The sequence below is a fragment of the Mastacembelus armatus genome, chromosome 21, assembly GCF_900324485.2.
Source record: "Mastacembelus armatus chromosome 21, fMasArm1.2, whole genome shotgun sequence".
NCBI classification, from domain to species: domain Eukaryota; kingdom Metazoa; phylum Chordata; class Actinopteri; order Synbranchiformes; family Mastacembelidae; genus Mastacembelus; species Mastacembelus armatus.
In genome coordinates this window covers 13,119,829-13,696,544 of record NC_046653.1, presented here as the reverse complement: position 1 = coordinate 13,696,544, position 576,716 = coordinate 13,119,829, and the positions used below count along the sequence as shown (strand labels likewise).

Below are 576,716 nucleotides of genomic sequence, written 5' to 3'. Positions count from 1 at the left end.
GGTAGGGTTCAATGAAGGGTCACCAATCAGCAATTAATGCAAACTCATGTTAAAAACATAATATAAAATCATGTACAGATTATACCATCTAGTTTTGGTCTATTTTGCAGACCTAAGATTTCCACACCATTTTGCCTTTTTAATTTTTCCAGTCTTTTAATTTATTTTTTTATTGCAAGTTTTTCTTCTGAGATGTAGCAAATGAGGTACATAATTCATGATTACAATAAGTCCCTGACAACATAGCTTGAAGCAGATATTTATTTCACCGTGATTATCTGTAATAACCAGAAATCTGGAGTTGGAGTACAGCATTAGTGCAGCATTGTGTATATAGTAACCTATGAGCATTTGTGAGTTGTGAGATCGAACACCTGGCCCTTTTCCTAATAGAGAGCATTTGAGAGAAAGCTGTATGTCCAAGTGACGCCTCCTGGTCCTGCTTTCTATCCAGGGAAGTAAAATCTATCAGCACTGATGGGTTCATGCTCCATCGAATATATCCGTGCCAAACTGTTTATTGTGAGCTCCAATAGTGCTATTGTGCTATTCTCTAGTCCATGTGGTGCAAAGAGCCAATTCACATTTGAGCAAAGTGTGACCCCAGGTTGTGTATATTGATGAGTGGGATTTGTTTCTTAATAGAATTGTGTCTAATTAATTAGCTTTTAATTGGTTGAACTCTGAACATGCAAATGCAGCACAATGTAGAACAATCATTACTTTAAACTGCATATGGAGGTTGATCTATTGAAATGGGAAATGTTTTGTGTCAGTTTGATCTTTTAATGATAATTTATGCTTCGTGGAGTAAAATTCACCTCTTCTGAACTCATCGGAGGAATGGATTTGTAACACCAGAAAGTTATTAGTTCAACAAAGACAATGTAGAAATATTTGAAATGCCTACTTCTCAATTTCTATTAATTATCTCATTTATTTTTCTCAATTGCTTTGTGCCACAGATTAACCTTTTTTCCTTTCTTCATTTCATAATCTATTAAGGAATTCTGTGGAATAATTTTCATTCCATGATCGTTTTTGCTTTTTTACCTCATTTCTGTCAAAGCACTGAACTCCTCGAGGGCTACCACTCTCTCATAGCTCACAGTGGTTTACACCTGCATTCAACAGACACTGACAGGTCCAATTCATTTCTACCATTTCTATTAATTACACTACTTTGGTGCTCACAGTGTTGCTGGGCTACAACATGCATATACTGTAGATGCATTGTGTAATGGTAAAAGCCATTTTCACAAGAAAAAGAAATAATTTTTGGACAGTAATTTGCATGAACCAACAGGAACTGTAACCATCTCCTGTTTTGGGTTAATATCACTATAATAACTTATAATAATAGATTTTTAAAAGCTATGGAGCTACAAAATACATTTTTCTTTGTATTTTTGAAGTTGCAGGCCACAGTTGGCATTCACTGTCATGATTACTCAACTAAACAGGAGCCTCATCTAACCCCCAGCCTCTTCCTAACTCAGACTTTGTCGCTATATATATTATGTCGCCTAATTGTCTTTGCTTCTGCCAAAATTACCAGAGCCACTAGAGGTCAACTAGCAATAGTGAAACCCTTCGTAATAAGCTCCTCCATACAAGAGTTCTCCGTTTTTCTTCTTATGGCTACACTATTCGTTTTCCTGTTTAGCGAATAATTTAATATAAGCTAAATCCTAAGATATCTGTATAAAAGCTGTGCAAAATGTCTAGCACACAAGCACTGGATAGGCTTTGATAGTGTAGCCACAAGAAAAAACATGGCATTTTGAATATGAATATTCATACAAGGGCATCACATACAATATAAAGACTCAAAGATATTTTCGCACAGTTTTTACACATAGATAGATTACCCATAGATAAATAAAAATGAGTAATATTAAAGTCTTCGTAAAACTAAACATAATTCAGCTCCATGGTACTGTACTGAGCATGCCACCTTAGCTCTTAGAAGCCATTGTTTGCCAGTGGGCGAACCAATCTTCTAGACAGCTCTTTCCTTGTAAAAGTTCCCCTTTATGGCTTCACTACTTCACTTCAGTAACTTTATTACAGTATAGCTGAGAGATTTCTATTTCATATTGACCTAAGATTGCTTCAGTTGTCTCATTTCACCTTTTGTCTGGCTTGTGTTGGAGAAGTGACCTTCTTTGAGACTTGCAGTCGATACCACAGAATGCTTCAGAATGTTTCAACGAAAAGCTGGCAGCAGTTACAGGAAAACATCCTTTCTCGGTTATTTTCAATTAGACTTTAATTTAAACTTTTAATCAGTTCACAGAAGAATAAACAGAACAACAGCTGACCCTGGCTTTCTTTGTATAAGCAAAACAAATTTCAGTTTGAACCCCATAAATACATTTGCATTCATTTTTCTGTAACAATGTCCAATGATTTTAGGCTAAACCACTTGAGCTGTTCCTTTAGTTTTCTTCAGTTGGAGATTATGAAAAGCTTGTCATCAAGTCGTGTTGTGGCATTTGTGATATTTACGAGTAGAGAGAAAAGAATCTTAAATGCTCATTTGGCTTATCACAATACTTTTTTCATTCTACTATATACATTGTTGTTTACCATCTGTACAAAAAACAGATTATCTGTATTTTTGTTTATAAACACTTTAAAATACTGTCTATTAAACAACATTGTATATATTATTAGCTATATATTAAAGTATATAGACAGATGAAAGCAACAGTCTTTCAGTAAAGGGTTGAAATAAGATAACTGGCTGAGCAGCTAGCTACAAAAAAAAAACAAAAAAAAAAAACATACACTTTGTCGTTCTGATTTGTGTGTGAAGATCACACTGTGAACAATGAGATGTCTTTACAATGTGATTTCCTCCCTGTCTTTACCAGGTTAACACAGTTGTAAAGTCTAATGGTTGGAAGTGTGAAGTAATCACAGTTGTGAATCGGACCACTGAACAAGATAATGTGTGAAATTCCAATTGGGCTTGGCCTGTTGGTTTGTAAATCAGATGATTGGTTCCTGGTGCTATTACAGTAAAAGTCAAGATGTGCTAAATGTGATGAAAATCTAGAAAATCCTACCACAACGCTCTCTTTACCCTTTGAGTTTTTTCCCACTGGCTTGTTCCTCTTTGATTGGAGTTTTCCTTGGGGTAAGAGGACTTTGGGGAATGAAGATGTTAGTGAGCAGCTTTTGGTCAATGAGCCTTCATGTAGCAAGGTCACAATCTGCCTCTCTTCTCTTTTGAAGTGTGTAAGTGATCCCTTGAGAGGAAGAGTAGCCAAGATCATAGAGGCCCAGAAAACCACTGCCTCTACTGTACATGTGCTCTATAGTTAAACAAGTTTCACCAAGTGCTTGAGTTCAACAACTGGGTTCTTTTAACTAACAAGCCATTTGAGTATTCATCAGTATTATGCACTACAGAACACTATGAAGCCTGTCTCCTATAATTGTCTTAGTTTTATTCAGCGTATAAGTTCTACTTGTGTGCAGAGGGCTGTTAGTTTAGCATGTGTGTGGACTTAGCTATACTTAGGGTAGTAATGGAAGATGTAGCCTCGGGGGCCTCTTGGCCTGAAGAGTCATGGTTTAATGAGCATCACCGAGACGGAGAAATGACAGCACAAAGAATCTCTCAACCTCACGATTTACTGTATTACAGGGCAAAATGAGAAATACACGTTCCCCTCTAGCCAGTAGAGTTTATCAACCCACCATACTTGAGAACATCATTATTGTGCAACAAAGAATAAGTTATCTTATAAAACTGAAGTTTTCACTGTTTTCTTACTGTTTCAGTAAGAAACACTGTAAAGTTCAGCAAATGACATACTTACTTATTTTGCCCTGCAAAGTATGAGCATCTTATTTGCACAATTTTGCTTATTTTGTTGCATTGAAGTGTTGAAGTGTCACTTAACAGCAACCAGTAATTTCCCTGTGGATTTGTAATAGACGTGTTATGCAGCATGTCAGTGGGTTAATGATCATATGTAATAATCATATAATCATACCGTAAGTAATCTTGTGTGTATTTTTTTTATTATTCTATATATATATTTTATCTGTGCTCCAGTTTTTTTTTGTTGTTTTTTTTGTTTTTTGTTTTTTAAATCAGTTTGACTACCATAAAAATTTACTTTACACAGTTGTTTAACAGCCCTTTAAAATCCAGAGTGGGTATTTTTAAATTTTAAATTATGAAATGATTTCTGAGTGGGAACGTTTATCTTCTCATTACATTTCAGATAAATTATTCAAATCAATAGCACTGTGCCAGAAAACAGTGTTGTTCTGTTACAAACTCTTGCAGCTGCTGCAAAAACAATGTGCTGCTCTGTAAATTAATTCAGTTTGGGGAGTTTTTAGACTGACTGGGAGAAGACAGGACTTTACTGAGTTCTTTTTTTTTTAACTAGTGTGTAATGCAAACACACTACATGTTTTGAGAGGATTCATAGTTACTCAGAAGGTGAAGCCAGTGCCAGGCAGTCTATAAATATAGCAAGACACTGTGTTAAATTTCTTCAGGATTCGCATTTATCATCATTTAAGAAAAGGTTTCTTGCTTCCTTTTTTTTTTTTTGACAGTCTTGTATGACTGTGTGACAATATCTCTGTTACAAACAGGACAATTATAGTAGTTGGTGACTTCATAGATTTCTAATTAAATGTATAAAAACAGGGTATAAGAATTTAATTTAGCTTGGATGCTGGTTCAGTAATGATGATCAGAAGGAGCAGGGCTTACATTATGGTCACATATTCTAAGGAACACAGTGGGCAGGGTTTGTGGGCAGGAAGCCAGCGAGGGATGGTGTAAAGCTGAACTAGCAACTCTCACTGGTTTACCAGGGTGCCTGCACAAATGGGCGGGACCTAGGAGGGTAGTAGGAACTAGTGAAGCTCCTTTTCTTGCAGGTGAAAAGAAATTGTTTTGTTAGGAGAAGAATGTGTTTTGATTTATTTAATATTATATTATACCTGTCAAGATGTGTCTCTCTTCAGGAGCTATACAGTGTACAGACTATTACTGTATACATACAACTAGCAACTGAAACTGTCTTTCTGCAGCTAAACTGCAACCACAACCACTACAGCTCAGCAATGACACTAAAAATCACTGGATGGTTCTCGTGCGTGGTGGTACGTGGGCTGTATACAGTAGCTACTGAGGCACATTATGAGGTGAGCAATGTGTAGCCTGGCAGTGTGAGCCTGTGAGCCTGCGCTCAGGGCAAAACAAACCCTGTGTTTAAGACAGAACCACACTCACATTTGCAAATCTAACAGACAGCAGGAGTGTAGCGAACGTCACATGCAAAAAGATAAATAACACTTTAGGAATACCTAAGGAGGAAATGAAAAATTATCTATTTTATGTGGGGTTTTTTTTTTCAGGTCTTGGAGATAGATATTTTTTTAATACTAAGGACTTACATTAGCAATATTTTTTGTATGCATATATTTGTGACTTTTTTTAGACGTGCAAATGTTATTTTCATCAAATTTGTATCATAATCTTGCTCTTTTTCATCTAATATTTTATCTAATCAAATATTTTAGTGTCTAATGTTTTAGTATCTAATCAAAAATGTCCTACAGGTAAAATTGTTTATGAGCGTGTTTTTTGTTACGACTGTCTAACTCACATTGACATTCTGTCACAGGAGGTTGTCTGTTTCACTGGTTAATTACAATAACCATACTATATGTGCTTGTACAGGAATTTCCCACGTTTTAGATCTGGATTACTATAGAATCCACTGGGATCGGTGGACTTTAATAGTGAGGAGACATGTAGTAATTTTCTGCCATAAGTGGTCAGACTGTGAAAAGTATGGGCTGTAGCCCTGGAAAAGACAGTGACTGAGGAAGGCATATCTTTTCTAAATGAGGGGTTAAATGGCACCCTGCCATCTAAAGATTGGAATTACTGCCACATGGAGCTCTAAATTGAGTTTAAATAGTCTTAACTTGATATGTGAGATGAATGAGACTCTGTAGCCATACTGATTACCATTTCACATTGTATTAGGATGTTTTGCTCCACCCCTACTTAGAATATCTCCAGTGAATTTAAATATGAATATGGGCTTGTTTTTATTTATAAACGTAATTACTGTCTGTCTGCAATATTTGCACGCTTGTCAAGTAGAGTACCCTGTACATGCAGAATAAAAGCAAAAGCTCCCATAATTATGTTTACGTCCAGTGATGAAAATCCCAGGGTTGTAATGATCAGTAATTATAAATACTTTTCAGCATGTCTACTGCCTCAGCTGGGACTATTGTGTGGTGTGAAGTGCAGAGTTTGTGCAGCTTAATTATGACATTGTACATGACTAAATGTACCAGCCTGCTTTGGCTCTGCAAAACACTTCCAGTGCATAATCACACTCAAGTCTGACTTTAAAGAGCTCATTACAGTTAGTTTTCTAAAGAGTAGCTTATTAAACACAGTTACTTAATAGGCATCTTTGGTGGTGCAAATTGGTAAAAATGGTAATGAGTCTGATTAGGCCACGTTTCAATTACGACAGCTTTCACTTCCCTCCCCCTCTCCCTCAACCCGCCCACCTTCCCCTCACCCAAACCAACAACGAGAAAGAAAGTCCAGCTCTGTCTGCTTGGGAATCCTCCTGGAAGGCATTTTGCTCGCTCTCTCTCTCTCTCTTCTCTCTCGCTTTCACACACATACACGCACATACATAGAAAAAGGAAAAGAAAACCACTCTGCCACCTCTGTGCTTCCTTTCAGCAGCACGGTAATGAATAGAAAACTGTGCAAGCGGCGGTCCAATTTACGCACTGGGAAATTGGATGGACAGAGTAGAGGCCCACTCTTGTTTGCTTAAAAACGGCCTAGGCTACCAGATTAATAGTTCCCAAAAAGGTCAGCATCTCTGTTTCATCAGTGATGATCACTGAACCAGAAATTAAACACCATATCGCAGCTAACACTATAGTATCACATGTCAAATATGTTTTGGCTCCACCTGCTCCTCTTTTCTTCAGTTAGTGTGAGATTGTGTATGAAATATGCAATAAATTTTCAGTGATGATTCTGTAGTGTTTTTGTGCTGGACAAATATGTACTTTTTCAAATCAAGTCTCACATTTATAGCAGGGTCTCACTCAGATCTGTATCAACCTGTACGACATACACAGATAACGCCAAAATCTGGACACATTTTGGACAAAAAATATTTTCTTCTATGCTGATCATCTTACATTTACCATAGAGAATTATGCAGATCTATGAATGGACAAACACAATGGTCTAACCAAGGCCTTATTTGTTGGTGGCTAATCAGTGAAATTTGAGCATGAGTCCTGAGGCTATCTGAAAACATTCCACTAATAGAGCGCTCTGTAATTATACCATTTTAAAGAAAGACAAAGGAACCTGTGGATGTTGTATCTGAATTACTATGCAGTTGGAATAAAGAACACCGTTTTAACCATAATACCAAAGTACAAGATGATTATGCTGTGCATAATGTACTGTGTGTGTGTTTGTGTACGTGCACATTAGTGCATTTATGCCTATTTATGCGTAGTGTTTGAGCATTTATGTGTGGATGCTTTTATTATCTATTCCACAACCTCTACTTAAACTAATTATTTAAGTCTGATTCTGGTTCAAAATAGCATATTAATTTTTTTTTATTTATACTATTATAAGATTATTGCGACAGTTATATGGAAAAAACTGGTAGACACACTGAATCTTATTTTTTACACTTAAACATAGGAATATAAAGTGTGATTCTTATTTAATTACTATTTAGTTAGAAATCTAGTTACTATTACAGTTACTTGTGTCATTATGGTATCAATACTAAAATGTTTTGTTTATTTAAAATAGTTTTGGGATTCTTGTATTTCTCAGTATAGGTTCTGTATTAAATAGAAGTTATTATCTAGAAAGTGCAAGTCTTTCTCAGTCTGTTAGCAATGTGCTGTATTTAGATAATCGTCTTGAATGGCTTCTGTTTTGTAAAATACCTGATGCTCAGAGATTTCAAGTACACTTTGTGCGTAGTACCTCTTTGATTGCCCAAAGTGGCACATTGTTCAGAGAGGATTAACAGTAATAGAAGTATCTCACTCAATAAGCTGTATGCAATTTTGTTATTGACAAAATGTGCCTCGAGTGTTAATGAACTCTACTGAATGATTTTATATATTATCCTAATACTTGCACTGTGATATCTGGAAATGCTGCGAATGCCTGAGATTTTTGGCAAACAGCACGGTGTTAGTTGCCCAAATACTGTTTGGGTTGTATTAAAAAAATAAAAATAATGTAATACTTGAAGGCTGAAGATGTAATACTGTGAAGGCTGTTGCAATGTAGCAGGAGATAGCAGATATTGGTCTGCCAATTGCATTATTTTTTTGTTCATAAACATTTTGAATAAATTAAGTTTTTATTTATAAACATCATTTTTGTTATTTTTATCTTTTTAATTATCTTTGTCATTATCTGCCATGACAATAGTAATTGTTTTCATATTTTCTGTAGGTTACTGAACCTTTCTGTTCCAGCACAGTATGGCTACCATATTTGTCTGCTTTGGCTTTCTGCCTCAGGCTCTTTTTTCTTAATCATTAGCTTGGATAGTTGACAACCATGTGAGCCATAGCATGGATCTCTTTGACTAAAACCTTGTAAATTAACACAATTAGTACAGCATCATCCTGCTAATTAGCTCCTGGTGCCTAGTGTGGTGGGTGGGCAAATGGCTGGGAGGCACTGGGAGGAATCTACAGACAAACGCTGCATTTCTAATCTGCCTGTGGTCAGTAGTTGTTTTTTGCATAAATTTTGTGAGATGGACTGAAGTATATCAGTGCAGAACCGGCTAAGTAAAGGACCACTATGATAGTGAGGAAAGTTTGGTTAAATACATCTTCTCTCATATCATTGTATGGCTTTTGGTCAGATTAGTGTTGATGTAAGATGCGGGAGACTCTGCACACTATCTCTGATTGTTTTGAGCTGTAATCTGTCTAATAGTCTAAATTCTTTGGGGGTATAGTACATCCTCTGATAATCCCAAATAGAGTAAGAGATGACAGCATGTGTAAAAACTTTTATTTGCAAACTGATTTTAGGATTTAACTTGATTATTTATGTCATTCAAACCTTACGGCCATATAGGGAGGTTGAGAGAGGCTCCAGAGTAAAAGACAAGTGAAGCGTGTTTTTTCCCTCCCTCATTCTATGGACTGGGAAGCAGTAGGCAGACTGGATGTGGATGTAATTCATGCTGGGCTGAAGGGTTTGTGTGATGAAAGCAACAGAGCGCTGCCAGGGAAGATTGCTTTGCTGCTCTCTTCCAAGCAGATTTGAAACTGTCTCAGAATGCCTCAGATGAGAGTTGGATTATAGACTGACCTGCACTGTCTGTGTCATTCAGCTCTGTGTTGGGTGGATTATACCACGCTAACCAGGTGTTAGGTCCCACATCCTCATATTGACCATGATGCGTGCTCAGTTAGTGTTCTGTGTTAGTCATATGGGAGACATTCAGGCATTTTCTGGAAGAAAATCTGATGAACTCCCTTTTCCTAATTCTCTCTATATACACACATGCACACACACAAAAATGCTTTTTTAATTTGCCTAACAAAACTATGGCAAAAATATTTGATTTATAAAGAAAAGTTTAAAATCTTAAATTATTTCTGAATGATGATTAGAATTTTTTTTTTTTTTTTTTTTTAACTTACTTTGAAATAATTTTCCCTTATCTGGAATATCTAGGTCTAAAGATGCAGTGGACCCCAGAGCACCCACAATGGGCAGAACAACACTTTGACATCTCATCCACTACCCGCTCTCCAGCACACAAAGTAGAGGCCTACCGGGGGCATTTACAGCGAACATACCAGTATGCATGGGCAAATGATGACATCTCTGCACTGACTGCCTCCAATCTGCTTAAGAAATATGCAGAGAAGTACTCTGGGATCCTGGAGGGCCCAAATGAAAGAGCCCTGCTGTGTTCTTACTCTGATAGCACCACTGGACTCATGAATGGACGAAAGTCAGAGAATGAGTCCTGGCAGGAGGGGATTTACCCAATGAACTGTGCTCCAGATGTTATATCTGTGAGCAAAGCTGGAATGACAGCTGCCCTGCCCCCTACAGATGTGTCGGCTAGCATAGGCAGCTCCCCGGGGGTGGCCAGCAGCTTGTCTGAGCCCAGCTATTCCAGCAGTAACTGTGGGAGCCACACAGCCACTACTCTCCACTCGGGCCTCCCCTCTCAGGAATATACTGCTAGCTACAGCGGCTCCTACCTACATTCTAGCTACAGCAGCCAGAATACTCCAGCCCTCCCCTCCCCACACCCATCTCCTTTGCACAGTGCTGGGCTCTTACAACCACCACCTCCTCCCCCTACCTTGGTGCCGAGCTACAACACTGGGTCTCCAAACCTTCCCAACTACAATTATCCTCCAACAGGGTATCCTTCTCAGACTGCTGTTGGCCCTGCTTATAGCCCTGGGGGAGCACCCCCTCCTTCTGCTTATCTACCATCCGGTATTGCAGCTCCTACACCGATTCCTCCCTCCACCCTGCCTGGCTACACCTACCAGTCCCATAATCATACGCCAATTGCACCAACACCTTTGAATGGCAGCACATCCAACTCATTAAAACGAAAAGCTTTTTACATGAGTGGACCTGGAGATATGGACTCTAACTATGGTAATTTTAGCTACAACCAACAGCGCTCTTCACAAAGCCCGATGTACAGAATAACAGACAGCAGTGTCTCAGACTCAAGCAGGGTCAGTGGCTTTGACAGAAACGCTGAAGCTTCATCTTTAGCGTTTAAGCCCACCAAACAGCCAATGTCTTCTGATCAGCAAAGAAAATTTAACATGCACTCTCCCCCATCCTATGGATCGACCAAAAGCTCTGTGGGTGATCTCAGAACTGGTGAGCCCTATAGCAAGTTTGGCTCTCCCATCATGAGTGAGCAAACTGAAGAGCACAGACAACACCTTTCTCACACTCTAACAGGGCCTGACATTGGTTCGGCTACCTCGTCCATCCATGCTGCAGAGGAACAACTGAAGAACAGTGATCCCACACTGGTGGAGATGGTGACCACGGAAATCCTTCAGCAGGGCCCTCCAGTCGACTGGGGTGACATAGCGGGTCTGGATATGGCCAAGGCAGCCATCAAAGAGGAGATACTATGGCCCATTTTAAGGCCGGATATGTTTAGTGGACTTGCCACATTACCTCGGAGCCTCCTTTTATTTGGACCTCAGGGAACTGGTAGAACACTACTGGCCCGCTGCATGGCCAGCCAACTGGGGGCTGCCTTCTTGCGACTCAGCAGCTCAGCTCTGGTGACCAAGTGGCTAGGGGAAGGGGACAAGATCATCCAGGCTTCTTTCCGGCTGGCCCGGTGTCGCCAGCCAGCAGTAGTGTTCATCAGTGAGGTGGACCTGCTGCTGTCAGCCCAGCTCAGTGAGGAGAGCCCAGTGAATCGCCTCAAGGCTGAGCTCCTCATGCAACTTGACAGTATTCTGACCTCTGCTGAAGACCATGTCCTTGTGGTCTGTTCCACCAATAAGCCTGAAGAAATCCCAGAGTCCCTACGGAGGTACTTTACCAAGCGACTGCTCATCCCCTTGCCTGATGGGACAGCACGACACCAGATAATCAGCCAACTGCTCTCACAGAACAACTACTGTCTTAGTGACAAAGAGATGTCACTACTGGTTCAGAGGACAGAGGGCTTTTCAGGACTGGATGTGGCCCAGCTGTGTCAGGAGGCCATAGTAGGTCCTCTCCATGGCATTCCTGGTACTGATTTGTCAAGCATCCATCCCAGTCAGATGAGACCAGTTTCCTACCAAGACTTTGACAATGTGTTTTGCAAATTCCAGCCTAGCATATCACAAAAAGAACTTGACATGTACACTGAGTGGAATAAAATGTTTGGTTGTATTCAATGAAAGAAACCCCTCAAACACAATTTCTGTTAACCTAGTAACTTAATACTGGGATTAAAGAAATGTGTTTGGCCTTCAGCAAACAAGAAAATAACAAACATGAACACATTATATTCAGCAAAGAGATTGTCCTTGAAGGCTTTGACAGAAGATGACAGCCTGGCCATCACACATTGGTAAACATGAATTAAATGCTTTATATGGCTGAAACCACGTGCCCACTAAAACTCGAACAACTTGTAGAAGATGACCCCAGTTTTTGTATATACATATATAAATATATATATATATACTATTCTGCTGATCTTGAGATTTAGTTGCTATCAAGTGCCTGAGGTGGTGCTGTTTAACTTTTTTTGTTTCGCCTCACATTCTTCATTGGTGACGTGCTAATACAAAAAAAAAGCTTTAAAATGAGACAAAAAACTTGCTTTCTCTTTTCCATTAGAAAAGTGTTCTACAGCTGTGTCTGTTTTGTGCTCTCTGTGAACAGTTGTGGTTAATTTGGGATAAACTGAATTTATCAACATAATTTCATTTGGACTTCATTACACAGGTTTTATGTAGGTTACATAATTTAATTACAAAAACATTAACATACTTTTCGCTTTTTTTCGCTGGAACGATGTGATTTGTCGTTTGGCAAACTTAAGGTGTATTTGGTTGCTGTAGTAGCCTCTCCACTAAATTACAAAAACATATTTTACAATCAGATTTTAAATTTAAATGCTAAATTTAATTATTAAACATGTAAATGCTGGTAAAATAATGTCATAGCAGAAATGACAGTGTTTCACATCAATGTAAAATTTTATCATTTTTTTCTCTGGATGTTCTGTATTTGAAAACTCAGGAACGTGATAACGATCTGTGAAGTACCTCCTAAGCACTACAGACTAAAAAAGCATTTGGCTTGCATTTTAAATTCCATCATCAAACCATGAAAAGCTGTAGAATACCTCAAAAAGCTCGAGATGAAATAAGGAGGTTCCCATAATGAATGTATGAGAGTAATTCTGGTTTATTTTCAAAACAAACAAAACTAAAATCTTTGGGGTTCTTAACGTTCCGATTTGTTTGAGATGGAAACGTGTATCAAGATTCAAGATTGGCCTTTGAACCTAAACTGTAGCTCTGAGGCCATTTCTTCTGGGACATAGTTTTATTTCCTTTTGACTATCACACAGAAAACCTTCACTTCCATCATAAACAATGATCCCGTGCTTTAGGTCGCTGTTTTTCTGACAAACTGTTAAGCTTATGATGATGCAGAGCTGAGAGAAATTTGAAAGGTGCAGACAAACATCTTGGGGTTGAAGAAGACAACTGCCCTGAGCTATTTCATTCCATCCTGCTGCTGTTTTATCATTAATGAAACCTAAGGATTATGTATAGCCTAAGTTCCTTTCTACCTCAGTTATCTCTGAAAGACAAATTCATGAAGACAGCAAAATGTCAGCACCTATTCTGCTTCTTTGATGAGGAAACCTTTTGAGAGAACACCAAACATTATTTTCTTGTGTGCAAAATCTATTAGCTTTACATTTTGATAATTCCCAAGAACCTTGTTTATCACCACATAATGCACTTAAAGGGGAATACCACTGAATATCAGGTTTGCTGTACAGTATGACTTTGCCTTAGGACAATTTGATCAGAATTAGCTAACATCCACCACTAGATCTTGTCGCCATTTAGCCCCTGAACCCGTGATGTCAAATAAAAAAAAAAAAAATCTAAGTGTGAGAGCCTTCCCACTGATGTTATGTACATATTTGCTGGCTTTCAACCAATTTGATTAGTTTAATAAAAGGTATATAGAAGAATTGGTTTGACCTTTTGAGGCAATAACTGTAACATTCATGAATTGAGTGGCATTCCTTTTTAAGAACGGCTTGTTATTTTCCTGTTTTGTCATTTTCATATTTAAACTGTTACAATGTTATTAATTACTACTTGCTGCCATTAATCAGTACCTTTCAATGCACCATTTCTGACAACAAACGAGCAGGTCTGACAGCTGAATAGGCAAGTTAAAGCATTGAATGTATTATGTCCTCAGAGCAGTAAGGAAAGCAAAGCACTTGCACATTGAAAAACGCCACTGAAGTAGATAGCACTGTAGGTGTAGGTGTATTATACTGCAGAGGCACTGAAGGGCCTTTTTTGTTTTCAGAGGAAGTCCCTTAGTATGTGTTGCCTATTGCATGTTTTACCTGTTCTTATTTTATTAGACAGTGTGTTATATTGATTACTGCCACCTGATTTGGTATCATCAGCTCTTCCAGACTCCAGGATGTTTGCAGAGCATCCAAGACAACTACTTAGCATCAAATAAAGCTAGCAAAGCTTGCCAATAGTAATACCTTGCTGTAGTTTCATACTTATGTATTTATTTATAACTCCAGTCATAAGATGGGTGGCAGCATTTTCCCTGAACACACAAGTTACAGAAATGGGTAAAATGATAAGCCAAGCCCTCATAATTTGATTTAGCTAGTAGCAGGATCCTTTGTTAAATCGGAAAACATTCACCATAAGAGAAACATTGTTGACCTTACTATGTATGTAAGAGATAATCAGTATAGAATATGAATGCCCATTCATATTAGCTCATTAGTATTGTTTTTATATTGGTGTCAAGTACAACCGTGAGATTTACTGTTTACATTCACCAAATCCAGGGGGTCAATGGCTACATTGATAAGCATGAAACAGCTAGTTACAGAAATTTGAACAGTATAGAAAACACATTTTAAAATGTTTACTGGAGAAATTAAGGCAATGAGCAGAAAAGGTAAAAACTGCAGCACTCCTCTTAAATATTGTGTCGATAATTGTTGCACTTTGAGGAGTTTATTAATTAAATTTCTTCTTGAAGCCAAAGTTAAACATTTTTCTTTTGCATCTGAGGAGCATTGCTTTTGAACAAGTTGTGAAATCATTTAAACGTAAATTGTGGATATTTGATGTTTGGACATTTTTGAGCACTCTAGCTGGGCATTGTTAAGTTATTGTATTACAACATGTCAAATATTTTCAAGAGATAATAATGTAAGTTTGGTGAAATATTTGTAGTTTTTCACTTTTATGTCATCAGAGTTTAAGAACAGTCTTTCCCTTTTGCCTGAAGCGTACAGAGAAATGGAATGGTTTCTTTTTTAAAATTTGTTCAACTTTAAAAAAAAACAAACTACAACCCATACTTATATTAGCATAAAACTTCACACACCATACAGTGTATTGTCACCTTGGAATATAACGGTTTCTGTGTCAAAACAAAGTAATTTTGCTCATTGCCACGTTTTGACAAGGAGGTGATGAGAAGCCCTAAGTGCCATTAACAAGCACAGATTTCATGAGTTTAAGGGGTCGGCTGTTTATGAACTTATGGAGAGATTCACGTTAAAAAGTGGAAATGTTCCACTCAAACAAGTAGTACTTGTGACTACAACTGAAAATCTTGCCACATATTTACTTTTTTCTTTTCTAAAGCTGTTTCCCAAACAGTGCAATAGAGCACAACGTAATACAAGACACATTAGTATGTTTTTAATTTTAATCACAACTAGACAGGGAAAGGCTTACAGAAAGATCTGATAGGAGGAAAAACAATTATACGTTTATCCAGATAAGGTCTATATTTCCATGCTGTAGATGTTATCGTTAAAAAAAAAAATCATTCATTCTTGAGGATAATGTGATAAATGGGCCTACAGTCACAAACGACATCTGAGCAGAAACTTCGATAAGCACATCGAGTCTCACAGTGATGCCGACTCAGTCACTTGAATTGCTATTTTTCAAAATCTGTCAGTATTTCTGTATATTACATTTGTTGAGAACTGCTTAAGATTTTGATTCCATCCTATTGTGGTTTTATAGTCTGGCATTCTTTATAACCATTTCTACCTCATTACTACATATTGTACATGTAGTACTTATGTCCTGTCATTTTGAATGTCATGCGTTTGTGGATAAAACATTAAAACAACAATAACAAAAAAAAAAAAAAACAAAAAAAAAAAACATAAAAGCTTGCCCTTGAATCTGAGCAGTCTACCTCAAAAAGACTGTCTTTACACTGTCAAGTACAAGTCGTTAAAAAAAATAAGGCACCTTGAGGGCAAAGATGATGTTAACCTGCACATACTGACGTACAGTTTATTTACAATACCACATTTTCATTGAGTTATTGTGGACTGTGTAGGTCTTCTACATGGTCTCCAATGCAAAGTTGTTTCCTAAAATAACAGATTGCTTTAATCTTTTGTGAATTGTTGTAGTGCGCATGCTAATGTGTGTGTATGTGCACTTGCAATTCTACATGCAAGTATGAAGGGATAACATTAAGATATGAAAAATCTGAATTTTCACTTTTTCATATACATGTACAGACAATAAACTTGCACATAGCTGTATGTATTGTACATTTGCTAATGATATACAGCATACTTACGAAAATGCACCACATACATGTTTATATGTGTGTATGTATTGCCATACTTACAGTACAGTCGATTTAAATGTATTTTAATTTCAAGGTACATAAAGGTTATTGAAACACTGAATAAAGATGTTTTCTTTTTTTCCTGAAAACTGAATGCATTTTGTACTTTTTCTTGATTAAATTTGTATCAGTGTGATTGCATAGGCTTGTGCTATTTCCATTCCAAGCTCTTTTTGTGGATAACAGTTTTCAGTATATTACAAATCATTTTTTTATTTCACTACTTTTTACAAACATATAAGGACAATAAGTTGAGTTTAAGGCTTACGTTTTTATTGTGTGCCTCCCACCAATGTACCCCCCATTATCCATAATAATAACAAATCCATACTTTTATTACAAAATGAACAGCTATGCTTAACATTCTTCTTTTGTGAGATCATTAAGTAGTAAATGTGTGGAAAGTTTCCATGCAACTTGAAATGAGAAAAGACCAAGTGTTGATATATCGTATATTTTAACCTGCGAGTATGTCGTGTGGCTACAGTTTATCATCAGATCTAACTTTTTTCTATTATTTCATGTTTCTAAACATGGGATGGATAACAATGATATTACAAAAAAAAAAAAAAAAAAGTACCTACTTTATGTCATTAATGCAGTTCATTTAGAGTAACACCTCTAGTTCGCACTGAAAATTGTAAACAAAATGTTTTTATAGCTATTGAGTCTTTCTAAATAAAGACTTGGGTTATTGCATGATGTGGAGTTAAATTAAACTAAACACATTTACAAAAATTAAGGGGTGTGAAAAAGGTAATTTCATACTATCAGTGCCTGTTAGCGTCTGAATACTCATCTAAGCACTGATAAGCTTGTTAAGGCGACTGGTACTAGACGAACACATAACACTCTAGTCTCTCACGAAGAACTGTCTTTGGAGGATGGAATTGTTCACTAGACAGCCTTATTCAGCACGGGTATTATTTTGAAGCATATCACCTGACGTATTATTTCTAATGTACGTCAGTCAAGCTAATTTTTAACATTTCATCTCTGGATGAAAAGCTTAGCTACAGTTAGAACGTGACAATTTCAACAATTTTGGTAGAAAACGCAAGATTTTACTCCTCCACCAATAAAGTCTGTGCCTGTTTAAACATGCTGTTTCATGAAGTTTAACCCATACTCCTAAATGCATGTGTGAATAAATCTATTCTTTGCTGAACATAGAGTAATCCTGAAAACTACATGCTACATTCAGACACTACAAGGAGGCACAGTAAGTATTTATAAACTGCATATTTGTGTGATAAAAATTCAATCAGTCTTCCACAATAAATTGCAGCCTGACTGTCAGTGACACTTTAATAATTTTCCTTTACCAGGTTGTGTCTCTAGTAGTGGTAAGTGCGACTGGTGTTTGTTGTTTACATTGTTTTGTTTTCATGTAATATTTGTTATAGGAGAGTCCCAACTAGATGCAAGACACAGATATCCTGTTTAAATATATACATGCACACATCTTTCATCCTGCTGTCTGAAATTCCCGCAGCTAAACGCTTTTTTTTTTTATTCTTTCCACTGCATTTTTAAACAAGAGCCATTTGACCAAGAGAAAAAAACTATCAGGACTGATAAGAGGAAAATAAAGTTGAGTCAAACAAATTACACTCAAGTTATTAGTGGCTATTTTGTAAATATCAAAGATCCACTTGTCCCAGTGTTCTGTGCTTCATTTGCATTCTGATGAAACTGGAGTGGATGTGTGTGAACTCGGAGGTTATCTGTGGAGCTGCAGCGCTGAGCAGCCGAATCAGACAGCTTCGCAAACCACATGGCTCAAGAGGATGAGCCACGGACCTCTCTCAAATCACTTCCTTCATAACAATTAAAATATGCAAAGTGATAATTTTCCTTAAGTAGCCTTAAATGTGCAATCTATTTAAATGTGAGGGAAATTGCCTAAAGCTCGCGATGTGTGTATGTGTGGGGGCTGGGGCGGGGGATAAATTATGCAAATAACAGAAAGGACTCTTGAAAGCCTAATTTTTCTGTAATAAGCATACTGTTTCATTTAATTTTTTGCCTCTTATTAAAAGTGACAGTTCTTTTGCTCTGTCTGATGGCTATATCTGACACAAGCCCATGGAACTGACTGCTAGACTAAATGGTAAAGCATTTTTGTAGCTTTTAGATGATGGTTACATTCACAAAGTAATTATGCACTAGAGAGTCCAGAAATAAGGTTTAATTACACAGTAATCGCTTCTGATGGACACTAGGAAGTGTGAGCACTGCCAGACTGCAATCCATCAATGACAAACCTCTGGCCAGTTTTAATTCCTCCTCATTTGCATCATAACCTCGGCACCAAGTTGCACAAATGCTGTTAAATGTTAATAGGACCTGTCTCTCCACTCAAAATGGATGCTTAAGCCATTTCAATTCTCCTTTTCTCTCTATCTCTTTCTTTCACTCCCTCTCTCACCCTCTTTCTCTCATAACACACACGCGCACACACATTTTCTATCTCACACAGCCCATATCTCCTCTCTCTCGCCTCAATTCTCACATTCTCTTGAGTCTTCACATAAATAGCGCCTCTTCAGAAGGGAAGCTGAGCACAGGAAATGGTGCACGGTCACTGCTGTGCTAATTGGGAGCAACATGTAAAGTTTTATCTCTTGAGTGCTAACAAACCATACAGACAAGTATAATTCCTTGTCTTGTGTGTGTGTGTGTGTGTGTGTGTATGTGTATGTGTGAGTGAGTACAATTGTGAGAGACCTAAGTGTGTTTCACTCACACATTCATAAAGATACACAGCAAAAAGGTTTGTTAACACTACGCGAGGCAAGGCCCTTGAGTTATCACCATCCTAAGGTGACTGGAGAAATTTAAGTTTTTATTAACTGAAAATTGTTTTTGGTGCAGCAGACACATTTCTGCTGCTCTTTAGACTTTCATAAGGTTGATTAGAGTCAGGATGTGTCATTATCATCCAGTCGCCTTTATATATTGTAAGTATGCTATTTATTATACGTAGGACACCCGAGTATACTGTAGAGTATTTCTAATACACATGGCAGTTTACCAAAGGTGGACATAATATCCAATAGACCACCTGTGTAAATAGCATGGGCTATGTTTATTTATTGTAATAACAGCAGAAAACAGCATATTTTGTACATTACTGATCTCTCTGCAACATTAGACCTAGCATATACTATTAGATATTTAAGATTACCTTGTTAATCCCCAGGTATTTAAAGCAAATTTAACTTGATTTGAAAATAGTGATATATACAGAAACAAAAACTATACATGTACTTATTCACCAATCGAATCATGAATCGAATCGAATCCGTGAATAGCTTCAATATATCTGCTTTTAAATAATTCATAATTTTCCATCATATTGTATAGTGCATATTGTAATTACACAGAGGCATAGGATCAGTCCCGAACTGTGACCTACTATGATTCAATGTCTACAGTGCATAACTGTTGTAAGTATAAAGTAATAATAAGTGCAAATATTCAAATAAAGTACAAGTAGTAGTTCAAAATTGTACTAAAGTAAATTTGAGTAAATGTACTTAGTCACGTTTCATCACTGACTAATTACGAGTGACTTTCTCTTACAAAATAACCTTATTGCCTTAGTTTTACATGCCTTTATTGTCTGTTAGCCTCACATTCATTTTTCTTGTGGATATAAAATGCTTTGGTCAATAGTGATGGTGGTTTTAATACTTGGCTATCTAAGACCATTTATAACCGATTTCTAAAATGTTCTGTGCACTGGTAAAATTGAGAGGAAATCAAAAGACTGATCGCTTAGTTCTGCACTTAATTCGTCACTGCCAACCACAAATTAGTAGACAGCAGCTGCAACAGTGACAACTTTTTCTTTTTCAGTCATCACAGAAAGAGCAACTCATCTGACTCAGGGGTGTAGAGGTCAACATTTTTATATTCGTCTGCCAGAATGGGAGAAAAACTCTACCAGAATTACCTGTAGTTTATAGTAGTGTATATTAGTATTGTGGCAGTGGGAGGGATGTCAGCTTCTCTCAGCATGCACTGAGCTCAATAACAAGCTGGTTCCCTCCACTGGTGTGATCACATATAAATGTCCTCAGGTCAGTGCCATCCACTATTCACTTCCTATGTTTAGAACAATTTGTGGGTTGTGCTATAATATGGATTTGCAAATGCACCACACTCCTGTATGTGATCTCCACAAATCAGATAATTCCATTTCACATTTTCTCAAAGTGGCCAAAGTGGTATATAGTTACTGTGTTTTCATTTGAAAAATATAATGATGGGATCACTGAGTATTCCTGACTATGCCACCACTCCAGTGCTGCAGTATAAAGTCAGTGGGATAAGAAGGGATTTTTTTCCCCCATCAATCTATCATCTACCATTTATCCTCATTCTTTTATCCATTAAATAATAATAACATCATATTAACACGTGTTAATTATCTCTCTTTTTAGGTGTTGAATAGTCAATTAATGTATTAATTGATGTCTATAAAAGACAAAACATCAAAGTGACCTAAATGTCTGACAGAATCTTTTTTTCCCTAAATATCATAATTGCCGTTTTGAGATCCATAATTAATTGTAATATTTGGAACCTTAATGTACTGTAGGTCACCGACAAATTTAAAAACTTCAATGGAGTAACCAGTAGGGTGCAATTAATTAGCTTTGTTACAGTTTTACAATTTCTTTAGTTAAAAGTTACTGTTGAAATACCATCACTGACACAAGGAAGCTTTGACTGGTCAGACTGGGGGATCTCTTTAGTCTGTCTTAACCCCTAGCGGGGAACAAGTGGAGCTAATGGGGAGCAAAGACAGAGGAGTACATGTCCGATAGCCACATATCCTCCAGTCAAGGCAATCATGGGAAACACGGAACGTCACTCTTTCAATTTCATCCTTTCCACTGTGCAAGCTGCCCTCTATAACGTCATTATCTCCAGCAGATCTGCAGGGTCCTCTGACAGGGCCATGTTATCCAGGCACCAGGGAAATGCAAATTGATTTCATATCAGCCATGGCATTTTTAAGGCCTCCACATGTTACATAGACTGTCATTTCAGGCAAAGATATGAAAATCAGAGGGAAATGTCAAACTGTGGAGAGACTATATTATGTGCAGTGTGTTGTTTACTCTGATCACTGACTCACGGAACAAGATACTTCTTAATGCCACATTGTCAGTAGACTATTCAAGAGGTTCAATTACACTTTTGATCTGTCGGTGTACATTGTTTTCTCACATCAAAGTAACAGTAAACCATGTAGGCTAAGAAGAATATGCTTGACTAACTTAATGCAATGGCAACTGACAAGAGGATAGATGTTGATATGTGAGTAATTTGAATGACAGCTTTAAAATGGATCTCCCAGGGATGCTATAAAAGCAGCTATAGTCAACATTTTTATGTTAACAGAGAATCACATGGCTACTTGTACGGTAAAGAGGTCACTAATATCCACTAACCCATAGAGAATTATCCCTTGACTGAATTTATTTTTTGCTTCCATGTTGTTTTCTGTCTTACAATATTACTGCTTTGATTCATTTTCACTACTTGCATAATGTTGTTTTTTGGCTACAGCAGGCAGCTGTTTTCAGCTAAAGAATCTCTAAAAATACTTTACAAGATCACAGAAACTATAAGGCTGAATTATTGTATATACAAAAGCAAAATATACGGTATACTAAATATATTTCAAAAAGTGACAGAACAAGTGGTCAAAAATCAGCATGTGTAAGTGGAAAATTAGTGTAGCCTAAACTAATAATCAACTGCTGTTTTGTAAAATAAATGAATACTACACTTTAAGCATAGCCTATTTATGGTGCACAATTACATTAGGTGAAAATATACAGACTTACAGGGAAAGGAGGAGGAGAAAAAAGAGTAGAAAGCAGATGGCTAAAGATGAAGGTCAAAACCAATTGAGAAGTTTGTCAGAATTTGATGACTTAAGCAATCTGTAAGCTGTTATTGTGCCCAAGCTTGAGGTGCAGAGAAACATATTGAAATTACAAAAAAACACTGCAGCTGCCAGCGCACTGCCAGGAATGATTGCCCCGAGTGTTTTTTTTTTTCCTTGCTTTTCCTCTCCCTGTCTGTCCCTTCACCCCCCATCCCTCCCTTCACATGCATGGCTGCCTGCCAGATGTGAAGGGAGGCATATCTGGATTTAATGATATTACAAATGCCTTTCTTTATGCTCAATAATAACTCAATTTTGATTGATACACAAGTGTCAACACCATATCTTGATACAAATAGAGTTGTCTGTCATCCGGCATTGAGTCATCAATTTTCACTGGTGATGAGGCTCGTTTGCTGTACCTAATCATCTGTCTCGTTGGGAAGCCTCTGAGGCTGATCAGATAGCACTTGTAAATACTCACGGCAGCAACCATCACAACACAGGCTTTCAGAGAAAATTGAGTGGTTCCCATTACTGCTTGCACTCTTAGCAATGTTCGCAATTTTTTTTTTTTTTGTACATAAAGCAAAGACCGGAATAAATCACACAGTACACCCACATTTCTATTGATTAAAGCCATTCCCATGCCTGCATCTGGTGAATTGTCCACAGAATAAAGAGCAGCTTTATATTTTGTCCTGTCAAAATGTTAGGTCATTCCATCAAGGCCAGACTGTTCCATACAATAGCACAGTAAGTCTTCTGTTGAAAAACACTGAGAGGCAGAGAATGAATTCTTGTATTTCTGCAATTGGAACCTGATAGGAAATGAATGTCCTTTATTTTGACCACCAGATATTATTGCTTAGTACTTTAAGTAAATGCCACATTTTAACCCAGATGGTTTCTCTAAAAAAAAAAAAAAAAGCAGAGTTATAGATTAATTAGTATGGCCACAGTGCTTAGTGCATCACATTTCAGTTCCCTTACACAAGCAATGTATAAAAAGTTAATATTTAGTTTATAATACAGTATAATGCAACTATAAGCAGATATTTGTCAACAACTTAAACTCTTACTCTACCAGTGACAAAAACACAGTAGGAAAACACAGTTGCAAATCTATAATGTCCCCATACAACCATGTACAACAGTATAGTATTTTATAAACCATTTATAAAATATTTATATCCTAGTTATGAAAAAATGTTATAACAAAAGACTGGAATAATTATGTGGTTGTGGTTGTTTTCCTGTCTACATGGACTATAACTTATGAATTGCATAAAAGTGCTATTACTTTCTGTTTACCAAAAATGTGTGTGTATTATCAGACAAATAAATGTATGTTATTTAAACTAATGACAAGTGCTGCTTGCCTCCTCGTCTTGCGTTTTAACAGCGTTCTATACAATTATCTTGATGAAAACTTGAAAGACTTCTATTAATGTGGGAGTGTGAGAAGGCCTGTAGCCTATAGACCCTGCTTTCATTCATCTCACTAACATCAGGGAGCTCAAGCTTGGCGTCACTCAAAGCTTTTTTCCTTTGAAATTCCCCAGGCAGACCCACAAATTAAGCTCACTTCTGTTTGACCAAAGATGAGACCAGCCCTGAAGTAAGACAGCTTTCACTCCCTTTTCTCACAAGAGTTTGCAATATATCCCTTAGAACTCCACAGACCTATAAATCTCTTGAAAATCTCTCTATTCATTGTCAGCCTGCTATAAAGAAGCATACAGAAAATTCTTTCAGTCTAAATTTTAGTCATGATCTGACAGCAAGGACAAACACGGTTAGCTTATGAATGCCAATAGTGCAGTTGGTTGCAAAAATATGTCTTGTAAAGGATGTTTTTAACTACGAACAGAAGTGCAACTGCAAACATATTTCAACGCTGAATTCTGCTGAAAAGTAAAGAAATAATTATAACATTTTTTTCTGCAGTAAACATTTCTTGATTTTAGGATGTAAACACATAGGCTTACTTGCCTATGTATGGTATTGAAAATGTGGCATTTCAATCCATAAATGTAAATAGCCTGCTCCCTCATTTGTAATGATAATATATTGTTTGGATGGAGCTTGATTTCCAAGGTGAAAAAAGCACTTTTTATATAAGCTGGTGGGTAGAATTTATTGATTGAGAAATCTTGCCGTTTGCAAATAAATATTCATTATAAAGTATGATTTTTAAACAGAAAACTTGCACGGATCTTTATGTGTGTGATGTTGCATTCATTTTTTTGTGCTTTAAAAGAACCACCATAGTAAGTTTTCCTCCTCAGACACCAAGGTATCTGTGCCCAACCTCCCCAACTTGGATGACAACTCATGACAAGCAATCACTCTTAATGGGAGTCTTCTTCTCCAGAAAGATTCACAAGGAAAGATTATCTGAATCTATTCTGAGCACATTCAAAGGCAAGGGACCATAGACTCCCCTTGCGAGTTCATTATCATTCTCAGGTTATCCCAGGCCCAGTGAATCTGGAACGCAAATGAATTAGTGAGAATTAAGAAGTCTCTGTGGTCTGAAACCTCTCCAAATCTCCTCCAAGATGAAAGGTACATAGCCATGACTTATGCACCGTCGCTCTCTTTGCCTGAACCCCCACAGTAGTCCTATATCTACAGACCCACCCTGGGACACCCTTCCATGCATGCACATATGCACATGCACCACCACCCCCTTTTAGAAAATGGAAATAGTATCAGCAGTCAGCATTGCCTAACTTGTCCTGACCGCAGGTTTTGTCATGAGAGAGAAGTTGAACAAGGCTGCAGGACTGAGGCTGCCATCACTAGCGATTAATTACTGTACTGTGGTGCTGGCACTTCAGCATGGTTGATCCCTCTGCAGGCAGGGCTCTCTCTCATCTCAGCCTCTCTGTAGCCTTCAAAGGGCTCTCCACTGCCTGCAAGACTGAACCTAGGCCAGGTAAGAAAGATGTCATAGCTCCATTGTGACTGTACTTCACATATTCAATGGGTCTTTAGTTGTAGATTGTGTCAGTATCATTCTTCTATTGTCCAGTGAGTTAACATGGACACTTGGTCATAACAAAGATTTTAATAGGGATACTATATTTGTAAAATTATGCAAAGAGCTAATGTATAATAATGCTAATTTTGATACATATAGTAATATATAAGACATCTGTGTTTTAGTGAACAGATTGTGTGGCTTAAAATTCTCTTGCTTGCCCCATACAGTTCCTACATGTGCTTCACAACCATTTTCTCTCTGACAAAACAGATGAAATATAGTAATGGTCTGTCTGTGCTCAGTATTTTTCCCTCCTTCCCTGCCCGTCAGGCTGGGCCTTTGTAACAGACTGCAGAGACTGCCTCTCTCCCTCAGCTCATTCAGCATCACACCCTGCCCTTGTGCTGGACATCAAATGACCAGCTCACCCCCTGAGGAGCTCTCAAGTTTCTTCATTTCAGCAGCCGCCTGGCACTCCCCTGGTCAGCAGCCGGCCACGCAGGGAGAGGGGACATCTGCCTGTCTGAGGATAAGGGACAGGCTGGCTCACTATCCGTCTGTCAGCCCCTCAGACTGGACCCCTCGCGTCACTGCTCCACTCCCTCCTTGTTATTCTGCAGAGAATGCAGGGATCTGATATGTGGCGTTGTTTGCGCCATACTGGTCAGAAAGACAGAGGGGACTGAGGCTAATGTGCTGGAGGCATGATATGCAACAGAAAATATTACTGTTTTTGGCACAAGCCCCTTACAGCACAAAACCATGTAAACACACTATAACAGGGAAAGTATCATTAATTTAATCTGTATGACTGTATTCTGAAGTTAGTCTAGCTAAAAATGCTGTGATTAGCAGTAGTAGTATCCAACAGATCGTTTTTTTTTTTTTTCTATTTTGGTGTAAACATGTTCCATTAATGATTATTCTGTAATGATTATCTCTATCCAATTACAGGCGATTTTCACAATCCCATTCCATCAAAGAAAGGAAGGAGCAGCGATCGATAGAGACATATTTGCATAAAAATCTATTTCACCGTAACTGAAGGATCAAGACTGAGCTCCCTGGATAAAGATACCTTTGGCCTTCTCGCCTATCTATCGTAAAGTAATTTGTTTGCTTCCTAAACTTAATATTTGTTCTCATCCTTCAGTGACTTATAAATGGGGTTAGCGTGCGTTAGAAGAAGGCAAGAAAGCATGTACAAATGTTAATTACCACTCAAGCTGGTAACTTGCTGCTTGTGTTTCTGTTTAATTGGATTATATGGAAACTATTTTAACACATCCATGAAAAATTTCTGCTAGTTGTGAATTGCTGTATTTACCACAAATCATTAAATGTTCCCAGCATATCGTGTTTGCCGATTACCAAAGCAAAACAGAACAATGGTGCAGAATCAGACACCCTGGTGCACAGACAGAAGCAGTGTACTGTAAATGAACCTGTGAATTTAAGTGCTGGCCAACAGCCACATCTATATGAGCAGAGGAGGACCACTCTGAAGAGCCCACACCTCCTGGACTGAGGCGAAGGTGAAGGAGAGAGTATCACACTCTCCTTGTCAGCTGCAAGGGTAATTACTGCTGGCTGAAATTACTCAACACTTGTTTATTAGCTCCCCAGAGCACACTGTAAATAGATTGTCTGTTATAGTCCGATCACATTAAAACCCTGTGCCGTGCAGATCCCCCCCCCCACTGCCTCCTGTTTGCTGTGAGCCAGCCTGCTGCTCACTTATTGAACAGCTAGAACCAAGGAGCCATGTTAAATGTGATTGTTTTCCATTAGCTACATCCTGTCTAATACCTCACTTGTGCTTTGCAATTACTGAATTCTGCCATGCAACATAACCTTCATTAGCTGGCTGTAGAGTCCTGCAGCTCCAATAGCCCCCCTACCATTTTTCATTTTTGTTTTTTTATTCATGAGTAGGGAGTGTTTTAATTCAATATTGATTTCTACATAGACATTCTGTGCCTTTGCTTTGTGTACTGCATGGTTACCATGCTTTAAGTGTATGCAGTGATTGAAAAAAAAAAAAAAATCAGCAGGCCGTGTCTTACCTTGTATTCGTCGTGCTGGTTGGTTCCTGTCAAAGATGACATTCTGAAACATTTGACCCACTAAAAATGAATTCTTGGCCAGAGCCCAGTGACAGTGGAGAGCAATTCATTCCCCTGAAAATGTAAGGAGATAAAAAGCAGAGGCACGCAATAGTCCTGTCAAAAGAAAAAGGAAGAGAGAGAGAGGGAGAGCAAAAAGGGAGAAAAGAAGTATATTAATGTGAATGAAAAATATGAATGAAATTTATATTCACAGCTGCCTGCATAGAAAGCCTTTCACACAGTTTGAAACATTACACCAAATAACTCATCTCCAGACAATGCTGGAACACTTTGGTGATAATAGCCCAAATGTTGTTCCATAGACAGCGACATTTGTAAGAGAGATATTTAGTTGTAAAATGAACTAAAACAGCATGCTTTGTGTGCCTGTGACAGGTACAGCATGGCTCCCTGGGAACCAGAGTAATAAAGCGCTATCTTTCTGTGGCATCCTGCCTTTTCCTCTAATGTTACCCTAATAAAAGCAACCACTGAGGTGACTGCGAGCAAATAAGGGCCTAAAGCTGCTGGACATCTATCCCAGCCCCCTGGAGCCACATTACACACACCTAATGGCCACTCGAAGCTTCATTAGGATATTAATTCTCCACATTTCTGAAGTGATTCCATCTGTAATGTGACAGTATCTGGCTGCTTGCAAGACAACTTGTTGTTATTGTTGTTCCACTCCCTCCATTTCACCCATTTTATCCTCCACTCCCTTTTCTTCTCTAAGCATATTGTTATTCTTATAGTGCCACTGTCTCAGTTTTTCTAGGGGAGAGAAATCTGATAATACTGGGTGTCCTTTGAGATGGAGGCCAATGGAACAGCTCTGAACGCTGCCAAAATCATAGCTCCATCTGACCAGGGGAGCAGATGGTCAGGTCCACTCTAGGTCTGGGAAACAAGCAGCAACGCTAAACATTAGATGTCATTTTGCATTTTTAAATACATATCACCTCCTCCCACCTGCAGGATGTCAGAGTCCAATATTCTCAGCCAGCAGTCATGTGGAGTGCATGTGGCAATAATAAATTTGTTTCTGAAAGACACATGGATAAATTCTACCTAAGGTAAAATGAGGGCAGCATGGTCAAAGACTTAGTTGTAACACTATTTTAACACACACTATTTTTGCATCTCCTTTAAAGTACACTGCAGTGTGTTTTAAATGTGTTGATTATTTGCTCCTTATAAATACTTAATATGGTAGGTTAAAATAAAGAGGTACCAAGTTAACATATTTAAAGTAATGCTATATATAAAGTAAATGTGTTTGGTTTAAGTAATTTAACACAGTAATTATAAATGTATCATAATTGTGATACTCTCGCCATTTATATGTAATTGTATATTATTTTTCCTGTGATATTGGTTTGTTTTTTGAGTCAAACAAGGCAGAGCAATGCATTACATTGGTTTAGACCGTTTATGTTTTTAGTTTTTATAATTTGACATTAAATTTGACATATTTTGCAACATCTGGTGGTGAGATTGCAGAACGATGGCATCCCCTTTGAAACAAAATATGATTCCCTGTCTTAGACCCAGTGTTTGGTTTGTCCATTGTGGGCTACTGTAGAAACATCGCGGCAACAACATGGCTGCCTCTGTGAGAGGAGACCTGCTCCCTATGTAGATTTAAAAGGCTCATTCTAAGATTAAGAAAATGCAACACTAAGTATTTTTTAGTGATTGCACACTAATGACAACATATTTATGAATACTATACACCTATATTTCTGCCATTTGATTGCTCTAAATATTATACCAATTTAATGCTGTACACAATATGGGTTTAAATATATTGCCACTTATAATCACTTGTACATCATTTTGCATTGTGTAATATTGATTTTTGAATCAATCAAGACAGAGCAATTAAATTACAAAATCTCTGGAGCCATTTGATACTTAAGTTTTTGTATCAAGGAAAATTGATAAAATATTTGCTCATTACACTGCTTTGGGTTTTGGACTGTTCCTTAGAAAGAAAATGCAAAGCTGAAGCTGTTGCCTAGGATTGTCTAAGCTGCTAATTGATTAATTCTTAGTTGTAGCACTAGTGTTTATGTAGTGTATGTAGTTGGTATGGTCTATTATTCAATCAATCAGTGTGCACTCACATGCAGCTGGGCTGAGTGAAAGCCAAAATTTATTCTACATTACAAGAATTTCATTCCATCACTTCTTTGACACAGATTAAACCTAAAACCTCTCCACCAGTGTGATCCTATCACTTCTGTGCTCACATCCTATATCTTGAAATAACACAGCAGTTTCTAGGAGAATATCAAAGCAGGGGGAAATGAATTAAGAATATTTAAAATGCAAAAAGATTCTTCTCTTGTTTCAAAGACCTCAATATCAGAAGATTCGGGGTTGGTGGGAGAAAGCTACTCATCTTTGTCGGTGAAGAATTCCATTCATCCCAACAAGGCTTCTCAAGACACAACTGAAGTGTAGGATTTTGACATTTCTGAAGTGAAATGATAATTGCCTTTAAAGACCAAGGAGGGAAAAGAGAGAGCAGATGAAAGCTAAAAGGTTGGAACTAAAGAGAACATTGGGTGGTGAGAGGAAAAGCAAGCCACAGAGACTATCCACATAAATAGTCATGAAATGAGAACTTTCTGCTTTGTATTGAAGTTAAGAAAGAAACACTGAGTGAGAGGCCAACAGGCCAGACTAAATAATCCTTGACTGAGCCTCCCATTCTGAATCCCATATTAGCTGCCCAGATTTTAATGTAAATATGCCATTACGCTGTCATTACAGTGATCAGACTGCATGGCTTACAGGTCAGCCCAGCCACTGTTAATTTTGCAGGCAAAAGCTTTTTTTCTGTCTTTTGAAATGTTAATAACTTTCTATTAGTTAATGTAGCGTGACTAAAATTCAAATTAGACATAATTTATTTTAATATCTGTGACTAGCTTGTCTGACCATTTAGCAATGGTCTTCTGTGCTGAATACAACGCTCTAAATTGTGGTAATTTGCATTAGATGGCTGAGGCACGCCTTGTCTCACTGTTGTGCCATTGTGAAGTCAAGGATGATTCATTTTTGCTCCTTGAGGTGCAAGTATCGAGAATTAAATAATGCCATCCGTCATATTTAATGCATGCTCTCTTTGCGGGGCAGTAATTCCTGCAGTTGTTTAAAAAATGATGCTTTGTTAGGATTTATTTTAAATTTCAGAGCCATTGGCCATCAAATGAAATAAGAATAGTTGGCCTTCTTCTGTATAATATGGATGCTAGCGTGGCTGGATTAACCTGGGCAAACAGCTATTGTTGAGCCTATTGACCTTCCACCTCCTGACCTCTGTGAATTGCATTTATACCATGTAGCTTCCAAAGTCAAGTACAGCGCACACAGCACACTTTTACATACATGACAGCTTTATTACATATCCAGAGAATCAAAAACATCAACTGCTCCTATGCTGGAGTAATCCTTCCAGGTCCCAGTTTTTTTTCTTAGTGCTAAGTAATAAAATTTTGTGTTAAATACAACTTCATGAAATATCAGTTTTACTGATTTGCCTAATAAGCAATTAATCAAATTAGCAAAACCACTTTAGTTTGGTTCTGCAATTTTTGTGTCCACTGATGGTCTGGGATCCTAAAGATGCTCACTTTGTTGGTAATCCTTAGTTTAAGGCAAGGTGTTATTTTAGTTTTCCTGTTTGTCTGTCAGTGTGTACTGTTAAGGCTGATAACTGGTCCAGTTTGCACCCATCTCATTCTCTTTGTCTTGATATTATAATCTATACTGGCGCTGTTTCTGTCTCACTGAGAGAAAAGTCACTTGGAAGATGTGCCAACTTTTCTCAGACTGTGTCAAATAGTAATTTCAGTGCATCCATTTTTGCATTAGCCTCCACAATCTCTAATTTTCAGTTATGCTATCCAACATTATATATGAAATTAATTAAATAAATTCGTTATCTGTATTCTTATGAAAAATACAATCAATGAGAAGTGGGAAAGAAATAAAGTCACTGATTGTCACTGTTAACATCCACAAAAAATTGATATGGGTTAATGTTAAAAGGTTACGAGGTGCACACAGACACACACAGACACAACCACACACCATACAAAAAAATCTTACAATTAGAATGTACCTGAAATTGTCATTATATTTTATGAGACTAAATAGAGAATTTTTAAAAGTAGAGAAGTTTTAAAAATATTCAATTAAAATCTGCCATACAGTTCAGTCAAAACTTGCTCACAAAAAACTGCTCATTATCTGCACAATACCTTTATTAATTTATTGTTTTTCTTTCCTTTCAGAAGGATTGGAAATGTGTCAAAGAGTTAAGGTGATGAGTCTCAGGGGGAAAAATATGCAAATTATCAGCGGAAATGTCAGCACAGGTTTCACTTAATCAGATTTTCTCATTCACTTTCATAAAATGTTTCCAGTGGTGGCACTCCAAATTCAGATGGTGCCGAAAGTGGGTGAGGAGGATAGGAGAAGCCCAGCTGATTGAAAACATCTGGGTGATTGTAGGGAGCACTCCCACATCATCCAGCACTGGCTGAGATTTGACAGTGCCCTCTGAAGTGACAGCTTTGACCTCGGCCAGTGTGCATGTGTGCAGCTGCCAGAGTGCAGTCTGGCTGAAAAAGAGGACAGAGCCAGACGCTCTAGGCATGGGATGGTACTGCTGTTTTTGACGGGAGTTCTGTTGACAGCCAATGTTTTAGTAGGGGTAAAATACAACCAGCTTGTTGATGTATTTGGTACCAAAAAAGTGACCACTTAACAGCTTTTCTGAATATTTGGGGCACATTGTTGAGATGCTTGCCATAACTTGTTTTATTTATGATTAACTGCACTGTGTGTACCTTCATCTCCCGTGGACAACTAAAGCCATGTGCATTTTTGTTTAATCTCTCAAAATGGTGTATTTTTTCTGTCATAGACACGTGTTACGTTGTTTGCCAAACACACATATACAGGGTAAAATGCAGCTGCTTTAAATCCAGTGATTTTCAGCAGATGTACATTGTTATTCCAAACAGATGTGGCAGAGAAGCAAAAACATTGAGCAGACAATGCCTTACGGTACCTGCCTGCAACTCAGTGACAGACTGCAAATTCTAAGCATGTTAATTATGATTAGAGGAACATGTCTTGCTTTTGCAAAATAACATTAGTTTTCCCCAACTGTTGTCACAACTGTTGTTTCGAAAATTGCATATTTAAAGGAACAATTACGAGAGTATTTTGGGTTCCCTTTCCTTTTAGCAAACACTGGCAAATTGAAACGCATCACCAGATATTTTAGCTTTGCATCACCAAATAATTGCATTAATATTAATGTTTATGGTAATGAACTTTTTTTTTTTTTTAAAAGAGGAACACTCATTCATATTTGATTCATTAATGTAATGAATGCAAGGAATGATCAGATAATTATGTTTTTGTGCCCTTGATATGCAGTGAGGAGTATTAGACTGACTTAAATTCAAGATAGGTATGCCTAAGCTCTATTAATCTTTGCTAGAATATAGAAGCTATAAACTCTGTGAGAAAAGACTGCTGAAAACCTACAATGTTATAGATTAAACAAAACAGAGTGAAATGGAGTTCATTTGCATCACCCTCCTCTTTTCAGAGGAGCTAAACTGCTTACCATTATTCAAAGATATCTTTTAAATAAGGCCCAAATATGCGGGTGAAACCAATTTAACGAGTGGCCACCAAAGACGTTTGTCAAATGATCTATATTGAGATTTTGACTGTGTAAGCCTCTTATCATAACTGCTATAAAACACACATCATTCTGTTTCAGGACTGAATTTCAGAGATATGAAAATACAATAAATGTGACATTTTAAAGCTTGGCTTACTTGTTAATTACAAACCGATTTCAAAATTGAACTTGGGGAACTTAATAAGTGCATATTTGTGTTGAGAAATGAGATTCACACTGAAGAGGTAGCGAATCCTAGCTGATGTCTTCCATAAGAGATCAACCAAAGGTCTGGTATTGCAGGTCATTTGATTTAACTGCTAATCAAGTTGTATCGCAGGTGCTTTCCTTTTTTAAGTGGCTCACAATCTCTGTGCTAAGTTTCATCCAAAAGTAAAAATAAAACTATTTAACTACATGTTGTGTGTATCTTCTCTGCATTTGATGGAACGTGAACAAAAGGCATTTTGTTAAACATAACAAAGGATTGGAAGTAAACCACATTTGCATGAAGCCAGGGACAATAAGGACAACATCACTCATGTGGAAGAGCTTAATTACCTCAAAGAAAAACAAATTAATGCATCCTCTTTAATTGACTGCTGATAACCAACACAGAGAGAGGAAATCATTACACACCTTGCTCAACAGCAAGTTGATATACTGTATATGTCTCCTAAAACATTAGGCCAGAACATAGAGCGTTACCACACATTTATTGTTTAAAAAAAAAAAAAAAAAAAAAATCACACCTAGCAGACACACTTCTGACACTCACAAACACTACAGGCACCACCCTGTCAACTGATGGTGCAGATATCTTTTGTGCCTTAATTACACATTTAACATCTGCATTTATTCTTGTGTCAAGCGAAACAACAACAGTCTCTTATCTATCAACAGGCTCCTTTAATTAGTCCAGTATAACTGGCCAAACATCTGTTAATGAGCTGCTACAATGCTAAGAAAATATTTTATTAAAGTGACAGTAAATGTGAATGAGTATGTGCTTGTAATGAACGTTAAATCAGCTATGAATGAAAACTTTCAGCGACACTAAGAGACATAATTTCATTTAAAATTTGAAGCAGAACAAATTGTCGCCATAAAATTACATTTCATTTTCAACTTTGTGTCTTTACACTGACTGTGCAGCTTATTAGGGTCTCTCAGTAAACACTGCGCTCTCCACACACCACACGGTAAAGATGGATGAGCAACACTCCTCGGTTACACCAGCCACATTTATTTAGAAACAGTGGGGAGAGTTTTGGAGGTGAGGAATAATTCCAGCCAGCGGTTGGTGCCCAGTTTGAGAAAGAGGAGGAGGACCACCATGGGGCACCTGACAGTGATGAAGAGCATGGGCACACGCTGGCAGATTCATCTTGAGCCACAGTGAGAGAGAGAGAGAGAGAGAGAGAGAGACAGAGAGAAAGGCAGAGTGAGAGAGAGAAAAGAAGAGGGGGATGGAGGGCAGACAATGGGTGAACACTGGTTTAACAATAAAAACAGCATAGAGTGTTGTCTTTGAGGTTTGTTCTGCAGCAGCAAGGTGCTCTAACTCTTTTTTGCTACCTGCAGGAAAGATTGAGGCAGAGTGAAAGAGGAGGCAAAAAAAGACAGACAGCTCAAGATTTTATGTGACTTACAAATTGACATAGGGCTTTCAAAACATTACTTGCTACTTGGCTAGTGTTGGTCAATTACCTGTCACTCCACAATTCTTTTTATTCCCCACTTCCTCCACTGTGTCCCCTGTGTGGTATTGTGATAGGGTTGATGCTGATCACAGTCCTCAGCTCTCTGTGGCCCAGCCGGCTGTCAGACAGGAGCTGAGCGGTGTGTTGGGAACCCAGGGATGTAAATGAGTGCATGCCTTTGATGACTGAAAGATGCACCCTTCTCGTTTGTATTTATGTATTCAAGCTGCCCTCTGCTGTTCAGCTTCCCCATGACAGGAGTTGGAACAAAAGGAAATCACAAAACTACTATGCCCAAAGTCTGACATCTAAAATCAGTAGCACAAACCCTCAACTTTTAATTCATGTCCCTTTTCTAGAAACACATTTAATAGTGTTTGATTCATTGTGCTGTTATATTTTCATGGTAGATGTAGAAAAAAAAAAATACTTCTTTCACTATGTATCATAATTACATACGTAATTATTTTGACTGCTTTTTCTAAAATGTAAGTGACAAAAGTAATGTAGATGTAAGCAATAATGGTGGTGGGTGGGAGACTTGGTGTAAAGCTGGGTAAAATTTGAACCTGTGGGTAAACCTTTTAGTTCTTTGTGTAATTCAGCTTCATATCTGATACACGTGGACGTTAAAGTAAGGTGACGCAGATGATACAGGTTTTTTGGTATTCCAAGAAAGACATTGGATACATTTTTGTTATAACTTTTTTCTTTTCGTTGATTTATTCTTACATTTAAATATTTTATAAATATATATACTTTCATTTTTTAAATGTATGTAAATCACTGACATGCACATTAAAGAAAAACCTTACTAACCTCATTCACATATTTGATTTACAATGAAATCTATCATCCCTGTTTTTCTAACCACATTATCTTTGACCTTATTGTACAAAATTAACAGTTTTTTCCTACCTGACAATTAGATTATTACTGTGATTTTCAGAAACGTGCACACTGAATCATAATCAGTTTCTGAAATGCAAGTGGCCCATATGCTAACTAGGGCTAGATATTTCCCCTCCACATTAACATATCATCTGAATTCAGTTACCTGACACAATTGCAGAGATCAACACAGTTGATGTGTCAGCTACATGTATGTGTTGCCTTGTAAAATCGGCTGCACTCAAAGTCAAGTGGATGTTAATACCCCACAGACCCGTCAGTCTGATTTCCCTCATAAAGCAGCAGCGCATTTGTGCAATAGCTCTTCTTGCATCTTTTAAGAGAAAATTGTGGAGTTTAACCTCCCAATATTATCTCTCCTTTTTCTTTGTGCCGAGGACAGGCGTATATCCACAAGGAATTTGGCACAATCCAAAGAGTCAAGACGCTGATAAGTCTTTGACTGCTGATAAGACGGCCAATTTAACATAATTATAAACCAGTAGTATGAATAGTAACGATTCATTAATTCAGTACATAGAGGAAGATGATAATTCAAATCTAGCATTTACTCACAATTATCACTCATGATAATGATTTCATTAAATCCTGCTCAGTTTTTGGCATTATAAACATAATTGTTACACAGTAAAAAACTGTTTAACATAATAAAATCGTAGAGTGTAAATTAAAGGATGTCTGTACTGCATTAGAGAGGTGAGGTTGACAAATCCCCCTCTCAAAACAAATGCTGTTGACCAACACTATTATTACCTCCACACTTAATTACTTTTTGCTTTTTGGTTTAATTGCTTCAATAAAAATAATCTATAATGCTTTTTTAATTACACTTTCTAAGTGACCTATGTAAAGAGAATTTTATTATGTGTGCACAGTCATTATACTGTCACAGTCCAGTTAGAGGCTATTGTCTACCTATCCTTTGCATGGCTGTTACTGGCATGACCAGCATGCCTAACTACCTATTTACTGAGTGCAGAACTTTTTCAATAGATGCACAATATGAGTACATTTGGTGATGTTTTGTGCCAGAAATTCTGTAAATTATGCAAAAATCAAAAACAGCAGCTGTGGCCGAACACTATTTGTGAACAAAACCCAGAAAGGCTTAGATACTAATGAATTGTGTGAAATAAATAACGATCTCTCATCAAATTATTTGAAGTTACTGTACAGTAACTGGATCACACACACATGCATGTTTTTGATGTGGAATTTGTTGGCTAATGGGTGTTTTTATGCCAATAAATTGAAAGGGGGTGGTTTGAATGATTAGATCCTTTGACTGTGGATATTGTGCAATATGTATGTTGCTAATGAGCTGTTAATACGTACACATGCAATAATTGTGCTGTTTTGTCATCTCAGCAATGGCATGCATACCTAAATGTCATTGTGGCTCATAATTGCTTTTAGTTCAGTTTGATTAACCATGCAGCCAGAAAGCAGCACATAGGCTATAAATGGTTTTCACAACTGCCTTGTCAGGTGAGCTTCCTCTTCATGGTCCTCATTTAAGAAACTGAAATCCTTTCTATACAGTTAACAATGGATATGTTACAAGCAACACATCAGAATAAGTTAACAGAAGAATAATTTCTGCTGTAAAGCTGCGGTTATTAAGGAGGTCTATGTTAGGATAAATAAGATACTACTGTACATACAGAAGAGAAAAGAACAAGCAGCAAACATCAAAATAATTGTGTGATTATCATTGTGGCTATACACATTTATTTGCCTCCCCTCCCCCAACTGAAAGACTAGAGGCTAACCCTTCTTTTGTATGGGTGGCCTTGTCAGTCCTCATCCACTTCCCAGCAGCTATGGCCTCCACAATTATAACAGCAGTTTCTCTTAAAAATGTGTATATCTTGAAGACAAAACACAAGAAATTAATCACATCCCGAGGAATGTCTAGAATATCCCTGCACGATAGATAGATAGATTAGATAGATAGATAGATAGATAGATAGATAGATAGATAGATAGATAGATAGATAGATAGATAGATAGATAGATAGATAGATAGATAGATAGATAGATAGATAGATAGATAGATAGATAGATAGATAGATAGACAGACAGACAGACAGACAGACAGACAGACAGACAGACAGACAGACAGACAGACAGACAGACAGACAGACAGACAGACAGACAGACAGATAGACAGATAGACAGATAGACAGATAGATAGATAGATAGATTTACATTTTACTGAGGTCTAGACTGTAGATCTCAACTAGAAGATTAAAAGACATACAACATTTAAACTCAAGAGAATTACTGAGTGAAATTCACATTTAAGCCACAAATGATATGGATGATTTGAGCAGTTTAGCATATGACCCTGCTCTATAACACTAGCACTAACATGTTGAAAGAAGGCTTTTAGAGGCATTCACCATTTCCACCTGTACTATACGATGGCCTCAGAAATGTAAAGCCTCAAAGCAGATATATCGTCCTCAGAATCTGGGCGAGGACTGAGTGGGAAGCAGTGGGACAGCCTTGGGACTGGGGGCCTTCTTCATGCTGGCTTGCCAGAGAGCTGCCCAAAGCATGGACAATTAGACGGGTCCCTGGTGCCTCTTTGCTCTCTGTGCGCCTGGTGGGCTGCTCTGTAAGGCACCAGGGGGCTTGGAGAACTGACTGAGCTGGCTTGCTGGCTGGGCCAGAGGCATAGAGCTGGGGGAGGCCTGATCTCAATAATCCCTTTGCCCCAAGAGGCTGTCACACCACTCACACTGCTGGAAGCTAGAATGGAAATGGACCGAGGGCTTTCTAAAGCTTTTATCTGCTAGAAGAGCTCATCACTGAGAGACAGAGACGTACTGGGAACTCACTGTGGTTCAAATACAGAGACAAGTTGTTTGTATAAAATTGAAAGAATGCCTTTGATTTGACATGCAGCACTGTAAAACACCTTTTTTCTACATTTATACATACCTTCTATATACAAATCAGTAAATAGACTTTCTGCTTAAGTAGTTCCGAACACATCATCAGTATTATTTCACACCCCAGACATCTTTGCCTCTCAAGAGGTCTGAGACTCCTTTACTTAAAAGATGTAGAGGAAAAGAGCAATAACCCTGTCGCCATTCTTCTCCACAGCCATTCTCTGCTTTCATTAATGTACAATTTCTTCTTGAAATTCCCTAGACCATGGCATAATGCATTGGCCTGGTGGAGTATATATGATGTAAAATTACCTTGTTGTACAACTTAAAGTGAGCTGTCCCATATGAATATGGCCACAGTCAAAACCATTGGCCTAATTAGACCGTCATGCCTCCGAATGTGAGGCGAAACTTAGTGCAAATGGATAAAGGTCTTTCAGCACTGTGCCACCGGCTGTCTCAGTCCCTTAATGTATTACCACCTGCACCCGCAATCAGCACAGGAACATTTAAATGACTGCGATTCAGAGGAGACCAAGCTCCATACTGGTGGGAAACACATGAGAGGTGATTTAAGATATTGGCTGTAATGAAGCTGACCGTTGGCAGGTCTGCTCTGAATGTGATGGGGGAAATTAGGGGCGGGAACGGGTCATAGCCGTACGTATACCGGGGGCACAGCAGCAAATGAAATGCAGAGTAGAAGTCTACAGTCCAACATGCTGTTTACTTCGTGTCAGGTAAACATCAACGACGGTAAGCTTTGGGTGTCTGTAAAGATGATATAATCAATGTTTTGTGTTTGTTTTCCAGCAGCTAGAGTATATTGTGGTGTTCCCTTCTTATCACCTCTGACTGCTCTCTTCCCCAAGACTCCAGCACAAACAAAGAAACAGCCTCTCTTGATCTTGAAAAAATAAAGCATTTTCTTCACACTTTTTTTTTTTTTTAGACAAAGTAATATTTTTTCCTGCAATTCTGAATAATGAATTACATGAAACAAAAATGGAATAAAATAATCATGAGTGTCTGACAAAATTAATTTATGATAGATAAGTGAAAAGCTCAAACAACAAGTAATGGGAAAAGGACAGCCTATGGAGGTAGAGCATGAGGAGATGGAAGACAGGCAACATCTGGGTAAGGCTTCTCAGACTGATGGCTGCTAACTGATCCTTGTGATTGTGATTGACAGGCACTGACCACCACTCTACTGGCCCTGGCTTCTCCACACTGCTGAGCACAGCAGGTAGTGTGAAGGCTCGCTGAGATTCCCAATAAAATGGACATTACAGGGATAAACAACAGCCGGCTCACAGAGGTGAATGTTGGGCACGTAGCACTCCTCCATCACACAATGTACCAGGGTTCACTGCTTCTGCACTGTTTCGGGATTGCAGAATATAGAGCCACACTCAAGCAAACGTCTTATTGAAAAAGCTAGAATGACCAGTGGTTCTCTCAAGATATGCTCTTTGGTCAAACAACAGCTCACCCAAACGGAGTGAGTCTGAGAATCAGATAGTGCAGCAATAGTGGTATACAATGACGTTAAAGACAGTGTTCATATTTAAATGGAATTAGGTTAAAAAAAAAAAAAAAAGTGCAAGATCCTACTTGCTTCAATTTTTTGACAGGTGCAGCAGTTAAAAGCATACTTTAAATAAATGTTTAGTGTTTGTCCTTGAAAATGGTCACGCACTATTCATGTGATATCCAAAAATGAAAGTATATGTATAATGTAGGTTACATAAGTGTCGTCTTTATCCAGTAAATATTCCCACGAGCAATGAAAATAAAGGCTCAAAGCCATTTACATCACTAATTTTCACATCCATTAAAGAGATGAATGCTTTGATACCATTGCAGTGTTTATCTGCAGTCTCTAGGGATTCATTAAAGTGAACACTCCTTTCAAAATATAATCTATTGCTTAATTAAACTTCCCAAATATGAAATTTGAACCCACGTATCTGAAAAGAAGTTACTGCTTTGTTGTTCCCTAATTTGCACAATATTTTAATGAACAAGTTGCTAAGATATATTGCCATTCGCATGTAAATAAAGCTTTTTCTCAAGCACTTAACAGCTTTGATTTGGATTATTTGTGTGTTTTTTTTTTGTTTTTTTTTGCTGGTGGAAGCATTCAACCCCACTGACTGCTTAGTACATTTCACAGGTTCCTAGCACTGAAGCTAGGTCTGAAGCACATCATTACAATGTGTGAAATTTTAATCAGAGATGTGAAGAAACAGCGATCAGCCAACGAACATAATTAATGTCCTCTGTCATAGAGATTATGATGGCAAATTTGAATGTGCAAGTGTTTTAAAGAGCAAGGGGAAATGCATTAACTAAATTAGACTGCATGACATGAATGAGCCATCATGCTTTTCTGTCAGTTTATGTATGCAGAAATATCCTCTATTATATAGGATACCATTACTTCCCTTTTAATTGAACAGCATTTTGTTTGGCACAGGCCTACTGAACTTTGCATGTCATGCATTAATTTTATGCATGGCTTCTTCATACATGTCACAATCATAGGGTATTTGCAAATACTAAGATGCAACACAAAACTTTGAGTATATTGAAATTATATTATGCATTTAAATGAATTTTAAATAAAATATATTAAATACACCTCTATTTAAAATAGAATTCTAGTTCTCTACAAATGTCTGAATAAAATCTCTGGCTGCTATATCAAGCCAGTTTTATTGTAAGCATTTCTGTTGCCAGGACAATATGTTTTATAATGCTCACTTGCTCATTAAAATGCAAATTGTGCATATGCTTTCATTTTCCACTACAATAATCCAGACTCAGATTGTTTATCCAATCATCAACTTCACTATAAAGACGAGCCAGGGTTTACAGGGTACTGCTGCTAAAACCAAGCATATGCACAGACACATTCACCCACTCACCCTTGCAAACACACACACACAAATGTACAAACCTATACACAAATTTATTGTGCCACACAAACATACAAAGTTTAAAGTTCAGACCAAAAGTACTTAAAATACTTAAGCACTGAAGCAGAATTTAGGACTCACCAAGGACCAACTATAATGCAATTCTACTGTAGGAATATTTCTGTACATTAGAAAATCTATCAAAGTATTTTCTTCCATTCAAAAAACATGTTATATAGTTCTGGCTCAAGAGCTTTCTATCAGTGGATTTCAAGGAAACAAGCAAAACTACCCCAATATATAATCACACGCAGAGAGATAAAGCTGCTAAGTTATCCCAGTGGTCACATTGTGGGTGTTGTTAATGTGTTACTAATGTGTGTAAAAGAGAGAGAGAGACAGAGCGAGAGAAAGAAAGAAACAGAGTCACTATAAGGGAAGAGTGTACGACTGGCACTGTGCCCAACAGTTGCCAGTGCTGTACTCTCGTTTCTGTCACCAGCGTTTGTTTCACAAGCCTCCTAATCAATTGGAATGCAGCCCCTGAAACAGGACTTGGCACCAGACTCAACTCCTCTATTGTGCCTGCTGGTCAGTGCTCGGAGAATACCACCCGTCACTCACATCACTTCCCAATTTCCACTTGTAACAGATTGAGTGGGGAGGACATTAAACAAATTTTACATTATTGTCTTGCCAGCTTCTAGGAGGAAGATTCCCACTGTACAATAATTTACCCTGAAGTTGTTTGCAGCCAGTGTTCTGCCAGGTGTGTGTCCTTTTGTGTTTGGTTGACAAGCAATGTTAATGAAATCAGAGCTAATGGGAGAAAGAATAAAAAGGACCAGTTAGGTTGGTTAGCGAACATTCCCTGTGAGGAGAACAAGAACTGCATTCATTCTAATTTACTTAAGACAGCACTGAGTGGGATCAGAACCTAAGTACACTGTCATTAGTCCATTTGATACACTGTCAGGAGCAAGGACGTAAATAGCTCATTTCTCTCACAATAGGTAAACAGTGGATAAACTATCCCCAGCAGGAAAGTTGAAGACTGATAGGGTATTGCCTCCATGACATGCCACTGCATCAGCCTCTGCATGTTGCCACGTGTTCTCCAACTAATCAAGGGCAGCCTGCTTCTCATTGTCTCCATCTTGGCCAGCCAGCAGATTCATCACAGGCTGGGTTAAACAGGAATAATAACACATTAGTGTCATGTTAGAGTGATAGAGAGGAGTGCCTGGATTGGCGATCCACAGTGGTAAAAGTCTGACTGTGTATTGATTTGTGCTACATAAATCTTGTTTTCTGTCTGCACTAGTGAATCAGTCATGACCTCTAGGGTTAACAAACATTGTCAAGGCTTTCAGCTGGTGAGTGAGCCAACAACGCCCATGCATTGCAATAGCTATGCCCCATCTTGTCATTCCTCAGCCGGCCTGGCTTTACTAATTGCTGGCAATCAACAGACAATATGATGGGGCTGAAAGAGGTGGTGGGTTTCTTGTGGTTTTTGGCTCTAACAAGGAGATTTGAGGCTCCTGCAGCCAAAAACTATCAACAATGGATGTGAATTGGTCAGCAGGAGTCTGTGAGTTACAACCTGGATTAATTGGCATAAGGGGATCCAGCATGGCTAGCGCCAGATCACATTAAGCTGATGAGATTTGACTCAGTAAACTTTCACAAAGGCAAATCCCTCGTTACAGTGACTGGATGACACTATTGCATCTAAAATTACCTACTTATCTGTTACTTCTCCACTGAAAAGACACTTGCACATTATATCAATTACCGAACCGTGCACATTTACTGGGTAAACTAAGATAAAACGACTGTGTCTTTTTCAAAAGGCTACTGTAAGCTTTTTGCAGCTACATACAACAAGGTACACTATATGTAGGTTGAACAATGTAACAACAACAATATTTTGCAGGTCCCTAATGGCCACTTTGTGTTTTAATAAGTCATGGAGACATCAGGTGTTAAATTGTTTAATCTTTCAGTAGTATATGAAATCCATTTGTTTGTGGACTTGGAAGATTACCATTGAGAAAGTAATTACATTACTATGGGTGCTATCATCATCATTTATCTTTCTGACATTTTAAGACTTACTAAATGCGAAAGTGTTCCTCAGAGACGAGAGCTCAATCCTACGTGATGTTCAAACACTTTTAATTACAGGATTGTTAAGTTCAAATATCCATCTGCAAACCTCATACATAACAAAAGATTATGAAAAAACATACATATAACCCTGAGTATTTTCTTGACAAAGGAGTTCAAATGCTGAAAATCTGAGAGAGCTTGTCTCATTTTTATTTGACCAATCTGCCTAAAGATGTGATCATGTTAATTCTAACATACTGGACACAAAAGGATCCCTTTGAAGCTATAAATGTTAGAGAGTAAAACTGGCTAACATTAATCAGTATACCTGCTGAGAGGGAGGTCTGGTGTGTATGTTGGTGGGTAGGGAGAAGGAATGGAGTGAGTTAGAGAGGGAGAGGATAACAGAATTAAACAGCTAGATATAGAAAAGGGGGGTGGCATGTCTCTGGAGGTCTCCACACCAATGCTCACCCTGCTGCCAGGCACGCTATGCACACCAGAGACCTTATTTACCCAGCAGCCCCGAAGAGGCCTGGGCCCCAGATCTTATTTACTCAGAGCCTGGGTAACCATCAGGTGCTGAGGGGATCTGGCCAGCAGCAAAAGCAAATACCCCAGATCAAAACCAACCATGGAGGAAGAAAGGGGCGCTCAGCCAAAGTCCTGGTCAAGCGCTAATGTTTACTCTTTGGTTTGAAGGGCTATGGATGGACTCCATTTGAAGAACTCCAAATTGACCCCTCCCTCCATCCCTACTCGACACTCCCTATACAAAAGCAAAAAGATGTGATGGCTACTGCTGTCTTAAATCCATATATCTAGAGTACCTGCAGTAATGTGGACTTCTCTCATCTTTTAAACCAGCACTGCCACCGGTCTTCAGGATCAGACATGGTGTCAGGGGAAAGGGAGATGAAGACGGAAAAAAAGCCCAGCTAATGACTAGCTCTTATGCATCAGTGCACTTACTAATGAGCTTCCAGGGAGAGGCTGGCAGAGCCAGAGCGAAGGCTGAGCCGGGATGTGAGAGGCCTGGGCCATCACTTCCCCGCTGTGATCCCTGCCTTCCCACTCACAAGGAGCCCCGGCTCCCAGCCACTAATGAGTGTTAGAGGGAAAGTCCAAGCTCGCGTCCACCTGCCAGCCTTCAGAGCCCAGCCTGCTGCAAGACAGTAGGGGTCAGACACATTCCTGAGCTCTTAATAATTTACATCATATTGATTTCCTCACTGTTAGACACTCTCACCTGCATGGGCTCTCGCTCCCACTTTCTCTGTCTGTCTCTCTCTCTCTCTCTCCCTGAAATAAGCACATTCCACTGGAGAGAGGAGTTAGAACGATACAAAAGCATGTAACTTTGCCCTTGCTCCAAACCAGTTAAATACAACACTGAATTTAATAGATTGTGGACAATGTCTGTGTCAGTAGAGACAGTGGGCCCTCTGTGTATGTCAACTACCGGAGCATGGGCCTTGAAAATGGAAGATTTATACTATACTTACAGAGTATGTCCATTGCACATAAAATATTTTGCACAATTAAACTTGAAAGACATCTTTAATTTTAATTGACATGACACAAAAAAAGGACATTAATTATTTCCCATTTACATGTACCTTACAATATTTCAGACTAAAAAGACCTGGACTTCTGCACAAAGATGTTATCAAGCCTATCAAGAACAGCCAAATCAAAAGGTGCCAACATGGAAAAATAAAAATAAATTATGCATTTTGCATTCTGCTTAACCCCTAATCAAACTCAGAGAAGAGGATATTAGTATTCTCCCTTTGTCAATATGATGATCTGTATACTCAATTCTTTAAATATTCATCAGCTTAGAACATAGAGTTTTCCTTACTCTGATTCATAATTCAAATGATATAAATGTTACATAGGTATTCCACCATTCCACCCTCACAAGAACAACTTTCTATCTTCAGTGCCACACTTATTAATGACTTTTGACACCATCCACCTCTCTTCATTGGAGAGGCAACTTCAAAGTATACTTACTTGGCTCTCTAAAAGATTTCTCACTAAAAATTAAGTCCACTAGGAGGATGTGATATGACATTTGAACACAAATTTTCACCCTTTTGTAATCAAGGAACAAAATATTTTATCAAATTAAGTACATTTAAAAGGCATGCGAATTGATTATTTATCTATCTAACAATTTCTGTGTTCTCTGCACGCATTTTGTCAGGTTATGTCTCTAGCTGGCTCCATATTTCTCACCCTGCCTCTGGCAAGCCTAGGCAGGCTTATAACCTTCCTCTGTTAATTCCCAGTACGGTAGTGCAACACTCACTGTGCCAGAGGTTTGGTCCTTCCAGTCAGGTCATTGCGAGAGCATCACTGTGTAGCTATCTAACGTAATAGCTTTAAAATTGAAATGAGCATGAAGTTACAGCAGTGCAAATGTTAAGAAAGTGTTGTTCATGGAGTTTGCAGGTTAAAATAATCTTATGTTTAAAACAGTACTTATATTAACTTTGGAACACTTGCAATTGACAAAGACCAATAATAGAAAATGGAGAATATCATGCAATCACGCAATCCCAACTGCCAATAAAACAAATAAAAGAAATAAAACTGGTTGACTAGTTATAGACTTCTTAATTGTGTCTTGGCCAACACTGCCCTCTTCTGTTTTACATGTGTTTGCAATATTGTATGTTTGTCATCCATACAACCTGATCCAAATGCAAGTAAGGCTTTACCTTGAGCAATATCACCAATGTTTTCAGTGTTTCATCTGGAAAGAAATCAGGCATAATATATATATATACAATTTGTGCGAAAATACATCATCATACATAATCTGGTACGTAGCAACTTTGCTCTTTTTATTCCATTGATGAAAAACCAGATGGTTCAATTCTTTAAGTTGCAAGCAACACAGGTCAGAGTAAGACAATCTGAACAAAACTGTTGTTGATATTTAAGTACCGAATGGCCAAGACACTTACCATTTGCTTGGCACCATAGCAAAAATAAAAAAGCCTTAAGAGTTGTGGACATATCAACATAGAAATGTAGATAGACTGTATAAACTGCCACATGACAAACATAAAGAAAATGCACATGATGGCACTGCAGTCTTTCAGTTACTGCCGTTTTTCCACATTTGTCCATATGCCTGGGAAATACTGTAATGTAAAGCATTATGTAATTTTAATCACATACTGATGCTATTGAATTCAGCAACTAATCATAAATACAATGTGTAGAGTCTCATCTTGAATATATTAAACACAAATGACCTATTGACAGTTTAGATGTTAGAATATTTTGAATTCAAACTCTATAATGTCACATGCTCATGTCATGTGACAAAAGACGCCAGGATACCATTCAGATGAGGAGACATAACATCCAGGACCATACGTGTAATTTGCCTCAATAGCCACATGATGTCAGCACAGAGCTTTTAATCCCTACATAGATAACTGCATTCTTCAACAGGTATTTATTTGCAAGCACCAAAAATATTTACTATACAAGAAAGTGGGGTACAAAGTACTAAAATTGCTAATGACTGACTCTTACATCCTAAGATTATTCTAATATTCAGTGTTTCTTAAAAATGTAACTAGAGCAGTAGTTAGTAGTTTAACAGCAGGAAACTGAGAACACAGAACTGTCAAAGTTGCAAAGTTGGACAGAGGATCATCTTAACTGAGAAACTATTAGGACCAAGGAGCAAGAAGGCCACAAAAACAAAGGAAACTATCATTAACAATAATACTATCATTAACAATGATACTGTAAACAGCATTTGTCAACTCAAAGATTTTTTTTTCCTCTATGGTTAGAAACAAACTTAGTGCTGGGCTGTGCATGAGGAGCTATTTCTGGGAATCTGCTTATATAGACACTTTTTCCCTATCTACCTGAGGTAGACTTTCTTTGATTATGTGCCACTGAAATGATATAGTGCACGAGTATGCTTGAAACACAAACCCTTGCAACACAAAAAGGGAACACAAAAAAAGCAATAATGCCTAAACAATTAAATATGATGCAGTAAATCCCACCTTTATTAAGTAATCCTGAATTCATCACCACCTGCCTCAGAAAATATCATAGCTGTTATAAACAACAGGCATTATGTTAGACTGTACTACATTACATTAAAAATGTACTTCTTTTATTGCTTTCGGTGTAAATATATTGTATTATACTACGAATGCAAAAATAGCAAATGCTGGGAGAGCCACGGCCCATGCTTGCTTTCTTCTCAAACATTCACACTGAATGCACCTGTGCGCTTCTTCGTCTTGCCTGGGACAGCAAATATTATAAACCGCTGCTTTGTATTTTGTCATTACAGCTTACTGCATCTGCATCATGAAAATTAAAATGCATGCGTTTTATTTGTCATTTAAATTCACAGGTTAAGATGCTGTTGTAACAAAAACGTTATAAGGAACACCACAACAACAGAACAACTATATTTTCATGGTAACCAATGATCAGTGAGGGGATAGCTAAAATAAAAAAATGCTTCCTGACAAAAGTGGCAATTAACTGCTCCTCCTAAAACTTGTCAAGGAGATGGCAAAAGCTGTACTTTTTTCCCCCACATTTTTATGGCATCTGATGTATTGTATTGGCCTTTTAGTGACACAGAGAGGATATTTAATTTCTGATTATCGGTATATTCCAGTTTTATTTTCCTCATTATCATCTTATTTACACAAAACAGGAAACAAAGTCAGAAGGTGCAGGGCAAGTGGATGAGTGAATCTGACTTATTATTTACTGCCAACACACAAATGCGGTGGGTGGGCAGCATGGTGGTTGAGTGGTTAGCACTGTTCTCTCACGGCAAGAAGGTTGTGGGTTCGCAACCTGGCCTTTCTGTGTGGAGTTTGCTTGTTCTCCCAGTGCTTGCCTGGGTTTAGCCCGGGTACTCCGGTTTCTTCCCATAGTGTGTGTGGTTGTTTGTCTTTGTGTGTCTATATTTGGCCCTGTGATGGACTGGTATCCCTGTCTTCCACCCGAAAGAGCTGGGATAGGCTCCCTGTGACCCTGGTTAAGGAATAAGCGGGTGTAGAAAAGGGATGGATGGACAAATGTGGTGCCTTAGGGGGCAATTTTCACTGGCATAGAAAAAAAGATATATACTGCTAATGACTTCAGAAACATCCATAGCTGGAATTATTGTTTCCCCCAGCAGTATCTGTGTAGGCTCTATGTCTCAGGCCTAATTCTCCTTCTGCTGCCAGTCTGATGAACAACACTGGATGGCTGGCCTACAGAAAACACCAGGCTTTGTGATGAATCAGCAGTCACAGCCTAGTCAAAGGCAAACGGAGACACACAGGCAGTGGTTCACTGTCAGATGACTTTGTAGCCTATTTGTGGGTGGCAGCATATGGTGCTTGTGCCTAGAGACTGCAGCTGCATTCACACAGGAGCTAGCACTCGGCTCCCTCAGTGGTGACACAGGGGACAGATGCTGCAGGATTTCTGACCCTGTAAATTAATGGAAACGTGTGACATGGGGTGGTTCAAAACAATATCTGTACCCAAGGCACTGAGGAAAAAAAGAAGTGCTGATGAATTAATGTAGCATTCCATATGTTTTAAAATACAAAATTGTAAGAATCACATTCCTAAAGCTCATTTTTACCACATGTTATAGCTCTAACATTTTCAATCAGGCAGACAGGACAAAGAACTGACTACTGGCAGATTAAATAATATTGTGAAGTCACATACTAAGCCAAAAGTGCAGGGTGCATTTTTTTTGCTCCATTTTTTTCTCACTGAGGGCAGATGGTGGAGAATGTGTGCAGTGGCATATGGGATAAGGCACAGCAGCAAAAGCAGCAACAGCACTCTGGTGTTTTGCGCTGGATTATTCTCAGAGGCAGGGCTGTAATGGTTTATGCAGACAATGAGTAAACGCTACAACTGTATATTATGAATGTGTATGGGCCACGGTAGCAGAGCTAGTAGGGGTGAGAAAGAGAGACAGAGAGAGCTATACTGCTGTGAGACCTGGATTAGGCTCTGGGCAGCGGATGCTGCTGCAGTTGCTGCTGTTTTGCAAATTGCTCTAAACTCCAAGAGATTATGTGGAGTGAATGAATGAATGACCAAATGAATGAATGGCAGCACAATGTTCAAAACAACAATATAGTATTCAAAGTGTTCACTGCACTGTAAAAACAGATTATTGCCACTATTTACTTTAGAATTAATTTAACAATTTTAAAATTTAATGTAATCTAACAGGAAATTATGTTTTTACTTTCCCCCTCTAAATAGTTCATTTCAGCTGTGAAACAGCAACTGCTACCAGAGAAGGTAGGGATTCACCTTTGTTGCTAAAAAGATGAATGTTTTCTGGCATGGACTGAATCGGGGTGCTCCTTCTCCACTAAAGCATTGTCCTCCTTTTTGCAATCACTCACAGCAGAAGCTATTGTTACCAGACAGGCCAATTACTAGTCCTCTAGCCATGGAAGATGAACATCATTCTCATATTCAGTTGGAGACACTAATACCTGTCAGAGATGGAAGATTTAATGCATCCATGCATCTTGTTAGAGTTGTACCATTTGGGATAAAATATCAAGTACATGCCATTAGAGCAAATGCTCTCTTAACATCAGCAAAATAAGACCTGCCTGGTACAGGTTTGGGGTTTCGCTCAATTTCATTCCTCACAGTTGAGTGCAGTGCTGTCTACTCTTCAGATTTCTAATCCCAACCTCTCCTCTTTACATTAAATTGTAAAACTGACATATCAGATACAGCTCCTTTTAAACACTACATTTAGAACATGGCATTTGTAACACTGACAAACCACTTAAAACATTTAGCACATCAAAAAATACTTTCAGTAACAGCTAACAAAGAATCGAAGATCAAACTTGCTCTTTTTATCTCCACTATTGGATGTCAAAATAGCTCTTCAGAATAAAATCTTTATTTCAAGTGTAATTCACATGCATTGTGAGGTGAGTGAGCATGCATTATGTCTTTACCCAAGGGGACGCAGCTCGTCATACGAGTTTCCTTTGTGTACAGCTCTCAGTATCACCCCCACCCACCCACTGCTACCCTTTGCTTTTACCAGTCAGCATATATGTCAGCACTAATCAAATATGTTTCTGCAAATGATATGCACACAAAAATGCTATTTCTCACAAGTCATAATACTATAAGTAATAGCTTGGAAAATGATTTGTACAATGGTCAGTGTTTATGTTAAGAGTTTAAGATAACTACACAAGGGAAAAAAACAATATATAATAATCTAACTTAATTGTTAGAGAGTAGTGGCTGTCCTATGTGTCGTGACAAATGGATGAGAGCTGCAGATTGGTTTAATACAACAGTGATAAAACACTGCAGCCAAAACATTGTGGCCTGGAGAGGTTTCTGCTTATAGGTAGAGAATGAAAAACACAAGATTATCTTGCATGTTATTAGCAAAAAAAAAAAAAAAAAGCAAACTCCTTTTCCAGAGCAGTACAGAAAGGAAAAAGATGGTGCCAATTCTGTTGCTTCTATGTCGTAAATTGAGGCCAATAAAACTGAAGGAAAAAATTACATCCTGTAGCTCCAAACAAGCTCCCAAAAAGTACAAGATAACAAAACACTAAGGTTCATAAGTACTCTAAGTATTAAACAAGAGTGCTTTTCTATATGACATGATGGTTTGGCCTGGAGTCTGAATAAAACTAAAATAAATCACATTATTGGGTGGCATTCATAATGTGCTCTTTCTCCTTGTGTTCTCTTTTGAATATACATCAGTAAAACAAGAGAATATATGTGCATTTTGATTCCGTTTTAATTAAAACACCCGATTTGATTAAATTTATGGCCTAGAGTTACTGCATTGTAGAAAAAAAGTAAAATACTGAGGCAGATGTTTTAGGTCTAAGTAAGGATTTGCATTATGCAGTCATTTTCATTTTTCTCACCATATGGCTGTTGGTTAGAGTCTGAAAATTAGCTGTTATTTCTCTAGTTCGTCTCCACCCATTCATGAAAATCCCATAAATGAGAAACATTCAGTAGGCAAGTGTGTGCACTGCAAGTAGGCAAATGTATATCATTGAAGTATAAAAGTATGGCAGTCACTGTCACTGCAGGACCACTGCAGGACCATGGACAGCGCCTCAGTTAAACCTACAGTTGAAGGTTTTTGTGAAAACTTACAGGAACTTTTAGAATCCTCACAATACAGTAAAAAATGTCTTTTATATATATAATAAATATATATAAATATATATATAATACATATATATAAAATGTTCCTCAAAAATAAATAAACTACACTCAGTTTTTACACAATAGGGAATAATGTACAGTGTTTGGAACCCACTGTAGCCGAAATAACTGCATTAATAGCTGTTCTTAAAATATACATAAACATAATGAAAATCCACTCATGTATTGACAAGCTGAGAAACAACATCCTAACACCCTAGCTGCCTTTCTTCAAAACTGAATGCATTATACAAATCTAAAACCACACAAAAGGATGGCAGCCATCCCTTTTGTTGAAGATTGCTAAGCAGGACCACATACTTTACTTTGGGATGACATTAAAATTTGAGGCCGTTGGAAAATGAATTAAAATTACTAGCACAAAAAGTAATAATTGAGCTTGTATGCAGTTGGAAGTGTGCTGCTCCTGTGTCCATTTTTGCAGATATCTCTTTAATAATGGTGGTCTATGGGGAAAATACCACAGGGAACATTTGTAAGCCAAACTGGCACCAAGGCTGAGTGGCTCGCCATATCCAGCTCTCTTAATACATCCATGCTGTAAAAGCAAATAGATTATTCCAGGAATATGACTGAGGGGGTGGATAACAGAAGAACCTCAATAATTTTCATTGTCCTGGACAAAATTAAATGATTAAATGAAATAATTGACTATAATTTGAATGTGTTGCTACAGTAATACCAGTATCACCAAGAAACAGTTTGCTGAAAAGCCTGTGCAGCTTTCAGCTAATTATTTTGGATCACTGGCCATTATGGTCAAGTCTGCAATTCTAATCAAGTCTCTGATCTAAAACTGTGGGCAGCTGATTGCAGTGTACACAAGCTGAATGGATGCTTTTCCCCAGAACCTCATGGAGGAACCAAAATTAGAACAGGGCTCACTATAGGTCAATAACAAGAAGTTAGACTCTAGATATTATTCTCTGGAGTTTGTGGACTATCCCAATACTAAAGCATCTGTAAATGCTGGTATAAACCAGGGCTAAACACAACAGAATATTGGAATTTATATTTATTGTTCAATTCACAGTGGTGGAGGTGGGTTGAGCCCAGCAGCAGTGTAACAGTGACTAAAAGCCTGAAACCCCCTAAGCTGAGCACTAGTTCTAGTGTTAATTTGTGGCCCTCCTGAGAACACTTTATGCCTCAGCTCAGCTCAGCACACACCTTAACACACAGTGAACACAGCTACACACAGTACAGCAAAGCATCAACAGATTTTCAACACCTGTTTTCGTTTCTACACAACATTAGAAAAAGATGATTGGTGCTGAAAGATTTCCAACCACATGTGCCAAATATAAATCTAGTCTAGATTTCCATCATCACCTGACTTCATCATCCTCTTCAGCAGTTCTTGGCAGTCAAATGCCTGAACTGTTTTACAAAAACCCTACATGGTTTTCAGCTATTCTGGCTGAATAGATCTCTCCTCATTAAAACGCTTTAATGCTGAGAACAATATCAGGCCATTATGTTTCATGTGCTGTTAAGCTGTGAACATATTTAAAACTGGACATATCATGCTGCATGTGATGACTGAGTGAACCCAAACCAAAATAATAGTGCCATTGCTGGTAATGTCATTACATAATATGTATTACAATATTATCGATTAATAGATATGTACTTGATTTTTAAAAACATTTTTCTTGACAAAAATTAGGTGAAGGATCATGCCACTCTTTCTATTGAGCCAGTAAGCCTAACTTAATACGAAGTCTAATAATCTCTCCAGCAAAGTCCAGTCCACAGTGACCAAAGTGACTGTACATCACTGCTCCAAGCCAATATACTCCAGGAACAACCATTTTTTGTAATGAGCCATGCTAAAGAGATCATGTGTGCATGTTTTCCAAAATGTTGCACCATCTACCACTACTACTATTAAAAGAAAAAGTCCATTGTAGAGAAATACTATAGGGTTGATTGTTCGCATGGTATAATGTATCACTGCTCACCAAAAGTGTAATATCAGTATAGGAAGAAAAAGAAAAAACGTTTTTTGGTCTAAAAATCCCGAATATGCGCGTATAGTAAAAATGCTCAGTCTTGGTGCACAGGGATATATATGACTTCTCCTTACCGGAGGTGGAGGGAAACTAAGCCCCCTGAGAACAACGTCACTCCTCTTGGCATATCAACCGCTGTACGCTGTGTGCGCCCAACACACCACACAACAGAGGACGTCAGGATCGCATCCATCCTCAACGCGACATGCTTTGCGAACTGAATCTAACTCGAACAATCCTCCCCGAATCCGCGCGTTTCGGTGAGGAGGCATTTACATTTTCAGGCATACAAACGGGGTAAGAAAGCAAAAAAAAAAAAAAAAAAAAACTCGGTGAAGTAGGAAGGTCGTTGAAAGTGGGAAGAGTGCTCCCATCGAGTATGGTCTGTGGTAAAGGAAGCATCACAAAGCGCCAACATCTGTAACTTCGGGATTTACATGTAAAGGCGCTTTTACTGGAGATTGCAGGATATTTTGTGTATAAACATGCCTGTAAGAAGAGGTCACGTTGCGCCACAAAACACATTTCTTGGAATAATCATTCGGAAATTCGAGGGTCAGAGTAAGTATCTTCTTGGTGTACATTTTTTTGCAACCACATTAGGTCATACAAGAAAGTATTTTCTAAAACATTACACTGAGGGGAAAAATGAATGGATTCATGTATATTTTAAGACTGTTCTCCCCAATAAAAACATGTTAGGATGACTTTTGTTAAAAACACAAACAAATAGGACTCTAATTGTTGGATTTTTGTTGCTGAATAAAATCATCAGGCTGGCCTTTTTTATACAGCTTCAATTAAAATGTTTAGGAAGTGATAGTGAACTTAACTTGATTGGTTTTATTTGTAACCTCCCCCTGTGGTGTGGGTTCTGAGGTCAGAGGTACCAAGCAGGCACTACACAGTAAATACTTTCTTTCTTTTCATGCAGACCGGAAATTTTTGATAGCCAATGCCAGGGTGGAAAACTGTGCAATCATATACTGCAACGACGGCTTCTGTGAGATGACAGGCTTCTCCAGACCAGACATCATGCAGAAGCCATGCACCTGTGACTTCCTGCACGGCGACCTGACAGACAAAGAGGCCATCAGCCAGGTGTCCCAGGCCTTGCTCGGGTCTGAGGAGCGCAAGGTGGAAATCACCTACTACCGTAAGGATGGTGAGTCAGTGACCTAGCTGTCATAGCATCTAAAGCCCTGATATGAAGCTGCTGAAAGAGCGCAAACTTCTGCTCCTGTGGTCTGATGATAACTCGGCCAGCCCTAAAGTAACTGCTTTCTGTAACTATATGTCAGGCGTATCGGGCGTAACATATCTCTGTGCCTCACTCAATCATGCATCAGGAAAGATTATGAATCTAGACTTCAAGAGTATTTGTAAGACAAAACAATAAAACATCATCCTAACAACACATTTTTGCATATAGTAGCCACATCTAAACAATAATACATTGGAAACATTGTCTCTTTGGTTTGCTTCGCATTCCTACTACATATTTTGTGATACTGTGTAAAATAGGTAGAACATATGGGAATGTGTGCAGTACAGATGAGGTCTGATGGACTGTAAGATGCAAAAGTAAATGAGAACACTGTGAAACACAGAGCCAGAAATAATGGGCACTTCTTTTCGACACCTGCCTTAGTTCACATCATGTGCCTGGGTGACAGAAAAAAATGCTTTGGCTGCCAAAATGATGGTGTGCAGCTCTGCCTAGTCCTGGATTTGTAATAGAAATAGAATTAGGATGAAAGAGTAGGTGCTAGATCATACAATAGCATTGTATATAGCTTTTGTGCTTTTATAGAGTGAGAGACTGAGCTTATCTGCTGCCTTGTAAAGTTTATTACAGTTTCTGACTAGACCATAAATCTATCTGCTTTGCTTCTTTCAAATAAAATACAATCACTGTGTACCTTGAAGAGGGAAAGCACACTTAGCAATATTGAGGTTTGCAACAAAGATGTACAGATAGTAGTCACTGGATCAATCCACTAACTGTAAAATTACTGTACATGTGATAGGGTAAGGCTTTGTCAGTTTTCCATAAAAATACACTCTCTTTCATGCTAGACTGGTGTTTGTCATTCATATTTGACAAATCCTAGTCCTGGTATGAATGGCGCACTGTGGAGACAGCAATCCAGACTCAGAGAGAATTAATATGATGTTACCCCTCAGTGGCATAAATCCCTGGATTGACCACCTCCTGACATACTCTCACATCAGCCTTTTATGGTCAGCATGGCATATCTATACAGAGTTAATACAGAGGTACTCCTCTTGTACAGACAGACATGTTGGATATTGTTGCTTTAATGGAAATCATATTGATTTAATAAAAATATTGTGGTTTATTTAAACTGAATCCAATTTTACATTCACTTACCAAATCTGAATCCTTTCGAATCCTTTAGTTAGTGAAAAAAAAAAAAAAGAAATGTACTGCTTCCATTTCACTTAGTACAGCTACAAAATGACTGAACTGTTTTGTGGAGTCAGAAAAGATTTAACTTATTATTTAGGAATCTAAAAATGTACCATACCAATAACATGGGTTGATAACTGGTCATTTTAATTGTGATTACAGACCAATTACTACACTAGTATGACTCTTACACTAATAGAAACCAAAGTAATGAACAACCAAATCTAAACAATTGCATTCTTATATCTGCCAAAAGGTTGTAGAGCTTTCAGCAGATAAAATCATCTGTGATATTCATTAGCTCTTTCTACACTCTTTTTTCCTTTTGCTGTGTTTACTGCCCACTGGGGGCCTATGCTCCATTTTATGTTTTACACTTTAATATGTTGTGAGTTTGTACACTACGGAGGTGTACTTTTCCAACATCTGTAGTATTAATTAAACATGGAATAACAGAATCTTTAAAGGATTTGTTTAGCCATGAAGCTTAAAACTGGGTATTTTAGCAAATTGTAATTGCATCCCCAGTTGAATCCACTAGAACCCATATTGCACAGGAGCTCTTATTCTTTATTCAGATGACTTGTAAGGCATGAACAAACAACAGTATATGAAGAGTCTAAGTTGAAAAAGAGATGTAATATTTTATTTAATCATAAGGAGCCAGAGTTTTAATTTTTAATTGTGAGTTTGATTAGATTCTAGGCCATGGATACATGTTTAATCTACCATCAGCAGCCATCACACTAGACCTTTTTTTTTTCCCATTAATCATAATGAAACCGAGAGCCAGCTGCTACACTGCTAAAATAGACCATTTCAGAAACCTGCAAGACAATTACACAAAACACTCTAGGGTTTGTTTGTAAGCACACGCACAGCTTGGTTTTTGACGAGCAGGATTTTCAAGCAACTTAATTTACTTTCCTATCCTTCCATCTTCCATGCATGTGCTGTACTCCATCTAGATGTCATGTGTCTGCAATGTTTAAAACTGTGGCAGATGAGAGTTACAGAAACCTTTCAACATAATCATTGCTCGCCGTCTCTTCACAATCCTCCACAGTGTGCATCACAGCTTTAAGACACAACTCAGAGGAATTTACAGTGAGCGTGTGTGCTCATGAATAAAGATGTCAAGGCTGTCAGTGCAGTGACTAGGAATGAGTAGCTTACAGAGTAAATGCATTAAAGTGGTATGGAGGACACATTCCCACTGCTATAGAAGAATGAAAGATTCACAGAATCCTCAAGAGCAATGGCCCTATTGATTCAAGTTGCCCTACAAATTGAAGCTTATGTGTGGAAAATGGATGTATTTCATGTCTCCTCTCCTAACTGTATTTGAAGTTATAAGTCCTCATGCAAATCAGTTAATCCTTTGTATTAAAGCCTTCCATTCTCTATGCACCTACAGAAATCACACTGGCATGCTAAAAGAGAACATAAAATAAACCAGCAGCAGTGAAGATAAGTACCCAAATTCACTTTCTCTCCTTTTTTCACATAGGAGATAAAGTCCATTCAAATGTTGGTCGGTTGAACTATGATCTGAGGATATGCCATAAAAGACAATGTTGAAAAAAAACTGCAACGTGACAATGTTTGCTTTTCCTCTTCCATCAATAACTCAGGAGGGATATCTTTAAAAAAAAAAGTGAGGTTAGGATTTGAGGAAGCTGTGTGACATCAGGAGCAACAAAGCTTTGGCTCTTTTTACTGAAAAGGCAAAAAGTTAAGCTGCTTATGCATATGCTTAGAAATTAAAAGTAGTGGAACGATGGGGGCTAAAGGAGCACCAAAAAAGCACGAGGGCATGTCTTTTAATTTTTGTGATCCATTCTATATGAACAACCAAGAAGGGTTGTGTGAAAAGATGCCACAAGAGCATTCTTCCTCCAATGATAATACATAATCAATGAGATAAGTGCTTTCCCTTGATGGCTTTGTAAAGCTATCCTATTCCACAGGGTGTAATAATACTTTGTACCTGAATGAGTCTTAACAAAAGGAAGCTGACACCATACAGCGAAGAGAAGTTAAAAGGATAATGGCTACATAACAGCAGCAGCTTAGCTCAATGTGCTGAATGATCTGGGACATGTGGTATGCATGGGTGTACGTTTCATAGGTGACTCCCCACCGAGGGTACTGAAGGGCCATGTACCACTGCTGAGCGTTTATTGGCAGAGAAGCGAGGGGAAGGGGACATGGAGTGCCTACAGTGCACCGGGTGTGCTGCAGGACACTTGGATGACTACCCTCCGAAAGAGCACATCCATTTTTCATTACACTCAGCTCCCTTTGGTGTCTCGCAGTATGAGGTGAAACACATACAGAGCTTTCCTCATCAGGTTTTGTTAGGATGAAGTCCTCTTGTCCAAGTAAATCTATCACAGTAAAAACATCACACTGGTTCTGTCCATCTCTGTAGTATGTAAAATGAGGAAAACATGCTAAGGGAGCAAATTAATATCATCTTTATTACTGCTAAATGTTCATATTTATTTATCTAATGAATGGTTTGTTACCATTGTTGCCCAATAATTAGGATGTGAAACACTTTTAGTGGTAGTGAGAAGGAGCAGATGGAGCCTTAAACACTTTAACAAAGCAGGTCTCGCTTCACATTGGGTAGGCTATTTTCATCTTGTGGGTTGCTTGTGCTGGAGGTGGTAATCTAATATTCCTCTCCATACCATCTGTGTTTTTCTCTTAATGCAGTGTATGCCAACCTAATATTTTTTAATCATTTATTGCATTTAATTCTCAACATCTGTGCTTAATTAAAACAGAACAATAGATCATAGAGCAAATTATCACAAATTGATACCTGTAAAGAAACACTGTATGAAATCTGGACCTGCTAGTTATCTATGATAGTTCTGGAGACACTGATTGAAAATGAAATTAGGCCAGGCTGGCTAGCTTACAGCCGTCTTTACTGAACCAAGATATTGCCACAAGATCCAAGAATTATAAACAAAGGGTTAGCTTGCATGGCCTCTCCCTACATGTCCTAGTCCCAATTGGCTACGCCCCAGTAATGTTGTGTATTGGCTTAAGCAGAATAGCCTTAAACGAGAAACATGTCAGATTTCATTATGCAAGACTTACGACCAGGCAGCAGTTTGGGGCTGTACTGTTTAGAAACTGCAGCTGTGGATAGTACATTACAAAAAAAAAAAAAAAAAAAAAATACAAAAACAAAAATCAGCGCTCAACAATATTACTCATGTTTCTCCTAAAGCAGATCAGCTTATGCAGATTAATAGGCAGCCTCAATACATCCAAATCAAAGGGTGAGCTTCTCTTTTAGAAATGCGATTAAAAGATGTATAGCGGTACTCATGCTGCTGAAAAATATAAACACTTATATTTATGTATATTCAAGACATCTCACATTTAACCACAACTCTACCTGACCTGCGAGTCATCATTGATATAGTGTCCAAAGGATCACTTCATTAAACAGCAATGCTTTAATAATTGATGATGGAAAGTGAATCTACAGTAATGAAATTTCCATCATGAAAAGGGAGCTAGCCTTAATACACTGTCCATTAATTCAAGCAGGTGTAAATAACAATTCTTGGCTTGCAGGAAAACACTGTATAAAGGTCAGGGAATGAATCCACTCTGTTACTGGTCCAAACTGCTCTACTATCAACCATGTTAACTGCATCCAGCAACTATGGCCATGTTTTTATAGTATTATGTTTTGCTGAGTGTTGGAGACAAACTGCAAGGTAGGGTATCGTAAAACCCAAATGGTTATTTTTATCACATCAACTACAACTATCAAAGACAGATAAGAGAAGAATTCAAAAAGTTGCACATCTGCACATTTAAGAAAACAAAGTGCTGGAATAAAATAAAACATAAGCCAAATAAAGCACACATTCGCATAGTTCTTGTAGTTCTTGAACACACTGAACAGAAAACAAAATAGTTAATGCAAAACAAACTCCCAGAACAACAAACAATCCCAGATGTATGAATTGATATCGCATAGTTAGCTCACCTTGGTATATATTTAAGAAATAAAGGAACAGTGTGATGCATGGATTATGTTTTTACTGGGGATACTGGCAACACAGGTCTGAAAGCTTAAAACAGTATTTGACCACAGGGGGAAGAAAAAAAAATTTTTTTTAAACTGTTTCATGTGCATAAAGAGTGCATAAAAAAAACCCACAGTCATATAAACTGGCAAAAAACAACAAATTGTGCAAATAGGGATCATGGTACACAGTTGAGAACAGTCTCGCCTTGAAGATACCCAGATAGGGGTTTTTCAAATGCTTTTCAGTGAAGTCTTAAAATTGGCTACAGAGCATGCAGTGAGACACTTTAACCATGACACAAACTTACAGAGCAAAAAGCCAAAGTCAATCATGTATGGTCTGTTCTACATGCTCCTGTTGGTTTTCATGACATCAATGTGGTGACAAGAGTAGACGGGAATACAGGAGTGGGTACAATCCTTTATAAACTAAAAAGAATATGTTTATAAGGCACTGTCAGAGAGGACAGAAATGTTTTTTTAAATAAGTGTATTCCCCGTTGAAGGTTTAGATCTTCAATTCAATATAAAGCTTTCATCAGAATTTAACGTGTTTCAGTTTGTTTTTTTTTTTATCATTTGGGAACAATGTAAGCTTTTCCCACAGTATGTGTACAAAACATATCTTGCAGTAGTATCACAACTTGTAAATAGGTCAGACTGCTAATCCAATATAACCTCCCAATGAATCTGAAAAAGGCCATCGCTTTTCATAAAACTGTCAGTTTCGTTCATGACAATATGAGAAATCATGTCTGCCAAGGCAATTTTTCACTTATAGGGTAGCGCCACAGATCTAGAAAATAGGACCTTTCCAATTGAATTTGACAGTGATTTGAAATGTAAAGCTTGGATTCTGTTAGCACTGGCATTTGGCTTAGGCTCTCTTTATCAACCTGGTTGTACATATCAATAACAATATTTTAAATATTTAAAGATGATCACGCTTTAAAGTTTTATTTGATCTGTTTTTTCAACGTCAACAAGTTTTGTGTAATGATATGATACTTAGTCTAACAAATTACAGGACAACTCAAAAAGGGTCTAGATGAATAAGAATATTCAAAATCAGACAAGTGAACTTTAAGTGCAAATAATTTTGCCCACCAAAATACATTCAGAAAACTATCTGGACTGATCAGAAAGGAGATGAATAACATGGTTGTTCTGAACCACGGACTGAGGTAATCGTTGTCGTCATGAGTATCTCTGCTGATCACAAGGTTTACTATCCATAACTTTAAATGGCGATCGCTCTGTTATTCGAAAAAAGGTTCCCCTTGTTTTGCTGTATATAAGCATGACAGGCATATACGCAAGTTTCCAAAAATAATAAAGAAAATACTGATTAGATCAAATTTAGAACTGCTGTGTCTGTGTTGATTTAGCATAGCAGTTACAGAGAAGCTTTCTTTTGATCCATTTTGGTAGAGGTGACATTCAGCAGGAGACCAGATGAGAAGAGACCCCCATGGCTTAGCCTTTAAGCATGACTATTGTTTCCCCATCTGCTAAGGTAAAACTCCAGGCCAGAAATATTTCTACTGAATTAATTATCTTGGTTGCACACAACATATTTCTGTGTAACGTACATGATATGCATGTTGTTTTTAATATACACTGTACAACTCCTAGTTGTTCTTTTTGTGAAGGGGATTTTTAGAGCGTAACTACAATGTTTCCATATGTGCATTTTCTGAACATGTATTAACTTTAAATAACTTGTATTTCTTCAAACACGTAGGGAAACCTTTATGCTCTTAAAACATTTGTAATTTATGTGCTCACTGCTGCATTCAGTGAACTTAAGCAACACATTATTATTCAGTGCATGGGTTCATCCTTTATTCAAAAACTTTAGAAAACCCTTGACAGCAAGGAAACTTTAGATCAAAGCAAAGGGAATATTGGCAGATGTTTCCTCACATAAGGAGGAAAACTGTTAAAGTCTCAAATTTTCATTTTTCATGAAGGCCAAAGCCATACATTATATCTCACACAGGAACGTGTTTTGCTTGTCTTAACTAGATTGCATAAGGCTAAACACTTTCTAATACTGTAATCTACAGTATCTTAGAGGTTAAGCCACTGACCATGAACTGCAGACCTTTCTTAAAGTTACTATATACTGTAACGGGCATATAATTTATCTTATTATGATGCCTAATGTATTGTCCATATATTTCCTTTTACACTACATACCTACAATGATTAAAATAAGATTAGCAACACTACTTTGGTCCCAAATACTCAGTCTCACTGTGGGCCTTTGCCACATGTCAGTGCTGTCTTTTTGCTACAGGAACAAAGGCCAAATTGCCACATAATCAGTATTTTCAAGTATAATTTTGGAGTGTACAGGAAAAGTCTTCGTCACTAACTAATTCAATTTATATAGAACTTATCAAATAATTAAAAGTTGATATTGACTTTTTTCACTCTGGCAGGGACAAAAAAAAAAAAATCTGCATACTGTTTATCAAACAGATCAAAGTCAAAACCAACAGGGCTGCCTTTTACAGAGGGGACAATGGAGAATTAGATGAATGATTTGGAAATGCTGGAAAGTGCTTTTATAAAAAAGGGATTTGCTGGGGAAGGACTTTCAGTTTCCCTACTCATAACATAACCACGCACTCATAACACCAGAGAAGTTGGGTGTGTAGTCCACACCCACTGGTCTTATTATCGACATCTAGCACATACACAAGTGGTTTCTTGCATGATATGGGTGAAACATTGAATTCTACCTGTACGCTCACATTTTTTGTATGTTTTCTGTTGAATTTAAATAACATTATCATGTCCTCAATGGTGACAATACAGCATTACTTCTGGGAATTTTGATGCAGAAATCCTTCCAAAAGAACTCTGGCATGTTGAGGCAGACCAAGCTTGTTATATTTAGTCAGACAGCAAGTCTACTGCTAATGAATGCTGCTGGCAGGGTGTCTGTGAGCCCTGAGGAGATTACAGTGAACACTGGTAATGTTTGTCCTCTGTGAGTAGGAGTAACACAACAAGCCAGATAGAAAGACAGACCTACATAGAGTGATGAAGGGACACTTGCAATATTATTTCCACTAGAAAGATTCGGATACATTTTTTAAATATCTAATGCACTTTTTGGTCATGTCTTTAAAATAGTAGTAATTTCAAAGATGAAAAACGTACTCTGATAAGATTACATTCCTCCTGTATCCAAGAGACGATCACTCTGACAATGTATTTCACCTTAGCTGTACAGTAGCGTTTGTGTTGTTTAGACTCTGGGTTTTATTGGTGGGCTATTGTGCCTGCAGGCATCAACAGCTTTTGCTAACACAGCTATAACTGCAGTTGAGAAATGGTGATATTCTGGGCTCAAGACTAAGTTTAGAACACAGATTTTTATGGGCTTCACTGCCTCACGTGATGCTGAGTTTTAATGATTATTCCTATGAGCACATTGCTGTCCTCTAAATTGGCTGTAATCTGTCGTGCCTGGTTGATTTATCCTACACTATACTGTGGTCTTCCAAGCTTAGCAGGCTTAGTCATTTTCATGCTATGGATTGGATTTCTCATTAAATAGTACATGTTTGCAACACAATTTTTATTAACCCCTGACTGTGTTATTTTATCTCAGCTATTTTACCTGTTCAGGCATGCAGGCATTGACCTTCAAATCAGGTCAGCATCTCTTTGGCTACCCAAAAATTTGTGTAAAGCAAAATGAAGGTGTGATATTACTTGTTTATACATTTTTTTTTTCTATAGTTTTAGTTTGACTACAGTAAAGACATGTTGAGACATACCAGTCCTTTCAGAGATGACAGATATATGACTAAAGGTTGAGAAATGATTCAGCTTTTTGGCATTGACATTTTGTTTCTCTTTCAGGGTCTGACTTTCAGTGTAACACTCACATAATCCCAGTGAAGAATGAAGAGGGCGTGGTGATGATGTTCATCTTAAATTTTGATTACGTCCTAGAAGAGGGAAGTGACAACTCCACAGAGAAAATAAGTCCCACATCTCCTACAAAGTCAGATCAAAGTGAGTATTTAGTATACCCCTTTCACCTTGCTATATCATTTTCTACTTCACATAAAATTTCATTTTCTACATTTTTTTCTGATCAGTTCCTCCAATTTCTTTCATTGCCACAACTAAAAAAATCATGATGTGCCGGTGTACTATAAAATATGCATGGTACTGCATCTGTTCTAGCTTTGTCACATTTTCCCCCTTTTTCAAAGCTAAACCTTCCTCACTCCTTTAACAAATGGCAACATTGTAAGTGGATCTGTAATTGAGATAATTTATTCACTCATTCATTAAACCCCTCTACATGTGTTAATTAAGCACTGGAGACTTATTCATTTCCCTCTCATGCTTAGCGAACTTCCAAACATGTTGCCAGCTTTTCAAACACTATCAATTATTTAGACTGCCAGTACCATACAAGACAGTTTTCATGTACAGAGACTAAATACATTGTGTGCATGCAGGGAGTGAATGGTCTGTAAGCTTGGTACAAATGTTTCATTATATATCTGTTTTTTGGTGTTTGGGAGATGTGGCGTATGCCACGTCTCATTTTTTTATTTGAATGTGTGTCAGGAGGTGTAAATGTCAGTGAGTCTTACCTGCTTCTCTCTGAATAAAGGCACTCAGCTTCTCATCGCTGACCGGAGCTCAACTATCCATCTCATTCATTCCTCCAAGGCAGTGGAGGCATGTGTTTGCATGCACATGCATGTGTGTGTGTGTGTGTGTGTGTGTGTGTGTGAGAGAGAGAGAGAGAGTTCCTGTGTCTGTTGCTAACATCACTAATCACTGTTGATCGTTTGTGACTGTGCTTCAGGAAGGGAAACTGTGGGTAGATGAAAGAGACAAACATATGATGTGACTTTGGAAAAAATCTTGACTACATGCACACATCACACTTAAAGGGTGACCTTACCACTGCCTTTTCTTTGAGTAGCCCTTAAGTAACAGCAGGGTACTAAAGTGTACTAAAGTGGACTGTAAAGGGTACTAAGGTTAGGCTGTACTTGCTTTGACCTAAAGATTTTTTAGAACTAATGCTAATAATATTTTAAATATATCATGTGTTTTTTTGATATTGACAGTTTTCATACTGAATGTTCCGTATTTCTTCAGGTGTATATTAGCCACTGACACCATTAGAAATGTTATTCCTTTCAGGTTATCACGAAAATGGCTGAACCATCCTATTATCAGAGAAAGAATTTGGACATGTCATTACTTGTAAAAAAGAAAATACTTTTTTTAGCACTTCACCTGAAATGATCAGGAAGAACATTCCCATATAGCATACTCCTATATTTTAGTATAGCAGCCCCTGAAAAATGATTGTTGGACATTAGGGAGATAATTGTGATCCAGTGTTGAAAGAAGTTAGCAAGTGTCAACTAGAACAATACTAAACCTGGAACAAAGAGTCCCCCTCTTTCCCTGAGCTGCCATCCAGAACATACTAACTCAGCAATTTCAGGATGCCTACAAAACTCCAAACCAGTGACAAGAGTTTCAAATACTATGTTAGATAGACCCGAGATTTTTCTGTTCAATATACAACTAGTACATTTAACTTGCAGAGTACAGTAAATGTAAAAACTGTTAGAATCTATGCACCTTCAAAATAAAAGCCCAGCTGGCATGATTATTAAAAGGCCACAGTACTAAGCTAAGCACTTTCTAGATGTTCAAGTTCTTTACACTATCCCTGCCCACTATAAAGGAAACTCATGTTATGTGCTTGTATCTCTAGTATACTATTCACAGCTTGTGATCATCTGTGGGCTGAAACCTAACTAAGCTGGTAAAACAAGAGTTTTCAAGTTCACCCACCCAAGTTCACTAAAGCAATGCAGTACCCAGCCCAGATCTCTGCAGCATCAATCCAACTGTCAATCACATGTTCCATATATTATCCTCTTTTTAAGACTTTAATATATTTGAACTCCTTTACTTAAAGGAGCAACATTTTTTCCAGCAGTATACAAACAGAACCTCTAGGTCATCAGGTCAAAATCTGCTTGTGGTCCCTAAAATCTGATGTCAAATTCAGGGGGATTGTTAGAGAAATTAAGAAATAGTTTTACCCTCAAGTGACCTAATCCACTTTAAACACCGCTGCAAGGGCCTATTGTGTAGACGTAACTTTTGCTTTCAGTGAGAACAGTTTGAATTTTTGATAAAGACTCTTGGTATCGAAACCCAGATGTCTTACAGTGGGAAATTGCCTCCTCTTTTTGTTCATGTGACCTTATTTGCATCATACCATTAAAAATGATCTGCTGTGTGGCTTCCAGGGTATGGAAGACCCTGCCCTTGTCTCCACATGTGGCTGATTCTGTTGATTCTTTTAAAAAGCAGCTGAAGACACTTCTTTTCGGATAAGCTTTTAGCTGAATGGGCTTTTATGCTTCCATCTTTGCTGTGTTTTAATTAGATTGTAAGTTTGTATTGTTTTGTATTTATTTTACAGCACTTTGTGATTTTATCTGTGAAATGTGCTACATAAAGTTTACTTACAATATACCATATACCTGTAGCCACTTCACAGTTATTTAAGAAATTTGCCGGTGCAACAGTTGAGATTATTATCATTACAGATGACAAAGAAATGAGACAGCACTATTGTTCGTATCATCTGCCACCTCAGGGTGGCATTAGGTTCATCGCCAGGACACTTGTTGAGTGTTGACTGTATATTGTAAACTGCTATAGTTGTAACATCAGCACATTTGGCAAGGGAATGGAAACAGATGGCAGTGAGTATGTACGAAGGGTGCTGAGGGATGGGTGAGGCAGGTTCACTTTCACCCCCTTTTTACTGTTAATGAACCAAAAGGTGCATTCTGTCCCCAGAGATCACTAATATTTGCTGCCATGTCCGTTCTGGAAATGTGACCACGCACAATCATTAGGTTCTTATCAAAAAACTTAGAGGAACTGCACACAAAGTACAGTAGCGTAAACAAAAATAGCCACGTTGGGTGGTGAAGAGTACAGATCAATTTAATTGTATTACATTGAATTGGAATCTAATTTCAATTTGGTTCATTAAATCCCTTATGAAGTATGTTAGTTTTAAAAAGGTATAACGTTCCTGTTTTATTTTAATTAATGCTACAACAAAACAGTTTTAAATTTTTTGTGTTTTGTGAATTTAGAGAATGTGCAATACCCAAAACCATGACATGGTCGTTTTAATCGTGATTATAGACCAGTAATGAGGCTAACATGACTCTTTACTCTGTTAGAAACTACAGTAATGAAGTATCAAACCTAAACCTAAACACTAATATGGACATGTCCAACCATGGACATTCTGCTTTGCTGAAGGTTTATTTGCAGCTCTGTGATCTTCATTAACCCCTGTCCTCACTCGGTTGTAAGCTCAAGTAAAAACAATAGTGAAAATAATATTTAATTCTATTTAACCATTCAATAAGTATCGATTTAAATAAATCTCTGATGTTTTAATGTTACCTGGAGATGCAGCGGTTGGCGGGTCACGCCGGTAGGCCGGGGCCGATAACTCCTCCTTTCTTATGGTCCTCAAAAATACATAAAGCACACAAGCTCTTGCTTTAACATGTCAGGCACAAGACATGTTTAAACTTAGGCCTGTCCCCCATTTTTCGTGAGTACGTTCAAACAAACACTGTGTTTTTACTGGTACTTCGGGGCGACCCGCCAAATTTGTTGAACATTAAAACGCTGTTGTTTTTCTTTCACCAAACTTTATAGATACACGAACTTATTCTTCTTCGTTGGTGTTTAACGACAGGTGGCTTTTGAGTCATTACTGCCGTCTGGTGTCATTAGCGCTTTATGTCACTTAATTACATTTTCACACAAGACTCAAAAAATACACAACATTTGTTTACAGCAAAATGGCTAAATTGCCGCTGAGGCTTTACAGTGCTTTAAACTAAACAGTGAATAACAGATTGAAACAAGGGACTCGACTGGCCGTGACTCAGTTCAACTTGGAACTGGATCCAAAAATAGGACTGGCTTTAAAAACCCATCACCAGAGAAATCAAAATAGTGTATATAATATATTAAAAATATCTTGCAGTTGTTACTGAAATTCTATACCTCCTTGGGGACAAATACAACATGAAAATCATGTAGGCGACTACATTTATAATAAAAATCTGCTCTTCAGTAATGGACATATTTCAGCACTTCACTTTCTCAAAAACCAAACTCCTTGTAAGTTGCCAATCCAATAAAAAGTTATAATTAGTAAACTGAATGCTGCCTGTTGTCCACTGTTTGCACTCATTGACAGATCTCTAAACTTTTTTTTATTTCATTTTTAATTTTTACCTCTTATATTTTAAGCTGAAGAAGCCTCTGTGCAATGAATTATTGAATATTTCATGGATGTCATTATTTTTCAATGCTGTAGACAAAAAAAACTTAATTGGGCTTCACAAAAATTGTTCTTGACTTTTAGGGAGGAGTAGATTCTTCCGCTTTCGCCAGGCTGCTTTGAGCCTAATGAACACCAACAAGCAATCTCTTCCACAAGAGGACCCAGATGCTGTGATGGTGGACTCACCCAAAGAGAACGAGGACTCAGTGGCACTGCAGAGCATTCCCTCACCCACCAAGAGCATTTGCAGTCCCATTGAGGCAAATGACACACATGCTCTAATAGGTTCAAGCCACCATTCTTCCCAGGCTAGCGTTGGCCCTGAACCAATTGACCATTCATCCCCTAAACTCCCGTGGGAGAAGCTGTACCAGACGGAGCCACACCAGTCCTCTACCTCCCTGTCCAACACTTTCCCTAGAGGCAGCATCAGCAGCATGAGGCGAGCCTCGTCCATCCATGAAATTGAAGGCTATAGCTCCAATTCCAAAAGTGTATTCAGGGATCGGCATACAAGTGAAGGTATGTATGTATTCGCTATCTAAATAAAGTTGCTTATCATCTGGTTTTATAGAGTACATTTAAGGGTGTATTCAAATGATTATCATTTATTTTCTCTGTCCACAAAATGCTGGCTGTAGACAATGGCAGCAGTGGCAGAGGTAACATTTCTGCCCATGATTTCATTGCTTGTCCTGTTCTGAAACATGGAGCAGGACAATCAGAATACATGTTCTTCAGAAATGCAGTTTTGCTGGATAGGTTGAATGAGAGTACTGCACGTTACTGGGGTGAAACTACTGTATACTTAGACCAGTGTAGTGGTTTTATCATATCAGATCACATCAGCAATCTATAAAACCACACATTGTAACCACATAAGCCTCATTCCTGCTGTCATGCCATGCTCATCAAGGCATTGCTGTAAAGCTGACCTGCATTAAAGAATGCTTCCAGCTATTATGCTTAGAGTAGCTCTGCTAAATGGCCAATGTTCCAAGCAATGGTAGCACACAGTATGTGTAGGAAAAGCCAGAACAATTGCACAGCTGTCCAAAAACCAACATAACACTAGGTTACAGATACACTTGCTCTGTATTCAGCTGCTCTCTTTTGCCATCCATGGCATTTCCTATAAAATCATTTCAGATGCACTTGCTCCAGTCTGCCATACTGTTAACATACCAAGGAGACTAATGTGACGACTGTTTGTTCTAAACCACTAGGTCCTTTTAATCACGTGAAGTCCAGCCTGCTTGGCTCTACCTCTGATTCTAACATCAACAAGTATAGCACTATCAACAAGATTCCTCTGATTGCACTCAACTTCTCCGAGGGGACTGAGAAGAAGACTCATTCTCCACCAACATCTGAGAACACAATCATAGCACCAAAGGTCAAAGACAGAACTCATAATGTCACAGAGAAAGTCACACAGGTGAGTCATAAAGAGTCACACTGTCTGATGTGGCTGTATCTGTGACATCTGCATTCATTTTGAACCTCATATTTTCATGGGTGGCACCAGGCAAAACTCTCTGAGGTTCAATTCCCAATATTTCTTGATTCTGAACAGAGACTGACAAAGGGTTACTGTTCTTGTCTTTGCACTAATGACTCCTAATATAGTCGATGGCTGGGGTGCCTCCAAGGAGAGTTGTGGGATGCCATGATACACTGATACACAGTACATGTTACACTCTGCCAGTGACATTTCTTGCAGGCAGGTTAAAAAAGCAGTTGGTGATCTCATGTGTCACTTGGGTAACACATAGCTGTTTACTGCCTGCCCATGCCAAATGTGGAACAGTGGCATTAAGGACAAGAGAGAATGTTAAATGGGCATTTTTAATTGGAAAAAAGTGGGGATGAAATGAGAAAAAAAATGTAAAAATCAGACCTATCAGCATCAGATATGGGTAGTTCAGGATGGGTGAGAGGTTAAATTCGATTGATCTATAATTGAGGAAATTCTTTTTTTCCTCACAAATCATTTTTTCAAGGACAGCACAGCAGGTCCAATACTTCCTGCCATATGGCTGAAACAAAAGCTATCTAGTGGCAGAATTCCCTGTTGACTAGACTTGTCACATAGCTCATGGACAGCTAGGAGTGCAGATAGGCTATTCATCACAGTGTAGACTCTAAACTAATATATATTTCATCAATTTCTAAGGAAACAGAAAGCCAGAATTGTACAATATATGCCTATGATTTGAATTATCACTGCAATCCATCTGACAAATAACAATGCTTTTATTTAATGGCTAAAAATAACCAATGCTTGGTAAATTTGAAAATAATGTTTACACCACTGTATGAAAACATCACATCTAGTAGCACCATGCAATGGTGAAAAAACGCACAAGAGAGGCTCAGAAACCTTATATTGAAATTTCTGTCAGCACAGCTTAATCATTCATAAATGAAGACAAACCACCATCGAGAATAAATACTCTGTTTCCCAGCTAACTTTAGTTTGGAGTTTGGAGACATTGTTGAGATGTGAACGTTGCGTCTACTTCCTGACTGCTAGCAAGGGGAAATCTATAATTCATGTGCAGAAGATACAGGGATGTGCTGGACTGAATAGATAAACCCACATCCCTTACCCTCATTCCGGCACTATTTCCTCCCATAAGATAGCTGTCTTTGTCTGGCACTGTTTTTATACCACATCCAGAAAAACTAATAGCATCAATTAGGGTAGGTGACATAAATAAATAAATATTTCATATTATCACTGATTCAACATAAGTATGTGGCTGACCCATGTTAAAATTGATCAGTAAAATGGCACTATTAGGTGATTTCTCTTACTGTTCTGTACTCTTATTATTCCTCCAGGTCCTGTCACTCGGAGCTGATGTGCTGCCAGAGTACAAACTCCAGACAGCTCGCATTGACAAGTTCACCATCCTCCACTACAGCCCCTTCAAAGCGGTATGGGACTGGCTGATCCTGCTTCTGGTCATTTATACGGCAATCCTCACTCCCTACTCTGCTGCTTTTCTTCTCAATGACCAAGAGGACCAGAAGAGGCGTGAATGTGGATACTCCTGCAGTCCTCTTAATGTAGTGGATTTAATTGTGGACATCATGTTCATCATTGACATCCTCATAAATTTCAGGACCACTTACGTAAATCAGAATGAAGAGGTGGTCAGCCATCCAGCTAAAATAGCAATCCATTATTTTAAAGGCTGGTTCCTTATAGACATGGTAGCAGCAATCCCCTTTGACCTTCTTATCTTTGGCTCAGGATCAGATGAGGTATGTTATCTTTAATGCATATATTTTTTTTACCTGTTTGTTTTTCTCCCCGGGAGCTTTGCTCACCCAGCCATGCTCATGCTGCACTGTTATCCATTTACTAAGTCCAGACTTGTGCCCCTGGGCCACTACTTAAAGCCTGAATCTTTCTGTCTCTGCCCTGAAAGGATTACTTTAAATTGCATGTTTTTTTTTGTTTTTTCTTTTTCATTTTTCCCTTTTTTTTTTTCTTTTTCATTTTTCCCCCTTTTTTTTTTGAATGGCCCTCATTCTACAATCCATTTACACGGATTAATGGCTTACCAAATGGCAATCAATGATGCATTTATGTGAAGAGCAGGCCAACAGGGCTGTGTGCACAGCTTACATGCAGATGTGAGATGGCCATTGGTAGGCTGGCTGCCAAGCCTCCTGGCTTGTTTGTTGGTAGGATATGTCCCCTCAGGCTCTGGATCCACTTCAGTGCTTTATCGTGCTTTGTAGGCACTCCATTACACCAGAAAAGCTCCTGATTATAAACCATAATCATCTTTTCCACCACTGTTGCTGCTACTGCTGAGTCAGTTCAGTCGGTGAGAAAAAAAAAAACAAACAAAAAAACAAAAACTGGACATCTGTTTATCTTGCATGACAATAACAGCAAATTCACACTATAATTTGCAGTAAAGACATGAATGAAAACAGGTTCTCAATGTTTTTAACTTTATTAACTTGATTTTCATTTAAAAAATTAACTTGAAAAGGAAAGCACTTTCCCTTTCTGGTCTGTAATTACTGTAGGTTAACATATACAGTAAAACGTAGGAATATATTATTTCTATAGCTTTCCAACTTGATGTATAATTTTCAGGCAGGACATGCAAAATCCTGCTCAACTGTGTTCTCATTCAGAAATAAAAGTGACAGTGGCAGATGGTTTTCACAAAGCTGTTTTAATTTAGCAGCTTAATAAGACGGGTTTAACCTACAAGCACTTGAGTAAAACTTTTGATTAGAGCAGGGAATGCATCAAACTATATATTTCAAACTATTTTCTGTGAAAAGGAACTTGAGTGCTTTGTCCCCAACTGAACCCTTAAATAATGTTCCCATTAGAGAACAGCAGATAGGACTGCACAGCCATATTATGTAATTACTTGTGCAGGTGCATTTAAAACTTAATTTAACTTTTATGAGATTGTAGAGTGCAATGTAGATTTAACCAACATGGGAAGCTAAATTTAGCATATTGTTTTTAAATATTTAATGTGAAGGTTTTGTAATTAGGTTTTTTTTTTCTGGTCAAAGTGAATATTTTAAAGGTCCTTCTCTCAATCTAATGTCTGGAATAGATATTGAACAACTTTAAGACCAATAAATATTATTTCAACAATGTCTGGTCTGTAATTGTCAGGTAGACAAATGACCACGCAGAGGGAAATGATGGTTAGTGTTACTAAAACACAAAAGCAGCAGCTCCTAGGGACCGACTGAGTGAGTCGTACTCCCTGTTTAGTGTTAAATAAGGATTCACTTGTGGGCTACTGGTGTCTTCACTTCTGTGTTAATTTGCCTTTAACCAAAAACTGTGAGGAGCAATGGAGTTTTTTCTCCATTAAGGAAATTCATTGTCTTAGTTTGTGAAGAGACTCCTGATTTGTCACAGCTTTAATTTGCAGTGACATAAAGAAAATATCAGAGCACATGTTTAATCCTGTCATTTGGCATGACCAAAAAAAGGTTCAACACTGTAAAATTATGATGATTATGATTATGTGTCTGATTTTCCTACATTAAAGCTACTGCTGCTATTATTGATAAACTGCCTAATCTACATTTTCTTTAGACTACCACTCTGATTGGCCTGTTGAAGACCGCTAGGCTCCTGCGATTGGTGCGTGTAGCCAGGAAGCTGGACCGCTACTCTGAGTATGGAGCTGCAGTCCTGATGTTGCTCATGTGCATCTTCGCCCTCATTGCCCACTGGCTAGCCTGTATATGGTACGCCATTGGCAATGTGGAGAAGCCCTATTTGGAGCACAAGATTGGCTGGCTAGACAATCTGGGCGTGTCCATAGGAAAGAAATACAACTACAGTGATCCTAGCTCTGGTCCCTCTATCAAGGACAAGTATGTGACAGCACTTTACTTCACCTTCAGCAGTCTGACCAGTGTGGGCTTTGGAAATGTTTCCCCAAACACCAACTCAGAGAAGATCTTTTCCATCTGTGTCATGTTGATTGGCTGTAAGTATGTTATAGCTATTTTTAAAACATTTTTTTTTTCCACATTCACTCATGTTAATAGTGTGACTAATGGGGTAAATAATGGATAAAGGCAATAAAAATGCAAAGTAGTATAGTAGAATATAACTCACCTCTTTGACTGATTATTGTCTGTTTCAGCCCTCATGTATGCCAGTATTTTTGGGAACGTCTCTGCCATCATACAGAGGTTGTACTCGGGTACAGCCCGCTACCATGCTCAAATGTTGCGGGTCAAGGAATTTATCCGTTTTCACCAGATCCCCAACCCACTCAGGCAAAGGCTGGAGGAGTACTTCCAACACTCGTGGACCTACACTAACGGCATCGATATGAACACGGTAAATAACTAATATCAGCACACCTATATGTCACTATAACTGGATAGCATATCCAGTCAAAATGAACATTTACAGAATAATGATTGTAATTGTATAATATTCTAAAAAAGCTTTCAATTCTTTCCCTCCGCTTTTCATCTGGATCACCACTCTTCTTTGCTAAGAGCAGGAGGTAACTATTTCTTGTTGAAGCCATGGTTTCTGCATTTTTAAAATAAGTAACTCTTATCACTCAACATGCAGCATAAATGTTATGATTTTAGACATGATTTTTGTTGTTTTGAATGTTTACATCTAAAAATAAAGAAACCAAAGTATGTTTATGTGCACTGGAAAAAGGCAAAGTACGGTCACTACCCGTACTGTAATTTCAGTTTGGAATAATTTATCAGTAAATTGCAGTAAAGCTCATTTATTACTTAAGTATTTAAGTAGATACACTGCTGTTGTTATAAGTTTGAACAGTTCGCAACAGTGGAAGTTTACCAGCTGATGTTTATTCTTATCTCTTACACATCTAGGTAAAATGTTTCAATTTCCAATAACTTAAAGAAACAAATGCTTAATTCCTTTCTTCAAATTAGCTCTGCATCCAATGCTGTGATTCTCAGGTTATGTACTTTGCAAACATAAAATTAGTCACAGTCCATAGTTTAAGGTGCAGGTATGCTGAAAAGTAGGAATTTAATCCACAGCTCTTACTTATAAATGTACTTAGGGTAAGAAATTGCTTTCATTTATCACACATTCCATTTGCTGCTCATGCTGATATTACTGTATGTTAACATTTCAGAAAAAGAAAAGGACAAAGCCAAAACTGAACGGGCATTGTGTGTTTAGCTCAGGGGGTGGTAAATCCAAGTGGTAGTTATTTTTACATACTACACTTGTTTTGAAAATCCAATGAATCCAATCCAGTAAACATAATGGTGCTATTTACATTTGATCATTCTATTATGATACGCCTCAGACACGATTGCATTTAATGGGTCTCTAACTGCATAATGTCTTCTCTTAGTATGAATATTATTGCTCCCAGTGTGGAATATTTACCTAAATACATCTCTTTGAGGATATCAAAGTACAATTTCAAGCATTTCACCCATGGACTTTCTCCACATCGCAGGTATTAAAAGGTTTTCCTGAGTGCCTGCAGGCAGATATCTGTCTTCACCTCAACAGAAATCTTCTTCACAACTGTAAAGCATTCCAAGGAGCCACCAAAGGCTGCTTGAGGGCCTTGGCCATGCGCTTTAAAACCACTCATGCTCCTCCTGGAGACACTCTGGTCCACGGTGGGGATGTGCTCACTGCTCTCTACTTTCTCTCCCGCGGCTCCATTGAGATCCTTAAAGATGATGTTGTAGTCGCCATTCTAGGTAAATACAATCCCTTGTAAACCTATTGAGACAAAACAAAACACGTATTAGGCCTTAAAATCTAAAACAATGATTCAAATGCATATTATTCTGATCTTGAGGCTGGTACGGTATAGTGACTTTGTTCTGATTGTTTGAAATATTTGTATTATTGATTATTGTGCTTAGTATGCTTGATAGTTGCAAAGATGTGATGATGCTACTTTCATAACTTCTGTAAAAGAATTTATCCTTCCCACTGCAGATACACTGTTTTAACACAGTAATACTGAAAATGCAGGCTCAGCAGAAAAAGAGGTTCAGCATGATTTGTGTGCACATCAGAGACTGAAATGTTAGAATTCCTCCTAAGATGAATAATTTTCAAGTCATTACAGCAGCTAAACCACATCATGTTCACACAGTTTGACAAGAAGAGCAAGGTGTGCCTACCATCCCCTCATTCCTGTCTTCTGGGCGACAGGGCTGTTTATGTGACAGGTCTGACACACTGACATTTCTATGAAGTAGCTCAATGAAAGGTTGTTTTTTTCAAAGACCATAGTGAAATAGCTGCCAGAACAGGGAAATTAGTTAAAGATGCAACATAGGGTTAAACTGACTAAAGTAATTGCAAGCTCTAAATTTGAAATAACATGTTTTGCCTTAGTGATATAGTGATTCTGAATATTGAATACTCATTTCTGTTATTAGAATAATTAGTGTTTGTCTTTTTCTTCATGGTTGAACCATAACCATGAGCCTGGATTAAACCTGGCGTTATTCACAAGATGAATGCTTTCCAGAGCTGCACCTGACAGAATGGGGTTTAAGCTTCGCAAAATCTGCTGCATCACACAAAACCCATTATGAACAAACACCAGCATTAAAAAAAAAAAAAAAAAAAAAAAAAACACTGATCTCATAGATCAGTAAATTTATATCCAAAACCAACATAATGCTCCATCAGCACTAGTTTGCTACAGTTTGTCTGTGAAAACGTTGTTTGTCGTCTGTTATCACCTACCAAACTGCCCCAGGCTCTAACAAGGAAGTGGTCTAATGATAGTGCTAACAGATTTTTCTTTTGTAATGATACCGAGTCCAACAAGGCTGGTAGCATCGTTCCATAAGTGAGGAAGCCTCTTACAGCCTCTTACACTGCCATCCAGCCTAATGGTTATCTAAATCCTTGTGGAAAAAGCTCAGTGTTGGGGGGAGACATACACCACTGTGTGTGAGGCTCTCCTCTGTGGTAGAAAGGTGTCCGGCACATGCTGTGAAAGCCAACATATCATATCTCTTTCTCCTGAACCCCTGCTTGCAGTGTTGGCATTTAGTGAACCCTGGGACCCACAGAGGAGTTTTTCATGATGGCCTTTAAACTAGAACCTCTAGTTCTTCACAAAGCTACTTCAGGAGAGAAAACTTTTTTTTCCCCTGTAGTTTGAAAACTAAGCTTATTGTTGATTTCACGACTTCCTCAAATTTGCTGATAAAACTGGGTTCATTATGTGATAGCCATCATTAACACAAATATTTCCTTTGAAGTACACAACAAGTAGAGTATGTCAATCACAATCAAACCCTCCCTCCCACATCAAAGTTGCTTTGAGTTAGCAGTTATTCCTCAGCATAAATAATGGATCAAAGATAGACAACTCATCTGATGCACAGGCCTTGGGAGAAGGTCTACATAGAGAAGGGAGGCTGTTTGATTTTCATTATCCACAAAAAAAAATAAATAAACACAGCTAAGAGCCAGAGGAATAGATAAATCCCAACAGACAAGCGTGACACGCTCAAATTGTTCCCCATATTGCACATGCAGGACTACTTGTTGAAAATCCTGGAGGTAAACACATGACATGTTTCCCAGTGAACAGTTGAGAAAATGTGTGTGTGTGTGTCACTACCAGGAAAAAATGACATCTTTGGAGAAATGATCCATCTATTTGCCAAGCCTGGAAAGTCTAATGCCGATGTCAGAGCTCTCAGTTACTGTGACCTGAGCACCATTCAGAGAGAAGATCTGCTGGAGGTGTTAGACATGTACCCAGAGTTCGCCGACTACTTCTTCAGCAACCTGGAACTGACCTTCAACCTCAGAGATGAGGCTGCCAAGGTAGATAATACTACACTGGTGTCCTGCATGTTCAATTGATGCTGTTTGACAAATATCCACATCGTCATGGCCCTAGACAAGAATGTAGTTACTTGAAATTATTTTTATTTAATCATCTAGCAGTTCAATTTAAAAAAAAAAAAAAAAAAAAAAAGTGTATTAACTAATAGATTAATAACTTTGGCATTGCTGCAGCCCTGCAGTTCCCAAGGATGTGATTCAGATGGCGAGGGCAAAAAAAGCAGTAAAAGAAGGATCTCCTTCACACCAGAGCTATCTAAAGGTAAGTAGAAATTAATCTGCACATGTTCAGTGCAGCCTTATTCAGCTTTGTGTTCTTTGGTATTGTTCACACAGTGGTGCTCATTGAGAACATCTGTTCTCTGTTGACAAGTGATAAGTTATTTCACTGACATGTGTTCACTGGCACTGCACAGGGGAAAACAAAGAAGTGGTTAAAGACATGGGAAGAAAGAGAGAGTCTAACTTATGCCTAAAGATCAGTTCAGATGTTCTGGGTCCCTCTTTACTTAATCCCCCAGTCCTGGACTCTAAACCAGCCGTCAGAGACAGCTTGGAGAGAAGTCCATCTTTTGAAGGTAATGTGTCTTGTTTTACTGATTAACTATTATTATTACACCAAAACACAGAAAGGTGGTTTATGATAATATCATACAGGATTTCACAGTTCTGCACAGTTGCCACAGGAATAATTATTTTATCCTCCATTTCAATGATTTCAAGGCGAACTGGAGAGAAACATGGTTTGCACTATTAGGTAATCAACAAGGAATGTGAGCTTGCATATATTTGATTAGCCACTGCAGCGGTCTCATGTGAGACCAGAGAGAGGGCGATCATTTCATGTAGTGCTAATGTTGGTCTGAGTGCAGGGTACCCACTCCTAATTAGGGACAAAAAATGCAAATAGTTGAATAACAAAAATAGCATCATCATCCAATTGCCAACAATAATCAAAAACTGAACATCAGCTTCTCAGACAGTTTTGTTCCATGGCTACTGCAGTGTTATAGAGTTTGCGAAGGTTAATGTTTTTTGTGTTCACCCTTGTACATATCAGCAACAGCCCTATTTTTACAATACAGACATGACACTGACAAAGGCGATGTGATGCAGCTCTGAGGTGTGTACTGAAGGCGTTTCAGGGATCCAGTATTCACAAATGCCTAAATGGAGCAAGCTGTAAAAGTCAGATTTGCAATAGTAAACACAATACAGCATCTCTTACTGAAACACAGAGCTTGATATTGATCTGCAGACCCCAAAGAAACAAAACACAAAATAAATAAAGATTCCACATTTTTAGTCTCCTTTTGTTTTTTGAGGAATCTGTGTATTTGATCTTAAATACAGTGGCAGAGTCAAACTACTGCTGATCTCTACTGCTGGAGAAAATACAATTGCATGAGGACAAATGTGGGTGCCTCATATCTATATGGCTCAGTGTGGTAGTACAAAGCCTCAGCACAGACTGCTGCTCAAGATAATCTAATCAAATAACTAACCATCTCTGTGTTTAAAAACACAAAAGGGGCTCAACACATATCACAGCTGAATAATACCAGGTGCCCAGCAGAGATAACAACAGGGTTATTTTGCTACTGGAAAACATTGCATTAGCAATTCTCCTGGTACCAGGGTTTGACAAATTACAGCAAAAAAAAAAAAAAAAAAAACCTACATGCAGCTCTCCTGTAGAGATTAATTACATTCTATTTTAGTGGGGTTTTGTGTTTAGTGATGACGTTGTTCTGACCCACGTGTGTGGATATGGAGCATACATGTTGCTCTGGCTCTCCAGATCTGTGCCATGATAAATGGGCTTGTAAGAAACCTGCGGACTACCTGGATGAGTCAGCACAGTTCCAGGACCTGAGAGAGGACGATAATTCTGCCAGTGAAATCACATATGGAGAGGTGGAACAGCGCTTAGGTCAGCTTCAGGAGCACTTAAGCAGGTACACATTTTCAGTATATACTGGTGGACCCTTATTTATTTCCATAATAATGATTTATCACAGAAGGTGAACATTGCCACTTTATTTACCAGTGCATGAGATGCAAAAGAGAGGGGTTGTTACTGTAATTCTCAATGGTCTGTTTGTATCAAGAGCACAGAATGCATTTTTTTTGTTACTATAGATTTATCATGGAGTCAGCCAATAAAGAAAGCATCCTGAGATACACTGTAATCACAATTTAACAATGCACACTCCTTACACACTGATACATTAGTAATAATATATCAGTAACAGTATACAATGACACAATTTAATGGGTACTTTTGCCTTACTACAGCAATTATATTACTTTTTCCAGTACTCTACTTTTACCTAAGTAAATGATCTAGATGCTTCTACCATAGGTTTTGTATACTGTCTGATTGTCTTATTTAGTCTTTGCACTCAACTTAAAAACTAAATCTGGTGAATGGTGCATTAGCTGGTTTTACCTGAATGCACTATTATGTAACATATCAAAAATATTTAATCTAGTTTGAGTGATTTAGCCACTAAAAACACAGAGGATTGAGTATTTAATATTAATATTTAATTCTGTTTCAAAACATGTTTAAATACCTTTTAATGCAGGGGGTACCTAGATTTTGTTTCTGGTCTTAATCTGAGGAAGTAACAGTAAAATTTGTAATTATGCTTATTAATTATCAAACCATTGCATTTTCAGTTGGTAACCTAATGATTATGAAGAGCTTATTTTTTAAAGTTGTCACCTCCCACACTGCAAAAAGTAAGCTATGTTTCCTTTGTAATCACTGGCAGCATGTAGTTCAATAGCTAATGTACATGAGGAGGTGGAGGAAAGAAACTAGCTGGCAGAAGCTGTTGGACTCAGAGTGGGTGGCTGGATCTGCTGGAAGCAGGATGTACCACTGTAGAACCAGAACATTTCAAACTTCAGTAAGAGTTGGTACAAAAGGTTTGTTTGTACCATTTTGCAGAGTAGTGTAAAAATGGTAAGTACTATATGTACAACACTTTTACGGAATTAACTGTAGTCTCATTATTTTCTGTAGTTAACTGGCTGGTCGTAGTTTTAATGAAACACCTGCAGCCAGTAGGCCACCTGAAATAGACTCACAGATGAAGAGCAGGTGGTATTTTTAGCTGGAATTATCACAGAGAACCAAACACGGCGTCAGGGTGGCTGAAATGCTGGGCTAGCTAATTTTATTTAGCACAAATAAGACACTGCACTGCACTGCACTCTACCTAACCTTGTTTTCCACCTAATGGTAGCTGGCCACAGGATAAACAGCGTTTCTCTGTCTGCCTGTGTTTTTGTGGCTTTGAGTTTGAAATGATATGATAGGGAAAAAAAAAATAAATGTTGGCGTAGCAGTTATTTCAACAAGCCAAGAAAATCCTTTTTACTGCACCTGCAGCGAATGTCCACTGTGTGACTGCTTTTGCTTCATCCGTCATCAATCATAACTAAGGTAACAAATGCTATCTCACTACAAAGCAAGAAAATGGTAAAACAGGACATACAGTTCATTTAACATTGTATATTATATAGAACACAGATATTTTACAGGTCATTCAGCATTACCAATTTTTTCCTGGTGCCCTAAATATAGAGCTTGGATGAAATCTAGTCATAATTAGATTGACCAGACAAGTGTGATACAATCATTTCCACAGTAAATGCTGACTTCACACCTCCCACACACATAGCTCATTATCACTCCTAGCAGGAGTAGCGTCTTTCGTCTACAACCCTGGCAGAGAGTCCCCACGACTTTACCATCTCTTCATTTTAAGGCCTTGCATGATCAGACTTGACAGAAGTATGCATTTATCTCCTCTTCTCTGGGATTTTTGAAACGTCTGCCTGCTTCACTCTGCTCTTTTCTGTTCCTTTCTGTTCTTTTCAAGGCTGGAGTCTCAGCTGATGTCAGATATCCAGACCATCCTGCAGCTGCTACAGAGACAGCCCACTCTGGGACCTCCAGCCTACAGCACTGTGACTGGCAGTCCAGAATATCACAGACCCGCCATGAAGGTTCGGGCAGTTGCTCTGGCTTGTGTATTTTGTAATATTAGTTATTTTTTTTCTGGCAAATATAACTAATTTAAATCTGAGCTTTGTCCTTTTCTTTCAGTAAAACTGGGCTACCAAAAATTTTAAAGAATGCACATTGAATAAATAAAGTTGATTCACTTATAGAGTAATAAGTTTATTTACCCCAATGCAGGGAACTGAGTTGTATGTATTGTGCCACTCTTTTTATTAGGCCCCCAACCACAAACTGGAGAGCACCATTCAGGAATCCAAAGACTCTCTGTTGAGCTTGGCCAGTGTAAATGCACCCATCAAGGAAAGCCTTACTGCATTGCTTGTACAAAGATATATACAGCCACACCAACAGATCACAGGACATCAACATGTCCTTCTTCCAGCTGAAACTTCTTCTTCCACCTCATCACCTTCTGACTCCAGCCTCATAACCACTGGACTCCATAGACCGGTCTCAGACCCAGAGTTTCCACTGCCATAAACCTTTCAGCATCGCAGTTCTAATACCTGGGTTGTAATTACTAAGTAGCGACTTTTCATCAGCATGCTGGCACAGATATCTGTATTGCAATGCCTTGGTAATAGGAATAATATGTTTTTTATTTGTTTTTGTTTTTTTTAATTATGCATGTGGATAAAACACTGTTCTCTGTGGTTAACAGTGTATTAGCCAAGTGTATTCATCAGTTATCAGTACAATAACAGTGGTTACATATTGTAACAGCAGTTCTATTAACACAGATTGAACAGATAAGTAACATTGCTCATACATGTAGATGCCCACCTAATCAGGATGAGAACTTCTTCAGTCATTTCAGTCTAACTAAAATCCATTTGATTGGTCGGGGAGCTGATTAAATGTCTGCGATAGAACTAGCACTACAACATTTAACCAACTGTATGTTTTACCCAGGCCATGTGCTCTAATGGGCTCTAATGGACTCTAATACTCCATCCTGTGACTCTGCTGCAGCATTTTAAGTTCCAACACATAAATGGTCACATCAGAGTGGGTCGCCAGGCTAGAGTCAGCCAGAATGAATACCACGTGGCCTACTGTCAAGAAATTGAGTCTCACTGCGTATACAGTCAGACGTACTACACCCGTCTATGTGTCTCTATATCAACCCAGATAAATTGTCTGACAGCATCGACCACCAGAGAGATGTATCCATCTCTTCATTATTACTTATGAGGCAAGAAAAGCTGAAGGACCTACCTCACACTAGCTGGTTCCTAATGACCAGCACTCCAGTCAATCACATGGGTTTCTTCTTAGTGTCAGCTGCAGATGCAGTGGAAGACACTAAAATCTTTTCCTTGGACAGGAATTTGTCAACAACCCAGTCAAGCACTTTCACGCCTGTAGTAAAAATAGGGAATGGTCATTTCGCCAGTGTCAACAGAAAACGGCCACTGTAACACTAGCAACCACAAACCAATTCATCACTCAAAAATGGAGGCCCAGATTGTAAGATTGTAAATGCTGGCTGGGGGTGGCCCATCACTGTCACCAGGACTGGCTGACAACTGATGGGCATAGACTTAATTGTTCAGGGAGTTCGCCTGTGCAGCCTGAGACTTGAGGATGTGAGCCAAAGGTAGCCAACTTTTTAACACTTTCTGTCCTCACTGCAGTCATGTACACATGAACACCCAAAGCATAAGGGTTCAGATGCTGGAATGTTTGCATAGCACCTGAAATTTAGAAATTTTTCTGATACTGGCCACATGGTCCCCCTCAGCAATCACTGATAAACACAACCATTGCTGTTAGAGCTTGTTAGAGTCTCAAGCCTGCATGTGAGACATACCTATACCTATACAGACTCTACCACGTTGATGGCATGAGTCTGCATATAAACAGACTATACAAATTACTGTCTGCAGCTGTTAGTGTAATACATTATTACAAGGTCTGAGAATTTTTTTTTTTTTTTTTTTTTAATAAGTTGAATGCCTGTCTTCTCTGAAATGAGACTCAGGGGTTATGGACAATTGCACTGCAATATACAGTACAGTATCGAGTATACTGTAGTTTTCTTTAAATGATGTGCATTATTTCTGCGATCACTAACGTGCACCTACTGTATTACGTTAAGCCAACAACACACACCATATCTGCTTGTCCAGGCAAATATCATAACATGCAGATTTTAAAGGTTTCTGTTGTTGTCCCAGAGCTAATCGGACAAACATGTATGATGCAGGCATTTCTACAGGACAGTGTATTTTGTATCTCTATATTTACAGTTTTGCACTGCTTATAAACCCAAAGTAGCACATTACAAAATAAAATGATGTCATTATACTTACTTTAGGATGCACTTAGTGAATGTGCTGGGGAAAAGATTGGGAGGGAGGATTGGGGAACACACTGAAAGTTAGTAGCTACTTGTGCATAAACAGGCCCCAGGGAGGGTTTTGTGCCTATACAACAAATCTAAATGCTAAGTCAGCATTATTATGTATCAGCTAACCATACAACAACAAATCACATTGTTTTCCTGTGCTGTTTTTGTTGGCAATGTACATTAAAGATAAAATATTGTTAGCCAATTGTTAGAAAATACATACAACATATTGCCAGATGTAAAAAAAATAATAAATGTATTTTTTTTAACTGAGTAAATTATATGAGAAACACTTTTAGCAATACAGTAGTACATGTTTGTCGCTGTGGGAGCAATAAACGAAAACACGTATAGTTGTGTGACTGACTTTTACTCTTATATGACCATATAAATAATAATAATAATACACACAATACTTCTACAGTGTATGTATAATAAGAGAGACATAGTAATATGAGTTTTCTATGGATGAAACATGTTCTTAAAAGAAGGCCAGAGATTATGCACAGAATTGTTTATTTGTTGCTGTTTTCAGGTGGGCCAGAGTCTTAAGCTCAGTCTTAAACTGATACTATGATCTTCTAATGTAAATTGAAAAAAAATGATGTGAGGCACTTGTGTGAAGTAAAGAGGATATAAGGTATATAAGGTGTAGTTTAATACGAATACAATAGCACATCTTTTGTATTTAGCTTTAAAGGTGATTATGTACACACTTGTTCTAGTTGTCTGCTTATTCTTATTAGACTGTTATTTTTATTACAGTATTACTTATTAGATTGATGTCTTAGAAGAGACAATTTGGCAAAAAACGAGAATTGAGATGCTACTGGAAAACTAAAATCACAAAATAATCAGCACACTGTTTTCCTTGAAAAAAAAAAATACAGCAAAACCTATTTATAGTAAGTATGAAGTGATTGTTCCACCCAGACTTAATTATTGAGTTAACCCAGCAATGAAGAGCCATGTCTGACAGTTGCCTTACATCATTTTTCATGAGCTTCAATTATAGATATTATAATATCTATAATTAAAAAATATATATAATATCTATATAATAATATTATATAGTTTTATAGATATGTCATTTTAGGGTAGAGTGGCCATCAACTTTAAAACAAAATGTGATTCTCTGTCTTGAGCCAGTGTTTGTGTTGTCCATTCTAGGCTACTGTAGAAACATAGCGGCACAACATGGCTCCTCTGTGAAAAGGAGACCTGCTCCCTGTGTAATTTAAAATGCCCTTTCTAAACTTAAGAAAATACAATGGCTGGTATTTACCAGTAATTCCACACTAAGGAAAACATATCTGTGAATACTAGATTTAATTTCTGCTAATAGATCACTCTACATATTACACACTGGACCTTTAACTGTCACGATTAGAGCAAGGTGAGGATCCAAATGCAGACAAATCAAAGGCAAACAGTGGAGTACGACAACCTGCTTTTACTTAAGGAGGCAGAGAAAACACACAGGGAAAAATTACAACACAGTACCTGATTATGGGAAACGTCCAGAAATCAAAAATTCCATCAAGGGTCTGCGAGAAACTGGAACACGATACAATCATGACCAAACAACACAACTTGTAACAAAAAACAAACCAGCAAAGGAAGACAGGAAAACTGAGGCCTAAATACAAAAACACTAGGATGCTACCAAGACACTGGTGAAAACAATCAGGCTGATTACAGGGGCAAAGTAAAACACTATGAAATCAGGCCACACTAGGAACAGGAAATACTTTCAAAATAAAAGACACAAGACAGGAAGTAGTCACCTCTTAATAAGTTCCTTTAAGATACATATAACTACACCCACATTATTAGCTACGTAATCAGTAAGTAACAAAGTAAGTAACAAGTAACAAAGGTCCTTATTATATTTAAGAAAACACACACACAAATCAAACATCCATCCATTATCTATACCTACTTATTCTTATTTAGGGTCACAAGGATCTGCTGGAGCCTATCCCAGCTCTCTTTGGGTGAAAGGCAGGGGTCCACCCTGGACAGGTCACCAGTCCATCACAGGGCCACATAGAGACAAACAACCTCACACACTCACACTCACTCCTATGGGCAATTTAGAGTCACCAATCAACCTGACATACATGTTTTTGGACTGTGGGAGGAAACCAGAGTACCTGGAGAAAACCCACACAAGCACAGGGAGAACCTGCAGACTCCACACAGAAAGGTCCCTGCTGGGTTTCAAACCAGGAACCTTCTTGCTGTGAGGCAGCAGTGCTAACCACTAATTTACCGTCCTGCCCCAAAACACAATCAAACACATACAAAGTCTACAAGTATTCTTGGACATGGCAAAACCTTCCTACCTCGGTCCAATACCGACATCTAGTGGCCTGTTTAAATCCTGGTCCATTTTGAAGAATCGAAAGTGAAATAGTTTCATTTTCCTCGACATGAGCACAGTGAGTCATCACTGTGAGCCAGTAGTTTTACCTACAGCACAGCACAGCGCTGTACCATAATATTACGCGTTAGTGTTAGAGGTTCGGTGCGTCGTGATGGCAGCGGATAACGATGAGACGTGCGAGCTTCTCATAGAATACTTCACGCCGAGGCTGCGGGAGTATATCGCCGTGGAGCGGGTTCTGGATCATATACACTTTATTGAAGCCGAACAGAAAGAACAGATCGCACAAAAGTTGAGGGCCGAGGGCAACAACTTGGCTGCGGATCTCCTGATCAGTGCTGTCATTAAGAAACCACACACCCCTGGCTGGTTCAGGGCGTTTGTGGACGCGTTGAGACATTCAGGTTGTGAATATGCAGCGGACTACATACAGGTCAAGCTCCCAGAGCCCGAAGTGGAGGCAGAGAATGATTACTGCGTCCGGCTTGTAGAAATACTGTCTCCCAGTCTTGTGGACATTAACACTAATGATGTGTGTCTCCTCTGCTTTTCTGAAGGCCTTCTTACCCAGAACGACTCAGAGATTGTAAGTACGCTGGTGCTAAAGTTTTCGGTCTCAACGAAATGGCCGTGCATTTATAATACGAACTGTCAGGACATGTTATTGACATACAGCTTCAAGTGCTTCCTAGGAGAAAGGTTATAGGTTATAGGGCAGCTCAACAGTAGCCTCAATGTTAATTCTGTTATTTGACCACTAGATGGCAGGCGAATGCACTCGTCTGTTCCTGCAGAGCACTGCATTCATAACCTGTTCATCATATTTCAGATTACAGCTGAAACAAATAACAGAGGAAATATGAATGGAGCCCGTGAACTTCTGAAAAGGATCGTGAGAGGTCGACCAGGATGGTTTTCTCAGTTTGTGGAAATTCTGCGTAAAACTGAACACCAGTTCCTGTACCAGCTGACCGGAGGGTCACCTGACTCTGACAAACAAGGTGACTGATTCTCCTGGAGCACACACCCATCATTAGGAATGTTATTGGACAGTTTTTAGGAATAGAAACATAACTGTGATGACTACGGACGTATAGTGCTCATTGCTATATTGTTTCTAGTGTTATGCACAATTAGAAATGGTTTCTAAGACAATTAAAACCAGTTTCTGTCTACAGTTTAGTGTTACTATTCGATACCACAATGTGTTATGTGTTATTGTGTGCAGATGAGAAACAGCCGTCACAGACAGATGAGCCCATGGAAAGTGAAACTACTGAGGATCCTCAGGATGAATCCACAGGTTTTACAGAGCACCTCTGTTCACTGATCAGTCAAACAACTATGTAATGATGTCAGTCATAGCAGCTGGCAGGTTATCCTAGGTACCTGTGGCAAACAAGATGACTCACACCCATCATGGGGAATGTGGTTAAGACAGTTTTTGGGAATAGAAACATAACTTGGACACATAACTGTGCAGATGTAGAGTGCTTTATTCCAAATGTATTACAGCTTATTGTGATATTGGTTATAGTTATAGTTTTATGAGCAGTTATAAATAATAATATCTATCATACTCCAAGCCAGTTTCTTTCTAAAAGTATTTTTATTCAATTCCAATTCAATTGTGTTATTGTGTGCAGATGAGAAACGGCCTTCACTCACAGATGAATCCATGGAAATTGAAACTGCTGAGGATCCTCAGGATGAATCCACAGGTTTTACAGAGCACCTCTGTTCACTGATCAGTCAAACAACTATGTAATGATGTCAGTCATAGCAGCTGGCAGCAATTGTAAAAGTAGCTGTAGAAAACCAAATGTACAACATATTTAAATGCTGTAGCTACAATATTTGTTGTCCTTGTTTACATTTTAAACCTTGGGTTGCTTTCAGATCTGTATAAAGAAGCCAGCACTGAATCCAGACAATCCAGACAGAGTTTGGAGCCTTCACAGCCAGGTGGGTTTGAGTCATGTTTGCTCAACGTGATGTATTTTATGTTGAAGTATTCAAAGTATTTTAGCGATCTAAAAAGCTTCTCCTGCCCACACACACAAAAAAGTCAAACTTCAGCCATAGCAGGAAAAATATAAGTTGGTCCTGTAGATGCCCTGTAGTATCACAAAGGCAGAATGAGTGTCCTTGGAATGTGCTGTATGTGGAACATTTCTTCGTCCAGCCAGCTTGACACTGAAGAATATGTTCCATGTGTGCGCCACAATAAACCACACAGAGGATGGCGGATAGCCAGCGCTTCAAATGGAAACCACATGCAGACTCTGTACTGGTGGATTGTAAAGAATTGTATAGGGAAAGTTTAATTCAAGTCACTGTGGAGTAGAGCTCTCCTCTTCACCTCTAGGCTTATATCATTATTTATTTGATTATTTCCATACCTACTACATCATCATCCCTCTTTGTGTTGTTTTCATATTGAGCACCTTTCTGATAATAAATAATAGCTCTAGGGATAATCAACCCAGAACATGGGAATGGCACAAAATGTAGCCTAATGAGGCAGAGGATATACTGTAATTTTCTGTGAAACAGAAAAAGTGTCTTTCATTTGTGTAGTATGAGGTTAGAGTACAGATTGTCTTATAAATTTGAGTAGTGTTATAAACCTGACAATGGTTATCCAGTGTGCGTGGTTTATATCGAGCAGATTAGACATAAGGTTTCTCCAACAGTCTGTGAAAAAGACCTGCATGTGCAGAATTATTTGTGGGTCTAAGTGATTTGCACTGCACTAAATCAAATTGACAAATAGGCTGCTGTTTACCTTTTATTACTGTTAAAGCTGTATCTCTCAGTTGCTAAAGACACTTATTTACTTTATGTGGTTGCTTGGAAGAGCTCTTGAATTTCTGGAATACCAAGTCTGAAAGGGAAAATTAAAAGTTGTCTGCACTGCAAAAAAAAAAAAAAAATTCATAGGGGTTTGAACTAATAACTGGGGGGCATGTAGAACTGAGAGGGGGAGGGTTGAAGAGAGGGAGGTACATGAACATTGTGCATGTTGCCTTAGTCATGTTTTATCCCTGACCTAGACTGAAGAAATGAGTCACCGCCTGCCAGCAACTTAAAAGTATGACTGAACTGAATCTGCTGTCCTTGGAAAATGGAAAATAAGACAAACAACAACAGACATCAGGGACAGGGAAAGCATTACCAAAATGACATGGTGATGAAATGAAACACTCCATGCAATTTGAGTAAAACTAAATGATTGATAAATAAATGCAGATGTTAGCTTGGAAAGTAAATACAAAGGACCTTATGTTTTGAATTAACCAAAAGCAGTCTAATAGTGCCTCTTAGTGACATGATTTATAGTACACTGTGTCCATATCTTAACTACATAAGTTGTGGTGTTTTGGGTGTTTTTACTTGTTTTTGTGTTGTAGAGGGTGAAGAACTCTACAGAGTGGAGACTCTGTAGTGTTTAGTAACATAGGGGACTTTAAATGAATTTGTTTAGCAAATATTTAACACAAATATAAATGTGTATGTTTAGATGTTTTAGTGGCAACATTAACAACTATATTATAAGACCAAAACCACCAGCGATGATAACCAGTCTTTTCTTGCTTGTAATGCCTGGAATTGTGGGCTGACTCTAGGAGCTTCTGTTTTGCATTATAGATGGAGCTAACCCAGAAGCAGCATCCGGAGGCCCAGAAAAAGCTGATATTTCTCTTCGAGATTATCAGGTGGACGTCGCGAAACCTGCCTTAGAAGGGGAAAATATCATCATATGTCTCCCGACAGGAAGTGGTAAAACTAGAGTTGCAGTTTATATTACCAAAAAACATCTGGACGGCAGGAGGGCAGAGGGGCAATCGGGGAAAGTGGTCGTCCTGGTGAACAAGGTACTAAACTCTCCAACTCTGGTCCACTTGATTTATGGCATTGCGCAATAATGGTAACCCAACTCTGTCATTTTTCAGATCCAAAGAAAACATTCTATCTCTCAGTCAGTTCACACATGTAAGGTAGCTCAGCACACATTGTGAACCATACAGTTTAGATATTCCCTTACACTTTGTTACTCCTTGGCACGCATGGGATCTGATTTGCACTGAAAAAAGTCACTAGTTACCCCACGTGAGATTAATGGTTTTCCACTTATAAGAAGTTTAGCTTTAAAACATTTTAAGAACTACTGATTGTATGTGTGGGAAACTCATCACAGTGGTTCATTCTTCAGTACTGGGGCGAACAGAACAATAATTGGGTTAGCTTTTTCTGTGCAGAATAAGGAGTGAGCCTTAAACAGCACAAGAAAACATATAAATCACTGCACAAATAATTTGAAACCCTGCTGTAACCGTAGCGAACGAAAAGTACTGGAGGTATTTATCTCTGCTAGAGTGCTATCAACAAATTCATAACACTGTGACCATGAATAAGTTGACTCTCAAATCGACAGGAGTTTTCTATTAATAGAAACGATGGAGACACTTTTTAACAACAGTTGTTCTTGACTTTGCTGCCATATCTTCATCACAGCAGTAATTCATCTGCTCTCGTGTCCACAGGTTCCTCTTGTTGAGCAGCATTATTCCACAGAGTTCTTGCCATTTCTCAAACACGCATATAAGGTGGAGAGAGTCAGTGGAGACTGCCAGCTCAAAATCTCTTTCACAGAGATTGTGAAGCATAATGACGTCATCATTTGCACCGCTCAGATTCTGGAAAACTTCTTGGAGAGGGCCTGCAGTGGAGAGGACGAAGGAGTGAAGTTAAGCGGTATGATCTTACAGTGTGACAGCCAAAAAAGAAGGTTACAGGCCTTTCGCAGTTGTCTCTAGGACCTCTTTAAGCTGCGTGACAGTGCCCCCATTTAACAGTGAAATTGATTTTAAGGTACCAAAAAACAGATCCTAAAAAACAGTCTAGTCAGAACGGAGGGTGACATGGGAGTTGTCCCAGATGCTGAATCCATGAACTAGTTGGAGGTGTGTGCAGAAGCTATGGGCAGATGGGGCAATCAGAAAAAGAAGTAGTAGTAAAAGATAGCAGAGAACAGATGGCAAGGGAGGAAAATAAGGGACATGCACATAACACATATGTTAACAGTTTCTCTTGGCCTATAATTCTTCACTTTAATATTAGTAAGCAGTGTCTCAACAACATCCCCTTTCTTTATTTTATTCTTTTTAAAAAATGGCTTTCTAAAAGCTTCAGCCGTCCAAACTTAAAGCACAGATCCTGACAGGTTTTGGAATAGAAAGCCACCCGGAGGACTCATTGCTGCATCTCCCCTGATGGTACCTGACAGGATCTTGTCAAAGTCTTCCGGCTCTGCTGTTCACTCTTTTGGCACTCACCAGTCCAAGGTGGAATAGCCACCTCAGTGGAACATATGCTGTTTGTTGAAATGCCTGAAAGCGTGTAATGTTTTTTCTTCCCCTATTTCCTGTTTCCAGGCCACACGTCTGTTCAAGCCATCAGTGTGTGGCTGATCAAATTCACATGAGAGCCTCTATCACCCACAGTACATCAAGCTGCCACCCTCCATAGTCTTACTCCAGAGACAAATTTGTATCACTCAGGGTAAACTTGTACATATGAATGATTATGAATATGATTATACACTTTGGTATTAAAAAAAATGAATTGGCTGAAGTTATTTTTAAAGTAGACAGTTTTTACCAGCATATGTTATTGTGTGGCTTAAACTGCTGCGTCCAAAGATCCTGGAAAAGTGCTGGTTTATGTGGGAGGATCTCTCTTACACAGAGATGCTCTATTTGTTTAAGTAACATAAAAATATTATATTATAAAAATAGCTTGGCTTGGTTGAGAAAATTGTAGTGTTTCTTACAGTAAACCATGCAGGTTTGTCTCTGGAGCATACTGTTACAGTAGATCTTTAGAAATGTAAATGTTATTGTTTTTGACCAAGCGAGTAATAACATTTTACTAGACAATATTTCATCCAGCAATTACTGCATCTCTGTCCCTCAGTGTTGCTCTGCCCAGCAAGCCTATTACATTACATTTATTTGCATTCCGTCTGTTACGTCTTATGTCCATGTAGATTTGACACTGATCATAATAGATGAGTGTCACCACACTCAGAAGGAAGGAGTCTACAACCACATAATGATGCGCTACCTGAAGCAGAAGCATAAGAACAAGAGGCTGAAGAAGGAGCAGAAGGAGCCTGTGCCCCTCCCTCAGATACTGGGCCTGACCGCCTCACCGGGGGTTGGAGGAGCCACGAAAACAGAGAAAGCAGTGGACCATATTCTGCAAGTAAATGGCATTCTCACCCCTGTTGTTGCCACTTATGTAGACAAAAATGTTAGCACATATTAGGTAATGTGGAAAAAAATATTAGGTAATGTAACCTAAGGCAAGACCAACAACTCCAGGATTGACCGAAAAAGAAAAACTTATATTTAATGTTTGTATTAGATTAGAGAGTTGTAGAGAGTTGAACTGTAACTGTGTTCACATGTAATGTATTCCTACATACTGTAGGTTACCATAATTAGCGGTCACTGTTTCACTATTTTGTTCATCTAAACCTTCCCCCAGTATTTGATTTGTCTTAGTGATGAGGCCGTTCATCCTGCCAAGCCGTTTTCCAAAGTTCCAGATTTCCCAGGCACACAGGGCAGCCATAAAGTTTCCTAATGCAATTGGAAACACACATTTGGGTTTAACTCTGTGTTCGACATGCAGAAATGTAGGAATAGACTGACAGAAATGTACAATTTTGATTCATAACACAATAAATGTGTTTTTCTTTTATAGATTTGTGCAAACTTGGATGCTTCAAATATCATGACAAGGAGGCTTAGGGAACACAAAAAAGAACCAAGAAAAACAACTGTAACTGTCGAAGACAGAAAAATGGTACGTTTGTTTAACAGGAGATGGCACAGTGGTAGATTTTTTTTTTTTTTATACAGTTTGTCGAAGGAATTGCATTTTTGTTCAACCTAATATGTTTAACAGGATCCCTTTGGTGACGTAATTAAGAAAATCATGAATGCCATTCATAACCATGCCCAGCTGATCCCTACCTCTGACCTTGGCTCTCAGAATTATGAACAGTGGGTTGTTCAAACAGAGCGAAAAGGTGAGTACAACTCATATCACTGTGATCCTTGGGGATATTAAGGGAATATTAACTTCATTTTTTGTTATTTTGCTTTTTCTGGGTTATAGGGATCTAAAACCATTTTCCCCTCTGTTTTAGCTGCAAAAGAGGAAGATCAGAAAGTGCGGGTTTGTGCAGAGCATCTTCGACAATACAACGAAGGCCTGAATCTCAGCAACACCATCCGCATGTGTGATGCCTTCAATTTTCTAAACAAATTCTACATGGAAGAGTTGAAGAAAAAAACGACTACAGACCAGGAGCAGATCATAAAAATCACAGAATCTGAGAGATTCCTCTTCAATCTATTTAAAGGTATTTTAATATTCAGCAAACATCCCAGTAACATATTCTATTACCAGGAAAACTAAAACAAAGCAGTTCATGAATAACAGGGTTTTCCCTGCATGTAGAATCTGGACAGAAATGACCAGTTGTGGTTTCACAGGGACTTTATGTGCCAGACTTGTTTCTTGTCTTTTTGCTAAGCTATGAAGGTGATTGCTGCGGCCATATAGTCACCATGCAGACATTAGAGTCTTCTCATCTAAGTTTTGATAAGACACCAATAAATGCATTTCCCAAAATGTCACCCTTTAACCGTGAAAGTTATCAAAAGTATTTACCTCAGTTCTTTGAAATTCACTGCAGACAACAAGCAAGAACTGCAGAAGCTTACAGAGAACCCAGCCTATGAGAATGACAGTCTGTCAAAACTAAGAACGAAGATTCTGCAAGAGTTCAGCACCAGGACGGAGGCCAGAGGGATTGTTTTTATCAAAACACGTCGTAGCGCTATTGCTCTAAGCCAGTGGGTTCAGGAAAACACCAAGTTTGCTGACATTGGCGTGAAAGCCTCACATGTCATTGGAGGAGGAGACCAGAGTGTCGTTAAGCCAATGACTTCTGTGAGTAGATCGTACACAAACTACACCACATTTGCCTCCAAATCCAATTTAAACTCAACCTTCTCAATACAAATCTGTGTTAATCAGGCAGAGCAAAAGGACGTGTTGACAAAATTCCACAACGGAGACATCAACCTGCTGATTGCTACCACAGTGGCAGAGGAAGGTTTGGACATACCAGCCTGCAATTTTGTTATTCGATATGGCGTCGCAACCAATGAGATTGCAATGATCCAGGTCAGCGATGCTATTGATGAAATGATTGTGTTTATTGATGATTAATGCTGTGAGTTTCACTAATTAAGGCCCTTATTATACTGCTTGTATTGACTCAATCATCACCTTTTGTAGGCTGAAGGCAGAGGAAGAGCTGAGGACAGCAGTTACACAGTGGTCGAGGTGAAGAACTCTGGAGTAGCTGAAAAGGAGTTTGTCAACGAGTACCGCAAGGACATGATGTACAAAGCCATTGACAAGATTCGAACCTTAAAGCAAGAGGACTATGACAAAAAGGTACCTACACTTAAACGTCTTCATGTGCATTGAATGGAAATTCCATGTTGCTGTATGACTTATTTCCAAATATGTTTCTTCTTACGTTAGATCACAGAGTTTCAGTATCAGGCTATAATGGAGGAAAAGGTGAGAAACAAGAAGAAGAAGCAGGAAGTCATAAAGAACGAAAGCCCGTCCAAAGTGAAGTTCAGGTGCAGAGGCTGCGCCACGCATGTGTGCACTGGCGATGACATCCAGATCATCGAAGACATGCACAGAGTCAATGTTACAGCACAGTTTAGGTACAGTTACAATTTAGTTTCATTAGTCTGAAACTTTATTGTATGCTTAGTGTTTTGTCAAACACATTATTGTATTCTAATGGTGAGCTGATTACTTATAGCTTTTTTTTTTTTTTTTACAGCAAACGTTTCATTCGGAGGGAGAACACGTCTCGAAAAGAACAACTTCTAGATTATGAGGTCAATGGCTTCATAGCATGCAAGGACTGTGGTCAGGTGAATGTATTTCAGTTTTTGGTTGTTTGGCAAAGTTGGGATTTATTTTGGAGAAAAATAAGGCAGACCTTAAGTTTTTCAAGGAATAGCTCAACATGCAAAATACGATTTTTGTTTCTGTAACTTTGTAAAGCTGAATAAGAGAAAAGTCAGACGTGAGTCAGGGCCAGTCATCAACACAATACAGCATGTGGTTTAAAATGGAAGACTTGTCAGAATAATGTGATTCAACAGGGCCAGATGATTCAGTATGTTTTTATAGGAGACCATGACTGTCATGTGATAATCTTTTTTTAGAAGCCATTATCTTCCTCAATTAAACTACCAGTCAAAAGTTTGGAAATTGAATTTAATGTGTCCCAACTTTTCATTGGAGGTGTATATTTATATTTATATTTATTTTAAAATCACAGAAATATCAACATGAATTTATGTTGTTACTCAACAAGCCTTTGATTACTGTATCATCCCTGTATCACTTTAACTTTTGTCCTCCGTTGCAGAAATGGGGTTCGATCATGTCATACCGTGGGGTCGAGTGCCCCTGCCTCGACGTGAAAAACTTCGTGGTGACAGTCAGTGACAAGACAATCAGCAAATTCACCAAATGGAGCGAACTCCCTGTCAAGTTTCCCGCCTTCGACTATGCTGAACATGCGAGACAGATGGTCGAGAGCTCAGATGATGATGAAACAGAATGAGCTGCAACTACGCAGAGTCACCAATAATCAAGAAAACACAGATTCCTGTTGTATTTTGAGCTTGGCATCTTGTGCAGCATGAGATGCGCACCATGCTTCATTTGAATATGATTATTATCGTGATAACTGGAGTTACCACTGATGGTGGATTTAGCCATGTGTTGCATGTGTTGTCCAGAGTATAGTGGTTTTAAGTCTTTATTGGTAAAAGGGTTATTTCATAAATATACCTTTGGCAAAAAATGGATTTGCACTGGGATTGCTGATCTACCTGACACTGTATGTTGATTTTTTTTTTTTTTTTTTGACATGAAGAAAAAAAAAATAATTACTCCAAACCCCCCTGGGTCTCATGAGATGGGAGGCACTGAGACTGTGATAGCCCCTCAGAGCCCACCTGTCAACACGCCTGCAGGCAAACAGGTGCTGATGATTTTTTTAAATGAAACTAAAATATTAGTGGCTCTCAGCTAATGAACCAACCAGAGTAATTTCTTATTAACTCTTTCCACCTGCTGCTTAATACTTGTATGATCTGACTGTCTCGGGTTTTGGAAGTTGTATTAACCCTAAAGTATTAAAGTGTTAAAACTGGTTCATCATCTGACTTCTTTATTTCATCAACTAAATAAAGAATCCACATTATAATAAAACAAAAAAATGAAAACGCACAATTATCATGGTTATTTTCTCCACCTGAACATACCAATAAACCTATTGAATTGAACTGGGAGGTAATGCTCTTATAGACTTTTTCAGCCTCTCGCATTGGTGGAGTGAGTGGACTTGCGCCCACGGTGAAAAAGCCAGCAAGCGGTGCGCTCTTGGAAAGTTGTGTAAGCTGCTGACTTGAGGGAGTCATCTCTGTCTGGTGTCGGACTCCTCTCAGGAATGCAGCGGGACGTATGAGAACTAAGTAGGACGAGGCTGTGTATGTGTGTTTTGTTTTGTTTTTTTCTAATGTTGGCACATTTAGTTTTAAAGTCATTGTTTTGGAGTGAGAGTATGTTAACCAGGCTGCTTGTTCAAGAAGTCACTTTTTAAACTTGTCAGCGACCTTTAAGGATTATTAAAAGACTCCCAGAGCTTCACTGCGACCTTACCTGCATCATGGTCAGTAATCTATTTACTAGTAGTGTTTGTAGTAAAAAAAAAAAAAGAGTTAAAAACAATATTTGGAAATGCAGAATTAGTCAGTGTGGACTGTGCTGGGATAAGTGAACAGGCTACAAAAAAAGAGAGAACCGCCAGCTCCTCGGCTTGTGTTGTGATTTTTGCCTCTTTTTGAATCACCTTTCGCAGGGCTGCAACAAGGTGCTGTGGGGAGTGGTAGGGGCGGCTGTCGTCATCATGTTAATAACTATCCCAGCGGTTTATTTCAGCAGTAAGTTATAACCCAGGCCTTGTCTGTTCGTTTCTTTCTCTGTCTGTGTTGTGTATGGTCGAGGTCTGCGTGGAAATGACTAAAACCTCCAAATACATGACTAACTATTATTCCTGCTTGATGTATCAGATTTTCAACATTTTTGTTGTGTGTGTGTGTGTATGTGTGTGTTTGTTGTTGTTTAGTTTGAGTGGTAATAGTGGCAAGCTTGTGGATGTAAATTTCTTTAATGAAAGTAAAAATGCGTCTATGTGGATGCTGCATGCTGCTGGAAGTTGCAGTTCAAATAGCGCCACCGCGTGGTGCACACAGATGTTTTTGAGCTCAAATGTAACAGAAAAAAAAAAACTACGTTTCAGATTCTGTATTAAAACAATGCAGCATGTGCATCATTTCAGAGCCTGGTGATAACAAAAGACAGTTCACCCTCGACGATTACTTCAATAACACCATCAGGTGGAAAGCCTACAATCTGCACTGGATATCAGGTATCGCTGCTCTTGGTCAGAGAAACATTTGTTTGGAAAGAAATTTTATGTTGGGTGCAAATCTCTCACAGGCGTCCTTGTTGTCCTTTCTATCCAGATAAGGAGTATCTGCATAAAACAGAAGATGCTAATGTCTTTCTCCACAATGCTGAAACAAAAGAGGAGTCACTATATATAAGCAACTCTACCTTTGTAATATACACATATGTTCAAAAATGACCATTTTGTAACAAAGAAACATATTATTACCAATGCTGATCATTACTTTTTATATTTAATAACATGATCGATCTAATTATAGGCCCAAGTGGAAGCCACAGATTATTTGCTGTCAGGCGATTATAAATACATTGCTTTTGAAAGCAATTACACCAAGGTAAGAAGGCTGTTGTATCTTCCAGTGACTGTAGATTTGTATGTTTGTTCTTACAGTAGCTGCTAATTTCACCCTGAGGTTGATCATAACAAACATGATTACAAACCATCTGAAAGGTTTTTGTGTTTGACATCCAACAGAAGTGGAGATATTCGTTCACAGCTTCATACTCCATATATGACAGGGAGCGTTCGTAAGTAACCGTGTTTTATTGTGATAGTATCACTCCCAAATAGCAGAAGTCCAGAAACCCTAAAAAACAAGAAAGAAGTGCAATTCTTAGCCAAGATCATCATTTAGTTGACAGGACCAATAATGTTATTGGCAGTGAGTAATAACAATAGTAGTAACAGCCAGTAACTTTTTATTTCATTGCAGAACTTTTGTTACATCTGTGGATCTTCCAGCTGTTGTGCAATACTTTGCCTGGGCCCCAACAGGAAACAAATATGTGAGTCCATGCTACGATATCATGGTCTCTTGTCTTTTCTCAAGGGTTGATGTGAACAATATTGCAGCAACGTCAACATCACTAAATTTGAAATATGCTTGAATAGGCAACAGTGGCAAAATAAGTTTCATGTTCAGCAAAACATTTCTGTATTGTAAAAATCTGAGAGCACGGCTGTGGACTTAATTTGTAGTTAAAATCATTACTATTGCTCTGTGTTTTGCAGGCTTATGTCTCAAACTTCAACATTTTTTTCAAACCAGATGTCAATGCTGAATCTATACAAGTAACCCACAATGGGAAAAAGAATAAGATCCTCAATGGTGTCCCTGACTGGGTATATGAGGGTAAATGTTTTTTTGTTTGTTTTTTGTTTTGATTTGTTTTTTTTGTTTTTTGGCTGTGCATCTGTGTTTTAAATGAAAGATTGTGATTTTTTTTTTTCCTTCAACAATTTCAGAGGAAGTGTTTGGATCAAATGGGGCAATATGGTGGTCAACAACTGGGAAATATTTGGCATATGCAGAGTTTAATGATACAGACGTTCGCAAAGTGGAGTTCTCTTGGTATGGATCTGAGCAATATCCTCAAACAGTGGCTATCCCATACCCAAAGGTGTGATTTTCATCTGTAGTTATTAATAGGCAAAATAGTCTGCATTGAAAGTCAGTATTTATATAAGACAAATTATATGTGAGGTTCTCGGCTTTGTAACTTATCTTCCTGGTACTGTCATGATATGTAATTAATTGCTGATGATTTGTCAAATTATTGTATTATTGCAGGCTGGATCAAACATTACCAAGGTGAAACTGTTTGTGGTTGACACCGCAAATTCATCTCAACGCATTCAGGTGTTTGCTCCTGCATCTGTTGCTTCTGGGTCTGTAAATTCTTAGGTTTATAATACCACTTAAATCATAGTACATTTAAAACAGAAGCAAATACAACATATTCATGCTCTGCCTTACATGAAAACCTTGTCACTTTTTGTTGCCCTCACTCAGTGATCATATTATGTGCTCAGTGACCTGGGTTACGGACGAACGCTTCGCTGTGCAGTGGCTCACGAGAAAACAGAATTATGTGGTTGTACAGATCTATGACGCTGATGGAAACAACTGGATACCAACACAGGTACATGTCACCTTTCTGGTTATCTGTCCGTTCAAGGAAATCCTAAGTGGTTTCCAATTAAATAATCTCGAGGATTGTGATCAATGCATTAACCTGATGTTCATGTGACTAAATGCAAATTAACTACAATAAATGTCTGTAATCTGTACAGAAATTTGAGCAAACAAGCAAAACAGGATGGATTGGCCATGTAAGTTTCCAAAACACACCAACATCGATTGTTAATTGTCAATTTATTGTTCGATCTGGTTCATAACTACAACATATTTCCATTTTTTTATAGTATACGCCCTTACCTCTTTTCTTTGCTGAAGATAAACTCAGTTTCTACAAAGTGATGAGTGATACTCAGGGCTACAAACATATTCATTATGTGAAAGATGTAAGTATTTTAGTTATTAGTATGAAAAATGTACCGCCCAGTTGCTCCCAGCATGCCTTTGGTGTTGAGTGTTTTATTCACTGAGGGTGTTCATTAAGGGGAAAGCAACACCTATTACCTCTGGCAAGTGGGAAGTCATCTATATATCCAAATTAACCACAGATGCCATGTGAGTGATGATTCCATACATTACATACAAAACTAAAAGATTGATTAAAAAAACATATTAAAAGGTAAATACATGTAAATATGATGTGCCTGAAATGACTTTCCACAGATATTTTGTGAGTAACGAGTACCAAGGAATACCTGGGAAGAGAAACCTTTACAAGTAAGGAATTCTTTTAATTAATATGTATGATGGCTAAAGTAATTTGTTTTATTGCATCTTTTTATTTTTGCAGCACTTCACTACATTCTACATAGTTTTTCTTATATAGCGAAGACACAAAATTGCAGCATTAACAGGAACTGGCATGAGTTGAAAAATATAACTGAGATGAAATGATGCTTGTTGGTTTATCAGGGTTATGATTGGAAGCAGTCCTTCTCCCCATCAGTGCCTCACATGCGACCTGTATAAGGATAGGTGTCAGTACAACTCAGCCTACTTCAGCTTTAACGCCTCCTTCTACCGAAAGGACTGTTATGGTCAGTTACTCCACCGCATTTCCTCTTAAGCAAAAACTCATCCGTGGTCTGTGTTTATCTGCGGTGGGGGAGCATCTGTGAGCAATAATCTGAGCTAAGACAGTTGTATGGAAGACTTGATGTGTAATCAACCGTTTGTGCATTTCTGCTTGTGTTTTTACCAGGACCTGGATTGCCCCTGGTCACACTCATGGACAACAGGGGTCCAGGTGCACGTATGTATAATTATAGTATTTATGAAGTTTTGGTACAACCCCCTAAACTCGCAGCTGAATCATTTACATTGACATTGACAAATTTATTATTAATTATACACATGTATTGGTATTTTCACAAAATAACCAATGTTCTACACATACTACATGTTTATGGTGTCATGTAGCCAATGGATGGGGAACACTAACACTCTGCATATACATCCCTGTCCTTTTCATGCATATGCTCTCCTTTGTTCATATCCTTATTCAGATTGGTTTGAATGAAGATATATCCTCAGGAACAAAAGACATTATACAAAACAGAAGAAAAGCAAGAGTTCATGGCGAATAATTTGTTTTTCTATTTTCTGTAAAACCTTCATCGCTGGTGACAGTTACCCTGGGCTACATAAAATGTACTCTTTGTATCATGATGTAAAATTTTAATTGTTTTCATATTTTCATTATGACTATAATTGTTATTCTATTATGTTTTTCAGAGCTCTCCATTCTTGAAGACAACAGTGCACTGGAAAATATTCTCTCAGAATTCCAAATGCCAACAATGCAGTATGGCACACTAAGGGTTGCAGGATTTGGTGAGACAGTACTTGTGTAGTACTTAGTCCTTCTTCCTCAATGAAAAGGACACAATTGTTTCATGTTTTCATTTCAAATTGGAAACAAAATATTCTCACTCAGCTGAAAAGTTCTTTCTCAATGCATGTGCACTGGAGACCTGTTGAATAAAGACTGGCTTCAAAACCATTTGAGATATGTGAAAGATTTAGCGGCATCTAGTGGTGAGATGGCAGAATGCAACCATCTGAACACCTCTCACAGGGAGGATACAGTGGCCATCATCTTTATAACAAATCACAGTTCCTTGTCTTAGAGCCAGTTTTGGTTTGTCCATTTTGGGCTACTGTAGAAACATGGCAGTGCAACATGAAAGGAGACTTGCTCCCTATGTAGCTTTAAGAGTGTCATTCTAAGATTAAGAAAATACAGCGGTTGGTATTTTGTGGTGTTTACACACTAATGACAACATATTTATGAATACTATATTTAATTTCTGCTAATAGGTCCCTCTAAATATTACATATTGAACCTTTAAAATGTTCTTCTTTTAAAATTTTTTCACCAACAGATCTTTGGTATCAAATGATGTTACCCCCCAATTTCAAGAAGTCTAAAAAATATCCTCTTCTTATTGATGTGTAAGTGAACAATACCTCTACACACACCACCTCCATATATCATTCAGTAAACATTTGTTAACATTTGATGAAACTTGCTGTTGCTGTCCTGTGCAGGTACGCCGGCCCTTCTAGCCAGCGGGTCGACTATCGTTTTAAGTTAAACTGGGGCACGTACCTCTCCAGTTCACACGGGATCATCATTGCTAGCTTTGATGGAAGGGGAAGTGGTTACCAAGGTGATGAAATAATGCACGCAATCTACTGGCGCCTTGGGACGTTTGAAGTGGAAGATCAGATCACTGCTGTGAGGTAGTGTGTCTGAACATTAAGTAACCCCTGTAACATCACGTGCACTGTGGTTTGGTGACTTTACCCTAATCTAGGATTTAATATTGGTAAAAAAAAAATGTCATTATAATAACAGTAGGTGTCTGGGTTGGTGCATGTTTTTGTGAGATAAACTATTTTTGTGCTATAGGAAATTCATTGAGATGGGGTTTATCGACAAAGACAGAATAGCCATATGGGGCTGGGTAAGTTTTACTATGTGTTGTTGCTCCCTGTACTTCTCGTATACCTAATTTTCATTTCATGTTTTTGCATTTACTAAATTTAATTCATTCTGATCATCAGTCATATGGTGGTTATGTGACCTCAATGGCCTTGGGTGCTGGAACTGGGCTCTTCAAGTGTGGAATAGCAGTAGCCCCAGTAGCCAAGTGGGAATATTATGGTGAGTGCACATGTGCATATTATACTGTATATTTCTGAGAGCATTGTATACCTTGATGTAATTTCTGCAGGATATCAAAGAGCTTCACTATACTACACTCCTGCTATTGATTTAATTTTAACTATGCGTATGTGCATCATGGCTGCCTCATGTGCCCTGCATTCCTTGGCAGCATTGGTTGTGCAGGTACTCAGAAATGAATGGTCTGCTTTCACAAGCTGCAGTCCTGACGTTGAATATCACAGTATCAGTTATGTTGGAACATCTTTGAATGTCATCATAGTTTCTGTTTACTTTATGCAGCAGGCAATGTAAGCTCTTCTTTTTTAGGTCAAGGATATTTGGGCCCTAATTTCTTAGTGAGAAATCATTTTTTACTCCTCCAATGTGTTCCAAACAGGCTATAAATAAATACAGCATAACCAGTTATACGTTTTCATGCTCCACATTTTCCTTCCTTGCCAAAACCTTGTGCCTACATTACCCACAATGCAACTTGACCCTTTAGCGGTTCAGTCAGAACAGCTTACAGTAAATGACACAACAATCCTTTTTCATTGTACTTTAATTGCGCTCTGCTTAATGGTTGTGTAGGATGTGCTGGACACTTGTGGTATTAACTCAGTTTTCTTTTGCAGATGCAGTGTACACTGAACGCTATATGGGCAAGCCCACAGAAAATTCAGACTTCTACAAAGTACATATCATACAAGTCAAGCTATTAAAATTCTTTCAATCTGCTGCACATTTCAGGCTTGAGACGTGTTTTACCTCATTAACTGAAGCTTGTTTTTTATCTAACAGAACTCCACAGTGACAGCCAGAGCAAAGAACTTCAAATCAGTAGACTATCTACTGGTCCATGGCACAGCCGATGGTATGTTGAGTGATTTTATTTACAGTGGGTACGGAAAGTATTCAGACCCCTTTAAATTTTTCACTCTTTGTGTCATTGCAGCCATTTGCCAAAATCAAAAAAGTTCATTTTATTTCTCATTAATGTACACTCAGCACCCCATCTTGACAGAAAAAAACAGAAATGTAGAAATTTTTGCAAATTTATTAAAAAAGAAAAACTGAAATATCACATGGTCATAAGTATTCAGACCCTGTGCTCAGTATTGAGTAGAAACACCCTTTTGAGCTAGTACAGCCATGAGTCTTCTTGGGAATGATGCAACAAGTTTTTCACACCTGGATTTGGGGATCCTCTGCCATTCTTCCTTGCAGATCCTCTCCAGTTCTGTCAGGTTGGATGGTGAACGTTGGTGGACAGCCATTTTCAGGTCTCTCCACAGATGCTCAATTGGGTTTAGGTCAGGGCTCTGGCTGGGCCAGTCAAGAACGGTCACTGCTTTGTTATTTTAGCTGTGTGCTTAGGGTCATTGTCCTGTTGAAAGGTGAACCTTCGGCCCAGTCTGAGGTCCTGAGCACTCTGGAAGAGGTTTTCTTCCAGGATATCTCTGTACTTGGCCACATTCATCTTTCCTTCAATTGCAACCAGTCGTCCTGTCCCTGCAGCTGAAAAACACCCCCACAACATGATGCTCCCACCACCATGTTTCACTGTAGGGATTGTATTGGGCAGGTGATGAGCAGTGCCCGGTTTTCTCCACACATACCGCTTAGAATTAACGCCAAAAAGTTCAATCTTGGTCTCATCAGACCAGAGAATCTTATTTCTCATAGTCTGGGAGTCCTTCATGTGTTTTTTGGCAAACTCTATGCGGGCTTTCATGTGTCTTGCACTGAGGAGAGGCTTCCGTCGGGCCACTCTGCCATAAAGCCCCGACTGGTGGAGGGCTGCAGTGATAGTTGACTTTGTGGAACTTTCTCCCATCTCCCTACTGCATCTCTGAGCTCAGCCACAGTGATCTTTGGGTTCTTCTTTACCTCTCTCACTAAGGCTCTTCTCCCACGATTGCTCAGTTTGGCTGGACGGCCAGGTCTATGAAGAGTTCTGGTCGTCCCAAACTTTTTCCATTTGAGGATTATGGAGGCCACTGTGCTCTTAGGAACCTTGAGTGCTGCAGAAATTCTTGTGTAACCTTGGCCAGATCTGTGCCTTGCCACAATTCTGTCTCTGAGCTCCTTGGGCAGTTCCTTCGACCTCATGATTCTCATTTGCTCTGACATGCACTGTAAGCTGTAAGGTCTTATATAGACAGGTGTGTGCCTTTCCTAATCAAGTCCAATCAGTTTAATTAAACACAGCTGGACTCCAATGAAGGAGCAGAACCATCTCAAGGAGGATCAGAAGAAATGGACAGCATGTGAGTTAAATATGAGTGTCACTGCAAAGGGTCTGAATACTTATGACCATGTGATATTTCAGTTTTTCTTTTTTAATAAATTTGCAAAAATTTCTACATTTCTGTTTTTTCTGTCAAGATGGGGTGCTGAGTGTACATTAATGAGAAATAAAATGAACTTTTTTGATTTTGGCAAATGGCTGCAATGACACAAAGAGTGAAAAATTTAAAGGGGTCTGAATACTTTCCGTACCCACTGTAAATACTGTGCTTTTCAGTTTCTGACCTGAGCATGTGGTAGCCCTGTTTCTCATCAGTGTACCAGGTAACACCATAAAACCTTGTACAAATGGACTCGCTTTGGTGCTGAGTCACGTAGTGAAAGCACTCTCTTTCCTGTAGACAACGTCCATTTCCAGCAGGCAGTACAGATCTCTAAAGCTCTGGTGAACGAGAAGGTGGACTTCGAGGCAATGGTAAATATTTGTTCAAGGAAGTGAGACAAATATTGGCATTGGCAGTGTTGCTTTAATAAATGTTTCAAATGGAAAAACTACTACCATGTATTATATTCCCAGTCTAAGCTATGTATGATTTATGTTACTTTTAATTTGATCATGTTACAGTCAGAAGGTGTGATTTATGTATATATAATGTGTAGATGCGTGACATTTTGAATTTGGTTGCATATGCACTAATCAGGTTTTGGTGTTAATTTCAGTGGTACACTGACAAGGACCACACTCTCAGTGGATCAGCCCTCCGTCATACGTACAACCTCATGAGTGACTTCCTGCAGCGGTGCCTCCTTAATCCCAAATAGCTGTGAAGATTGTGAAATCATTTATAGGCAACATTACTACACTTGTTCTTCTCATTATCATACGGATTTTCTGAAATTTCAGGTTGTTGACATTTTTATGTGCAATGGATATTCAGTTACTCATAGAAATCAACATTTGTGTTTGGTTGAAATATATTAAAACCACTGCATGCATATATGGTTGGAAAAGAAAATGTGACTGTCATAACATATAGTAGCTAAGTTGCACTGCACTGATTTGTTGTGGAGTGGTATTTGTGTTCAAATGAATAAATGTTGTTTTGAAATACAGTTTCAATTTCATAATTTATTCCCAAGATTATGAAATTTGAGTTAACATGTTTTAGCCACACATCCTTAAACATATCACTATATTTTTGTTTCCAATAAGCAATAAATTTCTTAATCTAAATTTTATGTAAATATAAAAGAGTAGTTGTCTAAAGGGAATAATGAATGAAAATGAATCATTCTGGTTACAGTTAGAAAAAAAGAATATATTTAGTTTTATTATTGAAAAGAAGTAGTAATTTAAAGACTTGTGAGTGCCAGTATTTTATTTGTTAGGGTAGAGGTCATGTTTGTTTGTGACACCTCAAATAGCCGGCACTTTTAGTTAAGTCAAATACATTCAGTGAAGTGAGACGGAAGCTGACAAATGGGTTGACAATAACAGAGGGTATGCTGAGGTTTCTGTGACGCAGGCGTCACCTGAGAGCGTGCTCCTCAGTTCCACTATATAAGACTGAACAGATCCAGAGGCGACCATGAAACAGCTCCAGAAACCAAAAGAGAAGAAGGGCACCCATCAGTGCACGTTACAATCTCTCCCCAAGACGCTCAACAGAAAGGACCACAGGTAAGAATCTTTGAGTCTTAATCCTTTCTAAAAACCAGACTGTCTTGTCAAGATGATATTTATACTCTCCTGTGCTTTACTGAAACTTTTTTGGTGTCTCGTTCTGTCTCTCTTTGTTCACCTTTCAGAAGCCCAAACAATGAAAAGTGCCCTCTGTCTGGCTGGACTCCTGCTTCTCATCATCATCCAAAGCAGCTGGCAGGTGCCTGACCAGGACACAGAGCGAAACTCCATGTAAGATTAACTTTCAGCTTTTCCTCATTCACACTGGCCTCAGCCCTCCTCAAGTAACAAACCATTATGAGTGGAATAAGCAAAGGTCAACATAGGACTATATGATGACACCATCCTGAGCTGTGCACATTTATGTCAAAAGTGCAGGTGCATTTTAACATTTAGGTTTTAGTTTAATTTTTATGGTAGAGCTGGGGTTTTTTTTTGGTTTTTTTTTGGTTTCAGTTTGCCAAAAATATCTCAAGAATTCCAGGCAGAGAGTACTTGTGCTGGCAGACGGCATTGCCATTGACAGTTCCACATGTTGCACTCATAGCTTCAGCTGTTGCTTTTGGGAAACGGGATTTACAAAACAAACACACCAATTTCTCATCATAGCAATTAAAATTCTTAATAAGAAAACATGAAGGGAAGTTCTTTTTGATCTACATTTATGAAGATTTATGTGACGTGTTTCTTTTTAATTTTACTAACAGGTATGTTTGTGTTTTATCACCTTCTATGTCACATTATTTTCATGATTTCTCGTTTAAATGTTTTTATGTCATAGCTCTGATGGGGTTTCACATAGTGCTGGTCAGAAACTGTAAAAATTTATGGACGCAAAAGTAACAAACATGCATATCCACAGTATTGATTTGTGTCAAGAGCCACAGCATCAAATAGATCCAAGTTCACTGCAGTGATTACTAATAATGTGTAAGTAGTGGTCGATGGATGATTGACCAGGTTTAACACTTGCAGTGTGGTTAAGATTTTAGCAAGGCGAGTGTTTGAAACGGGACCTTCACCTGCTCAGCTCAGTTGTTTTGGTCGTGCATCTCTTTTAGGTTATTGACTGAAAACTCCATGATGACTGAACCTATTGAATTCCCAAGTGTCAAAAGACATTCAGAGGGGACATTTTCTAATGACTACAGTAAATACCTGGAGACAAGAAGAGCACAAGACTTTGTCCAGTGGCTGAAGAACTCAAAAAGAAATGGGTGAGGGTGTCCTTTCCCTGTTGAATCCTTGTGGTTTTTATTTCAAACATAGAGAAACCAGCTTTTTTAAGTCTGGCTTTAATTGCATTATTTCTGTAGACTGCTATATGCCATTAAATCTCTTACCTCAAATTAAAGTTACACCAAAACTGTGTAACATTATGAATATTAACCTCATGTCCCACATATGGTATTGTGACTGTATCATCTAAACAGATCTGTTCCTGCAGGAGTCTACTTAGACGCCATGCAGATGGCACCTTCACCAGTGACGTGAGCTCCTACTTGCAGGACCAGGCGGCCAAGGAGTTTGTGTCCTGGCTTAAGACCGGCCGTGGCAGAAGAGAGTAGAGAACCATAGCGGCTTCCTCAAAAAATACAACATCTACTGACTTTGTTATATGTTTGAAATTCTGTCCTACATCTTTCCTTGGTCATGTATTAAATTCCCCTCATAAGAAGCTCTGTTGGCCTTCATGGGTTGAAGGAAATGTCAAAATGCAAAAAGGTACAAGTGTTTGACAATAAGGTTGATAATTACAGTACATCTGTTGACAGCCTTGATATCTTTTCTTATTTAGTTTTCAACAAAGAAATGTGTACAATCATCATTTTTGCTTTGGTAATGATCACTCTGGGCAAAAAGCTACATCTCAATGAAAAGACATTTGAAATAAAAAGGTTGTTTATACCAATCAGTAAAATAGTGTTTAAAAAAAAACTCATTTTTAATCAATAGTAGTTTTAAAGAGACTATCAGATATTATTATGAATGTCAATGCTGCTGTTAGGCCAAGAAATAAGATAGGACAGAGAGCATCACTGGATTTTCTTTCATGCTCTCTTAATCCTTCTCTTTATGGAGAGAGAACAAAAATCAATAAACACCTCAGTCTCCTGGGAGAAATATGCTTTGGGATTTCAACCAGGTAACAAGATGATACGTGTCACCTGTCAGCTGTTCACTGAAGAAGAATTTCCCAGCGATGCCCTGACAGCTCACTAAAGAGGGTTATGCTAAATGAAAGAAAAGGAAATCATGTCAATCAAGTCGAACTCATTGGGAACAATGACTGGGTCGAAGCTCTTGAGTTCCTCCTGGCACTGAGACAAAACGATAATTCACATGAGCCAGCAGCTTGACATGCACAGGGATGTGCCACCTCTCTAAGCTGTCATCCATAGCATATCAGACCATCTGTTGATTACAAAGCCCTGCCTACTCCCGTCTAGGCCAAATCTCTGAGGCTTATAAATGGCCATGTGCTTGGTGACACTGACGCTGGATGTCTGCTTTATGCCATTCCTTCTATAGGCACTACAGCAATGCAGGCTGCGATTGTACATGCGCATCTACAGTAACACTTTGACAGCAGATCTGATATGTTATGTGAGCCAAAATGACACAGTATCTGAAATACTAGGGAAGCAACTGCTGACTGATCAACATCTTTCAGTAACACTGTAGAAAATATGTGCTTTAATGAATGGATGCATCATGAATTCCTTTTGTTCACCATAACAAGCATAACCGAGTTGATAATATATTATTTTTTAACATTCAGTGGATTAAGAAGTGATTGTTATTGTTATATTAATCAGTTAATTCACATATATTTCACAAATCATCTCTCCATTTGTTATCTATATTATCTATACCACTTATTCCCTAGAGGCAAACAGGCACATTAGAGTCACCAGTAAATCTAACCTGCATGTTACTGGACTATGGGAGGGAGATAGAGTACCCAGAGAACATGCAAATTCATAAGAGAACACCCTGATACTTTTTCCTGTGCAGTGACAGTGCTAACCACTTCTCCACCTGTCAAGCTTTATCTATTTGTATGCCATTAAATTAGCTGGGAGTCACTTTCTGTACGTAGAAGAAAGCCTTTGACATTTATGTATTAGATGATTTGGTTGTTTTAAAAGGTTGTGAGTAGCCAATAACATGTCTATTGCACATGTCCATCATTATTTTACCACACAATATCACCGTTACTTACTTACCATTTACCTGGCCAAGTAAGGTTATGTCATACGGTCATGGTAATACTAGTTCGTAAATTATTTACAGTATTACTTAAAGTGACACTGTTTTGCTCTCTCTGAGGGTAATTTCAAATTCATATAATAATCAACTATGAATTAATTTATTAATAATGAGTATTAACTAATCACATAAACTGCAGTGATCATTTCTTAATGATTTATTTATATATAATATCCAGCATTAAATTAATGATGTGTAGTGTTTTGTGCTCTTATATAAAATGTTACAGCCCCTTTCACTGTTGGTGCGTATACACTTTTATCCTGATAATCTGTGCACAGCAATGTACTATTCATGTATATGTGACAATAACAAGACTAACAACAGTGCTCAAAGAATTTTATTAAATTAAAATAACACTGACAATATATAGATATAATAAATTGTGTTGAGAGTTTTTAAAATGACCCGTTCCAATTCTTTATACTTAGCAATATTACAAATTTGTAAAATCCTCAGATGTGGAATGAATTGAAGTATATTTAGTATTAAATGCCTTAATGATGATGCATCTAATTTATGACAACAAAGCTTTATATATTTAAAACACATTATGAGATTAGTCACATTTACAATATCAGCAATACACTGACTCCAGAAAGCAAAGTACTTTACATATTGGTTGGACTATAATGTTTTCTTTAGCAAAAATTAATTTTATTCCTCAAAATAAATATACATAAATAATTTCTCATATAAATATGTATTTGTAATATTGCTTTTGTTTTTTAACAGATGTATATTGCCCTGAAAGAAAATACTTTAAAGCATTTATTCCCATTTTACTCATCACAATAGAAAGCTAAAAATTATAGAGTTATAGGTATTTGTATACATGTTTGTATGGCTTTTCAGAAAGTTTTTATATGGATACCTCATAGTTAAGAATTATCTTAAGTATTTGAAATATACAATATCATGGTGCTTGTCTTTTATTTCACAGTATATTCAATGTCTAAGTAGAACTTGAAGAATAGCTATATTATGAAATGTGTACGTAGATAAAGAATCCAAAGCTATGCTGAGATGATGGTATTTCATAATACAAAGAACATAAATTAAATAGAGCCCTGACAGCAGCCTCTTAACAAAATCAACCGTTAACGGTTTCGTAGTTTACATTCAGCGTAATAATACAGTAGCTAGATGTAGAAAGTACCACTTGACGTTATCAACAGGAAAAAACTATAATGTAGGTTTTACTGGTTCAAGAAGCAGAATATTTGGGACACATAAAATAACGTGGTTATTCACTTACACACAGTGATTTATAAAACTAAACATGAAGGATTGTTCAACTGAAGCACACACTGCAGTTTTGTCTACGAACACACAGAAAGGACAGTGACAAAGACTCACAACATTGTCCTTCATCTTCACCTTGCATTTCTGATCCCGCACTCTTATTTTGTAGGAATAACTATGACCGCACTGTCAGGACCAAGACACAAAAACATATGTATCAATGGTAGATATACAGAAATACATATACCTCATTATCTGTTAAGGAAAAAGGTTAAGATTAATACTTAATTAATTAATGCAGATTTTTTTAACTACTCAGTTAAATCTAAAATAAAAAAAATCTGAGTCAGTTTATGCCAGTGGGTTCTGTTCTGTTCTATTTAGATGGATGGATCTACGTCTGTGTGGGACCTTTTCAGTGTGCTAAAGTGGAGAATATTAAAAAAGACACATAATGACTTTTTAACTTGAATTTCAGTTAGATAAAAAAAAGTGTAGCTATATTTCTATACACTCTCATACTGCTTCCAAAAAATAGATTTCTATAAATTAAAACATTCACAGATAAATATAAAGCATATACCGCCAGAACAAGAAGCCAAGGATTTAATGAGCAAATGGCAGCCAACCTTGCTGTAGACTTGCAACATTACCACTAGCACTTATTTACCTAAGCCTGTTATTGTTCATATATAGTGGATAACCAGTCATTTTATTTATTTATTTATTTATTTATTTATTTTTCATCTCTGTCTACCTGGCAATAAATTGTGTGTTTCAATGCAAAAGGTCTTACCACAGTGTTTTCAAGTGTTGATTCTTTCTCATGCCTTAGCTGTTGGCAGTCCAAGTACTTCCAAATGAACCTTTTGACATTTCATCTGTGATGTTGATGATGGGTATTCCTCTGTGAAACCAAAATGCAGAAAATAATTTACAAACTCAAATTAGAATTTAAAACCACATATTCAATCTAACTTACTTGTATCCTTCTAATGGCACTTGCACTACTCCCTCATCTTCTGCCAGTATACTCTGCTCCTCCTCCTCCTGAAGAATTAATACAATTTGGTTGAAATACATGTGAAAATGAAGAAAATGAAATTAACATCGATGTGTACGTTGTGCTGAGGGTAGCAGCACCTCTTCAGCATCCTCAAGTTTCTTCTTCTTGCTTTCGGGCATGAGGTCATCGAGCCAACTCAGCTCTCTCTTGGTAAAGATACAGTCCATTAGCTTCCTGATAAACACCAGAGCCAACACCTGCAGGATTGTCACACAGAATCAAAACAGCTGAATTCACAAAATTTAAATGCGCTAATGAAGGAGAACACTTTGCTGATCCAGCAACAAATACACACCTCTGAAAGAAAACAAAAAAAAAGGTGAAAGAAAACCACATCAGTTTAAATGATCTGCTCTGAGCAAGGTCTTGAATGTATATTGTTAGAAGGTGTAAAGGACGTGTGACTTTAAACAATCTCTGCAAGAACCTCATTTTGTCTGTCTCCTGACAACGCTTGCATTAATCTCATCATAGGCAAGAAGTATCCAACTGATCACAGTAACATACCTGCACTCACATATCGCTTAAAGGTGCAGCATGCAAAATGTGTAAGATTTAGCAGCATCTAGTGGTGAGATCGCAGAATGCAAACTTCTGGTTACACACTAGGGACAACACACTGTATTCTATTTCTGCTTTAAATATTACACATTTAATCTTTAAGTGTCTAGTAAAACGTGTGCAACCTGTGTAATGGGCCTGCACATGGAATTACTGTTTACACACCATCATGGGAAAGACAATGGCAGCCTTTGAGGTCTTGATGACCCAGAGTAGAACCAAACAGCTGAGCTGGATGATGGTGAAGAGGTGCACCTTCCTCAGGGGTACATGTCGTAGATAGATGAAGTCTGGCTGGTGCTTGGCTGGCATACCAAACAGTGTCAGACGGTCAAAGAACTGACGAGGATAAATGAAAAACAATTCTTAGGTGATGTTATTTTTTGCAAAAAATGTCTTGTTTTTTTTTTAAATTACTTATACACATATGCTGTTAAAGGGATTCAAATCACCCGAACAAAAAGCTCTTACAAATCTATAATACAATACAGTCCAAGCTCTAGCAAGCTAAAAGTAAAACTACTCTATGTTTGCTGGATGTCTAACTACAACTGGCTGGATCTCTGGAAAAGCATATTTTTGTCATAATTATATATAATTTTCAAAACTAACAATAGGCAGACCTCCAAATGAAAGAACATAAGAAGCAAACAGGGCAATTAAATAACAGTCAGGTGTTCTGTAAATGCTGGGAACACACTAGAGGCCAATTAACACTTTTTATCTGGGCAGCCAGACAATATGGAGGCGAGCCCCTATTATGGTTTGGTGAGAATTAACAGTCTACACAGATTATCTGGTAGAAGGGTCTACAAATTAACAAAGTAACACTGACCAGCTCACTGTCTAATCTCAGCCATCTAGATACTCTCAAAAATGTTTGATATTTACAACCCAAATTCTGCACAGGTGTATGTTAATCAAATTGTGCATTTGATCACCGTCCGCATGTCTGGTGTGTTCGCTTGAGTAGTGAATGTAAGCAAAACAAAATAGCTGGATTCAATTCGGTGAGACTCAAATAATTTCACCTGAATGCCTCTGAGAGAAGATGCTCCCATGTAGAGAAATACACCATACAGCACAGGCATAGGAATGAACTGAAAAACAATAAAACTGTTGAATCAATAACACTATTATGTATATGACTGACCTGCGTTAAGCAGAGCAGTAACAGAGTAAATTAGGTCACATTCATTAATGCAGAATATGCAGAAAAACTGCACAAAAATGAACAGAATGGATACATAATAAAAAAGGCAATGTCTGACCTTCAGCACAGATGTCATGAAGACAGAGCAGCCCATGAGGGTAAAGATCATCAGGCCGGTAAAGCGTTGCTCTCTGATGCCGAGGAACTTGGGCTGCTCCCCGGGAGCGGAGCACTCTGACTCAAGCTTCAGGCTGTTGACGTGGGTGATGGAGAGGACGGTGGCTGCTACAAACCAAGGCAAGCCCATCAAAGAGCACACACCAAGCATCACCCCCACCATGAACAGATCCAGGTGGTACCCACAGCCTTTCTGAAGGAGGAAAAGGACCTTAAAGTTGTATGGGCTATAATATGCTACACAAGCACATCTTACAGACATCTTACCTCTACAGACTGCAACAAAAGTTCAAAGCTATGACAGCAAAGTACCTTTAGCTTGTGTTCCTTTCTGTTGATGATGACAGCTGTGATCTGCTGGTCCATGAAGATGAGGATGGTACAAAGCAGAGCTGGGACGACCGTTATGACTGCTGTCCACCAGGGGTTGGGCCCCAGCGGGTTAATGAACCAACCCCGATCATCTCTAGTTGGCTGATTAAGAAAAAAAAAAAATAATAATAATGATGATGATAATAAAAATAATAATGATAATAATAATTTATGTTGGGATAACACAATACATAAGTAATGTGTTGAAAAATGATTATGTTATTTAACATTCTGTTGTTAAAATCTGGTTAATTATTCGTTTTGTGACCTAGCTCACCTTAAACACACTGGGAACCTTTAGTTTTGGAGAGGGAATCCCTAAGGCATAGTCAATTAGGACCATGGTAAGGATGGTGAAGAAAACAGCAAAGTCACTGATGATGGACCTCACCTGACAGAGATTCAGTTAGATTCATTTAGATGCCCTTAGTCACACAGTTTCTTTATTTTACCACGTGTGTACGTAATACTCCAACAAAAGGTTTACAGGAAACAGGACTCCTCGTTTCTCATTTTCTCTCATGCAGTACCACCATCAAACCGCTAGAGTGTACCACAGCACCATGCTACAAAATACATTAAGGAGCCTCAAAGTATGATGCACAATACCTTTGTAGGAAAATAATTGCTGAACTTGAACTCCTTGAGGAAGGCAGACATGAAGACTGTAGAAAAGAACAGAATGACACACCAGAAGAGGACGTCAGGAACATATGGTCCGTTAGGGCCACAGGCACTGCCCACAAACTCCCCTCGCTTTTCAATACAGTCCTGCAACACCAAGAAGAAGGCATTATTCACCATTATCATGTGATTAGCAATACAGCAGCATTAGTGGACTCCACAAACAGGGGTTTATAAGCATCCATGTCCATGACAAAACTTAGAGTATAAAAAATCTGCTTTTACAGTGATTTGCAATGAGTAATCCAATATAATCCAACCCACATGCCCTTAATCTCCTCTTTTCAGCTTCCTCCATCTGGGAGAGCATGTCACTTTAAGGTGGAAAATGTGTTCTTTTTAGTCTCTCACTAATTCATGCTGTTGTACACATGTAAAATGTTGACGGGTTTTTATGCCATTTGCATAGTACCTTGACCTCCAGTGCTTCCCAGTAGATTTCAGAGGCAGTGACGTTGTTGAGCTCCCAGTATGTCAGGGTGCCATTGCTGGGGTCAGAGGGCTCAACACATGCACATCTATGAATGCACATGAACATCTGGATGACTAAACAATCCCTTATCTGTCATTAATACCTCCAAGAAATACATTTAGTATTATTTTTCTAACAACTTTAAATGGCACATTAAACATAAGTGTCTACATACGAGTACATGGTTAGTTTGTCCAGGTTGTTGTCCTTGTTAAAGGGATAGTGTTCCCCCAAGTGGATAAGTTTCTCCAAGGCTTCGTAGATAAAGATGATGCAGATGAGTGAGGCGAAGGCTTCCTCTGTAAAACGTGTGATGTAACAGACAAGACAACTGGCATCTGTGGCCACCAGCATGATACAGAGGAAAGCTGTCCACAGACCAATACAGGTTCTCAGTGACAGGTAGGACAAGTCATACTCCCTGTGTGGAGATAAAATGGGAAGATCACTGTGGAATACATTTATCAGTCTACATTGTATATTGATTATTTGCAGTTTAGTTGAGTCAAGGATGTAATAGTAATAATGATAGTAAAATATATGGTATTTATATATATGTTGTAGATGATTTATCAAAATGGAACATACTTGCAAAACTTGAACAATATCTTCTCAAATACAAGCACTGGCCCTGTACTGCCCAGAATGGTGAGGGGCTGCCCCGCAAATAAGGAATAGGCTATTCCAGTAAGTGAGGCTCCAAACAGTGACTCAATTGCACTCTGGGAAATGGAAAGAGGACAGAAAGATTTTTGACCAAAAGTTACTGTACCATAAAAATCTTATTGAACCATACTGGACCATTACTGTTGTCTGGTTTAATGTACTGCAAGAATAGTACAGCACACACTACTGTACAGACACACGTGGCGTTTAGAGAAAACAGCAGGTAATTTACTATGCGTCCTTCTGTTGCCTCGCCCAGTAGTCCTCCAAAGGTGATAACAGGGGACATGCAGGCACAATAGAGGAACAGGAAAGAGGCCACGCACTGCAAACTAAAAGCATCAGTGTAGTCGGACAGGTAGCAGGGTGCCTTTCGCTTGATGTCCAGAATGAGACCACCAAACCACCTGGGGATATAAAAAGAAACATGTCAGTAGTATTAACTCAAAAGCATAAATGATTCTCTATAAAAAAAAAAAATTCTCAGCATTATTTAAATGTTCAGGTTCTTTTTTTTTCATGTTCACTAACTTGCTTTCTCTTTTCTGCCCTCGTCCCTATGTTTAGCTGTCACGTCCCTGTGCTGGAGAAATCTACTGTAGCTACAAATACACATCTCAAGGCAGGATGTTTCTATGGAAACCATGTTATGACTACAACTACTGACCAAGTTTAGCCAGAAACAGACAATCAACATTACAGCATACAATGTGTGGAAAAGTGGTATTTTTCAGGTTTTTATTCTGCATTTTAGAAAACATGCGATACATAAAAATGGGTCTAAAATAAACCTTAAAGGGAATTTGTTTACCAACACTTGAGTCACATTTTAGGAAATATACCAGCATGGATATATTTTTATATAAGATACCTCATTTTATACACCTAAGAAATAACTAGAAGAAACAGAAACAATGTGTCAATATTAAAAACGTTAACATTATCATATCATAAATAACTGCACTGTAGGCTCCCTCTAGGTTGTTTTTTTTTTATAAAACAAAATAAATGTCCAATTCTAAATAAATTCTCTGCAGCAAAGGGTGAGGGTGGTGAGTGGGCTGTTAGATGTACTGCCACTGCACTGCAGTAAACAGTACACAGCTGATTGTGATGTATGAAAGTTTCTTCACCTCTGTATTTAACCTTTACACTATTCTACTGCTGATCTGATTCACTTCACATAAAAACACTACAGTTTACTGTGTCTTGGTCTTTGTGACTTTCCCACCTCCCAGTGCGTTGCAGTTCTGGGCCCCCATGGCCACCGTGCTCCTCCTCTTCATCAGCCTCTACTAACCCGTTAGGTAACATGTTACTTTTCTTTCTCTTCTCCTGTTTGACACACAATGCACTGTTAGCTAATGTTAAATACAAATTAAAATATTAATTATGAGTCCCGCTAAGTCCAACTAACCTGGGAGGGTACATTTTTTGGTGGCTCTATCCGAATAGATGGGTCCCACTCTCCTGGAGGCAGAACTGTCACTTGATCGAGGAACTCATCAATACCAGCAATCAAATCATTCCGGTCTTTAGCTTTATAGGCAACATCATGGAAAACCTGGGATCAGAAAAGTATGGTGGGCTCTTGAATAGAGTCCTGCCTCAAACTTTGACTGAGAACTGTACAGCACTGTATGTATAAGCCTGATCACTCCTATTCAAGTGATGATCTTAAAGAGTCATTTAGTATATTCTTCACAGATTCATGCACATTTAAATGGAGAGGATGTCTGCCAGCTATGACCACGACAGATGAACAGATTATATAATCATATGCATGGGCACTTGAGTGTCAACTTAAACTGTACACAACACATTATACAAAATCCACACAGACAGAGGCAAGGCTAGGATATTAAAATGTGGAACCAGTTTACTGTGAAACAACAGCATAAAGGGTAAACTCACTAATCTCGTTTGTAAGATATCAAGTTTCCTCAAATTTACATATTTGAAAGTGTGTATCACAAAGTTTGGACTTCATCAAAGCCTGTCTTTTCCTAAGCAATGATGGGTGGCAGCCTACCGGACAAGATAAATATGACATGATGGCTGACTAATCGCTAAAAGCATGTCATAAAATCTCAGGGCTGTGTCTCATGCTGAGAAATGTTCCATCACTTCAGGGATTTGTTGAGTTCTGCTGGACTGTGAATTTATGCAAAGCGCCTGCAGAAATTCTTGAGTTCGGCATCTGGTTGACGGTCAAACCAATATATCCTTTTATGAAATAAATGAAAAAATAAAGCGTAGAGAATGCAAATGGGTAACATGGTGTTATTTAATGAATTCTTACCTCATCTGTCATAAGCGTTGCAATGGACCTTCCAATCTCATGATACTGAGGCCCTCTCCCCAAGGGGCCCAAGAGAATAAACAGAAACCTAAAGGCAATAAAATGTGTTATTTTTTTCAGTCAAATTAGAATCACGACCTCCATATAGTAGCTGCATATTTACAGCATGGTTCAGCAGGGTAAACCAGCCTGTAACCTTGTGGTGATGGGGACTTCAGTCAGCCCATTGAGCAGGACTGCTGGTGAAAGGCGGATAAACGCCACCACTGGTTTGTTCAGAAATTCCAGCTCCCCCACTAACACGTTACATGCCTCAGCCCCCGCTGGGATCTTCTTCATAAAATGAAGGTCTATCTGAAAAAGGACAAAAAGTACCATGTTTTGACACCCTTACCAGTTTTGTCTAAGCAGCTTTAACTGAGAGCATGCTTTGGAAAGATAAAAAAAAAAACATTCATGTTTGAAAGTGCATTCTATAAAAATGTCACAATTTCACTGTTTATCCCCACATTAATCCCTAAATGCAATGGTTTCACTGGACTGCAGTCTAAATATAGACCAAACCTCCAGACTTTGTGTGTCATAGAGTGTAACATTCAAATCACAAGTCACAGATGTGCTTCAACTAAATATTACATAAGATTACCGAAAAATAGATACTAGTTGCAGAATTCAAAAGGGCTGAGCAACTGTGATGCCTGAAAGCTTATAAAAGCTGACTCTGACTATGAAACTGATCCTCTTGCACATGTACAGTATCTGCTTTCCACTCTTTCATACAATGCATGCACATTTTTGGAATATTAAGGGTGTTTACTTTTCAGCAATAATTATGTAGAGTTGACAAGTGGTGACTGGAGTGTTGATTGTTCATATGGTTCAAGCTGTACAGAACCATCCAAAAGAATGTTTTGATAATTTGACAGGTCATGATTTACATAAACAGCAGCACAGGGAAGAAGAATTTTTTTTCAGTTTCAGATTTGAAAGTGATTATATTGCTGTGCATTAAGGAAATAATCTGCAGCTGCCTTCTAGATCTAAGATTTGTAAGAAAAATGATATGCATTGGAAAACTGTACAATGGATGACTACACATTAGAGGTGATGGGTTTGGTATGAAGGACAGGAATGCAGAAGGACAGATGGTGGTAGACTTCGCAAAAAGGATGGAAATGGCTGTAGTGAACACATTTTTCCAGAAAAGGGAGGAGCATAGGGTGACATATAAGAGTGGAGGCAGGAGCACACAAGTTGATTACATCTTGTGCAGATGTTTCAACCTGAAAGAAATCAGTGACTTCAAAGTAGTGGCTGGGGAGAGTGTAGCCAGACAGCATAGGATGGTGGTGTAGGATGACTCTAGTGGTGAGGAAGATGAAGAGGACAAGGGCAGAGCACAGGACCAAGTGGTGGAAGTTGAAAAAGGAAGAGTGTTGTGTGGCTTTAAGGGAGAAGCTGAAACAGGCTCTGGGAGGTCAGGAGGTTCTTCCAGATGACTGGACAGCTACAGCTAAAGTGATCAGGAGACAGGTAGGAGGGTACTTGGTGTGTCATCTGGAAAGAGGAAAGCAGATAAGGAGACTTGGTGGTAGAATGAGGAAGTTCAGGAGTGTGTTAAGAGGAAAAGGTTAGCTAAGAAGAAGTGGGACACTGAGAGGACAGAAGAGAACAGACAGGAGTACAGGTAGATACAGCGTAAGGTGAAGGTAGAGGTGTCAAAGGTCAAACAAAGGGCGTATGAGGATTTGTATTATAGGTTGGACACTAAGGAGGGAGAGGTGGATTTGTACAGGTTGGCGAGGCAGAGTGTATAAGTGTTTAGGAGAGGTGGCAGTAGAGTTTTTGACTGGGCTACTTAAGATCTTGGAGAGTGAGAGGATGCCTGAGGAATGGAGGAGAAGTGTACTGGTGCCCATCTTTAAGAACAAGGGAGACGTGCAGAGTTGTGGAAACTACAGAGGAATAAAGCTGATGAGTCACACAATGAAGTTATGGGAAAAAGTAGTGGAGGCTAGGCTGAGGTCAGAAGTGAGCATTGGTGAGCAGCGGTATGGTTTCATGCCAAGAAAGAGTAGCACGATGCCATATTTGCTTTGAGAATGCTGATGGAGAAGTACAGAGAAGGCTAGAAGGAGCTGCATTGTGTCTTTGTAGATTTGGAAAAAGCGTATGACAGGGTGCCGAGAGAGGAGCTGTGGTTTTGAATGAGGAAGTCTGGAGTGGCAGAGAGGTATGTTCGAGTGGTGCAGGACATGTATGAGAGCTGTAAGACATTGGTGAGGTGTGCTGTAGGGGTGACAGAGGAGTTCAAGGGGGAGGTGGGACTGCACCGAGGATCTGCTTTGAGCCCCTTCTTGTTTGCTGTGGTGATGGTCAGGCTGACAGATGAGGTTAGACAGGAATCTGCATGGACCATGATGTTTGCAGATGACATTGTCATCTGTAGTGAGAGCAGGGAGAAGGTGGAGGAAAATCTAGAGAGGTGGAGGTTTGCTCTGGAAAGGAGAGGAATGAAGGTTAGCTGCAGTAAAACAGAGTACTTGTGTGTAAATGAGAGGGACTCAGGTAGAACGGTGAGGTTACAGGGAGTAGAGGTGAAGAAGGTGGAGGATTTTAAGTACCTAGGGTCAACAGTCCAGAGCAACGGAGAGTGTGGAAAAGAAGTGAAGAGACGTGTGCGAGCAGGTTGGAACGGGTGGAGGAAAGTTTCAGGTGTGATGTGTGACAAACGAGTGTCAGCAAGAATGAAAGGAAAGGTGGACAAGATAGTGGTGAGACCAGCAATGTTGTCTGGTTTAGAGACAGTGGCACTGAGAAAAAGACAGGAGGCAGAGCTGGAGGTAGCAGAGCTGAAGATGTTGAGGTTCTCTCTGGGAGTGACGAGGATGGATAGGATCAGGAATGAGGACATCAGAGGGACAGGTCATGTTAGATGTTTTGGAGAAAAAGCCAGGGAAGCCAGATTGAGGACATGTTCAGAGGAGGGACAGTGAATACATTGGTAAAAGGATGCTGAGGTTAGAGCTGCCAGGAAGGAGGCCTAGAGGAAGACCAAAGAGGAGGTTCTTGGATGGAGTGAAGGAGGATGTGAGGATAGTTGGTGTGGGTGAGGAGGATACAGAGGATAGGGTTAAATGGAGGCAGATGATTCGCTGTGGCCTGAAGGGAGCAGCCGAAAGGAAAAGAAGAAGAAGAAGGATGATTGTACATATTCATTTCAACAGCTGTGAACTGTACTTTATATAAGGAGGTTGCACAAAGCATATTAGAGAGTTTTTTAAACTAGATATTTTAAACTCACAACCATTTTATCTTTCTACATCCACTCTTGTGTGGCCATACTGCGATTATCATCAGTGCTGAATGACTTTTAGAATTACATGGTTATAATCCCTACCCTCAATATATTGTTTTATATATGATATAGAAATATTCATTATACAAAAAAAAAAGAAAAATGGCAATAGAAAATTACAACAATCTGCACAATTTGAAAAACACTATATGACAATACACAGTGTATACAGTACCTTGCTAAAGTCCACAGCACTGTTCTCTCTGCTGATGTTCTCCTTCCCGTCTGGACCTGCTAAGTGAGACTGGGAGGCTGTCATCTGACCTGGATAATCCAGACAGGGAACTTATTAATCAAGTCCAGAAATTTTACTGAATTTCAGTAACTAATGTTTTCACTAAATAATATCTTTAAACGGGAGAACGACAGTGAGGATCACACACAGATGATGGGAGAAAGATTTTACCGGCGTGGTTCTGGTTCTGTGTCTCATCGCTAAAAAATCCAGGCTAATGTTAACATGATCACTGCAGTTCTGGCCCAATAGCTTTAGAGCAAAACCTGTCACACAATGCAGCTTTAAAACAGCAGTGAAATTAAATTGCTTATGATGTGCCACCAAAACTTCTAGCATTCTAGAAAACGACTCAAAAAACTGTTTGGTTGTTTTGCGAACCTAATTTTGTTATGTGGTATTGGCAATGATCAACTCTAGCAATGCTTCCAATTATGAGCCTGTCCTGGACTAAATTTATCCCACAATTCAACTGACTAGTTCTTGTTCTCTGAGGATAATCAGCAAATTGAGCCTCACAAACAAATTTGTATATTTATAGAATGTATTTATGAACATTGTTTTTTTTTTGTCAATTTTTATTCGATCTAAAAAAAAAAACAACCTAATTTAAGATGCCTACATCAACACAAACCGTGAGAATACACCCTTCTACAATATGTTTTCTAAGTATAAGCTGGTAAAGGGGCAAGGCCAGGCAGTATAAACCAGCACCTGTGGACTTCAGTGGGGCTGTGGCAGGTGGGTGGGCAGATGGTGAGTGGTGGATAGAATCAGGAAGAATGAGTTAAGCCCATATGTGTATAAGACACATATGCATATTCCATATTTATAAAGTATCCACACTTATCACACTACTGACCAGATTCATTACAGAAACCAATAAAGCAGTGGTTCCCAATGTTTGATTTAAAACCTTTTTACTGTGTTCCTATCCTGTCATTGAAAGCTACAAATCAAGCCAGAAACCTTGGTGTAATCATTGACTCAGACCTGAATTTTAACAACCACATAAAATCCATCACTAAATCTTCCTATTACCACCTGAAAAACATTGCTAGAATAAAAGGTTTTCTGTCTAAACAAGATGCAGAAAAACTTGTTCACGCATTTATTTTCAGTAGGTTAGATTATTGTAATGGCTTGTTCACAGGTCTTAGCAAAAAGTTAATCAGGCAGCTGCAGCTAATCCAGAATGCTGCTGCCAGAGTCCTTACAAACACCAAGAAACTGGACCATATCACACCAGTTCTTAGATCACTACACTGGCTTCTCGTTAGTCAAAGGATAGATTTTAAAATCTTATTGCTAGTTTATAAAGCACTAAATGGTTGTGGACCAAAATATATCCAAGATATATTGGTTCCCTATGAGGTTTCCAGACCCCTCAGGTCATCTGGGACAGGTCTACTGTGTGTTCCCAGAACCAGAACCAAACAAAGTGAAGCAGCATTCAGTCACTATGCTCCTCATTTGTGGAACAAACTTCCTGAACACCTGAGGTCTGCTCAAACTGTCAGCTCATTCAAATCAGGACTGAAAACTCTGTTGTTTACTGCTGCCTTTGAATAATTGTTCATCCTTGTTTTCTTAATGTGCTTTTATGTTTTATTTTAATTTACTTTACTTGATTTAAATGTATTTTATGTTAAATGTCTTTACTTTTAAATGCTCTTTTCAATGCTTTTAATGTAATTATATGCCGTGTAAAGCACTTTGAATTGCGTAGTGTATGAAAGGTGCTATACAAATAAATTTGCCTTTGCCTTTGCCTTTGTTAATCTTCTTATGAGCTCTCAGATCTTCAGCATCTTGAAAACAGATTAGATCTCCCCAATCAGAAGCTGGAGGAGGAAAGTATCACTGTTCTTTGGTTTTCTCACCATTTTTGTCCAAATGGAGCTCCGAGGTTCGTCGACCCATGTCAGCAATAGATCGTACAATTGGTAGGCGATTGGCCAGCTTCTTCTGGTTCTGGTGATGGTGCTGCTTCAGCAGTGTTTCCCGCACTTTCTTTCTGAGCTCATCACCCAGCGGAGAGTATAACTCCTGGTGGTCCAACACCATGTCTAAGGGAGACAGACAATTGTGTGTCAGATGTGTGACAATTGACAGTGTGACTTGATTTAAGAAATTAAAAATATTCAGTTGTCCACAGTCTTTTCTGAGATTGTTAGCTGACAAAATCTTTTCTGTAGTTACCTGCAATCTCTTCTATGGTGTTAGCCCTCATGTCCAGCAGCACAGTGCTATTGATAATGCAGCTGCGCAGCTCAAACAGACTGTGTAGGGACAGAGTAGCTACATAGGGTTTGCTCCATCGCTCTCCACCATCTTCAACATCTTCCTCAAACTTCAGCCACCTGTAACAGGAGTTGATTTCCAGTCAGGAGAAGCCAGCAGACAGCATACTGCCAACCATCTGTTATTCCCTCTTCACATTTAGTTCTAATATCTCTTTATCTCTCTCGTTCTCTTTCAGTTTTATGCAATTACTCTCCTTCCTTATTGCCTCTGGTCAGTGTATCACTGTAAATAAAATATGTCTGTTTTACCATTTTAACAACGGACTATAATCTATTTGATAAATAAATTCTGCACCTGGATTAACACTGAATTATTTTAAAAAATTAACAAAAAATTAATTCCCCTAGCAATTACAACAATGAACTGCAGTTGCCTAATGTCATGGAAACACAAACATTAGACAAACAGCTACAACTCTCATTAGTGTAAGTGGGATCACAGGAATGAGTGGTTCATTCAATCAGAGCTTTCAGTAATGACATGTGCTGTAGGTCACGACTGTGTGTAAATGCTTTTGTTAATGCCATGTGGTTTAACAGTACCTGGCGCTTTCCCTCCACTCACAATCCTCTCCATCCTTCACACAGATCTCATCCATCTCTGTGAAGAGGTCATGAGGAATATGCTCCTCATCCTCATCCTCAGTGCCCAGCAGGAACTGCACCCTCTGGGAGGGTGTGTCTGGAACATAAGGGACCTTCAGTTAATAAGAGATGATTAACAAAGGCAAATAATTTTCTCTGCTGCCATGCATACAAGTTCATTGTATTGTTGTTGTTGATTGCAACAGGTACCGTAAAGGGGAGATTCTCTATCCTCAACCAAGGTGAGGGCCCGGTCCTTGCTCCTCCTCCTGTGTTTGTTTCCATGGTGACGGTGTCTACGATGGCTGCGGCGCCTGGTACTGCCCAAGGGCACATGAACTCCAATGAAGAGCGTCCTGTGGCCTGAGGACAAGTCCCACAGTGGTCAAATGAGGATAAAATGTAACATGCCTGTCTGTGAGTGTGTGTGTGTGTGTGTGTGTGTGTGTGTGTGTGTGTGTGTGTGTGTGTGTGTGTGTGTGTGTGTGTGTGTGTGTGTGTGTGTGTGCGTGCGTGCGTGCGTGCGTGTGTGTGTGTGTGCTGTCAGAAGCCTTAGATATTCATGGTGGTACTCCTTTGTATTTTTCTGATAAGCCATATAATATTCACCATCACTTGTAGATGATGATGCAAATTGCTCAAAGGCAAACAATATGCAGTACTATAGTGCTTATAGCGAGCTTGTATATATAAAATGCACTATCAAGCAGCATCAGCAGTATCAGGTTACTACCACCTGTTATGGCTGTTCAATGAACCCTTATCAGAATTACATTACAAAATAAGGTTACTGAAGGGTTGTTTTATTTAATAACAAAAACCAAAAAACTGCTACCAAAAAAAAAAAATTCTTAGGGATAGAAGATTTTCTAAGAAATATTTCACTTTCTGAACAATTTAGTGTAAAGGCATTTTATTATTGAATAGGTCTAATCTAAAAAAAAAACAATGGCCCATAGTGATTCACTGGCTTAAAAACATACATTTTATATTCTGCATTGTAAATAAACTGGAGTAGTACACAATTATGTATGAATTAAATAGAAGTCTGGGGTGCTTTCTAAACACCCCAGACTCCAAGAGAGTAAATATGCAATGACTGTATTATGTAACCTGTTGCCTGAATACTTGGTATGTAAAGACTTTGGCCTGAATTAGGGATCTTTTACTGACAATTAATACATTAATCAAAAGCTATTTTGCCTTGTCATTAGTGGCATAGTATAGTATAGTATAGTATAGTATAGTATAGTATAAATCCACATGCCTATAACAATAAATATCTGAATGTACAGTTCAAATGTATGATGTGCAAAATGTGAGGTTGTAATTCTCCATTAATGAGAGATGAATGTTTGTATCTTATTGTGTTTCTACATTACTGTACATAATAGGGTACTCATGGTCCAGAGCTGTGTGAATTTGTGTAGCATGACTGTTATTTAACTATTTTTTTACAGTACCTTAAATATAATGCAAAATTGTATATGTGCATCCATGTTTGTGTTTGTGGTGTAAGTACTGCGTGTGCAGAGAGAGAGCATCCTGTGTCTGTTTTTGCAATCGACTCCACATTGCGATCAGCCCACTCAGCTCACTGCAGCATGACATGAGGATTCAGAGAACCACATACAGCACATATAGTGGCAGAATGATTGGTGTAGTTATGTATTAGTATTAGGATTAGTATTGACCATAAGTTATTATTCAATCAAAGAAAACAATTATCTTTCAAGTATCAAAATAATGTCCATATCTTTTGCAGCACTCCAGTAGATTAACTTAAATAAACTACTTTATTTTACAACGTTTTGCAGCTGTTTCGTACTTGAACTCTGGAAATAAATTGTAAAAAATGCTTATCAATGAATGTAATAATCATTGTGTTGAGATTTAAAATCTTATACTAGTCCATCATCATGTTTTTGGTTAAGGTGGGAGGTTTAGTTCACATTGTATCAATACATTTAGCTCATACACAGCTGCCATGTCATAAATAAAGCCTAGCTGCATTTTGACCCTATTTTATAGTTAAATATAGTTCAGTGCTCTGAGTCCCCTAAAGAAAAACAAATGTCATTTTTTACTAGAGCCTGTGACTTCATATTAACTTTAAACTTCCACTGAAAGTTTCACGGAAAAATATGTTTATCATTATCTGTGTATGCAAGCGCAGATGAGGAAACATGCTGGCCTTTAGTTACCCCAAGTTACTGTTTGTATCTTTGTTTTGATTATCCATGTTTTTCACTGACTACGAAATTACTAATGTGAACTCAGCTCACACAGCTCCTGTAACAGCTCTGCCTCCCACTCTGCTCTTATCTTTTAACTATGGAAAAGCTGTCAAGGGGGAAAGCAGCATTTGTAAGGACAGAGTGGGTGGACTCAGCTGCAGCTGCCTTTTAGTGCTTCGAGCGCTTTGTATTCCAGATGCATTTAGTGTCGGGAGAGGTACCTTCAAGATCTTCCTGCTCCAAGTTGTTTCTCTGTTGAGACCATGTTCCTCCTCTGTCCACCACAGCTTCATCATCGTTTTTCTGTTGGGCACACAGCAACAAACAGGCACACATACATAAACACAATAGCATTACACAGCAATTTATCAACCTGAGGGCTGGGACTGCAACAAACAGCAAAATATTAGTATAGTAATACTAAAGTATCCTGAACATAGCATGAAATGAAATGTTTGCTGACCTGGTGTTCCCCCACAGTCAGCAGCATCATGAGCAAACACATTGTCCTTCTGAATAACGTGGTTGCCATGGAAACTAATTGTCATCTCATCTTGAAGTGGAAATAGTATAGTTGTAGTCCAAGCAGAAGGCTTTTCATAATAAGAACAATAAACCTCCCATCTACAACTAAAGTTTTACTTCTGTCCGTGCTTCCACTGAAGTGGCCTGTGCCGCTTTGTTAATGGGACCCCAGCTCAAAAGAGGAATGCTTGAAAAAGTGAGTTAGTCTTTTCCATAACTGTCTGTTCTATTAACTTTTTTTTTTATTTGTTACTGTTTTTATCTATTTTGTTTCTTTTTTAGTACACTCTTGTAAAAATGTTAAAAATGTAACCAAGGAATTATCCATCCACTCACACTTATTACAACAATTTATTTGTTCTTAATTGGAGGCTAAAAAAAAGGCAATTAATTAAAATACAATGTGAAATACTTGGATCAGATGTGATATTACTTTTTCACTGTAGCAGAAATTAGGCTGATACCCACTACACAACCAGTCTACATGTGACTGCAGTTGATAAGCGGTTACCATAACTAGTTGTAATTTCTGACAGCCCAACAAGAGAACAAGAAGCAGCAGGACAGCTTGTTATTGCCATAGCAGGAGATGGCTCATGGATCTAATTTATTAGAGTCACTGAGAAAACCAGCTCTCTGTGGTGTGAATGTTAGTGTGCTTATGCAATAGCCGAGAAAGAGGATGAGAGTGTGGAGGTGGTACGAGAGAATCAGTAAAACCAGCAGAAATCATTTAACAGTGCATGCAGGGACACAAAGGCAACATGTTTGTTTTTTTACCTCATTTTTATAAATCACCGGGATTCACTAAAACTTTGTAGCTTTTCAGCATCCTGTTAGGAATCTGAACACACTACCACAACTCAGCATGAACATTCACAGCTAAATTGCACAGCCTCAAACATTAAATGGCCACACTCAACACGGGCACCAGACAGCACAAAACAGACATCACCAGAGGGGAGATGTATAGGCAGAGGCTGCTGTGATGTAATGTGAGATCACTGGCTAACACTATACTTCTTCAGCCTATATAGGATCAAAACCAGCAGCTCATTCACTGCCTGTGTAATGTGTTTTCATGGTGTAAATTTAGACATGAAACATCTGCAATTCTTATCTATACCCATAGTTAGAATAAAGGTTGATTGAAAGATGCATGTTACATCTTGTTTGTTTAAATAATGAAAGAGTTGAAGTGTTAAAACTACAATGTGATGTTTTACAACAGGTTATGCACTGACTATCTCTTCACTGGGTGCCATGGTGGAGACAGTGGTTAGCACTGTTGCCTCACAGCAGAAAGGATTCAAGGAACAGGATTCAAAGCCGAGACCTTTCTGTGTGGAGTTTCCATATCCTCCCTGTGCCTGTGTGGGTTTTCTCCAGGTACTCCGGTTTCCTCCCACAGTCCAAAGACATGCAGGTTGGGGTTATGTTAACTGGTGACTTTATTCCCTAAATTCCCTGTAGGTGTGAAAGTGAGTGTTTGTCTGTCTCTATGTGTCAGCCCTGTGATAGACTGGTGATCTGTCCAGGATGTACCCTGCCTCTAGACCAGTATCAGCCATCGTGAGTCTGGATGTGGCAGGATAAGCGGATATTCATGGTTGGATGGATGGAAGGATGGATGGATGGATGGATGGAAGGATGGACGGACAGACGGACGGGTGGATGGATGGAAGGATGGATGGATGGATGGATGGATGGAAGGATGGACGGACAAACGGATGGATGGATGGATGGATGGGTGGAAGGATGGAGGACAAATGGATGGATGGATGGATGAATATCTCTTTGCAGGGCACTGTGATGTTGAGTGATCATGTTAAGCACAATTTTTACAGAACAATCTATACAATACATGACTAATATTACCAACACTCCAACAAAGTAAGTCATAAGAGCTGCTCTGTGCAGGTGTCGATTAGTGCACCAGTGGTATTAAGTTGACTGTGAAATTTACTTTATACTGTCATTTACGGTAAATCCAAGAGCAACAGCTGGGCTTCAGAGAGAAAAACAAACATGCATTTTCTAAGTGCTGGAGGGGGTTTAAAATTCAGATACTAGTCGTTCCTTAACAGAGTCAAGAGGTTCAAACCACTTTTGAAACATAAGGTATTTTTAGACCATAAGCTCACGTTTTCCATGAGCCATCTTGACCACCAATTGACTATCAAAGCATTATGATAATGAAGAGCACTGCTGTTCACAGCTGCACTCCCACATGGGCTGATGTTGATAATCTGTCTACAGACACACAGGGCATGGATCGGCATCCTTCCTCAGATTAAACTGTCAGTAAACACCTGCCACATTAGCCCATACTAAATGTGCTGTGCATTGTGTGCACTTACCTACGTAGAATGGTAACAGAATAATGTCCAGAAATGTAACTACAAATTAACTACACTAGGTACTTTCAAAAACCTGTCTTGGAGAAAAGCTAGTAAATGTCCAGATTATTGAGCAAGAACAACATGATTAGTTCAACATTAAACATTTCTTTTAAAACAGATTTCTATCTAAAGCAACTGACATGTCTCATGCAAGAAGTTGTTTTGCTGTTTTTGTGCCATATTGATCACGAGACAGAGATGCTAGGACATTAACACATAATCATGACAGATTGATACTATTGATTAATTGATTTCATTTTCCAAAACTAAAGTGGTGGCAAAATGGGCTCTGATCAGAACAAAATCAGATCAAGGAATGAAAAAAATCAACAGGGATCCAAAGAAAGATATTGGAAAAACTAAGACTAGTGTAGTCCAACTACAACCCAGGCAAAACACCACACTGCTGCTTTTTTAGAGTCCTAATCAACTACTAACCGGAAAAATCATGTTAAAGGACTGGCACACCGCACAGCTGAAGTGAAATCACAGGATGTGGCACATACTTGGATCTGATCCCTACAGATGGCAATTTTGGAACCATCAGTGGCAGCAATATCATTAACTGCACAGGCTTTCATGTGGCACAGAATGCACTGTAATCCTTAAATGTTCCTGCTATAAACTTCACCATCCTGTAAGAGGAAACATTAGTAGTGTGTTCCTTTTTTTAGAGGTGCTATTTAAGGTGTTTTGCAGCTTTGAGCCCTCATTTTGGCAGAGTTAATATCTGCATTCATCTCCAAGCTGCAAGATAGTGATAGTCTAGTAAGCAAGAAAAAGCTGCTGTTCACTGTTTGCTGTTTTATTTCTTCCTCTTTTTCCTCTCAGGCTTCTATGCTTGTGTTATGTGTGATGAAAGTACCATATGCATTACAACCAGTATATCTTTACTCATTGTCACCTTAAGTGGAAGCACCTCAGGATCCAAAATTAATTTCAGCATAATATCTAATATATTCTGAGAATGAATGAATGAAAGAAATGCCTTAAATTCTTGAACTCTTCCTATAAGTTACTCCATAATTTTTGAACAGTCAAGATCCTGAGTATGAAGTTCTGTCCTACCTGATAATTGAAGAGCCAAGGAGCCTCCACGTTTTCAGAAGGCATGAGCATTCCCTTTGTGTCCTCTGCCATAGAGACAGTATAGTCAGACTGCAACACAGTCTAGAAGCTCTGCAACGCAAACTCCTGCTGGCCTGCTTCACACCATGCCTGATAAATGCTGATGCCCTTCTGGTGTGTCAAACAACTGTAATTAGTGACTGAGCATCTATCGACAGAGCCAACAGTCTCTCTTCATGCCATTAATGCTGTGACATCACCAATGCTACCCAGCAATGTCTTACCAAAGAGAAGCTCGATTCACACCATGTCTCCTCTCTCTCCTTTTCATGTGTACATGAAGTAAAGTCAGAGATGATGCTCGTCATGTCACTTCAGTTCCACCTGGTTTCTCCAGGGGCTGTGTTTCTTCAGCACCACCTGTGTGTCTGCGTTCTACTTACACTCCTCAGAACTATTCTATAAAATTGTGTTGTTTTTTTTTTTTTTTAATTTTAGCTTTGATCACTGCAGTGAGAGGAGACATAAAACCCGGGGAATGCAACTCACCAAACTTCTGCGTGCAGCTGATGAGCCAAAGGAAGAATTGACCTGAAAGATAACAAGTCATCGCTTTACCTGAATTACCTCCTTTACCCGATAAAGTTATCTCATCCTATTGTAACAGAATGTCAAACTTTAGGAACAAGCCACTCAAAAAGTGGAAAAGTTATATTTTAATTCTTACCTCTTCAGTGAATTTCAAGATCAGGTTGTGACTGAACATTTTGAACGCAAAGCCACTAAAAGGGCAAAAGAAACTCTCAGCTAAAAGCCTTCAGCTAAATGGAAAAATCTGTTCTGTTGTGAGCAGCAAATGGACAATGCCAACAAATCTCCGCTTAATGATCAGCAAAGACCCGCGGAACAGGGCCCACATCTCCCTGAGAGGTTTTACTGTTTGGTTTGCATCTAATGATTTCTATTTAATACCAGACTTGGACTGTGTGAAGACATTTGTGTTGGAGCCTGCTGCCTGAGGTTGCATGTGTGCAGCATGTATGTCAAAGCAGCATCTCCTCCTTTGCATGTGTCATATATTAAAGTATATACCACAAAATAATGGGACATCACTATAACATATATGTTATACAGTTTTAAAAATGTTCCATCCATAATGTCCTAGTATAGTGAAAGTACATTTTTTTCCTAAAGTTAAAGTCACAAAGTACTTCTTCATCTGCTCAGACCTCCACATGTTAACATCCTGCCCCTGAGGGAGAAGTTGCATTTCTAATAATCTGTGTTCTTCTCTTTTTTTTTACCATTAGATTTCATGCAGTTAACAGCGCATTGATTAATCTTTTACAGAAATCTTAATCTACATAAGTAAATATTTGACCCAAGAGATCAGGCTTCTTTACCGATGGTAGCAGCGGGTCTGCCTGTGCACCCTGGTCCGTGGTGTCCATCGCTGTCCTTCCTGCGGCTCCGCGTCAATAGAGAGCCGGAGCAGAGACCTCCGCTGTGTGTGTGTGTGTGTGTGTAATCCCGTCAGGTGTAGCAGTGACTGAGCGACCACACGGTGGTCACGTGTTTATAGCACCGTCCGTCGGTCCGCAGCTCAGAGACGATTTGCGCTTCTCACACACTGTCCCTAAGAAAACACATGCGCATCTCTGCTGGAGCTGACGTGGACTGAAATGTTTAGTGAGTGAAATCAGTGGAGATGATGTTTTCTCTGCTAAGGTGTCCGTTAAAATGTGCTTTCTGATGCTGTGTGTTATATAACAATGCATTTCATGGTTTTTTGTTTGTTTGTTTGTTTGTTTTTTTTATTACAACCAGTGGGCATAGGCTTACTCATAAAGGGGCTATTTTAGCAGAAAAGGCTGCAGTCAAAGTCTCTGATTTACCATCTGTGTATAGTTTTTCCACACACGTGCCCTACAGCATCTCTCTCCTAGTTAATGGAAACTGAGAGCCAGAAATCAAGTAAGAAATTAGTTTAATGGCATAAAAAACATCTTGTCAGTCACTTAATGAATTCCATATTTTTCGGTGGTGTTTACAAATTCTCTGCAATAATGACGTAGAAGATGTCAGTCCCATACAGTTTTGCTTTGTACATCTCTGACAATTGCTTTTCTGAGCTCCAGCATCTTGTGACATCTAACTGAAGATGGAGAGCAGCAGATGTGTTACTGCTAAATCAGCTCATATGCAGAGGATCTTTGTGAATAAAAATGGAGAAACTCTGAGCAAAGTCACACAGTAAGGGATTAAATGGAAGTGATTTTATAAATTCACAAAAAGAGAGACAGTTTATCAGGCTTAGTGTTTTCAGTGGAGCAGTGATAGGAACATGCATATGGCTTAGAATAAGATGGGCATGGACGGGAACTAACTCCAGCTTTTTTTTCTTTTCTTTTTTTTTTTACTACTGAAATAGTCACATTTCATCCCAGTGGCAAAGGCGGAGGTGACTGTGTTGCTGGCACAATTTCACCCCGTCCCACATCCAGAGGTACTGCTCCACTTCCCTCTGAAGACCATTTTCTACAATCTATCAACTACAAATTATTGTTAAAAGACTCTATCACGGAGAAGCTGACATGGCTTGTACTGAAGTTACCAAAGTTGGGGATGGAGATGAACAAGCCTTTACATGGAGAGTTTCATCCGACTGGGTGCAGGTGTTCCAGCCACCTATGCCAACAGATGGAGAATGTGTTATTTTCACACTGCTATTTGAACTGTAACTTCAATCGTGAATTCATATCGTTGGGGATGGCTACTAAACAGGCATTTGGCACTGCACTTTTGAGTCCTGTTATCAGTAGGGATTCCTTAATAATATTAAAGCACCACCATCTGGTGTAGATCACAACCCATGTGTGGCTGAATGTAAAGGGAAACTGCAGTACTTTTTTTTATTTATTTAATAGTTAATTTTTTAATCAGATTTGTTATAGTTGCCCCCAGACACATGGAAGGATTACTGAACGGGCCTACTGGGCACAGGCCAAGGGTCCAAAGGGGTCAGGAGGCAATAGAGAGGGACTGTAAAGGGACTCTAACCTCTCCATTGGAAAGTCTGCAAACAACAACAAAATGCAGAGGAAAAAATGGATGCAAAGCAGCTACAAAGACATAAAAGCACTAAAAACAGGCAGTGAATCAACCTCAAATGCTGCAAAGTGAATAGCACAATCTGAAAAACCTACTAAAATAAACACAAATCAAGTAGGTACTGGTGCAATATGACTATGAAAAGCTGAAAAACAAAATGGCTAAAAAAGACACAAAACTACGAAGAGACAACTCAAATTGATGACAGATCACTTAGGGGCCTTTTACATCTTTGTGCCCAGGGGCCCAATTTTTCATGACCCGTCCATGCCTGGACAGCAGTTGACCCCTGAGCCACAAACAACCCAAGAGCTGTGTGACTACAGGACCTGCTTTCATCTATCGCCATCTGCTGTTTATCCCCGGGAAGGCCTCTCACTGACTGACAGAGCATTTACACACACACACACACACACACATATGACGAGATGAGTACCACACCTTTTATTCACAGCTGCAAGATTGTCCTTCACGTTGAATGAGTTTAATTAGATATACATCCCTAACGTCACGTGTTTGGTATTTGGCTTCAATATTTGTTCAAATGACGCAATAAAAAAAAAAAAAACCTGTAATTAAGGCAGAGCAGAGCCAGAGGATGACTCCTTCAACGGCAATTAACAATCATTTTGCAATCACTTATACTTCAAAAAAAAAAAACAGGTTTACTTTCACCACATATTTTATAACATCACATGTCGTGAGGTTTATCCTTACACCTGACTACTGGGACTCTGTCCTCGTCCTTTGCACATTTTCACACAGGCAAGACTTTCTTATGACGTGTCACTTCCTTTGGCTGCCGAACAGAAAATTTGTCAACTTCACAGTTTTTCAGTGTGTGTAACTATGACAAAAAAAAAGAGAAAGTTTTCGCCTTCCTAAATTTCTTGGCAAACTATGTAAAATGGAAAAGTCAATTCCAACCAAATGCTGCTGCGACAATCATTATTGTTGAGTCAGAGGGAAGATTTACTCATTTTGATTTTTGATTTTTTTTCTCTCCTCCACATGGAGTCATGACGAATATAAATGTACACATCAACATATAGCAGCACTCCCGCTGTCTCATTATTAATTTCCCATTATGTTTGCTCCTTATTTAACTTTTGAGCTGTACCACGTCTCATTAAACGGGCCTTTTGGAAACGCAAACAGGTTGTTGTTATTGTTGTTGTTGTTGTTGTTGTTGTTGTTGTTGTTTTTAAATCTTAAAAACGCACGTTTGTTTGGGGCCCTGTCATCCATCAGCACCTTCACGGTTTCCTTATCGTGTAACCGCTTTGTGTTTCTGCAGGGACGTGTCTCCACAAGTGATGCGTTCGCGAAAAATTAGTCAAATGCAAACTCTGTCTCAGTAAAGACATTTAAAATGTAATTAACCTCTTTTTTTTTACATGATAACGAATAAAACGTTTCTTACTTGTCCTGATGATAACATCATTTATTATGTTTCAATCACATTACAGCAGATACAGAGAGATTTTCACAACAGCATATCATACAGGTTATGAAAAATAACCGGCTTAAATAAACACATAGAAAAAGGTCTCTAAGTCTACATTACCAACATTTATAACTTCTTTAACCACATGTATCATGAATGTAGCAGTGATCGGTAACGTCATAAACTTTTAGTAGCCTACAGCTTCGATAAAGTACAAAATACATTTTTTCTTCCCCCACCCCCCACCCCTCGCCCCACTGACAGGAATTATTATGCCAGTATATGCTACACAAGAACATTTCATTTACAATATCTTTTTTTTCCACTAACAGTTTATTAGGCTACTTAACAGAAGAGGGTTCGCTTTTTTTTTAAACACTACTTATGAATCTGATTTCATCTATTTTGTGTACATCCAATCACTATCACCAAATGTTCAATACTATGTACATTATATTCATAATTACAGTGTTTGTCCACTTTAACAGTGTAGAAAGAAAGCGCCCAACCCATGAAAGGACCGAGTAGTCAGCAGTGGAAGAATTTACACTTTGGCCATTAATTGTGGAGGTGGAGTCCTTTCGTCTTTTTCATTTTTATTGATAATCCGATAGATAGATAGATAGATAGATAGATAGATAGATAGATAGATAGATAGATAGATAGATAGATAGATAGATAGATAGATATGTGCACATTTTCTTTGTTTTAACTGTGGGGATAGAAACTGTAATAACCAATGTCCTTTGTGCAGTTCTTCTCACACTCTCTCGGTGCCAGCAGCTCCGATTTTAACGGGGACACTGTCTCTGGAACCGGCGTGGCAGAGGGTGAGATTCTTCTCCTCTTGGCCTGTTCAAAGATCCCAGAATCGCTTGAATCAATTGATTTGATGGAGGACGGCGTCTCTATCCAGCTCGACTCTGATGTCATGTCCTTTGGTTTGGTCTCCTCCGAGACGCCGATCGGTGACCTCTCTGTCGGGATGGAGTCTCCTTCTTCGGCCAGGTAATTGGTGGCCGCTCTGCCACCGATAGAGTTGGCGGGCCAGCAGGAAAAGACCGAGCTGGACTTGCTATTTACACCACAATACTGCGGCGGCGTGCGTCCTCCCCAGCCTGACGGGTCTGCGTAATAGCCAAGAGGCCGGTTGGAGCAGCCTGCAGTCGGCAGGGGAAGAGCTTTCACTCCGGCCGCTGCGTAGGACAGCAAGGTGGCCGCGTTACCGGCGAAATCAGCGGCGTCGTATGCCGAGGCAGCAAAGTCCAGTCGGTTGTTGGCAGGGGTGACAAACCATCGCTGCGGGGGGGTGGCAACAGTGGGCTCCTCGGTTTGCTGCGGGGATAGCAAGCTGTTGCCGAGTGGGACGCTGCGCTCCGTGCCAGGAGCAGTCCCCACGCCAGGGTGAAAGCGAGATTTGGCATAAGTGCTGACAAATTGGTCCTGCAGGAAAGAGCTAGGCATGGCATATCTCGCACCCGGCACGATCTGTGAACGCGGAGAGTCACCCGGTGATGGAGTTAGGCGGTCAATGTCGCAGCCTGTGTAGACACTGAAAAGAGAAAAACAGAAACAATTCAGAGACTAAACTGTGCGTTTTAGTTGGTCAACTAAAAAATCAAAGAAACCTTGGATTTTATCTGCAGTTCATTTATTTAACCAGAAATATCACATCTCCTTTGACATTATTCCAACTGTCTAATACAAAGAAAAACACTCATACATGAAACAATGAACTGACAAAAATGTACCGGTTTGTTCAGTCGTTTTCAAATGTTTCAATATGAAACTTAATTTCCCTCAAAAAAACCGAACTCACGCGTTTTTAATAGATTACATGTAATTTAAACAGCGGATATTTCTTTACATGACATTTCTGTCTGGTAAACTGCAAACCCCTGGTTTTAGTTGCAGTCAATTCAAAATTGATCAAAACAGATCTCCATCTCCAAAATAAAATATAAAAATATTCAGCAGAAATATAGAAATCCATTTAACGCTTTTAAAAAGAAAATACTATCACGGCAACTGTGTCTTTTTATGAAATCAAATTACAGCAGCATGTAACAAAACACACACAAAAATGAACATAATTGTAATCAAATAGATAATAATAGAAAAAAAATGATCTTACGTGTCATAGTTGTCACGAAATCCTTTTGCGAACGGGTTGTGGTCAATTTTCAGCTGCGTAATCTGTGGGGAAAATTATGTTCTTGTTAGGAAACAAAGAGCAGAGTGAAATCATATTTGATTTTGCGTGCGTGCGCGCGCGTGCGTGTATGTGTGTGTGTGAGTGTGTGTGTGTGTGTGTGTGAAAGCGAGGTGAGATAATTCCCAATCAACTTGTTAAAAATTGAGTTTTTTTCTCTCTTTCTCCTTGAAATCCATCTGGTTCTTCTGTGTTAAAAAAAAAAACAAACTAAAATAATATTTTAAAAAGGCAGACAATCCAGTCTCTTGTTGCAGTGAAATTATCATCGTTAAAACGGATGAGAAATTGACACATCAGGGTAAAAAATGACAGTGTTGTGTCAAACATTACATCGGTATTCTGGTAAGCAGTGACTGCGATGAACTGCGTTTCGGTGAAGGTGAAAGTCTGGACTCTCCCTGGTTGGCTGGTGTCCTCTGTCCCATCTTCGTTTACTTCGACCACATGGAGCCTGGGCTGGTACTTGTGGAGAGACTGGAGAACCACCATCTGGAGATTCAAATAAAGACGCACGTCAGAAACTCAATTTCAAAGTTTGGATAGATGATTGAACATGATATTAAACTGATCCAGCTTCATTTTGTCGGTATTATTATAACACTGAAAATCCTGTGCTGTAAATTATAGCAAAGAAATCCTAAAGAAAAAATACGATTTAGCCCGAGCACGAAAAAGAAGTTATGAAAGGGGGGAAAAAAATCTAAATGTACCTTTGCATGTTTCCAACAGGTATTTTAATAAATGATCCAAAAATATATGAAACTTTAGATACAGCATTGCTTTACCTGTCCCGTGTTATTGGAGGCACCTTTGTTGTTTGTAAGCTTGAGCTTTCCAAATGATATTTCTTGACGCATCCAGTGCGCGCCGGTATTTGGTGAGTCCGGGTGCATGTAAACCCTATTTCCTATTTAAAAGATACATAAATAAAAAAAAACAAAACATTGAAATACTATATATATATATATATATATATATATATGACTGATATTCCTTACAGAATTTCTTTTGACGCAAAAATTGTCAGTCTTAATTTTTATCCACTAACTGCGGTCAGAAACGTGCCATTAATTAACTATTTCTATCTTATGATGTGCGATAAATGTAATAATTCAAACAATTGATACCTATTACATTTGTGTCTGCTTTTCCACATGGTACCCATTTTCCTCCTTGAAATCGCCAGTGATTTGGATCAGCAAGTATTACATCCACAAATATGTTGTAGTGAGCAGTTGGGTCAAGGCCAGAAATGTTGAAGCTTAAAAATGGAAACATTCGTCTGTGGAAAATAAAGAAACGCAGATTTATAAAATGCTTCGCATGACAAAAACTAAATTTAAAAAAAACGCACAAAAAATCAGATTGCCTCGGTGTGATGCCGTGTTTTTATTTTGGGGAAAAAAGCGATTTTGATATTAATACACTTCAATTTGCCACGAAACCAGGAGGGTGGTGTAGCCAGAAATCGAGTAATTCTGCAGGTGTTTGTCAGATACGCCTGTGGACGCGCACTTACCGTCCTTGCTTTGTGATGATCATCTCAGTTTGGTGTCTGTGAAACTTCAGCCACAGGGCCCTGTTGCACAGATACACCTGCGCTTTCCCCGGAACCAGTCCTGCTTGTGCCGAAGAGAACTGGTAAAAAGCCCCTCCTTGGTAAGTGTGTCCATACTGTTGCGCGTAAGGATAGCCTGCAGCCGGGTAGCCTTGAGGAGAAGTGTTGGTTAGAAGACTGTTGTAAGCTCCATTAGTTATGACCGGATGATGGGCCATATATCGGCTGGGACTTCCAATAGAAAAAGCCGGGTGCGCTGGTCCATGTTGGCTCGGGTACGGGAACATGGCACTGGGAGTTGCAGAGACTGACTGTGGCTGAGTAGATGGTGAAAAGATGTACCTTTCTCCTGCAGATCCATCGAAATTATGACGGATGTCAGAGACTCCGTGAAGATCAGGAGAGAGTTTGCCCCTCTGGACGTCCCCTGATGCGTCCTTGGAGTCGGGAAAATTGTCTGCCTCTGACTGATTCGTCATCTCCCTAGAGTTTTTTTTCAGAGGTGAACTTCTCTCCAGGTTGTCACTTGCAGATATAATAGGATGGTCCTGCAACGAAAGCTCTGATCCATCGGAGCTCGAAAAGCCACTGCCCACATTCATAAATTTCTTGGAGAGATCACTCGCTGGCGAGATGCAATTCTCGACCTGCATAGCTCAATAGGAAGCCACTGTTAGCTCAACCTATATCACAAGCTTTTGCACACGCCTTTCCTAATCTAACACTATGAAAACGCCTTGCTATGACTTGAGGTATCGAAGGCTGCAAATTAGCCAACTGACACTATCCTGCAATCAGGAAGGATTTTCTTTCCATCACTCTCCCTGCTTTGCTAATGAAACAAGTATTGCCATTGGTTAACTCAGGGCTGTAATTTAATTAGACAGCTCTTAATTAGGACAATATGAGGAACGCTGTGAGCAAAGTGATTTGTTTGTAGTGTGACATGGGCCTATATTTGATTAAAGCATATGGATTCAGACACTCTCTTTTAACATATATATATATATATATATATATATACCCAATGACCAGCTGGGTTTATATATATATAAACTGTATATATATATATATATGGTAGATGAACAAGAATAATATAACAAATAAAAAAATTCTATTCTATTGTCAGGTGTCTCTGTCACGTGCGTTATTTTACCTATTTATCCGTGTTATTTACCTATTTATGTGCTAAGAGTGCCAAAGTATGTCTGAGGGAAAAAACCTAGATATATTATTAACACACCAAAAATGACAGTCCATGACAGGCAGCGCATCTGATGCCTTAAAATGTTTGTGATATAGCGTGAAATCATGGCGTCCCACTGAAGATGTGTTTATGAGTCCCACTGCTGGTAAATATTTTATGCGCTAAACTTATGAACCAGTGCACTGATAACAGGGGCTTCCGTGGCAAATAGAGCTCAGAGGTAGAAAAAGAAAATTTGTAAAAACGCAATGTGCCACAATGGTGACTGTTGATTTGAAATTTTAACACATTTTAGTTCATAATCAAACGAGTCCCATTAAAACCCCTAATAAGTCAGAAACTAAAAAACATTTAAAAAGAATAAACCTAAATGCAGATCTCTTCCAGAGGAGCAAGAATCAGAACAATGAGCACTGTAAAGCTCAGTAAATATGAATTTAAATAGAAAATAGCATATAAAAACACAAAATATCCCGTGGTTTAATGAAACTTTTCACAGACTGAAGTATAACGAAGCTTTATCTGCCTGGTGTTGATGTCAGAATATGAAATAAAGTATCAGAATACAACTTAACTACCAGCCTTCCTGCTTATCTCACTAAAAATGTTATTACCAAGTTAACACAGATTGCTCAGTCAAGGGGAGTGGCTTTATAGACAGTCCACTGACTATGACTCTAAGGCTTATTTTTAATTGCACTGGTTTATGTGTTTGTGCTACACCTGAACAACAATGTAACTCAGTGTGATATTTATAATGTCAGAGAGGTATTGTTTCAACACTGTGATGTTAACCTAAACTGTATGGAGATTTATTTGATTGTATGGTGGTTTATCTCTCCATCCTGTGTATGTAATTCAGGGCAGACAAAGTATTAGTAACACCTTTAGCAGTCTTCAACAACATCACTGGGTACAACCTCAAAAACTGATGAGCTCCACTTCACTGAATAACTTTTGGTTTAGTTACACTGTAGTGTCATTAATCAGCAAGTGTGCATAGAACAACCTGACCCAGACAAGTTTAAGAGAAGACCGATCATGGGCTATTTCACTAGTGGGTGCATCCGCAAGTTTGTATCGCTAATGAACAGCCATGAATCTCTAAAGCTAACAAGAAGGGTCATTACAGTAGGGCTATAGGGTCCAGCAATCTATTCTTGTGAAAAATGCAAGCACAGGCTTGTCTGTGCCCAAGAAAAAGAGGCCACTCTCTGCTCTCCTCATTACAGGATTATGGTTCACTTCCATCACTGATCTTTAATAAGCAAAATGGGCTTGCTTTTTTTTTTTTTTCCCTCCTGAACAAACCAATTGTTGAGTCACCCATGCAGCAACGCAGTGTGTTTCCCCAGGTGCTCTGGTGCCTGTTTATCAGACTAAGCCCTCTCTTTGGATTGGCTCAGTCAGCTAGTGGACATAACCCAAGAGGTGGGGGCTGATTTGTTATGCCTGTGGCCAGCCTTGCTCCTCAGGGAGATGGTATAGTGCAGGGTTCGGCTTTCTGCCTCCTGCCTCACACAAAACCCTCCAATGACCAGCTGAGCTTAATGTGCTGGTTCCCTGTAAATGGTAGTAGTTATGTTATTTCTACTTCAAAATAATTATAACTTTTAATTTAAATTCTAAAAACTGCATGTATGTGTCTATGGTTTGGCGATGAATATATTGTATAATAAAATATCCTAAACTAAACAACAATGATCTTTGAACTCTCCCTATTAGGAACATCCTCAAATAATCTGTAAGAAAATAATCTATGCTTAAAAGAATAGATGTTTTTCATAAAGTCAGCTCCTGTTAACAATGCTCGGCTGAGTATAAATCAATGTGCGTTTTATCGAACTCTGCATCACCATTTTTTATTGTTGTACTGCTGGAATCTGCTTGCCACCTGGGTCTAATCTAATCAATGTGAATGACAAGGAGAGAAAAAGCCTGAAAGTGAGCACCAGCTTAGGGACTTTACCTAATGCCCACTACTGTCACTTCAATGATATGATCACAGCACACAAAATGACAACAAAATTATAGCCAGCAAGGATATGGGGACATAGTGTGCTCCTCCAGTCAGGTGAAATTGCTTTTTCCGACTATGAAATGGCTTGTCTCTTGTCGGATGGGTAAACATTTCCTTGTCAGGCCAGTAATAAGGAATGAGGCACACTGGGCTGAACTAAGAGGATAGAGCCAAGGTTATTTGGGATTCATGACAGGTAGTGGCTTATATTACAGCAGCACTAAAAATTTCATGGGAATGCATTTAAGATGGCCTTTAAGTTATTTATATGTTGTTTGCCAGATGTCACACTGCAATTTCCATCAATAAATCAAAGTGACGTATTTCATCCCTTCTTCCTGGCCTTTTGATTTAAAAAAAAGGCAAAACCCTTATTTACCTTAAGTCTTTAATTAACTAGCATGGGTAATCTGATTAAGTGTGGCGATGCTTTGTGCTCTGCCACCATAACTATTGCCCCCTGTGGTTTCCTGCCATCAGTGATCTGTTCTGTCAGAGGGAATCAGGGTGCTCTCTGACAGAAAAGGCAGCAGGAGGCCTGCTAAGGGGCGGAGTGGACAGTTGTGGCTTTTAAACCCTTATTAGCAGCCCTCCCTGGACACACCAAGACACGCGTCTACGCAGAAGTGCACTCCTACACCTGCTCATTACTGATGGCCTTAAAGGTCGCCCAGCCAGACCAGACCCAGGCGTGATTCTTTACCACACAGCTCACAGTAAATTAACCTCAAGACAGGTGATCCTGGTGTTTAGTGGAAATACAAATGACTCCTGTGCTAATACCATACCTGAGCCTGCACTGTAGGGATTGTTCACCTAAAATAAATATTTACACATGTGCATTTTTTTTTTAAATCTGGAGCTGAGTACAATAAAATTAATTTGTCATTCTATCTTATTAAAAGTCAACCATTCAAGGCAGGTTCTGGCCACTGGTTCATTTTATCTCTTTATTATATTTTCAAATTACTTATTAGGTCAATAAAAACATACAAGTTGTCCTTTAAATTTAATTTTCATAATAATTTGCAGAGACATGCAGTAAATTAGAGAATAACACAAAGACATTTGATCATTAGACAGCTCTTAATTAGGACAATATGATAATATAGATCATTCGATAAGAGTTTTACACAACTGATGATTTGTCACGTCATACAGTTTTAAAACAGGTACAGGTTCCTCAAGTCCATCATATTTTTCATAAAACATGCAATTTATTGTAAGGTGCTTAGCACAGTCCTGTGTGACAGATCATGCCAATTCCTTTATCTCTTAAATTAGGCAGAGGGCAAAGCACGTACTTATTTTTATTCTCTGCGGTTTATTATTATAGCTATTTTTTAACTCCTGTTCTATGCCGGTCAGCTTTTCTACATCATTAGCAAGGTAATTAACACACTCCTATAGAAACAATAGTATAATCCTATGGAAGAACGAGCCATGAGCTAACCAAAGCTGCTCAGCTGAGCGCTGCCCCTTTACAAAAACTAGAATAACATTAATACAGTTGATGGTATGTACAATTCATGCATAATTATAAATGTGTGAATTTTGTCTCATACCAATTCGGCAGCAAACTAACACTTGTAAAATATAGTAATCCTCTGGGTACTACAGTCCCTGAGAGCAATGCCTACAACTGCTTCACGCTTTCTGATGTGTATTATTTGGCTTAACAAATCATGAGGATATAATGTCAGGAATCACAAAGTTAGTGGAAAGGCTAATGTACCTATGAAAACTTCTTTTATCACCTGCTTCTGACCTGTTATCAACTGTTTGGTTTGTTGCTAGTCTCTTTAAATTTTAAAGAGTCTGTGTGACCCAGGGAGTGCAGTTGGGGTTTGTGACCATTTTGTTATTTCTGCTGCCATGCACTGTCAGACGTCTGCAAGTGAAGAACATGGCCACTGTCCCCAGTCAGCCCATGGCATGAAAAATTCAGACTAACTCTACTTTTTAAGCCATTTCTGATGAAAAGCACACAGAAATGAAACTGACTTATGCCAAATGAATATCATTGAATTGCTGTGATTGTGAGGGTGATGTTGGTAACTTTGAAATTATTTATAAAACATCAGTTCCATTTTAAGAGTAGTCATGCTATGAAGTGTGCACTTACTCCTTTGTGAATCCTCTGAGGTTTCTTGAGCACTAAACTGCCTAAACCTGAACAATAGAAAACAGAAGGCACCAATCCAGTAACCTAAGCTTTGCCTTTTTTTTTATGTGAGCCTACATTGCTTAGACAGGATGAAAATAAGTACTAATTACCCAGTCACAGCTGTGTCTGCCAGCATATTGTTTAATCCATAACTAGGTTGACATGATGATGAATGTTTAATCTAAAAACAACAACTCAAAACCTGTTATCTGATAAATCAACATCCAAGATTTGGTACCTAAATATCCTTAATTATAACCATGATAAATCGGTAATTGACCTGCAAAAGTAATACTTATATAATAAAGCATAAATGCTGCACAGATCCCTGAAAAGCAAACTCTCTGTTTGGGAGAGTAGGAGCAAACAGGCGACTGTCGTGTTACAAGAATAATCTTCATTAAAATCACAGGCAACAACACCAGGCCAACACACAGCTCATTGGGAATGCAGTGTGAAAAGAGAGGCCCACAGATTATCACTCTACGTAACTCATGTTTAATTTATCCAGGAGCAATATTGTCAAGAGCCCTACCATTCCAAAGAACTAGACGCTGATAAAAGCTGGAATAAGACTCAGGGAAACCCAAAAATAACACAGGTTTTCGAGTAAAATGTCGCAAAATGGAGCAAACACACACGAGAGAGGATGCAATAGAGACGTCTTTCATATGTTTAGCACAGCCACACGGTAGTGTAAACTAACTTCTTTAGGATTGTTAATATTTCAGAAGATAACTTCCGAATGGAGTTGACGACAAAATGCTTACACAACAACCACACGTGAGACACCTAACCTTTGCTCTGATTTGGAAGAATTCTACAAAAAAAAACAAAACCCTGTACCTTCGTAGCAGACACTGCATTGTATAATCCTTAAATCTAGGCAATAAGAGCAGAAAAACAAAATAGTCTTACATTCGACTATAAGAAGTAACCCTAAACCAATTTCTGAGTGCTCTATGGTGTGCTTTTTTTCCTCCTCCTCCTCCTCCTCCTCCTCCCCATGGCTGAGTGAAATGGAATTGCCTCTCACATTCAAAGACAGCTCTAGGAAGGTGATAATAGAGCTACTCCCTGCTGTCTGCAGGCAGGAAATAGGAAAGTGGCATATGGGGCCAGGAACCAAATAGAGAGGAAATGTGACCAGGCAAGGGAAGGAACTAAAGGAAAGGTTAATGATCAGTTCTGAATTCTACAGGGAAGAGAACCATGTTCCAAGTTGAGAGGAAAAATAAATGTGACATGATTTATGTCTCCACCACTCACATCTAGGCTGTCACAAACAAACACGTGGAAACCAGTTTATTTTCTTGAAAAACTTTGCCAATTGTAGGGCTGATAAAGAAATAAATGTAGTCATAGGGATTTTTGCAATTTGAATATCACAGCTGCACAAGTGCCACAGAATGCTGTATGTTTCAGAAATGGCATAAAGAAAAGAATATATCACACTGTGCTATTATTTCACACTGATTAGAAAGGAAAGATGAGAAATGCAGACAGTACCGTATAATCAAGAAAGAATCCATCTTCACAGCCTCACCAGTATGTTCCAACAAGTGTGAACTACTGGCTGGTGTCCTACTGTTGCCTTTATAGCAGCCCAACACGCTCTCCGGCCTGCAGCATCTCCAAGAGCCTTTAGGAACTGATCCACTCTTTAAATGACCAGGAAACTAAGCCGCTACACTGAGACTAAATTAGACATTGGGCACCGTACACTGACTCGTATATGAAAAAAAGAAAGAAAAAAAAAAAAAAAAAGGAAATGATAAATCATAGAAGGAATAAAAGCGTTTGCAGTGAATGTGAGTGAAAACATGGAAATTAGTGCTGTGAGTGCAATACGGTGGGTGTGTTATCATTAGGGGCGATGTAGGCTACATTAGCGGGGAGTGAATTTGCTTTCAAATTTTCACCCTGTTACCACACCTTGGCTGAAAGAGTTTGTGCCCTTTCACCACATGGCTGGATTCCCACCCTTTCACTATCAGTTACATCTGCTGTAAAGAAGGAATCAATTTTGAAGCAATTTGCACTTAGTTTGTGCTGCTACAGAGCTTCTGATAACATTCATTGTGAGTTGTCTTTTTAATTATCTGATGGAGTGGGTGACACCAATGAAGTATCATGAAATGTGAGTGAAACTGTGGACTTAAAGAATCAACTGTCACGCATAATGTGGAATTAAAGAGCTTTCTATAAATACGCGAGTGTATTCGTTGGCACAAGGGGCACAGACAATCAATCGCATCTAAATGTGAAATTCTAAAGACTATATACGTAGATCATCAAGTATTAGCAGATAAAAATCTTGGTATGTACCAAACTGAAACACTGGATTGAAGTATTTTGCTATTGTAGAAACAACTGGACAATAGAGACAAAGCAACATCACACAGGCTGATCTTTTCCAGAGCTGACAGCTAGATCATTTGAAGCTGACAAGATAACACTTAAATGCAAAGGTGACATGACAGTGTCTTCGAAGCCAGATGGATCAATACTCAGCTTCGCTCATCAGGATCTGAGCAGTGGTTCTGCAGCCATGTTTTTGTTTTCTTTTTTATGCCGCTGTTTGAAAATGGCACATTTGGTACGTTATCAATGAGCAGATTTCCTTTCTTATGGTGCAACTGAAATATTGATTCGCTGAATTTAACAAAACAGCACAGGATTCCAAAGGAGACCTAGAACCTTTTACTTATTTTTACATTTTGGCAGAATATTAATGGCGTTATGGCAAAACTTGAGGTCTTGGAATGTTTTGGAAGGTGAAATGAGAAGAAACTGGCACAAGCCAAAAAAACAAACAAACAAACAAAAAAACATAGTGAGTAAAAATCTCTATGCAAGAAAGTTTGATCAAATTCTAAACTAAATGGTGGCCATAATTAGGAGAGTAAAAATGATCAATGATCCATCGACTCGTAGTCTCAGTCAAAAGGCGCTCGGAGAAGCCCGCTTCTCCAAAACGTCCCCCAGTGAGACGGCCAAGAAGTCCCGTAGATCAGCTAGAAAAACTCGGCAAGTTGCCTTGGTCACCATCCAGGCTGCACCGACTGGCACTATCTCTATTTCCCCCCCCCCCTTCTACCATCTACATCTATACACTTAAATAAAAAATCAAAATCTATCTTTCAAATATTCAACAGTCCCCTTTCCCTGGGAGAGGTAAGGAGTATTGTTGAATAATGCAGCCAGACAGGGATCTCCCAGAGCTGGTCTCAACAGGCATCACTGAGTAGGTCTGGTCCCACTTGAGTAGCATCTATCATGGTGACATCATCATTCACACAAGGAGATATGATAAGACAGTAGTACACTACTATACTACTTGAGCCAACTCTAAAGCAGGCAGTGGTGTTACTCACTTAAACCAATCTACTGGCCATCTGTTGATGCTAAAATCATGGTCTGACTGCCATTTCTAAATCAAATACCATCAGTGTGCATTTATTGCTTTCTGCTGAACACGAACATGTTAAAAAAAACTGGGAGCTTTTGAGACACATATTCTCTTTTACCTTGTGTGATTCTGGTGGGTGTGTAAATGTAAAAACCACAGGGACAAGCGGCTAAGGAAGAAGAAAACAACATCTACATGCAGCAGCAGCAGCAGCAGCAGGTCTCTACCTTGCAGATTAGGGCACTGGGAGCACTTTGCAGGTTGTTGTCACAGGTATGACGAGGGAGAATTGCGCTTTCTATCCCCAGGTTACACAAGGTGTGAAAATGTGCAGCCAATTTGTTTTGTGCAGAATTAGAAAAGGAAAAAAAAAAAAACATTACAGATCTACACTGTGATTTATCTATATCTGTCTCCCATTTGGCTTTGGGTTGCCTGTTTATTATGTGTAGTTCTTTTTTTAATTTTCAGTTTTTCATCATACATCTGAACACGTATGTTCTGGTTCAATGGTTATTTTAACCGGACTGCGAGTGACATCAAATCAGCAACTAAACACCAACAGCATCAAAAAGAAACTCATCCAATCCAACAAGCTCCATTAAATCACAAGGACAAAGAGAGAGTGTGAGCATTGGCACAGGAATTACTGATCTTGGGGGAATTGGCAAGACCAACAGCAAGCAAGTGTATTACATATGGCGTGCCATTTTCACAGCTTCCACAAAGAGAACACAAAAAGTGTTATATCTAAGATATCTATCTAAGACTAATAAACAACAACCCAGATATGCTGAATCTGTTTAATACTGCAACAAAAGGAGCTTGTGGAAGACTTTTCAGTTCCTGTCCGAGCTTAATCACAAGGCACGTAGTCTGAGCTGAGCAAAGACAGTAAATGAAGCCCGTCCTCCCACTAATTCTACGAGGTGTCAGTCAGGAAACTGGCCTGCCAGGATGACTTTCAGCTCTAATCAAGCCAGATGGTTTCTTAACACTGAATAAATGAATTGATTTGTATGTAGCATCTCTAACAAGGTTCATGTTCTTCTACACAGCAGACAAAGGTGGTCAGCATGAGAACAAGAGAGCAGTGCTGGCCTCATCGAGGTATAGCGTGATCCTCTTCGGTCCTGCTAACATGAATATGACTAACGTCTTCACAGTGTTTGTATCTGTTATGCTGACAAAGTGTTAGGACGAGGCCTTTGTCGTCACAGTTGTCCACAGCTCACACTGCCAGTGTTATCTTCTGTGTCCTAACTCACTACACTTTTTTACTATCATTAGATGGATCACTGCTCTTTACCTACAGTGTGAACTGCAATCAATTATGCAGGCATCTTTCAATTGTTGTATTTCGTTTAAGCACCTGCTAATGAATTGTGAAACCGCTGTGTTATTGTGTGATTGTGCTGGGCAATAAGCTACTGTACACTTAAGCACCTTTTTCAATTAGATCTGGGTGGCAGTTTTACAGTCATTAAGTCATTTGGTGTAAAGATGTCCACCTTACACTTAGCCAAAGGTGTTTCTGCAGTTGCTGTTAGCTAGCAACATCTCAGCCCCAATGCAAAGCCACTGCTGTATGTAAGAGGACTCCAAAGACAACACAAGAGTGCCCACTGTGATTTTCACCGGGGATTTTGATATTCACACCTGTGCTAGGTGTTGTTTGGGAGTCTGATAAGCATGTGTGAAACCAGAGGGGTGACTACAATAGGGGCCTTATTTGAAGGGACAGATCTTTTCAGATATATCTATCAAGGACAGCACTGTTGTTTTGTATTTTCATATATAACAATAACAAGGGACAAAGCTAATCAAGCACGGTGTATCTTAGATACGAGCCATGTGTCTAATTGAAGCTGCACATGGCCATATGGGCATGTGCGAAAAATAGAATGTCCAACAACTACATAAGGATTCAAGCAGCACGTGGAAAAATAAAATATTTCCAACATTATTGCCAGTCTGATAGTCAGCGACTGCACAGCTCATGAACTGAGAATTTAGCTCAAACTGTTACAACATTTCATACCAATACAATCTACTATGAAAGAAAATTGACCAAACTCTGTATAAGGCAAAATAATTTTCAGTGTATGGAGAAATCACAGACCTTATCATTACAGGATCAGAGGCTGAAAAACAAAGTGCATGAGAGTTGCTTCTCCTCTCTCTACATTGGTGATGTTCAGAGGCAGCCTGTTATTGGAGGTGTTAATTGGCAAATTCAGTACAAGTCAAGAGCATGTTCCCTGTCGTCCTCGCCCAGCGAGGCTAGGTCATTAAACCGAGAATGGATTCTTTCATGCTGCCTTAACCCTTGAATTGCAAGTTACCATTCCACAAACATCCCCATGCTCCATCCCACCCCCATGTGTCAAGACAAAAAACAACCTACACTGATTTAACAGTGACAATAAAATAACAGGAGGATGACATCTCGGGAGCCAGACTTTCAGTTGTACATATATTTCAAATTGGCAGCCAAATGTCTTCAAAAAGTTCAGAAGTTTAGAAGTGTCCAACACCCAAAAACCTCCCCTGGTAAACATGTAAAAGTAGTTTTTGCCGTGCCGGTTGAACAATGTGATTTTCAGAACAATGGCATCAACAAACTCCACTGATCAGTGCTTTTGTGTTGTGTGTATTGAACAAGCCCCTCATCCGCCTGAAATGTGAGCCTCCTTTGGGGTTCTGGGTGCGATCTCACCACTGCCTCTGTCATCACTTGCTGTGACTGCCAAATCTCTGCTCCAGAAATCAGGGCTCTCAGACCAGCACTGAAACAAACACAATGGAGAGTCGCTGTTCAGAGACTTTACACAGGCGGCGATGGCTTCAACACATTTAATCGAACACAAAGTCAGCACCACCACTTCTGCACAGAGAGCACGAGGAGCTCAACGCATGGCAAGACAACTGTGAGGTGATACTCTCAGCTCGCAACGCCATGAGAGTTGGCAGTCTCTCATGCCAACGGTGACCAGTGCACAGACAGTTGAATATGCTTCTCTACTAAGTTGTTAATTATCTAAATGACACTGATGTGAAGAGGGCATTCTAGCCAGGTGACCTTAATCCACTTGCTATCTCTCTGTTTTGTTTCGATCTGATTAAACCCTTTAACAACTCTTTTTTTCCCCACTTCTGTTATATCTTCTTGGCAATGGCATGATCTGATAAACATTGTTTAAATATTTAGAAGAGTAATTGTTGAAAATAATGACTTAGTGGAATGGTGCCTCTTCTGTCCATTGTCAGCTGCAATTACAATCCAATTACTGGCTGATATAGAAAAAAGGTATATTCTTTTTATAGAGTTCAGAGATTTTAATTATTATTGTTTAATTATTATGTTGCAAGCAGCAATTACTTCATATCAATTAATGCAAGAAACAAAACATAGACAGATGTGAGATATATAACAATACAAAAACTAAATATTGTATATAGTATAAAAATTGTCAATACGTGTAAACAAAACAGGAAGAAGATAAGGGCAAATCTGTTATTTTTGATCACATTAAATTCAAGTAGATTTACCCAATTAGGCCTATTAAAACAATTATTAGTTTAAGTGACAAGGTGAAAATAAGTATTTCTGCTGCTTATTCTAAACCTAAAAATATATGCCTTTCATAAATGTATACAGATGTAATGACAGGTTTCAATGTTAAAATGTCTTTTTGTGCATGATTATGAATTCATGCACATTTAGTGTTTTCTGTAAATCAGCACTGGATATTGCAACTTTACCAAACTAATATTTTAGGCTGTTGTGACTGTAGATTTTAAATGTTCTTATTCAAAAACAACAGTACAGACCTGCATTCTTCAACTTTAAACATTATTGTTGTGTATAAAAGTATTTAAAATATCCAAATCTAACTAACAAAGCAATCAGCATTCTTGGAGAAGTTTGCATGCATATCATATTATTATTTCAAACAAATAGAAATGCTGAATGTGATAGTTTTCAATATGTTCTACAGAACCTGTTTAAAAATTACAGTATGTCTTTTTAAATCTAGTGGAAAAAACTACGTTCTAAAATACTGTTATTGATTTTATTTAACCTGTTATGTTCATTTTATTATGTTTTCATTGCTTACTTTTATGTTTCTCAGGTTTTCTTGTTAATTATTCTAACTTTAATGTGTTTGTAGACAGTAGGTGTATGGGTGGTGAACATTTTGGGTATATACAGTACTGGTCAGGACTCTTGTCCTATTGTCTAAAATTTTAAAACTTATTCTACTGATTTCTGTTTATTCAAACTTTTATCGCCACTTGTATATTGTGCATTACCCCATATTATAACTGACTACAATACTGAATTATTCCACTCAATCTAGTTAATACACTCTAGTGGAGTCAGCATGTCTTGCAAGTACAAGTTGACAGTGTAGGCCACCAAAATCAGTCTTTACATTGGATAACCTACCAGCTTAAATAAGTAGTGGCACAGTGCAAACAGCTATATTATGTGTCAGCTTTCTACCCCACTTGGAAATGACTGTGGCCCCCTAAAGCCAGTGACTTCCCTGTCTTCCCGAACTCTCTGCAGCACCGACCGGTGGTGCAGAAGCACTGCTGATTAGCATGCAGTAATGATGGTGAGCTGGGCTCCATTGTTCTAACACCTCCCCTCTCCTCCGCACCAATCTGTCACCATTCAGTGGGCTAGAGCTGCCTCAAATGCTTCTCTCCACAAATGAGATGGATAATTAGTTGCCCCTCACGAATGCTGCACTCTTCTCACCCCTGATTGCTTTCACCTTCTTGCTCCTGGCAATTTTGACACCTTGTAATCAGCCTGCTACTTCTCCGTCTCAATCCATATCCCTCTCGTTTTTTTTTTTGTCCTCTTTCATTTTTTATAGCTCTTAAATCTATTTCAAATCTACTGCCTCTGGTAGCAAATGTCCCAAAGAGAAAGATGGCACAAATAACTCATATTTTCCTGGAAATGATAGCAATAACAATGCCTCAGAGCTAAAGTGAAATTTTTGATAACAGCCGGATTGCTGTATACACAAGCAAGTAAATATACAGTGTATGGAAAGACAAAAATTATTCTAGCTGTCAGTACAAGTTTCCTCTTCCAAATAACAATGAATGACAACATAATTATGAGCAAGCAGCTGTTCATGATCCCAGAGAGAAAAGCATGCAAGCTGCACAATGTTCGACTCTACACAGATTAAGCAGAGAGGATCATTAGGGATATGTATTTGCCAAAAAAATCTGAATAAATTGTCTCCTTAGTGTCTATGATATGATGTGAAATGTAAAATTATGGGCTTTTTTGTCACTTTAAAATAAACATGCATTATGAGTGGCACATTACATTAGATTAGCATGTTATATTCACCTTTGAAAATACACCAATTGGCATCCATGTCTTTTGCTTTATGTTGGGACAATGACTAGTGATGGTTAGTTTGGAATAGTGGCATCATTATAACAGCAATATAACATCATATTTTTCGACCTTTTATATAGAAAAGTGAAAACCCTCGGCTCCAAACATCACTTCAAGTTGAAATAATGAATCAATAAGTCTATTAAGCAGTATTTCAATATTAGAACTGAGTTATAATACCAGACATTTTCAGAGAGAAAATAAGGTTGCTTGCAGTCTTCACATCTTTTCATCCACCCAGCACAAGTTATAGCACCCCATATCTGAAGGGCTGCAAAGTCTTTGCTGCACAACAAAGTGTTCCAACGCACTTACACTGTCCCCATTTCCTTAAAACATCATCACTCTGAATGGTGAGAATCACTGAAAATCTTTGCAAAGGTGTGAATAAATACTTCTGCAAACCTGATGCTGCTGTTTAGAAAAGACTTAGGTTTAGTCAAATGATAAGTGTACACACTAGAAAAAATGTGCTTACACACAAAGAACAGACAGCATCTGTTCTTTTACCACATTAAGTCTACTCTAGCTTCATTCTTTGTGAAAGTTTTATGAAAGTTTTTGCATGTCCAAGATTATTAAAATGTACCCTATAATGTCATTTATAACCAGTAAACCTAGAATGTCTTGTCATGTAACTCTATAATCCCATAATTGGAGTAAAAATACCATATAATATTCATTTAACCATTAAAATAAATGTGCCTGTATAAATACAGTATAATATTACATAGGGTTAAACTATTACTATACATATAGTAAGGTAATTGGGCATCCAGTTGCATTCATGCCTAAAATTCTGTATTGTCATCTGTGTATACAGTTTTAATAAACAAATGGGATACTAACTTTTTAAGCTGACCCTTAAGTTGAAAAGTGTTCACTGTCATGGAGCAACGTCTAATTATCCTTTGCCTGTGCGTGCAACATGGAAGAACAATGGAAAATCATGCAAATATCAGTTGACATATCAACATGTCAGCCATTATAAAAAGCCTGACCGGTGGAAATGAGTGATTTGATGCACACTGTTGGCTTGTGTAATAAATAGCATATCATTGCTCTATGCTCTATTCTGATGCCAACATAAAAAGGGGGCAAAGGTAGCATATTTCAGCAGGAATTATTAAAAATCATCTGCCTGAAAATGAATGTCTCTTTAAAGGGAAATTCTTGCATGCTATTAATGCTAATTATTTTTTTTAATACAATATACACATACTGTCCACCTGATGTCTCCAGAGTATCCACAACTTGTTTTATGTCTACATGTTCAAATTCAAATGATAAAAAAAATGTTGCAAGAGTAAATGTTGGCTTTATTTGCTCATATATACCATGCATCATTGTCATTTACTATAATAAATCTCAGCTCAATATTAGAAAAATATAATGGGTAAGGAAGTGTACCATTCAAATCTTCAATATTAAATAAATGGGTTCAAGTCTTATTGCAGTGTCATCAAATCCAGTACAGCGCATGTACTTCATGGCAGGCAGAACTAGACCATGAATACAGTAAAGTCTTGGAGTAGCTGTGGCCTTGGCCCGTCAGTCTCTGTTACCACTATCAATTGCCTGTATCATTCTTACAAGAGAAATGCAAGTAGAGGTGGCTGTTCATTTGGTCCTGAGGAACCACAGCGTGGCAGAAAGCACATTTATCAGGACTGCTGCTATGAGGCGTCGGCAGCTCTGTCCCCACGTCAACTGCATCACACAGCTCAGGGCTCCAGAGAGGCTGCAGAGCAGGATGAACCAAAGAAAACAATATATTATTCATGCTCTAAACAAGCCTTGCACTCACTCTATTAAAGCATGTTGGACCACATGGCCTTCACAATATCTGTTGCTTTAATGAATAGGAACATGTCTTCTGTCAAACCAACAGTCTGTATAAATACCCAGCAACACTAAAAGCAAAAGGTCCTCAAGTGTCCCACTATCTTAGTATTTATGTGTTTACCCAAGCTGTCGAAACAGTGATGCCTATTATAAATGCCAATGTTGATATAATCCAGGTAAACAATCATAGTATGACAAACCGGACCAACTTTTAGATCTTCAGCATGTCATTCACAATTTTTTATTAGGCATTTATACACATCAGCAAATAAAATCCCACTTAACCATCATACTTGTTTCATCAGATTCTGACACTGTAATGTGCTTCCATCTGGCTCACACTTTCCAGCAAAGATGCCAAATATAACCAGAGCATCCATGCTTAAGTAAAAAAAGAATCAGCACACATTACACAGTAATACATTTCAAGTTAAGCCAAAGGGATTTTTTTGGACTTCACACTGTTTCACTCCTCCATTAGCAAAGACCAATCATAAACTGATAATTTGCTACTAGTTTTCTCAGACCTTCTCCTGTGATTCTCACCTGCTGGGGTCCCCGCACGCTCTCCTGGGAGAGAGAAGATGATGTTGAGTGGGAGGGGGACGTAGGGTAGACAAAAGGCATGGGCAGTTCCACAGGCTCCTCCTCTGTCAGTGCAGAGGGTACACCACTGAGAGGTGGTTTCATGGGCATGGTGAGACCAATGTTTCTCTCTGGAGCACTGTTCAGGAAGTCATATTCACTGTCCGCAGAGGGCGGGAATTTGACACTGAGTTTGGTGAGAGAGTCTACTAAGTCCCTGTCCTCAGGGCTGGCGCCACGGGATGCCAAAGACGTGGGAGGGAGTGGGATATCCACTGCTGACCTTAACGCTGCGGAAAAGGGTCGCTCTGCCTCTGCTGTACGATCTGTGCACTGGATGGGCATGGAGAACCGCTGATCTGTCAGACGGCAGAAAAACATGAGATTCTGCACAGTTTTTCTGTCTCAGTCAACATGTTGACGTATTTCAGTGCTGGCTTTAAGGACAGTAAAACTTGGCAATGATTTGAGAACTTGCACACATAAAAAAATATCTCAAGAGTATTCTCATACATACTTCCAATCACACTTTGTATTGTTTATCGATAATTATATTATATTAACTATTATACAGCCTGTATCCAGAGGCAGTTTTGTGTATTTGTCATTGGAATTATTAAATCTGTTTATCTGCTCTATTTTCACAGAGGTGACCAGCCATGGTTCAAAAGAACAGTGAAACATTAATGTACAAGCCTAACAAAGCTGCTGGTATTTCATTATCTTAAAGAACAAAGCAAACGGTAATAATTACATACTTTGTTATGACATACACAGCCTTATTTCGATTCAGTACGTTTTCTTGTAAGTAACTGAATTAAAAAAAGAACACAACAGGATTTAGGTTCAGGCCTTACAAATATTAATATTACCATTGGATGTATCATTGCCCCCTTGGAATCGTTTTAGGTGATCTTTTTGTCTTTTGGCTAGAGAGCGAATCTGCAGGAACTTCCCTTGTATTGCTTCAAATGCGTCCAGCATGTCCTGACTGGCAAACAAATAAATAAAAAGTGAGAAAAAAAAAAATACATTCGTTGACTAATGTCGATGATTTTCAACAAGAAGTCTTTGTGCAAGGAGAGACACATACTAGTCAACGCTGCTGTTGACTGGCAAATTAGGAGCAACAGCAACAGTGCCCATATTCTCCTGAAAAAGGACACATTACATTTATAGTCATTAACAACAATTATCCAACGGCATATATTTAATACATCTGTGGCTTTATTAACACATCTCAAATGTATTTTTACTAATGAAAAATGCTTGCTGTCTGGTTAAAGAAATAACAGTAAAATAAAACTCAAGCTGCTTAGCTGTGCAGTGATATTATCCTCTAGCACCATCTGGTGAAGTAAATGTGGCTGCACCTTGTGTGGAGTAAAACAGTGGATGGATACTGTAATAGCACTAGTGCAGCCTCAATTGCATGAATCAATGGAAAACAAATAAATACACGAATAAATAAGTTATAAAAACATATAACCATTCCCTTTTCATGACAATGAATGCCTAAACAATCAAATCAATCAATCAATCAAACCTTTTTTCAATATCTGCAAACTCATCTAGGGCTGTGTAAACACTAAAAAATGTTGTGTCTGCAGGCTGATTTGTGTATGTGGATTGATTTGTGCTATACATCCAGAGTACTGAGACTAAGAAATATTCCTTACAGTCACAAAATATCTCTGCCCATATGATTGATGATTTACAGGGCTCAACCACAGTTCCTACTGTATTCATTGGCCACTAGAAAAATGAGAGCAGGAACAAGGAGAAGTAGCAGCAACATATTTGTTCTGAGAGGAAGCTGCATGTATGCTCAACAAAGAAAAACCTCTTTCAGTGCCATCATGTTGCACTTTTCAGACATTAATGATATAGAACATAGCACTGTGTAACGGAGCTAACATACCGGGTACTGTTTTATCCTGTAAGTGCTGGGCCCATCAAGAAGATGGTTGCAAGGCTCGCATTTCATCTCACCTTAAGAGTCCAAAACAGTGAAAAGGAACAGTTTGTACAGGAGGAAATGGTAGGTCAAAGAGATTCGGTGTAATGTCTGATTTGTTTTAATGCAAATCTTAATGCACAGTTTGCCATATAGTACAAGAGCAAATGATCTTGTTGGCATACAAGCAGAGGGATCATCTGGCATGTCTCACTAACCTGATGGTTGCCTTGTTGCTGACAACTTAGCTTGGAGTTTTGAAATCAGCTGCTGCTGGTCTTCTATCTGCTTTTGCTGTGTCTGAGTGTATCCCTCATAATATTCAGTCTGTAAAAATAAGGTTACTGTTATTTATTTATTTATTTTACCACCAATATCTGCAATCTGGTCTATGCCTATACATCTGTGTATATAGTAATAATAATAACAGATTTCTTGCTGCTTGAGTGTTGACAAATATAAAACGAGTAAACACAATTTCACTGAGCGAGCTATAAAATCTTTCTTGTGAAACAGGCAATGCCAGATAATGTGTGACTTATTGTTTATGCTATATTGGTCATATTTCACACAAAGCATGAAAAAGCTTTTCTCCTCATGTTGTTACCATTTTCTGCAGCTCCTTTTTAGCATTGTCCTTTTCAATGGAGACCTGGCGATAAGCTTCAAAAGCTTTGTTGAGCTGGTCTCCGATGTTTCTTTCCATGCCGTGTGCTCCACAATCATTACTGACACAGCAGACATGAGCCCTGGGAATGAAATCACAAAAAAAAAAAATAAAATAAATAAAATTCACATGAACAATTGATTTAAAAAAAATCCCACAATCTTAAAGACACCACATTTTATAATATATGATATATGATATAATGATTCTCTTGAGTAATCTTTATTTACTTTAAAAGAAATAGTAAAGATCTCAAAATCGTCATCTCTGGTTGGATACAATGCAAAAGCTGTACTGAATAATTAAACATACTTCATACAGCTGAGCTCCGAACAAAGATGAAGTTACTCAATGGATTTGTAATATGTTGCACAACAAGTCTATACTGTACTACTGCCCCGGACACTTCTTACATTTTTGTCATCACTTGCCCAGTTTTATTATCCAGTTTTATTATTGCTCACACAACTTTTCAGCAAACCCTGGGACAATCACAACTGTAGTAACAACCAGACATGAGACCTGAGATGATGCTAAATAAGATCTTCAAAATAAAGGTGTTATATTAAATATGTATTATATTGAATGCCATACCAGCACACACACCAGTCGGCGTTAAGTTGCTGCACAGCAGGAAGAAACCAGAGCAAAGAGTTGTAAAATGACATTAATGTTGAACCCTAACCGGTCAAAACTGAATCCCCACAGTTCCGTATTCTCTGAACTGTAAGTGACTGGTTAGTCTCAGCTCATTCAACCAGCCGGTGGTGGGTAAAGCGACAGAGCACCGACTCCACAGACCAAGTCCTGCCTGTGAGTGTCCTCTTACCTTCATTCGAGTAACTGCTAAAGTCCAATTTACTGTTTTGCCACCACCGCAGCGTCGTCGCCTCTTCTTCAGATACAAAGTAACAAGCGCCGGAGAGGATATGGCTATGTATGTTTTACATAGCCTGGTTGAGTTGGGAACTTCCCTCGGGGAATCCCCCTGCACTGTAGACTTCCGTCTTTACTCGGCCGCGGCCAATCAGCGCCGAGCTCAGAGGAGAGCTGGGTTGTTAGTTGGTTGAGGGTTTTCCAACCTACGTGTCTGCAAACCGACTGCTGTGCAACTGTCCCCAAACTACACTTTTACTGTGCTCATTTTACTCTGCAACAGCTTTTCATGCTTTATTCAACTATAAACCACTTCTTCTGGAATATCTAAGTCTACTGTATTAGGAATAAAGATGTTAGAGCCCACATGTAAATAAAAGCCTGATTAAACTGGCAACAAAAGCAGCTGACCTGCAGCATCTTTGGGCCTTATAAGGATCTAGAAAGGTCCCTGTTTTTAGCCTTGGTAACAGGCAACACAACTCCATTTTTATAGCAACTTTCAAAAACCAGGAAATTCAAATGTTTTGCACAACACATAAAAGACACAAAGACAATACATGTAAGAAATACAGGGTGATGTGAAAACATACATATAAGCTTGGGTTACAAACTGGACAAATCAGTAAAATGCAGTGGGCCCTTCCAGAAACCTCAAAAGACCCCTGTTCATGGTGTGTCTGCTGGTGTCATTGTATAACTTAATAAAAAAAATTAATAATCACTGTCATGCATTACTACAAATGTTGTGGTCAGGTTTTGTAGAAAGACCCTGCAAAACTGCTAATTATAGTCTGCTGTGTGCACCAACATTTAATGCTTAATGCATCATTTAGGAATTCACTATAGAACAAGTACATTCTGCATCAATGTCTCTATTGGATAACCTCACTATGTAAGTTTATTTATATAATCTTATTTTTGACAAATACAATTTGATATTGTCAAATAAGCCCCTGGCTTTAATTTCTGTACCTTAAATTAATTGAAGTCTATATTTACTAAAATAAAAAGCACATTACACTAGGTGTCACATTTCATCCTGCTGTCACAAATAATCACTAGCAGTAAAACCTGACTCCTCTAGCAAACACTTTTATTCTTGTTTGAGTAATATGTGCTAAAGAGTACAGAGGAAATAATTTTGGAAAAAACATTGGTGAAGGCATACATGGAGTCATACATATTTCCTCACTTTTATATTTGATGTCTTTTTCTGTTGATTTTCTTTTGGTAAATATGTAGGAAGTGAAAACTTTTAATGACTGTTGAGTTTTGACATCATGGGAGAGATTTTGGTGACACTGTATAAAAATTTGTTTTTCTCGCAACTCCCAGCTACATTCGCAGAGTTTAGTTCATCAGCCAACAGAGGTGTGCCTTGGTAAGCTTTAGTGCCCCCTGCTGTTATTTATGGTAATGTGTGCCCACAACTTACACCACATGGTATCAGGTTCTTATGTTGTGGCCAAGGCTCAGTAATGTGTGATCTTAAGGCCCCGCTATGCAATGCACTTCTGAAATCCTGCTCAGAGCCAAACTCCTAATTGATTAAATAAAAATAAAAAAAAACTAAAGTTTAGAGCCCAGTTGATGATTAGTTGACATAACATGATTGTAGTTTTTTGCAGCTTTGTTTTTTATTTGGCACTGATATAGACTGTTTTACCATAGGTTTTCAAATTAGCACAGCAACCTTTTTCTCATGTCACTGTTTACATTTCGTTAGCATTGTATGCTGTGGAGTGGCTTAATTTAACCAACCAATAGGGTTAGTTTGTTTCTCATCGGGGGGTAAATTGGATGCCAGTTTTTTTCAAGCACTGTATTTTCATTCTTGTTTTCCTGCATTCTTTTAACTTCCAGCAGGCTAAAATGACTGTGATTGTGTCATTGCTACTTTAATTCAATTCAGGAAAACGCCGCTACTACTGAAACTGAGGTATAGGTCACATTTTGGTGCTAAAAAGGAAATAATGTTCAATGTGCTCCAGACCTGGCTCCTCCAAGGATTGTTTTCTGGAGTCCAGCCACAGAGATTGTCATCTCTGACCCTCAGTAACATTTTAATTCATTTCAGGAAAACGCTGCTACTTGTTTTCTTACTGCCTTCGATATATATTATTAATCTAAATATATCCTTTTTTTTTCTTTTTATTTTGCAACATGAGCATATGGTGAGTGATGGTGCAATGCTCTGCCCCGTGGTTAACACCCTTCCTGTTTCTATACTCTCCGAATCTCTGATTATTTTACGTGGGCATGCACAGGGTTTAACTTTATGATCTTTATCTGCATCACCTCTGACCTGACTACATGCAGCCTTCTCCCAGAGTGCATTGTGTGCCGCTGTGACAACTCGTTTGCCACCAAAGAGGCAATGCAAGCAGCACAAAAGGAATGACCACTAGATGGCAGATAAGAGTGACTTATTAAAATTAAGGGTCTTCTTATCTTACCTACACTGACTTTAACTTTGATGCAGATTCTCACAGCATAGAGGTAGAATGTGATGTGCATTGAAGATATAAAACCATGTAAAAAAAAAAAGACATTTTTGTTGTCAGTCTTATATAACAGTTTGAAGTGTTTATTGTATCAGTGTACAGTTAAAAAGGTGATGTCCATATTTTGCTTGTAGTAATTTCAAATTGTACATATCATGTCAGATATGTGTGTGTGTTTTCTTTTATTAACCTACCACACTGGAGAGTTACATTTTAATAGGGTTTGTTAACAAAGACACCAATGATTAAGCAGAACAAATCATTATAATATTTATCTTTGCACTGTGTTGCCTGTTTAGTGCTCTTGCTCTAATTTCCTGCTTGCTGACAGAGGTGGAAATATTAATATGGGTCTGGCCTTGCTTACCTCGACACATTTTTCTCAATAACAAAAAAATCACAAGCTTATCTAATCAAGAAAACCCCATTTATCCATATTAAGCAAATCTTTACAAGTCACAAGTCAATATATAGTTACTGGTCTCCAAACACAGCTTTCCTTTCTTTAGCATTTTGTCCTGATGCCTTTGAAATTAGTTCACTTACAGTTAATATTTTTTACAGTATGTGACAGTGTCTCTGGATGGTTTACATATTTACATATCAATATCTTACTGTTTTGTCTATGCCATTAAGGTGGAATAGTTGTTGGAATTTCTGATCGTCACAGAGGTTTCCCTTCTGTTAGAAAAACTGAGGTATAGGTCACATTAAGACACTAAAAAGGAAATAATGTTCTGTAATGTGCTCAATAAACTACCATAGTTATTTTTTTATTTCAGCTTTTGAATTATTGTACACAGAAATGTATGTGTTAGGTGAACTTTTCTAAGGCTTTCTCTGTAACTGATTTGACATAAGCAGGATAAGTGGATGAGCATTTCTTGTCTCCTGTATCAGTCTGAGCATGATTTTGTGAATCACAGTTGTGTGCCTGGGAAAACACAGTGGAGCTCCAGACCTGGCTCCTCCAAGGATTGTTTTCTGGAGTCCAGCCACAGAGATTGTCATCTCTGACCCTCAGTGACATTCCAACCTAAACCTAAACCTAAAAACACTCTAGGAATTCCTTTAAAGAAGACAGCAGGTCATCTCAAGGATTTCACTTATTTTCATGGTTGTTTCAACCTCTGAATTTAGTGTGATATAGCTCTTGTTTTGTTGTTCTGGTAAAGAAAATGTCTTTCAGACTGTGGTACACTGCATAAATATTGTTTTGAGTTATTCCAATAGCCACACAGGCATTTACCTCAGCTACAATTTTCTTTGTATGTTCAGCATTTAGGAATATTTTTGCCTGGGTGAGCTTGAACCACACTAAAGATGAGAAAGTGCTAAAGTGAAGGAGCAGATTTATGAATACCCTGGTCCTTTTCATGTGTCAATGTACTCTCTCTCTCTCTCCCTTCCTCCCTCCCTCTCCGTACCTCTCTCTCTCTCTCTTTCTCTTCTTTCCTTTAAAGTACTACATGTACTTACTTCACTTTCCGTTGTATGACTCTTTAATCAAATTGCCTCCACAAAACTCTGCAGTGCATTTCTGTTACCTAAAATGTTCACATAGACTGAAAGGTAAGTCTGTTATTTTTTTCACACCTCAGACCAAAGCATTTCCGTCAACAATATGTGCATTTCCTGCATTGTCAGCCCACACTATATTAGTGGTTCAATAATCCACCAATATATATATACAGAAGTGTTGAAATGCATTAATAGTGTATAGCAGTGGGTGCATTTATTATCTACCACTGCTGCTGTACCATACCGCGCTGTCATCAGTCTCAGTAACGATATGCTCAGTACACACTGCATATCCCAAATGAGTAGTGAAAGGTCTTCTATGTAGAAGTGAGCCTTCAAACCAAATTTATCCTAAAGTTCTGATCTCCCATCAGTGGTGCAGAGAGAATACACCATAATATAGTTGATACACCAGGAAGACAATCCTATTGTCCTTTGTGACGAGCAGTGGGGAATCTGCTGCTCTAGTGGGCTCTTTCTCACTGGAGCCTGGCTGGAGCTTAGCAGTAAACCTTGAGCCAATGAAGGTCCATCCATGTTTCCTCCATGTTTAGCAAAACAAACAATCTGCTGTAGGTCTGCAGAAACACAAGATCAGACAGAGGGCAGAGCTGCGGACTCTGGCATGCTGAGGGAGGAGGGGAGAGAAGGAATGTAGGGGAATCGCACATATCAGATTTCAGTCTGGAGAAAGGTGGAGGAGAATGAAACAAAACCTGGCTGTCAGAAAACCAAAACAGTACAAACGGAAGGTGGAAAATGCACTTTCTTTTTTGTCCTCTTGGACATTTTCTGTGTATTGCAAGCATGAAAATACTTCCAGTAAACAAATTCACAAATTGTTTTGCTAATTATTCATAAAAATTGTACTGCCAAAACAATTCATCACACTATGAAGGGGTGCAATTTGTGTTTGCCCTGGAATATTTGAAAAGTTGTGTGTGACAGAGTAGACCAGTGAGCCAGTATCACAAGCTAAATCTGCAGAAAAAATTGTTTTGGTTGAGGCTCTGGCCTCAGGGGGTTCCTGCAACTGGAAAAGGATGGGGTGGGGATGACTCTTTTGAAAAACTGTGAGAGGATTCTGCAGTAAGATGCTTGCACAAATAGTCATTGTATTCTAAATCTTTCTAAATTATAGATTCATATAAACTCTTGCAGGCTACGGGGGTGGGGGTTGTAGGAGTTGTTTGTTTGCTTTGTTTTGTTATTTAGCCAGATTCCATTTACAGATTATTATTTTCTGTTAAAGCATCATCATGCATGAGTCTTCATCGTTGCCTAAATAAGATGTAGCTCTTAACGGTATTTGACTATGCAGAAATACTGCAAGAAGACTTTCCTGTGAGTTTATAGAATTTCCTGATTGAGGGGAAGCTCTCTCCCTGTTCCTGTTATATAACAAGCTAAACCACAAAACTCTCATGTGAACTTGATAAGGCATGTGGGATGTCCACAATTGCCTGTATACTATAAAGAATTCATCCCTATAAGCTGTACAAACAGTGTAACTGTACAGATAGTATATTTGCTCTTTAGAACATGACTTGACTAAACACAGTGCGCATCTCTTGCTTTTGCAATTAGCTTTGGAGCTGACAATATTAAAGCAACCAAGTATGAGATAATAGCTCTGTAGGGCAGAGCAAAGGTCAGTCCTGTCACTTTGTAAGTTAAAAATAGTACAAAAAGTCAGTGTAGCTGGAATAGAAGTGAAAGGTTATGAAGGTTAAGAGGAAAGTCCCTAGTTAGCCTGCAGGCATTTCTGTTCACATAGGGAGCCCTCTAGCATTCTCCATTACTCAAGCTCATTAAAGTTTTACTAGCAGGAAAGTCACTGCTCCAGATAGACAATTGCCGCCAGCAACAGAAAACACAGATCTTTCAGTGGAAATACTAGAAATCATTCTTTGATGTGCATCCACAAAAACTAAGTGGTTATCAGTTGTCTTTAAAGAATGGGGCCCTTCATTCATGATAGCTCTTGTGATTGTAAAGAGTGTTACAATTTGTCTGAGATTATGCAACTGTTCACCAGATGCCTGAATAAAGCATTACTGCATACAAAATTAAAATGCAGCCTGCATTTTAATAAAGACAGTTTGTTTTTATTGGATTTCTGGCATTTTAATATAAATCTTCCTTGAAAGTAATTCACATGGAAAACTGGTGAACAAAATTGTATGGATTCAAAGTATATATTAAGAATTACAGTGATTACACACATGCTCTCTGAAGACTTGGAAATTAAGCATGCTAAAGACATTTTGTTCCACAGACTATTAGCAATGATAATTTGGTAATATGTTGTTGATAGGTGGCAGCAGTCTGCTTCCACCAGGGCGATTTTAGATCAGTGCCAAAGTGAATGCATTAACTGCTCTCATGAGAATGTGGTCAATGGCATTATACTAAGGCTGAACAGCACCATACAATGTTTACAATAATGTTTTGGAGAGTTGCCTAGCAGCAAAATGTTCACAATGAAACAGCTCAGTAGTGCTGCTCTTTATGTCAACGTCAAGCCTGAAAGAACTGCTTTTGTACACTTATGATTCTCATTCTCAGGATGTTTGACAAGAGCAAAATCAAGGCCAGACTCCACATTAAAACCATTCTTGCTACTATTTCCTCTAATAAATTAAAAACGCATTCAGATAAGCTACATGTGTAAGAATGTATGAAAAATGTAAATACAGTCTATTATATGTGGGAAACATTTAAAAAGCTATGCTATGTGATATTATACGAGCAAGTAATGTGTCAAAAACATTTGTATTCACAACCATGTTTTTATATCACTTCATAAAGTGGTTATATGGAAAAAGTGATGTCAGGGACTAATGTAAACACAATGTAAATTTGACATCAAAGCTTTAGCATGTCTTTTCAAAAGACAATAACTTATTTAAGAGCTTTAATAATGAAGATTTCACATCAGACGGTTGCAGCATTTTCTATTAGCTTCTCTACTCATAAAACAGCTTGCCTCATGTTTTGTATATTAGAACCATAAAAATGACTCAACAATTAACAAGCATGCTCAGTACTATTCTACTGCTGCAGTAAATTAGCAAATTGGCAGATTAAGTCATGTTTTTTCCAGTTACGCCTACTTGGCTAAGCCATTTGTCTTGAAACAGGATCTTGAGAAAGCTATTCATGCCTTTGTCACATCACATTTGGACTACTGTAATGCCCTCTATGCTGGAGTCACTCAGTCCTCTATATATACATTAACCCTGTTCTGAGATCTTTGCATTGGCTACTGGTTTCTTTTAAAATAGATTTTAAGATTCTGTTATTTTCTTTTATATGGCTTATCCCCTTCTTATTTGCCTAAACTTCTCAAACTTCATCAGCCAGACTGATTTCTGAGGATGCCTAATAAACTGTTTTTAGAAGTACCCAGGACTTATTTAAGGTGGGGGGCTGTGCTTTTACCATAGGGGCTTCCAGTTTGTGGAATTCTATAAGCCTTCAAATCTGATTAACCAGTGTTTTCACTACTTTTAAGTTGTAACTAAAAACACCCTTTTTCAGATTGACATTTAGTTCTGTTACTTAACTGGTACTGTTTTTATGTTATTTTAATTTTCTATCTGCATTTTCTCTCCCTTTTTACTTAATCTCTGTTTTGAAGTGCTATATAATTAAAGTTTGATTTCATTTGATGATGCATTTTCGTGAGCTTATGCTGTCTTCCAGTACACCGATTTATTTACCTAAACAATGTGATAAATACAGTCTTACTGCAATAAACTTTGGAAAAGATTATACTGCTGCTTCATTATACACTATATAAAATGTATAGTCAAATAATCGATTTGTCATTATTACATGGACACACTGAAGTGATTCATTTGTTTTGAGCTAAATGAGCAGAGCTGCCATGAACACAAAACCTACAATAACACCTAATCAATGATTATAATTATAAAGGTGGTCTTGGCACTGAGAACAGTCATTTCTGGTATATCTACAACCAAGAATCAGGGGAAATGCATCAGCTCCTGGCAAGGATAGCTAACACACCCCAACTCAGCACTTCCATCCACGCAGGAAGGAACAGAGCTACTCCTGAAAACTTCCTGAAACTCCTTGAACTTTGTGAGGAACTGGATATGAACGTGCCACTTCTCAGAAATCTAACAGAGAGGAAGCAAAGAGAAATGTCTCTCAGCTTTTTACAGAGTGAGCAGTGAGATTGTCAATGCTGTAATAAACAGTGAGCAATACTTTCCTCATTTACCTCAGAATTGTTTTCTTGTAGGTTTTTTCATAGAGAAGTAAGAAGAAGTAGAGCAATGTCCTAAAATAACCTCTATTATTTCCCTTGGAAATACCCAGAATGTGTGTGTGTGTCTCTGCAGGTTTGTGTCTTCTCATTTGTCATCTTTGTATCTAAGAATGTATATGCCTCTTTGAGTTATTATGCATGTGTTACCTAACTCTGAGGTGATCTCCGCGCTCTCTTTTGATATCTTTTTTCCAGATCTGGTTTATGTAATAAAAAGCAGCGGAAATGCATAATTTTAGTATGGCTGGAAATTCAGAACTATTCTAACTGTGGCAATAAAAACTTTAATAGTTACATGCTTATGTTTATTCAAGTGGTATTATACCACTATAAAAACACAGGCATCAGAGATAACCTTTCCTTTCAGTGTTTCATAAAAGGTGGTTGTACATTTGCCTCACTATCTGCCCTCCACGTCCCCACCCCCTTCACTAACCTGAGCCGAGGGGTAAATCAGACCTTCCTGTTCTCTAATGTTGACACTTTGTCTACTGCTGGCCCAAAGAACTTCTCTACATAATCTCTTAATCTTGGTGATCTTTGGTTTCGTTCAGGTTTATATATAACATATATAGGGAGATTGTACCAATGCCATCAATAAAAGGATGTCACGGTGGACTCACATTCACCTTTTTCCTTTTGCATTAAATCATTGCATCTTTCAGCTTTGCTTCATTAGGTATTAGGTCATTTGATTTGTTAAAAAGGAATAATAACACTAATTCAAAAAAATATATATTTTAAATTTCTGTCCTATTTGTTCCAGCTGACACAAAACAACCAGTAGTCAAACCGAAATCAGAAAGTTTAGCTATAAAGGAAAAAGATGGTGCACCTTGTTGAAGGTCACCGTTAATTTACATTTTCTGCCATCAGTGTGGGTTTTCTAATCAGCAAGTGACAGCGGTGGGTGGATTGCCTTTGATTTATAGCCCATCAAACACCAACACCACTACAATCACCCATCACTCCCATTAAGAAGGTCTTACAATCCATATAAACCACCTTTGCTATAGGCAACACTAGGTCTTCTGTTGCCAAACAGGCCACTGTGAAAGTCTTAGTGGGATTTTTTGTTTGGAGAGCAGAAAGACACATCATCCTGCTCTTGTGTTTTTTTATATCAGTGCACCATAAAAGTGCACCAAATTGCATTCATCTCAGCTATATTGTGGTGGTAGCAGAAGGTAGCTGCTCAAAAATACATTCATTGAATTAGAAAAATGTGTTATTTTGTTATTTGGGTAGCCTGTTCCTTTATTCTACTTAACCACGTAACAATTATATAATTATACAATTTTATCACAGTGTTTCATTGCTATTATGTGTAACCATTTTGTAGTCTGTTTAGATGGATTTTAGAAAGTTGATGACATGACAAACGCGCTTGTGTTTTTTTTTTTTTTATGAATGCATTTATAGTAGCCTGCATCCTCTTCAAATGTGTTCATACTGACGTTTCGTTTTCATTCATCTTTCTTTAAAACCACACCAACTGGTCACGTTCCTTTGGGACAGAGCTCATACTGCTGCCTCAAAATAAAATCCTCTGTCAGCTGACATTAATTTTATTATACATTAGCTGCAGTCGCCTGATTATATTATCTATGAGAGTGAAGTGAAACTCGGAATATCACGTCCCTGATCCAGAGCTGCACGGTGGAATGTTTGGTATGCATCCTTCAAGACACAAACAACAACAGAGGTGACAACCACGTCTAAATGTTGTCTCGTTATATGACAGGGCTACTATAGATAACTGCACTTGGGAAGATATGTTTTAATTTCCTGAAAAAAACATCTTTCTGTACCTTTATTACACCAAAGATAAACGAAGTGTGACATGTTTTGAGAACACCGCTAAGAGGTGACCCCTACTTTAAGAGAAGGAATGGTTTGCTCCACCGTGGCAGGGTCTGGCCTGCGCAGCGCTGACTGCAAGTCAATGAGGCCAGACGCACGAGCGGGGCTGGGCGGGCGAAGTTAGGACGATTCACGGAGGTTTTTCTGTTACCGGATAGTCGACGACACGAAGGATATGCACAGTGTTAACATGCATAGAAACCTATTTGTGTGTGGTTTAGCGGAGTAAGGAGGATATATACACATATGTCAACCAATTTTCTACTTTTAAGTTTGGTGTATTTCGCTAGAACTGAGTAGCTTAAGTAAAAAAATACCCTCCCTTTTCGAGCTGAGGATGATTTTTGCTAATACTGGAAACCCACTAAGGACTTCGTATCGCAAACAGGTAAATACGCTAATATTCACCAAAGTATTAAGACGTGATGTCCTCAAAGAAAAGGTCAGTTTCACGGCAGCTCTCTGCCTAAATAATTATGTAACGTTGGAGGCGACGCTCAAACAGAAAGAAAACTTACTTTGGTTTACTTATGCAATTTGAAATGGAAGTGTTGCGGTCACGACAGGTAACACTGCATAATGAGGGTACTGTGCTCCAGGTGTAATGGCACTGGAGAGATATAGGCCGATGTCTGGAGTTGATGCTTTGCTAATGTTATGCCTGGACTGGCCAGCGCGGCAGCAGCCTACTACTTTACACAAGCAGCCCTCATTTAATATTTAGGGTTTTAAAGGTACAAAATGACCTTTACACACGAACTGACCATTAATGCCACTTCACAGGAACTCTAAGAAACAAAAGCAGTTTCTGCACTGTATTCTTGTGAGCATTTTGATTGACTTCTGTCTTATCAAACTCAATAGACCAAATGTTACCTTAAATATCTGGAGCACACGTCTAAACTGTGGTTCACACACTGTATTTACTTGCAGTAGCTGAGCATTGCACAGAATTTTACGGTATGGGTGACCAGTTGTCCACTGATGCATTCACTTTGTCCCTTGTACATATACATTTTTTTAAACTTCCCTTAGCTGAAAGATTTGAATAAGCATATTTACTGTGTTGTGCTCATGCTGTCACCCTGTGGCTAGAGCTCCATGGGCGAGGCCTGTTACTGGAAGCCCTGTGTATTTCCAGCTCGGATATGACAGGCTCTGCTGGTCTGGAACTGGCTGATAAGAGGCCGTCCTCTCCCCATCATGGTCTTTCACAGTCCTGAATCTAAGCAGTCAGGCAGATGAATGAAACCGAAATTTACTTTCAGCCCCACAGAACAGGGAAGTCACAGTCACCTTTATCCCTGGCACTGACAAATGGAGAGCTGGGCTCTGTTGCTTGTATTTCTTTAAAGACTGGTGTTGGTACATATGTGTTAAACTATTACTGCATTGTATGTAATGAGTATTTAGTAAGAGCCATTATTTGCCATAGTATTTAACATATTTGAAGCAAACAAATGCGTTTAAGATGTGATGACAGTTACAATTCTTAAAATTCACCTGAAACACAGATGGTAAATACACATTGTTCTTGTGAGTCCCTGAGAAATTTCAGAGGATTTAAAAAAAAAAAGATTAGTAGACACAGCTTCCACATAAACAGGGCAACACATCAAGACTGAAGCTACTTAGATGACACAGTTTCTGCCACACCAGTTAGAGCATTTACTGATTATTACTTATTATTAATACTATTATCATTTTTGGTAAATATGACATTATGTCATATTGTAGTGTGATTCATGTTTCCTAGTAATAACTACACCAAAAGGGGACATAAAGTCATGGTTTTGTTGTAAAGGAGGACTAGAACATTTGTGAGGTGTTTTGACAACTTTTGTTATAACATGCTAAAGAAGGGTGTTAAGTGGTGTTTATGTTGGAGGAAATGAGGACATTTGCCAACAGTTAGGTGAAAAACAGTAGGTCAAACATGTTTCGCTGTGAAGTTATGTGGGGAAGCCATCCACAAGAGAAGGCTGAAGACCAGACCTGGGTTGTTCAATCCTGTCACCACTTCATGCTTGGGATTCCATCAGCTTCCTCTCAGCATATGATTCCTCAAAGGATGGGTGTGAGGAGAAGGGGGGGAGGCAGTGTTAGCTAGTAAAGAAGACAAATCCCTGAAAGGGATTCTGCTCTTATCTAGGTCCCTCTGCAACAATTATCAGCAACACTTAGAAAATGAATCAAAAACAAATTTTATATGAAAATTGCAGCTCTACTTGTTGGTCTATGCTTTATGTAACCTCACAAAAAAGTTGTCTTCAACTTTGCAACTTTTTTCTTTACTAATAGGGTGAAGAAACATAGCCACGTTTGAACTGACTCAGTACATCATGATTGTTTATGTTGACCAATGAATAGCTTTTTTTAACAACTCAAAGCAGTGTTAAAATAGTGGGATGTAAGCGCTACAAGCCCTTGTGGGCTGTGTTGTACGCTGAAGGCGAAGTTGTGATGGAGATTGCCATACAGATACCGATCACTCTGTAAAACAGTAATCCTTTCCTAATGTTTATCTTTATTATCTTTTTTAATATGTAGCTACTGTATATATAAGTGACTTAGTGATGACACAGAGAGGGTCTTTCTTGGTCTTGGAATCAAAAATAGACTAAAACTAATTCGTAATTATGCAAAGAGTGAAATCTAATCTCTGTTCTGTCTATTCCTCCTTTTTCCAAAAACTGCAGACGTTTTGTCACAAGTTCTTGTTTTGTCCTGGCTTGGTCAAATCATTAGGCTTATATAAATGTGCTTAATCAGTTTTGGTTTGTGTTCATATACCCATAGATGATAATCATCTGATTCTGTTGTCCTAAATAGCATTTCAGTATTTGTAATTCATTGTTTTGGTTTTAGTCTTTGCCAGATGCAGCAGGCATCTCTAAAAAAAGCTCTAAAAACCTACTATAAACTGCCTTCCTAGCACCAAGTCAGACACAGTAAGCAGATAGCTCATGTACACAGTGGAGCACTGTGCAGTTAAAGAACTTATTTGCCTCAGAAGTTGTCGGAGAACTAAAAAGAAAATGAATATGAATTACTTACCTTCATCAGGTTCCTAGAAGCACAATGAATGATAATTTTGCTTAGTATCTGCTCAATAGATAAATAAGGGACTGTTTGCTAATGACTTTGCAATTTTAAAGGAAATAAGATAATCAATATTCCAAAGTGTACCAATACAATATGTCATCAGATGCACACTTCTAACCACACCCAGTCACACCCATCAGTGACATTAGGTGTAGTCAGAGCTGCAACAAACATATTAACTTTAATCAGAGTGGCCAGGAAAACACTACTATTAAGTTTCTTTTGACATATTTATGATAAAAAATTTAAAACAAATATTAAACATGTTAGGATGTTTTTGAGAACATTTTGAAAAAAAATCAACTTGATATCATTCATTTTGACCTGTTGAATCTGAGGTCAATTTGGTACAAAAATAAATAATAACCAGTAATTACTTAGTTACTAAATTACCTTATTACTTTAAATTTAACATAAATTCACCCTAGTTTTTCTGTCTCGCACCTATTCCAGCAATTTGTTGCCCCAGCGTCACGCCCCATGGCTCCACCAAGCCCGAGCACCACCAGCCCCAACAACAGCAACAGCAGTAGCACTGCAAACTGGGATCAGCTCAGCAAAACAAACCTCTACATTCGAGGCCTGTCCCCTTCAACCACGGACCATGACCTTGTCAAGCTCTGTCAGCCGTGAGTACCATACTATATAAATGTACCATTTTACAAAGAAAATTTGATGCTTATTATATAAAAACATCAGAACATCTGTTCATATTTATGTATACATTATTGTCTGTGTTCTAATTTATTGTTCTAATAAGTTTCCTTCTTCATTAATAAGCTGATACAGATCTTTTAAATATATTCCAAGAAACAATTTTAGTTTTACTCATCTTTTTATAATAAAAACATTTCTAAATGACATTGTAACAAATGCCGCAGCACTGCATGCCTCATTTGACTATGATATGGAAAATCTTAAACATCTTAATCAGACAAAGCTAGAGCATAGATAATAAGTTACTTGACAGTATTTGAGGCACAGCAGTAGAGAGTTCATATATCATGTATGTGGATAAAGGAAGGATACTGTCAGCACTGGGCTTGTCCACAGCTCTCTTTGTGGACTGAATGCTTTATAACTGCCAAGCAGAAAGACCACCCTGGTGCTTTGGACTTTCCTTTTGCTTTATTTTCTGAGGCTCCATCTACCCAGTGTAATGCTGATTTAAAACACAAAGCCAATTCATTCTTTGGCCCTTTAGAAATATGTTGTGTATTGAAATTGGCTTCAGCTTTTGGACTCATCCTTACCACTTATGTAAATCTGTGGGCAAGCAGGACTTTCTTCTTGTGCTTTTTCACAGGGTTTCACAAGGTAAAACTGAATAATCCTGGAGCATATAAATGTCTGCATTTTAAAGGTTTCAAAAATTCTTTTATTTGAGATTAAAGGTCATAAGTTCATGCTGTTTGACCTAGTGTAGCATACTGTAAATTAATGAATTAAGTTACATTTTTAAGAATTTACATTCAAAACAAACGCCAGCCCGTTGTGTGGAGGATTTCAAAGGTGGTTTCTTTTTAAACATCTGGCTTCGGATTTAGTCTTGTTATCCCAATTTTGTTGCTTGCTTGTATAGTTAGTTTGAAACATGGAGATACACATATTACAATATACATTTTTAACAAAACATCTATTTTAAAATGGGCACCAAAATATACAATTATAGAAGTCAAATGAGCTATTGAGACTCTTTTGTATCTAAAAGAAAAGAGATTTTGTGGGTTTTACTGGTTCACCTCAATACCATTAGTTTTTTAACAGATTCCGCATCAAAGCTTCTTTTACAAAGTAACACTGTAGTCATACTGTACTCTCAGATGTTAACATTAGTTGTTTTCTGTGGTCTACATGCATACCACTGCTCTGTTGAAGACATTGCAACAACATGAACCAAACTAGACTTTTGTCATAATCTCTGCATTTTTCAGGCAGTGCTTTGCAGATTACATACAAGCTTTTGTCAAAGGAAAAAAGTTGACTTCTGAGAAAGTGTGCCATCTAAAAATATAAGAGGTATAAAAATCACAACTGCTCCTAAATGTTCAATTGGAACTGTAATTATATGTCAGAATTTTACGTTATTGAATAGATAGGAGACTGATAACCCAAAGTTTCCATGAACCTCACGAAAAAGATAGAGGAAAGGAGATTTTGTTAAGTTTGACATCATGGTTTAATGTGGCTCATGACAAAGGAACTGTTTAGCTTTGCTCTCACAAAGTGGGGATTTTCAGCAGCACATGGAAACCACTTCCTGTTTCTCATATTTTTACAGTGATGTCATAGATTGTTGCTCAACCCTCGTCCTCTGTGTGTTTTATAACTGGCTCTGTCTGGTACATTACCCTGCTAACAGTACCTCGCCTATCTGCTCCTCCCCTAGGTATGGAAAAATTGTATCAACAAAAGCCATTCTGGACAAGACTACAAACAAATGTAAAGGTGTGTGACATTGTTTTCTCTTTTCTTTCTTCACACACCACCATTTTTCTTTCTCTTCTAATTAACCATGGATAAATAAATCACATGAACCGCCCTGTGGGATATTCAACACTTCACTGTTGGAGAGAATATCACTTCTATGCTTTCAGAAAACTGGTAGACTTCCAATGTGTGAATTCTTACTGAACCCCAAGTCATTTAACAGCTATGTAGTTGTCAAGTGAGGAAGCTAGACAGCCAGGCTGCTTAAAGCTGCCTCCCAGCTCATGTTATTTTAAGCCTCAGCTCTCGTTTGTTGGTGTGTCACTGCAGTGGGTGTTTCTTGGGAAGAATGCAAACTCCTCCTCTTTCTGCTGAGTGACACTGTTCATTTTGTTCCGGTTCAAGTATACTTCTCTTGTATATTAATGTGATTAAGAGAATAACTGGTCGCTCTGCTCTGGATTATGCAGTTTCCAGTTAATCAAAGGATCTTAGTAAAAGGGGATACTGCTGAAAACACTGAGAAGCGTTGAGTGAATTTTAAATAGAACCCAGAGGTGGATTTACAATGACCTTGTGTGAGCTAGAGTTTCACAACCTGTGTTATTTGACTCAAGTCACATGTTATCTTTTCACTAATTTCACATATTACCAGATCCTGTTGTAACTAAGATTCAAGTTAAGCTTATAGTACCAATTGGGGCCCATTTCTCAGCTGAAAGAGCCATGGCACATTCACTATACTTCAGCTCGAATAGGTTAAAAATAGCGGCTGCAGTAGAAGCTGAACTATGGGTTCAACCTATTTGTACCCCCAGGACAAAGAGCTGACCCTGACCTGGTCACATTGGTATCTGCATCCTCAGCGCTTTCCTTTCTCTACTTCCACACACACAGAAAATCACACATACATATATGATTATATACAATTACGTATTGCAGAACATACATACATACATACTGTACATATTTATTTACAACTTCTCAATAAACACACCATAACATTTTGTTATATTAACACACCCATAGATGAATACCATAAATCATTACCATCCCCCACAAAAAAGACATAGGTCAGCCCAAATAATACAGTGGCTCTGTCATTATCTGTACTGGCTATACAATATTGTACTAAATTTGATGTACTTAACGTGATGCTTGTCTTCTCAGGATATGGCTTTGTGGACTTTGACAGCCCCGCTGCAGCTCAGAAGGCTGTGGCTGCCCTGAAGACCACTGGTGTCCAAGCTCAAATGGCAAAAGTGAGCATTCATTTTACTCTAATCTCAATATGACATCCATATAAGTCACCTATGTGCACTGTTTCCCTTCCGTCTGGATGGTAAGGCAGCTCAAACTTAATCCTGGTCACTAAGCCTGTCCAGGAGCTACGAGTAGTCTTTCTGTCCCTAATACCTACTTTGCATCTAGTTTCTTACAGTGAAAGATAGTTTTACTTTAGTGCCACTAAACTGTGACCAAACCTCTCATAATCAAATATGCAGCAAATGAGGCTGCAAATATATTTGAGATATTAAAAACCATTTCAGAAAAACACATCTCTCTTTTTCACTAGACACGTTCGAATTAAATTAATGGACTCCATGTTTTATAGATAGAAATTCAAGTCATTCAGTGTTTCAGCATACTAAATATATGGTTTCATTTAGGTAAGGCTATGTTAATTTTGGCATTACACTTGTCTCTTACATGTGCTGTTATGGTAACAAGAAGCAGTCGGGGGAAATTAGCTCCCATACAACACTGAACAAGAACCCTTGGCCTCATTTCACTGTCTGGGGATCTGTGGCACTTCTTGACATGCCTCTGTGCACCCATTTTACTTTTTTAATTAAAATAGTGAATTAAATAGTGCAGCTTTGAGGGGAATGCCTAAGTGTAATCTTTGTATTGTGGAAGGTAAATGCCATTATAAAGTGTGAGCTTTTCACTCCAGCTTTATTCTTACTATTGCAGAAGCTTGTTTGGGTTTTATAGACTGTCACTGACAAAGGTCCCTGTTCCTGTTTTTTTATCTGCCCAGTCAACCTTCAATGGGCTTTCACTCATTATTATTTCAAAGGAAGGTGGCAGAAAAAACCAGATAAGAGTTTCCCTTCATGTAACCTTATGGTATTTTACCAAATCTCTTGTGATGCTTGGTTAGGTTTGTACTTTTCTGAGTATACATACAATAAAGTCATCTAATCCACCTATGTATAGGAAAAACAGAATATATTAAGTTAATCAATTCTTAATCAACAAATATATCTAGTTGGGGAAGTGAGAAGTAGAATTTCCCCAGTCTTCATTACCACTATTGGATTGTCCTTGAGGAAGACACTCAATGTCCCAACTGCTCTAGTGTAGTTGCTCAGTGGTCAAAAGGTAAGAGGGAGCCTTTACTGGGAATCTACAAGTTGTCAGTGTGGAGCTGAGTCTTTAGTGAAATGAACAAACTGCATTTTTTGAGTTCAGCAGATAATTTTACAGTATCTTATACTCCCTGTGTCTATAGAAAAACATCCCTCCATCAGTTGTACCCTTCTTTGTCAGCTCTTCATCTACACTACAACTACTTCTATGTGCCAGTCACAGTTAATGACTGATTGATGAGTGGTGACCTATTCAGTAGATGAACAGATTTGTTATCTCAAAGCCATATTCCTGTCCCTTAATTTCTCTGAGCTTTTTCACACATACAGCTGGTTTTCTTTATTTCAGATTTCTTCTTTCTTCCCTCTTAGAGCAGAGAAGCTACATATAATGGATAACTGACTGTATCAATTAAATATGTGATCATTACTTACATTATCCTCACACCCTCTTTGGAGATGTCACACACCTAAGATTCATTCTAGTAAACTGAAACTATGTGACAGGGAAGACTAGGCCCAAATTAATCTTGCATACAGTGATGGGCAAGTATTAAATGTTTAGCTATTTCCAGGGATAAATTATATGAAATTTCAACACAACTTCATCCCTCCTCTCTTCCTCCTTCTTTCATACATGTTACTAAGCCAGTTTAAAAGTAATGCGCAAATATTTTTGTGATTCCCACTGTTTTCCAGCATTTCCATTAGTGTAATCTGATTCTCCTGTCTCTCTGTTTTTGACCATTCAGCAACAAGAACAAGACCCAACAAACTTGTACATCTCCAACTTGCCTTTGTCTATGGACGAGCAGGAGCTAGAGAATATGTTGAAGCACTTCGGCCAGGTCATATCCACGCGCGTCCTGAGAGACTCCAATGGAGCCAGCAGAGGAGTGGGCTTTGCCAGGTCAGATAGTTGAGCTACACCAGTAAACAGGAACAAATCACAGCTTCAAACAGTAAAATGGAAGTGATGCCAGTGATGTAGGAGGGGTGAAAAATGTTAACAATTACCTTTGTTAAATTAGGCATCAACATATACAATATAGGAAATGTGGTGTTATTTTGAGAGGCAATATTGTTACAGCGGTACAGGATTGGGATTAAGGCTGCAGTTCTAAACCAGTTGCCAGTTATTGATAAAGTGACATTTAAAAATATTATAAAAACATGCCTAATGTTGTTTTAAAATAATTAAAAATGCACTGGGTTTTTCAGTTCAATGCAGAATGTGTTTCATTTCTAAAGTACATAAAAACACATAGTTATGTTGTAAATAACTAGCCAGAAAGAGCAGTTCACTTATGGGCGAATGGAAACTCCTTTAAAAAATAGTTTCATGATGAATGGCTGATTTAATTACAGTGGTAATGCTGGCCAGTTTTGCTTGTACGACCTGACACTTGACAGAAATACGTGACAGGCGAGGCCAGGGTCATGAATGATGAAACAAAGATAGCATAATAGTGTGTGTAGGTGTGCAGACTATACAAATTTTTTTGCAAACATTTAAACTTGTAGGATGGGTTTGCAGAAAATTTTGATTTTGTACCACCACTTCCACTCGCCCAGAAAGGAAGCAGTTCTGTTCACGCTGAAGTTATCACTAATGTAGTTATGCTCTGTTTCTTTTTTATAACTTCAGGATGGAATCAACTGAAAAATGTGACTCGGTCATTTCTCACTTCAATGGAAAGTTTATTAAAACACCTCCAGGTATTCCAGGTAAGACATACTCTATAATCTCCTATTTACAGGCATACATAGTCATGTAAAATTAACTAGTTTATCTACATACCAGGAAATAAAATAGCAGAATTTGAATTATAATTACTATAATAGGCACAGTGTTAATGGGCGTAGTTATATAGAAAAGATGAAGTTGTCAGCCAACTGATTCATGCTTCTAACAGAAGTCGGTGAATCTGCTGGTAAAAAGCTCTTATACACTCAGCCCAAAGTAACAAAGCACAAAGAAATGGGAAGAGAAGCTGCTCTGTGCGGTCTCCACTCCCTCTGTAAGCTTTTTAATTGGATTATTAGACTGAAATAGTCTCTGCTGGCCTTGCCTCGTTTAGGAAGAGGAGGGGATTATAGCTCCACAGCTGCCAAATTAGATGTCTGTGTTCCTGTGCTGGCTAATAAATGTGCACTCCCAGGCTTCAGGAAGTGAATGTCGCCATGGCAAACAACAACAGACAGGACTGTGTGTGTGACAGTCTTGCAAAAAAATAAATAAATAAATAAATAAAAAACTTAATTTTATACTCTCAACAATTCTCTCTTTGTAGCACCTTCTGAACCATTGCTGTGCAAGTTCGCTGATGGCGGGCAGAAAAAGAGGCAAAGTCAAAATAAATTTGCACAGAATGGTCGGGGTTGGGCAAGGGACGGTGACACCAGACGGGTAAGTGGTGCTCAGGATGAAATGAGAGGTTTGAGTGGCTGATGGAAATAAATCAGTGAATAGGGTCCTTTAATAAAAAAGGATACATGAAATGCTATATCCTGACAAAAATGAAGCACTTGGAGGGACTTCACTGGTGTTTAGTTTTTAACTAAATAAATACATTACATGCATATTATCATATCTGGCACTCTGCAATGCATTTAATTTTTAGTGAGTTGTAAACCTGCTGTTTATTTTCAAGTTTTAGGCATAGGCACTCTTCTTCAGGTTCGATAATAGAAGATGCACAATAGACTGTTGTGTGATGGTACTGTGTTAGTATATGTGTGTGAGTTGCATGCATCAGTTTATTTGTCAAGCCTGTGCTGTCCTTATTTCCCAGGTTGGAATGACACTCACATATGACCCCAGTGCTGCTGCTATGCAAAATGGGTAAGCTACAACAACAGACTGGCTAATAATAATAATAATAATGATAAACTTTTTTATATAGCACTTTTCAAAACAATGTGCTACACAACATAAAATGAAAAAAGAGTTTGAAACAGTACTTGATATTATTTCCTGTTGTATAAAAAATACATTTAATTCTGTGTCCACAGATTTTTCCCACCAGCCTACAGTATTTCAAACAGGATGATTGCTCAAACCTCCTTATCTCCTTACATGTCGCATACATACCAGGTATGACTCCTTGTCTCTAATGATATATGTCTAGTGTTGTTTTGCATGTAGTAACATTACTCAGCATTTATGATTATCAACCAAAAGTCATCTGGATTCAAACACATGTCCTGTGTAGTAAAAGTGTGGGTTGAATATGTGACAATGGCTATTGTGATCTGTCATGCTTGATGCTGTGCCAGTAATAGTACTGTAGCATGTGATCTCTGGAAATGGCAGATACTCAGTGCCAGTGTGTTTGTGTGATGTTCCAGGTGCAGAACCCATCCTGGGTGCCTCATCAGCCTTACATCATGCAGCACCCAGTAAGATTATGTCATTTCTCATCATCACTGTGTTCATTACAACACTTTGTTCCCTTTTTATTTATTGTACGTATGAAAACATTTCTCTCTATGATTGCTACCGAATTGAAAGACTTTTCTGTAAACAAACACAGTATGAAGGATTAGTAGGTTACACATAAGGTGCCAGTGAACCCTGAGAATTTATAGTACTAAAGTGTTTGTATAGGAATGTAAAGATGACAGCTTATAAAAAGTAATTAATTTGATGACAGATGCTGGATATTTTATAACAGATGGGTTAGAATTAAGAGAGATGAGTCCTTTCTCATATTAAAAATGAGCCAATATAGATGAGAAAACACTGTTTGATGCATCAGGCTAGCCAAGATGTTTATAAGCCACTTGGTCAACTTGTGACCTTCTGCTTATGGTTGAGACCTGAGACCTTCTGCTTATGGTTTTTAGATGAGAAGTCTAAGATTATTTAGATTCTCTTTACCTGAAAATAATGCATTCTCATTCTGTTATCTTTATTATTTGTAGAATAATTCAGCTTTAATGAGAGATACATCACCAGCTGGATATATTACTCTCTATTACTCTCAGCTGCTTGCATTTTTCTTCCAGGGTACAGTGATATCGCCCTCTATGGACCCATCTATGTCACTCCAGCCTACATCCATGATCACTCCCCTTACACAACAGATGAGTCACCTGTCTCTGGGCAGTGCAGGAACGGTGAGAGAGAGCGTTGCATAGGATCAGAAATGAGTTTACCCACTATATTTATTTGTGCATACTTATACTTACTTGAGAAGTTCTTTAAATGTTAAATGTATTATGAATATGCCTTACTAGTATATATGGCTCTCTTTTTTTCATTGTGCAGTTTATGGCCACCAACACAGCTATGCAAGGAGCATATATCCCACAGTATGCCCACATGCAGACAGCGCCTGTTCCTGTGGAGGTATGTTTTCACACCACTGCCACCTTACAGATATAAAAATGAACAGTTCATTCTTAGAAAAATGGCTGTGGCAAAGACTTAGTCTTCTCTTAATATGTCTTCCAGGAAAATGGTGCACAGTCACAAGTGGACTCATCCAGCAATCATTCTCCATATTCCTACCAACAAACCAAGTAGTGCTGAGGTAACATTTGGATAAGAGCTAAAACAATCATGTCCACAAATGCAGTGGATTTTAAGGTTCTTTTCATTGTTTTGCACAGGTTCTGCAAATGTTTAAGTAAAACTATTTTTGGTATAATTTTTAGAGAGAACATCTGAGCTTATCAAATTATTCAAATTATACAGGAAAAAAATAAGGAAAAGTTTTATTTTCATACTAGAAAACATTTTATTTTTTACCCAGGAAAACCACAGGATAAAAGAAAGAATTGTGTGACTAGTTGATAGTAGATGTCTCTTTTGTTAATATTTCCAGATTTTTTTCTTGAGGTTTTTCTTTTTTTCAGCTGGACTATTTGAAAATCATTTTGTGCTTGCTGTGTGAATGATGCTATGATGAAGTATTAAGTGTTATTTTCTTGTAAAGTGAATCTTCTTAGTACTTTAGATTGATCTTGCTGTATGAATAAAATTTGCCTTAATAGATTTGAAACAGCAGTTGTACAGACCATCACAGAATGTGGCAACGTTATGAGCTATTGCCTTTAGAATCAGCAATGTAGGACTTTTTAAAATGAAATCTGTTTTTGTTTGTTCCCCCTAGAACTAAATGAAAAGAGTAAAAAAGTAGGAATTTAGAGAAAAATGTTTTGAATGAAATGACTCCACATCTGATGATTTATTTGATGTAATATTTATTTCGTAAGAAGGCTCTACATGTTGGAATATTGTAGAATTTCTGCTGAAAGATGACTTTTTAAATTTTGCCTTTTTACTTGGTATATTGTTGAGTAGCGCAGATTTAGCTTTGTGGGTGTGGGGAGTGAGATGGGATTATTTTGTTTGTTGGTCATGTTTGCCTCTTTTTGGGTGATGTTAATTCTTATTTTGATGGGGTGTGTCTTTTTCACTTACAATTTTACATTTGAAAAACTAACAGAAACCATGGACTTATGATTGTGCAAAAAAAAAAAAAAAAACGCATCAAAGCCTTGTGATAGTTCAGTGAGTTGAGGGGTAAAATGAGCTGATTATGTCTATTTTATTGCACCTCGCTCTTTGATAGGAAACAAACTTGGCACTTTCAACTGTAGTTTACTCCACCAAAGATTGCCAGGTAGTACACTAGCTAGGAAATAGCATCACTTGTCTTTTTAACTAGAACATAATGATGCTGCAAGCTAGAATGCAGTTTGGACAGTGTGCCTTTTCTTATAGATTGACATTCAGTTTCCATAGGTATTAGTACAACAAGTGTATACACAAGTATGAAGGAAGGCCTTTTATATGTGCAGGAAATGAAACAGTAAAAATCATGTTAAAAGAAAATAGGTTGGTCAGTCTAATATACTATAGCACTAAAGTCTGATTGTTTTTGATTATAGTGGAATAAACCACAATTTTCTATTAAGGTGTCTTCTAGTTAGCCTGCGATTTGACCTGGTGGTCAGTCAGACCAATTATCTACCTCGGAGTTTTCTTTCTCCTCTGTATTAGGTCGGGTTAGCAGGTCCAGCCCGCCCTTCCTGACCAAATGCCACGCTCAGGAGCTGGCCACATACAGCTGTTTCCTTTCAGGTTGTTTTGATTTTTTTTTTCTTCAGACCTTTTTTTATGATATGTTATTGTAATCATTAGGTGGGACGAGAACATGTTTCTTCTCATATTCAGTTTCAGAGTTTAAAAAGAGGTGCTGCAATGGCAATAGAATTCAAAGGCTGATCTAAGATTGTTGAGACCAACAGTGATAACAAAGCTTTGTGCTGTTCACTGGATCTGTGCTCCTTTAAACAAACATGTTTGTTGCTTTGTCTTGTGTCTAGACAAACTCACAGCAGCATTTCCTCTGTAGTTAGCTAAGCAAATGTAAAGGGCCGCTATACTTGAGATTTCTGTATAATGCCTGAGACTGAGTAATACTGTCTTGTGAGGTTAATGCTGCTAATGGTGTCTGAACCAAGTGCCATGGTATCTGGGTCAAGAGTTGCAGAGGTGCGTCAAAGTAACCATCATGTTAAACAGTCATTAAGTTATATGAAAAAGTTCTAATTTATGAAGACTTTTGTACAGACAGCTTGAGGAAAGAGATTTTCATAGAGCTATATAAAAGTTTTTTTTGGTTTTGTTTTTTTGCCACACAGTTGCCTGTGGTAAGGTGTATGTACAGTTTAATGAATCTTTCCTCTGTATTTTTGTTGTGTAGTGTTTGTTGAAGCCAAAGACTTTTGTCCGTAGATTGTTGCCTGAGATTTATTCTGTTCATTTCTGAAACTTATGAATAAATTTTTTTTTTTCATTTTGAACTTTTAATTTGTTGTGAGTCTGATGTTTATTTCTAATTAGCACTATTGTTCTTTATTGTAAACCCTGAATACACCTGATGTTCCTCTTAACTGACTGATGTCATTTGGTAAACGTGTATCCCTTTATGATAAAATTAGGTAAACACATTTTTGTGTAGCCCTTTTAAATATGTGAACAATAAATTTGAATATAATTTTTTTTACTGGGCCTTGGCTTCAAATGGATGAAATCCAAGCACCGTCTCTCACATTTTCTCTCACTCAATTTATAGCTAATAAAGAATCTGGCCTTATCAGAATTTGGGAAATATGCATGTGTTAATAAATTACCTTTTGTAAGACAGCTTGAATATAATGTTTTGCTCAGTATATGAAGATTTCCAAACACAGAAACATATGCCCTAAGAAGTAAGTTGACATACTTTAGCGTGGATTTTGATCTTTGCCATTGCAGTCAGGGTTGTTTCTTATAACACTATGTTATCTTTATAGTTATTTTAATACACAAAGTGGAATAAAGACACTTGAACAGAAATCTATTGAGTAAGGTTAAAAAATGCAAAAGTCGAAGAAGAAGCGACGTGTGTTTAGCGCCCCAATCAGAGCAGCAGTTGACAATAATCAGCTTTGTCCTGGATGCCTGACTCCATTACTGTGACAGTGACAATCCCCTACACATTGAATACTATACCAACACTGAATAATAAGAAACATTATCTGTGACTACAAACATTTTGCACACAGACTGAACCACAGCTATACTGATCAGGATAACTGATCTTGATGTATCTAAAGTGTATTATTCCAATATATTTCAAGGTGCAACTATCAGCTCTACTGAAGCTTTGTTGAGATGACCTGCCAGTGTTTATGAATGGTGTGCTTTCCTCCCAGAGGGTGAAGACCTGGTAAGAATTATATTAACAATGTCATGTGGTATTGCTGACAACATGCATGGCCTGGACAGGGTGAGCTATGGGTATCAGGAGGTATGGAGTAGGGTGGGTGGATGGGGGTGTCTGTGAGCAGGCCTTGCCATGGCAGATGGATGCCTACGGTATCATGCAGGGTGTTGTGACACCCTACTGGAAGCCACCAGCTCCAGACGAGGAGCAAAACTCATGCTCCAGCTGTCTGTGTTTGTGCCACCTGCGCCTAAAAGCAGTGAAGTTGAAACCCCCTCGTTCTCCTGAACAGCCCCCAAGCCTCGCAGCTTCCACTCTTTCACCTGCTCAGATGGGAGGCATCCTATGGACACATCTGAAGTATAAAGAACTAAAACCCTGTTGACCGTGGTTATTCTAGCTGCCCCTGTTGTCTTTGTAGCACTAAAAGTATTACTCTTTACACAACAAAATAATAAAATACAGTGTGTGTATGCAGTATCTTTAGGGATGCAAGGAACGATTAATCATTAAGTTTATAAAATTGCGTAAAGTTTCGGGCTTTTACTGTGAAAATCCAACACCACGTCCGTATTGATCAATTTTATTTTACAGAAAAGGCAGAAATTAAAAATGAAACATGCCAAAGTTCGTCATTTAGTCAATTACGTATACGCGTAAATCAAAGTAAAAATACGGTTTTCTTATTCGTTCTGTGTATTTTAAAGTATAAATTAGAAAATCAACTCGTTTTTTTTTTATTAAAATACCCTTTTCAATAAGGATTTTTGACTTTAGTACATTAAATTAAAACAAAAAGACGTTTGTTTTGCATGTTCTTTTTTTCTTTTGTTTTGTTTATTTTAAAGTGAAATCTTTTTTACCACTTTGAAACCGGATATGACACTTACATTTCAAAATAAAGGTAGGCGATTATAACCTAATATTTTAGCATAATCTTAAGTAATTACAGCGTCAGAAAAATGTCTAAAATGACTACTATGTCGGCTTACAGAAATCACTTGTGTGAGAGTGTGAGAGGTTGGTCATTCTGCGTTCAGACGCCTCATTGTATAAACACGTCACATACAGAAACTGCATGTAGTCCGATGAATACTGTGCACACAGCGCCATCTAGAGGTTCCTGTGCAGAGTTTCTGTAAAAGTCGTTTCCTCGGGGGCTGTAGTTTGTCTCCATAATACTAACAAAACAAATGAATTACCAAGGAAGCTTTTCTTCTCCCATGCAGATATTCATGTTGAAATGCTCTTGTTTTTATTGGTAATTAAGGCCATTTCTCACCAGGGGACAGTGGTGTGTGTGTGTGTGCGTGTGTGCGTGTGTGTGTGTGTGCGTGTGTGTGCGTGTGTGCGGACTGGTCATGTGCTGACTGTTTGTGTGGGTGGGATTTCACTCACGATGCTGCTGCAGACACTGATCAGAGTCGAGCAGTCAAACTAGTTTGGAGCTGCGTGACTTTTAGTTCCGGCCGTCATGGAGTCGCTGAAGACAAATCACCGATGCTGTTTCTTCATGTTGTTTCTGCACCTACAGCTGGTTTTGACTGGAGGTAGGAACTGAAAACGAGTCTTTAAGCTCAATCACAGTGATGTGTGTGTGTGTGTGTGTGCGTGTGTTTTTGCAGTTGAGGTTTACGTTGCATAACGTAACGCAGGCCTGTGTCGTGTGTAACCTCCGCGCTGATCTTTGCACTTATATTTGCCTAGTGCAGCGTTTTGCTACACGTAGGCATGAACATTTATCACTGTTTACCAAAGCAACTTTCCTGAATGTCGACAGAGTGGGAGAGCTGACTTTTACAGTGGCTAGCATTAGCACACGCCTTGTTTCTAACTAGGTTAAGCTACAAGTTGTGTGTTTGCGTGTTGTTTTTGTTTGTTTTTTGTAAAAAAAGCTGTGACTAGTTTGAAAAGGATAAAAACAAAATCGTATTAAATAGAGCAGATTTATGAGAAGTAGCTGGTAAGGTTGATATGTAAACGGGTATCAAGTCGGTTTAGTTTTAGTTTTAGTGTCGCCTTAAACATTGTTAGACAAAGTTGCTTTACAAACTATATCCGCACTCCTTCTGTTTATGTAACACTTTAGTTGTTGACTTACTGCCCACAAGTCAAATTGGTATTTTCCCCATCACATTACGCTTAATGGCAAACCAACTGAAACATGCCATTTACAAAAGTGTTCAGACTCTTATGTTCAATCGCCTCCTTTGGACAAGCCCTGCTGGCACCAATAAGTCTCCACAGGCTTTGCACACCTGGATTTATGCAGATCCTCCCACTCTTCATCAGACTGGATGTGAAGTGCATGTGAACTGCCATCTTCAGGTCTCTTCACAGATGTTCTGTTGGGTTTGAGTCTGGGGTTAGGTTGAGCCACTCCAGGACATATGGAGGCTTGTGCCGAAGCCAGTCCAGAGTTGTCCTGGCTGTGTGCTTTAGGATGCTGTGATGCTGAAAGGTGAACTGTCACTCCAGTCTCAGGTCTCTACTCTCTGGACCAGGTTTTCAAAAACCTCTCTGTATTTGGCTGCATTCATTCTGTTCAGTAATGACCAGTGTCTCTGTCCCTGCAGCTGAGAAGCAGCCCCACAGCACAATGCTGCCACCACCCTGCTTCATCAAAGGGGTGGTGTTAGCCAGGTGATGAGCAGTAAGTGGTGCTGGCTGGACATAATGCCTGAAGATTTGCCCAGTGATTTCATGCTGTCTGAGTCCTTTGAATGCCATTTGGCAAACTCCAAACAGGCATCATATGCCTTTTATTCAAAGTGGCTTCTGTCATGCCAGTTTTATGTAAATGTTTAGGAATACTCAATATTCTGTTGAGAATCTCAAACAATTTTAAGACTTAAATGTCTTTTATGTGTTTTATTGTCTTTGGAAAGAGGCCATTGTCACAACAGAGTGCTAAAATAGTCTGCAGGAGAGTGACAGAGGAATAAAGGGCATAGCGAGTTTTATATAGCATTATCAGGATGGATACAGAAGCTGCCAGAGCCAGTGTTTGTCCCTGACAGAGAACAGACTGATGTGACTGAAAAATACAAAGCAAGCACAAACAGATGCCATAACAATAATTCGCATTAAGGGCATCTTCAAAATTGCACAAAGTGCATAAAGTAGATTTTCCAAGTTCTGATGAGGTGACCGCTTGGTTCTTAGTCACCTAGGCCCTTCTTGCTCAGCTACTCAGTTTGGCCAAAAATTAATTCCAGGAAGATCCTGCTGCTTCCAAACATGGTCTATTTCTGTTTCATAATTATTCAGGCCACTGTGCTCAAAGCTTTAGAAACAGTTTCATACTCAATTTCATCACAGATATCTAGTGTTCTTCCTTAGACTACATGGCTTGGTTCTTGTCTTGAATTACTGGAGCTTATATACAGAGGTATGTGCCTTTCTGAACTACAGAATGTCCAATCAATTCAGTTTACCACTGAACTCTGATCTGATCTTTCTGAACGCACTGTAAACTAACAAATAATATCATTTCCTGTTGTAAGAGAAGTTTGACAGTTATAAGAGTTTTTAAGGCAACTTCAAGACAAAGAAACAGAACTTTAAAGAAAAGTTTCCCAAGGAAAATCTGATGCCAAACAACAGGTGAGGCAGAGGAAAAGCTACAGGGTGAAAAGACTTGAAAATCAAAAGAGGAATTCTCAGATAGACAAACTACCAAGAAAAAGGAAGAATGGTCACAAGGGTGGTTTCAACTCTACGGATGTAAAATCTGTTGGGGTGTTGAAGAATGGTGCTGACATCCAATTGTACAATACACAGGATTGTTGAGGAATCTTAAATTGGTGATTTTTGGTATGGTAGTTCATTTAGTCATATTTAGTAAAGTTTTTTTTTTTTTTTTTTTATTTTCTCCCTGTAGCTTCTAAACCATCCTATGTAAATAAACATGGCCACAAAGGTCAGGTGTCAAATTTTTCTATTACCATATTTTGTCTTATGACTTTCCTCAGACTGCCCTGCAGACAAACGCACCTGGGTGCCTTTTAACAACAGATGTTACCACTTTGTCCATGGAGATGAAGATAAAATTAAAAGCTATACTTTTGAGAGAGCAAAAACCCTCTGCAAAGGCTTTGGTAAGTTCCATTTCAAAACACAAGATGCTTTATTCTCCATCATGTGTGTGATTTTGACATCAAACTGTACGTTGCCATATGTTTTCTAGAGCTTCTGACCATCCAGAGCGCTGACGAGAATGAATTTGTCATTAATTATGGCAAACAAGTATGGAAAGACAAAGTCAACATGTGGCTGGGAATGTATTATGACACGAACAGTAAGTATCATGTGATCAGAGAACTACAGAAACATGCTGACTAACATCTATTAGATTCAATCTGTTTATTATTAGGCACAAACTGGAAAACTTATTATTATTAATTTCACTTGGATATAACACATTTTAAAATTGTCTAATTTTTATTCTGCTTTTGCTCTTGTTTCCATCTAGTTGAAAGATGCAACTTTTAGAATATATGCCATCTAGTTTTTAAAGCTTGTGTGATAAAACTGACTCATCCTTCTCTTTCAATCTTGGCAAGGAAACAAAGGACAAAATCTTTTTTAAGCAAACATGGGAGGCACAGTTGGGGAAGCTAAATTAACAAATTTAATCATATTACAATTAGTTTAAATCCTGAGGAAGGAAAAGATGCACATCACACCTTTCATGTGTTGTAACATAGTTCAGTGCAGATACTGTTAACATTGCCTGTCAGCGTTATTAAGCTCGTCATACCGGAATGCTGATTGGTGTATCTTGTCAGGTGAAGACATGAGGTGGGTCAATGAGGACCCTGTGAAATTCACTAACTGGGAGGACAGCTCAGATCAATCAGACCTTATGCCTTTGGAAACGTGTGTGGCTCTGCACAGCAACACGGGGAAGTGGGAAAATGTCAGCTGTGTGGACGACGTGGAAAATGGAGTCGTCTGTGAGACAAATCAGAGTAAGATTTAAATCTTATTCATGCAACATAAAGTCAAATTATATTTTCTGACTTTCTCTCCCAGCTCAGATGAATACATTGTGAGTATGTAGTGAGAATTGTAGCTACTGTAATGTCAAACTAATTTAGCTAGATTAGGAGTGTCTTCTGCTTCTCTCAATGTATGTTGTTTTGTTTTGTTTTTTTCTTCAGAGGCAGAGGAAGCCAAGCAGAGTAAGTTGACCTTTTGAGTTTTTGTTTTTTTTTTTGCTTTATTTCTTTACCTACAGTGACCCTTCTTAAATTGTAACTTGTGTCTGCAGAACCCAGTGCACTGCTGTCGGCCCTGGTCATTCTCAGCGTGGTGGCTATCATGGGAGTCTCAGCAGTTATTTGGTTCCTGCATCAGAGACACAATCTTGGCTCCACTCTCTTCACAGCGTTTGAGTACCACCCTCCATTCCGAGTCCTGGAGACAGACCAGTCCTGCCTGGTGGAAGCTGAGGAGACTGACAGTGTGCCATAAAGAACTTTTATTTTTTCCTCTTCCATACTGGGGAGCACCAGACCCTCTTTGTTGTGTGTGTGTTCATGCAAAGAGAAGTCGATTCTTAAAACAATTACTGAAGCAGTTTTTTTGGGTCTGAGTTTCATGTCAGTGTCACAAATCAGAACAGTGTAGTGCCCTTCTGAGAAAACGGACACCTTATTCTGATACTAACCTCTTCACTGTGGCATATAAACATCTCACTACTTCCTGATTTTTTTTTTTTTGTCATCTACACTAACAAAGAATCCTCTGTAATTTTCTGATACCTGTGGATTTTCATCAGCAGCTATAACCTGTTGCATGTATCACCTGTCCACTGGATACATCAGGTTGTTGTCAGGCATTACTTATTGCTTGAATTTGAGACCATTATTTCTTTTTTTTTCACATGGAAAGGACCTTTCGAAATAAATGAGAGACAAAATAACATAAGAGCATTGCATTTCCATAACAAGATGCAGATAATTGTCAACTTACTGAAATAGAAAACAACAGTATAATGCAATGTACAACCATTCTCAAAGACTAAATAGTCACCATGCCTGATGAGGAGCCTGACCTTTATGTGTAAAATTGTTGAGTGGTATTCCCAGAAACATGACTTCTGAATCACAATCTATCACTGGGACATTTTCTGAGCAAGAGCCTGTCTAGAGTTTGGCAATTGCATGTTTTCTCTAACTATAAATATAGTTAATGAGGAGGATTTGCACAGTCTATATATCAGATTTTTTTTCTATTCTCTTGAAATGCAAAAGTGCCCTAAACCAGAGCTACCACTTTATATATCTTTCAGTCTGTCACGTGGATTGTTTTAGTAGTAATTTTGTTTTTTTGGTTTATTTTTATGTATTGCATCCCTGTAGTATGACAAGAGAAACTAAAAATACAGGCAGGGACACAGTTCATCTGTCATTTTTGGTATTGTTTAAATTGTCTAATGATGCAATAATTTGTTAAATGTCCTTTCTTTGCTGCCCTATAAAATACAATCTTAGCGTAAGTATTGCTTTTCATTTTTTTAAGAGAACGGTGTTGGTATAACTCAATCCTGTGATATTACAGACAATCAGTTTGGCTGTCTAATGGTCATATTGCAAAACAGTGGAATACCCCTGTAATATTATTTAACAATTTTTAACGGTATGAATACGTTTGTGCAGTATTGGACAGTAATTTGCAAGAATGTGTGTTTTTCATAATAAAGTCTGTGTTACTATACAATGGGTATGCTTTTGCTTTTATTACAATGATCTATGTCAGAAACCTATTTTAGGCAGTAACCAGAAGTATTTTTTGTAGTATTCATCCACTAACATGTCACCTATCAGCTTTGGGTTATCCTGGAATGTCAGAAATTTAAAAAAATGGACTGCCTATGTTTCAGTCTGTGTGATTTATATAGAACATTCATGCTAAGTATATATGCCAATACATAATTGAGGAGAAAAGATAAATTAGGACACCAAAATTGAGGATAGAGTCTAATTAGTTTTGAATGTGTATCTAAGTCATTATCATCTGACGTGTCGCTCCATAAAAAAATGTCCAGTGGCTTTGTTGAGATGAAACAAAACCTGGAAAAGTGAGCAGGAAGTCTTTTTTTCTTCCCATTCAACCACATTTAATTTTAGGTTTCCAAATGGGAGCTGAGAATCTGTCTTTATATTTTGCCTGCTAATGGATCTTTTTGTTGTGTTCTTTCTCTAGATGTTTTTAATATCTACAGTTGATATTTAATGGTAGCACTAACCACAAATTTACAACAATTCTAGATGTGGCCACCAGGTGGGACAGTGAATCACATTCTAATCAAGGGTCTACATGCAAGAGTTTAGTTGTTTTGTTTGTTTTTTGACTCGGATAATCGATTTGATACCATCACTGGACAATAATTATACCACTTGTAAAATGTTATATTCTCTGGTTAAAGAAGCTAAGATAAAGTGTTCAGGAAACACAGTTAACAGTTTCAAACACAAATACAAAGAAAAGTATAGCTGAAGATACACAACTGTTTTATGGTCATTAATATAATAATGACTAGACAGCAACAATGTCTATGCTCTTGATTTTGTTAATCATTTGTATATAAAAAAAATGCAAACAATATAAACTTAAGTTTATCAGTTTCCCCAGCACCAAGAATAATTCACATTCAATTATATGCAACTAAGTGAAATTTATTAGAGATGGACGAGCTGAATGTTCTGAAAACACCTTTAAATTGATCTCTTAAGAAAACTTTAGAAAACTTGAAATGTAACTGCAAATGTCGCAGTTTTACACAGTGTACACACACTTATGTGATACCAGACCTCTGAATCACTGCCTTCATCTCAGATTTTTGTCATTGATTCAAATATAATGCAATAGTAAATGATGGCGTGAAAACAAAATGACAATTCAATCTGAATATCATTCTGTATGATGTCTGCTGGGACTACAGATTTGTAATTTGATGTAATGCTAAGGACAAGTAGGAAAAAACATGTACTGATATGCAAAATGATACTTTTCTTCAATTTGTTTTTCTGCATAGGCAATTATGATAATTATCATAATTAATGTAACTGAACTGAAAACCCTAATTAGATTTTTTGGAAATAATGGGGTTGAATATGATCTGTGATTAACCTTTTGAAGCATATCCATTGGTGTTTCACACAAACATTGCAACTTAAGTGATTTATCTTGTTATATCCTTAAAACTGTCTTTTCTGTTTAACTGGGATTTATGCCTTTTATTATCACAGAGGGGCTATTGTCTCATCACAAAGGCTGCAAAGGCCTAATTTTGCACAAATAATACAGAATGAATTTCATTCACACATCTGCCACACCACTGCTTGGAGCAGGAAGAGGTCGACACTGACCCAGAATGACTAATTAAAATGGACATTGCTATGCATGAATAAGATATGACATGCAGTAGGGTGACAGATGGAATGAAGATGAGCGCTGGATCACAAGACATACGTTCCTCAAGCCTGTGAATGACCGAGTCATGCGTCAATAAATTATAGTACCGAACGTACCAAAAAAGACGTCCTTGTCCTCTTTATAGGCTTGGTAACATCTTAAACTTACAAATACGTAGAAATACAGGGAAAAGAGACCTGACAAGTCAGGGCCCTTTTCTGCCTTACTGGTTTTACCACAGTCCCATCTAACCTTTTCTTACTATTTTACTAGATACGTTGATTCTGTTCTTGCTCATCCTGTTTTCCTCATTCTTTATTTAGGCTATGTTCCTGTTTTTCCTGGGAAAGGTGTCTGTACACAGACATATAGAGCATCTGTTTCTCATGTCCTAGAAGTCTCATGTTTCTGACCCATTTGCTATCCCAGAACATGCTACAATTAACAGGAAAACAAAGGCCACTATTAAATTACTGTTCTCTTACTGACATCTAGATATAGTATAGTATACGATATTTAATAAGGGCTCTCTAATGTACTCTCTTTATGTTATTGTATAGATAGGTATTTTATGCAAAAAGCATTTGATAAAATCAATGCATTACATTATTAATTAACTGCACCCTATTAATGAATAGCAATAATAAATTGGTGGGGGATTGGTCAGCTCAAATTGTTGTGCTGTTTTTCTGCATATAAACATGTGCACAGCTGCAAATTAAGCAATGAATGTACCCAGTTCTTATCTGAGACACTGTGCCATTTTCAAAATCAAATGCATGTGCACTGCTGGGAGGCTTTGGTATTAAAGGGATCAGAGCACTGTGTGCTGACATGATTAAAATTTGTATTATTTAAAAATATCAGGGAAAAAAAAAAAATCAATGACAGTGAGTCCAACTCCTGTGCCTTGAGGGTATCTTGAGCGTTCTGATGATTGATAGAAAAATAATAATTAAAAACACAAACACCATCTTAATTTGTTTTCCATCAGTCTCTAAACAGATCATCTTTGCTGTGTCTTTGGTATCTCATTATACTTTCTAATCAAGACTCTTTAAAATCCCTTTAAAGGGGACAGCCTGTTTGCCCTTCCCCCAGCATGCTGCTTCCACTGCACACATCGACTGCAACTTATTATGTTACAAATGACCAAGGTGGGCTGACATTTTGACTGTACAATGTGAAAAACTGCAGGCAGAAAAGGCTTTTAAAGATTACATTTCTTTAATCTCTTCCATTGCTCATTCTCGCCAATGAAGAATGCCCAATACAATTAAAAACCTGGGTGTCCTGTGGTGTGGCTGACAGATTTATCAAATCACTTTTTCCTCCCTCACTGTGTGTTCATCCAGCCAGGCATGTGCTTCCCTCTGTCCAGTCAGTAGCTCCTGTGACTGCAGCATCTACAATGACACAGAATTAGAGGGGGGAGAAAATCAATGAGCACAAGGGATGGTGAATAAGAAAATAAATCCATTTAAAATTACAAATGCAGAATTTTTTTTTTCTCTACATCTTTTATTCAGAAATGCCCTTTGCACCTTAATTACTATATCCAATTAGCTCAGCTTCATGTATAATGTACATTTGGCAAAAGGTGCAGTACCTTCAATTGAAATCCACACCATCCTCTGAATATTGAAACACAGCTTTTCATTTCTATGTGGGAAAAAACTCTATCATATATTTAAAAGCTATTTTGTCTGAAGCAGTCTGCTGTATTTACGTGACTCTTCGTCTCTTTGTATTTATCCTGAATAAAACACACAAATGCTCTTAAAATAGCTTCCCAGAAAAACAGTCCTAATAATCCATAATAATTCTTTGCAAAGCCTATATATCATTTATGAGCTACAGCACTCTGTTGGTTTACATCAGTGATACAATTTCATACAACGTGTTTTAAACATTTGTTGACTTTAACGATAAAACGCTGTGGTTACCTTTAGCTGATTGTATGTTTGCTTAATGGTCAGAAAAAAGACAGATGTTAGTTCTGGGTAAATGGTGCCTTCAATAACTCACTTATTTAATATGAATGTCTTGATGGCAGTGTCTGTATCACCTTAGCAGCCCACACTAAGGTGGATGTTTAATTAACTTTTTCTTATTTATATTTATATTTACAAAATGCTATGACTTTTTTGTTCATATGTATTTGTGTGTTATGTTTTCTTAGTTATGATCTTTTATTGTGTTTGCTGTTGGAAGAGTCTGATGTGTTTGCTATGCTGCAAATCAGATTGAGCAGGACAATAGGATTGAACTTAACTGTTATGCCTATTCTGCAGAAAGCACATTAGACATTTTGTCATTTGGTTTTATGTTCAGATATTATACTATATGCACCTTTATGCTGACAGCAACACCTATTATGCTTGCCTCTTTTGATTATTGGGCTAATAGTGTATACAATACCCTTGTTTTGAATACAGGAATCAACACCGCTCCATGGGTGACTTGCATAAGTTAATATTTTTTAAATCAGTTTAAAGGGTTATAGGCCAACCCTTGCAAAACTGTTGCATATGAATGTTGCTATAGTTGGAGACAGGACTGAAAGCAGCTGAAACTTATGCACTGGTTTATGACTGAGTTCATCCACTCAGTACAGAATACATTTAATTAGTATAACAGAATGAAGTTGTTGCAATCATAAATCATTAATCAATACAACTTGGACAGTGTTTGTACCATCATTTAACACCAGCTGGCCCCTCATGTGGACTGTCTCCCTGTGCACTTCGCTGTCTGCAGGTGTGAGAACTAAAGTTTGCATTGTAGGAGCTTTGAGCTGACGTCACTTCTGTTGAGTTGCTCGGAGTGAAACGGACACAGTCTTCGTCTTCAATCTGCGATTAGAGCCCAACACGTTCAGTCACACTGCCAACAAACAGCCCTCAGACCGCGCACAGCTGGTGAAGGACATTAATGCAGTTTCCCCCCGCATTTCGCCTTTTAGAGGAATACACATATTTCCGACGATAAGGTGAGTTGAATAGCCAGTGTTTTCCCTCTGAGAGTTGGCACCTTTAGCCGACAGCTAACTAGGTATAGCTGTTAACTCACCAACGTCCGCTCAGCGCCGTGTTGTTTGCCGCACGTCGTTTGCCGGTGCTAACGGACGGGCTAACGCTCTTTCGCTAATCCGGTAACTAACGTAGCATCGTTTTCCTCCACTTGCCGCGGTGAAGCGTTAGTTATCCGCCCTGTGAGTTCAACAAAGTTAACGTCAAAGTCGACACGTTGTTTTTGGGAAGTTGCTAATCAAACAATTGGTCCGTTAAAATAAATCCGGTCGTGTTTAAATTGACACTCGGTCACAAGCAGAGCGCTGAGTTGAGCAACTAACGCGACACCGGTACTTGGCACAGACCCGCAGGCAGGCGGTGTCGGTACCTTGCAGCATGGGTCTTAGTCCTTCTTGTTGCCAGCCGGTCCAGTCTGCGGATACCCCGTTTGTCCAGACACGTTAATGGACGGACGGTGCAAACATGATGTTAAATGAGCTTGTGGAAAAATATTCGGGTTTTAAGCTCACAGCCCGCTTCTTGTTTGAGCGTCTCATGTAAAAAGTAGTGTCTGTCTGCGTGTGATAACGCCTGCTGTGGTTTAATGCTTCGTGTGACAGCGTGTCGTGAAATGATCCAACAACTGGATACAACACAGGTGGGCTTTCTTAAACCTTTTAAGCTTTCTAATCACTGAATTGTTGCCAGTGTTAAAGCCCGGGCTGTCCTCCTCTCCCCCCTCTGTCTTCTCTTTTTGAAGCTTCCTCTTGAAGGAAAGCGGAGCTGATGCTGCAGCTGCGGTCTGGGCTGAAATTTACCCTTTGAGATTATGACAATACCCTCCATTTTTCTGCTTTCATATTAACAACAAGGCACTCGCCATCTTGGGCTATTTAAATTAGTACTGTCTGTTTTCACACAGCCTCTGTCTGTAGCAAAGTTCTGAAACTTTGCAGGAGAAAAGGCTTTAGCATTCAGCATTGATTTCTGCTGATTTGAAAATGAAAGTAGTATTTTAATTTTGGGAAACTTGATTAAAATGCTGGTGAGCTGTCAGATCTGATTGAGTGCTATAAAACCAAAATGACCACTTTCTTCTTTCTGTGATGCCTGATGATGATGATGTGTATTATATCTGTCTTTAAACATTGTAGTGACTGACTTAAAATGGGGGTCACAAGCTCAAAGCAGGACCAACTTTTAGTGCAGAAATCAGGGCGTTCAAACATTGCCCTCATTTCTTTCTAGAACACTACATGGTTTTTATTCTGGCACACAAAAGCACAACAAACAAAAAATGTTTTAGTACATCTACAAGTGTAATATCAAGGGCTGTTCTGCAGAATGTTACAACCTCTAGCAGCTGAAATAAATTAGTGTACTAAGACTTTTTCATTGCAGTAAACTTGGCTAGTAAAGCACAGGCGTGACCCAGTAAGCCTCCACAGTAAACCAACAGGATATTAAGCAGCTCCAACAAATTCTGCCATCGTCAGCTTTATTACTTACGCTCGTATTTTTTTTTCCTACTGCAACATGTCAAAATGTCTTTCGTGGAAAAGGCCTGTGGGTTGTCTAAATTGGGCATTATCTTATCCAGACTGAATGATAGAACTTGTGATCTTATTAGTTTAACTTGTGTCTTTTTAGTTTGTTTTGTCAGGCACCTTTTGTTATAGTATTAGTAATGAACTAGCCTGTGCCCTTTGCACACACATTTTAAGTGAAGTGGCAGTAAACTTTATTCCTGGTGAAGTTCATCATTTAAAATGGCTTCAGTAGCCAAGGCAGCGAGATAAATCAGATCACAACCTTGATGTGTTATGCATGCATCTAGTTGCAGCCAATGAATCAAAACACAGGTAGAAGGTCACTAAATTTGCATCATATTTATTCAGAACATTTGTCCTTGGAAACCACTGCAGAGTTTTGTGAACTAGGTTCTTAATATGCACTTTTAACACTGAGAAATGAAAATAGTGTGTAACATGGCATTTAAATGGTAAAAATATTTGCAGGGTTTTGTTGTTGTTGTTTTTTTTTTTTTTTAGGCTCCAAAAGCAAATGTAGCTCATGGTTGTTAAATCATGTAGACAGTTTTTTTTAATTGTTAGCATATTTCCAGCTAAGTCCTTATATTCTGTTTGTTCCAAAGTATTTATAACTTTATGGACCTGCCAGGCTGAAAGCTGTGGCGTACCACATTTGTGATTTAGATGAATTGTGTATAGTGTACATTTGATAATGTGGAGTTCACATATTATTTTTAAACTTTTGATGCTTTTGTTGGGTTCTTACAGAGTATGAGAAGGTCTGCTTTTATGTTGGTTTGGCCAAAAGAGCCCCTTTTCCCTTTGGCCTTTGAAAAGGGCCAACAGAAAAATATTCTGGTCTGCTAATAATTGTGTTTTTACCCATTTTCACCCTGTCTTTCCTATTCTTACCCTTTCCACAAGTTTGCACTCATTAATCAAAGTGCTGGACTCCTGCTGAGGGCTGAGCAGGTTCATCAATTTGGCAGCCAGATTGCTGTAAGGAACAGTGCAGAGGCTCTTAACACACAAGCATAAATAAATCTATAGTCTTTATATGCAAGCCCTGAAGGTTAATGCTGTATAATTCAATGCACCTTCTTTGTCTGCTGTGATTGATGTTTTTAAACATGTAAGGCTTGACGGGAGTCCCTTTTTGTAGGTCAGTGTTGACACTTCATGATTGGGTGAGCTTGGGGGGAGCAGCACTAGGGAGGTGGATTATTAGGAATATGTCAGGGAGATTACTCTTTTTCACTCATCTTCCTGGTCTATTTTCTCCCTGCCTGGAGATGCTTGTCGTGTTCTTTATTTGAACCAATGATGCTTCTGAGATTGAAGTCTCCCTGCTGTGTTAATGGGACTGATGTTTAAAATGGCAGTGGTATAGTCTGTTTGGCTGTTTAGTTTTTGTGTCCGTTACTGAAGGGATTTTAGGCCAGCAGAGCAAGGATGAATTGACTACAGATTCATTATTCTGGGCCAGGTAGTTGCATATAGTAGACCTTTAATCCAGTTGATGTTGTAAACCGTTCCATTCTCACACAAAGACTCTGCCTCAGCAGTCCCGTTTTTATTGATCCTCGCACATTTAAAATCTGGTCACTGCTGCCACAAACACTTCCCACTTTAGCTGTGCTAGGAGTGCTGCTGCTGCAGCCGCTTTTTTTAATATTTATTTATTTATTTACTCAACATTGTCTGCCCTGATAAGAAAAAATAAATTAATTCTTAAAAATATTTGAATCAGCAAAGGGCAAAATCTAAGGCTTAGTGAACCTTAATTAACTAAATTCTTTATCGTCATGAGATGCAGTGCAGTCAGTGCAGATGCATCTTGTTTTTCAGAGTATTCCAGCTCTGATTCCTACATTCAAAATGAGCTGCACCATCTTATTATGAAAGTGCAGATGTCAAACTTGTCATCATACAATTGCAAGCAAAACTTTTATATTTTCTCAGAAGTCTGTATTTAATCTCTATATCGAAACTATATTTATAGATAAGCTACTAAGTAACATAATTTAGGCACATTTAGTTGGTTAAGCTACTTATCTCTGACATCTTTCATCTCATTGGTTTACTGATTCAGACTTAAAATTTTAAGCTGTATTTTCTGATGTTATAAACATTTCTATAAGTACAAAATGTAATAAGGCAAACTGTTGCTCATTTTGTGATTTCTTTAGCGTATATGAAAGAATGTTTCTCTCGGACCTACATTATATCAACACATGTTCACTGTCCCTTTGTATGTACAAGTGTAATTGTACACATAAGTGGGTGGGTTTACATGGGTGCACCCATCCGCTAGATCAACCAATACTTCATCTAAATGTCAATTCTGTGTTGGCACTCAGTGTTGCTATTGAAATTAATGCTGCTGATGCCAAAAGCTTTATATTACTGGAAAGTATGAGACAGTGTTGGTTTGTTGGAGCTAAGATGGTGAGATCAGCAAAGTAAATAATGATGCTGCAAGCCCTGTCATTGCAAACAAACTGTTTACCCTGACCTCACTAGCAAGCTGAAACGCTTAAATCGTGTTACTCAAGACCTGCCAAGTACACTCTAAAGAAATAACCTACTATTGGTACCAAGGTTAGCTGTTATTACGCTTCAGTTAGTAAATAGCTTTCTGTGAGAGGTCAGTGTCATTATCTGTTCTCTAAATGATGGATTGGATCCAGACAGGTGGACAGCTGAGTAACCTGAGATAGCTCATCCTTGCAGTAGTTCAAAGACATGCGGTAAACAGCCCATTATTAGAGACTGGATGGTGACCTTTATACTTGTGATATTGAATAAAAAATTCAAGCATAGAGGGTAATAATCTCTCACACACTAGTATTCAGTGGCACAAATGGAAATGTAAGTTAACCCGTATATAGATAATACACAGCATTTTGCAGATATGTGACAGACTCGCAGTCAGTAATGTCTTAACTAATGATGTCCAAATTAAATATCTCTTTAAATTATAACCAAAAAGATGTGCTTGTCAGGCTTTCCCGACAAGCTGTTTAATTTATGTTGAGGCCCCTGTGAGATGCTTCAAAACAGCTTGCAGGTTATATATTGTAGGTGCTGTGAGCAAGACATTTAGACCAGCTGTTTGCAGCCAATATCTATCCACTTATCTGCACAGATGCTCACATGCATTAAAAGCCACCTGCACCTTATTCAAGCAGCATTCCAGTCTTCTTGTCAAATCAGAAATTTACTGTATAGTTTAAAATCCAAATGAGATGAGGGAAATGGAAGGTTTGGCCTGGAAATTTTGCTGTTATTTCTGACAAACACCTAAACATGTATTGTGATTTGTTAATCTGACCTCAATCTTAAAAATGTACCATACCAATAGAGTATTATGGAGTGCCTGTAAATTTCCTTCATTTCTATGTGAATAAGCCTCTGATTGGAAGAATACACATGATGTACTATTAGATGCTTTGCAGCAATTTTATTTTTAATCTAGGTTTGCACTTCCTAAACTTCCTAAGCTTTTAATGAATATTAGAATACAATTACTTTTTTAACTAACAGAATATCAACACAATTGGTAAAATTTAAAGTTTACTAGGACTGTTTTTTTCATCAGACATTTGTTTTGTACAATTTCTTAATGCCATTGGATTTCTGAGAAATCAAAATGTTCTCTTTATATCTACATGTGTGCTCTCGTTAACCATAAAGCAATTTCTCCATATGTTTTTGTTATGTCCCACTTCCCTGTGTTGTCTCCTGTGGCAGGAGCAGGATTTTCTGCTGATGTTTAGAATGGATAACTCCTCGGTTCCAAATTACCATTTTTATTTCATTCATGGAGCTTTCAGATAGGAACAGTGCTGAGTGAGTAAATCAATGAAATCAAGCAGTAAATCTGACTGGAGTTGTCTCATGTTTCAGGTGCAGAATAGTGATGTCACAAAACTGAGGATAGTCTCATACAGTAAGTGTTTGGTTACATCAACTACCTATTGTCTGTTTCTTTCAAATGCTTCTGCTTTTGTAGAGGAAAAACCAGTTTGCTTTGTTAAATTGGTAAAAGTAACTCATGAATAGTAATGCCGGACTAAGCGGTATATTGCATTTTAAAGTATTACTTAGGTATAGGATTAGAATTTTCCAATTAAGTTAAGGTTTAACACAGTCGTCCTTTTATGATATTAGTTTGTGCTGCTTTACTATTTGCCCTCATTTTGTGTGTATCTAATTAATTCCTGTCTTTCTTAGAATTAGTGTGTTAAGGCTTCAGAATATATTTAAATCTCTTGGGAGAGAAAAGAAAACTTTTTTGACTGTGGGGTATTTTAAGATAAATTACTGTAAGCCAAACAGGGGTAATTGGTGGGGTTGTTTGGCTTTGTTTTAAAATTTAATTTGGGCTACTCCACATATAGTGGCTTTATACAGACGTTTCTTGGCTGCTATTAAAAATTTAAATTCTTATCCAAAACAAAGGCAAAAGCTATTGCAAATTCATTTCCCATCAGCCTGTGTTGTACTCACTGTGTTATGTGGTTTTCCACTATTACTTGTTGCCATATTAGGAAATAGTTAGTTTGCAGTCTTGTAAGCAGTGTTAATTTTGCGTCTTCTCTGTTGCACATGCTCCCTTGTAGACTACTGTAGTTGTGAATTGATATTTATCATGTAAGTTTTTGCAAATAGTAAATTTGGAGGACAGTTGCACCTGGATGTCAGATTGAGACAACACAGTTTAAAAGCTGGCAAACTCAAAATTAAATGAATATTGCTGAATTGCTATAGTGCAATGATAAGTACTAATGTTTATGGAATACTGTGTGCTCATATTTACTTTGGATAAACCTTAAGCTTTTTCTCTTGTCTTCCTCACTCACTCTTTTTGTACTTTTCTCCACATTTTGCCATATCCTAAAACTGAGTGGAATTGCTTAGTTAACTTTTAAGAAGCATTGTCATGTCATGCATAATGCCACCTCTTGATGTAAAGTAAAAATCTCATATTCTTTATGTGACTGACCCTGGAATGTGAAAGGTCATTTGCAGTGCTCTTGGCAATGGTAAAATAAGCATGGCCACAAGAAACCCATCATCTCTGAAGCTGAGCACGCTGTCTTTCATGTGTGCGTCGACTGCAGTAAAGGCCCTCAAGGATTTATCATAACAGTTATCAGTAACCTTCAGTTTACCCACAGGGGCCAGTAGTTTTTAAAATGGTAAAACACATTTTATTCTTTTCTCACATTCGTACACAAAACCATGCTTACTCATATTGTCTACACCCACTGAGTACTTTAATAGGTACACATGTAATTAAAAGCAATCCAATACAACTGCCTCACTTTAAGATAGATAATGTTTCAGTTTTTGGTGAAATTGGCAGAAATGTATAAATTTAATTGTAAAGTTTTGTCTTATCTTAAAGCAGTGTTGTACTGCTACTGGTGATGACGTTTCTTTACCACTTTAACACAGTAGAGATAAATTGTATACAAAGATTGTATGGCTCTACTTAAATTGTAATTTCAATAACACATTGAATTATGAGATGTTAAATTAATAATCTAAGAGAGTTTTAATCTTTTATGGATTTGAACAATTTGTAGTTTTAGTATTTCCTATAAACCTGGGCTGGTCTGGAGTGTTATCCATAATTTTGAGTAGGGCAATTGATTTTTAAGTCTCTAGTGGGAGAGAGAGAAGGTTTATTACCTGGTGACCTGTGTGTTTACCATGAATCATTATTCTGTAGTTTATATGTGTAACAAAAGAGGATGACATTTAATATTTTTTTCCTTCATTTTTAAATATTTTTCTTAGTTAACTGTGTAGTAAGCTTTATTTTATGACTTTGTTGGAAGTGCAAACAGATTGCTGCTATGAGCAGTGATGACATAGAAGCAGATATCAAAGCCTGCTCTTCCTTCTACTTTTTCTGGCTAAAAACAGTCTATAAAGTATAGTGATGAAAAGCTCTCTCAGTGGTAAATCAAAGGCTAGTTAGTTAGGAATGATGCAAGTATGAGATGTATTAGTTGTATGTATGTATTGATACTGAGTGTTCCTGGAAGGTTAATGAATGTAGAGCCATATTTAGCTTTTAAAAAATGCAGCAGTGTGTTTCTGTATGTTGCTAATCTAGAACCACTGGTTGCATCATGTTGCCTATTATGAAGGAACAAGAAATTGTCAGGTCAGATGACCAGTTCTCAGTTTATGACTGGAGGTGGCACACGGTTTTTGGTTCTGCACCTATAAAACAAAAAGCACATAAAGCTCCCATTAGAACATGAAACTCTGTGCAGGAAACCTTGCCTGACTTGCATGAAAAAGCTGTGCAAAAATCAAATATATGTTACTGTATAACTTAACAGAAATATAGAATTTATGACAAGCAACTTGGCTTCTGGAAAATAGGAGAAACTTATGAATCTTAAGGTATTGTCTCTGTTTTAGCCTTATAGTAATTAGGCGAGGGAATTTATGGTGCTGTTTCACCCGTTTCATTTAGTTTAAACAAGTGATGAAGTCGTGTCTGCTTGATATATGTAGTCCCAAGGTCTAAAGTTTAGCAGCGGGATGCAGCTGACCACCTCTAAAAATATGCTTGAATCCCAGATTGTTCTTATTTGGAAGAGTGAATGTAATATTTTCCGTAGGAATGCAGGAGTATGGCTTTATGTGGGGCAATCTGTGTCTATTCTGCATGATAAAACATGGAATAGCAGGGTGATATGAGTTCTAGGCAGGTGCAGTAACAGAGGCTAAAGTAGTTTCATTATGTATGCTTCTCTGCGGTGAGAGGTCATACCTGGGTTTCAGGACAAGACTGCCAGTCTTCTGGAGAGCTTGTGGGAAGACGGTAAACTTACAAGGGTGTCTCTGAGGTGTGCAGATGGCATTGAGAAAAATTGAATTTTCTTGGGAAGTCATGGCCAGCTGCCTGCTGTTCCTTTTTTTTTTTTTTTTTTTTTTTTTTTTTATGGGTAGCAAGAGGTCTTCATTGGGCAACAGGGATTTAGTGTTTTCCTCACTTCATCAGTACACGGCAGCATTGTGCATCATTAAGTTTTTTCATTGTAAAGTAAAAAGTCTATCCCCCCAACCATTTCATTTCTGTGTGCTTAAAAAAAAAAAAAAAATATATATATATATATATATATATATATATATATATATATTTTTTTTTTTCAGGCTGGACCAGTGATTCTAAAAGTTGACCGTAGATCACAAACATACATATTATCAATGATAATGAAATATTTACTTATTCTAAGTAGCATAAATGCCACTTAGCTGGATGAGCATTTTGTTAAGAGCCTGCAGATCCTGTACACAGAGGGATCTGTGGTGTCAGCGAAGATGGGTGTAGAGGTGACACCAAGGTGAACGCTGAGTTGTAGAATGGTTGGAAATCATTGATATTCTGACTCGCAGGCTGCAAATGGCTTGGTGGCAGATGGAGTCTTTGTCAGGGAAGAAAAATGGCAGCTCAGGAGCATCAATGCCATTTTCCCTATCAGGTCTGCTGGCAGGCGTTGACCTTCTGCTGCTCACAGCGATTTCCCCAGCACATGATCAGTTATCTCACTTCCATTGTTTACTAAGCTAGTGGAAAAGGATTTAAATGTCAAGTTTTTTTTTTTTAGTTGGGGATTGCATGTGGAATTATGAAATTGGTGTTTGTTGTTGGTGAATAACGAGGAAGCAAATTGCTTATAGTAAACAAGCAGGTTTTTGTACCCTTCTAATTGATTTGACTGTGTTCCATCAGTTTTTTTAATAGCTTTGTTAATGGAAGAAATTCCTCAGGAATATAGCTATATCAATTGGCATCAGTTTGGCAAGTGGTTTTCATTAACATTGGTTGACTCAAAATAAATGTTTAGCTTAAGTGAAGATGTTTTTGCAGATCTGCAAATTTAGTAGTGCCTATTCTCGTCACACAGCTGTGATATTCGGTCATTATTCTTCACTGTGAACAAATTTAAGTCATAATACAATATTAGATGAACTTGGGGGAAATGTGTAAAAGAAATAAATGATGCAAAAAGCAGGTGACATTGGGACCCCAGTTTAATGTGTGTGTATTTCAGTTTGATGGTTGATTTCATTGACAGGTCTCATAGTTGTGAATTGATGGCTCTCCTGTAGTAAAATGGATATTGTAGTCATGTAGCCTAAGTACCCATGGATATGTTTGGGTTTAAATTTCATCCTTCAAGATAATACTAAGCTGCCATGCTATGCACCATTCCTCCCCTCTTTCAGGCCTTGCTACACACAGATTTCTGAGGTCTATGTGTGTTGAGTTTCATTAACAAACTAAGAAAAATGCTCCTTTAGTAAGGCTCTGTGTGTGGCATGGAGACATAGTGTTGGATCATTTAAAATCAAAACTTCTGCAGGCAGATAGATAAAATATTTTTTGTTCTCCCTGATATTATAATACTATGAAATGTACAATGTTTCTGTAGATATGACAGAAAACATCAAACTGTTGTTTTTGATTTTTGTTAGTGGTTGAGTGATTTAAATGGTTGGCATGGAATGTATTTCTACTTTTTTTTTTTTTTTTTTTTTTTCCACAAAGAAAATTTAGGTGAGATTTTAAGGTCAGAATGGCATTACCTGACTACATTGCCCATGGCAACCCAATATTCAATTAGAATAATTCTTTAAATCAATATACAGATCAATTGATACCTCTTTTTAGATTCTAGTATCTGTCATTGGATGTTACGTTTGCTGTTTGGTTGATAGCACAGAAGAGAGTGGAGGATAGAGAGGGAGTGAAGTGGAAAGAGGTTGGTGGAGTCGGCAGAAAACACACCGGGCACAAAGCACTGTAAAAGTTAACTAACAAAATAGACCCAACATATTGGCTGAAAAAATCAGCATCATATATTGGCCATTGGCTACTCTGATTTCTAAAAATCATCATTTCATCAAACAATCATTTCTCTCATTTTTGAGTAAAAATGCTGGTACTCTACCCTTGCACCTCACTGAAACAGTTCTTCCTGAAAGTCTTGAAAAAGCAGTAAAAGCAGTTTTATCACACAAATTGTCATACAGTAGCTTTGTTTTGCCATAAAATTACACAATAAACAATCTGAGCTAAATTCTTTATTCTGCAAAGAGCTTCTAAGAATACCTCACCAAAAATATTGCTATGCTTTTGAAGTGATTATCGTAAGCAGTGTTGTCTTGTGTGTATAATATAATACAGTGGTGTGAAAAAGTGTTGGCCCCCTTCCTGATTTATTTTATTGCATGTTTGTCACACTTTGTTTCAGATCATCAAACAAATTTAAATTTTAGTCAAAGATAACACAAGTAAACACATCATGCAGTTTTTAAATGAAGGTTTTTGTTATTAAGGGAAAACAAAATCCAAAACTACATGGCCCTGTTTGAAAAAGTGTTTGCCCCCTAAACCTCATAACTGGTCGGGCCACCCTTAGCAGCAACAACTGCAATCAAGCGTTTGTGATAACTTGTAATGAGTCTGTTACAGCACTGTGGAGGAATTTTGGCCCACTCATCTTTGCAGAATTGTTGTAATTCAGCCATATTGGAGGGTTTTCGAGCATGAACCGCCTTTTTAAAGTCATGCCACAGCATCTCAATCGGATTCAGGTCAGGACTTTGACTAGGCCACTCCAAAGTCTTCATTTTGTTTTTCTTCAGCCATTCAGAGGTGGACTTGCTGGTGTGTTTTGGATCATTGTCCTGCTGCAGAACCCAAGTTCGCTTCAGCTTGAGGTCACGAACTGATGGCCAGACATTCTCCTTCAGGATTTTTTGGTAAACAGCAGAATTCATGGTTCCATTTATCACAAGTCTTCCAGGTCCTGAAGCAGCAAAACAGCCCCAGACCATCACACTACCACCACCATATTTTACTGTTGGTATGATGTTCTTTTTCTGAAATACGGTGTTACTTTTACCCCAGACGTAATGGGACACACATCTTCCAAAAAGTTAAAACTTTTGTCTCGTCTGTCCACAGAGTATTTTCCCAAAAGTCTTGGGGATCATCAAGATGTTTTCTGGCAAAACTGACGCCAGCCTTTATGTTCTTTTTGCTCAGCAGCAGTTTTCGTCTTGGAATGCTGCCATGCAGACCATTTTTGCCCAGTCTCTTTCTTATGGTGGAGTCATGAACACATGAACACTGAGGGAAGTGAGGCCAGCATCCAACATCCAGTTCTTTGGATGTTGTTGTGGGGTCTTTTGTGACCTCTTGGATGAGTCGTTGCTGTGCTCTTTGGGTAATTTTGGTCAGCTGGACGCTCCTGGGGAGGTTTTCCACTGTTCCATGTTTTCGCCATTTGTAGATAATGGCTCTCACTGTGGTTCGCTGCAGTCCCAAAGCTTTAGAAATGACTTTATAACCTTTTCCAGATTGATAGATTTCAATCGCTTTCTTTCTCATTCATTTTTGAATTTCTTTGGAGCTTGGCATGATGTCTAGCTTTTGAGGATCTTTTGGTCTACTTCACTTTGTCAGGCAGGTCTTATTTAAGTGATTTCTTGATTGTGAACAGGTGTGGCAGTAATCAGGCCTGGGTGTGGCTAGAGGAATTGAACTTAGGTTTAAACCACAGTTAAGTAACAGGCTGGGCAAACACTTTTTCAAACAGGGCCATGTAGTTTGGGATTTTGTTTCCCCTTAATAATAAAAACCTTAATTTAAAAACTGCATGATGTGTTTACCTATGTTATCTTTGACTAATATTTAAATTTGTTTGACGATCTGAAACAAAGTTGTACAAACATGCAAAAAAAATAAGAAATCAGGAAGGGGGCCAACACTTTTTCACACCACTCTATATAGTATTATTAGTCATTCAGCCCATTTACATGGAGCAGAGTCCTCATTGTGTTTGGTATCATTATGCACACCAGACTGAATATGGAGAAGAGACAGTCTCATTAAAAGAGCTGCAAAAATCATCTGATTGCTGTGGTTCCCTAAAAAGATGAATAGAGAATAATGCATGCCAGTTACATATTACATTTTACATTTTTTATTTACACAAATTCCCATTATTTCTTTCTTTGCACTGAGCCAGTTGCTCAAACAGACAAGACTGTTTACATTTTCCGATGACAGGGCAGCTCGCTTTTTCTGAACAACATGCCCTGACAGTGAAAATAATCTTTCACAAGGTATGGATGTGGCAGGTGTTGCTAAGTATCTGCAGACATCATTTTGTAAATGAATTTACTGTTCAGAAGACCTTTTTCTTTCTTTCTGTTTGCTGCTGCACTCTTTACTGTCTATGGCTGCATTTTTAATTTGTCCTACTACGGGCTAGGCCATGGGTCAACCAGGAAATGCATGCTGCGATAATCGCATGTTAATATAAATGAGAGCCATTAAAATGAGTTTGCATTAACAGCCCTGTGTGTGTGTGTGTGTGTGTGTGTGTGTGTGTGTGTGTGTGTGTGTGTGTGTGTGTGTGTGTGTGTGTGTGTGTGTGTGTGTGTGTGTGTGTGTGTGTGTGTGTGTGTGTGTGTGTGTGTGTGTGTGTGTGTGTGTGTGTGTGTGTGTGTGTACAGCGCGCGTGTGTGTTCCCCTCAATATTGGGTTCTCTACCAGAGGTCTTGGAGTTTGAGGGTTCTTCGCAGTGTCTTAGCTGTTCCTAGTGCTGCGCTCTTCTGAGCTGAGAGCTCTCATGTTGTTCCTGGGATCTGTTGGAGCCACTCTCCCAGTTTGGGGGTCACAGCCCCGAGAGTGCTGATCTGCAGACAAGCAGAACGCAAGTGGCGAAAAACCAAACTCCAGGTACATTTCGACTTGTACAAAGAGTCTTCACAACTATAACCAAAAACTAAAAAATGCAAGGCAATCGTTTTTCTCAGAGGTTATCAATAGAAACAGCAATAATGCCCGCACATTGTTTTCTGTTGACTCACAAACCCAGCACCCTCTCTTCCTTCTGAACTGCTGTCCAAAAAGTCATGCAATGATTTTGCAGCCTTTTTCACAGACAAAATATCAAAGATAAGACAAACTATCTCTAGCTGCAGTCCTAGGAACATGACAATATCACCTGTGCCTCCTTGTTCTCCAGTGAATCTAGAACATTTTGATCTCCTTGATCACAGAGCTCTGGCAGAAACGCTTCTACAATTAAAATCTACATCATGCTGCCTTGATATTTTACCAACAAATTTTTTTAAAAATGTTTTTAACAGCTTAGCTCCAGATGTATTGCAGATTGTCAATAGTTCTCTTCAGTCAGGGCAGTTTCCCCAGGCCTTAAAAACTGCTGTTATAAAACCTCTTCTTACAAAGCCTAATCTAGATGCTTCAGCAGTAAGTAACTACAGGCCAATATCAAATCTTCCATTTCTGGGAAAAATAATTGAAAAAGTAGTTTCTCAACAAATTCACAGATTTATGGTGATTTATTTGGTCTGGATTTCGCGCACACCACAGCGGACTGCACTTATTAAAATTTTAAATGATTTACATTTGAATAATGATGAATCCAAAACCTCTGGTTTAGTACTACTGGATCTCAGTGCTGCATTTGACACAGTTGATCATGATGTGCTGCTTGATAGACTAGAGGCGTGGGTGGGAGTTACTGGCTCAGTGTTAAATTGGCTAAAATCTTACTTACAAGATAGAGACTATTTTGTCTCACTTGGTAACTATGAGTCTGAGCGAACAAAAATGAAATGTGGGGTTCCTCAGGGGTCTATTCTTGGTCCTCTCTTATTCAATATCTACATGCTGCCCCTTGCTCAGATTATGGAATACTACAACATTGACTACCATACCTATGCAGATGACACCCAACTTTATATATCAGTATCATCTCATGATTATAGTCCTCTAATTTCATTATGTGAGTGTATTAATCAAGTCAAAGAATGGATGCGCCAGAATTTTCTCCAGCTCAATACAGACGAGACAGAAGTGATTGTTTTTGGCCCCAAAAATGAAAGGTCAAAGGTCATTGCTCACCTTGACTCCATGTCATTGAAAGGTACAAATCAAGCCAGAAACCTTGGTGTAATCATTGACTCAGACCTGAATTTTAACAACCACATAAAATCCATCACTAAATCTTCCTATTACCACCTGAAAAACATTGCTAGAATAAAAGGTTTTCTGTCTAAACAAGATGCAGAAAAACTTGTTCACGCATTTATTTTCAGTAGGTTAGATTATTGTAATGGCTTGTTCACAGGTCTTAGCAAAAAGTCAATCAGGCAGCTGCAGCTAATCCAGAATGCTGCTGCCAGAGTCCTTACAAACACCAAGAAACTGGACCATATCACACCAGTTCTTAGATCACTACACTGGCTTCTCGTTAGTCAAAGGATAGATTTTAAAATCTTATTGCTAGTTTATAAAGCACTAAATGGTTGTGGACCAAAATATATCCAAGATATATTGGTTCCCTATGAGGTTTCCAGACCCCTCAGGTCATCTGGGACAGGTCTACTGTGTGTTCCCAGAACCAGGACCAAACAAAGTGAAGCAGCATTCAGTCACTATGCTCCTCACTTGTGGAACAAACTTCCTGAACACCTGAGGTCTGCTCAAACTGTCAGCTCATTCAAATCAGGACTGAAAACTCTGTTGTTTACTGCTGCCTTTGAATAATTGTTCATCCTTGTTTTCTTAATGTGCTTTTATGTTTTATTTTAATTTACTTTACTTGATTTAAATTTATTTTATGTTAAATGTCTTTACTTTTAAATGCTCTTTTCAATGCTTTTAATGTAATTATATGCCTTGTAAAGCACTTCGAATTGTGTAGTGTATGAAAGGTGCTATACAAATAAATTTGCCTTTGCCTTTACCACAGGGACCACTGTTGCCTTCACCTTCCACATCTTTTCTAGCTGTTCTTTCAGCCCCTGGTATTTATATGACCAGAATGCAGTTAAAGCAATGTATATGTATATCTGGGAGTTGCTGGTTCTTTAGCCGGCTTTGACTTCCAACCTTATGAAGCTGATTAAATTTAGTGTTCCTAGGACCATAATTAAATCTGGAAACATTTATGGACACATGCATCTGTCATGAAGGTTTGTCACTTGAGTTATGCCACTTGTGTTATTTATTAATCAGCTCATTAAATTTATGTGACAGGGGTATTCCTTGGCCCAACTTTATCATCATTGCTTTGCTGTCAGCACACACCTTGCTCTCTGACTACAAGCAAGTAATACCAGGAACTAATAGTCCAGTTAGCACAATTTGTATGAAGCTAGATGTCAAAACCCTTATCTGATCATGTCTCCAAAGGTGAGGGTTCTTCTGCATATTCATATTAGTTGCCAGCAAATAAAGCATTTTGTTTCTGTTTTATATACATTCCTCTCTGCCACTCCCTCACTCATAGGCAAACCTTTAAATAAGCTTTTATCTACGTAACTGTCAAAATTCCCATCCTTTAGTTCTAGCAGTGGAGAAAGTGATGACCCCAGATGTTATCTTGCAGCTGCAGATGGCAGAGATGTGAATAGAAAAAGACTAGTAGCACTAGTAAGGGACCTCATTCTGTATTTACAGTCATCACATTTGAAAAAGGCACTGCTACCTTAAGCTACTGTGTGTTTAAATGCATTTGTACCATTGTCTCTCTGGTCTCACAACAGGTTTGGTACCACTTTAAAGTGAAGTGCTGTTTTTGTGGTTCAACTTTGTTCACACTGCTGTTGAAACTGACTCAAAGCCAGCTCTCTTAACCTTTTAAATGGCTAGCGTTTATACCACGAAGTATCATGAAATGCAGCAATTTTTAAAATATGATTAATATAAAGTGACAGCCGTTGTTCAAGCATGTTCAGTCAGTTATACTCCCTGATTTGTTGCTTTTTAAATGAAGCTTGGGTAGGCCAAACTGCGTGGTCATTGTTTTAATTATTGGATGGTAATGTGTAACAGCTAATAAATATCACCTATTAGCATGTACAGTGTGGTTTAGAGCCATGTTGTCATTGTTAGTGCTTTATGACATACATGTCTGAAGAAGAGCCAGCAGTTGATGGAAATTTAGCAGCAAAGAAGCTCTTTTGTGAAGATGGCTGAGAGGCAGACAGGAAATTAGTTATTTTCACTGCACATTCATCAAAATAAAAATAGTCTGAGTGTCCCAAGTGACTCTTGCACGTCTATTGAAGCCACAGCTGCATGTGCTGTGTGTTTAGTATTAACTCTCCAATGAATTTCAGGTGTTTTGAGCACCATTAAAATAAGCTCTTTTTTTTTTTTTTCTTTTTTTCCCCCTCATCTCAAATCCATTGTCCTATGTTTCATCCCATAAGAATTAGCATATTGAAAATAATGAAATGCCCTATTTAATTTTATAACCTTCACCTATTACTTTTCTGAAATTATGGAAAAAAAACAGTTATGTCCTGGTGCCAAGAACAAAGAAGTCTGGATGGCAAAACTGTTGCCGTTGCCACTTTAGTCTCTGATAACCTTTGATTTAATGACTAACAGAAGCAGAATGTCACCAGGGACTGTCTGTGCGCCAGATTATTCAGTCTGTGGCTCTTGTCCAGCGTCTGATAACACTTTTATTTTGACAGTGGCATGCAGAATTGCCAGAGCATTATGGACATATGTACGTGTTAAAGTATAGGTATTTTTTTTATTGTAATCTGCTGGCCATAATCATTTTACCAATAATCTTTAACCATAAGACTAGATATCTTTTTTTTTTCTTCTTTTTTTTTACTTTTTTGTTGTTTGTTTTGTTTTTGCAATTTTTTTCCCCCAGTTTTTAATAGAATTTTGCTGCACCTGGTTTGACTGTTGTCATGTTATTCAATTGCCCATTTGGGCTTCCCATCAGACTATAGTTACTGGTCAGTAAGTCCCTACTCACCTACCTGAACCTACTGGAACCTACTGGTTGGTTTGGTAGGTTGTTTTTATCCCACTGATCTTCATTGTCATCATTTTGTGTTATGTCATTAAGTTTAAGCATGACAGCTACTCAGTTATATTTAGGGATTGAAACATGTTGGTTAGGTTTAGGAAATAAAACGTCTTGGTTAGGTTTATGCAATAAAACAAACAAAAACATACATTAGCATTTGCAACTGATGTTGCTAATTGCCATTGACTCGCTCTGTCTCCAGTAGGTGTAGTAGGCTCCTGCAGACCTATTGATAATGCCTATTCAACAGTCAAATCGGCTGTTTTAATAGGAGTCACATCACTTGTGAAAGAGGTCTGGCTTCTGTATATTGAGTATCACATTTGTGAAACAATTTCAGCTTGGGCATTCACTTTACTGTAGTGGGGTCAGTTGGAGACTGATATCTGTCAGAGTATAAAGTTAACAGTACAACTCATGGAGGATGTTGTAGAAAAAATTATATGCTTTCTTTCTTTTTTTAAACACAAGTGAGCAAGTTGTTTTTTTTTGTTTGTTTGGTTTTTTTTGTGTGTGTGTGTGTGTTCTAATCAGACCTGTGTTATTTAAGACAGCTCTATCGAGGCAGGAATGATTTATCTTCTATTAGAGTATATAGTTTTGCCGCCAGCACTGGCGAGAGACATTTCAAAACAGTCTCTTTACGTATTTATAAAAGCATACTTCTTACTTTTAATGAATTCTGTTAAATTCAATATTTCACTGGCTTTTGTGCTTAAAATTACATTTAAGGACACCCTAATTTTGTTACTGTACCAACTAGGTTAAACCAAGCCTAAAATATTATCCCTGCATATTTTTGATAAGAAATGCATGGGTGAACAGTGAACTCAGGATTGTCTTTTTACCTACTTTAACAAACTCTAAGGCAGTGAATTCTTTCTCTCAAATCATTCTCTTCTTCCTACGTAATGTGCTGAATTTACCATCCAAAAACTAACGAAGGGAGAATTTAAAAGTCATTGCAGCTGTGGCACAAATTGTGTTGCATTGTGCATCTTTAGGAGTTAGTTTCTTTTTCACAATTAATGGTGTACAAATGGCTGCCTAGAAAATCTGTCAGCTAGAGAGAGCTCGTCCACATGTGTAACCCATAAAATACAGCATTTCAAGGTGCATTTAATTCATTTTAGTTTTTCTATAGGCATGCATGGGTTTTCAATACATATACATTGCTGGTTATGTATGTTAGGGGGTTTGATTGGCACATTGTGAAAATGTAAATGTCAGTCTCATAGGTAGTGGGCAGCAAAAATTAGCAGGGGTATGTTGTGTGTTTGTTGAAACTGACTGACTTTTAATGCTTATGCTTATGCTTCAACTTGCCAACGTTGAAAGTGGCCTGGCTCTACCACAATGCCAAGGTGGGCCTTGCAGGTTTAGCTCTGCAACACATAATACACATGCAGATAATAGAAATCATCACTAACCTATAGCAGATGTAGTTTATACAGTTTAAATGGTGCCATTTCTGTGTTGCATCTTGAGTGTCATACCTCACTGTAAAGTCTGAAGCATGTGTCAAGGCTGTGTCACACCTCTATTAATATAACATGTTTCTCTGTGTTATCCCTCCCATGCTTGTTCCATCTAGTGCTGATGGCCCTTTCTGTTACTTTGTTTTTCAGGAATTTGCTATGGGAATATAATCCCATGCTCCCCGCATCACAGCAACTATAATTGAGATGTGACATGTGAGTCCTTGTACATCTCCAGCCAGCACAATAGGTGATGCAAGAGTTAATTTACTTAAAATTGTGTTTCCCTTTTGGCAGCCTGACATTATCTTGCTGTAAGGATGTACTGCCAAATTCTGAGGTTAATTTTCCTGATTATCTCACTTTTTCTATATTAGTGACCTTCATTTAAGACATTAAGTGTGTGCACAGGTGCTTGTTTGAATGTAAGCAGCATCATCTGCTTCAATAAAGCAGTGGACATATGGACACTGTGTGACTAATGCTTTGAAAGGGACACATGGGATCTGTTTTATTGCTTCATTTGGCACACTCCAGTCCCACTTCCCATTACGGTTGCTATGTGATTTATGTTATTCTCCTCACAGAGTCAGAGAAAGGAATAGGAAAGTAAAAAACCGTCATTGTGATGTTTACCTTGATCCTAGCTGCCTTTTATTTTATCTTGGACATTGACAGTGGGGAGAAAGGGGTGGGAAGCACATTTCTATGTACATAATGGTTGTTTGTATAATTATCTGAAGAATGAGGGGGATATTGACATTGCAGTGTGAAACATCAAAGACTCAGGGAACCTTGGACCTGTAACTTTTTTTTTTGTTTTGTTTTATTTATCTCCTCCCTTCAAAAATACTGCAGGAACTGACTGCATACTAGGCTATGAGGACCTATATCCAAACTTTCATTTACAGATTTATATTAAGTATCCATTCTATTGGAAAATGTACTGCTGTAGCAACACATGAACAATAAAAATGTCATCCAGAGAATGCTGTTTTCTCTGTACCAGCTGCAATCTCTAACCTAACAACAGATTAATAGCAGTTGATTGGGACATGCATGAAATGACTTGTCCTTTTTTCTCTTTCTCCACTGCCTCACTTCCTTCTTCTCTGCATGTGTCTAATTAAGCATTGCAGGCTGAACTATACAATTTATATCTAATGCTTGCTATTGATTGGGCAGCAATAGACTGGAGCTCCAGAAATGTGTTGTTGATGAATGTCTGTGCAGAATATGTGGGACTCCTGTTTCCACATCACATCACACACCAAGATCACTCATGAACTCATGAAAATGATTCCATGGGCAAACTGCATACATAACGCTACTGTGAAGCAGAAATGTACTGTATTTTTTTAAATTATTTTTTAGACATTTGTCATACTGAAGCCTCAATCATCAGAGTCCATTTGCTCCCTTAACTACCGCAATTTCTACTGTATTCATGGTAGCATGCAGTACTTGTTTGAGGCTGTCAGTACAAGCAGAAATGTATTATTATTATTTTTTGGCATGAAGGTCTGACTTAAAGATGGATATGTCCTGAAGAATGATGATAACAGAATGCCAACACTTGGTGTTTTGCAGATAATTCTCAAGAGAAAAAATGGATTATTATCCTGGCATAATGAGGACAAGTGGATGTTTTTGCTGGCCTCACAGCGTGTGTGTGGTTTTGCATAGGAGGTCAAAGATGTGATTAGACTAATGCATAAAACATTATGGCTGAGACATCCAAATCAGTGAGTAGATAGTGTTAGAAGGTGTTAAAGTAAAACTTGGGCAGGTTTTGTTATAGATCATATTTAGTATGACAGTGGGACTACTGCTGTATCAGTTTCGCAGAGCAACCTAGAGGCTCTCCAGTGTAACCAACACTCCTCTGCCATCTGCCACCCAACACTAATATTCAGAGTTGTTCATCAGTTGCTCCCTAGACTCCTTATTTACAATCTACAAGTAGTCGCTTCATCAGTACTGTTCAATCCTTGATGACAACCATCCTTACACTCATGAATACATGGTTTCTGGAAGCACAGGACCCTTATTTGAAAGAGCAAATATTTGATGAATGGCAAACCAGCCCTTATAAGAATCTTGATTGTGTAGCAATGAGATTTTTTTTTTTTTTTTTTTTTTTTTTTTTTTTTTTTTTGTTATTCATCACTCTACACAGGTCATCTCTCATGACAGGATGCTTTGTGTACATGAACACCTATATCTGAAAGGACATTGTGTTTCCATGTATAGAGACACAGAAAAGGATACCTCTGTATTATGTTGTTTGAGTTAGGCAGTTGTCAACAGCAGCTTCACAGGGAGTACTCTAATTTTGATGACTCATTTTTTTCTTGATTCACACATTTGTTGTGTTTGCCACATTTACATATGAAGTTATGCATCTTTTAGGCTAAAAACTGTACATGAAGGCCTTGTGCTAAAAATTGGAGATGACACCTTATTCAATAATCACTATAGTTATTTATTATTAAAATGCTAATGCTTTAAGATAATGGATATGCTACTAAAGTTATTAACACCTATCTGCAGTGACTGAACACACTTCATTTTCTGTCCTCCTTTGACTATAACAGCCTACACAGGAAATCATCAACCTATGGGAATGCATGTAAAGGGGGAAAAATGACTATTTCTCCTGGTCAGATCGGTGACCTCAGAAAATGACGAAATGGGAGAGTGAATGGCTTTTTTATTGTTATTACTTGCTCTACTGCTGTCAACCACAGAGAAGGTCTCAGTCTCTCTTTTTACTTCTCATGCAGAAAAACATTGAGTTCAAAAATGAATGGCATTACTATTGTTTATTTGTTCGGTAGTGGAGGGAATTAATTGTCATAAGCGGATATTTGTGAAATTTGTTCAAGTGACACGGTTGTTGAAGCAACCAGTGTATGTAAGGAGATGTTAATGGTGGATTTAACATTGTGATGTAATGCTAATTAAAAGGGCATTAAGAACTCCTGGTCAGTTTAGGCAGAAATTGACGTATTTGTTGTTTTTTCTCCATATACTCATCAAACACTTATTTCACTTTCCTCATGGATTGGTGGTGATCTGATACAGTAGAGGAACTTTGAGTGTCTTTGAACAATGTCGAGGCTTTGATATACAGTGCTATGCAGTACTACCTATAATCTGTGTTTTGTGTGTTCCATTAGTTGAAATGACACTGTGTTTGCAGTTAGGATACTGCTGACCCATGCTCATGACTCTTACTAGATTATCATTGTTAGCATCAGCTATCTGTTATTGTGCAAGAAGATAGCATGGACAGGGAGGAGCACATCTACCCAAAACATGACACTGTATGAAATATACACAACCATATGATACACATAAAGACACAGAGTAAATGTAGAAGTCAGGAAATTTCAGTTTTCATTGTAAGATAAGCTCTCAAATTTGTGTAACTAGTTTATCAGTAGGTCAAAAGAGGTTATTTTGTTTTCATTTTTAGCATTCAGTTTGAAAGTATTCTTAGAAATTGTTGTAAATAGGTTTGTTTTCTTTCTTGCTGAGAAGATTGACTGTCTGTGTACAATGAATGTAAAGCTACAGCCAGCAACTGGTTAGCTTAGTTTAGCATAAAAAGTGGGACAGGGGAAACTGCTACTTTAGCTCTGTTCAAATCTAACACAACCTGCCTACCTGCACCTTTAAAACTCACTAACATATCTTTTTGAGTTTATGTAAAAAAAAAAAAAAAAAAAATTACTTTTGGCTCTTTAAGGGGTTGTGAGTGGTGTATCTCTGAGATCTTCTAATCAACACTCAGCAGGAGAATAAAGACATTTATCAAAATGTGTAACAGTTCATTTAATAGATAACTGAACAACATCCTGAAGATTTTCAGAATATGAGCTATCTGACATTGTGAGCCACTTCAGCAAATAACAGCAACGAAATAAAAATAAAGGGGTGTTGGTCTTATGTTTATGCTGTCTTATGGTCTTTAAGTCCCATAAGACAGCAGATAACACTAAAAGACTGCAAAATATAACAGTGTCCACATCAGTTAAATCAGAGGTTTGGTAAGCTTGCTTTTAAGGCCAACACTATAATTCACTGTTGAGTTCAAGGCTCCATGTCAGCTTTATCTCTTAACAGCAGGGAGGTCCTGTGTTTGATCTGGGGCTTATTGTTTTTGGAGTTTGATTGGTCTCTCCAGATATGTGCGTTTGTCTCCTGCTGGTGTTTAAAGACATACTTTAAAAGGGGATTGAAGACACTAAATTGCCCTATTAGTGTGTGAGTATGGTCTTATATCTGTGGCAAATCCAGTGTATGAGCATTGATAACCATGATGATGAGTAAGACTATGCAAATGCACAAAGCATTTTTCCCTACTCCTTATCTAAACATTATGTCATGGTCCTTATTTTATATTACAAGCTCACATGCAGGTATCAGTTGAATTTGCAATTTGCAGCATTCAGTCAATGTACACAAAAAGTAGTAGTATTAATGTGAATATGCTGTGTCTTCATCAGTCACAGGGCACAGAAACAAAGGTGTGTTATGAGACATGTTGTAATATGGACATTTGAGTTTCTGGATAATGCTTGAGGAGGATTTGTATCATCACTTACATTGTTTGAATAGTTAAAGCAACCTGCATGTAAATGATTTATGGTGCTTTGTCTCAGAATCTCATTCTGTTCATGTGTTCATCTTGTTAAGGGGCATTTGTTCTCAGAGATGACAAGCTGCAAGATATGTGAACATGACTTTGATTCAAACAGAGTCATTTGTTCTGTTAATTATCTCTGGTATATTAGAATATATTTGCTTTCATACAGCCTGCATCCAGCTGTTTTGAGATGTCTGCACTGTGTGTCTGGCACTGCTCGCCCTTCAGGAGCTCAAGATGGCGTACATATGTTCATCTAATTAATTTTAAAGGTTTATGTAGGTTATAAATCATCCAGAAAACTGCATTTGCTATCTCTGTACATTGATGTTTACTAGCCTACTTATAAATATATTATCTTGTGAATCGTATTCTATCCCCTCAAAGCAGTTTAATCTTTTTTTTTTTTTTTTTTTTTTTTAAACTTTTGCTAAATTTGACAAGTGAAGTCAAATGAAGGAAGCACTACCTCAGAAATAATTTCCGGGGTCTTTCTTTTATACAAAATGCCAGTTTAAGTATGTAGCAGAGAAGAATTACCTAGTAAATTGTCTGCAGTATATTACTCTGAAGAATTCAGATGGGTTCAGATCAATATTGTGCAGTGTTTATTAGTAACACATTTTACCATTAATCCTTGTCAAAACCGCTACCACCAAGTTGAATATTTAAAATCATTTGTACCTCCGATTCATAATTGACACTTGTTTTGTTTTTGTTTTTTTTCCTCTGTCACACTGGGCATCTTAGCTTGACAAATGAAGAGAGATATATGGATTTATTTATTTTTTTTTTTTTTAAATAATGCATTATAAATATGAAAGCACCTTTCTTCTTTTCCCTGCATGAGCTCCCACTCGCACTACCATATGAAACAGTGGCCTTTCCAATGAAGCATGGCTGCAGCTTTCATGTCATTTACGTCTCGTCAGTGGTGTTCCTGGTGAGAGATGATATTTGATATTCTGAAGGGTAGCTTTGTCTCCTCACATTAATCAGCTCCTCCTGTTTTCTTGTACAGAGGAGAATCACCGAGGAGATCAAGAAATTGTTAGTGTAATGTACAACACTACAACAAAGCCTGGCTGTGAAACACAATCTAGATGTGTGTTAAAGAGGATTTCAGGTGTGGGCTTTTGTGATTAGTAGGACGTGAAGAGGCATTAATAATGGAACATCCCAGATGGGTAGTGCTGATGAAAGGGTAGTAGCTGGAATCTCTGTAGCATGATTTGGATGATGGACAGAACACTAAAGGCCTGAGAGTCAGCAGAGAAAATTACACCTTTTGTTTATTCATCTGTATGGACATAATGTAAGGCTGTGGAAGGAAATATAAAAATGTGTTCCCAAGATTGAATTGAAAATGACTGATTTTTCTATGGAAGCCCACCACTTTGTTGGATGATCACAGCTTCTATGGCAGAAGTTTTACATTAGAACTGTGAAAACTGTTATGAACAAGCAGCTTGTGTTTGATGGGTTCATTGTTGTATCTGCTATTTTTATATGTTGACCATGTGTCAATAATATATGATATATGTAATATATGTTACAATAATGAACATCTATACAAAATCACAAAGAGATAAAGATACAGTAAATGTACTTGTTATGTTTCATATTAGACAGAATTCCTCAAATGTGTCAAATATAACCATAACATAACTCGGTGTTAGTTTTTCTTTAATTAGGTATTCGGAATGCTTAATTTGGACAGAAGTTTTGCAGCAGAAAATCATACCATTTAAAAGGCTTAAGCTCACAATTGACATGATCTTAAATAACAATGTAATAAATTACTTTAATAGTATTTTATCAAAATAGCTGATAGTTCATTTCCTGTTCTTTGTGGAGTGAACTTATGTTACCAGTATCTACTGTATAATCTTGCAGTACAATACCACGCAGTATCACTGAACAGTATAATTTGTATTACTGGCCAGCCTTACTTGTGGCAATAGTATTCATGTTGCTTTTTCCTACATTCTTTCATCCGTATTTATTTATTGACAGACATGGAATCTGGAGACCAGCTGACTTCCCCATCCTCAGCTCCGTCCTCCCTTCACATGGCCTCCTCTTCAGCCAGCTCCTCCCCTCTTCCAACCCAGGCACCTAAGTGTAGCCCGGCCCCTAGCCCTGCAGGCAGTTCCCCTCTCACCACCTGTGGTATGTACACACACTTTAAACGTCTCATCACTGCCACTTAGATGTGCACCAGATCAGATATGAATGAAAAAAGGGTTTTGTTTTATTTGCTTTCTAGTTGGTACATTTGGTTATTCTGCCCATATGTTGGACGAGGCTGGGAAATTATTTTAGGTACTTTTGAGGTTTAAGTGTGCAGTGTTGTAAACAGCAGTAGTAGTCACCCACAAAAAAGCCTTAAATTCACAAAGCATTAATACATGCAAATTAATTCACCATGTCCTGTGATAGTCTGGCAACTTGTCCATGGTGTACACCACTTCCCATCCAATTTATTGTTTAAGTTGCAATTGGTCGTGATAAGTGGTGAAGTTACATTGCACTTTATAATTACACTTCTGCAGACATGTTTTTTTAAAAAAAAAAATCTATTCAGAACGGCCATACAGTTAAATTCTGTAGAAATTAAAATTTGGCAACAATAAGGGGCTTAAGACACCTTCCTCCAGTCTTAACGCACCATAGACAGTTTTGATAGGACTGGAAAGGCTGTTGAATTAATGAATGCCAACAATTAAAGAGCTGTGTACGCCCTTGTGGATGTCTTTTGACAACCTTTAGCTCCAGTTTATCCTGTATGATTTGACATGTCTGTCAGCCTCACACTGTGCATGCAGTCACCAACATCCTCTTGTTTCCTATGAATACTAATTGTGGTCAGACATTATGCATTGAGCAGCAGTGATGCATAAGCTGTCAGATTACCCCTGACCACAAATTAATGTGCAAATTTACATACTGTGGTTTGTGATTATTTTTTTTCCCTTCATGATAAGATGCCCCAAAAAGTAATGTTTTTTTGTCATGCTACCACAATGAATAACACATTAGAGACATTCTTATAAATTATTCATTTACAGACCCAACAACAAACGTGCACAGAAATTTCCCAGATAAATTATTTTGGACTGAACACTAAATGCTGAAAACACATTGCTACCACTGTAGTTGCATCGCTGTTATGTGTATTGAGTTATTTAAAGAGATTTCTTATCCTCTGTGGGAAGTAAAAGAAAGTTATCACACACCCAGCGATGGCAACACCCCTTTGAATGGAGCTATGTTCAAGCTTTCATACTTTTAAAAGCTTTGTAATTGCTTTCATTGGGCAGGTTTAACTATGATTGTTTTCATGTAGTACCTTTATGTATTGTATTTAGCGGTGTCTGATTGGCATATGAGAAAAGTCTTAACCTAAGACAAGGCCATAATCTTATGCGCCTACAAAATAATACAACCAGAGGGGTTTTAGAGCTTCCAGTTTTACTGTCACATCATTTGAGATTGTGTGTCAATACACAAAAATTTGGAGCAAATTTTATAAATGCACCTTTTCAATTTTCAATGAAGTTACTAAAGATTATTGTGAGGGGTTAGGGTTTGATACAATTCAAGACAGTTGCAGTTACAAACAAATAAATATAAGGTTTATCGTCCAGACAATGATGACTTAATAATTTTTCATTAATTGATCTGCAAATATTAGGGAATGTCACCTTACCAAATGAAGAATTAATAATGTCCTGCCACTTAGGTACAACACTTTCAACGTAATGTTTGTCTGAATAACTTTTCCTTAACTTTTGAATGCCTTACTAGTTAAACGTTGGGACACATATTCTCATTCTGTTCAGTGAGAAAGTGTGTCCAAACTTGTGTCTGGTAGCATATCTGGACTGACAACCTACCTCCATAGTAATAATGATAGATTGATTACTAGATAAAATCCTTTCTTCTCCAGGCCATTTGCTACAGATGATGGGGGATGAACGTTTAAATATGTCTGGAAACTCCAGCGGTTTTGCTTTAGTCAGCCATCCAGCATTTGGGATCTACACATCAAGTTCCGGGTGCTCTGAGTTTGGAGGCCTTGGTAGTCTGGGATTGTCTGCCTTGGCTCCTCATTCCCAGTTTGGTACATTTCCAGGTAAGGAAGCTCAAGGTGAAGGTTTTTTTTTTTTTTGTTTTTTTTTCTAATTTCATATTGAATGAATAAGGATAAAAGATTTATTTCATGCCAAAGTTAACTTTTCCCTGTAATGGAAATTCTTGTAGGATTGTTCTGGATTATATCTTTACTGAAATACTTTTTTCAGCATCCTTTTTCAGTTTTCTCAATAAAATGTTTTTCAACATAATATTGTACATGTTTTTTGATAGTTAATTGTGTGCGTTTTGAGTAACATAATGATCTAAACACTCAGAGTGCTAAAGCTGTATTGCAGCTGGGGAATGTCAATCAGATGAGGTAAAACTGCAGCATTTAGATGAACTGTTGCACCTACAGCCTGCTGACAGATTGAATTCTCTGTATATCTAAGAAGATAGTAGCTACCTATGCCTAATGGTACAGTATCTCACCTCCCCCACTCCAGACTGGTGGCAACAATCTGAGGCATGTACCAGAGGAACAGCAGCCTTCTTTCCTCCTCTTCTGGGTCTGCATCCTGCATTTGCATCAAACTTTAAGGGTCATGATCCGGTTCACTTACAGTCATATACTTCAGGTAATAAAAAAGGGCTAACTCCTAAGGATAACATGCATTATAGTAGTTTAAAACTAAAAGCCTCTATAAATGGTTCCATGAACTCATTTTTGTGCCCTGTGGTGCTAGAAGAAATGGGTAAGAATGGTTGATAAACTAGAAGGTTCTTACAGTTTATGTACTACATATGATTATATCATCAAAATGTACATGCTAACATCATGAGGCTGATCTTGCTATTTGGTAGAAGTCGTTATTCTTATTCTGTCACTTTTAAAAAAAAAAAAGTCCTCTTCCTGTGTTTGACTTGTTTTGCTTGTTGTGATGAGTATCCATCTGAAGAATGTACAATGCCAATTTCTGTAGGTGTGAATGGAACAATTAATAGTAGGAGTGCTTCCTCTCCTACTGGGAACTCTACTGTGAACACCACTTCATTTGCAGTGATGGGAAACAGGGGGAAATCTAAAGCCAATGGTAGTTGGAGTCAAAAGAGCAGTTGGGACCCAGGCCAACTACACCAGAAGACTGTTCAGAAAACAAAAGAAAAGGTTAATATTTGGTCAAAGAATTGTGTTTTTTGTTTTGTGTTTTTTAACGAACATGTGCATGAAAGCTCAATCCATTGGTATCTTTAATGTTATTGAGAAATATGAGAAATCTGCACTTTAATTATTTTTTAGAAGCCCAGCAAAAGACCACTAGAAACCTCAAGCATGAGCGGGAGTCAGTCAGGATCTTTGTCAGATAGCACCAGTGATGGTGAGGAGAGCAGCAGTGATCCTGATGGCATGGAGGAGGAGGAAGAAGAGGACAATGATGAAGACGAGGATGATCAGAGCAATGACAGTGAGGACTCTGATTCTGAAAAAGAGAGTCACTTTCAGCAGAAAGTCAAGGTAAGGCAAAGATTGAGTTGCTGGTATTTGTGTTTAATAATTCAGCATTTTTTCAGATCAGTTCTGTAAATCAGTGGAGAATAATTGTTTTGTTCACATCATTTTAAGATGTTTAAGAAAGACAAATATTGTCCGCTTTTAGTTTGTTTTCAACATGACGTCTTGGTTGGTATGAAACCTTTTGTGTCTGAGAAATATGTCAAATGTACAAGTGTTCCTGTGCAAAACTGCTCTTTGTTAAGTAAATGTTAGTTGGATTGTCATAAGCAGCCGTAGTCGTGGGTGGCAAACTGTATGCATGTGCTAGTTGACAGAGCTGCCACTGCTCTCTCAGTATGAGCTGACATGACATGCTGTCTTCTCCCTGTTTTCTTCATCCTCCTACTCAGCGGCTGACACAGAACACTTCTGAGAGTAAAAAGAAGAGACCTTCCAGTTCGATGGACACTCAGCATGACACTGTTCCTCTGACTTCCTCATCTTGCCTCCAGTCTTCTTATGCTGCTGACCGACCTCAGTCCACAGCAGTATTTCTGCAGAGCTCCAGAACTGCAGAGGAGGAAGGCCAGCAGCATATCAGTGTCATTCAGGCCACAGGGCTGGCAGCCAGCAACAGTGCCATAGCACAGTCCCACAAAAAGGCTTCTCCTATGCTTTCTAGGATCTCTCCCCCCTCCATCTTTTCCCCTAACTCACCTAAACGCTTTCCTCCTTCCACTTCACCAAAGCACTCTTTGTATTCATCCTCACCAAAGCATAGTTCTCTCTCCTCCTCTCCCAAACCTCTTGCTCTCTGTTCCCCTATGAAACCCTTGCTTCTGTGTTCCTCACCTAAAGCCCCACTTCTTTCTTCACACAATTCTATCTCCCTACGTTCTGTACCCAAACCACCAGGACGGCTGGCCTCAAAAAAGCCCTCAAATAAACCCACATTTTTGATGTCCTCTCATGAGCACACACAGCCTGTTGATGGCCTGAAGGGGAGTGGTGGAAACTTCCCAGATGCAAGCTCATTACACATGAACAATTTAAAATTGAAAGAGGTGAGAATTAAGTTCTGCCTTAGTAGCAAAAAATACAGTAATATAATGAAGCATGAAGTTAGCATTTAAAAACTTCCAAGTCTTTTTACATTTCTAATCGAAGTTCTGTTTTTATTGTTTAGTATTGTCCACCATTGTTTCTGTCATGAAAAAGAAATCAGTGGGTTCTTTCAGAGAAGAAAATTAATGCTTTTTGTACAACATGATTCTGACCACTATATGAGTAGAAGTGGCAATGCTTTTAACTCTATTGGGAATACTTCCAATAAATGACAAGCAATTAGCTCTGCTATGCTTTAGGATATTTGTTATCAAGCGTGAAATCAGCCTCTTTTACAGGACTTCATTCTTGTCACTATTCTGGGCAGGAGGGAGAATGCAACAATCTTTAACAAGAGGGTTTTAATTCATATGATGTTGGTACATTAAATACAGGCTTTTGGTTGCCAGAGTATGACAATAGCAACAAATACAAGATGACAGCTAAAGTCACACAATGGCACTAAGCCAAACAATTTGAAAATATTTTTCTACATCAGCCTTTTTTCTTCATTGTTGTTGACAGGCTTGAGCTTGCTCTTTATTGTCTCTCTCTTATTACACCTTAAATTCCTTCATTCAACCCACAGTAATGTAATGTGAGTGACAGTTTTTGTAATTACTTCCTTTTTTTCCCTTTGTGTCCCTTTCTTTTTATTTATAATTATGAAGCCCATTTCCAAGGAATCTTTTAAGCAGTCTTTCACTCTGCAACCTACAAACCAGGACTGGTATGAAATTCATAAAAAAATCAGCATCATCTTCATCATTGCAGACACCACCTACATATTCATCAGATATATTGAGCATTAATTTGCTGTCTCTCCCACACAGCAATGACACCAATCTTTTCCTGAACCAACACCCAAATGGAGCAATGCACAGTGAAGTTCAGGATGCCCCTTTGGCTCTGGTCACTAAGCCCCACTGTCAGAGCAGCACTGCCAGCACAAAGCCACACCTGGCAGCTACCAGCCCTCCCTGCCCACTGCCCGTCAACTTGAGCAGTAGCACCAAGGAGCTATCAGGCAGCTCTGCTACCTCCTTTAAATCTTCTTCCTCATCAGGACTTGTTCACATATCAAGGGAGACCAAGACTCATAAATCTCTGCGTGCAGGAAAGTGTCTCCCTAAAACCAACTCGTCTTGTGCATCTGTGGACTTGGTGAGAGGCACTGAGTCAGAAATCTACAGCAGCAAGGAGTCAGACGACTCTTTAGGAGATGAGGATGAGGATGATGCCGATGATGATATTGAGGATGAAGATTCTGGTAGTAGCCTATCAAGTTAGATTACAGAAATCTTTAACAAAGGAATGCCATGTAATTACAGATAGTATATGTCTAGGTCTTTTTCTTTGAAAAGTTAGCAGTGCTCTGTATTGTTTGGTTGTCCATGCTAATAGATAATTGTGTCTATTCTCTGTGTTCTCTCTCTGTTTGCATATGTCACCCTGGAATCGTCTGCAGAGTCAGAGAGCAATCTGGAGAGCAGCTCTGATGGATCTGAGGATGATATAAAGCAGTGTGGTGAGACACGAGCAAATAGCAATGTAGAAAGGACTCTGAAACTAGCAAAATCGTCTGCTCACGAGTCCTCGTCAGACCTCTCAGCCAACTGCTCCCTGCTGAACCTGCAGATCATCAAGCCTCCTAGTTTACCCAGTGCCATACTCACCCATACCACAGTGACTGGCTCAGGGGCATTGAGTAACCACAGCACCCCGTCTTCAACCTTTACTTTTGCTACACTGCCAGGTAACAAGTCTGTTCTCTGTAAGACTAAATACAGTGGGTACGGAAAGTATTCAGACCCCTTTAAATTTTTCACTCTTTGTGTCATTGCAGCCATTTGCCAAAATCAAAAAAGTTCATTTTATTTCTCATTAATGTACACTCAGCACCCCATCTTGACAGAAAAAACAGAAATGTAGAAATTTTTGCAAATTTATTAAAAAAGAAAAACTGAAATATCACATGGTCATAAGTATTCAGACCCTTTGCAGTGACACTCATATTTAACTCACATGCTGTCCATTTCTTCTGATCCTCCTTGAGATGGTTCTGCTCCTTCATTGGAGTCCAGCTGTGTTTAATTAAACTGATTGGACTTGATTAGGAAAGGCACACACCTGTCTATATAAGACCTTACAGCTCACAGTGCATGTCAGAGCAAATGAGAATCATGAGGTCGAAGGAACTGCCCAAGGAGCTCAGAGACAGAATTGTGGCAAGGCACAGATCTGGCCAAGGTTACACAAGAATTTCTGCAGCACTCAAGGTTCCTAAGAGCACAGTGGCCTCCATAATCCTCAAATGGAAAAAGTTTGGGACGACCAGAACTCTTCATAGACCTGGCCGTCCAGCCAAACTGAGCAATCGTGGGCGAAGAGCCTTGGTGAGAGAGGTAAAGAAGAACCCAAAGATCACTGTGGCTGAGCTCCAGAGATGCAGTAGGGAGATGGGAGAAAGTTCCACAAAGTCAACTATCACTGCAGCCCTCCACCAGTCGGGGCTTTATGGCAGAGTGGCCCGACGGAAGCCTCTCCTCAGTGAAAGACACATGAAAGCCTGCATAGTGTTTGCCAAAAAACACATGAAGGACTCCCAGACTATGAGAAATAAGATTCTCTGGTCTGATGAGACCAAGATTGAACTTTTTGGCATTAATTCTAAGCGGTATGTGTGGAGAAAACCGGGCACTGCTCATCACCTGCCCAATACAGTCCCTACAGTGAAACATGGTGGTGGGAGCATCATGTTGTGGGGGTGTTTTTCAGCTGCAGGGACAGGACGACTGGTTGCAATTGAAGGAAAGATGAATGCGGCCAAGTACAGAGATATCCTGGAAGAAAACCTCTTCCGGAGTGCTCAGGACCTCAGACTGGGCCGAAGGTTCACCTTTCAGCAGGACAATGACCCTAAGCACACAGCTAAAATAACAAAGGAGTGGCTTCGGAACAACTCTGTGACCGTTCTTGACTGGCCCAGCCAGAGCCCTGACCTAAACCCAATTGAGCATCTCTGGAGAGACCTGAAAATGGCTGTCCACCAACGTTCACCATCCAACCTGACAGAACTGGAGAGGATCTGCAAGGAAGAATGGCAGAGGATCCCCAAATCCAGGTGTGAAAAACTTGTTGCATCATTCCCAATAAGACTCATGGCTGTACTAGCTCAAAAGGGTGCTTCTACTCAATACTGAGCACAGGGTCTGAATACTTATGACCATGTGATATTTTAGTTTTTCTTTTTTAATAAATTTGCAAAAATTTCTACATTTCTGTTTTTTTCTGTCAAGATGGGGTGCTGAGTGTACATTAATGAGAAATAAAATGAACTTTTTTGATTTTGGCAAATGGCTGCAATGACACAAAGAGTGAAATATTTAAAGGGGTCTGAATACTTTCCGTACCCACTGTATGCCTATAACTTAGGATTTACGTATAGACTAGATATATTAATGTGTGGTTTAGACATCAGGAAAGTGTTACTTGATCAGATAAAAGCAAGAACATGCCCAAGATCAGCATGGTATTTATTTTTTATGTCATTCTTTTCCTTTTTCTGTTGATTATTCAGACTAGCCAACCTATCTGTAAAAAAAAAAAAAAAAAAAAAAAGAGGATTATTTTTTTTCCAGTATAAAAACATTGACGTGTGGAACATGTCTCAATAGTTCCAGGTTAAAATGAGGTCTCTGGAAGAAATGTGTTGGATCATTGTTTTGATTATCTCCAGCAGCTTTTGCTTTAATAACCCCTGCAGATGCTTTATAAATGTGATACTGGATGAGTCATGGAGCATATTACATTAGTTGGAGAGCTTTATTCTCACATGCTGGAATGGAAAAGTGTTCTTTTTTTTTTTTTTGTCTTTTATGCAGTGAGTTAGTCTTGCAGATATTAGACACATCTCTAAGCTTTTACATGCATAAAATTAGAAATATTGAAAAGTATTTTACTTGTGTGTGCAATTACTGTTAAGGCATCAGTGAGCGTTGTTAATGTACAAGCTCTGTTCCTGTTTTTGTACTCTGTTTTTTTTGTTTTGTTTTTTTTTCCCCCCCTAGGTTTAGGGAAGAGGAAGAGAGTAACAGATGAGAAAGTTCTACAGTTGCCTCTTAAATTTGGGTGAGATATTGTTTGCACTTTATGTGAAATGCTTTGATACTTTGCTGTACTGTTTGTTTTTATGCAGTTGGTGTTACAGTAAAATGTCAGCTCAACAAAGGCAGACGAGTGACCTTTTCTAAAAGGTCTTTTATGACCAACTTTTGGTAGAGCAGAGTCACCAATGGCAAATATAGTTTGAGTTTCATAATCGGAGAGTAGGATTGATACATTCATCCTTGTAAGAAAATGAATAAGAAAAATTCGCATCTCTCAACAATCACTGTCATGTTCTAAAGTAAAATATTATTCCTGCTGTGTGAATATGGCAGTGGGTAAGAAAGCGGCACAGACAGTTTTCCATAAATATGACAAAAGTTTTGTTTTTTTTTAAAAATACCTCTTTCGAGCTCGTAATTTTAGTGCAGTCATGTCTTCATCACTGAGTAGAATCAGACCGAAAAAAAAAAAAAAAAAAAACATCCTTTCCCTTTTTTAAGGGCCCTAAAAAAACAGTCTTGAGCAATAAGTCATAATGGACAGGAAATGAAATGAGGCCCAGCAATACGACACAAGGGGTTAATTGCATCCAGCCTCAACCCAGAAATGCAACATTCGCAGCTCCCTGCCCACAGATTCTGCAACCTTGGATCGAGTGGCCTTTCATCTTCTATGGATGTTTTTCATCATCTGCTTCACAAGAAACAGAGGCCACAAGACTGTATTTCAGCACCTGCTCTGTCTAGGATAACAGCTACATGTCTGTTATGTAAGCCGTGGCTGCTCTCCAGCGGAGCTTATGGGAACTGTGGGTCGGCCTCATATGGCCAGTGGGGCATTTAGGAGTGTGATTACTGGAGGGGTCAGAGGATGGCAAGGCCACAAATTTCACAAAACACAGCAGTACAGATACCAGTTTAATCATTTGTCTCCTCCTCCTCAGCTGGCAGAGAGAGACCCGGATCAGGACTGTAGCAGGTCGTCTACAAGGGGAGGTGGCTTACTTTGCGCCATGTGGAAAGAAATTGCGTCAGTATCCTGATGTAATGAAGGTAAATCAGAAATGTTACTTTATGTTATAAAGAGAATATGTGTAGATTTAATGCCTTAAGTGGGGCCACACATTCAGTATTGTTGGAGCTTTCTGTATTTGCACTCAGGTGGGAAATCACAGCGTTTTTGCTAATGACCAAGTAGTATAGTTAAAAATTCCTTACTATGTTTAACTTAATATGCATTATTCTTCTGTCTGCAGTATTTACTCCGGAATGGGATAACTGAAATCTCTCGGGATAACTTCAGCTTTAGTACAAAAATTAAAGTTGGTGACTTCTATGAAGCCAGAGAAGGACCAGAAGTAAATGTTGCTGAATGTTTTTTTTTTTTTTTTTTTTTTTTTTCCTGTTTCTAATATATTACTGTGAAGTCATTACTTAATATTCAAATTGATTTTCTACATTAAAGGATTATGACATAGATTGCTTTTAAAGAAAATATATTATAATGTAATGTAAATGTTTCTCTATAATTTCAGTAATGTCATCTATACCCACCTTACATCGTTTGTTTAGATACCCTTGTATTAAAACATTAAAACAGCCAGACATTTTTCTTTTGTTTGTGTTAATCTATCCATCTTATACTTCTTATTACCTAGGGTTTACAGTGGTTCTTGCTATCTGAAGAAGAGATTGCTCCCAGTGTTATAGCAATGGATGGGAGGCACAGCCGCCGCACAAAGTCTGAGCACGAGATGACAGGTGGTAGCACTGGGGCCAGACAATGGAAAGCAGATCCTGTAAATCTTGCTGAAAGTAACTTCCAAGATGTCAGTGATGCCAAGTTGTTACGCAAACTGGAGGCTCAAGGTCAGTTTACATTTTAGAAATGCTTCAGTGGGACATGTTAAAGAGCAAAGCCTGCATAACAGAGCAGCACCAGGTGGTGGTTATATATTTTATGTGCATTCCCATTTTGAGGTTTGTTGCATTCATAACATAAACATGTGCAAATGACTTCAAGATATCTTAAGCTGAACTACAGTGTTGAATTGCAAATATATAAAATGAATGTTTTTGAACCTTATAACTAAACTGGAAAAGCATCCTTCTAGAATTAGAAATGGTACAAACCATCTTAGAAAAGGCAGCAGTGTTTCTTTCTTAGTAATGTCTGTGAAGATTCTCAGTCGTCCAGGTAAAATTATCTTGAGTCATGGCAACTGGACTTCTAGTTTTTAGGTCAAAACTTTTCACTACTCATCTAAATAACTTCATCAGTCCAAGAGAAAGCTGGTATGGAATCTCAAATTTATCCTTCAGGTTAGTTTCATTAGTTAGGCTCATTGGTGAACTATGTAAATGGGGTCAGAGTTGTTAGACCCACACTCCTTTTTTAGTAATTCATAACATAATACAACCATTCGACATGTTATTGAGCAAGGGTCATGGTCCTTGGGGCTTATTTCTCAACTTTTGCTATTACTGATGCAAGACCATTTGAATAGATACTGTATATGGATCCATATATGGATATACATAGATTTAAAAAAAAAAAAACAGTACCTCTTTGGAAAAACTCCTTGCTTTCTTTCGAGGTCCTTTAGATAGATTTGGGGAGTACCTGAGTGTCAATTTTTATTTAAGTTTTTAACTTATGATAGAATTTTATATTTCATCATGTTGCAGAAATAGCTCGACAGGCAGCTCAGCTCAAATTGATGAGAAAACTGGAGAAGCAGGCCATGGTACAAGCAGCCAAGGAGGCAAGGAAGCAACAAGGTAAACAGCAGCTGTCTGGTCAAACACTTCTAATACTAAATCATATGCTGTGTGCAAGCCTAATTTGTTTGTGTTTTCCAGCAATAATGGCTGCTGAGGAGAGGCGGAAAAAGAGAGAGCAGATAAAGATTCTTAAACAGCAAGTAAGGATTTTTTTTTTTTTGTGTGTGTGAATTGTTTAATTTTCATTGCAGAGCTTCATAATGATCTACAGCTGCTCTGTTTAGTTGTGTATTTGGAGTTTATGCATTCCAAGGTGAAAAGGTTTTAAGCACAGTCGAATTGCTTTGGAATTCTACAAGGAAGTTGCTATCCTTTAACATGCTGCACCCACTGTACCTCATCTGCATAGACCCGCTGTACTTCTTCACCCCACTCCCCTCCACCACTCTATAACATGCATGACTTAACAGTTAATTTATTTGATCTTGCCCTCATCCTTTTACCAGGAGAAGATCAAGCGCATTCAGCAAATTCGTATGGAGAAAGAACTCCGTGCACAGCAAATTCTTGAGGTTCGTCCTGAAAGTTATTGCAGAAACGTTCTAAAACACTTCTTTTCTGCTGTTGATAGGATATTTAAAAAGCCCAACCAAAGGCTATTCCTAAATTACGTGGTCCCACTTTTGGTCACATCCAGCAAGTACACGTGACTAATGCTTAATTGGTTTTTTTCCAAAAGTGCCGTGGAATATGAAAATCTCCTTAGACAGTGATGGTCCTTAATACAAAATACTGTATTTTATTAAGTAAGAAGTGTCCCAGAGTTTACCATGGTGTTAATGTGTGGGAATAATCACCTCATTACTCAAGAGTTCAATATGTTAGATGTGTTATTATCAGTAAGCCTCTGAGCATTCAGCTTTGTGTGGAATATTTTCTACTGACAGCACAAACTGTCAAGAATACTGAAAAATGGCAATCTAGCAAAAACTTATCAAATATATGCATAATATTAAATGCAGTCATTATTTCATTATGTACAAACCAGATTTATATACTTACAATTTTGGCACAATTTTCCAAATTCTTTATTTTCATTTAATTGTTTTAAATAACATATCAAGTAATTTTCTGCCTTAAGTGTTGATTCAGTCACTGCTGTGTTTTACATATTGTAAGTCTTTTGAATGAGTGTGCTGGCTGTTTGTGTTAAATGATCATGAGACCTGTTTTGCACACAAAGGCAAAAAGAAAGAAAAAAGAAGCAGCAGTCAATGCCAAAATATTGGAGGCTGAGAAACGACACAAAGTGAGTAAGATAAGATTTATAAGATTGTTTTGCCACAGTGAGCCTGTTCTCTTGTTCAACTTGCACAAAAGTCCCACACACCCATGACTCTAAACCTTTAACCCCCACATCTCTGCAATGTAATGTTTTGTAATGTAATTTTTTTTTTTTTGTTTTCTTTATTGTACTGTTCGTCTGTGCAAAGCAGACTTCCCTTGCTTTGGTTAATCACTGTGACAGGAGAAGGAAGATGACCTTCCTACATTCTATAATTATCTATAAAATGAGGGGATTTACATTAGCTCAGCAAGTTAAGGCAGGAAGCCTAAAATTTTTGTAGGCTGTTGCTGAATATAAGTCCATCCATTTCTGTACACAGTTTTCGTAATTTTTTTTTTTTTTTTTTGTAAATTTACAGTTTTGTACATTTGTGTACATCCATTTTAGTTTTTGAACGAGATAATCTTTGTTTTGAAGGAGAAAGAAATGCGAAGACTACAAGCTGTTATATTGAAGCACCAGGTGGGTATTTTGCCATAACCATGTTATTCTAAAGCTGTTCTTACTCTGTACTTAACTTAAATACCCTGTAGACAGGCTCTATCCAATTGTCAGATTATAATATAAATATAGTCATGCTTTGGGGTTCTTTGGTGTATTTTTATTTCACCTTGCTATAGTTTGGGTTTTCTTGCATTGATTTTCTTGTGTGATTTTCTGTTTCTTAATACTTTGCCAACTCTTTCTACCAGGAGTTGGAGAGGCATAGACTAGATATGGTATGGGTATGTTTGTTTCTGTGCATTCAAAACATAATATGAACATGTGACAAATGATTACCATCCATAGCAATTGTTTTTTTTTTTTTTTTTTTTGGCTGAGTATAGTATTGGTTGCAGTTATACTACATCCGTCTGCATGGCTTTTCCAGAACAGTGCACTGCATATGTCCACCGTTCGTGTCTGGGAAAACGCATCCATTATCTGCCCAGCATGATCAAGAATTCCTAATCTCCATAGATATTATAATGGAAATACAATTTTCTCTGATAGCCTGAATAAATATTGACTTGTTACCCTGGTTCTTTTTGGATTATGTTTAGATGCTCAAAATCCTATTGCTCTAAAGCATGTGAGCTAACATTTCTAATCCACCTGAAAGAGTCGATACACCTGTTAAGTTACATTTAATGTAAAAAGAATTGCTGCATTTTTAGTTTTATTAACTAGTTTTTCTCATTTAAAATTGAAACATTTTATCATTGATGTTCTTTTGTGACAGTATTCTCACTAAATACTGTATTCTGATCTGTATGTAGTGTGGCAGTGCTAGTATAAAAAGGCTACCATAGCTTTAGAGCAAATAAAGCAGAGTTAAAATATAAATATGATCTTTAAGATTTCCAGATAGTTTAATACAATGTTGTTCATCAGTCCTTTAGAAATGCACTTGCCACTATAATAATATCTGCTACTTATTGTTGTAAAACTCAAGACCTCTACCAACTTTCAGTCTGCTGCTTGTCCACATGCTCAGATTAATTACCAGTGTTTGTAACAGCTTATGCTTTGTGTATGCATCACTACACTCATTTGCTTTTTGTTTATCATTGCCTTCCATTTAGCCCAATTAAACTGCTCAAAAAAAATAAGGGAACACTTAATCATTGAAGTATAACAATAAGTCAGTTAAACTTCAGGGATATCAGTCTGTCCATTTGGAAAGGACAAGTGATTGTGAAAGCAGCTTCACCTGCTGTGGTCCAACAAATGCACTAAAGCAAGAGACCCCTACAAATGGAATGGTGTCTCAAATACTCTCTCTGTGGTGAACATTTGCTCCATGTAAAACCATGACTGGTTTGGTGGTGGGTCAGTGATGGTCGGAGAAAGCATGTCTGTGGAGGGCTGCACACACCTCCATTTCACAGCCAGTGATACCCTGACTGCTTTAAGGTCTGGGATGAAATCCTCAGAGTGAGTGTCAGACCTTACTCTGGTGCATGTGTTCCTCCTTGTGCAGGACAGTGGCCAGCACCTTGTGGCCATAGTGTGCAGGCAGTTTCTGGATGACAAAGGCATTGATGTCATGTGACTGGCCCTCACATGCCCCTGACCTAAATCCAATTGAGCACCCAATGGACCACCCAGGAGCTCACTGATGCCCTGATCCAAGTCTGGGAGGAGATCCTCCAGGACACTATCCACTGACTCATCAGGAGCATGCCCAGACGTTGTCAGACATGCATACAGGCATGCAGAGGCCCTGATGAATGTAACACAACTTGAATGAGCCTGTGATTTCACTTTTTACTTTGACTTTAAGTGTGATTTTGAATACAGCACTCCATGGATTGATTTTTTTTTTTTTCATTTATGTCATTTTGTTCTGAACAACATATAAAATGTGCATTATTAAAGATTTTCAACTTGAATAATTAATTCATCAAGAGCCAATGTGTGATTTAGGTGTTCCCTTAATTTTTTTGAGCTGCTTATAATATATGTCCTTGCACTTAAGCTACAGCACAGTGAGCAGTGTTTTGATTGAGATGACTGTGACTAACAGTTTACCCATGCTGCTTCTTCTACTGTGCATGTCCTATGGTTCGTATCTGTTGTAGCTGTGATTGTTTTTTCTTTTCATAAAATAACAAAATCTATAAGTGGAATAGAAAGTATGTGTCTGTGCTATACCAGGAGAAAGAAAGACGCCGGCAGCACATGATGCTAATGAAGGCTGTGGAGGCCCGTAAAAAGGCAGAGGTGAATAACTGTTGACTGTCTATGCTGTGTTATTTTGTTTTATTTATCTATTCTAATGATTGATTGGTTACTCACCAATCTTTTGTGGTTAGGCATACAATTAATTTAAGGTTTGGTAATCAACAACCAACAACAGCAACAACCTTTGTTAAATGTTCATCTCTTGATGTTCAACACAGTTGTCACTTTGGTTGTAGTTTGTGTTTTGTGTGTGTCTGTCTGTCTGTCTACCCACCCAGTAAATAGGTGGCCAAGCAATTCTGAGCACAAAAGTCTGCAATGATGTCAGTAATTTCTCTTGGCTGTAGGAGAAGGAGCGTCTGAAGAAAGAGAAGAAGAATGAGAAACGGTTAAACAAGGAGAGAAAACTGGAGCTCAAAAGACTGGAACTGGAAAAAGCAAAGGAGCTGAAGAAACCAAATGAAGACATGTGTTTAGCAGATCATAAGGTGCTCTCACATTGTGGAAATGTCAATATAGATTATTTGTCATGTATAGATTATTTCCCTGTGGAGTAGCTGACTGTGTGTGTGTGAAAAGATTGGATTTTTGACATGCAAATCAATCACTATAATCACTTTGGGAACTATGGCCAAGATTAGAATTGCTTTTGAAAAATTATTTCATTGTTTGGCTATCAGATGTACAAACAGATGCTCTGTATCAGTGAAAGCAAAGCAAATTGAATAAAAAGTAAATAGGTATAGGTCATAATACTGCCACCAAGTGGATAGGGGTTGTAATATATTCAAACATTCTCCACTGCTGTAACGTTTCTTTAACTGAACTAATTAGACAATTTAAGAAAACAGGTAGGAGGATTCTTTGAGTCTTAAATTGTAAAAATAACTCTTACACAATGTTCAAAACTGTTATTTTTACTTTGAACTTCTATTGTATAGAATACAACACTGAATACACTTTTAAAATTGTCTGAATTTTTGTTCTCTCTAGCCCCTTCCCGAGTTGTCCCATATTCCTGGTCTGGTGTTACCAGGAAGCGCCTTCTCTGACTGCCTGGTGGTATTACAGTTTCTGCGGACCTTTGGAAAAGTTCTGGGATTGGACATAAATTCAAACATGTTCACCTTGAGAGATCTTCAAGCGGGTCTGCTCAATATTGGGGATAGTATGGGCAAGGTGCAGGACCTGCTGGTGAGCATGCTGTTTGCAGCTCTGCGTGATCCTGGTATACCTTCAGGTCGCAAGGTGAGAGTATGTTGTTGTAATTGCAGTTTTTGTGAATGGATGATTTGTATCTGCTTCCTGTCCTGCAAATTACAAGTGTATGCACACACATACAACTCACCAGACATAACTCCTGCATAATAATTCCTGCTTGTTATTGACTTTTACCCGGTGTGTGACTAGTGCAGCACCAATAGAGTAATTGAGAAGTAGAGTTTTAATAACAAATAGTGACAATGGACCCTGGTACTGTAACAACAATATTGCAGCTATAGATGTTTTAGTCGACTATGTCCTCCCAGCTAACCAATTAGAAAACATTTTAGGGTTTTTCAATATTCTGGGTCTGTGCAGTTTGATATGAGGATGGGTATACATGTTTAGAGCTTCTTAGCTTTAAACTACAATTGTAATTCATGCCCCAAGCTCATTTGTCCATGTTATGCTGTAGGATGTCATTATGCCTTTATGTGATTTTACATAATCTTTCACATAATAAGTGGTTGTCTCAGGCTATCAGGCACACCTCAAGAGAGATATTCATAAAAGGATATTAGCTAGACTGCCATCAAGCATTAGTCATAGTAATCTGCACCTGCTAAATGTGGTGACACTTCAGCCCTTAGCATTACGAAGAGATCATTGTTCATAAGGACAGTGCTCTACCAGACACCTGCAGTCACTCTGTCGGTACAGTTTACACAAGCAATGCTCGGTTAAGCTCGGGGAGGGGGGGGGGCTAAACTCCATCCTTTTGAACATAATTTCTTTCTTTTAGAGCAAAACTAGCTTGGGGGACCACTTGGCTAATGTGGAGATGAATCGCGATAATGTGTCTGAGATCCTGCAGATCTACATGGAGGGTCACTGTGAGCAGACAGAGCTGACTGCTCTGGCCATCAGCCTCAGGACTAAGGCTTTTCAGGCCCACAGTCCATCACAGAAAGCCTACATGCTAGCATTCCTGGTTAATGAGCTCTGCAGCAGTAAAGCTGTGATTAGGTGAGAGTCCTGCCTTTGCCTGACACCCCCTGACCAGTGTCATTTTTGCCATTTATTGCAGACTACAGATGAAAGTCAAGCTTTGACTAACTGTGGTACTTTTACAGAAATGTTTATTAGTGTACAGTCAGTGAATATGACAAATGAAACACTCTCATTTTCGGATGGATTAAACTACCACTAAAATAGTGTGTTCTTTTTTTTAGGCTTTGATACATTTTTGTGAAACAAATCATTGTTGCCTTGTAAAAAATAGAAAAAAATGTATAAACAAGTCTATGTGCTTAACGCTAACACTTTAATCTCTGTGGAGAGAGGGGAACTTGTTTTATTCATGTTCAGCTGAAATTTTGATAAAATAAAGTATCAAAAGGAATGTGACAAATCCTGATCTGATGGACAGTTTCAGAAGGTTACATCAAACCATCATCAATTTTTCATTAGTACTGGTAACATTTTGAAACACATCTGGTGCCTAGTGCAGTGTGGTGCAAATGATCCGCGTGTGGTGTATGTTCTTTTTATTATGTAAAACAGTCAGAGAAGCATCCTTTAAATTATTTTCTCATACCTTGCAGTGAGATTGACAAAAACATAGATAACATGACCAACCTGAGGAAGGATATGTGGGTTGTTGAAGGGAAGCTTCGCAAGTGAGTATATACTTCAAGGTTTTACTGGAAGATTTTGTGCATACACTTGAAAATGTTGCATTAGTGACTGAGATGTTGATGCTAAAACAACTTGAATTTCTTAACTAATTAAATGTCACAGGAATGAAGAAACTAAAAGCCAAGTTTCATTTCTCTTCAATTTTTTTTTTTCAAAGACTGAGGAACATCCATGCCAAAAGGACAGGGAAGAGAGACAGCAGTGTGGGATTAGAGGACAGCCACTCCTTTGTCATCCCCACTGGCAGAAACAAGTGCAAGAGGAAAGAAGGGGACAGTGAGGAAGAAGAGGATGAGGATGATGACAGTGAAGACCAAGGAGATGAGGAGGAGGAGGAGGAAGAAGAATCGGGGGGAAAGAAAGGGAAGAAAGCAGAGATGTGTGAAGATGAGGTCAGTGCCAGCATGATGCTTTTTTACCAGAGCTAGCAGCTACATCAGTGTTTATGGTAAATGTCACCCAGTCCACTAGTCTCACACTAATGAGATCTTTTCATCTAGGATGACGGTGCACACTCAGCCAGCATGGAAGAGCTAGAGAAACAGATTGAGAAAACATACAAGGTAAATTAAACCCTTTGAGACCATAGTTTTAATCAGCTCATCAATTAATTTAATACGTTTCAGTTCAACCTCCTGTACTTCTCTCTCTCTAGCAACAGAGTCAGATAAGACAGAAACTATTTAACTCCTCTCACTCACTGCGCTCCATGGCCATTGGACAGGACCGCTACAAGAGACGTTACTGGGTCCTTCCGCATTGTGGTGGTGTCTTTGTTGAAGGCATGGGGAGTGGTGAAGGTGCAAACCCAGACTGATAGCTCAGCTTTTATTCACTTATTCATCATCATCATATACCTAATAGAAAGTTGTAATGTTTTTTGTGCACTTTACTTGACCTGACATTTTATGTTACCCAGGTTATGAGGAGGTGGAGAATGAAAAGACAAGACAGAGAACTGCTCCGGTGGTCAATATAAAACAGGAGCACCTGGAAGAAACAAAGATGCCAGATTTTAGTTCATCCCAGAGAACAGAGAGTGATACAACCACACCAAAGAGACAGCAGGATAAAGACAACCTCAATCTCTTCCTCCAGACACCTGGTTCCTTATCTAAGCTCAGCAAACTCCTTGAAGTAGCTAAAATAGCTCAAGAGTCAGACATAAGTTCTCGCAACAGTCATTCTGCTAAAGCCCATACCACTGTATCTTATCCCTCATATCCCACCTCTCAGAAGGAGTTATCCCACAGCCCCCAATCAGCAACCTCTCAGCAGAGACTCCCTAATAAAACTGACACTTCAGTGTCATCTCTTCTCAATGCCCCCCAATTCAAAAGCAACCCCTGTATACCCTGCAGCCCTCAGTCTGTCCTTCATGATGACCAGCTATCCAAAATACTGATGGAAAAGAGTAACCAGTGGTTTAGCCTGTTGCCTCGCTCACCGTGTGAAGGCTCTGTCACCTCTGATTCCAGTCCTCCAGCCTACTCCTCTTCTCCACAGACCATCAGCACTAAATCCCCCACCTCCCTCTCCCCTAATCCCCTAGATACAGCCTACAACACTCCTGCTGTGATCAGTAACATACAGTCGTCTGCCCTCCTTCAGGTTGGTGGATAATAATAATAATAATGCTATCTCTTATCTCAGTCACCTTCAGTTCAGATCACACTGATAATGTTATTCCAAATTATATGACCATTTTCACATGTTGCAAATTGATAGAAACTCTTAGCTTTGTTGCAGTGATGGCCTTATGTGTTTTGCTTGTGGCAGTGGAAAACAATCATGAAAAATGTATCATAATTTAAAGTGTATATTTTTTTCTCTCATGAAAAATGTATCATAATTTAAAGTGTATATTTTTTTCTCTCAGCGATTAAATTCTGCCATTCACCAAAGCTCGCTGACACTGTGTGACATGTCAAGAGCAGCGACAGGTCCCAGCCTGCCCTTCCCTGACACTCCTTTACACTCAATACTGGATCTGGCCTCCCAGCATAGAGAGGGTAATGGGAACAGGGTCCTTTTCCTGGCTAATAACAACTCTATCAACAAGACCACAGAGGCCCAGAATGACAAACCCCTTTGTGTCTCATTCCCTGATGTGGAGGTAGCCAAGACACAGGATTACCCTAGTCCTCAGCCTATCCCTGAGGGTAAGACTGGCTTAAAGATGTTCACTTCCTAGACAGCACTGTCACTTAGTTGTACAATTTCCCATTTCTAAAATTAAACAATTATGTCACATAAGTTTTTAAATATGTGTTGCGTGTGTTGGCAGAGATGCTACATGGTTGGTGGAGAGTATCAGACCTGGAAGAACTCCAGTGTCTGATCAAGGCCCTCCACAGCCGAGGTGTCAGAGAGAGAGTCTTGCTGAAACAAATCCAAAAACATATGGAGTATATGACCCAGCTCAGTGCCAGTAGCAAAGACGGTGTGTCCATATCTCTTCTGCTCTCTCTTTAATATAGATATATATATATACATATATATGTATAAATTGCTTTCAGTAGACAGTAGTATGTTGTAATATTTTGTATGTATCTGTGGTGGCAGAGATTGATGTGGAAGAGCTGGAGATGCAGCAGGTGACCGTGAAGACAGTGGAGAGTTGGTGTGTTGAGGAGCAGGCCATGGAGGTGGACATAAGCCTGCTACAGCAGGTTGAGGAACTAGAGAGAAAAGTCGTTTCTGCCAGTCTGCAGGTCAAGGTACAGGCAAGGATGAATCCTGTCTTTTCAGATCACAAAGACAACAAACTTGTAGTTTTTCCTGAATTTTATATGTAATTTCATGAAAATATTTCAACTATATGCTGGTACAGGCTCCAATATCCCTACTTCATAGGGATGTGCAGTATTGTCCTGTCTGTAATTTCACTGCTGTGTCCCTCAGGGATGGACACTCCCTGAGCCCCAGTCAGAGAGGGAGGATCTGGTCTATCATGAGAACAAGTTATTCTCCTTCCCATCTCTGGAAAAAAAGGATCAGAAAGAAACCAGCACGGAGGAACTTCCTGGCACTATGTCACGTCTGCACAACAATCCCCTTGATATAGCAGTCACTAGGCTGGCAGAGCTGGAGAGGAACATTGATCGAAGGTATTTAAAGAAGAAATCACAACCATGCAGATCAGACTGGATAATGCCACCACACCTGTCTATGAATGATACATCACAGTGGAGGAAAAAAAGTACATCTGACTTTTTCTACTTGCAGAAGAAACACATTCACATGCTCCATGATTAATTTTACATGTCAGTTATGGCTACTTAAAACTTAAGACTGATTATCCATAGGTGTTCACTGGTTGATCTTGGCTGTTATTGACTGTTATCTTTCCAGTGCGATAAAGTTACTGACCATTATGTGATTGCTGTACAGTAATCCAGTAGTCTCACTATCTGTGACCTTAAAGCAGGGAGGAGGAGGTGGCTCCTGGGTTGAGGTGGCGTAAAGCCCTTAGTGAAGTCCGCAGCGCAGCTCAGCTGTCACTCTGCATTCAGCACCTGCAGAAATCCATCGCCTGGGAACGGTCCATCATGAAAGTGGTTAGTGATGCCTTATTTCTTCCACTCTTACTCTCGATTAAAGACTTTATTATATCTTCAATACCTAAATTCAAAGACCCAGTTACAACTTTACTCATTTCATTCAGTACAAAATATTATTTGATTTGGTTGATTGCATTAAAAAATAACCTTTTATAACTTAAACAATAAAACTATGAGGCCTTTTGTGTTTAAAGTATACAAAAAAAAAGTTACATAAAAAATTTGTAATTACATTTTAATTTCTTTCCAGCACTGCCAGCTCTGTCAGAAGGGGGATAATGAAGAACTGCTCCTACTCTGTGATGGTTGTGACAAAGGCTGCCACACATACTGCCATAAACCCAAGATCACCACAGTACCTGATGGAGACTGGTTTTGTTCCACTTGTGTTGCTAAGGTATACCAATGCACCCTGAGTGTTTACTCACATGTAATACTCTCTTCTTTTGCCTTGTAATTACAATTTACAGACCACTGTTACTGCAGTCTTAGGAGTCTCATTTTATACAACTGTCACCTGAATAGCATAACTATTACACATGTAATGACTGTGAAGATGGCATGTTGTGTGTGCCTCTGCATCAGTCCTCTGTGTTCTGTCATTCAGGAAAGTGGTCACTTTCCCCAGAGTTGGAAGCAGCAGAGCCAAACAGCTGGAGGAGGGAAGAAAGGCAGTGAGGTAAAGCGAAATAATAAGCCATCTGTGGAGGGAGAGGAGGCTGCCAGCGGCAACAGTGTGCCAAAGAAAGGAACCAAGGAATTCAAGAAGAGGAAAGGAGATGACAGCCCAGCCAGCTCCCAGGCCAAGCATGATAGCCCTGTCACCTGTGCAAAGAAAACCAAAATGGCTAAAGACGACGCAAATGGACTTGCGATGTGCCGGTACCCAAACATGCACACAGCATTTCCTTAATGTCTTTTCACTGTTAAGACTGAATGATCCCTGTGCTCTCATAAATGTACCACAATTCAAACAAGTTTTGTATACTGAAATCTGTCTGTACAAAATAAGTAGTGAAGAAACATGTGATGATGCTTGAGAAATCATGATCTTGTTTCTATTATATTATGTAGATCAAACTACCTTGAAAGGAAGTATAGTGAGATTGAGATAATATTTGCTCTTCTTTTCTCCAGAGTGTTGCTGGCTGAGCTAGAGGCCAATCAGGATGCCTGGCCTTTCCTCACACCGGTCAACCACAAAGCTGTGCCTGGATACAGGAAGGTCATCAAAAAGCCCATGGATTTCTCCACCATCAGAGAAAAGCTCACCAACAACCAGTATGTTTTTTTTTTTTTTTTTTTTAAATTAATGCTACTTCATATTTCCCAGTATATGTTATGTGCATGTACTGTGTGCATTTCATCATAAACTTGAATGCTACATATCATATGAAATTAAGACCATTTCTAATCATTACAGGTACCTAAATCTGGAAATGTTCCTCTTTGATGTGAACCTGGTTTTTGATAACTGTGAAAAGTTTAATGAAGATAATTCAGAAATTGGACGAGCCGGCCACAATATGAGGAGATTCTTTGACAAAAGATGGACTGAACTGCTGAATTAAAGAAAACCAAGTGTGGACTTCATGTTGTACTCTTTACATACCAAAATGTCGTCTTTGGTGTTTGGGGGGGGGGGTGTGTGCTCTTTTCACCTGAGACCCTAAATTCATACAGTTATAACAGCATAGATGCATAATGTGAAAAGACAAATGCTCTTGCTGTATAAGGTGAGAAAAACACTTGGATTAATATGGATTATTATCTTCAAGTGCAATACTGTTTTCTTTATCAAACTTCACTGACTTGAACCTAATACTCTATTTGGGAATCAAAGATTTAAGTCAGACTTTTTTTCATCCTCAGTACTGCAGCATAGCTTTGTGTATATGTGTATTTATTTTTCAAGTATTTATGTTTCACCTTTTTCTAAGAAAAAGTAGGAAGTGATACAAATCTTTTTTAAAAATAATTGTACAAGTCAATCAAAAAAAAGACCTGTTTACAGCTTTGTGACTTTTGGGTGCCAGCTGTATTATTGTTCATCTGCATTTGTGAGTTGTGTATAGTGTCACAGGCACATGTATTGTGTGCACTATTTACAAGTCGTATTTCTAACCTGTATAGTGTGTACATACAAAACAGTCTTGTTGAATATATTGTCAATGCATATGAAAGATTGTAGCATTTAATATAGTACAACTTACACATTGCCTGTGCTGAATATCCCCAAAACACTGTGGTCACCTTAATATTGTAGTGCCTGAACTCTGGCCTCTTAAAGTTGTATGGAGGTGTTTTTTCTTTTTGTCTTTCAGTGTGTACTGTACATGTAGGAAACTGTAGGAAACCCTCACACAACATGTAAAAGCCGTCCGTAAGAGATTTTCCTCTGAGCAGAAGTCATGTGTGTCATCTCCAGGCAGTCTTGTCAGACATCCTGTGGGCAGACGGGAAACCTGCACTGGGCTCCAGTCCAGCAGGGACTCAGTGTTACAGTTCACTGGGTGCATGACAGAAGTAACTTATTTTAACTATATTGTGAAATGGGTAGCGATTTTTTTTTTTTTTTTTGTAAGAATATTATTTTTAAATAGTTGTTGTGTGGTACGGATGAAATAAACCCGGTTTTCAAAATAACACCAGTACGCCCTCACTAGCTCACCGCGTTTGCACCTTATAATTATCGATTTTTATTTGTTTATTTTTTTTAAATCAGGCGTTTAATCTGAGTTTTTATAATGGTTAGTCATTATTTGAGTGGCAGTGGTTGAATGTAAATAATGTCACTGTATGACTACATCTCTGTACTTTAGTTTTGTTTTTGCCGAGTTCGTGTTTCCACCACTATTTAACGCAGGTCTTGAACCAGGTTACTGTCGGTAAACTTAGGTCTAAAATGTGTTTAGTAGAAATCATTTCACAGACGACACCTCCGCCCTGAGCAGCGTGACTCAGTAAATCACCGTCACATGACTGATAACAGCTCAGGGAGATACGGACTTTACAGCAGGAACTACTTTCTGGGGAAAAGTAACCAGGACACACTGGACCCAGAGTCCAGGCTCAGACAGACCGACAAACCCCCAGCCCGCCGCTAACTCATCTCTTTGCTCTCAGAGGCGGATATTTGGGCATTTTGCGCCACCTTGTGAGTGAAGTGCAGAGCCGACAGACATCTCTGTCTCAAAATGGTGTCGGTAATTTGCACACTTCGACACCACTCGGACGAGGTCAGCTGCTGTGCCTTCTCTCCATCCCTCCTGGCGACCTGCTCCGGGGATAAGACTCTCCGTGTTTATAAGGCACAGGACTTCTCGGAGCTTCCCTTTTCTCCTCTCTCGGGCCATGACTACGGGGTCCACTGCTGCTGCTTCACCTCCTGTGGCAGCTACCTGGTCAGCTGCTCCACCGACGGCTCCGCCATGATGTGGAGCTCGTGCACAGGTGAGGTAGCGGCGGTGTTGCAGCACCCGGGCCGCAGTCCGCTCCGAGTCTGCGCACTTACGCCGGACTCCTCCCTCTTGCTGGCAGGGGCCTGCGATGGCACCGTGGCCCTCTGGGACCTCCCCTCCAACACATTACGCAGGTAGAGTGAAACCACTGCACGTCTGCACTTACTGCTGCACATACAGCAGCACGCAGGGCCGGACCCCTGCCTAGTTCAGGCCTCACAGTAAGTAAGTCTTTGTAAATATCCATGATTGGTGTACACAGTTTTCAAAGTACTTGGTTATTATTTATCAAACACCCAGCGGTATCTGGAAGATATCAATTCACTTTGTATTCCTCTTACAAAACGCTATCGTCCAGCTTCTGATTGGAAACACCTGGTCCAGGTAATCAGCAGGGGGTAGGGCAGGGTTAGGTGGAAAACAAGCATGGCAGTGGGCCTAGAGGACCGGAGTTGGATATAGTGTGAAAAAACTGTTTATTATGACCCATGTTTGAATTTGTTCTATCATCAGATCAGCAGATCAAAGACCCTAGATAGGTTGATTTAAATGGATATGTGTAAAAGAAAAGCATCAATCTGTAATCCAACATTATATTATCTGGTTTTACCAACAAATATTTGATATTTTTGCTTAAAAAATAGCAACTGACATTAATGTGAGCTCATTTTTGTAGAGTAGAGAAAAAATATTTACGGTACTTCGGTTTCTGGGGCATATGAACAATTCAAATGTGCACATGGTTTGGAATAATCCTAAACTTAGTCTGGAGCAGGTTTAACTTACTGACTGGAGCAACCAGCTGGTTAGTTATGATGAAATACATTGTCATCAACTACTGAAGATTAGATGTTAATTTTTTTAAATTCTCTAATTCCACAAAAAGATGTGATTTCTGTGATCTGTTCCAGCTGTGTCTTGTTTTAAGACCCAACAGGTGCTTTAAATGATTCATGTTAAACTCAGTCCTGGATTCTAAAACCGCATCCAGAGGAGCTAGTTTGTAAAGCCAGGGTTAATTAGACCCGGTCCTTTCTTCTACTCTGTTACTGGTGAAATTCTAACCCACCATGTGACGCTAAACGTTTCCCCCCCTAGATGTACTGCAGTGAGCGAGGCCAGCGTTGTGGCTTGCTGCTTCTCTCCGTGTGGCCACATGTTTGTGACCGGCTGCACCTACGGAGACCTTAAACTGTGGGATGTTGACGTCAGCCTCCTGCATGCCAAGAAGGACGCCCACGATCTGGGGGTCACCTGCTGCAACTTTGCATTTCAGTTCAAAGTTGGTGAGTTTGAGTGTTTAAAGGGTCTCTGAATTCAAACCACACACAACAAACACACATTTTCTCTTAGGTTCTTTCATACCAGCAGTGTCAAGACAGGCTGATAGTTTGGTTTTTGATATTTTGTTATGTATAAAACAGTAGATGCACAGAATGGCATTTTTGTTGTGGTAGTAAAAGTAATGATAAATAAGATATAGCTTTAACCCAGCTGGTCCAGAAAGGCTGTTTTGACGAGTGTTTTATTATAGAAATCTCCTATTGAGCAAAATGCCAAACATTTGCTGCTTCACTTTTCTTTTTATGCAAGTTGTTTCTAATTTCTGTAAACTGAATATGTTTGGACTTTGGACAGGCATCAGAACCAGCAATTTGAAGACATCTGCATAGAACTGACCAGTGTCCCCCCCCCCCTTGTTTTTTGACTCTTCATTGACCATGTGATATTGATAAATCATATAAAAAGAATCTGTAGATTAATAAAATGATAAAAAAAAAAAAAGATACTGTGGAATAAACAGGGTGTCTCGGCTCTCGCTGTTTTAAGTGGCACTATTTATTCTGCATAAGTGGAGCGGATCCACTCTGAGAACTATTATTCACATTATTTTGTGAGTTTGAGTGAACTAATCCATTATTTGTAAGAGAAAAACACCTTCCCAATTCTGCAAACATAAATGACATAATTCATCCTTGACAACGTAAAACAGAAAATCCATCATCGTTAACCATTAAACCTGCTGCCTGTTGTGCACCGTCTCAAAGCAAAATGACATTCTTGGTGTTTATTCTTTGCTGCTGTTGGGAGCCAAAAAACTCATATGTTTTGTTACGGGTAACATGTTGTAATCCTAACATTGTTTATGCCACATACCGTGTAAAATATGTTTGCCACGTGTTGTTACACTTCACAAACAGTCTGTCAGAAAGTATTTGTCATGTTTTGTTATTAAACTCAGTCAAGCGTGAACACTCAGAGGGGCTGATTTTTATTTTTTAATTTTTTTCCCCCACAGATGGCTGCTGTGTGATGTTTCGACTGGCCTCCTGTGGGCAGGACAGTCAGCTGAAAATATGGATTGTTTCCCAGCGTGAAGGAGCAGGTAGGCCCGACCCCTCTGCCCCCTTCCTCCACCGAAATCTCTCTCACTCCATCATCCACGAGAGAGAGAGAGAGAGGGAGAGAGAGAGACAGAGCCTGCTGACTGCGTTAACCTTGAAATCTCTCTGCAGAATAGAAGAATTTTATTAGTGTGTGGAATAAATCAGCAGCTGACTGACTCATTAATAATGGATTGCTTTAAAGACTTTCTGCTGAAATGCAGCAGCAGAGGACAGTGTGTGTGTCTGTGTGTGGAGAAGAGTTGGGATAAAATCAAGTGCATATATCCACTGACTTTGATATCTTGTACGACCGACGGCAGAACAAGAACATTTCATGTACGCTCACATCTTGTGCAACCAGCCTAAAGACTATATTTTCCTGTGTGAACATGCCATGTTGTTTGTTCCTAAGATGTGTTGCCTTGGTAACGGCTGTTTCTAGGGAGGATGCGATGTGCGTCCCACGTGATGACCTGCTGTGGTCCATAGGGAATTTTTGTCTCTAAGCAGCTTGCACAAGGGCAAAAAACTATCTATACCCATCTTGTTTCTTCAAAATGTACTTTTCCCACATTTCTCTGTGGGAGCTTTCAATAAGGTTGTCTTTGTGAAATATGTATCTATCTTGTCTTGGCAAGAGGACTACATGCTTGAACCCCTCTTGTACTACTGTACAAGTGTAGAAGATTCAGTGCGGCAAAAAAATGGATAATTCAGTGATGCAAGAGGTGCTTCATAAAAGCTGGATTTTATGTCTCTGCCATTGGCGTGGACCATTTTTCTACTTTGTTTGGTTGTTTTTTTTAGTAGCACTGTAGGTCAAACCTTTAATTTGTCAGTGTCGCTGCTGTTTCCTTTCACCCGGAAGCATATATTATAAATGTACAGTTAATTTTTTGTTAGGTTTAATAATGTAATTGAGTTTTTTTTTCCTCCTTACTCAGCTGTAATTGTTCCACATCACACCATAAATATGCATGAAAATAACAAATTAGCCTCCCACAGAGCCTGAAAACCAGTGTTTTTACGCTAATGAAGTAAGAGGAGGTTTTATTTAATACATGGGTGATAACAGCCTGATAATTTAAATGCTGCTAGAGAGCCATTAGTTTTGGCACATAGACTACAATTACTGGATGTTAGATTATTTCTCAGTCCTCAGAAGTTTCTTTGTATCTTAGGCTATGAATTTCAGTGGTGTGTTGCCAAAAAGAAAATATGTTTCTAAGCAGCTGTCAGTAGGTGGAACAGCTGTGAGCAAACAAGAGGAAAAGGCCCTTATTCACAAGGTTTGCTTTTGTCAGGCTGTGAGGAGGGGATGGGGTGAGGGCTTCACACAATTATGCACTTTGAAGTATAAGTCTTTGTGTGCCTTGAGAGACTGGATTTAATACATCAAAAAGGCATCAGAAGTTTATTTGAGCTCTAATCTTACCTGTGTGTCTTGTTGACCCTCAGCCTGCGTCATGAAGCTGCTTCACACTCTCACCAGCCAGTCGGCTCCTGTTCTGTCCTGTGCCTTCTCCTCTGACGGAGATCTGGTTGTCTCAGGGTAAGACTCCCACAAACTTAGAGTAGAAATCACTTCTTGACTTTGAATATTTCATTTTTTTTGACTAGAATTTACTATGAAATAATTTGGGACAGATTAAATTTAATTTTCTTTGTTTAAAATGAGCCTTTTCTTTGATCTGTGAACAGCAGATGCCACTGCTGAACACTGGTCCTGCTGTTCCCTCAGTCGGCCACAGGAGGAGTGTATTTTGTTGTAAATAGCTTCTGTTTGGCTCCTTTGGCCAGTGCTGGCTTTAATTCAAACAAAGTTTATCTGGGTTCTGTTTGTAGCACTTAGGAATCTTTGAAAGATTGTGATTTATGTTCAACAACAATCCAATTTTTTTTCTTATTCTACTTTGTTTTTTTTGTTTTTTTTTTACTCTTTTTATTCAACAGTTCTGTGGACAAAAGTGTTGCAATATATGATGTGGTAAGTGGGGCTCAACAAACACTCACAAAATGTAGGCTTTTTGTTTAGCTTTCCTGGCTCAGTTAACTGTGGCAGAGATTTCCTAGCCAGTAAACACAGAGATGCCAAACATTCCTGTTTGTCCATGTTTGTTTGCACTTTATTTACAGAACCTGGGCACCCTGCTCCACACTTTGAGACGGCACGACAGGTAAATGCCCTGTCCTCCTGCTGCCTTGCAATCTCTGCATCTCTGCAGCGAGCAGACAGACAGCAGAGTAACAGTTTCAAGTATTGTGAATAAAAATGTGAGATTTTTGCATGATTAGTTTTTTAGTTTTTCTCCAGAAGCACTTGGTGCTCTGATGCAATAGTGTCTATTCTCCAGCACTGCTTTCCAGTCACTCATTGAAGTGGCACCGCAGGTAGGCACCAGCAGAGTGCTTTGAAGTGCTTGAAAGGATTGAAGATGCTGTGCGATCTAAGACTTGATTTATTTTTTTTTTGTTGTTGTTAAGGGTAGAAGAAACCTGGCTTTTAAATCCATTCTTTCTGTGCCAGTTTCATTCTGCCATGAACGCTCTTCACATTTCTGCTCCTCTTCTTCCACTCTGCAGGTATGTCACTGCCGTTGCTCTGTCTCCCACCATGCCGTGGATTGCGACGGGCTCCATGGACAGAACAGTGAACGTGTGGAGAATAGGAGATGGTGGAGACGGCAGAACTGGTAATGATTAACAATGTATTGTTTAGGTTGGCACCTACAAATGCAGTATCACTCCTTTTTTTTTTTTTTTTGTTTGTTTTTTTTTTTTGTTTGTTTTTTTAAAATCAGACTGTTAGTAATGGTTCAAAGTCCAGGAGCCATTTGCAGCACCAAAGCCTCTTAAAAAGAGTGTTTTGGGAGATGCAGCAAGAGGGGCTCTTATTACATGTGTATTGCTGTCTGACTGCAGTGTCGAGAGGAGGAATTGTGATTGATGTTTATTGGTGCAGCAGGGCAAGCTGCCACTGAGCCTCAGAGAGCTGTTGTTAAAGGTGAATCCTCTTTTTAAAAAAAAAAAAGTTCCACGCTAACATGAAAGAAGACATTGGGAACAGTAAATGAGAAGGTGAAATCATCAGACAACAGAAGACCTTGAAGCTTCATCAGGGCAGCTCCTCCATCTGCCATTAGTCAGTGTTGATGTTGACAAAGCAAATTCCATCTCAATAAAGATCTGCCCTTTCATGCCTCTTCCTCTTCTTTCCTTTAATCTTCTTTTTCTTTTCACATATTATTCCCTTTCATGTTTTTCTGCAGCACCTGAATCAAGACAGACAGTGTGCCAAGGTAAAGAAATACATCATACTCTGATCACCTAAATCTTGAGGTATTCACAGTGGTCTTTGAGCTAAAAATGACTGCTCCTTTCTTTTGCTTTGTAACGTGTGTGTGTCTGTGTGTGAGAGAGAGAGAATGGATTCTATTCTAAACTACTGTTTAAGCAAGTGTTCAGATAGCCTCATGTCTTGACCTGCTAAAAATATCTTTGTGCTTTTGTCTTTTGTGCATGTGAAGGCAAGCTTTTGTTTTGACATTGATGTACTGTGTGTGTGTGTGTGTACCCAAAAAAGAAAGGCCTCAGCTTTAACAGAGCTAATTGGGATGTAGAAAGATCAAATGAAATAGATACTGCCTGGCTATGACAAAAATAAGGTGGACATTAATTAGTTTTTTTTTTTTTTTTAATGTCAGCAAATTCAGTGAATTAATTCCATTCATTTCATGACTCTCAGTACTTCCCTAAGCCCATTTGTTCCTTCTGAATTATTGAAAATTATTGAAAAATAGGACCCACTATACTATAGTTTTACTTCCACAGAGGCTCAGTAATCTCTTAAAACAGAAAGTTTTTTAGCCATGTTAGCAGCAGGACTTTACGTATGTCATTGGTGTACCTTATCAACTATTGGATGATGTTTGCTGCAAAATTTGAGTTGTGATCTGCAAAATGAACAGGATTCCCATCTGCCTCAGCTGTAGTTGCTGTTTAGGGCTAGTTAGCAACAGTTACAATGCTGAACATGGCAGCTGAAATTTAGTGTTAGCATGCTCACATTAGCAGTTCGCCCAAAGCACTGTAGCCATGCAGAGATGCTTTCTGTAGACTCTTTAAGTTTGTGTGTGTGTATGTATGTATATATATATATATATATATATATATATATATATATATATCTCTCAGGTATATGGTGCAAAGTGATGCCGATGCTCCATATTTTTAGTTTCATCCCTGTAGACGATAAGCAAGCAGACCCGTCCCAGATGAGCTGAGAAGTTTGGATGCAGCTAAACATAGTAGATCAGAAACTTATTTAGGATCTAAAGCATTCAGAGCTTTCTAAACCTTCAGTAATGTGTTCAAATTAAATGGAGTAATTAGTGCGTTTGTTGGAGGCTAGATCAGCTGTGGATTAATACACATTAGACATCCTGGTGAGTATTTACAGCAGCAGGGAAGTGTACAGTATCTGCAGCTGACTCACAAGAAACCACAGTGTCACTGTTCGTTGTAATCAAGGAACATATCACCAAATGTAATGTATTTTCATAGCCTGACAACAAATGAGGTGTATGACATGGAGGAATAAGCTTTAGCTAAGCAATAAATACTTAGCAGAATAAATTAACTGGTTTTGGTTTTTCATGGGGTTTGTTGACACTGCTGGCTTTAGCCTTATCCTTTAAGCTGGAAAGAATGGAGATGATGAAAATGAGCTTCATATGTGCATCTGCCCAAGTAATTAAACACTGCAGTCTGAGCTGTCCCAGGCTGCAGTGAATCTCTGAGGTTTTAATACATTTGGCATAGAGTTTGCATGACTCAGCCTGCTAGACTGCGAGACTCCACACCCCGGCAGGGTTGCAGAAAGGGAGCTTTACTCTGCTTATTTCTGTGTAGTCCCAGTAGGTGTAGCTGTGTTTGTGCATAGTTTGACTCTTGCCAAAAAAAGAAAATCTCAGCTGATAGGTCCAGGCTGAAATATCTTATCATCCATTGTATGAATTTCCGTGCGATATGGTAGGCATTCACTGTTCTGAACATAAGGATTTTGCTGATCCTATGACCTGTGGTGTCACTATGAGATTGACCTTTTTTGAATAAAATGCCCTGGTACAGTCTCGGCAAATAACTCCAGTTTGTCTACAGTTAGACAGCATTGTTAGACTAGATTATACTGTAGCATCCAGACATGCCTTTGCATTAGTCGTCTTATTCTCGAGCATTCTGTCATTGAAGACTGTCTGCTGTGAAGAAACTGTAGAGGTGATGGGGGAGGCCTATTATGTGGTTCGAATGATAATGAGCACCACCTCCCAGTCTTCAGGGTTATCCTTCACATGGCTAATGATACAGTGGATGATAGCACCCATGAAGCTGCAGTGAGGTGTCATTAACAGGACGGGCACACTTCAGGCCCCATACGATAAGTGGTGGCTGCTCACTCTCATAGTGTCATGCTGAGGTTGAGGAACATAGTGTGTGTGCCAACACATCCCTGGGTTTAATTGTCTTTTCTTTGGTAGATCATGTAATTGCACGCATGATCAGGAGTGTGTGTGTGTGTGTGTGTGTGTGTGTGTTCAGGAAAGTAGTTGTCACTCTCATATCAGCAAAGGGGAGTGTGTCCTTTTCTGTGGAGTGTAAGGGGAAATTGTTTGTTTGCATCAGATAACTTCTGCAGGAGACGGGGCTATAATAGCACAGCGCTTCCTCCCTTCCTGTTGTGTACTTTGCAGGAAGGAAGTTGCCGGGTTACTCCAGGCTGCTGCTTGCTGATTGGTCAGAGGGAGATGTGCAGACTTGGCTGCGTGAGGAAGGACTGGAGGAGCTCGTCAGCGTCTTTAAAGCCAACAACATCGACGGACCAGAGCTCAGCCAGCTGAACAGGGAAACAGTGGCAGAGCTGGGAATCGGTGAGGATGGAATAAAAAACCCAGTCACGTAACATTTGTGTACACTCACGGGCGTGCTGGGATTTAGCGTTTTTGTGAGGATTTACTGTTTGATCGTAAAACATGACAAGCCTAAATTCAATAGCATGATATAAGCCGCTTTTATCCATGGTCCGATTTTTTTTTTTTATCCCCCCCCCCCCCCCCAAAAAAATTGTGATTTGGGCACATAATGCTGTCCACTTTTACAATCCCAAACCACACTGTGAGGCCAGTACTGCACAGGATGACCTTTACGTCACAAACAATGATAATCCTCTAAAAATAAGATTAGTCCATTCAGGGTCGTCCCAGTGTGGAAAGCCTCCATGCAAGCTACAGTAAAACAAAAAAACAAACAAACAAAAAAAAAAAAACCCAGCAAACATGTCTCCCTGAGGTGGATGGACGCATGTACACAGCAGTGTATGAGCAGCAGCATTAGAGTAGCAGGCTGTTGTTCTCTGACAGGACCAGAGCAGCTCTCCTTGTGCACACCCATAACCCTTTACTGTAACCAACTTTTGTTGCCGTTGATTTCTAACATGCACCTGTGCACTGTTATCATAATTAGCGGCTGTGTTTATTATCATCTCGAGCATCATCATGAAATGTCAAACAGATCAGTGATTCATTTTATAGCACTGATTTAAAAAAAAAAAAAAAAAAAAAAAAAACAGCATAATAAGATGATGCAATTCAGGCACAAAGATCAATATGTAGGTATATGTATGCAATTGATTTAAAACCTAATTATTTTCTGTTGAAACAGTAAGTTTAGAGGATTACGTTCTTTGTCCTTGGCCGGAGGTATGAGTGTTCTCCAGCTAGTGTTTCAACAGTGGTAGTTTCAGCTGAGCGCGCTGCTGGCTTTAGTTCTTATTTACACCTGCTGTTTCAAGCAGGGTGTAGGGAGCGGTTGACATGCTGCATGAGTGAAACTCTGTCTTTAGCCTGATTACGGCTGCTTTGTTTTGGCTGTGATCATGTAACTAGCTGCATCACAGTTCCTCCCATAATCACGGTGAAAATGCCCTTTTGGCTGCTGTTGTTTGCTTTAATTGGATGGCAGTAAACACAACAAAGGAAAAAAGAAACGCACACACAACAGTGAAGTCAGCGCTGCTTAGTTAGGCAAAGCATGTGCTACAGCCTGAGCATCCGTTTTCCTGGTGTTTTAATATGGGGGACAGCGCTCATCATTACTACAGGAGGAGGAAATATTCATTTTCCATGCATGCTGTTTGTGTGTCTGTGTGTGTGTGTGTGTGTGTGTGTGTGTGCAAAGACTCACACATTCAATAGACACACATACACAGCAAATTAGATTCCAGCACATTTTGCTTGATGAAATATTCATGAATCTTTGAGTAAGGGAAAGAAAAAAAGTTCCTCTTTAGATATAATTCAGTGTATCTCCTTAGAGACACCCTCATTCTGCAGTTTTATTGTAGCGCCTCATCAAATTATCAATCTAAATGTAAAGTGGACAGTATAGTACTAACATCCTGTGCGACCATGAAAAATGTATATTGTGTAACCCTATAGAGTTGCTAAGTGCAGTTTTCCATTCAAAAGCCATTTATTGGATGAATCAAAGGACTTGATGGGTTCAGCATGTTTCATCAAGTTGAGACATTTTGATTGAGCACTATCGCCTTTCCCAAAGGATCCAAACTTTTTTGCGATTGTGACGGCAGAGCTCCTCCACTGCATCTGCTTGTTTTACTAAACCAAAACTACACAAAATCTACCCAGAAGTCTGTCCTAGTCGTCTTATGTTCGACACAGTGTGCAGCAGTCACGGCAGCTAATGTTTAGCAGGTATAATATTCACCATGTTAGCGTGCTTACATCTGCTGACGTTGTTATGCCTAGAGCTATGTCTCTGCAAACGGCAAACTCAGACATGTTGGAAGGATGTGGCACTGCATAATTATGTGGCTTGAAGCTAGAAGACAATGCACATTTTACACCTTTTCAGATGTTCACAGGATCATAAGCAGAGGCAGAAATATAGACATGAAATGGATAAATGGATAGAATAATGTGACGGGGCGGAAATTCATCTTTTTTTTCTATGTCCTTCATTAATTGAATATCGGTGCATGTATTTACATTGAATCACTTGGCTCAGTATAATTGTAAAATCCAGCACTAAAATAATGTCTCTCAAATAAGATGTTTAATAAAAACACGAGGCAAAATCTCAGGAGTCAGGATGCACATAGGAAAAATGTCACTGCAGCTGCTTTCAGTCACTGTATCACTACCACTGTACACAGATGCACCAGAGATCGTGACTGGCTGTAAAGGTCGTCCCTCCATTGCAGCTGGTGGTGAAATTTGCAGTTGATAACAAATTCAAATGGTGCTGTCAGGGGGCAGAGGCAGGCCGCTGTGTGCAGTGAGTTTTCTTGTTTTGACCCCTTTTGGAGTTTTATTCTCGAGGAAAAGTGTGTGAACTACAACCCACGCGAACTCCTCAGGGGCGACACCTTGCCCGAGTTGTGAAGCCATTCTCACACACCAAGCACGTCTAGTTCTCTTGTCTCAGCACAGGCCAATCGAGCGGAGGTCCATTTTTATTCCTTTCCATTCCTTTATTTCCTAGTTCCATCTGATAGACCAGAGAAGACGAAGTCACTGTGTGAAATGTTTCTCAGAGAAGCATTTAAGACGAGCTCCTGTAACAATAACACAGCACACTGAATGGGTTTCTTCCATGATGAATTCCTGGTTAAATGTTCAGTACAAACAACTTTTAATGCATTTTGAATTACAAGGAATTAAACTGTATGTGGTGTAATTCAGCAACCATGTTGAACAGAATACTAAACAGTGTGTTGGTTCCTCAGAGTCTCTGGGCCTCCGTGGTCGTCTCCTGAGGAAAATCAAGGACTTGAAGGCAGAGCAGAGTGGTACTGAGGCTCCAGATGAGTTTCTGTGTCCCGTCAGCAGAGAGCTGATGAAGGATCCGGTCATTGCTTCAGGTTAGACGACAAATGCTAAAATCCTCTCCAAGTTTAGAGCTAGAGTACAGAAAGTACAGATCTGTTTTTTCTCTACGTTTCCTCTGTGTATTTAAGTTGTCAAAATGTCTGTTTACTCCACAGATGGGTATTCCTATGAGCGAGAATCCATCGAGAGCTGGATTAGAGGAAAGAACAAAACCAGCCCCATGACGAATCTCCCCCTACAGACTACCCTCCTCACCCCCAACAGATCCCTGAAGATGGCGATAACACGATGGAAGTCGAGTCAGTAGACGGCTGCGCGTTTTAGCTCGTTTGCCAGAAGATGCTAAACAGGTACTTCTTCTTTAAACAAGAGCTCTTAGACGATTGGAATTAGTTTGCTGTATAGTTTCACAGATCTGACCAGCTGAGGTTTCCAATAAGTCAGTGGATTTTTAACCCAGTAATTAGATGCCTGCGTACATCTGCAGACTGTCGAGGAATTATATATTTGACACTGACTCAGAGCAACACTATGTATTTGGAAGAAAGAATGTGTTGTTACTACAGCCAAAATCTACACAGTGTAATTGATGAGTTAAATGCTCCGCTGCTCAGTTCAGTTCAGCTCATTTGTGACTCAGTTTAGTTAACTGTTAGGTATTGATGTAGTATGACCATCATGTACTTGACTTTGACTATTCTCTAGTTGTGGAAAAAGTCTATACCAGCATTGCTTCACAGCACCTTTACATGGGCTGAAGTATTACATACTGTGTAGACACATACTGATTGAACATGAGATAGGCCCCTGCAAAACCTATACTGTAACTCTACTAAATTTTGACATGATGCATGCACTCTAGGCTTTTTGGCAGCTGTATATTGTCATACAAATATAAAACATCCCCCTTAACTCAAGAAAACTTGTTTTTTAAAAAAGTCAACAGAGCTGTTTTTTTTTTTTTTCCTTAGTGGGTCTTTATTTCTCTCTCCCATGGTGGCTAATGGCAGTAATATTCAATTACAGTATGTGATCACAGCTAATAAAGCTCACAATACTGAAAACATGGCAACAATTGCATTTAATGTACATATTAAAATAGAGCCGATAGCACTGTGTCCCCAAAATGTTTGTTTTTATAGCCGTTTTTTTTTCACTCTGATATAAACTGCAATTGTAGCATGCACTTAAACTTAATATTACTGAGAATCATAAACTGTCTTAGTAGCTGTGCAAAAATAACTATATAAAATATATTGCTTTTACAATTAACCAAAGCATTGGCACTGTAAATAAATTAAACTAAACAGCAACAACAAGCAGATACAGAAAGTATTTCAATTCACTGTTAATGGTGATTTATGTAATGTACAAACATATTTAACAAATGATTTAAGAACCTTTAACACCATTTGAACAACATTGTGCATAAAAGTCAATATCCACAAGTCTGAACTTGTCAATACACTTAACATAGACCTTCACTGAAAAGAAGGAAAAGTATTTATATAATATACACGAGGATCTATAACATCCTTTGTAAAACAGGAATACTTATCCTTTCTTTGACTTTCTCTGCCTTACTTCTCTCTCAGCACCATGGATGTAATGAACACAGCTTAAACCTTATTTCCATTCACTCAAAACTGTTGTGTAATAACATTAAGCTGAAATTGAATATGTTGTTTAAGCACTTGAGCGGCCTAACTGTATATAAAGTGCTCACTGTCACTGTTTTGTTATGGTGAGGACTGTACAGTACATGTCCTAATACTTCCTTCAGTGCAATGTCTTCAGCTTGGCTGAATGATGGCGGACATGTTGTCATGTAACAGACGCCAACAGGAACAAGCGACAGGCTGGGAGGAGATCTGGAGTGTTGAGTACGCTGCCTGGAGCCTGTGTTCACACAGCTTGCACACTGTACTTCTTACAAGGCTTAAAACTGACACTGTTCTTTCTGGGGCTGGGAAAAAAAAAAAAAAAATCCTTATCACTTTAGATTTTTGCTAGTGTGTGTGTGCGTGGTGGACATAGGGGAGAAAACATCTCTACACGTTAGACTCTATAAATGATCGCTTTGGTTTCATCGAAGCTACGTGAAGAGCAGGATTATCTCGGGTTAGGCCAGCCTGCTTGGGCTTACTGTCCGTGAAAGTGTGCTGCATGGCCAGTGCTGGCTTGGACTCTTTGTAACAGTTGGCGGCTTGGCAGAATTTCTCTGTGAATTCCTTGGCGTGCATGCCGTTTTGTAAGCTGCTCATTGCCATAGCACCCTGAGGTGGTGGAGGTTTGTGCTGCTCCTGGTAAGTGCTCACTGTCTTGGTGTAAGGCAGCTCACAGTCGACAGGCTGCAGGCCCACGGCTGACATGTTGTGACACAGCAGCCCGTCAGAGGAGTGGTTCAGCCAGCTGCGTCCGGCAGACTGCAGGCTCTGGTGAATCTGCAAGCTGTGGTGCTGCTGCTGCTGAAAGCGTGCTGTCTTGTCAGTGATGCCCATGAAGGGTCTGGGTTTGTACTCTGTTGAAGAGCTGGCCTGTTGGCTGGGCTTCGTCTTGGTGCGGACATCAGGTCCCAGCTTTCCGCTGTCTGACAGGCTACTGCTCGAAGCCAGGCTGCTGGTGGAACTGGACACACGCATGCTGCCGGCGCCTCCTCCTTGTGACCCAACTGCACCACACATTCCTTCTGTTCCTAGATCAGTGTGGTTCCCCTGGAGAGCAGGACCAGAGCAGGCCAACCCATCCAGAGAAGATGCAGAATGCGCAGACAGCCTGTCTTGCCCTAGACCCTTGGAGCTGCTGTTGAAGGATGAGTAGGGGGCCTGGGGTGAATGGAGGTTATCACTTTCACAGCTGTGACTCATGGAAGTGGAGGCAGCTGCCAGTGGGATGCGGTTCCCATAAACAGGGTCCTCAGCCGGGGAAGGCAGAGGGCTGATGTCGATGCCTGGTCCAGGCTTCAGCATGCTGGACATGTGTCGGCTGGGTAAGGGACTGGAAGGAGCATATTGAGATTTGGGTCCTCCAGTGCGACCCCCCACAGCCCCACTCCCAGCCTGCATAGAACTCATATGCTGGTTGGTCTTAACTATTTGGGCCTGCTTGGTGTTCTGGAGAACCAGGCCCTGCTGGGCCACCGCCTCCCGGTGGTCTCGAGGGTACCGGTGGGGAGGCAGCCTGCTGGGGCCTGGGGGTGAGTTGGGGGTCATACTCTGACTCTGATGTCCCATACTGCTGACAACAGGCTCTGAAGGTACAACTCTGTTGTAGGAGTAACTGTTCTGTGACCAGCAGGCTTCAGCTGTCCTGTCATGTTGTGAAGCTTCCTCTTCCTCCTCTTCCTCTTCCAGGATGTCTCTTTGGCCACTCCGAGCAAGGCTGTGTTCTGAAGGCTCCTCCTGTCCTTCGTCATGTTCCTGGTCAGACTCGTGGCCTCCTGATGCCTGGCTGGAAGCAGCTGCAGCCCCAGAGAGGCCTCCTTTGGTTTGTGTGCGCTGCATCTGTTTACACTCCTCCTCGACTCGAGCCAGCAATCGGCGGATTTCCCGGTTATTAGGACACAGCTTGGCTGCTTCGTGCAAGTCAGCCAGGGCTGCCGTGAACTGCCTTTGGACGAGAACAGAAGGGACAAAAATTGTTACCAGACCCAGAACCCGTTATTCATCATCAGCTGCACTGTAACAACCACAGAGGCTTGTCTGGAGCTTTGCTTGAATAGTTTACCTGCTGCTTCTTTTAGCTCTTGCGCGAGCATAGTAGGCCTCGTAGGATTTGGGCTTCAGCTCCAGTGCTTTTGTTGCAAATTCCTCAGCCATCCCAAAATCCTGCACAATAGGTAGAATAACTTCATTTCAGTCCACTTGATAATCTGACCTCTATCATAACTCTTAATGGAGAACGGAAAGTTAACTTTTAATTCAGACCAACATATATGACTTACATTCAATTACAGCAATTAACGTTTGAAAATACATTCTTACTTTTTGTCACATGCTGCTTTGAAAACTGTTTTCATCAATCAAAACAAAGTACAGTCAAACAGCACTGTCTTTGATAATGTCCTTATTGCCTGTGATTCAAACAGTAATTTGAATCTCTATCACTTTATACTCCCTGTGTGAAGTGATAAACTACCTGAGCAGACACCCCAGGTGTACTGTACACAGCCATCCACGCTGTGCCTGCTTGGCTCATATCTCTACGAGCTCGCAGCATGTAATCACATTAACAGCTGGCTCATTACAAAGTCTTCCTGCTAGACAAAGACTTGGATAAACAAACTCTTTCTGCAGAAACAATTATTTAGAAGTCGAGTCGTGATTAAATTTCCAGTCTAGCAGAAATAGTCACTTCATTCATTACGGTGTTAAAACCAAACAGGCAAGAGGCACAACTGCCTGGCACAGTCGAGCTCTGAGTGAGTGGGCAGCCTGGCACGTGCAGGGACTGAAACTGTTGCACAAGGAGCTTTAGGGAGATTGAGTCCACTACCCAGCCTGTTTGTAGTTTTGTCCCAGCCACCACTTATCAGTTTAACAATACCCTATGGTAATCACTGCTAAATAAAAACCTGATGAGTTATCTAAAGTCACTGAAGGATCATGCTTTAAAAATACAGCACTGGCTAAAAAGCAAAAATCTCTTGAGAGGCTTACGTTGGTTTTTCTGCGACAGCGGGAGAGATTGAGGTACAGGGAGACCCTCAGGTCTTTAAATGCCTTCAGGTCATCACCAAAGCCTTCTCTAGGAAACTTCCTCAGGGCGTACTGGTACCTCTGGGCCGCCTCTTTCATCTTCCCTTTCTGGAGGATACATGGAGGGCAAAAACATGCAGTGATGAAGAGGATGATACCCGAAGAAAAATGTGTGGAAGAAGCAGGGCAAGGTATTTGCCAGACACCCCTATAATAGCTATTCCCTCACGCGAGCACGCTCAAATAAAACACATGCACACTCTTTACGGACGACAGGTTTGTCCTTTCTGCCAGAAAACCGTTAAATGTCAGGCATTTATAATGGCTCCCTTGGTAACTCCTATGAAATATACACATCAACTCTGCATTTAACTAAACCAGAGAAAATAACCACTTCATTGTTCAATGCGTTTTGACTGTCTGAATCTCATAGAACAGCTTAAGAACATGAAACATTTCAGTAATACTCGATGGGACATTGTTTCTGTGCCAGTTGTTCGTTACCTTGTAAAGTACATTTCCCTCCTCCATCAGCTTCTGAAGAAGAATGATCAGGATATCAGGCTTAGAAGTAGCCATGGCCCAAGCAGCGTTCCCTGTTGAGGCAGAGGGGGAAAAAATGTTAAATTGTTATCTGAACCAACCTTCTGTCACTTTATTCTCTGGAAACTGGAACAAGATAAAGTTACCTAAAGATTGTACCTGATCGATCGTAAGGTGACGTTCTGTAGCCTTAGTTTATGGACAGCAGTTAAGAAAGAATTGGGAGGGAGAGAGTGAGGAGAAAAGTGGTCATGCAGTAAGAGTAGTCATTTCTACTGAAAGGAAAATGTGTTCCTAAATGTGGCATGACAATATACAACTGTTACTCAAGTCAAAATGGCAGTAAATACATACAGACTGTGAAGAAAATGTAACAGTTTTGTTCCTTACTATTGTATCTTTATTAGACAACATGCACTGCAGATAAGCTAAATGAATGAATGTCATCGCATTCTAACCAAGAAGCACATGAAGAAAAAGAGGGAAGGACACATGCAGAGCAGTGACTAAAAAGCAGGAATGGAAAAGGGTTTTTCCACAACATGAGTCTGCTGTTGGTAACAAATGTTTGTGAAGTTTTATTCTTACCCAGCTTGGCCCCTTTCTTCAGCAGAGTCACCACCACTGATGTGTTCCGGCAGCCTATGGCCCGGTCCAGAGGCCTCATCCCACTATAATCCACATGCTCTATTACTGCTCCTCTTTCCACCAAGTACTGGACCTACATAAGAGCACCAAGTGTTGAAAACACTCCAGATGCTGTGTTTACAGTCGAGAGCAGGGCTAACAGAGGACGGTATGTGCTCAATAATGGCACCGAGATGTTGTCACTTAGGGCCAAATGAAGAGTGCTGTTGTTTGAGTGCACTAGTGGTGTGTGCTGGGATGTTTTCAACAACAGTAAACTAGTTTTCACTTACAATCTCTGCATCTCCATAAAAGGCAGCGAGGTCCAGCGGAGTTCGTCCGTTTTTGTCCGTGTGGTCGATCACCGCACCTTTCTCCACCAAAAACTGCACAACATTCTTATGTCCTTTCAAACATGCCCAGCTCAGGGGCGTCAGTCCCTCTTTGTCCATCGATGTTAAAGATGCACCTTTGAGACGAAAATAAGAATAAAAACTTTTTTTTTTAAAAACTACTGCTGCAGTATTGTTTGGTGAATGCTGAGAATGGTGTATGCTCTGCACTGCTAATGCTGCTGCAGCAAACCTTTAGACAGAAGAAACTCCACAGTGCTCAGGTGACCCTCGCAGGCTGCCACCATGAGCAGGGTCCTGCCCTGCTTGTCGCTGATGTTAATGTCGGCACCGTGCTGCAACAACAGCTCTGCAATCTGGGTCACAGACAAAAACTGTCAGAACAGACACATTCAAGTGCTCACAGTTTGGTGTGTTCATTTAACAGGGACCACGACCCTGCATCCAGAAACAGACAGTGCAGACTTATCTAATGTCGACACAGACAACAATAAAATACCACAAGTTATTTTAAAACTCCTTAAATCTTACACAACTTTTTAGAGTTACTGCCTCAAAATACATAACTGAAAACTTACAACCTTGGCATTTATGGACAGGGAACATTTGGGAGAATTTTGAGAAGTAATATACATCCATCACCAGGCTAGACATTTTAAAAATTTAAGCAAAAATTGAATTTCTTGCTTTTGCCAAATCAAAATTCTAATTCTTTATAAATACGTCAGTCAACACCTGTGTTGTTCAACCTGTTCTAATAGCCTGAACTGCTAAATGTTATCCAGTTTAAATGAAAGACAATGCAATATTATCAAATTTAGCCATTTGGTAAGCCACAGACACATAGCCTGGACACATGCTGGCACCAGTAGGAGGGAAAGGGTTAAAAGGATTCAGGCGCAGGAGAAATGTTGCAGTGAATACAAAGAGAGAGTTTGTCCAGGACAAAAGAGGTATTCAGTGTCTCACCTGCCAGTGTCCCTGTCTGACGGCACAGAACAGAGGAGACACCCCCCTTCGGTTGACCTGCTGCACCACAGCCCCTTGCTCCAACAGCAAGCTGCAAACCTCCATCTTTCCCCGGCCTGCTGATGCCGTCAGAGCTGAAGAACGGTGAGAGTAAGACACACACACACACAGGAGCAAGTTCAGGTTTACAGCACAGTGGTGAGATAAGTGTCAAAGTGACGCCTTTCTATTTCTACTATTAGTAAACAGGACATGTAGCGGGTCTTTAGTGGCCCGAAATATGTGGAGAAAAAAGGGAAATGAAGAGTGTTTGTAATCTCTCATTCTTCAGAGAAGACGAACAGAGAACTGCACATAGTTGGTGCTAATTGAGTTTAAAACAGACAATTATGTTATGCTTATTGAACTCATTACATTGCTGCCTCAAGCTCTCTGGGTCCTTATATATCGAGATGAGAATTCAGTCATTTTATGCATCAGCAAACAAACATGAGACAACAAAGTCAAACAACTGTGTTGATCATTCTAATTCATATTTTGTATTCAGACCCAGATTAACTGGAATCAACTGTGTCTAATTCATTTTAAACAAAGTAAAAAAATAAATAAATAAAAAAATAAATCAATGATTAATTTGTGCTTGCATTTGGGTCTGCAAAGAAAACAGATTCTTGAAACGTTCAATGCTTACAGTTAATCAGCGGCTGCTGGCGTATGGCAGCAGATGGATCGGTCTTAAATGAGCGCTGCTTGTCCAAAAACAGAAATCCAACGTGTAAATCAGAACAGCACCGCTCTCACATTCACCCCAGAGATTTAAGGTGCCGCCGAGCCTCCATTTCTGACTGACATCATCCATCTGCATGGACAGTCATCAGAGCCAGACAACCCCACCCTCCATATGCTCAAAATATGAACATCCCTCTCACACTACACAACAATGACTGAGCAGCTAAATTTAGGCTCCATTCCTCCCGGGAGCAGCGGCTGGACCTGGGATACTCCTGGATTACAATGAACAACTCTGTTAGTACATGTTTGAAAGTTACCCGTCTAACTCATTTTATTTAGAAGTTAGCCATGCTTAAAGCTATTCACATTTCCTCATGTCAGGTCAGCGGGTATGTTTTAAAATCTTGAGTGTCATCTCACCACCAAGCTCCCTGCTCCTTACAGAAAGAGCTCCCTTTCTCCTTTTGGTCACTTTTTAAATGTACTGACTGTTTTTGTAAGACGTGCTGCTTTAGTAATATAAATAAACACAGTCTCTCCTTATTTTATGTCCAGTAAGCTATTCATCAGCCTTGTCTCATTTTGACCATCACACTTCACCACCAGTGCAAAGAAAGCCAAAACACACACCAAGAACAAAGAAGTCGTGACCTGGCATTTTAACCAAAGCTTTAGACAAAAAAACAAAAAACAAAAAAAAAAAACAAAAAAACACTGATGCTCCATTTTTTTTCTAGCCAGAGCTTGAAACTTGCGAGTTTGTCCCTGCTGATACTTGCTTAAGCTTCAAATATTTTTCTGTTCAGAAATAAAAGGCAACCAACTCTATTAAGTAACGAAAGTAACAAAGTGACAAAGTGTCTATTTCAAAAGGTTTCAGGCCATTTCCAGGAGGAAATACTGACTGTGATTTGTAAAATGGCAAGTTTGCTTTGCCTGGGGATAAAGCAGAGACTAAATTACATAAAAAGTGTATTTCTACTGAACATGCAAACATAGTTTGCCCTGAGGTCTGTTTAACACAAATTAAATGTTAATGTCTTAAAACAATTCTGCCGATACCCCACATTGAAAGAAAGAAATTAGTCAAAAGAAATGCCCAGCAGCTCATAAGGAAAATGCTTGTGAATTATTTGGGGGCATTTATGTAAACAGCTTGATAGCTTGGTGTGGTAAATGAAGTGCAAAGAGAAATAGCTTCTCATCAGAAAATAGTAAACTGAGTGTTGTTTTCAGCAAACACAAAGTGCAGCCTTGTGTCACCTGATGCAACAATAAAGTGCATCTTTGGCCCAGGCACTTGAACATATCCATAAATAGCTGTTTGGGATAGCTCACCCTGTGCTCTTCTTATACAGTATCAGCACTCCAAAGAAAATACAAGATATACTCTATCATTTCAATGGATTATTGCCATGACAACAAGTGCCACAATAAATACACAGAAGTACCCACTGGCTACTGAAGATGTTTTTGTGAGGCTAAAACCTAATGGTCTATACTGATCTGTCTACACTATGTGGAAGGAAACAAAAATAATATTTACAAGAGATCATATGTCTGCACAAGAATTCAGTGGTTTTTGTCTCAATCCTGCTACTGCGTTTTCACAAGTTTGATTCTATTCAGTGAAATGACCTTTCTTTGCATAGCGGTGAAGTGTTTTTCATCTTAGGGGATTTTAAAAGATGAAGTTTGCACAGATGCACAATTCAATCTTTCTCTATTTAAACACAGGACACAGTGGACCTATTTGCACAGAGATGTAATATTCCAGATAATAAATACGAAATAAATATTCACAGAGAGGCTGTTATATGAGAAGTGTTCTGGAGACAACAATAAATGACCAGTTTTTAAAAGGGATACTTCAGTTATTCTCTGTATCACAGAACCAGCTGCTACCAGGTCGGTTTATTAAAGCTGCTCTGTGATCTGCAAAAAAAAAGTGAGCCGTGCGAGGTGAGATGAGATTCCATATATCGCTCGATGCTAATCATTTGTTGTTAGTATCTAGTCAGCACGAGCCGAGTCATTTTTACTGCCATACAGTAAACTCCTCTACAATGCTCAGTTTCTACCTTTAACACACCACTAAATATCCATGTTATGTTGCCTCCTGTGTAAACAACCCACAGACAGAATGATGGTCCTAACAGTGTTTACCTTATTCATTCTCCTGAATATAGATGATGCAAGATCTCATTTTAAATGAGTACCAGGTGGGTACTAGAATATATGCATTCACCTCAAAGGGTTTGGGAGTGACTCTGGTTGTCAACAGTGCACAGCTCAGAGTCTTACTATTGCTTCATGTGACTTGCCATTTCATTACTTTGGAAAGCATGCCAAGGGGTGCTGACTGTGATTTAACATCCACTTTGTTGCTGAGGGGTAAAAGCTGAACTGCAGCTACAGGTGGTTCCAATGTGATTACTATTTTTCATAGCATTAGTCATAGTCATAGCAAGCTAGGCTACATATCAGTTTTATTAACACTTCTCAACACTTAGAAAGAAAATGTTTCAATTGTACTAGAAGACAGACTCTGGTCATATTAGTGGAACCAGAACAGCAGTTCCATAGAGAAATATTTCAGAGGGTCCCAGGACTGTAATAAGGTCTGAAGTCCTGTAGTCACTTAGCAAGGAAAAGCACCAGTTAACTATGCTGTAGAGACCCTCTCCACCAAGAGCCTGACCTACATTCCTGTAGCACCAAACCTTTAGTGCTAAATCCCGCTGGCTTACACAGCCGGAACAGACACACACAGACTACTATTAAAATTATTCTTCTTTTGTCTATTCTGGTATGAACGTTCACAAAAAGAGCCTCAAACACAGTTGTCAAATAAGAAGAGGTGCAATTTGAATACTTACAGCTCTAGATCCCTAAACCTGCAGGGTAAGAGTGCACATTGAAGCCAAAGGACATTTCAAATGTGGCTGACATGTCAAAATATTCTACCCTAAAAATGATACAGTAGGAGTAGCTCCAACACTTCATCTGTCTGAAATGTAACTGAGATGCACATAAAGTACTCAGAAATATGTAAGTACTTAAACTGGGAAGCAAAGAGCAGCACACATCTGCAGTGACTAAATAAATCAATCAATCAATCAATCAATCAAAAAACCTGGACCCTTCCAGACTGTGTGATGATACTGCAGCTGTCTATTTGCAGTCTTTTGTATAATTTCTGTCAAACAACATTTCTCTCTGGTACCTTTGCTCCACCCCTCCTGCTTTTAGACTTTATATTGTTCTGCTCCAAATGGCTTTTTGTGCCAATTCCTCAGTGAATCTCAAACGGCTTTGAGCAGGCCATTAACACTCGCTGTCCACAGCAGCAACTCCTGACCGGCAAACTCTTTCTCTCTCTTGGCATCTTTCATTACTTTTAATGATGCAAAAGCACAAACCTACTAGTAATCCCAAAAAACCCTTAATCAATGTTATTTTACATATTCTCATAACACCTGGTTACCTAGATGTAACTTAGCAATGCATACAACAGATGGTGGAGTAACCTCAGACTGTTCACGCTGTTGACAATATCTTGACATAAAGCACCAAAGGGATACTGTAACTGAAATCCAGCAGCCTACTGGGAAATGTTGTTTAGAGGAAATGCTGTGTTAACTAAACTCTAAGTAGAAGCACACATGACCACAATAAAGTAATGTCTTCACCAGAGAACATAAAACAGCCACCATTACTGAGAGCATCACTGTGCAAAAGAGAGATACAAGTCCTTCCACTACTGCATGCAATTACAGCAGTGAGGCCCAGAATGCTAAAACAGCAGGTGATAATACAAGAGAGCTGGGTAATGCAAAAAGATGGATGAAAACATACCTGTCTCTCCCCACAGAGTGTCGTAGCCATCAACTTGCACAGCGTGCTCATTATTCAAAGCCAGCAAGCCACTCACAACCTGCCAAAAAAACCCCCACTAAGATTAATGACATAGTGTTTCAGCATATATCACATCACATAAAGTTGGAAGAGGTTATAGAATAAGCCAATTATGTAGAAGACTATCAACAACAGCAACAAATATGAATTCATTACAGCAGACTAAAGAACTGCTTGTGCCTGAACAGGTCAGATCTGATTAATACTTTAACTATAATGGGGTCCCCTTCTGCATGTTGGTTGAGAGCTTAGCTTGGCCTAAATGTGTTATTCTAGCCAAGCCCTGGGATCCCATCCCAGCTATTGAGGAAGCCAAAATAAACCTTCGAGCCAACATCGCACCTTGGCAGCTTAAAGCTCTGCACTGTGATCAATCCCAGGTATACAAGGCCGAACAAGACTTCATGTCATCATCACAGAGAATGAGATGCGCTCAGATTTTACCATTAGTTTCCTCTGAAATTCTTTGAAAGAAAAGCTGTTGTGCCAAGGACAAGAAAGAAAAAGATAAAAGATGTGCTGTGTATAGAGTTAACGTGTTATGGTTTCATTAGGAAGACATAATAACCTCACCTAATTTTCTTTATAATAGCCTCAGGGTCATTAATCATCATTATGTGTGTGTGTGTGTGTGTGTGTGTGTGTGTGTGTGTGTGTGTGTGTGTGTGTGTGTGTGTGTGTGTTAGTGAGAGTTAATTGTGTGTAAAGTGAAATATGTGTGTCAGGCAGACCTGTGTGTGTCCCATGCTGGAGGCTGCTATCAAAGCCTGCTGCAGAGCTTTGTTCTTCAGAGCGCAGTCCTGCTGCTGACCCTCAGCAAGCCAATCCAGCTCCAACAAGTATTGGATAATCTCCAGGTGTCCTCGAAGAGCAGCATGGACCAGCGCACACTGGCCACTCTTATCCACGTGATCAATCTGCCAGTAACACAAGATCCTTGGTTTTAAGGCACAGACACACAGGAAATACACCTGGAACCTTGCATAAAGGTACTAGAATTTGAAATAACCATTAATTATGTGCCACATGAAGTGATATACAGTAAATATTTCTAACCCTAATTATTTCTATATTTATACAAGTAAATGGTTATAAAAGCAGGTTTTTTACCTTGGCCCCCCTCTTGCAGAGAAGCATGACCAGCCCCAGGTGTCCTGCAGCTGCTGAGAAGCAGAGGGGGTTCATGCCATTTTCAGATACCACGTCTACACTGGCGCCGAACTCAAGCAGCAACGAGACAATTTCCTGGTGGCCAAGGTGACACTGCACACAAAGCACTGGCGCGTTGTTCAGGACCTCTGTACGATAATTCACGTTGGCCCCGCCCAGCATCAGAAGACGGCTCACCTGATCAGACAGACAGATGGTTTTAGAACATAGTTATTAAGGTGCTTCAGTAGCATATGAAAGCCATTCCCAGTTTTTACATTTGGAATCCTGCTTATGAAACGGACAATAAGATGTATTTCAAGGTTTCTGGCAACGTTTAAAATTTGATGTCATTTTCAATATGAACAAATAGTACATTGCCATGCAGGATTTTAAAGGTGAAAGTTTGGCTGTATTGTACCAATGAAATCAGCATTCATCTTACAATTCTTCTAAAGCGCCTTCAAAGGTAATTACAAGATCTATAGTTCACTGACAATATTACAAACAAAGGCATTACTGCCTACTAAAAAAGGCATCCTGACTAGTAGTTGATGGATGTCACAACATTTTTGTGACTAAAACTAAAATCATACTTTTTTTAAACCATAATTAAGACAACAAGATACCATGACCAGTCACTCATTTAAACAACAGCAGAAATCTTGGAATGAAAGACAATTCATTTTGCCCTTGTAACACGGCTCATACTGCTCCAACCTAATTGTGAGATTTTTCTTCAAGTAAAGGTCAGGCAGCAAATCAAGTGGTCACATTCTCTTGAACATAATTATGAAGTTTATTTTCTTCCATGATGGGTAAATCAATAATAAACGCTTAGCAAAACAAAACTAGCAAGCCAAATGACTATTCAACAACAGGATATGAAATTGTCTGTTCTTTGTTAGTTCCTCTGTGGAAAATTAACAGTGATTGTCTTTTTCTGAGAGGACAGAAAATGGTCATTCTGTACATATCTCTTTGATTGATGTTATACACAATAACTCGCACACAGGCAATCAGGATGACAACAGGTGATGAAACGGCATTGAAACACAGCTAATGAAAATGAAAAACGTAGGAAAATGTAGTTCAAGTGAGAATAACTAACAGACTCGTTCGCCCTCAAAACACGACTGGAAGCTCGTACATTAGTACACAGGAAAGTTGTGCTTCTAAGTTATGCTACTAATATTAATATTTGTTGAAATATAAGGTTGGTATTTACAGAGCCTCTGTTACATGGTGCGTCAGAAGCAACAAATCATTAATAGAATCCAAGAAGTCAAATGTGTATCTGAATAAATAAATAATACAGTCAGTTTAATAATTTATATTGTATTTGTAGTAAAAAAAGCCTCTCTGTTCAACTTGTACTGACCTTCACGTTTCCTACTTTCCTCATCCTGGCACACATTTCATCAGTTATCTGCTTTCCAATTTCCTCTAAAGAGTTTTTTAATTTTCTGGCTATTTATGTGGGACTGAGGATTCCTGGGCAATATCTGGTACATAATTAGCTCATCATTTTGTGTAACAAGAAACTGACGCTAGACGCAAGTGATATCACAACAGGCCAAAGATACAAACTGGATCTGTATCAGTCTTTTTCAAGTAACTTTTCTTCTTGTGCCTCAAAAGGAGGCTGGCATCTAATGCTGTCCTACCAATCATTGTTAATTACTTAATATAACAAAGTCTTTTATCACTGACTCCCTCTTTTCATTCTGTCTAGTCTATATTTCTTTTCATTCTGTCACACACACACACACACACACCTTAGATTTACTATATCATTACTGGGACATGCACGTCACTGTCATATATATAACAAGGAAAGTGGCAAATTCTGTAAGAAATACAGAAGTGTCTGGATAAAAAGTGAAAATTGTGGAATTTGGGAAACATGAAACACAAAAGGGATGATGTGAAGAAAATTATTCTGAAAAGCTTTGAGAACATGGAGAATAAGAGGAAAAAAATGGAGAATAAGAGGAAAATAGCAAATGATTTGTGTTATACATAGAAACTGGATAAAAGAACTAGGACTCATAAAACAAAGAAAAGGAGGGCAGTTTGCATGTGAAGGAGAAAACTGTATAATTTTGCAATTCATTTTAATTATGTAATTTACTATGACTCTTAATTATCTGCATATTCATTTACACTTTTGTCTGCATGCTTGCCTGTCTGTTAATGGCATCTGCCTGCCTGCTAATGACCTCACAGACAAGAGGAGGCCATGGAGCAAGCTAATGGCGAAAAAGCAGAACGCATCAGTCTAAGCTGATGAGCATCTTTATGCTGCTTTTCATGCTGGTTTTGTTGTTGCTAATTGTTAGTCTGTACTGAGCTCGCGCTCATCCCCAGAAGTAACGAAGAGTGTGACATTTAATATAATTCATCTGCGAAAATATAAAAGCATTTAAGGAGTCCATTAAAGTTTCTCAGATGTCACTGCTAGATAAGTTTGGATGTGTTAGGACTGTACAGTGTTAAGTCACCATGTGGAGTTTGCTTTTATAACTTTGAGCTACAACTGTAAATTATTTAAAAGATTAATTTAGAATAAAAATCTAAACCACATGAAAAAATAACAGCAAGGGTCCATCAAGGAGCCCTTTACCTTGACGTTGGGTGTGTAGAGGTTCCTCAGGGATGCCAAGGCTGCAGAAAGGCCGTCTGCACTGCAGCTGATCCACAAAGCCTGCAGCACACTGGATGACACACCTGTTTTCTTACTCAGGCCCTGTACACACACACAAAACCATGAATGACCAAAAGACACAAACGTAACACCAATGAACATGAGCTGCTAAAGCTGTCAGTGTTTATCCTCTGCAGAACCAGTCACAATATGTAAATAAACAGGAGTCATCAGCATGAAACTCCTGAAATGGTTGGACTGATGAATGCAGAGAGAATGTGTTGGTAGCTGTACCTTGAAGATGTGTGCTTTGAGAATGTGATGCCCCAGCTCCATGGTCTGCTGACGATTCAGTTTCCCCTCTTGGCGGGACAACATGAAAGCCATGAGAGCATGGCCAGATCTGGATTAGGAAACAACAGAGGATGTTCAGGTGTACAGCAAAACACGTAAGAAACACAATGACAACACAAGACTAGGAGATATATGTTTTTTCTGAATTATGTATAACTGTTTTCATAAAATTATCTCATCTGGCTATCAGGGCCATAATTTCCTTTGGGTTGTAATTTTAAGATTTTTATCATATGTAAATCCAGTGATGCGTTTAGTGTTCTTAACATGTAAGTACTTTATTCATGCTCATTCTCATCAACATGAAGAGCAGCTCAGCATTGTCTTCGAGAACTATTTAACACAGTACTGGTGTGAATAAGCTATAAATTTTGAACAATGCCCCAGTGCAGGATGGTGAATAGTATTAAACCCTTGGATTCTTCTTTCCTACTTCACTCAAGCACTGTGGCACTAATTAATGCAGAACTTCATTAAAAGGACATGCATGAATGCAGATCACTTTGATCATGTTCAAATTCTATCTATTCGTGCCCAGGCACAAACTAATAGGCAGTGCAGCAAGCTTTTGTGTGCTTGTGCATTCGCTGTGCCAAACTCTGAGCCTTTGTTTTTTTTAATGACAGACTTGGAAGGCTGTGAATAACCAGAATATGAAGCTCAGCTCTGGCCCGTCTACAGACACCACCGTGTGCTCAGTGGTGATACTGATGAGCAACAGGGAGGAAAAAAAAAAAAACAAGCTAGTGACATCATCCAATTTATTAAGTGTGAATGAGTGAAGTCCCTAATGTGGGTAACGCTGCTCTATAATTACAGTTAGGTAGCACTACCAAATCAGATAAGCCTGACTAACAGGCAAGGAGGGCAGGACAGAAAACAAACATTTCTGCAGATGGAAGTGTGATACACAGTGGATTCAGATGACTGTATGTGAAATGCATTATGTAAAATGTCTCTGCTAACATCTTCCAGGCTAAAAAGGTATGAATAGTGTAGTCTTGTTACTGATTATGTGTGTTTTCAGTTAACAGGGATTCAAATATTGTACCTACTGCAGAGGTCTCTCTATGACAACAGTGCTCTTGTGAAGTGCTATTAACAAAATAAAAAAGTGCTCTAGTGAATGGTAACTTCATTATAAAAAGTGGGATATTATATTAAGTACTACCTGGAACATCTCAAAACTCAATTTCCCCACAGGTCATGGTGCATTTATTGATAAGAACACTTAGTCTCTACACAGTGTCCTTTTCATTGGTTTACTTTGCATGCGAGCAATGGCCCTGAAGTGAGTTATTAACTAAAAAGTAAAAAACTTCAGGGACAAGCATGGTTATTTCTCAAACGTAATAATGCTGTCCTGCTGTGCTTATTGTTTGTATTTAAAATACCTAATTTTCAAGCAGTTCTCCAAGACATAGTCACAAAATTACTGTAAAAACATTCTGATTAAAACCTCCTGCTTTTTAAAATAAATTTGACTCCTGCCATGTAATTATCATCATGGCTTAATTTCAAGTTTCCTACTGATTATCTAACCTACTGAGGCCTTGCAATTCACTGCAAGAACATTTTGCGGATGCACCACAGACTTGTCATGGCAGTAATAGTAGCCTGTATTCCTCAAGGAAGAGCAACTGATTTACTGCATTTGCTGACAAAGGAGAGGACTGACCTGGGATCACAAAGGAAGTCTGTGCTCTCTCCATCAGCTCTCCACACCAGCCACTCTCTAAAGGAGGGGTGACAAAACATCCGTGTCTTGTCCCTCCGTTTGATGAGGAAGCATGAGAGCAACTCCATGCGTTGCTGGAAATCCTCCCATTGCAGCTCACCTTGAATAAACCCCGCATTGATGGCCTGGAACAGCTGTTCATCGGTCATAGGGTGCAGTGAGGCAAGTGCCACGTTGAAGATGGGCAGTGAGCGCTCAAATGCTGAATTGGTCATGAACTTCATGTTGCACTGTAACTGGTATAGTTCAGCCAGCGAGACAGGCACGACTTTGTAGCTGGCACTTTTGATTACCAGGTGGCCTTTCTCAAACAGATCCAGGGTGAGTTTGAGATACAAGTAGGAGCCTTGACTGCGTGACATCAAGTGGCTACTGAGTTTGCCAACTGTGATAGGGTCAGCTTTGCCATTTAGGTTAATATTGTTCATGATATCCTTGCTGCCATTGATACGGTACTGAATATATGCATTGAGGTCATTGCTTATTTCTTTGTTGTCAGAAAAGTCATCCAGGGAGATCTTGGAGAAGGGCAGAAGGCTGGTTATTTCCTATAGAAGAAACAAGATAAAGACACGAGAAGTTATATTTGATGAGCCATGCTCCTTTTTTTACTACTTTTGCCCCTTAGCTGATATTAAAGAGAAAATGTGAAAACTGAATCTCAATGCCCAACATAACTTGTCATTTTCTATGTGGTCAACTCAATATAAATTGTATTCTCAAAAACAACAACAAACAAATTAAAAAAATAAGAGCCAAAAGTAGGCTTCACATCCTGAGACCTGCCAGATGAAAAAAACCTTTGCCTGCATGCATTAACAAGAAGGTGAGTGTCTTGAACAGGAGGAGAGCAAACACGGAGAGCCAAATTAGGCCAAAGGAGACACTTGGAAATGTGGCTATAAGGAAAACAGGACTGGGAATGTAAACATTAAGAGACAAGGGATAGATGGCATGGTGGCTAGCAGAGGTCTGAGCATGGCCTCACATTTCAATTTATGGCCTGAGGGCTGGAGAAATGAATGCACAATAATTCTCCAGTACTGTGCCTGTCTGAGGCTAGAGAAACATTGCCTCAGTGAGATTACTCTTCTTTCTTCCTGATTAAAGTACAGCTAACACACACACAAGCACACAGGAGTCACTGGAACATACAAAACCTCAGTATGCTCCAGATGTTGGTCTAGAAAGGAAATGTCAATAAACTAAATCTACCAAGGTGAAGTCTTATTTATCTGTACAAAAACGATACATGATGCAATTTTATGACACTTCAGTGCACAGATGTGTTTCTGTGGTTACCAAGTGAGAAGTATTTTTCATGGCTGACTTTGCTAAAGGCCTCATCAATGCAATATTAACAACTCGTCCTAAAAAGTCTCAGATACTGTCACATCCAAAACTGACTACCATGTTCAGAGGTTATGACACACATTCTCTCTAGTTAAAATACTGCCTCACTGTCAATTAGAGGCCACTTACACTTTCACAGAAATGTTATAAGTCAAGTGTTGCTGCTTGTGCAGTTGAGTGGCTGCATCCCAGAAAAAGGTATGTTAGCTGCTGTGTGTCTCATTAGGGAGCACAAAGCCACAGCCCAGTACAACTGTACTGTACAAATGTAACTGGTTGACCTCGTGTTACTAAGCTAGTCTGCTCGAAACGACTGACTGGACTGTCCTGCAGTTTTCATTCCCAAATCCTTTTTTGAATATCCCTGGATAAGCTCCACAAATGTGAACACTGTAGAGAGAAGAGTAAGACGAGGAGGAGCAGCTGACCTCTCAGATTTCACACTTTCCAAATCTACAGGGTCTAATGTCAGTCAGCAAGACTATCAAGAAGTGAAAGGGTCTGTTACTATTTACATTTGCCATTGTTACATTTAACAGCTGTGTTGGGGAAATTCTTAAATTAAGATATCCAACTGCAGTAAGCTGATTATAACTCCCCACAAACTCAAGCAGCTTAAGTTGATATGTTTAGTGTGTCTAAATGATATCTAAGAAAATATAATTGAAAATATAATTGAACGTAGACTCAACACAATGCTTTTAATGAGCTGTTCCTTACCAGTAAGTTGACCCGGACAGTGACCACCAGCTTAAGCCAGGAGGGGAACTTCGCAATGATTTTAGTGATGAATGATGCAATAGTGTCTCCATAGTCAGGCTTGTGAAACTCTGCTTCATTCAACCCGTCTATCAAGATGATGTGGTCCTCCTCGGGAATCCTACGCTCTGGAAATGCAAAATAAGCAAAGCAAGCAAGACAAAATAGAGTGAGGTACAGCTCATTACAGTATTAGCTCAACTAAACTGCCCCATGGTAGAAGTGCAGAAAGGTGCTTTAGTTTATTGCAGTAACTAAACCTAGCTCTCTCAAAGGTGTGGTGAGAGTGACTGGTAAGTGCCTTTACTTAGATTCATCAACTATACAGTCAATGCTCCGACTTCCCACTAAAATTTCAAGTTACATTTGCACTGTTAAAAAGAATAATAAATTTAAATAAAATCAGGAATTTAGGGACAAAAAACACTTTCCACTTTCTTCTTACAACACACTTGTAATTTAACATTCCTGGAGTCCACTCTAATGGAAATCATGAAAGAAGCAGTGAGAGAAAGAGATGAAAGAACACGAAGTCTGATCCAGGCCATGGACTAACAACAGCCACAACTGAAGAAGCCTACAAACATGACAGTTTGAAATACAAGACAATGATGCTATACCTTTACGAAGGTTGGCTAGTGGTTCTAGGACCCCCCTTCGGAAAGCGGCCATTGGATCCTGGACACAGGAGCGCAGACTGAGCATGCTCTGGAGCTGGGGCTCTTTCAGCAACAACTCCCGGTATGCACTGAGTTGGTGTGCTCTGCACAGCAGGGCTGCAATACTGTGCACAAACTCTGGCACCAGGCAAGTGTATGTGTTGTCTGCCTGGCAGTAGTGATATGCCACCACCTAGAACAAAAAGGAGAGAAACAAATAAACACTTAAGATGAGCCCCTTATAGCCGAGTGGTTTTGGCATGTGCACAATGTCAACAGACCTTTGCTGCAGGTCTCCCCCTTCTCTTGCCCCCTGCTTTCCTGTTGCTCTCTACAGTGCCACAAAGAAATTAAAAAGTCCAAAAATATCTCAAAAAAGGATTTAACTTAGGATGAATTAAAAATGCTTAAGTAATATCCGTGGGACAAAAAATGAGAACTAAATGAAGAGGCTAAATTAATTCTGGCTTTAGCAATGAAAAATATGCAAAGCCATCAGTCTTATGGACTAAAAACTAAATTCAGTGGATACAGTCTTAAGTCTGATTTATTATCATAGCCTCCATAAAGCATATTATCTTTTCAACGAAACTGAGAACATCATTGTCCAATCTAGTTCTTGAAAAAAATATCCTGAAGTAACTGTGCAATGTCTGACCAACTCAAACTCTATTATAAAAATGAGCTGAAGGATCCCTGGTGGAGGACTAAAATGAGGATCTTCTGTGAGAGCAGAGTTAAAAGGAGGTCTTATTTATAAGGAAAAAGGAGGGACAGGGATGAAGGAAAGAGAGATGCCCTTGAGATGTATGACTATGTTCTAATTACAGTCCAACCTGGAGGAGCTGACACACATCCGGTGTCAGTAGGAGGAGGAGCAGATGACCTGTTCCTCTACTGGCTCTACCTGCCTATAGCTCTATCAACCATGATGACTAGCTTCTGGAAAAGTCAGCTTTTTTTAGTCGCACACTGACTAAAGACAGATGATAACTTCGCAGAAACACAAGACCGAACTGCTATTTAACTGAAATAACCAAGAAGCTGACAGTGAAATGACATTTCATTTCTTCTTTCAGCACCAATACAGTCTGATAATGGCAATGGTCAAAGAGGAGGCTCAAAAAAGAAATTGTAATCTCATTTTTTGAAGCTTCATCAGTGGAGCTTTCACCCCAGTCTACCACCACACACACACAACTACTTGTCTGGAGATGGATATTCTTTATAACATTGACTAAATAATGTGCGGCTCTGCAAAGCTAATGGGGCAGGCAGTCAGGAACCGAAATGCAACAGCAACGTAAGAAAATGATCACGTGTCTAAAAGTAAAGAAGACAAGAGCCTAGGGCTGTTATTAAAATCCATGGAATTTAATTTTCTCTAAACATCATCATAAAGACCCGAAATAAAAGTGGGAGAATAGGAGCTAAATTAAATTTAGCGCAGAGAATTGTGTACCATCTCTGTTTTTAAGCCATAATGGCAAACCAGTCAAGTCACCAGGATCAACTGTATTATGCATAAGGGACAGCTCTGTGATATGGTAGTTTTCCATAAAAGAATAAAAGCAATACTCATGTGAAACTTTGTGGAGTAGACAGAGACTGTGAAACATTTTTCTCTTGGGCCACATTTATGTCACACAATTTGAAGGAAACTGATGGAAGCTGTGAAATTATGCTCAGTGAATACAGTAAGTTTAAGTTATAAATTTAGATAGGCACCTGATGATGCAACTGCAGGGAGAACGTGAGTTATTATGGTGTACTAGTCATGCAGACCACTGCCTCATCAATGAGCAATAAGAATCTCAACAAATAATGTAGCTCTGCAGTGCACCTGCAGTACTTTATCTACTGGCACAACAGTGAATTTCCTGTTAAGAAATAATGCTTTTCTGTAAAAGGATAAAGGGCAATAAAGTTGCAATAAACCACAAAATATAATTGCCTCATTGCCCCTGTTGAGACCACTTTTAAATCAATGATAAAAAGAACTGGCAGGATTCAACAGGAGATGCTTAGTATTACATCAGCATTCACACATCACAGGAGCAGAGAGAGCTCCTGTAAGAGTGCCTGCTGAAAACACTTCACACAATAATTGGCTTGAGGGATACTGCTTGGGTTTCACAAACATTTAGATGGGCTTTGGTAGCATGAAATCAGCTGTATTTGGCATGAACTTTAAAAGTCTCAGCGACACAGAAAGGCCGTAGAGTAGTCACCTCATGTACCATTTCACTACTAAGGGAAAAAGTCTTAAACCCTGAAGGTGTGACAGAGGCTGCAGGATGTAACTTGTCACTGCATAATTTTGATTAAAAAAAACAAAAATATGGTCCAACTCGTGTGTCTATGCTGGAAATATGTCACAGATAAATTGTCAAAAATATTGATATTGTTGCACAAATGTTAAAACTGAAAAACTGAAATCCCCTTTGTTCTTTAAAGTCTTCACAAAATATCAGTCAAAGACTGTCATGAGGAGTGACAGGCAAGAACATTGCGACTAAATGAGATAATCTGTTCACTACTAAATGTCAAAAAACTATTGCAGGTTATGTCTAAAATAATAGGATGTGGGTGGCCTGGTGGCCTGAACATTAAAGTGCCTGCCATAAACCGCAGTGTCGCTTATTTACATTCAACTAAGTACTTTTGTTGCATGTCTTTCCCCATTGTGCACTCCTCTTATTTCATATCATCTCTCTACCATTTAAAAACAAGGAATTGAATGTACATGTGGTCCTATGAGCACAGAAAAGAATGAAAAACTATCATATTTTAAATACTGTCTTTGATGTCAGGTGCAACTTCAAATGCCATTTGATGAAAAAATACTGAATACTACAGCATCTTAGAACCTCTAAAGGATGTAGAAAAAGGACCCTTACAGCTGCAATTTAAGATGATATGTGCTATTTAAGACAAAATGCCTCCTGAGGTTATTCTGACTGTACTGTTAGTGTGTTCCCATGGCAGCGCAGAGAAAGATCCTGTGGTTTTCACCATATACAGTATAAATGCTTTCTATCAGTGAGCTAAAACAGTATAATAAGACTGAAGCTTTCTGATTTTCAGGCACAATGCAGAACTGCTTTGGACATTAACACTGGACTAATTTTTCATGGCAAAGTCTTTTAAGTCCACTGCTTCTGTCATTCAAATGAGCCCCTGATATTGAAGGTCTCATAACCTCAGCAGACTGCTGAAGACCATGCCATATTTCATATGCTAAATATCAAACAAAGGAACATAAACAATCATAAACACAAAGAAATTTAAATGAACTGAGCAGCACCAGTGTCTGGTTTCTGTAGGGCATTTCATACATACTAAAAGCAATTCTGCACACCACCAATATCTTTGTAATGATGGAGTCTATCACTGGCATGCACACACATGGGAAACTACACAAGGGTAGGCTGTACATATACTATTCAAGAAATCAGATGTCAGACATTTGTTAATGAATCTGAGTACTAATAAAGGTTTGCACTTTTAAGGTAAGATCATCATTGACACTGATGTCTCTTGAATGTTGAAGTACAGTATTGTACCTTTGCAGCCAGCCGTTTGACAGCCTCCTCCCTGCGCCGCTGCATCTCAGGGGTACCTGGGCAACTGCTGGTCCTCAGCGTGTTGGTAGCACTGGATGGTGGAGTTGGCTGAGGGGGTTGGCTGAGAGGAAGTTCTGCACTTGGTCCACCGCCACCTACAAGGCACAGATACCCACTTCATTACACATGTATGTAAATTTAAATAAATACAAACTAATGTATTTACAAATGTATGCATGACATTTTACATTTATAAGTATTTGGTATGAGCAAAATTGGGTTTATGTTGCAAAGAGAGACAAAGCAGAATTTTGTGAAATCAGTTTAACATTAGCTTTAAGAGGATTTTAGGTTTACACTCTCACAGCCTGCAAAGCAAAAGTTGAAACATAATCATTTAGACAAAAAGCATGCAACTAATGTAGTTCTCACATCCAAAGGTAAATAATAGAATTCATTACTTTTAGGGGAGGCACTGGGGCTGTTGGAGGCGATCTGGCGCATACGGCCTCCATGGCAGCTTAGGGCTACTAGTCGGGAGATAATGGCTGTCTTCCCATAACCCACGCTGCCAACCACTACAGCGCCATGGTTCTCTGTGGATTCGCTGTCCCTCAGGACATCTTCAAGCTGCTGAAAGAGCCAATCTCGGCCCACAAACACAGAGTCTGTGGTGATGCTGGGAACCTCAAATAACAAGGGCTTGAGCATGATGTCCATAGGTTTGTAGGGTGCAAAACGGGCTGAGGAAAGTGGAGAGGAAATTAAACAAATCATAATTGTGCCATTATTCTTCCCACAAACACAGAAGTATCAGAGTTACTGCTTTTTCAGATAACGGCAAGAAACATGTCAGTATGCTTGTGAAATTAATCCCACTTTAATGCATGCAGTTTTGAACTGATGATATGTTATAGTTCAGCCTTAGTTTATCCAAGAACAATTTAATTTCACCCTTCACAGATAAACCTGCAAACATTTTCATGTAACTGTAAATCAGTTTAAGAGAATGAATAAAGATCATTTCAATAGATTTCTCCTTTTAGACTGTGCCACAGATATAAAAAACCTGAACACTGTGGTCTTTTTTCACAGTGTGCTTTAGCTTAAATGAAAGTTATTTTAAGTCCAATCACAATGTAAGTGGACTGGAGAAGAGGACTCCCTATCCAAGTCCACTTCACCACTAATTAAATCTCAGTACACTTGTTCACTCAGGAACACTTTTCAGCCCTTATGCCCAGTGTGACTGCTGTTAGTTCTGCTATCACTGCTGATGCTACTTTTATAACTCTTATTCATACAAAATAGCTAATTTTACTGCTACTGCTAAGATAATTATTCTGCCTACTTTTATACTGCATACTATACAAGTAACATACTTTTGGTCTGAGCTTATAACAGTGGTTTAACTTTTGGTTTGCAGAGTTTAAGCAATACATTTAAGTTCTTGAAAAGGAGGATTTGTTGGCCTTTTTGTTCTCCATCAAAAATATAGACTGTTTAATTTGCCTTGAATGTATACTTTTCAGCCCTATGCCCAAATTTCTTACATGCCAATAACTATCGCCATCATGATGCATTACTTATTTTAAATTTTTTTTTTCTGTGCATGTTATTTTTAGACTATAAAATAGCTGAAAAATTATTTTAAAAAATCAAAAGTAATGACTGCTTGGAAATAAAACCAATTAACTCATTTTCCTTTGGAACGATTGTTGAAAGATATATATGATTTTAAGAGAATGGGGCAAGGAATCAAACACCACCAATGCACTCTACAATCTGCAATGATTGCACTTTTAGGACGATGTCTGAGTACACTGTCTGATTGAAAGACAGAAACATTTGCATAAGAGATTCAGATATACAGATAAAATATCCATGTTTTAAAATAAACATTCTTTGGTTAAACTAGTAGCAAAGTTTGCCACAAATATTGACCATTATTTTGTAAATTTCTTTGTTCTTACTGTCCTGTCTGAAACATGCAATACTAAGATACTTTTCAGGTCTCATTTGAAAGAGAGGCTGTTAACCTCAGGGGAATTCACCTTTTTAAAAAAAGGTTAAAGAACAACTTTTGACCTGACCAATTATTTGCGCTGTGGTGGTGGACTCCTGACCACCTCCCACCTCTACTGAGAAATCAAAAACTAATTTCTTGACTGTCTTAGGCCTTACATCTCATATTGTGAACAGTCCGTGGAAATAAGGTGCAAGACTAAATGCATAAGCATAGACACAGAACATAACTTTACTGATGAACTTCAGTAAAGACTTACCATGAGCAGAGGCACAAAAATGGTTAGTTTTTAACCCCTGTCTATATAGTTTATTGCTATAACAAAATGTTAAAAGAGGTGTGGAAAGGAAAGTACAGGTTTCAAAACAGTTTGAATAATATCGCATTCAATTATTTAGCACCCCATCAAATATTCACAATATGGGATTTTACTCTGTCAGGGCATTCAAAACACACAATCAAGATAAATCTGACTGAGCCACAAAAGCCTTTACATGATTTTATCTGTAAAACTAGGAAACATCATATTCTTCCTATGTACTTTTTGATTTTATACATAAGCATTAATACCACTCAATACAGTAGTGCTGATATTGACCAGCATTTGGACAGTTCTATTTTTGGCAAAGCAAAAATTAAACAATGACTTTCACACTAATGCTCAGTTTAAGCTTTTATTTGCAGATGTTTTACATCTACCTCAGGTTAGCCATATATGAATTGCAGCACTGCATAACTAAATGGAATGGAGAGCTACAATTCTGTCACTTTTAATCCAATATCGATATGAAAACCTGAAACACTGGAACACAGCAGGTTATCCTAACTATTAGCATTTGTTTTGTTGCAAAAATGCAACATAAATGCATAATTATTATAATACAGCTGATAAATGGATTAGCTGATGTGTTTTGCTCACTTGCCCCAGTTTGCTCATATGTGTCTATAGCAATAATGTAGTCACCTTTAGTGTCCTGAGGTGGCCTTCCTCCTGTATTATGCCAGGGTAGGCGAATGGATGTCCGCAGGGGGGTGTTTCGCTGTTCATCAAGAAAGTTCAGGTCTTCCAGCTTTGTGGAACTGGTGGCTGTTGACAGACACACAAAGAGAAAGTGAAGTTGATGCTTCAATGTCTTCAGTGTATTTGAAACAACTATAAACGGTAAAACAGAAACAAGATTTAGATTTTTTTGGCACTTCTGGCATGTCTGTGAGATGATGAGCAAAGAAGAGTGTGTTCTGTGTGCACTGACATTTTTAGCTTGCTTGAGGCAGTGTGTGCAAGTAGCAGAACACTGCAGCAGAAAAATATATCAGTATCCCTAAGTCAAGATATTTTTATCTTTGATTTTAGTTGACAGCTATTACACAGTATAGCAGTCAGAGGTCTGTCCTCACAAACACACCTGGTGAGCTGTACAGAGAGGCAGAGTACCTGTACCTTTCTTAAAAAGGAGCCAGCTATAGATGTATTCCACTTAACAAGTTCAATATTTCTTAGAAATTACTGTCAATCTACTTGTAATTACAGGACACTGTAAGATACTATAGTACAATGCAGAACATATCTCAATCAAGAACAAGATCAACTAATGTGTTGTATTAGAAAATACAATTCAAGTTGATGTTGTAGTCATTTTAGAGAATTTCTTTCTACTCTTACATTGATTCTTTGAAATATTAAAATATAATGGACACAGACAATATAGTTGTCCTTCTGAAGGAGGATACATGATGTTTTCAAGCCCAACTGGATAATGTCTACTTCTGAAAGTAATTAAACTAATGATGAACTACTTGCAGTTCAACAACCTGTTTGAAGTATGGTCCGTAAACATGACAGAGATGTGCATTAGTGCAGCTTGATCTGTATTCCAATTGGTGTTCACTGCTCAACAGTGCTATCACCATGGTGATCCAAAGCCTCTTGGCCCTGCTGAAGAGCAGTCAAAGCTGCGGCTTTCTACTTTATCAGCCTCAGCTGGAAGAGTCTGTCACAAACCCTCAGTTCTTCTCTTCCCTCCCTCACTTGGTCGCCAACTTACTCTCAGGAATGCCTCCCTAATTAAAACCCGTCAGCTGACGACCGAGTAACTGAGCAAGCTGCCATCAATACACTGTTCACTAGAATAAAAGCAGGCCCTCATAATTACTTTTACTGCAGTGGATGTTTTTTTTTTTTTTTTAACAAATAAATACAGAGGCCCAAGTTAAAAGAAAATCAACAAAGGTAAGCAGATACATTGTGAAGTTTGTCAGCGCAGAGCAATAATGCACTAACAATTGGGCAAATTTCACCTAAAAGTTAAACTGAACAGTTACTTACATCCAACAGCAGACCTGGAAAGAGCAGTGGGAATTCTCAAAACCCTCCCCTTGTCCCCAGCGTTGAATACACTGGGGCAGGCATACAGGCAAGTAGGCAGGGTCCAGGCCCTCAACTAAACCTGTGGAGAGTGCTCCCAAGCAGATGAGCTCACAACCTGCCTTAATGCTCCCATGCAGCCACACTGGCAGCATTCAGCTGCTGAGCAAAGGGTTTGGCTGTTCCCTCTCCAGTGCTCAGCCAGTCACAGCATCCGTATCATTAGGCACTTGTTAAATGAATATTATGCTTTCCCTACACTTCTCATACACATGCATACACCTCTTGCGCTATATGCATTTGCGCGCACACACACACCAAATTTGGTAAACAAGCAGCAGAGGGTGAAAACGGAGTGAATTAGAGGAAATAGTCTCCAGTGGCTGATTACAGTTTGTAATAGGCAGCTACTGTAGCATTAATCAATGATCCTGGCTAGAGTAGGGTGTGGGAAGAGAGAGAAGGGTATGTGGAAGAGGCAGAAAAAAGCAGAGGAATTAAAAATTATTGCATGAAATGATCTTACATGAGTAGCGGGTGTCCATGTAACATGAATACAATATAGTGGCTAGGGAGGTGGGTGCAAGGGACAGAGAGTCAAGATGGACAGAGAATATTTTGTATTGTGGAAATCACCACTAAAGCTAAATACTGACTGTACCAGAGCACACAATGTCTCTCTTTGTTCTCTTCAGATCTTGTCAAGATCTCTGAAGTGGATAATGCAAAACCCACACTGAACAAAATTCAGCACTATCTTTTCCCCCAGTGGTCCAATAAGCAAAGAGTGATGGCAATACTTGGTTTGACTTTCTAAAGTAATTTAAATGCACACACTCCCTTACTCCTTCCTATGGCAATGCATACAGCTCTACAACCATTTCTTCCTTTTTGTTAAGTTATTTCTCCTATTATACATTTCTTTTCAAGGCCCAGAATTCCCACGGGATGCTTTTACATCACTCCAATACCCCTACTCAAATCTTTTTCTGCCCTCAGTCTCTGGATTCCTTCCTGTTATTGTACATCTCTATACTCATTGATAAAATGTACACACGATACCTTGAAGTCTGTAGCTGCAGTGACTTTGAAGCTGGACAAACGTGTCAGATTGTATTCTGATGAGAATGAGACTTTTTTCTTTTCCTCAGGCAGGTCTGCCCTTTGAAACCTTCTGCTCTGTGTTTCCCATGACTGAACAGAAGAGAGCTGAGCTCTTCTTATCCGACCAGAAAAGTCTGATAAATCTGTTAGGTGATTTCTTACCATTAGTTACCAAATTTAGTGAAGAATTCAAAAATCAAACAGTATATTCGGTAGGCTCATAAATCTAAGTCAAAAGGTATAAGATGAGAACATATTTCATGATAACTTCTAATAAAATCTAATTGAGTAAAAACATACTGTATCTACAATAAAAGTCATTCTTAAGCTGTACAATCCTATAATTATCATCACATCCTATCAGTGATAAATACCATCCCAAGCTTCAGCTCTTCTATGACCTGTTCGGTCACAATCCCTTCAGCTTAAATTGATGTACATTTGGCTTGTAACCATGGAAACTTCAAAATTCCTGTGGCTACCATGGCTCACTTTCATCATCAGAAATGATGAAAAATGTATGTGGTAAATGAAAGGTTCAATTCCCACACAGTCAGCGCTAATTTCAGCAACAATGTTTTTATCATAGGTTTTTTTGTTTTAAGTTAATGGCACAAAGGCACTAAGGTAAATGAGTGTGTCAAAATAAGTGTCAGCATGTTAACATGCTAATATGCTAATATTTATCATATATATTTGTCAAGTTCAACTCCTTAGTTTAGGGTGTTAGCCTCCTAAGTGGCACAGAAAGTGGAGGCTGATGGGAATGTCTTTAGTTTTGTATTGTACAAAAAATATTTGATGTGATGATGGTGCTACATAAGAAGCTATTACAAATTAGTAATTACAGACCTGAGGGGAACATGAATGCATGTACAACATTTGAAAATGTGCTAAATGCATATAATTGGGGGATAATTACTGACTGCACTGAACAAACTTAAAAGCACAATAAAAGCGGGGGCAGCGTTAGAGAAGATTTTCTAGGTCAGGGAATAGCTCACTAACAAAACTACCAAGAGCAATAGCCAGGAAGAGGAGTGATCTGGGATATTAGGATATTCATGCTGTGGTAACAGCTGCATAGTTCCTGAACAGCTATTACATGATTCTCAATAGTGGGGTGCTGTCAATCAAACTTTGACAAATGGCTCTGTTGTGGCAGAGAGTATTTAGCTAACACACTGTCCCTTTGAGACTGGGCATTTGGCAAACTCTGATCTAATCTGTCAATGGTGTGCCACTGAGCAGAATTTTAAATGGCTTTTCAAGCAGACTGATCTATGCAGCAGTTTTTATTTTGGTCCTGCTGTGACACAGAGGCAGCAACATTTCTATGAAAATTGATATTTTAAAAGACATCATGGTGACCTTTTCAGAAAGCTGGAGGATATGAATGTGTTATCTGTTTCTTTTTGCTTTCTTTTCGATCTCTGGTCTAAACAGATCAATTTCTACATAAAGCCAGAATAGAATTCCATAGCTGCTTGAAGACATCACAAAAAACAGCAATATGCAGGAAAGTCATAAGCAATGGTTGGTGCAAAAATGACAGACTATAGCGTCTTTAAAAACTACCAGAAAAGATATGACCTTACAGCATTATCAGTTACATTGTGCCTTCCTGCTTTATTACTACAAAGAGACTACAGCATATCAAATTTAAAAAGCCATAACTTCTCTTTATGCAGCAGTACTGCACCAGACTGAGAGACATGTTTTTTTTAATATGGGGAAATTACTGTCTGAGGCGTACGAACATCTTTGTCTCACAGATTGCATTCACATGGCCCAGGTGGAGATAATTTCAGTGAGCTGTACTCAAACCTTACCTTGTCAATGTTTTCCAACATTTTGATAGAATAATATAGCCTAGCAAATAACAAAGGATCTTAGAGCAATTAAAACTGGAGAAGTTACCACAAAGCATGAGTTTTGTCAGAGGAACAGGACTTTGGAGTACAAACAAACTGTGTTTGTGTGTGTGTACTGTACCTCACCATGGCTCAGACCACAAGGCTCTGCTGAATAACTAAACACCACAAATGCACTGTAGCCCCATTCCTCAGCCACAGTGACCCTTACTCAATCTCACGTGTATGAGCAACCTAACCACAAGCAGCTCAAGATGAGATTTCAAAACCATGGAAATTCCAGTCGCCAGATCTAATATGGCCCTTTGACTCTGTAAGCTTTTTAAAAAGCTCAACTCAAATATAGACTTCTTATTGCCTATGTATAATGAGGAGTACAGGGTAGCACAGACTGCAAGACACCTGACGTGAGATGTGTCAACCATTTTAAAAAGCAAACCTCTAACATTGGAAAGTGTATGTGGACAAAAGGTTAGTGTTAATATGAGAGGGGCACTTGAAGAAAAGTCCTGAAATGCTAAATGTTGGACTGTAAGAAACAATAAAGACACTAGAGCCAAGGCACACACCATCTAGCTGCATACTACTACTGCTGCTGAGACTGTAAGGTCTATATAAAACGGCAAATTAATCTACTTAATTCACAATTACAGCACAAAAGCAATATTCAATCTTGACCACTGTATTTGTCATTTAGTTTGATGTCATTTTAGAGAAACATTCCTAAAATGTGGGCGTTTGGTGCACTGTGATTTGTCAAAATATTTAGTGAAATAAGTGACATTGTTGGGTCTATTCTCTGCTCTTTAACAGATTGTGACTAATAGTTAATGAACTCAAATGAAATTTGCAACTTAACACCATGCTGAAAAAAATGAGACACCATAAATCACACTAAAACATTAAGACAGCAATGTCTTGTTAGTTCAGAGCTGTCTCAGCAGGCCTTTAATACTGGGAAGCTAAGGACGGCAGCGCACTATCATGGGAGGTTAAATACTTACATTACACATTAAAAGATGTTTCCACAGAGGTTCTCTGAAATTTGAATGCCAGGAAAAGAACTCGTATTCATAAAACTTGTATTCACTATGAACCCATTATAAAACTCATATTTTCAGGCTCAATGTATATCACAACCATATAGCACTTATATGTGGTCAGCTATGACCTTTAAAAGAGCATATATTCAGAAATTAAATGGATAAATGTCTATGGTGCCCACTGGAGTTTCTGTAGTAACAACATTTTAATGCTGCCTTAGAGGTTACGAAGGAATATATATTCTATTATAAACAGTGGCAAAGACAATGTAGCTCATTAGAGCATCTACTAATGATAAAAGTACTGCTTCTAAAAAGGCCCTGACTGCTGACTGGTGGAGTGAGACATACATTTGTGCACCTAGCCACATCACATGCAGCTTCCACACATTGCTACTTGAGTTCACACAGCAGCCAAAAAAAGCTAATCGGACATTTGTTGTACATACATAGAGACAGACAAAATGAACACTGAAAATGTGTCTGTTGTGCTGCAACTTTCTGTAACTTTGTGTGATTTTACTAACTGTCAATTTGCTAATGGTGATTCAATCAATGAAAGAACAACAGTGTTTCATAAAGATGGAAGAAATAATACTAAGTAGCACCTGAGTATTGGCTGCCAAATTATATAACAATGACGCAGTAAGGATTCATTATTGTCCACTTTCAAAATAATTCTCTGTGAAAAGCCACTGACCATCCCTTTTCTACCACATATCAGGGTCAGGGAAGTTATACAATGAGCAAGGAAGCTCACAAGTCTTTTCACATTCACATACACTAGCTATTTGTGAGGGATCCTGAGATGCTGCCAGTCCAGTGAATGCCATAAGGGCTCTTCCCAGTTGGATGCCTCCAAGACACCTCCAGAGATGCCCTTTTGACCTTATCCTTATTTTGCTCATTTCTGCTTCAAGAAGCAACAGTTCTACTCAGACATATCCTAGTACCTAACACTCTGCCTTGTAGTGAGTCTACAGAAAAGAAAAAAATAAATCATGGTAATTATTCCTCTTCTGGTTGCTTCTTGAGAGTTTATGACCATAGGTAACTGGGATATTGATAGAATTGGGAGAATGAGAGCTTTGTCTTCATATCTGACTCAGTCTTCAGCCTAAAACTTCAGGACAGTATACACATCACTGCAAACTCCAAACAAATCAACTTGTGACATTCATCCTCCATCTTTCCCCCACCCCTCACTCCATAAGAGAGTAGTCCACAGAGAGTCTCAGACCTGGAGCTGCTGAGTTGCATGGTAGGGGTTTGCAAAAGCTGCCCTTATTTAATATCTACCAATAAAGCATAGACAAATTCACAGAACACACCTTGTCACCATACTGTAAAAGCTGGTGTACAAAGCCACATTACTGTATTGAGTACATTTTCCTGGAGTATCAACAGAGTACTGTCCCTGACACACTAACACCAACGCAGATTGGTTCGGGCCATAAATTAAGTTGTCCTTGATGTCCTCTCCTAGGGCTTTTTCACACGGTGTAAAATTTGAGGTGTGAATTCTGCAGATCCCTAGAGGGCAAGACTGCATAACTATGACATCAGCCTATAAACTCTCAGGCAGACTGGTGCTCACATGCAAACCAACACACATAAATGGACAAATATTTCCTGGACTATTAGCTTTACAAGCCAATGATGAGATGCTCACAAATGTGTTAACAACATTGTCATGCACAATGTTATGTTTTCAATGTGTGCACAGATTCAACTGTGGGTTGGAGAAATCCTGTCAAAATGTTGTGTGACAGCAGTGCAAAATTTGTGAATTAATCTGTGTCTGAGATCAGGCTGGAAACTATGTACTGTTTTAGAGGGCTATTTGTTCCTTTATACACTGGGGCAAAGCATTTGAACTTCAACACTGGCAGCTGATACATCCAGGTAAGAGGGATAACAAAATATAACATGTTCCCAAGCAACATGATACTGCCATACATAAAAGATATAAAACACCCCCCAGCTATGAACTCATCCTCACATGTTCAGATATATGCCCTACTTTGTCAGAGGCTGGAGGTTTTATGTTATCTCAGATTTTTTCTTTAACTCATCTCTGTCTTTGCCAGTGGTCTGACCTGAGTCCACGTATTTGTTTAGGCTTCCTGTCTAGCCTGTCCCTGCTGTCTTAATTTCTACTTGCACGATGCAATTCTTTTTTGCTCTATAAACCTTTCATTAGTTTATTTTGTTACTGTAGCTCCTTTCAGTGTTGCCCTCCCTCCCTACAAACTTCACCTTCTTTATGAGTGCTGTTTTATTGGTTATAAAGTAATTGACTTTTTCTATATGAATCCTATTACTGTTTGCAACAGCAATAACAATCACAATTTAAAGTTAGGCCCCCTATGTTTATTGTATTGTATTGCTGTTATTTTTAGTGTAAGGGGTGCCTAATAGCAAAAGACTTAAGTGATTTTACGTTTGGCTTGCACATTATAATCCATCTTTAGTGAATCGTACAGGGGGAAAAAGTGAAAATTGTACTTCTCAATAAGTTCATAACTAAAGAACTGATGTTTGTTGGTCTTTGCATCACGTTTGTTTCAACTTGTCTTTAGGTATTTCAGCAACCAGGAAGATGTAAATCTTATAGATGCGTCTGTTACAATAACAGGCCCAAGGTCAGAAGAGTAAACAGCAAAAACAGAGGGAGGACGTATGAGGGACACCTGGGAATGGAAATGGGGTGAAACTGAGTGGGGAAAGGGAGTAGCAAGGGATATCAACAACTGTGACAGCTGTGTGGATATGGTGAGCTGAGCCACAACAGGGAGGTTCCAGGGCAGGAATGCAGAACAGATCAACCAGACAGTGGCTTGCGCTTGAGTCTGACATGGCAGGCAGGGCTGAAGCACAATACACAACAGCTGCCTAATCCCCAACTTCTACATTCTCCTCTCCTCTTTAAAAAGCACAACCTGCCCTCTGAAAAACACTAACTTCCCATCATCTCTGTATGTTTTTCCTGTCTCTGTGAGTTGCTTGTTTGGACTGGAAATGACACGCCACTTGTCAGCCTCAGGCAGCATCACAATGCCACACCATCACAATCTTGAAATGACTGGCAATGGAATGAAGTAAGACAACCAGGCGCAGTCACAGTTTTTAAGTCAACACAACAAAGAGTACAAGTGTACAAGAAGAGAGTAAAATGTTTCATGTGATGCTAAAATCAAAGTATTGCAGAAAGGTACTGTTTACAGAAACACTGCTTTCTCTCCTCAGCACATAAGACATCCAGTTTTGAAAAGCTTCTACCTGCTACAGAGTTTGGCCTCGGCATCATGAGGGAAGATGATGTCTGTGCTGGGTATGGAATGGGTCCCTCAGGTGAATGACTTGGAGGCTGCTGTGGTCCTGAAGCCCCTGCTGATACGCTGGAATGCTGCTGCTGGTCCGTCTTGGATTGGGTGTCAACTGGTGCTGCTGTGGCACTGTTGGAGTCTTCTTCAGCCACAGGAGAGCAGGTGTCAGCCCGCACGCTCTGTGCCAGCCCATGACGCCCGCTGCCTCTCAGGCTGCCATCCTTACTCCACTCCAGGCTGGAGCCACTGCGGTCATCATTCTCTGAAGAACTTGTGATGGTGGCTGAGGGAAGATGAAAACAGAGAAGGGAATTAGAGCAAGTGAGAGGTAAGATATGAGAGTAATGTTCTTTGCATGCCATGAACTTTTTTCCATCTTTTAACTCTGGTGAGATTAAGCTGTAATTATACTTTGAATAACTCCTTAATTTTTCCCATTTCCTTTATCAAGGCAATGATAAAGGAAATGCTTGCAGCAGGTCTGTGCTTACACTAATGAAAACAGGAATGAAATGATGATATTGATTTGTAGAACTCTTTTCCTGAGCACAGGCTATGTCTCAGTGGAAGCATCCAACATCAACATAATGTAAATAGCTACTGGACGCTGTACAATCTAACCAAGCTTTCACTTAATATTAGGAGATAAGACTAAAGAACTAGCATTAATTATTGCCTTGTAAATTTTAATTTTACACAGGTTTTCAGTTACATGTGACCAATGCAACTTTCTGTCTTAATAGTGGAGTGGATGGCCACAACTAAAAAATAAGATGCAGTGGAATACAAAAACATGGGTAAAGCTGGAACACAATCCTAATGTGGATTTCATAATGCAACATATTATTAAGCCATTCATAACAGCAGTCACGTATATCTCGGGTTTGAACATGGCACTTGGAATCATCACAGTGATTTCTTACTTACTGAACTATAGCCACTGACAAAGAACACAATGTTATTTAAATCTTTGGCTAACAAAGAGCAGCTTTAATGGTCACAGCTATAGATCTGCTATGGTTACTCCTTCTAAGAAACTTGAAGTGGTTTAGTAAACGTTACAACATTGCAAAATCTGTTTAAATCCACCCAAGTTTTAATGCCATACAAAGCCAAATTAATGTGCTTTTGAAATCATAGTCAAACTTCAAAGAACAAGGAATATTAATCACACGCTGGAATCTGAAATATGGACACAAGTTAGCTTTGTTCTTCCATGACTACGCAGTGTTATTAAGGTCAGTAGGCGGGGCGCTGTACAATTAATTACAATTGACAGAAGCAATACAGTTTTACAGTGAAATAGACTACAATACATACTACATGACTGTATGTCTCATCCTGGGTGTCGGAATATTGATGCTCTGTGTTGATACAATACAATATCATAGCCTCCGAAAATTATTTTGCAGCTAGCAAAGATATAGCTCGAGGGAACAGAATGACTGACTTGAGGTAATCAGTTATGTCACCTCTGCAGTACTGGAAATCTAAATTCTTGCATTATATATTTGGCTTTGGTATGCACCGTTTTTTTTAGTCCAGTCTAATTTTATTTATATAGCCCAATATCAGAAATTACATATTTGCCTGCAGCGATTTGTTCTGCTGCAGTAAAATCACATCACCTAAATAACTTTTTGTCCATGAAATCTATCACTTGCTTCACAAATGATTTATGTTCAAATGGGCATAACAGCAGGACCACACAGTTACAATTTGCTACTGCATCCTGACTAAAACATTCAACCCCCATTTTCAGAATGAAATCTTAACATTTTCATAGTCAGTGGTGGCTTTGTGAATTGAAACGTCAAATGGATTAATACATGAATAGACGTCATCTTCCTGTCAGCTTGTGTAAATCCGAAGATGTCTTACAGGGCTATTACTAGAGATACTGCACAATGTCAAACTGCAGCAACTGTCACCTCAATACAATCTCATAGCAGAACAGCTTTATACAAAACCCAACAGCTGACACGTTGTAGGGAATGAATATAATCTGACAAATATGCGATTTAGTCCCAATAGGTTTAACCGAATAATGAATGACTGACACCATGCAGTCGCTACTTTCTGGCCTAAATCATTAAATACACATAAGGTAACAATTCTCAGACTGCAAATTACAAACTGAAGAGCTACACGGGAGATACTGTTTTAAGCAATATTAATACAGTCTGTGGTGAGTAATACATGCTGCTGACAGTTGTTTTGTGCAGGATAAATGCCAGAAAGAAAAATATTACTGCAAGGTCTGCAGAGTCCTTGTTAGTACTAATGTCTTCATCAAACCCAGCAACTGATGTAGCCACTGTTAAGTTATCTGTGGTAAATGAGAGACTGGCAGGATCTTTTTGTCACTGCTCTGAGGTGGGCTACTCATGCACCTAGGTAAGCTATTGATTCAATGACAAAAGAATGAGCTATGATTTATTGAAATGAAAATGAAAAACAACAGCACCTTTTAATAGGCTGTTACTGGGGGAGGGAGGTCTAGACTATGTTTGAAGGTTTAGTTATTATGTTTCACCTGAACTATAGTGCTGTCAAAAAAAAGATGCTATCCACTCCAAAAAAATGTTCCAAATAATAATTAGTGTAGTGTGTGTGAAACTATGACAAACAAATGCATCATGGTCAAAAAACAGAATGTGGTTGACAATGGCATGATTGTAAAACATATACTTACTGACCTCTGACAAAGATAAAAGCTCCCTCCCTGGCATGTGCAGGACATTTGATTTAAAAAGACCTCTGGGCTCACAGACTGAGCCACTGTGTTCTCTATAAGTGTTAATTAGGTGCTTCATATTATTTCTTTTAGATTCACTAACCCTGGTTTCCCATCAGATCAGCAGCTGGCTGGGTTCAGAGGTGAATGTCAATCAATATTGAATGGGTTTATTTGACATTATCTTGTACAATTTTGGATATTTGGTTCACATATATTCTTAGCACAACAGTAAAATGTTTTCACCAGCTAGCTTTAAGCTGCTAGCCTTAAAGTTGTATGGTGGTGATTTCTTTAAAACAACATTATCTTCACATCGGTAACTCACAAAAGACATGTTGCTGTTGTATATCCTTGAGGCCTGACAAACCTGCTGCATGCATTTGCCTTCTCAAAACATATGAGCAAAAATCCTCTGTCAAATCATGTAATAACATTGTTCCACAGCTCTACTATTTATCAAAAACTTCAACTGGGTGCCTTTAAGGACATGGGTGCTACCAGTCTGATGTGTTACACTATTCAAGTTGCTACTTGTGTACAATGATGGAGTTTCTCACCTATGATCCCACTGTCTTTGCTCTCAAGTGTAGAGCTGGGGCTAGTAATGGTGCCACAGGGACTAGAGCGGCTGAGAAGCGGGCGGCTGGTGGTACTGTTGAGTGTTGAACATGGGCTGTCAGTGCTGGGAGATGCTGTGCTGCTGGTCAGTGTAGAGCAGGGGCTAATACCCTGGCAAGTCACGGTGCTCTGGGGAAGAGTAAGATAGAGAAAAGGGTTAAGGTACACCAAGAATCCACAATCAGATCTACTGATCAAACACGTCATTGAAGTATGGAATTCAACTCAAAATGTCAGCTGGCAACATGTTCACATTTTTTCAGCATGAGCAGCAATAAATGTAACAGAAATAATTTTCCAACCTTATTTGGAAGGAGAATTTAGAAAATTGTAAAGAATGACTGCCTGTTTGACCTGGATAGTGTGAAATCAATGCAGAAATTCCCTCACAAACAAACAAGCCTTTCACATGTGAGCATGACACACAAGCCGAAAGGCATAAGTGCATTAAATAGATCAAGAATTGAAAATTACACACTCATATGCTTTGAGGAACCAAAATGAGCCTGAAGAAAAACAAGGGAAGAGCTCTCAACAATAGATACCTCTCTCATGTCACCAAGCCTGTCTGACAACCATACAGCAGCTAAATCTTTGTTTGAGCTAACTGACAACTGTAGAAATCCAAGTTAAAGCTGGTTTGTCCAGTATCTCCATCTTCCTTCAACTGTATTTCACACACCACAAAAGCTGAGACTGGTTATTAGTTTGAACAAATTCCTCCTTCGACCACCTCCATTCATATTAAGTCCAATAAATTCAACAAAGGTTATCTTTCCACCAAGAGGTTTCTTTATTACATAGTCTAGCACTAACTTCAGAGTAGCACCAAACAGAAATGTCCATAAATAGCTTTTATAATGCATTATCTTTGGGAACTTGGCCAAATTAGAGAAATTGTTGTAAATCTATCAATAACTATCTGTTTCCATATAAAGCACCAAAAATCTACAGCCCAGGTCAAATTAAATCCACCCGCATCCTCAACAAACCAATTTTAAAGATAATTGTTTAGTCCAAGTGGAATACTTACTTGAAAAACATGTTGATAAAAAGTCAGGCTGTTAAATAATAAAAACGTTTCTCTCTTACTTAAAACATGCAGCATTTCAAAATATGTTTTTTGTTACCACAAACTGTATTATATCTATAAATATCACAAAACGTATTAAAATTATGCTATAGAGAACAGCACTACAACACATATCTGATTTGATAAATAATGCCACCATGTCTAAAAATCTAAAGAAATAATTAGGCAGAGTATACAGGCACTATGGGCCATAGTGTTGGAGCAGAGTTACCAGATTTCACATCACTTGAGAAGGAGAGTTACAGTATATTAAGCTCTTGTCAGGAATAAATCTCATCCTGTTCAATCAGGCTGAACTCACATAACAGAAGGACTCTCCAATGCTTAAGTCAATTTGACAGAGAAGTGGGACTAACCTCTTATTCAACATGTACTGGCTATTGCTGCATTTGTACTATACTGTGCTAAAATAATACAAAACAAAAAAAAAAAAAAAAGGAGGGATGCTGCATGGCTGGCAACAACATTAACAATTTATGTGGACTGCTACCATTACCTACATAACATTTCCTGTTTCTACATCCCACCTGTTTTTCGGCCAGTAGTTGTGCAAAGCAACTTCAAGCCAAAAGCTGCAGTCCAAAGCTTATGCCATCTACCAAATCAAAGGAAGAGCCAACCAGCTTACTGACATTTAACAATTTACTGCACGGGAAAATGAGAAACAACATACAAGTTAAACAGCATCATAAAAGACTGTGTGCTTCTCTCTGAAAACACACCGACATGCACACAAACGTGCACCACGTGAAAATCATTACAATGCCTGTCTCCTCTTTTGACATCTCAGCTAATTAATATATTTCAGAAAATACTCTGTATGCCTCGTTCTCAGTCCAAGGATTTCCAATTCAATGTCAAAATGTGTCCAAGACATGCAATGAATGAGGGAAGCATAGTGTGCTGGGCTCTGCTCCTCACACAGCCCCGGTCTAATTAGTAGAGCCCAACAAACTGAGACTCAGACCTAACGTAACTATTTCTGGACACAGGCTCAGACACTCTTGTTACATACTCAAGAGCCCCTGGAATAGTGCTCAAGTTACTGGGAGACTAACACACCACACTGGAATGCTTGCACTGAAATAAAACTACATGCAGCCAATTTTAAATATGCAGTTACTTTCTTTAGAACATCTCAAACAAAACAGGCTGACAGTTACCGCCGGTTGTTATGCAAAAAAATAAATAAAAATAAAGATGAAAAATTTAAAAAATAATAAAAAACTCCCAGTGGCGCCTCCTGAATTCCTATAAAAAGATAATTAACAGAAGGAAAAAAATTAATCAAGCTCCAACAAAAAAATCCATTCTTCTGTTGAACTGTAACAACTCCCTCCTCTCAACCTTTCCCTCTCTCTCTCTATCTCTGTGCTGCAGTAGTGGCGGCAGCTGGTGTTGGAAGAGGGAGGGAGCTGGAGGGGAGGGAGAAAATGAAATACCTTCTTTTCATTCTTGTCGTCCATAGGTATGCGTGCTGTACCCGGGATCCCTTCTCCCAGTAAAAAGCCCAGCCTTGTCATCAGTTCCTGGGTGGCAGGAGAGGAGGAGCTTGGTTGTTTCTCTGCTTGCAGCTCTAGAGATGAGAGAGAGAGAGAGAGAGAGAGAGAGAGAGAGGGAAAGATAATGCTCAACATTAGCAGGCAGATTCCACCTCTCTGCTGGATGCCCCAAACAGGGCCACTCTGCCTACCCTGCCCTCCCCTTAGCTTTGCTCTGAAAGGCTATGCTGCACTCTCCAGCTGCTGCTGATGTGGTGCAGACCCAGAGAGGGGGGTGAAAGAAGAGCATGGGAGAGAGAGAGGGAGTGTGGTGGGGGCTATGGCTTGTGCGCGTGTGACTGCGTGCGTATGAGTGTGTGCTCTAAAAGAGTCTGAATACATGTGAATGTCTAGCATTGTTAGGAAAGCACAGATGTGTACGTGTGTGCGTTGCCTTGAGTGCCAATTCCAGGGCTTTCTGGTTGTTTACAGCTCTCACTCATAGAACCTCTGAATATCAATGAATGGACACATGCTTTTTCCTGCACAGCCTAAATGGTCTGTAGTCTTATCCCTCATGCCTTAATACTTGTTTGACTGCAATTTCCTGACTGGGGATCCATCAACAAGACAAAGACCATTTGCTATCTTTTTATTCCTGTTTATATACACTCTCTTTTGGCATACACTAAAATGCTCCTGAAAACACTGACAGTAAATGAGGCACTTTTGTGTTTTATCATTCATATATGTAGAATATGTCTCAAATTTGGATTTGGCAAATTAATCAAGGCAGAGTGAAAACACACCCAAAGAGAGCAGTCTGACAAACAGACAGAGGGATAGAGAGAAAGAGGGAACATCCAAGGTACACAAGCGCTTATTATTACAGCTCTCTGTTACCATCTTTTCCTCCTTGCCCCCATTTTCTCCATACTTATTAATATTGTTGACAGTACTGGTATTCCTAGTCTAAAGAATGTCACTAGACACATGTACCATGCATATTTGCAATAAACAATTCCCAAAGACACATGTTCTCCTTTTTGGTGTAAATTCCTTACAATCATCGCTATTAAAAGTTGGTAAAATTACAAAGTTGTGTCACATCCATCACAGAAGACAAAACTGAAGAGTGAGGAAAGCTTAACAGGTGAAATGTGAAGGTGATAATTTGTAGGATGTACTGTCTTTTAGAATAATCATTAAAAATGCAGCTTTGTATCGCTACTGAAGTCACCATATGTTTCTCCACAACAAAATATTTCTGTTTACACATTTGACTGCCTTCATGGTGCAAGGTTTTGGGCTTACATTTATCCGCTATAAAGATGGCACCAAACACATTTAGAACCAATCTCCATGTGTATGGTAATTTGAATCTTTTGTTACCTATCTGAAATTGCTTTGTTTTGTCTGTTTATATCTGTAACATCTGTAATACAATAATTTGGTCAATATGTATGGCTACTGCTGTGAATCTAATTTATGCAGGTCCTTGCAGAATCTACCCTCAGCTGGAGCATATTATATTAAAGCTGTGAAAAATGTTCTTCTGATAAATTTCTATCTATTTTTTTATATCTTTGTCATATGTATGTATTCAAGTGTATGCATAATAATTATACAACTGTTAAGATCTGACAGTGTCCTTGATTTTCATGGTTATATGTGGTAAACATCAGTGTCATAAGATCTGATCATCAGACCTACACTAATTGTATGGTCTGTTTATAAGTGGTGTCTTTGTTTTAATTTACTCAGGACAAAATCATTATTTCCACAAAAACTTTGCTCATTAAATTTCCTCATTGCTGCAGTGTTATAGTGAAATGAGAGGGCAGTGACTCTCAAAGTACAGTCCCTGTAATGAGATGTATTATTATGTAAGAGGTTTGTACTATGAAAGTAATCAATTGAATAACTTCAAGACCCTACAATTTATCATTTTGATTTTCATGTTTCTATAATTATTATGAAGTCAAGGGGGAAAATTTTCAAAGAATAATGTTGGTAGAGTTGGTGCACAGGAATCAAACCTATCCTAACCACCAACTTCCACACTTGAATATTTCAGGGTATATTGCAACAGTAATAAAGAAACAGCAAAGATAAACAGTATGGTAAGGACAACAAACATTGACACTGGGTGAGAGGCAGGATACACCCTGGACAGATCACCAGTCTATCACAGGGCTGACACACAGAGTCAGACAAACACTCACATTCACACCTACAGGCAATTTACAGGCAAGTCTCCAATTAGCCTAACCCAAGACTGCATGTCTGTGGACTGTGGGATGACACTGGAGTACCTGGAGAAAATCCACACAGACACAGGGAGAACATGAAAACACATAGAAAGGCCCCAGGTTCAAACAGGATTCAAACCCAAAACCTTCTTGCTGTAAGACGACAGCACTAACCACAGCATAGCCGTGCCACCCAAGCTGTACTCCCAGAAGGGAAAAAGAAAGTTATTACAGCCCTCAAATTTCACTCTGACCTATTGAGTACAGTGATCTCACTGGCACACCATAATTTAAAGTTATATATTTTATTACAGAATATACCACACAAGTATTAAGTTTCTGCTTTGTTGAAACAAAAAGATGTTTGGTTCATTCTTTAGTCAGAAGGGTCAACCAATTTCACATGCATGCAGACAAAGTCATTGACGGAGTAACGCCACTGTCACTCTTCTGGTGTCAGAAACAGAACCAGATGAAAAACATTTTTGCAGCAGTAACTTGAGTTCGGATTGGTTAGCAAATTGAGCACAAACGCCATTACTGCAGCTGAATGGAACAGCAGACAACAAATGGCATTACAGACACATGATCACTACATTTATTCATTGTCTAGCTCAAAGACAATTCACATGAGGAGTAGTAGAACGAACAACTTATCATGTACAGTAACAATGGACATCACCACCCTCCCACCTGAGCTGGTAACTCCAGCGGCTTACAGTGTTCCTGTACTTCAAATAGTGAGTCCAGTGCATTTGTCAATTTCTGAACTGGCTTTCGTATTGTTGTAAAGTATATGGTTTTTAATCCAGACATACAAAGCATGCCTAATCAAGTATACTGCATAAGTGGTGACAACCAAATTCAGCACTAATTTAAGATTCTTAAAACTCCTTGAAAACTTCTGCTAGTCATGATGAAAATACAAGGCATCTGGTGCTACTATGACTATTACAGTCGTTCAGTGAAGGAAGGAAAAAAACATGCCAACAATTTATCAAAGGCTTCTGTACCAAACAGAAATAGCCATTATGGTCTGGCACATGCTGTTGTGCCTTCATCCTTCAGCCAAGAACAAAATGTGTTAGACAAGATACTTGCATTGTAAGTAATGCCAGATAAGAACATATCTCCAAGTTGAATGTATGCAGATTATTTACACTACCACTTTGTTGTATGCCCACTGGGTTGCCTGGTTTCTGACCTTCTTAGGTTGGCACTGCCTTTCAGGCTGTTGCAACATCTCTTAGAAAAGCACCTCCCTTTAATTTTAAAGAACTGAAATATTCTATAGGCCTGAATGGAAACGCAATAACCAAATCGGCCTGAAGGTTTCACACTGAATAAACAGCAGCTTTTTTTAATATAAAAACCAATATTGGACACAAATATAATACATAAAGGTTACTCTACTTGCACTGCCCTTTTATACTGCAAAACCTACACAGTAAAAAGACTATACATTTAAAAAAAAAAAAAAAAAATCAATTGGACTTTTTAGAACCACTTATGCAAAGACATTGCTGAGGCCTGAACGTAGACGACAGTAATTTCACAGATAAATTCAGGGTCTCTGGATTACATTTGAAAACATGTTAAGTCTTCACTCTTGCCCATCACAACATGCACAAATCTTAGTAAAAACAGTATGAGTCTGCATCATATCTAAACTTGTTGTCTCTGGTAATGTGTTGGATGTAAGTGTTGCTGTGTGGGGCTTTGAAATCTTTATTAGATTTTCTGTCATTCAGGTTTGACCTCCTGTATATGTTGCTAATGCACACACATGCATCACATACATAAAGTACATTTACAAGCTACTATCATGTAAATCACTTTCGCGTTAACAACATAAAGGTCATAGTCTAGTGTAACAGAATTACATTTAAAATAAACAGAGTTTTTGTATTCAACTATGGACAGATAAAGTCTTTGGTGGTTGATTGTGAAATACACAACAACATACTCTGAGCTTCATTATCGTTAGTGGATGGAGAGAGATAATAGGGATTGGTCACCATTCTTTAAAAAGGGCACCTTACCCATCACGTATTTATGACCAGCATACATTAGCAGACACTGACAGGGTGTTTGTTGTAATTAGAGTATGTCAGAGGCAGGATGGTTCATTCTTGAGCAGCAGATATAGGGCTATGAAGACCAGAAACTACAGGCTCTGACAACTTCCCTATTTGATGAGGATTAAAATGTACAATGAGTTTCTGACATTAAATAAACAGTATGCAGCAACTCTTAAAACTATATGTAGAAAATAACACAATATTGATTAAGTGCTTCCTTGCATGTTCATATTCCTGTTCCTGCTGCACACACAGTTGATGGTCTGGGGGTAAATCTGATTAAATCCATCAACCACCTCATTATTACTGGGCTTTGAAAGGACCACTTCATCACTGGTTCTTCAAAACCACTTAAACCCACCTGCCTCTGAGGACCAGTTAGTAGCCCTGGACATGAGCTGGGGCTGTGATGGGAACTCTGGGCATATTACATATAAACAATGAACAGACTGACAGGCAGAAAAGCTAATATGCATGATACACAAGCCAAACCTAAGGCTCATGGGCCACATCAATAACAATAGCTTCAGCCGGTGGTCTCTCTGCAAATCAATACACTGTAGCAGAAATTGGAATCATTGCCAACTACTAGACACAAAATCTTCATCTTGGCAGCATGGAGGCAAACATGGACAAATCTGTGTTTGGTTTACAGTTGTAATACAGCTTTATTAACTGTCTACTTTAACCTTAATTTGTCATATTGTGTACACTGTATGATTCACTGGCCATTCTCTTAACGCACATGACACAAAAGAGAAATTGTCTAGTACAGTTAAATGATTAACCCTGAGACCGGTTTAGTCTGCCGATGCTTTCATCACCTAGTCATCACTCCTTACTATCTGAAAGCAATGACAGCCATGCACACTATAGTCATTTCTTTCACCAAGAACTTTCTTGGGTCAGTGTTTGGGCTTCTGTTGCAGTAATACCTGAAAAGCACATTTATTTCAACATCCACTGTACATCTACTAATACAACCATCCTCTCCTAACAAAAAGAAAACACAGTTCATAGACACAGGCCAGTATGAGGTTTATTAGTTTCTCAAAATGTCATGCAATCCTAAAAAGGAAAGCATTAAAGTGGGCTGCTATGGTTGATTGTTTGAAAATGCTATCAGCAGTGGAGCACTTCTGACAGCAAGTGGTCTACCTGTCTACCAAGATAACCTCACTGAATACAGGCCAGAAAGTGCTGGCCCCCCTCACAGAGATTAGGTCCACTCTTCATGTTAATGCTCAAAGGCTCTTCTACTTGGGGTACACAACCCTAACCAAACTGTTGGGGTGATGAACCAAAAGCAACTTCCACATTACTCCAAATGATAACTGTTTTATTACAGTGTTATCATAGTCCAATATAATGCACAGTGGAACAGCGAAACATTATTGCAGCTAAGCAAAGGTCTAATAATCACAAGTTAAAAATATATAAATGTTTCCAGTCAAAACTACACTGACTATATGGCAGCTTAGTTACATTACCTTAAAAGGCTTCAGCATGTCCCTAACAGTAATAGCAATAAATTTCATTTCGCATCACTAAATTACACACACATTGGACCTTTCCAGTGTCAGCAAGTCTCAGGAGCAGGTCAAATCAAGGAGGGAAGATGTGGGTACTTGCAAGGGTAGCAACTGTGATTAGTTAAATGTAAGTCTTGACATGACTCAAGTTTTGCTTGATCGACAGCTGTTCAAACTGCACCTCTTGCTGAAAACTTTTCAGCATTGTTGTCTGGTTTGATACCCTGTCCTTAGCTCTGCATGCATATGCACCGTTGTGTAAATAGTAGAACTAACCATTTTTGACGTCCAACTTCATGTTATTGAGCAGTAAGTTCCTGCTGTGCAAAAGACTGAATCTTGTACAGTCATTCCACAGCAATACAGCCATGCATACTAAAGGGACATTCAAAAGGCATTCTGTTATAACGTGACAGCTTAAACCTACCCATTACTATTATTGATTGCTTCCTCTTTTTATATTTCATCAATACCGCAGAAGTTCTGTGGAGTGTAATGGCAAAATTAATTTACACTGATTTAATTGGAAGACTGTTTGTACAGTGAAACAAAGCAAATAGGAGAATCAGACTATGCAAGGCGAGTAAATGGACAGTTGAGCTACAGTTAATCTTTGTACTGAGGCTGTAGACTAGCTCTGTGCAGTAGGAAAATAGGCTTGAAAGGTCTATTATGACCCACCTCCTGTAATTTTACACTGGATGTAATGCCACCAGTGTAAATCAGGATCACTGCTCTCATGACTCTTATTAAATACCCTCATCTTGATTAACCTGGTTTATTAATTGGTCCTGTCCGAATAGACTTCACAGGACTTAATTTGTGAAAGCAACCTTGGCTCTCCACTGAAGTGCCACTTTATGGCACAACTTTATGAATCAGTTTAAGACGTTAGAAATTACATTATTTATTCTGTGATGGGCATGATAAAACTGTAGTAGCAGGCTGGTAGCTGGTATAAATTTCAACAATATATCAATTACAAAGAAAATGCAGTCAGAAGTCTCCTTTAATGATTACGAGTACTCGGGTTCAATCCATACACAGAGTGAGAAAAGAAGAAAGGACCGCTGCTTACAGTACTGCTTTGTACATGAGAAACTTCAAGGGAGTGACTACAGATCATCTGTGTCTTGCATATTTGACCTTGAAGACACTAATGTCTGTGTACAGTTCCTGTGAAATAATATTTTTAAAATCCTCCTAGAGCTGAATGTTATCTAAATGCAAAAATGAGTGTACCCTTTATGTTTCCATCACAGGCCAACAGCAGTTTTGACAGTACACATAAGGTAAACGATTGCACGTATCTGGATGGGAGGTAGTTACATGGTGAATTGGCTAACCAATGAAAATGAGCTTCCTGTGCTATATACAGTATCTCATTAGTCCTCTACATCTTATCCCACCCTGGAGATATGGAAAAAACCTAGGATGAAGCTGGAAACACTTTGTTATTTCAGTATCTGTACAACAAATGGCGGCAAAAACAGAACAACATCGTTATCAGCTGCCTGAGGAAGTTTATGAGCAGGTGTGAAATAGCAGCCGTGTGGCGCAGTGACAGAAGAATGAAGACGGAAGGAGGAGGAGCAGGAGAAGAATGGAGTCGAAGGGGGAACACCATGAACAGACTGGCTCCACAAATTTTCTTCTGGCTCTCTTCCTGCCTAGAAAACAATCCAGCCGGTGCTCATTAGCAGCTGGAGTTTCATTACCACAACAGTGGAGCCTGTTTAATGAACCCTCAATGAGAATATGCATCCTGCTTCCCTATTTAAGTTCAGAGGTACCAGGTGACGTGCCCCTCTGAAGCACGTTCAGCATTTATTGCAAATTCCAATGTTAGAACCACAAATGCCCTTCACAGCAAGCACAGATGGCATGTCCAATGAGATAGCACAGTTAGGTGAAACAAAATGAGGATTTTGGGGGGGGGGGGGGGGGGGCAAAGTGGTAATCATAGTTTGAGTGACATTTCAGATTGACAACATTATCTAGCTATTATTATTGTTGTTCTAATGGAAGATACAGATGGCATTTTATTAACCATTTCACAAACAATACTAAAACTTCTTCATGTTGCGATTGAGCCCTAAGGGGCACGACGGCTCTGTTTCAAAGATTCTCTAGAGATGAGCAGCACAAATTAATGAAAGTTCATCAACAAAAAAAAAAAGTTGCATCCTCCAGCTGTTGATTAAAAGACAGAATCAACAATAAACCTGATCTACCACACAAAGGGACAGAGCTACCATTCTGTTAGAGCCAAAAAGAAATCACAGTTCATTCATCACTACTGCCACAAGGTTACTGCTTTCCTTAAGGGAAGACGGTGAATGAAGGTTTCTGAAATAGCACTGGAAGTTCTATAAACTGCTAACAATGGGCCTTGATTATACGAGCGGGCCTGAGTCAATAAAAATGGTAAAAAATGCTTCTTTATGGATAACTGAGTTCATTCTTAGTGAACCAAATTTTTACCTGTATCCCTAGAAATAGAGAGACAGGTACAACTGTGAATGTTTGTGATATGTGAATTATTCATTAGGCTAATAATATTATCATAATATGAATAGCCAAGTCAAAGTGAGTGAAAAATAGGGTCACCAGCAACACCCTGGTTTTCTACATTTGCAGAAACATTCCATGCATGCAGTCTGTCAGGACCCCAGCTGTGGGTGTGAGATCTAGCATCAGATTACTTCTCTATGATTTGATGGATTTGATCAGGAGTTAAGAAAATAATCAGAGCACATTTATCCAATTCATACATATCCACATACTGCATACACATTGGGACAACATCAGGTCATGTCCTTTTAAATCCTGCATGCTGCCAGGGTTGTTCCCGTATTATACCAATACACATAACACAAAAGGTGACATGGTCTCTAAAAGTAGTTAACAAATGACAAAAACATTGTAGAAGTGAATGCAATACACCTTTAAGTCCTTTAAGGGTATATTCACCTAATAGTTTACAAGATACTGTAAGTTGAACCACAGTTTCAGCATTGACAATATATTCAGTATATGACAAAACAGGTGTTAAGTGTTTGGGCTCAGGTCTTACTAGAGTTGTAACATGGGGCTGCAGAAGAGAGACAATTGTGGGAAAAGACCAGAGGTTCAGTCTTGATTGACAGAGACAGAGCCCTGAGACCACAGCTGAAACAATTTTGACAGGAGAACCACTGACAGCCTGTTGCAAACGCATTCATGCACGCAAAGACACACATACATAAACAAACATGTGCTTGTGGCCACATAAGACAAAATAAAAATACACATTGCATTCACGCACATGCACAAGAAACTCTATCCCTTGTCAAAGACAGAGCTTTGTGAGATGACTGCACTCTAGGTCAAACACACATTTCTTTTCTTAGCTGACAGTCCAACCCAAAAGAAGAACAAATGAATACATTCAAAGTCCACATATAAGCTTTAATTATATGTGAGGCCAGCCAAATTAAACACACAGAAAAAAAGAAACTCACACTGCATTAAAAAAATAAATCTTTAGAATGACATTCACCATTTTTGAGAAAACCGTGACTGAGCATCCAAAATTCCCACAAATAGCCTCAGTTGCAGTCAAGATTTATCTCTGAGTTTAGATAAGAACCACATTTTAGACATCGTTGAACACACCCACAACAAAAAGCCCTTTTACAGCTCTTTTGAACTCCTTTGATTTGTGCCCTAAATGTCACACAGTTCTCATGCTGTAATTTCTCCATCACTATATCAACATGCTGAGGTTGACCTTGTTAAAAGGCTGCAATGTCAAACAACCATCTCATCTCATCATGTCTCAGCAGTTAGCAAAACAGCGTTGTTTACTCTCTCTGAAGAGAGAGACAATGTAGGCCTACAAAGGACAAAGCAATACTGCATGTACCCTTATCCTTGTCACATTAATACATATTAATCCAGCTGATACAACAATATGGCCTATGCCAAACTCAGGCAACAGATCTAAGTGCACGGTGTAACGGCAAATAAAATGCAAATCCAGTATGTGAGACCACATGGAAGAGAAGAAAAGAGAATAGCACCACTGCTCGACAGCATGTTAGTTGTGCATGGGGTTTCATCCCACTGTAGCTGGGCTATTACTATTAGCCATCATTAGTTAGAATTTATACTGAGCCTAATTGTACATAATTAGTTGAGTAGGTTGGCTCATTTGGATAATTTCTTAGCAGTAAACATTGTTTACCTGCTAACTACAGCTGTGGGATGAATGAGCTAGAAGGTTTCTCTTGGCTTATCTGAATATGTTGATTGGATAACTGTAAATGGCACAAGTGAGGGGCATGTGTGCAGCTGTCTGAACCCAGACCAGGTTGTTTCCAGTTCTGAGGAAGCTGACACAAAATTTGAAAACATGTACAAAAGTCACAAGACTGACTTGAAAGGTTTTAAATGCCCAGAGCTGCACAAGCAGGAAGACTTCTGCTCTTGTTCCAGCAGTTATGAGCAAACGAATGTCCTAAATCTGGCCGAGTACTGCTGTCCTAAAGACTGTGATGTCATTTCTTATTTGTCATAATGTGATCAACTGTTTGTCTCCATCACTGGGAGAAGGTTAGTACAATAACTTAATGCAAAATTCATCTTATAATCTTAACTCAATTTCTGTGTATTCACTATGTTTGAGACGGAAATGCATTTTCTGATTATCTGGGATTGCACCAGATCTTTCACATGCTTCTGAAATAGCCTGCACTGTTATACTGCCTGAAAATCAATATTAGCAAAATTAAAGAAGATGATGCCCTGAGTACAAGTACAACTGAGTAAGGTTAAAAACAACCAAAACAAAAGCCCTTCTGTAAATACAAGTATTATTTTTAGGGTATGCATACTGAAATTAAGCACTGTTTATCTGTTACTGATCAAAAGCAATGGAAAGGGAGGAGGAATTCTTTGGAAATACTGCTTCCAAGACAGCACAGGTGGGTGAATGTGCATGTTTATGTCCTTGTTATTGGAAATGGATCCCAGGTCTGCAGATGAGAGCAACACGTGGAATACTAGTGGGGTGATGGAAGTATGAGTGAGAAGGGTGAGAGGGGTGCTGTTTGTGCAACCTGTGAGAGATCTGCATTTTTACTCATAGTGTGCCCATTCTACCCATATTCAATCATCATTCAGTCAAAAAATCCAAACAGCATCTCTCAAACCTTTCTTCAGAGAGCACAGCTCATAGAACCAGCTTAATGACACTGGCAGTACACCAGCTGTTACGAGATAACATTCATCTGATGTCTGCTCTCTGTTACGAACCACTCTATGTGCTGTGCCAGCTGAATGTCAGACACACCCTTGTGCTTTGGTATGTAACAGTCAACAGTGACTGGGCTGCACTGGGCTACTACCATCTGCATACGTGAGCGATGTACAATCAGACTGCACTATTTAAGTGCTGCCTTTTGCTCATGATAATGCATCCTACTTCACTTAAGTGTCATATAACATTGGAACTTTACTGCTATACAAACAAAACACACATCTCTCAGCACAGGAGAGAACAGGCAGAAATGACACTAAAGCCACACCTAGCAGAAATGAGAAAACACAAGAACACGTACAATTACTGACTCTGTGCTCTAGAAACATTTCATAATAAACAGGGTACTACTGAGGGTGCTCAGATGTACTGGTACACACAACTATCAATGTTAAAAATTCTCTGACCACACACATTTTTCACTTTGAATCCACTTTGCTTTGGTACAAAAAACAAGTAGGAAAATACCAAAACGAGCCAAAAGAAAAACTCACCATTGTGTGAGGACTCCTTGTTATCAGCCACCTTCCTGAGCGCTGACACGATGGCATCAGAGGGGACACGCGGACTCTCCACATATTTGGGCTTCCTGACTGGACCTGCCAGCACGAACCAAAGATGCAGGGAGAACGAAAATGAGAGCGAGTAAGTGTCAGGCAGACAGACAGAAGGGAACGCAGAAGATGAGAGAATGAGAGAAACAGAGAGAGGGAGTTCTCGCTGGATTAACGTGTTCCAGATGGGACTCGATGAGAGGCAGTGGTGTCTTAGTTGGACAAGCCTGGCTGCACTCTGTAGCTCACATAAAACTAACATGCACACACACACACATACACACACACTTTCTCAGACAGCTCCCTGCTCTGAAAGCAGCTCTGGTCTGTCTGACAACCCAAAATATTGGCTGCATGGCTGAAGACTCACAGTAAAACACTGCTCGCTGGCTCTGGGAATGTAAACTACAGCAGGAAACCACAACAATTAGCCTCTTACTGAACTTTAAAAATGAGTACATTGATCTAGGGGATCAGCAAAACGTAAAGAGTTTTTCTGTATGCTTAATTGTGAGCAGTCCCTTTAAACTATACTCTTACATTATTGGGTAAATTATGGTCCAGGTTTCCAAGTTCACCTATGTATCTGGGATAGCAGTACAGTCCTCTGAGAATGGTCTTTAGTGAGGACTCGAGCTTAGGTGACAATTAGAAAATGCTTACTCACAATGCCGAACCTTTCAATAAATCACTGACATACTCATTCCAGTAGAGACACCGCTCCGCTTGTATAATTTATGTTTGTGTGTGTAACTAGATTTGTCCCATTTGTGTATGGCATTTAATCTTCCCTACAGAAACAAAGAATAAGGTTGTTTCTTTGAGTTGTGGCAAAGGCCTACTAATCTTTTGCAATAGTGGCAATATAATTGTTTATACTTGCAGGAGATCCAGCAAAGGCACTAGACTAAATACTAAGCCCTGAAACAAACATCTCTCAAGCAACTAGCTGTGCAAATTTTAAGCCCACATTTTCCTGTGTATACAAGGAAATACATTCCAGTGTCCAGTTATAAGGGTAAAAAAGGAAGATAATCTAAAAACAGGAGGTGACTCTATAATTTTAAGCCATATATCCATAAAAAAATGGCAACAGCATGCCTCCCCTGGCACAACTCCTCCATTCCACTTCAGACTTGACCTACTGTAACCCAGTCCAAACCTCCTCCTTTTCCAGACTCCCGTTATCAGATGACTGCACAGTATGTGTAAGTCCAGTCATAACATAAAGATTAGATGGGAGAGGAGAGATAGCAGTTTCCTATTACTACATGCACCAATAGTCACTCCACCTCAAAAATTCTTCTGAATCAGATAGAACAATTTCCTAAAACCACAGCTGTGATCATAGCCACAGATACTAATACTGGATCTGTGGGTCAGTGGGGGTGGGGGGTTACAGCATCAACCATGTGAGAGGAAATAAATGGGAAGTGTCATTGCCACAAACCAGACATAAGAGTTAAAGTGAGCTTGAGGCACAGTGCCATCTATGGATATGCAACTTGAAATGCATAGTGAAGAATGGCAGTTTTTATCCCTAAACACAGCTTATGCCTCTTAAACCTGTTCTTTTGTTTGTCAGCAGAAATCATGACACAAACCCAGTCAAGGAATCCAAAAGGAAAACCTCAAACTCAAATGTTGAGAAGCTGGAAGTGAAAAATAGTTTTTATGATGGTTCTATTCAAAAGTAATGTAATGTGAGGATTGTATTCCAGCACAGTTGAGTTTAAAAATGAAGGAGACTGATCCCATGAAACATGTACAAAAACTGTTCAAGTGAGGCTGTTATTTGGCAGATATAGTCCAAGACTTTGTCTTGTAAACCTACAATCATCTGTGGACAGTCAAGCACAACCTATTACACAGGAATCACATGGCTCCATTTAAAGTAGGACTACAGAGACACAGGGGGCTGTGGATGAAACACACTTAGTTCAGGTAAATATCTTGGATGAAAAGAACACACTGCCTAATATGTCCTGTTGACTGTATTTCATCTATAAACAACAGGGGGCATAGTTTGAGTAATCTAAACCATATGATCAAGTTTAGATTCAGTTTACACAAAGTGCCAAGACGAACACGGGATCCACACATGAAATTACAAACACGTGGATAGCTATCAGGGGTAATTTTAGGCCACAACTAAAGGTTCATAATACAGGGAAGAGAAAATGGTCTTTTGTCAGATCTCTGATGTCTGTTCATCAGACAAAGCACAAAGGAGTTTCTTTTCCATTCAAAATCTCATTTCAAGATTTAACAGGGTGCCATTACCGCTCTGCCCTTCTAGATGGAAGCACTGACAAATAAGCAATTGCAGTCTATAACAAGCATGAAAAGGTCACAGAAATGGAAGTATCAGACATATGACCCGTGAAGGGCAGTGAGAGAGTGGCAAAAATGAAATGCGTTCTCATCATGATGCATCACACCTTGGATGCAAAATCCAGAGTATAAATCTATTCATATTAATTGTTTCACAGTTTTAAGAAATATAATCTTGTCTAGGAAAATTATCCAATTTCATTTTCTTTAACATTTTAAAGAACTGTGAAAGGAAGACAGACACATCATCGAACTATCACATATGGGCATCCTATTTCAGAACCAGATGCAACAAATTAAGTGGCATTAAGTCCCTGTACTTTGAACGTACCCCATGCAGAGAGGCCAAATGAGGAATATCTCATTCTTATGTCCTTCAAAAAAGCAGACAAGAGCTCATTAGAACAAGGTAAAGCCAACGGACTGATTCAAAAGTATTTTGACCTTGAAACAAACAGGGAGAGAAAGAAAGAGAGGGGTGGTGGGGATTACCTTTCGGGAAACAACACAGAAACAAAAAGTTTACTAGTATAGTTGGATATTTTTTTTGTCTATACCATTTGATTCTAATGTTTCTGAACTGCTCAATATCTTTCATGGTCTGTATTTATAGTTAATGTTCAATTCAGTTGTAAAATAAATGTAATTAAAAATTATAAATGAATAATTACCAAAAATATCAGCTGTCACATGGTATATCCTTGTCTCAGACCATGTAAATATGTTTCTATTATTCTTCTAACCCACTTGCTTCAGAACTATCAAATCACCTTAACAAAAAGGGCAAAAATATGACTTTATTATGGGGACTCTTTCCTCGCTGAGTCTCAGGAATCCATAACCAGGGTGCTGTCAGTCAGCATGCACATTTATACACGCACACACATACCAAACAGTTGAATACCTATGACCAAGTACTTGTAAAGTTGCCCAGTAAATGCCAATGAAAGAGAGGATTGTTCATGGTTAGGAAGTGATCAAAGATTTTTTTCCCAACATTCTTCAAGATGGACTCTGACTTCTTCACATTTCAAATTTTTCAATGACACAGTGTGTCTTCTTTGTGTAGCAAAGGAGAAGAAAAGCAGACACACAACAGAGGTTTTTATGTTCTGAAATGTCATTCTTCTGCTCAAAAGTGAAAAATTATATATGCCAGAAAAAAAGATAGATGAGACTTGTATTCTGAGTGCTACTGTACATGACAAACTCATTTACAAGCATTATTGAATCTTTACTGAAGAACATGGGATATACTTGGCCTTATTAAACACTGTACAAAGTTATTAATCTTTTCACCATTGTGGTTGAAAAAAGTTGATATTTCCTTTTCTTTAACATTTACAATGGTCTAGTATGATAGCCACTACTATATTATAGTATATAATGTAAGTCTACTGACTGACAGTGTTGGTCTGAGACAGGAGGTGAACAGGGACCCCACCGCTGATGAAAAGTGAGACTGCATGTGATAAGGAGCAGAGTGTAGTGAAGTGCAATGAAGTGGAGAACTGGGTGGCCATTGGAGAAACCTTTCAAAGGGTTCCACAGCATCACAAGCTCTTTTACAGCTCAGCTCTCAGAAAGGCATCAATATTCCCCCAGGGCTGTCTGCTTACTGTCAATACCTAAGAGGTGGTTTCAGGAGAACTCACCTCAAAGGGGATACAACTGTCTTTGAAGAGAGTTTCTATCCTCTTGACAGAATTTCAAAATAAATTGCATTCATCTGGCAATGCTTTAAGAAACCTGTGCTCCTCCACGCCACGTTTCCTCTGGCATTATTTGTTAGAAAAGAGTTTTGTAGAAAGTGTTTGTAGGAAATGAGTTTGAGTTATAAGGACATCTATCATTTCGAATCCCATGACATATATTTCCTGGGTGCAGACATGGTTTTGGTTAAAGCAGACACTGTCCTTGCTCAGTGACTCTTCTGTAACTGTCAGTCTTAGTAAAAACACACAAGTCAATGAAGAATGTGTTTTAACAGATGACCCTCTGTGGTGTTTTATGCAATCTGGTGTGTTAATTTCCTCTAAAGCTATGATTAACCTCTACTCCATAAAAATCTCAAATATATTTTACTAAAGGGCCAATGTTTTTAACAACTACAGCAAAGATACACTGCAGAAACTGTAATGTGGTATAAACTGCTAACCACTCAATACTAATTACATACTATAGCATTCAGTGTGCTCAGGGTGAAAATCAGACCATTGTCAGTAAAAGTTTTAATCGGTTTAAAAACATGGTGCTTTTTCCACATTGGCCTAGTGGGTCTAGGTGAGAGTAAAAAAATGTTTAAGCTTTTCCAGATCCTCTAATAGAGAGATCATTAGCGAACAGTGAGCTGTGTTCTCTGGTAGTGATTTGGAGACCAGCCTGGCTGACTGATAAATGAATCAGCCTCTAAACCACCAAAAGTCAAATCTCCCATTAGAGCAAAAACCACCTAACTCATTTTATTATACACAACAATCTACCACAGACCATTCTCCTTGTAGACTCCTTGCATATATAGCAATTAAAATGATGATGACAGCATTAAGTTAATCTGAATAGATGTTTAATGATCCTTTGCAAGCTGGCAAGGAGAAAAAGCAAAAGGGCTCAGCATTGTTGCCATGTGACAACAAAGGTTATTTACTATACATATAGTGGCAGCATTAGTATCATCGTTTTATCAACCTTTGTGCAAATTAACTGTGGAAATTCACCATCACTATTACATGAAATTCAGCTATATGCAAGTTTATTCAGATTTTCTGAGATTTAAGCAGTGAGGTTGTATGTATGTGTATGATTAAGGAGAGCCAGGCTTATTCATGCATAGACAGCAATAGTGTCAAAAAGGTACAGAAACTCACATACTTTCAACACACTCTGCAGTGTAACCCCAAAAACAACATATGTTTATAATCCCACAGCAGCACAGTAACCTACTGCAACCAGTAGAGGTCGCTGTGGAAATACCCAGGAGACTGTCAAAGGTGGAGCTGAGGGAGGAAGAAAAGTCCTCATTTCTGTTTATAAAGAGCTGAAACCCACATTTAATATGCAATCAGCTCTATTCTACCCACTGCCTAGTGAGGGTCCTCAAGGTTTTCAATACCTGAGCTTTGCCCTGCACAGCTTGCAAGCAAGATGGGTCCATTCATGTAACGTTTTTGCAGTAAATGTCCCTCCCTGGGCCTTAAGAGTGCCTGTAAACTATTACCACCACAAAATCTTAAGTGCTGTTCAACACATGTCAGGATGCTATGTTTCATGGCTAAGCTCTGGGCTTAGCTGATCAAAGCTGTGGCAGTCAACGCCACCAGGTTTTTGTGGTCTGGGCATCTGTCATACTCCTAATTAACTCAGTGCTTCTCTGTTGTTTCCTGTGAAGTTTTTCATGAAAAGAACAACCACTAAATTGGGGCCTTCTAGACTGCAATAGATTATTCAATGTGTCAGGAAATGAAGCCAAGCTACAAAATTCTTTCTGAATCTCTGAAACTGCATCCCATCAAAGGCATCAGTGATAGATGAGAAGTACAGATGAATTAAAAAAATTCATTGATGGATGTACTGAATGTATAAACAAATTGGAGACGTCTGACTTGAGTAGATAAACCAGATAACATTTGATAAAATGAATGGATTGGTATGAAAAACTGTGAGAGAACTTATGTTCTTATTTTGTAACTATGAACTCCACATAAATGAACTTATTTTATTGTAAATTTAGTTAAATATATCCATGATCTCCAGTGTCGTATGATGTGAGAACATAAATAAGAACTTTATCCTTATGACTCATCAGTGTCAGGCGAAAACCACGTAACTCCAGATTTTGTTACTTTTTATTCTTAACCAAAACTAAACGATTTAAAACTAACATTTATAACATTGTCTATTCTTCTGTAGCTAAACAAACCATTTAAAATCCATTGGTTTGTCGAACAAAGCACTCTGTCACAACGCTAATGACTTTTTCTAGCCTCATAAAATCTTAATATTTTGGAGATACATGACAGCCACAGGCAAGATAATATATGATAATAGCAACTTGAGATAGTAACCTATTTTTCACTTCCCTGAGTTTATCTGCGAAGGCCTCATTTAGTTTACAATTACTATTTTCAGGACAGACCTGGCCAATAAAGCAACATCAGGAAGATATTAAGAAAACAATACAGAACACAATCACACATGGATATTATCTTGATATTACTGAACTAAATAATTAACTAAGCATACTTATTGCGTGCTCTTACACATCATAGATATAGCATTAATATCGTGCTTCTACTTGGATTAGTCAGGTATCTTTTAACAATTTCCATGTTACCACACATTTCCAAAATATTGCATCAATGTGACTGAATATGCTGGAAAATTCTTACTAGTATCAACCGATTTCAAGTGCTCTTTAGTAAGGACAGAGATCAAATCAAATCATCGAATCATTTCACACACACCATGTATTCTTTATGCTACAATAATAGCAAACTTATATTTTCATAATCTGGTAAGGTGTTATACACACTGCCCTTCAATAAAAAAGAGCAGCCAGTGTGGCCGAGCTAGTATACGCTAAGAACTCCAGTTTTCCTACTAAAAACAGAAAAAACAACAGAAAATGATCTTTTTGTTTATAACAGAACATCTGCATAATGGTAGTAAGTCGCAGGGTCATCTCAATGTTATCCATTTTTGGTAACGGAAGATATGTCATTTCCAGATGAAATGAGCTGTAAATTGAGTATAACACAATGATGCCTCTACGGCTCAGTAACAATGAGAAAGACAAAATGGAAAATGACCCATGTTGTTTTCGTCGCAGAACTGAGACATTTCCTGCAGTATGTGTTTATTAACTAAAGGTGTGAACTCTCCCCCTACAGGTTTTCACAGTTACCTGTGAGGACAGTGGAGGAGAGCCTACAGACCATCCCCCAACCCTTAATCCCTGGTTGGCCTCCATAACATCTTGTCAGTCCATTTTCCCTCTTTTTTTTTTTTCTATGCCTCACAGCACCCATGAGGGAATATGCTTTTAATGAGTGTTCCCTTCCACCTGTCCCTCGAGCCCCATTCATCTTCACAAACTCAGCTCTTCTTTCTCTTGATTTCTCTCTCCCTCTATGACATCTCTTCATGTCTGTAAATGTACATTTCATCAGCGTTCTCTCTTATGGATTTAAAACGGTCATCACAAATCCTCAGGTAGTTGAACAGAATTGTTTTGATATAAGTAGGGGCTGAGCTAATTGACCACTATTGACTGTATTTTTATTATCTGGAGCCCAAGCATACTTGCAAATATGTATCTACCTCACAGTGCATATGTGCAGAATGCACTGCTTCACAATTTCAGGCCTGCAGGTCAAATATAAGGTTCTGAATTACAAGAGAATTGTAAAAGAACTGTAGAAACGATGCATAAAAATATATTTGAGAACACTGAAACAAACACAATATCACCTTCCTAATCCGCAGCTGGTATTAGAATACAGCCCTACATATAAAACGTTCATTATAAAAATACAATGAGTCAAAACAGCTTAAACCCAAATCTTAAAATGAGAGTTAAAATGAAAATTTCTTAAAGATGTGAGCTTGAACAAGTTTTCGTAAGGATTAAGCCAGACCATTTCCTTCCCATCATCTCATCTTTACACTGAGCAGATCAAAGCCAAAACCACTCTAAACAAAGGCTTGATACCCCACAGATGAGTGCCACATGTGAGCAGAGCCACATTGACCACTTAAGGATTTCTCTCCTCTTTGCCAAGTCTCCAGAACACAAAGACTCAGGTTGAAATAAGTTCAGCTACAAAGGTATCCCCTGCTTTGAAGCACTCCACAGCTGGTGACAAGCTTGTTCCTAACATAGCGGATAGAAGGAGGCTGAGAGGACTGACAATTAGATGCAGTGTAAACACACGCCCATTACCAGCCAGTAAAGTGTAAACACACAGTGTAGTTGTAAAGATCTCGACTTCAGCACAAAGTGGTCAAATACAAGTGACAGACATGACAGCAACAAATCTCTGTAAGCAGACCAAGCTCACAGTCTAACTGGCGGGATCCACAATGGTCGAGCTACCTTTGTTACTTCATCCGTCAGTATTCGAAATGACTTTCTAAGAGTAACAATTATTCAGAAATGTTTGACATGTTTCAAAATGGTCTAAGTTAAAAACTGTTTAAAAGCCTTAGAGAAACTGTCATACCAGCAGCGCTGTCATTCAACAGTCATACAAAAGCACCTGAGTGTGAACAGGAGTGATCACTTACAGAGTAAGAAAGCTCAATTATTGCACAAAGAATTGGAATAATCTAAATGTTCGCAGCACATTTTTAGCTTGTCTTAGGTGATATACAGGGTGGTGTATGGTACACAGCAGAAAAGTTTTTTTTTTAGGAAAGTAATTTGATTTTAGGCAAATCAGTAACAACATCATATACAAAAGCTCATCACAGAAAATAATGTACAAATAGTACCTGGTGATCTCTTGCTGGGACGTAGGGGCATCATGTAGGTTTGTCGCGGCAATAGTGGTGATGAGGGGAGAGACATGGACACTCCCTTGGCAAGGCTTAGCCTGAAAACATCATCCTGTACATAAGGGTGACCACTGCCATGGCCCTGGACATTCCGCTCAGGTGGAAATCTCCCTTGGGCACTCTGACTGTGAATATCACCTGTTGAGCAGAACCACAAGATTGTTACAGATTTTACAAATATCTTTGGTATTACCCCATGAAATGATACAAGATCTCCTGAGACAGTCTTTAAACCATGTATGTACATGCATACAACAGTCTTTCCCTTTCCACAGACACATTGTCTTAAGTTTTGTTGAAGAAGTAGTTGACAACATTCAGTGGGATTTTGAGTGTTGCTTCTACTGTCACAATGTGCCCAGGAAACCAAACGGTAGCCTACTGGCTGATGACCCCCTTGAGAATTTAGTATCCAAGAAATGTAGAAGCACCCTTCGTAGTAGTCTTCCCACACTGAGTATTTACATTAAATAAATATCCTCAAGGACACTTTAAATTGAGACGTGGATTTTTTGGACGTACCAAGTTATTTACTATACAACACTTATTTTTAAGGGTTTTATTTAATACAGGAACCATAATCCTGGAAAAGAAATTGGATAATTAAAGACGACCAAACTGACCTTGAAACTGACCCAACTGAAACAATGTACCAAATCATTTTCTTTTACTACCATCCTGAGTCTGAACACCACAAATGTAAAACCTCAGAGGAAACCTTGCCAGTGTTTACTGCAGAAAGGAGCTTGGTCCTGCCAGGGATTTTTGAGTACATATAAAAGACTTATCATTGTTCCATCTATCCATAATCTCAACCCCTTATCCATACAAGATAAGGTTTAGAGTATATGTGCTCTAACTGTAGTTGCTGGTTTACTGCCAGGTTTGCAAACATTATTTGGTCATCCACATCTCTAGTTCAGCATCCACCTGTAGGCTCTGTTATCCTCCTAAGGCAAGGTTTATTGGCATCATTCTTCAGTCTTCACTTTTCTGAGCTTTGTGCCTGCAGAGGTTGATGGGAGGGTTAATAGCTGCCAAATATGAAAGAAGAGTTGCTGATTCTCAGGGAAAAGACATCCTTTCAGAAACATTTTTGACCACCCACATATAGCAGATTGGTATGCAGCCAAAAATCACTTTAAGGATGGAAAAAGGTCATCCTCAGACTCAAGTGACTCATGTTAGGGACAAGAGAGACAATTGTTAGAGTTGATGAAATCAGCCAAACAAAACAAATTGCCATGGCAGAAAAGAATGTCAGAGATAAGTCTCTTAATATGTTGCTAGGGACACAAACAAGAAAAACTGGTAGAGGTGGGAAAACACAGACAAGCACTGCATCCCAGAAAGCATAGGGCCACATAATATGTATTTAAACCCAGGGTCATGGTCCAGTGAGCATTTTTCATGCCACTGGGGTGCATGAGAAGGACATCGACTTAGTGGAGTAAATAAGGCTATACCACTGACCACTGAGCTAAGATAACATGGAATTCACTAAGCACACTGGCTGACTGGTCTTTGCTAAATATTTTGAGGAAAACTATGTGTTATCAAACCTGCCATTCTGACGCAGTTTGAGAAATGTCACTTATCTTTCTCTCTATCCATACCATCCTTGTTCTCTTGCCCTACAGGGCTGAGGCAGAATGTTGATCAGTTCCAACCTACAAAACAAGCACCCCTCATTGACTGGCCCCACACAGATGTAAAAGAAATCTTATTTTGACAATTTTTGCATTATAAAAAATGAGAAACTCTTATATACAAGTGTGCAACACAACTGAATATATCACTCTGCAGTGTTTATTAAAAGTGAAACAAAGTCCAAAATGTGAAGGGGCCTGAATAGTTTCTACAGTGATTTAAAATTTGTCATACTGGAAACAGATTTTTGTGATTATGAGGCAGAGACAGGTAGTTCATCATAATGACCCAATAAAAAAAGACATTAGGCTGAAGAAAAGGACAGTATTACAGTGAAAAGTTTTGATATGACGAGAATGTTTTAAACTGTGTGTCCCTTCCATATGTAACACTGGTTTTAAACTGTGAATGTCAAGAAAATGTGAGTGGCTGTAAAGGGCTTTTAAGTTGCCAACAAATCTGAACTAAGTCCACTGAGCAGATTGAGATACCAAGAGGAAAAGCTGTGTCCATGTCACAACGTGGTTCATAACTGTTTCCTAATAGCTGCACAAGAGTAAGCTTGCAGGACTATGGCTCGAAGGAGAAAACCTCACCCGTGAGAAAACTCTCTCACTTCTCCCATCAGACATTTGCCTGGTTAACTACAAGCAGTTCTGCAACACAAACAATAACTTTAGAAGTGTACATTTCACATTTCAAGCCCATATAAATTTCACGCTGCCTTCAGCCTATATGAAAGAGGTTAAAGCATTGATGCCTGCAGTATAAGCCAGTCATTTTTTTCTTATGGTGCTACTGTTCTCTACACTGCTATCAAAACCACATCTAGGAAAAGACATTTTTTTTTTCCGTCTCACCTATTGAGAGACAGTAATTCTTGGTTCTCCGCAGCCCCTACACGTCTTTATACAAGACTTAACAAATGACTTTACCTGGCTATTAGTCTGCTCAGTGCTAGCCAAGCTCTAGATGGAAAAAACAGGCTTCTGCATGGAAAGACCATTCTAACCATGGAGTTGGCTAAGAGCAAAGTACAGTAATCTATTATGTGGCATCAAAGTTGCCCACTCATCATAGCCACAAATTAAAACGTATGAATTATCAACCTCAAGAAAACATATAATACCTAATGCATACTATATGTCAGCAGACCCAGCTAAATCATAACTGCAGATGTGGCGAACCACAGTACCGACAATTAGCTTTAGTTCTGTTTTCAGGATTGTGCTGCTCAGGGAGATTAGCACTGACGCCTGTCTGCAGCCAGAGGCTTGTTGATATCACTCTAAACTGAACTACACAAGGCTCTCCTTAGAGAAATGATTGTTGTTAGGCTGCGGGTCTAATCAGAAACAGACAAGCATTTTCCCTACACCTCTGCCTCCCCACAGGGGACACAAAGTTGTCCTGTGTTTTAAAGGGCTCCTAAACAAAGAAAAATACCAGAGACAGGAAGCAAAAAAGTTGCAATGACACCCCTGTGCGCCCTCAGACAGGGAAAATCCTGTGAATGATCTAAAGGTCACTCAGCTGAGGCCAGGAGCTGTCGTCACCTTGAACTGAATGGGACACACATCCACACTGAGACTGCCACTTAAAATGATCCTTAGGGTACTTTGTGCCTGGTTGCAGGTACAATAATGCAGATGTGGCTCATATCATACAGGCAGTCACACTAAAGCTCACTCTTGCTTAAGTTAAACACAAACCTCATTCAAGTGTCTATCATCACATTACAATACCAATATTATTACTAAGTGTCTCCCCAGGGTGTGAGGGTTTAGGTGTTATCGCTGAATGAATTCCTCAGAAATGAATTGCGTGTTTTGCTCTGATGGTGTAGGACCATGAACCACAACATCACCATCTGTGTCAGTTGTCAATCTGTTCATATCTCATGTCTCGCTATTTCTCCCTCTCATCACTTGGTGTCGTTCCTCTACTAAAATTCTTTATTAAAGGTAAAAGTACAAGAATTTATCAGATACATTTAAATTTTTCCTAACAGAACAAATAATCAAGATTCTGTGGTGTGTTTGGATGACAGCTTCCCCCTGCACCACTATACTAATTTTATCAAGATTAGATTGGGTATATTCCAAAATCTGCCAGCGAACCTTTCAGAGCAGGTCATGGCTGATACCGGGTTCAATCATATTGCATGCTAAAGAGATTATGGCAAAGTTGTAATTTTGGTCGATCCTGAAAAGAAGAGGTGCCACATAAAAGCAGGTCGTCCAAGTGCTGGTGAATATGCTGCAGTGTGTCATGGTGCCTGCACTGCCATCTGACCGATGCTATATAACACAGAGGGACGCATGGACAGAAACTCGCCAGTACTATTTCAGTTACTTTCCTAAACCCTGGTTGGGGTAAGGCCTGCAATTTCAGCCCCTGCTGTGGTCAACGAAACCAACCCTTTCTAATTATACAGTGCTGCCCCAAAAATGATGTAAAAATGATTACAGTCCCTTGCATGCTCTTTCCTCCTCATCAAAGTGAAGGGCCAGAGCCCACGAGGACATGCCCAAACCATAAATACGGTTCAATATTATTTCAGGACATTGATTTAGAAAAATAGGTATTAAAGTACAAATCAATTATTTGAGCAGGTCAGTGTAAATCAATCTTAAATGCGTATTCCAACCAATGTTCCATCTCGCTGTCTCCTACATTTGCCATGTTATCATGAAGATGGAAAGTCTGAACTTTGCATTAAAACTGCATAAAAGGGAAAGACAAAATCTTAAATGGCTGAATGCTGAGGAGGGTATCTACACTGTTTGGAGGGGGGGAACAAAATCATATTCACATTCTGATTACAATATTTCTTTTCTCATTCCTGGCCTAAGCCTCCTAGCATGCTAGGCACTGTTTTGTATCACTGTTTTATCTGTATCAATTTAAGGCAAAGACTACTGGATTGCAGTCTTTGCCTCCCCAAGTAAATCTGTGCAATGGAAGTCAATCACAAGTCACCCCCTGTGAGAGAATATGATGAAAGATGAGGGCAATGTGTGGCAAGTGAAGGGTTTTTGAATACAAGTTAGAAAAATACAAGTAATAAAATCTGTTATGCTGGCACATATTTTTCGATTCTTTTCTGAAGATACCCAGCCACAGGGATAAATGCCATTACGATGTGTGTATGAATTGTGTTGTGATGTCATTTATGATGAGCCTCTTACAGAATGAATTTAGAGAGTCTTGACCCTATATTAAAATAACAAAGGCACCTAGAAAAGTGAGAGTAACTTAATAATTATTAATTAGCCACAAATTGTGCTCAGTTAGCACTTCAAATTAAATTAGGTAACACGTTGTAGGGGAACCTCTAGAAGATACAGAGATCAGACCATCTTTACCTGAACCGTGAATCAGGTGCCAAACTGCAAGACTATGTACGTATCTTGAAAATCACAATACGGTCAGAATAACTGAACTATCAGACTAAAACAGTGGTGTTTCTGTCAGTTTGTTCACTGTGTGTATAATTCAAATCAAAACAATTAAACTGCCACTTAAACAATAAGAGCCATGACACCATTGTATTCTCCCCTAATACACAAATACTGTACACAAAGAAACACACACACAAATACATAAAAATTACCTTCTCGTTAGTTAATGGACCACAGAGAAAATTACGAAAGGCTATAATTAATGCAGATTCTTTCAGATGGCACACAAAGCACGATGACCATGGGACAATCCACCAAAGGGGGAATTCTCCCACTAGGCTGAGTACAAATGTGGATTCCCAGTGTACTTCCGAGACTGGGATGACAGTCTCACAAAAGCTGTCATGGTTAGCACACAGCAATCCACAGAGAGAAGAAAAGGCCAGACAACAAGGACTAGAGTGGGGGAGGGTTTTTGGTACAAGCCGTCCATGATGTTGAAGGACAAATTAGATGTGATATGTTAATAGGATGCAAATCTGTGTGGGTCAAAATTCCCTAAACAATCCGAAGGCAAAAATTACCTGTCAACGCAAAGCCATGGCAGCACTCTGTGAAACACTGCAGGCATCAGTATTTTTCCCCATGAAGCCATTCTAATTTCAGGCCACTTTACTCAGTGGTAGTCATAGAAACAGACAAAACACTGTAAAAGGCAGCTGGATAAAAGACTGTAAAATACAGAATGATGAAAGTGATGAATAGTAAAGCATCCTTTGCACCTCATTTTGTTGTCATTTATATAACTTCCACTTGACTTCATTCCTGGTGCAGAATTAAGCATGGGGGAATAAAAGGCAACCATCGCAACATCTCACAAAATCTGATTTCCTTTTCTTTTCACTCTGTTTATTGAATGTTAAGTATATTAATAGGCTGACCATATCCCTCTGGTGCCTATATTTTCTACCACAAAATGTCAATTTTGTCTTCAGCAATTCCATTAAATCTTCAAATGTCCAGACAAACTCTCTTAATAGTTTCAAAGGATTATTAACTTATGCTGGTGGCCCCTGTGGAGAGAAAACACTGACAGCATCTTTAGTTTTAGCTTGTCAGAAACAGTTCCTGCAGCTCTGAAACTCTGAACTCAAATTCATATGCACTTGACAATGAGAACAAATTAACTGATTGATGCAAAGTTAAGATGCTGTAGGCAAAGTAAGAGTGCAGAATGTTTTGATTCCAAGACACTAAGACTGTGTCGTTCTCTCTTTCCCACTGAAGCACAGCTCTGCAGTGTCCTTAGCTCTGGAATGCCTTCCCCACTGGCCCCATGGGAAGAAAGGCCGAGGAGGGGTATTTGTGTGTGCAGGGGGTGGGGTAGGGATGTAGTACTGTGCAGACACCATGACATTTCCCATTCCTCTTTATAAATCACCAATTTGAGGGGGTATGGGAAAAAAATGAGCCGGACCACACTTTTGATGCTTTATTTCAGGAACCCATATAGTGATCCAATAGGAAGGAATCAGGACATTGAAGCATTTTTCTGTGTAACAGGATGTTATGAATTCTGATACGCTGCTTGACCAATCTGAAAACAGTCAAATAGAGAGCAGGTGTCTTATAATCTGTCTAAAAACACAATACCTAGCATATGATTGCACACATCTAGTCAGTCCCACATGGACCTAGAAAGAACTGTGTTGATATCTTAGAAAGCTACACTGTGTTCACACATCAATGAGTTTCAAGGTTTCAGCTGAGTACTGAGGATAGTGTTTCAGTTAAATAAGATGGAAGAAGAGCATTACTGTAATTCCTCCACCGAAACGAAGCAGAGTTAAGAAGAGCAAAACTGAGAATCAATGTAGACATTTTATTGTGAAGAGAAACAAAAACCACAAATGCTAGTTGCTCATTAGAAAACCAAAATGTTAACTGATATATTTCTTGAGTGTTGAGGATAGTTACATAAAATAAAATAAAAAAAAATTAAAAACACATAAAAGACAACACTGCAGCAGTAACATAATACAAATGTTTGACCATCCATGCAAATCTAAATTAACCAAGTGGTTATGTTGAACTGCCAAGGGCTTGGCCTTGTTTCATCAGAGTTTTGGAATAAATTAAGGCAGATCTACTGTTGACAGTCATGGCTGGAGAGTTATTGCTATTCATGCTAGCAGCATTGTGTGTGAGGTCCTATATGAATTTCTCTCCACAGGCCTCAATGCCAGTGGGGAACACTATTCACTCTCACAGTAAAGGGACAATACCATGTCACTGCTTAAACTCTTCTTATTCACTGTTCATAATCAGAGCTCTTTAACCAGTCAAATGGTGTCGGCTGCTTTAATATTCTTTGAGGAGTTGACACTGTTGCCCTTTCTGACTAATTTCTGGAGTTGATTTTAAACATATCTGACATTTTATTCACCAAAAATTGTTTTAATTTTTCTAAATCCATCTAAATTCTCCTCTGTCCCCTAGCAGACTGTTTCAAAAGTTATTAAAGTAAATTATTTAGAAGCACCTATTCTAATTGGCTGGAGGTGATGACTCAAGTTCAATTTCACTGTCTCCAAAATGAATTTCAGAGATTTTTGACATTAACTTCCAATCTTGTGGAAAAATATGCAAAGACTTTTTAGACAAAGAGAAACCATCATGGGTGGGTGTGAGATAACAACTGGCATAGCTCACTCTCAAGATGGAAGATTCAAAATTTCATATAACTTAAAAACTCAGCAGACAAAAATGTAGTAGTTTGACAGGAGAGAAGGACTTCTATATTTTGTTTTCCATCAAAGTAAAGAAGGGGTAATATAGTCCCACTTAACATTACACATAATCCATCCTTTATTCCTAATACTATTTTTTCCCAATGTTGTTCCGGTGTTTCTTAAGGGATATCTGGTACAGTCAAACAACTGGTACAGTCTAAGCAAAGGACAGGTGGATGACACCAGCACATGTCTATACTACAATTAATCATTTTAACTCTGCAAAAACAGCCCAGGGGCCACTTTTCAAGGCAGAGCATTTGCAATGTATCCAGATGAGAGATGGGTTCACTTTAAATCTTTTTCCAAAGTTCCACTTCCAATTTTGACTTTGTTCTTTATAGATAAAGCAGCTCTGAGACACGTGGAATTTATTTCCAAGCACAATTGCAAGTGCAATGTGGTCTGGAGCCTTGGGTTACCAAGGAGATCTGGTTTAACAAGAGATTTGGATTGCCATTATCACAGACCATTAGGCAGAGCTTCTTCTGGGGCCAGGTGAGGTCATGAGAACACCACTAACCCCTGGACAACAGCCTGTTCAGTAAGGTTAAACGGATAATGATATGGCACAAAGGCTGTCCATCCAATCTTTCCAAAGACCTTTAACCAATAAGCAAATCTACCATCTTTTTTTAAATTGTGAATCTGTGAATTGTGAGTTTATCTTCAGTCAGATTAATCTCATTTAATGCACAGAGATGGTTGTTAGGAACTTCTTCAACCATTAGCACATTTTAAAGATTGATTAACTAATTAAAGGTAACTTACCCGCTAATGCTGCACAGATACCATCCACAATTCATACACCAGGCTCTTTATCAAACCAATTCTCTTAAGCTTTATTTCACTGCACCAAGAGTTTTGAATAAAATAAGATATATGAAAACCTAAAATACCAACTTTAAAATAACAGAGATATAAATATGAAGAACTGCTTCTCTTTGAAATAGGCACTATGCTCTGATCCTTTGAGGCTAGGCACAAAGAAGCAGAGGTCATTAGTTCAGCCTGTCTCAAACCCTCCTGAGCTCACGATGGCAAGACATTCATCTACAGGCACAATTGCCAAAAAAGGGTCTCTGTGCTCACAAATGCAGAACAGAAAAGCATAGAGCAAAGTTTGATAGAGGACACAGAAAGGGTCCCTTAAGCCCAACACTGAACAGAGGACTCCACAGACACTAACAGACTTTGCTGAGAGTCTGACAGTGAGAGCATGGGTTGGTCTCTGCATAGAGAGATGGTGAAAAATGAGAAAAACACAACCTTCAAAACTCTTGGAAAAATATCAAAGCCATTAAAGTCAGGCAATGAACCGCTAGTACTTTGCATGTACTACGGGTGACAGGGTAGCCCTCTGCAAAAGAAAGACATCGCTTTAAGTTTTAAGTGGTCATTTAGATCACAGACAAAGGATGTTAAAGGTATAAAAGAAAAACGGAAGATCAGACTAAAAGGAATGTTTCTGAACAGGAAGGTCATGCTATAATTAGAAAAACATGTGACTCACTGACCTCTCCGCCTATGAACCTCCATGACAGCCGGCCCTTACAACTCATCACCAAAACCATCTAAAGACACCCTGGCATGTTACCTGATAAACTGTTTTTTTCCCCTCCTCTTTGAAGTGGCAAAAGAAACCATTTGTCCATGAATGGAGGGGTGGGATAAAGGGGGACTATGACTTGTGTGTTTCTGTGGTGTAGATGACATCAGCCTCCACTTCTACTGAGTTCTCATGTATTTGTTTGGCTTCTTGTCTGTTGCTGTGCACACACTTCCAAGTTCACAAGCATCACTGATGCTGAGTGTACAAAAGCCAAATTAGGGCAATGGAGATTGGTCACCGGCTGCTACAACAGACAGTGGGACTCTGGGAAACTCTGCAAGCACTTTAAATTCCTTCTAGACAAAAACCAGTGGAAAGGAGGAGCAGACAGATTTGACCATGGGCTCTCCTCTGTGTCACAGACTATCAACTAAAAAATAAATAAATTCTAGCAACAAATTTATTATAAGATGAGAATTATATTAATAATGGAAAAAAATAACCAATATATAATATTAATAATTTAAAAACCTGTTTATATACAGTGGAGCAGTGAAGTAGCATAATGACTTTATTAGCAACTATGGAAGTATACTGAAAAGAAAAAAACAAGACATCTTAAACATATATAATTAATATCTATTGCATATTTATTCACTTAAAAAAAATTTAATGAAATAATTGCTTCTAGTAAGTGTAACTGCTCCGTATGTGTCATTTGACAGATGAGTTACATGCTACTAATTTATTAGGGCAAAAATAACAACCCCACGCAAACAGAAAACAGCTAAAATGATGCTAGACAGAATAATAGTGTCTGATTATTAGGCTAGATTTCAATGACTTTTTAGATGATGCCGAAGTTGAAGTCATAAGTTTGTATTTCTGACATGGGACTTTGAGAGCATGTAATATGCATTGCATTTCAATTGTGAGAATAGTGAGTTGCAGTTTGTACTACATCATTTATGTTTTTCACTGTCATTCCAAGAAATCAATATATACCATTACAACTAATTTCTGCAACATTAACACCTTTTAAGATTGTATGGCCACATTTTCACTACACAATAGGTCAATTTTGATGAATGCAATATGATCGGAAAAAGACGAGATTCATAACCTTCTTGATTGTAAGTCTTCAGTCATGTGACTTGAAAATTAAATGTAGTCAAAAACTAATGGTTACTGTAACAACAGACTGACCAGTCAGGTTCACTGCTTTCACTGAAAATTTTTTTGCTTTTTTAGAAGGAAAGACAGGGAGTGTCTAAATGTGGATACACCTGAGGTTTGTGGGTGTATGTATATATATATATATATATATATATATATATATATGAGTGTGTGTGTGTGTGTGTATCTCTACATGACTGTGTGTGTTAGTGAAAGATGTGGTTTGAGCTACGCCCTGCTAATCGCTGCCTGCTGGCTGCACAGTGCTTTGATAACCATGTAGGTCTGTGCACTCAATGGTCTCCTTTGTAAATCAGGTGCATTCTTTACTCCACCATTTTAAATCCTATCACAACTGTCTGGACATGAAAATCAGAAAAAATATGACTGGGAGCAAAAAAGAAAACATTCCATGATTGTCAGCAGTTTTCTCTTAATTAAAGTTAGAAAAGTGGCATAGGCCGGTAACCCAGATGTAATATGCAGAAGTGTTTTTTAAGTGAAACTGACTGACACGTATTTGTCTATGAATCAGGGTTTTATAGCAGCATGAGTGTTTTGTTTTTTTTTTTTCAGCCCAAAAGGAAAACCAGGAGTTGAAAGGACTCAGTGGTTCTGGTCTGAGCACTAGTTATGGTTAATCAAAGGATGTTAATAATGTATCTTGAGGTAGTTTTCCTCTGCGTGTGTGTGTGTGTGTGTGGCATAACCCGGAAACTATCTTTCTGTCCTGTACAGGTCACTTAGTATATAATCTGTGGTGTAGACATCCTGTGGTTGACCGTGTGCATCTTGTTTGTCTGGCTTTTTTGGTTCAGCATACACAACTTTTAATTTTGCAACACCAAATTTCTGAAAAGAACTGTTGGTCTTTTTTAGCTAACAAATCTGTCTCTGTGCTTCGGTATCAAGGGTAGTAAAATTACACAAGCTTGGCCTTTCATTGACTAAGAACTAAGGTTTCAACCAATACAGTAACTACATCATATTTAAATCAGTATTTCTAAGTCACCTGGAGCACACACTTACCATTGGCATCAAAGCAGTTTCCTAATCAAAGAAAATATTAAAACATCCACCCACAGCGGAAGAACCCTGTCAGGGAGTTTTCTTTAAGTTCCCTTACAAGCCACAGGACAAGAAGGGACTGTGTCTCAAAATGGCTGTGGTAGATTTGGCTGGAGAGGAGGCTGCCACACAGCAGTTCAGAGAGAAGAACCAGGCTTACACAGGCAGTTTGATACCAGAACGTTATGGGCAGTTTTTGAGGGCAAGTTTGGGCACTGTGTCTATGTCAGTAAGGGAATTTCATGGTGATCCTCAACTTAGTTTAGTGCTTTCCTTCAGTGAGGTTGGACGGCTGCACCTATCCAGCAAGGAACATCTGACACTTGAAAAAAGCCAATTTACTTCTGGTTAATAGATGTTTTTGCAGAAAAATGTGCGCAAAGTGTTAGAAGCAAGATTTTCCCTTGTGTAACTTCATATTTGCCCAGGAACTAATGAAAAACGTGCTTTTTGTTTAGACAAACAACTCTCTATCCAGACCTCAATTTCTGTGTAAACAAATAACTGCTAAACCACCTGTGGTTATTGTTTATTGAAGGAAGCCTTCCCATAAAGTAAATATGGCTGACGTAAACCCTTGAAGGCAACTGAAAAAGAAATGATACAGAAAACATGGAAAGAAACAAGAAATTACTGAAACACAACTGCAGAAACTCCAGCCTTAAAACTGTGATTGGCTTTATCAACACTTCACTGTTGTGCTCAACAAAACCTGAGCATTATAAGCTTCACAAAGGCGGCATTACTTGCAGGGCTATTTAGTCCATGCCTTGAAGGAAATTCAGCATGAAGGATAAACCCATTAACTCTATCATCACTGTGGTACTGCCAGTTTCAAGAGCCATATAAAATCCTGCAAACACTACAAAATCCTGCATTGCAACCAATTTGTTGTTGCCTGACCCTTGGCAACAAATCACCGTTTGTCAAAACATTCAAGAAACTCGAAATTGCAGAGACAGCATGTACCAGTCACCACCACAGCTGAGGCAACAGAGTGCAGTACTTAATGGTCTTTCCCTGTCTCACTCGCTCACTTACTAACACACATACTTGCATTTCTATCTTTGTGAGGACAGTCATTCCCTAGCCCCTTACCCTAACTTTCACAATTACAACTAATTGGCCAAGCTCAACACAGACCATAACATAATCCTAACCTTAACTATAAAACAAATTCCTCAAATGTGGGTGTGAAAAAATGCAGAACTGGCAAAAAAAAAAAAAAAAAAAAAAAAATCCTCATTCTGGTATTACTATGCTCAAACTGGTCCTCACAAAGATAGAAGTACAAGTACACCAACAAGACACCAACACTGAGTCTCCCTCCATATTTCATTTTATTGTCCTGAAAATTAAATTTTTAATCAGGAATTGCCTCTTTAAAAACAATAAAATACTAATTCTAATTTTAAAAAGTCTGCATCCTTTCCTCCTCTTACACTTTGTTAGAGCTACAATTCTTTGACTCTTCACAAATCTGAAAAAAATCATATTTAATTGTTGTCATGTCTTGCAGGACAAGGACTGGTCAGAGAACAGCAGGACTCCTGCCTCCATCTAGCCAGGTGCATTAGTGGCTTCTGTCTCCATATTGCCAAACAAAACCCTGCCAACTGGTGGTGGTTGCATATCTGCCTGTGTGTACATGGCCTATGAGTGGATGTATGTGTGTTGGGGGTTGGAGGAATAAACAGCTGAAACTGCCTCATGGAGTGCACTGCAATTCATGCTAGTGTGATTAACACTGCATCACCCACAACAGACAACTGTCTGGCAGCTGCCCCAAGCAGTCGAGCTCATCGGGTGGGAAGCCCAAGTTGGAGCGCCTTCAGAGGTATTACCCAACACAGAGTCACATTCGGCAATTAAAGCTGAGTCAAAAATGCTGTTTCTCTGGGTCACATCATGAACTGATTGAAGAACTGACTGAGGCAGCCAGTGCTCTCCTCTGTGAGAAAACAACAGACATTTTTCAGGCCACTTTTCCAATAGACCATTAAATCTTAGTGGATAACGGCAGACTTGTCTGCACATGTCCAACAAAAGGTTTTGACATGGCGTTGCAGTGCAAATCAGACACTGCTGTGAATTAATAGGAAGCCTCTGCTGAAACTCTCAGTGCATCCTCATGGAGAACGCAAATTAAAACACTGCTTGTTTTTTCTTTTTGGGTTTTTTTTGGGGTTTTTTTTTTTTTTTTTTTACAATATAATCATCTTCTTCTGCCTTGCAGAACATAAAACAAGTTCTTAAACAGAAATCAAAATGACCAGTTCCAAACAGACTGAGTCTAGAGGAGGCAAGAAAGGAGGAGAAGAAGGAGGAAAGATCTAGGAGGAGTGCAAGATGGAGAGACTAAATTAGCAAACTGAGTTCTTGTGGTCTTGGCAATGGGGAGATCCCAGAGGAGAGCTAATGACTGTAGTGGTATCTGGCATGGGGGCCAAATTTCCTTGACTGCTTTAAAGTTGCCTCCAGTCCATAGCCACCATGTCATGAACAACATATGCGGAGCTATCGTGCAATTATACCATTATCAAGGTTTTTCCTCCCACTGATTTCCATTATATGCTGCTGAGCTGACATTACAGCAACTTAGTCTTTCTGGTCCTTCTGAAGTAAGCAAACTCTGTACAGCCGAGCCCTTATTAATACAAGCAGCTCTTTGAAAACAAGAGGGCTGACAAACAATTGTCACTGATCTGCAAAAAATAAAATCCTGCCAAAAATAAATAAATAAATAAAAAGCATAATATTGGAAGCAACTAAATGCAAAATGTCAAACATAAAGCAGAGTGAAATACAGTTCCAAAGTCTTTGTCATAAACCATTTGAGATCAAAATGAAACCTTTATTCAAACAGTGCAGAAGGTGCAGTGAATATTTTATGTGCAATATGGGTCTATCTAGTGTCAGAGACCATTAACTCTATTACAGTTTACCATGTGATTAACACTGCCTTTCCCATCATGCCTTCTGTGTTACTAACTTCATCTTGGGTCCCAGAAAGGACCTGAAACCAAACAAGGACAACAGGGTGGTATGATATGCAATGAAACACCTTCACTACAACCTACAATTTGAAATGACAGTACTATGTTTAACTCGTCAAAATCTTATTCAAGATCTTTCTAGAACCATAATTAGGATGATTTAAGAAATAACTCCTAGCCTACTCACTACAGGCTATTACAAGTGATGTGGCAACAATTTCACACCAACAATTATGCCGTAGAGCTTTTTGCCCTATGCAGGAACAAAGGTGGGACAAAGTGACCACTTCTAAATGTTGTATCACTGTGACCTCTCATCTGTCTTAAGAGCCTTAAACAACAGAGAGGAATGAGCAGATTTTATTGTCCCAGCATGAGAAAGGGAGACAGAACTACTCTGACTTGATGGATGGGGTTCAACTGGGAGAGTGGGGCTGGGATAAAGGAGCTATATCCCGCCATAAAACTCTGCTGCTGTCAGCCCTCACATACACATAACCTCCTACACTTAAGGATGTGTGGGTGAGGCTGTGTGTGCCTTGTTAACAGCGATTATCAGTGATTCACACATGGAACAACCAACCCTACAATACTGGATTCTCCCTCTGTACTGTCCTGGAGAGCAAGGGAGATGACTGATAAGTAAAGTAAGCCAGACTCTTTCCCCTTTAATTTCAGCTTTGACTGTCGAAGGAAACAATTACATCAGACACAGGCAAAGAGAGCAGAGCTGTGAGACAGGCATATAGTAACTGAACCAGCCTACATGTCCAAGCCAGTCCTGAAGTGTCTAAGGAAGTGCAGGCTGGTAGATATATGCATTAATGGTCATTCTGTTACATTAATGGTCATTCTGTTACGTTAAGAAACGTCATTGAAGGGGGTGGCACTGTATTAGCAAGAGACTGGCCAACAATATACTGCAGAGTGACTCATGTTTAGTCATGTTAAATGCTACAGATTTCCAAGGGGAAAGAAGATTGGTTATGACAAACACTCACACTGTCTCTACAGTCAAAAGTTAAAAACGATGCACTGCACTCGACTGAGAGTCATAGACTTAATTATGGTTCTATGAAGTTTAGATGACAAAGACCCAGCGGCCTGGTCGTGGCATACACAGTTGTCACACCATCCATATGTTTTTTAGTCTTTAGCATTACAGCATGGTATCTTAAATTGCATTGTAAATCCTGGCTTTCCACCCCATCTGCAATGAAAAGCTTCATCTAAACAGCCAATAACTTTTTCGCACATCTAGAACAGAAAAGTATTTACTCAAGATCCATTTGAGTTATGGTGACAGTGTTTACAACCACGTTTAAACAGCGTTATGGAAGGATCTTTTTAAGTAGGGAAAAGTGTGTGTGATTTTTGTCATGATTCAGTTTTACCTTGCCATTTACTCAACACACACAAACTCTACATACTCCACACATGCATGTTTTTTGTTTGTTTTGATTAAGCTCAACAAAATTAATTTTAATGTGAATTATGAATACATAAAACTAGCTGCTAGAAGAAAACGTTTTCAAACCTGTTTGCACATCGGCCTCAGACATGGAGCTTTCCACATACCTGTATCCTTCTTGCTCCCCTTGCCTCCATCTCTGTTCTTCTTCAGCACTGCCTTGAACATTGCAAAATGCCTGAAATTCTCTCTGCAGAGTCCCTGGAAGAGAAAAAAAGCCAAAGAAGTCGCTCACAGTCATGACAACAAAAATGCATACACTGACACACAAGAAAAATATAGTCACTATACAGAAACACAAACAGATCTGTTTCTATTCATGTTATAAAAAAGAGGGCATTTTCTCTTTTTGCCTACGAGTAATAAAATCATTCAAATACATGCATACACGGGTATTTTTAAAACTAACCAAATTATACAAAATGTGTCCTCAAAAACCTAACAGCAGTGGCAAACCAGTGTATATGCACATTTTCTCCTGCTTAGCTGGCACCCACTCAGGAGTTTTCCCACAGCACTCCAAATCTTGCAGGTCATCGGTAGAGGGGCACATGGAAAGAATGCTCTAATATTTAAACAGCCATGGACAGGCCTTGTTATCTTGTTATGCAGGAAAACACTCTGTCAAATGCCCAGAATTCCACATGCAATTGATGCTATTTGGCTGAACTTGGGCATCTGCAATTGGTTTCCATGGTTGTTCTCATACTCGTGTGCATTTTGAAACTTTATAGTTAAACGGTATAACATGAACATAAGGTCTAACCTTATTTACTTTGGAATTATTTATAGTCCTATGCAGTTGGACATTGGTAAAAACATACTTGACTAAACACAGCAGCAGCTAAAGCAGTTAATTGTGTGGGGCTTTTGGTTTCTAACCCCTTAAACACAATACAGGCTGCTGCAGTGTACCCTGCTGTATTAATAGCAGCAGAGCAATCTTTCCAATATAGAGAAAAGCATGGTTTCAACCAAATAAGGGTATGCCTTCTGAAAACAAAACACACAGTCCTTGCACTGAGCCCTCAACCCCAGAACCCAGGCTTTAAATATCTAGGTCCTCTTACTGCTGCTGTGAGGGAGGATATTGATCTGTGCTTTTTCATCATTGATGGTGTCAGATGAAACTCTGTAAAGCAGAGCCTTCACTGAAACAGTTGTGGGAGGTGGAGGTGTACGGGGCAAATCCCCAATGAGCCTCTGCATCTCAACTCAGCCTTGACTGGTCAAAAAAAATTAACTTTTCATGGGAGTTTACTCCAGCAAGTCAAACTTTAAATCAACCTCAATAATGTAGTTTCAAGGTAACATGGGGTTGCTGAGTTTGTCTTTCATTCACTGAGGGAAACACACACACACACACACACACACACACACACACACACACACACACACACACAGACACACACACACACACACACACACACACACACACACACACACACACACACACACACACACACACACACACAGCAAGACCCCCTGTCTGTGCCCTTTTTATCTTTCAAATAATATAACATGTGCTCTAAAATTTTGAAATTTGGTGCTAAGAGTAAATTAAAAATATCTCAATTTTACAAATACCTTAAAAAAAACAAAACAATACAGATATACTATTAATTTATTTATATTAAAATATTAGTTACTCAAAACATTGCTCAGAACATACTCTAGTCTTCAAAGTACCACTACTGTAGTACTGCACAGAAAGATCACAAGACTACAGTGACACTGATGGCTGCACAACACTTTGTACTGTACAAGGTTTGAAAATAAATAAATAAATAAACAAAACCAGTTTTAGCAGGGTGAGGAGCCTACAGCTACTCTAGCAACTATGAAGCACAGCAATGATGTGATGGTTATCAATAGTTATCATTTGCAAATCTGAAGCTGATTGAAATGCCCGAAGTTCTGAATGTGATCAGTCTTGCCATGATAACAATGAGCACATCAGCAGGGTGTAGCTCCGGTGTGATGTCTAGATTTATATGGCAGCACAGCATGATAGAGTGCAGTGCATTTTCCTGGTCAGCTGAACCACTGACTGCTGTGTGGGAGCTGGCTGCTCATCTCCACAGTAACAATAAACATCACCCAAGTTAACCCAAAGGAAATGAGAAACGCCCTCTTGCAACGCCAAAAGCCAACATGACAAATTCCTTCCATCCCCCTCCTCCAGACACACACAGTCAGTTCCCAGTCTGAGAATGAGACACTACCTCTTCACCCATCTTCTACTCGACATCACTCATTATCCTGAGGCATATTTCTATTAGCCAATTGAAGCCTATGTTTTGTGGAGAACAGAGGCCTGAACATTACATAAATAAAAGCCTATCTAGAACCAATTGCTACATAACTTTGTGCACAGGATACAGAAAGCCACAGATGGGTTTGTATCAGGGTAATGTTATTTTTGTACTTAAATTAGGTGGTAAAGGTAAAGGCAGAGATATAACTGTAACCTTTGGAAAAAAGAAAGTGTCCAGCAGCAATGCAGCAAGATGGGCATGTAGCATCCTCAAGCCTTCAATGTGAGGTTCAACCCAATGCATTTAAGCTTTGCTAAAGTTTATGGCCCCTAAAAAGGGGTTTCTAAATATTACAACAAAGGAATGAAAATCCCACAGTGCCTCACTGGCCTGTGAGGACACACACTGGCTGACTGGACAAAATACACTCTCAAAATCTACATCTTTTATTTGAAGAGAACAACAGCTTGGGCAGGCTTCAAAATACCAAAGCAATTGAAGGGATACACAGTAAAGACACATCATTATATTTGGACAATAACATGTGACATTAAGAATCCTTCCCCCATCCTGGCATTTTCAGCTCTTTATCTTAAAAGAGTTGAGAATAACTATGAAAGAGACTGCAGTCTACGGAGACATTTGGAGACCTGTTTTCCAGGTCACCTCCGACTTGATGAGAGCTCAAATCCATATAGGTTGTAAAATTAGATCCTCACCTGCACAATACTGTTGTGACCTGTGATTAATAGGGCTATCTTGCTATACCACAGCCATCTGAGAAGATGGCTATATATAGAACACAAATAGGATTGTTTCCCACAATTGCCTCAGGCAGGGAAGCATTTCACATACATTGGCAGTGTGTTAAAAACATGCTTTGTCCTCTGCTAGGTAGAGACAATAGAGAGAGCAGCCTTAAGCTCAGATCAACTTCACTCTTCCAGGATGGCTGGAAACAGCTATTTCCCATGCTATGCGTTGATCTCTTTCCTGTTAAGACGGCCTGCCAGCTCTCTTTACCAACCGATTCTACATGAATGGTCACTCTCTTATTTCCATACTGTTGTCACAGCAACATGGAAATTCACAGCATGGGCTGACCTTGAAGCTTGTTTAATAAACACTGCCAAGAAGTCATCAAATATTTTAAAACATTCCTGTTTACTCCATAATTATCTATTCTTCAGTTGTCAATTCTCCTACTGCAGGAAATAGACCAAGCCTAGAGCAAGAGTTCAAGTGATCCATAAACAATGGGAGGAGGAAGTGTAGGTTGGTATAGAGGACAGCACAGTCTTGGTGTCAGCCATTGTAAGCAAAGGTTGTTATTCACACTAACTCAAGTGGAAGGGACGTAACAAAAGAACAGACATTTTTATGTAACTAGTCTACCGTTCTGACACAAGTACTTCCTGCACAGCCTTTCCCCTTAGTCTACGCGAAGCATGCTTTCATCTTATAATGAGCAAAAAGGGAACTACCTTGGAACACTTATAGCTGACAAAGTATAAAGACAATGTAGATATGATGTGGACATTGTCCCATCAACTTGAAAAAAAAATTGCTTAACAAACTATCCTTTGTATAGTGGCAGCCCAAATTGCACAATATGTATTTAATATAAAAAAGAAAAGTCCAATGAAGCTAATCAGTAGCGTATGCAGCACCACTGTTCACTTCTTTTAGTAAATCCTTGAATGCAAAGTAGCAGCAGTATAACATTTCAAAATCCATGTAACTTGATGCATGGGTTCTCAAAGTTAATATGAGACAGATAACAGTGCAACAAGCAGGCCAAATAATCTGTTTCAGATTGTCCAAAACTGATACACACCAAGAGCCTCCACAAAGAGGAACCCCAGTCACATCCCCCTTTGGCATGTAGACCAAACAGTGCTCTCAGGTTGCCATTTGTATGAAAAGCTCAGTCTGAATAAATGTTGTACACATGTTGTAGCAGCCTCAAGGCGTGTGCTTGACCATTTAGCAACGCTTAGCAATGCAAACTCCATCCAGAGCCATCCGTGCCATCAGAAAGTACTATGAGGAATGTCTGGAAAATATGACAAACCTGAACACTATTCCTGCAGTTGAACTGCAGCCCAGGTTGCTAAAAATGATCTTACACTGCTAAAAGGCTTCTGATACTGTCAAGAAAAGTGCTGGGTTTCATGGACTTGTCTAAAAGAGTTTTATGTGACATTAGAAGAGATGACATAAGGACACTTTTATCAGCAGCTTTGTGCACCACTTGGTAGAACAACAGCATCATAACTACAGCACCATGAGTTGTTTTGCAATGACATGATGTGGTTTGTAAACATGACTGTGTAGCTATTGCAGGGGGCAGAATATAACAAACTTCAAATTCTCTTTTGAACTAATGATGAAAAACATGCAGATGTTGACTCAAATAAACCTCTGTGATTATATATCTTTACCTGGTGGGGAAAGCACTGTCCCATCCCTGACATGGGCAGATTCAAAGGTCTAGCATGAGGCACAGCCAGTTTGTTATTCAGCAGGACTAGCAACATGGCTCAGCATGAAATCAAAAAGGATAAAAAGTCTGATCTACTCATTACATTACCATGGGAAAAGTACTGTAATTTGCCCTCTGAGGCCATTTGTCCTTGATCCTGTCTGATGTGACTGATGATTAAATCCAGAAACAGGCCTACACGCTGGTTCAGCAGTGGTAATGGGTAAACCTGGGTCTTTGTATCCCAGCAGTGTTGCCCCAGAAGTGTCAAGGCATGTTTAAGAGGGCAGACATTGCACTTTATTTAGAGTTACACCCCAGGCCGGGGAAACTGACTAAACCTGAAACTAAAATGTTGGAATAAAACAAGCCATTGCACATCCTCATCAAATAAATATTACCCTTACTGCTTCACATAGATTAAAATCACAACTTCTAGCCATAGGCTTAAATATAACCTACATTAATTTAACTTGACAGATCCGTGTGTAACATGGATTTATGGATTAACGTGTGCAATGGACCTGTCTTTTAAGCACTGGAAAACCAGTTTCTCCACTCAGAGCTTTTCTTTTTCTGTCAGATTAGTTAGACCTCCTTCCACAACAACTACACACTCCTCACAGCAACAATGCCCTCTCCCCTGAGATCATCAACCAATAGCAGGTTAAACTGCACACTGAGCTACAACAATCAGAGGTACAGTCATTATTACTGCTGCATTAATACTGTTGATTAAACTTAATCACTCTATTACTACCAAAGTAATCAAGCTTTAATGAACATTTGGAGTAAAAATAAATATAGCTGGATCACTCTGACTTACACACAATTCTACATTTCCCAGGAAGCCTGGTATTTGATTAAGGGTAAAACATTAACAAGCAGTGTTTAAAGTCTACAGGAAGTTTCTGCAAAAGCTGGGAGAGATTCCCTTCATATTAAGATTTGTCGATCAAGTCAAATAAACGAATCAGCATTAAAATTACAGCAATATGCCAAACTTGAAATATAACGTCACGTCTAGCAGGCGAGGATTCAAGCCAGTAAACATTCAGCAGGCCTCAGACCACAAAAGCATTTTGCTGATAAGTTGTCATCACCACTTGTCAATTCTGAAGTGGAGGTTTATTCTTAGCCAGTCCCTCTATCCAAATCAAGTCAACTTATCAGGATATTAATTAGTGTATAAGAATGAGTTAGAGGAACAAGCAAGAACGACATATTGATCTATATGCCATAACGTCATACGGAGGAGGGCAGCTAAGATTTGCACAAAAACACATTATCTATCCAGACACAAGTTACTGTTGTGTGTATTACATACACTGACCTTTACAGACTCAGTTATAGCAGAAGCAGTGAAATGTTGCCATCTGACTCAAATAAAATCTAAAACTAATTTAGTTTCACTAACTCATTGTTATGACAGGAATACATTAAATTGTGCACAACAATTTCATACCCAGTGCCAGTGTCCACCTGCAAAGATCCACACACGTTGACGTGCATTCTCAAAAGGTCTGTCTAATAGGACTATTTTTGCTTTACAAACCAAACAGGTAATGGTGCACAAAAATTGTCTCTGTCCATGTAATGTAATTTCATAAGTGCTCACTCACTCTCACTCTCTGGAGCCTTCAAAAAGGCTTGACAAAAATGTAATGAAGTAACAGCTGTTACGTGCTTTATGTACACATGTTCACAGCTGTGATTTTGTAAACTGTAATAGATGACCTGCAGGCAGGTGGCAAGATTAAACTGTAAAGCAAGCAACGTGCTAAAGAAATTTTCATAATCCTTTAATGCCATTACACAATTCAACCTGCCAGTAGGTTTGACACCATCTATTGAGTTAGATCCATCAGACCAGCAACTGTTAAGGACCAACAATATGGCCATACTTTTATTTTGCTGTTAGCAATGTTGGTTTTTGTGACGGCTTCAGGTGCCTCACTGAAGAGGCTGTGTCTCTCTCCTGGCATGATATGAAATACAAAACTATGCATAATAACCTCCGCTTTGTTCAAGTTCCAGGAGCTTAGGGGTAACTGCTTCTGCTGGTGTAATTACACTGTTATTTTGCAACATGCTGAAACCACCTCAGTGATTTTGGGACATAAACATGTCCTGGGGATGAAATAAAATTCCTACTAATATACATACGTATAATCGCCTCAGCTATAGCTAGATTATCGACAAACTCAAAAAGGAACTTAACTAAATTACTATCAGTGATTTACTGTTACAAAACACTGTGGCTGTTCTGCTTTACTTTCACATCTCAAACAAATTGGACTGAGACTCACCAGACTTTAAATGACAGCTCTGTCACTGACCTAAATGAACTGAACAAAATAAACACGTGCTCGATAATTATCGGAATCATACCAAACAGGATAAATTTGCAAAACATCTTGGGTATGTAATTTACAACATCATGATGCTGATTATATGTGTGGAAAGATTTTGTTTGCAGCAGTGACCTGGAATCCCAAATTGAAACAATCTCTACACCACTGTATTCTTCATGTGTTCAAAAACAATCCTGATTAAGATGCATGCTGACAGTAGGGCTCCCAAATCATGTCTATGAATATATCTTTCCTATAACCATGTGCTTCAATAGCGAGTAGTCCCTTTCAAAAGTACAAAATCATGACTACCATCATCAGCAACAACTCAGTATGTGCTGTCAGGTCACGAGCTTCAGTAACTTTCCCTCCTCAGCCATAACAATGAGACTCTGATGCCAGCATCTATTGCTGGCCAACTGGCTGAGGCCTATGGGAACCAGGCTCTGTAGAGACTGAGAAGCAGACCCTTCTGGCACTTACAATAAGATGAGTGCTCTGTAGGACAAACATCTCATAACACTGCACTGGATAGCCCTATCCTTAGCAAGAAAGCATGCAAATCCACCATAATTGTTCCATAATCAGTGTAAAATTGCTTGAAATTATGGTAGGAAGTTAACGCTGAATATCTCTAACTTAAGTGGCAGTCGGCTTGATCGTCACCAACTAAGCTGGTTCCACCTGTTGAGTTTAAAATGGGCAATCAACACTGTAGAGACGGTGGAATTGCCCTTGAAGGACTAAAAGTAAGTCCACACAAGAACTAGCAAAATGTTGAGGCAGGTTCTTTCAAGCAGAACGTTGAATTTGAGGTTATGAAGACTTCATAACACTTGTTCAGAGCAGACTAAATCAATGACTTCATGTGCTGACAGTGATCAAAGGTGCATCTTGACATTTACAAGCGATTTCTCAAAAGGGGAACGAGCTTTGATTTTTAACACACCTGGCTGAGTGACAAAGGGACTCCTCCATTGAAAATTTGCTGAAAACAGCAATAGTCACATATAGCCAGTGGTCAAACATCAATGGTTCAATCTTTGTGGGCAGAAAAGATTATAGTCCTTCAGCCTTAAGCTTGGGCTGGGTTTTGATTTCAAAACCACCACATCCAATCACAAAATACAGACTAACGTCAAGCAAGCCCACACTGTTGTAAGAAAAATAATGAACTGCATCTGCATCCTGGTGAGCAGGACGTCCATCCACAAAAAGCCCACCTAAGTACCTTCAAATTGTCTTCAGGAAAGTCTGCGGAGACATCCAAATTAGGCTTTTCTGCAGGGTCATATTGTGAACAGGTGACCCCTCTGTGGCTCCAAGGAGGCCAACAATAATTAGCAGTCTTAGTACCATTTTTTCTTGTAGATTGTAGCCCATAAAAAGTCAGAAAACAGAAAAAACGTGTGCCACGGCTTCACGGATCACCAGCAGTCTAAAAATCTCCAAATAACAACAATATAAGGCTTATCAAAAAATATTATCGCAAATGTTTAGGTTCTGACTGTTGCTGGATCAAAACAAGTCACTGGCATTTGTAAATGAAAGAGATCAATTAATAAGTAGGAAGAAAATAAATAAATAAGCATCAACTGCAGAACATCAGAGGAAAATATTGTTTTTGTGTTGAATCTATCTCCGCCGGCAAACTTATTCCTTTCATCTGAAGCAATTTGCTGCTTTTCACACTAATCATCATCAAGACCCTTCACACGTTTTCTGAAGGAAAGTCAGAGAGCACATAAAGTAAAAAGACAACACCAGCGGTCATTTTACCTCCCTAACTAAATAAATAAGTAACTAATTCACTAAGTAACTCACTGACTAACTTATTTAACTAACTTATTTGACTCACTAACCTATTAAACTAACTCACTGACTAACTTTTTTAACTGACTGACTGACCTATTAAACTAACTGACTGACTAACTTATTTGACTCACTCACTAACCTATTAAACTAACTCACTCACTAACTGACTAACTTTTTTAACTGACTGACTGACTTATTTGACTGACTGACTTATTAAACTAACTCCCTAACTAACTAAGCACCTGGGGCACAGTGGGACCTAACCTAGCCTAGCTAACCTAGCCTGGTGTTAGCTCGGGTGACGGTGACATTTCAGTAACTTCAGAAGCAGCAACAGAGAAAAGTCCTCGAAAGCCAAATAACAGAGTATGGCGACAATAACTTTACCCAGAGCTGTCAGCCCTGTTGGTCTGACGGCTGCTACACGCACATGTCGCGACTTTGCTCCCAACAAACCAACCAAACTTATCACCAAACCTCAGCAAACTTTAGTTTTCAGGACGGGGCAGCCGACACCTCGAGGCTTATTCGTCGACACAGGCGGCTCATGAAGGTTTAAAAGCTCTTACCTGATAAATGTCATGGATATTAGAGAACCAGAAAAAAAAACTTTTCCCGGTCCTGTAGCGTTATCTCCACACGGACTCAATCCCCACTTCATCCAACAAGGTAGGCTCCGGGAGGCTGGGCTCCTCCCCCTGCTCCCCCGCATGAGGTCATCTGCAAGGGGAGCAGATCAGCACAGGGCTGGGAGTCCTCCTCCTCCTCCTCCTTCTCCTCCTCCTCTCTTCTCTGTGCATGTCTCATACACACGACAGGATGCTAGATATGCGAACTGACCTGTTTTTTAGGACAACTAAGCCTCATTCCTGCAATGTAAGCAGGGAAATGAGGGGTTAGGTGCAGGGGATGGAGCCAGAGGTCAGGGACACTGCTCCTGGGGTCAAAAGTCAACATTTTGTTAATTCAATTAGCTGATGAACCCCAACCCTGACTTCCTGCAAGTTTTATTTAAATGAAACACCATCATTTCTCTGTTAATCCACAACTGCTTATAAATTCAATATAATAAACAACCAAACTATAAATGTCTCCTACCACCATCTCTATTCTCCTCCTAATAACTACCTGATTGCACAGGTAATGTGCTGGAAAATTATAAATGAGATGCCGATAAGAGACTAAATAGGCCGTGAGATTCAAATGAAAGCTCATGAAGATGTTTATTTGACATATTACCTATCCAAAGTAGTAACATTTAAGTGTATTTCATCTAAAAATACTGCAATCAGCCTACAGCACTGAGGTGTCACAGCTTTTCTTTTCCAGGCCATCATTATTCAACTGCAGGTCCTGTGCTATGGATGAATTGATTTGTTGATTAATCAATAAGTCAGTTTACATTTAATTAAAAAGTCACCTACATATGAAATAACAAACATTCCTGATTTCAGCTTCTCAAATGTTACTAATCAGTGGCATATTTTAATTTTCTTTTAATGTATATACTAAAAGATTAATTGAAAAAATAATAGATTGATCAACACTGAAAAATTTGTTCTTCATTGCATCAAATTATTATTCCTGTTATAAAGTTGTACTCCTCTCCCCTGCAGTTAGTTTCTGCTTTCCAGACCAAGGTTTTACATGCAAAACATGAAGCTGCTCATAAAATATGATGTATTGGTGCATTAAACCCTCCAAGGTTATAAAAAGTAAGATGACACACCTGGACTGGCAACGCCATTAACATGCAGCTTTGCATTACGGCTCTGAAACAGAGCAGTATTTTTATATCGTGATATCTTTATTTTAGAACATTTTTTTCTACCTTTCCTGTGATTACTTAAAAATGTACAGTATTTATTTTAAACAGACTAATGATACCATTATTTAAAATGACCATCCCACTGTTAGCAGCTTTCATAATTATACTGTGCAACCTCTTCCTCGTTTATGTACATGAGAAGAGGATGGGCTGAAACACGAGTCAAAGCTTTTATGTAAATTTTGCCTAATTGATTTCGGTCCGTGCTAAAAGCAAACAGCAGCTCTGTGCATGCTGCTGAATCTAGGAGTACTATACATATAGGCATATATATAGGCTTCTCTACCTTATTTCATAAAGCACACAATATGCAATATACTATAGCTTCTCTGTGCTCGTAGTGGCTAATAAACTTATATTCAAGTACAAGATTCACAATTTCAAATGAATGCTACTGGATTATTAAATACTCTGCATTTCAAGGACTTTCGTCCTCGCCCTGTTCTGCTTGCTCAGTGCACCAGTCTATGGCGACCTCATGAGGTAACACTAACTTACACTGCTTTTTTAATGTGAAAATACTGTCGCACAAAAGAGATGTTTGACAAAAGTGCAATGTTATAAAAACACTAATTGTGTGTGTGTGTGTGTGTGTGTTGTATTCATTGTGTAAGCAGCAATATAGAGTAAGGAGTTTATCATGATTATTCTGCAACCCTACAGACTTTACCATAGTGATAGAGGAGGCCATTTTGGGACTGCAGACCACATATTTGCAGTCATCCCACTCCTCAGTGTGAGGTGGTGAGGTACAGTTGGTTTGCTGTGTTTTTTCAGTAGTGTGGTGGGCGTCACAGGGTCAGCGAGGATCCTCTGATGGCCAGGAATGGGCAGACACTGGCACTGAAATGCACCATGTTGGCGAGTCAGAAGACCACCAACTGCTTCGATCCTCAAAACAGAGCCAAAGAGGTCTCTGAACTTCACACACAGATGGTATCAAAGGCATTCGAGAACAGCATGAGCATCACAGAGAATTTGAGGTCAGCACATTGTGTTTACAAGGCAATCGTCGTGTACTTTGTTAGTGAACAAACGAGCAGCAGACATTGTTTGTGGACTGTGCGAAGTAAACAATTCAACACACACACACACACACACACACACACACACACACACACACACACAGGTAGCTTATAAATCCTATAGATCCAAATACTGAAAGCAACTATAAGATACTGTACACAGGACAAAATTTAGGATGTGCACTTTTTTTTTTGGTTGTGAACAAAAACATTTGAAAAGAAAATGTTTGAAGATTCCAGCTGTTTTAAGCAAATCTGGTTAATGATGTGAAATTTGTGTGGTATTTGACTACTACTACTATAAACTGGACATTATGTCATTTATGGAAATTAAATAAAACAGAAAATAAAAACACTTTTCATATTGTCTTTTGCTATATATCATGATCTGAGTGAAAGGGGCTGAAAAACATGACATTATACTCAATCTTATCTTTGTTAAGTTGATGTTTTAACTTCCCTCTGCATATTTCCACCCATCAGGGCTTACTCTTCACAACTGAGGAATATAAGGGGGAAACAAGGAAAAGGTTTATAATCCAATTGATCATCCACCTAATTGACAACAGACCCCAGGCCTATGTTCATGAAAACAAGCCTGCACCAGTGAACTGCACCACAGCCAGAATGAAGTAACACTTTCTACAGCTGCATTCAGTGTAACACAAAACTGTGATTATACTGATAACAGTATACTCACTACTTAACATAAATATGTTAATATCACTCATTACATATATATATTCTAAATAGTATTGTACCACATCACTTAAAAGTGCTTTTATATAACATATGTGGCCATTTCTGATTCATGCACATGAAGTGCATAGGTACAAGTACAAAATGATCAACATATGTAAAAAGAAAAACAAAATTCAGATTAATCAACACAACCACTAGTTTTAAGTTTATAAGCAACTATTTGCTGCCATCTAGGGGTCATTGACATGTACTGCAGAAGAAATTGTGGAACTATAAAATAAACGTTCTGCAACAACCATTGCATGCAATGTTTTTTTTTTAATTAAATCTAGTAAGTGCAAAACAGAACAAAGCAAAGAGTCTCAAAAGCTTCACTTTATACCACCCCACCCATTGCTTTAAAGATGCTTATATCAGAATGCCAACTATTGTTCCAACAGCTGGTAAATATAACTCCTCTTTACAACACTAGAAAAAGGCACATTGAATGCTGATGTATAATATCACAAACAATTACAGTCTGAAAAGCTCATTCCTTCCTTCTAAATAAATGCAGAGTTTGATGAAAGCTTTTTGCAAATCCCACAGGTCACAGGCAACCTGTCAGCCGCCACCTCGTCCAACCCTTCATGTTTGTCTTGCATAACTGACATAACATGGCACCCTCCTCAACGCGCTCAATACTTCCTCGGCTGCTGGATGAAAAAGGTTCGGGGCGAGTGGGGTTTCTCCATTGCTGGGTGCACCTTGCTGTGCCTCACGCTCACCGGTGTCTCTGGAAAGTTGTGGCTCAGCTGTAAAAGATGTCAAGCAAGAGTGCGATTATCCACAAAGCTGTGTGGCCTCAGAGGCCCTGTCACTAATCCAGTTTGTTCAGCTGGGATAAACCTGGAACGGCAAGTAATGACTGACTTCAAATAAAAACAAAAACAAGGAAAGGCTTTGTTTACCTTGTCAAGAGTTCCTGTCAGAAGTATGCTAACTTGTTGCATCCTGTTGGAGGTGACAGAGGACCTGCTGTTCCAAATACATGAGCTTTACTAAACCTTAAAGCACATTTCAGCTGTAATGTACAAAGTTCTAATGCTCAAAGTGTGCTTGATATTCTAACATCTTAAACACCAAAACAACATTAGTTTGTTGGTCTCTGGAGTTTATACTTTGAAACCATTAATTATCTGCTGTAGATGCAGACTATGTCCTACCTGAGTTTTTCAGACCTCTTGAGCTCCTTCTCCGGAGTCCCATGGGTGGCACTCTCTTCCAAGCCTTTCTTGGCCACACGTTTCCCACCGGCCTTCACTGTTGACCCAGAGAAGATACAGTTTGATTTATATTACCTTAAAATAAATAAATCAGGCACAGCAGTGTGTGTGCACAGGTGTTTTGTTAATTAGTAAGTAAAACAGGAAAAAGCCTCAGGCTCATTCTCTGCAGTGACAAACCTGAGGAAACACTAGAGGCATTTCTGTCACTGAGGCTGAAACACCTTCGCTCTAAACATTATTTTGATATGAACTATTGTCTCTCTACACCCAGTTTAAACCAGCATGTCACACACACACTAATAATGGACATCACGCGCGTGTGCGTGCGCGCACACACACACACACACACACACACACACACACACACACACACTCTCTAACACTAAACACTAACACTAACAGATTAACAGGACAGGTACGTGCATGCTCGAACCCGAGCCTGTATGAGTGTACAGGTCTAACAGGCCTGAGAGGCCAATCAAAGGGTGCTGGCTGGCTCTTCCTCTCGCTCTGCACGACTCTCTGTTTATCTGGGTCGAGTGGTGAAAAACAACGAGGCTTTTAGTCTTAATGTTGAAAAATCAAACCAAATGAACAGCTCGAGTTTACCTGCTGGAGGGTGGCCAGCTTTCAGCAACGAAGTCTCCTTCGCTCCAGATTTGGAGAGTTGTTGTTGCACCATGATTTGTTTTTTTTCTTTGTTTTTTCTGAAGCAAACTTTCCAGAGAAACGCAAAGGAAGCTCGGAAACTCTTCTCACCGCCCACTCTGCTCTTTTTATGCTGCACCGCAGATGACGCCGCGCAGGCTGCAGGAAGTCTGCGGCCACAGAGAAACGCCCATTGAGAGTTTCTTTCATTGGTGTCGGGTATTTACTCCTGAAGTGAAACTAAAATCTGCGGCAGAATGTTTACATTGGTCTTAAAGGTTTGGATTTCTAATGCACATCTCTTTAAGTTCCCATTTATTCTTTTCCTTTTTGAAGAACAGATCATTGTATTTTGAAAAACAATACGTGCAATGCAATCTGAAAAAAGTCTTATATGTTAAATGAATCCAAGCAGGCCAAAGCCAAATGCTCCTTCATTCCCAGACAGACTTTGCAGCTTCAATTAGTACACATTAATACTAACTTTGTCATGTTAAGGCATATGAAAGTACACATTCAGTACATACACAAATGAACAAACAAATAAAACTGCAGTACAAATGCAACTGTAGTTTCATCAGCCTTATGAGGACAGTGGCCGAGGGTCTAAAAGGTCTGGCAGACTTCACAGGCCCATCTCGTCATTCATCTCATCAAGCTTTTTTTCAGGGTGAGATTGGGTGTTTCTACGCTCAGTGTTTACTGAGGCCTCAGTGCTTTTATTTTTGTTTCGTTTCTAAAGGGTCCAAGGATCAAAGCCGTAAGCCGTGATGAAGTGCAACAAAACACAGTGACTCAGGGAGGTGTCAGTCAAACGCAGACTACAGACACCCACGCTGATCTCATCAACCAAATTAAATCAACACAACTGTGGGTGTGTAACCAATGTGTTGTCAATCCAAATAATCACTTCTGGCATACAAACTTGCTTCTGCGGTTGCAAATAATGAACCTAACTGGGTCTGAAAGGTGTCCTATGTGGACTCTTCTGCTCTGTCATTTAGCATTTCACTGGCATCTCTAGTGCTTTCAGGACTTTGACTGAATGCTCCCACTCAGGACAGTGTTATTTTGTCTGTCAAAGCACAGGCTTGGCTCAACTGTAGCTAAATCACATGTACTAAAACCAATTGAGATGCAGGTGCTACAAAGAAGTGTTGTACAGAGCCGCTCTGGTGACATTCAGGGGGGAAAAATCCTTTTGCACAATAAGGTTTGGGAATGAGCTGGTTTCATGTGTGGTGATGAGTTAGTATGATGTGGCCACAACTTCAGAATTTGTGGTAATGAGATCATCATATTATTAACTATGGCAGGTACTAGATCCATTAAAATATCAATAACAAGCTTGTACGTCAGCTGCTTGACATCATAGATGCAGTAAATTTATATATAAGATGCTAAGAAGGGTGAGACCTAATATGTTGTAAGCTATAAAGATAACTTTCTCTGTTTTTGTCTGTGTATCTCTAAATGCTGTATTTCAGCTACATACCTGTAGATTATCATCTGCCTGTAGCTACTGGCTCTACTCAGAGAGACTCTCTGAAAACCCACAGATTAATTCAAACACCAGGCTCACACAATAGTTTTTGTTTTGGATTGATTTAATGGTGCAAATAAAAGTGTGGCTCCTTTAAGATAGAGGGAAAATGCATTCCAGAAAAAAAAATATATTAAGATAATTTCAACCTGGGATCTGAAAGTGCTGATTTGCTGCTGCTTTAATGATTTTTATTTATTTTTTTGAGTAGTTGACCAACTTTACTATTTATATGGGTAAATTGTGGTGGCAGAGCTGTCCACTGCTTGTGGTGCTAAAACACTTTAACTCAAGAAAACCCACCTGTGCAACTCAGATTCCATGTGGTTTTAAATTGTCTTCAGAATCTACATGCCAGACTTCTTATATTTTAATGTGTAAACAATAAAACATTTTTTTTAATCCGAAAATATGTCTGCCTGGGAGTAAACACAGGGCCAACCAATAAGTTTTGATAGGGATTTATTCTGCGATGGTGAAGTTAATGAAACCCAGGTCTACTGGTTGAATATTGGCCTCCCCTTACATGTGTGTGTGTGTGTATGTGTGTGCATGTAACTGTAATGAACCACTTTTCCCACAGGAGAAAAAAAAAAGCTGTTCAAAAAGAGAGAAGAGTCTTATTTCTCCTCGTGTGCACAGAACATGGCCGTAACCAGGTAACGTAAGTGTTTACACTCTTGTGAAAAGATGAAGTACACAGTTTAAAAAACAAAACTGATCTTTTATTATTTTAACATGGTTGTGTTATGACGTCACCTCTGTCCACATATATCTTTGTATTTTTATGCATCTAAGGAGATGTAACATGGCACGAGTTTCTTTTTTAACCAGTGCTAATTGGCAGGTAACATGTTTTTTCTCTATATTTACAATAAACTGAAGGAAATGTACAAGACTCCATGGCATTACACAGCTTCAACATTTAGTACAGATACAATTTGATCTCTCTGTACAATCTAACATTAGTTCATTATTTTTTTTTTTCCATTTTTAACAGATATGAGTTCATGATCCATTTGGCTTCAGCACATACATATTCCCCATCTTGACTCTTACCACAGACCCTCTGTCACATGACTCACACCTTTCACCATGCTATCACAGCTAATAGTTTCAGAAAGAAAATAAAAACTAACATCTAGACAGAGCAGGACGCACGTAGTGTCCATTACCCTCCTCAACGGGCCCCAGCATGATTCCATCTTCCTCTACTAAATAAAAAATAATTTAAAAAAACATTCCTTGATTTCCTTCTTTGGCACACATTCCATGGTTCCATCTGGTGTTGTTCAATCCCCACCACACACACATACACACACACAACTTTCAAACACGCACACTTATAAAGCCAAGTTCATGAAAACATTTATTGGTTCTTGCGTGCTCCTCGGCTCTTTGCCTCTGCTGCGGGTTGAAGACGCCCTTCATCACGTCCCAAAACGAGAAACAGGGATGAGAGAGGACTGTGATCGGAACGCAGATCTACACCCAGGAGTCCGGAGACCCCGGATACTGCTCTGCCCTGTAGGAAGGCCTCCGTGTGCTAGCGTAAAAGTCCACATAGTTGGCGGTAGATTTCAGTCTATGAGGCTGGGCGTTGTAGTCGACTGTAGGTGGGTAGGTGATGACCTCCTCCAAGTAGGGGTCGTCATAGCCATGGGGATGTTGCAGGTACATTCTGTAGGTATCATAGTTCCTCCTGCCTGGATCCTCTGTATAATACACAGGCTGGAAACCAAAAAAAAAAACAAAAAAGTACTTTTACTTTTGGAAATTTAAGTACTTTTGCTGATCTTCTGTAATTCTGAGTAAAAACTGAACGCACAGATTTTGATTGTATTTAGGTGTTTGTTATGGGTTACCATGATTATTCAATTTTACTTAAAGGAATAGTTTTTGAGTTAAATGACTGTATTACAGTCCTGTAGCCTAGCATTAAAGGTAATAAAGATTAATGATGTCTGTGGCGACTAATGCAAAACTGCTTTGAGGTAAATGGTGAAAGTTCAGAAAGTAGATGGAATTGTGTTTGTCTGAAATAAGTGGGGTAATGAATGCTTTTATACATGCAGGATACAAGTGAACCCACATCCTGCCTCCTCCTCACTGTGCCAATTATCTGAATGGGCACACATGGATGTGTCCCACAGTGACAGGTGCCTGAGATGCACCCAGACTATCACAATCCCAGCAGTCACATTCACTATCCCTCAGACAATAGTTGATGTGCGGGGTCATTCCCAGCATCGCCATTTATCCGCTGTGGAATACCTGTCAGTCTCTTTGTATTAGTCAACTGTGGTGGAAGAGCTGCTTGTTCTCGACTGGTTTAAACAGCAAAGAAGAGGGATCTAAAACAGGGACCCTGTAAAAAAAGTACTATCAAACACTCCTAGAAGAAAACACTGATTTCCAAGGACGGGTTCACATCTACAGTTAACTACTAAGCCAAGAGGGTCTCAAATGAGCAGGTGATTATTTTACATGTAGTAATATTCAAAAGTTGTATCTGTGCCACTTTGTGCAGTCTTCATTGCTTTATGCTCCATGTCCTGAACGTATGTTACTGTATGTTGTATGTACAGTAATTAAAGTGATGACTAAAATATTGTATAAAGAATAACTGCTTTAGTGGGACTGAATGAGAGCAGACATAACTAGCAACAAATAAGAAGTGAGGGTCTGTGAAGAACAACCAAATTATACAGAGCTCTTATTCAGAAGGAATATATTCACCTGTACTCTTCTGGGCTCCTCTCTTGTTGGTGAGTAGTAATATGAAGAAGGTTTTCCAGACCCTTGAGAAAAGAAATAAACAAACAAACAAAAAAAAAGGCTCTTATAGTGGGATTTAATACAAATATGCTTCCTTTCATATCAGCGAAAAAGTCTGCACATCCCCAGATGGCAAATGTCTGTATTTAGATAGGACAGGATCAAGAAGTGCTATACTGTGCTGGCGAGCAATAACACCAAATAATAGAGTTGGCCACTGCTGTTCTGTTGTTTACATAGCCCATGGGATGGGCACTTTGGCACTTTATCCAACTGGCAGAATCCAGAAACTCAACTTCCACTCTGCTATGTAATAAATGAACTGTTGAGGCTGCGCTCGTTTTGTTGATTTTACCTGGCCCCTGCTCCCACCAACCAGTGTAGGCTGGCCAGAACTCTCATCTGGCTGTAGTAATTGTGGGTGCCCACTCGCTGCCCCTGTCTGCATGTTGCTTGACTTGGCCTCCCTAACAATGGCACCATTGTAGTATGTGTGTGTCCACAACTGGCTGGTTGGTCCATTTTACTGCTGTGCAGAGCATTTTCGGCACACAAACAGCTGAGAAGTCCGGTGAATTAAACTGACTGACTGTCTCAGGGTTGGCAGACTTTGATGGAGACGATAAAAAGGGCTGTCTTGGAAGAGAGAGGAGATTGGCTTTGGAATCTGCCTGGAGCGCTATGAGGGATAAAATGGATAACGCCCTGCAAAGGATAGCCTACAGTCTGGTGCAGACAGTGGATATGGTTTCAATTTGATTTGTAAAGCATATGAAGAGCTTTCAGATATGTACATGGCTGAGTACCTGTATACTGTTTTTTATGTATAGTGTTGTCCCCTTGGTAATTATAAAATTGCATAGTTGACTGTGCTCTCTGATAATCTCTGATACTGTCTCTATGCTCTTTGATGCCCAGCATGGCAGGAGACGACGTTGCACTGGCAGCTGTAAAGGAAAAAAACAAAAACAAAAACACATTTCAACATTAGATTATAGAGGTTTTCCTGTTTGAATCTAGCGGGTTGATGAAAGAACCTACCAGGGTGGTTGACTGGGGACATTTGAACAGTGCTGGTTGGAAGGGTGGGCTGGGATTTGAACCTGTCGCGTTCAAGCGTTGACACTGGTGTGAGGAAATGGTTTTGGTTCCATCCATCCTGTTAAGGAAAACATGGTGCTTTGAATAACTAGAACACTGCTGAATATTGTAGAACACATCTGTGGGATTGGTAAAAATGCCCTTTCTTTGGTCACAGAGGGACTATTTAAAAAAAACAAACTGTGCTGTTTGGTCCAACCTATAACTGTATTGTTAAAAGGCAAAGTTAGCAAAACTTTTAAAACTTCAGTATTTAAACAGTATGGTTTTGGTTAGTTACACTGGTCTTCCTTGTATGTTATCATGCACAGACAACATTAGACTGGTGATTGACTGGATGGTACTATCATGCATCACTACCATTGCCCTTACTTTTTTATAGATGGCACGTAGATCCCGATACTGCCACAGTGTGTTCAGCACCTGAGCAGCTGCCTTAACCACCTTCATAGAGTACCTGGAAAACAGAGAAAAACATAAACATGTCTTTTTGAGTAATCTTCAGTCACTTGAACCTAATTTTCTATTAAACTATAAATATTACAGGGCAGTATGACTGATAGAAGAGAGTGTCCTCAGTGTGTTTTTACCTGGAACATTACTAATATATACTAGGCTAGAAATAGCTGCTGCCATTGTTCCACAGGGACATAAAACCTCAATGCACACAAAACCACCTTCCCTGCAGCTATTGCTTCTCTTTGCTCAGGCATTTAAAGATTGTGCCAGTGTATGTCTGTGTGTAAAACTCAGACTGCCTAACATCCAGGACAGTTTATACAGCCGAGCCACAGCTGATTACTGTTTGGGTGTGTGTGTGTGTGTGTGTGTGTGTGTATGAAACGCGCACATATTAGCGAGTCAGCTTTGTGTGCTCTACACTCTCACAAAAAGCATTTGGACAAATATGTGCTGCTGCAGCACACCTGTCTCCTCTGCCCTTGGTGATGTTGACCAGCTTCTCGATGCCGCCCGTGTCGGCCAAGGCCTTGGCGTTCTCCATGTTTTTGCTGGTGACCTCGTGCAGGGTGCAACAGATGGCTGCCACAGTCTCATCTGACAGCAGGGTGGTGTTTCCCCCAGGGAGACGGTTGACCAGGTCCCTCATTGCATACTTCCCTGAGAGGGAGGAGAGAAAGAGAAGCATGCAGACAATATGTTATGACATACTCTAAAGCAGGTTTGCAGGAAGAAGCGTATGCACAGATGAGAGAGGGGGTTGTCATACAGTGACTCCCATTCCTTTTTAACATGTTGCTTAATCTATAAGGGGATGTCTGTCATTGTGACCTAAACTACATTATGTGATTTCTGTATCATGAAGTATATAAGTTTAATTTGCTTGATATGGCAGTAAGGTAGGCAGTTTTTCTAAATGACACTGCTTTTTTGGCAAACAAGGGCATCAAGAGGTTGTGCATCCTGCTTCCCTCTCCCTCCTTCAGCAGAGCAGCCTGACTGAGCAACCTGACTACATGCAGCACAAACACCCTCCCTCTCTTTCTTACAAACACACACAAAACCAGAAGCAACTTAAACCAGCACTGCAGTTCCTCTCCCTGCTGCCCACAGGCGTCGCCCATGCCTTGTTGGAACTGTAGCTGCTCATTAATTGCACACAGAGAGAACATGTTAAAACTCATTTTTCATTAAATGAGTCCTTTTCATAGAACAGAAAAGGCTGGAGTGAGATAAAATGAAAAATAATAAATAAATAGTTGCAAAATTCCCTGATTCTGTTTCTGCATTTGACTTTAAGGAATAATTTTAAAAACTATATGAAAATATTTATGCCGTGAATAGGAATCTTACACCAAGGATGAAACAGATATAATGTGTTGAACGTACATATACAGTAATACAGTACTATATCTAAAATACAGTAAAATATCTACAGTGCTGTATGACCTACATGTCAGTTGGGTGTAAGTATCGTTCTGATACATTACTGCACCAATTTCTTAAGGACCCTTTATAACCTCCTTAACTCATCAGTTTGAATATGTATTTGTATTACACATCAACATTACGTGAATGTTTTTACACACAGTTTTTACACACAGTTTTACACTTATTCATGTGTGTAGTCAAGCTAATCCCATTTAAAACATGGCTTCATGCTTATGGATGCAAAATGTGCAGGAGCTAGTATTTTATTGTATTTAGAATCTTGTTTATTTTTTTCACTCCCAGCTGAATCCATTACAGGCTGAAAGGTACGTTGTTTGGTCGTGTGGGTCCTAACCTATGAGCTCTTTGTTCCTGACATCCAGTGCCATGTTTCTCAGAGCGGTGGCGACTGAACACACCACCCTGTCGTTATCCATCCGCAGCAGCTCCACTAGGATGGGCAGTCCTTTCTCCTTACGCACTGCTGCACGAATATATGCCGCAAACTGTACACACAAAAACACGCACAAAAGACATTAAAACATAAAAAGGGTTTAGACACGGCACAAGAAAATGAGATGTGTATTTTTGCATGTGATTTGAAGTGTAAAAGTGATGTCTGCCTTGACTGCCACAAAAGAAGTGAGCTGTTGAATCTTTTTTAACCAGCTGAATAGATGCTTTGTCTTCAAGGTAATCACAATTAACCATATGTATAAAATAAAGAGAATGTGTGTATTTATTTGTGTATTCTCAAAAAACAACAACAAAAAAAAAACAAAACAAACAAAAAAAAAAACCCACTGGTACACTACCTTCCAATTGCCAGCTGACAGGTTCTGAAGGGACCCAGCAGCACCCTCCAGAGTAGCAGGATTTGAGCTCTCAGCCAGGAGTGTCAAGTAAGGTTTGACCACTGCAGGGTGCCATAGCGTCTCTGCGCCTTTGGGAGACTTGGAAAAACCGGGGATTGGTCCCACACCGTCCCACTGAACAAACAATAGTGTTCAGCTGAATATAGTTTCTGATGCAGAAATTTTGTTGGAACTTTTCAGAAAGATGCAATGTGTCACAAATAGATGTGTAGTTTTGTGGCTGTGGTCTGCACTACTTGGGAAAGTGTTAAATTTTCCAAATGAAAAAAATCCACAAATAGAAATTCCATTCATCATGACATAAAAGCACACTGACAACTGATTTCAATAATGTTCTGTGACTTTATTTTTAAAAAAACATCCTACTCACTGTGTCTTCCTGCAAGCTCTTTTTTTTCTTCTTTTTCTTCCTGCCCCAGCAACTAGAATCCACCTCTTTACTGGGTGACTCGCTTCCCAGTAAGCCGTCTGGCTCCTGTCCCCCGGTCAGCCGGGATGGCGGCATCTCCAGCTCAAGACGATATGACAGGTTCCTTAGAGTACAAATACAGTTCTCCACAATCTGAAGGCAGGCAGAAGAAGAAAGGGGTTGGGGAGAGCAGTTACAGCAGTAGCTTTCTAAATCACCATGACAAAAGCTACAGCATCTACAGCCAATGTGGGGTACTACAGGCCTGCTTTGGGCTGTGTTACAAATCAGTTAGTTAGGGGAACCTGAGGGTCTCCAGCTAGAAAGAAGATCAGGGCTATAGCCAATGGACTTAATGTCACAGCCTTTGAGCTCTGTACAGGCTTTGCCTCACAGTCTGTCAATGAACATATAGCTTTGACAAAAATTGGAGTTCCCAGCGGAGACCATCTGCACTTTACACATTGCCATCTACACATTTTAGATGAGCCACCTGAGATTTCAGGTCTTTTACAGTGGAAAAATGAATGTCTGCGAGTTGTAATTTATTTTCTCTTACTGCCAAGGAAGAGTGTTAATATACTGTATATGTGGTCAATGAGGAAGTCTACTGTATTCTCAGTACAATACAGTGGGTTGTGCTTTAGGGGACAATGCACATAAAAAGGTTGTTGCTGGTGGCTGTGATTTAGACGGAGGCAATAAAATGATTCAAACTGTAAGTAGGATTTTCCCCTGAGCCTCTTATCATGTGGCAACATGTTTTCCTCTTGGCTAAATGTGTGCATGTGTGTGTAGGTGTGTTAATGTGTACCTTGCTGTCGAAGTCAGAGGTGTTTACACAAGCTTTGATGACGTAGAGCAGTGAGTCAACCAGGCCCTCGCAAGTACGCATCTGTTTTCTGGCCTCTTCGCCAGCTGAACTCAAGTTCCTGTTTAACACACACACACACACGCACGCACACACGCACACATGCAAATTAGGCCTTTGATTTGGGGCCTTTGCTCAACAAACAAATGAGCATACATAAACACACAAAATGACAACTATGTGTGTGTCCCACTTGAATGTGTAATGTTTTTTTTTCGCAATTCCTATATAGCATCAATAATGTATGAAGTGTGCGTGTGTGTGGCCTGACTAGAGTCATTATAAATCTTTGCTCAGTAAATAAGAAACTAAGTGTGCTTGCACACACAGTGTGCCTATGTTTGTGTGTACACACTCAGTTCTGCTGGCTGCCACCAATTAAAGGCTGAGCTCTACATGCAGCACAATGTCTTCAAAGGAAGACGCCCCAGGAGAGGAGCAGAGACTATTACATCATCCTTGAGGCTAATAGTCTGTGAAACAACGATGATGGCTTTGAAACAGACAAGAAAGGTCAAAATCCTAGCTATCTGACAAAAACATCCTTAGTCAAATGCCATTGGTAATGTTATTTTTACTCTGATGTTGGATATTAAAGTCATATGACAAAACACTCACCATTCTAGCTATGCAAATGTGGCTTTTCATTAGTCTCTAAAAATGATGTTTTTTCTGTGCATGGTTGTGGTGGGATCACTCTCCTATTATATTTTTTTTACATGGCATTTTATACAGGAGCCACAGTACGAGCTCGTTCCACACCGGATGTAATAGCATCAAATGCCCACAGTGGGGTGCTAGTGCCAAGTGTTCATCAGGTGGTTTACCTCAGACAGCCTGTGGTGTTTCTTAGCACCAGGGATGAGTGAAACTTCAGCTTGTGGTCGTCATCGAAGGTGGAGCTGCTCCATCCGGAGTGAGGGATGATCACAGTGTTGGTCAGAGTCGTTAAGGCGTCCCGAATGATTGTCATCTTTACGGCGTCACATGACGACAGGTTCCATAGCACCCCTGCAGAGACACCCATGTGCAAACACACAGGCAATGAGAAACAGACACGCAAACCTTCAGTCATGTCAGCTGTCATATGTAGTTAGGGTAAACGAACAGAGAAGCCACCAACTTGTGCTTTTAATAGCTCAGTTTGTGAGGATGGGATGTGTCCATGAACAAACACACAAAAACAAGCAGAGACAGACACATCCACACAGAGTGAAAATACTAAGAAATTAAATCAAAGGCATCAGATATTCATATTAAATTTCATCTGCAGTATATCCTCCGGGTGAAGATTATTTGCTGAACTGAAAAAACAGGGACAAGGCAGGGATTCATATGGCATGGGCTCAGTCATTTGAAATGAAATATAAATTATGTAAAATCTTCCGAAATTATGTCATAATTGACTCAGTTCAAATATACTTTTGGTAACCACTGATAATCACGTGCAGTCCTGGCAGCCTTTGATGCTGCATCTGTCAAGGATTATCCAGCACGTAGCATGTTCTTCCAATTAGATTGCTCTTGCTGCTAGGCTTATACTAAGGCATAGGCTGACTTCTGCAGGGTCCCAGTAACTTTACATGAGACTAATGCTGCTTCTACTGCAATCTACTGTAGAGACACTGGACTAAATATACAACTAATATTCAAAGAAAAAAGCTGCTACAACAAAATGTTAAAGTGCAATTACTGTACAAGTAGTTCGTATGTGTGTTTGTAGTTCTCCTGTGATTGCTTCATGACTTATGCATCGGGTTTGCAATTTTGCTACTGTTTTTGCTCTTTCACTTGGCGACCTTGGTTTGTAAATGCAGAACACAGTACATGACCTACACAACAGGACAAGCTATTACACTGAACTCTGCGTATGTATATGTATTTTGTATACAAGGACACCTCAATAGGAGATGTCAAAAATAATTATTAGCTTTCCTGACTTCTTTTGCAACCTCCTAGTTTATTGTCTCTCAAAACACTGTTCTCTCTCACTCTCTCTTGCTAAATGAGCTAGTGGAGATGATAGTAAGTCTATAATCCACCCCAGGAGCCCAATTTAAATACACTGCTAGCAGGAAGACATATAGACAGGTACGTATATGCCTGCCAAAAAGTGTCTGTGCCTGTTGTATAATCAGCAGTCATTTTACTTTCAATTATCCTTATTAACACTAGATCAAAGTGCTTTAAAACCCATTAAAATCCTTAAGTGAACTTTCATTATTTCATACATTTCGACAGATTAACAAAGCAAAGTTGAGAATTAGCCGATTGCTGGCTCTTTAACTTTAAAATGCAGCATGTGTGTTTTTCAACTGAGCTTGCCAGCAGTGAGTGTGGGACTGCATGGCTTAACCCTAGTGTCAGGTGATTTAGTTTTTCTGTTCTAGTCAGACTGAGGGAAACATTTCAAGTTCTTGATCGTGCCCTGCTCCATGTGTAAGCATGTGTTTGCATTTCTCACAGGAGAGTCAGCTGCACTAAAACTTCCCTGAAATAGGACCACTAATGCAGTGGTAACATAAATTCTCATGCCCGCTGACCAACTTCCCAGGTTCTTTTAACACCACAAGCCCCACACTCCCAGACAAGTTCCTCCGCAGACACTCTAATGTCAATTTGTGGAGATGAAACATTCTCTGCAGGATTTCAGACTAGTCAGGTGGTATACCTGAGAAATCAATGGATGAAATCACTGAGGTGTGACTGGTAACACCGTCAGTGGCAACAACACCAGCAGCAATACCCAAGTTATATTTGACAGTCAGATGGAGCAGAACTCTATGTGTGTGTGTGTGTGTGTGTGTGTGTGTGTGTATAAATAGTCCTAAACCTTGTTCTCTGCTCAGTGGCATGTTCTCAGGTGACTTGGCCTGGTTTTGAAACACTGGCCTAAGGTAAACAGTGCTGTGACACCTAGGACAAAAGTCAATTCTGAGCTAAACTCCAGAGAGCAGAAGGGAGGGGGAGACACTGAGAAAGATGGTAGAAAAAATGAGTGGCTCTAACAACTGCTGACGCATTGATCCAGGAAGTGAACTAAACTGAAAATTAGATGGACTTTTTTTTTTAACCTAAGGCTGATCAGCTATAACAGAGTCTGGGGTTTTTATGCAATAGACAGGATGCATGTCAAAAGATCATTGATTATAAATTAGCTGGCCAGAAGGGACTGTATTTGTTTGACTTAGGTCTAATGGCCCTGACACAGTGAACTAGTAGTCTGCTGCTGAATACTGCCCATTGGGATGGTAGTGTGTCCAGCACTACTGGTCTTTAACGTCGGTCAGTTGCCAGAGTGTGCATGCAGTAAATCTATGATGTCACTGCAATTTCTCCTCATTTTTTCAAATATCAGTTTATTTTTCTTCTTCAAAGCCAATGTAAACAAAACGGCACATACTTCCATTCATATTACAAGGATATACACCATCTGCTTCACCAGCTTCATAGGGGCATGAAAGTGGCTGTCTATGGTTGATTTACAGACGGAGAAGATTTATAAGGAAGGTGCAGAATGTACCTAGCAAGCTAACAACACATCTGAGTTTTGGTCATAGTAGAATTGCATTGCATTTTTACAGTTTTGAACTTCTATACCAGCAGTTTCTCCATACCTGTGGTCTTTATGTTAAGTGAAGCTTAAACCATCTCAGATCCATGCCTCCTCTAGAGACCTCCTCTAGAGATTGTTCAAGTGATCCTGACTGAATCCACAAACCACAGGTCAGCATGTGATCGACTTTGTCAGGTGAAGCAGTAACTGGGCAGGCATTTACTTCAAGCTGTGAAAAGTGGCTGATCATCAAAAAACCTCCCAGTTTATTAACCTTTCAAATTTTAGGAGCTGAACTGGAAACTTGTCAATGCTGCATTGAATAAACCTCAGACAAACAGCTTGGTGTGTGCTTTTGAAGTCGTCTTTTTTTTTTTTTTTCTCGCTTAGTGGAGAAAAGTGGAAGTCAGTGCATTGCTGCTATAACTGGATTTATTTTTGGATCAAATTAAGTTTCTCATTTTTCATTTGATCCAAGGTCTTAACCTCCTCGTTCTTTATGCTCAACCATAGCAAACACAGCAACTGGGTCTCTGTGTGTTGACGCTACTCTCTGTACTTTTGTGTATATTGCATGTACTGCTTTTTCAAAGCCATATGTGTGTATGACAAACTAAAAAAAAAAAAAGTTAAATATACAGTACTACATATCAGGTTGTCCAGTTTCAAAAAGAAAACCTGGTTTTGATGTGCTGATTGGATCAAACACCTTCTATCCTAAAGACCGGGACCGGAGCAACAGAACAAAACCTACACAGTTACACTTGCACAGCTATCTTTGTGAGGACAGTCACTGTCATAATGCATTGACAACCTCCCCTACCATAACCACCACAACTAAATGCCTAACCCCAACTCTTACCCTAACCCTGATGACACAGTGGCTCAGGTGCAAATGTATTTGCAACTAGAGACCAAAAGAAGATCCACAGATTTGCCTTTTCTAGCAACAGAAAAGTAGATGGTATAGATAAGATAGTGAGCACATGCCTGCCAAAAATGACTTCCTGGAGGAATGACTTTATTTAATAAAATTTTTTTTTGTAACAAAGAATTATCTTTAAACACACACAGCTGAACCAATTGCACTGGCACTTCCAAAAGCTCAAACACAATGATGTTATTATTAAGCAAGTAGCTGAGTTTGCCAAAGTTAAGCCAAGATAAGCGAAGCTAACACGAGATAACAAACATGCATATGTGTGTGGGTCTATATGCACAATTGAGTACCAGTTTTAGGAAGCTCTGGTGTTGGAGTTACTGGACAGCACTGAGAGCATGGCCTTTTGGTCTTAACAGAGCAATAACAACAGCAGCTGCTGCAAGACGAGGCAGGTAAGAGAATTTAGATCCCATTCTGTGTCCCCCCAACATGACCTCTGACCTGAAGCAGGTGGGGGCCTGTTCCTGAAGCTAGTCCTAATGGAGCGTAGCTTACACCTGGAGCTTACAAGGGAGTCAAGAAGGAGCCAATGACACAATGGGAGGTCCAAAGACATGACAACTGGTTGGCTTTTTAACAACACTGCATTAACAATGCTAAAACAGCATATTATAAGTAGCTAGAACAGAGTTCTCAATTTTTTTGTCGGCTCCTCTTAAAGCTATGGTGTGGGATGGCCTTGTCATCCACCTGAAAGCCCTTTATGTGGATTGTTCTCATCAGATATAATTAACCAGATGTGATGCAGCAGTACTGACCTTTTCTAATTGCTCCCCATCCTGGGGCCTAGGCTGCCAATTAGCAACAGCAGCCTCTCTGACTAATGGATGAAAGGGAAAACAGTACTCACATTAAGGCTGCCCTGATTGGCCAACACATGCCTGCACAACCTTCTGAAATTTGAATGAAGGAAGTGAAGAGAGAAATTGTAGAGGTTTTCAGCCATAAAACTAAATTGTGCTTCAGCTTAAGCACAAGTATGAGTAGAGACAAATTATACGTCTTTAAAATGTAGATTATTTTAACTTTTGTGTGTTAAGCAAAGTAAACAGGAACATAAACATGAAACTAAAGACAATCTCTTTAGAGCAAGGTACCAGCTTTACCGTTTTCCTTCAGGACTGCTGGACTGTAACCTGAGACCATGTTAAAACGGGGGCTGAAGTTAACGCAAACAGCTGACTCAGCCACCTGGGAGCCAAATGTCTTGGCTTGCTTATTTCTGTACAGCTCTACTCTAATCCAAAACAGCATGGATTTATACCCTGCAGATCTCAGACAACAAAAAAATACATCTGAGCTACACATAGTCCAATGCACAGAGAACACTGTCGGATGGTTTTCTGTCGGTGAAGGTGCCAAATCAATGTATAGGGTAAGTAATAAAAGAATATGAATCCTATAGAAATGTGGTTTCATTTCTTTGCACATATATGAATTAGCAACAGCAGAAGCAGCTATTTAAGAAAAGCCTCCATAACTCAATTCCTATGTTATTCATAATCTCGGAGCAGACATCAGTATGTGGCCAGTTTGTTTAGAGTATCATACCTCTAAAATCAACATTGTATTAATACATAGAGGTGTAGAGGGAAGAAAATCATGAACAGCCTAACCAACCCCCACTAGTGTCACTGTCTCTACTAAAACAGCCCCAGGTCTATCAGGTAAGTACTTCATAACGAACAAGATGGTAGTGCTGGATATCAGCAGTGATAAAATGATTAAACGATTTTGATAATTAATTAATTTATTTGGAAAAAAGTCAATATCTGGCTGCAGTCTCTTAAAAAAGAGAATTTGTTCATTTTATCGGTTTATGTTATGAGAATTATCCATAACAAAGATAATCAGTAGTTACAGCTGTAGATAAAGTAAATATAATTTGACATTCTTTGTGCACCACACCATTATAAAGCTTTAGCATTCTGTTGTTAAGAGCAGTATTATAAACACTGCACATTCTCGAAGATCTCTATCAAGCTTAGAATTCAGTTTTCCCCCGGCCTCATGCTGACTTACCTGTGACAAGCTCCCGCACTTCTGCATCTACAGTCTTTCTCAGCAGACGGAGCAGAGCTGGGATACCCCCCGCGTTTCTCACAGCGATCTTGTTGTCATCTGATGCTTTGCCATAAACAAGGTTCCTCAGTGCTCCACATGAGTTCCTTTGGACCTCAAGAGCCTTGTGGTCTAGTAGGTCCACAAGGTGTTTAATTCCTCCCAGTCGACACACCTATAGACAGGGTGAATGAGAACATGCAATCAGATGGGAAATGAGTCTGACCAGTGCGCATATGCACTGTGGACAGCAAAATCATGCATTTATTCATGTGACAAGAACACATACACACAGCAAATTTATTTAATATTTATGCTAGTTACAAATAATGTGGAAAAGTAACTATGACTGTAGAAACGGCCTTAACCACAGGAGCTGATGGTTTAAAAGACTAAATTTACATTTGGAGAAAAGAAGGAATCATATTCAGAAAAATAAGCTTTCTGCTTTTTATTGCAAAGGACAAATTATTTTGAGGCACTGACGCGGCATCTGAGAATAAAAAATACATTCTTCATATCTAACATATCTATCATACATCTAATTCTGCTATAATGGCCACCCTATGACAACTTGCATTATGTTGAGAAAGAACAAGCTTAACCTTTAATGTTTGAAAAATAAAGAGATGGAACAATGGACTCCTGTGTCTTCTAATTTTATTATTATTTTTACCTTTTTGCTAAATGCTGTAGGCATGTCTTTAGCTTACGGCAAGACCGAATAGTGTGAATGTGTCAGATCTAATCTTTACAGATGTTGTGAAGCCCCTGTTGAGCCTTGGTGTCCGGCTCCTTTTTTTGTCCCCTATGTGCTGACACCTCTGGAGGCAGAACAAGTTCCCTGTTAAACTGTGAAAATCCAGAGGGAGTCTGCAGAATGACTGAACGGTCAGAACTCAAGCTCAGGGTTTGTCTTAAAAATACACATAATACACAAACGATCAGTTACGAACTGAGTGGCAGCTGTACTTGTGAGGCTGTACATAGGCACAATGGTGCCTTCAGCCCAATACTAACACATCTTAAAGAAAATTACCACTAGACACACACTACAGCATAGGATGATGGAAATGCCATTAGCTCAGACAATTAAGATATCTTAATTTATGTTAAAGATATTTTAGTGGTGGACTGAGTGACCAAATGCTATTCCATTGCTATTCCTCAAAACAGATAAAATTGGGTTTTTATTTTTTAGAGCTCCAATTATCTAGGTTAGTAGTAATTCACCAAAGTCATTCCTAGGGTCTTAAGAGGCGTAAAAAGTTGAAAAATAGGCCCTGGCAAGACGATCTGGCAGATCACCTACAACTGCACTATGAAGTTAAACCAAAAGTGATCTAAATTATTGCTATTAATCTCTCATTGCACAGGAAAACTGTGAACACACAACTACAGCAAGGATAAAAGGTCAAGGCTGAACCAGAATGTTGGTTTGTAGAATGTGATGTATGTGTGTAATGGACAATTTAGGATGTAATTTTGTGGCTTGCCTTTGTTATCTCTTCCAAATAAATAAAGCTCACATTGGGATTTGGTTTACAACCTCTCTGATGGTCGCTTGTGGTTGTAACCCAGTTAGACACTTTAAGTGCTGGTGCAGGGTTTTAAGGCAACAGATTAATCAGATTTTCTTTGAACATGATGATACTAGAACCAACAAATGTGCACAATATGCATTAATTATCAGATATTAAGGTGCCTGAGTAGAGATGTTGATAAGGTCATTCTAATAAAACATGATATGAGATCAGTGAAACAATGCCTACCTCAGCTTTGATTCTATTATCACCAAAGCAAAGGTGCTGCAGGTAGGCGGCTGCGTTGGCCTGCACTGACGGGAAGTGGTGCTGCAGCATGTGAATCACCTCCGTTAGCTCTGGGTCACGCCATGCAAACTCCCTAGAAACACAGGTGGGACCCAAAGGTACAGGCATGATGATACAGGAAAAACCTGAGTTGTTGTGAAAGACACTGACACAGTTTCCTACAAAATGAATGTTTTAGCACCTCAGAGCAAAGTCAAAGTCAAACAAATAACATCCATATCTGGTTCCTTAAAACAATTCACTTTGGTCACAGTTTGGATTTTCCTATGCACAGTACACTGTATATATCACCCAGCATTCTGTATAAAAGCTGTGTTGTGTATCTACTGCCATGCTTATCTAAATTACTTGTGTCTTTTGTTTGATAAAGAAAACATAACTGAGACTGACAGAGTAGCAGATTCTGAGATGAGATTGCTGGTGTTTGAGTTGTGGCAGAAATTCTGCTGTCATACCGAGTGTGAGTTATGTTGAGCACGACATAAGGATGGTCAGTTGTGTTTATCTTTAACATATCAACCATACATAATAGAACCATGATCCAAAGCTAAAAAATACCCTGGAAGACTTTCTTAGACGGGAACCTGTTTTAATAAATATTTTAATGGATATTTTGCTCTGAGGCACTTCCCGAGTGGCCCCTGGTGCATTCAAGTAGTTGCACTAGAGCAACATACACAACCGTAAACAAAGCTCCCAGTGTGCAAAGGTCAGCGGTTTACTGCAGAGGTCAACCCACTCTCTACGCTTACACGCGACTGTATGACAAGAGCTGACACAGCACTTCAGCACATGTGAGAATCCATTGATAAGTGGCCAAACATAGCAGAGCAAGCTTAATGGCTTGAGCTGCATGCCACCACCTAGGGGGCTCAATGTTTGAATAGTAATAGGACACCGTTGTTGACACAGCAGTACAGGCATGCCTTGTAAGCATACGTAGGGCCATCGGATGACTGGTCTGTGCTACACTACACTGGTTGGTAACCACTGGCTACTTCTAGATGTTTAGAAATGTGAACTGTGTTTACCTGGGATCTTTCTGAATGCTGTCTATGGAGGGTGAGCGGGTGGCACCATCATCCATGACAACAGCCTGATGAGTATAGTTGGGATCGGAGGGCCGGTACTGGGCTGAACGATAGGGATCAGCATAGGTGGCTGTTGTGTTAAGAGCATAGTTGTTTCTTTGGTAGGTCATGGCACTGCGCTGGCTGGATGTCCGCTGGAGACTCCCCACGCCTGATGGTCACGAAACAAAACATTTAGAGAGACTTGTTAAACATAAAAAACACCCATCTGAGCTGACAAGGCTATGTTAGTTGACATTAGCAGCATTCAGACCTTTTATGCTATAATCTGGGCTTTGCACACTGGTGGCATAGAATTTTAAACCAAGCTTATACAAACATTCAGCTGTTCTGACAGACTCAGCAAATTTGCAAATCTGGAACCAATTAATGATGATGATAAAACACAGCTCCCATGGTTCCACAGTGCAGAAGTTCTCTTCAAAGGCCTGTCTGCTTGTTTTGCTTTTACAAGACCCAAAGGGATCCTGCTGGTTTCAAAGAGGACAGGAGGACTCCACCTGTTCGATGATCCATAAATCCTTTCCTCACCGCCTTCCTGCTCCTTTGCGCCACTGTTTTCTTAGGCTAACTTAGCCAAAAACAGCAGCGATGCAATGATAAACCTTGACTAACTACAAAAAATGGTCAAAGATACACTAGTAAAGGAAAAGCATCACAAACATGTAGAAATATCCTCCTTCCAGACAAGGTCCAATATTCAAACTGCCAGCATTTCGCTTCAGTCATTTCTCCTCTTTCCATTCGCTTCAAGTTCTATTATGACCTAGTTTTAAAACACAATGGGTCACAAACACAGAACTGCATAAACAAGCTGGTTGGATTTAGCCCTCCTTCTCACCAGGCCCATGTGATGTGTCGCAGCATGACTGCTGTGCTGGTCAGATCACTATCAGGCATCCAATAGGACTGGGCATGTGCATGCTCAAACCCCCTCCTAACAGGAACCAAGACGTCAACTTGTGGGGCTGCTCCAAAAACACAATTTCCCACATCAGTGCACTTCTATGTTGGGCACCAGAGCTATCTTGCAATACGGTTATCTAACAAAATGTAACCTAAGAGAACCAAAGACACTGGAAGACAAATTATAAACAACACAGTGGAGCTTTGCAGTTTTATAAGAACTATCTGGATCCAATTCCCCTTTTTCTGAGCCAAAGATCAATATTTCTATTTAACAAAAAACTTGCTCCCACCTGCACAAAAAAAAAAGAAAAACTACAGTTCAAGCTTCCAAAAAATGCCAAAGACAGCATGGCTCCCTGAAATTTCATTTCACAACATAAAGAATACTCTAAGAACAAATTGGATTTTCTAATAAGGTAGCTCTTACAAAGACTCTATATTGAACACCCCCTCCCGATCCGCCCTGCTCGACTTTTCTCAATATAGCTGGCATAAACACAGGTCTGTAGGGCTTCTTACGGCATCAATAGCATTTATTAGGGAACTTATCAGTCCGAGCAGATCTCCAGTGTGCCAAAGAGGCAGCTGAATAGAGTGTGTGTGCCAGTGCAAACTAAGCATGTGTATCTGAGGCAGGAGGGATGATGAGAGGAGAATGCCAACATCAGGAGAGCTGGGAGAGAGCAGGCTGGAGATGTGGGTAACCAAGCTATCCCCTGGCCCCCTTCATCCTTCTTCTCATTCTCAGTGTGTCACATGGGTAATGGACTCCTTTGTGGCAGTATGACATATCAGTACCTGCCTATTAACTCATGTCTCACCCTCTCTTCTGTTTGACAGTGGAGGGGGTATGAGAAGGGAGATGGGGAAAGAAAGGGTGACAGAAAGAAAGAAAAATAAAACGTGAAAGAGAAAAGCAAGAAAGAAAGACATACCACACATAATGCTGAAGGGCAGATGGACAGAAAAATACTGCTGCTCGTGGAAGACAATACCCAAGATCCAAGGGTTCAAATACTGAGAAATTTAGAAAAAAATGGGAACATCTGGACAAGATAACAGTAAGAAAGTATTCTTGGCACAAGGACTCTGCTTGAAACAAAAATGTTATGAGTGAAAAACTGCTTGAAAATGCTTATCACGATCCAGTCAATCTAACACACACACACACACACACCTAAAACGGTGTGTGTGTTGATTGCTCGCTGTAGCAGCAGTTCCATTGTTGTTGTTTTTTTTTAGCATTAAGACCATTTTAGACTGACAGCATTGTTGCACACTTACATAGATGGGGGAGGGGATTAGCTAAAATAAATGTCAGTTTACCATATATCTCACCCTTACTTCTGAACAAAAAATTTGCCTTCAGTAAAACACAACAAATGCCAATACAGTAGGTAATGACTACACTGGTCACTGGTGTTCAGCTGTAGAAAATCAGACAGGTCATGTAAAGGTCAAGGCACAAACAGCCTCCACATTACTGAGTTCTTGTTCTTTTTGTCTGAACTCATATCGTTTTCTCATTGCTTGGTATCAAATATCACATAGTTTGGTACTGTTCCATAACCCGTGCATCTGGAAACATACAGTAGACCTACAGTGATTGTTCTATCGTAACTTGTGTTGCTGTTTTGTTCTTACTGAAGACAGGTTTTACTAACAAATCGGCAGGTAAAATCCCATGAATAAGAGGCAAATTATATTTAGTGGCATGAGAACTTCGCACAGCTCATCCTACTAATATAAAACTTTTAAAGTGGGGAAAATTAGTGAGAAAAAAAAAAACAACTTAAATGTCCTTGGTGTGTGGTTTGACACTGTCCTTAGATTTGCTAGGTTTTCGGATATAAATACATTAAAACCAACCTGAGGCGCTCCTGTAGAGGGTGCCCTGCTGGGTGTGACTTGGGCTGCGGTACAATGGGCCTTGGAACGTCCGTTCCTCATAGATTGGTGCAATGTGGCGGTCTGGGGACATGGCTGACCTTAAGTCCTGGCCCAGCTGGCTATGTTGACTGGCATATGAGCTCCGTATTCCTGCAGAAGTAGGACAGTGGTTAGGCCAGTATGTATGATCCACTGATTGCACAGACAGCTCCATAACTGAAGTGTCAATATTTTGAGCCCTGCACGAGCAAAAACTATCAATAAACTCTCATGTGTACTGTTAAAGTGTTATTGAACAATTACAGTGAATGACTGAGTTCATTCACTGTAATTGTTTCTAGAATACAGGAATGGTTACAACATATCTCGGTGCAAAATAATGTGAGACAAAAGAAGGAGGCTGTTTTATATCACATGAATTTTTCTCGGAATTCCATGATTTTTTAATTATTGTCCCCTTTTATGTAGCCACTGATTTCCATCTTTTCTGTTGAATTGTGAAAATTTATTTAAGGGCTTCACATTTGCCTGAGTTAGGTAATCAATCATATTAAACATGTCACCTTTAACTGTTGTCTAAGTTAATGTCACAATGTTGTTATGCTGACAGATAAGACTCTTTTTTTTAAATAATTTGTTATTCCACCAACTCTTGCTCTATGTCTTATGCTATTTCACATAGACTACAGCCAATATCTAGGTATGGTCTGTGTCTGCATGAACAAATGAACTAGCCAAAGACTGCCACTGTGAACAAGATGAAGCAGTCTTAATATACTGGACATGCGAACTGAAAATATGTATTAAGAGAAGAGGCTGTAGTGAATATTCAATGTAACGCTGATCACGGCTGACAAGAGACAACGGCATTCGACCAAAAACAATGTGAACCAAACAGACCACGGTCACAGCGGATGTTGTGAAACGTGTAGAACAAGGAGCAGTCTGAGCCTCTGTGATCAGCAACAGGCTAACATGCCAGAGGTGAGAAAACGAAACACACAGGTGAGTGCTGTAATTAAAACTCTCTTCCAGATAGATCACTATAACAACAAGATGTGGGGACAGCTTGAAGCAGTAAGTCTCGTCTGACTCTGATTCAGTCCAGATGTGAAGCAATAACAGCAGAATGAGGTAAGGCAATATCTATTGCCCTGAGTCCTTCCATATAAAGAAGATTGACAGCTATGAGACTCATCAACCATCACTCTCGTTCCCTTACCTAACATTCAAACCGCCTGAAAAAACATTCAAGCACGCACACAGCACATATTGGTTCTCCCTCTTAAATGGAATACATCTTCAGAAGTGATATCTCTAACATATTCCAAGTTATCAATGTTATGGCAAACCTCAAGTAAACAATGTATGTCAAAAAAGACTTTTACAGTAACAGGAGCAAAAGAGTAATTTGTTGCTTTCCTCATTTTATTTGCCGTCATTGCTGCACATTCGGTGCAAAATTCTAACCTACCACAGCACACACCAGGGGCTTAATTACAGAGCGATGCATTCAGCTCAGCCATGTGTCCTAAAAGCACACTTGTAGCTGGGACTTCATGAGTGTTCTCCTAGTTAAGCGCATTGTTGACAGAATGAAGAGGAAATACCCTTTGCAGATTTAAGCCAAGGTCTTCAGTGCATAGCATTGTAGCAAACTGAAAGAATATGCAATAAATCAAAACAGCACTAAGAAAAAAAACAAAACACCAAACTAACACAGCAATCGGGACACGTTCATTTGAACGTTGTGCAGTAGATGGATAATAGGCTGAAAAGTATCAAAATAACTGAAGGCTAATGCTTCAAAATGGACTACAATTACAGCATGATTCAGTCTGTCATTCCCAGTTTACATTAAACTGTGGGCTGAATTTATTATGGTGACATGACTAAAGCATTTTTTTTATTTAAAAAGGTACAATAATGGCAAAGCTTTTACTGTAAACTGCTAAAGATGGCATGAGTGGGTTATAGACTGTAACACAAAGAAAAATTTACAAGTCATGGCTGCAATGGAAAGCAACATACAACGTGGATATAAAATGATTTCAGATTTCTTTAACCTCCATTTTTTCAAACCCACCGACACATATTAGCTCCATCCCTGTGCATGTGTTAAAACTCACATCAGCCAAGCTCACTTAACTGTAAACCCCAATAGACCACAACACAGTTGGCAACTTAGTGCTCACTGCACATTTCACGTGTCTCCAAACATCACTTGGGTCCTCTCAAAATGTATGAGCTCAGGCTCAGACTGCTACTAAACACCACTTCTCCCAAGCAGAATTCTTGTCACAGACAGGGGATATTAATAAATAAGCATGTTTGCCTCCTTTGGGCACAGAGGGCACATGGTGGCAAGGCAAGTGTCGATTTTAGATGTAGACGATAGGTTAGACTGAGGATGACTTATGAAGCACCAAACCTTCAGCAGGTAAGACATCAATAATTGGGCACGTGTCAGGCAGCTAGAACCAAGACTCTACTAACCTCTAGGAACATAATGAATACGTAAGGGAATCACTCAAGTAGATCAGTAATAAAACATGTAGTGTGTTGCAAAACAGGTTACGCACTGGTTGCTTTTCCACTATGTAGTGTCAGAGTGGTGATAAGGTGATTTGGTAGAAATCCAGGTGGACTCCTACTGTTCTGGTCAGATTGTTTAGGGTTCAATCAAATGTAGGCTCAATTTGTATAGCTTTCTTCTCATATGAATACACACATGTCCTTTGCTAATGTCCAAGCCAAGTCAATACCAAAGGAGACAATTGTGCAAGTTTACCTTGGAAAGCAACCAAACTTTTTCTGGTAAAGTTTTTTTTCCTCCATTTTCTTTCTTTCTTTTTTTTTTTTTTTTTTTTGAGTTTGAACTTTTGGGTACAAAGATATCAGGGTCTATCTATTTATCTATCTATCTCGGATCTATCTGAAAAATGTCACCTAGTTTGGATATGCTTGGTCCTTGCCAAAGTGTTCTCTCCTTACCCTCCACACCTGCTACCAGGCTGTTTATCCCTTATGTAGGAACTGCTTGCTGGAAAAACAATATTTAATTTTTATTAATTTTAATTAGCTCTTCAAAATAAATTCTTTCTAAACACAATTTCCTAAGAGCCACTTAAAGCAATGCTTTTAGAGCAGCTTAGAGGGTTTTAGGCAATCCAGGTTGAATGTGTCTTAGCTTTTAGTATGCTCTCTCCTGGCTTATTGCTAAATAAACCACTGTAAATGCTATTTAAACTAAAGATTCGTAATATCTGACTCATTAATGGGTTCCGTTAAACACCCACATAACTTGAAGGCACAAATGGGGTACACTTAACTATGGTTTACCTATTGTATAAACAAGCACTCAAACGGAAGCTGTGTTGTTGCGCAAGTTAGGGAGTAAAACAGAATAAAACAGAATAATGCTGTTCCTGTGTGGAACACTCAATAGCCCAGGAAGCCTTTCATTCTGTGGCAGTGCACACAATAGCCACTAGCAGCAGCTTGGCAGGAAACCAGTTCAGCTTCTCTTGTTCAAAGATTTGAAGGTGGTGAGGATATGAAGAGTGAGGAGGTAGTGGAAAGACGTAACGAAAGGCGGGAGCAACTGAGAAGAAAGCATGGGGGAACACAAGAGGGGGAGGGAATGAAAGGATGAAAATCAAAAGAGGGTTAATGAGGCCGTCTAGGACCACCAGAGACTTCTCATCCCATGTAAAGCCTGACATCATGAACGGGGGTTTTTGGCACAGCTGTGACCAAGTGAGAGGGACAGAATCTCCCAGGCACAGGAGCCTTCATACATATTTTTCCCTCTCAGCAGCCTGACTCCTGAAAGTAGCAACATTCAAACAACCTTAGAAGAGACTAATCTGTCTGCCTTCTTTATTCTTCTCCCCTGATAGAAGGGCTGCACTCACTTCTGAAAGCATCTGCAAATTGTCAGGGAGAAATAACATAATGCTGTCTATTGAGGATGAATGGCCCACATTCCTGGTGTGTTATAGTCATTTAAATCTCCCCCTCAGCCCTCTCACCGTGGTTTTAACAGATTATAGTTGGCAGAGGCTAGGTGAAGGGCGGTGGCAGCTTGGCGCATGCTGGCTCTGAAGAAACAAACACTTAAATAGATACAGATGACAAAATTCCTTAACAAAAATAATTTTCAAAAACCCTCTGGCACCAGCAAAGTGTTATACATAAAGCAAGAATAGCTATAAATATTAAGTGAATGCTACCATGGTGGCTTGGCCGTTAGGTTGAGAACCCACACATGCAGATAAGCCATTTCGCCTTGCTGCACGACTCTGTTCTGAAATGGACATCAAGTTTAATGAGCGCATTATTAGGGACAATTTGTCTTCATCTTCCATTTTTCAGCAACAGAGGGAATGCATGACTACCTTCCAATAGCAGTGCAGGGAAGGCGCCGCGCGTGTGGTAGGGAAAAAGAAGGGAAAAGAAATAGAGCAGGGCCTTGAGAGCAGCAGAAAGGAACAGGGACAGAAGTCTGTTGTAAACAAAATGTGTGACAGAACAAGAAGAGGTGAGCAAAGGAAGCAAAACATCCTCAGACACCAACAGCTACAGCGTCAAGGCATGGCTGTCTGATGGTATTTGCCAAATGACTGCATTTGAGGCTGATCATGTGATCATCCTATTTCCTTCTGCTATGGTTCATCAGACACTTGTGACAAATTATTGTGTTAGAAGTAGGACTCCAGTGAAAAAAGGGGAATAGAGAGAAAGAAAGGTAAGGCAGGGAGAGAGAGGAGACAAGGCTGGTTTCCCAGACTGCTCAGAGAACAGTGAGTGTATTAGAAGGACTGAATGAAAAAGCCCTGTCAACAGTTCTTCTAATGTATCTGTAATTTCAAACACATTTAATCAGGATATAGAAACAAGGTCCAAGTTTCATAACCAGCAAAGGGGAAAAAAACAAACAAACAAACAAACAAAAAAAAGCACCTTCTTGTAGTCACCCAGTTATTAGAACCTAAAAAGGCATGTAAACATGAAAAAGAGGCTCAAACAACTCCAAATGACAAGGATATGTGAGTTCACATAACCTTACTCTGTAAATCCACAGTGCAGGATGACCTTCAGCTCTGATAACATCACAATGATCAGCGATGGTTTAAAAAAAAAAAAAAAAAAAAAAGACAGCTGTTAGTTGGACAATTTTTTAAGAGTGAACAAAAAACAGATGTGCACATGCAGCACCTACATGCAAACACAATACAGTGAAGTGATGGAAAAGCATTACGCAATAACCAAAAATGTTCACCTTGAACGTCATCATCAACCAGGGCATCTGAGGATATCCCCAGGTAGCATGAAGTCAAGCAAAAAAAAAAAACAACAAACAGTCCATTAACCTCGTAATAGCACATTTGCTCCATAAGTGCTTCTTTTACCTTTTGAAGGAAAGCAAAACTGTTCTTTTATTTTATGGTGAAACCCTGGTTCTCCCAGTTTTAAAATGGTGACTTTCATTTCTTTGATCCACTGATAAACACCACTGAACTGTGAAAAACGTATGATTTTAATAACTGTGGTTTCAATTATCTGTCCAAGCTACATTCTTATCTATACAGCAGAGAATGAATAAGCACATGCTGACCTCTCCCTGGTGCCTTGGGGGGGGGGGGGGATGGCTGGCTTTAGATTTGGACAAGATACACGTTTGGCTGGAAAACATCAGCCAGTGCTAGTTTTGTCTTCCTCCTAAAAGCATGACACTCAAGCAGGCAGGCAGTTTCTCCAATAATTAATGTTCCTGATCTCCTCAATTGTTCTGAATGGATTACCCACACACACTCAAACAGTTATATAGCCACCACAGTTTTTAGTTTGTGAGTGCTCACGATACAGCCTAGATAATGCACTCATTAAAATAATGGATTTCGAAGGACTCCATTATGTGATGTGGAAATCGTCCACTATCTCTTTTATTTTACTACGTAAGGACACATCTTAATGTATATTGTTAAAGTGGTTGCCACTCATTTAGCCCGCAAAGTAAAACAGTCTCTGGATTAACACCAAATATGCTTAACATCATCCAATATTTGTGATGTAACTTGAGTAAATTAAAGACCAAAATAAGTGGAGCTGAAACTCTTTTGCTGGTTTGTACTGACTAAAAGTCTCACCTTTCTACCGTGACGGAAAGTGTACTCCAAGGTGTCTTGGCACACTGTGACATGACTGCTGGGTGTGATTAGAGGTGCAACAAAACAAAAACTTTCATCTGGAGTTAGCTACAAAACCATGCTTCTTAATCTGGCATCAAGCTACTCTAGTCACCTGGACACTGCTTAACAAAGCCTCAAGGTCTGAAAATAACAGTAATCAGTAGTGTAAAAGTGTCACATTATCTATAAGGGTTACTAGATTCAGTTTCCTAGTCTATTATAAACAGAAAACTGTGATATGTAGTTTATTGTTTTTTCTGAGCCAATACTTGTCTTCTTGCCAGAACTATGTTTTGGCTACTCTCTAGCACAACCGCTGACCTCACAGGCACTGCATCCTTTCAGATTCAGTGTGCTGACCACAGACCTAACAATAAACCAACAAAAAAATGTATCACTGTCTAAATATTTACAGATTGCATTATAATTCCTGTGCACAAGCAGAGAATTATGTTCAGAAATAAATAAATAAAGCAATTATGTTACAACAAAGGAAGGAATACCCACATATAAGGTGCTTGTCACATCTCGTTCATTATTCTATCTATGTTTCCATGTGTTATCACTAACTCAGACTTCTTATATTAATGGCATGAATTATGAATTTCTTGCTTAAGCTGTATTTTTCTAAATTTACACCTCTAATAATAATGGGAGCGTGGCTCTAAAACTGTGGTGTTTTCTGGAAATAAGATAGGGGTAATGGACCATGTTGCAATCCACATGAGAGAGTTTGGCATTGGTCCATACACCATACACCAAACCACACACAACACACACACGCACATACAAAGTAACTCGCACAGATATGCGTCATTGGAAAAAATGGGACAGCAAGGCAAACCATACAAGGAAAACACCACGAACTGTGTTGTACCACTTTGCTTTCTAAAAAGAATATAGAACACTAGCACTAAAAGACTAAAAATAAAAAGATTAGTTAAAGCAATTAACTATCATTGTAAGAGTATAAAAAGCTCCAAACAGGCTGCTCTAAGCACTCACACACACACTGCAGTGTGTGTGTGTGTGTGTGTGTGTGTGTGTGTGTGTGTGTGTGTATATGCATTTGAGCACCTGTGAGGCTGTCGGGTCGCGTCATCCTCTCATAAATGTCATAACTTTGGGGTCCATAGGGGTCAGTGTTGTGGAGCACGGAGCGGGGCAGAGTGGAGCTGTAGTGCTGGGGCACAGCGGTCATACTAGCCCTGACTGGAGACGACGAGTGTGTAGGCTGTTTAGTCAGTGGAGGGTTGATGTTGTCCACCATTGTCAGAGGTGAGCCCATGCGCCCCGATGATGACCCTGCAGAGGCTTGATAGGGTGAGGTTGTACGGCTAGCACTCCCTGACCGTGAGTTTGTGGATCCCACACGTCTCAATGCAGCAGGGGAGTTTTTCTGAGTTGAATAGGGAGAGCCGCTGCCAGCAGCAACCGTAGTACTGGTGCGCTGGGTAGAGGGCAAGGTTGTAGAGAAGATGCTGGAGAGGGGTTTAGGTTCAGTTACAATGGGTGAGCCATAGGCACTGCCAGCTGAGGTACGCAGTGAGCCTCGGGAGGGGGATATACTGCTGGCATAAGCTGGCGAGTGAGAGCGAGAAGGCACTGAGCTTACCCTCCGCATAGCACGGCCAGGCACTGCTGTAGTGACCGCTGAAATCTGCACGTGATAAAGAAAATAATATCTTCATGCATTTGTTTCCTCAGGCCTTAAGGACCAATAAAACTACCTATCACTGACAATCATATTGTACTCAGCTGTAAAGTGGGTTGTGTAATAATAATCATTATCTAAATAACATAGCATTACATAAACCAATTCATTACAGGGCACGACTTTACTCTAGGCCAAATTTATTTTCTCTTTTCCAACCCCCTCCAAAGTGTGTGACAGTGCCATTTGGTTTCTCAGTGGTCTCTTTGTACAACACTGTATGAAGCATGATTATGTTGTTGTGCTCAGTGCACTGAGCACCTTCTGTGCCTTTAGCTTTACATCGCTACTTCACAGAAAAAAATGAAAATTTATTTCTGGTGTTGCACTTTTGATGTCATTAATTAAATGCTCATAGTGACTTAACATTGTGAACCATTACTGGTTAATTTAAAAACACATATTCTGTATGTAGAACTTAACAGTACCAATATATTATATGTGCAGGTGATGAGATTACCTGGCCTGAAACCTGGCCCTCAGCCCTGGCATTCCTCATCAGCGTGCCTGTGCCAGTGCCAGGGAAGGAGTGCTGCATCCTCAGCTCAGCTTTTCCGCCCACGTTCTGGCTGCTGAGGTAACCGCTGCTGGCATCCTGGTAGCCACTGTCCGAGTATGAGTTCATCTGAGTTGAGCTATGTGAATTCCCTGTGGACTCTGAGGGAGAATGACAAAAAAAGTGGTACAGGAGACAGACATGTTATAAATGGTTTCATAAAAGACAAGGTCTTGACCTAGACAGCATTACTACTGATAAATGGCACTGAAGGAGTAAAACTGGACTATCGCCCTCCGATTCATTGTATGATGGCACATTAATCAGTCTTCATATGCTGTGATGAGGGATCATTTATCACTGATAGTATGGAAGAGACAAATGGGCAAGACAAAACAGATCTTTGAATATTGTTGTATCTGAGAAGTAAAAAAACAGTTTGAAGATGATGAACTGCCATATAAATATAGTGGGACAATATTGAGACAAAAAAACAAACAAAAAAAACAAAGATGTGAGTTAGAGAAAAGAAGACTGCAGAAGTTAGAGAGAAGGCAATAACAGACCCTCACTTTCATGGAGCGAGGACTGCTCCGGGGAGTACAGAGACACCTGCTCCGACTCAGTCCTGATACGGTAGCTGGGCGACTGGGAGCTGTCAGTCATTCGAGACTTGGTGTCCCCTGAGGCGGAGGCATCTGGGAAGACATTAGAACGGGGAGTCAGAGAAGAATTTCTTCGAGTCTGAAACAATTAGAGAGTTTTGGGATGGAAAGATGACTGTCATTAAAGCATTCAACAATTTCTGGAGTTGAGCGTAAACAATAACAGCCAATAATTTCTGCATCATTAGGTTCATGTTTGTGTACAGTTGGAGTCATTAAATTTTACAGCCATACTAATTTGGGAAGGTAAAATTGAGTGGCATGTAACTGCATCTGCATACTGTATATAACCAGGCTCCAAGCAGTTTCACTGCTTTAAAATTTCCTTTACAAACTTCTCCCTTCATGCATGACAACAATCAGTGGGGCAAACAGGAACTGGAATTAGCTCTCTAAAGTCGATGTGCACCATGTTTCTCCATAATCACAATCTAGTTAAGCGTGACCAGTGTCAGTGGGTTACTCTGCAATCACTAGAACAATAGCCAGCAAGCAGAGAGGAACAGGGAGGCAAACACTGGCAGTCAAGGTCTGTCAAATACTGTCTGGCTGATGAGTGAATGAGAGTTGAACACCATGAAGAAACAGCCTCATTGCCCAAGCTGACCTGTTGAATAAATCTGTTGACACCTAGAGGCCTAGTGTGTTTAACATCCCTCTCAGCTTGCACTCAAATCTTTGGACATTTAAAGGTTTTACAAATTTACAAATGAGACTGGCTCATGATTCAAAATGCTCCCAGGGACTACGACAACTTCAGCAAGTTCAGTGTGAATAAAACATCCTCACGATTTGCAAGACCTTTCAAAATTGATATTTATAATTTAATGTAAAATACCAAACATAAAAACTTCAATCTATGTTTTCTGTTTACTCTTGCTTGGTCACCCATTCACTGTCTCTTGTGTGCCAGCCTTCTTTGTCTTTCTCTGTTGGTATTTACCAAAATACCCACCACTAGCTACAAATGGGGAGCGAAATGGTAAAAGATTAATGTGCTGGGTAATGATGATATACAGAGAGAAAAGATCACATTTCAAAATATTACAATTCCATGTGGGTGGTCCAAAGGACATGTTGAAGTATTTACACTAAACAATGAGAAGGGTGTATTAGATCAAAAAGCATTTATGTGCCCTTTAAATGTAAGTAATGACATGACTGAACAAGTCTTTTGTCTCCTTCCATTCTGGCAGCAACTGTGTGTCTGGCAAATGGTGTGCTGGTTTAGACCACAGGGTTTTTATATTGAGCCTTGACCCTGCTTGATAAATGAGATGCCAAAAAGCCAGAAAAGAAAAGGGAGAGGGACAGCAAACACACAGAGAGCGAGAGAGAGAACCCTTTTTCACAAAGTCAAGATGAAACATTCCTGGCTCCTACAGCAGTGGTTTTTGGCATTTACGTTTCCCATATGTAACAACTCCATGCACGACATGACCACTCCGGATAAAGTTGTTCTTTCTCTAAGACTCTGAAAAAGAGAGTTGCTGATTGCCAGAGTGCCTCATCGATTTAAAACCTACCTCCTGTAACTTATCTCTCCTGCTTGCCCCGCCTTAGTAATACAACTAGTAGTGTGTCTCCCATATTGTTGTTATTTAATAATGCATTAAATTAAAATATAGAAAACTGCCGCCTAGCTTAGAGTCCAACAGCACCATAATAGACATTTGGATGCATTAGGACTTACTCCCATTTAGCTCACACCATTTTCTAGATATTTTACAGAATTTAAAGAACACCCTTTGGGTTTGTGTCCCTATTTAATGTGTTACAAAATGATACAAAAATAGGACGCTCACAAAATGTATAAATAAAATACAGTGAAATCACATAAATTGGTAGCAGTCAAGCTAGGTCAAGTTTAATAACAATAAATATAAATCCTGAGGCTATCTCTGACACTCATAAAGTTGAAAATAAATATTCATAAAAACATAAAAGGAAAACATTATAATTTTGAGCCTGCTTGGAATTTTAGCTATGGTGTGAGAAGAATTTATATTGTCTCACTTCACACTGTTGTAAGGTTTGATTTTACGTATCAGGCTGTACCAAAGCGAGTGGTGGACATCTACTCTTTCTATGAAATTCTGCTGTTATGACTTGTCAAAAACTTTAAAAAAACTTGTAATATCTTTTCTTTATTATTTATTAAGTAGGACATTCAACCATCAGATTGGTCATTAAACACGGCCCTACAAAAGCTGGTATAACAAAAGAAATGGTACTAGGTCCTGAGCAGGGAAATTTCCACAGTGTCTTATATTAAAATGCCACAGGCTGCTTTTTGAACATAATGCTGAGCTGCCAATATATTATACTAATATTAATATATTAATTTTAGTGGATGTATGAAAAAGAATAAGCTGCCAAACAAAAAGAGACAGTGGGGAGAAAGACAGAAAGCTTTAATTCTGGGATGTTTGTCCTCTATTCTCAGTGGAAATGAGGTGTGACTGCATTGACATTTCCTGGGGCTAAGAGGCTCGTTTCCACAGTAACACTTCGATCCCAAACTCTCAGACAGTGGAGATATACGGTGGCTCATGAGGCCAATAAGCTTCACAGACAAAAATCTGGTCCATTACACTCTGTGCCACAAATTCAGACTTTAATTCATTTAGACTGGAAAAAGTACATTATCACATCTGACTATCATTTATCATCTACAGTACAATGAGAAATCAATACAAAGCATAACAGTGATTGGGATTAGACCCGAGCTCTGTTCCAATACTAATGAAATGCATTCAGGAAGGAAATGGGCAGCAAATGAGAAAACTGTAGTATTAATAGTCTCAGTGCATATGTACTATAACACCGTCTCAATGCAGTCCCCCCCCCCCCCACAGGCTTTTCTGACGGGATCGACAATAAAAGATTAATGGCCATTGTAGAAAGAAAGCACCAATATGCAATTAATAGGCCATGAAATACTTTAGTAAATTCAATTCATTATCTGTTCTCTGCCCAAGACCCTTCAAGGATGTGGGCTAAACAGAGGGGTCTGAGAGAAATCCTTCCATTCCCCATCACTTACAGAGTTGTGTGTGTGTGGGCAGAAATAGTTTAGATAAATATTAGAACAGGAATAAGCCCACAGGCTGTCAATTATTATAAGCTTTGTTGAAAAGGCTCATATCAAAGATGATTACTACAGAAATGTAAAATGTGCCTGTACAGCACTACACGTACACATAAACAGACTTTAATTCATAAACACAGTTAACCAAACCTACAAAAAAAAAAAGACATACACAAACAGTAAATTCTCTCAGTATTAGTATTTAATAAACACTTAGATGAACAGCTAATTAGCCTTACTAATGTTACAGCTTTTTTTTTTTATTAAATCACTGATCCTGAGGAGAACTATCTACTTCAGTTACCTTTAATGTGGACGGTATAAAGTAAACCAGGTGCAGGCAAGTGTGTAGGTTTTTATGTTTAATACTGACCAATGACTAACATTTAGAGATCTAACCAAATAAGACTACCGTATTTTCAGGACTATAAGTCGCACTGATATATTAGTCGCTTTTAGCAAAAGCTAATAGGTGCCAGTTTTTTTCTTTTAAAAAATTAGACATTCTGACAATTCTGTTTTCAATTTGTCATTTTGTGTTATTGAGTGTAGATTGAGAAAAAAATGAATTTAAACAATTGTGTCAGGCAGCAACACAACAAAACTGAAAAAATGAAGGGGGTATGAATACTTTCTGAATTCACTGTATACCTCAGAGAAAGAAGATGGCCCATACAGTAAAATACTATGGAGTGGACAATACTTTGTTGTTTGTTCACATTCGCCATTTGTCAAACACTACAAAATGTGTATTTATCAAGTTATTTAAAGATTCAGTTATGAAGAATGATAAGCTATCTAACCATTTTAAGTGTTTGGGTTGACATACCTGCATTTCTCCAAGGTAAGGACTTCTCAGATGAGCTGCATGGGAGGAAAAAAAAAAAAAAGGAGAGATGTGAATACATATAGTACAAACCAAAGACAAGAGTGAAATCATCTGAAAGGGACACACTGGGGCCTACTTTTCTGTTAAAAGTGCTAAATGCTAATTTTGAAACAAAACAGCTAAAGGGTCAGAGTATACACCTAACTGGTGATTTAATGTTGACAGCTCAGATGTAAAGTCAATTTCTGTCATCTGTACTTATCAGCACCCAAAGGTGCCTTTGTTGAAAAGTAGCATTATGTTTGAAGAGCCATCACCGCAAAAAGATATACATATGGGATGGGAAGTCTGTTACCACCTGCAGCTTTACCACACATGTCATGTACAATGTACAAAAACCCAGGGGATTGAATATAGTACAGCAGTGCTGAAACTGAATCCAGAGTAAACTACAGTATATACAAGACACACTGCATCCTGACATACGTCCTAACAGTTACTGGAGTTTTATTAATGAACCAACTAAAGGCCCATTCTTTTCTGGCTCTGTGTTGGCCTAGAATGGATGCAACTGCACATGTACTTCTATTCATGCTATAAATGGGGGTATGTGCATTAGAAGACACAATGGTGACCTCCTCAAGATGTCACCATTGCAAAGCAAGACATGCATGATAAGGCCCTTTTTTGTAAAGCCCTTTGATTATATTCACTATAGTAACCCTGTTTACATTATTTTATTTACTCTGTGATACAGACACAGTGACCAACTAACCTATTCACAAATTAACTTCCATCCAGCTGACTTTGTTTTGCCATTCCATGCAAAGTATAATGGCTTTGACAGATTTGTGCCACTGAAAATGAGAAAAAATAATTAAGAATCCCCTTTAAGCAATCCTTAACCAGTATTAGACATTTGAAAACACAAGCAGCCCATGATGACCAATTATAGCTCTTCTTGTGTCCTTCAGACACTGCCACAGCTCCCTCCTGTAGTTCAATTTTTAAAAACTGTTAATACACCTTCAAAGCTTACCAAAATTAGGTACAACAGCAAAATCACTGGTAATCAAAAGAAAGTACTGGGGCAAGTAACATTATAGTAATTGTTCAACAAACGCACTGCATTTAAATGATTTTAGTTAACCTCAGCAAACCAGATAGAGAAGTCATTGTAGTTAGTTATGTCAATAGCCACCCAATTTTAACTTTTTGACTAAAGCCAATCTATTCCCCTTCTCATAGCCGTGTTTACAAAGCTGGTTTTAACAATATAGACAGAGGCCATGCATGCAACCTCAGAACTCCGTTCCACACTTTTGTTTATTTGTTGGTCATTACTATCATGGACCTGATGTTGCTGCTAGTGCTATTATTTCCCATCTCAGGTGATACTTAACTAGCTTTGAGAGGCACAGCTCTCAGAATTTTAATGAGCACACAAGCAATTAAAAAGAGGAAGTTGGGCAAACTGTGCTCCACTGAACCATGGCAGATGAAGTAGAAGAATGGTTACTATAATGATGATGTGCCATGCATGCTGCATGCTGACCGGCTGGTTGGGGAGAGGCAGTGAAAATTATTGCAAACCTGCAACAGAGCTTATCCCTTTGGATAGTGAGAGATTGGCTGGGTATCTTTTAAGAGTTTTGCCAGAGGTAAAGTTTGATGACTAGCCTGTGTATGCTTAGAAAGGAAGGGCGGTCGTCAACTCTGAAGGTGTCATGAAATGTAATGACTCCAATCAGAACCCTTAAGTGTGCTGTCCCCTCTGCTGTTGTCCTGCTGAGCTATTGAACTAAGCAGTGTGATCTCAATAGTAAAAGCTAATCTCCATTCACACACAAATGTCCAGAGATAGTTGTTTCATTTGTCCTACTCCAGCTTTAAAAGGAGTGTAAAATGGTGTTACACGTTTCCTTTATACATGCCCTAGGAGGTGGCAGACAGCTACCAGAGCTGCGGTGGGGGAAATGGCTGCTTTTACATGTAGCTAACAAATGTGATCACACCTTTCAGCAGTAACTTGATTTCTAAAACATCACATACTTGGGAAATGTGGCTTACTAGTAAAATTATATTAATTGTTATTACAATTATTTTAGAAATAAATGACATTCTACATTTTCTACATTATTCAACCCGTTCTTACAGTATGTAACAGAGAATGTTTCAAGTATGGACAAAGACCCATGACACAAAATGTACCAGTAGCTGTGTGATAACAGTGATGCAAGGTAAGAAGAAAGTATTTATGTATGCAGAATAGTAATATAAATCAATATAAACTCATTTTTTTACTGAAAAGAAAACATTCAATTTCTGTTATAGAAAACAAGATGAACAACAAATAAACCCAAACCAAAGATACATCAGGATGCACAGCTAAAGAGAAGCTTATTTTGTTAAGTACAATTTCAATTAAAAAAAAACAAAGAACAGTACAGAGTGATCCTAAAAACCCAGGTCTACTAAATAACAATGATCTGCCACAGTTAATTAGGAAGTGAAAGAAAAAGATTATTAAAATTTTAAATATTAACATATTTAATACATATTTTGAAAAAATCATCTTAGCCTGGAGGCTGCAACAGATAATGCAAACCAAATAGTGGGGACCATGCAAACAAATTAGGATAAATGAAAAGTAAAATGATATTCACACAATTAACATAAACTACTAAACACTGAAAAAGGGACAAAGGGACAAAACGAATTGGCAAGTTGAAAAACAAGTGAGGAAAATGGGTTGGACCTCTGGCTTAGAACAAAGACCAAGTGCTGTGTCTTCGAATAGCAGACAGACTACAGCTGACAGCCAGCTAGCTACTAAAAGCAGAAGACCTATACAGCATATATACAAAGTGCAAACAAAGCATCATTTGCTGACCATTTTCATACCTCCCTCACTGGTGGTATTCAGCTATTTCTAATTGAGTAAATGTCTGATAAGAAGTTGTAAGTGGCACTTGTGGTCAGCACATGGTGTTCTGATTGTGGAAGAAGAAAGAAAGAGGCAGAGATAAAAAAAAATAAATAATAATGATATTAAGGAAAAACCACATTATGTGAGTGAAATCATGGACACTACACTGATCTACTAAGCTGAAAAGCCAATCAGAATGGTTTCTTTTTCCAATGAAATTGGTTAGACTAGTGCCAAAGGTGTGGGACACACTGTAATAACTACGATGACCGACACTGATGACCGACTGTGAAAGTAGTGTGGCTGTGTCCAGAGTTTTTATCCAGACCTTTTCAGCAGAATTTCAAACTGCTCTATATCTAAAAGGGAGAAGGGGAAATGGACACTCTTATTTCATAGTACTGTAATCTGCAGGTAGTAGGTGGGTGCTTTTTGGAGCTATGCGGGCTGGAGAATACATCATGTACAGGAAAAGGGCTTATTATCACAAAGCCAGAAAAGATCACAGAGAGCTTTTATTGCCCTTGTTGAGACCAAGTGTCATGTATCTGGATATATCCCAGATGCATCAAGGTCGATTTGAGAGTGAATGCAATTCAAGTGATGTTACCATTTCTATGAATTATGCAAATAATGCTCTTAAACAAGGTATATGTGGCGTTAGATATCATAGCAAGGCTGGAATGGAACCACTGTGCAACAACATTCGACAATAGCAACCAAGTATAAGTTGTTAACCATACAGTATGTCAATAACATAATCAGCAATGTTTATAGTGCAGTTCCTCTCAAATGATAAAATACTTAATCTTAATTATTATTCAGTGTGACAGGATCATGTTTACATTGATGTCCCTGTTGAAAAAGTAGTCACTCAGTGGTCAAAGATGCTCTAGCATGTAGTCACATGTCCATTTTTCATTAGTAAAATACAGCACTGTGAGGTGCCATTATAGAAACAAATAAGTAAAAGTAACACAGAACCATTATAAATCTAAAGTCTACTGTCACAGTCTATTAACCTCTATTGTAATTTAATTTCCCTTGGCACTTTAAGGAACGAAATTGATAAAAATGTTAACGATAGTGTACATAATTCATTGCTTCTTAAATGTAACTACCTATGACTTAGTAGGACTTTTTCTAGCATTTTTTAAAAAACTTTTATTCTGCTGCTAATCTTTCAACTTTTATTTGGTGAGATATTTCTGCAAAATCATTAGTAAACATTTTAGCTGTATAATTAATACTTGACAAATATTGGTACTGATTAGCAAAGCTCTACTAAGTCGATGTCAATAGCATGCATGTATAGTGTTTCATCTCTACATCATTTGTATCACTGACAAATGGCACTGAGACAAACCACCAGTCTACATAATAATAATAAAAGACTGGTGTCAAATCTTTATCACAGTGGGCCTGAGAAACCTATTGGGACCTATTTCAGTGGTACTGAGCTTTACGAATGAACCTCACATCTCCGAACCACAGCAGACAGGACAGAATGTGTGGTCACTGAGGTGTGATGATCTGGCAGCCTGGTGTCTTAGCTGATGAAGTGGGAATGAGTTCCTAGAACAAACTCTGAAGCTCTTTCACACTGGCAGCAGTGATTCACTGAGCAAACAACACTCCACTACCAAGCAGATTCACAAACACATACACATGCTGTCACTGATTAAACATAGGCCTAATTTATAGACAACAACATCAGTTATGTATTATGTATTAGATAGAGGCTTGTGCCGAAGCCAGTCCAGCATTGTCCTGGCTGTGTGCTTTGGGATGCTGTGATGCTGAAAGGTGAACTGTCACTCCAGTCTCAGGTCTCTACTCTCTGGACCAGGTTTTCAAAAACCTCTCTGTTTTTGGCTGCATTCATTCTGTTCAGTTCTGACCAGTGTCTCTGTCCCTGCAGCTGAGAAGCAGCCCCACAGCACAATGCTGCCACCACCCTGCTTCATCAAAGGGGTGGTGTTAGCCAGGTGATGAGCTGTAACATATGTTTGTGTATATATATGTATGTGTGTATATATATATATATATATATGTGTATATATATATAAATATATAGTATGAGTTCAACTTTGTCTCATCAGACCACATAATTGTTCTGAAGCTCTCAGAGTCCTTTAAATATCATTTGGCAAGCTTCAAGTGGGCTGTCAAATGCCTCTTACTCAGAGTGGCTTCTCTCTACCCACTCTACCATAAAGGCCTGATTGACAGACTGCTGCTGAGACACTATCCTTTCCGGCAGGTTCTCTGTGCAGAGGACTAGACTGTTCTCTGTAACCTCCATAACCATGGCCCTTCTTGCTCACTTAACTCAAATGGCCAAATGATCAACTCTAGGAAGAATCCTTCTGCTTCCAAACCTTTTCTATTTCAGTTTTCATACCATTACCATAATTTTATCACAGAGATCTTAAACTTCATGGCTTGGTTTTTGTCCTAACATACAGGTTGAATTTTGGAACCATAAATACACAAGTGTTTGCCTTTCTAAACTATGCTGACTCTATGCAGTTTGGACTGTGATCAAGTTCAATACACATGTCATGGATAACTAAAGCTAACAGGATGCACAATTTGGAGTACCACGGCTAATGTGTGAATACTGACTGTAACTGCAGCAATGGCTCTGATTTGCTTAAATAACAGTAAAGCAAGTCACTCCATTTCAAAATGATATTACAGATTAGCACACTGAACACTGGGTATTAACATACCATAAGGATAGAAATATGAACACTACTGTGAAGGATAAAAAACCCATGTGTCAGATTGTGTGTATGTGTGCGTACGTGTGTATGCATCTTCTCATTACCTGCTGCTACCAGCACCCGGTGACTCCGTCCCAACTCTGCATCTTTCCAGCTGATTGGCCACAATCTGCCTTTCTACTTCCAGCTCCCTGGTTAGCCGCTCAAACTGGAGCTCCTGCACATAAACACACAAAAAAAAGACAACGGATTGAAGATCAGGAATACATTCAAATTCTCGATGCACTTTATGTATTGATGGATATGACAAATGTGAAGTCAATGTGGGGCGACAGGTTGAGGAAAGCTGGTTGACTAGTTGACAGCTTCCTCCACAGTGTGGTGCTTCATCATGGAATGTATGCTAATGATAACACAAGATAGAAGACTAAGGCATTGCAACCAAGCCAGTTCTAAAAAGAACAGCTTAAAAACAACAGCTTAAAAACAAAAAAGACCATGCACATCCCCACACACAAACTTAGATGCACACACACTTACACACATGCTATATAATACTGCCATTTTTCCAGCCCACACAGAAGGACAAGCACCACTTCAGTGGGTGATATTTAGCCTTGGTGGCACTGTTCCTATGGGAGTTGAATAGAAATCAGCCTTTGACTAATTATCTAGTCTGAGCGAGGCTATTACTTGCATAGCTCTGTAGCTCAGAGCACTGCATGACACTCAAAACATGCTAAGGGTCTTTTGTACACAGGAAAATTATGGCACACATATATACACAAATTTGCAGACCTTAGAAATACCTTTTTACTCACCCATACCACTATGTTGGTAGCATAAAGAATATCTGAACTCTAGCACCAACAGTTATATTTATCTTGGAAAAAGGCCACACTCACCTAAACTCTATGTAGAGAGTCGTTCCTTTGTTGTCCTAAGTATGTTCCATGTACTGTCCATTACCGCAATCAATTACATTCACAGCCAGCGGCATATAGACACAACACACACAAACACACATACGTGCACACACAAGCTCTCAGCTTCTTTTGTGACCTGTCTGAGAAAGTTTAGTCACTCTACAACACTAAGACCAGCCTACTTTTCACACCTACTCTGCCTGAGTTGTTCCCTGAGGGTCCACTAAAACACGCTCTACTCACCCCCTCCCCCATAATGACTGCTCTCTTCTCCTCTACCTCAGTTGAACATACAAATGTGAAGCTTGACTGCAGTAAGAGGGAGCATGCAGGAGGGAGAACTGCTAAGTCCTGCTTCCTTAATGACATTTTTCACATAGCTGAGATACCCATGGTGCCACAAGCATCCCTGATAACATCATCTGCTGTGTGTACGGTGTAAAGAAGATTAGATAAATAGAGCTTTATTCATTCTCTGGTACCATTCTCCTTTTGTAATATTTAAAACCAACCCGCAGACAAACGAGCATAGAATATGTTCACATATGGTTGTGTAGAATAGCTTTTATTCAACAACAGCACAGCAATGCTAAACTTCATTTCAAACACAATGGGTTTCCTCCAGCATCAATAAGTATTAAATGCCTCCAAGGGTTAATCGGTGGTAAGCTTTTAATGTGAAGCAGCTGCACAAAATGTTTAGTTTGTATTAAGAGCAACTTAACATAGCAAATACAGCTCCAGTACAGCTGTGGAAAGGCTGTACTGGAGACTAACATATGTTAGTCACTCTTCATGTCTTAAAAATGTATATTAACAGAACTAAACAATTAATTTAAAAAATGTAAGCAGTTTCTGTCAATCTTGAAATTTCCCCTGTTTTATGTCTGGCATTCTTTATTCCTTTGTGATTGTTTTTTTTTTTTTGAGGTGCCACTTGCCTTGCACTGAGGAAAATGGTGCAATTTTCCTATGTGCTTAAAATGACTGAGCAGATTATATTTTGTCTTTCAGATCACTACCCAAATCTTTTATCTCCCAGGACAAGCCAGTGTTAAAACCAGACACTCAAGAAAATAGCAGGGATCATCCCAGTGTCTTCTTATTCCTGATACAAATACACACCCACAAGCTCACTGAGAGCACATACTGGGAGCAGCATAAAGTAAGAGTGGCTCCAACTGATTTGCTTAGAAAAAGAAATGAGCCATCAATCCTCTGTGTGACACATAACCCCTGCTGAGAGATTTAGTCATATGAAAATTGCCAATTTCAACCTTTCATTCTAACCAATCATCCCAGATTCCATTTTTTGCTTTTCTTGAGACACATGTGTCTTGGTATGAATGGTCAAAATACAAAGTACTGAAAGATATTTCCACATTACATATGTGGAGATTTAGAAGAGGATAAGAACATATTCATTTCAATTCATAGGTCACCTTTCACATAGCATTAATTTTAAGTAGTTGGTGGTTATAAAACATTTTAGTAATAATTCTTGAGATCTTAACTTTTGACCTGCACATATCTAACCAATTGTTGTAAGGCACACGGAGCCTGAAGGTCAATAACAATATGGATTGTTTTCTCACAAAGCCCCAGGATTGAACCCTGCAAAGTGATGTACAATATAGCAGTCCTGACATTATGACACCATTTCTACACTCATCTAAAGGTGATCATGTATGCATTTATAGGGCTTTGGTAGTGAGATGATTTTACAGAAGAAAGTAGGGATAAGAGTTAAGGTTATGCTTTTAATGTATTGTGGGAGGGAGAAAGAACACCAAATGGTAGTGACAAGAGGGTGAACCACACATGCAGAGAGAGACAAAGGGAGAGATGATTCAAACGCAGTCTCACTGTCTCCTGATACAAATCTAAAATCACTCCAGTGTGTGATTCTACCACTAATGTGCAAGAGAGAGAACATCATGTGAAAGTGACATAATCCATATGGATCCTCACGTATAAAAGAGGGAGGAGAGGGAAAAAAAAATGCAAGTACAGTTCCCTCCCATTAGATATTGTATTCTGGGAGCATGAGGCCATGGTCTGATTTGAAACAGTCACATAAAGGAATGTAAATGGGACTAGTACAGTATACATACACACGAACTTTCACATGTATTTCCACACATCTATAGACAAACGCCCAAGCAGACACTTGAAAGAAAAAAAGAAGAAAAAAAAAAAAAACATTTAGCATGTGTAAAATAGATTGAGTTACAGTATGTGGGTCTTGTGAATGTGCAGCAGATGCTAAGGAAATAAAGATGAAACATGGTGCGAGACAGACCAAACTGTTATGTTTACTATCTGAATCAAGGCGGAGACTGCAAATGTCACTATTCTTGGCCCCACCATTTCTGTGCCTTCTTCCTTTTAAGCTCATAATCCAATTGTTTTGTTTGGCAGAATGTCACTTCCAGTGCAGCAACTTCATCTTGGTCTGCACACCTCTTATCAGACAGTAGATCCAGGCAAGAGAAAAATAAACAGCTATGCTTTCTTTTTTTTTTTTTTAACATCCTTCACACTAAGTGCCTAGCCTTCAATCCCACTGATTAGGTAGCCTATGATCTTGATCAAGCACAGGAGAGAGACATCTGCTGCAGCCATAAAGCAAAGAGGTCTCTGTCACTACTGATATTCAGACCTGGTCCAAGTTTACTGCAGGCAGGATGCCTGCACCAACACCAACACTGCTGTTTTCTTACTATGGAGGAGCATGGCAACAGTCCAATGCTTCCTGCATTGAGCTCTGTCCTCCAGGTCTTTTCTATTATTGTATGGATGGGTTGCAGCCCTGCTAAGTTGCAGAATCACTGTGTCGATTCTGTTTGTGTTTTAATCATAGCTCTTATACAGCCATTTTAGCTAAATTGTATTTTTTTATTTTTGGAGCATCTATGATGCTGCACTCTTTCTGTCATGCTGAGTTTACTGACTTGGAGAATTATGTACGTCTTTACTCTTTGCGAAACAAAACAAAACCAAAAAAATCTTTAAAGCATTCTATCCCTAACACACATTTTAATAGACTTCCTTTTTTCTGCATGACTCATTATGACTACTATGAATTTGGATTTGATTTCCCATAATTAGCTTCTGATAGCACAGGGTTAAAAGCCAAATTTCTTCTAAATGGGGCTTATATTAGCCATGAAGAAAGAATTTACTCTTATGTGTGATTCATTGCATCTTCCAGGGTTGGTCTCTACATAGAAGAGGACACATCTTTTCAGCATTACGTTCCACCAAGTCAAACTGAGCACAGCAGTAATGGCCATTAAACAAGGCATGCGCTTATTTTCCGGATGTAGGTTCAGCCTTAGTTGACATGAGGCTTACTATGGTAGAAGAGGACAGGGACAATAGGGGGCTGGTTTTGCTGTAGCAACAAGGACCCTGAAACCTTTATTTGCCACTGCCATGAGGCTGTTGGTCCTGATCAGCCTGTGGTCCTGGAGCTAAATCAGATCCTGTCCACTTGTGTCCTGAGCTGGGCCCTAAACAAACAGATGACACAGCAGCAGGCCACACTACCAACGTACACACTGCTAATGTCATCTTTATGGATGCTGCTGACAATACAAGACCCATTTGAAGTGCCTGAAGTGGCTTCTGCTTGCTGCTGGTTCAGCACATAGACAGTGGTTCAGTCTAGATGAGACAGGTTTAAGCACTCATCAATCTTAAATGCCATTCAGCTCTATTAACATATGCTGATTTAAATGAACAATCCAAATAGTACAAGTTAGCTATAAGTTAACAATGTATAATAATTTTGACCAGCTGTTAAAAAAAAGCAAATACTTTAAAATGTAGAAATCCTCCAAAGAAGTTCCTGCCTGTGTGGTGATAAAAAAGTTGACACTCAAGTCAGGTCAGTCAGCACAATCATAAACGGAAATTCTTTCCCTAAAGTATGGACTCAACCAACTAGCCCTCCACAAAGAATATTTAAATATACCTTAAGCTTATGCCATGATGGTTCTGCTTAGAACTGAGGAGTTTGAAATATTCTTAAGTACATTTGATTGCATCTACTCCTTTGGCATCTATGTTGCGTAGATGCATATAAAGATATTTGTCTCATTAGTCCTAGTAATGGAATTGTAGTCTGCTATATTTTTTTCCCCAAAAAACAAACAAACAAAAAAAACATTATATATAAAAAAAACAAAGCTTATATATATATTATAACACCTCTACTCTCACCATCTACATACCTGGTTCCAAATCACTTTGCTTGATTATTCGTCAATTTTTCTTTTCCAAACAACTAAATTTGTGATCCGATCTAGGTAACTAGCATGTCTAGAGAGAAATCTATGTCCATGTCATGCAACTGACCGTGGAAACAATGTACTTTCTGAACAGATGCATCAGTTCATCTCCTGCATGTGGAACAAGGAAGGTACAACATTATACATGCCACATATACAATGTGATGAATTAGGAAAAAGTGGTGCAGTGTTGGTGATGTGTGAAATTATGCTTGAATATTCTTGGTAACTCAGCACCTTCCTTTATATGACAGAATAATAATTACGAAGTATACATCAGAGCAATCTTTGCCTAATCCTTAATATGGAGTGTCCAAGTTCCACTATTAATTAACACTAGAGATCTTATCCTTAATGCAGTTCTTGTTACCTTAAGTGCAGCCTTTGTGAGACTGTGGCGTAGTGTGTTTTAGAAGGACTGTCAACTGTGCCTGGGCTAAAAAGAAAGAATTACATGTTCATTTGTGATGTTCAGATGCATTTAGCATAACTAGTGCAGATGGCTTTTACTTTTAAGCAAAGATGAGAATCTACTAGAAATATGTTTGTTCATTAAGTGGCAATGAGGCTTGACAGCTCTGCACCCTCACTGCGGTGTGGCAGATGCATTCCAACAAGAGCCCGATTCTGCTGCACAGTGGGAGAATGACAGCAGAGGTTAAAGGATTTCTGCAGTAGCAGGGATAGATGAGCAGGCCCAAAGGTGTTAGCAAAGAGAACAGGCCTATGTGACCAGATCTAGAGGAACCATGCAGTGCCACTACTTACAAAAAACGGCGACAGAGTCACCTTGTTAAAATACAGGTTTTTAGGAAACTGGCTGCAACGTCAAGTCACTATAGTAGAATTATAACAACCATGTTGGGGAAAGTCATTTATGAATACAGTGGCTTACTGAGGCAAGAGAGTGTGCCGCTGAATGCACAGCTATAGGTGAGTCACAGACAGAAAATTACTTTACCACCCATAGTCGCACCAAAACTTTTATACTGTATAAGCTGATAATGTGACAAGAGCTCACAGACAGGAATGTGAAAAAACATTCACTCTTAGATAACAGAAAAAAAATTACAATAGGACATAATTTCTGCCAGGATCTCCAAGGCAGCATTATAAACATATATAGCAAGACGCTTACAGAGGTACTAAAATTCGTCTCTGAGAGCAAATTGACACGGAGTGTTAATATACACTGATATGGAAATTAGGGTCATAGCAAGATAGTCTTGTAAAATATGGCTTTCTGGTGCAGATCCAAGTTATTAGTGGATTCCAATGTACAGTTATTTTTACCACCATGATCGGTATTAGTACAATTCTGGTGGATATGATTTGGTACAAAAATATGGATGTTTGATCACTAGAGTTATATACAAAATATGTAACACTCTATTCTATAACTTGAAGGTATAATTATTATAATATACACCAATTAGTCATTACATTCTGACCACTGACAAGTAAAGTGAATAACACTGATTATATTGTTACATTGACACATGTCAGTGTGTCCTCAGTCCTTGAAGGTGATGTGTTGGAAGCAGGAAAAATGGACAAGCGTAAGGATCTGAGTGATGGCTGGATGATGGGTCAGAGCACTTCCCAAACTGCATGATGAGAAGACTGACCTACTGTACTGATGATTCCCTTTTGTTTGAATCTAACTTGCTGAATTGGAGAAATACAACTATAGTACTGCTACAATGTCCTGTGTACACAGTATTAGGCAGATGGTTATATTCTTATGGCTGATTGGGGTACAATATAATATACCAACAAACAAAAATGAAAACATTTCTCAGTTATCACATAAACTGGATCTGGAAAACATACTTTATTTTGAAATTTTAGATGCATGTTAAAAAGATCTAACAATAAATTTATACTTTATATCTCATCATTCCAAAAAATTATTTTAAGTTGGTGGCATTTCAGATGAAAGATGAGTAAGACCCTTCAGAACACTGCTTTTCCTCTATATTTGAACATAAAAGGGAAGTTACAACTTGGCTTGTTAATTAAAACGGCATTAAAGAAACTGTCATTTGTGTGGTGAACGCTATTTAAAGAGCTGTCATCTGTATTGGCAAGTGCGCCACCTAGTACTTGGCACACAAAGAGATTGACAACAAAAGAAAGACTGTCAATACTAAAGACGCAGACAATAGATTATGCGAGGGGGAGACTGAAAAAAAAAAATCATGTCAATGTTCATAAACAAATCCAACATTTTTGTCTTGTTTAAATAATTTTCCAAATTTATGCTCATCCACTTTGACAGTGTTGGCTCATTTACAATTACTGGGAGATCTGAATGCCACAAAATGTATTTGTAGGCCTTGTTGACAAAGTGTGACTGGGACAGAGTTTGGACAAACAGAACATGGTGGCAAGGGGATAACTGCAAAGGCTGATAGGTGTTCGATTTTCCCCCAATAGAAATGAACAAAGTAAATGCCTATGCACTTCTGCCTTATTAGCATTCACAGTGTGACACACATAAATACACTTTAAAAGCACAATTTATGTAGCATTACTAGTTCAAGTGAAACCAGCAATATGTGGAATCATGCCATTTTAAATAATTTTGAATTTTGTTTCTAAAAAAAAAAAAAAAAAAAACAAAAAAACAAAAACAAAAAAACCCCACTTTATTTCTATATTTAATTCTTGCTTCAAAAAAGCACTATGGGACAACTCATTTATGTGCTGAAAGAACTGCTTTCTAAAGACTATACTTCTAATTTAACCGCATCATCTTGTAATTGGTGCTTTTTGCTGAATTCAGAAAGGATTCACAGCTGCATGGTAAAAAGGTATTTTCTTAGATTTTGAAATCAGTATTTCTTCATGTAAGTTGCTGTTGTTTTCATGCAGGTACAGGCAGCTGGACCTCAACAAAAGCTCTTATGTGATACTGTTGATAACACTAAAGCACGGCCACTAAAGCCAGTAGATTAGGGTAAGTCACAAAGGCAATCTGTATCTCCTCAAATGGAACAAAAAGCCAAAAATGTTGCAGCAGTGCAATCACTCAGCCAATGTAATTCATGTAGACCTGTGAACATACAATTCCACAGGGAGATCAATAGCTTTGTATCAGACAAAAAGAACATTGCTCTGGGCCTAAATGAGGGGAGAAAGCAATCAAGGGACCGTCAATCTGGAGGTCACTGTACTGAACAAAAACTGCAGCAACTAGTGCAATTACCTCAGCATCTCTTATAAACAGAAACTATTCTACTATGCTATTATAAAATGGATGATAGAGTGACAACTAGTGACAACTAGACAACAACTATTCACCTAAAGTCAACTTCATAAACTTCCTCAGTGGATGCATGCCTTTCCAATGAAAGCTTATTTACTGTGCTTCCACCTTCTAAACTCCTGCTCCCCAATGACCTGTTCCTCTGTGTGAGCTGTTGACGATGCCAATGATTATAGTGATAATGATGATGATGACAGTGACGGTGATGAGTTTTAACAGACTAGTTGGGGGGATATCTCCCAGGGCTGGGTTCAAATGACAGCACAGTGCCAGGCCCCACACACACACGCACGCACGCACGCACACACGCACGCACGCACGCACGCACACACGAACACCACTCCTTTGACATCATGTCACATTGAGAGCAGATTATCTCCCCTTCTTTTTTTTTTTTTTTGTTTTCCTCTGCATTGACAGCCTCCTGCCACCACGCTTTAGAGAACCATTCACAGGTGACAGCCTCTCTGACTCTGTCTCTCTCCATCATGCTCACACTCTCACTTTTGTCCTTTAGCCTTCACTCACAAGCCTCTGCAACCTGTCTCTATAGCTGGGCGTTTTGTCTTTGCTCTGTATATCTGAGCACTCTCCTTCACCTGTATCTCTCCCCTCTGAATCTGTCTCACTCGTTCCCTCTCACACTTGTTCTGCTCCCCCATGGGGTAATTGCTCAGAGCCTGGCTTCCATTTTTATGACTATAATCGAGGCCAGAATGCTTCTGCCTCTGGATTTCTCCTTGCCTGTGTCACAGCGCCAGCACTAGGGAGAGGAAGGCAGATAAGACGCAGAGGAGTGGAGAAAATCACTAGTCGATTGTAATTAGAGTCCTTATTTCGCCTATGGAGGTGGAACAGACACTAACGCTTTTAGAGAGAACCCAACCTTTCTGCTGGACTTATGGCATGGAAATGCATAATGGCAAAAACACTGCCTCAAAGCCTTGCCATGATCCCAACTTTTAACTCCTTAAGCTGGGTCACTTAGACAAAGATGACTTTGGCTTCATTAAAACATGGCAGAGGCTAGCACTGATATCTCAAGTGGGTAATATTTCAGCCAGCTCATCAAGCCTTTAAGAGGGTGCTGGAGTTGGACCACTCAAAGCAAGGTCAGCTTAGGGGCTTTGCAAAGACAGCTTGAGTCTTCCTGTATGTGTGTGTGTGTCTGATTCAGAAAGAAACAGGGTTGCAGAGTGCAGCTTCATTTTGACAGAATGAAACAAAAAGCAGACCGATTTTTTGATGTGTAATGGACTTGAACAAAGTGGAAAAATTCCACAGTGGTGTTTTCTGGAAGGCGGTGTGCTGAAACACTATAGTACAGCATGCTTAAGAGGGTATTTTTTTGCCAGTTGTGTGCTGCATATAGGCATGTTCAGGCAAAGCTAATAGCACTATTACACTGAGGGCAAAGCCTCATAATAGAGGAAAAACAAAAGCACACCAAAACACAACATTTCCAAAGCAAGAAATCAAAATCTTAATAGCAGAACTTAGCTGCTCAACAGTGCTTTAGATTGCAAGGATTAATTGGACCAAAGAATTACTTTTACTCTGAGGGAACATCTTGCCACAAAAGATAAAGAACTTAATCAACCCCCTGTTAAACTCAGACATTATTACAAAAACACACAAGGTACTCTAACAAATGATTTTGCATGTTGAATCCTGTATAGCTGCAAATGTGTAATGATACTGTAATAGGCCTCAACATTTCAAGGGGTTAGAAATATGGACATTATACATATTGGATTTAATCTACAACAACATGCAAGCTGTCAAGAAGGCACATGCCCTGCCATCACCATCCTACACTCCCTCCCACTTTCCATTTCCTCAGCCATTCTGGTGCTGTAACACAAACATATCTAAAATAGGCATACTGAGAAGCCACAAAAGATGTGTGTGTGTGTGTGTGTTCTTTAAAGGGTGCTTCGTGAGTATAAAATCAAAGTTGATGCAACTAAAGGGCCCCTCGTTCCTGCAGCTATTCCTCTCCTGGGAGATGCAGTATAGATGAGGGCAGAGTGATCAATGAGATGCTCTTTAAAGACCTGACCTCATACTCATTGATGTGTTCTCTGTGAGTGCCATTGGCTCCCTTACTAGACAACCTAAGACCCTGTGTATACTTTCAAAATCTTTTCAAAATCAAATTTGGCTTGTTCCCCACTGGCTGCTGAATATGGAGTATGGAATATGTGTATAACTGTCAGAACACTCAAACATTTACTGTATAGAAATGTGTTCTACATCCTACAATACTTTCATTTACATTTATGTATAGGAACACCTAAATGGAAATGCAAGAAACAAAATTTTACTCTTCATAAAATGTTTGCAAAACAGATTTATTTGAATATTTTAAACCCTACATTATTTAGCCTACATTCATGATTGTAAGCTTGCATTAAGCTTCTAGGTCTTTGCCAGAACATTGTGTATATTTGCACATTACTGTCATCAATTGCCAATCAGCCAACTAGTGTGAGACTGGTAGCATTGATATTGCTTATTGTATCTGACCTGTGTGCATAGTTGTGTGCATCCTTGTCAGTATGCACAATACAAACAAAAGAGGGACCCATGGGTCACTCAGACAGGCTTAAGTAATTACCTCTGGTTACTGTACAATCTTAGCCTCTGAGCATGTTTATTCCTCAAACAGGAACCAGGTGACACATAGAAAACAATGTATACAGTGAAACAAATGAAATACATATTGTTCTCTGGAAGATGTGACACTCTCATCACAATATCAGCTTTACAATTGTGTGGTACGCCATTTAATAAACAGTAAATGTTGCTTGCAATTTCAACCTAGCATTAAGAACTCTTGGGAAGTTGCTTTTTTTTTCTTTAGTAACTTCACATTAGAAATTTGCTCTATAAAACATATTCTGAAGCACTTCCACACATTCATATTTTTATATTTTTTATCTGTCAACATCCATTTGTGACCTTGGTTAATTGCAAGTGTATGCCTGTATCTGCTCTTGCTAAATATTTCAACCAAACAGACAATGTCAAATATCAAAAGTATAAGACATTGCAAAAGTAACTTCTTCAATCAAGCACTAAAGACAAGTTTTGTAATCAGGGAATGACATAGTATTTTTATATGCATGTGAATGCAAATAGTTTTAGCAAAGACAAAATGCAGTCAGCCATTTTATCCATTAAATAGTTGTAAATTGCTAATGGCCAAGTGGTTAAAAGTGACTTGATTGAAAGTGGCCATCAACACAGTACCTGTGAGCATTACACTGAGGCTGTACCTGCCTGGCTTGTAAGATATTACTGTATCAAGATTTAATGATTTCTTCAGCTATTTCCTCCACTAAGGGCTGAGTTATGCTAGAATATTCTGGAAAATCCACAGTAGTTTGTAGTTTGAAAGGCATGCAAAATATTGTTAGGTTTGCGAGTGTTCATAATTGTGAGAGTTTCATTCAGCTAATACCAATATTGATGTAGTTTCTGATATTTATCCATTCATTTCGATGCTACAGTGACTACAGTTTCCAACAACATTTTCTGAAAATCTGCAATCACTAAAGAAGAGGAGCACAAATTAAACTTAAATCTACAAAAACAAATTAAATTGTTAAGATGGAATTAATGTTTAAACTTAAAGAAGCAATGTTGACAATGGCAATGTTCTCTCTTCTTTATCCTTCTCTCTTTGTAATGTTCATTACTCTGCAGCATGTTCTAATTTATTGCCATGTTGAAAATCTCCCAGTGGAAGCTTACACTGCAATGGCCAATGTTCACGACCCATCTAACACATAATTCCACAGCAAAGCTGAGGAATAAGAAAGTCTTCTTTCTAGTGTTGACCTAAAGTATATAAAAAAAACAAATAATTACTTTAACAACTTGTTTTCTTAAGTATGCTCATATTATTGCAATACCTCTCCAATGGGAATTGTTAAATACTAATATATAATTATCATATATACTATCCCCTACACATCCTTTAATGAGTCAAGCAGGCAGAAGAAATCCAAGATTTACAGCACAGACGATACATTTTCTCTGAATGATGAGGCAGAAAAGGACGTACTATTGTTCATGACACCATATTGAACCAGTATCTGACATCCAGAAGTAGTACATAACATATATGTCAGATTACAAGAAATTAACTATGCTTTTAGTTCACAAAAGCATAAAGTTTGTTTTCAGTTTTCATAAACAATGGAAGCTAAGAAACAGATTATTTGAATTATATTTTACCCAGAATTTATGTTTGCATAAATCAAAACCTAATGCAGTTAGTAAGAAAAAAATATTCATATTATGCTTTCAGTTACTGAAAGTGAAGCAGAACTTGGGGAGAAAATGCAAATGCACTAGTGATTATGGTGCCAGAAATCCTCAATTTAATAAGAAATTAATGGTACTAAACAACAAAACCACAATGTTTTCACTTTAAATATATTTTGCCACATGCTTATCTGAACTACTGAGTACTATTTTTTCCCAAATGCAATTTGCACCTTTTCTTTAAAATGTAAAAATAAATAGGACACACATTTGTATTTTTTGGAAAACAAACAAATACATTGACAAGACACTGTGACTGCTGAATCCACATAGAAGACAGTTTGTCTGGATGCCACAGATAGTGCCACCTCTACCCACTGCTTCAATTACACTTATGATGAAACAGATAAAAATCTATAGATAATCCTAAAAACACCTCCTTGGGTTAAACCGAATTTTGATGAGCTAATAAATACCAGAGAGGGGAGAAATGGAGAAATTACAATACAGTTTCAGGTTTTTGAGACTGAGGCCGCTTTGAAAAATACCACATGTAGCTCAAGAAGTAATGCACAGCAAAAAAAAACAAACAAAAAAAAAAAAACACTTAAATTGTATCTGTAATAAACCATTATGGATGTGCCATTCAGATGGTGAATCAGTCAGCAAAGACATGATTCTAAGCCATGAACTGCAGAATATTATGGCAAAAAGACTGAGGCTTGTTAGAAGTCAGAGGGGAAGAGAGAAAGATGGGACATAAATCCAAGCAAGTGAACACAAAGCGAGCATGCAATCATAATATGTTGGTGAATCCGTCCTTGTTTGGGCATCTGGGCAAAGCCTGTGCAGCTGTAACTATGGCAGTGACAGAAACAAGTTTGGCAAGAGAGGGAGAAACGGAGCAAGACAACGAGTGAGCAGGACAACTGAAGGAAAGGAAACCATTGCAGCAAAAGCGGAAAACAGAAGTTATAGAGGCACAGAGTAAGCACTTACCAAATAGCCAGTCATTCTAAGCCCCAAGCCCCAACTACAGCACAGCAGACTTGCATGTTTATGACAACGGCAAGATCCCTCGAAGGTCTGTCTCAGAACAATCACAGGAAAACCTCACGCAAAAGCACAGAGGGAAGAAAAAAAAAAAAAAAAAAACACACTCACGCTAGTCTAGTCTCTGACCTCCTCTGCTTTCCACTCTCACCCTGTTATTTGCCTCTCGAACTCTGTTAAACACTGAGGAGAACGATCATTTAACAGTCTCGACTCTCAAGCAGGAATTCCCTTTGAGGCATGCCTCCATTCAGTCACTCTAACAGCAACAGCTCAGGCAGGCTACTTGCTCTTCCTGCTCGCCTGCATGGATATCTGCTCTAACCGGACGAACCACTGAGGAATACTCTAGTGAAGGAAGTGACATTGCCAGGTGCTCCATTCTTCCTTCCTTCTTTATTCATGTAAATAAAATGCAGTGTCCTGCAGTAAGCCTAAATAAATACTAGAGAATGCATTTCATTCATTTCTGTAGCTCAACTAAGGTGTCACTCAATGGAAGAAAAGAAATATGCAAAATGTCACACAGAGGAATTAATGTCATTAATAATGAGCAAAATATTTTAGCCCAGTCTGACCTGTGCTGGGGTGCTAAGAATATGAAAGAGCAAAGCCAGAGAGTAAAGGAGAGTGTATATGTACGTGTATGTCTATGTGTATGTGCATGTGCATGTGTGTGTGTAACAGAAGGGAGTGTGGATGAATCATGGAGAGACAGGCAGAGATGGAGTGAGTCAGAGGGCATGTCCCTCCACAGGCTCACAAACCCTGCAGGAGATGATCTTCCTGCTTGTCCATTGATGCAAGCCAATCCATGACTGCAGGCAATAAACAACCAATAGCTCCCAGTCAAGCTTACTGTACTTAATTTTTCCACTAAACAAAAAAGTAGACAAAGTCCACTTTGACCATATGTTTGCTATAAAAAAAAAAAGTCTTTTCATCTTCCTACATGCAGAGAAATGACAAGTTTGTATACTGGGCTCCGTACATTAGTCTAGGGTCAGCAAATACTTTACAAATCTTTGAATGAACCTGGTTCACCAATGGATTGATACATACTGCAATACGAGCACATGCCATATGATGGATTGCTGTTCAATAAGAAATAAGTAAGTAAAATCAGCATTTGTCAAATTTAATAGCAGAGAAGTGCCACTGCCTCTAAAAGACAAAATGGAAAAAGACTTGTTTATTTAATGTAAACCTCGTATGTAATGTTCTAATATGCACATTTGACCAATGCATTTTTCATACATTTGATATATTTTATGGCACCTCCTCCTTGCTAGCATATTCAAACCTTTCTTTTTATTTTCTCACAGCTCTCTCGCTTTCCTGACTACAACTGTTACACAAGCAACCTTTTTCTTCACTCTTCTCCGGGATAGCAAACAACTAAATTATCCATCCAGTTTTGAACAAACATACTAGCCACTTAGTGTTTAAAATAAGTGAATATTTATTATCAGCTTCCACTGAATGTACAATCTGGCACGTCTCTGCCATCCGGTGGCACTTGGTGTTTGGGATCTGGGGGGAGGGAGTGAATTGGAAGGTCTGCAGGTTGGACCAGTGGCAGCTATGCTATGGCCCACAGAGACTTCACACCTCAAGTATCATCGTTACCAGAGACAAGGCAGCGTCTGTTACATCCTTTAGCAATCTGAGACACTTTAAGGTCCAGCACATACTTTCTAAAAGTGTTTGTTTAATAAGCACATCTTTATGTAGACACACACACACATGCATGCACAGAAAATATGTTTCTGGCTGTAGTTGGATAGTTAGAAATCTGAGTGAACACAAAGCTTTTACAGTTTATTTCTAACTAAACATACTATCCTGTGTTTCATTTACTTGACTTCCTTGCTTTATTTTAGAGGCCTGATATCTTATAACATCTCCAAGCTGATGCTCCACTGACAGGGGATGAGCAAAAAGACAAAAGCAAGCCTCCAGGAACAACATAAGGGGTATTGCCTAGGGGGGCAATATGCTAGAATATGCTAGTAAACAATACCTGTTCCTTGACAGAGGCCAGGATGTTGTTGGCGGTGTTCTCTCCTTCCATGCTGCGGCCAGTTGAGCTGTCGCGGATGGTCAGCAGAAGCCCCTCCTCCGTCACTGGGCTCTGCTCAGGAGCTGGCATTCCTCCTGTGTGGATACACACACAAAACATAATCTGGTCACCACAGGCACTCTCCTGGAAAAAAAAAAAAAAAAAAAAATTCCACAGTCTTGTACATCTACATACACATACACACACACACACTAGAATGTGTACATGCGTGTGCAAACACTCATCACTAGTAAATACACACTAAACATACACTTAGTCAAAGCCTTCTAAATACACGGGCAAGTAATGCTGAGAAGTGACTATCAATGGTCACATGCCACCACCAGCAATACACAAACCCACCCACATGCCATATGGCCCAGAGAGAAAAAGACTGTCAATGTTTCACGTCTGTGACAGTGCAAATCAATGCCATATGGCCTTGAGACAACACACGAGTTAAATAATTTGTGTATGTAATTGAGTTCCATAAAAAAATGCAACACAAACAGAATGGCAGCCAATGATTCTAGTCGTGCAACAAAACAATGGAAATTCAAATCCTAGCACTGCAAATGCTGCTCTAAAACACCAAGTACTGTTGTACAGGTGAATACATGTTTGTGTGTTGGATGCAGTGTAAAGGTTGCAGGAGACGAGTGAGACCAGGGCTCAGAAAAAACAGGGGAGGGGAAGAGAAAAGAAAAAAAAAAAAAAACAAGTCAGCAGCCCGACAAGAGATAAGGTGTTCCTGTCTCCTTCGTGCTCTCTGGCCTCTCGTCTGGGATTGAAATGAGAAAGTAGAACGAATAGTTATGGTCTCATTATATTGGTTGACAGGGAGAGTGTCAAGGGAACGCTGCTCAAGGTGGATCCATATTGACTAGAAGGAGCCTGTTGAGCCAGACAGGGCAAGTAAATGCTGCGAGTCCTGCCTCACAGTTCTGGGCTACAACTGCAGACAAAAGCAAGGGGTCTAATAACACAGAAGTTATGTGACTTCAGGGAGGCAGGGATTTTACTATGACTTTTACTGCCTTAGAGATCCACTGCTGCTGTCATCTCTAAAATACGAATGTACAGACACATTCCACCTCTTAGATTCTACACATACAGTACTGACCTACATTATTTAATTTAATAAACCACACAGAATGCACTCGTGACAATGTGTGTTGTAATGAGAAAGTAATGCCTTTACATGTAAATACAAGGTGGGATATTAGCTGCTAAAACTACCACGGAATAACCACAGTCATTTACAAAATAGCTTTGCAGCAAGCATAACTTCATACTTTCTCCATTAAAGTAACTATTGGAATATTTTGAATCCATTATGGCCATTTTAGGATGTCTGGAAGACCTGATATACAGTTGCTTTAAGTGAGTGAATACAGAGCAGGCCAACGCCATTTAAAGGGATACAGTCATGCAAATGCACTCACTAACTTGTATAAGTAAGGGATCCTTTAGCTCAAACTGACAGCCAGTTTGTGTGAGCTGGTGAGGTTGATGACAGAACATGTGTGGGGGGGTACAGAGTATGTGGGAGGTCTCCTTAGACATTTGGACGAAATCTTACCCTGAGTGAACCTGAGGTATTCTGGGAGTCTGCTATGATGACATGAGCATTTTCAAGGTGTCTGAGCTGAACTGACTCATGTGCCAGCCCTGGTGTTAAATGACAAATAAGATACTACCACCTTGTTTGTTACTCCACACAGGATATTCCAAGTATCCCCCTGTCAGTCTTCCAAATTCCTTCCCTGCTCATTCATACTATTGCAACACACTGCTCTGACTCCCTCCCACCTTCCCTGCAGCTTTTGAATCAAGGACATTGCACTTTATTCCCAGAAAAGACAGCATTGGGAAATGGGAAAAGATGTTTGAATTTGACACAACTCCTCCTCCCTCACGAACACAGAGGAGAACAACACAGATTGGCACATCAACACAATTTTTAAACTGACAGAAGTTGCCAACCCGGCTGGGGTGGACAAAGTCCCTTCAACTGTCTCAGGATCTTCACACAGAAGGACAATAGGAGGTGTGCAGACTTGGAAGCTCCAAAGTGTAATTGTAATTGCCATTTAATTCACCACAGATTAAGTATAATTTGGCCATATCATGCGTGACCTTTCTCTGACTCTTCACCATTTCAAACATTCATTTGAAACAACACAATCTCATTTCAAAGCATGACTTTCCAGCCTATCAAAGAAAATTCCTCATGCTATAATCAAATTCAGTGTATTTAATCACTCCAAATAAATAGCTTTCTCCAGTTTAAACATGCCTGTAGAAAATTGCAGACTGCAGGAAATACAGCCAGAGGAAAAAAAAAAAACACAAAAAAGGAAAGCAAAACCTACTGAAGGCACAATTAAGTTAAAAAAAAAAAAAAAAAAAGCCATGTGTATTGGGCCTACCTCTGAAATTCCCCATTATATCTGGTCCAGAATAACTTCTCCGTGATTAGCTTGGAGTTCTCAGTGACTTTGAAACAGCAGTGAAGAGAACAATGCTGCTGCCAACCTGTAAGCACACAGCTGACTGGCTCTTCAACATTTCTCTGTGTTTTCCTCCAAATGCCGAGGGGAAAAATAACCTTCCTGAACTGCTTTTCGGTTAAAGACTTTATGTCAAGCCCTTAGCTTGAGAAGCAAGCACACAGCTGAGAAGTAGGTGGGAAACTAAGGAGGTGAGCCCAAACTGTGCAGCTTTAAAGGCTGTCATTAGATTAATGCCTAAGAACTATAATGTGTAGTTCCCACAGAGAAAGATGACCTCAACCTGGTCTAAATAAAGAGGTATCCCAGTGTCTAATTATTATCATTATGGTTATTTCTCCTCACTAAGGACAAACCAAAATACTTTGCATAGCACAAGAATTTAAGCACAGACAGTGACAAAACCAATATTATTCTAGACAGTAGCTCTCTCTGTGACAGATATGTCTAACTATTCAACATCGAATAGTAAGTATCTCTTTATTAGACATTCTTTCTAGGCAAAGCTAAAGCTCCTCTTTTAAGTTAATCCAAGTCTGCCAAGAAAAGTCTTAGTCTGACCCCACCCCGACTCCTCAGATCACGTGGTCTGATCTACTGACCTCAGACTCCGGCCACTCCTCGGAGCTTCTTACACAACCGCTCTTTACATAACTCTCCGTCTCCCAAAGTAAATGTAGTTTATAGTGTGAGGGAGAAAAAGGAAAAGGAAGGAACAGTGCAACACCTTTTACAGATCTGAAAGGCTTTGTTTGGGTGAAAAATCTGAATGATGGAGTATGTTTTAAAGGGAATTATGCTAAAGAGAGTTGAGAGAGAGTCACTCTGTCTTCTTGAACGAATTTCATCTACAGACATGAATTCATAAGTCCTGAGATCCATCTGAAAGGCAGCTGTGCCTTGTGTCACCTTCCCAAAGGAACACTGCAGCAGTAAATCTACTATCAGTTGTTACACAGGCTATGTTTACATCCACACAGGAAACCAGGTTACTGGGAGAAATCAGATTCAAGCAGGAAACTGGAGAACATGTTTACATGCACAGCAACACGATGATTATTTTAGTTCCTGTTCCCATGCAGGTGGTCAATACGCACATTTCTTCCATGAGCCAAGACTGCCTATTTAAACAAATTAGTGACTTGATCATTTGGAAGTCTAGATTGTTTTTTTTCTCCAATCAGAGCACTTGTATCGACAGTGTGTTGAGACTTCAGACTCTGTGGTGGAAGAGCACCATTGTCCTGACAGTACTCAGTCTGTAGTTAAACAGTTAGACACATTAATTTCAGTTTCTGTTTTAGTCTGACTTCTGATTCCATTATTTTACTATGAGTAATGATCTTTCCTTTCATGCTGCAGCACTGCTATGTGATACAACCTGTCTGATGTATTTGTCGTGCAGTCATGTTACGCTGTATTCTGTCACACATCGCATACTGTGACATGTAGCAGTAAACCCAGTTCCTCTTTAGATACTGATAAGTACACGGTGCATAAAAGCATTGACTATTTAATTAAACAATTTTCAGTAAATGATAGAATTAATATTTTCACTGTGTTTACTTCAGATTCTACAGCAGCACCACAGACCCCCAGTGAGGAGCAAAAAGCAGCTAAGGGAAAAGAGAGCAAGGACAGGGTTAATGAATATCACAGAGTAGTGATAAAATATGTGCGCATCAGAATGTCCATGCTCTAAATTTAATAGTTAATTACAATAGTTTCTATTAGTCAGTGCCACGTGTGCCTGGTAATTGGTCCATAAATCACAATTTAAATGGCCAACTGTTCCTACTATGATTAGAAGCCAGTCTTTAAAATCAAGTTATATCTTTTACTCCACAAAAAACAATTTGTGACTGCGCTGAGTGAAATTTCAACTTTTTAAAATGAAGATGTTTTCATTCCCTACAAAACAAAGTACTTAAGAAGATTCAATAAGGGATTCCAAATTATTTGATAAGCCAGGTCAGAGTCAATAAAATACTATCAAACCTCATCACTAAGCTTTGCTAAACAGTTTTCTCTTAATCCCTTTTTGCTTACATGACATTTAACATTACTGAAGAAATCTGACAAAACAGAGCACTTAAGAGCACATACTCAAAATGTGCTGACTGTTGTAATCCTTTATTCCTGACTTTTACTTGAAGAGGAGATAAACTGTAATTACCTGGAGACATGAAGAGTTTCTGTAAGACCCTTGTCTGTCAGTCAGTGGGAGGAAATTTGTCTTCAGGAGGCTGAGTGACACTAGGTCATTGTCATTCCAAACAGACAAATGGTGATGAAAAATAATTATACATGAATTTCAACTGCATAGAGTCTGGAAGAAACAGCGGTTGAAGTGCTGATGGCTCAAGCTTGCTGAGGGTCAAGACATCTACGGCACAAACAGATCCGAGACCTTCTTAAAGTAAACCTACAACAGGCTACATATCTCTTTTACCTATAGCAGCTTATTGCTCTGCCCTATTAGCTAATAGCTAAGGCCCATGACACACCAAGCTGTTGGTTGGCTGTTCGCGATGTCGAGCCAGTGGCGAGTGTTGTTGGCTGCTTTTTTTTGGCCGATTCAGCATCTCCAATCTTCAGATCATTCAACAAGACAGACCATTCTGATTGGCTGTTTGGCAGCTTAGTGAAGTGACTATGATTTCACTTATTTAGTAGTTTCTCTTTATTTTTCATCTCTGCCTCTTCTTTTCTTCCACAACCAAAACACCAAGGGCAACAACCCTCAAGCAATTTGCAACTTCCGATCAGATATATTCATGATTAGAAGTAGCTATAAACGATCTGTTGCAAGTAAGAGTGGTGTGAAAATGCTCAGCAAATTTTACTTTGTTTACAGTTTGTATATTTGCAGTATAGGTCTTCCACTTTCCCTTTCTGAATGACAAAGACAGACTACCACCACCTGCTGGTATTTCCTCTCCACAGGCACAGAACGTATGTGCTAGTTGGCCATCGGCTGTACTCTGTGTGGTGTGTTCGTGTGCCACTTTTTGGTCCAGATAAAATCATACAACAGTCGGCATTTATCACCACTAGTTCTTTGCTGTTGGCTTGGTGTGGCTCTGCCCTAAGGGTTAATTATTATATCTTCTTAAAACTCATTTAAGATACATTGCGTGCAGTGAGCTAATAAATACTTTAAAACATATAGCATAAAGACTAACCCACCATTAAACATCTGAGACTCCAGGATATCCACCACCCACAGGATGTCTGAAAAAACAAAAGTCACCAAAGATATATAAATATATACTTATTTTCATATCCATCCCAAAATACCATAATTACCATTAAGGAGGTATCTGATCACTCCTAAATTAATTTTACAGAATGATAATGATACCAAACATCCAGTGAGAGTCGTAACGAACTATCTTCAGCTACAAAAATAACAAGGAGTCCTGCAACAAATGGCATGCCCCCCCACACAGCCCTGATCTCAAGATCACCATTAACTATTCATAGCATTAGTTTTGAAAGCATCCTCACATAACAGCTTTTTTCACAAGTGACTAAAATGTTTGCACAGTACTATATATCAAAGCCGGATGCATTATGGCTATTTAAAAGAGGTCACTCTACTTCAATCTGAAGATGTGCGACTGATCAGTGAAATCATCTGGTGTATTTCTGACAAAAACTGACATGGTACTAAACCCCTGTAGAATAATCTAATAATTCTAGAAAAATCTAGAATATGTTAGCAGTGGTACATAGTATGTTAAAGCTTAACAGGGAGACATTACAGTGACATGCTTCCTTCAAACACTAACATCTCTGAATGAAACTAACATTTGGCATCTAGTATAATTTATCAGAATTGACCAGGCTGAACAGAAAGACATTTATGCCTCAATAAATAGACAAAGAGGCATAAAAATATTTATGCATTGTTTAAAAACATTCACCACAGCAGCATTATGTTTTATAGCACGTTACTGAATTTGGAAACAATTTCTGAAATCCCCTACTGCACACACTGAGGCTAAACATGTGGTTAGGAAGTGCTGACTGAGACTCTGCCAAAGTAATTGCTCTGAGCTGATTTCAGAATGTGGGCAAAAATGGTCCAAGGCAAACTGTGCAACACCAATTAATCTTATCCTTCTTATACTTCTCTAAGTTTCATACTGTGACTCCTTAGTAGGTGCCACATATGGGGAAAGAAAAAAAAAACAAAAAACAAAAAGTATCCTACATGACTGAGTTGCCAGAAGGAAAACACAAAGCTATTATTAGATCCCTAGATGTTTAGTTTCTGCTGCTCTCACCAGCTAAAAATGCTTTTCTTATATTGACACACCCAGCAGCCAAGGAATGTCTCCTCTACAAAGCGGAATCGGTCTTACATATACACACACAATCATTCTTTCAATAATTACCCTGAATACACTACAGAGTTATGCACCTTCCTTTAACCAGACACATACCTGCACGTCTGTGGATACAGGATTAAACAAGGTGAGACGTATGAGGCTAAACGGAATAAAGACAACAGCAGAGCAGCATCCTCTCCACCATATTACCAAAATGAAAATGGAAAAGATATCATTCAGAAGCTGCACCCTTTCCAGACCTTACACCTTCAACCTCACCCTGAGAAATGTTGCAATAACCTGAGGCCTATCTGAGCACGTGTATCCACAGTGCAGGACTTGCCTCTGTGTAAAGACAGGAAGCTCAGTCACTACTGAGTGTATGCAACACTCAAACCCACTCAGATTTATGCCACATGCCATATGCATACTCCCAGAGCTGCACTATATTTTGTGAGATATGTTTACACAAAGAGGACATGGGGAAGCTGACTGCAGGCCAAATAATCCATGTTTGCATTGTGCAGCAGTAAAAACACAAGGCTAACTTTCCGTGAACATCATCAACTCACAGTGCTCATTAACCCTTGAAAATCATTACCTCACAACAATACGTCAACTAATGGGGAGCAGAGAGGCTCAACTGCAGGCTCATCAGCTGTTTCCAACATGTCACTACCAGTAATATGCTGTGACAGAACAGGGCATAAATTATTCTGATCGGATGTAAATCCCTTCAATAGAATCAGAGTTTGCGCAAGACAGACGTGCTTCATCCTGTTCCACATTGTTAGGCGAATACATTTACCATCCTAATGCCTTTCTGCATACAGTTACAATGCAAAAACAGCCACCAGAACAGCAATGCTTCCCAGAAAGGAATTATGGCATAATACTGTGTATATTTGCAGAAACACCAAAACAAAAACTCATTCTTTGCGTAGCAGATCGTGTGACAAAAGATTTTAAGCTAATTGTCAACGATGAGCAAAAGGAGTGTGATCATAGCCTGGGGTGTTCATTTTCTGACTTCATTTAACAGTTCAGAAAAAAAAAAAAAAAAAGTTTAACTAATGGTGCAGGTTTAACCCCCCACCCCCCACCCCCACATACACACATTGTGCCAAACATCAAACATCTTGCCACCACAGTATATTAGATGGTTATAAAATGATTAGGTTTAAATATGTCATGAAGCATTCTGAGAGAACGGTTTGACAGAAATATATCATCCGTATGACAAAAATTGAAAAGGAAAATTAGTATAACAAATGCCCACCTATTGGCAGTGTGCTGGCTTTCACAATGTAAGCCGTCAGAGGTGACTGACTAAGTTCACTATTGAGGCTGATTACAGCAAGAGATAAACTACCCCACAAAAATAATCAATCACCTAGCTATGAATTGTATAAATCTACTATAGCAGACTGCTTCTTCATTTTTTAGATTTGCTGTGATGAACTGGAAGATAAAGGAATGATGGCTTCTATATTCACTGTTATAGACATGCCTTGCTCTAACATATTTATGAACATTTCATGTGCATGAATGACTGTGAAAGGAATAATGATTATTAACATGATCAGCTATCCATTTCACTTTTGTATACGTATGTTTAGTTGTGGTCTTATATTGGCAAGGAGCTTGGTTATATCTTTATCCACTTAAAAAGTTATCCAGCTGCAAAAAGTTTGTTTATATTAAATTAGACTTTCACAAGATGAACTTAGAACACAACAATCTAAGCAATCTGAAGTGATCTTTGCCATTTTCTCAAAATCACAATAATATTTCTGTTTTAGAGGGTTAAGATAATCCATTTATATTCTTACGAAACGACTTTGTTTTCACTATGATTGACAAGCTTCAAGCCGTACATCTGGCTTCAACCTTTTCTGTGACTTCAAGCTTTATTTAAAATGTTTTTCAGTACATTAAACAAGCTGATCATCCATCCATCCATCCATCTTCTATACCCGCTTTTTCCTGAAAGCCAGGGTCACGGGGATCTGCTGGAGCCTATCCCAGCTCTCTCTCGGGTGAAAGGAAGGGGTACACCCTGGACAGGTCACCAGTCCATCACAGGGCCACATAGAGACACACAAAGACAGACAACCTCACAGACTCACACTCACTCAAGCTGATCAAGAAAACAAAAATACAATATTGAAACTGAAAGACTGAATTCCTCTGTGCTGTGACACTCAAAAAAAAAATTAATTAGTATTAAAATTAAATTAAAAAGTACAAAGCAAACTCTTGCATCTGTGAAGTATAATGAAAAAGTAGATGGATAAAGCAGAGGTTTGGCTGTGTACTTCCTGATGGCTGATTTGCATTGGCACTGCCTACTCAGTGCTCTCTGCTTCAGAGTGGACAGACAGGGGTCATGGAACAACGTGCTGCTATCCATTCAAATTTGAGTGCTGTTAGTGATAGTTGCACCAGCAAAGTTTATGAATTTCTAGTTAAAGACACTGAGCAAATGCCTGTTCAATGAAACAAGCCAGATTACCAATAACTTATGGTAATAATATGAAAAGATTCAAGGCCTTTTGGTACTAAAACTCCCTGATATTTTTATTTAATTTCAGTATCATCCAACTTCCACTGAGTATTCTTTAATAACATATGGAAACATTTACTCACATTTATTTTAGCATTTGTTATCAACCATTCATACTTTTGGTCTGCCATATATTCCTAAAGCAAGTGGCTCTGTAATACCTCATGTGAGAGTATTGCACATTACCTGACCACAATTTTTGCCCAAAGTGACAATTTAGTTTTATTAAACGCTCATGATAGAAATTTCCAAATGCTAACAGTACATTTTCAAGCAGCTGAGCTGACTTAAATAACATCCAAACCAGCATGATAGTTACCACTTATTTCGACCTTCGCTAGTTCTGGCCTGCAGGTTGCAAAATCAATACTTTCCTAAGGGAAAAACCTTGTATATTGCAGTGTGAGCAACCTATTTCAGCGGGTGGTCTAGGATTAGCTTGATCTGAGATGCACCTTAAGATCAAATTCACATTGTCACATTTGGAAATCAAGCCAAAATACATAGAGTAACAGGAGAACAGATTTGTTAGGGGGCAGTCATGGCTTAATGGCTAGGGAGTCGGGCTTGTAACCCAAAAGGTCACAGGATCAAGTCTCAGGGCTGGCAGGAATTGTTGGACAGAGTGAACAGCCTGTCCACGCTCAAACAAACTCATTTACATTCATATCAAACAAAGGAAAACTCAGAACAAACCTTGCAAAACAAAAGTAACTGGAATAGGTCAAATCTGAGATCATTTCCATGCTTTCCCAGACTTCCATTACTTACAGAGGTTGGTTACTTAAGTAGATGTTAGCCCAGCCAATCAATACTAGTTGGCCTTTCAGAGAAATGATTTATATCAACAGAGTACGCATTGTACTGGCTATCCAAACTTTTTTAATTTATTGGCAGAGATTACCAGAAATTCCTGGGACTCTTACAGACTGGCAAAACAGCAAATATCTGTGACTACAATGTCACACCATACTGAAGGGAATGTAGGGCTTCTGTTAGATGGCACAATAGAGATAATCAATCAAAGGCGATTTAATTGAACACATAAATCACATCCCACAAGTTGGTAAAATAAATCCTCCCTTAGTTGTACTCTGTAATGATTCATGGAGACTGTGTATGACTTTGCAGTTCTGCAGAGGTATAGTTTTATTTGAGACATTTTCTGAAAATTTATATCCTTAAGAGTGCCACAGACCAGCTTGGATGCCATTATGTTCATCATGTCCCACATATGTGTCTGCAAATTTTTCTTATCCATGGTATGACATATCTATGCGTTTTCCCTTATCCCAGGAGCCACGAAAGGCATGTCTCTTCTTCAGGCATGTAAGTAATGTTTTTTTTCAGCATTTCTCAGTTTATTTCAATGGGAAATCTTAAACGAATTGTGAGCACCTGGGAATGAATGTCCATCCACATATAACTGGGTCTGGCATTGTTCTGGATTACTGATGCATGCAGGGAAGAGTGCACTTCAGATGCCAGAAAAATAGTTCTTCCTGAGACACGAACAAGCTCTTTAACAGGTTGGATGGATTTGTAAGCGAGAGCATAAAAGCCATAGACACCGTCTAATACTTTAGACCTTAAAGAAGAAAAATGCTGGTTATTCTATGATATTGACTGCTTCCTGGGTGCATCTCCTAAATAAGGTTTGTGCTACAGAAAGAAAACTTCAAGAGCAGTGTCTTATTCATTTAAGTTTTATGAATCTGGGCACCACTACCTTAAGATACAGATTTGTGAGCTTTGATGTGGTCTCTATATCAGAGAATTAAAATATACAGCATAAGCTTCACCATATCACACAGCCCACACCTGCCCACAACAAAATGCAAATCTGAGAATCTATAAAATGACATTTTAAATGTCATGTGCTTGTATGGTATTTGTTCATTTCCAATGTCAACAACTCCCCTTTTCAGAGGTAATTTTACTTTGTTGCAGTCTTTTAAATGCCTTGACATTTAAGAAGTGAATCTTCTGCTTCCTGGTAGACCTTTATGGAAACAGGCGAGGCAGACAAACCCTACAGATCATTTGAGTTTTCAATTGTAGTCTGGGGACATGTGTGACATACCCTGACATTGGGGAGATGCTTTCACCTTCTGGCCAAATACCACTTTGGGATGACACCAGAACACCTAAACCAAAAAGAAGAAAACCTGAGTCTATGTTTGACAGAAAACTAATCAGATTAATCTATTTGAGAAAGAACTAAGTGTTTACGCCATTTATCAAGCTGACACATTTGATGGTTCCAGTTCATTTAATTTGAGGGTTTGCTGATCCTCTGTATTTCACATTTTAGTAAAAGGGGATCTTGGAGTGTAAGATGGTTGGTTGGGCCAAACATTCAATTTCAAGTCATCACATTGGGAAATTGTGTTAAAACTACTTTTGGAGGTTGCACAAATTCAATCATCAATTAACCATAAAATAACCAACATATAAACTAATAGAAATGCAAATATTTACTAGCTGTTGTCCAAGAAATATTAAATAGTGAACTTAAAGATTACTGAGCTATTTACAAGTCCAAAATTTTGTTTGTCACTCTAGTCGTGACATGTTTTTATAACTGTAGAGGCTACAGTAATGTTTTCAGGAGGTGCTTATTTATTATGTCATGCACTATACTGGGATGGACTCCTGCACCACTCCTCATTTTACCATTACTAAAGAGAGCTTTTGCCTGGGGTGATAATGTGAGTAGCACTTTGAAATATTCAACAAGGTATTATGTGCCCTGTTGTGGTAAATCTGCAGCCGGATAGGCTTAGATTGATGGGTCTGTTTTAGCAATGCTCTTGCAGGAAGAATCCAGTGGTAAGGCCACCAGTAAAAGACACTGGAAAAGCTCTGTCCCTCCACTGGCAGACACTGATGAGGGGCCATCTTTCAGACTCAGCATGCTGGGCTTACAGAGGGCTACTTTACCATACAAAAATCTATTGTGCACCTAATCTCTAGGAGTGCTGACATGTGTGTTCTGTATTATCTTTAGCTGTCTGGGATCCAACCAAAGCACAAAATCAGGGGCTCTTACAGGAATCCTTCAACATATCAAGCTACATCAACAATCAGCAGCCATTCTAAAAGGAAAAAAAAAAAAAAAAAAAACAAAAAAATCAGCAGACATTCAAGCTAAGGCTTATCCATGCAAGCTATTTCAAAGTTAATTGCCCAAATATACTTCTTAATTTAGGTGACTATTATCTGCATATAGCAGAAAAGCACACCTAATATAGAAGTGGGGTATGTTGGAAATTTAACTGATTAAAAGACTGCTGAATCTTTACAGTATAGATTTAACTGTTAAGAATGAGTACTTTTTTCTAAAATTCTCAACAGCGATATAAAAAAAAAAAAAAACTGATATAAGAAGCTAACAATGAAATATTCTTAGTCTACTGCATTTGGTTTGTTCTCCAGGGAGGCAGAAACGATCATCTCTCTTTGGACCACACCATCAAAATGGGGAATGGAAAGAAACTATGTGGGGTGGAGTTTATGAAAGAAACAAAAAAAAAAAAAAAGGATTTCCACACCTACTTTTCTTTAGATAATACCTACTATGAGCTATTATTATCATTCCACATTGGAGCCATACCACGGTAGTCAAGTGAATATCCCTGGCAAAAAAAGTATACAAGAATATTAAATATTTTTCACACTTGTGAAAAAAGATCTGCATAATTAGGTCAGTTCACAAATTACTCAGTAAAATATTTTTCGGTTTGTCTATATGAGTAGTCAATCATAACTTCTTGCAAGTGTGAGCAGCCTTCAAATTCCACTTTCATGTTATGAATAGAGTGATATCATAAAAGATACATTTCAGGGTTGGTAATGAAGAAATTTCACCATAAAATGATGGCTTCCACTCAGTAAAAGCTCGGATTTTAAGAGCTCCTGACTGACTGAACAGTGCACAAGGGATGCTGACGTTCCCTCAGCTGGTTGAGGGAAGGGGTTGATACTTCAGCACTCCACATAAACCAACACGCATGCACAGACATAAGGAAAATAGCCATTTTGTTTCCAGGCATACAGGCTCTAAAGCAGTAACTAGAAATACTTTTCCTTTCTTTAAAATACTTTTTGATCACAGTAAGTCTGACATCAAACATAGGGGTGAGGACTAAAGCCTTGATGTCGGGCCAGAATTAGGGAGCAAGAAAAAAAATACAAGGAAGACAGGCCTGCCAAAGGGCGCTAAACTATTCAACCGTTGTCAGTTCTTATTAAAAAGAACTCGCCATGAAGACTGGGTCAAACAATCACACCAACACACAAGCAAGTACGGTTGTGTTTTTGTCTACTATATCAAACAAGGCTGTTTTTAATACAAACAATACTTCTGAACATCTACTAGTGCCCACGCAGTCGATACAAAAACTCTGACAAACATGCATTACTATCTTGTACTGCAAGTGGGATAAATAACAAGGAGCACGGAAAAAACTGGTTAGCTATACAGTCTGATGTGCTAAACCCCTGTCCTTGTGCCAAACACAGTATCACTGCCTGGAGAAAAAGCAGAAACTACAAAAAAAAAAAAAAAAAGTTCCACTGTTGTTTCAGTTCTTTGGTAAACCGCTCTCAATGGTTGTCAGCTGTGTGGCAGTGTGTGTCTTGCATCCTGTGCAGTGTATCATAAGGAGGGAAACCTAGAGATTCCTCTTGGGGGTGTGTATGTGCATGTGTGTGTGATATTGAGTAAGTGCGAGAGAGATACCACATATGATCTCATTTGCCATATGCACTTCCATTGTTAACTGGCTGAAATGAAATTAACTCGAACTATGGTCACTCCAGTGAAGCAGGCAGATAACCTTCCCACACCTGCATGGCCACAGGCGTGACTGCTCCCAGCATCTTTCATTTATTAACAGGAGTATATTTTACCTCTAGTGAATATCCATCATTACAAAATTAAGAACTGGTCCTCCAATATTTGTGTTTTGCTGCTTTGCTCTTAGCCAAACATAAACATGAGGTATTTAAGTGGAAGAATTTGTCTCATAATGGCATTTTTCAGACTCTGATCTCACAGACAATAAGTGGGCTACTCTAAATCTGAGTCGAAAGGGCTTTAAGTTATACGTGACACATGTTTACTAGTATGCATTTAAAATCAAAGTTATTTAGCTAGGCCTCATGCTATTGAGGCCATAACCTTAACGTATAAACTACTTCAACAAACAGGGTAAGCGAATGCTCCACTTGCAGCATGCGATCAGGCAATCGGACTATAAATTTGTCAGCCTCACTAAAGGTGAGCTCATCTTCTCCTAAAATGTAGCTAAGTTTGATTGCTCTTGCAACAATGCAAAGCACTGAGAGTCGCGGCTCGTGTTAAAAGAAACGCCCCTGTTTAAAATGCAGATTAGGGTCATTAAATATGGCGTATTTTGAATGCAGCGAATGGACGTGAGGGTAAAGGTAAGCTTATCTTACGAGCTTCAGGATCTCAGCCCTTCGGCGACCTCGGAATTCCAGAGATTCCCACACGCAAAGCTCACCTGCCTTTTCCCTCACCACTAAGAAACATACCTTGAAGGGCAAGCAGAGAAAAAGTGGTTTTAATGCTTCATGGTGATTTGTGACTATGTATTTTTGACAGGAAAACAGTTTTTGAACGTTAGCCAGCTAAGTTTTCATCCCAACGGTTAACCGACACCGAAGACAGCGCGTGAAGATCCTCAAAGGTGTGCGTTGTTGTGCGAATCGGTCACAAGAACATGATTAGCGTTAGCGTAGTATTTAGATTCTCTGCCGCTGTGAAAAAGCCCAAAGAAGCTTCTATTCTGCTACACACATACAAAAAAACAGTCACCGCTTTCTTTCCAGAGCACATTTCAAGACTTTCTGACTTCAACTAGCAGTTCATACTGTCATGCCTTGCGCACAGATGCTTTCATTTTTTCTCCACGATTTTCGCCGTTTGTCAAAGGAACAGAAAAAAAAAGCAATTAAGTACCTTAGGAGGACTGTTGTTTTCGCCGGCCGAGCTGTGGCTGTGGTTCTACATTGGAGCGTGTAACTTCATCCGTAAAGTCCTGTCGTTTAGTCCCATGCATGTGGAAAAGCGAAACTCGCCTCCATAGTCGAGAAGAAGACGAGCCCTCCGCAGCTCCTCGCTTCCCCCAGCAGTCCAGGCGATGCGAGCGCGCATGACGTCAGTAGGAATCTGGGAACGAAGCGCGCACTCCGGATTGGTTGCGATAGGAACAGAAGGCGTTACTGGGGAGGTTCGCAATGTTGAATTAACCAATGACCGATGAGATAATAGTTTCCTTGGTTACAAATATTGTCAACCTATACACGGTACAGAGTAGGATGTAAGGTAAGCTAGGGTTTAATGGGTAAACGATGATTTTACTCACATAGAAGAGACTTCTAACGAGTTAAGTGTTTTATAATTAATTATATTACAAGGCTCTGTGTTTCTTTTTATTATGTTTGTCATATTTAACTTTGCTCGGGACCTAGCTAATCTATAAGCTAGCTGTACAAGTTTTCTAGCCTTCTCGGTGTTTAGTAGGATTACCACGTGTTAATACCATGTATTAACCTATTGGTATTATTGTAGGGCTACAACTGTAAGTATTATCTCTGATTTTAAATTGTCGAAAAAACCTATCGTTAATTACTAACTAGATCCCAAGTTTAGCTATAGCTATGTGTAAATTGCTTGATGTGTCTGAACAACAGATGAATATTAAAATATAGAAAATAAAATTTATTAGAGCTATCACAGATGACCATCAATCTGAAATTGAATTGTCAACCCATTAATCAATTATTTGACTGAGATGTAAACTTGGATGTAAATGCCAGCTTACCATGGAAAATAGTTAGGCTGGTATTTTATCAATGGGTTTAATACTACAAGTGTGAACAATCCTATGCAAATCAACAGCTACTGTTAGGTGCTACTACTGACCTGAGTCCTGACTTTAAGTCAAACATTAAATCTGTTCCTACATATGTGAACCCAAACTGTCTGCATATATTCATTGACACATTGCATGTGTGGCAAGATTTATTTCAAAGCTTAATCCAAAATAAAAACATAGACAAGTTCCAGTGGCATAACAGACCACACTGGGTGCACCATCTGTCTCCTCCCACACCATTAAATTGGTCCAGCAATGTCATGCAGACCTTGATGGAAAAATTAGCTTTTTTGATGGGATTTACTGCTTTTCACCTGTAGTCTTCTGTTAATCTTCTGAATGACCCTACTAAAGCCAGGTAAATGTGCAGGCGAATGTTCTTTTATCAGACTTTGCACAACCTTTTCATTTCTCAATTGCATGATTTCTTTCTTTTTTTTTCTTTACAGTGATGAGTAATAGGGATATGAATAAGTTCATCACAAACTACAGAGCAGAAGATGTGGGTAAGTCAACAGATATTGGGTGGGAAACATTGCTGACTTGTAATAGTGACCCATTGATCTGTTGAACACATTTGACCTAAAGTCTCCATGTTGAATTCTCCAGGTACTGTCAAGTCTTTGATGCTTCTGTTAGAGGCAGCATTGCTTGTGTTTACTCACCTGCCACTTTGAGTCACAGCTGAACTATTTAAAAAAATGTCTGACAGTTAGATTGCTCTCTGGTACTCCCCTGCCTTATAACCACCCAGGCCCTATGTAGTAATTTCCAAATTACCCATGCAGTGCGTTAGCGTACAGCTGGTGCTGTTCCTCTGTCTTTACCTCTGTTTCTTTCTTTGCTGAAGTCAGCAGAAAGATTTTACTTTAGATCAAAAGTGATGAGATTTTCAACAGTTCCAGTGATCCTAATTTAGCTATATCATTTGCTTTCATCCATGCAGAAAAACTGACGCTGCGAATGAAAAATGGTCTTGGCAGCTCAAAGTACAAAGCAGCTGAGTATAAAAGACTACAAGCCATTGTTGATGCCAAACAGCTGGAGTCTGATCTAATTGGACAAAAGGTAAAATGTGGTCGTTATCAATATCATGCCTGTACTTAAAACAGCAATGCTATTATAAAATCAATTCCTCTTACATTTAACAACATGGTGATTCAACAGCAAATGAAAAAGAATGTGCAACAATGCTGAAATAACTTTTTTTCCAGAGAGCAAACAGTCCTCATTACCCACCACGGGAAGAGCATGAACTGGCAAAAACACAATTTTAATGTGAGGGGATAAAACAGCATGTGTCCAATAGTTGTAAAAGGCATCATTTCTTTCTGTTTGTCAACCTTTGTCTACTCTCCCTTACACGCCACATACTGTAAAGGGATTTCATTTTTTACAAGATAGGCGTTGCATACACTTTATAGTTTGCCCTACTGCATGAAACAGAGGAATAATATCACTGCCACAATAAAACAGCACAATAACAGTGTCAGTTTCATGAATATTCATTTGGCTGCCTGGGGTTTTCTATAAAAATGTTTGAAATGCATTGCCATCTGACTCTGAGCAGAAGAAACAGTTAATGCTAGGGGCAATGGAGTTTAGGCTGTTAGACCTGCAGTGTTATAATTGGTAAACTGTGGCAGGAGGGTTTTAGTATCATTATGGTTGCCCATGGCTCCTTCCAGCCCCGCTCTCTGCATAACCTAGATAAGACAGGCTATGTTCACATTCGGTCATCCTGCTGAAAGGCAAGTTTTTGAGCATCTGTCATTGGTGATGTGATAAAGGGTAAATAAATGAAAAAATGACCATGAGTTGCTTCCAACATTCCTTTTATGCTCTTCAGGAAGAGCATTAGTAGATACTAATATCTCAAATTATTTAGCATTATAAACAAAAAAATCCATAATGAAAAAAATATGTAAATTTTAAAAATACTCAACCGAATTTTATATATATATATAGAATATAAAGAAAAAAGAAATATACCATTTTCCAATGCCCAGATTTTAGAATATCAATTTCCACATTGTGAGCGTTAGTTAAGCTATGTTGAAAGCACCACAGAATTTATTTACTACTTTCAACAGTGTAATTGACTTCTGTGAAATCTTTACTGTAAAATATGGAGCTCATTTTACATTACTTATGTGGGGGGGCAAATGTATCAATACAAGTTTTAACCAAATCAGTTTGGTTTGTTTGAAAAATGTTTTTCTGATGAAACTGGAATCTCCCATTTATGGGTAGATATCGATAGATGAGTCTTATTTCTCAGACTCAAAATCAGTTGATATAAGTTTAACTTCAGGCACAATTGGAGTCCAGCTGAGTTGTTAAACAGTCAGCACAAATTAAGATTACCTATGATACAATTGCCTGGAAAATGCATTGGTTGACATCAGTGGAACTCTTTCCTTTCAAATAAATGCTAGTTTCAGAATTGGCACTGTAGATTCCAGTAACTATAAAATGGACATCACCAAGTCTAAATGTACAGTGTATTGCATTCAGACTTATTTTGCAACAACTGTGTATCTACCAGCAATAGAAACACAGTTTTGACATAAGCCAACACTCTAACTCCTTTAGATTTCCTATTAGATAATATAAGAAGAACCTTTGTTTGTCCCATAGATGGGAAATATGAATATGAAACTGATTGTACCCATGTATTTCTTGAGAGTCTTTTGTACAATTATCTGAGCCAGTGACCTCTGTATGAAACCATTGATAGAAGACAATGAATCTGTGCATTGAGAGTTTTCTAAAGGAAGAGCTTGTTCTTTAATGATGAAAACAAATGAGAAAAGATTAAGAATTCTACCTCTCTTCCTATTAACATACCTCATGCATGTCAGGCATGGGTTTACTTGATTTTTTTTAATTAACCGCTGTTTATTTTCCTTTCATGCTTGAACACTGATACTGACTCAGTTGAATTACCTGGGTTTATGAGCCTCTCACAGACACAATAATGCCATTAAACACTGAAACAAATGCCTCTATAAAAATATCCCTGATGTCCAGAGAAAAAGAGAGGAACTTACCTTTCAATATAAAAAGACTACTGTATTTCATGTTGCACTATCTTTGCAAGATTATGATTTATTTACTCTGTTGCTGCTATGCTTTGTATTAACAATTGATCCAGATAATTGATGCGTTAAAGCAGCTGTTTTTTCCAGATAAGATGAATTCTCAAAAGAAGTACATGTCATGGCTTAAGTCTGGTTATTTGTTTGTTTGTATTTTCAGTGTTAAAAATCTTTTCTTAAAGGTTCAGAAGACTCGCTATGCAGCCAAGGCAACCAAGGAAAGCTCCATATTACGGCAGCACAGGCAGGTGTGGAGCAGAGAGTGCCCCAGGCTGTATAAGGCTGAGTAAGAGCCCCCTATTATTCCCAGTCATTATCTGCTGCAGTTTTCTGAATATCCTATTAAACCATGCAAACATTTCACTTATGCACTATTGAGTCCACATAGGAACTTGCATGAAAGAATGGAAAATGTGTCAGGGAGAAAACAATAAGAGAAGAGAAGGATGATTTATAGAGTATGTAAACTGAGTTTCTTGCAGTGATGAGAAACTGCAGGGTTGTAGCTGTGTGGAGACATAGGGTTATACTGAAGGAACACTTTTCTTCTGCATGCTGAGGCAGAAGTGTAGGACGGGGCCCCAGTGGTGTCATGCCTTGTGAAGTGAGAAGGGCATCGCTAGCTCTGGGGTGCAACTTGTTTGGCTGCGTAATGACTGTGTCTGAGCCACCCAAGGTTAATGATGTACACAAGCGTGAGCCTCAGTAATGAGCCTAGTCATAAAGATGTGCCCCTGCTTTCAACTCTCTTCACATACATCTAGTTAAATTACCTTGGGATTCAAAAGCCACCTTGTCAAATGGGGAAACAGGCAACTATATCGCTATGGTTGCTTTTTCTTTACTCAGTTAAGTCAACCTCTATGCCCGTTTGTAAGTAGCAAACAATTACTGTAGCGCCCTCTGTAGATTTATTTGTGTTATGCTGCCTATAGTAAAGGCATGATGTTTCCAATTTTTGTCATAGTTTTAGGAAAATTCATGTTCAGTCTATAATAGTGTGTATGTGATAGATAAAAATAATAGATCAGCCCACCACCATACCTCCAAAGTGAATCATAGCAGTGTTGCAAAGTGTCATTTATTTAAGTGCTGTACTTAAGTGGGGATACTTTAAGAAATTCGATTTAACATCACTTTATAATTCTACTTTACATTTTTTTGAAGATAGATAGATACTTTATTCACATAAAGGCCTTAGTTAATAGTTCTTTTCTGATTCAGATCATGTATATACAGTACATATATGTTAGGGATAGTTGTGATTATGATGTGCCATTATCTTGCTGTTTTTTTAATTGTCAGCTAAATTAAAATGGTTTTATATAGCAAAACTTTCTTTTTTCTCATGAAACAGGAAGAAGGCTGAGAATGATATCCATGATTTTCTAGACCACATTAGGCCAAATGCTATAACGGACACCGCCATTTTCTCACTTCAAGATTATGGTAACCTAAACCAACAGTTTTCAAGCAACCGTGTATCAGTATCCGTTCCTGTTATTTGTAAGTGCAGTACTACTATTTATACTTGTGTGCTTTTTGTGTTCAGAGCAGATTCTACAGAGGGAGCGGGACACATTCAGGATAGCCACTGTTGAGCCTGTTAATCAGCTCAGGGATGACCTGTGCTTCAGACTGAGTGAAGTACAACCTAACCAGTTCACTGCCCATCCTTCAAAATGGGAGCAAGTAATACAACAGGTATCTATATTATATGATTAGAGACATGTCTGAATGTCTATTGTTACCATAAAGAAAGCTTAATTTGTAAAAAGCTAGCAGAATGGAAAGATTTCTAAACATATTTGAGAATAATAGATTTAAATACAATGCTGCAGCTGGTTTTGAAATTAAAATGGCTGGACTTTTGAGAATACTAAATTGTATTTTGCAACTCATGTCCTTAGGTGTTAGTGAACCATTTGACCAAACATAATCCAGTCAGTACTCCCTAAGGCTTTGACAATTGATCTTAGCTTTTCTTACTTTCTGTGGGAACCAAACTGTCCTGCAGATGCATTTGAAATTTAAACTCTTCTGCTTGTTCACATTGTGATTTCTGCTTGCACACAGCATCGTATTCACTGTCCATGAATCTGTTGTTTGTTAGATATCCAGTCCCTAAGTCACCAGTTCTTCCTTTGACTCTCAAAGGCTTCTTATAAGCTTTAGAGATGAATGGTGAGATTAAGGAGTAAGCATGAGTGTTTGGAATGAACTGTCTGCCAGCTATTTTTTTTCCTCCTCTGTACAGCTCATTTGTGCTTGTTTCTTTCCCAAGACCTGCTTTAATCTTGCTGTCCTCACCTGATCGCATAGTCACAATAGACCAATCCTGCACACACACACACAGCCAAGATGCTTGTCCCTTTGTCTTTTTCTTTTTTCATGTTTTTGATTTCCTGTTTCACCACTTTTTTTTCACTCTGTGGCTTATGACCAATCAAGTGCTGAAAGAAAGTATGGAGAGTGTGAGTCTGAAAAAAATGGCCACTATATTAAATACGGAGCAACAAACATAAGAGTGAAATTACCTCCTGCTGGTTGTTAAAGACTGTGAATTGTTTTGACACCATACATTATCATATTGTTTTTAGCCTTTTTATCGAATTTGATTTAGAGTTTAATTGAAGTGGAAATTGTGACAGTTGCCAAATTCTGGTATGGCTTTAGTCTGCAGTCAACTAAGCAGTCAATGTTTGGACAAAAAAGAGGACCGGTGGGCATGGGATTCCACTGTAAAGGCCAATAAGAAGATGCTGGAAAAGAGACTATGGGAAATAGAGAAAAAAATCTTAGGAGAGAGTACTGGACCAAAAGAATGTGAAGCCATTAATGACAGAGGATTCATTAATTTTACTTAAGGTTTTGCTAAAAGAGTTCATTTCAGTCTAGTGTTAACATAAAGAAGATGTGTTAACATTTACTTTGATTGTTAACAAATACTTTGATGTTTTTCACTTGTACCGATCTTTCACAGCTCGGCCCATTTGGAATGTTACTATTCTACTAAAGTATATTTGTATGAATAAAATCAACTACTTTAATTTTAATTTCTATGTTCTTTCTTGAAATCTGAGACTCACATAATTAATTGATATGCATTTTTTTTTTTTTTTACAAAAAGCTGTATTCCTTTTTCATATATAAGGGAATAAGCAGTTACTGATTACTTGCTGTTATTGAATCACTCTGATAATAAATGTGTCTGAATCTACATGTATGTTAATTTGGGCACACAAAGCATAACAAGAAGGAAGACACTGCTGCAGCAGCTAGCTGTGGGCTCTTGAATCTGCTTTTATCTTCATAGGGGCTCAAAAGTTACAAGAATTTCAGGAGACAGTAGTTTTGTAGTAGAGTTATTGATATTGCTATTTCTGGCTAGTCAGGGCAAAATTTTTAGTTCTCCTTTCCCAAAACAATATAGTCTGTTGGATATTGAGCTGAGTTTATAATTGTTGTATGGCTGTCATGTTTTTTTATGAGAGGTTTTTTATGGTTTTATCCATGAATCAATCACCAGATAAACTTTGTGAAAGACCAGCAAAGTGACATAACTGCAAAACTTCAGGAAGAGTACGTGGTCTTGGAGGAGGAGATCATGAGCCTTGGCTTGGAGGTGAGGTTCTCTTTACATTTCCTGCATCTGATTCAGCTATTTTCAACCTCAACATCTTGCACTGTGTCAGCAGAACAAATACATTATCAGAAATATCTGATCTGATCGTCCGCTACAGAAATATCTTAATAGCACTTCAGATAATCTGGTGGACATAGATAATATTCCAGAAGAAGTTGTGGATTCAGACTGCCCTTATCCAGAGCTGAAGGACTCCCTGATTCAGACCTTCCAATCCCTGTCAGAAAGCTACCAGAACAGGCTACAGAGTCTCCAAGAGCAGCTGCAAAGAATTGAAAGGTAGGACTGAATACTACTTGCCCTGGGTTCAGCTTAGCTTCTTTTCATTATTCCAACTGCTTGTACATTATTTAAATGAGACAATTTTGGAAACTTTTGCAACTAAACAACCCCTTTGGTGTCTAACCTATCTTAACGTAACTGGGGATTTAGTCTTACTCATTTGGAGGTTATTTTATGTCAATACTTCAAAGCCACTTCATAATTACATTCTTTTCAATATGTTTGTTATATAGTATTGGAAACTCAAGTGAAATGAAGAAAGGAAAACATAGAGTCATAGCATCATTTATTTATTATGTTTTTCGTGATGAGGATGTAGTTTCTGCATTGACCTATGTTAAATTTGTTTCAGGTTTTGTGGCTGGTGTCCAGATGACCACCAGTGTTTCCAGTTCATTCTGACTCTGTATACTCATGACATACCCAACCACAGGGCACTCTGTTTGGACATGCTGCAAAGACTCTTCCCAGGGAAAACTAGACAAGAACTGGTCAGTATCTTGAGAGAGTTTGTTGAAGCAAAAGATAAATTCTTCATTTGTTTTTTAAAAAGAACAGCTTTGTAACAATGACAATGCACAGTGTATGCACAACAAATATGCTATGTTTACACACTGCTGGGTCTTGGCCTCAAACATTGTGCATTCAGTGTTGTTTACAGTGTATACAACCGTCACCTGAACACACACATATAGGTATTTTTAGAGTAAAACTTTTGTTTGAAACAGTTCACTGCTTTACTGGTTTAACTGAGAGTAGTGTTCTCTGTTTCACACTCACACAACTACCTTCACACATGGAAGCTGCCTAGTACAACTACAGTCTGGTCTGCTGACAACAGTATACACATACCATACAGTGATGTAGAAAATCCCACACACACACCTTTCTAAAAATGTAACTCCCCTCCCCAGTCTGAGGCATCCCTGCAGTGTGAGTCCCAGACTCCCTCATCAATGTACCTCAATACTGTGAATCAAACAGACACAGAGATAAGCTTGGACAATGATCCACTCAGCATATTGAAGGATGTGCTATGTCAACCACTATGGACATCTTGCTCACGCCACGGCCTTGCATTGCCATGACAACCGCCAGCCCCTCTCTTTTCCTTCACCTGCTCCAAGAGACCTGTCCTCATATCAGCTCCAGCTGGATGCTGCATTTAGAGCTGTGTTCATTCAATCTTGCTGGGTGCGCAGATGGGGGGTTGAAAGAAAGGGGTTTTTCTTAGTAGTCTTTGTTTTCAGAGTTCATGTAATGGTGACTATACCTGTTCAGCTATCAACTATTAAGATGGATTGCAACAAGAAGTAATTAGTAAATCAGTAAAACCCCAGTGATTAAGTACATAAATACTTTTCTGCTCTCAGCATTTAGAAAAAAATGATTTTGATTTTATAAAGGCTTTCTCTGCATTTCCTGTTTCTGAAATCCAAATTATGTAACAGTAAATACAGTAATAATAATTAGTATCCAGTATTCTAAAAGGTTGGTGTCCCTGTTAAGATGAGTGAATCCTGCTTTGGGTGGATATTTGTCTATGGGAAAATAATTTCCATTACTTTTGCACACATACAGGCTGACTACAAATTCTATAGTTATAACGTTAACTCAAGAACCATTTCTATGGAATTGTCATGTTTTCATCACGTTGCATTGAAGGCTGTTCCCTGTTTGAGCCATAATAGTCTGTTCACCTGTCATTTAGTTCCATCTGTGTGCAGTCATTTCAGGATGATATCATCATTTTCTGCTGCTTCTTTAAATTCTAATGCAAGATAAGAACAGCTCCATTTTAGAGCTAGATAAGAGGCGTGACACATTCCCCCAGTTAAAGAGTTTTTGCGATGTGACAATTTAGGATGACTGGTAATTCAGTCTTGGTGATCAGCTTCTATGTTCTCCACAACTGGCTTCAAAACCTGCATCTTTTGGACATTTTCCCTTTTTGTTTTACATTATACTTTGTAAAATGATTGCTTTTGAGAAATTGTAATTTTAGTTTCGCTAATATTGCAGAGAAATATCCAAAGGGAAGTACAGCAGAAGCGGAGGATTGGAATGGAGAGTTACATCAGTGACACTGACTTACTTTGCTCTCTTGATCCCAAACTATTAGAACAAAAGAATTTCTTGCAAATTACTGGCTTACAATTCCAATCCAAATACATATTACTTTCTTAGCAAAGTGTCACTATATAAATACTGTAGATGTGTTTGGACATGGATTCTATATTTCTTTTGATGAGCTGAGGTAGAACCAGTCTTTCAGTTTCACTATTACACAGTGCCACTCCATCCAGCTTAGAGTGGAGATGTCCCTGTGCTGGAGGGAGCTCTTTATTGTCTGCTATGACTTTCTTTTTGATGAGCTCTCATGACAAGTAGGAAGCCTGCAGGGTACTAGCAAAATTTCATAGTAATACCCTCATAATGTTCCATGGCAAGAGGGAAAATACTTTATACCTCTTACCTTTTCTGACAATATCAGGAAAAAAAGTGAAAAGCCATTTTATTTTCTCTTTTTGTGCTACTCAGCCCTCATGGAGACAGCACTCCAGAGAGGGAATGTGGATGTAGCAGCTGATCCAAGTGTCATGCTAGGTGTCAAGTGTTCACTGCAGACATGGTGCTGTGGATGCTTCCACAAATGGATGTTCTGTCAAGTACAAATATGCACATACAAATTGTGTTTATACTTACTTGTAAGATCACTACAAAGGCAAGGTTATTAAAAGAGAGGGTAGAACAAAGGGTAGATCTTCCTGAGGTTCCAAAGTGGTGTATTAATAAGCATGGTTTTCTTGACTCTCTCTGACTCTTCTTTTCTGTTGGCAGGTCTGTCAGCTCACTCATTTTCAATAAAACCAGTCAGCCGTCTAATGCCTTCCCACTGTCAGTTAGCCGCTATTAGCCCAGAGATGAATATCATTCCCTCTGTTCCAATGAAGCAGCCAAGTGATGCAGCCTATGTGAGTGCTGACACAATGATGAATAGCTATAGGCAGCCCTCACAGAAAGGAACTGTTTTCCTTCAGGACATTTCACAGCCAGGAGAAAAGGACCATTTTATACACAAAAAAAAAAGCTAGATGTGGCACAGAGTTTTCTTTGTGATTACTGTATGTGCCCATTATTATAGATATTAGTGTCATTGTTGTTATTACTACCAATATACTTGCCTTAGGGGATGATTTTTAGTTTGTTTATAAGAATACCTCTTACATATTATCAATTAATATACTTTGATGTCACCCCAGGTGCAAATAATGCCTTCTCTGTGCATCCTATTGTTCTAGATAGAGCATGGACGTGTTTTGGACTGGCAGTGCTTCACTCAGACACAGTTGAATGTTGTCATCCATCAGTGGCAACGTGATTATGAAGAGCTGCTGTCCAGAGCCTTGGTCACCCTTCAGGAGGCAAGATTCACCCACCAGGAGGAGCTGGAGCTCCAGAGAGACCGTCAGCAGCAACAGGACATCTGCTCACATCTCAGAAACAAAGTTAGTGTTGTGGTACACCTTGATGTCATGTGAAATATGAAACATTCAGTATGAGTTCTCTGTGGTCTACTGCTCAACTGTCATATTCAGTCAGGTCTACCAATGGGGTGGCCAGAATTGAGATGCTTTCCAGAAAAATTGAACAGATATCTTTTTCCTCAAAAGTATGTGTGCAGATGTGGGACAAGTTAGGCAGCAGTGTCTGACTGCCTGCTTGTGTACAGTATATCTGCTGACAAGGCTGCATAATATACCAGGCTGCGTGACAGCATCGCTTTTGCTGCCACTTGGGATGGGCTGCGAATGCAAACAAGCTAATAAGGATGGTCTTGCAAAGATGATGTTGCTGTCTCTGAGGGGTGCTAGTTCCCATTCACACAACAAACAAGTTACTCATGTGAACAAATCCATGTGCTGTTGATGCAATGCAGCACAAATTTAATTTGCTTTGCCTGCCAATATTTAAAAAAATGTTGTATATGTCCTGTGGCTGATTAAATAACAAGACACTCTGAAGATCAAGCTGGATATTTGTGAACTTACAAACCAGACTACTGCTGGGATGTTTTCTCAGGTCACCATGTTACAATAATGATACACAACAATGTATCATTATTGCTCTTTTTTTCATGTGGGGGAACTCACCTCCCTGTGCCACCTGCCTTGTACAGTAGTAATAGTAGTATTGTAGAGTCTCAATTTTCGAAGGGACATTAACGTAACTTTTTTGAAGGTGCATCTAAGGGTTAAGACCCCCTCATGTTTAGAATACATTTTTCCAATACCATCTAATTTTATTCCCCAGTCTTTTATTTTAGTGTTGTCATTTAATTTTCTAGCAAGGCTTTAAAATTGGCACATAAAAGGTGTCTTTATTTCACAAGTTGCACCCAACTGCAGCTTGTAAACATAACACTTATGATTGGAGCAACAAGACTGTTTTTGTGGTGCATCCCTGATGCCAGATGCCAAAATCTCTTTCTTACGGGCAGATTCCTGCACTTTGGCTAAAAAAACATCATGTTGCACGGGACTTTTTTTCTAACTTGCTTATATTATGTGTGAAATTGGGCTGCTTTCTATTCATTGTTTGTTTTGCCTTGTCAATTACTAATGTAAGTGAAGAGGAAAATTCAAGGACAGTGATCATTTCACATTCAGTTCTGGTAGAATGAAGCCACTTCAGATACTACAAAAATATAAAGTCATGTTTGATGTTTGATTAAAGAAAAAACATTACAGGTTTAAGAAACCATGTTGTTCAACACAGCAGTATGTCACTGAAATCTCCTTTTTAATGTGTTTTTTTGAAAATAACAGGGGGCTTGACTTTCAATAATTTAGGCAAACCTGCAACAGAACAAAGACTACATGCCTCTGACTATGTCAAATGCATCTCTGAGTTTTGATTTAATGGCTTTTTGAGGCAATAAGAAAAATAAAATTACACATACATTTTTATTCCCATGATTTTTCCGCATTTTGTGTTTATGCACTGCATGTGCACATAGTTGAGTTAGTGTGGAGGCTCAGATGGATGCGTGTTTGCAACCAATCTTTCTTTCCACTCCCTTTATCACAACAGCACAGTGACACAGTGGTGCGACGTGATGGATTCGCCTTCCGTTGCATCTGCTTTTTTAACGCTTTGTTTTCTGCAGCTGCTCCGTCTGACCCAAGCAGCTCTCCTGACTCTGCTGTGAGTCATTCACTGTTCATGAGATTGAATTCCTTTCAGCACTGTAAAATCTTATTCATATTGTATTGTATGTACTGTGTAGTTGAATATGATTTAGTAGCATGTCACCTCTGATTGTATCACAGCGTATATTTTATGGTGGACTTGTGGTTATTGTGATTCATAATTTAAGAGCAGTTCACTCTCACTTGTTTAACTTAACTTTTCTGCATAGTATGTTTACATAGAGGGGCACCCAGAGAGAAACCACAGCCAGGGGTTATGTGGAAACAAATTAAATCAACTGAAGTCAGCTGTAGTTTTTGTTAAAAAATACATCTATATTTGTGTTAAGGTGAAAAATAAACTGTAAACTAGGATTACAAATTGGTTGTACTTGGTGGCCAGTGCACAACCCATCAGCCTAAGTCACTTAGTCAAAACATAACAACAAATAGTTAAATAGTTCAGTCGTTAGTTAAACAGTTAAGTAGTTAAATAGTTAAGTGGTCATTGATTTAAGGTAAAATAGCTAAACATAACGGATTAACAGTTTTTAAGTAACATAATTTTTATTTTGAATGTCTGCTTCATTTTTGATGACACATTCAATACTCCTGGGCACAGATGATACTGATACTGGTCTTTGACAATGAGACTTTCTGTGATTTGTGTTTTCATTCAGTAACTGATTATGCAAACTTGCATTTATAGTGACTTGTATAAATGGCATTGGTTGTACGTACACCTTTTGCATTCATGCAGTCCCATAATAGCTGAGTCCCACCTCTGTGCTTCATGGTCAACACTATGCAGTCACTGTATTAGTCTTGGCTTGGCTTGCTGGATCCCGTCTGATCCAAACAAATTTACTTTGGTTTCATGTGACCAAAGAGAGTGCTGCCAATATTCATCAGGCTTCTTTTCATGGTCTTTGGCAAAGTTTAATCTTGTTATTTTGGGCCATTTTGTGAGCAGTGGTTCTCTTCTTGGCTCCAGTCCATATAGTTTACTTCATGCAATGTTCCTTGCACTGTGTAATCAGTCACTGAAACACACATCTCCACAGATAATCCTTCTGCCAACCCAGAAGCACTTTTTTGTCTGTTTGTAAATGGAAGTTTGCGTAAATGTGAATGTGTGGTTTTATTTTTAAGGCCAGTCACTTCAAGTGATTGGTAGTATCGCTCTCCCTATAGCTACCAACCACTGATGCGGATGTGTGTCAGCATATGTTCAGTAGTCCACTGATACTTTTGTGCCTTCTCCCATGTTTACACTTGCAAAGTAATCTATCTAACCTGTTTGATTTTAACCCTTAGTAGTCTCTGATCATGCTGGTGTGATCAAATCACTTGGTGAGTTCAAAATAAAAACAAGTCATGCTATGCTAGTTTCTGTTTGATGTGGATAAAGCCAAGTACAATGGAGATAATGGAGGATAATTTAAATCTGATGTAAAAATCATGTATAGTATATATAGCTTGATTTTAGCATTATATTTTTTGGGGGTGCAGTTTGTTGGTTCAGCATATTAAAGTGAAATAATAATTGTCAGATGATATGGTGAAAAGAAGAGGAGACTGGCATGGTGAACATTTTGTAATGTGGTATATAAAGCTGAAAGTAAAAGTATTCAGAATAGCCAAAACAGCATAAGACTACACAGGGTCAATAATACATAAGATCACACTTTAACCTAAAAATAATACAGTTATTGGAAGATGATCACTGAACATTTTGATCATGTACTCTATTTTGTTGTATGTTGTTTCTAGATAAATATGTTAACTACTAAAATAGTTAAGTAAGCAATGAATAAACCATTGAAATATCTAATAATAAATAGACAAAAAGTGCTGGTGTGGTTCTGACCTTATTAAGGAATGAGGCGGTGTTGCGAGCCCACCCAGCTCTCTCTGAGGAATGAGTAGTGAGAAGAAATCTGTGGTAATTGATTTCTGAGTTAGCTTGTACCCCTCTGTTTTAGAAAGGGCAAGCCTCTCACATAGACTACAACTTCTTCTTAAGAACCACAGATTCAGACCATGCCAAGATGACTGGCTGGCTTCATGTGTCTGGACACAGGTGACATTACTAATCATACCTGTTGCAGTTGTTCAATCTCCAAATTTAATACACGATATCTGCTTTGTTTAAAGTGTGTATTGTGAAAATCGAAAAGAAATGGATGATTAAGATAACTAGTTAAAATGTAATGCATGAGATATGGTTTATTTCATTCCGATTTATTACTGAAAGACAGACGTTTCTCTTCAGAACATTAGCTGGTTTGTTCTGCAGTGTACTGGCTGCCGTAATTAGCTGGCATTGTTCTTGGTGTTACTATTCATTCCAGCCCTGTACTCTGTCCTTGCTTTCATTTTGCCTCCCACTTATATCTCACTCCCAGGCATCTTTGATGAGTGATTGTGTTTTCCAGATGAGTAAACAAAGCCTGGAGGGATGGCAGATTGTTGCAAAATGCTCAGGTGGGAAAGTGATGAGCAGGCCAACAGGACAAGCGACATAATGGAAAGCAGAAAAGAAAGGTTTTCATATTATGGAAGTTTTTTTTTACTGCAAAATCTATTTTTTCTAATTTTATTCTTTGCAAAGGATTTTGCAATATGAACAGCGTTGTTATAGATTAACTTATGCCGAGATGATGTTATGTGTGTGTGTGTGTGTGTGTGTGTGTGTGCGCCCTTCCTGCAGTAATTACAGTGTTCTCTGGGAAATGTGTGTTAGCAGATCCCCTGCCATTGTGTTAGTGACTAACAAGTACAGCTCTTCATCCCTCTGGTGGCCGATTGGACATGGCAGAGTTGAGTTGAGATAGTGCGTGGGCCACACAGTCTTTCATCTGACAGCTATCTGAAGAGTTAATTGCTCATATGTGCATAATTTTTCTGATGCAAAATGATGTATCTGTTATAGACCTTGGGAGAATTCCTTGCACTAGCTGTGGAAATATGAATATAAATGCACAATTTCTTTTTTCTAATCTCTTAATGGACATAAGTTCTCGTCCCTTTAATGTTTCAGTAAATCCCGTGTCCTTAATGTTGCTCAGTAGAATGGGCCCTCATAAAGGTAAGAGGTACCATTCTAATAAATACACCACTCATTTTCCCTAGGCTGCTGCTCTAATTCACAGCAATGATATTGGTTCAAGATTTGTAGTTTTGCCAGAGTTCATAGCGAAACTGTTTCTCTCATCTGTTGTATATCTAAAGTGTGCCATTAAATGACCTGCAATTGAAACCTATGATGAATGCTGCATCTCTCCCTGACAGAAGACATCACTTTAACTGTACCGTCATATTAAAGGATTTGAGTAGGCTGCAGTGTACAGATAAAAAGGCTATCATTCTTTTGTTATTCTGACATCTCTGTAGGCTTTTTGTGCTGCAATGAAAAAGAATGGTGTCCCATTTCCCTTTGAATTCACAGAAAAACACCCAGAAAATGAGATTCCAGTGACAAATTGCTGTAGACTGTACATAATGACCATTTTATTTTCTTTGTTCTCCCTTAAATGCCCTTTCATCTATGCCTAAATAAGAAAGACATGCAAAATAGATTCAGCCATTGTGGATCTTACTGTGCTCACAGTGGATCGACTGTAAGCTGGCATTTCAGATTATTCCATGGACTTTTTGCTTTATGAAAAAAACAAAGACAGTGTTATCCATCACTTGTGTGTATGTCTCAAAAATATGATTTGCAGGCAGACCCACCATGTTGTTTACACACTGTCGCTCATGGTTCACTATTTCAAACATGCAGGTATCTTATCTGGGCCAGGCTGGAGTTTGATGGATGAATTAATTATGTGTCCTTGTTTTTCTATTTTAAAAAAAGTGTCTCTAATTTTAAGGCTTCTTCTGTTTTCGTAGGTTGAGGAATTTAATGAGACAGAATTGTTTTATTTTATTTACTTAAAAGGCGAACAATACAGAGATATGACATAAGACAGCAGGGATGATGGGTTGCATGTAGAAAGGGCTCCCAGCAGGAATCAAACCAGTAACACTGCAATTTTATGTTCAACATCTTAGAAGCCCTAAGATCCAAAATATGTTTAAAGTGTATAGGTAAATTTGAAGTATACACTGTATATAAAATAGATGTACTCTAGTAATAAATTGGAAAATTAATCATAAAGTGTAAACACTTACAGGGCATAGCACAGGCATTTCTCATGTCTCAAAAATTTATGATTTGTTTTATAGACTATCAGTGTTTTGCTATATGGCTAAAAATAATGTTGCAGGAATGCTATTGAGGTTTTGTATAGGTCTGATATTTTGCCTGGGGTAACACCAGTAGTCATTGGAATTATTACAGTGACCTTTCACAGTTACAAGTTTATATTACAGAAAGTTTTACAGGAATCAATTTCAACACATTGCACATTATATATTACCAGCCATTCAAAAGGAAAGAGCAGGCGTAAAGTTTAAAACAGGACAAGTGGACAGTACAAGAAAACTGTAAATTAATCCCAGCATATGATAAATATTGACACAATGCAGTTACCGTCATTACTCATAGTCAACATTCAGGATTGATCTCTTGGTCATGAAAATTGCATATTGAACCAAATTTCATGAAAATAGAGCCACTAAACGATTCAGTAAATCTTGTGTGTCATTAATGCCGCTCAGTTGAGTGCATGACAAAACAATTGTATTTCTAAAGAAAAAGCATAACGTTTCTCCAGATTCAATGCCGTCACATGGGACTGGATTAGAGACAGGATTGTTCTAAGTTCTTTCTCAAATACACAGCAGCTGTTCTCTTCTCAGGCAGACATCAAGTCTGATTGACTTGATGATACTGCCGGTGCTAATGTGTGTGAGACCATGTTAATTTTCAGTTAATTCCTTCAGGGATGCTTAAGCTCCCCACTGATAGATCTGTGAGTCTGTCTGCCCAGTTGGAATGCAACACTTTAATACCCAGCTCGCACACAGAGTCTGCTGCATAACGAACCTGTCACTCACTCGCTCACTCCGTGGCAAATGTTGGAGTGTGCGTGTCTACATGTGTGTCAAAAATTTAGGCTCTCTGTTTCCAAATATCTAGCTGAGTGAGAGAAGTCTGATTTCTCTGCAAACAGGAGCATAATTTTACAACAGAAATATTCAGTCAGTGTTCTGTCTGTTCATGTTTGGTGATTTCTGCATTTTTTTTTTGATAAGTTTATAGGATTTTTCAGATGCCCTTACTTAAATAAAAGTCCTTCAAACATGACTTTTTGAAATTTTGTATAATATGTGAACTGAGCTGTTGTGTAAGGAGAGCACTCTCCTTGTAAGAATAAGTTTTTTATTATAGAACTCAAACGCAAGGGTTTTCTTTATGATTCAGTGGGACCTGATCTAACACAAAGTGCGAAAGGAAGCTTTGACACCTCTTCTAAAGTTTTTACCTCACTACGGCACTATGGCAGTGGGGCTCAGCTGGTTGTCTCGCTGTGAGTCATTCTTTCAAGGCAGCTGTTGATGGACAATAACCTGCTTTTTGTTTTTTTGTTTTTTCTGGTGTGTATTTGCATGTGTGTTTGTAGCTGCAGCAATGGCGGGCACAGCAGGAGGAGGTGGCGAGGCTGGAGGCAGCTATAGCTGCTAGACAACAAGAGGAGGAAGAGGCAAGGTTAAAGAAGGAGCAAGAAAAAGAGGCCGCCATCAAGGCACAGCAGAAAGAAAAAGTAATCTTATCTTCATCACACGCTTTAGAACGTGAAGCAGCACATGTTTTATATGAATGCTTGTGCTTATGAACGTGTACAACGACTGCATTCATTTGGGCTTTAAGGTTTCTGTGTGTTATTCATGAGAAAATACACACACCTTTTACCTTTTATTGTATTGCTTCCCAAATAGTTATATTACAGTGAATATTCTTTCCAGATGATCGATGGTATTTTTTATACCATGCTCATAAAATCTTTATGTGTGAATAACAAACAGAATAATTAACTCTAAATTCAAATTCTTGCAGCTAGCCCTGTTGTGATGCATACATCCAGCCCAAAATGGAGAGAAAGCAGGACTGTCCTCGGAAGGAATAAGCTGATATATTTTAATGGAGAATGTGTATAGAAGGCTTAAGTTTAGATGTATGGTTATTATGTGCCAAAAAAAATCATATCGGCTCAGCTTGAACCCGAGCAGTTGACATGCAATGATCGATGATTTCACAAAATAGATGGCACCTCCTTAAAAGTGTCAAATTATACATGGCTCATCAGTTCATAAAACGTTTTGTGTGTGTGTGTGTGTAAATCAGTGTATGAATGACTTCTCACGTAATATAGGATGAATGCCTATAAAACATTCACTGTAAGTTATTGAGGGTGTTGTAGGCGTGCCAAATGTGTGGACCCCCTTATATAACTTACTTGTATTAGATAAATAAAAAGCACATTGGATTTTGACACAGCAGGAGCTCTGTATAAAGTAAAACCATATGACCAACATTCCAGGGCTTTGGATATATGGCTATGGTTTGACAAAATCACACTATTGTCACGTTACTTAGCATTTATGACATTTATGACTACAGCATTTAAAGGACTTTTGATTATTGAATTTAGTTTGTTGCTGTATTCACAGGTAAAACTACACCAGTGTGTGTGTGTGTGTGTGTGTGTGTGTGTGTGTGTGTGTGTCTGACTGTTTAATTAACTCTCTCCTCAGGGGTCTGCTAGGAGAGCATGAGCAACCTGAGACACTTTCTGATTAATGAGAGCATTTAGGCTGCAATGGATTCCATATAATTTAGCACAATTGTTGGCTAGACATTGAAATATCATCTAATTCTCCCTATTTGCACTTATCTGATTCCTGCTCTGTCACAATCAATAGCACATGATGATCCTAAGAGTTCTGTGGGAGTCAAATTAGTGGAAGTGTGGCTACTGTTCGTGCTAACTTTTTGTCATTATTCTTTGTAAATTGTTGTTTTCTCCCCCCAGGTCAGGCAGTTTTATTTAAAGCAGCAGAAGAGGAGGGAGGTGCTGGAGCAGAGGGATCAAGAGAGACTTGCTAATCTGAGGAGCATCATGGAAGAACAGGCAAGGCGAGATAAAGAGAGGTGAGTTCATTTACACATACGATAACTTTTTGGTTTATGGGCTAACATCCACTGCTTACAATCACAGGTATATTACAAAAAGCATTATTAATACTGACCATGTTACATGTTAAAATGGTTTTGCTAGTCATAGGGAATACTACTGAGCCTCTGAAAGCATCATTAATAATTATGACACATGCTGTTTACAAGTCTACACGTTTAAGCAGAAGGCCCAGACATTGGAGATGTTTGAAAGCTGTTTGTGTTTTCCAGGCAAGAAAGGTCTAACTACTGACCAAAAATCTTTATATCTCATCCTCTGCTGCTTTCACTATGACATTTCTTTTTTTAATCTGTTCACTGTGAGTCACCCAACTTTATGAACATGAAATACTAAATTTCTGGACCAACCATTCTAACTGAAAGTCGGTGAGTGAGGCTGATAAACTGCACCTCATGTCAAAATAGCTCTAGGATTAAACTGAACATTGCAGACTGAAGATATGAAACAATGTATTGGAGGGTAACTTTTACCTCTGTTGCTGTATTCGTCTACCCCTGATGTACTTGGCTTTATACACTCTTAATGCTTACTAAAGATCTTGTTAAACAACGATTTCTGGTGGTTAAACCTATTGATGTGGAAATGCACTGCAGAGTGTCAGTACCCATTATTAGACATTATTAAAAGTGCAAAACACTTGAGGCTGTCACCTAGAGAGGGCAGTGAAACACTGCTTTTCAGGCTGTTGTTAAGCTACTCTTGAAAAATAGGTGATTCTGCCTTCGAAATATTTTCTGTTTGGTGTGATTTGCTTAGCATTTCCCTGCAAGCATTCTCATTGCTTGGCAATAAATATCAGTTATTGGTGCTGATTTGACCAAGAGACTATGGTCTAGCAGGAATGAGAAGAGGACTCTGAGAAAGAGCTGAGAAAGAGATATAAAGTGATAATGGAAGAGGAGCTGTGGCAGCTTCATAAAGTCCTGCACAGCCCAGAGGCTTGCTGTGTCAGGAGTGATACAGTAGGTAATGTTGGTTGTGGCAGTGGCAGAGAAAAGGGGCTGTTTAGGTCTGATGTCCACACTCTCTGTGCTCCCCCTAGGGTGCAGTTTCGGTCCGATATGTTACAGCGACGCAGAGAAGAGAGAGAGGCGCAGGAGCTTGAGCGTCAGAGAAAAGAAGAAGAGAAACAGAATCGTCTGGAAGCTCTCAGAAACCAGGTTGATCATTATCTGCATCCGCTGAAATGATCCAGAAGGGAGACTTGGACTCATTATTATATGAGTCAGAGCATCACTGCCACCTTATGGCAAGAAGTAAGAAGACAATTGAATGTTATTACTTTACTAAATGATTCTTCCTATTTATATTAGGTCCGGGTGGTGGCAGAGGCAGACCCAGAGAGGATAATGGCAGATACACATGCTTGGAAGAGTCGACAGTTGAATGCAATGGAGTTTGACCTTCAGAGGCCTCTCTACAGTATTAACACGTACACAGACACACAGGTGAGGCATGAAAGCATCTACTGTCCTGTTACCTTTGGCTTTTGTTTGTATGGTTACAAAAGCATTACAGCTGCAAGGTATTTTCTCCTAAATTCCTCAATTCCGCTCTTCATGTCATGAACCTATAACTATAGCCCAACCCTAACCCTCCTCAGTTTTCATAAGTGTATTCGACCATTTATGTTTTGCTTCATAATGGGTGAGATAAACCAGTGACCCATGAAGTGGGAGAAATTATGTAAGCTGGTTCTCTGGTCAAACAATGTTTGTCCTCATCTCAGCGAACTGGTTAAACAGCCTTGATCTCAAGGTCCCCAAGTCAGTCACTGTACTGCAGAGTGTGTCTATGTATGTGTGTGTGGTCTATATGTGTGTGGTCTCTGTGTGGTTTGTCATCATTGTAGACAGCAGGTTAGAATTTTTGTTATTAAGTAATCCAGGCAGTGGCTCATGATTGTGAAACAGTAAAAATCTCCTCAAAAACCAAGTTGTGATTCATCTTATTTTAAGTATTAAATGTGTAGTGAGCGTAATCTAGTGTGACACAACTGAAAATGAATTATTTTGTGTGTTTTTAATTTTTTTTACATCTGTTTTCTAGATTGTGTCTGATCCAAGAGTAAGGGTTGAGCAGGCTCTGCGGGAGGCTGGGCTGCACCACAGTCAGTATGCCAAAGAGGTTCTATCTGTTATCACGCCCCCTAAACTACCTCGAAGAGACACCAAATCCATACTCAAATTTTAACCATGGTCTTACTGAGATCATATGAGCAAGTCAAACCAACCCTTGTTCTGTTTTAAGCATTATGTGATGTGTCGATTACGCTTTGTTTTCATGCTGTTGGGTACAGTAGCAGCTGTAGTAAACTAAACTGATACACTGGTATTTGGTATTGATCACCAAGTGACAGAGTACAAATTGTTGTTATTGACCTTTATTGTAGTTTTTTTACACTGCAGCACCTCATAGGCAATATAGCACCAAACAATATCTGAATGATGATATGTAATTCCAATAGATGAAAAATGACTACCCCTGCACATTTATCAAAAAGTATTGACAGCCAATGTAGTCTCAGGAAGTGTGCATTTGTATTAAGAAGCTGTTAACAAGTAAGGCAGAAGCTACAATGTAATTCATGTCTCCAGGTATTTTCTAACAACATTCATCATTGGCACAGTTTGTGGGAAAGGATGATATTACTAAGGATCAACTTATTTCTCATTTAACAAATATACTAGAGATGCCACTAAAAGATCACAAGCTTTAAGCCTTTACACCCCTCCCCCACCCCCAAGTACCAGAACATTAAATATTATTAGATACAGTACATACTTATATGTGTATATATGCAACATACTTAATATTTTTGTTTCATGAAAAAAAACTTAACTTTTTAAATAGTTAACAGCTAATAGTTATGTAATGCTTATATTAACAGGTTAAATACGGTATATACACATATCCACATATCAGTCTGAAGGTGTCTCAGACAATATTTCCCAGGCGTTTCTTGATAAAGTGGGACACCAGGATTTGAGGTCTCTGCTGGTACTCTAGCAGAACATCATGAGGGGAGGCGATCTGGTCTCCCTCAAAGCGGTTCAACAATGTAACACAAATCACAGCAGCTAAAAGGGAAAGAAGAGATTAGCAGTCAATTATTACATGGTAAAATGTCCTTGTTTGTCACTTGAGGCATCATTGGAGCAAAGATAATTAAGTCAGTTTGAGTGGGACACTGTACTGCATATACATCTATTCTAATGGCTATTTTCTACAATGTAAGTTTTATTGAACCATATCTTGTAGACTAATGCACGGGAGTAGAGATTATACATAATATGTTCATCTTTAGACTGTAAATCCATCAGTGAAGTGTGTGTGAATGTACAGTGTTCTACTTTTTCTAAAAACATTACCTTTGAGACCACAAACACGGCACATAGCAGCAAAGACAGTGGACTCCATTTCAATATTTCTCACTCCGGCCTCATAAGCTCTCCTCAGATACTCCATTTTTTCTCCATGAGAGAAGGAACAGAGAGCCCCGTCAAGTCGGCCTTGACCTGGACAGACACAGCACAGGATTTGTCAGTACATGCCCATTGGATATGGCCTTTTGAAGTTTTCGCCTGTGCTCTAAGTGAATTGCAGATGTGATCAGAAACAATTTGAGCAATAGATTCTGTTTATGCTGTACCTTCATAGAAATCGTGGGTGCACATGGTGTTTCCAATCACTGCAGGAAAGTTTTGAAGCTCAGAGGAGCACTGCAGAAGCTCGCTGGCCACTCCTTCATCCAACTCAGTACTCCTGGTGATAACCTTCCCCAGAACTACCTGCTCAAACCTGGGGCAGAATGAGTAATCCACTGCTTTATCGGTGATCACCACTGTTCCTGGAGCCAGACCTTGAAATGATGGGGTAGAAATTTTTATATACTTAGAATTCTGGTATCATCAATAGAGGAGTACATTACTGACAGGCATCGCTTGAAAAATTCACTTCACTAAAAGGTACAGATAAAGTTTTTCATCACCTTTTAAGCAAAAAAAAAAAAAACAAAACAAACTGTTTTTACCAACTCCACCAGATGTTCCAAGGCGAAATAGCACCACATCATGGCAGTGGGCATGGTGGAGCAGTTTGATGAGCTCATGGAGCATGATGGAGATTGATGGGACACCCATGCCATGCTGTAATATTTACAATAAACAGAAATTTGTTTTTAAAATCAGTCACATAATTATATTTTAAGGACTTGTTACTAGAATTAAATATGTGTCATCTGCTGTGCAAACTGTTTATGAAAACTTACACTTATAGACAGCACTGGTCCCACTTTGTACATGCAGTAGCGATCAGTTCCCTCACAGATGTCCTTGATTTCTTCTGGGTTTCCAGGCAGTTTCAGCTCCTGGTGGATGAACTGGGCAAAAGCCTTCATGCGATTTGAGCTACCACCAACACACACAAACTATGGAAAACGACAGAGAGGCGACTATTAAATTCTACTTTCTAGCCTTTAAGGTTGTAAATCCAAACCCAGTTCCTCAAAGCTATCTTTATTTCACTAACCTTAATATCTCCAAACATTTCTGGAAGGTTGTGAGTCTTGGTGCTCAAGTTGAAGTGGTAGAGAATGTCCTCCTCCATTGTGTCTAAGTAGGGATTTTTCACTTGGACCTGTTGCCTAAGAGTAATTTAGTGCAAAATATTAATATATTTGCAGAACACTAGAAGAAAATGTCCCAACACTATGACACTGGGCATTTGTATATTCACAAAAAGTGTTTTAAAAAGCAACCAAAAACACTTAGTTCAGAACTAACTTAAGAAATTAAAACACTTACTTGATGTACTCATTTTGGTCATTCCCCATACAGTTAAGCAAAATTGGCGCCATGACTGCTGTACGCAATTGAAGATTAAGTTTAAAATGTCTTCACAAAGCTCTACTGTAAAGCCTCTCAATACCAGATGCAGCTGTTTTTCAAATACAAATTATATCTGATGGCGGAGTTGATATAGTGTTGACATCTGACCTTGATATTGATTGGCTCCAGAGAGAGAAGTAGCATGTCCTCACTCTAGCAAAAACATCTACCACCCCGAAACAGAGAAAGATCCTTCAAAAAAAATCCCCTCAGCTCTAAAGCAGTAGTAAAGCTTCAAAAGAACACCTCATCAACAACAATGACATCCACTTCAATGACATCCACTTGACATGTGACATAAACTTCCAAACTTGCATAATCATGAGCTGGAGTGTGTAATGTCTTACCAGCAGCCGAACTGAAGCAAGGAATGTGTTACGCAGATTTCTTGAAGAACGCTGCAAATAACTTTTGACATTGGCATGCAACACACTGGTGTGTTAAAACAATGAAACACCAAGCCAACTCTGTGTACAGCTAATAGACATGTTGATTGTTCAGTGTACATTTTCCCTGACAAATCAACAAAAACAAATTATGCACTGTATTTTATATGCTTTATGATTGTTTCCCATCATTTGCTAGAATGTTATAGTGTTATTAAAATTCTGAAATATCATACAATTTTGGTGTCTGTGAAAAAAAGTTAGTTTTATTTGGCTTATCAAACTTTTATTAACTTTCTTTCATAGTTACAGACAGCAAAAAACTTAGTTAACTGGTGCCTTCCTTAATTAAAAACAGGTACCACTTAACAGACAATTAAAAGGTCATAGCTTTAATTTAGTGACTAACTTTCACACTTGAATGATACATCTGACATGACACCAAAAGCGTAACATAAATGCTTGATGTGGCTCAGAATGAAGGGCTGAAGCTATTATGGTCAGGGTATGGCAACTATTCCCACTGGAAGCATTTGAGTTTCTCACACACTGGCAGTCTTCTAATCTGTTGAAATAGAAATATATATATGAGCATATGAATCATTCATCTAATCACTGTCAATTACTTCACCAATAATCTCTGCATTATATTGTAGAAGGTTGTCATAAATTCTTAAATGATTGTGACCTTAAAGCGTCACACCTCAGCTTTTTCAAAATAATTTATGAGCTCTATCCACAGATTGAGGCCCATATAATCCATAAATACGTAGCTCAATGGCTTGTTTTTGTTTCCTTTTATTATACTAGAGGTGAGTTTTTATAGCATAGTGAAAATGCAATAAAAGAAATGATTCATGGCAACATCGAAGATTGTAACTGAAACTGTCAGAAACACTGTGATACTTACTTCAAACATCATTGTTGACTATTGGTTTGTTATCATCTGCATAGCCAAAGCTCAACAGCTTAGACATGTTAACAGGGGCTGCTTTCTTGTCAAATACTCTGTGAGAACACAAAAAACATTAAGTCCAAATGTGATGGAAAGTTTGCAAAGCTTTTTTTATAAAGATAAAATTAGTTTGTGCTATAATAGCTACAAATATTATGTTTTGTCTACAAAATGTCTGTTGCATTAACGGGTGATATGGACACAAACGGTTTCAAATATGGGCTCTAGCCTTCCTGCATTACATACCAAGGTTAACTAACTCTGGCTACTCATTACAAATGTATTTCAACAAAGCACACAGGGTCAAGAACTTGCAAAACAGTCCATCAAACAAATAATATTGAGATTTAATCTCATCTATGTTTGATATTTATATGTAATAAAGAAAGAAAAAAAGGCAGTAAAGTAACAATTTTATTAAGTATCTTGTATATGGTTTTTACTGTCTTGTGCTTGTACCATTGTATATGAGGTTATTTTGTGTTTTTGACTGGTCATTGACATCTCCTAAACGTACAGGGGGACACACAGCACAGACCAGCTCCGAGCCAAAACAAACACACAGGTGAACATCCACATTTGCCATTGCGGTGGGTGCTGTTTCATTTGGCCTGAATGCCCCATGAGCCTTTCTGCTTAGTCACCATGACATAGAGAAATATTTACACTGTCTGGACACTGTCCACTTTAATACAAAAATTTTAACTCTGTATCATCCATAAATCTTCATACAAGTGTATGTAATTTGGCAATAACCCTGCAGATTATGAAATTACATTTATATATCATAGCAAATACCACTTAATTGTACTATACACAGTCGGGTATATATTTTTAAGAATGTATGTCCATACTAAGCTAAAACTGCTACTGAATATAGATTAGATTACATCAAGCATATGAAACATGCACTGCTTTTATTAATTTATCTCTGATCAAAACAACTCATATGATCTGACAGTAACAAGATCAAGATCACCTGTTCATAAAATCTATTTTATTTTGTGCAATTCTGTTTCTGTGGTGTTCTGACCACTCATGTTGAATGTAATACAGAATACAGAACAACAGCCCCATCTTGTGTACGTATGGACTTACATCCTCTTGTATTTGCTGCTCTCATAATATTGATTGGGTGACTGGAACTTCTCCATCTGGCTGCAGTGAACATCGTTGCTCTGCAAAACACACAACAAAGTCACAGCTAGTATAGCTAAAAGTTAACAATGTTAAATTCCATTTAACCTCTGTGATGAAATATTGGATCAACATGATAGACAGAAAAAAAAATGCTGTTGTAGTGAATTAATGGCTAAATTGCTTTTTAAATGACATTTGCGTTTCTCTGTTTACCTTCCTGTTTCCACTGCTGCTGCCATCATCCCTCTCCCAAGCCGACATACTGTCAGTCCCAAAGGGGGGTTCCAGTGGCTGAAAAGCTCCAGGGCTTTTCTTCTCTTCACTGTCAATGAGATAGTTGGAGGAAAACAAATATAGATAAATTAAATTCTTTTCCTTAATCAAACCTGGAAAATATATTGAGAAATAAACAAATCATATAAACAAGTAGCAATGGTATCACATGTATAGGCTAATATGTGGCATCACTAGCAGTGTCAATGCAGTTGTAGTACTGTCTGTAGTTGTATATCTATAGCAAGTAGTACTGTTAGTAATGGGAATGGAAGAGTATTATTTTAATCATAAACAGAAGTCAGAATGTATGATAATAATAATAATGTACCAAGTACCTTGGGCTGTCGTTCTCTTCTGATGCAGGGCAGAACCACTCAGGGGGTTTGTATGAATTGGGTTTATAAATAATTGTTTCATCATGCCACAAAAGCCCTGTTGAACACGGGTGAGAGAAGAAGAACCAGAATAAATGTAGGGAATTAAAAAAAAAAAAAGAACCAGCCAGGGGGATATGTGTAGGTATAAGGCATCAAGATGGCTCTACCCTTATGCCCTCCTTGTTTTGCAAGCTTGACATAGTCAGAGTCATTTTCCAGGACTCCAACCCTTCGCCCTCTGGCCCTGTCCTCGGGAAGAGTGCTGGTGGTTGGGGACAGTCCTGGAATCTGGGAGATATGGCCATTTATAGTATGGTACCCTGTTTTCACACCTGCAGGGTTAAAACACAAACACACAGAGTGAAGACTGGAAAGATACAATCTCTATGCCGAGCACCATCCTGTACCCAGATGAGTGACAGAGGCAGGCTAAATCGGTTACAACGTGAGATGCCAAAACTAGTTAAGTCAGTATAAACAGTTGTACTTGCCAGATTTAGTTGGATGAAGATCGTTACTCATGAGAACTGAGGATTTTCTAGTGGAAATGGAAACAAATCCGATTCACTGTCAGCCTCTAGCGGCAGCGAACATTAACTAGCTTGTCACTAGCGTCAATAATAGCGGAGTTAGAGTTAGAAAAACAAGTTGCTGTCGGAGCCTTAAATTCAATATAAACTACACTTGACGACACTAATTAGGCCACAGAAAGAGTTAAAAACACAGCAGCTACAGTGCTGATGAAATGCAGAAATTTGAGACTTACTCCGAGCACATTTCGGGCGCAGAGAAAGAAAGAGCTTCTGTTTGGAGTGCCTGGCCGCGTTACCATGGAAACGGTTTGTTGGCACAGCACCGGTAGTGCGACTGCTGCTGCGGGACTCTGCAGGACTGTTAGCTAACTAGTTAGTTAGTTAGTTGGTTAGTCAGTCAGTCAGTTAGCTAGTTAGTCGGTCAGTCAGTTAGTTAGTTAGTCAGTCAGTTAGCGTTAAATTGGTCAGTTAATCAGTTAGCGTTAAAACAGTCAGTCCGTTAGCTAGTTAGTCTGTCAGTCAGTCAGTTCAATTGGTCAGTTAGCTAGGTAGGTAGGTAGCTAGTGAGTTGGTCGGGTGGTTGGTTGGTTAGTTAAATTGGTCAGTCAGTGAGTGAGTCAGTCAGTTTGTTAAATTTGTTAGTCAGTTAACTAGTCGGTTAGGTGGTTAGCTAGTAGTCTAGGCAGGCACTCTGGTATAACAGCCCTAGAAATACCATGAATGTACTCTAGCATAAAGCCTGTGACAAGTATTACTTTTTTATATCCTGAACACAAAAAATTGAAATACTTCTAAAACTTTTTTTATTTAAATATCACAGTTACAATCTGTAAACACTTTAAAATTATGCCCTCAATGTTTGTAAAGATTTCCAGTGAGGTGATTTTTTTTTATCTCCCCCTGGAAGAGCTGGAGGAAGTGTCCAGGGAAAAGGAAGTCTGGGTATCCCTGCTTAGGCTACTGCCCCCGCGACCCGGCCCTGGATAAGCGGAAGAAGATGGATGAATGATATGGATGTAGTAGAAGAGACCAGCCACACTGATATTCTATAGGTCAAGTAGCTTTTTCATGTGTTTCATGTGACTCTGTAAGTTTCTCTTTTCTAACATCAAGGCAGTGGTGACTATTTTATTGCAAGGATGTTTTTAAATACTAGACGACATTGACACCTTTTGTGTAGCGAACCCAGTACAGTTTATTATGATGAACATTCATTCTTCTCCTTGGAATAGTTAGGAAATTTATTAAGCCAAACTGACACATTTTCAACACATGCAAGCCTGCAGTTTTGCCCCTTTCTGTTAGTGAGCCAATGTGCTTTACAGTGGTGGAATGAATATTCAGAGCTTTTCAGGTAACATAAATAAGTAGCTATGAGTCCTATATTGAAAATACTGCTTGTGTAGGCAATGTAAGTATTATTAGCAATCCAATCTTAAAGTATCAAAATAAAAGCACTAGAAATACTAATGAAAATGACCTGTGTGTTGCACTGTTAAATATTGAATATGCTAATTATTATCATGCAGTGATGTTTACTTGTGATTTTATTGTTAGGGGGAGCCAGTTTTAACCCTTTATTCAAAGGTTTCATCTTCAACAGTCCCCTTATGTTTTATAAGCTCATATATTGCCATCATAAGGTTGTAAACAATGATGTGCTTGTGCTGTGAAGTAGATATAGGTTATAAAATTGTACAAGTACCTCATAGCTGTATTTATGTACAGTTCTTGTGTATGAACTTAATTGTATTTCATCAGTGGTGCTATAATGTATGTGCAGTGTTTGAGTTGAATGCTGAAAAAGGTATTGAAGCCTAATGGTGTAAAACCTATGCACTGCACAGAGAAAAGCTTGATCTTTAGAAAGTCTTTATATAAAACCTGATTTATTATATTTTACTGCAAAAGAGGCTTTAGCAGTTAGTGACAAAAGGTATTATATGGTTTTGTAACAAATGCATCATGGTTTTCTGTGGCACTGTAGTCCACAGCACTCTCAGTATTTTGACAGTGATGTAACATGTTTTATTCTAAGATCACTCATGCTGAATAAAATGTCTATGTACAATAGTCTGTTGTTATTAACAATTTATGATCACAGCCTTCTGTAAATAACTGGAATAAAAGCTGTAAGTGATAAAAGATTTAGCCTAAATGACCAGGTAAATACCTGAAAACGTGTTTGGAAACACATTTTGAAGTGATTTGATATTGTCTATTGACAGTTTGTCATTAAAACTACATTTTGTTTGATCATACATACATTACATACTTTTTTATTGCCTGAAAATACACACAAACGCCAGAACTACTTCACTCCCTGCATGCTGCGTCGGGAACATGTGCAGAATAAATAAAATAGCAATGATCCTTTAACTTCCCAGCTCTCAAGCTCGCCAGAATAAGTCAGAGACAGGAAGTGTTTACTTTTTTGTAGCATAAAAGCACATCGTATCGCAGTACAATATTTATGTCAGATTATGAAAAAAGCTATCATAGAATATTGGTTCAAAACATTTAATTAGGCTGCTTAGTTTGAAAATGTTAATTAAGCAAAACCAGCATTTGAAGTAAAAATTCTCAGCGGAGTAAGAAAATTAGTGTATTATTGAGATGGTTTGGACATGTTCAGAGGAGGGACAGTGAATACGTTGGTAAAAGGATGCTGAGGTTAGAGCTGCCAGGAAGGAGGCCTAGAGGAAGACCAAAGAGGAGGTTCTTGGATGTAGTGAAAGAGGACATGAGGATAGTTGGTGTGGGTGAGGAGGATATAGAGGATAGGGTTGAATGGAGGCAGATGATTTGCTGTGGCCTGAACGGAGCAGCCGAAAAAAAAAGACGATTGGATTTACAGCTGCAATGATTACCTGATAGTTTGACAAGAACTATTCAACTATTTTAATAATTTCAGCTATTTTCAAATCTAAGCATGTTGTCTTTAGATTCTAAAATATGACAATCATATGTTTTTTATTGGTCATATGCAATAGTAAACTGATGATTTATGGGTCTTATACAGCTGGTTGATTAAAAATGTGCAGACCTTTGGAAATGATCACATGTATTAAACACAACTTTCTTCCATTTTAAAGATAAAATAATAATAGTTATTATCGTATATATGTTTTGAATGTAAAATTTGAATTTGTAAAGCAATTAGTGTCATAGAGTAGCCTAAGAAGCTTATATAGAAAAATTACTTTTATTTATAATATCTAACTTCTGCCCTGAGCCAGGAAAAGCGGGTATAGAAAATGGATGGATGTCTAACTTCTGTGCATATATATATATATTTTTTTTAAACGAGACGAAGAGCTAGTTTGTTTTATTTTGAAACTCCTGACCGGAAGAGACAGTCTCTGTCACGTCGCTTAGCTCAGGTAATTGATCCGAGGTAACTTCCTCCTTCAGTCCTGGTTTGTTTCTTCGCAGCGCCGCCGCTGGAGTGTGAGTTGCGAAGCCCAGACGGCGCTAATGTGTGAAGGACAGCGTCGCAGCATGTATCTTCATTTTTCCCTCCACCCTGAACTTTAAAAGCGACTGAATTTGCCACTTTAATTCAACGAGCGATCGACCGACGACGATGTTGGCGTCACGTAGACTCTGCTTTGCAGACTTTGGAAAACAAATCGGGTATTCTCGGTGAATCCTCGGGAGATGGCAGAATAGTTCGACCTGCGCCACTTTGGGTCCCTCATAACCACTTTGTCAAATAACCCACGAGGTAAGTTTGTTTATATTGTGTGTAAAACGCCGTTTTGACCACACAGTAGGTGCTGGTCTCTGTGTTAATATGGGAGTGAGCATTTGGTAGAAGTTTACCGATTTGCCAGGAAAAAAAAAAAAATCTTCGTGACGTCCACAATCAGTCCCGTGTCCCTCTGAGCTGATCTTGCTAAACTCTTATTGCAGCCAAACACATTGAGTCTCTCGTTTTCAGCCTGTGTTGTTCTCATAGCAGGAGAATAATGTTTCCCTCGGTCTTTTTATTTTTACGTCAGAGGTGTTTGCTTGCTTGCTTGTTTGTTTGTTTGTTTGTGATGTGCTCCAGGACACCGGGCTGAAAATAAAACTCTCTACCCCCTGCGACTTTCTGTTTGTAATTTCAGTTTGACTAAGAAATCAGGCCCAGAAGATTGCAGCTAGTTGTGACTGTTAGTGTCCTTTGTCATGGGTACAGTCTTTGGGAGGGTCGTTCCTGCTCGATCGTGTGTCTCATCAACTCACGCTGGGCACTTTTTAACATCACAATCGCAGTCCAGGCAAAGGACATTTGGGAACACATCGCCTGACATGTCTGGGGTTTGGGTTTGGTTTTGAACCAGCTGGCGACTAAGAAACCCCTAGACATGACCAATATAGTGTTTATATTAGATACCACAGGGTTTGTTGGTAGGGTTTTTCTCTGTTTGGGAACAAACAGGAAACGCTGTGTAATGAGATTGCCGAGACAATCAAATGTAAAGGCGGGAGACCTGTTGATGAGAGGGTGCAAACTTCATTACAAAGGTGTAAATTCTAGCTGAAAACATTCGGGGATGATTGTGCCGATTAAAAGACGTGTGAATGGGGATGTCTCACACCGAACTGTGCTTTCTCAGAATCAACTTATTGTGCTAGATCCCTGCACTCACGAAATTACATTCCCACATACTAATCAGGTTTTTCCTCACCAGTAGCTTAAATGACTTGGGAACTGCTTAATCGTGTATTAGTTTTTTAATTTATTTTATTTATTTGGCTGTGTGAGGGTACAGCCAGACTCATTTTACCTTTAAAAGGTAAGTTTGGTCCATATATGCACGACAGTCTGACATTTACACATATGAAGTTAAAGTGTCTGGCATGAGAGACTGATGAAGTAACATGGATTGGCCACATTCAAATAAATTAGTGGCTCCCACTAGTTGAGGCTGTAATACACTGGATGCTGATCAGTTTTCCTAAGCCTACAAAACAGATTTAGAGATACATGAGTATACATACATACAGTCTGCAATATCAGTCATTTTGGTTGGTCAGTAATAGAAGAGGCTGTGACAGGGCTCTGGGAATCAGTCGAGGTTACTCCTCATGGCTAGTGGTTGTGTCTTTGTACAGTTGGTTGTTGATTTTGAGACTGTAACCCCGTAGCGGGCTCTCTGACCCTCCGGGGTCCGGCCTCTGTGTGGGCGCCTGGCCATTCTCAGTGGCCTGCACCATGGAGTCTGGCTGATAGTGGTCAGATAGAGGGTAGGCAGTGTGTCTGGGCTGAGATATGGATCAACTCCAAGGGGTCTTGTTCTTGTTCAGCTGAGGTAACAGGGCACCATCCTGATTGTGGTTGCTCACCCTGCCACTGGGAGTGGCCCTGTCCTTGGTCTCAGTGTCCCTTGGGCTGCAACAGTTTTACTGTTGGCTTTGGTTAAAAGAGACTATCTGTGGTAAAAGCTTTATCATTTTATTTCAGTTGTTTTCTGCATTATAAATATAACAGACAAATGATTTCATCTTGGAAATGTCCACTTATCACATTTAATATAATAAAGAATTAATCTAAAAAAGTGGCAATGAAAAAAATCAGAAAGAAAAAAAACTATTAGCAATAGATGTTTGATAGTATATAGAAAGTTTTGACTGTTCTACACAGGCGTTATCAAAGTTGTCACTTCCACATTCGTTGGCCTCAGATATATTGACTTCCATATTTGTGCATTCTTTCTAATGGTCATAAGGTATATAATTTGCCCACACAGTTTTGAGCATTTAAAAAAAAACATGAAATGCATGGGGTCGGTGGGGGGTAGACCTCCGATAGCAGTCATTTCTCTGCACAGTAATTTGGCTGTCAGAGGCAGCTGGCAGTTTGGGTTGGAGCAATATGCAAGTGGAGGGAGAGAGAAGCTCTCACTCCAAAAAAACCCTGAGTGTGTGTTCTGGCTTGGATGGTGTGTATATATATGTATATACTTTGTGTGTGTGTGTGTGTGTGTGTGGAATCAGGTTACACAGTCTGTCATTAACAAGAGAACTGCAGTTATGAGACCAAGATAGACTGCTTCAAGTCTGAGCAAGAGTCTGAGGCTCCTTAGTGTAGGTGGCTCTCAAGTTAGGGAGGGAGGACAGACTCTGTGTCTGGTCTGTGTGAGAGAGAGAGAGAGAGAGATGTTATATGAACATGTGTGTATGTGGGTGGGAGCCAGCAGCTGAAGGGTAGGAAAGGGACAGGATTTGGCTTCAAGTCTAGCATCTGAGTACCAACCTTCAGCTCTCTTGCCTCAGCTTCTGCCCATATGTATATCTGCTTGTGCGTACGTGCTGACTTTCTAGAAAGTTTGATTAGCAGCAGACCTGGCATCAGATTAGGCAGCAGGCTGCAGAGGATCACAGCATGTGGGTTGAATTTGCTTCTGCTCTATGCTTGTGTCCATCTTTTTTAGAAAGGGCCCTCTGTCTGCAGAGTTATTTTTAGTCAAAAAATCCTTGAGCCTTTTAATAATCATCAGCCTTATGTAGCCCAAACATATCATGATGAGAAGAGCTGTCTGGGACTTGCGGGCACTGCAGTCTCAGCAGGACACGGGAAGTTAGAGGGGAAAAGAGTGAGATAAAAGAATAGCTGCTTATCAGCCAGATCTTAGTCTCTTCCACTGTTTGCTGGTTAGAAGCTCACTGTCCTCTTTTGGTGGCTCTGCACAGACTTATTGATTCCTCCTATTTCGTGTTCAAATGAGGAAGACCAGTGGAGACAGAGAGAAGGGAGACGAGACAATACTGTCTGCACACACATATATACACACACACACAGACAGATCTGCAGTGCTTGTGGCTCCTTTCTTCTCTCCACACTAACCCCAGACTGCACTGGAGACAGTCTGCAATACACATTTTATGAGCTCTTCACTCGCTTCACTGCTCTTGTCTTATCGCTCTGCTGTTAGGGGGAAAAGTATTGGCCTTGTTTCAGTTGCTGCGTCTCTCTGATCTGTTTCCCAGTCCCAGGCATGGATTCTAATTTTGTGCGGGCACTTTGTCTACAAATCAAAAATAATCTGTGTTTGGGTCATGGGGTTGTAAAGTGAAGTAGTTCTGTCATGATGGTAGTACTCACACTGATGGGCCTTGCTAGATTTAATCCAGTCCATTCCACATGCTTAAAGCAATATGGGTATCTATAATCCAAGTGGGATTGGGCAGTATGGCTGAAATCAATAGCACAATAATAATAATATGAGAATGTGTGCAATATCTAGATGGGGAAGCAAATGTATTCATGCACAGCCTGGGGCTGTAGCTAATGCTTGTTTTCATTGATTAATCTCAGGATTTTTTTTCTTTCCTGATTGAACATTTCCTTAACATCACAGACATTTTAATAAATCTCCATCACCACCTCTTAGAGGCCAAGTTGAATTGCTCGAATGTAGAGCCAAAACAGAGAGAGAAAAGAGTTTTCAGAGTTTTCAGATTTACAGAGCCTAATGTAGACGTGAGATAAGTTACAAATAGTCTGACTGATGCAGGATTTCTAGGATGACGCAGATCCCGATATTTGAAGATTTTTATATCCAATATGCCGACATATCAGCTTTTTTCTAGAAAGACAAAGCATAAACAAAGATTAATCCTAACATATGTTTAGTTTTTTGTTAGTCCTCCCCACAATAATATAACATAATGCAGTTTAAAATTAAACTTGTTTTACTGGTATTGAACAGTATTTGAACAGCACTTGAATGACAGTAAAGGATTAATGATCTGTCTGTTTCTTTTTAGCACCGACATTTGTCGGCCATTATAAATGCCGATACGATACATCTGCAAATAGCTCATATTGGCCAAGCATGTCGGCATGCCAGTGTATTGGTTGGGGTCTAGTTGCATAAGTGACATAGATTACAGCTAGAGTCCTGACAGACTTGTAAACTGTGACATTAATAATTATAGTCTCTGTGGACTTGTTACAGTTTATGGGATTGTCGTTACTCAGGATGATTAACTGACTCTGGCTATCTCCTATTGAATTTAGAGAGATTACATCTATAAGAGGGATCGACAAAAAAATTACAAGCAGACTGTTATTAAATATGTTGCAGTGGTTAGCACAGCAAGAGAGTTATGGGTTCGATTCTGCGTCCTTTCTCTGAGGAAATTTTCCCAATGTGACTGGTGCTCCGGCTTCCTCCCATAGTCCAAAGGCATGCAAGTTAGGTTGATTGGCAACTCTTAAGTTGCCTGCGGGTGTATATGTGAATGTATATTTCTTTAGGTCATCTTAGTGATGGACTGGCAACCTGTCCAGGATGTACCACATCCCACGCCCAATTTCAGCTTGGATTGACTCCAGCCCCTTGCTTCCATTTTAAGTTCCATTGAGAATTGATAACCAGTAATATCAACATCGTTGCGAAGCCGTGCCTACAAGGACCTTTTACATATTCATTGCACATTTTTTAATGTTATAATTAAAGTTTATGAGAAACTACAGGTTACAGGTTTTTTTTTTCCTTACAAGTCTTTCCTCTCTGGAAGGCCAGGAAACTCCAGGCCATAAAGACAGCATTGGCAACAGGATGTAATGACCCCAGTCAGTCGCACTACAGTGCATAGTCCTGTCTACACGTTCATTGTTTTGTTACGAGCTGTTTGCTGAGTGATTATCATCATGATGGCGAATGGTTTAGTCGATGTGTGTGGGTCACACTGCGAGGGATGTCATGTAAGACTTCTTGATTCCTGCAGCTCAGAATCAATCCAGAATAAATTGTTCCCTGAGCTTAAAGAATCGGCACACACGGCTCTTTCGTCTGTTTGCCTAATTTACTTTTTTCACAAGAAATAAAATGTGCTTCATGGGTGTACTGTGACACAAATCAAGGTGTCCTATTGAGAATAGTATTGCCCTAGGGGAGTGAACTTTGTGAGCTAGTCGTTTGGAGGGAGAATGTGTTTGTGCATTCCTCTGTTGGCAAACATAGCCGAGGGCCTGTTTGAATTGGCCATTTCAAATGTTTTGATGGCTGTGTGAAAACGAATGTCTAATTGCTATGGTGACCACTGCATCGAACACTTGTAAAGAGCATCTTCACAATACTGTAAGATCTTTAAAGCTGTGTCTCACAAGAATTCACAGAATACAAAGCCACAAGTAAACCTCGCAAGAACCACAAAAGCTGAGTAAAAATTTAAGTGTATCTCCTTACATGTGCTTCTTTGTGTGAGTGATGATGTGTCGTGACAACATAAAACCTGAATTGAGCTTGCATTGTCTGTATGCTAGAGCTTTTAAGACCTTCTCTCATTGTATCTTTCATCAGGTGTCTTCTTAATATATATAACCAATATTAACAGTGCTTTTTCTGAAAGCAAATTCAACTTTGTAGAGCCTGGTGAAATTTTATTAGAAATGAGAGTGTAATCAAAAATGCTTTTGTGAAAAATGTGTCAGTGATGGTGTTGTGGAAGATAGTGGGACTATATCTGGAAGAAAGCAAAATCATAGGTCTAAGGACATTTTGGGAAAGTGAGGATATTTTTTTCTGGCTCTCATTTTCTGAGACAACTTGTTTGCCTTGTGGTTAAGGTTAGATTCAGCTTTCGGTAAGGGTAGGGGTTCGGCATATAGTTGCGATTGTTAACGCTAAGATGCTAGGCGTTGCATTATGTCAATGAGTGCCCTCACAGGGAGGTAGAGAGCATGTCTTTTCTCTATGTGTGTGTGTGTTTGTGTAGGTGCACATGCATGCACATCCTGGGTTGCACTGTTTTCAAGGAACAAAAGCCTGATAGGCTGATGCCTACTACAATAAATGCGTGAGTGAGAATTGAAGCGGCAGGGAATTTGCATTTGATTACATTCTTCACACTGTGAGAGGGGGCAGCTGCTGAGATACTGTAGGGGTCTGACAGATGCAGCCTGGCTTGACCTGATGTGGCTCTCCAGATGCCACAGACTACTCCAGGGGGCCACAAAAGTCTTCTTTAATGTCCCATTTGATGAAGCCCTTGACCAGCAAGGTGTATTTCCAAAGGTTAATGAGCAACACTTTCCATTTATCATGGCTATAAGTCTTTCACACACAATCCTAGTTGCTCATTAGATTTTCAGCATAATATCTGCATTTGCTGATCTTGTTTTGAAATATTGCATGCAGTATAGTGCATACACTGGTGCGTGCATGCATGATGCTGATGAACGTTGTATGTACCATTTTAGAATTAATAAATAGTGCAAGCTGCGTCAGGCGTCGGCACACAAACGGACATGCCTCCAAATTGATATTATACAACGTGATACAAATTTACTACTAAGATTTTTAGTACCAAGTACCCATCTTTCACAGTGTGACATTTAATATCCTGCAAGATTGCTGAACAGAACAAGCGTGTCGCTAGACACATCACATCTGTGCTAAATCGCTTTGATTCAAGGTGTTATAAGGGGTGACACTGCATGATTGGTTTGTCCTCAGACACTGTGATTAATGTGCAAATATGATTGTTGAGACAATTCCTAATTTTTATTGTGCTTTATGGAAAGTACTGGCATATCCTAAAGTAGTTTGATTCATTAATGTGCACCCTTCACTTTATGGCAAGATTCATTGTAATTATACATTCTACTCAGCTCCTGAGCACAGTTGTACCAAATCAAGTGTGCGTTCCCTCATGCTCTAATAAAAAGTTAAGGTTGCATTGTCTTCAAGCTTAGTTTTAGTCATCCAAAGTGTTGTATTTGATTATAGGCTGAAAAGACAGACGGGAGCATGTCGATTTACTGAGCTGTAGCATGAATATGAATGTTGGCTACAGTAGGAAAGATGACTTTTGCCCTCAGGTCTGTGTTACACCCACATCCACCTAGGAGCAAACCATCTGTGTGTCCCTGATGGCATGCTGGCACTTTGGCTGTCTTGGTTTGGGTCACGGATGGGGACAGGGACACAAACAGCAGGCCCAGCCCTATCCCAGTCTCTGCCTGTTTCTTCCTTTGCTGCAGTTTCCTGAGTGCCCAGGCTATTTGTGCCATGGTAACTGTGCCATACTGCCAGCTCAGACACAGATTCCACTTCTCATCTCCCTCTTTGCCAGCATGATGACTCAGCAGCTCCTGCAAGGCTCCCAGCCTCCTCCTTTCTCAACCTCAGTGATACTCTGTGCTCATCAGACAAAGTAGTTTTTTTTTTCTCATTCTTTCCTGTCCTGACCTGAATACAAAACAGACCAAAATAATAAAGCAACCAACTAGACTAATGCAATTTGTTGTTGACAGCTATCAAATTTCAAATGTCACCAAAAAACAGATGGTCATAAAATATTTGGTTTAATAAGACATTTGAAGTCTGGAGTATATGGGAACAATCTCTTCAAATGCACTGAATCATCATAACTGTCTACATGCTTTTTTTTTTCTTTTTTTTTTTTTTTTTTTCTTTCTTTCTTTCAATTCACTTGTTCTCATCACAGCATTTGAGTGGCATGTTTGATCATCACACATTCACACAGGACTGTTATCACTTTAAGCCCTCCTCAATTTATCAAGATGGACCTCTGTAGTGTTGACCTATATTTTTCACTGTATTTCAGATATTTCTCTCAGGTTGTACACACTCAAGCTGCCTCGTGTTGAGCTCAATGCGGTCTTTATATTTCAGGTTCAGAGATCTTTATACAAAATTCCTGTGGTCGAAAAAGTATTTTAAAAGTATTTAAACTCAAGTACAAGAGTACTCTATTTTAGGTCTGCATTCAGAATTTTACTTGAGTGAAGGAGCACAATAATCACCAAAATATATTAAAAAATATCTACATTAAAAGTGCTCACTCTGCCGAATGACCACTTTCATTTATAGCATATGCATTATGCTTATTAATAGTATTATGTTGTGATGCCTTGTGTAATTAGTCTAAGTGTTACAGCTTGGTTTAGGTGTAGGAGAAGTTTAAAGTAGTTTAAAATGGAAAAGCTCTAAATTAAAGTACAAGGACCTAAAAACTGTACTTTATCACAGTATTTGAGCTACTTTCTACCACTTCAGTATATTAGCTCGGCACACTATGAAATGGAAACCAAAACAAACTGCCTGACCTCCATCGCTATAATAAACAACAAAACTAACAACATACTCGTTGCTGTTTATTTACATTGGGCCACAGTTGTAAAATTATCATCTGTGTTATAGTTTAGTAAGACACTTTACATTGGGTGCTCCAATATCAATAAGCTTAAAAAATGTATTATAATTGCCATATGGTTTTGATAGTGGTTTCTTCATATTGGTTTCTGGGATGAAAAGCACACTCATGGCAAGATGTAAGCTCTGTGAACACTGCCAGAGAATTCAATACGTGGGGATAGAGGCATGCAACAGACACACACACACAAACACACTGGGTTATAAAGTTGTATGATCAGATTGCAATCGGTTCTGCAGATGCGGGCCCTGCCTATCGCTTCCCCATGAATTCCATCTGTGGTTTCCCGTATCAGGACTACCTAGTCCTTGCTGTGTGATTATCAAGCTGTTAGCTGGCCTGATGATATATGTCACCAGCTAGCAATGCCTCACGTGTAGACAGACGTGTAGTTTCTCTTTAACGTGTAATAAATAAAGTGTAAATAGACTTGTATACAGTAGGTTTTGCATGTGTACAAATGTAAACACATGTTGGACATCAGGCCACTGGAATGGCACTCAGACAGGTTTTGCAGTGTGTGGATTTTTTTTTTTTTCTGTGTGTAGAACAGAAAAGAGGAGAGGACTACTTGGCAGCTTGGTCGTCAGTGTGTGTCTCAGTGTTTTTGATAGCTTGTTCAAGATAAACTGTGTGGGTGAGATGAATTGAGGCTGAGATAATTTCAGTGCCCCGTTGAGGGTCTTTCAGCAGTAAATGTAAACAAAATGCAGCAAATCATTTATCCACACTAAGCGAGGCCATTAAGTGGCACCTTGTGACATGCTCTACTTAATTAATTGAGGTGAGTTATTGATCTATCAGAAGAGTGTGAGTGAGGATATTGTGCTCTTTGTTGTCTATCTACACGAAAGATATGAGTCAATAGCAGGATAACCAGTCAGACAAAAACCTGTTTTTCTAGTCTCTAGATAAAAGCTTCAGACTATTGTTTCTTCTCTGCTTAACTCTTTGTTCTCTTTACTCCAGCCGCTGGCTTCATTGTGGCCCAGCCAACCGTCTCCTGCTAGCACGGTGCCCTTCTTCCCACTGTCCCCCCTGGGTGCTGACACCAGACACCTCCTTGCCCAATGTCTTTCCCTTTGGCCTACCTCACCGTTTCACCCCCATGTGTCTCTCACACTGGCGTCATTCTCTGCTTTTCTCTTGACCCACTGTCCCCCAGTTGCCCCCTGTCTATACCTCCCTTGCCTCCCCATGCCCTCTTGCCCGTTCCCTGCCCCCCACGGCTGCACCCCTCTCTGCTGGTCCAAAGAGAGCAGACAGAGCTGCCGATTATCTTTGTGTGGCAGCCTCTATTTTCTGCTCTGATTAAAGGAGCAGCATGTGGTCTGTGTGTGAGTGGCCCGTACAGACGCCGCCGTTGGGCTGATGCTAACATTACGTGCTTAATCATTTATGTCTGGGAGCTGGGCACAAAGGCTTGGAGGTGGTGGAGGTGTGGGGGGAGCTCAGGGGTATTTATCTGTGGCACAGATGCACTCAGGCATTCACACACACACACACACACATGCTGGCAAGATAACGGCCGCAGGTGATTAGTATTGCATGTACAGGTCGCGCTCCAGGATATGATGTTTTTACAAAACTCGCAAATTGTTTTTATAAAATGGGTAGTTTGAGGGATTTTTTCCCCCCCTAGTGTTTATAGCATGAGATAAACTGGTGGTCTGTTAAAGTCTGTCAATAGATAAAACAAACAAGCCAACATAACTGCACTGCCTAAGTGGACGTTCCTACGGACACATTAAATATCGAAGGATTAGCCCATCTCCAGGTCTCTAAACGGTAGTAGTATTCAGGCACCCACACTCATTTTCCCTGCTGTGCTCCTCTTCTTTCTCCTCCTCCTCCTCCTCCTTTCACGTCTGTCTGCTCCTTTCCCCTCACTGCCAAACAGGCTGTCCCTCCACACACACACACACACACACACACACACACACACACACACACACACACACACACACACACACACACACACACACACACACACACACAGAGGCAGCCAATAGCAGAGCACCAGTCTCCCCATTGCTTGCCACTCAATGCCTTGTTGCCACGACAACAGTAAGGCATGAGACCCACTTTGCTTGAGCATTTTAAACTTGATGTTGACTCTTTTTTCCAAAAAACGAGAAAAGGTTTCCCCTCTGTAAAATTGGTCCCTCTAATACACTTAGGTCGACAGCAAATCCTCTTGTTATCAGGTCTGTCTCTCTTAGTCTCCTGTCTCCCTAAATTACATCCCAAAAGATGGTAGTCTAATACATAAATCTAAAAATGACCACAACTTGTTTGACCTTTATTCACCTGGAAAAAGAAGCATATTCGTGAAATGTTTTTATTGCAGTGTAACCCTGTTGATTTTTTTTTTTTTTTTGTCTCCTAGGTCTACAATGACAGCTGGGGACATGTTTGTTTTGGTTTTGATCATCCTGGTCCTTCCCCGTTCTAGCTTGCAAGGTAAGCCTCACCCTCTTGCATCTTGTCACACTTTTCCAAAAGCTTTTTACATCAGACCTAAAAGAGAGCTGTAGCTAAAGGGAGGAGAGATTTCTGCCAGCATAAATAGGCAGGATCTGGTTGAATTCACCACTCTTGCTACCTCTGAATATATAGCTATCTGTCGCAGTGCCATCGACCATGTCATTGTAAAAGAACAAGATTATTTCAGGTTGCACACTGTCACAGGGGGTCCTGAGTACAGGCAGTAAAACAGAAAGGTGTGTAAATGATGGCTGTGTTTCTTATTTTACTCATATTAACCCACACACAGTCTCTCAGCTTGTGTCTCTCTCTGTCCCCCTCAAGTCTCTCACATGCACAGACCGAATGTTCACACCATTTTTTTTTTTTCCTCCCCCAACCCCTCCTCAGTCTGTCTCGCTCTCATCTGCTGTCTCTGTGTTATTTTAAACAACTGCAGTGGTGGTGGAATGCAGTGGAAAGTGCAGAATATTTAGGTTGGCAAGCCACACCTGGACCCTTATATGTGTACATATAATATGCCTGTTTAAAAAGCCATAGGCAGGGCTCATTTACTGTTACAAAACATGAGGGTGCATGGTTTGCATCATATCTATTGAAGGATGAATTCTGATGTGTAATTTCTTTTCTTTTTTGTTTTCTTTTTTTTGGCAGGTGAGAACAGTGTGAGAAACTCTGAATGTTTGTGTGACGGATTTTCTTGTAGCAGTGGCGACCGGTGTTTCGGCCTGCAGTGCTTCACCTCTCTCTCAACACTGAACGGTACTTCAGTCCTGCATAAAGGCTGCATTGTGGGTAATGAAGAAGGGTCCCTGACCTGTGAAAGTCCTCCAACTCCTCAGCTGGTGATAGAGTGCTGCTATGGGGATTTGTGTAACATGAATGTCTCCTTGCAGTCGCCAGTGAAAGGTGAGTTGTTTCATCATATTAATGTTTGAAAAATATTCTGCCTAAATTTCTGCAGGATTTTCTTTCAGTCCTTTGACATGAAAATGAAGAAAGTGTTCTTTTTACCATCCTACCATGCACAGTTTGACGATATATTTGAGGCAGTTGACCCCTTGCAGAGTTGTACACAGACATATCTGGCACTTCAGAGTCGGCTGCTTAACAGCTTCATTAACAAGCTAACTACATATTTGAGAAAATAATTTCACAAATTTGTACAACTGGCCAAGAACCTGTCAGCAGAATCAGCTGCCTGTTCATTCCAACTGGATTGAATTGAACTGACTTTCATTTAGCTGAGCAAAAATCTTCTGTATAATTGATTGACTGATACATTTAATCTTACTACTTCAATACCTGGCCAATGAAGAGCTATTTTCACCCTGCATGTTTTCTGATCTGACTGAATGCCATTTAATTTAATGGGATACTAATAGGGTTGCTCTAATGGGTTTCTCCATATCTCTTTTCCCTCTTATCAGCTGGAGATGTGTCTTCTGGCAGACCAGTCCTCCGAGACCAGAAATGTGTGTGCAAGGGCGATGTGTGTGAGCATGACCATCGTTGCACAGGCCAGCAGTGTTTCTCCTCTCTGACAATGATTGATGGGGTGGCCGTCCAAGAGAAGGGCTGCCTGAGGGACGACGAGGATGGCAGAGCCACCTGTGCCATGCCACCCTCATCGGCCCATGTTGTCAAGTGCTGCCAGGGCCATCTGTGTAACATGAATGTCACTGTGCAACCTCCAGGAAAAGGTGACTTTGTACACATTGTACACATTATACACATTTCCCTTGGCTGCTGTTTACCATATACCTTATGTTACCTAAGGTTGTGGAAAAAGTTGTGTGAGCTGGAGCTGTTACCTTAAATAACTCCTTTTTATGACACACTGTATTTGCATTTGGATTTTTTCCCTATTTACTACCAATGTGTTTTTCCTATATCTTTCCCAGAGGAGGTGGTGAAACCTCTGATCAAGGAGGAGCACGAGTGTGTGTGTGAGGGCAGCTCGTGTGCAACAGGGAATCGCTGCATGGGCCAACAGTGTTTCTCATCCCTGACAGTCAATGCTGGCTCCCTGGTGTACCAGAAAGGCTGCTTTAAGATTTATGAGCAGAGCACATTGACCTGTAAGACCCCTCCTTCCAGAGACCTGATTGTGGAGTGCTGCCATGGACACCTATGTAACATGAACAGCACGGTGGAGCTGCCTGTCGATGGTAAAGTAGTATACTACCCAAAATATATTACAAGTACAGTTGGAGAACTGTTTGTGTGCCTTTGTATCAAAGATGCCCATGTGGATTTCAGCATTGAACCCTGTACTTTTAAGCTGAGCTATGAGCTAAGCTCTTCCCACATATAGTGCTGTCTAGATTTAGTCTGTGCTTTAAAAAACTGACCATGAGGGTTAGCTGTTGCTGTTTTAGACAAAATGAGGCATTTTTTTCCTGTCCAACACTCTCTACTTAGAGTGCTATGCTATCACCTTTGAAATTATCTGTCACTGTTCTGGATGGTTTCCACTGGCCTGCATTAAACCCCTGTGTGGTCACACTCCTGGCATCTCATGAAACAGAAATGTGGGAGACAGTGGGCAACTGGAGGCAGGTTTTGAATATTATTTAGTCATGGTCCACTTCCCCCGCCGTCCTGGAGGTTGTCAGAGTAGGCTGACAGAGCCCAGAGGGTGCTTCCACCTGGGAATCAAGGAGAGGCAGGCATCATACATGGAGAATTTTTTTTTTTTTTTGGTGTTGTTCACATGTACCTTCCTCTCTACAGCATTCTTTATACTGCATTTTATAAAAGTATATTCAAACACATCCGATTTCATCTGTTAATGTTTCTAAAAAATGTTCTTTTTGCTAACTTTGAACTTATTGTTCTCCATCATCTTATGTTGCTATCAATACAATAATCATGTAAAAATACTTAAGTTCTTAATGCATCCCTTTCTGGGTGTTTTATTCAAGTCTAGTGAGCTTCTTAAATGTGTTAATAGTTGTTTGGGAGAAAGAGTTCATTATGCCAGCTGGGAAAAGGGAATCATTGTCTGTGCTGCAGGCAGAGCCAAGCACTCTTTCCCTTGGAATGTTAGGGAAGTGTGAAGGGTGGTCAGTTCTTCAGGCTGACTTGAATCCTGACTTGATCCACTATGTGGATGTGTGAGCAGTCATGCGCCTGTGTGTTCTGCATGTACCCCCACCCTTAAGTGGTTTCTTCTGAAGGTCTGCAAAGTGCTGCAAACCTGTGATTAGTGTATGGTCAGGCCTCAGCGTGTCAGAGACAAAAATTTAAAGCAAAGAAGAATTTTCCTTGATGTATATCATTATGACCATTTCTTCATGTGTCATTGCTATGTTCAAAAAATGCTGTTGTGTCCTGCAACTATACTCCATGTCCTCACAGCCTAAAGTCAGATTTAATGTTTAAATTTCAAGTTTTCCTTTTTGTCCGATATAAAGCGCACAATGATGAACCTATGTTTGGTGAACAATCATGCATTGTGAAATTTTCTCTCTCCTTACAGATGATGAGCTGCCAAAATACAGTGTGACCACACTGGCTATCGTCATCGTGGCGCCCATCATTGTCCTCATCATCCTCTCTACTATAGCTATCCTAGTGTTTAGACGCATCCACCACAACCAGATGGAGAGACTCACATCCCGAGATGCAGAATATGGAACTATTGATGGCCTTATAGCATCAAACGTAGGGGAGAGCACTCTGGCGGTGAGTAGTGGATACTTTGAAAGAGGAGATTCTCATGAGCATGTCAGAGAGATCAGTATTAGAGCTACACAAGGCATATTTTCATTTACTGGCATGTTAAGTCAAATTAAATTCAGGTTCTTTATTGTAACACTGTCATGTTTCTGAGACACTTAACAGTACATTTGCTTTTACCATTGTACTGTCAGTCGAGTTGAGGACAGTGTGGATAAATTTGTATTATCAACATACAATAGCCATTCTTTGTATATCACTATAGGTCTCTTTTGCTTCAGTTGTAGCCAAGTGTTATTTTCTATATTAAATCACCTATACATATACATTTTGAGAATGACAGCCCATCCAGTGATGTCTTTTGGTTTTTGGCGACAGGGTGACTGTTTTCTCTACACTTAAATTACAGTCTTTCAAGTCACCATGAATTGCAAACATGCCCACCAATGACACAGATGGAAAACCCTTCTAAAATTATGTGTTGTATCCACTTGAGGGATTCAGATAATGAGTTAAAACACAGTTGGATTAGAAGAGTCTTCCGTCTTTTCTTTGTACATATCGGCACCATTTACATCAAGGTAAAATACAGTAGAGGAGGCAAGATAAATGTTGTTTACCTCTTTTTTTTTTTTTTTTTTTAATCCACATTTATGATCAACGCTGCCATGTGGCGTCACTGTAAATCAAGTTTAGTCTTTCAGCTTGTAATTGACCAGACATTGCTCAAACTCAGAATTAGCCCTTATTTCCTGAAATGTAACTTATCAAATGAGTCTTCATCCCTTTTGCATTTTTTTTCAATTACACTCCTTAACATATCTACTATAGTTATGATTGTTCATCCAAAAAGACTGTTATGCCATGTCATGCCCAAGCCACTAAACAATTGTTAATTTCATGTTGCTCGATTTATCTGAATGGCTTATGCAATTCTTATGGTTTTATTTATATTTTTGCATTCAAAAATAGTTACTTCCTGTTACACTGAAGGGGGAAGAACCTAAAAAGGGCTTATGAAAGTCATTCATTTCTCATGTTTCATGTAAATGTGATGAAATTAGAGATTTATACTCTGTAAAAGCTGTTAGTGCTTAGGTTTTTAGCTCAATATATGCAAGTTCAGTATCCAGAATTAATTACATTAAAACTGTGCCCACATTCACTACTTAATTGTGCATACAGATCATAAAGCAAAGTGTTTGGAATTATTATGTAAAAACCTTTAAAGCATTGGATTGAGGCTGCATTTGCATGAACCTTGTGTGTAGGTGTGTGTTTCTTTGTATGTGTGCATGGGTGTTGTTCTAGATGGAAATTCAAAAAGAAAAAAAAAAACAAAACAAAAAACCCCTTAAACTCTAAAATTTGTTTTGCATCTTCTCAGTCATTTTCCAGGCTGTTAGAGGAATGTTTTCTGCTGTTTTTTTTCCCCCTCTCTACTCAACCATGGATTATAAGTTTTCTGCAGAGTGGTTTATGCTTTGAGGCCTGCTAAACTAATCCAGAGTTTAGGTGGAGTCCTGTGGTTAGCGTTTAGTCTGAAAGTCATCCCAGCAGATTCACTGGCTCTCACACCATGTAATCACGTTCAACAAATGTTGCTCACAGTCTAGCTTCTGCCCTACCAAAACACATGGCTGTTACCAACAATTTTGCGATTTGATGTCCTCATAAAAAGTACTACTGTGTCTTAATGTGCATTTCATTTTCTAAAGCATTGATTCCAGATCTGTAGCTAAAGATTTGTTTGGCTGGCTGTCGTGGAACATAAAATTTGTTTTTGTACGCATGTCGAAACTCCTCAAATATTGGATTATTACTTAGTACTTTAAATGAAATATGTCCAACTGTTAAAGTATGATCATGTGTTTATATATATGTGTGTGTGTGTGCGCATCAGAGAGAGAGAGAGAAAGAGCTGATTTTGGCTCTCCCTCAAGCTGTTTCCATCAACACATTTGGCAATGAAAGGTTCAAATATGGAGCCACAGAATGTTTGTTTTAGCATAATTAAAAAGTGCTTGGCAGCACCACGAGAAAGGTTACTAGAAACCGTGGCGTGGCTGCGAAAAGCAAATCAGACTGAAACACATGTGCTTGTCCCTCTGCTGCCCAGAAGTTGTCTCTGATTATAATGATATTGCTGCGTTCTGATTGCATTCTGCTGGTTAATGGCCTGGCCCAAACATACTCTCCTAAAAAACAATCCTCCTGTACCAGGGAGAGGGATTAAAACCCTCCACAGAGTAACTCATCATTCATTTTATGGCTTGTGTCTTGCCATTCCTGTGTTGTGATTCCAAATTGTCTCTTCAGCAGCTCTTGCATTATGCATCGTTTATTTGAGGCATCACTCTTCTGTTGTTTTCAGTCCTCATGCTCCCCTCCCAGTTTAGTCATTTGTTTTGCTCAGCAGCTGCTGACTCCATTGCTGTGTGCTGCCCCCCTGTGTCAGCACTGGCATGCTGCACGTCTTATAGCTGAGATAAAAATAAAAGGCTTAGCAGCATTGCGCCTGTTTTGGAGTCTGGCCCTTGGATTAGATAAAATCTTCAGCACCTCCACCAGTCAACAGGGTGGGGGTGGTGCTTCTGTTGTTTACTCTGCAGGGGGCACACTGCACCTCAACCACTTTTACACACTCACAGAACAATATCCTCATACACACACAGCTTCTATCTCACGTGGGTGCCACATCAAAGGTGGCCTGTTTGTATTAATCTCCATTTGAGTTCCGTGTGCTCATTTTATTTATTTATTTATTTATTTATTTTTACGTTCGAGCCTCAGAAATCATTTGGGAAGGATTTCGTTCAGATGGCATATATGCAAATATAAAAACCCTTAACTCTTTGTTTTGCTGTTTCTCTTTCCCAGGATTTATTGGATCATTCCTGCACTTCAGGCAGTGGCTCAGGACTCCCATTCCTTGTTCAGAGAACTGTTGCTCGACAAATTACACTCAATGAGTGTGTGGGTAAGTGTCCTGGTAAAGACTGTGTTCGTATGAACTAGAACAACTCCTCATTTATTTCAGGTTAGACACACCCACAGTGTGAATACAGAGTTTAATGGAGGTGCTGACTTTACTTCGTCGCGAGAGCAGGTGTATGCTATTTGTATAATGGACATTCATATGCAAATTCTGTAAGGACACATATAACAGGTTTTACTTTTCTCCTCACAGATATTGACAGAGAAGCAAATGTTATCATTAGAATGATAACATTATAACTTAACATAGTTTAAAATTCTCCCTTGGAGCATAAACTATTATGTAGTATCTTCTTCACTGATAAGCATTCACATCGGACTTGAGGTTGGTAGTCACTGATACTCTGATGCAGTCTTTTCTGCCCTTATGAATAAAACGATTGGGTCTTCATTCTAAAAGTGTTCAATATGTGCAATAAAAGTAACTTATCCACAACAAACCTCCATTGGAAATAAATATTTGTGTTGCAAAACAAGGAGTTGCTGTGATATTATGAAACTGAGCCAGTGTGAATGTGCAACAGTTCTGCAATGAAGTCCCCAGAGCTTAAATTGCACAAATTTTATTGTTGAGATTGGTTGTAGTATGTTTAAGAGTCAGAGAAAATATCACCAGGAACAAACATATTTTGATACGGGTAAACATGTTGCCATAGTTATCAGTGTTCAAGGTTAAGTGTATTTTGTTGAAATTAATTCATCACTGTTCTGCACTGTGTGTGCTGTGACAATTCGAAGCTGCTTCCAGACAAAACAAAACATTACATCTGCAGGAATTTATGACCACTAGGGGGCAGCATAATAAGAGGCCATTTCCACAGGCATCACCACAACACTGGCCTGTTGTTAAAGTGAACATGTTTGCAAACTATTTATACATGAAGTAAACATTAACATTCATCTGACCAATTGATAAATGTTGTTTCAAAACTCACCCTTCTTTCAGCTCTGTCTTGTTCCTCTTAATGGTTTACACGTGGGTCTGTAGCTGGGCAGTGTTTGCCTTTCTTTGCAATGTACTCAGCACCTTTGTAACTGGGCACTTGGCATATGGTGAAACCTTGGAGACTCTTACCTATGTAGAGATGATGAGGTAATTATGGTGCTGTTAGCAACCTTAACATACAAGAAAGAAGTTTTATGGTCCCAAATGTGAGTTGTTTTTTTTTTTTACAGTCCAAGTATGGACAAACTCTATATTTGTGGCAACACATTTAGTTCAATTAGGTTAATTTTGTATTCTCTCTTGCATTCACAATACATCAGTTATATGTGAAATACCACCCTCAAACAGACATTTTTATGAATCTCACCCTGACTGTGGTGATTTCTCCTCTTTCACCTGCCAGGTAAGGGCCGTTATGGTGAAGTGTGGAGGGGTCAGTGGCAAGGAGAGAGTGTTGCTGTCAAAATCTTCTCCTCCAGAGATGAGAAGTCCTGGTTCAGAGAGACTGAGATCTACAACACGGTGCTGCTGAGACACGAGAACATCCTTGGTGCGTAACACATCACACACAGTCAGATTTAACAAGCTGTTAGAAGGCATGCAGCAGGGAACAAGGAGCGTTATGGTTTTTTATGTCCTGATACCTTTTATGCCTCTGTAGAAACATTGTTTTCACTAATGTAAGAATAGTACAGAGTAATAGACAAATTCATTTAGGATCTGAACAGATTGGACAGGTTTACTTTTTCCTATCCACATAATTATGACATGATACCAACAGAACGTGCTTAAAGTATTGCTTTGATTTGTTTATGTAAAAATACTACATTTACCTCTTCTTTTACATTAGCAGTATAGTCTAGACTTTTCTGCATCACCTTTACTGCTTATTAATTGTATTGTACTGTCCAGACATCCCATTGGCTACATATTAATCAAAACCGTTTTTTAATTGCATTGTTATATTTCCTCTTGAAATAGGCTTCATAGCTTCAGACATGACCTCAAGGAACTCCAGTACTCAGCTGTGGCTGATAACTCATTTCCATGAGATGGGCTCATTGTATGATTACCTCCAGCTCAGCACGCTAGATGCACCCAGCTGCCTCCGCATGGCACTGTCCATCGCAAGTGGCTTGGCACATCTTCATGTTGAGATCTTTGGCACGCAAGGCAAACCAGCTATCGCCCACCGAGACCTAAAGAGCAAAAATATATTGGTTAAAAAGAACGGACAGTGCTGCATTGCTGACCTTGGTAAGAATATTTATTCATAATTCTGGACTCGTGTGTATTTACTAATTCCATAATTTCTTTGCTTTCACAATCCAGGCATATAGGGTGTACTTTGAAAATCCCTACCAGTCATTATACACTCATACATAGTTTGTGTTAAGTGGAGATCCCAATGTTTTTAAAAAATACAAAAGATGTCAGGCTGAATTTTGGGGAATAGAATTTTATAAATTGGTGCACATGTCGTATTATTAGTTGGAATAGGGCTCTAGACCTACCTTGATTTGAATATTTCACTCTACAGTTTTTATAAAATACCATAAGTTGATTCGCCATAAGTGAAGAGGTTAATTGAATATTATTGTTTATGAGCATTGTGTAAGAGATGTATCTGCAGTATTATCACTCATCTCACATCTATCCCCTTAGCCATATTTGTTGCTAAATGTAGCACTCTACCCTTAACCAAGAATATATTAGGAAGAGCTAGGACCACTTTGTCCTCTACACCAATGTTCCATTTCTAGATACTTGAATAAAACTAATTCAGGTAAGGACCATAACCTGGCGACAGGCCTGGCATGTTTACAAGCTGAAGGTAATAAATTCTGTTCTAGATGACGCATTTTGCTGTCCTGACAGACATGGATGTAGTTGTTTGTCTCCCAGGCGAGCTATTCTTATGTCTGAGTGTATCCTGCATTGGGAGAACAGGACTGTTTACAATTAACAAGTAGTGTTTCAACTTGAAATCTGTTGATAGTTGAGTCCATTTGTTTCTGTCTAAAAAGAGGAAAGTTTCTTTGCACTGACTTCTGCAGTTTAAGTTGAGGATGAATTATCGTGTCCACAATGTGTCAGACAAGTGTAATTTTTAAATTTGCACCTTTCAGAGACTGGGCCTCTCGGTGAAGTAGTAGATATTGTGTCAAACTTTACATGTTCATTCAAGTGTTTTCATATTCATAGGTTTTCCATTTTCAGAAAGTGAATATCAGTACATGAAAAATGATTCTTTTTTTTATTATAAAACATGTCTGGAGAGAATCTTTAAAGTCTTTGTGTTGTCATATTAGGTCTGGCTGTCATGCATTTTCAAGACACCAATGAGTTAGATGTGGGGAACAACCCCAAAGTGGGCACAAAGCGCTACATGGCCCCCGAAGTGCTTGACGACTCCATCCAGATGGACTGTTTCGAATCCTACAAGAGAGTGGACATCTGGGCCTTGGGGCTCGTCCTGTGGGAGGTTGCCAGGAGGACAGTCAGCAATGGTCAGCATGTTTTACACACTGGATTCATCCCCATCTCTTTTAAATCACTTATTTCCCTTAATTCTCTCTACTCAGCCTGTCAGGCTTATGTGTTGAATAATAAGCATGACTATAAGAAAACAATGAAAGCTTGTTTGTTGCACTTTACATTCAATAAGTAAATAAAGGCTTTATACATGTCATATTTTTCTTCAGCGGTAACACAGAATCATTGCTTTTACTGGGGCCTATTTAAAGTCCTTTCTGCTACTGATAGAAAGATGTGGCCTTGATACACGTGTGCAGCATTTTAGGTGAAATAAAACCTTCCTCCCTTCACTGTCAGTACGTTTATTGTTTTATTGTAGGGACTGGGCTTTCAGAAACGCTTAAGATATTGATTTACCCTCAACACAGTAACCTCACATCTCTACTGTGTTCCACAGCTGCGCTTCAGAGCAGGTTAAAGGCAAAACAGCTGTGCCACAATATGAGCTTCGTTTTTTTTTTTTTTTTTTTTTTTTTTTTTGTTAAATGCTAATAATCGGTTTTAAACTTTTTAGGTTTTCCAATTTTTGAAATTGAATAGTTGCATTATCTCGTCTGCATTTAGGCATTGTAGAAGACTACAAGCCACCTTTTCATGATGTGGTTCCAAGTGATCCCAGTTTTGAGGATATGAAGAAGGTTGTATGTGTGGATCAGCAGAGACCCAACATCCCAAACAGATGGTTCTCAGACCCAGTAAGTACTCTTCAGACGTCAACAAAAAAAGTATAGTGTGGCTTTAAATAGCATGTAATTTAGATCTGTGTGCTTTTGAGAACTATTTGAATAATATTCAAAATACAGGGGGATATGCTGATTGACTTATTTCTCTTCATTTTCAGACTTTAACCTCTATGGCTAAACTCATGAAGGAATGCTGGTACCAGAATCCATCGGCCAGATTAACAGCATTACGCATCAAAAAGACTCTCACAAAGATCGACAACTCTCTGGATAAAATCAAAACAGACGTTTGAGCCTGCCTCTAGAAGAAGAAGAAGAAGCAGCCAGTTAAGGCTTTTGAAGACATCCAGAGGGTGGACCATCTAAGAGAAATCTCATGAGACAAAAGACTTCAATGGTTCAGTGCCCTTATAGTGGCACAGACCTATATTTATTTTAAACACTTGGTGGGACACATTTTGGCATCCAAAGATGGCTTACCGGGCATTTCTGAGACTGCCAATGGTCTTGGAAAAAAGGAAAATCTCTATTCAAGTTATAACACTGTTAGAAATGTTCTTCAAGGAAGAAACTTACCTGGGCATTTGAGTAGTCACGCTTTTGTTCGAACCGCAGATTATGTTTGACACATTTTTTTAATATGAAAAATGTTAAGGACATTAGCGGTTTCACTTTATCTCTGTAATTGTACTGCATCGTTTGTTTCAATTACAATTAATTAATATGTTAAAGAGGTCAACTTGCCAAGTTATCCAGCGAACATGAACAGTGATCACAGCAAGGAGTGTTATGTTTTACTTTGTGTCACGCGCCTCTGTTTACAGTGCCGTCGGAACCAGTTTTTTGCAGTCTAATCAATCTTGTAACCTTGTACAGCTGTGTCACTGGCATTACTCCTTTCTGGCTCAAGGTAGACTTTTTGTATATCACCATGGATTTTACATTCAGTTATGTACCTGTTTTGTTTCTTCAGCTTTCCAGACAGCAATGCTAAAAGAACAAATAAAATATCTATTAGGTGATGCTAAACTCTCTCTCCAGAGGCCTGTAAGTAAGCCTGTAAAGCCTGTATAATGTCTTAACGTGTGCATTGTCAAGTAAATGAAGTCAAACTTCAGACTTTTTTTTTATTTTTTATTATTATTTCTTTAACATTTTATATCAACTAGTGATTTATATTAATTAAATAGAAAAAAAAAAGTATTTTGTCTGTGTCACCTGTTTTGATCCTGTGTCCTGTGCAATGACATTTTGTACAGACAGGCAGCTCCCACAGGCTGTATGCTCACTTGCTAATCTATAATGATCAACCTGGAGCAAAATTACCCAGAGTGTCAACATGTTAGTGGTGATATTAACTTCTAGCTCATTGCACCACTATGCCTCACACTTGCGTAAATGAGCTGCTAATGTGGCTATAAACGCTTAGTCTTCTTCAGGTTTGTGTTTGATATTGGTCATAGTTTTTATTTCACTTGCATCTGTGCCATTGTGACCCCGTGGACCTCATGCTCTAGCCGTTATATAGTTTCAGTACATTGTATAGAAGGAAACCCAGTCAACTCACTCTACACTGTACCCGGAGTTTTAGCAACTCCATTTACCATATTTTCCACATAAAAATCTATTTTTGTACTGTAAAAGGTTTGACATCTGCCGTAATGCAACAATTTAATTTATACTATTTTGGAAAAAGTCAAAAGCTCAGGCATTTTCACTGCCAGCTGTCAACTGACACTGAGTGCACAGCAGATATCTTGGCAGATGTCAAACAGAGAAAGGACTTCTGATGGTTTGCAGACTGATTAATATGCTATGAGACATGCGGGCCAGACGATAGAAACGCAACAGTGGGTTCCTGGTGGTGTTGAGATGGCCTGCCTGCATGTATCAACAGCTGTCACACTTTCTATGTAGACTTTTTTTTTTTTTTTTTTTTTTTCATATTCATTATCATTTGAGCCTCAGGTCACGGAGTTTTACTTTAACCAGTTTTAAAATCCCATCATGTTTCCTTGAGGTGCTGCTCTCGGTTTCTCTTCTCCACCTCCCCCTAAAAAAGCGCTTGTGTAGTTAAAAAATATTCTGAATCATTTGATACATTGAAGCAGTTACCAGAGCTTTATGGTAAGTGGTTTCAAAAGGTTTCCACAGAGGTATCACAATATATCATCACATTCAAGACAAAAATGTACAAAAGTTGTACCAGTGAGCATTGGAAACATGTTTTTGTAAGTCTTGATAATTATTTTTAACTAGTCAATGGACATTTTTAGTTTCTATTTGCTGTCTCTGTTAAGGTTTTCTATGGTATAGAATATAAAGTGCAAGAAAAGGGATCGCTGTAGCACCACAGTTCAGGATGCCAAAGTCTTATTTGTATGACCAACTTTTTTACACATTTCAGCTTTCACATGTGGAACAATAACAGCAGAAGATACCATAGTGGTGTTTGCAGAAACCATAATAGAGCTGAGGTCGATGAAATCAGTAGTTATATCTGTCTATCTTTCTCCCTGTTTCCAGAGATGTGCTGCAGCTTCCCTCCAGTTTGCTGTGACTACATAGAAAATGTTTTCTTCTGTTTTGTTCGTGTCATGTAGTTTTTGAGTTTTTTTAAAATCTCCCTAGTGACAGTGGCAGCGGTTGTTGCTATGGAGCCTGAGCAGCAGAGACACGACTTCACATATATGACCTGCTGTAAATAACTTCTTGCATGCAGGTGAGTTGCAAGTTTTGCACAGGTGTATATAGAGCAAACTCATTCATGATTTACTGCCTGAAAGTGTTTACTCTTTGCTTGGTTGTGAGGAATGCTAGCTGTGGTATCTGCCAAGCCTGGTTTGTCCCATTTTAGCTGACCTGAGAGCTGCTCACATCCAGGGAGAGAATTTGCAATAGCCACAGGGGTGCAAGATAAGGCTGCTTAGGCCTGGATTACCAAACAGGCAAAGCAAACAACTGACGGTCCCAAAGGGGCCACAAACTTTTGAATTGATGTTTAGAAATGTTAAGACAAATTTGTTAAGTGATTTGGGATTTGGGATTCTCTCAAGTACAGTAGTGTTGTGTAAAAATCCAGATTTTAGACCTCCATTCTTTCCATTTCCATTGGTTTCACATGGTGCAGATTCATAAATATAGTTCAGTTGTGTCAAATTATCCTGCACTAATTGATGCACAAAATCTGGGGCAGGTAGTGTTCAGGATAAGAGAACTATTTGGTAGCCAGCAAATATAATCTACTCTGTGCTTGATAGAAACATGGAAGTGGTAGAGTCCATACACAACCAGACCACAAAAGAGGGGTTTTTTTTTTTTGTTTTTTTTTTGCCCCAGACTGGTTTATTTCCTCCATATGGGTTAATCCATCCAATTGAATTAATTTAACATTTAATAATCTTTATTATCTTTATGGCAGCGTGTGTATATATATATATATATATATATAGCGTATATATATATATATGTGTGTGTGTGTGTGTGTGTGTGTGTGTTCAGTCTGTAATGTTGTACTGCACAAGTCTCCTAGTGTCATCACATTAACTTTGTTAGTGTAATGTAGACATTTAAGGCAAAAGGTGAAGTGAAAACTGCCACCTGAGTGAACAGAGGTCATTTCCATATTCAATAAGCAGCTCCAGGAGGTGGTGTTTCCTGGACCTGCAGCAGTTAAATGGATATGCGAGACACTTTCTCTCAGACTCTCATTCACATGTCTTTATCTGAGGTCTGCAGAGCTAATCCTCTTAAATTCCACTAAACAGAGGCGGAGCAAAACCCTCTCATTGCGTTTTCCACTTTCCTCCCAGCTCGTTTACAGTGACAGGCATTCGTGGCGGTGTGGCACGTCCCCGACGCGTCTTCTCCGCAATGTTGTTTTCTGTAGAGTAGCTACGTAAAACGGAGAAGAAGCAGATGCGCCACTTACCATGACTTGTCCCAGGAAGAAGAGCGTTCAAGCGGCGTTGATCTTCCTGTGTGTCGCCCACCTCACCGCAGGTACAGTAGCTGACACATTCGTCGATTCATTCATTCAAGTTAATCACATATTCTAAGGGTTTTGGCGTCACTTCATACATTTATTTCTGAAGTTGACTATAAATTAAACAAAACAAAACAAACAAACAATTCAGGTAATATTTTTTCTTTAGTTTATTGATTATTGCTGTTCTCTGAGTACAAAGACCAACTATTTCTATAGGGAAATAACAAACAATAACAGTATACTGTAAACAACCTGTTTTCCCATGTTGTGTTATGTGTGTAGGACAACAGGTTGTATAATATTGTCTGGTTTATTCTGTCTATTCCTCCAACCTTCTTATTCTGTAATCTTATGGTCAGATTATGATTTCATTGTTTTGGGCAAAGCTCATAACTTGATGAGTTATGAGCTATGAGTTATGAGTTTGAAATATCAGGGTTGTTTCTATTTTCATTTATGTTTACTCATGTATAATTGAGATCTGAATTGTAGCCTTTTATCAGACTCACTTGGATGTTAAAGATTTGAGTTGTATTTTGAGTTCAAACTAAACGAAATGAAACAAACAAATACAAAATTAGTCAGTTAGGCTGAAAATGGATATTCAGCTGTTCTGATAATCAGTTGCTCATTTCAGTCGTCACCTTGGACTCCTCTCTGGTTCAGACCTCTCCACTGTGAGGATTTGCATCTTTTGCTTCTCACATAAACTAAATCATTTTTGAACTGTTGTTTGGACAAAAGTCAAACTGATAAAATACTATGTGAAGAAATGACAGTGACTGCTGACAACACAGTCAAAGCACAGAGCCAAAACAGAAGAACTATAAAAGGAAATATCTTTACCCGTGTACCTATTGCTGCCACCCTGATGTGTGACTAAAAGCTTGTCTGTCTCATAAAGTTAAAGGTTTCAATGTGCTGAACCTTTTCTTTCTTTTTTCCCTCCTGCTAATGGTTTAGGATTTGAGCAGGGCATTGACTCTTTAGCAGTAAGTTGGGTAGGAGCATTTTAAAAGGCTTTAAAAAGCAAAAGTTTTCAGTCATTTCCTGTTTTACACACAGCAATAGTAAGTGCACTTACTGCAAACTCTCTTTTATTAAATATAATTGAAGACCCAAATTCATCTAATTGGCAGAGTGTTTTTTTTTTTTTTTTTTTATCTCAGAGATGACCTCATTCAAAGTAACAGGCTCTATAGTGCTGGGTTAGGGTTCTCTCTCCTTATATCATATCATACATACCATAATATGATGTGTGAGTGGTGCTTTTTGTCAGATTTTTGCTTCTGTGGTTAAATGGTTTTACATGTACCCAAGCCTCTTGGCTCTAATACGTTTCCAGTGTTATTGCAGCTGAATAATTACTTAATAAGTTGTTTATGCCTGCAGAAATAAAGGGGAGATTTAGTCCTTCCTTGCATTTGAAAAATTCCTCAGTTATGAAATGGAAGGTTTTTCATAACTTTTGCAAGGTTTTCTGCTGCTCTAAATAATTTCTTAATTGGTAAACATTCTGAATGTCATATTAGATTTTCATCCAGTTCTAGTGTTGCACCTATTTCCAATGACAAAGATTATGGGTTATCCCCACTTTACTAAACATCTCAGAGATACTTTTAAATTTAATCAACTTTATTCACTTTGGAAATGACTCATATTTGACTGAACACACCTGATCCAGGTAACCAGCAGTGGGTAGTTGAAAAAGAAGCAGGGTATTGAGGAACATGGGTTGACCACCCTTGATCCCCTCCTGCTGAAATGTGTTGTAAGACCTCAAGTGCATTAACTGTCATTGATTTCTGGTTCTCTTCACACTGATTGCATGTTTCTGTGACTCATCCCCTGTGCCACATTTTACAGAGCTAAACAACCTTTGAATTCAGAATCAATATGAAATCACATGTAAAGGGAAAGTTCGGGTCACCTTCTGTCTGACAGAAAAACCCAAGCACAGAGAGGAGGACATGCAGCTGTAAAGTGAGAAATTCGACTGAGGGCAAACACTTACCTAGTTTTCTAGTTTTGTGACAGCGTCGTATTAGGCTGTGTGAGGTTCAGTTATGCTGTAGTGTAACCTTCTGGTCCTTTTGGTAAGGTAGTCACATCCAAAAATATGAAAAATATTCTTTCCACTCTGCTCAGAATTCATGATGGTTTTTTTCCCTGAGTGGCAGTGGAAGGTCTACAGGCACAAATTTTGTCCCACCCACAGAGGCCAAAGACGTCAGCTTTGATACAATCACTGCAAAGGGATGCCAGGGCTGGATTAGTAACACAAAGTTTTTTGGTTTTTTTTTGTTTTTTTAATTCATAATGTGTAATTAGGAGACCTATTATCGCAGATTCCATGTGGCCAAAACTGGACATTATAGAGCAGTAAACACACAAAAATATGTGAAATTAAAAGAATTTAGTTTAATAGATTTGATTGAATGTGTTGAGTTTGGTGAAGAGTTTTTTTTAAGACATCGCTACAATACGTGATTATGCCAGCTGTTTTGTTTTGAGAACATAATGCTGTTTTTGACAATGTATTTTCTTTCTCCAAATTAGGCCTTTTGTCTCTAATGATGATAATGAATGGATAAATGTTTTAAAGTACTGCTTTCCTGCCACCATATGTAATTAGAGAAAATATCAAACACACACTTCAGTTTACCTGTTTTAAAAAAAACCAACCTTGTGATTCCTTAGTTGTAGAGTTACAGTCTGTTCAAACTATATTTAATAATCTTGCCTTGAGAAGGTTGTTGCCCAGCGACGCCCAGGTATGCTGTATAGGTAAGATGTTTTTCTCATATTCCAAGTTTTCCCGGAACTGAATTCCTAAGCTCTTCTAATTTTGGATGAATTTTGCCGTGACATTTGTCTTACTACTCATGTAATAATCTGTACTTTTATAATTGTCAATAATTCCAAATAAAATACCAAATTGCAATTAACAAACTGCAAATTAACAACTTATCTTGTTAAAATGTAAACCACGTTACTCTGCTGGATGACCAGTTTGTCCATCACAACAAACATGGTTACTATTGTTTATGCTGAGTCGGACCTACTCCCTCTTGGTACTTGGTAAATGTTCACAGGTAGATACTTTATTCATATGTACTCTATATTAATCTGTGTTTAATAGTCATTATCAAAATGCACTTTTTGTCCCTTTATGGGTAAAATTAATTGCAGTGCCCAGTTATTTTGGAAAATTACTGAGCTGTGAAATAAAACTGTATTTTTAACTTTACATCTTCAGTAGGTAGAAAAGTTTTTAAGACAGTTTCTTAAGAACAAGTCAAGTCAAGTCAAGGTAGAATGTACCTTGTCACCTTTTGTCATAAAGTTGAACAAAACTGCTTTCAATGCTCCAATGTACAAAATAAGGTAGAGAAGTGAATCATTATTGAGAGATGGGCACTTTGCACGTTGCAAACACTTTGCTGAATTAATTATTTTTTTCATAGGATTTGTTGACATTGAGAAATTAAAAAACAATGTCAGCATTTTCTTTTGATGTATTTATAACTTCATCTTTGTTAGTGAGCTTCAAAACTGGCTGGGTATTTCAGGGGTGACTTTCTCTTCATATTTATACAATAAAAGTGGTTTATTGTGGAGTGTCCCAAGGATCAATCCTTAGCCCCATGCTGTTTCCTTTTATATAATTAGTCTTGTTAAAAAACATGATATTCATCTGTGTCTTTAGTTCAAACATCAACATTATATCTTCAAGAACTATCATATCATTTGTTAGAGGAATCTATTATGGGTTAAAAACTCAAATCTACCTTAAAACAGTTAGCATGTACAAACTTCACAGTTATTTCATAGTTTTTCTAGTGAGCAGGGAGTGCAGCCGTGCTTATTAATCACTCAATGTCTTATCAAACAAAGCATGACAGCAGCTTCAAGTAGAACACAAGATTATCTTGGTCTTAAAGCAAGAGGCATTACACCGGTTCCTCCACCTCCAGCCAATTAAGAGCATGGACCTCCTTACATAACAGGTGCATCATGCTTCTAAGGTGTTAAAGACCATTAGCCATGACAGTCTGTGAGCATTGTCTAGTGTCCTTTTGCTCCTGTTTCACAGATCATTGGATTAACTGGTGTCTACCAGAAGGTGTCTGTGAAAAAAACTAACCATCTTGAGTAATGCAATGTGTTTCAGGTCTGAAGTGTGTGTGCCAGCTGTGTGCCAACCACACCTGTGAGACGACAGTAGATGGTGCATGCTGGAACTCTGTGATGTTGATTGATGGGAAGGAAGAGACCGTCAAGTCCTGCTTGTCGCCTTCTGAGATGAAGGGCCAGGTTTTCTGCTACAGCTCCCGTAACGTGTCCAAGAGGAACTGCTGCTTCACTGACTTCTGCAACAATGAGACTCTGCACCTACAACCAGGTGCAGCCAAGTTTTTTCATTACTACTTCATTCCAAGATAGGTTTAATAAACCATAATGCTAAACTGTGGCGATTCTGAAATGTCTGTATCTGTGGTTGAAAATATATTCATCCAGTCAGACAGTCAGCTAATGTCACACTACTTAGATATTACAGGAGTCTGTCAACAGCAGCACCAACCCAATGAGTGTGGGATTTCCCACTCATTCTGGCCTGGCTAGATGAGGTGGATGCTGATCCTACTAGATCCTGTGACATAACAGATCTGGCAGAGACTATGGGATGGCGGTTTGTGATGCTCCCCCCCTCCTCCCTCCCTTGATTTATAAATAAATACTTTGCCAGGAATGAATCCTACTGCAAATGAAACGCCTCTCATGCGTCTGCTGGTTGGAAATTGGTAGAGGGAGATTAGATACAACTGTGGATACACAAATCAGTGGAAAATGCTACAAGGTCATTTTTACACTTGGTGTTGGTCCATAGAGGTTTTGCTGAATTATTGTCTAATATATTTTTCTACCTATTAACATATAGTTATGAGGACACAACAATCATTCTGTTTGATTGCTCTACTAAATATCAACGTGTAAGCTCATCCAGTGTGTTTTTATACACTAAAAAAAATGTATTTGCATTAGTGCTTTGACATGTATGCATGTCCTAATAATAGAATGCATACACTATACTTTACAGGTATAAGATGAATTGAGTGGTTTTGTTTAGCTGTGTTTATGGCTTAGTTTGCCATTGTAAACTCTGATATGGATAACGTCTGTGTTCTTCTGTCCCTGTTATTTCCAAACATGTATTTAGTTAAAATGTAGAAATGACCATGGTTACAGTTTGTCAAAGATCTTTTGCCACTGGGCCAGAGGAGAGTAAAGTCTTGTTTTGCACCATATCTCCTGAGGTCCAGTTGGACACATGTATTTAGGTAAAAGGTTAAAGATGTCTTAGGAAACTGTGGATTAGTTCACAATGTGTTGCTTTGCACATTGGGCCATCTGTGTGTTTGTGGCTGTCCTGGTGAGGATGTTTCATGCTTCAGGGGATTTGAGAAGATGAACATGTGTTTAGCCCGACCCATCATTTAATTGTAGCATTATGCCACAGTGCTGTTACATTGTTCATTGTGCAAACTTGAGTCAGCACATCTGTAAATCTCATGTTATCACAATGCCGACAATCTGTGCTATTTTTGTCTCGTTGAGGTCTTCTGTGTCCACCCACAGACAGAATGAAGGTCAGGGATAGAAATGACAGGTTGCATTGTTTGCCAAACCCACAAATTCTGACAAGGACCCACAATGCACCTGGTTTTGATTAGTGCGTGTCACTTATATTAAATGAAGAGGCATACATTTTGATGTTTCTTTTTCAGAGTAGAGTTTGATGGCACAGTGTATCTGTATCTACTTATCACTTTGATAAATGGCAGTTGTGGGTAGTGATTAAAATGTCTGGCACTCTAGTTTTTGGAACAGACAACTGCGCGTCTGCCAAATGTACAATTTCTATCTCTCTAAATTTTAAGATTGCCAACTGGCTGATGTCTTATTTTTGCCAAGCCTGTATCAAGGTCAAAGTAGTGATATACAGTATAGTACATCAGACATGTCTGTCTTCACATTACAGCAGTAATATTACACCAAAAATAATATTTTGTTCCCTTGAATGGATAATTTCTATGCTGTTGTTGTGAGCAACGCCATAATCAACACGACCACCAGAGGGTGCAACAATCATAAAGAGCCCCATAACAAAGAACATCATTTCAACCCCCCCTTTATACTGCTGATTCTTTGTCTCCAGAAGTTATTTTCAGGGAACTATATGTTAATCATATTGACTTGATGAATTTACATTGTTATGTTGTATATGTATGTTATCAGAGAGGCCTTTGGAAGAGCCTGGCTGGAGCAGGTTGCAGCTCGCTGTGGTGATTCTGGTGCCGTCCTGCCTATTGAGTGTGGGTATCCTTCTAGGTGTGTTTGCTGTGCAAGGCCTATTCTGTGCCTACTGCCGAGCCCACAAACAGGACCAGGAGGAGCCTCTGGATGACCAGATGCTCATGTCACCTGACAAATGTCTCAAAGACCTGATCTATGACATGAGCACTTCAGGCTCTGGATCAGGTGAGAGAACTGCTGCCCACTGTCTTAACTAATGTATTCAATTGCTGTAAACTGTAAGTTTTGTTTTCGCTACAACTTTTGTCACACTGCGGTGCGTTGAGACAGAAGTATCTTCTCTGCTGCTCATAGACTTTTCTGGTGGAATTATTCACTTTGAATTTTGCAGGACTGCCACTGCTGGTCCAGCGGACCATAGCACGAACCATTGTCCTGCAGGAGACCATTGGGAAGGGTCGATTTGGTGAGGTGTGGCGAGGAAAGTGGCGAGGAGAGGATGTGGCGGTGAAGATCTTCTCCTCCAGAGATGAGAGGTCCTGGTTCCGTGAAGCAGAGATTTATCAGACTATCATGCTCAGACATGATAACATCCTGGGATTCATTGCTGCTGACAATAAAGGTGTGTGAACCTTTGAATGTACAATATGTTGATGAGTTCAAGTACACTAATCTAAATAATCCAATGCACAGTAATTAAATAAGTGCACTAACCTGTGACTGTTTTATATGTTGTGTGCTGCAGATAATGGCTCTTGGACTCAGCTCTGGTTGGTATCAGAGTACCATGAGCATGGCTCCCTGTATGACTACCTGAACAGGTACACAGTCTCAGTGGAAGGCATGATTGTCTTGGCTTTGTCCATAGCCAGTGGGTTGGCACATCTCCACATGGAAATTATTGGCACACAGGGTAAGGCTGTCTATTCCCCTTAATAAATTAGGTATATGGTTCGTCTGACCAACAGTCCAAAACATAAAGATATTTGATTGACCATGATACAAGTCTTAAGAAGGCAGCAGTTCCTCACATTGAAATTTCCTGGGGCAGGGGGCTATAATCATATTTGTTCTCTTTTTGGGTTGTAGGGAAGCCTGCCATTGCTCACAGAGACCTAAAGTCTAAAAATATTCTTGTGAAGAAGAACGGCACAGCAGTGATCGCTGATTTGGGTTTGGCCGTGAAACACGACTCCAGCACCAACACCATAGACATACCATCCAACCACAGAGTGGGAACCAAGAGGTTGGATATACATCACAAGGCAACACACAAACAACACATACAAAATACAAACGTGAAATGAAACCAAAGTGTTTTCAAACCTGGTCTGATTTATTTGATGCGCTAGGTTTCACACAGAGTTTCCATATTAGTCATCCTCTGAATTTCCCTGAAGTCAACATGTTTTGAATTAATTGGCTAATACTGTTAATTGGCTCGCAACAAGACGCAAGCCGACTTCATAGGCGCTGTTCTGCAAGAGAAGCAGACCCCATAATTAAAAACACTTGTTCCCATGTCTAATGAATATTCAGTCCCAATAGTCCTAAAATAGTATGCTGTTTGTTAACTGAGTAATGTTAGCTGGGTGTTTACACACTGCAATGATGAAAAAATAAGGTCGGATGAGAAAAATACTGGGCGGTCATGAAAAGCAGAAGTTATTTTAATGCGAGAAAGCAAACAGGATTTTCTTCTGGTAAAATCATTTATTTGCTCTCATACAGTAGACAAACATAACACTCGTAGACTTGGCGAATCCTTGTGGTAATATCAACAGCTTACAAATTCAAACTCCATAAAACATGAATTATATCTCAGTCATACTAATCATAGCGAGGATGATGATGACTTGTTTTGAACAAAGCAGGAACAAATTATACCATTTAAAGAAAACAGACGTTTACATACAAACTGATAAGTTTAGCTTGTTTTCTTCTTTAGTTTATAACAGGCCCACACACTGGCATCAATGAAAGAAAATCTTGTTTATTACATTAGGCTTTAATAAATTTGTCCTCTACAGGTACATGGCTCCAGAAATCCTGGATGAGACAATCAATATGAATAGCTTTGAGTCATTCAAGCGGGCAGATATCTACTCACTTGGCCTGGTGTTCTGGGAACTGGCCCGAAGATGCTCTGTGAGGGGTACCTTAAATGACACAGGCTCTTATATACACACACTGGTTGATCAATATTCATGGAAATATTTAATGGATAAATCACCTCTTAGGTAACCTGCACTTGTCCCAATAATTGCCACAACTGTCCTGTCAATTTGTCCCTTGTACACATAAATATAAGGTAATTGATATGAGATCCTGTGTAAGGTTATTGATATGTTTTTCAGTACACTCTACAGTGGGTACGGAAAGTATTCAGACCCCTTTAAATTTTTCACTCTTTGTGTCATTGCAGCCATTTGCCAAAATCAAAAAAGTTCATTTTATTTCTCATTAATGTACACTCAGCACCCCATCTTGACAGAAAAAAACTGAAATGTAGAAATTTTTGCAAATTTATTAAAAAAGAAAAACTGAAATATCACATGGTCTTAAGTATTCAGACCCTGTGCTCAGTATTGAGTAGAAGCACCCTTTTGAGCTAGTACAGTCTTCTTGGGAATGATGCAACAAGTTTTTCACACCTGGATTTGGGGATCCTCTGCCTTTCTTCCTTGCAGATCCTCTCCAGTTCTGTCAGGTTGGATGGTGAACGTTGGTGGACAGCCATTTTCAGGTCTCTCCAGAGATGCTCAATTGGGTTTAGGTCAGGGCTCTGGCTGGGCCAGTCAAGAACGGTCACAGAGTTGTTCCGAAGCCACTCCTTTGTTATTTTAGCTGTGTGCTTAGGGTCATTGTCCTGTTGAAAGGTGAACCTTTGGCCCAGTCTGAGGTCCTGAGGACTCTGGAAGAGGTTTTCTTCCAGGATATCTCTGTACTTGGCCACATTCATCTTTCCTTCAATTGCAACCAGTCGTCCTGTCCCTGCAGCTGAAAAACACCCCCACAACATGATGCTCCCACCACCATGTTTCACTGTAGGGATTGTATTGGGCAGGTGATGAGCAGTGCCTGGTTTTCTCCACACATACCGCTTAGAATTAACGCCAAAAAGTTCAATCTTGGTCTCATCAGACCAGAGAATCTTATTTCTCATAGTCTGGGAGTCCTTCATGTGTTTTTTGGCAAACTCTATGCGGGCTTTCATGTGTCTTGCACTGAGGAGAGGCTTCCGTCGGGCCACTCTGCCATAAAGCCCCGACTGGTGGAGGGCTGCAGTGATAGTTGACTTTGTGGAACTTTCTCCCATCTCCCTACTGCATCTCTGGAGCTCAGCCACAGTGATCTTTGGGTTCTTCTTTACCTCTCTCACCAAGGCTCTTCTCCCACGATTGCTCAGTTTGGCTGGACGGCCAGGTCTAGGAAGAGTTCTGGTCATCCCAAACTTTTTCCATTTGAGGATTATGGAGGCCACTGTGCTCTTAGGAACCTTGAGTGCTGCAGAAATTCTTGTGTAACCTTGGCCAGATCTGTGCCTTGCCACAATTCTGTCTCTGAGCTCCTTGGGCCGTTCCTTCGACCTCATGATTCTCATTTGCTCTGACATGCACTGTGAGCTGGAAGGTCTTATATAGACAGGTGTGTGCCTTTCCTAATCAAGTCCAATCAGTTTAATTAAACACAGCTGGACTCCAATGAAGGAGCAGAACCATCTCAAGGAGGATCAGAAGAAATGGACAGCATGTGAGTTAAATATGAGTGTCACTGCAAAGGGTCTGAATACTTATGACCATGTGATATTTCAGTTTTTCTTTTGTAATAAATTTGCAAAAATTTCTACATTTCTGTTTTTTTCTGTCAAGATGGGGTGCTGAGTGTACATTAATGAGAAATAAAATTAACTTTTTTGATTTTGGCAAATGGCTGCAATGACACAAAGAGTGAAAAATTTAAAGGGGTCTGAATACTTTCCGTACCCACTGTATATCAAGTTGTTGAGCAAAAAGCATATTCAAAAAAGTCCATGTTTATTATTTTCACAGGACTTCATGAAGATTTCCAGCTGCCTTATTACGATCTGGTGCCTTCGGATCCGTCCATCGAGGACGTGAGGAAGGTGGTGTGTGATCAGAAACTCAGACCAAACATTCCCAACCAGTGGCAGAGCTGTGAGGTGAGACATAAAAAAAAAAGTCTAGAAGCTTGTACCACTGACACTATGATATTAATCAGTGTTTATTCATTAATCACTAAAATGTGCGTGAAACTGTAATATTGAGATACACAGAGCTAAAAACAGATCTAATGTGCCTAATGGTTAAAGGACACACAAAGAAGTAGTGGTTTGTTGCCGAGGTGGTCACTATGTGTATGATGAACACATTATAAATCCACAAACTAGATGAAAACACAGAATCATTATTTTCATTGGAGCGCCCCTCGCTGGTGACTGACAGCACTTTAAAGAAACTATCATGACGGGTTGTTTCTGAACTTTTAGGTTGTGCTGAACTTAACAAATCAGACTAAAAACAGTCCCATTTGAACCATAATATGTTTGGATAACGTAGAAGAAAAAAAAACTGCATGGTTACTACAAATTCTTTGTACTGAACTGTTTTGAATAAACAAAGTGATTCATAATTTCCACTTGCTATTTAGAGGTCTTGGCTATCATTTCCCTCAGTTATGATCATGCTCTCACTGAAATAGGTAACTACTCCAATCTGGGAACATGGTGACATTAACAAGGCAAGAACCCTGAGCATACAACAGTGCTTGGTCAAGTGTAAGAACATGAGAAAGAAGGAAGAACTTCAATTTCTCTCTCAAGCGGTCTTTTTGTTTATGTGTACATCCAAATGAAAATTCTGTAATTCTATAACTTAATGACTATTTGAATGAATATCATATCCTTTTGTGCTTTGTGCGGCCATACAGGACAAACATACACTTTTTTCCTTTACACATTTGTTTGTTCGAAGCACACCGATGCCTTAAGAGAAATCAGAGCTGAACCTTTTACATTTAACCTGTTTATTCTCTTTCAAATAAGTTTGACTAATGTGGAACATTGTTTAAAACCTGTACATTCATGTGTGTTTCTTGCCTATGGCACTGTGTTTCCAGATATCGTAACACTGGGGGAGCTGAGTGTTATTATAGGAGCTAAGAGTCATTGTCAGAACCAAGTTTGGGAGGAAAAAAAATGCCACATTTCCTCAGTCATACCAGCCGAGGAAGGATGTCAACCCTGATGCTTTTCTTAGCATCACCCTCTTATAGTGAGTGACAGGATGGGGGTCAAGTCCTTACTTGACTAGACCCCTTACTGGCACTTTGAATCGATAACTAACAGAAGAGTAATGAGGCTACTCGGGTTAATCATAATCAGGGTCTCTTGTTATTTGTGCGATTCAAGACAGGAAGCTGACACTTTTGCCTCATGTCTAAATTATATTTTGGCTTTTATATGTGTCTTCTTGTTGATACACCAGGCTATGCGTGTGATGGGCAAACTGATGAGAGAGTGTTGGTATGCTAACCCCGCTGCTCGACTCACAGCTCTGCGGGTCAAGAAAACTGTGTCTCAGCTATCTGCCACCAAGGATGTCAAAGATTAGTTAGATTTGTTGCCCTGCAGATTAGCACTGGTGCTGGCACTGGTGTAACAAAAGGAACTGGGAGCAAAAAGTGAGAAACTGTGGTTTCTGACTGCGTAAAACTGCACTCTTCAGGGCACACCCACACTTCTCACCGTCAGAGATTCACTGGATTGTTGTTGTTGATGCCAAAGTATTAGCAGGATGCATCTGTGGCTGATTTGCACCTAGACACCCAATCAATCAATCTGAATCAAACAGCTCAAATTTTCTTAGGAGGAGCCATATGAAATGAGAATATGTTTAATGTATATACAGATTCTTTTTCTACCTCATACATTGAAGTGCCCGAAGCTTGAAGTTGCACATTGTGATGTTTTTGTGCCATATATTGTAGCAAACACAGTATTGTTAGGTAGGTAGTGCGCTGACAATCACAAAGGACGATGGATAATAAAAACCGTAACTTGTTCTGACTAGTTTCAGTTGACACATATAGGCTGTTCTTGATAACCTGAACATTCGAGCGTTTAAAGTGCTTTTGCCTAGTTATACCAGTACTGTTGTGCATAAACTATTTTTTGAAAACTCTGGAAAGTCCACATCTAACAGCAGCACAGTTACAAGAGTTTTAAAAAAACAAAACAAAACTGTGATCTAGTTCTGATTATTAACCATTCAGCATGACTCTGTATTGTTGGTGACAGTGCATTGGTCAGTCAGTCTGATGGGCCTAATACCGCAGCAACTAGTGGATAGGTTACAGTGACAGTCGGTACAGACAGTCCCAGGAGATGAACTCTAATGCCTGGACTTTTCATGTAACATTTTTTGACTCACTACTAATAAGAATCTATGGATGGGAAAAATGTCTATTTTAAACATCCTCCCCAGACAGCTGACGCTATAAATGTTTAAATCTTGTTGTTAATATGAAGAGAAATAATGAACTCCTGCTATACATTTTGCACATTTGAAGCTTTTAGTTGTGGCAAACAGCTGAGTGATTGATGCTCACACACGACTGTGAAAGTGTATGTTTTGTTCTTAGATGTATTTATTAAACTGGAAGCGCGTCATTGATTCAAATTATACAACGAAGCCACTTTAAAAAAAAATCAAATAAACTTCATTTCAGTATTATTAAATTTAGCTGAAGGCTTCTGTATTTTTTAAGCAGGGAAAAGTAACAGTGTTATTTTCATCATATCCGATTTACAGCAGCACGTTTCCTGCTCTACCACATAATGATGGTAAAGACAACAAGATAAATCGACAAAGATTAACTCAAGGCTGACGTAGGAGCAAAACGTAACACAATATGACGCTGCGTTACTAGTGTACATCAGCGCCGGTATTAGATCAGTTTAAGAAATTTCACTTGGACAGCACCGTTCGGATAATGGGGCCACACTGGGATCACTAATGCCACTGTCAGATGGGGCCTGTACAGTCTTGTCATAACAGGCTTAGGGAAATCTGTACACCATGTGTGCATGTATGTGCCCATGTGTGCGCAGTCATGCCTGTATGTGCATGTGTCTGTGATGCGATCCAGTGTAGATCCTGATTATTCATCGTCGCGTTTTGTGAAACTGTGAACGTGGTGCTGTGGATAAAAACGTTCTATGTTTCTCATAACAGTTTGGCTTTTAGTTCATGTCGAGCTCTACATCCTCATTTAATGTTCGTGTTTATTTGTTACTAATGTAAGTGAAATACTTCAAAATAGCTGCTACCACACACACACACACACACACACTACAGTATATAAGTATTTTCATGTTATGATGGTATCCAAATTACTGGATGATATTTATGTAGCATCAGCAGTGTTGCCTCTTAAAAATAAGCTATGGTAGCCTCTTGCTGTCTTGGCAAATATCAGCTCATGTTCAACTCTTCATATTTTTTCTTCCTGTGAAATGTTTATTTGACATCAGTCATGGAGTTATTTGACTGTATTGCAATGAAAAGGTAATAGTGAAAATACATTATTAAAGCATCTAACTCTGCCTCTGCCCATTAAAAACCATTCATGTAAATTAGTCTTTTGTCTTACGTTTCATTCATATTGAGCCGAGCTTAGATGTTGTCTGTTGTGTCACATCTGCTTCTCTGAGAAATAGGTGGCACAGATAGGAACTGCTAGTTAAGCTTATAAAAGACTTCTGAGTCATTCCAAAGAGGAGCGATCACCATGTGCAATTTCTGAGTGGTGTCTTTTTTTTATATATACATATATATATTCTACTGGGTTTGACATAGCCAAAATATTAACTCATGTGATACTGCTTTCATAAATAAAACCTACTTTTGATTGTTAAAACCTCCAATCATTTATTTATGTAGGACTTTTCTGTGTTGTTGCTCAGATGTGCATATCATGCCATCACATTGTATCTTTTCTCCTGCACTATTTATTCTGTATAGAAATAACTGAGATCAGTGGGTCAATAAACGTTTTTTTAATGGAGTGTGATTGTTTCAGGTCTTTCCTCATGATAGAAAAGATTAGATTTATTTTTTTTAATCTAAAATGTCTAACATTGCAACTGTAATTTTGAAAGCACAGATTTTGCAACGCTGTGCACATTATTGCATGTAGGACAAAACTTTCCAGAGCAACTTATCCGAAACCGATCCTTTTATCTTCACCAATACATTTTTACCTAAACTAACATGACTCATCTCCGCTTTCTATTCTGCTGTCTTACTTTTTGTATGCTGATGTGGATGTGTCCGTTAGATAGAAGTAGTGCTGAGGCCAGCAGCACTACACAGATGAGTCAACATTTTACATTTTGCTGTGAGTTGCCTTAACTGATTCTTTCTTTGCCGCGTGTCACTTATACGCAAACACCACAGTGTCACTTACAGGAGGTTAATGGGACTTGAACACCTTCCCACAGTGAAAAGCCTCAGCAGATTTTCTAAAAGTACCCTAATTATTTTAGTTTTTTTTTTTAACCATTTCAGCTGCTTTAATGTACTATAAGCAAATATTTAACCTTAGAAAAGCAGTGATGAGAGTGCATGCAAATGCTTTTTTTCTGTTTAATTTGTTGCTTAAAGTGGATGGGCTGCTAAGATTAAAGTGAACTTTTAAAACTAGAAACAAGAATATGGAGAGGGATTTGTAACGTCCTCTGAAATAAGACATCTGTGTTCCAGACAGTCCCGCGGTTGGTTGGCCAACAGCTCTGCTGAGGGTCAGTGGGGCAGGGGGGATTGCTGTGAGGCAATCTGTTAGTTAAGGAGAGAGAAAGAAAGAAAAACATATTCTTTTCCTGTCATTTACATAATGTACCTTTTGAAGTACAGGTGTGGTAGTGGTTCAGTTCACTCTCACCTATCAGACTGTTGGTCTGTGCTCGTGTGTGTGTGTGTGTGTGTGTGAGCTGTCTCTTTTTATCCAATCATGTCTGATGCCTTTGGCCCAATGGCCCATGATGTTTGTTTGGGGATCATGACACAGGCCTCGAGCTAAGTCAGCCTTTTGTCTGTCCTCACAAGACAAGTCTCCCTGCTTGGCAGAACACAGAACTGAAGCACAGCCCACTGAGAAACTGTGAGCGAGGGAGACTGAAAACACGTGCTGGTGACAGACCATAAATCGAATTGCTAAGACAGCGAAAAGAGAAGGGGCTCTTCGAAGGGGATTTATGCAAAACGCAATCAAACTAACAAACAGACAAAAACTAGACATTTTACAGTAGACCAGCCCTTCTCAAGAAAGCGAACAAAAACTTAGAAGAGATGAATAGGAAAGCAGGTATGTGAAGCTGCAGATGTAGGTCTCCCACAACCATCACATGATGTGGATTTCCGTTTTGACACATTTTGCTTGTGCCTGCGCAGCAGGGCAGGGTCACACAGTCACTAAAGAGCTGCAGCAGCAGGACATGATGGTGCTTTGAGGACTACTCACAATGCAGTCTACCATGAGTTTTAATGGACTTCATCGCCAGGGCAGCCAAGAGAATTACATCCTGGATAATGCTCACAGGAAGAAAAGTTCTCTGTGGTACCGGCGTTCACTGAGGGGGAACAACGATCGACACCGGCAGAACACAAGCTTGCTGCCCAGAGCATGCAAGGTGAGACAGTAACTCAGTTATAATGTATAGCTATAAAGTACTACAAGTATGAATACATCTACATATTCTGTCAAATATCATGAAACGCTGGTATAAAGGGGAGATTAGAATTGAGATTTTACTTGTATTGTTTCATAATAAACAGTTCACTGATTTACCATCAGCTTTAGCAGAAATGCAGCAGCTTACAGCAGCTGTCCAAAGCCTTTCAGCTATTTTAATCTTTTAAGTGAAGTAACAGCACGGAGCTGAAGTTTTCTCAGCATCAACAGCTTCCAGACAGATGCAAATCTATTATATTGTTTTAAAGAGGAACTTTGCATTTCTCCTTCTGCAGACCAAACCGACCCGCTCCAACTCACTGGTTGACTACACTGACCCACAAAGGTAAACATGCCGTATCAAATGTGATGTGCATTTTGTCATTTTGCAAGTTTCTCCTTTAGTTTTAAGGGAGAAAGTTTGCTGTGCATTGCCTGCACACACACACACACACACACACACACACACACACACGCACACACACACACACACACACACACACACACACATTATATTTATGATTTTTTTTTAATGAAGGAAAGTTTATAAAAAACAGTTCTTAATGCATTATGTACTGTCTGTTTTTGCATTTCTTTTCTGCACAGGACCACAATTGTACTGGAAAAGCAAGACAATGAAACCTTTGGTTTTGAAATTCAGGTAACTCTTGTAAGATGTTCTAAAAAGATGTAAAATGTAGTACAGGTTTATATATTTGCAAATGGAGGGTGATTTTAGTGACCACTCTTTAGCTTTTGTGTGGAAAAGTACAAGCTTATGGCAGTTTCCATGACAAAAATGGTCTTTTGTTACAGACCTATGGCCTGCAGCTGAAGAACAGCACAGCGGTGGAGATGTGCACATTTGTGAGCAAAGTGCAGGAGGACAGCACTGCTGAGAGTGCTGGTCTAACCGCAGGTAAACTACCCACATCCTCTTTACTCTATAGGCCCTACACAGGTTTTCATACACATAAAAAAATCAGCTGTCCTTATTATACCTTTTTGGTGCACATAGACTGACAGATATACCACAACTCTACAAGCCTGCCCACCTATGCACAAATGTAGCACAAAGACATTTTGTCTTCTCGTGTTTGATTTGTTCTTTTTTTTTTTCCGTATCATTATTTATTGTAGGAGATGTTATTGTAACAATCAACGGCATCAGCATCGAAGGATCGTCTCATGAACACATACTTGGGCTGATCAGAGAATCAACCAACAGTCTGAAGTGAGTGTCAACAATATTCATTTCCTAAAAAAAAAAAAAAAAAAAAGCACAACAGAAAATAAAAACAGTGTTTATAAAGGTGATTCTGTGATTGCAGGATGGAGACTGTATGTGGGAATGTAGTGAAGCAGATAGAGCTGGAGAAGAGGATGAACCTGCTTAAGGTGAGTCTCATCAACCCCTGCTCATGTTTACCAAAGGTCACTAAACCAAAAAACGAAAAACTGACACTGGTGTTTATTAGAGGTCTTCTTCTTTTCCACCACAGTATGAAAGAGCCTATACTCAGACATTTCGACCTAAACATATGTCACAAAAGCACGATGTGTGTGCATGTGTGTGTGCATGTGCATGTATGTGTGTGCTCTTATTCAGATATTTTGTACGTGTTCTGAATGCATAAGCTAAAAAATATGACAGAAATGACAATATATAATAATAGCAATAATAATAATGTAACAATGTATTTTTCTGCCCATACAGCGAGCACTGCGTGAGAAACAGCTGGAGCTAGAAGCGCTCAAATTACAGGAAAAACGCTTAATGCGAGGTGAGAGAGTCAGCTGTCAGACCACAGCACTTCCTTTTTCACAGCCACTGTGAAACGTTTAAAGCTTCACTGTTTATGATGCGAATTGAAGCGTAAACTCCAGATAATTCAGATACAGGAGTTCCCCTGAGAAATGAACACACAGTAGAAGCTGCTGCCGAACTTCCTGTTGCATATTTCTCCTCAATTGCAACTATTACTAACAGGGACATTGTTATGATTCCAGATAACTTGAATGACAGCAGCCTCGACCTCTCTATGGACACATCATTGAGCTCCCCCACAACCCGCTGTGGCCAACGCTTCTCTAGTGACAGTAGCTACAGGAGTGTGATGACAGATGACAGTGACCAGACCAGTGTGTTTGGGGACCTGAACTCTCCCGGGCTCTGCAGTGCAGCCAGCACCACAGACGACAGTTGCTTCTTCTCCAGAGATTTTCCTCCCCAGGACGGCTCTCGCAGGTTTTCAACAAGCTCCAGCAATCGTCACCAATCCCTCAGCCGCTCCAGCAGCTCCAGTTTGGCTGGAAGCAGCAGCTCCCTCTCTCCTTCCTGGGATGAAACAAGGATCTCCTCCTTGTTTGGTACCCTGCCCAGGAAAGCCAGGCGTGCCAGTGTTCGCAAACACATCCTCAAGTTAATTCCTGGACTCCAGCGATCAGTTGAAGAGGAGGAGATGGGAACAAATCCTCAGTGACTTCTTGTTTGCATACTCCTTGTGTCAACCTGATGCTAAGGATTAGAAAGGTTTCTCATGTCCTGAACAGATTGCAAAAAGAGACAGACTCTGAAAAACAGTGTTTCCACCAAGACTAACCCTTTAAAAATATTGTTTGCTCTTAAGGAGAGACATTGGCATTTCTCATTGTCAAAATAGAGGGTCACTGTTTGTCTAAGACTTACGGCACAAAAGCATTATGGAAATGTAAAATGTTCTTCCTTTGAACAACTGTGTGAATGAATGTATGCATAAATGTGTGTTAGATAAAATTTTGAATCCTACTAACTTGAATAAGAAAGTCATTGTTTCCATGCCACGATCAGTGTGATTACCATAACTGAAAATGCAGTAGCTGTATTGATGTAGCACCTTGAAATTCAAAATAAGGCTATTGTAACCTAAAATTCATTCTTCTGTCAAAAAAATTATTTAGACAGCACTCATATCACGTACCATATGCATCATATCACGTACCATATGCATCATATCACGTTTAGGAGCTCAGAACCAAAACCAAAGTGCTACAACTTGTAGAAAGCTGCTCAGTTAAAAACAGGATGTGGGCACAAGACTACTACTTACCTGTTTTCATTTCCAAAATTATTTTCAGACTACATGCAACTTACTTTCTGTGTTAAAACCTTCTGTGTTGCTGTTCGTTGTATAGTGTAAATGTACAGAAATCTATGTGTTTTTCTTGTGGCGAGAAATTGCATCTTTTTAAATTTCCTGCATTTGAGCCATGCTTTTTCTTTTACAATAAAAGTGTCTTTATGCAAAAAAACTTTTTTTAAAAACCCCTCCAGTGTTTTCCTTCAGATACTACGCGCACTCTTTTTGTTTTTCTTATGATGATGCAGATATTATGTGCAGTTTATTCATAAACAGATAATCTCTAATCTTACTTATGGAGAAAGCACAACAGTTTGCAAATATTAAGCCTTGAAACCTGAGAAAAGAAACCCCTCGTGTTTCCTGTAATAAGTTTAACTTTGGTTTCCTGCCAGAGAGACCGTGAGAGAGACACTAGTGTATTATCACATACTCATAAATTAAGCTGTGCTGTCTTGTACCCCATGTCTAATATTTATAAAAAAAACAATGATGCCTGTATTTAAGCAGTTTTGCTGAAAAAGCTAATTTGAAAAAAAAAACTCATACTCTTCTTTCAAAGTGTATAATGAAGAAGAAAACAGTTCAATAGGCCTTTACACTAAATGCCTCTTTAAAAACGTAGAAAACTTTGCTAAAGTACAAATACATAGAAAAATAAAATGCTCCCTGTGACTGACTGATGCATCAATGTTTACACAGTGTTACTGCTAGTTAATAGAGTTTATTGCCAGTTTTAACTACTTTATTTAATAAAGTACTTAATGTAAAAGTACTTTGTTCCAGTGGTTCCAAATCTAGAGTTCAGACTCAAAGGGGTGGCGATAAACTCACGACAACCTCAAAAGGTCTTTGCTCACTCAGAACTCAAGACATAACAGGGTTTTTACAAAAACACTATGGGTTCATGCAGTAAAGCACAGTGTAGAAAACCTATATAGGGGAATGATAATCCAGTCTCTAAATGTTACAGAATGTAGGTGGTCAGCCAGTAGAGATTAAAGAATGAGTACAATTACTCCATATGCAGATGCCAGAATCACAAAGATCCTTTGTTTAGTGTACAACAAAACCCTTGTTCTTCTGTGATTCACCATGCACACAGAATTACATGGTACTAGCACTGGGAGGGGGGGGGCTTGACCTTGGACTGCTGAGTGAACTGCAAGACAAAAAAATGTTTTCACTGCGTAGGGCCTATAGGATGAAAATAAGTGTTTTGATAACCCGCAGAGCAGACAATGTGTAAAAGTCTAGCTGCTCAACTTCTGAGTCAACTGACATTCTGCGAAAAATAAGGAAAGGAAAACAGACAGATGGAGATGGACACCAGCACAAAGCCTCCGGAGGCTCCGTCAATCACAGTAGAAGATAAGAATACATCGGCATCCCGGTTAAGGGAGGTCACACTTGACACCTTACAGACACTGGAGCAGCCTGAGGAAAGAGATGTGTGGTCGATGGAGGAGGGAGACGATTCGGTGTTCTACAGTGACGATGACCAAACTCAGCAGGACGCAAAAGAAAACACATCTTGTGATCTCGGTGCTGACAAGTGCGAGCATCCTGCCTCTAGTGAAACAGCTGAAGAATCCTTCCCACGTATAGAGGGGGATCCAGGAGCAGAACTCATTTCTGACAACGAAAATTTACTGATGGAGAAGGAAGTGACCCGGCAATTAATTCTGACTGAACAAGAAGACAAATGCCAAGAGCTCCAAACAAAGACTGAAATTATGAATCCATCGGATTCTGCAGATCCAGGAGCAGAGGATAATCTAACTCCAGAAAAGTCAGTGATCAGCTGTGAAGAATCTTCGCACCCAAAAGGCACAAATGCAGACATGCAAAGGCAACCAGAGCAAAATATATCTTTAGAAATAGGTAAGTGGAATTTAGCATTATCATACAGTGAAAACAGGTTTGAGATTTTTGTTTAAAGAAGGCAAAACAGATTTGTCCCTTCTTTATTTTCAGCAAATACACAAGTAAAGGAGGAGGTGATGGCACAGGCTCAGATGCCAAACCTTGAACCCAGTGATAAATCTAATGAGGAGGGCTATACCAGGCTGAATGGGGAGGCTAGTGCTAAACTCCAGGTATCAGGCAACAGACATCTTGAGGTGGAACAGGCAGCAGAACAGGATGAAAACTTTCATGTTCCTGAGGGGTTTCATCAGGGCCCCAGCCCAGGCTGCTCCACCCTGCCTCTGGAAAAGAAATCCTTCGACCATCTCAGGTCTTCCAAATACAGCACAGTGTCCTACCGCAGGATCTGCAGAGGCAACACCCGCCAGAAGATAGAGGAGTTTGAGTACAAGATAATGAACTCGTAAGAAGATGCTATCACTGCCTTTTATGGAAAACATAAGGTGTCAAGTGTTTTATGGACATAATCCATAATAGAGAATGACCACTTAAGAAGACTGGTGTGTATATGTATTTGTTCTAAAATCTGCTTCTAGATTGTAATGAAAATCTCTGTGGTGACCCTCCAGGTCACAATAACCTAACACAAGATTTCTAATGAACAGCACTGCTTATATCTATTGTGTAGTATCTGGTAAAATAAATGTGTAACCATCATCTCATAACTTAGATGCTTTTTCATTTGATGGTTTTAACACAGAAACGTGTTATTACGTAAGGCAGGTTTTTGAACAGCAGAATAAATAAGAAGCTCTGGGCTTCTTAATCCTCCAACCTACAAAATCCAAGATGTGGTTAGAGCTTCACTATTTGAACCTTTTGGAGAAAGAGAGAAGTGGAACTGTCAGGCTGCTCAAATGATTAACTACGCACATATACAGACTGGACAAAAATAATGAATAAAATAAATAAAAAGCACCTTCTCCATATTTTATTTTTAGTTTCTAAGAGAAATTAATTTCCATCAATTTGTAGTTAAAGGCTTTTCATAACAGATCACAAAATCATGAAATCACAGTACAGGGTTAATTTGTGTTCTGAACCAACACTTCCCCCTACTGACAAAAAGTAATAAATCCCAAAAGACAGTTTTCATAACGAAAACCAACACCTAAACAACACAGCGTTAAAAACCAGAGAAGCAGCTGTTTCACCCATTTGTCTAAAACAACAACAACAACAACAAAAAAAAAAAACACACTTCACATGCAGCTTAATTCATTATTCCTCATTATTCAGTATCGGCAGAACAAACGCAACATAAATCTCAAATCTGAGGCACTGGTCCTTTTTTTTCCTTTGGAGGTGAAATATGTTGTGTTAAAGGACCCCCCCCTCCCAGGATGGACCTAGTTTTTAAAAATCGTCAGGCACTTTTGTTACCTTTCCCCCCCGATCAAGAGGCTCTTTTCTAAAATTTGTAAATCTACTGTCCAAGTATTAAAAAACAAAACAAAACAAAACAAAAACTGCTGCTTTTTCTTTCCTCTGGTTTAAGTGTTTGAACTCAAGGTCAGTCTGTGCTGATGCAATAAAGGTTCATTACAAACATTGCACATCGCTTCAATACCTGCTTTACACCACACGTATTACTGCCATCAAAGGGTTTCCCACATCCTCTGTGTTCTGACTGTGGACCACAGACCACACTGTAATGTGAGGCCACTGAAGGTCTCTATAGTCCATGATATACACATACAACTCATTTTCAGTTTCATCGCTGAGCACGGTAGTGTGTGAACTGCCACTTTTGTAAGGCATTTCTTGTTTCACAGGGGTTGAGGTGAAGAGTGTCACCCTGAGGTCCAGCCTCCAGGCACATGCTTTGGGAAACGACCACTGTTACGAGATGCTCCGCCTTCACAAAGACAAAACAGGAAACACAATTAATGAACAAAGCTTCAGCCTCTAAACATGCTTTGATCATTATACTATTTTTAACATGCAGCATCATTTTGCTTTTTTTCAACTTGACACAGGCCAATCCTGTTTGAAACATGTTACGCAATGAATGCAAATGCAAAGAATGACAGAGTAAAACAAAGAAGACAAAGCAAACAGCACACCCTAAGTCAACCTACCATAGCTGAATTGGACGATTTGTGGAACCAGCGGTGCACAGAGTTAGTGTTGTCGCATAAGTGCACAGCTAAGCTGTTTTCCTTGCCTGGAGCAACACACATGTCCTGCTGGCGAATGTGCCTCATCCAGGTGTAATTGAAGTGCTGACTCTGAAAACCAGAGCGAGGAGTGACAATATGTAATTATGCTCCCTGAAATCTAAAAGATTTTGAAAGACAGCTCAGTGTGGCAGCATTGATTCCAAAAAGACCAAGGTCTGGTCTTGTCTTTAACTCCACCCTTCTTTATTGTGGCAGGGGTTCTGTCTTGGACTGCATTTGTCAATGTTTAGGTCTACATTTTTGTGGCTTGACCCCCCATAATTAGCACAGGCATAGAGCCAACACTGCATGATAAGCTTATACTTTCCTCACAAATATTGAGAAAATAAAAACAACGTGGTTAAAATAATATGCATTTGCTGTGAAATAACGTAATGATGACATCTACCTGCTTGCTGAGATCACATATGTCAAAGGTCAGAGAGCCGTTCTGCAGAGAAAGGCATTTTCTTAATCCACGATTGAAGACCTGCAAGGAAAACAACCAGATGACAAAACTTTAGAGAACTGAACCAGCAGTGCTGCAAAGATTTGTTTACTTGTTTTATTTCTTCAATGAATCATGAGAGAATGATGCAGGATTTAACGGAAAGCAACGCTTTGTTTCAAAAGAGCACAATCACAGCGTCTGTTTGGGTTGATTTTGTTAAAGGGTTTCTCAGCCGAGATAACAATAGCTTCATGGTGAAAGCTTGACAAACGTTCATTATTAACTGATCGTCTAAGGAAACTGTAAACAAAGTGATCACAGAGTATTTGGAGTTGGGGGGGGGTGGGTGACACATCCAAACATTTACACATCATTTACATACCAAGCCTTCAGCTACGACTAAAGGAGCATCCATGTCTGGGTACACGTTGTCCAGGTACCACTTGAAGCTCTTACATTTGAGCCTCTTCCTCAGCTCAATCTGCTCCGTGAGGTTGCCGATATTGATGACCTTTCTATCCAGCAGGTGGTGGTAGCCGTGGCCGTAGAAAAGGTCCTTGTACTCATCCAGCCAGACCTCAGCCACCCTCGCCAGATTACGCTCCACTGTCTTCTGCCTGTCTTTGGGGAATTTGTAAGGATTCTGTCCTCGGAAGATGTGTCCCACTCGAGAGCAGGGAATAATCTCGATTTCCCCGCCACACATCCAGATCTGTTTAAATGAAACCATGAAATTCTGTGGAGTTCCCAAAACACTGTGGCCAATATTCATGTATCTATTAGTTAAGTGACATACCTTAAATGAAATCTCCATATTTTCCCCACCCCATACATCCAGCCCAGGATCATAGGCACCAAGCTCATAGAAGTATTTTTTGTCAATGGAAAAAAGGCCTCCAGCCATAACTGGGCATCTGTATGAGAAAATACATTTTAAAAAAAAAGACTAAATATTAGATTAAGGCAAGTAATAAATATATTGATTAAACATAAACAAAAAATTCAAAGCAATGAGTCATGGAAAAACTCCAGGTACCTGATGGGATCTGTGACGGTCATGTTGTTCTTCTTAATGTGCTCCTCTGTTAACGTGCTCCAGCCGAAGACCAAAGGCCATTTGAAAATACCTCTCTGGAAATTGTCAACCAGCATATAACTGAAGAGAAAGATCCAGAAATGAAGCTCCAACATGACAATAACATTTAATGTTGAACTGTTGAATTACTGTATGTTACATAATCAAATATAAGCGTGTTCAGTCACCTCATGTCCTTATCATTGATGACTTCAATAACAGGACAAGGAACCTTCTTGCGATCCAGATAGACTCTTTCTAAGAGCGGCTCCAGCCAGCCCACATTACATTCAATGTGAGAGTCAAGGAAGGTAAGAACTTCACCTGCAATATGGAAAAGCAAACATCCTGCTGCAGTTAAACAATGCAACCCCTGTAACACGTATCAATCATCTCATCAGTTCTTCAAAAGGCAGTTTGATGATGTATGTAAATAATATGCATATTAGCTAGTTTGGGAGGGTTAGTAACAAAAAACAACGTGCAGTTTCATAATGTTCATATTACTGTCTCTTCCTTTCATGTTTAGTATTTGTTACAAGCCTAGTTATTATAAAACTTAGCCCCAACTGTTGCATACAATGGTGCAAATGCTGTTGCACCAACTCACAAACATTTTGGATTTAGAGGATAGCGAAGCTGAATCACAGATTTTGTTCTATTTTGACATATTTAAAATGCATTTATCTGTGGCAATTTTGTGAATCAGAATAAGAGATCACTACACCAGAAGGGAATAAAAAAACCCAAATCAGTTTATGTGTGCATTGTGAACAGGAAATGTTGCACTTTATTCATTTTTACAATTAAAAAAAATCTGTAATCAATTCTTTTATCTATTCTTCGAATATGTTGACGTGTCTTGTCTCATGAGCTCATTTGCAAGTATAAAAGCTGAAAAAAAAAAAAAAAAAAAAAAATTCCATGGCCTATATTCTGTATGGAAATGTGCTTTTATCTATGCCATGTTGGTTAGCCTGATACAAATACCCACACATTCAGTGTTGACACACTCTACAACTCACAAGTAGTAAACTCAGCATAACTGAATTAAGAGAACTAATATGAGTAAATCATTCACAAGGAGATGAATACATGAATACACTACTGGCCATTAAACTATTCTATCCCTGTGGACAGGGACAAGCTTGTTTTCAGTGTAACATTTACAATTACAAGTTATAAATTACAAGTCTGACCACATTATTTACCACATTCATGTGAGTTCTGTTACCATCTGTTATTTATCTGCCTACTATCTTTTATTTTATGGACATGTCCCATCATTCCATCATCTTCAATGACTTGTGTATATTTGTATGTACTATTTAGTTAACCATTGCAATGTTTACCTTGGGCAACAGCAGCTCCGGCAAGCCTGGCCCTGATCAGGCCCTGCCGCTCCTTCAGACGAACGATTCGCACTTTGGGAAACTGGGACATGTACTCATCCAGCGGCTGCTTCAGATTGTCTGCCAGAGTGCAAGTGAATAGTAAGACTACAGCATTAAGGTCAGTGCATGGCAGATAACACCAATGACAGAAGTTGATCAAAATAAAAAAGCTAAGCAAATATCAGTAAAAATGTAAGTAATCATCAGTTGCTATTTAAACTAACAGGAACCAAATTATATGTTGTTCTCTAACATTATAGCTGCTTTGTGCAAGTTATGTGGCGCTGAAGTAACCCATACATTTATATATTTACCAATTACTTCACTGACAGGATGTGACTGAACAAGCATTGTAATAATAAACTCTCAACCTGTAACTTTTCTCTTTAACACCACTGTCTAGCTAATCTCTTTGGGTTTTGGACTGTTGGTTGTTCAAAACCAGCAATTTAAAGATATTACCACTATGTCTATGTAATTATAATGAACTAGTTTATTAACCAGAAAAATACACGACAGCTCGAAAAAAAAAAAAAAAAAAGTCCATATGAAATGTTTGCAAGGCATTTCATTTGAAGTCGGAAAAATGTTCAATGCGGACAAAAGAGCAAGGACTTTGACTAATAATAAAAGCCTCACGTTAATAGCAGTTGTTTTTTCTCTGGCAAGTTCTCCTTTGAAGGTAACATGCTCTTTCTCTGATGCATTCAGGGCACTGTTACCTTTGGTGCTGAAATCATCCACCAGAATAATCTCTTTGAGGAGGTGTGGTGGAGATCTGTTGAGCACACTGTGCACAGAGCGCAGAAGGGTGGACCACACTTCATCTACGAAACAGAAAATCACACTGGTGGAAGGCAAGTCATCGTGGACCAGATTCTGTGCACACCTAAAAAAAAAAACAAACAAACAAACAAAATGAAGAATTGAGTTTGACACAATCAGCGCAGCTTTAGAGGTAAAATGTGTAGAAACTGACTCACATGTCAGGCCTTGTGTCTGGGATGGCACGGTCCAATGGGATCTGGTCACTCAGATAGACGTTGAAATGTCCTTCGTCCCATCTCTTTCTCACCTCCACGTCTTCGTTACTGGCAACAAATGCCGCCACACCAAACTGACCCACTGCGTTGGCATCTCTGGGAGCCAGAGTCATATCCAGAGAAAGAACTTTGTGGACTGCCAGATTTCTGGCACCGGTGGAGTTACTCTTAGTGTCCTCTCCTGCTTGAAGACTAGTAGATTTTAGGGGCTGCTTCTCTGTATTCAGATCAGTTTTATTAACCTTCCTCACCAGTCCCTTCTCTCCACCATTGTTTACCACTTCTTTTACATTGTTTTTGGGAGGTTTAAACGTCGTTTCAACACGATGTTCCTCTTCTGCCTGAAGCCGGCTCTGTTTTGGCTCTGATTCACTGTCAACTTTTTTGTTTGTCTTTACATCTGGTTCTTCTACAGCTTTTTGCAGTGCGTCTCTGTCGTTACTGGGCTTCTTCTCAGAGGGCGGTAAAGTAGTATGCTTCTCTTTCTGAGCATCAGCGGATATCTGCGTTACATTAGACACCACTACAGGTAAGGATGCATTATGAGACACATCTATTACTCTGTCTTTCTCTAATTCTGTCCCATTCAGATCCAGGTTGACTGCTTTTTTCTTTGCAGAAACACCTTCCTTTGATGGGACATTTTGCAGGGCAGCCCCTTCTTGACCTTTAGATGTAGAGCTGTGGGTCTTGGCGAGATTATCTCTTTGTTGCTCAAAAGAGTCCACCTTTTTGCCCACCAGCATTTGATCCTCCTTTCCTCTTTGTCTGTACACCCGGTCTAGTCTGATGCCCGAACTTAGTGGTGCATTCTGGGTGACAGCCACCCTCTGCACTGGGTGTCCAAACCCGCTTTTCACGACCTGCTGTCTGAGAGCTTCTCTTTCTCTCACCACTCGCTCCTTGGTGAGCTGACTGTTCACGTCGTTTATCGATATGCGCAGTGCAGCCATGTCAAACAGCAGCCAGACCACAGAGGCGACGAACACAAAGGCGAGTACCCTCCCACTCCCCCTTAAGTATCTGCTCACCTTCATCATTTTCAGATTAGAGAAAAGGAAATGCGCGGAGAAAAAAAGAGAGGGGTCAAAGAGACATAACTTCTGATTTGTTTTTTTGTTGTCTCCGGAGAAGTCTGCTGCCTGCGTGGCATGCTAGACGGATTACACAGGGTGCTGTCAGTCAGGGTCTGACACTCATGGGCCAGCGCGAAGATACAGTATAATGTTAGTTAATGCTAATTTCCTGTATATTTCTCATTAGCGTGTCGCTCCGGACAAATCCGACCGCCTGGAGACATTTTGTTTGGGACTCACCAACTTCTGCCTCACGGAAGGAAACGAGGATAAAGTTTTATTGGGTTCTTCGCCGGGTCCAAGCCAAACTTTAACCGACACCAAGTTTTGTATGAAGACGTAGCAGTCAGGCAGTCGGCCAGTCAGTCAGCCAGCCAGTCAGTCACTCAGTCAACTCTGATTGGCTGTAAAGTTTCGGCTACACGGAGCTAACAGCAAGCTACCCGGAACTAGCAAGACGACAACAGGAAGTTTGACGTTTTGGCTTCAAAATAAGACATTCAACGTGAATGAATGATTTTTTTTTTTTTTAGACTCGCAGTCCAGAAGAATAAAAACAAATATACACATACATAAAAAATCTAAGTACATAAAAAAGATATCTACATAGTTAACACAATATTTAGCCTTTATATCAGTATCTCCAAAATAAAGACAGAAGAAGATTGAAGAAGGCTGTGTATTGAATTAAGACTGAATGATGATGAAAAATCCTTTCAGTGGACAGTGAGCTGATACTGTTTTATTTTAAACTGCTGTTGCCAAGAGTAAACTATCAGTAATTTCAACTTTCTCTTTAATGAGAACTTTACTTCGGAGGTCTTAGCCGGATGCGGTTTATTAACTCAGATTGACAACGTTACGTTTACGTTGACAAAAAAGAAAAAAAAAAAAGAAAAAGTTCGACCAAGTCACAACTTGTTAATTGACGCTTTACGTCATTTCTACTTAACAAGCTTGACCTGCACGACCAACCCCTCACCCCCCGGGCGCGTAAAGCAGCACACGCACATGCACACCCTGAAATGTGGTATAACCTGATTAACCACCGTGATTCAACTGTGCAGGATGTGTTGAGCCAACAGGCCCAGTGGTTTTAAACTGACAGTCCAAAAACATGTATGTCAGGTTGATTGGTGACTCTAAATTGCCCATAGGAGTGAGTGTGAGTGTGTGAGGTTGTTTGTCTCTATGTGGCCCTGTGATGGACTGGGGACCTGTCCAGGGTGGACCCCTGCCTTTCACACAAAGAGAGCTGGGATAGGCTCCAGCAGATCCCTGTGACCCTGGAATAAGCGGGTATAGAAAACGGATGGATATATGGAGTTAGCCCTACATATAAAAATGTTGAATTATTGGGTTCCCAACTGGTCAAAGAGAGCTCAGCCAGTTTTACTGCTGTTTTGTTAAGTCATACTTTTGTAAACAGTAAAGAAATCTGGAGATTATTTTTGATAGATTGATTAATAATGAAAAATATCCCGTTTTCCAGGTTATATTGTTTTGTCTGACCATCAGCCCAAAACACAAGAGATATTCAATTCACAGTTATTTATGTAACTAAAAGTGGCAAATCCTCCCACCACATAAGCTGGAATCAAAGAGTGGCTGGCAAACTCTGATAATAAGAATTATAGTTTTACTGGTAGAAGATTTTTACTGATTCTTTCTATGTTACGGTGATTAACTGATTAAGCATCTTGTATTTTCAGTTTGTTTTGTGGTTTGTGCCTTTGATGATATGAAGCAAAAGGACAATGAGCAGATATTTTATGGTATGGTGATGGCGAATCCATTAACCTAAGAACACTTTCCTACTGGTGAATATTTGTGAGCTTGTTATGTACATACAACAATTTTTACCAAACACCTTTGTGCACCAAAATATAGGCCTACACACTTCTAAGAATAGAAACATGATAAGTTCCTCAATTCCTGTTTTATTGAAATTACCAATGCTTTAAAACTTTCATACACACACACACACACACACACACACTCAGATTTGTAAAACCTGTGTTACTGTGGCCATTAGGCAGTGATTAGTGAAGGCGACGACAGGTTTTCCTCTTCATCAGCAGGCCTCTCTTGGGAGTCCCATTGGCTCCATCCAGCCTATTAACAGTCCCCAACATGAGGAGGGAGGGGAGTGGTACCTCCCATGGTGGCTGCCCTTAGCCACACTACACACGCTTTCATTAGTGTGTTAGCTAAATGATTGGCCTCAGGATAGCCCCCGAGCCCTGCAATGCATGTGTTAACTTATATGTTCCATCCACTGGGCAATTTATTCATTTATTCATCCTTTTTCTGCCTTCACACTCAATGATGACGTCATTTGGTGTATTTGATTGGGCTAAATTGAGCAGGAACAGGGTCAGGACAAACAGAGCTGGCAGAGTAGTGAAATGTATAAGATTTCACTGACAGTGGCTTTGCAAAGATGGAAGTGACAACCGTGTTTAAACATTTTAAAGCTCAAAGAATTCATCATGAATCACCAGATTTATTGATAATGCGTATAGTTGTGAGTGTGGTAATAGTGTTACATTTCATTTAATGTCTGTCAATTCTGTTGTACTCAGCAGGTTACAGTGCACTGAGCTAATATACAGTATTTTGAACCAACTAAATCAGGGCTGGGCAGGCATGTTCCTTAGAGCCACTGCCCTGCTTGCAACTATTCCTGCCACACCAATTCACTTTGTCTTCCCCCACTTCCACCCTCATCTGAGATGGTATCTTCCAGCTTCTGATTCACTGAACATATCTGATCCAGGTAATCAGCAGTGGGCAGGGCAGGGATAGTTGGAAAACAAACAGGGCAGTGGCCTTTGAGGAACATGGGTTGGACACGCCTGCTCTAAATGAGTCACCTGTGCCCTAAAGCAAATGCTTCTATGAAGGAAAAAATATATTAAACTGTTCACTCTGTAGTCACAAATGCCTCTGTGACATCGTTTGAGTCAGCCTTACTATGTTTAATTACACCTCTTGACTGCAGTATCATTGAATGATACCAATAGGCATCTAAAAAGCCTTTGTATGTTATAAATTCTCTTATCATGGAAATGTATGTGCTTTCTGGATGAGCTCAGTCCTTTAACTGTGAGAGTGGAGACACACTGAGAAGACTTTTTAGCCCTTATCCCAACAAGCATGAAAAAATAATAACCTTTTTGTCATGATCTGTAACATAAACCGTCATGACGATTACACAAAATGAAGGCCAATGTATATCTGACGTTGGCATGTGTAAAATGAGTTAAATGTACTTGCATGATACCTTTAGAACATGTTAATTAGACACTGGAATTAAAATTACAACAGTTTGCCTGTGTAATTTACATAGAGGTCATGTTGTCCTAATATGGCTCTCGTTGAAATAGACAGCCAGCAACAATATGGTTAAATCTGACCCACTGACATTTTCAGCTCCAAATTATGCACATTGTGTGAATTAAATTAATTAGAGAATTCATTAAGAAATATGGCTTGCGGAAACAAGTATAATATTTAGTTATGTGATGTAATTTTCTTTCATTGTTAAAGCTAATTTGTTTCATAACAGTTCCTGCGGTAGTTTCCCCCCTGTACTAACTATGATGTATGTAATTTGTTAGCCATTTAATTAATTATGATTGGAATTAGTGAATGTATGGCTTGTTTTGACAGATGGTTCCCATCAGGGAGACCTTTGCACAATTAACTTATAATCAATTACATCCCATTTCTTTTTCCTCTTTGTTACATCTTGAAGTTTGTGTGCAAAATGCATCCACAGCATATGCATCAAATGAATGATTTACTCTCAATACATCAGATGAACAATTATATATAATTTACCCAATAACACAAAACAGATAAACAACTCTAATTCATTTCATGCTTTGTGAGATAACCTGCAAACTAGTGTGACCTGCTCACTACGTGACGGTTTCATGTATGTCTGATCTGATCTGTTTTGTTCCTTATGTACTTTCTTTGATGTATTCATGGGATTTTCAAAGCAACAGTGTTTCTCCCACTGAATGACCGTACTGTAACATATTTATTGCTTTACTGCATATTTTCTTTTTTTCAAACCCATACTCCATGATTATACACAATGTGACACACAGACGAAATAAATGCCTTGTTTTTTTTCTGTTGACACATGTGCATGTTAAACACATTATCATTTCAATGACTTAAATGATGTAAAGGGAAATAAGAAACACGAAGCTGTTAGGGTGCTGTACTTGCTTTACTCCACAAGATGGAGCTTTAGCTCTGTTCATATTGTGCAGTACTGTGGCGGCTGGGATGACATTCCTCTTGGCTTACTGGGAGAATCTGCATCTACTATAACTTTTGCAATATATATCTATTGAAAAATATAACCAAGTACTGAGATGTACTATTAAAATATTTTTCTTGTTTTAAGGGACATTGAAATATTTTGGAAGTCTATGCTAATGACAATAAAGCATTATAAATCAAATCACATGACACAGGTGTAGGTGCTTTGTTTTATTTCACAGCATGCATCTATCATGCCAAATTTATTATAAACCATTGTGATTTTGTAACGGGTTTGTTGCAAATCTATGCTCATTTGTTGCTTTTATCCAGACTTGGAAGAAAAACACTCCCATAGTGCAAAGAAAGCCATCATACCTTCTGCGGTGTACAGGTACGAAATTCCTTCTTTTGACAATCTCTTTAATGCCAGGATCCCTGGAAAAAGAAAGGACAAGCTCGATAAGACTGTGATTGTACACCAGGCTGTGAATGTTTGTGTGATGAGTGAATGCTTTAAGGAATTAGAAAATACATTTCATAATAGGATCTTGAATAAAAAAAAGTTAAATTTTTTCCATTAAAGTCTCTGCAATACAGATCAAGCCATAATTCCATACAGTCTCGTTTTGTCACACCAGAGTATTTTACAAAAAAGTTGAAGAACGCCCCTGTTTAAGAAGTCTATGGCTGTTATCATTTTTTTTCCAGGTGACATGAAGGTGATACTGATTTGGCTCCCACTGGACATGACTTAATGTCTGACATAAAAAATAACTACATAATTTGTCTCAATCCAGAGGGCTGACTTGGCATGGGCAGCAGCCGTCCTAAATGTCACCCTATAATGAGTTCTGGCCAAAGGTACACAGTTAGGACAGTGCCCGCTGGCACCTGGGATGCCCACTGGCTAGCTTTTTACCCCACAGCCATTTGGACAACCCCAGTTTTCTTTGTGAACGCTGCCGTACATGATTTGCATCCAAACAAAAAGTTTCAGTATTGTGAAGTTTCATTTTACATTTGCAATGGAAGACAACAGAATACAATTTGTTTCACAGTTCTAACATACAGGGCAAAACAGCGAGTAATATCTTGATGAAATACAATCGAAAATAGTAAATAAAAACCTGTGGGTGTCTTTAAATCACTCAAAACGACGTATAGTAGAGATCAAGCTTTAAATCAAATAAATTAGACAACAGATGGAAGAGATCTACAATGTTACACGCTTTAACCTTCTATGATTCACCACTGCACCACTCTAACTTTTATGTAGATAATGCATTGATGTCATGACCTGAAATTATTGCAATGATCATATAACATGTTGGACAATTCATGTCAATTCAAAATGAATACAGGAAGACTTTGAGTTTTGAGGAACTTGACTTCTTTTGTTTGATTAGTATGAGACCTATTGGCAACATGCTGGCTTTATTATCTTACAAAGGCACAGGAGATGAGGGAACATTGTATCTAAATTAACTTTTTCTATTTCCTGGTGAATGAAATCAATTCCATCCTTTTATGTTACTTTTCATCTGCCTTTTGTCTTGTTGCAGAATCTTTTCTCTTTCTTTCTCATTCATCTGTTTTGCCCTTTCCTTGATCTGATAGCATTAAACATATAATTAAGTCATAAAGGAGGGGACTGATGAGTGTAGCAGATGGTAATTGCGTCCTACATTTGAATGAAATGATATGCATTGCTACAATTTACAGCCTTCGCCTCATATTTTATTCAGCAACCTTTTATCTCTTTTCCTGCAGAATTATTCTGCAATAAATTTAGACATCTTATCAATAGCTGGAGTGATAGTGGCAGAAACATGGAAAAAATGAGCCTCTGCCGTTTTTATGCTGTTTAAAATAATTTTCCATAATAAAGGAGCTATCAGAGCTGCTCTATCACTGTAGAGGGGTGGATATTCGTCTTTCTAGTGAGGCTGCCCTTGGGTTTGTGGACAAGCTGTCACTCTCCTGTTAGTCTGAAGAAATGTGAAAGGACAGTGGGAAATAGGGTTTAATCAAGTTCAGCTAAAGTTTCTGATCCTCACACAGAGAAAATAAAGCAAGTATTATAACCTGCAAAGCTAGTCGCAAGGTATTCTGTTTGTCTTCCACATAACACACTAGCTGTTTTCTGAAATAAATAAGTTGTCTGGTGTTATTTTCCTGATCTGAGACAATCATTGATGCAGTGTGGTGGCAAGTGGACATGTACCAACTTCAGCTAAGGTAAAGCCAGCAAGAATAAACAACACTAAGTGTAATTTAAGGATTATGAAAAGGTCACATTTAGCAGGTATTTTTTGAGTAAACACATAAGTGCAACTTAGACTCGGCCAGTTTATCATGGTTTTATTACACTGCGAGGTGTTTCTAATATTTTATCAATGCCGTTTATATCACTTGTTCACAATAACACGGTTCAATTCACCAACATCACAAACCACGGCCTCTCAAAATGCAATAAACTTGATGCAACGCCCTTTGAAAACAAAACTGAACACTAAAACCATCACGACAGTGGGAGTTATTGCAGGCCTGTTGCATTAGACTGTATGTGTTTTAGCTAAAAATATTTAATAGTGCGTCTGTCAATTAATATGCAGGATTGAAGAAGAGTGCAGGTCTAAATCTCTGCATTTCTCCTCATAGAGATTTGAAATATAACAAAAGCTGAACATTCAGATGGACCTTTGCCTCACAGGAGCATTTGTACCTACTTTCACATGAAAACTTTATTCCTGTAATAGCAGTGAGCAGAACAGTTGAGTGGAGTAGTGCCAGAAGGAGCTTTTTGTTCCATTGACATGCTTTCCTCTCCCCAGTCCCTAGTGAAGTGCTGGACTCCACTGATATTTGAGAACTGGTAGCTAGGGCGATATAGGTTTAATTCTCTTGTTCCTCCCGACCTGCCAAGTATAGGCGTTGGATGCCAGCTGGAAGGCTTTCATACGTTGGTGTGCAAGGATCGGTGGGGGTATTAGCAGGGGCAGAAGAGAGGAGGGCAAGTATACAGTACACACTCAAGTGTCTCTAGACCTTGAAGGTGCTACAGAAGTGCTTTCCACATCTAGACACCCCAGGCACTTAGTGTTTAGTCATGATGCAGGTCCATTACCTTTAAGTACAAGTACTTATGTTTGGTCGCCTGTTTTTACAGCCCTTCCAGCTTGAAAGGAATCTACCCGGGGTGACCCAACTCTATTTATTGATGCCTCCTGAGTTTCCACTTGCTGGTAATAGACTGGAAAACACAGATAATGTGTTTGATCGATCAACGTGAACAAATTTCATTTGTTGGGATCAATAACAGTTTACAGTTGACAGAGCCCAAAGAACTACATTTATTTGAGCTTTTTGATTGAAGCTGTCTTGGCAGGCCAGCAATGTGAGACACTCCAGACTGGGCCTATGTGGCAGGCATGGACTCTTCTGTTCTATTATTGCCAGCAATCTGTATTTAAAACTAATATCAGTGTGTGCTGCATGGCTTGGGGCAAAAGGCACCAAACCAATCTGATATACAGCATGTGTTTCTTTTCGGTTCCTCTGTGATGTGAATTAGAATGTGAAAAATAACAAATCCCTTACATTTTTCACTAGTATCCATTTTTTTTTCATTTGAGGGTGTAATGATTAGATTTTTTTTTTTCCAGCAGCATGATTTGTATTATGTTTTCACTGTGTTCAAAACATAATAGAAAAGTGATGTGGAACCAAAGGGAAAAGGAGGAAATTAACTGACGTGCAGAAGAAAGACGTTTCCACGGCTCAACCTTTTGCAGTTTTCCTCATGTTTCTGCTTTTCATGATCATGCTCTATGGAACGCCCTGAAGACATGAGAGCCCTTGCTCTGTGTCATACAGGTCCAGGCCAGGCCTCTACCTTCTGCACACACAGACAAAACAGCATGAGATGGGAAGTCCACATGGATAAACATTTACTATGGTAGGTGTTGCTTCAGGCAAGTGCTATTCAGGGGGAATTTACTGTGTATACACCAGTGTTACAGCAATAACCTTCTTATAGAGGTGTTTTTGCAAAATGCTTTACTCCATTGTAGTAAATGGGCTTGTGTTGGGCTCATCATGAAAAGCTATGCATATAGGGATAAGGATATTTATCATATTTTACTACACTAAAAGGATAACTGGTTATATTTTACTGTTTTAAGTATTCACCTGCACTGGCAATTGTTTTAGGAAACAACATATTGTCATATAACAATATATTGTCATATATTTATGGCAACTTTTTTTTTAATATACATATCCTCACTATGAGCGAATAGGCTTGAGGCTACTGAGGAAATATTTGCCTTTGATATTTTCATGAGACTTGTTGACAAACAAAAAAATACCTAAGAACATCAGTTTAATTGTTTAACTTCAGGATACTTTATTATCCAAAGGTGCAATAACTTATTGGATGTGGAAATAAAAACACTGACATACAACATCAATTGAAGGTAATGAATAGTGAACTAGTTAGTTGGCTAAATACACAACAAACAGAATGCAAGGCATTTGTTGAGTCATGGTTCTGAAGAAAGTAACAGTACAAATATTCAATACTGAGTGGTGTTTTTTGGTCTTGTGCCTATAGCTCTAAAGGAAATATCAGACTATTTAGCTGCTAAATCCTCCGTGATGTGTAACTTCTGTCTCCTGTTGGGTGTTGGACACATTGCATTTAAAGCTTTTTCTGCTGAACATGACTCTATACTGTGTCAGAACATGGTGTTATGAGGGTGGAGAGTCACCAAAGCAGTAAAGTTGTGGGCCGTGGTAATTCTACAAATCCATCTCCATTAGTAATGCCTTTCACAGTACACATAGTCTTTGATCCATTGTTATTATAAAAATATCGATTTCAGGCTCTATCTTTCAATAACAGCCAGCAACAACATGAAACAAACACAATATTAATCTGCCATTTCTTATTTGACAGTACACACAACTTGAACTGTTGTAACTCTTCACATGTTCCTTTACTCTACAAACCCTTTTCAATTTGTGACCCCAGTACTGTAGACCAGGACTATAATGACTAGTGTCAGTGTAGTGGCTGGTGAAGATGGTGCCTTCTTGCAGCCTGCTGTTACTGCAGGGTCTGTATGCAACTGCTGTGTGGCTGTACGAACAGGGAAGGGCATGTACTTGGGTTGGAGGACAATGCATTAAGACTGTTGGTCCCTATGCCTAAGATTTGGCACAGGTTAGGCAGAGGCATGAGATGCATATTGTTTGTGTTCATTTGAATAAGGACAAATGTCAGATTTCCATGGCTCCGGGCAGCCTGCATGTTAGATGATCAACTCTTTTGGGCCCCTGGATGTGGGGTCATCAGTAGCGCTTCCAGGTCACTGTCACTGCATGCCGGTTTGGGGCCATAATTGACCTTTTGACAGAGCGCAGAGAGACAGCCTTTCTCTAAGGGCAGGAATAATCACTTTAGATTTACTTGTGACTGTGCTTCTGTTAGCTAATTAAAATGTTTGTTCTATTAAAATTAAATTTGTGAGCTAAAAAAAAAAGATGTTAAAGCTATTTGTTTACAAATTATTATTACATTTAAAACAACAGATTAAATATTGAAATAAATCACTGACAGGTCACTGATCTTTCTCTGCACATGAAAATAGATTGATTGTCTCAAGTTATATCTGGTATGCTATGATGAAAGCCTTAAGCAATGTCGCCAAAAAACCTGCCAATAAGGACTGCAGTGTTATGGGTCCCATAACTTAATGTAAGACGGCTATTTTTCTTTTCTGTCTTTGTTTAACATTTCTATTATGTATGAACAAATGAGTCAGTACTTCTCATTGCTTACTGTAAAAGTGTCATCATTTTTTCCCTGTTCTGGTGTGTGTCGCTGCAGAGAAAGGTTGAACACAGCCCATATCCCATAAGCCCATGAGCTCCCTCAGGCCTCTTTCCGGTCCAGAATCTCCAAAGAAGCGTGAGTTTACCCTTCACTGTGCTTGTTATTCCTCCCAACATAGCACCCACGGCCATGTCTCTGGCTTCATAGCCCTTAACATTAACTTTCATTCACACTATGTCCTCTGCCTACATAAGGATATTTTCTTATTCCCTTTTATATCACTTGTTTCTAATACTTACAAACAAATTTTAGACTTTTATTACTCCTCCTCCTGCCAGTTCATTTTTATCTAAAAAGTGACTTGTACCCCAATGTATTGTCTTCAGCTTTTAAGCTTTAATATATGATATATATATATAAAAAAACACTTGACTCCCTTCAATGCTTGAAAATATGTCTTACTTTCAAACATCAAATCCAGTTGCTTGAGTCTGAGTTTGTGGAAAAATGCTCTCAGCCTCTTTGCAGGGATCTTGGGAGTATTTACAAAAACAGCAGCAAGAATGCCAAGGGCCAAGCCTTTGAGATCAGGGTATTACTTTATTAATTAAAATACACGTTGCCTTGTTGCCCATGGGTATACAATATAACACACTTGATTGAATCAGGTAGTGGCAGTCTAGGCCTTTTGTATTTTGCGCTTGAAGAAACGCAAAAGAAATTTGAGCTTGGCTGTATTCCTTTACACACAACAACATGTTTGGGAAACGATTGTGAGCCCTCACTGAAAGCTATGGCAGATTTAAAATATGGATAAATTCCATGCATTAGTAAGAGTTGATCCATCTATATAATATTTCTTCTCTCATAATGTAGAGTTTAAATAACTGTCAAAAGGTTTTGATAGAAGTGGCTCCTTTAATTTGTTACCGGTATTTGTGCACATAAACAAATTAACAAGCTTAAATAACATGAGGATATAGGACGATCTGATCTGTTTACCTTTCTGACTAACTACATTTCAGTCTGGCTCAAGCAAATAATGTCCTAACATTCAATTTTGCTTCTTTTTCTAAACAGTATAACATTATTCCAACACTTAAAGTGACTTCCCTATATAATAAACTAATGCTGCCATATGGCAGTATATAGTATAGTATAGTATATATATATATATATATATATATATATATATACTATAACACTGTTACTATTTAGAGTACTCTGTAGCTTCTGCAGCAATGAAGCTGATTGTAAGCATTTACTGTAATTGTAAATTACAATTCCACCCAGGGTTAACAGAGTCATAAAATGTTTAAACATTCATTTATTTATTTATTTTTACATTCCTCCTCAGTACGTCTGCATAAGTTAACTTTTCAGTTTTTTCCCCCTCCTTGGCCTTAATGAAGTGATGCCTGCTCTTAGGCCACCACATGGGCGGGTGTGCTAATAGTTGTAGCAGTGTGATACCTTGATAATTGGAGGACACCTTCGGTCCTCCAAAGTCACCAACCCCTCCCCCCTGCATGCCAGTCCATAGGTGCTGTCCTTTACATCCATCATTAAAAAGACATGGAAACAAAGCCAAAGAGAGTATACATACTATATTAACACCAGACTATATTTATCTTCTCAATACACTGTGTCTTAAGACTATAAGGTACCTTTTAATTTCACCTACACCTTATTGCCTATAGTTTGTCATAAAGTAAGGACAAACTCTAGGAGTCTCCCTTTATCCTCATTAAGGGTCTGCTCTGCAGAAGTGTGAATATGTAATCTTTTAATAAGCACCCTGACAGAATAAAGTTGGTCCCAGTTCTTTTAGTGCTGGGGTGGGAGTGGTAATGGCACCCAATACTGGACAAAAGGTAACCATAATGAGTGTTGGTGTGTGAGAGTTAGAGACAGAAAAGGATCATCTGTGTAAGTGTGTGTGTGAGTGTGTTTGGCCATTTCAAGAGTCAGCATCTGGGCTAAAAAAAGGAATGGAAATTTTCAACAGTACTTCTTTTTCTAATTTTAATCTCTCCTTGACTCTCTCCCCCTCTCCCTTGATTCCTCCTGACCTCCAGTCTAGGTCTGTTAGATGTAGTCCAGGTCATAGCAGACAAACGAACGATGGAAATATCAAAGCCAGCCCAAGGCTTTTACATTCAGTTTTCTGCTCCAGGTAATCACAGAGTGTAGATCAGTGCAGAACACAGCTGAGGCCTTGTCTTCTCCTTAGCCTGTCTTTTATTCCTCTGTCCTCTTTCATGGGGCTGAATTCACCGATTCCCTTTCTGTTATCACAAGCAAATTACAGTTAAATATTGCATGCCTTAAATTTTAATTGGATTTCATTAATTGAAATAGTTCCTGTTGATAATGTGTATCAGCTGAAGAAGAATCTGAGCGGTTTAGACACATATGATATTACACATAGACCTGGATCCACCTGGAAACAGTGTTTGTCAGTAAAGCAGCCCAATTGTGTGAGATCATGGCTGGCTGTTCGGCATGCAAGGTTCTGAAGTGTATCGAGAGGCACAGCTGAGTGAGTCGAATAGTCTGTGGTCTATTGATAACTCGTGCCTGTTTTAAAATCCTGGCACAACAAAGCAATAGGGCCTTGTGTGCTCCACTGAACAACAATACCTTCTCTCACTGGCAGCTTTAGTGCAACGATGACAAACAACAATAAAGGAGCTCCTTTTTTCATGGACTCCTCGTTTCTGGCATTTCTTTTTATATGAATATTTTCAAGTTTACACACAGATAAACTCTGGGAATAATTTTAAGTTTTGCGTTTGCTTGAATCAGACGACGGCTTTTAAAAGAAGATGCAAAGGTTTACTTTGCAGCCAACTACCTATCTTTATTTCCATCTCCTCTGCTTTGCTCCTTGCCCCCACTGCTATTTGCCCATCACACACACACACACACACACACACACACACACACACACACACACACACACACACACACACACACACACACACACACAGACAGAGACAGACACAGACACACAGCCTATAACTGCTCACACACTGGTGGTCTTCATTTCTCCTGCGTTGTTTCTTTCTCTGCCTGTCTCAGTGTGTGTATATGGCTTGTTGGCTGGGCCAGTAGCTCGGAGGTATAGTGGAGTGTAAGCAGTGTTGATGTGGATGGCCCCTGGTCAGAGGCCAGGCCCTGGCTGTTAAAATGCAGTGTCTTTTGTGCGTCAGAGCCAGCATTGCCAGTCCTGTTCCACCCCTGTCGCTAGGGGTGGGGAGGCATTTACCCACCACATGCATTAATTCCATTGGCATTGCTTGATGCAGGGCTAAATGGCATTGTTACAACGTGCCTCTGAGAAGTGTTGACAGGTCCATATGCTAATTTTAATGAATACAAGGGAGCAGTGGTTTTATTCACCTCAACTCAGCTGCAGAATCCTATCTGCACCCAGACTAGCAAATATAATTGCAGCAAACTCAAATGAGCTCATTAGGAAATGTATTGAATTTACACATTATTTCCAGTAGTTAAACTGAGTTATTTTCCCTAAGGACTCAATTACATACTCATTTGTGACTCAGGTAAATGGCTTTCTGTGTGTGACTTTTTCAACTGCAAAATTGTAGTCACTGAATAATTTGTAAGAAAGCTGTTGTACAAGCACATCTATTGACATTCATTTGTGTGAGGATTTCAAAATGGTGAAAAAAAATGGCAGACAAGATAACTACTCGCTTTTGTTCTTTCATTCACTTCATTTGATTAACTCATAACATTTCATTCACTCGTGAATTATTTGAACATGCGCTCATTTGTCTTCAGTGGGTTTCCTCGTAATGTTTTTGTTCACAACAGCCTTGTTGTCTTTCTGACACAAGTAATTTCATCAGTGAGCGTGTAGTTGAACTTTATCTAGTCAAAAGTGCAAGTGCAAGTCCTTTTTCACAATGGAAGAAGGACAGAACACTCAATCTAAAAAAGACCTGGTGAGTCAGGGTTCAGTATCAGGGATTATGCCAGCCTACTGCGCTCTGAAATGAAAGTGAACATTCATCGAGTGACTCACTTCTTGAACCGTGTCCTCACTGAGCCACAATGAAGAGATTGTTGGAGGAACGGACATGGTGTGGAAACTATGTGACATAGAAGAGCGCCCAAAATTCAAATTGCTCGTCAAATTCCTGTTTGTTCTGTGTGAAAATGGCCTGACTTGCAGGAAAACAACAAAGAATTTTGGATGGGTAAGCATAAGGATTTCCACAGAGCTTTGTATTGACTTGTGCTAGATGAACTAAAGTGACTCTACATTTTGGCAGAGTTCCTGGCAGCACATTGTAGACAGTTTTAGGCAGTTGTAACAAACTTCAGTGACTGAAATGTGTTGCCGATGTCTGATCTGCATAATGAAATTTTCCATAAATTAGCAGTGTTTCTTCATGATTAGGAAAGCATTGTACTACAACTGGTCCATCCACAGTGTAGAGTGACTATGGAGATTTTGGAGAGGATGACTTGTTATAAAAGTCATTCTCCAGATTTGTACTCACAAAGTAAGAGACTTACCTCTTACCCCGCTGACCCGGCAAGCTCACCAAACCACGTACCATTTTTTTTGTGTCATTCTGTGCACCTCCCTATTGTGATTTTTATCTTATTTATCTTATTATAGTCTGCACAGAGCGCTGGCTGTCGTCGCCCATGGAGTGCCCATAAGGGGAGTGGGACTGGGCCTAGTGCAGCCCTAGCCCTACAAGCCTGGTCCAAACACATCCTCTGCACTCAGCTGTAAATATCACCAACAGCTGGTGGCACACAAGTTAGTCGTGCTTAACAAATTACTGGCCTACATGTGGAGGGGCAGAGAGCTTCACTTGCCTCCTTGCCAACATAGTGGTCACATAGGTTGTATGTACAACATACTGGTTTATAGAGTTAAGTAAAGAAATAATTTAACCACACAAAGAGAGATTTTTTTAAAAAGCAAAAATCAATATAGAGATAACTGGGCAGTGTTGTTCAGCGTGGCAGATAAAACCACAAAGCAGTGATCTCTATTCGAGGACCATTCCAGTTAAAAACAACAGAAAGTCAAACTTTGAGTAAACACAAAGCTCGTTTGATCCCACCCATCTCAGCTTCTTCTCACAGACGCAGAGCTCTGTTTAGAGAGATATGAATTATCAAAGTTACCTTTGAGCTCAGTAGTCAGTGTAGTGCTCACGGTATCACACATAATGACATTCAGTGGAGCCCAGATCACATTTATGATATCTTATTTGATACAGCTGTACACCAGCAAAGAATAACACGGCCTAAAAGAATAACCCCCCTTTTTTCAGTTTAAACACAATCCATTTTCCAGTGTAAATCACTTGTCACTCTATTGCAAATGTAACTGGTGTGATCTGAAAGAGAGAGGTGGAGAGAGAGAAAGAGAGAGAGTAAAGATTATCTTTTGGGCCATTTCACTGGCACTGTTGCGTGACAGAGACTGACAGCTCTTTCAGATGACTGACAGGTGTCCTTTCAAATGCCGGTGAAGCAGCTTCTGTTCAGACTGTTGAAATGCATATTTGGAGCTCTTATCATAAAGGCATGGATGGCCCAGATAGGTGCCGTTAACATTGCAAATGGCTCCAGAATTATTCATTGTCAGTGCTGCGGGAAAGAATAGGTGGAGGGGTGGGTGGGGGGGGTGAAGTTTGATTATTCTGCTCACACAATGGCAGGGTGCTTAATGATTCCTCTCCACCTTGGCAGCGGCATGTGCCGACTTCAGGCGCTAGCGGCGGGTGACACAGGTCTGGCCAAGTGTTAGAGCAAGATCATACGTCCGGGTCCCATTTTAATTTCTAATACATTAATCTTTTCCTCACAGATCCTCCATGAATATTCCAGGCCTCCTTGTTTGTCGGGAAGGCTGTCTCGCTTTCATCTATTCAGGTGGTTTCATTCACTGTGAAAGCCAGCTAAATGGACCCGATCAGTCAATGACAACCGGGATACAATAGAGCCCGGTAACACGTCCCTTTTCTCCTTTCAGCCTTCTGATAGACAACCCTGACACCTGCTCCCTGGGGAGACCCTCCGCCAAGTCAGTGCACTGTTCCTTGAGAGACTTCCCTTACTTTATCAGCCCATAAAGGATTGTCACAGGTGACTATATCAGCTGAGGTATGGAGCTGCTCTCTTTGACCTGCCCCGGCACTGTTCGGTCGAGGCACCATGCACCGCATCACAAGCGGATTAAGGTGGCTTAAACACTGTCATACAAGCAGATGCAGTGCTTCGCACTTTCTAAAAATGTTAAGCCTTTGTTCTCTTCCATTAATTAGCATTGTCTTAAGTTCATTAGACCACTGCTCATGTTGTTACTAATGAGGCAACGTAGACCACCTACATCAGCTGTAGCTTTGTAGAGCCTGACCTAACAATGGCTCCTGTGCTTTCCTGTCTATGGTGTAATGACATACACACACACACACACACACACACAGAGGGACACAGAAACACAGGTTCACCACTGAGAGAGGCTCAAATTCATTAATGGTTAAAGGTTTGCATTCAATTATCATTAGATGTTAAAAACACAAGATTAAATAGATATGTGTAAGTGGACAATGCCAAATGTCCCCTAGTATTAATTTTAACTGATGATGTGTTGATTTATAATAGAGACCAGTTTTTTCGTCGCCTTTGTTAATAGCTGAGGTCAACTGTGTAGATTAACAGATTTTAGTGGCTTCAAGAGTAGTCAAAAAGTTTGTTCTCCTCTTTTCTAATGGATATTTCAGGGCAGTGTGCTTGTGCTTAATCGAAATGAGCCTATACATCAAATCTCCCTTTTCCACAGCTAAATGAGACTCACAGGGGCCTATATTCAAGGGCAGCACCACATAGTACTATAACTCAACATAGAGAGCACCTTAACAGAGGAAACTTAAATGTGCATTGGCATATATGAATATTAGAAGTGTCAAGCCCTGTGATGTAGATTGGGTGCCATTCATAATTATGATATCTGATTTTGACTCAAAAGGGAGGCTCTAGAGAGAAAGCGGGGGGAGAACACCAATATTTTAATGGAGGAGAGACAGCCTTCTCCCTCAAGGAACATCTTCACTGACACTGGCTGCTGGAAAATTGGGATTTATACTTTCTGTTTTCTATTAATATGGAGATGAATACAGGTGCTCCTGTGTCGTAAAATTAGTTTAGCTCTTGCAAATTGCAATTACACGTTGAGGAGAGAAAGGTGATGTCTATGCATTTTCAAAGGCAAGAGAAAATCTGAGAAAATTAGGAAAAATATCTAAATTTAAAATGAACACAATAACGTGCAGTTCTGTGCTCTCCAGCAACCTCAGCCAGTCTGGCAGATGTAGCTATTTGTTCTGGTGGGGGTGGGTGGGTAAACAGAATAGGACACTTTTTCTTCGTTCTCTGTGAAGACTTGGGAAGGGTTTCAAGACCCAAGGACGTCATCCAAAATTCCCCTCTGTCTTCCTAAGGGGCTTGTGGAGGGCATTGTTGAACAGAGGGCACTGGTGAATGTACCAGCAAGGTGAGATGGGGCTGTACCACTGAAATACCCCAAGCTAGCAGCAGTGATCGGATTATGGCTGGCGTGCTCTGGCACAGCAGCTCATCAGGACATATGCTTTTCCACTCAATGAAACTGGAAGCTTTACAGGGTAGTGATAGTAGAATACACAGACCCTGAGTCAAAGTACTTTTTTAAGCTTGAATGAAATTATCAGTAAGACTACCTCATCATACTCTCTGTAATCGATATCCAGTATCTTTAGTTATACAGTTTTAACACACTTTGCTTTGTTAGTGTGGATAGAAAAAGTATTTTTTTTTTTTAGGAAATATGCATTACTTGCCAAGAATAAAACCAAAAGACTGATATCAGTTTTGTGTCTCTATGGTAAATCTGAAGCTTCCTCCAGCAGACAGCAGGCAATAAGGAAAAAGTTAGCCTAGCCTACATTACTGTGTTACAGGGGGAGGGCTGCTGTTTTTTCTGGTTTGTCGTCTGTAGGCTAAGATAGGCTAACTGTCTCTCAGCATTCATATTTACTACACAGATATGAGTTTTGTATCAATCTTCTCATCTAATTCTTGGTAAACATGAGACTAAATGTTTTCTCAAAAATGTCAAAGTGTGTTGTCCTTTAAACAATGCACACACTGTAAAACAGGTAAACAAAAGAAAGAAATAGTAGAGAACAATGCTCTATTGCTACTGCAATAGAAGATAGTTAATATCTTCAATACTGAAATCTTCAATATTGATATCTTCAATATCTTAAAATTGAAACTAAGTTGCTGTCCCTTTTGGTTAATCAATAGTTCTTCTTCAGGAGAGTCCTGTGACTTAATCAGCATCAATGTATTCCCAGGTCCACTGTATTAGAAAGCAAATGCACCACTGATTTATAACAGGAGATGCAAGCAGCAGCAGCAGCAGCAGCAGCAGCATTTACCTAGCACTGGGCTAACTTTCTCTCTGCAGCCAATAGAGAGGCTCTGGTACTGAGGCGAGACATTAATTCATTGTGTCAACCTGTCCCCCTGGAATATTTATGATGCTAAATACATTTAATTAGGCACTGGGAGCTCTGATGGGAAAGAAAATGCACTGTCAGTAAAAAAAAAAAAAAAAAAAAAAAGATTTTGTTACCTCCAACACTGATAAGCTGGTAATGCTGCTTACTCATTGTTAGTGACAGGGTGGACCAAACGTACTGCAGAGGGAATTTGGATCACTCAAAATCATTTGTGGCATGTTCATTACAATGTCATCATAGCACCTGTAGAGGATAGTACACATGCTTATTGACTGTTTACCTGAATATTGGCATGACAAACAAGTATTATAAATTGCTTGAAATTAAGAGTTTTGCCTAGAATACAAAACAGATTACTAGGTTAAATGGACTAACAAATAGGGCAGTAGTCTTTTTGTTTTTTGCAAAATAAAACTGATGGTCTTTTTTGCTCAGAAAGCTCTGTGTAATGTGTTATGACCCTTGTGGTCAATATAGTATGCAGTTTTTCTAGGCAATCAGCACACTAATTTACCTCCTGACAGTTAAGGCTTACATAATAAAATCATTTTGCAATAAAAATAAAGCTTCAAAATGATATTATACATGTACGGCTATGCAATCATCACAAAAACCAACCAAACAAACGAATAAAAAAAAAAACAACTGACAGCCTGGTGTAAAGTGAGACATCATGTCTGTCTGTGATAAAAACATGGCTACAGTAAATAATAGCCAGTTTCCATCTTGACATCTGTCATCCAAGTGGAAATGGATGGGGAAATGACCAGCTCTCTATCGGCTCAGCTCTGGCTGTGTCACTGGCTGAATGATGCAAATAGAAGATAATATCAGTGCTATACTGAATGGCATTACTCCAAATCTAATGTCATTAAAAGGGTGGGTATTAGCTTTGCTGTCTGGAGGTGGTGGTGTGGGCTGCTCCAGCTTGACTGACACACAGATTAAGTGCAGTGACAGGGAGCACAATAAAGTCATCAGAGAATGTGACATGTCAGTTAGGGGGGATGAAGGGATGAATTGTCACTCTCTGTCAGCGCCCATCCTCTCCCTTATCCATGATGTCCCATACACCACCGTGGGAAAACAGGACAGCACGGACATTTCAGACAAATATTTATTCAGGTAGAGGACAAGTATACCTACTCAAGCTGCTCCGCTCACTACATGTTTGTCAATTTACTCCCAGAAGAAGAACAGATGGACAAAAAGCTAAAATGGTTCCATTATTTTTTTGCAAGGCACCACATGAAATTTCATCAGAATAATATTTCAGTCATTGTATTGGTAGAAACCATATTCTCCAGTTTATTTCAGGAAATTGACTTTTGTTGTGTCTTGTCTTCAGGCTACTTTATCTTTCCATACAGCAGGGAATATTAGGGCCACACTGACTTAAAAGAAAAAAATAAAACGGACATTTATCAGTTTTGACAGAATATAAATAATTAGAAATAAATTATGGAATGTGCAGAGACAAAAACATGATTGATTAATATATTGTTCTCTTATTCAAAAGATAATGCCTACTTTCTATGTAACAAAAGGATAAATCCAGTATGTACCTTTGTGTCAAGAAGCCTAAGATCTCTAGTATAGGTCTGGAGATTGAGTGTCCCTGGGATTCTAGAGTATACAGTCTGGCCAAAAGATGGCAATGTTGCAGTGCTGAATTCCAAATGAGTTTTCTACTGGTTGGTCCCCCATCACAAAGTGGTCACTGCCTTCCCCTACAGCACTCTTCTTTCCAAACTAGCCCACAGATTTGTCATCCTCACAGGGTACAACTGCACTGAAGTGTGAGAACAACGTTAGAGCCGACCACTAAAATTCCTCCAGAAAAGTTGATTACACAGAGAATGGATGAAAAGACAAAGTTTGGTGTGATTGGCTGAGGGAATTGGGCCACAGTGCATCAAATGCATGTTCCTCATGTCATGCTGGATGTGCTGCTTGGTATCCAATTAGTACTTTGTCTCTCAGCAGAAGTTCCAGTGGATGTAGTTTTCATATATAGTACATGCTGTTTCAGAAGGTAATGTTATTTCCTGCTAGTGTTTTGTTCTGTCACACAGGACAATTTCTGTAATTGTGAATAAAGAAATGATTTTGTCCTTTACAGCATCGGCTTTTAAATAAATTTACCATCACCTCCTGTATCATGTCCATACATTATGAAATAAAGTTTAGCTAGGTTAAGTGCAATTTGCACAAGAATATTTTCTTTCAAGTGTTTCTGAGCAGTTACAGACAGTAGGAAAGCATTTCAATGCATTTGGTGCAGCCAAATAGATGCTCAGCAGGGCAGCAATTGGACAGCTATTACAGCACTAAAATACCTGAAATGTGCCTCTGTAAGTGGATTATGAAGTTATGTCCTACACTGAAAGGGTTAACAGAACAGGTCTACTGAAAATAAATTGTCAATTTGCCACTCAACAAAATTACATCCTTCTTGGATCCTGGCAGAGATTTTGAAAAAAAAAAAAAACACACAACTGAGAAGACACAACTTTTTCATTAATTAAAATATAGAAGGAAGTTGCACAAAATACATAATTTTAACTTTATATACCGGGTTGCAGACTTTTGAGTGACACTTGTTTGCTCTGTTGTTTTGATGGTAACAGGAATAGAAGTCTCTCCTATGGCCACTTTGCTGGTCTTTATTATTGGCTTATTGCCTTTAAGCTGTCACCACTCAGAGCTTTCCTTCTCTCAGGGGACTGTCTGCTGGGACTCGAGAGAGCCCGCCTGGCCAGGGCTACTCAGCTCTGTTGCTGCTACTACTACTGTGTTGTGTTTTATGCAATGTACAGTGCTCTCATGCTGCTTGTTCTATACTGATTCACACACAAAAACCCTCACTGACATTCACAGTATCTCTGTAAAAAGTGTCCAGGTTAATTCAGTTTTTATCTAAAAAAAAAAAAAAAAAAAAAAATCAGCTAATTAAGCTTTTAATTATGTGCATTTATTACAGCATTTCTACAGTTTATTACACTCCCTCTGATCGTGCAAGTCAGCTGTTCCCCTTTTTAGAAATGCTTTGTTGTTTAAGCTTTTAAATTGTATTGTACAATAGGCTGTGGATGTTTCATTGCATAAGGTCAATACATACAAAGAACACAAGAGCTGAATGCCAGTGGAGCCTCAGTCAGGTAGCCTCCTTGCCTTAGGCAACTGTTGTTTATTGGCTATTGCATTAAAGAGAAAGTGTACCAGGTAGATGCTCAAATAAAAAATGAGAGACAGAGGGAAAAAAGCATAAATATTTGTAATTGGGTGGGATAATACAAATCTTTCAGCAGCAACGATAACATTAACAAATAGTTGTTATTGTTGCTAAACATTGGTCAACTATTACCTTTATATGCTTTTTGAGGAATTAAATAAATATAAGGTTTTCTTTTGGAAATGTGACAAATGATGAGGTGCAGCAGGAAATAGTTGATTTGAAGTGTATAGAAATCCCAAGATTTAGCAAGAGGGTGTGATTTTCTGCTCCCGAGCTTAATCCCACCATTCCTCCACCTCTTCTCTCTTATGCCAGTCACATTTTCTAATTAGCTTTCCCTGTGGAGGAAGAAGATGGATTATATTTTAATATCTGGAACCTAAAATTAGTTTATATTTTAGCAAGTTAGCACTTCTTAGAAGTTGATTTACTCTTGAAGCTGTAAAACCCGTGAGCTTGCAATTAATCATTCTCTTTGGTCTTGTTCTCAAGGAAAAGGAGGCTGCAGTGTCACGGGCTGGATCACAATAGGTAAACACCTAATTTACACTATTTAGAAATCACCTCTCTAGTATTGTGCAACACATGACACTCGCTGTCTGAATGGTTCTGTCCTGCTCTAGTTATTAATTACAGCACACTTTTAACAAAGCGACATTGTCTATGACTAATCATCAACACAGAATGATTAAAGACGTTACTCGCTTTTTTGAATTACTTGCTTCCCCTTCGTCTGTGTTCCTTCGTGAGCTACATGTCACTGCCTTTTTTTCCCCCCTTATTGGTCAAGAATTTGGTTTGCTGTTATCCGATTTACCAGCGTCCTCTTTTACAGGCCCATCCATCAAGACTAAGAGATTGAGGGGAGGGCTTTGACAATGCTGCTGCAGTGATGTAAAGCACTGAAGGATTCATGGTCATGGTGATGACATGCCATGTAATATGACAATATGTGATGCTTTCAGATGTCATTTTATAAAGGTGACAGTGTATATTTTTCCAGATGTGTCAAAAGCCACCTTGTGTCAAAACTTTGAGGGTTCACATTATGAAAAGCATTTTTTTCTCCCTCTGAGATAAAATATATTCACCTACTTTAAAATACAACACTTCCATATAAAGCTGTTATAGAATAACACCTTTTGAAGCACTGCAGAAAAAGTTCCTGGGAAAAAAAAAGAAACACCACATGGTCTGACAGAAGAGCAGGTGTATGGATGCTGTACTTCACCAAGCAGTCGTCACTTCCAGCCACAAAGTGTGAGTAGAGTATCTGCTAAGCCTGGATCTGGCATGGCTTTGGAGTACTGTTTGGTGACTGGAGGTAGAGCGGTGTCAGGAGGATCATCAGTGGCTCTCTCCTAGGGAGATGAGCAGCATAGGCCAATTTCATATGCGGGGCTTGGCCCCTGGGTCTGAGTGGAGGTGGGCTGGGTCCACCCAGTATCCTGGCTTCATTAATCATCCCGCCAAGGCTTACCGGCAAACCCCTCGCCGCCCTCTCCTAGACAACCCCTTGGATTACACAGAGCCAGCGAAATGTCAGCCCAAATCTGAGTCTTGATGCAGATAATCATTTCAATAATATTTCTCCATTTGTGCCCCCGATGCCAGGGGAATAAAGCTTTTCTACTGTCAGGTAGCATAAGACTACAGTTGGTGGGAATACTTGACTCTGAGCCAGATGGCTTAGCCATGCTTGCAGCATATGTTCAACAAGCAGTCCTGTGCCAAGCACGCATTAGGTTTTTATTAATTTGAAGTAGGCAGGAATGCATACGTATATATTTACCTGATCCCACCCCGCCTTGCCACCCCTGATCCCCAGTGCTCCCTATAGAGAAGTTAACTAGACTGTACTGGTGTCTGCACCAAGAAAAAAAAAAAATTCCCATGGTTCTCAATTGATGGGTTTAAACAGTGCAAAAAAGTAATAAGATATTTATAGTTGCCACAATTCTAATATAACATTTTTAATACTACACCAAAATATGATATTATAAGTTATTGAAGATAATTAAATTATAATTAAAATATTTCCTCTTTCCTTTGGTCTTTTTTAAAATGAGAATGAGTTCGTAATCAAAGGCAATTATAACGTTTATTCCTGGCTCTGATATCTACAATAGTAGCAGTGGTTGCTACAAAGTAAATTACCATTTAGATGCATGAATATGCTTGGGTCCAAGACAAAAGAAACAGTACTGCAGGGGAGGGCGAATTTATTCCTTACCACTAAGTTGAACTTCCTTTTAACAGCCCTGTGCTCTGCAATCCTGGGAGTTCTTCTCTCAGTGACTTATGGTAGTGCAGGGGGAGGGGGGACGGCGCGCTGAAAATGTCAATAGAAATAGTAAGTGTGAGAGGGAAGGCTTGCCTAATTAGTGCCCATTTAGATTTTATGACGGCTCTGAGATCTGCTCTTCCTGACAGAGAGCACTATAGTTGCATATTGTCCTAGCCTGAGGGAACCATAGGAAAATCCAGATTTATTGTACCTATCATACCAGCATATTTCATTTGCCATTATGAGATGCCATCTTGCAATGATGCCAGATTATTTATTACAGATTAAATTGTGGGACCTGGGTGGTTGAGGAACATTTCAAAGTACCATTTCTCTTATTAACTTCTTCATTATCTGCCCCACTGTGATCTAAAAGCTCCCTCCTTCCTACCTGCGTTAACAAATACATTACTGATTGGACAATGCCTAACTGTTTTTCTAGTCTCTGCATTTGTTTCCTAACATTAGTGCCTGTATGCACTACAACTCATCTGTTTCCTCCTACTTAGTGCAGACTGTGATTTCATTGAGCCTAATTTCACATAGAAGAGTTCAGGTTCTGTTCTTCAGGTTTTTTTTTTTTTACTGATTTATATATTTATTTATCGTTTATAACCAGCAGATATACAGAGGCAATGCTCACCTAAATATTGTGGCCTATTTTGGGTTTTATTTACATTATACTTAAGTCATTTTATAATTGTGGGGGGAAAAAAATCTGGGTTTCTTCAGAACCCAAAGTGAATTTTAAACAACACAAATAAAAGCTTTAAAATAGGCTGCTCCAAACATTGCTTAAATTTTCCACATGGGTATACTGAAGGAAGACAGTGAGTGTTGCACTCTGCTCTCATTCATTCCTGTCTTGCTCTGCAGTTTCCAGCCGCTTGAGTGGTTTTATATATTTTGTGTATTAGGTAGTGTTTATTTACTATGTCCCTTAAACCCCAGGATGTTGGCATTTATCCTATTTACACATCAATATTACATCTCCATGAAGGCCTTGAGAGTTGCATTTAAGTCATTGTGCAGGGTGGTATTAAAATGTACTGCATACTGTGAGGGGAGCTCGTCAGGGAATAGCTGGGCCCTGGACTCCCATTACCCAGCATAAAAGTGTCAGCCAATTTAATTACATTCATGCCTTCCCCAGTCCATTTTACTGCAGCCACAATCAGATTTCATGAACAGACCTCATGCCTCTGTCTCAGCCATTTGGACAATGTTGGTGGTGATAAGGTTCTAACATTTTTTTTTTCTTTTTGAATTTTTCCTCCACCTGTCTATCTGAACTCATGATATATGACTCAGAGCAATGTTTAGACATAAGATATTGTAGGTGTTTCCAGCTGGTCATGGATCTTCAGTCACAGGCTGAATGCTGTGTCTGCTGCTCAGTCCCTCAATGTGAATTTGAGTATCCACCCCTGGAATTGTTGATTAAGTTGGCATACCCAGTCACTAAATATCAGTGCACCCCACTGAGAGTGGAGGAACTGGCTGTACACAAGACACCCTTACAGAGAAGTGTGATGGCAGGGGGGTGGGGGTGGTGGGTCAAGTTCCACCGGTCAGACTGTTAGTGAGCGCGGAAGAGGCAGTGTCACTTACTGTTTCACGGGGAAGCTTCCTGACCTTCTAAGAGTGAAAGCGAGATCCTCTCTTGTTTATACTCAGCCATGGATCAGTGCGTGGAATATGTCTACATCCTCTCAGCCAATTTCACACAGAGGAGGCGCAGTGTGGGCGGCCGACACAAGCCGTTTCCCCTGGACGATGAGCCCCATCCCTCACGCACGTCCTCTGTCTGTGACTGGAGGTGTAGAGAGACAGACACAGATAGAGGCACTCTACTGCTCCACTGGGCCACAGAACTATCCCCTCCCTGGGGATCCTCATGCTGGGGATAGTGTCTAACTCTAGGCCCTTATTTAACCAGTAGTGACATGATTAAGAGATTTATAGCTTTATTAGCACTTCCAGGAAAATCTTTTTTTTTCTTTTTTGGATGTTATTTAATTTATACAAAATGTATTTCCCAACAAATAGAGTAAATTTTGGTTCAAATGTAACTTTTTGAAATGACGCCTGCATTGTTTGGCATTGTCATGCTCCATCTCCCCGTACGTAAAGGTGAAACGGCGACAAAGTTTTAACTGAAACTCAGCTGAAAAACACTGCTTTAAAATGACAAGGGAACAGGTCCTTCGAAAATGAATTTATGGGCTGAATAAATGGACACAAAGCACTCAGGTGAATTATCAGTGAAGCCATTAAATACCTTAATGATTTGAATATGACATGCACATTTGCTATAAAAACTATTTATGATGAACATTAAGGTCAAGCTTTTTTTTTTTTCCAACAAAGCATACATACACATATCAATCATCAAAAAATAAACACAAAACAATCATCCGAACTCTTAATTAGAAATAAAGGGATTTATACTGTTGTGGCTCAGTCCAATTTTGCCTTAACAACCAAAAGGTAATCAAACGTCAGCCAATGATCCCACTTCAGAACCACACACTGTTCTTGGATGAAGCCTCTTCACTTCATGCCCAATTGATCTAATTACATAAAGGGATTTCTCACTCTCTCTGTCTTTCTGATATACTGGTTCCTGTTAGATCTAGCTGTTCAGTTAATTAAGTTTTCATTCTTTATCACAGTGGTGGACCTACGAAGCCCATCCAACATTCTGTCTTTCTGGAGCCCTTTTTCAGTACGCTCTCTTGTTTTTCTGTACAGCCTCAGGTATGCACAGCACCAACCACTGTCCTATGTTCCTCTGTGCTGCCGGCTTTGTAATCAGCGACCCCTGTTACTCAATTATAGGGTTTGAATTTGGGCTCTTTGGTGACCTTCTCCCAGTGATCCTACTACTGACCCTTCAATAAGAGTGCAGCCTTCCCACCACTGCTTTGTGTGTTGCATCACTTTTTTTTTCATTTGTGGGATCTTTATGAAGAGGGAAATGAAAGGAAGCAGGTCACTTGTGTTGTGTTCTCACATCTACCCACTTCAGAGGCTCTGAACAGGGGCTTGGTGTTTACTTTGATTCTATGTAGGGTACACCTTAAGTTCAAAGGTTGGAGGGCAGGAAGCATCACTCTCTTGTAGGTAATCATATCCAGCTTTGTGCTCCCTGTACCCCGACAGTGAGGGTGGCAGCTTAAAGGCTGTCTGGAGCCCCGTAGCACTGGACCACACGTTTGATATCTGCAGCAGCAAACCTTGTTCTCTGGTCTGTGATACTACAGGATTCAGCTCAGCTTTTTGTTGATGTACAACTCTTCTCTGTAGCAGACCAGGTTTTTGTGCAACAGACCCCATTTCTAGCACTTCACAGTTTTAAGATGACATATTAGCCAGCTCCGGGGTGGTTAAAGGTGATGCAAAGATTACAGCTATTTACTGAATTATCTGTCTGTGAGACTACCCTCATATCTCTGCATATATTACCTTGAGCTTGAGTTTAAAGAGCGATTGCTCAGAACAAGGAAGTTAAAGAGGCAATTACATAATGAAATGGGCCATCAATTCTGTTCGTGGCCTTTTTCTCTTTGAACAGAGATGGCCCAGATATCCCTGGTTTAGCTGACCCAGTAGAAGTACAACTGTTTGTATTAAACACTCCTTCATCAAGGGACTAAGAAGCTGCATGGATCTGTCTGGCTTTCTATCTCTGTTCTGTAATTCAGTTATTAATTACCCTTCCTCCCAGAGCAGCAGCGGCCATTGTATTTACAGTGTTTCCATGGTGACCCTAGCCCATTTATAAGGTTTGTGTCAGTATTAAGACAAGACCTGTATTCAAATGGCCTCTATCTAAATATAGCAGTGTCTCATAATATGAGGGTTATTGTAGTGAAATTAACACTGCTCTATTGCAGGCTGGATTATATTACAGACTGGTAATATTCAGCAGTCCTACAGCTTGCAGTAGAAATGTAGAAGCCTTTTTAGGTTATATTGCAATGTTTGTGTTCAGATAATATTGCTGTCAAATATTTATATTCTAGATTTTAGTCTAGTTGGCGAAGAATAAATTATATTATATGCAAAAACATATAAGCCATTGCATTGGAGCAATTTAGTTTGGATAATTGCATTATAATAATGTTAATGTTAATAGTAACATAATATGTACATTAATTACCTAGTATTTAAAAGTAATAATAAACACTAATAACTGAAAACTGGAAAGTAACAAATGTTTACTAGTTGTTTATGCACATGTTATTTGTTTAGCACTTCTGCCTAGTGATAAATATGTAAAATACCAAATATTTGCTTAGACAATATGTGTCAAGCATTAGAAAAAGAAATCAGTAGGAATGACTAACATAACAGGTTTCATTCAAAATATATATTTAAATATTTATTATGAAACAATATATTGTTAGAAGAATTATTGTGGGCTGTTTACAGTGTTACATAGTTTGGTATTCGAATAAATGAACATAGTTTTTATCATTTTGTCACATGCACTGCACATTCTTTGTCTATCTCTTTTGGGTGACTGCTATTCTACTGTTAAGAGTGTGGTCAATAGTGCACAAACAAAGCTTGATTCTTATTAAACTTACTCTAGTTTTAATTTCATCATTTATTTCTACTCATTAGTTATCTCTGTTTTAATAGTTACTGAAACTTACTCAGGTAATCATCACTTTTGTTCCAAAAGAAACAAAACTACCCATACATTTTATTATGATCCCTACAGTATTATCACTTTATATGAACTGTAGATAATTACAGCGTTGTACTGTACCAAGCATTCATTATAATCATAATTTAATGGTTAATTATCTAGTTATTTATCTGGAAACTGTCTTTTCATATCAGCTTCAGTTTTCATGGACTTGCGCATGGTGTCTGCAGATACCTACAGTAAGCGTCCCCACAGCAGCCCTAGTTTCTCCTCAGTCCTGCACAGCGTTAGGGCTTTAGTTTGTCCTTCTGGTGTGGAGAGTCAAAGAGTAAAATAGTCTGCGGCTCTTATTCGGGCCCAAACAGGACCCACACCTTCTGTCACAGCCTCCAGCCCTGGGCCCGACGGCAACCTGCTGCCAGGCCTATGTGTGCTGCCAGTTGTAGTTTTTAATTGGCCATCTGGGGAAAGCTGGATCTAGTGGCTGGATATTAATCAGTAAATTAACCCAGCCATAATACAGCTCCCTCCCAGTGGAAGCCCGGCAGCTGTGGGCAGAGAAAGAGAGAGCGAAAGCGCAAAAGAGAGATGAACCATAGGCTGGAGAGGCTGCAAAGGGAGGCTCCCGAATGGGCTGGCCCATGATTGAACATTTCCTCTGTGTCCCTAGCCACGTTCCCCTGTCTGCAGCGCTGCTGACCCCCAATTTGTCTGACAATCACATGGAGGATTATCTCCAGCATGTCAGTGCAGATGTCACAGGTACTTCTTCTCACTAAGGACAAAGCTGCAAATTCAGAGTTAAAGCTTGCTTTTCTGGCCAAAACTGACAGCTGTATTGAAAGCTGGAATGATTGGAAGGAGAGTGCTCTACAAAAGTTCAGGGGGAGGTTATTTGTGCAAGGTCTTCTTGTGTGGAGAACTTGTGTGTGTCTGCATGTGTTTGTGTGTATGAGTGTGTGCATGTATGTGTGTGTGTCATTAGTATATTTGAATGACTGGAATTGCTGGTGGTCCCTAGAGTTAACCAATTAAAAGGCTAATGAATATACAACAGCTAATTATTATAAGTAAGCTAAATTATCATAATAATTTGTGCTTAGAGTTTCACCACTGAGTTTGCATATACAGAGAATAGTGACTGGATTTGTAAGGAGCACGTGCAAAGGTATTAAAATGATGGATGCCATCTATTGTAAGATAAAAGAACAAATAATTGTGCATTAAAAAAAGCACATCAAAATAAATAAAGCATTGCTTCTCTTGCATTGTACCCTTTTGAATGGGAAATGTGGATAAATTCTCCCATCAATTTGTACATAATTTTCTTTTTTTGATAGCATTGCCATATACTTTGTGATATAGTATATCTTCTGCAAATTTAACTGAGAAACCAGAGGTTTGGTTTTGGCTAAGCTGCTATATTAAATAGTTAACAAACAAAGGCAAGGCTGTTTATCGTACTGATTAAAAAAAAAAAAAATCTCCTGTAAATCCAACTCTGTCATCAAGTCCTGCTCATTCATTTGCAACATTGCCCTCAATATCCGAATGCAACCAAAGATATTAAAAAGGTTGACAGCTCTGCAGAAACAGTACAGGAAAATCTCTACCGGCTGACAAATGTCTATTGTCTCCCAGTATATACTGACGAATTTGTATTTGCATTTTAGTGATGAATTTGATTTTTTTTTTTTTGTTGATGTTTTTTGATAAACATTGGAAGGCCAGTTTTGAAAGATCAGTAGTGCTTATCACAATTGAAGAAATTGTGCATCTGTGTTATAAAATCAGCTCTCTGTGAGAAAGACCATTCATAGTGTTTCTCTGCAGGGACATGCTGGGTTAAGATCTCCAACTTGTAACATTCTGAACCGCAGTTGTTCACGTGGTCCGATGGCCTTGACAGTAAAAAACAAAAACAAAACAAAAAAAAAAACACAGCAGCAAATGTCATAATACATCACAGAAAAGCAATGTCAACCACTGACCCACTCTGCCTCTTATATATTCATGCATAGCAAACACAAAGACTCAAACCCATACGACATATGCCATCTGACCCTAGTGAGGGCTTTTATGGTGTGATGTCATCACGCCCCATTGTCATAAAGGAACCACCTCAATCCTCTGCCTGCCTGTCAATAAATTTTCAAGGGGCCTCGGTCATACGTCCCTACTCTACTGTGCGCTAGATGGACATAAAATAATTGCCATGCAAAGAGTTGCACGTTTCTCTTTCTAATTTTAAGGGTCAACAGCATTTTAATACCATTTTAAACACACACACAGTGTTTTTTATGATGCATGTACAAGCGGCTTTTGATAGCTTAACCAGCCAAGCATGGTTAAAGAGAGAAACCATTGCAGCTGCTTCCAGGACCCACTTAATTTAGTCCCCTGACCCCGGTTCACCTGAGTCTGCATGGAAATCATAATCCAATTCAAGTGTGAAGAAAAATGATATACTGTGTATTTACCCCAAATATTTATGCAGGGCCTACTAACAGTCATGCTTACTCCTAATAAAGGGAAAGTGATGCCTTGTAACACTTGCAGTGCCAGGTTGCTTCTACATTGCCTGAGGCCATTGTTTCCTCGATTATCATTTTCATTGGATTCTATACAGAGCATTGTTTCCTGTGTTTACAATGCCTGCCTCGTATACTGTAGGCCTGAGGTGTTTTACAGAGCCATTTTGGATATTGAGAGATTTCTTTTAGAAATTTTGACTTTATTGTCAATAAAAAGTCCACAATATTGTATTATTTAATGTGAGCCATATATTCTGTCCCACATTTAGTAATGCGCTATAGGAAATACCTGCAATTCACACACAGAAGATGCAATAACACCCCATATGGTGCCCTACAAGAAAATAGTGATGTGCAATAAATGTGTTTGATTTCTAGGTGTTTTTTTCCCTATTGTAGTCTTCTGCCTGGTGAAGGTTGCAGTTCGCTCACACTGACATCTGCTGCAGGGGTCCAACCATGCGTCTGTTGCTCAACATCCCTACCACTATGTGCTGACCTGATGCTACCTCAATATATACAGCACCTACCAGTGTTATAAAACACAATAAAATAAAAGAGGAAATCCTCTATACTGTAACACCCCAGAGCTGGATAAGTTATTCTGCAGTTCAGCTCTTTTATAAGTGTGTCAATAGCTATTAGCTCCCTAACAAGGGGATCAGGTGAGCCCTGTAGCGGTGGAGCAAAGCTCCCTGAGGCACAATCATGTTCTATATTTCCAGAGGGGAGGTCTGGGTAGCTATCTTCCAGAGGCCTATTAGACTACTGTAGCTGTATAAAGAGTCAAGCATAGAGAGTGTCTCATCAGTGCTGATAACAGGGTATCTGGTCAAGTCATTAGCTCTCCTCTTATTGAATTCCTCCAGCCAAATAGACCAAATGAAGCTAAATAAAGCTATAGATGGTGAGGAGCCTACAGCCCATTAATATGCTGCCAGTGCACTCCTCCTCTTCCCCCAGTACCACAGTCACTGATCTCTCCCCTTCCCCTCTCTCCTTCTCTTATTCTCACATGACCTCTTTTCTCTCACTCTCTCCCTCTCTTCTTTTCCACTCTTTCCAGCCTTCTTTACTCGTCTGTCATTCTCAGCTCGTCTCTCTCCTCTGTCCTCCTTCACCTCCTTCCTTGCCTCCTACCTCCTTCTCTCCTCCCTCACTTTCTCCTTGTCGGGGCACCCTAATGGCAAGCATGTACAGCAGCTCTGACACGGTCACATCTGCTGGCAGAGAGGGTCTCTCCCTCACCACACAGCCTGCTAATGAGATCTTCCCCCATTTAATTAATACCATAAGAATTTTAATTCTGACTGAATCAATTTAATGTGATGTGATTTTGTCAGCTCTATTCCCCAAGTAAGAAAAAAAACAGAGCCGGCCCTGATGCTTATTACATACATCATTTCACGGGGCCTGCATTCCCTGCTGACTTAAACAAATTCTAATTAAGACTAATTAAAGCATCATTTATGAAAACGCTTGTGATAGTTATGCAAACATTCTGGGTGGGTATGCTCTGCATGATAATTACCCCCCGGTTTAAATTAAGACCTGTTCCCTGGCAATTATGCTAGCCACACACCAGCACCTCATGGAAAACGTTCTTTATTCAATTCATGCAATTAAATATGAGACTTGGCTCCTGAACTATCTGCTCAGAATGCATTTTATAAGAAGAAAGGGTGATTATGCATTGTTGTTTTTCCCCTCTGTCAGGTGGAGTAAATGGAGCCAATCCAGTGTTGTGTATCAGAGTTACATTAGGGTTAAAGTGATGATCATAAAGCAGCCAGTGGTGACTGATATCTGAGCTGACACCCGCTGCCTTTGGATGAGGTGATTAGTCTGTGTTTCTAACTGAGTTTTTGTCACAGTAAGCCTGGTTAGGCAGACGTGAGCAGATGCTCTGCCTTACATCTCCACCTCTGCTCACCAGCGACTTTCACTGAATTACACCTACAACTACGCAGAATTTGCCTCTTTACTCTGACCACAGTTAACAGCTTCCAAAGATTGTTTTTGATCCTAAAAATGGGTCTGTGGTACTAGAGCATGACACCAGCAAGCTTAGGAGCCAAACTCCAAATGATAAAGGAATATTTAGAGGTTTTGTGAAATATACTAATATGTTGTCCAGAAAAGACATCTCCAAGGTCCCAATCCTAAACATATATGCTAAATATGAAGCTACCAGCAGCAGTGGCTGGTTAATTTAGCAGAAAAACTATAACTCCTGTCATAGCTTCACAAAATTTGGCACAGAAACCAAAAGGACAATTTTACGGAGAGTTATTTGCCACAATTTCTTGACTAGAACTGATTGCCAGGTAACCAATGATGACTCTTTCAAGGTTACTTGTCCCAGGAAATAAATAGTTGGGTATATAAACCCTCATAGAACAGCAAAGTGTCTTTTTTTGCACAGATTAGAAAAATAACTTATCTTTTGTTAATTAGAATGAATTGAGCTTGAGTGCTGCTGGTTAACAGATTTTTTTAGTGCTGCTATTCTCCCTTCTTTGCAGTCTTTATAATAAACTTAGCCAGCTGCTGGAAATAGCTTCATATGTAGCATACACTTATTAAAGTAGTATTGATCTTCTCATCCACTTCTCAGCAAGAAAGTGAAAAAATGTATTTCCCAAAATGGCAAACTATTCCTTTAAGCTCTTGAAGGGATTTGTATAAAAGCATTTATCAAATATTGCTGTGAATAAACAGTTAAGTGTTGGCCCCCACTATACATTCAAGGCAGAGATATTGTGAAAAATATTATGAGAACAGGATTTCCCCTCTTTAAATAAAAGTGCTGAGCCAGTTGCTTATGTCAGCTGGCTGTTAATAGACATTCTGCACAATGCTGCCTCTTTATCAGGCTTTTAGCAAGTGTTTACAGTGCAATGCCATTACACCTACTGTATGAGCTCTGTTGATAAGGCAGTCCACTCCCCCAGTATATTGTTTTACAGAGCTGAGGACCAACACTATTCTTACTTTATTGGTACTACTGAAAACAGTTTAAACATTTTAGGCATTTAGTCTTTTAGTCTTTTTGATTATTATTAAAGAATGTCTGTATGGTGGTAGAAGGGAACTAATTACTTGAGCACTGTACTTAATTAGATATTCAGGATCTCACATATTTCTGCTTTCTACCAACTTATACCCCAGCACCACTACATTTCATATAGAAATATCAAACATTTTACACCACAGCATTTTTAGTATCTGTAAGTTACATTTGACATTGACTTACAAACTTCAGGTTATAAAGGAAAGTAACTTACAGCACTGAAGTACCAATTACAGGCTAATGCAATTCTAATAAAAATGATTGCAGTGATAATGCTAATATAATGATAGCACTGACAATGATCATTACATTTGATGCTTACTACCACTGTTACTGTAAACTGGCCACTCCTTACATACATCCTTCATGTCCTAAAGCCACAAGACACTGTGCAGATTAACACATATGTTGGTGAACAGACGTGAAGCTGTGGGTGTCATGGTAATTTATCAGACTTTTAAATGCTTTTAATAAAGTTATGTTTGTGCGCTCAGATGGCTTGACATGGTGGTATTGTTTATATGTTTGCACAACACTTATCACTTCTGTCATGTTTGTTTACTTTTCTCAGTGTGTTCGATTTTGGCAATGCCGCAGCATTATTGCGTTTTACTTCATGAGAGGCAGCTGGTTCAATAAGATGAGTAAAAACAGGCCCTATTCCCAAATCAGTTGCTGGTGAGGTTGAGGGAACTGGAGCGGCAGGGAGCAGACCCCAGTTCCACCCACATCCTGTTTCATGTGCGCTGCCTTTCCCTGTACATGCAGATGGCACAGCGCTCCCAGATTTCATTTGAGGTAATCTAATCCCTCCACTGCTCCCTCTAGAAAGGAGGAGTATTAGCGGCCATATGTCAACCAGATTTGTCAGATTATTCATTACAATTAATTGCTGTTCCACTTAAGGCCTTTAAGGCTGTGAATTGCTCAGAAATCTATTGCAAACACAAAAATTATGAGTAAAAGACTTTGGCCCTGTCATTCAAATTTCAGGCTGACCTTTAGCGGAGCCTGGCTTTTCTGAGGGAGTGCAGGAGAGAGAGCTTTTCTAATTGGTGTTTCTTCAGCCTTTTTTTTTTTTTTTTTTTTTTTTTCCCATCTCCAGGTAGAGCGTCTGTCTCTATTGACAAGGAATACAGGGAGAGACTCTTGTGCCAGTCCAGAGTGTTTGCTGAAGTCCACTGTTCACATTATGTTGCAGCACCCACACCACTAAATATACTCACACATTGGTTATATTCATAGCTACAATTTGTTTTGCTTATTGTTGGGATGCAATAACACCATAGTTAGCTTTCTGCACACTGTACACTGTCAACTGAATTTCAATGTGGACCTTTTTCGAAGGTTGGCTGCAAGGCAGCCTAATAGCCACCTGAATTAATGTGCTGTCCAAGGATATGAGCCATAATACTTTGGTGATTAATGTTTCACTGGTGCTCTGCTTCCATAGTTAGGGCTCAGACCCTAGAGATAAACTATTCACTACATACTCAAATTACATTCAACCACAGATTCCTGTTCAGCTGTAAATCAGATCTGTTATTTGCGTTTTTTTTTCTTTTTTGAAAAAACAAACCTAAAAAAAAAATATTGATTTTTAAATCCTATTAGCTCAAATCACACTGAGTACTCCTTGAAGAAAAAGTCACAGCAAATTACAACATTATGATTGACTGTGATTATGATTGAAATCCATGGGGCTGATTTATTGCTGATGATGTATTTTGGTTAATTATGGAGTGAAAGCACTAGAGGAGTGACTTTAAGCCTGTGTGATTGGCCCATTTAATTGTGCTTTATGAGATGGGGCTTACCAAGCAGAGCTTAGATACTCAGTGTTAAAACTGAAGTAGGAGGAGAAAATCTCTCCCAGGTCATATTACCCAGGCCAGAGTTAATGAGAAGGTGGAGGTAAGAGAATCCATCACCATATCAATCTGCACCACCTCTCCTTTCACCTCCGCTCCTTTTGTTTTTTATCTTTTCCACATTAATTATCATTATTGTTATACAATATTGTCATATTCCTACTTAGACCTAATAATATTATAATCTACAGTGCAAGACAGATTGTATGTGGTTTACTTAGTAAACTAATAAATAAAGGAGAAATATTTGATTTTGTTCTTTACAGTACACAGTTTATGTTAATGCAATTGCTATTTGTGGAAATTGATTCATGATTCAGGAAAAACAGGCAGATCTATTGCTCATCATTAATCACAGACAGGAGGGTGCATATACCTCTGTCTTGTTTCTCATTGTACTCGATGGCTCAGGCTGCCTCGAGTGCCTCCGAGCAGCTCGATGAAAGCTCGTATCCACCTGTATATTGGGAGAAGGAGGCGTTGAAATATTTCAGATTCTCCTCTATACTCATGGTGCCGGTGGATCGATGCTCTAAACGCTGTGTGCCTGGCCTCGTCTCATCACTGTACTCCTGCCGACTGACACATCCTCATTATATTACAATACGGTTGCCACTAAAGGTCATTCTCCCGGAACATAATCACACACAATCAAAACCGCAAACTTCATATATCAAGGAGACAGTAAATAAGCTTAGGATTTATTTTCTAGTGCCACAGAAACGCTTTCGATCTATTCATAAGCAGAAAATTGTGGTGACTTGAATTAAGATCTGATGCCACATAAATATGACACATAAAATAACAGGAATGAGCAAACTCATGTTTTTAACTGAGTTACTCAGAAGTCAATAGTAATTCTAGATATTCTTACTACAACATGTTTGGAAACATGCTTTTTATGTCAGATATTGAGATTAAAATAGCAAAGCTCTTAGCTGCCATTTATCAGATTACAGTTCTTGATAGAGAGAGGGGTGTTGTGTTCAAGCTCCTAATCTTCCTTTCTCCTCCATCAGGAATAGGTTGTCATAAAATGAAGTGTCAAAAGAAAAAAAGCGGAAACCCACCCCTCTTCTCCATATTACCATAATGAGGAAAACACACTTAGTGGGCCATGACCTGATGTCATCTGATTACACCCATGATTAATGATATCCTTTTACCAAAACATGCCACTACTGTAACTGTCTAGGATTAAAAGCATAAGATGGTAATGTATTCATACTTTCAGTAATTTGTTTTTATATCCATATCCATATATACACTGTTAACCATTGAATGTTTGTGTGTGTCTTTGATACTAAGATGCGTTTTTTAATAGATTTTAATAGATTATTTTAGAAGACTTTTTACCTACTTTACTTTTACTTTTGAGTCTTTGGTCCACATAGCTATTTTATAAGCTTGATGTGAAGATGTTGAGTCCCTGTGATTGTTATGGACCCCTTTCTGCAAGCTATAAATGGCATGAACAGCCAGCACCATTTGGTGTAGAATTAAACCAATTCAGCGTTGATATTATGTCTGGATACACTGATATAAAAGCTTGATGTACAGTCCATATTTGGTTAATAGACTGTAGTAAAATAACAAACTTGGGTTGACACTTCCTGATCCTCATGGTGTGAGGATGAGCTAAATAATGGTGCAACACGACAGAGCAGAAAGCTGAAATACTCGCACCGCTCCAAAGCGTCTTGTGTTGTACTCAAACGGCAGTCTCCAGATACCAATGTCCAGTCGATGAGTCAGTTGAAAATATTTTCCTCTGGTTTTTCCTCTGTCCAGACGCCATGTCAACAAAGCCCCCAGTGTTGCTGCGATGTAGGAGCTACAATGTCAGTCTGTCTGCTTAATTGCGAGTGGGATGAATGTTAATTTACTCAGTCAAGAAGCCTCTTTGTAGCACTTTTATAGCCCAGAGGTGTAGATTTACATCTTAGGGATACAATGAGTTTTAGCTTGTATGAAAAGGGGGGTGATAGGGTCCACATTCCTCTACCTCCCACTGCATATTGTTCTATTGTATATGAGCACCTCTTTGCCAAGGAACAGCCCTGGTCAGGGTTGGTGTTGAAGATATGGGATGTGGGGAGTGGGGGGTTATCCTGACCTACTGCTGAACTTGGGCAAAAGGCAACACTCTATATTTACTCAGCTGCATGGTCAGGTTCACTTAGAAGTGATGTAACATACCTGCCAACACGGCAATGTTTTGTCTGCAATGCACTTGCTGCAATCTCTGTGAATTTTGTTTCTAATTACTGAATGCATGGACAAGTTGAATCCCAGTCTGAGCAGTTCAGACATTTTGCGACTCTCAGGGAGATCTACTTCACTAGTACAAAGTGTAGTACTGTGTAATTATAAGAGAAGTGGTCCTGGCCACAGGGGGATTGCTGCTAGATTTCACCAGAAAGGTTCCTGTGCACTACATGAATATGTTCAAGAAATCCACCTCACATTTGTGTATTGGGCTGTCAAAAAATTAAATGAAAAGTCATTCTAATAGGTGACCCTTGGCCTAGTTCATATTTCCTGTCAATTATGAAAGTATGAAGTCATGCATAGTTATGAGACATGGGCAGACCTATTAAAATTCATAAACGATTTGTGTTTATACTAGGTTACTCTAAACCACTTAATTCCACGTGGTCATGTAGAACTAATGCCACTCTCCACTGTATACCTTAAAAAGAGGCAGGTGCATTGTCCTTCTCCCAAATTCTAATGAATTAATTACCAATATTACATTTCAAAAACAAATTAATAAATCAGACTGGCTTTATTCTTGCTTCTTGTATTGACAGGATGTTATTTAACCACAGCTTTTTCATAATCATTTGTCTGTGGAAAGCCAGAAGCTGCGGTGGAAGAACTCTCTTGCCAACTGCCACGACAATGGGCTAATTGTTTTCTGGTAATTATACCTTCTTCACCAGTAAACGTTTTGTGGACCTCTTGTGTAACTCAGGTGTGCATGTAATTACATTTCTTAAGGTCAACCTTTCACCAGGATGAATTAGTGAAATTGCATAGTTGACCACTTCAGGGCATGGATCCAAATGCAATTATCTTTGTTAATAGATCTACTCTTGAGTGGTAGAAGATGATTTTAGAAAGCAATTGATTGACACAAAACATGTGACACGTTTAAAAGTTGTCTCATAATACCTCTTACTTTTTCGTGGCACATATCCAAATGAAATGTCCTCTCGTGACTCTCAAATTAAAGACAAGTATTTTGATGTTTAGTCCTGAATGCGAGTGTAAATACTGACTTAAAATAGGCAAACACTTGATTTGTTTTCTCTTACCATGTGTGGCCTGGTGTAAGATATTGATCAGAGCATATCCTGGTCAATCAGACTAAATGATTGCCTATAAGCCCTCAGCCTCTCCTGCTGGCTGGAAGGCATGAGAGGGATATGGGGTAAAATGAATTATAGCATCCCAGATATGAGCTGCCTGGCCACTGATAGTTCCCAGCAGCCTTGTGGAACTGAGCAATGCAAATGTACAATAAACAGGGCCTAAGCTGGTGGAGGTCTTTCAATCACACAGGGGCAATAGTTCAACCCTGCCATGCATAATCCCAGCCTTGAAACCCCTGGGACTCCAGCCTCCAACCTGCTCAATGGCACAAAGATATTAGATAGCCATATGTAGATTCACTAGGTAAACAGACTCTCATGATAACACAATATGCTCTCTTTTCTACCAGGAATATATTTGAAGCTAAGTTCTGCTTTCTTCTGAGGGAAGGTTCAAATTGAAGGCTTAGCTTTGCGCCTTCAGGATTCGATGCTGCTGTTTGCTTTGTTTAACATCCTTGATATATCTCTTGCTGAGAAGAAATTGGTATCTCTTCTTTGTGAATTAAGTTGCCTGGGTGTTTGCATTATAAACCGGGTGAGACTGAGGAGTGGCTGATAGAGGGCCTGTTTGTGGCGGCGGGAGGGGGGGGGGGGGGTGAATGTGTTTAGATGAATGGTGAAAAAATGATAAGAGGTGCACAGAAACTGAGAAAATAAAATTATATTGGTTGGAGAGTAGGAAACAGTGGAGAGGCAGAAACCATTTTTTGGCTGATGGTTTTAGACCCAAAAGTTGTTTCATTCCAACTGAAGTGGTTTAATTCTAATGAGCTGATGATTTATGTCATTGATACCTGGTTGAAATTTATCACTTTGTATCTCCTGCATCATTATCTTTGTGCAGTATTTGACATTTATTGTAAATGTCTTCTCCTGATGCTTCAGCTCATGAGGTTGATCCTTTCCTGAGACATGTTTACTCATTCGTCATTCACTTACACACACACACAATACACACTCAAAACACGTTATACGTAACCACACAAGCAGGCCTGTAAGAAAACACACATATTGTCTCTCTCTCTCTCTCTTCCACAATGACACATACATCCACCAGGGACACCCATATGGAGACAAATGACAAGTGCGCACACACACATATACACACGCATAAAGCCAGAAGAGTATCTGTCTATACGTGGGGGAGGGTAAAAGTGGAGATAGAGGACAGGAGAGTGGGATTGGGTGGGGGGTGATGGGGGAGGTTGTCGAAAACGTTCTCCAGGTCTGTGTAGCCCCTCCTTTCTCCCACCCCCTCCCCTCCCTTGCCAGCGGCTCAGCAGACCCAGCAGGAGCCACTCCAGCCTGGGGAGAGGGTCCTTCCGGCCAGCGGGGGCTTTGGAGGGGAGGGAGGCCACAGAGACACATAACGCGGGCCACTTTAGACTTGCATCACATGATGGTGGCTGATGAGGAGCTGACACTGAGCATCCGTTCTGCCTGTCTATTATGTCAGATAGCGTGAAGTGACAGAAGGACGACATCTTCAAAATCCAGTGAATCAACCTCTTTTTGTTTGCAATAAATGTAGCAGAAATAGCCACAGGAGTGCCAGACAGGACATGGCTAAGTTGTTCTGAAATAGCTGTCCTCTATCGTAACTGTCAGCTTTCTCATTTCTAATTGCCTCCAAGAGTTGATTCTTTGAATTTTCAAACCTATACCATTGATTTGTCCAAGCAGCCTGTGTATTTCCTGCAAAGGATGCCTCTAAGGTGCATTTTAATTTGTCACAGATACAGTGTTTTAATTAAGTGGCTCTCAGGCCTGCTCCTTAGTACCAAGAGAGCTGCTTGTTTTGAGTCCTACTAGAAACCTAATTTCATTCAGCTGGTGTTCCAGGTTTAAATCAGTCCCTGATTACATGACAAAAATGAAAACCAGCGGGGCTCTGCATCCGAAAGGACCAGCAATGAGAACAACTGAAACCTGCTGCACAGTAAAAAGCAAAATGCAAATCAGATCATTTAAAAAGTAACCAAGGCTGTCAATTCTAAAAACTTGTCCGTAGGTTAGCTGAAGGCATAAGATTGAAGCTGGAGGCTGTTCCGCTTGGCGCTGAACACATGTGAGCCTGTTCAGAAATGTAAGCACTTATGAGTAAGAGATGATAATGATGGGGTAATAGGAATCTATTAGTCCTTCAGTTTTTGCATGCCTAATAATTAGATTAATTGAATAACACTCATTTAGAGAAAATGAGAAACCCAGTGGTGTTAATTCAACCTGTGTTTCCAGATGCTCATTTCTAAACAGCTAAGTGAACTACCTAATCATAGCCCACCATCTGGGAATTCCCCTCCAAGGCAGCAATAGGAGATGGTGCCATAATATGTTTTAAAGACGTCGACTGATGGTTGCCTGCAACGAAACATATTGAAGCTGCCGTTTAGCCTCTCCAGCTAACAAATAGTGGGTAAAAGTGGGTGCCTTGATTATTAACTCCCTGTTCATTTAGGGCACCTAATGCTAATTTCTGTCTTTTATATGAAGGTAAATAAGGTCATTATGGCTGTGTTAATGATTAGCATATCTCACAGGTGTAATTCTCTGGGAGTATTGCTCTGAGCCTCCTTCCCTTCACTAAAAATCACTCAGTGCCATGCCAACAAAGATGGGAGACTGACTAATTTATCCCCAAATTTGCACCATGTACAAAAAATCATGCAAATGAACTGGGTTCTCAATTGGAAGACACAGCATTTGGGTGACATTAATCAAAGAAAAATATGCAGACAAAGGTGACAGTAATCCCAATACTCATGCATAAGTGGCACAGCTGTGATTTCGCTCACTGTATAGTTGTACAGTACCTGCGTGGACTGGAGTAAAAAATTGAAATTCTATACATTATAAAAACCACCTTCTCTCATTATTTTTTATTTTAGCTCACTGTGATCAAGTGGTTATGGGCTTCAAAAAAAAATTTTTTTTCACACTTAGGTGCTCATGCCTTCCAATTACAATAACGCAATTACAAGTATCTGTTGGTTTTTCCATTATCACTTAAAGTTGGCAAGAAGCGAATAAAAAAAAAAATTCAGCTTGTCAAGAGAGGGGAAATTTTGTTATTTGAAAATGAGCATGTGGGTTTGTAGATGAGCCAGATTTACGGTGCTCAATGGAAGATCGGAGGAATTCAAATAAATTAAAAGCAGAGACACCTGTCAAGAGAAATTGTGCAGTTTCACGTATGTTTTTCAGTCTAGTTAATGATGATTGATATAGACATGTAATAATTGTAATTATCTCTCACTGCCTCTTGCTCTGTACACATGTGCATCTTCATTAGCTCAGTCAGTCCATGGTTGTAGTATGGCTACATACAATTACTTGAAGTGCGAATTATCCCAACAGCCTCCTATTCATCTGATCGGTGTATGACTGTTGTGAGAACAGTGTGCTGCCACAGCCCGAGTTCACCTAAGCTCTCCACTGAGTTGTAGTGCAACGTAGCCTAATCCCCCTACTGAGCCGTCAAGCCAGCCTGCAAACAGAGCTCACTGCTGGCTCTCTCTGCGTGGAGGGAACAAACCAACATCATAACAAAGGGTGTTTATGGAAAAATAAATGCTGGCGCAGCCGACCAGAAAGGGCTTAGCAGTGATCAGACCCTGCTCCCACCTTTATCCCTCACCGTTCACATTGAAATGCAAATATCAAGGCAGGGTTTCCACCCGCGTGCCACTCACAAATTGAAAAGCAGTTTTTATCTATGCAAATGCAAGCATGGTAATTGAAGTTAATCAATCAATGCTAGCTTTCACTAAAACCTTGAACATGATTGAATAAAGTAATTATCATTCAGGAGAAAATGATGAAGTTGTAGACAGCATGAACCTTATTAAAGGAGGATTTTGAGTCACAATGGCTTAATTTAGCCAGCAGCCCCCTCTGTGTCTTCTTCCTCTTCTCCCCTCTGTCTCTGCATCTCTTTCTCACTCCTCACCTCATCCCTCTTCGCTCTGTGGCTCAATCTTGTGTGAAGTATAATAGCTCACTGTTAAGAATATTTTAAGGCAGTGTGAAATATGCCCAAGTCAGACCACTTGTGGTACATGGCATAAGGAATCTCATGATGGAAGTATTTATTGCAGATTTAAAACTGTATTACTTTTTTCCATCATAGGAACATGGAAAAACCTTCACATTTTGAGCTCTGACAGTCATACACCTCTGTAGCCAGTTTCTGAATCTCATCTTTACTATTACATTTAAATCACATTAAGAATCACATTTTATGAAAAAATAATTATCTTCCTAAAAGTGTTGTTTAATAAGTTCATGATCCTTAAAAACTTTTAGATAATCTGGACAAAAAGTTGTAAAAAGTTGTGACTATGTTCTAAGGCAGGTTGCTAGGAATAACATATATCCTTGCACTTTTGTTTTTAAAACACCAGCAATATATTATATTATATTATATTGTCTTTATTATATGAATATATATATACATTTGTATGGAAAAATAGAATGAAATGTCAATGTATACCTACCTCCTGAGGTGGAAAAAATAGCTACACATATAAATGCACTATATAAACAGCAATAAACATATACAGGTCAAACCTGTATACCAATAGTGCAAGAATGCACTGCTTAATGTAATGACTGGGATAATAATTATGCTGGACAGTAGGTAGTTGTGGTTATATGCATTACTATTTGCCGCCTATTTCAGTTTATATTTATATTTGATCTATATGTGTTATTTCACAGTGTGAATGAATCATTTTATGATGCTTAGTGCTCTGATCCAGGTGTGGTACTAATACATGAGAGGCACAAACCAAGGCTGGTACCCCTGATCATTCTACCACCAGACGAGGCATGTTAAATATAGACCTTGATGAAAAAATACCATCCTCTCAGAGCTTATCCACACTGGCACAAACCCAAACCCTCTCATATTCACAATTGATGTATCTGTTCTTTAAGGATAAAATGACACCTGTACATAATTGTTGAGGTTGGAAATGAAAAAAAAAAAGTGGAACACCAGTGTCAACCATTTTCAAATGGAGGCTTTACTGCCCCAGCTTCCACCTGTCAGCCAAGACAGTGGTAATTGAGACTTCCACTATGCTGTGACTGGCCACCTTACTGTGGCTCTCCTGGCTGCTCTCCTCATGGCAGGGCTAGTTAAAGGCCTCTTTGGTTTGTCACAGAGTTTAATATGCACCCTACATAATTATGCAGGATTCACAGTGCTATCAAACTGCAATTCAAATTAGTTCAGGATTAAAGGCACAGAACAGTACTGGTTCCTTAATTGCATTGTACTGTGCTGATCACATTCAAATACCCATTACTCATTCCCTCTGCGGAGCAATAAGTCAGAGGGATTAATACTGAGGCAGGTGACAGGGCCAAGCCATTAAAAGGCAGTTATGCAGAAAGCATGGCTGGTTTTATTCACGTTAATGAAATCAGCGAAATGAAACTGTAATAGATTTATCAAAGCTCAGATGGATTTGCAGTAAATCAGTTTGATTCAGGCAATCAAACTGGACAATGGAGATAGTTTTCAGCTACAGCAGTGGATATCAGGCAGCAGCATGTGAGAAGTGCTGATATTCTTCTTGTGAGGATTTGGTGAACACCCGGTGCCTAGGCCCTATTCCCAGAGCTGGGCCTGCTCATTTTTGTCAGCTAAATGGTGCCAGTGACTGATAAAACATACTGCCTTCCAGTTAAACACCATATTCTTCTACCCCCTTCTCTCATCCCACACTCTGTCTCTCACTCCCTCTCTCTCCCTCTCACTCTCCTCTTGAATTTATGGACCGTGTGTTGCTGATTCTGGCTTGTTATACAGTGCACAAGTCCATGAATTAGAACCTAAATTCACTTACATCAAACGGATTAGTGTTGAAATCCATCCGTCTGAGCTTGTCTCATGGCACAGGGCTTGAAGTCGCTAACATAGGATGCTGCTCCATCAAAACTCTTAAAAAATAATAATAATAATAAAAAACACATGTAGCAATGTAAAGGAAAACTCTCAAATTAAATATAGTTTGGTAAATGCAAATATACGGTAAATAAGTCCTAAATATGGGGACTTAAATGAAGTGTTAGCCTATTATCTTATTGTAAATGAACCCAATTGTTTTTGATCCAAAATTGAACCAAGCAAGGAGCACCAAGTGACAAATCAATATGTGACATTTTGCATTTAGCTGTGCCCACAGTCTGTATGCACTCACAGTCACAGCTACTTACAGTAGCTATACCAAGTTTTTTTTTTTCTAAGTCGCGCCTCACACTTTTTCAGTGTAAAAATGGTTAAATGACCTGAGCTCAAACGACATTATTTTTAAATGTGTTCTTAATGAGTCGTCCACTGTACAGTATAAATTCCAATTACATCCAATTAACCCCAATCAGAAGCACCTCATCTCTAGCCACTTTTTTTATTTAATGGTTCGCTGCAGCTTCAACCATTGATTAGGCTGAATGAGCAGCACTACTAAATGACCACCTTGAAGGAGACGGGAGCTGTTAGCCTTAATAGAGACACTGTGGCTATTACACCTCTGTGTGCACAGTCCTCCTCTTTTAACAGGCTAGATCAACTTTTATATTGGGGTCTGACGGGCTTCTATCCAGGTTGATTTTGACTTTAGCCCATTTGCTTCGAGGGAAAATGTTAAGTAGAAACCTCCCATCCATGAACACTGGCCCATTATTTTCTAATTACAATGCATTTAGATCCTCCAGTAGGCATGCGTGATTATACACAATGCCATTTGAGTAAGTACACAAAGAAGGTGTTTTCAAAGCAGTTTTGAAGCCAAATGGCATTGTGCTAGTAGCCTCGTGTCCTTATGTGTTTTATAATATACACACCAGAGACAAATAGAAAAGTGGATGTGGAAAACTAATACTGGGCTAACAGTGTTAAAAACCGGTCACTGTATTTTTTTCCCAAAGACAGTTTGACGCTAAAAGTGATCACAGCAGCTTACTTTATTTCTCTTTGCTCTTTGCTTTGGTCAGGATCAAGACACGGCTCTGCCCAACTGCAAGAGAGAGACAATGAAGATTAGTAATCAAAGCATAAATCCATTCAACATGAAGTATCCTCCAGCGTTAAAACTGGCAGCAGACGCTCGGATAAGCCCTCCCACATACTCAGTCTTGAGAATTTCTCTGTTTGTGTTCTTTTGAGGAGTTTGCATTGCATAATACCCACGTGGCTAGACACAACAATCTGTAGATTAAGCCCAACAAAAATATGCATTAGAACTCCCTGGCTTTAACAGTTTCATAAGTGCATTCAAAACACAATTCCCTCATAATATGAGCTTTGTAAAAACAAAAAAACAGCACTGGTTTCTTAATGAAAGCACACATAGTCGACTTTAGAAATGGATTAACCAGAAGAGAACTAGAGATGCACAATAAGTCTTTCAAACAGATTTCATATACAGTTGTCACAGCAGTGCCAAACATAGGAAGCCTTCAGTTTGACAGTGTGCATAAGAAAATAATTGCTTTATTTATAGATGGTGTGAAATTAAGCACACTTAAAAGCCTGGGACAGAATGGTTTAATCAACCCCCTTGGCTCATGCTCACAATTCACACTCCATCCGAGAGCAGGGTGCATTAAATACATTCCCTTATTACTCTATAAATGCAAGTGGCCAAGCAGACAAAACCAAAGTAATAAATTAATAGTAATAAAAACACCAACTGCATGGACAGATAGAGAAATTAAAAGCCAGCATCAAATACAACACGCCATTCAGCTTAATAAAATAAATGCAAGACAATAACATTTCTTGGAACCAATCACATGCACCTACTCTACTGTAGGATATTTAAACCGATTTAATGTTGATTTGTATCTCATTTGGCATTGACTGAATTAATCTAATAAATATTGAGCATTTTGGGAAGGATGATGTACAGATTTTGATGCCAGCGGGTGAACAAAGCCATCATTTTTCAATTACGCCTCGAAGGCCAAATGTGTTAAAGGGCCAGTTCACCCAAACCACAAGCATTTCATATTATTTCTGTCTTGCCCCGAGTGGCATTTAACCATAGAGACAGTTTCCGTCCTGTGTCCATTTGCCTATGAAACATCTGCTCACCACTATGATTGTACTGCTCAAACCACTGAATAATACTTTTTGCCAAACTAATAGCTCCAGTAAAACGGCTGTATTGTGGTGACATCCAAAAGGACGTCATCCGTCGTCTCTCTTCATCATTTATCCTGACATTGTGTTTATATTTGTATAGTTGTTTATTTGTTGACGAATAGCAACCTGTACTGGTACATCAATTACATCCACGTTTTCTGATGTTTTTACAACATATATTTTCTTTTAACATTTCGCAATTATTTTTAGCTGTAGCTGTGAAAGGAAAGGAAAGGAGAGGAGAGGAATGTCTCCTTTTTTAATCCCGCCTACAAAGCTCTGGTGTATCATTTGTTTTTCAGTCTATTTCCACAGCATTTGCTTTTTAGCACAATAATGTGATACATAGCACAACAGAAAAGACAACAGAAAACTACATCCTACTCTTGAAGTTACATCTCAATCACATATATATATATATATATATATATATATATATATATATATATATATATATATATATATATATATATATATATATATATATATATATATATATATATATATATATATATAAGAAAATTCCAATTATTAGAATAACATGTTTAAGACAGTGTTATTGCTTATTTAGAGCTGCCAAACACACTATCTAATGGTTGATTTATCTGAATTACTCCTTTACATGTGTGAAGTAAAAGATTCACAAAATTATAGAACACAAGCTGCCATCTCTCCTCTAGCATGCTGCTCATTGCTAAGTGTAATCCTCGGTCACGTCCAAACACCATAAACACTAGTCACAGTCAGTGATTTTGAGAAGTCTCACGGTTGAACGACATAAATAACACAACCCAATCTTCCTGTGAGTTCAACATTGTCTTGCACACTAAACTTACATTATTTAAAACAAAGGGCAGAAAATGAAAATTCCTCTTGGCCTTAAATTCATCACTTTCACAATGTGGTAAACCTCCAATTATACAGCATCAGCATGATACTTTGTACCAGTGAAGGACATAGAGTAAGTATACAAGGTTCATCATTTAAAACCAGAAGTTCAAAATCAAAAACTCTCCTCATTAGTTAGATTTCCGCAGAATGTGTCATCAAAATGTCAAAAGCCTCCACACTTTAAAGACACCCTGCTAAAGCTTTAGACATCTCATACAAGTAGAATCCACTTATTACAATGACAGCTTATTGCTGATGAAGCACTGTACAGAGAAAGTATATCACACATGGTGCCTCCTCATAATAATTCACCTTTGTAAGGGAGATGAGAAGCCTATCACATTATATAAAAGTGTGACCATTCAAACAGTGAGCGCAGTGTATTTCTGAGTGTATCTGTATCAGGTTTGAGAATGGCTTGAGATTCCCATGACCTGCTGCCTCAGTAGCATGGGCCTTATCTCTGGAGGGTCAATTACCATTCGCTTTTGCTTGATCTTGTTTGTTTAACTTGACACAGTGAAGAAAGGCCTGACATTGAGCAGAATCCGCTGCATTAATGTGTTTCATGTTCTGCATTCATCATTGTCACAGAGCTGGAGAAGACTGCCAGTGTCACAAAAGCACAGGAAAGAAGGGTGCGTTTGTGTGTGTAGAGGTAAGAGAAATGGCAGCATCAACAAAAACAAGACACGTTTCCGTTTAATGCACCGTGTTTTCATTAGTCTGAACTCTGATTCTGTAAAGACACAAAAGGTCTTTTAAGATTTGTCACAAATTTAAACCTGGAGAAAAAGAACTAAAGTAGTTCTCTAAAAAAGTGATTGACCAGTGGTTTTACAATTATGCAGCTATGTTAGCTTAAAATATTTTGACTGTGTGCTCCACTTCTCCTGAAATGATAATTAGTTTTGTTCCTAACATGGTTTCAAGAAAAATGACTGCTCTTTATAATTAAACAAAACAATATAAAATGCTGAAATTGTCCTGTCCAAAAATTGTTATTAGCCCATACATGTATATAAAGTAGTTCAATAACAGGCTTGCGTTCCATAATTTTAAGATAGGTATACATTATACATGGTTCTGTCTATAAATAGTGAATTAATGTAACTGGTTAGTCTACAACTACATATGAGGCTTGTGGATTAAGAATAAGTACGTATGTTGTTCAGGTGGTGCGCAACTACATTTTCCTACTTCGATGCGAAACTGGTTTGATGATAGGTGAAAAAATGTAATTCTCAAGTGGTCCCTAATATAGCATCTCCAGTTACAGCTCATAGACAGCTAATTCAGGGTTTAGTTCACAGTGTGCCTCATACCTGCTTCTTTGTACTTTTATTTCTCTATTATGTCCTCTTGGTCTCTTCAGAAGTAATCCATCACCACCTTCACTTACACAAAATAAGAGTTTATGCAAAGATTCTTGAGTCTTTTATTTCACTTGAACACATAAGCCATGCACTGTTTGTGTGTTTTTATTAGACGATGCACATTTAGCAATAGTTTCATCTAAATATTTCAGTCGTAGCATTGTCAAATTATCTATTTAATAAATCTACTCATTTCTTATTTTATTTCTGCTGTTAACATGATGTAGATATAAAAGACCATGTATGTTCAGCAAGCAAATATATTTGTTTATATATGTATAAACAAACATATGTAAAGCTTGTCCATCACTTATTGTTGAAATATGGCTCTGTGGGTTTTTTTAAAAAAAAAAAACTGCAGCCTGCTGCATCTGGTGCTAATGAGAGTGGTGAAAGTGAACAAAAGCAGTAACGTTGGTGACTGAAAAACCATAATAATGTGCTGAAGGATATCATAAAGCTCCACAGAGCTGAGGGAGACTACATAGTTGGATTTGTGGAGTCATCCCACTGAAAGAGTTTTCACATTCACTTGCTAATTTCATCCCATTTCATCATTAATAGACAAGTAGTAAAAATAGCAGATTCTGTCAGAGTGTGTACTGGTGTAAGCCTCTGATATACTGGTCAGGTTTAACGTAAAGATCCTCACTCTCAGCAAAACATTCATTTAAATTATGAGATAAGATAAACTATAGTAGTATTTAAAAACTTTATTTATACATTTATTTAAGGATCTCAAATGAGATTTGAGGCCACATTGATGTCAGTGCAGTGAAGGTACGGTAATGCTAATGTAAGTAGGAACCAAGGCCAGTTTGCACTGATCTTCATTAGAGCCTTTAATTACAATGAACTTTGTTTTTCTCTCATTTACAACCTCACAATCTTTAAGATATTTACAGCTACCACTAACCGCCTTTTCACACAACTCCTGAAAACACTACTCATCAATTGTTCTCAGAAGACCTCAAATGATCTACCTCTATAGTTAAAACTCAGCTAACTAAGTCAACAACTGAAAAAGTGTAAATGAGATAGTCTAACTCTTGAGTGCATCTTAACAAGTCAGAAAATCTTTCCAAGGTAAATGCAGAGTAATATAGACATTTCATATTAGAAATGATGAAAAATTCTTATGAATATGTCTCTTCAGTATTTGCTGTTGCAGAATTGTGTTTAATTTAGAAATTGTGTTGACAGAAACTCCCACACAAGCCCCTACAGCAAACCCACGACTCAATTAGTAGTGCAGGAGGGTTCATTTAGAGAGACCTGTCGCTAGCTGAATCTCTGTTTACAGGTAATCCATACATTTGCTATCAAACTGAGGTGAACTGGCTTGAACTAACGACAGGAACAAAATATAGTTCTGTTTGTTATACCCCAGCAACTTGGGAATAGCACTGATTGAATGTTTCCACTGAAACTGAAAGTACACTCGTACTATAATACTACACAATAGTGCAGTGCAAACATTTTAATGACTGAGTGTAAATTTCATGTATGGTTTTTTTTGCCAGTTTTTGCCTCCTTTATGGGACTTTATTGTGTTATGGTCTAAGTAAACATTATGGTAGCTTATGGTATAACATTTTACACTTTCAGATTTCAGTATGTGCAGTATCATTTGCAAATCTTTCTCAGGTAAAGCCGTTATCACAGCGCTCAGTGGGGAGACCAAATACGTCATTAGCTATACAATCACAGTGTCATGGTTACTGAGCTAAAAGAGGATTATCAGCACAGGACCTCTATTTAAAGACAGAAATCTAAAACTTCTTCTTATAAAGGCACACCAGTGATAGCCCAAATACGAGTATGGTTACACACAGAAATGCACAAACACAGTGAAATGTAATAATTCATGAAACATTTCAGGAAAATCAATGGTTGAGGAGCCCTTTGAGTCTTTAAAACATGTTTTTATGTCAAAAGAGGAACAATTGTACACCTTACATATTAATACTTGGATGGATGATGGAGATGGAAAAGACTCTAATGTTAAAAATTTGGTGCAATCATGGAACTGGATAATTCCTGAATGATTGCAGAGTTGGCTGTGTGAGGGCTAAAAGTACTGTTCATAGTCAATATATCACTATGTCTATGTGACTGTAATACGTACCGAACAGGATATTATGCAACTGAAAAATAACCTTGGGTCCTCAGGTGAAAGCCCTACATATTTAGTAGTGATGCTGATTCTAAATAACATGTTAAATATATTTCTGGTATTTCTGTCCTCTAATTTCATAATCAGCATTTAGTTTGAATGAATTCTTAAAAGAATTCTTAAGAATTTTAAAACTCAAATGCAAAAACAAAAACCAAAACAAAACAAAACAAAACAAAACAAAACAAAAAACAAAACAAAACAAAAAAACAAAACAAAACAATGGGAACCTCTGTTCTTAAATGTGCTCTCTGTGTCCTTAAAAGTCCTTAATCAAAGCACAGTTTCCTCCTCATAAAGGTGCTGTGTGGAATGCAATCAGATCCACATCTGGACTGTACGTCAGATGACTTATTAAGCAGAGAATGACAGGAAGGGCAAGGTTTCAACTAAGCTCAGCAGAATCAAGCTGTATCAAAAGTACTGCTAGGTAAAGAGCTAATAATAGACCAATACAAACAAAACTCCCGACAGGAATAGAAAGATCAAAACAATGCCTATTTAGTGCTCACGCAGGCAGTGTGAATGGCTTTTGTGTGGTGCTTATTATTGCAATCTCAGTGTAGCAACGGTACAGAGCAAATCTCAGTAATTAACCTATGGTAATGACAAAAGCCAATTTATGGCTCTTAAAGATCAAATGTATCTGGGTTAATGTGAGGTCAATCTAATGCATGTGCGGGAATACCAGCACTGGAATTGAAGTAGCTGGTTGGGGAGAGGTGTACTGGGATTACTGCCAGTGTGAATGGTGCTGTCAAAAACATCCATTCTAAATAGAGAGTAATGCACAAGCTGGTGTCAGGCTTAATTTGACAAAGTAACAGTACACATTGTGAACACATTTGTACACTCAGTCATTGGTTTTTATAAAGTACGGCGAGCTAAACAGAACTCAGGGAGTCAATCTGCCTGTGTTCGCTGCTGAATATGCCAGTTTTTAATATAAAACCTGTGTCGTCTGCTCAGTTGATTTCACATGCTTTGCCATGAGCTCCACAATTCATGGAAGAGTCTCCTCTGCTGCCTGCATGTTCAGGAAACCCAGTGTCTGCCACAATGGCTGTGCATACATACGCCTTCACAACACACAGTAAGCATTATTTCCACAGATCAGAGAAGTGGGTTGGGAGCCAAACCAACTCTCCAGCACCAGGTGCGTCCTCTGACACAGTTTGGCTGCCAGTTTCCTGCTCTATACCATTAAACAAAGCTGCTTGGTTTATTCCTTCTTTAATCAAAAGATGGAAAGGCAAGGGAGAAAAATCAGGGCTATCATTTCTGTAGGGATTTAGTGTTTGGTCCGAATACCCCAGAGACTAAATAGCTAATTACTGGAAACTTTACATCCTTTTGAAAACAGCTACTAAAAGTTACCTGAATGTCAGACATGTGAGAGATATATTAGGTACAATAAACTAGTGGTGTACTCTCTCACACTACATACAATCTACAGATAACAAGGCAGAGAAACCACACACTGCACTGAAGCACTCACACCCTTAAAATGCTTATGCAACACATGCAATGCCATACTAATGTGTTGCCACCAAAAACAATGTGTTATATGGGTAATTACTGTTAGACTTAACAACTTAACAGTATAAGATGTGCCAAACGATGCAAAAATCACAGCACATCAGCTTAAACAGTCATAATCAACACTGCCTGCAAGAGCAGCTGGCTGTTAGAGAACAGTGGAAACAAAAGCTGAACCTATGACAAAAGATTACTAATATTTTCAGTATTAAATCTGATGCCAATAATAATATGCCATCCTGCTCTCGGACAGGAAGTTTCAATCCACCTTCTCATCTCCCTTAGCAAGTCATCATCCTTGGATCGCTTGCAGGTGAATCACAATGTGGTTGCAAAGATTTTTATCAAGTCCTGTAAAAAGTCTGCTCTTTTTTTTCTTTACATTATGTTACCATATCAAGGGTTAGGTAACACCCTTTATTAGAGAGCTATAGTGCTGCAGTCCCACATCGCCAGTAGGTGTTTGATTTCTTCTTCAGGCTCAAAACTATGCAAAGACTTTTGAGGTTGTGGCTCTGTTTCTAGTTCTCTTCACGGGTCTATTGTGTTGATTTTTTTTTTTTTTTTTCCTGTGCTTCAGCATGTATGTTACCATAACTAAGCAAATAAACCTACTTAGATTTCCTGGACTAGGCTATAGGAATCATCCTGACCATTCCTTTCACTCTTGATGTTGGCCAGATGTTGGGCCACCTGGACACAGAGACAGACAAAACAGACATTAGTTATTCAGCCAGACTCTAAACAGAACCTACTGACAGATCATGGCTCCCGGGGAGTTATGCTGCATTTAAATAGCACCTTTTGATATTAGATCAATACGCCGGATTAACAGTCAAGTCACTCATGGGCAGATGCTGCGGGGAGACAGCATGCTTTGACTGTGATACATTATGTGCCAGAACTAAACAAAGAAGTTATTTCAATTCCAATGGTTTTGTTACTTTTTTCATAAAAGGTCAAGCGCTGTCAAAAATATCAGCATATTGACCTTTTTAAACATTCCAGAAACATTGGGATCATAGATTATGCTTTCTTCCACTCTTTCTTGCCAACAAAGGGTTAAAACTCATTCACACCAAAATCACAGGGGGCTGCAACTCTCTGTGCTTGTCATTTGCAGGTCATTGTACAGTTCATTTGATGTCTAACATGGCATGGGCTGTCCTAGTGATATGTGTGTATTGTCAGGACGACAGCGACACTGTGCAGGATGACATCAGGCTCTGTTACTACTTGAGTAGATCTTTTCACTTGTCACACACCAGTGGCTCATTCACTCACAGTCCATCACCTAGTCTAAATCGAAATTCAGCCAAATATTTTCATGTTTATGATTTTCTGAAAATTCTTCCCCCTCCCCCTTCTCATCAGTGCACATGCCACCACAGGACCTACACCTGTCCATTTTGAGCTTCTACTTTGGCCTCTTATACAAAGTTTTCTGAGGCTGTTGCAGCACCTTGCCTGACATCATCTATGGTGAAGTACTCAAAGATTTTTTTCTGCATTAATATTTAACGCTGTATTGTTCCAAGTATAGTGTTGTTCTATATTTTTCTTAATGCCAGCAAAAAGTAACCCTTGCTGGGAGCTTTCTGTGTGGAGTTTGGATGTTCTCCCTGTGTCTGTGTGGGTTTCCTTCCCACAGTCCGACGACATGCAGGCTAGGCTGGTTGGTGACTCTCACTTCCCTTCAGTATGAATGTGAGTGTGAGTGCTTGTCTGGCTCTGTGTGTCAGCCCTGTGACAGACTGGCGGTCTGTCCATGATGTACTCCGCCTCTCAACCAATGTCATCTTGGGTTGGCTCCAACCATGCCCCCACAATCACAGCCCTCTAAAGGATCAACAATGATGTTTGTTTTATGCATCCACAAGGTTAACATTCAAGACTGCAATTATGAAAATTAGACAGAAATTTCTGTTGTTAGCATTACTGGATTTGAAATGAAAATAATCAATACAATATTTCCTGCATTAACAAACATAATGGGACAAGCCATGGACAGTCACAGGACCACTGTAAAGTCGTGAATGTTCTTCCTGCAGACTGACAGAGTGTCCTTGGAGTAGGGTTTTATGACTAGAGTACAAAAAACACTCCAGAGTACCCAGACATCTCCTCGCCTGTCTCAGACAAAGACAGCACAGACAAGCGTGTTGGCAAACAGCTATGTGGACACCGACAGTAGGAAGGCACAGAAATTCTGCATATATACAGTGTGTGTGTGTGTGTGTGTGTGTGTTTGTGTGCATGCCCCTTAAGTGAATTGTCTGTTCTCTCTTTTCACTGCTATAGCTGGAAAATAAACGAGCTCCAGCTGCTGCTTCTCAACAATCCACTTTTTCTTATATTGTACTGACATATAAAGAATTAAATATTAATACACTATTGTGTATTGATTGAAAAAATACCTGCCACTGTAATGGGCCGGTTGATATTTGTGAATAAAACAATGACAAACTCGTTATCAAAGGGCATTTTTTAAACATTTATGACAGTTGAGTAGCTGTGGAGCAGCAGGTCTCACATGGGCAATAAAAGCATGCAGATGAAGACAATGCACATTTATAGTTGTTCAAAATGAAACTTAAGCATGACAAACAGTGTCTCTCGAGCTGAAATAACCTGGAAGGCCTGGCACCACGGATTTAACAGTCCAATTGATTATTTTAATGGCTGGAAAACATTCAGCTAACACATCTTCTGAAGTCAGCACAATGTATATCTGTTACTCGATGAAGTACATCTTGTACATGTACAAGAAAGTATGTGTGCATATATTTAGATTAATATAAATGATCAAACAACAAAACAAAATGAGAGGTTCCTTTGGATGTGAGGGTTAAGAGATTGGACTGGAAACATTCAGCGAAAAAAGTGTTTTTGATTCTTTAATTCCAGAGGCAGAGTGAGCGACACTGATGCCTCTTTTGTTCGGCTGACTCATGGTTGGGGAATGGAACTGTTGTGTGGTGTGGAAAGATTTCACCACAAAAACAGAAAAGAGAGTCCACTGCAGGCTGCAAGGAGTGAACAAAGAGACTCTTTAAACATGCTAGTACAGTCAGTGGAGAGTCCTGTAAGTCAGACTGAGTACAGTGGAGTAGAGATCTGCTGCTAGACATGCAGAGACTCTGGTGTGACTGTGAGAAGTCATGGAGACCCCCGCTCCCTTAAGGGAAGGACTGTGGGAGACACTGTCCACTGTGGGGGCCAGTAGGTCTTCAGAGGTGTCACCTCCACACATTGTGACAAACCCCTCGGGTATTACACTTCTTCACGCGCCCCTCACCACCCATTCCTTCCTCCCACATTCTTAGAAAAATGAGTGAAGACCCCAGTCCAGGCAGTACCACAGGCAAGGACGGAGAGCGTGTGGGCCTCTTGTACCATCACTTCACACTTATATCCCCCATGCTCTCCTCTGTCCCTTTCCTTTTTTCTTTTTTTTTTTCTCAGGCTTCAGGCTCTCTCTACTGAATTTGTAACTACAGGACTTTTACCAGGGTCTCGCCCAGACATACGCCACATGTCACCCTGTCATCCATGGCCACACTGCCTAAAACCAGATGTAGTCTAAAGCTTGAACTGGAGTACCACTGTGACACATCTGCAATAATATCTGTCTTCTTCTGTATCTCTCGTAGTTATGGAAGAACACTCAGATCCTTTCCTTGAATACAAGTAAAAATACTACAATGTAAAAATAAGTACAAGTAAAAGTCAAATCTTCCTGGCAATGTATAATTAAAATAAATTTTTATATTTAAAAAATAAAATTTAAAATAAATGTGGTATATTATTAGATATGACATTATTAAATTGTTCCTAATGCATACATAGGTAACTATCATTTACTGATGTAGTTGGTCGAAGCAATTTAGTCCAATGGTTCCTAACCTAGAAGACAGGACACAAAATAAATGAGTGGTCGTAGCAGTCAAGCTAGAAGCTTTGTGAGGCTGCACATAGGCACAGCAGTGGTGTGAACTAAATGCCAGGATGCTCTCACGCTCGAAGTGACAAAGCGAAAATGCTGATGCTAAGCAGGTACAACGTTTACCCTGTTCACTCTTAGTTTAGAGTAGCAATCATTTTGTAGGTTTTTGAACCAGCTTTATGTTGCTGTCCACCACTGATATAGCTATGCACTTTTCTTTCATGTGTGTATCAACCTATAACTCACAATCTCTTGCCTGCAGTACATAGTATATCAAATGGATTGTAACAGCAGACTTTTTCTCAATTTTTGTCCTTTAACATATAGAAGGCAGAGCTAATATCAAGGAATGCAAAAAATAAAAAAAAAAAAACCCTTATGGACTAATCTTGTGCTGAGTACAGCCATGATAATGATGATGGATTAGAAATACAGCTGTGTATTGGGATTACAGTGCTATTAACTGGCCAGAGGAGGAGGATGAGGAGGCAGACCAGTATCAAGCTAATCAATCAAATAATCGGGACAAGCCCTTGTCTACTAGAAACAATTAGACCACTTCTCCAAAATCAATAGCCCTGCATTCTGTTTAGATACCCACCGGTCACTCATTCAATAAACCTTCCGTGGGTTTTGATAAGCCTGCCAGTCGGCAAGGGCCATTTGAGGCTCCGAGTGGGAAGAAAATACATCAAATGGGCTCCAGGAAGGCCTCATAAAAATTGCAAATCGAAAACAATATAATTTAATGTGGCAAAGGTTATTTTTCCACTTATTCATTATCAAATGTCTCATGTGAAAGCATTGCTATAAAGGGGGAAAAAATCTATTTTGTCTTGAGTGTTTGGGGAAAACAGGCGGGACATGTATTATTATATCTGAAGGAAAACAAAATACCGATGGAATCAAAAGGGTTCTTAAAGTTGCTTCAAGAAATAGTCCTGGTCCTAGAGGTGTCTCCTGTTTCCAACACAGCTCCCGTACATAATTAAAGCAGGAATTTGTATCTGTCTGCACTCTGTGGCCTCCTGATGAATTAATATCTGGTAGAAGTCCTACACTACCATCAGATTAGCTCATTTATTTCTGTCAGCTGCTAGCTCCATCAGCTATTTGTAAATCAGAGAGGGTGGTGGGTGGATGGGTGGGGGGTGAGATTGTTGGACGTGTATTTATTATCATAAATAGCTGTTATGAATTAGGTCTGATTCAAACATCCAGGCTATAGTGCCTCAAGTGCAAGTGTACAGTGATGACATTTATTTTTCATGGGAGAAATGTGATGTTGTGGTTGTTGCTAGTTATATCTTAGCATCACAGCTGTTCTCTGCATACACTGACACTGTACTCAACACGCTCTTGTACCGTATAGCACAACTTGATGTTAATCTATTTCTAGTTCAGTACAGGTTTGACACTGACCACTCACCTGCTGAACAGTGTAGAGGTCACAACCAGGTAAGTTTGTATGCATGTCTATGTGATAGTCACCTTGTGTGTCCAGGCTGAGGTAACTGGGTAGTTGTGGACTTCAGTCAGGATAAACTTGACCTGCTCATCCACAGGAATGGCTCTGGCTGTTTGTGGGTGTGCTCTCCCAGGTCAGCGAGATGATGACGGGATGCAGGAGCTCCATGTTGTCAGGACTGGAGGTGTGTGTGTGCCTTATGTGCAGGAGAGGGTGCAGGGGTAGGGAGGGGAACAAACAAGAAGACTGCATTAACCTTTGCTCTGCCTGGCGAGGGGAGGGCACGAGCGAGCCGGGCTGGTTGAAGGGACACCCCATAATCAGGCTCCTGTCAGCGCTGTTTCCAGGAGATTAATTCAGCTGGTTTCAATTCCAGCCACTGCTCCCCTAGTCTCAACCCAGGGTGCACATATTGTCCTGTTTAAAACACATGCATGTGGCACTGATTCAATTTAAGAGCGGCATAGCTGAGGGGGAAGGCTGGGTCACGGGAGTAGCCAAACACAAATAACATGCATCAAAAAGAAAGCAGAAATCCTCATTCTAGTGAAGGCAGAGAGGACGTAGCTGCAACTGCCACAAGAGGAAATGATGTTTGATCATGCTAGACCATGAAATGACCCAAAGGAAATGCAGGAGATGTGAAGTTCGTCTTGCAGTTCACAAAATTATTACATGAAGCAGTGACAGTCCTCCTCTGTGGGGTTCCATTTCTACTAAACACCTGCTCTGAGCCACCTATACAGAATCAAGCTGCCAGACAGTGTCTAGCTGTTATGGCCAGAGGCTGAGGAGACTCTCCTGGAGCTGGCTAATGAACTGATGAGACGGCAGTGCTAAGGAGCAGGTGATACAGGAGGACAGTGACAGAGACGTAGGAGCCCACCGTTAGTTACCTGTAATAGCCCAGGATGACGATGTGCACCCCAGCACTGGGCTGACAGATGTCGGGGTTCTTCTGATCATCCATTTTCTGCAGCGCGTCCGTAAAAGGTCCCGTGGCATTGATAACACATTTGGCTCTGACATCAAATTCCTGCCCTATGAAAGAAAACAGCATCAATCACCAGGGGCTATTCATCTGTGGCTGGTGACAAGCCGGATTATTAATTTATCAGCGAACGCCCCCCTCTCTCCGTAATAGAGTGGCTCGAGTGTGTCCATGGGAGACTTCCCAGGATTGTAATTAATAGGAAACAGACATACCTAATTTCCCTCTTGCCTCTTTGTGTCACAGAGTAGCTCAGTGGCAGTGACTGAGGGAGCCTTTTGAAACTGTGGAAGGGAAATGTTTGTTAATGTGATGCTTGATGTTGACGAGCTACGGTATATAATGGGACACATATTAAAAGATACCATGAGGATAGCAAATTATCTGTTTTGTCAACAAGATGAATGGAGGACTACTCTTTCTAATTTGACATGTAAAGCTGCTATGCCAGGGAAAGGCGAGAAATGGAATGACGAGGTCCGTACATCTGAAATTCATATTTTTACATGGAGAAAGAAAAAAGTAGAAAAAAAGACAACAGGAAAAAAAAGGACTGATGACAAAACTGTTTCTATTATCCTTTCAGTTTGAGACCTCCCCATGTGAGGCCCTCCTCTCACATTATTAAAGTGAGACATCTCCTTCAAGAGCACACTTCCATCTTTTAAAACATCAGGGGGTGGTCATGTGTTGAGATCCTCAAATCTTGGTTATTCATGAAATGTTTCAGAATACCATCTTTTACCCTTAACTGCTTTATTCTTCCAAAGCCAGCCCTATGCATGACATTTAAAAGGTAAGTAAGGCCATTTGGAGTACGCTAATTCCGTCTTATGTTCCTCTCTACAAGATCTGAAGCAGTCCTCTCCACCATAAAATGCTTATAAAATATTAAAAGCCCTTGCATTAGATGTGCAATGACTATGTGCAAACTAGCACTGAGAAAGAGGTGCTGGGAGAGCCCCTGTTGTGAGGGCTCAAGAGAGTGGGAATAGAGTGAGGCAGGAAGGAAGGAAGCAGCTTTTGTTGGATTTACCTGTGATCACATCCCTGCAGTGTGTTCCGCAGACCATCTCCTTTCTCCGTCTGAGGGTCTGCCCTCTTCAGTAGGTGCACCACTTCAGCATAATTGGCTATGGCAGCCCCATACCTGGCAGCAGTGAGGGCGATGGCGAGGTTCATTCGAGCATCGTTGTGTTGTCCTGCAGCGGGGGGACAGGACCAGAGCAGGGGGATGTGAGTCACCCCGAGCCTGTGACTGGTGGTATGGAAGTGTGTCGGAACCGATATGTCACATCTGTCCCTGTCACTTTGCATCAGTGCGATGGCTGCTCTGGCCACACAAGGAGCACACTTAAAGCCACTGTGGCCCTTTGGCCTGAGTGTGGGTCTTCGACAACCCCGCCTCTCCCCTTCCCTCCCCTTTCCCACACTGGGAAGGAGAACTGGTCCTCAGCAAAAGGCAGGGATAAGGAGTAGACACATCAGAGCCTTAAATACAGTATATCACCAGTGCAGAGACAGGATGTGACAAAGCTGTTGTTTGACAGCGTGTGCTGTTCTTTGCCCTTATGTGTAATACATGATAGTGCTACTCCTGCCTTCAAATGCTCAGCTGCTATTAAGCTTCATCATTTTTGGCTTTGGCTTCCTACACATTCATATAACAGAAAATGTAATGACATTTTATAAATTTAATGGGAATAGGAATAAAAGTATATATATCTATATATATATATACATATATATATATATTATAAAGAAAACCAAATCAAATGAAAACAATCACTATTCCTCGTAATCACAGTTTCCGTATGTCAACATGACATTAAACAGTTTTTGACAGCAGCTGATCTGCTTCTCCAGCTGAAGATCCAATGGCAGAATCCTTTTAATGAACAGAGAAATCTAGTATCAAGATTTATGGATTAATCCCTCTTCAGCTCTAAAATACCAGAGATCTATATTCAGAGTCACAAGGTCACAAGTTTTGTAATTTAAATGAAAGGGTCTAAAAGGTGACAAATGAACAAAGCCTGGTTTCATTAGGAAGTGATTCTTATGTACATCTTTGAAGATTTATTGCTGGACAATCCCTTGGTTCAAAAGTAAAGAGAGAATAGAGATGATTAATCACTTTTAATGTTGGTGTCTCGGGTGACTTTCTTTCTATTTGTTATTGCCAGGGAAGTTCAAGTCCTCATTGTTGGCCAGGGAAAATGTTGCTACTTTGCAGGAATGAGCGGGCTCCTTTGTGCCCTGATTTATTTTACGTTTGAGCGACTTGAGGCTAGCTAGCTGGTGGGTTTTGCTTAATGCTATGGCATGCTGGAAGCCATTCCCTCACAAGAGGAAATAAATAAATAAATTGAAAGCAAAAAGTAAAAAACAAGAAAACAACAGATTTAAAGGCCACATTTTAGAATGAATTACATACAAGAGTATGCACCCTGCCATGATGTATTAGGAAGACCATGGAATCCACTTCTTCATCTCTGTAGGCTGAATGTGACCATTATAGTATGTGGTTTGCAAACTTATGCCACCGGTAGTGTATGTGCTTAAACACACACAAATGCACACTAAAGCAGCTCAAGCCTGAGAGGGGCTCAGCACCAATGGGCAGTGTCTGTTCCTTGGTGATTGCTGAGCCTCCTAATGACCTTTGACCCCGTGATTCACAGCTCTCTGTCGTGAGCCTGTCACAGATTGGCACTGGGCAAAGAACAGGAGCATTAATACTACATTAAATGTCAGGAATTCAAGGATTAGTCAGATCGCGGTACCAGGATTTATGAATGAACAGCATAGCATGGCTATAATAACCTGACACGCTGATGAAGATAACAATAATGATGATGATGATAATTATCATCAGCAATTAAAAGCCAAAATGGCTGAATGACAGAGCAGAGCTAAATGAGCATCAAAGCTCCCTGGAGGAACAGGAGCCCTCCTCCCCTCCTTCCCATCCCCCCTACCACCTCCGGTCGGCTCACACCACCACTCGTTCCAGCCTCCTGGAGGTACAAAACTCAGTGGAGTGAGAGGAACTCTGAGGCTGGACAAAATGCTGCAAAATGACAGGGACAATAATGACAATGAATTTCATGTCTCCCAGTCATAGAGCCAGAGATGCTTGGCTGGGCTGACTTGTCCAATTAAATTGTTACAGGTACAGTGGGAGATGGAGTTATTATCCCACATGCTTTTGTCAATTACTCTTCTAGCAGAAAGAAAGGAACAGTTGAATAGCATATAAAGACACAACAAGAGGCAATATTTTCTCAAAAGTTTAAATATGGTGCAGCTTAGCATTTATTACATATTTTAGAGAATGAAATGTGAATTGTAAAAGTTTATCAGATCCCTTCATGAAAATATTTGTCTGTGTGATTTATGTGTATGGAGTCTGACAATCTGTTTGTCATTTCTTACTAAATTATGTTTGCAAAGACTACATTTTCCAAGGCTAAAGCATGTCTACATGTAGAAACTATCTGACCATGATTGCTTAAAAAATCCTGAGGAGATGAACCCAAGCAGTCAAAGCCTGATTCCCAGTGAAGAAGGTCAGGACAGAAAATGTCACTGCCATAATGTACCCAGTTGCATATGGGAAAAGGGGTGGAAAAGACAGCTTGAGGAAATATTAAATACATATAAGTGGTCTAATGTTTTTTTTTTCTTTTTTTTTTTACTCCTTTGTTCCTTTTAAACTAATTATGATAGAATTATATAAAAGTACCTATAGGTTTTCATTTTTTTGTTGATTTCTGGAAGTAAAAACTTTTAAAATCTGCTGGTATAAAACAGAACAAAACACCCCCTCTTCTTACTTCTGCTAAATGAATAAGGTTGACAGATCACTGCTCAAATAGTGGCCATATTCCCTCAGAAGTACGCTGCCTTTTTGCAGTACATGGGAATCCACATATCCTCAAATGCTAAATGAAGTCTGACAGATGGCCTAGAGAAACAAAGTTAGGAGTTTGCAGCTACAAGGGAGACCCTGAGTGAACAGGACATGCTATGTACACCCTGGCTAACAATCAACATATGCTTTTGTTTTTCTGATGCCAACACGAGGCACATATAGCCTGGAGAAAGATGGATCCTGGGACTGGTTGGAACGCGATGCCTACTGGCTATTTTCTGTTTTAAAAAATGTTGTTTCTAATTTGTTTACGCTCACGTAGACAGCAATTACATGGCTGTGTGAGACACAAGATATTTTATTTAAGGGTTATAATCTAGAATTTAAGATTATGGACGAATCATTTTAAGTACATTATTTTCTTTTGGTGCAAAACATATGATGATCTACACATTAAATCTGTATCGTTATTCATTAAATAACACATAATTTATTAACAATTTAAAAGTGTTTATAATATGTTCTGGGTATGACTGATAAAGGCAACATGTAGGCCTTAAATTATGCAGTTCATCTGCATTGTTCATATCTAGCAGTGCTTTTGGAAAATCTTATAACTGCAGACAATATATCTGTACTGAAATATCTGGACTTATATTCCTCACACTTTGTATAATACAGGAGAAAACAAGTTTTGTAATCACACTAAACACGATGGATTTAGATTCTACAATTTGCAGTCCGATTGCTGCTACCAGCATCCAGCTGTGATAAGTGCTATAATTTTTAACATTGCACAAAGTGATTCATTCTGTACAC

The 576,716-nt window shown here is 39.0% G+C and overlaps 23 protein-coding genes and 2 long non-coding RNA genes across 64 annotated transcripts in view; 16 read left to right on the top strand and 9 right to left on the bottom strand.

Annotated features, from left to right (window-relative positions):
- The window catches only part of fign (fidgetin), a 23,208-nt gene extending 9,488 nt beyond the window's left edge, over positions 1 to 13,720 (top strand). For all 3 annotated transcript variants that reach the window (XM_026294527.1, XM_026294526.1, XM_026294525.1), the window contains one exon: positions 9,773 to 13,720. In XM_026294527.1, the coding sequence (XP_026150312.1) occupies positions 9,781 to 11,988 (2,208 nt within the window). In that variant the 5' untranslated portion in view covers positions 9,773 to 9,780 and the 3' untranslated portion in view covers positions 11,989 to 13,720. The remainder of the gene's footprint in view (positions 1 to 9,772) is intronic.
- Positions 13,721 to 54,234: 40,514 nt separating this feature from the next.
- Positions 54,235 to 84,766, top strand: kcnh7 (potassium voltage-gated channel subfamily H member 7). 3 transcript variants are annotated; one of them, XM_026295825.2, is made up of 15 exons: positions 54,235 to 54,620; positions 54,994 to 55,224; positions 64,442 to 64,597; positions 69,045 to 69,485; positions 70,190 to 70,401; positions 71,811 to 72,236; positions 74,062 to 74,461; positions 74,621 to 74,820; positions 75,947 to 76,199; positions 78,098 to 78,303; positions 78,499 to 78,586; positions 78,741 to 78,902; positions 80,126 to 80,282; positions 82,221 to 82,347; positions 82,580 to 84,766. In XM_026295825.2, exons 1-15 carry the CDS (start codon positions 54,545 to 54,547, stop codon positions 82,841 to 82,843), a joined length of 3,399 nt encoding a protein of 1,132 aa, XP_026151610.1. In that variant the 5' UTR covers positions 54,235 to 54,544; the 3' UTR covers positions 82,844 to 84,766. The 3 variants fall into 3 exon arrangements, with proteins under 3 accessions (XP_026151610.1, XP_026151611.1, XP_026151612.1); XM_026295826.1 differs by lacking the exons at positions 82,221 to 82,347; positions 82,580 to 84,766 and having other exon boundaries at positions 74,621 to 74,821; positions 75,945 to 76,199; positions 78,741 to 80,266; XM_026295827.1 differs by lacking the exons at positions 75,947 to 76,199; positions 78,098 to 78,303; positions 78,499 to 78,586; ... (2 more) ...; positions 82,221 to 82,347; positions 82,580 to 84,766 and adding an exon at positions 74,990 to 75,154.
- A 2,380-nt stretch (positions 84,767 to 87,146) lies between these two features.
- ifih1 (interferon induced with helicase C domain 1) lies at positions 87,147 to 96,889 on the top strand. The gene is made up of 17 exons (XM_026295829.2): positions 87,147 to 87,691; positions 87,935 to 88,106; positions 88,334 to 88,408; positions 88,752 to 88,826; positions 89,005 to 89,070; positions 90,757 to 90,983; positions 91,653 to 91,863; positions 93,158 to 93,375; positions 93,880 to 93,981; positions 94,084 to 94,207; positions 94,328 to 94,543; positions 94,880 to 95,136; positions 95,224 to 95,373; positions 95,488 to 95,649; positions 95,740 to 95,933; positions 96,056 to 96,149; positions 96,653 to 96,889. The coding sequence occupies exons 1-17, from the start codon at positions 87,257 to 87,259 to the stop codon at positions 96,848 to 96,850; spliced, it is 2,976 nt and encodes a 991-aa protein (XP_026151614.1). The 5' UTR covers positions 87,147 to 87,256; the 3' UTR covers positions 96,851 to 96,889.
- Positions 96,890 to 97,153: 264 nt separating this feature from the next.
- Positions 97,154 to 107,217, top strand: fap (fibroblast activation protein, alpha). Of its 4 annotated transcripts, none has more exons than XM_026295832.1 (27): positions 97,161 to 97,273; positions 97,600 to 97,963; positions 98,153 to 98,234; positions 98,633 to 98,722; positions 98,820 to 98,914; positions 99,024 to 99,098; positions 99,239 to 99,291; positions 99,477 to 99,549; positions 99,776 to 99,896; positions 100,010 to 100,164; positions 100,335 to 100,432; positions 100,557 to 100,686; positions 100,838 to 100,876; positions 100,970 to 101,068; positions 101,167 to 101,237; positions 101,346 to 101,399; positions 101,595 to 101,719; positions 101,884 to 101,934; positions 102,417 to 102,515; positions 103,067 to 103,136; positions 103,233 to 103,427; positions 103,597 to 103,651; positions 103,752 to 103,851; positions 104,490 to 104,548; positions 104,656 to 104,728; positions 106,506 to 106,579; positions 106,825 to 107,217. In XM_026295832.1, exons 2-27 carry the CDS (start codon positions 97,961 to 97,963, stop codon positions 106,924 to 106,926), a joined length of 2,241 nt encoding a protein of 746 aa, XP_026151617.1. In that variant the 5' UTR covers positions 97,161 to 97,273; positions 97,600 to 97,960; the 3' UTR covers positions 106,927 to 107,217. The 4 variants fall into 4 exon arrangements, with proteins under 4 accessions (XP_026151616.1, XP_026151615.1, XP_026151617.1 ...); XM_026295833.1 differs by having other exon boundaries at positions 98,616 to 98,722; XM_026295831.1 differs by lacking the exon at positions 97,600 to 97,963 and having other exon boundaries at positions 97,154 to 97,273; positions 101,884 to 101,928.
- Positions 107,218 to 107,693: 476 nt separating this feature from the next.
- On the top strand, positions 107,694 to 109,501 carry gcgb (glucagon b). The gene is given in 5 exon segments (XM_026295865.1): positions 107,694 to 107,714; positions 107,716 to 107,785; positions 107,914 to 108,019; positions 108,850 to 109,005; positions 109,236 to 109,501. Coding segments are annotated over 5 exon segments (474 nt in total). The 3' UTR covers positions 109,357 to 109,501.
- Positions 109,502 to 113,137: 3,636 nt separating this feature from the next.
- slc4a10b (solute carrier family 4 member 10b) lies at positions 113,138 to 133,926 on the bottom strand. The gene is made up of 24 exons (XM_026294942.1): positions 133,879 to 133,926; positions 128,702 to 128,783; positions 126,454 to 126,606; positions 126,202 to 126,340; positions 125,555 to 125,715; positions 125,236 to 125,421; positions 123,293 to 123,381; positions 119,956 to 120,113; positions 119,760 to 119,847; positions 118,875 to 119,021; positions 118,689 to 118,792; positions 117,690 to 117,864; positions 117,380 to 117,513; positions 116,967 to 117,212; positions 116,732 to 116,837; positions 116,245 to 116,406; positions 115,913 to 116,026; positions 115,576 to 115,737; positions 115,205 to 115,456; positions 114,965 to 115,033; positions 114,099 to 114,272; positions 113,450 to 113,569; positions 113,289 to 113,356; positions 113,138 to 113,213 (listed from the first exon to the last, which is right to left on the bottom strand). The coding sequence occupies exons 1-24, from the start codon at positions 133,924 to 133,926 to the stop codon at positions 113,138 to 113,140; spliced, it is 3,213 nt and encodes a 1,070-aa protein (XP_026150727.1).
- Positions 133,927 to 137,701: 3,775 nt separating this feature from the next.
- Positions 137,702 to 141,547, bottom strand: tbr1b (T-box brain transcription factor 1b). The gene is made up of 6 exons (XM_026295789.1): positions 140,768 to 141,547; positions 140,376 to 140,530; positions 140,034 to 140,155; positions 139,579 to 139,737; positions 139,168 to 139,229; positions 137,702 to 138,585 (listed from the first exon to the last, which is right to left on the bottom strand). Exons 1-6 carry the CDS (start codon positions 141,457 to 141,459, stop codon positions 137,742 to 137,744), a joined length of 2,034 nt encoding a protein of 677 aa, XP_026151574.1. The 5' UTR covers positions 141,460 to 141,547; the 3' UTR covers positions 137,702 to 137,741.
- Positions 141,548 to 156,347: 14,800 nt separating this feature from the next.
- On the bottom strand, positions 156,348 to 161,083 carry tank (TRAF family member-associated NFKB activator). The gene is made up of 8 exons (XM_026296195.1): positions 160,930 to 161,083; positions 160,041 to 160,182; positions 159,652 to 159,760; positions 159,398 to 159,468; positions 158,570 to 158,628; positions 158,349 to 158,467; positions 157,438 to 157,835; positions 156,348 to 156,787 (listed from the first exon to the last, which is right to left on the bottom strand). The coding sequence occupies exons 2-8, from the start codon at positions 160,137 to 160,139 to the stop codon at positions 156,617 to 156,619; spliced, it is 1,026 nt and encodes a 341-aa protein (XP_026151980.1). The 5' UTR covers positions 160,140 to 160,182; positions 160,930 to 161,083; the 3' UTR covers positions 156,348 to 156,616.
- A 10,421-nt stretch (positions 161,084 to 171,504) lies between these two features.
- On the top strand, positions 171,505 to 185,903 carry rbms1b (RNA binding motif, single stranded interacting protein 1b). Its single transcript, XM_026295149.1, has 13 exons — positions 171,505 to 171,555; positions 174,726 to 174,901; positions 176,662 to 176,720; positions 177,873 to 177,964; positions 179,830 to 179,987; positions 180,726 to 180,805; positions 181,372 to 181,487; positions 181,873 to 181,922; positions 182,093 to 182,174; positions 182,429 to 182,479; positions 183,089 to 183,199; positions 183,351 to 183,431; positions 183,537 to 185,903. Exons 1-13 carry the CDS (start codon positions 171,505 to 171,507, stop codon positions 183,606 to 183,608), a joined length of 1,179 nt encoding a protein of 392 aa, XP_026150934.1. The 3' UTR covers positions 183,609 to 185,903.
- Positions 185,904 to 188,179: 2,276 nt separating this feature from the next.
- cd302 (CD302 molecule) lies at positions 188,180 to 192,518 on the top strand. Its single transcript, XM_026296221.2, has 6 exons — positions 188,180 to 188,351; positions 190,776 to 190,901; positions 190,991 to 191,101; positions 191,592 to 191,774; positions 191,967 to 191,987; positions 192,077 to 192,518. The coding sequence occupies exons 1-6, from the start codon at positions 188,276 to 188,278 to the stop codon at positions 192,277 to 192,279; spliced, it is 720 nt and encodes a 239-aa protein (XP_026152006.1). The 5' UTR covers positions 188,180 to 188,275; the 3' UTR covers positions 192,280 to 192,518.
- Positions 192,519 to 198,085: 5,567 nt separating this feature from the next.
- LOC113123457 (bromodomain adjacent to zinc finger domain protein 2B-like) lies at positions 198,086 to 248,368 on the top strand. Of its 11 annotated transcripts, XM_026295556.1 has the most exons (40): positions 198,086 to 198,217; positions 203,681 to 203,723; positions 217,314 to 217,379; positions 223,834 to 223,989; positions 225,770 to 225,955; positions 226,404 to 226,535; positions 226,881 to 227,065; positions 227,198 to 227,413; positions 227,803 to 228,456; positions 229,168 to 229,226; positions 229,330 to 229,766; positions 229,965 to 230,252; positions 232,567 to 232,627; positions 233,550 to 233,658; positions 233,862 to 233,963; positions 234,264 to 234,474; positions 235,294 to 235,386; positions 235,468 to 235,529; positions 235,836 to 235,901; positions 236,573 to 236,638; positions 237,095 to 237,139; positions 237,370 to 237,402; positions 239,318 to 239,383; positions 239,692 to 239,832; positions 240,338 to 240,592; positions 241,350 to 241,573; positions 242,152 to 242,226; positions 242,403 to 242,637; positions 242,746 to 242,808; positions 242,901 to 243,045; positions 243,165 to 243,856; positions 244,125 to 244,407; positions 244,533 to 244,688; positions 244,811 to 244,965; positions 245,150 to 245,355; positions 245,673 to 245,805; positions 246,059 to 246,205; positions 246,416 to 246,690; positions 246,946 to 247,089; positions 247,232 to 248,368. In XM_026295556.1, the coding sequence occupies exons 4-40, from the start codon at positions 223,836 to 223,838 to the stop codon at positions 247,377 to 247,379; spliced, it is 6,702 nt and encodes a 2,233-aa protein (XP_026151341.1). In that variant the 5' UTR covers positions 198,086 to 198,217; positions 203,681 to 203,723; positions 217,314 to 217,379; positions 223,834 to 223,835; the 3' UTR covers positions 247,380 to 248,368. The 11 variants fall into 11 exon arrangements, with proteins under 11 accessions (XP_026151341.1, XP_026151340.1, XP_026151342.1 ...); XM_026295555.1 differs by lacking the exon at positions 217,314 to 217,379; XM_026295553.1 differs by lacking the exons at positions 198,086 to 198,217; positions 217,314 to 217,379 and adding an exon at positions 198,782 to 198,897 and having other exon boundaries at positions 237,370 to 237,396.
- A 413-nt stretch (positions 248,369 to 248,781) lies between these two features.
- LOC113123084 (WD repeat, SAM and U-box domain-containing protein 1) lies at positions 248,782 to 273,224 on the top strand. Of its 5 annotated transcripts, none has more exons than XM_026294864.1 (12): positions 248,782 to 249,403; positions 250,368 to 250,555; positions 251,569 to 251,655; positions 253,115 to 253,208; positions 253,610 to 253,643; positions 253,793 to 253,833; positions 254,240 to 254,349; positions 254,926 to 254,955; positions 257,407 to 257,583; positions 260,460 to 260,594; positions 260,718 to 260,912; positions 273,088 to 273,224. In XM_026294864.1, exons 1-11 carry the CDS (start codon positions 249,006 to 249,008, stop codon positions 260,867 to 260,869), a joined length of 1,446 nt encoding a protein of 481 aa, XP_026150649.1. In that variant the 5' UTR covers positions 248,782 to 249,005; the 3' UTR covers positions 260,870 to 260,912; positions 273,088 to 273,224. The 5 variants fall into 5 exon arrangements, with proteins under 5 accessions (XP_026150649.1, XP_026150650.1, XP_026150647.1 ...); XM_026294865.1 differs by lacking the exon at positions 273,088 to 273,224 and adding an exon at positions 267,780 to 267,907; XM_026294862.1 differs by lacking the exon at positions 273,088 to 273,224 and adding an exon at positions 266,413 to 266,545.
- tanc1b (tetratricopeptide repeat, ankyrin repeat and coiled-coil containing 1b) lies at positions 261,541 to 348,619 on the bottom strand. 5 transcript variants are annotated; one of them, XM_026294856.2, is made up of 27 exons: positions 348,500 to 348,619; positions 339,126 to 339,219; positions 322,847 to 323,047; positions 313,961 to 314,065; positions 302,261 to 302,394; positions 299,665 to 299,854; positions 296,321 to 296,650; positions 287,617 to 287,739; positions 285,088 to 285,369; positions 284,627 to 284,781; positions 281,022 to 281,253; positions 280,363 to 280,529; positions 278,230 to 278,837; positions 276,492 to 276,600; positions 276,177 to 276,299; positions 273,512 to 273,748; positions 273,133 to 273,318; positions 272,342 to 272,420; positions 267,752 to 267,885; positions 267,015 to 267,138; positions 266,723 to 266,898; positions 266,391 to 266,523; positions 265,962 to 265,991; positions 265,764 to 265,855; positions 265,221 to 265,367; positions 264,289 to 264,389; positions 261,541 to 264,171 (listed from the first exon to the last, which is right to left on the bottom strand). In XM_026294856.2, exons 2-27 carry the CDS (start codon positions 339,184 to 339,186, stop codon positions 262,614 to 262,616), a joined length of 5,817 nt encoding a protein of 1,938 aa, XP_026150641.1. In that variant the 5' UTR covers positions 339,187 to 339,219; positions 348,500 to 348,619; the 3' UTR covers positions 261,541 to 262,613. The 5 variants fall into 5 exon arrangements, with proteins under 5 accessions (XP_026150641.1, XP_026150642.1, XP_026150643.1 ...); XM_026294857.2 differs by lacking the exon at positions 265,962 to 265,991; XM_026294858.2 differs by lacking the exon at positions 313,961 to 314,065.
- A 3,164-nt stretch (positions 348,620 to 351,783) lies between these two features.
- On the bottom strand, positions 351,784 to 353,531 carry dap1b (death associated protein 1b). 2 transcript variants are annotated; one of them, XM_026295676.2, is made up of 4 exons: positions 353,363 to 353,531; positions 352,691 to 352,787; positions 352,436 to 352,502; positions 351,784 to 352,279 (listed from the first exon to the last, which is right to left on the bottom strand). In XM_026295676.2, the coding sequence occupies exons 1-4, from the start codon at positions 353,433 to 353,435 to the stop codon at positions 352,163 to 352,165; spliced, it is 354 nt and encodes a 117-aa protein (XP_026151461.1). In that variant the 5' UTR covers positions 353,436 to 353,531; the 3' UTR covers positions 351,784 to 352,162. The 2 variants fall into 2 exon arrangements, with proteins under 2 accessions (XP_026151461.1, XP_026151462.1); XM_026295677.2 differs by having other exon boundaries at positions 352,436 to 352,499.
- Positions 353,532 to 353,554: 23 nt separating this feature from the next.
- Positions 353,555 to 354,276, top strand: LOC117152796 (uncharacterized). Its single transcript, XR_004463359.1, has 2 exons — positions 353,555 to 353,679; positions 354,144 to 354,276. It is a non-coding gene; the product is annotated as an uncharacterized LOC117152796 (long non-coding RNA).
- A 1,270-nt stretch (positions 354,277 to 355,546) lies between these two features.
- Positions 355,547 to 356,051, top strand: LOC117152792 (uncharacterized). The gene is made up of 3 exons (XR_004463348.1): positions 355,547 to 355,603; positions 355,743 to 355,791; positions 355,945 to 356,051. It is a non-coding gene; the product is annotated as an uncharacterized LOC117152792 (long non-coding RNA).
- Positions 355,648 to 425,264, bottom strand: LOC113123037 (plakophilin-4). 11 transcript variants are annotated; one of them, XM_026294772.1, is made up of 25 exons: positions 425,085 to 425,264; positions 421,179 to 421,242; positions 415,382 to 415,426; positions 409,641 to 409,774; positions 393,902 to 394,014; positions 388,140 to 388,174; positions 384,121 to 384,252; positions 383,519 to 383,715; positions 382,422 to 383,004; positions 380,435 to 380,461; positions 375,130 to 375,300; positions 372,292 to 372,502; positions 371,201 to 371,333; positions 369,390 to 369,603; positions 363,696 to 363,879; positions 362,812 to 362,929; positions 361,959 to 362,150; positions 361,529 to 361,702; positions 361,069 to 361,219; positions 359,750 to 359,942; positions 359,196 to 359,280; positions 358,764 to 358,881; positions 358,529 to 358,669; positions 357,684 to 357,745; positions 355,648 to 356,675 (listed from the first exon to the last, which is right to left on the bottom strand). In XM_026294772.1, exons 3-25 carry the CDS (start codon positions 415,389 to 415,391, stop codon positions 356,430 to 356,432), a joined length of 3,624 nt encoding a protein of 1,207 aa, XP_026150557.1. In that variant the 5' UTR covers positions 415,392 to 415,426; positions 421,179 to 421,242; positions 425,085 to 425,264; the 3' UTR covers positions 355,648 to 356,429. The 11 variants fall into 11 exon arrangements, with proteins under 11 accessions (XP_026150557.1, XP_026150560.1, XP_026150555.1 ...); XM_026294775.1 differs by lacking the exon at positions 415,382 to 415,426; XM_026294770.1 differs by lacking the exon at positions 421,179 to 421,242.
- On the top strand, positions 424,537 to 450,451 carry LOC113123038 (coiled-coil domain-containing protein 148). Of its 4 annotated transcripts, none has more exons than XM_026294783.2 (15): positions 424,537 to 424,546; positions 426,453 to 426,509; positions 426,950 to 427,071; positions 429,287 to 429,390; positions 430,462 to 430,553; positions 430,657 to 430,808; positions 432,634 to 432,729; positions 432,848 to 433,029; positions 433,385 to 433,523; positions 436,335 to 436,541; positions 443,798 to 443,938; positions 445,208 to 445,326; positions 446,415 to 446,532; positions 446,686 to 446,820; positions 447,422 to 450,451. In XM_026294783.2, the coding sequence occupies exons 2-15, from the start codon at positions 426,455 to 426,457 to the stop codon at positions 447,563 to 447,565; spliced, it is 1,806 nt and encodes a 601-aa protein (XP_026150568.1). In that variant the 5' UTR covers positions 424,537 to 424,546; positions 426,453 to 426,454; the 3' UTR covers positions 447,566 to 450,451. The 4 variants fall into 4 exon arrangements, with proteins under 4 accessions (XP_026150568.1, XP_026150565.1, XP_033181686.1 ...); XM_026294780.2 differs by lacking the exon at positions 424,537 to 424,546 and adding an exon at positions 425,409 to 425,450; XM_026294782.2 differs by lacking the exon at positions 424,537 to 424,546 and adding an exon at positions 425,430 to 425,511.
- upp2 (uridine phosphorylase 2) lies at positions 447,804 to 450,594 on the bottom strand. Its single transcript, XM_026294784.2, has 7 exons — positions 450,178 to 450,594; positions 449,903 to 450,017; positions 449,643 to 449,801; positions 449,406 to 449,520; positions 449,025 to 449,234; positions 448,744 to 448,890; positions 447,804 to 448,452 (listed from the first exon to the last, which is right to left on the bottom strand). Exons 1-7 carry the CDS (start codon positions 450,228 to 450,230, stop codon positions 448,310 to 448,312), a joined length of 942 nt encoding a protein of 313 aa, XP_026150569.1. The 5' UTR covers positions 450,231 to 450,594; the 3' UTR covers positions 447,804 to 448,309.
- A 297-nt stretch (positions 450,595 to 450,891) lies between these two features.
- On the bottom strand, positions 450,892 to 454,265 carry LOC113123040 (uncharacterized protein C7orf57 homolog). The gene is made up of 8 exons (XM_026294785.1): positions 454,162 to 454,265; positions 453,887 to 453,933; positions 453,563 to 453,727; positions 453,354 to 453,450; positions 452,956 to 453,064; positions 452,701 to 452,780; positions 451,558 to 451,655; positions 450,892 to 451,212 (listed from the first exon to the last, which is right to left on the bottom strand). The coding sequence occupies exons 1-7, from the start codon at positions 454,170 to 454,172 to the stop codon at positions 451,559 to 451,561; spliced, it is 606 nt and encodes a 201-aa protein (XP_026150570.1). The 5' UTR covers positions 454,173 to 454,265; the 3' UTR covers positions 450,892 to 451,212; position 451,558.
- Positions 454,266 to 457,322: 3,057 nt separating this feature from the next.
- On the top strand, positions 457,323 to 480,551 carry LOC113123564 (activin receptor type-1). Its single transcript, XM_026295743.2, has 12 exons — positions 457,323 to 457,655; positions 468,495 to 468,568; positions 469,247 to 469,501; positions 470,023 to 470,295; positions 470,497 to 470,763; positions 472,077 to 472,282; positions 475,157 to 475,256; positions 476,623 to 476,769; positions 477,201 to 477,476; positions 478,532 to 478,729; positions 479,322 to 479,452; positions 479,599 to 480,551. Exons 2-12 carry the CDS (start codon positions 468,502 to 468,504, stop codon positions 479,731 to 479,733), a joined length of 2,055 nt encoding a protein of 684 aa, XP_026151528.1. The 5' UTR covers positions 457,323 to 457,655; positions 468,495 to 468,501; the 3' UTR covers positions 479,734 to 480,551.
- Positions 480,552 to 483,155: 2,604 nt separating this feature from the next.
- Positions 483,156 to 497,762, top strand: acvr1c (activin A receptor type 1C). The gene is given in 10 exon segments (XM_026295997.1): positions 483,156 to 483,221; positions 483,223 to 483,442; positions 487,603 to 487,833; positions 489,729 to 489,971; positions 490,138 to 490,368; positions 490,492 to 490,659; positions 490,836 to 490,992; positions 491,777 to 491,901; positions 493,799 to 493,929; positions 495,254 to 497,762. Coding segments are annotated over 10 exon segments (1,698 nt in total). The 3' UTR covers positions 495,380 to 497,762.
- A 1,221-nt stretch (positions 497,763 to 498,983) lies between these two features.
- Positions 498,984 to 502,790, top strand: cytip (cytohesin 1 interacting protein). Its single transcript, XM_026296561.1, has 9 exons — positions 498,984 to 499,133; positions 499,220 to 499,458; positions 499,796 to 499,845; positions 500,106 to 500,160; positions 500,316 to 500,418; positions 500,640 to 500,733; positions 500,831 to 500,897; positions 501,217 to 501,283; positions 501,510 to 502,790. The coding sequence occupies exons 2-9, from the start codon at positions 499,291 to 499,293 to the stop codon at positions 501,980 to 501,982; spliced, it is 1,077 nt and encodes a 358-aa protein (XP_026152346.1). The 5' UTR covers positions 498,984 to 499,133; positions 499,220 to 499,290; the 3' UTR covers positions 501,983 to 502,790.
- Positions 502,791 to 503,851: 1,061 nt separating this feature from the next.
- ermn (ermin) lies at positions 503,852 to 504,954 on the top strand. The gene is made up of 2 exons (XM_026294680.1): positions 503,852 to 504,502; positions 504,596 to 504,954. The coding sequence occupies exons 1-2, from the start codon at positions 503,935 to 503,937 to the stop codon at positions 504,952 to 504,954; spliced, it is 927 nt and encodes a 308-aa protein (XP_026150465.1). The 5' UTR covers positions 503,852 to 503,934.
- Positions 504,955 to 505,463: 509 nt separating this feature from the next.
- On the bottom strand, positions 505,464 to 512,173 carry galnt5 (polypeptide N-acetylgalactosaminyltransferase 5). Its single transcript, XM_026296334.1, has 10 exons — positions 510,613 to 512,173; positions 510,352 to 510,518; positions 509,588 to 509,707; positions 508,424 to 508,559; positions 508,197 to 508,316; positions 507,957 to 508,074; positions 507,543 to 507,872; positions 507,119 to 507,199; positions 506,629 to 506,778; positions 505,464 to 506,405 (listed from the first exon to the last, which is right to left on the bottom strand). The coding sequence occupies exons 1-10, from the start codon at positions 511,710 to 511,712 to the stop codon at positions 506,262 to 506,264; spliced, it is 2,466 nt and encodes an 821-aa protein (XP_026152119.1). The 5' UTR covers positions 511,713 to 512,173; the 3' UTR covers positions 505,464 to 506,261.
- Between the last annotated feature and the right edge of the window lie 64,543 nt (positions 512,174 to 576,716).

Coding starts and splice junctions, on each gene's coding strand:
- LOC113123040 (XM_026294785.1), bottom strand. Junction 453,728..453,886: donor TCTTCATCCAACTAAATCTG/GCAAGTACAACT, acceptor TTAACCCTGCAG/GTGTGAAAACAGGGTACCAT. Junction 452,781..452,955: donor GCAGCAGTGGAAACAGGAAG/GTAAACAGAGAA, acceptor TGTGTTTTGCAG/AGCAACGATGTTCACTGCAG.
- cd302 (XM_026296221.2), top strand. CDS start 188,276: ATGGAGTCGCTGAAGACAAATCACCGATGCTGTTTCTTCATGTTGTTT. Junction 191,102..191,591: donor AATGTATTATGACACGAACA/GTAAGTATCATG, acceptor GTATCTTGTCAG/GTGAAGACATGAGGTGGGTC. Junction 191,775..191,966: donor CGTCTGTGAGACAAATCAGA/GTAAGATTTAAA, acceptor TTTTTTCTTCAG/AGGCAGAGGAAGCCAAGCAG.
- rbms1b (XM_026295149.1), top strand. CDS start 171,505: ATGATTTTTGCTAATACTGGAAACCCACTAAGGACTTCGTATCGCAAA. Junction 182,480..183,088: donor CTTACATCATGCAGCACCCA/GTAAGATTATGT, acceptor TTTTTCTTCCAG/GGTACAGTGATATCGCCCTC. Junction 183,432..183,536: donor CAGCGCCTGTTCCTGTGGAG/GTATGTTTTCAC, acceptor TATGTCTTCCAG/GAAAATGGTGCACAGTCACA.
- tbr1b (XM_026295789.1), bottom strand. CDS start 141,459: ATGCAGGTCGAGAATTGCATCTCGCCAGCGAGTGATCTCTCCAAGAAA. Junction 140,156..140,375: donor AGCAGACACAAATGTAATAG/GTATCAATTGTT, acceptor TCTTTTAAATAG/GAAATAGGGTTTACATGCAC. Junction 139,230..139,578: donor CTGCTTACCAGAATACCGAT/GTAATGTTTGAC, acceptor TTTTCCCCACAG/ATTACGCAGCTGAAAATTGA.
- tanc1b (XM_026294856.2), bottom strand. CDS start 339,186: ATGTTCAAGGCAGTGCTGAAGAAGAACAGAGATGGAGGCAAGGGGAGC. Junction 276,300..276,491: donor TCAAAGCACACATCTTCAAG/GTACAGCTACCA, acceptor GTGTGTGTACAG/GGCCTGAGTAAGAAAACAGG. Junction 273,319..273,511: donor TCTGCAAGAGGGGGGCCAAG/GTAAAAAACCTG, acceptor TGTTACTGGCAG/ATTGATCACGTGGATAAGAG.
- fap (XM_026295830.1), top strand. CDS start 97,160: ATGAAGAAAAAAAAAATAATTACTCCAAACCCCCCTGGGTCTCATGAG. Junction 101,400..101,594: donor GGGAAGAGAAACCTTTACAA/GTAAGGAATTCT, acceptor TTGGTTTATCAG/GGTTATGATTGGAAGCAGTC. Junction 104,549..104,655: donor AAAATTCAGACTTCTACAAA/GTACATATCATA, acceptor TTTATCTAACAG/AACTCCACAGTGACAGCCAG.
- tank (XM_026296195.1), bottom strand. CDS start 160,139: ATGGAAAGAAACATCGGAGACCAGCTCAACAAAGCTTTTGAAGCTTAT. Junction 159,469..159,651: donor AGCAACAAGGCAACCATCAG/GTTAGTGAGACA, acceptor TGGACTCTTAAG/GTGAGATGAAATGCGAGCCT. Junction 157,836..158,348: donor GGGCAATGATACATCCAATG/GTAATATTAATA, acceptor GCCGTCTGACAG/ATCAGCGGTTCTCCATGCCC.
- LOC113123038 (XM_026294783.2), top strand. CDS start 426,455: ATGAGTAATAGGGATATGAATAAGTTCATCACAAACTACAGAGCAGAA. Junction 430,809..432,633: donor GGGAGCAAGTAATACAACAG/GTATCTATATTA, acceptor ATCAATCACCAG/ATAAACTTTGTGAAAGACCA. Junction 446,821..447,421: donor ACACGTACACAGACACACAG/GTGAGGCATGAA, acceptor TCTGTTTTCTAG/ATTGTGTCTGATCCAAGAGT.
- LOC113123037 (XM_026294768.1), bottom strand. Junction 375,301..380,434: donor GGTTGATGATGACGTTCAAG/GTGAACATTTTT, acceptor CTACTTCTGCAG/GAATACGGAGCTCATATGCC. Junction 369,604..371,200: donor ATAATAGAATCAAAGCTGAG/GTAGGCATTGTT, acceptor CCCTGTCTATAG/GTGTGTCGACTGGGAGGAAT.
- ermn (XM_026294680.1), top strand. CDS start 503,935: ATGGAGATGGACACCAGCACAAAGCCTCCGGAGGCTCCGTCAATCACA. Junction 504,503..504,595: donor AAATATATCTTTAGAAATAG/GTAAGTGGAATT, acceptor CTTTATTTTCAG/CAAATACACAAGTAAAGGAG.
- LOC113123084 (XM_026294864.1), top strand. CDS start 249,006: ATGGTGTCGGTAATTTGCACACTTCGACACCACTCGGACGAGGTCAGC. Junction 251,656..253,114: donor TTCCCAGCGTGAAGGAGCAG/GTAGGCCCGACC, acceptor GTTGACCCTCAG/CCTGCGTCATGAAGCTGCTT. Junction 253,834..254,239: donor ACTTTGAGACGGCACGACAG/GTAAATGCCCTG, acceptor TCCACTCTGCAG/GTATGTCACTGCCGTTGCTC.
- kcnh7 (XM_026295825.2), top strand. CDS start 54,545: ATGCCTGTAAGAAGAGGTCACGTTGCGCCACAAAACACATTTCTTGGA. Junction 70,402..71,810: donor TCACAGAGAAAGTCACACAG/GTGAGTCATAAA, acceptor TTATTCCTCCAG/GTCCTGTCACTCGGAGCTGA. Junction 78,903..80,125: donor GAGAAGTCCATCTTTTGAAG/GTAATGTGTCTT, acceptor CTGGCTCTCCAG/ATCTGTGCCATGATAAATGG.
- dap1b (XM_026295676.2), bottom strand. CDS start 353,435: ATGGTGCAACAACAACTCTCCAAATCTGGAGCGAAGGAGACTTCGTTG. Junction 352,503..352,690: donor AAGAGGTCTGAAAAACTCAG/GTAGGACATAGT, acceptor TATTTGGAACAG/CAGGTCCTCTGTCACCTCCA. Junction 352,280..352,435: donor TGACAGGAACTCTTGACAAG/GTAAACAAAGCC, acceptor CATCTTTTACAG/CTGAGCCACAACTTTCCAGA.
- slc4a10b (XM_026294942.1), bottom strand. CDS start 133,926: ATGGACACCACGGACCAGGGTGCACAGGCAGACCCGCTGCTACCATCG. Junction 119,848..119,955: donor GAAGTCCCCATCACCACAAG/GTTACAGGCTGG, acceptor TATTGCCTTTAG/GTTTCTGTTTATTCTCTTGG. Junction 116,027..116,244: donor GCAATTATTTTCCTACAAAG/GTATTGTGCATC, acceptor AATCTCTGTCAG/GTGAGGTCCATCATCAGTGA.
- ifih1 (XM_026295829.2), top strand. CDS start 87,257: ATGGCAGCGGATAACGATGAGACGTGCGAGCTTCTCATAGAATACTTC. Junction 89,071..90,756: donor TTTGGAGCCTTCACAGCCAG/GTGGGTTTGAGT, acceptor TTTGCATTATAG/ATGGAGCTAACCCAGAAGCA. Junction 95,137..95,223: donor TCGTTAAGCCAATGACTTCT/GTGAGTAGATCG, acceptor TGTGTTAATCAG/GCAGAGCAAAAGGACGTGTT.
- LOC113123564 (XM_026295743.2), top strand. CDS start 468,502: ATGACAGCTGGGGACATGTTTGTTTTGGTTTTGATCATCCTGGTCCTT. Junction 470,764..472,076: donor GGTGGAGCTGCCTGTCGATG/GTAAAGTAGTAT, acceptor CTCTCCTTACAG/ATGATGAGCTGCCAAAATAC. Junction 477,477..478,531: donor GTGCTGCATTGCTGACCTTG/GTAAGAATATTT, acceptor TTGTCATATTAG/GTCTGGCTGTCATGCATTTT.
- LOC113123457 (XM_026295550.1), top strand. CDS start 198,844: ATGCTTCGTGTGACAGCGTGTCGTGAAATGATCCAACAACTGGATACA. Junction 240,593..241,349: donor GTATACCTTCAGGTCGCAAG/GTGAGAGTATGT, acceptor TCTTTCTTTTAG/AGCAAAACTAGCTTGGGGGA. Junction 245,806..246,058: donor AACGGTCCATCATGAAAGTG/GTTAGTGATGCC, acceptor ATTTCTTTCCAG/CACTGCCAGCTCTGTCAGAA.
- cytip (XM_026296561.1), top strand. CDS start 499,291: ATGCAGTCTACCATGAGTTTTAATGGACTTCATCGCCAGGGCAGCCAA. Junction 500,419..500,639: donor GAGTGCTGGTCTAACCGCAG/GTAAACTACCCA, acceptor TATTTATTGTAG/GAGATGTTATTGTAACAATC. Junction 500,898..501,216: donor AGAGGATGAACCTGCTTAAG/GTGAGTCTCATC, acceptor CTGCCCATACAG/CGAGCACTGCGTGAGAAACA.
- galnt5 (XM_026296334.1), bottom strand. CDS start 511,712: ATGATGAAGGTGAGCAGATACTTAAGGGGGAGTGGGAGGGTACTCGCC. Junction 510,519..510,612: donor CCAGACACAAGGCCTGACAT/GTGAGTCAGTTT, acceptor TTTTTTTTTTAG/GTGTGCACAGAATCTGGTCC. Junction 507,200..507,542: donor TAGTCGTAGCTGAAGGCTTG/GTATGTAAATGA, acceptor TTTTCCTTGCAG/GTCTTCAATCGTGGATTAAG.
- upp2 (XM_026294784.2), bottom strand. CDS start 450,230: ATGGCGCCAATTTTGCTTAACTGTATGGGGAATGACCAAAATGAGTAC. Junction 449,521..449,642: donor GACCAGTGCTGTCTATAAGT/GTAAGTTTTCAT, acceptor TAAATATTACAG/CATGGCATGGGTGTCCCATC. Junction 448,891..449,024: donor CACCCACGATTTCTATGAAG/GTACAGCATAAA, acceptor GTGTCTGTCCAG/GTCAAGGCCGACTTGACGGG.